Below are 508147 nucleotides of genomic sequence, written 5' to 3'. Positions count from 1 at the left end.
ATAGTTTTAAAATCTTTTTTCCCTTCACTGGTTTCCATTATAATTACTTCCAGTTTATACTTTATTTATTTATTTATTTATTTATGAGACTTATATACCGCTTTAAGTGCAAGCACTCTCTAAGCGGTGTACACCAGTAAGCAATGTATATATATATATATTTACATTGCCCCCAACAATCTGGGTCCTCATTTTACCTACCCCGGAAGGATGGAAGGCTGAGTCAACCTTGAGCCGGTGAGATTTGAACCGCTGACCTGCTGAACACAGTCAGCTAAAGTGGCCTGCAGTACTGCACTCTAACTGCTGCGCCACCTCAGCTCTTTACTCTACTTGAGTAATCTTTCATCGTGATAGTTTTTTTGTAACTTCTCTAGTTTTTTCCAGTATTTGTTAACATACTTGTAGAGATACTTTTCTTGTTTGACATTCGAAATCTTCATTCAGGCATTGTGCAGTCTTTTTATTGTCTAATGCAGGGGTAGGCAACCTTGGCTCTTTTATGACTCGTGGACTTCAACTCCCAGAATTCCTGAGCCAGCTGTGCTGACTCAGGAATTCTGGGAGTTGAAGTCCACGAGTCATAAAAGAGCCAAGGTTGCCTACCCCTGGTTCTAACCCATTCCCTAACTGGTAATAATTGTTTTAAAAGCCATAAGAAATTTTCTTCTCTGTCCTAGTCTTATCCTTATGTTTTTCTCATACAAATTATGTACATTAAATATGTTCCTTAGATTGAACTGTATATCTTTGAGGTCAAATCTTGCTGGCATACTTATCTATGTTATTTAGCTTTATAACCTTAAAATGTTTGATAAAAATAATTCGTATTCTGTTCATCAATCTGCACTTTGAAGAGACCTGGATGACCAAATAATATTGTTGATATTGTGCCTATTGTGTTTCTCATTCTGCAATGTATTTACTTCCAATGATATCCAGTTATGCAGCTGTTGCATTTGTGATATACATATATTTATTACATTTGTATGTTTCCAAAAGATTAATGGGGACTTACTACAACATAATGTACAGTTAAAATATCCATGGTAAAAGAACAAGATGCAGTTTATTTATATAAATCAATTCAAAGTCACAACATTATATCCAATCCCAAGTAAAGTAGTTACAATATTGTTTGATGGTACATAGTTACTTGCCAAAGGCCCTCAGGAAAATCATAGTCTACATTAATGTGTAGAAGCTTAGCTTCTAGAGTAGTGCCTCAGCCCCTTTAAGATGAGTGGACTTCAACTCCCTAGGAATTCTGGGAGTTGAAGTCCATGCATCTTTCCTTGACTTAATCTCCTCTCCCTCCCATTTTTCCCCTCCTCACCACCCCAAACATGAGCAACACAAACAGTTTCTCCAGGGATATTCCTTGGACCAGTTGACTTTTGATTTATCCAAACAAATCCTGAAATTCTAGATTTCCCTTCTAGCAATCCATGGAAGATATTTCTCAAGGTCTGAATAGTAATATTAGTAATAGTAATTAGTAATAAGTTACAGCATAAACATCCCAGTAAATACTCTACTTTCAAATAAGAAACCAGTCTCTCACGTGTTTTCAGTGCAAAATGGAAAAAAAGACCTATCTCATTTGTGAAGGAAGGGTATTCTGCATCCATTTATTGCAGTGTTTCCCAAACTTGACAATTTTAAGGCATGTGGACTTCAACTCCCAGAATTCCACAGCCAGCAATGCTGGCTGTGGAATTCTGGGAGTTGAAGTCCTCATGCCTTAAAATTGTCAAGTTTGGGAAACACTGATTTATTGCATCAGTAACTATCCCTAGACTTTTTATCAGTATCAGAAGTTATTCTCACATCCTCAACTTTTGCATTCAGATCCCCCATTAGCAACACTAGGTTCTTTCAAGATGTTGCATTCAATATCTCCTTCTATTTGCCATAGGATTCATCAGTATGTTCTGTTATTACATCAGGGATAAATGCAACCACTAGTATAACATTTAGGTTTATTGGATATCTGCTATATTATTTGTTGAGTTACAGCTGAGTATATTTATCAATAGCATTGCAATCCCATTATTTCACATGGTCATGTCCTGAATAGGATATCATGTAATCATCTGATGTAAACTGGTTGATTCCAGTACCTGCAAGTTCACATCTTCATAAAATATCCAGTTTAGTGGGCTTTCTTTTCATGTATATTAATAAGAACCCTATATCATTTTGTGACTTCATTCCTGACTACTTATCATCCAATGTTCCATTTATTTCACTTTCATTTATTAACAGAATAATAAGGTTGGAAGGGGCCTTGAAGGTCTTCTAGTCCAACCCCTGCTCAAGTAGGAAACCCTATATACCATTTCAGTAAAATGTCTGTGGAGATTCTCAGTCATCCAGGTCATGGTTGTTCCAAAGGTGCTTTTTCAGGAGGCAACTGGACTTTCATATTTTTATTTGAAGACGTTTCGCTTCTCATCCAAGAAACTTCTTCAGCTCTGACTAGATGGTGGGGATGCTCTAGGTGATATGTTCTTATTTTCCCCATATTCTCAAAAGCCCACTGAACAGTATTTGTTAGGTTCTTATCAATTTCAATAATTAATGCTATTAATTCAGCAATTAATAACTTCAGTAATTAATGCATTAGTGAGAGTTCTATATAAATGCAACAATCAAGCACAGAGCAGAGGATTAGGCTGTTATCTGGTAGTAACAATTACATGAATGGATGCATTCTTAACAGAAGCAGAACAGGAATCTAATTAGTACTAGTTATAAATCCATATACTACGGAAAAAAATGTCAAGAAAAACACAAATAATTTATTTTGTCCTTTATAGTGCAAATAACTGCTTGTCTAATGTTCAGGTCACATACATTTGTAAACCCAAAATAAAACAAATACAATTTCTAGTTTCTTGTCAAGTAGAGTGGAACATTGTGTCAGCATTCTCTTTGGTTTGAATACTTGTGTCTTTCAAGGCAATGAACTCTCTGAAGATTGAAATTCAGAATGAAATCTAGTAATAGGTTCAGGATACAAATCTACATGTTAGAATCTATATGAGATGGACCTCTCAAAATCCATTCAATTTTCAGAGCAGGAGAAAACAGCTTGAAAGATTTTTGAAGTGATATCTGTTGAACAGTCACAAATGGTTGCTAATAAAATTATGTTGTTAAATGTATTGCTAAGTGTTTTCTCATAACATTTCTTCCCAGAAGTCAGGATATATTCAAGCTATATCTAAAGCAGGGGTGTCAAACTGCCGGCCCATGGGCCGGACACATCACCAGGAAACCACGCCCACCCCATTGCTGGCAATGGAGAAAAAGCTCTGATATGTTACACGACATCACGTGATGTCGCAAGTTTGACATGTCTGACCTAGAGCCTTGTTTTGTTCACACAATACGATGTTTCCTGAAAATAAGACCAGGTCTTTTTTTTTTTGCCTCCAAAAGAGGCACCAGGTCTTATTTTCAGGGGGTGTCTTTTCCATTCACCTTGCAGTGGTGGCACCGACAGCCCTGCTCAGCTGGCCCACTTCTTCTGTGGCCGGAGGATTGAATCCATAGCTCAGTTCTTGGTTGCAGAGGCCTTCCGGAAAGGCCTCTGACTGCGAAATGCAGGCCGGAGCTCCTTTCTCAGTTGCAGAATGAAGCTGCTCCTTTGGCCACAGAAGGCGGCGAGGCAAGTGTTGATCCATGGGAGGCCTGGCTGCAATGGTAAGCTCTACTCCGCCAGCTTGATTTTTATGTGTGCGCCTCGCCCCCAAACTAGGGGGTAGGGTTTATATTAGGTCTTACTTTCGGGAAAACATGGTATAAAGGTAAAGGTTTATCCGACTCCAAAGGCTGATGCTCACTCCATTTCTTAGCCGAGGGAGCCAGCATTGTCCAAAGACACTTCTATGGTCATGTGGCCAGCACGATATATACCACGAGCACAGAATGCTGTTACCTTCCCACCAAAGTGGGAGCTATTTTTATCTACTCGCATTTGCATGCTTTTGAACTGCTAGATGGGCAGGAGCTAAGGGATTTAATGGGAGCTCACCCCATTGTGCAGCACTTGGGTCTCAAATCCTGGCTGTTGGCTTTCCAGTTGACAAACTCACCATCTTTAACTGCCATACCTATTATAAAAGCAGTGGTCAGTTTAAAATATTTAAGTTACCCAGGAAGAAATTATTACAGTGATAAATATAACTGACAGAGGGCATCAACCACAGAAGATAGCTTTACTACAGGACAAAAATGTTCCTAAAGGTCTGATTGTGTCAATTGTGTATTCTCTTCAGCTTTTGGGCAGGAGGTTATTAAAGATGTAGGTAGTGCATAAATGTACCAGACTATACATACATGGCTCACACACTGCAGTTTCAATGACAGAAATGTATGATTGGGATAGTCATTGGTTCATGCTGTTGGCATAAAGATGGAAGCTAAGGGCTGTTGATTGGGAGGAAAAGAAAATCCATAATTAAAAAAAAATCTAAGATAAGGTAGTGAGGCTGAAGACAGAGGGCAGGGTAAATATTGGGGAGATTGTCAAGTTCATGAGATCCAGAAAAAAAAACTATAGTATGTTGGATATTTCTGTATTTCTTTACTTGTGGATGTCTGTATTTTTGTAGCCCAAATATGGTAGCTATAGCTAAAAGCATAACATAGTCCTGTGAATTCAGTTACACTTTGGTGTGATTACAAGTAAAGAAAGTTGAAGAAAAAGATAATGTCCGACAAAACTACAGTAAGACCCAGTTTGGTTAATGGCTTCAATAGCTGAAATGACAATGGCACAGAAGAACAGAGATACTTAACACGAGTCCTGCCTATGAATAACATTTACCGCGCAGTCTTAAACTATTACACGCCCTAAACTTGGCGTTATCTCTCAATTTCCGAGCAATCGCATTTAGAGGTGAGGCTTTTATTGGTTATCTACAAAGCCGCATAACTAATAATATTCAACTGCTATATTAACGTAGAAGCTGAAGTCTTAAGAATTTGAAACACAGGAAATGTAACAGTTCACTTTTCCAAAAACAGATGTACAACGTTGGCTCGTTTGCAACGCTCGCAACAAAGTTAAAAGGATTGTTTTACACGCATCCACATCTGACACGTGAAACAAGATCTAGGATACGCATACTCCCGGTGCAATAAAACAGCAAAGGACAGGACTAAGTTAACGGGGAAGGAAGGACCAAACTCTGTGACGAAACCAGCCAGACCTGGGTTAAAAACGTTGCCAGAAGCCGTCCCTCACGTGGTTAAGCGCCTCGTTCCTTTCACGGCGAGCAAGGGGGAAATCCCGCTGGTAACGGGCGTCCCCTTTAGGCAAACGAGGGACTTTCTCCGGTTTTACGGCCCCTAGAGGGCTATTCGGTTCGTCCGCTCCGGGTCACCTGATTCTGAAAAAGCCCCGAACCTGCGAGGTTGCCCGAAGAACGAGCCGAAAGAGTCAGCAAGAGGAAAGGTGTGTGTATGTGTGTGTGCGCGCCAGGCGGAGAGGGTTGCGTATCGTACGCCTGCAGGCATTCGCCTATTCCTGCACTAGGGCCACCCCAGGGAAGGCTTGTCGCCGCACACCAGAGATTAGCCTGCCAGGCGAGCAAACGGAGATTAAAGCTAGAAATAGCGGCAGGCTCCTGGGCGTGGAAAGCTGCGCTCCGGCGCCTCCGCAGCCTTTAGCGCATCTTCCTCTCGGCCACCCCTTCCTTGCTTGCACCTGAGGGAGCGGCGAGTGCGCTCTAGGCGCGCCTTTCCCGCGCGCTGGAGCCAAGCGGCCGGTGCGAACGGGGAGGAGGAGGGGCTCTCGGCGCAACTGCCAGCCGGGCGGGGGCAAGAAAGGTTGCGGCGGGAGGAGCAGCGGCGGAGGGGCTTTCTCGCGATCCGGAGCTAAGCAGGGGAGAGGCACGGCGCGCGTCAAGGAGGACCGGAGCGTGTTGACAGGTTCGCCGCGTTGGGTTCTTCGGCGTTCCCGGGAAGGAGGACGGTGGGTGGGTGGAAGGCCTGGCCGGCATTTAGCAATCTTCAGCATTGGAGGGGGGGGGGTAAGGGGTGCCGCTGTGCCCGGAATAACAGAAACGGCTGCTTCTGGTATCAACATTCCCTGCGCATTGGGAGTGGGGGTGGGAGTGGGCATTGCATTGCAGAGCAGGCAAAACTAGGAATTTGTGTAAGGAAAGGAAGGAGTGGGGTTGGGGTGTGATATCGGGGTGGGATTGGCTGGGCTTTGGGAAACGAGCGGCCTGTGGTTGTCTTGTCTTCAAGGAGGAGCTGCCTGTGGACTAGGAAAAGGCTCCCGAGAGGGCATAATATGGCGCAATGATATAATCTCGCATCAGACAGCCAAGTGGAAACGCAGGGCGACGGGGAGAGGAAAAAAAAAAAACCGGGTGCTGCAGTGGAAATCAGCTGCAAGAGGAAGCGGGCTTGATAGTGGCCGAATGGGAGACGAGCTATTAAATTCATTCTCGGAGCCCTCTTGAGGCTCTGTTGGGAAGGCCTGGGCTTTGGAGACGTGGGGGAGCCTTTTCTCGTGCCCTCCCTCCAACATAAATAACGAAGAGGGAGGTGGTAGTTTGCAGTAACCGCCATCATATTGATCAAGGGATGCAGAAAAGGAATCTCTCCCCCCCCAATACACACACACCTTACCGTCTTAATCTCCTGAGTCATATTTCCTCTTTATTCCCCCATCTCTAAAAAATCCATGGCTACACATTTCAGTGCAAACAGTTACACAACAGAAAAGATGGGGGTTGGGGAAGGAGTGAACTGAGAAGCAAGGCTTTAGAGGAATCTGCTTTTAATGGACAAATCATGTTCTTTTCTTTTTCTCCTCCCCTCAATTGTTTTTCCCCTTCTTTATAGAAGTGGCAGCAGTCCTAGAATTAGCTGAAGATGTCAGGTCAGACGCTGACAGATCGCATCGCAGCTGCTCAGTACAGCGTTACAGGATCAGCTGTAGCCAGAGCTGTCTGCAAAGCAACCACACATGAAGTGATGGGCCCCAAGAAAAAACACCTGGATTGTAAGCATCTTTTTATATGCATAGTCATGTGTGATTTTTTTTAAGCATACAATTCAATACTCCTCAGGCACTCTAATCTGCTGTCTTGATGAAGCCTTATGTGAGGCATTCTGGAAAAATGAATTTGTTGTTGCATAAGTTCTGAAGTTATGTTGCTTTGACCATTTTCTTCATTTTGAATAGCAAGAAATCTATCTGGAAAACAGTGAAATATTCTTGCTTGCTTTGGGTAACTGAATTCAGTCCAGAATTAGTGTTTGGCTTAACTAGCAATATAAAAAAATTTACAAGTGGAATTTTGAACATAGTGGAGTTGAATAGTTCTTCATCGTTGTAATCTGCCTGGAATGATTTATTGTGTATTTGGAGTGTTAAACTAGAAAAGGCAGAATTCAAATGGATATCTTCATTATCCAGAATCCAAAATTCAGTTCTTCAACAGTTATCAAAGCAAACTGTTGCATGTATTTATTATATGTTGATCATGGTTATATCAACAGTAAAGGTAGTCCTTGTTTAGTGACTGTATGCTGTTGCAGTGATGAAAAATAACTTTATGACCAATCCTTGCATCTATGATCTTTGCAGGTTTGTAAAGCAAAGAAAGCTGAAGTAAGATTGTAAGCACAGTTGTAATTTCACTTAGCAACCACTTCACTTAATGACCAGGTTGTTGGTCCGACTTCTGATTGTTAAATGAGGACTGCCGGATGTACAGTATGTACTGTATTTTGTAGTGAGATTTAATTCCTTCTAGTGTTTTAGCTTGGTTTTCTAAGATATATTGAAGTGAGTTCACACTTCATATTAAGTCTGGAGCATCAAACAATAGTTTTCCAGGTACTATTGACTTACAACTGTTATCCTCTGTGCCCATGACTCATGGGTTTTATATTCATCTGGTGGGTCACGGATTCTTCTAAGTTAAACATTGACGGGCAGTCAGTGGTATACATGATTTTCTGTTTGCAAGTTGTGGAGCTAAACCAGTATTAGTAGGAGTGAGAAGATACAGCCACATCCATAGTTTTTGTAACATTTTTGTCAGTTCATGATCGATCTTTCATAAGTTCAAGGTGAAGAAATCAACAAACAATACATGGCAACCACAGATTTGTTACGATAATATAGAAACTATTCTTTTCCTACAAATCTCTGCAAAACAGCAGGATATTCCTCATTCAGAAAGTGACAACAAGCAATATCTACTGCCCCGTATTCTGGGGCTCCTTTTAATTGAGAATTCACTTTTTCTGGTCACACCAAACAAGTGTTGAGAAATCAAGTCATGGTGAAGTAAAATAATTTTTCAGATCCCATTGTTCCTTTGAAAAAGAAACAAAATGGCCACCCATTACACACCACTGTTAAAGAAGGACTAGATTTTTGCATTGAATATGAGTGTTCCAGTTTGCCAATTATATGAAAATGTGATGGCATTTCTTTTGGGTTAATGTGACATGTGAACCCATTCTAAAAGATAAAAATGCATAGTTTGTTGAGTTAGTCAAGCCTGAAATCTCCTTACTTTTCCTTGAAACCCTTCTGACCTTATAGGAAAGATGGTGTTTGAATGTTGGGACAGAGATACACTGTGTAGTGTGTGTGGATTATCTCAAACTGATTTAACTTTAATTAAACCTTGAATGGATTGGAAATTGAATTGTTATTATAATTATTTCTTTTATATTTTATATTTTTTTATTTCACATGACACATTATAGTTACACAACTATAAGTTATGTTGGGATTTTGCGGGTCATACTCAAGGCAGGAGGTTCTAAAGCAGTGGTTCTTAACCTGTGGGTCGGGACCCCATTTGGGGTCAAACGACCATTTCACGGGGGTTGCCAAACAAGGCTGTCCGCCATTTTTTCCCTCTTTTCTTTGGCCATGTCCCTGGCACCTGGTGATGTATAAGTGGTTGGGGGTCACCACAACATGGGGAACTGTATTATGGGGTCACGGCATTAGAAAGGTTGAGAACCACTGTTCTAAAGCAACACGTTGTGCTGTTTTTTCTTACCTTGTGCAGCTTTTTTTTAAGGTCACAGAACTATAAGGTAGTGAACTCTGAGCAACCTATGAAGTTGTTTTTTCTTACTATGTTTCCATAGCAAGGTAATTAATATGTTGTAACTTAATACATTAAGTTAATAATCTATATAATCCCAAGCCTTCATGCATAGAGGCTCTGATTCTTCCACTTGTTTAATTTAATAATCAAAATAGTGATTTCATAGAAGGATTGGGTTAATTCAGTAATGTTTGTTGTCAGTCCATTGCTGGTTTCTACTTTGTGTATTTTAATAAAAAAATACTAAATTAGATACTAACATTTTAGTAATGTACTAATGTTATTGCCAAGCATGTGATTTTTGTGGAAGTGAGCAAAATACTGCAATAGGTAAAGGTAGTTTTTTTTACTTAGGACCACAATTGAGCTCAAAATTTCTGTTGTTAAGTGAGACATTTGTTAAATGGGTTTTGCCTCATTTTATGACCTTTCTTACCACAGTTGTTAAGTGAATCACTGCAGTTATGTTAGTAACATAGTTGTTAAGTAATCTGGCTTCCCCATTGACTTTGCTGCCCAGAAGGTTGAAAAATGTGATCACATGACTCCAGGACACTGTAGCCTTCATAAATACGAGTCAGTTGCCAAGTGTCTGAATTTTGATCACATGACCTTGAAGATGCTACAATGGTTGTAAGTGTGAAAAATGGTTATAAGTCATTCTTCCCGCTGTCATCGTAATTTCGATTGATCACTAAATGAACTATTGTAAGCCGAGGACTACCTGTATGTGAGACCAAACTTGTGAGTAAAAAGCAAAAGGCAACATTGTGGTTTTAAATTATCAGGAAATGTTCAGCTTTTAAGTAAACCTTTGTGTGATATAGCAGTAATAAAAGGAGAGGGAATAAAATAGTTTGCCATATCTCTTTCCTTGGATTCAGGATCTGTTCTATAAGGAAATAGCATTGTTCTACCCAAAATGAGACTTCAGGGTTAGGAAATGAGCTGGTTGATAAGTTAGTAACCTGGTTGTTAAGTGAATCACACTTCCTCATTGACTTTGCTTGTCAGAAGGTTGCAAAAGGTGATCACATGACCTTGGGACACAGCAACAATCATAAATATGAACCAGTTGCCAAGCATCTTAATTTTGATCACATGATCATGGGGATGCTTCAAAGTTCGTAAGTGTAAAATGGTCATAAGTCACATTTTTCAGTGCCATTGTAACTTTGAACGGTCACTAAATGAATTGTTGTAAGCCTAGGCCAGGGGTAAGCAACCTCGGCTCTTTAATGACTCATGGACTTCAACTCCCAGAATTCCTGAGTCAGCATAGCTGACTCAGGAATTCTGGGAGTTGAAGTCCATGAGTCATAAAAGAGCCGAGGTTGCCTACCCCTGGCCTAGGACTATCTGTAGTAACAAACTTCTGGTATTGGGAAAGCATACGTGCAAAATAAATGAACATGTGGTAAAAACTTCTGGGATTTTTGTAGAAATTTTCCAAAGTGCACTAGTTCCCTTTTGTGAAGTTAAGACATTGGGGCTAGTGTTTTATTTGTTGCCATGGAATAAATAACAGCGTTAACCTAGCTAAAAGAGAAAATTTGGCTCTAATGTGAAAAGAAAGAAGCCAAAACATCTGCCATTATTGCATTTATAGATGAGTTAATAATGTACATACAATGGCTATATGATTACAAAACAACTGGTTGTTTAGATTTATTTACAAGTGATCTCAATTTGGTTGCCCTCTGCTTTTGACTGATTACTAGTAGAATGATTGCTAGCACTCAAAATACTAACATTTGTAACTAAATTGGTCACTAACCAGTAGGTTCAAACTACATTACAGTAATTATTAAACATTTTGAGATAATTATGCTTCTTTGTATTCTGACAAAGAGTAGAGCCATTTTGATCATCTGAGATATGAACAGATAACGTATTGGAAGATGTAATGAAAAGCAGGTTTGATTTAGCACTGAATGAAATTTCAGAAATAAATTCTGATGAAGTGTTTCTAATAGAATATATTCAGCGTAACAACCCATTCCTCAGTGTGGATACAAGTAACTACCTGGGACAATACGCACATGCAGTGGGATTTTCCTATACTATAGTATTTGAGCAAATACCATAAATCAGTGATGGCGAACCTTTTAGAGACTGAGTGCCCAAACTGCAATCCAAAACCCATTTATTTATCACCGGGTGCTAGGTGGGTGTGACCCACTGGGGGTGTGTGGCCAAAGTGGGCGTGGTTACCTCAATATTGCTCGTGGGGAGGGACACCTGTGGGGCCAGGCAGGGTTGGGGGAGATCCAGGGGAGCTCTGGCAGGTGGGGCGGTGAGCAGGAGGCTCATCCCGTGGGGTGAGGTGAGGCTAGGCGAGGCAGGGTGGGACTGCCATTGTCGCAGGGCAAGGCAAGGCAGGGGCCGGGGCGGCTGCTGTCTGACACCATCAGCCCCCACACACAGAGGCCAGCAAGTGCATGGAGGCCGACAGTGTCTTTCAACAGCCACAGCCTGCCGCCCCCTCAACTGGCACACTGTGGGGCTCCATTGCCCACCGCCAGCAGTTCAGAGAAGCTGCCTCTGAGCTGGATAGCTGGCCGATAGCTGAGGAGATGATGCAGTGGGTTGTGCCAGGGAAAAGGAGAGCATGCAAAGGCAGGAGGTATGGGACAGGGGGGAGGAAAACCAGCCGTGCTGGGATGCATCTGGCCACATGGGACCTTGGTGAGTTAGTGGACAGCTGGTTGAAGAGGGACGGTTGCCATCTCCGGGGCATGGTGCGTGTGCCCACAGAGAGGGCTCTGAGTGCTGCCTCTGGCACGCGTGCCATAGGTTTGTCACCACTGCCATAAATACTATCCAATTACTAGCTACAAGTAGTCTTTGAAGGGCCTACAAAGATAAAGCTCATTTCATGTAATTGAAATTAAATACGGTTGATGTGGTTACTCTCCAGTTTTACATTGAATAACATTGAATCCCTTATGCCTTATTAAAAAAATATTAATCTGATGATACATTTTAGACATCATTCCAAGGATATCAGGTCTGTTTGTGGCCCTGAATGCTCAGATTTTGAACCTCTGCATCTGCTTCATTGAAAGTAATCAACTCTAATCATTTTAAATACGCTGTTAAGGTCCCATGAGATTTTCCAATTGGTATGACTAGTATTTCAATATGACATTTACTCAGATAATTGAGCAGGCATCATTTTTCCTTGACAGATTTAGATACATTTTTGGCAATAAAGTCAACAGGAATGTAGCTACTGAACCTGAGTGAACATGAGTTAGAGCAGTTTTTCAGGCTGCAGATTCTTTTAGTTAAAAAAAAAATCCTCAGATTTCTAATCAGGCACCAAAGCAAGGAGTTGTCATGAACACAAATGCTCCTTCATACTATCCCAGGAATGGAGGTCCTGAATATTAGCTTACAAGCCCTGCCCTTTTTGCCATACCATAAAAAAATTGGAGCCCGCATTTGGTAATTATTTTTTTTTTTGGTCCTTAATTTCTCATAGAACCCCTATTGAAACTCTAGGGTTCAATTGATGATACATAAAAGAAAAACCCTGAATTATAGCTCTTTGTGAAGTCTGTTCTATTATAATGAGAGTGATTCAATTCCAGAGCATTTTGCAGCGTCATCTGGTGAAGCTATTTTATATACTGAAATATTTATTATGATTTGTTCCTGAAAGGGACTTGGCTATATTCTCAATGGTTAACTGTAATAATTTGCAGAATCCTTCATGTTAAAAATTGCTCCTATTTAACAAAACGTTGACACCATTTTTGATGTAATTCCATTAGAATGGAGATATTCATTGTCTACTCTGCTTGACTTTGGTTGACGTTTAAAGTTTTAGAAAATATCCTTGGATAAGTTTACCTTAGCTCTTGCATGCATGATACCATTCTTTAGCTTGCTATAATTTAGTAAGAATGAAATGGCTGATAGGAACCAAGAGAGTTTAGTTCTTCTTTTGAAATGAGATTGTATTGTCATTCTGAAAAGTGGCAGCATTGGAACATCCTTGAAGAAATCTTTGGATCCAGAAGTGGAGGACAACCTCAGAGCAATTATTATCATCCTTTTCCTAAGGAAGCATTGTTAGATGACTGGTTAGTGATAAATTCTAAATACTCTTGGGGGAAAATGTTTTAGTCAGACTTGATGTTGGTGCTGAAAGAAAAGAGATATACAACTGTTAGGTTTCACTTGGGCCTCTCATAAATCTTCAGTAACCTTGAGTATGGTATATGTCTGGATCAACTGTCTGGAATGAGAATAGAGAGTTTTATTTATAGTAATGCAATTCCTACTTGAACATCCATTACCAAAAAGTTTACTGCTTATATTCCCTGGCAATTTATATTGAGTCCTGGTAAGCCCTTTGCTTCATTTTCTCCAGTAGTTGTATGTAAACTTTATTTGGAAATACAAGTGAAAATGTTATATGAGGATGGCCACCCAATTTCATTTCTCCTTCTCATCTAACCCAGGTGAGGTGGTGGATATCGATATCTGAGCAGAATAATGGACTGGATGCGAATTGATAAATTGAAGGTCAGTCCAGAGAAAGAATTACAAGTGGTGGGTAGTTCATTCTCTAGTTGAGTGATATTTAGCCTATTCTGGAGGGAATTTCATTCTAATTTACGCATATGCTCCTGTATCCATTACTACAATGAGAAGAGTAGACAGCTTCTGTTGCTTTGAGCTCTGAATGATATGTATGAAATGGTTTTCAAACATTGGTTTGTCCAAAATAACTGTTACATGATTCTAGTGCGCTGTTTGGTTCCAAGCCCTTTTCTGCACCCAACTCAAAATATTAATGTATATTTTTAAAATCTGAGATAGTTTGGGGTCAGAATCTAATGGAAGATCTCCTCTGTATATCTGACCAGATCCTTAGGCTATCTGCAAAGATTCCTCTGCAAGTATCTTCATTAAATTATACTGCATATTCAGGTACAAGAGGAAGCACCTCTTCGTTGTGGTACACCATCTTTGGAAGTGCTTCTCCAATTTTTTGTTTGTGCCCACACTTTCTTTTGCTCAAAGGAAAGACGCTTGGGCATTTTGCATTTTTAAGTGGGTTGGAAAGATTGTTTTATATTTTTTACATGTTGTTGCTTTTATAGTTTTTAATTCTTTTAGTCTAATACGTATCTCTCAAAACTTTGGTTTAACTGATCTGACTAATAATTACAGCCAAATAAATATTTGATGATTTTGTCATTTGGTTCAGTGAGGCTAGCTTCCTAATAAGTATTTTTAGGATAGTAGTCAAGTTTCCATTATTTTGATTTTATTAGACAGTGATGGCTTGGTTATACAGTATATCCTGTTGCTGATAAAAATGCGAATTGGTAAATTTGTATTTTACAGCACAGCAGCAAATGATCTGACAAGATTGCATTTGCAAAGCATGCTCATTTAAGTATTCTCTAACAGCAGGCAAGGGAACAGGGGCCATGTTGATAAATTAAAATCAGCTGTTCTGTGGCCAATAAGTCATTGGAGTGCAGGAGGTGGCAGCAAGGCTTGGAAGTGCTCAGCAGCATGTCTTTTGGGGCAAAGGTTGTAAAAATACTACTTTCTTTTTTTAAAAAAATGATAGGCAATACAAGGCTTTTTGCTTTGTAGGCTTGCCTAAGAGGTTTACTCTGACATGCCTCAAAACGTTGATGATAAAAAAAAACTGCAAACCAACTCTTACCCGTATAAAATTTGCTTCCAACTTAATTTCTAGGCTCAGCTTGTCTTAGAGTGCAGACAGACTAAAAATATGATTTTGCTCATAGTTTATGTCTTAATCATGAAGAAGTTTGTAACTCCATGCTACTTTTCAAAGTGCTGGCCAGTCATAGCTTCCTGTGTCTCATTTGTGAAAAATACAAATCCATATCTTCACTGGCTGTTCGCAGGGACTCTTGTCTGGAGACAGAAAAGTAGAATTTTTTTTTTTTTTTTTGGTTAACTCTCATTAGATGCATCTCTGGATAGAAATGATACCCAGAATCAAAATTAAGATAAGCTAAGGAGAAAACAGAGGTGTTCTGATGCATGGTCTATATTTAAATGGCACACTAAGGTTAATCAGAGAATAGATTAGTATTGTCATCTGAATAAGATTGTTGAGTTCTAAGTGGAACTCTACAGAGAACTGTACATTTCTTCACTAGACTAGCCGTGCCAAATTCCTATAACTGTTCTTCATATGTTTTAGCCTCCAGTCCCTTAATCATCCTTGTTGCTCTCCTCTGCACTTTCTCCAGAGTCTCAATATCTTTTTTATAGTGTGGAGACCAACATTGATTGCAGTATTCTAGGTGTGGTCTTACTAAGGCTTTTTAGAGTGGTATTAGTACCTCACGTAATCTTGATTGAATCCCTCTGTTAATGCAATTTAGGATTGCATTGGCTTTTTTGGCTGCCGCCACACACTGTTGGCTCATATTTAATTGTTTGTCCACTAAGACGCCAAGATTCCTCTCACAATTGCTGCTATTAAGCCTGGTTTCACCCAGTTTATATGTGTACTTTTGTTTTTTTCTTGCCTAAGTGTAAGACTTTACTTTTCTTTATGTTGAATTTCATTTTGTTAGATAGGGTCCAGTGTTCAAGTCTGTCAAGATCCCTCTGAACCTTGACCCTATCATCTAGGGTGTTGACTATTCCTGCCAGCTTAGTGTCTCTGCACATTTGATAAGTTCCCCTTCTATTCCCTCATCTAGGTCGTTTATGAAGATGTTGAAGAGTACTGGGACTAGGACAGAACCTTATGGTATCCCATTGCTTACTTCCATCCATGTAGATCAGACATGTCAAACACAAGGCCCAGGGGCCGGATGCAGCCCGCGAAGTGGTTTCATGTGGCCCGCAAAGCCATCCTGGAAACAGTGAGGGAACGGCCCCTTCTGCCTTGGCCCTGGCCCAGGCCAGCTGGGAGCCAATGTACAATTTTGTGGTGGCCATTTTGGCACTTGCCCCAGTGGACCATGCGTTGGCACTTGCCCCGGTCCCACCCTCTTCTGCCAGAAACCCTCAGATCTTTCCCACTCCTGCCTAGGCTCCCATAGGCACTCTTGATGCGAATGATGTAGGCCACACCCACTCCATCCACGCCCACCCAGTAGGCTGCACCCACTCTGGCCAGCCCCCCCCCCAGGGCAACCGCAATGCTGATGCGGCCCTCAGTGAAATTGAGTTTGACACTCCTGATGTAGATGGAGTACCATTAAGGACTACTCTTTGAGTACAGTTTGTCAGCCAGTTAAAAATCCATCTGATGGTGGCGCTGTCTATCCCACTTTTTTTAAGCTTTCCAAGAAGTACGTTGTGGTCTACTTTGTAAAATGCCTTGCTGAAGTCCAAGTATACCACATCCATAGCATTCTGCTGGTCCACCAATTTAGTCACCTGATCAAAGAATGAAATAAGATTGATTTGGCATGATCTGTTGTTAACAATCCCGTGCTGGCTTCTAGTTATAACTTTGTTTGTTTCTAGATGTTCCCAGATCTGTTTTTTGATTATCTTTTCCAGTATCTTGCCAGGTTTTGATGTTAGGCTGATTAATCTGTAGTTTCCTGGGTCTGTTTTTCCCCCCCTTTTTTGAAGATAAGAACCACATCAGCTCTTTTCCAATCCTCTGGTAGATCCCCGGTGCTTCAGGATTTTTGAAAGATATGATGATGATGATGATGATGATGATGATGATGATGATGATGATGATGATAAAGAAGTTGGAAGAGACTTTGGTACAGTGGTTCTGAGATGACATCTGCCAGCTCCTTCAGAACTCTGGGGTGTAGTCTGTCAGGTCCTGGTGGTTTATGTTCATCAAGATCAGACAGGTATTTTCTTATCATTTTTTTTTGTTTTATTTTAGCTTTTATTTTTAGTCTGTATTTTTCAGTTATGTTTTTGGTGGGTTCAGTTATAATTTCTTTTTGTGTGAAGACCGATGCAAAGAATGAGTTAAGTAGCTCTGCTTTCCTTCTGCAGCTTGTTACTTTCTTGCCGTGTTCTCTCTTTCAGTGATATTGTGCTGGATAGGGCTTTTATGATCATATTTTTCAGAGTTTCCCAAGCTTCTTCAGTTGTTTTCCTCTTTAGGATTTTCATCCAAGGAATCTTTCCCAAGTTCTCTCTGAGTCTGTTAAAATCAGCTCTTTTAAAATCTAAGACACGGATATAATTATGTTCTACTGCTTGTGTTTGCATTATATTGAATTCCAGTATAACATGGTCATTCTCGCCCAAGGTTTCTGCAGTTTCAACTCCCTCTATCACTTCTTCTCTGTTCATGAGAATTAAGTCCAGTATGGCCATCCTTCTAGTTCCCTCCTCTCCCTTTTGGTCAACAAAGTTGTCAGCTAGGTTGGTCAGGAATCTATTTGGTTTCTCACTTGGTGCAGAATTAGTCTTTCAGTTGATATCAGGGTAATTGAAGTCTCCCATTACTATTGCAGTGTGTTTCCTACATATGTTTGCTAATTGGTCAGCAAAAAGTACATCTATTTTTTCTGCTTGGTTGGGTGGCCTGTAATATATTCCTACGACAATGCATTCTTTTTTTCTATTATATTGACTCATATGCATTCTAGGAGGTTTTCATCTTTGGTCTCGTGCATTTCTGTAGCAACATAGTGGTCTTTTACATATAGTGCAATTCCACATCCTCTTTTATGGGGTCTGGTTGTTTTGAGCAGTTTATATCTTTCTATTAGTGTGTTTCACACATAGGTCTCATTCCACCAAGTTTCAGTAATTCCAATTATATCATATAGTAACTACTTTCACGTATTAATAATGCTAGTTCACCCTCTACAGCAGTGATGGTGAACCTTTTAGAGACCGAGTGCCCAAAAACTGGCCCCGCCCCCACTCCACCCCCTGCCCGGCCCCCGCTCCGCCCCACCCCACCCGCCCACAGGACCACTGACTGCCTCCAGGGCCCGCTGCAGATCGCTCAGGCAGCCCAGTAGCGCCATGGCGGCTACACCCTCTGCCCGCGCCCCGGAATATTGCTATTGAATGAAATTGAAAGTAAAGACTGCAATTGAAAATATAGATTAATATTTAGCAGACGTCTTAACTACTCTGGTCAAAGGAATTGCCTGTAAAGGGAATTCTTCAAAGAGGAACTAGCTAATATTTTCAAGATCAAGCAGTACACCTTGAAAATTGCTAAAATCCCTTGAATGCAAAGTGTTGTAGATGTTATGTAGCATAGTAGATGTACGGTGGTTGTTTCCTTGTTTTTGTGTTGATGGTGTTCAAGTGGGGCTCAGGATTTTGGGGGATTGCATCCAAGGTGCCTATTACTACTTGTATTTTCTGTGCTTTCTTTTGCTACAGTCATTCTACTTCTGTTTGCAGGTCTTTGTATTTTGTGGTTTTTCTCCAGTTCTTTCTCTTCTGTTTTGCTATTTATAGGTTCACTATCCAGACTTTTGTCTGTCTTATCAACAATTGTTAAGTCTGGGGTGTTATGTGGCAGGTACCTGTCTGTTGGAATTCCAAAGCTCCAGAGCACTTTATTATTATCATATTTTTATCCTGCCTTTATATCTAACTCAATACAGTGAACATATCTAATACTTTGCAAAATAAAAGAACTCTAAATTCGGTTCTTGGGAACCCTCCAGACATAGCTGAATTATATTTCCCAAGAGATATATTTATCATGGTGGAGAATCTAGGAGTTGTAGTTCCCCAGCCCTGTTTTCCAGCCAATTTGATCTCAGTGAATAATAATACTTAAATGTGGGCTAATATTTTAAGATTAGTAGGACAAGACTATTATGAATAGTATGCAGGGAAAAAAAACCACAGGATAATACAGAGTTCTATAAAACAAGACAGTAAAAATAATGGTAGTATAAGGGTTTAAAACAGAGCTCAGTGGAAAAATAGTCTGATCTTGAGGCAATACCTGTAACTATTTTGCAAATACCAGGATGTACAAATGCCTTTAACTGTTTTTTAAAACAGGACACAGTTGGACTAACCCATGTTCCCTACTCAGTAAAATAGAATTTGGGATATCAGAAGGATATTCTGAGTCACATCTAACAGTTGAGGCCACAGGTTATGGTCTCCCCTGATTTTAGCTCATTAGTTGGTTAATACTAATGAGGGAGTATTTTATATTTTTGGATCTTAAGCTGCTTAGGCTTTTATTAAAGCTTGGTAGCTTACAGGTAGCCAGCCATCAGTATAGGACCCAGAATCATGCATCCTTTTTAGCCCTCCTCTAAGTAACAAACTAGTTTTATACCAGCTGCAGTTTCTGGGCTGTCTTTAAGTCACTGCCCATAAGTTTTTTTTCTCAGTAGTGCAGAGTTTATTATATCATCAATTATTGAAGCTAAGCTATCCCTATCCAGATAGAGCTGGAAATGGTGTACCAGCCATAGGCGCTTCTTCTTATTGAAGCTTGCTGTGCCTCTGCTGACAGTTTGTAATCAAGGAGAACCCCCAAGCTAGTTATTTGTCTGTTCATTTGCTAAAGATGTTTTTTTTTCATGAACAATGGAAGTATTGCAAACATTCCTGTGAAGAGCTAGATGCAGCTGTAGCTCCCTGATTAGTGAAGTACACCAGATAAAACCACATGTATGATACTGCAGGAGTTTTTAGTAGTGCATGATTCATTTAAAATGCTACGGGTGGAGGCAGACTTGATAGGCTGACAGAAGTATTATAGAATCTTACAAATAATATTATAAAAGTGATTGGGTCTTAAAAAGCACTATACATCACAATGCATCTTAGTCTTAGTGTGTGTCGAGTGTCACCTTTTTCCTTGCTTAGTATTGGAGATCATTTCTATTTGTCACCCATGATGAGGTAAATGAACATGGCTGTTTCTGTTATATTATACCATGCATCTATGTTCACTTTTAATGTGCGACTGCAGAATTGAACCGAGAAAAATGGGGAAGATCATATTTAAGATTATTTTGTGATTCGTAGTTAGGATGGAATAATAGTAGTTATTGATGCAAATTTTTAAATGATTTAAATAGAACAGCATTTCTGTTAATAGAAGAAATAGTACAAAAACCTTTGGTGCAATTTAGATTTGAATAAAGTGCCTGCATACCATGAATGATGTGTCTTGTGTTCTATGTCAGTGTTTCTCAGACTTTTTGCAATTGCAAATCAATAAATGTTCAGAAAATATGGGGACCACCTAGATTAGGGGTGTCAAAGTGCCGGCCCATGGACCGGATGCGTCATCTGGAAGCCACGCCTACCCCATTGCCGGCAATGGCAAAACCGTCCCAGTACATTGTGCGACATCACGAGTTTGACATGTCTGACCTAGATAAACAAACACTATGGTATGTTTTCTTCTTTAAGAGTATATAAGTTCCAATTTAACAGGATAACAGAGTTGGGAGAGACATTGGAGGTCTTCTAGTCCAACCCCCTGCTCAGGCAGGAAATCTATGCCATTTCAGATAAATGGTTGTCCAGTCTCTTCTAAAAAAATTCCAGTGTTGGAGCATCCACAACTTCTGGAGGCAACTCATTCCACTGCTTAATTCAGTGGTTCTCAACCTTTCTAATACCGCGACCCCATAATACAGTTCCCCATGTTGTGGTGACCCCCAACCACTTATACATCACCGGGTGCCAGGGATGTGGCCAAAGAAAAGGGGGAAAAATGGCGGACAGCCTTGTTTGGCGACCCCCGTGAAATGGTCGTTCGACCCCAAATGGGGTCCCGACCCACAGGTTGAGAACCACTGGCTTAATTGTTCTGTCAGGAAATTTCTCCTTAGTTGTAGGATGCTTCTCTCCTTGATTACTTTCCATCCATTGCTTCTTGTCCTGCCTTCAGGTACTTTGGAGAATAGGTTTACTCCCTTTTCTTTGTGGCAGCCCCTGAGATATTGGAACACTTCTATCATGTCACTCCTACTCCTTCTTTTCATTAAACTAGACATACCCAATTTCAGCAACCGTTCTTTATATGTTTTAGCCTCCAGTCCCCTAATCATCTTTGTTTGTTGCTCTTCTCTGCAGTCTTTCTAGGGTCTCAACATCTTCTTTACATTGTGGCAACCAAAACTGGATACAGTACTCCAGGTTTGGTCTTGCCAAGGTATTATAAAGTGGTATTAACACTTCATGCAACTTTGATTAATCTTGATATCTATTAATGCAGCCTAAGACTGTGTTGGCTTTTTTGGCAGCTGCAGCACACTGCTGGCTCATATTTAAGTGATTGTCCACTAGGATCCCAAAATCCCTCTCACAATTACTACTATTGAGCCAGGTACCACCTACTATACCTGTGCATTTGGCTTTTCTTGCCTAAGTGTAGAACCTTATTTTTTTCGTCATTGAATTTCATTTTGTTAGATAGGACCGATGTTCAAGTTTGTCAAGATCCTTCTGTATCTTAAGCCTAAGCCTGCTTGGCTATTCCTCCCAGCTTGTTGTCATCTGCAAATTTGATGAGTTCTCCATCTATCCCCTCAGCTAAATCATTGAAGATATTGAAGAGTACTGGGCTTAAGACAGAGCCTTGGGGTACCTCACTGCATACTTCCCTCCTTGTAGATGCAGTTCCATTGAGGATTACATGTTGACTGCAATTGGAGATTAAGATGCTCTAATACTGCAATGATTATTGTTGCCACTATGTATGTGTGATGACTCCTCCGAACACTTCCCCAGATACCTCTCCAGATGTCAGCTTGGAGGAAGATCAACCAGTTCCAGGCATGTCTGGAGGGGAGTTGGTCAATGGTTCCAAGCAGCTGGTTGAGAGGGATTTGGCTGAAGCACAGCTGTACCAGGACAGCCCTGAGGCTTCAGGTGGGGAAAGCATGCAGCTGCAGCTAGTCAGTGATGAGGAAGAGGAACTGCCTTCTGCACCTGATCCAAGAACATGTAGGGCAGAGAAAAGGCAGGAGCAGAGAAGGTCAGCCAGATTACTCACGAGGAGAAAGCCTTGCCCTTCTTGATGGGTTGCACCAGAAGCTGGCTATTTAGCAGACAGATGGAAGCAATGCTGGGAACAACTTGTTCATTTCCTAGCTGTGTGTTTTCTGATCATTGTGATTCTTGCTTTGGATTGACACCGTGCCTTGACTTGGATCGTGCCTTGTGAACCCTCTTGTATTGTGGATTTAATTTTGCCTGGTGGGTTTATTTTGATTGAGAAACTTTTAAGTGTCTTGTGGACTCATTGGCCATTACTCTGTGGACTAGCATTGGTCTGCTTGTGGCTGGACTTAACTGGGATAGTTCTGGGATTTTGGTGAAGGGAGGTACGGGGGAATATTAATAAACTCACTGAACAATAATTATGTGTGTTTGTAAATGGGACAGCACAGTATGCTTTCCCATTCTTTCCATTTAAAGGCCTTTTAAAACAACATATTTATTTACCACTCTAATTGTTTTCTGTGTCTTATTGTATAATAATGTTTAGCATAAACGTGCTAGTCAAGAATATTCTTCAGTATACATTTCAGTATAATATGGTTCTGGGGAAGATTGGTTCTCCAGTTCAGTGATGTTGATTTTTAGATACTCATCATTGTGCTTCCTATTCATATTTTTCTTTTGGGTTGCTTGTGTCAGATCACAGTTCAGCAAAGCACAGCATAGATCACGGGTGTCAAACTCAATTGCATCATGTGATGTATTGTGATGTATCACTATGTTTTTTGCCTTTGTGAAGCCAGGGTGGGCATGGCTTGTGCGTGATGTATTTGGCTTGCGGGCCTCCAGTTTGACACCCCTGGCATAGATGGATTTGATAGCTGGTAACTGCATTTAAAACTTGTGGTCAGTTTTCTGAACTTTAATATTCGTGTTATTGCTTATAACATTTCTATGCTTCAGTAAACTAGTTTTCAACCATCAATTCATTTTCATGAGTTTGCTGATTGTGGGGTAGCTTTATTACATATCTGGTGGCAGAACACAGTTTGATAATTGTTCTGCAATGTGATTTTATACTTAAGTGCCATACTATGGAAAAATGCAAGCATTACATGGAGTTCTGCAATTGTACTAGTTGTGTATGTATAGCCTGTGATTGATATGAGATTTAAACCTTGGTCAAAACTGCTGAGAACAACTGTAAACCTGCACTGAAATAGGACCAAGACATTAAGATGATTTAAGGATATTATCAAACAAACTTTTTACTGTAATAGGAAAAATCCCAAACTGATTGAGATTTCAGAAGAATTCTGCTGTTCATTGTAGTATGTGCTTTAAATATCAGAGAGAAACAACTTGTGCCAGTAGTTGAAGACTCCAGGGGATGCCCTGCTCAAAAAAGCCACAGTAGAGGATCAAGTAATCCAGAGTCAGTTTTCTTGCTTCAGATCCACCAGATCCACCATTGAAACTAGGCCACGAAGATGGCTAAATGTTTAGTGAAAGCCCAGAAATATAGACTTGATGCCTTGACTCCTACTTATGAGAAGGAATGTTCAGATTATGATCTTAATGGAAATGGTAAGGAACAAAGCAAACCTAGAAGCTTTCTTACTAATCAGGAACTTACTAATCAGGAATATATTATCAATAAAATATTATTATCCAAATATAATTTTGGATAATATTTTCCAAAAACCTTTTCAAGTGTAGCTTTCACAATTTTTAAAGTCACCACAATTTGTCACTTTTGTGCCCTCACAAAAAGTGGTGGTGGGGAAGGTTAACTGTAATTTATAGCAAAAGTGGGAAATAATCTAACTCAGGGGTGTCAAACTCAATTTCATTGAGGGCCGCATCAGCATTGTGGTTTCCCTTTGGGGGCCAGATGGGTGTGGCCAGAGTGAGTGTGGCCTACTGGGTGGGCATGGATGGAGTGGGGTGGGTGTGGTTTCGGCAGGCAGCAAGGCGTTCTCTTCACAGCGCCAAGAGGTTGAGCCGGGCGGTGCGAAGCTTGCCAGCTTTGCACTTTGCTGCCTGCTGAAACTGGGCAGGCTGGGGGGTAGGCAGCATTGCACTTCTCATCAGATTCGCACCACCCAGCTCAGCTCTTGGCCTGCGAGGAGAGTGCCCCGCTGCCTGCCAAAACCTCTCCCCTGGAGCCCATTAAGCTGGATATGTGAAGTAGGCGAGGGTCATTTGCTGGCCACTTCCGGGTGATGGTGCATTTCTTCATTCCTCACAAACGGTAACACCTCCCCAGCATGCACCCAGGAGGCGAGGATGACATGGCAGGGCCTGGTTCCTCGCTGTTTCCAGACGGCCTTGTGGAGCTAAGACTGAATGCATTTCAGCATAGATGGCCACCACAAAATTGTACATTGGCTCCCGGCTGGCCTGGGCCACGGTCAAGGCAGAGGGGGCCGTTCCCTCACTGTTTCCAGGATGGCTTCACAGGCCACATGAAACCACTTCGCGGGCCACATCCAGTCCCCAGGCCTTGTGATTTGACATGTCTGATCTAACTGGTCAGAACAGGGAGTTGTGTTCTTGAAGCTTGCACGAAGCAATGCAGCAGTGTGCCAATTTAGAAAGCAAATAGGTAAAACTTAGCTTGTCTGAAGCAGCTCTCCTTCTTGGTGTTAATTAAAATGTGGATGAATGACAGGATACCTGGCATCCAGGACCCAACCCTTTCCCAGCATGGATACCTCGTGGTGAAGAATACTCCACAAATTCGGTCCCACAACAGGAAGTCCCAGTTTCTTCCCTATGTAACTCTACAAGTTGGATACTTGTAATCACTTTTTCTAAGTGACCCATTAAAGTTATTTTTAATATTGAATGAAGTTTAAAGGTGAAGGGTCCATGGTGCTCTTTTACCTTGGTTGTCTTTTTGCAGACATTTCTTTACCCAAACTAGCATCAACAGTGTTAGTTTAAAGTTATTTAAAAAAATATAATAACATCAACAGTATTAGTTTAAAGTTATTTTAAAAAATATAATATTTGATAAATACTTGTCAAAATTAGGACAATTTCCCAATTTAATGCAAATTATTGTTGTCATATCTCAGTTGACTCTTTCTGCAGCTTTTTTAATATGCTCTTTTTTGTGACAATATTTATAGCACAGCCATTGTAAACACTTACATAGCATTCTATGATCAAAAATTATCAATAAGGGTTTGCAGTTAGATAGATCCAAACTGAAAAGTTTTTAAAAACCTGACATGCTAGTATCAATAAAATCATGATACTGGTTGTATTTGCATTACACATTGGTATTTACATGAATCACAATTTACTCATTTCAGTTTCCACATGGTACAGTCCATTGCAGTATAAAATAACTACAGTATCTGGTTCACAATACAAAAAAATGATTAGTTTGTTTCAGTGAATCATGCTATCCCATCATTATATTGATATTTGTTTATTAGGCGTGTATAGGAATGACTCTAGAATAATAATGTGCTATATTTTTATTTGAGAAAGACCATTACCTTATTTATGTTATTTTTCTGTGTGTTGGCATGGAAGATTAACCAATCTATCCGTAGATTGCATATTTTATCATTATCATTACAGTAAATGTAACATCTGCACTATGGAATTACCGTAATTCATTTTTTTTTCCTACTGCATGTTTTCAGGAGACTGAAAGCCAAGAATTCTGATTTCTTGATTTTTCTCACACTAACTTAAAAGGACTTTTAGAGTCTGGAAATTTCTGTTTGCTCTGCCAGAAAAGATGCCAAACTGAAGAAGAAAGGAAATTAGGACATTATCTGTTCAAATAGGCAGTCAATAATCACCATTGTTTTCTTTATTATCAATTAGTAAACTATATTTTGATCTTATGACATTTGCTATAGGATTAACGGCCATAAGAATAACCCATATTTGTAAATTTTATAGACATCAACTCTAAAGTTGTGAAATATTTTTTTGTCCTCTGTCATTATGAAGTTACTATAGAATGCAAAACAATAAAAATATAAAACATAATAATAATAACAACAACAACAATAATAATAAAGTTAAAGTTGGAAGATACCTTGGAAGTCATCTAGTCCAACCCCCTGCTCAGGCAGGAAATCCTGTAGCATTTCAGACAAATAGCTGTCTAGTCTCTTCTTAAAAACTTCCAGTGTTGGAGCATTCACCGCTTCTGGAGGCAGGTTGTTCCACTGGTTAATTGTTCTGTCAGGAAATTTCTCCTTAGTTCTAGGTTGCTTCTCTCCTTGTTTAGTTTCCATCCATTGCTTCTTCTCCTGCCTTCAGGTGCTTTGGAGAATAGCTTGACTCCTCTTCTTTGTGGCAGCCCCTGAGATATTGGAACACTGCTATCATGTCCCCCCTCGTCCTTCTCTTCATTAAACTAGACATACTTTATAAGACAATTATGAAATATAAATTAAACTTGTACTTGTGAGTTACATTTATAGTCAGTCCTCATTTAATGGCTGTAGCAGTAAAGATGATGATGAAAAAGGTAACCAATTCTTGCATCTATGATCTTCTATAAAGCAAAGGAAAGCTGAAATATACCTTTAAGCAGACTTGTGAGTTCACTTAGAAAGCCTTTTGTTTAACAGCCAAATTGCCAGTTCCAGTTATGGTTGCTGAATGAGGATTTTTTGTAACTACCGGCATATGTTGTTATAAAATTATAAAGTATAATTAGAGTATAAGTGAATATATGTCATTCATGAAACACTGGAGTCCTTGATACTCTCTGAGCTTGGTTGTTTGCTTGCAGATATTTCAACTAGATAATATCAAAGCGGAGTTGCTTCTTGTTTATGTAGAGTAGGTTGCCCTGCCAGTGTTGGTAGGGCATAGTTTTCTCATATTCATTAGGATATTGCTTTTTGTTTGATTGTTTGCCTGGTATTAATCCCTGTTTATCTGGGTGTGGTTACTGGAGAGCATGTGATCTAGTCTTTCTGTTTCCTTCTTACCATTTTTATTGTCATCAATCAGTATTAAAGGTGCTAGGCCAGTGATAGCGAACCTTTTAGAGACCAAGTGCCCAAACTGCAACCCAAAACCCACTTATGCATTGTTGGGTGCTGGGTGAGTGTGGCTCATTGGGTGGGTGTGGCCCATTGGGTGGGTGTGGCCCATTGGGTGGACGTGGATGCGGTGGTAATGGCAGACTGGGTGGAACTAAAAAGTTCAATCAATTCCAACTTTGCAAGATCTTTCCCCCCCCCCCGCAAGAAGTTGAAATTGATTGATTGATTGAACCTTTTGTTTTGCACACGGTAGTGGAGACCTAAAGTGAAAAGGTTTTATAAAACCCAGCTAAAGGCCTAGGACTGGGACAATGGCACTCATGCCCACAGAGAGGGCTCTGAGTGCTGCCTCTGGTTCGCCATCACTCTGCTAGGCCAAGGGTAGGCAACCTTGGCTCTTTTATGACTTGTGGACTTCAACTCCCAGAATTCCTGAGTCATAAAAGAGCCAAGGTTGCCTACCCCTGTGCTAGGCCAGTTGAAAAAAGGAGCACATAGGGTTTAACCAAAGGTTGACTCTGGATAACTGTACTCTATATTCCACCTGGTATTTGAGACAGAATGGGAAACTGCTCTTAAAAATTCAAAATTGCATGAGCTCCAGTGGAGTGAATTTGCAGAAAGGACCCAATTTGCAGAAAGGACGTAAATCTCTGAAGCCTGACTATTAGATTCTGGCATGTATTGATGATTGTTGCAGCATCTTGGGGTCATGTGATCACCATTTGTGACCTTCCCAGATGGCTTCCGACAAGCAAAGTCAGCGGGGGAAGTCAATGACTGCAGTGACTCACTTAACAGCTGCAGTGATTTGCTTAACAATTGTGGCAAAAATGTTGTAAAATTAACAACTGCTTACCTTAGCAGCAGGAATTCTGGTACCGACATTGAGAACTACCTTTATGAAGTAAGACCATATTTTTCAAGTAGTTTTTTTCCCGCTTTGGGCCAACTGATGTAGAATTCTGTCAAATGGCAGCATAACTCACCCTACTGAGAATAATGCAGGTGATAATTACAATTCTCTTACAGTCATACTTATGATCATAATGAGAGTGCCGCCTTAGATGACAAATGTTGGGAAATGAAAGCAACTCTCCCTGTTTGTCATTCCTTCTGATTCAACATATCCAGGAATTCATTGATCACGTGCTATGTGGTGACTTTACTACTGCTGCATTACACTTAGAGAGTTGTGAATGTGCCCTGATGAAGGATTTTACAGTGTATCATATAAACTTCTCTATGTCACAATTATTTGTGTATTTTATTATTTAGCAATAACAATTAGTATTTAGCAATAATTTTATTGCTGTCTGCTCTCTTACAGTATTATTGAAACAATTTTAACTCCCTGCCTCATGAATCTCTTGGTATAGGGTAGTAGTAGCGAACCTATGGCACGGGTGCCAGAGGCGGCACTCGGAGCTTGCTCTGTGGGCACACGTGCCGTTGCCCCAGCCTTGACCCCCTCCTCTCCAGCAGCCCCCTAAAGGACAGTCATCCCCAAGCGTGGCCCACACGGAGCAGTGCAGCCAAGGACATGGCAACCAGGCAGCGTAACAAGACTCTGTCCTCACACCCTATCATGCAGTTGATGCTGCAGGGCGCGGGCAGAGGATGTGGCTGCCATAGTGCTGCTGGGCTGCCTGGGCAATCTGTGGTGGGCACTGGAGGCAGTGAGTGGTCCTGTGGGCAGGTGGGACGGAGGATGGGGGGCAGAGCAGGGTGGGGCAGGGGGGTGGAGCGGGGGCGGGGCCAGTTTTTGGGCACTCGGTCTCCAAAAGGTTCGCCATCACTAGTATAGGGAGATGTGCCATTTTATATATACATATGCATCTCTTTCTCATTTGACTTTCAACATGGAATTTATAAATATGTGTTTGAAGAATTAAAAATTATTGCTGTGTATTAGTATAGTGCAGGGGTGTCAAACTCAATTTCATTGAGGGCCACATCAGCATTGCGGGTGCCCTTGGGGGGCCGGGTGGGTGTGGCCTATTGGGTGGGTGTGGATGGAGTGGGTGTGGCCTATTGGGTGGGCGTGGACAGCTCTACATCCTTTGCGTCAAGGGTGCCTGTGGGTGCCTGGGCAGGAGTGGGACAGATCTGAGGGTCTCTGGCAGAAGGGGGTGGGACCAGGACAAGTGCCAAGGCATGGTCCACTGGAGGAGCCTCACCGTTCCTCTCAGGCCATGTGGGGGGGGCTGGATAGTGGTGTGGACTGCCCAGAGCCCTGGGCAGCAGAGGTCAAACGCCCAGCCTGGCCCTCGAGCACCCACAGCACCAAGCCAGCCTCACTTCCCCAAGGGGGCATTCAGCTGCACTTACCTCCTCCTCAAGGCTGCTACTGCTGTGCTTGCTCTCCTTACCCAGGTTGCTCATGATGGGTATGAGGGCAAAGTCAGATGGAGGCCCATTCCCTCTCCATAGGAGGAGACTCGGCTTTGTATCCAAAGCTTCCTTAGCAATAGGATAGGCCAGAAGGAGGGGGCAAGGAGATGGTAAAAGGGCAGCAGGGCAGGACTAAGGCAGGACTTCCCTCAGACCCTCCCTCTCCTTCTTTCCTTTCTTCCTTCCTAAGTACAGAGTGGTAGGAAAATATTTGAGATGGGGAGGGAGAAAACAGGCAAGAAACGCAGCTGGGGAGGTGTCACCCTTCGTGAGGAATGAAGAAATGCACCATCGCTTGGAAGTGGCCAGCACATGGCCCTTACCTACTTCACATATCTGGCTTGGTGGGCTCTGAGGGAGGGGATGCCATAAGCAGCGCGAGAGTCAACGTTACCTGTGCAGTCCCGCCCAGCCCACAGCCTGCCCGGTTTCGGCAGGCAGAGGGGCACTTTCCACACAGCGCCGAGAGGCTGAGCCAGGAGGCATGAATGTGAAAAGAAGCGCGACACCACCCAGCCACCAGCCTGCCTGGTCTCGGCAGGCAGGGGGGCGCTCTCCTTACAGCGCCAAGAGGTTGAGCCAGGGGGTGCAAAGTTCATCAGCTTTGCACCTTGCTGCCTGCTGAAACTGGGCAGACTGGGGACTAGGCAGCATTGCACTTCTCATAAGTTTCGCACCACCCGGCTCAGCTTTGGCGCTGTGAGCAGAGCGCCCCACTGCCTGCTGAAACTGGGCAGGCTGGGGGCTGGGCATCGCCGTGCTTCTTTTTGGATTTGCGCTGCCTGGCTCAGCCTCTCGGTGCTGTGAGAATGCTCTGCTGGCTGCTGAAACCCCTCCCCCGGAGTCCATCAAGCTGGATATGTGAAGTAGGCGAGAGCCATTTGCTGGCCACTTCCAGGTGATGGTCCATTTCTTCATTCCTCACAAAGGGTGACACCTCCTCAGCATGCACCCAGGGTACAGGGCCAGTGCGGCAGGGGCTGGTTCCTTGCTGTTTCCAGACAGTCTTGTGGAGCTAAGATTGAATGCGTTTCAGCATAGATGGCCACCACAAAATTGTACATTGGCTCCTGGCCGGGGCCAAGGCAGCAGGGGCCATTCCCTCACTGTTTCCAGGATGGCTTCGTGGGCCACATGAAACCACTTTGCAGGCCACATCCGGCCCCCAGGCCTTGTGTTTGACATGTCTGGTATAGTGCATTCTTTGAAAATGGTTTCGAAGTATTTTTGACTTCACATCAGCACAATACCTCTTTAACATTTATTAAAATAATTCCTTTTTTTCCAGGTATCCATACTAGCCTGAATATGGTTATGATTGTTGGAAAGATGGTTTACATTAAAAGTTAATGTAACTCTTAAAGCAACCACATCTTTTTTCAGGCTCACACAAAAGCCTGAAAACAATCAGGCTGTTTTAATTACTGTAACAACAGAAGAGTGTTATTCTCAAATTAACTCCAAAGAACTTCTCTAGAATAATTTTCCAAGAATATACAGCGCTACTGTGGCAGGTCTACGACAACTTGCCACGGCCAACTCGCCACAGGACAAGTAATATTGAAGAAATAGTGAAATAGAATCGCTAAAGAAATTATGCCAAAGAAAGGACAAAATGAAATGTGAATTTTATAAATTAAAATATTTATAAAATTATTTTAAATTATTAAATTGAATTTTTGCATTGTCCTATGGCAAGTTAGCCATTGGTGAGTTATTCCGTGGCAAGTTGGCAGTGAATTGGCCATGGCAAGTCGACCATGTTGAGTTGGCCATGGTGAGTTGGCTGCAGTGGGTTTTCCCATTTCCTACTGTGAGTATATGGAATTTTACTGCACCAGTCTCATGAGAAGAAACTGATTCCAGTTTAGAAAATGCCAGCAAAAGTGTACCTGAGCTACTTTGAATATAATAATAGGAAGTGACTTTAAAATATTGCTCATGAATTCTGAATGTTAAATCCGTATTGATCTTTATATCTTCCATATCAATGTGGATGTCCATGAGCTTTATAAGTAGTAGATTCTATAGCAAGTAAGATTAAAATATACGGTATAAATAATAGCAGTTCTTACTGAAATATAACAGGAAGAAATATGATCATCATAAGAATCGATATGAGCATAGTGATAAAAATAAATTTGCAATAATATAAATTGCTTCACATTAATCTGCTCTATTATAGCATGTCATGATTAGGTCACTGGGCTTTCTAGTCAGGCTTACAAGAAAAATTTTTTTCATTAAATCAATAAAATATACTATGACTAAGTAGACATATTTAAATTGAGATAATATCTGCTTTTTTCTGTGTGATTGTTTTGTGTTTGTAATGTAACATTTTTGTATCTATTACATATTGCCTTGTAGGATAGTTGATTTGGGTAACAATAATTTAATTATCCAGTTTTAAACTTGATTGATACTATAATATCCAGTCAAGTAAAAAACATAGTCAGTCTGTCTGTCTGTCTGTCTGTCTGTCTGTCTCTCTCTCTCTCTCTCTCTCTCTCTCTCTCTCTCTCTCTGTGTGTGTGTGTGTGTGTGTGTGTGTAGATGCAGTTATAAATATAAGTAGAGATCTAATCCTCAATTTAGTTCTAAACATTTTGCTTAATTAAATTTTAGATGCTGAAAAGGTAAATGCCTACACTGATTCTAAACCAACTCTGCATGTATTGACTCAAAGTAGAAATGGCTGAAAATTCTCAATTAATGAATTTCCTTCTGCCACAGCTTTTATGGCATAAACTGTTAGAGGAGAAGTTGATATGAAGAGAATAATGTAAAAAAAAAAAGTAGTTCCTTGTACAGGTACTCAAAAGTGCAGGTTACTCATTTAATCTTTTGAAGGCAAATCTATAAAGTCAGTAGCAAAGGGAAAATATGTTTCATTAATTGGTTCTAACAAAATGAAATTCAACGGTGAAAAAAGTAAGGTTCTACATTTAGACAAGAAAAACCAAATGCACAGATATAGTATAGGTCAGTGGCGAACCTTGTAGAGACCGAGTGCCAAACTGCAACCCAAACCCCACTTATTTATTGTTGGGTGCTGGGTGGCCATCGACCACTGGGTGGGCATGGCTACCAGGTGGACGTGGACGGGTGGGCATGGCCACCTCGATGTTGCTTGTGGGGAGGAACGCCTCTGGGAGCTGGGCATGGTTGGGGGAGATCCAGGGGGTCTCTGGCAGGTGGGATGGTGGACAGGAGGCTCGTCCAGGGTGAGACGAGGCGAGGCAGGGGGCAGGGAGGGGTGCCATTTCCGTTGAGCATTTCTTGCAGACATTTCATGACCCAAACTAGGTAACATCAGCAGTGCCAGAAGAGAATGGGGTTTGTGAAGTGGAGGAGAAGAAAAGAAGAGGAGGAGGAGGGTGGTTGTGGGTTTCGTGGTCCTCTCTGAGTTTTGTGGCTTTGTGGTAGACGTCTCATGACCCAAACTAGGTAACATCATTAGTTCACTTATTACCCCATTTTGAGTCCTGAAAAGTCTGCAAGAAAACCACCATCCTCAGAGACAAAACCCCCCCCCCCCAGGACTCTTCATTTTAACTCTGAGCCAGAAATATTCTCCTTGATTGGCATGCCGGACAAATCTCAAGGCAGAAGAACCTGCCTGGCAGGACCTCATTCCTCTTTCCCATGGGGCACATCCCAATGCCCCCATCCTTCCTCCATCATTTCCTGGACCAATGAAGTTTCTCTCAACCACCAGCACTCCTGGTTCTTCCGAACTGCTCCACCACCTCCAGCTTTGCCTACCTCTCGGGGCTTCACCTGGACGCGGCACCACCACTCCCATTCATGGATCGGGATGCTCCTCCAAAGGCTGACTGCATCCTCCCTCTTAGCGGCTCCCCCGACTTTTCATCGTCTCAGCTCCACACAACCCCTCACAAGCCGAAAATAACCTTCCAGGAGCAAATTCTCCTTTTTTCTCGCTCACCCTGGCTACCCCTCACAAATACCTCGCCCTTCGCCCGCTCCCCTCAGACCCATAACCGGCGCCCCACTCCAGCAGCCCCACTCCAACCGCTGGTGGGACTGGTCCGTCAGTGGTGGTAGGGGGATGTTGAGGGCTGGTGGCATCAGTTTCCTTTTGGCCGGCACAGCAGCAGCAGTGGTGGGGGCTGGAGCTCATGTTCCATAGTGTCTAGTGAGGGACCTGCCTCAGAAGTAGCAGAAGCAGTGGCATCGTCATCACCAGGCTTGTCTGCCCTAAGTGAGGCTGAGGCTGCAAGCAAGGTCTATACCTCTCAGCCTGGCCCTGAGGTAAAATCATGAATAGGCAGGAGGAGGAGAGGAAGGGGGCATGGCCAAAGTGTGAGCATGCCCTTGGACGTGCGAGGGAGAAACTGGGAAAAAACATCTTCTCTCACCAACTCCCCATCCCGCCATTGGCTGGGGCTCTCACCACCATCCACCCACCCTCTCCTCGCGATTGGACAGCTTGCCTGGGAGGTTGAGGTGGCCTGGATAAAAAGATAGGTCGGGGTGTAATTTGAGAACTGACAGAGAACTTCGCAGCTCTGCCTACAGAGCCACCAAAGCAGCAGGTGCAGCGCCGGAGGCTTGGGGAGGGAGGGTGCTGAAGTGGGCGATCAGGCCATTGGCAAGAGCAACGCATCTGAGTGGAAAGTGATCTTGGAACAAGTGGGGCAGGTAAGGAAAGAAATCCTTGCTCCCCCCCCAAAATTGTCTGTCTTTCCTCCTCCCAGAAATTGTCTGTCTTTCCTTACCTGACTCCCAGTCCTGTGCCGTTTTGCCTTTACAATCTGCCGCCACTGCCAAATGCAAGGAAACAAAGGAAGTTTTTTTTTGGGGGGGAAAGGTCAATCAATTACAACTTTGCGATCTTTCACGAGAAGTTGGAATTGATTGATTGACCTTTTTCTTGGCTCATTAGTAGTAACTGTGAGAAGTAACTCTCAGATCCTAGTGGACAATCACTTAAATATGAGCCAGCAGTGTGCTGCAGCTGCCAAAAAAGCCAACACAGTGCTAGGCTGCATTAACAGAGGGATAGAATCAAGATCATGTGAAGTATTAATACCACTCTACAATGCCTTGGTAAGGCCACACTTGGAATACTGCATCCAGTTTTGGTGGCCACAATGTAAAAAAGATGTTGAGACTCTAAAAAGAGTGCAGAGAAAAGCACAAAGATAATTAGGGGACTGGAGGCTAAAACATGTAAAGAACGATTGCTGGAATTGGATATGTCTAGTTTAATGAAAAGAAGGACTAGGGATGACATGATAGCAGTCTTCCAGTATCTCAGGGGTTGCCACAAAGAAGAGGGAGTCAAGCTATTCTTCTAAGCACCTGAAGGCAGGACAAAAAGCAAGGGATGGAAGCTAATCAAGGAGAGAAGCAACCTACAGTAGAACTAAGAATTTTCCTGACAGTTAGAACAATTAATCAGTGGAATGAGTTGCCTCCAGAAGCTGCAAATGCTCCAATGCTATAAATTTTAAAGAAGAGATTGGACAACCATTTATCTGAAATAGTATAGGGTTTCCTGCCTGAGCAGGAGATTGGACTACTAGAAGACCTCCAAGGTCTCTTCCAACTCTGTTATTCTGTTCTGTCCTGGTTATAGTATTCTTCTGATATGGGAATGGCGGGACTTCAATAATAATAGTAATAATAAAGTTGGAAGGGACCTTGGAGGTCATCTAGTCCAACCCCCTGCTCAGGCAGGAAACCCTATACAATTTCAGACAAATGGCTGTCCAGTCTCTTCTTAAAAACTTCCAGTGTTGGAGCATTCACCACTTCTGGAGGCAGGTTGTTCCACTGGTTAATTGTTCTAACTGTCAGGAAGTTTCTCCTTAGTTCTAGATTGCTTCTCTCTTTGGTCAGTTTCCATCCGTTGCTTCTTGTCCTGTCTTCATGTGCTTTGGAGAATAGCTTGACACCCTCTTCTTTGTGGCAGTCCCTGAGATATTGGAAGACTGCTATCATGTCCCCCCTTGTCCTTCTCTTCGTTAAACTAGACAAACCCAATTCTAGCAACCGTTCCTTATATGTTTTAGCCTCCAGTCCCCTAATCATCTTTGTTGCTCTTCTCTGTACTCTTTCTAGAGTCTCAACATCTTTTTTACATCGTGGTGACCAAAACTGGATGCAGTATTCCAAGTGTGGCCTTACCAAGGCATTGAAGAGTGGTATTAATACTTCACGTGATCTTGATTCTATCCCTCTGTTAATGCAGCCCAGCACTGTGTTGGCTTTTTTGGCAGCTGCAGCACACTGCTAGCTCATATTTAGGTGATTGTCCACTGGGACTCCGAGGTCCCTCTCACAGTTACTACTATTGAGCAGGGTACCCCCTATACTATACCTGTACATTTGGTTTTTCTTGCCTAAATGTAGAACCTTACTTTTTTCACCATTTCACTTTGAAGAGATTAAAACAACAAAACATTTATATATAGACACAAACATGGCTATTTTAACTGAGTCAAACCCAGAATGGACTTGGGCCACATATTTATTATCTGCTTCTTCTCCTGTTGTTATTCTTGTAGTGCAAGAACAAATTCTCACAAAATAAACGTTGGCAATAGCAGTAATGTTAGACCATCCAGTAGGAACTGTTTTCCATTTTATTTTCTATTGGCTTTTCTAAGTATTAAATACAGAATTACTTTATTTTTAACCTTAAACTTTTTTTAGTGAAATTACTGCTCTATTGTGTAATGATTTTGGTCAGTAATTTTTAACTATACTCTCTTTAAAACCAGTACATCATCTTCTCTCTATATTTACTGTTACTATTCTCTCTTTCCCCAAATATTGTAGACCTAATCCAGGCCACAAATGAGACAAATGTGAACATTCCACAAATGGCTGATACCCTCTTTGAGAGAGCGACAAACAGTAGTTGGGTTGTTGTCTTCAAAGCCTTAGTTACAACACATCATCTAATGGTTCATGGCAATGAGGTAAGTATTTTACTCCTGGAAGCTAAAGCAAGGGATTGTTAAGAAAACCTGTGTTTGTCTCATAGACTTTAAAAAAGAAAAAGTGACAGCAAGTAGTGAGCTTATCTGATACACTGTTAAGGGAATATACGGTAAAATATTTAGATTATGTGGTGTTTTCTGAATGAAAGTTTCAGAGAATAAATGATCCACTCTGTTTACTGAAGGAGATAAATCCTACTTTAGCATTTCATGCATCTAAAAGATATGCTTTGGAGATCGGGGATCATTTGAAATAGATTTTAGAGGATGTGGAAATTCAGGAATTAGTTAAGATGAATATCTTTGCATTAGGCATTTGGTCATGCAATATTAGAATCCAAGTTTAGTGTTATTATGCAAAAATAACATCTCTATACTTCTCTGATATACAAAAAAGTGTTTTGACCTACATATGTTTTCATAATTTGTTAAAAGAGGTAACCCTTTTAATTTTCTTACACTGTATGTGTGTAGTTATGAACTGAGATCTCATGTTGTAATTTTTTTTACTTTGAATGTATGCCAAAATATTTGCTTCAAATCCTGTCTTTAAAGTTGTTTTTTACAGAATCTCCCTTATCAGTTTCAATAAATATCTGCTGATATCCCATACATGATCAGTTTTTGCTTAGTAAAGAAAACAAGTCCTTTATCTAAAACTGGAAGAGAATGAGAACTAGTTTTATGTGAAATAATATTACTCTACATTGATCAATTTTTTTGCTGTTTTAGAAACCTAGCATATAAATAGAATAGGGTCTCTACTTTTTTACTCAGATTATGGAGTGCTATTATATTGTTTATTCTGAATAATTTCTTGCACTGTAAGAATAAAACGTGATCTTAAGTTTTCCTGAATTGGCTTATGTTCAAGTGAAAGCAATACTTTCCTTAATATAATCTATATACCACTAAAACTCTGAGAATATAAAATATTGGAAGAGGACTGGGCTAAAATGGAACCTTGAGGTACCCCACTGCTTGCTTCCCTCCATATAGATGTAGTTCCATTAAGGACCACATGCTGAGTGTGGTTTGTCAACTAGTTATGAATCCATTTGGTGGTGATGCTGTCTGTCTCTATCCCACATTTTTTTTTAGCTTACCAAGAAATAGGTTGTGATCTACTGTGTCAAATGTTGTCATGAACTTCTCATGAACTTTAACTGAGAGAAATAGTGCATCATAGGATAACAATTTTTGAATTAAGGTACCTTTAATGGGCCAATTTATAGAATCTGTCCAAAATTTGGGCTCAGTGACTTCCAGGGTAATGAAATTTGGAAAGTTGTGGATGTTTCAGTGCTACTGGCTGCTGCTGCATCTTTCAACCTGATCTTCATTTTCAGTGTTGCGTGGCAGTTTCTTAACTAGTCTCACAATCCCTCCTTCCCTCCCAGCCTGCTTCCCTGACTGCCTGCTGGAAAGGGAAAGGAAGAAGATTTCTGATGCTCCCTGCCAAATTTCCACAAGGAAAATCAATGGGAAAGCTGGCAGGAAGTCAGAAATTGCTCTTGCTTTCACTACTTTTTTTTGCCCGCTGTTGACTATTCTGTTTTTCTATTTAGGTAAGGAAATATCTCTGAAACGATGACCCAACGAGACATGGGTTGTTTAGTATATGTTAGCAGTAGTCTTGCTATGTCAGTTTTGTTCAGAGAGCCAATATGTTAACTGCATTTTACATACAGAGATACTGACTGCATGCAAAATGCAGTTGTTTGCTGTTAATTTTTAGATTAAAACTTTTCATCTGTTCAAATAATTCACTTCTAACATTGGTATTTCTAAACAAAACATGAATTTTTCAGCCTTTTTTTAAAAATATGGAATGATTCAATGCGTATTCAGATTTTTGAACAGCCATCTGTGTCTAATACTTGTATATAGGCTGATGTACTGTACATAACTAGAAATATGTACAAATTAGGTATTAATTATATAATGAAATCTTCTGTGTGTTTTTTTTTACCAGAAATGAAATATGTTTAGGGATCTGTCATGAAAAAGGAAGAGAGATGATATAATTTGTTTTATTCTGTTTTTCTCCCTCTTAGAGATTTATTCAATATTTGGCATCTAGAAACACACTATTCAATCTCAGCAATTTTTTGGATAAAAGCGGATCACATGGTAAGAAAAACCATTCACTTTGTCAAGTTTAGTGTGGTAGTTTATTTACAGAAAATAATGAGCAGAAACAACATTTTTTCATAGTTGTTTAGGCCTACATATTTAGTCAAAGCAAATATTTATCACAAACTTATACAGTAAAGGTTAAATTTATCTTTGCTCTTAATCTGCATTTCTGTGTATTTTTCCTAACACACCAAAATGATCTTTCTAAGCACTTTGAAATACTGCTTTAAGTCACAGTTAAAGTGAAACTATGCCACTTTATTATTATTTCTTTTAAAATAGCATTTTTCTTAAAAAAGCCCCCAACTAACAGAAAACTAGTCCTTAGTCTGACGGTAATAAAAACTTATATTCTGGAAAAAAGGCTTTAATTTAATAAAGATTGTGTCAAAATGCAATTAAATTTATTTGTATTTGTTTGTTTTATGTATTTGTTCCAGATATGGTTCTCTGATATCGAAAAAGGATAAAAATAAAAGATAAAGTTGGATGCTTAATAATGAATGGCCATTTTTGTTTAATAAGGAGCAAAGAACTTATACCAGGCTCAATATTCTGCAAAGGATTGTTATACTGATTCTTTGCTATGATGTCAGACCTAGTCAGTTTAGTGTAAGTTTTCAATTCCTGGTAAACATGTTTTGTTAAAAAAAAAAATCTGTAGGCAGCCTTACATCTGTTAATTCCTCTGAAATATGGTTTGGCAGGCTGTCACTTGAGGTTTGTTGATGTGAGTATCTTAGGAGGAATGTAGGTGCCTTGTTCTCTTAATACAGAAAAGTTTAAATATATCACACTCAGGTTAATTGAAGAAAAGACAGTGCAAAGAAAAAATGAAAAGGGAGAAAACCTTCTAAAGTGAAAAGTTGTTTTTGATTCCTGAAACTTTAGTAGTGTACTCTTTCCCCAAGGCTATCAACAAAATAACTCCATATAGGATTCTATGAATTAAATCCTGGTAATGCAACGATTGCAGAATCAATTGCTTACTGCAAGGGTGTCAAACTGCTGGCTTGCGGGCCAGATACCACCCCATTGCCGGCAATGGAAAAAAAGTCATGATACGTCGCAACACGTCACGTGGCTTGCGAGTTTGACATCCCTGGCTTACTGTATGTAAGCCTCTCTGCAGCACAACTTCATGAGCACATTGCAGAGCTAAGTAAAATTTTATGGGAATATTGATAGGGGAATTGTCCTCTCATTCTTTCATCATAGCCCTATTAATCATATTACTCGTCTTTATTTTATCAGCATCCAATACATAATGATCCAACAGCTGTTTTCTAGTTTAACTGTTCTTTAGATGAGAATGTGTACTAGTGATTACTGTAACAAATGTTGCCTGTTATTCAAAACTAGTTGTATATTGAAATTTACAAGATACTCTGCTCTCCCTTTGGGGCTTATTAATGTGACTCGTATTTAATGAAGAGATTTTGGGAAATGTTCATTGATTGAGAAATTCTTGATTTGGTGTCAATACACAGGCAATTATTTACATGTGGGCCTTCTTTTACTTAGACTTTTAGAGTGGTTGGAATAATGACTGAAATATCCAATAGGTTTGCATCATTAACATCATCAATTTTTTCACTCACTGTTATAAATTAATAAATCAAAATTGTCCATATTATATTTTTTGTTTCTAGGATACGATATGTCTACTTTTATCAGGCGTTACAGTAGATACTTGAATGAAAAAGCATTTTCATACAGGCAAATGGCATTTGATTTTGCAAGAGTAAAAAAGGGGTAAGCTTTCCTTATCCAGTAACAATATTGTTATTGCAATGTAATTAATTGAATGTTGCTATAATTATTTCTGGTCCTGTCCTGTCCTGTCCTATCCTATCCTATCCTATCCTATCCTATCCTATCCTATCCTATCCTATCCTATCCTAACCTAACCTAACCTAACCTAACCTAAATTAAATTGAATGTTGCTGTAAATACTTCTGTCGTTGTTCTATACCAGACAGGTCAAACACAAGGCCCGGGGGCCAGATGTGGCCTGCGAAGTAGCCATAAAGCCATCCTGGAAACAGTGAGGGAACGGCCCCCACTGCCTTGGCCCTGGCCTAGGCCAGCCGGGAGCCAATGTACAATTTTGTGGTGGCCATCTATGCTGAAACACATTCTGTCTTAGCTCCACCATCTGGAAACAGCGAGGAACCAGCCCCTGCCAAGTCGGCCCTGCCCCCTGGGTGCATGCTGGGGAGGTGTCGCCCTTTGTGAGGAATGAAGAAATGCACCATCGCCTGGAAGTAGCCAGCAAATGGCCAGCATATCCGGCTTGATGGGCTCTGGGGGAGGGGTTTCGGCAGGCAGCAGGGCGCTCTCCTCAGAGCGCTGAGAGGCTGAGCTGGGTGGTGCAAATCCAAAAAGAAGCACGACGACGCCCAGCTCCCAGCCTGCCTGGTTTCGGCAGGTAGCAGGGTGCTCTCACAGTGCCAAGAGCTGAGCCAGGTGGCGCGAAACTGATGAGAAGTGCAATGCTGCCTAGCCCCCAAGCCTGCCCAGTTTCAGCAGGCAGCAAGGTGCAAAGCTGGTGAACTTTGCACTGCCCGGCTCAACCTCTTGGCGCTGTGAGGAGAGCGCCCCGCTGCCTGCTGAAACCGGGCAGGCTGGGAGTTAGGTGGCATCACACTTCTTTTCGGATTTGCGCTGCCTGGTTCAGCCTCTCAGTGCTGTGAGGAGAGCGTCCCCCTGTCTGCCAAGACCAGGCAGGCTGGGGGCTCGGCGGCATTGCGCTTCTTTTCAGATTTGTGCCACCTGGCTCAGCCTCTCAGCGCTGTGAGGAGAGTGCCTCTCTGCCTGCCGAAACTGGGCAGGCTGGGGGCTGGGCAGCATTCCGCAGGTAACGTTGACTCTCACGCTGCTCATGGCATCCCCTCCCCCAGAGCCCACCAAGCCAGATATGTGAAGTAGGTGAGGGCCATGTGCTGGCCACTTCCAGGTGATGGTGCATTTCTTCATTCCTCATGAAGGATGACACTTCCCCAACTGCGTTTCTTGCCTGTTTTTCTCCCTCCCTCATCTCAAATATTTTCCCACCACCAAGAAGGAAAGAAGGAAAGAAGGAGAGGGAGGGTCTGAGGGAAGTCCTGCCTTAGTCCTGCCTTGCTGCCCTTTCACCATCCCTTTGCCCCCTCCTCTGACTTTGCCCTCGTACTGATCATGAGCAACCTGGGTAAGGAGAGCAAGCACAGCAGCAGCAGTCTTGAGGAGGTAAATGCAGCTGGGTGGCCCCTTGGGGAAGTGGGGCTTGATGCTGTGGGTGCTTGAGGGTCAGGCTGGGCATTTGACCTCTGCTGCCCAGAGCTCCGGGCAGCCTGCACCACCATCCAGCTCCCCCCGCGTGGCCTGAGAGGAACGGTGAGACTCCTCCAGTGGACCATGCCTTGGCACTCGCCCTGGTCCCACCCCCTTCTGCCAGAGACCCTCAGATCTGTCCCACTCCTGCCCAGGCCCCCACAGCCACCCTTGATGCAAACGATGTAGAGCTGACCACGCCCACCCAATAGGCCACACCCACTCCATCCACACCCACCCAGTAGGCCGCACCCACCTGGCCCCCTGAGGGCAACCACAGTGCTGATGTGGCCCTCAATGAAATTGAGTTTGACACCCCTGTTCTATACTATGTTATATTATTATTCAATACAACAAATTGAATATTGCTGTAACTATTTCTAACAATATTATTTTCATATGAATCATTAAAAAGGAATCAAACTGAAAACATGTAAAAAAAAGGGTTCTGGCATAAAAGTATTGCCATTTGTTAGGTATAATATGGGTTATTTGTGTGTTTATCCAATAAAATGTCTAAAGAGCCCAACATTTTGCTAGGATTCCTGCCTTCTCTCACACCATGTTCTATTTAAAAATGGAATTCCTTCCCTTTCCCTCGGTTTTCTTCTGATGGTTTCAGTAGTAACATCTTTGATTTGTTCCTCCTATAGTGCTTGGATCTTGTTCCTCTCAACTTTTAGTCTTTCGAACTAAGTTGCTGCTTGTGCTTTATGGCCATCAGAGCACCCATCTGCAAGTAGTAGAACTGTGGCAATAAACTGACAGACATTCATTGTGTCTTTTTTGCCTTGTGATGGAATGGTGCATGCATTATCAGATGTTTATCAAATAGAATTGCTTTCTCACTTAAGGGCATGTCTTTGGGGGAAAATTGTCAGTGAAACAGTCTCTGTAGCTAAATTGGCTCTGAGGATAAATTGGCTCTATCAACCTAGTTTAAGAGATGACCTTTGTCAGGCCAGATTTGTACCCAACTCTTATAGAGAACATAGTTGTACCATAGTTCTGATGCAATCAGAAAGTGTCTGAGTGTGTATGGAATAGATCACTGAAGGATTCATTCCGTTATGATTTGTGGCCATATCTCATAGAGGACATTTTTTAAACTAATGTAAGATTCTGTAACCATATTTGCACATTTCCCAGTGCTAATGGTCTGTTAAAAATGGCTAAAGCTTTTGATTGAAGCCATTGTTTATGCCACCATCATCAAAATCTCAGGAGCTTTTATTGGGTGTAATACTACTTCTTTTTCTACCATCTATTCAAATTCAATTATCATTGCAGCTTCCCAGTTATTATTTAGTGTGCTGTAGCAAAAACGTAAATCTTTACTTGTCAGATGAATTCTCTCCCTTTCTACTTCCAAGCTTATGTGGCTATGTATCAGTACTTTCATAGGGGAAAAAACACTATTTTCCATCTGACTCCCAGGCAAAACACAGAGACTCATTAAAGTGTTTCATGTTGGAGAAATTTCTGTTGCCAAGCAGCAGATTATACCTCTAGACACTCCAGAGATTACATATCCAATTTTTTAAAGTATTACTTTAACATATAAAAAATAAAGAAATCATGATGCAAAGAAGAAACAAAACTAAAATACATAGGAACACACTCAGTTTTTAAATAGCAAATTAAACCCTAGTCATATAGAATAATGTTATTCAGCCTTTTCCATAAATGATACAAAGTTAATTCATAGATAGAAAATAAGTCAATATCAGTCCATGATTTTAAATCTATTTTAATGTTTTTCCCATTAAAATAAAACAATACATTGGCTACCTTCGGTGCACAATAAATGCAGAATTCTTATGAATCAAATTTTAATTTTTCACTATATAGTTCAAATAACATTTACATATTATTATTGTTATTACTGTTTCCAACATCAAATAAGTCAAATGATGCGATCATGAAACAAATCCAAAATATACATTGTGTCATATATTACTTCTAATCTATTGAAGTTGACAGCCACCCTGGTAAACACCCACCCTGGTAAACATCCCACCCTGGTAAACATGATACTCATTCTTTTTGTTTCAATTTTCTTGCAAATTACCAATATTAATGATTTATGTTAATTTTCTATAAAACTGAACTATAGATTTAGGATCATTTGAAACTAAATTATGCTAAATTAAAGTATCTAAAATTTTATAATTTAGACAGCTCGTAAAATGCTATTGTATTTGATCTAAATCAGGAGGTTAAAATTGTTTTAGATAAGTAAGCTATTTTAAACAATCCAAATTTTTGTTCCAACAAAACTAATGTTTTGGTAGTAAGATCTTGCCCATGAAGATTTTAAAAGATTTACTTTTCAAACTAGGATCGTTTGATTCAGTTTGTCATGGGAATAAGGAACAAATTTAAGCTTCATTCCCAGCTTCATCCAGCTTCTAGTTTTTAATGCTGGAAAAATACATGACTTTTAGCTAAAACCAGAGCCAACTGCAAAGACATTAAGGGAGGTCAAATATGAATTTTCTAGTTGGGTCTAACAACTGAGCTAAAATTGGGAAAGCCAAAAGTCCCATTTTCATAAGCTAATAATACGAGGGCAATTCGGAAATAAATCTCCGTTTGGTTATCAATGACAGACACTCATAGATACAGAACTTTTATTATACACATTAGAAAACTATTACGTTACTTTTCGACATAATCATCATTCAAATTGAGGCACTTGTCATAACGTTTTACAAGGTTTGAAATTCCATAGTAGTAGTCACTCAGTGCCAAATCTGGACTATAGGGGAGGTGATCAAAAGCATCCCAATGGAACTGCTTCAAAAGTTCTTGGGTGCACCTAGCGCTGTGCAGGCAAGCATTATTGTGAACCAACATCCACACTGGATGGGGTGCCATTGAAAATATCGCTAATATGAAGATGCCAAAGAAGTACTGCTAGTGAGGTTCATGGAGCGTGGTTCGACTATCAATTCAGAAGTCTACTTGAACCATTACAAAAACTCAGACGAGCCATCCATAACAAGTGTCGGGGCATGCTGACTTCCGGTGTGGTGTTCATGATAACGCTCACCCGCATACCAATAGACGCACCCAAGAACTTTTTTTTTAATTGAAAATTTTTTAAAATTTTACAAAAAAAAGTTCCCTTCCCCCAACCTTCCCAACCCACCCCAACCCTCCCCCAACCTTCCCAGAGCTGAATACAGGCTTAATTAAAATTTAAAAAAGAAAATTTTAAACACAAATAAACCATATACAAATTTGGTTACAATAATTAAACAAATCATAAAATACTTTAACACCAATACTTAAAAAACAGAAAAAGAAAAAGAAAAGAAACAACAAGAAAAAAAGATCTTAAACTTTAAATATAAATTATTCAAAAGCTAAATAATATTTTTTATATCATACTTGTATTGTATAAAATTTATCCATCTTTTCCATACCAAAAGGTACTTCTCTTGCGATTGATCTTTCAAAAAAGCCGAAATCTTTGCCATTTCTGCTAAACAGGAAACTTTAAGAAACCATTCTTGCAAAGTAGGCAAAGATTCCTTCTTCCAACATTGCCCTACTAACAACCTAGCCGCTGTAATTAGATTTAACATTAATATAGTTTCTTTACTGTCACAGTCGGAAACAATACCCAACAAAAACTATTGTGGAGTAAATTTTATCCTTCTTTTAAAAATTCTTTGAATATTCCACCATATCTTAATCCAAAAAGCTTTTATACTTTTACGTAACCACCAAATATGATAATAAGTAGCATCCAAGCAACCACATCTCCAACATTTAGGCTGCAAGTTTGAATACATACGAGACATTTTTTGTGGATCAAGGTGCCATCTGTAAAACATTTTATAAAAGTTTTCCCGTAAGTTTTGGGCTTGTGTAAATTTGACATTCCTCACCCAAATAATCTCCCAAGTATCTAATGGAACCGATTCATTAAAGTTTTGTGCCCATTTAACCATACAATCTTTAACTAGTTCTGCTTCTGAATCCAGTTCCACTAACACCCCATAAATTCTTTTGATATGGGTTCGTCTTTGATCTTTTATTTGTTTTAACAAATTCTCATCCTCTCTAAGCAAACCCACCTTACAATCTATCTTCTACCTTTCCAATAATTGTCTATACTGAAACCATGAAAAAATAATATTTTCTTGTATTAAATCTTCCATGGATTTTAATTGCCAATTTTTACCATCCCATCTAAGTAATTGTATATAAGAAATGCTATCCATCTTAACTCCTCTCCTTATCCCTTCTATCGCATGCCATGGAATAGCCCATAATGGAATTCTTGAATCACTTCTATAATATTTCTTCCAAACCCAAAGTAAGGAAGTTCTTAAAATATGAGACTTAAAAACCCTATTTAATTAAAAATTAAATAGGCATGCCATCCAAAAAGTAAATCCCATCCCTCCAGGAGGAGTACATCTACATTTGTTAAATTAACCCAATCACTAATTAACGTTAACACCACAGCGTCATAGTACAATTTCAGATTCGGTACCTTGAGTCTACCTCTCTCACGAATATCTTGTATAATTTTAAGTTTTACTCTTGGTTTTTTCCCTGCCCAAATAAATTTATTGATACCTTTCTGCCATTCATTTAAGTTAACCTCATTCTTTAAAATAGGTATCATTTGAAATAAAAAGAGAAACTTTGGCAAAACATTCATTTTAATCGCTGCAATTCTCCCCAATAGGGACAATTGCAGCTTCTTCCAATTTCCCAAATCCTTTTGTATTTTAACCCACACCCAAGAACTTTTGAAGGAGTTCCGTTGGGATGTTTTTGATCACCCCTCCCCATAGCCCAGATTTGGCACCGAGTGACTTCTACTAAGGAATTTCAAAACTTGAAAGATATTAGTACAGCATAGGTGGCACCATGCTCAATAGTAGTAACTGTGAGAGGGACCTTGGAGTCCTAGTAGACAATCACCTAAATATGAGCCAGCAGTGTGCTGCAGCTACCAAAAAGGCCAACACAGTGCTAGGCTGCATTAACAGAGGGACAGAGTCAAGATCATGTGAAGTATTAATACCACTCTTCAATGCCTTGGTAAGGCCACACTTGGAATACTGCATCCAGTTTTGGTCACCACGATGTAAAAAAGATGTTGAGACTCTAGAAAGAGTACAGAGAAGAGCAACAAAGATGATTAGGGGACTGGAGGCTAAAACATATAAGGAACGGTTGCTAGAATTGGATATGTCTAGTTTAACGAAGAGAAGGACAAGGGGGGACATGATAGCAGTATTCCAATATCTCAGGGGCTGCCATAAAGAAGAAGGAATTAAGCTATTTTCCAAAGCACCTGAAGGCAGGACAAGAAGCAACGGGTGGAAACTAATCAAGGAGAGAAGCAACCTAGAACTAAGGAGAAACTTCCTGACAGTGAGAACAATTAATCAGTGGAACAGCCTGCCTCCAGAAGCAGTAAATGCTCCAACACTGGAAGTTTTTAAGAAGAGACTGGACAGCCATTTGTCCGAAATGGTGTAGGGTTTCCTGCCTGAGCAGGGGGTTGGACTAGATGACCTCCAAGGTCCCTTCCAACTTTACTACTATTACTATTACTATTATGACAAGTGCCTCAATTTGAATGGCGATTATGTCGAAAAGTAATGTAATGTTGTAGTTTTCTAATGTGTATAATAAAAGTTCTGTATATATGAGCGTCTGTCACTGATAACCAAACGGAGGTTTATTTCTGAATTGCCCTCGTAATTTAGATAGTGAAAACCGTGTGGTTTGTCCATTGCACAAACATTTTCTTAGTATCTTATCTGTTTTAAAATAAATTAACATGGGAATCCTTTTAAAGGTACACAGTGTCCTGAAGTAATATTTATTATAATATTTATTCTTCCCTGTAGACTGATAGGGATATTTAACCACTAACTAATGTCAGTAGTGATGTTTTCAGTTTTTGGCAGATGCCAAGAGCTTGGCCACAGATTTTGAAGACTTATTAATCAGGTTAATACTCCTCTTGTAGAATTTGAGTTGCCATTAATATATTTGACTAATCTTTCCCTTTTTTCTTATGTTTTTACAAATCTTAACATGTTATATTGTTTCAGTATAATGAATAAGCTACAATATTTCTTTTTCTTTGTTTCCAATAGTCTATTAATATTAATGATGATTTCAGATGACAGTATTACAAGCATAAGATTATTTGATTATTTCATCCAGAATTGAATGTAACATTTTTTTAAAAAAATGCTGCAGATTGCCTCAAAGTATTTGTTATACAATAAGATGTATTAGTTAGATGTATTTGCTTTTGTTTCCTCAGGGCTGATGGTGTAATGAGGATGATGGCCCCAGAAAAACTACTGAAGAGCATGCCAATCTTACAAGGACAAATAGATGCACTTCTTGAATTTGATGTGTGTGCTTATACTTTCCTTAAACTTTTATGGTTACAGAAAACTGTACTTACTTTTAATATTAAAAAACTGTACTTGCTTTTAATATTAAAAAAACCCACGAAACATTTAACTTGTAAAAGGAAAGTGATTGTATTTTGTCAAGCTGCAGAAAAAAATAAATTGCTGAAGATGGATGATTGAATTACCTTTTTACGCTTCATTGAAGGTCACAACTGAGCTTCATAATTTCACCATTAATGTTACACAAACTTCAAAATGATGTGCATTAATATTCAATTTCTTACTGGGTTATCTAGATTTCATTATTTCTAGCAGTCAAACCTGAGCTGTTCATTCTTGTAGTTTACCATTGCTGAATTTACTGCAACAAAGGCATAATGTCTGTTTAGACTTCTGTTTAGACTCCATAATCTGAACAATGAATATATGTGCTAATATTTTACATTGTGCTGAAAGAAAAGGTAGTCTGAATGTTGTGTGTTTATAATAAATCATGGGCTTTTCTTATATAGGTTCATCCAAATGAACTGACAAATGGGGTCATAAATGCTGGATTTATGCTTCTGTTCAAAGATCTCATCAAGCTTTTTGCTTGTTACAATGATGGAGTCATTAATTTATTAGGTATGTAAACTCATAAAAGCATATTCTTAATCATGCTTATTATTAAAAAGAAAAATGATCTCTGAAGTTAATCTTGTTAAAGAAGAAGCATTGTTGATATTCCAAGTCAGTATCAATTTTGATTCTCCTGTGTTCACATCAATCTTCCTGTTAAGACCAGATCAATTGTGGCAGATAATTTTCCAAACTCTCAGTCAGGTAGGATGGAGTGTTATGTAAGTGAGTAACTAACTGTGTTTATATTATCACCCATTTTGTAATGTTTCCTTATAATCTCATAATCACTGATTTTTAGATTACCAACCTCAATGTCACAAAATATGCTTTTGAAGAATAAAAAATGATTAACTTATTTATTTATTTTTTGTATTCATGGATTTCTTCTCAAACCTAATATTCTTTGATGTGCTTATCTTCATGGTTCTTTAATCTACATTTTCTTTTAAGGCTGGAAAACTACTTTTGACATATTTCCATGTCCTCTTACTCACAGAAGCATTTCTTGATAATCTTTTTTTCATGCAATGCCATTACGTGTTTTCTTTACTTCAGCCCCAGCCCTCAGGTTTAGCTCCTTATAAGTCAACTTCTTTAGTCAGGCCATCTCCTGACACAATCCTTGTTATGATCTAGTTAGCACACTTCACAGATGATGCAGTTACTGACATGATCAGGCGTTAGAACATGTTCAGCTCCTATTGGAATTAGGCTTTGCAGGTATGTCTCTTTCCTTTAGTTGTTGGTAACCTCTTGGATATTTTTCCTTGGACATTTTTCCTTGGCCTGCAAGAGGCATCTTACTTTCACAATAGGTTCTGCCCATTTTCTAAAGAGTTTGTGTGGGTCTTAAATGGACTTCTTATAAATCAGTCTTAGCATTCCTTTGAAGGAACACTAGACATGAGTTTAAAAAAACTGAACTGTCTTGCATGATCTATTACTATTGGGTGCATTATAGATTTTCTGTTGCTTCTGCCAACAAGGAGTTCCATGTAGCCATGTTTCTTACAAGGATACAACCGGACTTAACCTCCAACTCTGCCATTCCTTTGCAGCACTAATTGAAAATGTGCTTAGTATCAGTCATTCTGTCCTTCTTCCTATGATTCTTCTCTGGACCTATGATTTAGATTCAGGTTATTTTTGGTCATATTCTTTCAAAAGAAGACTAGATCGTTTTTCAGAAATACTGTAATTGACTCACTGACTAATCACAAGTGTGGAATAACTCTATGCTCAGGCACTTTAGACACACAACTTGCATTAAGAAATAAGAACCAGCACAAGTTGCTAGCATCATTATTGTTGAAGAATAAATCTCAGCAATCCAGGTAGCAAATTCAAGGCCAGTATCTTTTTTTTGCTATTTTAATGACTGAAGGCTTGCTTTTTATTACAAACATCTGGCTGTGTCCAAAGACTGTATTTAGTGATGCTTAGATAAGCACTTCAGCATATGCTTTTGGCAATGTATTAATGAAGCAAACTTCCTACTTGGCACAGATCATGTTTTCATGTTTTTGTTCTTTCACCCAAATAAATAGACCCTATCAGAAAAAAATAAGTTTACCAAGCAAATGGTTGCAAGCACACTCAGCTAGCTAAGGTTTTTTTTTAATTCATTGTTGATTTTGTCTTAGAAATACATTGTCCTGGGATTTCAATTTAAAGGTAGAAAAAGAAGGTTAGGGAATAGTATAAAATTAAACTTGAAATTGGGATTGTTCGTAGAAGTTTGCTGAGTGGAATAGGGCAAAAAATAAATCTGGCCATAATTGCTTTCTGCCATCTTTTTAATAATATCACTTATGAAGATTTTTCTTCATAGTGAAATGTCAAGTCCTCAGATGTTCTGCTTATGAAGAATACTAGAGATTGAGACTGTCAAATATATGTCTTCCAGAGAAGTTTTTTGAAATGAAGAAAGGACAGTGCAAAGATGCCCTTGAAATTTATAAGCGGTTTCTTACTAGGATGACAAGAGTATCAGAATTTCTTAAAGTTGCAGAGGTAAGTGAAACTTTCATATAAAGAACTGTAAAGACTGCAAATATTCTGCAATGTATTGAATTTTGTGAAAAATACCAAAAGATAAAAGAGATAATGATTATATTTAACATCAGTTAACACATTTACAATGATAGTATGTTGATTTGTGATTTAATTAGTAGTGAACATTCATTAAACGGAAGGAAATGACAGTCAACTAATGGAAGTAATCACCAGGTGGTTGGTTTTCAACATCCAATGTTTGCCTGATTATTCAGCTGAATGCTTCATGGTATGTGAAAAGAAGTCCCAGAGACCTATGCCTCAAACTGTTAAAAAAAAAAAAGAGAGAGAGAGAGAGAGAGATACTTGGAGAATGTGTGAAAAAATTACAGTATCAAAGAAAGGCTTAAAAATTACCAGTCCAGAGATTAAATCAAGCATAAGAAAGAAACACAGAAGATCCCCATCTTGATTTTGTTCATTTTGTTGCATTTGTTAAAGCTGCCAAACTCCAAGAAAATTCTGGGTGACAATAAGTCTAATAGATGTATTTAAAAAAACAGTTAAAAATCTCAGGATTGTTTACTATAAGGTGTGACAAAGAGAAACTTAAAAATACATTTATTTATTTGTTTAATTGATTGATTAATTAATATCACTTAAATAAAATTTGATTACTACACTCTACAATAGGGGTGTCAAACTCGCAACGTCACATGACGTGTCGTGACGTATCGCAACTCTTTTGCCATTGCCAGCAATGGGGTGGCATGGTTTTGCTATGATGCATCCGGCCCATGGGCCATCAGTTTGACACCCCTGCTCTACAACAACAAAGTTGCAAGTTTGTGAAATCCTCAAAGTATCTGTTTTTTGGCCTGGCTTATTTCAAAAGGTTGTGTTCAATCTTGAAAGCCTGTACATGTTTCTCTCTGTCAGAAGGTAATTAACGATGTTACACTTAACAATATAGTTCACCTGTTGTTGCTTGATGATTTATATTGCTTTTTGGTTTGTGATCACAAGTGTGAAACAATTTTATTTTCATTTATTTTTTTCTTGATCCACAGCAAGTTGGAATTGACAAAGGCGATATTCCTGATCTCACACAAGTAAGTTGCACTCAGCTTGACAGTATTTAAAGGTAACAGGAAAAAAAAATCTGTTCATTTAGCTTGCAACCTGAAAGCATTAATCATTTTAAATATTTTAAAGATATGCTTCCTGAAAATGGCAGCCATTTTGACTAATGTTATTTCAATCATGTCTGTGTTTCTAGATTAGGATTTCCAATTTTAGGGCACTTATTTAGGGAATTTCCATCTTTAGGGTATTTAGAGATATTGTACTTAATGAAGAAAGCCTCCATTTCTTCTCCTTTCTAGAGATTAAATTTGTTCCCAAACTCTGAGAGTGCAATGTCCAGGGCTTTTTTTCTCATAGAACGCCCAGAACGGAGTTCCGGCTCCTTTTTTGGATGGAACCTTGTAGGGTAGGCAAGGCAAGTTGTATGACGTGTGTGAGTTCCGGCACCTTTTTTTTTTTTTTTTTTTTTTAGAAAAAAAGCCCTGGCAATGTCTATGGCAGTGTTTCTCAACCTTGACAATTTTAAGGCATGTGGATTTCAATTCCCAGAATTCCACAGCCAACTGGCTGTGGAATTCTGGGAGTTGAAATCCACATGCCTTAAAATTGTCAAGGTTGAGAAACACTGGTCTATGGAGATTCTCAGTCATCCAGTCATCCAGGTCACGGTGGTCCCAAAGATGCTTTCTTTCAAAAGGCAACTGGGCTTTCTTGTTTTGCTTGAAGATGTTTTGTTTCTTATCCAAGAAGCTTCTTCGGTTATGAAACCAGAACTGAAGAAACTTTCAGAACCGAGGAAGCTTCTTGGATGAGAAGTGAAATGTTTTCAAGCAAAACAAGAAAGTCCAGTTGCCTTTGGAAAGAAAGCACCTTTGAGAGTGCAAGCAGTATACTTGAGAGAGGAAGTTCTTTAGGATTTGTACCCATGCTTTGACTTGGCCCATAACAAAGCTTAATTTTTTTCTTTCCAAGGAAGAGTTATGTTTAGGGCTACCATAATAAAACCAATTACTTATAAATTATTAGATGTAAAATAGTTCAATACAAAGAAATGAAAATATATTTCTATTTTGTACATGAATGCAGTCATTTTTATTGCATTGGTAATATAGAGGGATAACAACTGCCTTTAAAGATTGGGAAATTGTTATCTATTGCAAATATATTTGAACAACATTTTAAAAACTTAACAAAGTATGTTGGTAAACAAAAATAGTTTCTGCAGAAGTTTAACCTAAGAACGACGTACAGTACTTGCAAACGTGATAGCATCCTATCTGTATAACAATTTAATATTTTGCATATAAATGAAACATTTATTTCTAATTACACATTACAGGTAGATAGAATTAAAATTACACTGACTAATGTTGCACAACTATAAAAATAATCATTGGCTTTTTCACAGTAATGTGCTAGAAATCGTTTGAAGTACAATAAATAAACTCAGCTACCATTCTCTCTTTTTTTTGCTTACTGTTTTTCTTTTGACAGCATACATGATTACTGTAGCTTCAAGTGGACATGAAGTGTTTTGTCTTGCTTTGCTTATATTTTTTTCTTCTAGTGCTTTTACTTGATAATGCCCGAATATAGTTAGAAAGTGATTGTCAGAAATGTAATCTTATTTAAATTGAAACCAAGAGATTTTGCAAACTCCTTAATCTTGAATAAGAATATCTGTATCTTCCAGTGTTTATATATTTTATATATCTTCCAATATTTTAGTGCATTAGGAAATTGTTCAGGGGTTTAATTCAAAGCAGTGGTCTCTGTTGGTATTATATTCAGTAATGGAGAGTTTGCAGGCTTCCCCATCCATCATCATCCATCAAGGACAGATTTGATGGTGGCATGAAATGGATAGAATCCCATGACTTAATACTTGCCTATAGGCAGGCAGCTAAAGCAGTGGTTTAAAATAACTTTGGTTTTAATGTAATTACTTTTGTCTTATGCTTTCCTTTTGGATATCTTGATATCTATGCTGCTAAGTAGTGAATGAGCAGTTTTGAAAGCCCTTGTACATGATATAGAATATAAACCATCTGTGTTTGTAGTTTCTTAAAAACTTTTCTCTGGGGTATAACCACACATCGTGAAACGTTCAGAGTTAAAAATGGTTTCTGTATAAATGAATGAAACAAGAATAGAACTTGATTTTTGAATACATACATAATCTTATTGCACAATTGATGATATACTGTTATAAAAATAAATAAATAAAGTAGCATAATAGCAATTATTTTCCCTAAAAGTCTGTTCCACCTAGTTAACTGCCAGTCTTTCAATTTGAACAAAATAAGTTAGTGGCCTTGATTAATGTTCTCTTTTGTTTTTAATGTAATGTATTAAATTTCAATAACATGAAAGTAAATAATAAAGGAAGCTGACAAGGTGGGAAAAGACAAAAAGCAAAATAAAAGTGCAGAAAGCTCCCTTTTCTGTTTGCAAGTAATGTTTTGACTTATTGAATATAGAAAGGCATAGACTAAGTAATCATTTAATTGCAAAAGTATTTTCCAAAATGGCTGGCTAGATGGCAGTACTTAGCTGACTTGGCCAATCTCAAAAATTAAGCAAGGCAGATCTAATGGTGCTTGGAGGGGAGAGCACCAGGGAATCCCACAGTAACAGATTAGATTGGAAAATTAAAAAACAAATAAACAGAGGCAGTGGCAAACCAGTTCTATATTGTTGCCAAGAGAAAACATGGATGTATCCTTGACATTCTCAAGCATCAATATCAACTTGAGGAAGATTTGGCTTCATCAATTCATATAAATTCCATACACCAAACTTCCTATGGGTTCATGAATAGAGATTTCTTATTATGCTTTAAAGTAGTATAAAGGCTGCTTTTGTTTTTATATTATTTATATTCATTTATATATTTATTTTATTTTATTTTATTGTTAAATGGATAAATTCTAACTATTTATACGAATTAATCAACAGATGTGTATGCTCATAAAATTGGTACCTTATCAACACATTATGAATCAATAAATAGGAAAAGTTTATTTTAATTGAACCCTTAGTTACCTGTTTTGGTGAGATTAGAAGCATATTTTCTAATTATGATATATTTCATGATTTTGTATTCAGTATCCTATTAGTACTTTCTTGCATTTTCAGAAATGGTAGTAGACTATGATATTTGATTGTCTTTCAGTCTTATGATGAAGAACAGGATTCTTCAGTGATCCATTACAACAATATATTAAAGAAAGATCATATGTAATACATATCATTATAGAGCAGTGGTTCTCAACCTTTTTAATGCCGCGACCCCCAATCGGTCATAAGTCGAGGACTACTCAACCGGTTGTAAGTCGAGGACTAACCCAGTTGTAAATCGAGGACTTTCCCTGCCCAGGAGCGCTGTGCATGTGTGGTGCCGCCCCCTGCACCGGCCAAGGCGTAGCTGGCAAGGGGCAGTGACAGCGCAGGGCGGCCACCAGCTGGGCTACCAGCTGGCCCAGCCCAAGGGAGGTAAGGCACCCGCCGGGCCCCACGCACACCAGCAACCCTCCCTATGCCCGCCGGCCTCCCACCTCCCACCCCTGTCCCTCTTTTACTTACATTTTTAGTAGTTGCTCAGCAGGGAGGGGTGGAAACTTCCAGACAGCTTGCCTTCGCTGAAGACAACTTGCAGCACCATTTGCAGAATGGGACTTTTGGCAGGCTCAGCAGGGCAGAGACAGCCTGGACAATTCCTATTGGCTTTTGAAAGCCAATAGAATTAGACTCTATTCAAGAGAATCTATTCTATTGGTTTTCAAAAGACAATAGAATAAAAGGGAGTAGCACAGCTAAGGAAAAGGGGAAAAAATGGCGGACTGCGTTGTTTGGCAACCCCCATGAAATGGCCGTCCCGACCCACAGGTTGAGAACCACTGTTATAGAGGAGGATATGAAATATACTTCTTTAACATTGGGGAAAAAAGGGAAGTGTTGACCACTATGCCTTCTGCCAATTCTGAATTTGAAAGCCATTTACAAAAGCACATGGAAACCATCTCAGATAGTGGACAAAAAGTTGACAAAAAATGGAATATTTGTGTATTTAATCAGACAAATCTATTTTAATGATGCCTTTCTAAATAACGGTTCTAGAAAGGCCCTGGTACAATCCTTAAAAACTAGTATTAGAGATCGTGTGATTTGAACCAGTGACCTACAACTTGTAAGTCCAGTTCATTCCATATGCCTCGGGAAAATGATAAAAAAAGTTTTCACAGGGGAAATAGATTATTAAGTATAATTAGTTTGAACCTATTGCTATCTCTAAGGCAGCTTACACTTACATTAAGAAACCTTTCTTTTTCTTTTTTTTTATTAAAGAGTTTTATAAATTTTACAGAAAATAAAAAACAATACAAAAACAAAAAACAACATATACAAATAAAAACAAACATTACCCAACAAAACCCCCCTTCCCCCACCCCTACCCAACCCCCCCTTCCCCCCCCAGGGCCTCCCAGAGCAGAATATAGGCTTAATTAAAAAAAGTTAAAAAAATTTATATTTATAAAAAAAAGAATATAAAATAGAATATATATATATATATATAAAGTTAAAAATTATGAAAAAACTATATAGTATTTTTTATATCAAATTTAAATTGTATGAATTTTATCCATTTATCCCAAACAGCAAGAAATTTCTCTTGCGTTTGACCCTTTAAGAAAGCCGAAATCTTTGCCATTTCCGCCAAATGAGACACTTTAAGAAACCATTCCTGCAATGTAGGCAAAGATTCCTTCTTCCAATATTGTCCTACTAACAGCCTCGCAGCTGTAATCAAATTTAACATCAATATAACCTCCTTTGTATCACAATCAATAACTATACCTAACAAAAATAATTGTGGAGTAAATTTTACCCTCCTTTTAAAAATTCTCTGGATATTCCACCATATCTTAATCCAGAATGCTTTTATCTCTCTGCACGACCACCAAATATGATAATAAGTAGCGTCCATACAACCACATCTCCAACATTTAGGTTGTAAGTCAGGGTACATAAAAGACATTTTTTGTGGATCAAGGTGCCATCTATAAAACATTTTATAAAAATTCTCCCTTAAGTTCTGTGCTTGTGTAAATTTGACATTTCTCACCCAAATAGTTTCCCAGGTGTCCATTAAGAAACCTTTCTTGAAGCAGGACAACACATCTCTACATATTTTTTAAAAAGAACTCTTATTTATACTCTGGGATTTCTGTTGTGAATTTAGATGATATTTTGGTCTTCTTCCAAGGTATGCTTTGTGTGTTGAAGTTTAGATAAGGTTAGAACAAGTTTGCATTAATCTGTGGTATATGTCTAGCTCTGTTGCAACTTGAAGGTAATTTGTTATAAATTGAACAAATAAACAGGTTCAGAAGCTACGTGTGCTAATTTAGTCGTAACTGCAATCTTTCTATATTGTTATGCCCAATTAAGTTTTTAATGGTTTAAATTTAATTTGCGTATTTAAAAATTCATAGATATTGCTAACCTAAGTGATGAAAAGGCCTATATAAATGATGGACTTATTACGATGAACCATAATATGTATCTACCTTACACCTGAAAAAAAATTCTGATCACTGTTTATATAAGTATTATTTCATCTGGGAATTTCAAAGATACTCTTTGTTCTTATTGCATTTGGAGCCTTTTCTCATTTTAATAACAGCAAGAGTATGACTAGATTAAAACAGTACTATAAATGTTAAGGGAGAGATTACTTAAATTGAATTAAATCATAATTTTAAGATTAATGTTTGGATTTTTTTTAAAAAAATGTTTTTACATTGGCTGAGTCGAAAACTTTTACTTTATGATTCTTAAAAAAATAAAAACATGCCCTGAGCAAGTCTGAAAAAATAATTTTGAAGAAGGTCATGAATTGCTTCTCAGAAATATTTGGACCGGTAACGTAAACTTTGAAGGACGAATTAGGTTTTATGAGAAACAGAATTCTAACCACTAACCTTCAGTATTCAGAATCTCTAATATGTAATGCATTCTGTCTCTTATGCCCCTCCTTTATATTATTAGACATGAGAAAGTGAAGTGTGGTAGGCATTGGTTAACATTACAGGGAGGAAAGGTCTAGTATGGGGGCCTCAAGTTTTCTGTTCATTTTAGTGTATAGTTCCCTGTTTTGTTATAGATCTAATTCTATAGAGAATAAATTGCCAGATTTTTCATTAGGTTGACTATGTATTTAAGTAGGCATGTATATATTTTGTGTATAGATTAATAATGTCTAATATATACCAATTCTGGCTTCAGTTTATATTCCAACTAATAACCACTTCCTCCAAAAAATGTACTTCGGCATAATATACAATTCATAGTAGCATGGAAATGGTCTTTTGCACAGTTGTTTTATGCATTAAGTGGGATAGGTGGCAAATAAATTTAACAAATAAATAAATAGCATATGCATGCAAATAATTGATTCAAAGAAAAAACTCTGGAAATGCCTTTCTGTATCAATTGCTTTTTCTAACGCTCCTTGATTTTAAATGTGTTTTTTCATTATATTTTTAGGCTCCCAGTAGTCTTATGGAGACTCTTGAACAGCATCTAAATAATTTGGAAGGAAAGAAACCTGGGAACAAGTATGAAGGGATTTTATAGATTTATATAAAGAGATTGCAGGGAGAGAATCTGTTTATCAGTTTGAGCATTGCTTGGTGAAGTTTTTGGCTCCTTACTAGAAAAAGCATTGAGCGTTCATTATACTACGGAACACACAAAACAGCATCTCAACTGATGATTGTAATAAGCTGCATGTATCTCTCTCTTCCTGAATTTCTCATTGCCTAGTGATAGCTTTATTGCTATCATTTGATAGCCACTTATTGAAGGAATATTAACAACATAGAGCTGCACTAGTATATACATACTACTTTGTACGAATACATTATCTCCAGTCTTCCTTTCAGAATGGATGGTACATCTATGTGTTGTGAGACTATTGCTTACCTGTTGGTATGAAGGATACAATTGGGTTTTCCTGGGTAGCAAAAATGACATAACAGTCATGTTTCCAGCTGATGAAAGAAACTGTAATGGGGAAACACAGAGTAGATGTGTGTTAATCCATATGGTATATTTGACTATGTAGGATTGCAGTCGTAAATATTTACAGATATTGTAAATGAGTAAAACAGACAGAAATTTGTAGCTTGTATCAGTGAGTTCCTTCAATCACACAGTGTATTTGGAACTTGGCTCTGTCACTTTGTACGGTAAAGAAACTAGATGCATTTATGACATTATATAAAATTAATTAATAAGGGACATTGCTTCCTTTTCATTGCTGCATTTTTTTTAATATTCCAAAATTAATTATATGATGTTAATACAAAGTGTGATATCGAAGATGTGGCCTTGTGTTGCATAGAAACTGCTGTAAAGTAGAATGTGGCTGAAAGTTATAGGTAGCCTAATGCAATCCATTTAAGTTTAACCAAAGTTGTCATCCTAATGAATGTAACAGAATTCAACAGACAGATTTCCTCCTGAGTATACATGCTATAAATTCTACTTTTTAAGTTAATGTGTAAAGTTTCTAAGCAAACTTTTTTTTAATAGTCTGCATTTTATCATTCAATGTTAGTAATGATTGGAAGAAATTAAAATAGGCTGACATTAATTGATCTTGTTTTTCTGTATCCCTCTCTTTTATTTGCATAATGGATGTTTTCCCATTTAGTGATGGGTAAGTAAACTTACTAATGTGTATGCCTGTGTGTATTTTATATCAGTCTCTTTAATGAAAGCTTATATTTTATGAATATTAGTTTCTTACCAGTAATATGCATGCTGTTTTGGAACGCTGGAAAATGAAATACCTGTGAAGCACAATGGTAATTTTCATGTTTACAGTATTTATGAAAATATAATTTCTGTTCTAAAAAGATAATTAACTGTAAACTCACACTGTTAGCTAAATTGTTACGTGGCTTACGGCTCACTGATTTTATTTAGCTCCTTGCAGTAAGCCATAAAAAGATTAATCTCCTACAATGCTTTGTGGATATGTTAAGAGCCCACTTCAATCTTTTTAACAAAACTTCAAAATCAAAGGGAAGTTAAATAACAATTTTTTAAGATTTGGGCAACAAATATTGATTGAATTTTGTTTGGAGATGATAGACTCTATGAGTTGGATTTAGGGCAGGGTTTAAATATAAATATATATATATTGCCTCAGTATTTCAATTAAGGCAATATTTTTTTAAGAAAAAATCAGGGATGATATTAAAGTTCAGAATACATAACACTTGTGGCACGGCACTATGTGGCACATCGCGCTCGTGCCACCATCACAAGGCAGGTGGGGAGCTGCCCCACGTGCCCTGCACCCACTTACCTCAGGATCGCCACAATCAGGCCTCCCATGCTCTGACACCTGTTGTGCCACGGCCCTACTTCTGTGTGCCACTTGTGCAGGATGGCACGTCACACCGGCACTGCCACAAGGCAGGTATGGGGGACGTCACACCGGCACCACCACAAGGTAGGTATGGGGGACATGCCCCATTCGTCCTGCACCCATTTACCTCAGGACCGCTGCAGCCAGGTCTCCCATGCCCCAACACTTGTCGCACCACCTCCCCACTTCTGTACCCTGATTTTCTTGCGACTCCATTTCTTGTAGGACCATTGGCTCCAATCTCTCGTGTCCAGCAATAGACGTCTCCTTAAATGAGCGCTACTTGTCCATGTAGCCTGCTTGTAGTGCATTGGCTAACAGCTATCAGTGATTTTATCCCATGAATTCTTCATCCAAGTCACGACCTCTGGTAGGCTAGGCTTCATAAAGTTTCCATGCTGATTTCTCTCCATTCTGTGTTCAGTGTAGTCATTGATTTCCGTGTGCAAATGGTCCATGAATGCCTTGTCTATTGCGATATCAAGAGTCTGGTGACAGGCAGTCATTCTTGCAGGAATCATTATTTGATTTATTCTTCTCCTCTCTTCATATCTTTAACGTGATGAGTGCTGGCTGAACCCCAGACTAGCAAACCTCTTTGGCCACTTTGCAAAACAAGTGGCAGCATTAAATCAACCCACTTCCTGTACCAGGCTTTTTCGTTTTCAAGAACATAAATGCCTGAAACCCGTTCAATCTTATCTTTCTTGCCCTTAGTGATGATTAGAGGTGGGGTTTTATTTCCATCGAGACGAATTGCCAAAATACAGATAACGCGTGCCCTTTTGTAACTAGTGGAGGGAATGTAGATTGACGAGGCAACCCTCTGATCAATTGTTGTTTGAGATGCTTGGCCCATAAATACTGCAGTTTCATCTATGGCAATCATATTGGAGAGTTGGTATTTAGAAAAGCCGATGCCATCAACAAAGGACTTGAATGAAAGTTCACGTTTAATCAACTCAGTATCTTCCAGCTTAAATGATGTTGTCAATCTTCTTAGAGACAGTTCATATCACTGAAGGAAGCCATCCAGCCAGTATTGTAATGCTTTGATTCTTCTGGGGATATTTCTAACTGTGGTGCCATTACAAGGGCAAATGCTTAAATATCAGCCCTGTGCACAATCAAAGCCTTTGCTCTCCTGTCAGCAGTCCATTCACAGAGGTTGTCTTCCAGTTCAGGAAATAATGGTTGCCGACTTGATACACATTTTCACTTCTTGGCATTTCCCTCGTCTACCTGTTATTGTACTCTGCTCGACATTTTTGGATCATATGGAGATCCGATATCTCCTTGGAGAAAGCTGTAAGATTCTTGTCCCAAGAGTCCTCCACGATTCCTTTTTTTAAAAAAAAAATTATTTTTTTATAATGACATATTTTTAATGCTTAGCAAACAATGTGTTGTCTGGGTCCACATATTTAACTTGATAATGCATCTTAAATTCTTACTCTCTACGCCGTTTTTCTAACCATTGGTAAAATACATCCCATGTTTGAAAGTATTCTGTATCATCTTTCCCTTTCAACATTTTCAATGTAAGCCTATCCATTTCCACACAGTCCAAAATTTTCTTAATTATTTCTTCTTCAGCTGGTATTTTTTCATTTTTCCAATGCCGTGCAAATGCAATTCTCGCTGCTGTTAATACATGTCACATTAAATATACACATTCTTTATCATAATTTTCTGAGGTTATACCTAAAAGAAATAATTCTGACTTAAAATCTACATGTTTTCTTAACATTTTCTCTAACCACATATGTATTTTTGACCATAATTTTTTTGCTTTGGGGCATGTCCACCAAAGGTGATAGTACGTACCTGGCTTTTGCCTACATTTCCAACAATTGCTAGACATGTTTTTAAATGTTTTTCCTAACTTTGCAGGTGGTAAATGCCATCTATAAACATTCTATATAAAATTTCTTTATATGCAGCTTTCATTGTTATTTATAGTTTCTTTCTCACAGATTTTGCCATTTTTCTAGCTGTACATTGTGCCCAAAGTTTTTTGCCCATATTACCATTGTTTCTTTAACTTGTTCATGTTCCATCTTTGAATTTAACAAAAACCTATACAGTTTCTTAATCAATTTTTCATTTGATAACAATAATATTTGCTCAAACATTGTCTGATCTTTATGAAAGCCATATATTTTGGCATCTTTCTCATATCTCATTTGTATTTGCAGGTGTGGCCACTATGATAGCTCAGTGCCCTGTTCTTCCAACTCTTGTTTAGTTTTTAGTTTTCCTTCTGTATTCAAGATGTCTCTACAAGTCACAAGTTTCTCATAATTAATTAGATTTGGGTGAACAAACACTTCCATTGTCAAAATCCATCCTGGTATTTTCATATAAATTTTCACTTTTATTTCTTCCCATACTAAAAGCAGTGCGTGTCTTACGTAGTGATTTTAAAAGTATTTATGAATGTTATTCTTCCCATAATATAAAAAGGCGTGCTATCCAAGTTGTAAGTCATGTCCTTCTAAATATAGTAATCTTTTATGTCTAAGAGTTATCCATTCTTTTAGCCATGTTAATGCAGGTGCTTGATAATATAGAACCCAGTCAGGCAATCCAAATCCTCCATTTTCTTTCGCTTCTTGTAGCATTTTCAGTCTAATTCTGGCTTTTCTCCTTTGCCAAATAAAGTTCAAAATCGATGCGTTTAACTCATCAAATAATTTTTTCTCTATTTTTATAGGTATTGTTTGAAATAAAAAAAAGTAGTTTTGGTAAGATGTTCATTTTCACCGTTGCTATTCTTCTTAACATTGATAGTTGTAGATTTTTCCATTTTTCCAAGTCTAGTTTTATTTGTTTTAATAGCTGTACATAGTTGTCTTCTTTTATTGTTGCACACCTTGCTGTTAAATATATCCCCAGGTATTTAACTTTCTTAACTACCTGGAGGTCTGTTTTTTCTAACAGTTGGGTTTTTTTTGCTTATCTGTAAGGTTTTTGACTATAACTTTAGTCTTTTCTCTGATTATTTTCAGTCCTTGTTACTTCTCCAAATTCTTATGTCTTTGTCAATAATTTAGGGCTTGTCTCCAGCAGGTTTTCTAGTATAAATACCAAATCATCCACAAATGCTTGTAGTTTGTATTTTTCGTCTTTTATCTCCATTCCTTTAATTTCTGGGTCCTGTCTGACATTTCTATTCAACACTTCCAAAGTTAAAATAAATAATAATGGAGATAGTGGGCACCCTTGTCTTGTGCTTTTTTAATATTAACGTTCTCTGTGAAGTCTCCATTTACAATTATTTTAGCTGTTTGTCTATAATAAATTGTTTTAATTATGTTTATGAAGTTTTCTCCAAAGTCCATACAGTTTAATTGTTGTATCATAAATTGCCAGTTTGCATTATCAAATGCAAATTTCTTGAAATGTAAGAAAAATAATGCTATTTGCTTCCCTGGATGCATTTCATAGTATTCCAGTGTATCTAGAATCATTCTTAAATTGTTCTTAATGTCTATCTTTCAAATTTCCAACCAGGACTTATTTCTCAAAAGTTCGAAGTATTTTAAGTCTCCCAAATTTTTCAGCATTATGTCTTTATGTTGTTTCCAAATTAATTTTATAATCTGTCTGTTTTCCCTCCAAAAGATGTTAAACTGCCACTTTTCTTCTAGGGGAAGGGGCAAACCCCCTCTTCCTCTTACATCTGGGAGCTTTCTTGCTTTTGGGATTTCTTTTTTCCAGAGAAATTTTTTAAAATAGTAGGGCAAGGAAAATACTTTCACCAGTTCCAAACACGTTGCTCATGGTTTGCTCGTTAGTGCTTTTTTCCCGGTTGTCGGTAGCTTCAGACTGGCTACTGGACTGCAGCCAGTTTTTCCCCTGCCGGTCCAGAGAGCTTCCTTGGATCAAATGGATCAACCACTGTCTCTCTGTGATCGACGAGGGTCCCTTCCTTCTTCGCCTCTCCAGAGCGACTTTAGGCCCTTTTCAGGCCCCCAGCAGGACGAAATCGAACATGGGAGGCAGAACCCTGCTTCCCTGCATCCATATTGCTACGACACAAAACCAGAAGTCCTCCATGATTCCTTTCTTGAATTCAAAGGAATAGATCTTTCTGTTTTCACTCATCTTGTCTGGGGGTCAGAATATTATTCCATTTAAATCAACTATTGAATCAGGGGTATCAAACTTGATTTCACTGAGGGTTAGGGTTGGGCATTATGGGTTAAGGTTGGGGTTAGGCATTGTGGTTGCCCTGGGTGGGGTGGAGGTTAGGCATTGTTAGTTAGGGTTGGGGTTAGACAATGTGGTTGCCCTGGGGGGTAGGCATTGTGGGTTAGGGTTGGGGTTAGGCATTGTGGTTGCCCTGGGGGGAATGGGGGTTAGGGTTAGGCGTGGGGTGCTTTGGCTGCAGAGGTCCTGAGGTAAGCGGGTGCATGGCGTGTAGGGCAGCTCCTCCTCACCTGCCTCGCCACGTAGTGGCTTGCTGCAAGTGGCCGCAGAAGTGGGGTGGCAGCATGATGGGTCGGGGTGTGGGAGGCTTGGCTGCAGTGGTCCTGAGGTAACTGTTTGCAGGGTGCATGGAATAGCTCCCCATCTGCCTCATGGAAATAGCACTATTGCAGTGTGCCATGTGGTATCTTTCCGCAAGCGGCTTTGAGCAGCCGCAGAAGAAGTTAGGCGGCAGCCACACAGGCTCTGGCTGGATGGGATTGTTGGTGCTGCCATGAGGTATGACAGGTGACAGCACATGGGAAGCCTGGCTGTGGGGGTCCTGAGGTAAGCATATGAGGGGCATGTGGGACAGCTCCCCCCGCCTCTCCTCACCTTGTGTCAAAGAACCAGGCGATGTGATGGAATGGATGGGCGGCCAAATGCGCCGGCTCTTAAGTAGGGCTTATTTTGGGGGATAGGTTTTATATTGGGCACATATGTAAAAATCAAGCTAGGGTTTATTTTCGGCCTAGGTCTTACCTTTTTCTAATTTGAAGTACAATCATTATCAACAGTTTCTATTTGTCTTGTTCCTTTATCTTTTTATCATTTTTATGGGCACTTTAGCTTATATCGTGATTTGCCATATTTCCAAACAGACCAGTTAATTTCACATTTTAACCATATTGTGTTTGATTTAGAATGAAATAATTAGAGAATATTTTAAATCTTTTCTTCCATTTTAAAAAAGAGCAATGGAAAGGGTTTAGGAAGAAATGAGTTGTCCCTATTTTTAATATGTTTTCCCATCTGTTTTTAAAATAGAAATTTTGTTTTACAATTGCAAAGGCAATCACTATTGTTTAAAATATTTATACAGTTTGCCAGATTTTTCTGTGAGTTTATAACTAGCAAATAAAGTCTGTTCCTGAATCGTATTTTCTTACGTTAATTCTTCTAGGTCTGGTGCTCCTTCACCCTTGGGCAAGGTAATTTAAAGATTTATATAACTAGTCAAGTCTTCAGTTAAATATGTAAACTGGAAAAGTCTTGTGCTTCCTAAGAATGTATAAAATTGATATTTGATTTCTTACTGTTTATATCCCATACATCTATATTAGTTTTCATTTCTATATGAAGAATATTACACAGGATGACCTCTTTCCAGGGTGACCTCTTTCCAGAGAATTAAACTACAGAATCAAACATAAGCATGTATCCATAGAAATTAATTTTCCTTTAGCCCCACTGAAATAGATGGGATTTTAGTGGCACCAAAAGGAGACTAGCTTCCCTGGATTCAAACATTAAGTAATATAGGTAGACTTTGACTAGCTTTGGGTCACATGAGTTCCAGGTTACAATAGCACTGAATGAGTGGTTGTCAAGGTTCTGGTCATCCCTGCCCACCCACAGTCATGAATTTGCAAAATGTTATTTACGTCGGGTTACTTAGTGCCTGAAGTCATTATTTGCAACCTTCTATGCCAACTTTTCCAGAAAGTCAGTGAGGAAGCCAGTAGGGAAGATCACATGTTACTGGGGTAGATCTCCCCCCACCAGCGCATCCTCTAGCCCCTCTGCACTTGCTCTGCATTATCCACTTGTGTATCTCAATTCCCCGACCAAAAGCAGCATCTTTTACACACCTTTTCACACCTTCTCTGACACTCTCAAAAGTAAGATATAAGGATTACATGATGAGTGAATTTACAATCAGCAATTATGTTTTAAGGGGGAAAATGTATAATGATAGATTTAATCACATTAGCTGTCGTGTCTTTCACCAGCATCACCTTAGAATTTAGGCTGCTATTTTTTAGGGCACAGGAAATTGAAAATAAGTGTGGCTGGTGAAATGAGTATTAGTAACTGCACCAGAAGTGCACATGATTCACCTAAGGAATCTGCCTTGGATGTGCACATATCATTGTGTAATGAACACAGTCGCCACAACATGCTAAGCCATATTGGGATTTCGCTTAATGTGAAGCCAGAGTAGGACTCGGACTGTAGTGGACACAGAGTTGTGTTCTGTAGTGAGCATAGAACACACAGTTGTCAAGCAAAAAAAAAACCCAACCCAAAAAGGAAAGAATTAGCTTTTCTTTGTCCTGTGTGTGACAATTTTGAACTGAATCCAAAGAAAATAATTGGCCAGAATAGGTGGGTGAAGAACCAGCAGACTACTACTTTGAGCAATGGATATGTTTGTCTATGGCATTTGTAATTGTTCTTCCTCACAGCTATTTTGTAATAACATACCCTTTTTTAAAGTAACGTCCTTGCTTATAACCTATTCTGACATCCTGTTGAAGATTATATTTTTAAAAGCTTTTTAAAAATTCAGTCTACATGAGGTTTCATACATGACTTAACTTTGAAAATAATTGAACGGAAAATTTTCCTGCTGTGAAGCAAAAATGTGAAACATAGTGGTTTCTTGGACATTTCCTAGTTACTACAGATTTCAAATTTGACAGCTTTGATGTTGCTGGCCGAGACAGCTTTGGCAATACAGTTTTTAAATAAGGTTGGAAATACTTCTCAGGATTAAATCTAAGACTGCTTCTCACTAATACATTTTATGATGATTTCATAGCAGAGTCTTTCTAGAAAAACGCATGCTGTCTTTTATCAACACTGTAGTTTTCCTAATATAGATGCAGAAGTATATTTAGTATTGAAATCCATAAAGTGCTCTCAGTAACAGACAAAACAAAAGCTGAATAATTTTAAAGACTTAAAATCCAGTTGGAAAAAAAATCAAGAATAAGCAGTGAGGTTTGGATGAAAAGATTTTATTTCTTTCCTAATGGTAAAGCAAAGGTTAGTGTTGTATAGCTTTGATATGATGATTGAAAGCTACTACCATATTCTGAACAAATGGACTTCTGAAATTAAATGAAAGATCTGTGCCTTTCTCACCACACTTAATATTTCACATAGTGCACAAAAGCCTGTCTTACAAAGTTTTATTCAACATTCCAGAATCAAAGATCCTATTGCTGTCCAAACAAACTGTCATAGTAAACAGTCTACATTTCAGAGTTGTCACCTCCTTCATAATTAACTGCATGTAAATTTCTGTCCAAAACCTTTTGTATTAACATCATTTTTATAAAATATACAGGATTGTCCAACTCTTAATGTATACACAGTATACAGTTTTTTCTGGGAAAAGATCTCAGAGGTGACTTGAATTTGTCTAGTGTGATAAAGCCAACTTTTAAAATGGACTTAGCTTCAAAGACTTTAAATAAGGCATTTATTGTACAGAGGATTTATATTCCATACAAAATCACCCTCCATCAGGAATGTACTCTTCTTATTTTAAAGTATAAATGTGTGTGAACTCTTACAGCAAAGGAGCATTCTTGATGGAAAGATATACTGCTAGTATCTTTTCCTACATGGATCTTGACAAAATGCCTATTTTTGTGCTGGCCAGAAAAAAAATGAGATCTTACTTAGTCATTGATCCCCAGATAATGCTGAGTTGTGAGCAAAAATTCAAGGGAAGAGTTCAGAGCAGCCTTTTGAAATGCTTTTCATACTGTAACTCCTGTTTTGGCTCTTGATTCTCCAATATTAGCCCATGTGTTCTTTTCCTTAAGGTTTTTATAAAGCTAATTTGAAGTTCATTACATAATGATTAAATAGTGTTCATTTAAGTCAAACTTCATGGTACTCTGCTGTGATGTTACTGAAGAATTTTTTAGAGGGCCTGTTCAGGCTTGGAAACTTCTTATAAAAATAGAGATATTTTAGGTTTTTATTCACCATTAAAATCTGCATATATTTACAGGCTTTCCTTCCAATAATTAACAGAAATCATTAATATTTTAGAAAAAACTTCTTTTGTGGTGATAGCATGATTAATGTTTCTTTAGCTTCCCACTTGCAGGAAATTAAATAGATTTAATTTATGTTACTTTTTTATTTTTTGTAAGCTGCCCAGAGTCACTGAGAGTTTAAATTTATTTAATAAATTTTATTAAATAAATAAAATAAGTATATAAATATGTGTCCTAACCAGCTCTTCTTTTCCAGTCTTCTCCAGCCACAACGGTTACATCTCCCAATTCTACCCCAGCAAGAAGTATTGATACATCTCCACCACTCGATCTTTTTGCAACATCTTCAACAACAGCTCCAGTAAGGTTAGTTTGGTTACAAATATAATACTTACTTTTAAAATATTTGGTACAGGTAGTCCTCGACTTAAAACAGTTCATTTAGTGACCATTCAAAGTTACTATAGTACTGAAAAAAGTGACTTATGACCGTTTTTCACAGACGTTTGAAGCCTAACTTCTCTGGAGAACTCTAGGCTGGGGAAAGTTGATACAAGATTACAACAATTTGTACAGTTCTAATTATATTCTTGAATATGCCATTATTTTTGTTTAATTCTTGCAAATGAATTCACAGGACTTCAAAATTACTTCTATGACTTTCATCCAAATACTTTTTGGTATTTTTTTCCCTTTGCAATAGTGCTTCCAAGCTCTCCAGTGATCTTCTAGATCTTCAACCAGACTTCACATCTGGCCCTGCACAAGCAGCTTCAGCAGCTCCCCCTGGTGGAACAACTTCATGGGGAGGTAAAACCTTTTATGATTTTAATTCCTCAAAACTTAGTTTCAGAATAAAGCTGGAATGCTGACCATGCTTTCTTAATCCACCTTTTTATGTCTAAGACTATTTGTGCTGATTATAGCAATTTTGTAAAATTGGACTTTCCCAGTCATTCAGGCCTCTAGATGTTTCAGAGTACATCTTTTCTAGTTGTCAGCCATCTAACACAGGGCTTTTCAACCAGTGGTACGGGTACCACCTGTGGTACATTGGCACCTGGCAGGTGGTACGCAGCCATCCTAGAAAAGTGGTATTGGGGGAGGGGAATGAGCTGAACTGGTGGCAGCACCGCACAAGCCTGAGCGAGAGATAGCTGGAGCTGCAGGGATGTCAGGGCTCAGTGGAAGCGCCAGGATCAGCACCAGGCCCAAGCTGGAGCTTGGCACTGATCCTGGTGCTTCTGCTGAGCCCTGAAGAAGCACCAATCAACTGGAAAGCAGCACTGATCCTTGTGCTTCTGCTGAGCCCAGAAGAAGCGCCAATCAGCTGGAATGTTGCAGCAGGGTCTTGTGATTTACATTCAGATGCTTGGCAACTGATTCATATTTATGATGGTCACAGTGTCCCAGGGTCATGTCAAGTGACCAAAACCTGCTGCAACCACCCAGCAGATGGGAATAAAAATCAAACACCCCCCCCACCCCCGCTGCCAATCCTCATCAGAAATGCTCACAACAATGAAAACCTCTGACAGGAGGAAGAGTGCCACCGGGTGGACAGGCAGGAGTCTTGCTCAGCTGTGGCTTGGGGGGCACTTTTTTCAGTGCCATTGTAACTTCAAACAGTCACTAAGCGAACTGTTGTAAGTCAAGGACTACCTGTACTTTATCACTTTTTTCCTTTTTTTGGGGGGGTCATCAAGTTTTTGACACCTTGTTAGGCGACTGGTGGTACTAGGATGTCGCCATATCCTAAAAGTGGTACAATGGGTGAAAAGGTTGAAAAGCCCTCTGGAAATCTCCAGGTTGAGGGGAAAAATACCATTATATTGAATTTTAAAGTTTTATCTTTAAATGATGAATACAGTGTCTATTTGTACTGATATTATTCCATTGTATGTTTCAAACAAACATATCCTGAAAGTTTTGTGTCATGAATCAGCCTGTGTTTGAATCTAAAGAAATTCTAAAATGTGTTTCTCCTTTTACATTTTATTGGCCTATAATCAAAGCACTATATTCCTAACTCTTCAATTTAATTATCTCCTTCTGCAGAAGGAATTTGACATTTAAAATTTTAATGCTTTAAATTGCCATTCAAAATGGAGGCAATTGGAACTACAGTGGATACTGTTGGAATTCAGAACATTTTTTTAACATCTTGAAAATATTGAGCCTATTATAAAACCAACAGGACACAGAGATTTTGGTCATTTAAAAATAGCATTTTAGGTTATAATGTTTTTCTTTGTAAGTGGCATTAAAACTGTTTCTAACAATGTGCAGAGGTGCAACCTTGTCTGTTGTAGCAAAACTGTTGTGAAAACTAACAGAGGTACTATGGGTTAAATTTTTTAATGGTATCCTTTACCATACCTGAGAATGGCAGGAGAGTTTATGTGGTGCACACCTGCCTTTATTCTCTAAAAGAAAAAAAGGCCAAGAGACTTGGACAACTCAACTAGGATTACTTCTTGGCCTTTGGGCTATAAGGTCACATGTAATGTATACGTGTAAACAATTAGGATGCTCTCTCTCCAGCTTTGCCACTTGAATTGGTTCCCTCAATCTTCATAGTGGTAAAGCTAGTTCTATCCAAGAGGTCTTCTTCATGTCATTGCATTCGTTTGATGTGTGGCTTTGGCAGTGCTAGAAAAAGGGGAAGAAAATAAATGTATTGTCAGCTGCATGCTTTCTTCTATGCATCAAATGTAAAGAGAAAATCCCATCTATGTCCTATCGTAGAGAACAACGCCGATAGATCTTTCCTTTCTGAGACTTAATGAAATATTGTTTGCACTATCTTTTTCCTTCCCCAGTTTGCCCTATCAAAGCAAGAATTGTTTAGTACATCCGCATATATCTGAATTGTCTCAAGAGTCTTTCCAGGAAGGATGAGGGGGGAAATTTATTTTTAATCCTATACCTACATCAACAAGTTCAAATATGGCTTTGCAGCAAAATGCATTAGAGAACTGTATCTGTAGTACATAAGAGCACGAGTGGAGAAGATGTGCATGCACTTACAACAGTTCAATCAGTGACCATTCGAAAGTTACAACAGCACTGAAAAAAGTGACTTATGATCATTTTTTACACTTATATCCATTGCAACCTCCCCATAGTCACATGATCAAAATTCAGACGCTTGGCAACTGACTCATATTTATCAGGGTTGCAGTGTCCCAGGGTCACGTGATCACCTTTTGTGACCTTCTGACAAGCAAAGTCAATGGGGAAGCCAGTTCTGCTTAACGACTGTGTTACAGTACTTAATAACTGCGGTGATTCACTGAACAACTGTGGCAAGAAAGATTGTAAAAGGGAGCAGAATTCACTTAACAAATGTTTTGCTTAGCAATATAAATTTTGGGCTCAATTGTAGTCGTAACTCAAGGACTACCTGTACGACTGGGTATGGAAGCAGCAGCAGTAGCAACATTGGCTACAGGTGAAAGCGTGTGGGCGATGAAAGCGGAGGGCAAGGTATGAAGAGGAAAGCAAATGAATCCTATAGCTATTTCAAAGAATCTCATATACTACAGACATCACTTGGGTGGTTCTTCAGTGACTGGAAGAAAGCCCTATGCTTTCTAAGTGAGTCAATGACAGGCTCAGAGTACAAGCCAGCTGAATTGGCATAAGAAAGACACAATGTGTTCCTCATCATTAGCCATATCTGGGCAGGCTGCTCTCAGTCTTCTGGAGGGCCAGACAAGGGGAATAACCCTCATTATCTTTCCCGTTGTAGGATCAGGAAAATTTCAAAGTGAAAGAGTCAGGTCCCAGGTGCCAATGATAGGGGTGAGCTGTGTCACCTGCCTAGACAGAACTCTTCTCCTCAAGACTCTGGTTGTGAGTGAGAAGTGTGTATTGTTGGGAAACATGGTCAGGTCTGACCAGAGCTTGACATTGGCTACCAAGAACTGGACTCTGTCTTCTTCTTTCCCCTGCTTGCTCAATTAGCATAGTATGGAGTGTTTTGGGCCACCTGACAAGCCACCAAACAGTATCTTTCTCTGGAAATTGCCATACACACTACCCAAGACAAGGTCGGCATGTTTGGGCATCTCATCACAAATCCTATGTCAGAATTAAGGCTCTGGCTGGCCTTGCTACTGTTGGTTGGCTTCTTCCTAGTCCTAATTGTCCTCAGTTGGACAACTTCTGGAACAAGGAGAGAATTTTCCAAAGGGAAATTGTCACAACCATTATTGGAAGCACAGGGCAGAAGTGGGCAACAAGGGGTTCTGTAAATCTAGAAGGGTTCTGTAAAACCTAAAGCAGCTGCCTCCTTTACTTCACTATATTGACTTGGTTGCATTTTGAGTCTCCCTTCCAAATTACCAAACAAGCTTACCATTTTTTCACTCTTGATCTGGAAGGGATAAGAACCATAGAACAATTATTCAGGTAATTTTTGCTCACCTCTGCAGCTTCAAAGGTGGGAAAAGTCCTTTTCTATTCATCAGTGCATGGAAGATTTTATTACACTGCAGAAACCAGTGTAATAAAAACAATTTTAAGACTTTGGTATTATTTGCTCATTACAACCAAATTATAAACCCACTATTAGAATTCAAACAGAGATGCTTAATTATAGACTTTTTAAATGGCCTTGCTTCTGTGATTTCTAAAATCAATGTTTAAAAGCACGTATCTGTGCTTATTTTGTTACGAGTTGGATTGTGAAGTGTTGTGCCATTTCTTCAAGCCTTTTCAGGTTCATTTTCTGGTGTTAAAAAAACTAATAACTATTTGCCAAATATATCAAGTTAATTCTTCCTTTCAGCAATAGTTTGCAGTTGGATAAGGCTGTGTCAGAGATGGGTTGAGATAAACCTTAGTCACTTAAGTCTTTGTTTCTAGGTGCTTTGGAAAAGGAAAAGAGACAGCATCATGTAAAACTGCATGCCAGTACCAGTGACATATCTGGACTTAGAGCAGCATCTCGTTGATTTGAAATAGCCCCATTTTGGCAGAGAGTGACTTCTGAGTAGCATGCATGTTGACTTTCTTAACCTTCTTATTTTTTTACAATGCTGTCTTTTAATGGACATTTTACAGACCTCCTGGGAGAGGGTGAGTAGTGCTTGATTTCTAAGCAGTTCTTCCAGCTGAAATGTTTAAATACTCAATTAGACTAGGCCTGTCTCTGTTTAATTTATTTTACTGTGCAATCTAGTGTTACTTTGGCCTTTTCTGCTTACTGTTCCTGTTTGATCTTCCTGTATGGACGCATGTAGACAGTTTGGCTGGATTTTCCAGTGTTACCTCTGAACCACAGATTTCAGATCCATTTGCACCAGAACCCACCTTAGCTCCTCCTGCTGCAACTGCTGAGTCAGCAACTACTTCTGCAACTACCACTGCTGCTGCTGCTGCTGCTGAGGTGGATCTCTTCGGAGGTTAGTTAGTTTATTTATTTGCTACCGCTTTCTCAACTGAAACATGGGGAGGATGGAGGAAACACCAATCGATTTGGGTAACTTTCTTCACTTTACCTACAGAATTAATAAAAAAAAATCTTGAAAAGAATTCTTGCATGTTATCCTGTGCAAAAATGATTCTGAGAAGTAATCTTTATAGGAATATGATGGAGTTACCTTACTCATCATAAATGTGTTATGTTAAGTAGTGTGAATCTTTTTCCTTGCAAATAACAATGGGAGAAAAAAAATGTTTTGAGACCTATAGAAGAATTTAATTTCACACACACACACACACACACACACACGCACACACTTATGGGCAGTCCCTTGATCTGAAGCTATATTCAATCTGACTTGGAGATGCCAATTAGTATCCCAAATGTATCGGCTATACCCTCTAAAGCAAATTTTTGCGTAATTAAGCAAAAATACCTGCTTACTAGAGATGCTAGTTATAAATATTGTACAGGTTTCTTTTTCTGAATGGGAGAAATAGATCTATTGGTATTCCTGCAGTTATCACCATTAGCTATGTTAATGCCAGACTGGGGAGAGGAGATTGGCCCTTCTCTTGCCCTAAGTTGTAGCCTACAGAATAATATAATTTTATGAGGTAAAAGTTTTTCAGAAGGAAAAGTACATACTGTAAAACGGGTTCCCAACCAGGGATGTTCATACCCCCTGGCGGTGGGAGACGATATTCTAGGGGGTGCGAAAACTTGGCTTTTCAAAATTATAGTGTATATGCATAATCCATTGCCGTTATTTTGAACTTTTGTAAGGGGTGCAAGAATATATCAGAAGCGTTCTAGGGGTGCGGGGTATAGAAAAGATTGGGAACCACTGCTGTAAAACAAACATACAATTGATTTAGTGATTCTTCAGGTAAGCAAAATGCTTCCAAAATAACAGCTGTGAAATTTTATCCCATTTTCAGTATCTGCTTTCAGCATTTCAGTGTGACTTTAGGGTAAAGCTTCCTGTTTACCTTAGCTAAGTAGAGTTCTTGAAATTGAAATGTTCTCAATTGTTGGACAACTGCCATACAGTTTTCTGTAATGTGTTAAGCAAAATAAAATTGCTTAAAGGCTTCATTTATTAGAATACAAGTTTAGCACAATGAGAATTTGGCAGACTCCATTTCCTGTTGCTTTTTTTCTTATTACTTTGCTCTTTAATAGATCTTAAAGGCAGCTTTAACTTGTTCTGTTGCAAATCAGATGCATGTCTATATGAGCTTTTTAGAATAGGCAGCAGGATTTTTATTTTCAAGGACGAATATTTTTAACATTAAATTGTCTGTGTCTTAATAAGCATGCGAGTCTTCCTGTTTCTAGAGAAATTGATCTTTCTAACGGGAAATTGCATGGCAGCAAAACCAACAGTGTCCTGTTTTAATTCTGAATTGCCTTTTCAAACTCCCCACCATTGTGGCTACTTCAATATTTCCTCATTTTTTCTAATCATTTTGCCCAGTCTTACTTAATGCTGCTGGAGTTGTCAGAGTTTGTAGTACTGTACACAACTAACAGAGAATAAGGAAATGGGTACTACTTTTTTCATAGCTGTAACATTATTTGGAGGCAGGAGATTTTTCTAGATTTGAATTTAGAAAATTAGATCTAGCCTTTTTCTGTTTCTCACAACCCAATGGACAATTCTAGGTGTCTCTAATTGCAGAAAGTGCAAACACATTATTTTTCAGCCATGTAGCACATGTGAACTGCATTCTATATTTTTCTCTGCTAGATGATAAAGGGGGGCTTGTTTTGATTAACTCTAAAGGATAGTTTAGCATTGCATAAACAAGCTAGTGAATTTGTATCTCTGAGGATGCCAGAGAAAAAGATTAAATCAATATCCTTCTTTAAAGTGACTGGAACTGGTCATTGATCATGTTCTCATGTTGTACAGTAGTAAAGCTAAACTTATTCTTAAAATTGCCTTGAAGTTTTAACTGTGAGATACCTGAGGGAACAGCAACCAAGTGCTGCTATTTTTCCTTCTGTGGTTTAAGCTACTTGAACTGCATTGCTATGCCCACTGTGAGAATTCTCCTCCCATGACAAGAAATACTCTTGGAGGAGATGAAAAGAAAACACTAGTGGCAAGAAGGTAGTCCTACCAAAAGAATCAGTGGTATTAACAACACTGGAAAAGTAGTTTCAGCATAATACTGTACTTTCTAACATCTCTGACCCAAATTAGCCATTAACAAGCCATAAATTCCTGTTTGCTAAGTGGTGAACCAATCATACTTTGCCTTAGTATCTTAACGGAATTAGTTTGAACTATGATTCATTGACACAAGCAAGAATTAGAAAACGTCCTGATTTTGGCTATTTTCAGTTATACTATATGAAGCAATCCAGAAGTAGAAGGTTCCCATTTCCTCCTTCCTAGAGTGTTCCTGAAAAGGAGATTGGGTCTTGATCCAGAGTCTTAATCCCACTTGCTCGTGAATTGCTAAAAAGGAGATCAAAGTTATAGCTTTGATGTGTGCAAGAAAAAATAGACAATTGGTTGACTTCCTACAATGATTGGAGTGTAGTCTTAGGGAGACAAGTTCTTTTTGCACACACCCTAAGCTTGACCAGTCCCTTGCAAGGTTGTGAATTGCTTTGTGTATCGCTTCTGCAAATAAATAAGGCCAATAATGTCACCTGAATTATTAGAATGCAACGGATATAATTACTGTAATCCAAGTTAAGAGGAATTGTAATTGAAGTACAAATAACATTTTTTTAGTCTACTATACTTCCCCCAAGGTTGGTTAAGACCACTGGGCTTGTTGGCTGGGAAGCCGGCAGCCTGGGTTCAAGACCCAAGTGCCACGTGACGGGGTGAGCTCCCGTCCTCATCCTAGCTCTTCCCAACCTAGCAGTTCGAAAGCATGCAAATGCAAGTAGATAAACAGATACCACTTCCGTGGGAAGGTAACAGCACTCCATGATGTCATGCTGGCCACATGACCACAGAAATGTCTTCAGAAAGAGCCTTGAAACAGAGATGAGCACCACCCTCTAAAGTCGGCAACCACTAGTGGAGTACAATCCGCAAGGAGTCCTTTACTTTTTACCTTACTTCCCCAATCTTAGAGAATACAATTTAACAGAACAGGAAAAGTTACTCTGTTAAGTGTACTGGTTATTGAATGATTTTTATGTTATTTATTAGGATTTTTCCCCCTTGGAGGTTATATATGCATACCAATGAAGGAGAATATTTGTAGCTCCGGGTTGAAATGAGGGGTCCTTGGTGCTCTCAGAGCTTGCTTGTTTTCTTGCAGACGTTTCATTACCCTAACTAGGTAACATCATCAGTGTTGTTACATATGCATGCTGTTCAAGACCCTTATACAAGGAGCATTTTTTGCCATTCGCTTTTCTGCTTACCTTGTGTGTACTTGCAGACTCTCGCAGTCATCGTGACCTAATATAATTACTTGGGTTGAATTTAGTTTGAAAACTGTTGGTAGTTGCACAAAACAAATGCAACCGTCACCCTATGAACCCGCATTTTGTATAAGGGATTTTTTTTTATGCTATTTAACTTGGTTCTTTTACTATATTTTCTTCTTTTTTTTATTCTTCTTAATTTCTGTTTCTAAACCTGCACTCAAGATGCCTTTGCAGCTTCTCCTGGTGAAGCCTCTGCAGCAACTGAAGGGGCAGCAGCACCAGCTACCCCAACCCCTGTAGCAGCAGCTCTTGATGCATGTTCAGGAAATGGTGGGTTCCATCTCATTAGCTCATCTGTCGTGGTTGTTGTATGTGTGTCATACTAATTAAAATAAACTTCATGGCAGTATGTTTGTCACTTAAGTATGTTTTTTTAAAAAAAAAAAAACAACACATTTTCCCCAGGTATTTGGACAAAAGTTCTAATCGAACAAAAATTATGTCAGGAAAGCACTCCTACAAGATTTCACCAAAGCTTTTTTTTTTTTTCATTGAAAAATGTTAACAATGCTGAATCTTGCATGTAGCTGGCAGAAGGTTTCTACAATGATGGACAGAACTTTTCAAAGTGCCTTAGTTCAAGGGAGAGGGAAAATGCACGTGGGCACTTGGGCGCCTATTAGTACCGATGTCAGAGAATCAGTAGTGGTTAATCAAGCTGTGCCTTAGGTTTCTGTTTTGCATGTATGTATAAATTGTGATATGTGTGTGTGTGTGTGTGATTTAATCCACACAGGGTGTGGCTTTTCCTATCCTTCCCGGCTAATCCTTTATATATATGTATATTCTGCCATTTCCTTTTACAAGACCCCTTTGCCCCATCAGAAGGCAATGCAGCTCCTGAGCTGGACCTCTTTGCTATGAAGCCAACTGAGACCAGCGTTCCTGTAGTTACCCCTACAACTAGTGCAGCTACTTCCGCAACCAGTCCTACTCCAGCTGCTGCTGTGGCCCTTCCAGCCCCTGCTACAACTGCTGCTGCTACTAATGCTACTGTCACTACTGCTACTACATCTGCTACTACTACCATCACTACCACCACCTCTGCTCCTCCTCCTGCTCTAGATATCTTTGGTGGTAACTTATTTCATTCTTTCTTTCCACTGAATTTTTTTGGGGGGTGAATTAGATTTTCAGCATATAGAAACAGTCTCTTTTTTTGCATATTTAGTCTGTATGGCAATTATTCTTAGAAAGAAACAAGTTTCACGACATGGAAATATAAATTAGTAAGACACAGTATATTCTTCATCTAGATTTGTTTGAATCCACACCTGCTGATGCTCCTCCACCACCTAAGTCAGATGCAGCTCCTAGCATAGACCTGTTTGGGACAGGTAAATATATATAAAAAGTTCTGTCCTGTAATAATCCAAGTTTGTGTTTTAAAATTTCTATTTTATTTGATTGCTGAGCATTTTTCTGTCAATCATATACATATCTATCTCTAATCTTCATGTAATTTTTCTTTGGCTTCTGCAAGATACTTTTTCTTCTCCAGCTACTGGAGCTTCACCTGGGCCCGAGAATTCTCTCACTGGTGATCTATTATCAGGTAGGTGCTTTCTCTTTATATCTAAGTTATTTGTATGGCTTGTCACCTTTTTTTCCAAAATACCTGTGAAATATGATCAGTTTTAAACTGCTGAAAAGTTAGTAATGTCAAAACTGAGCTGATCTGCTGAATATTCCCTGTGTCACTTTAGATGATCTTTGAGCAGGGATCCCCAACCCCTGATCCGTGGACCGGCATCGGTCCACAGCCCACCAGGAACTGGGCCCTCAAGCGAGTGAAGCCCCCATCTGCACACACGCAGAATCCAAACAGTGCGCAAAACCACTCCCCCCCCCCAGTCCACGGAAAAACTGCCCTGCATGGACTGATCCCTGGCACCCAAAAGATTGGGGGCTGCTGCCTTTGAGCACATTTAGACCATTATATTTGAAAAGAGGCAATTCCCTCCCCCAAATCTTAGATTGTATAAGCCTTGCACAAGTTCCCATGCAAGCCATTGACCTAGAATATGAGATTGTCAATCCTACATAAAATCTTGATAATAAAAAATGAAAACATAATTATTTTTATTTAGGAAGGTAATGTGTGCCAGCTTCTGCTAATTTAGAGTGCTAATCTTGTTTACAGACTTCTATAGGCAGTTTACACTCAACATTCTGTACAAATCATTGCTGAAAGATGGACAGAGTCAAAAGTTACCTGGAGAGCTTATTTATAATCATAACCCAGGAAGAAAGCTTTATGAGCTACATACCCATGTTTCCCAAAAAATAAGACTGGGTCTTTTTTTTTTATCTCCAAAAGAAGCACCAGATCTTATTTTCGGGGGATGTCTTATTCACCTCTGGAGCCGACAGCCCCACCCAGCCGGTCCACTTTTTCTGCAGCCGAAGGAGCAGCTTCATTTTACAGCTGCATTCTGGCCTGCATTTTGCCGGAAGACCTTTCAGGAAGGCCTGTGCAGCCGAGTACTGAGCTATGGATTCAATCCATAGTTCGGTCCTTGGCTGCAGAGATCTTGCAGAACCAAGCTATGGATTCAATCCATAGCTCAGTTCTTGACTGCAGTGGCCTTCCGGAAAGGCCTGTGACTGAGAAATGTAGACCTGACTGCAGAAGACACCGCAGAAGAAGTGGGTGGGCGAGGAGAGGCCTTGCTGCAAGGGTGGAGGGTGTGTGGGGCGGCTCTACACCCCCACACTAGCTTGATTTTTAGGTGTGTGCCTCACTTCAAAACTAGAGCTTATTTTGGGAGTAGGGTTTATTTTCAGGGTAGGGTTTATATTAGGCCGACCCCCAAAATCAAACTAGGGCTTATTTTCGGGGTAGGCCTTACTTTTGCAGAAACACGGTAGTCTAATAGCACCTTTCCTTTTGACAGATTTATCTGGCAGTTTAGATTTGGTTCTAAGTGACAGTTACCTGCTATATATTAATAAGCATTTTTAGGCTTTTTCTAGGGTCATAATACTGTCCTCCACAGCATATCTGTTAAAAGAAGGATCATGAAGCTTCCATGATGAGGAAGTTTTCATGCTACCCAGAATCTAGGAAATCTATAGTTTAAATTCTAGAAAGTTAACTATATCTGGCTATAAAATTGTATCATATTTTGAATTAATCAGAATTCCTATAGAATGGATGAAATGACAGCTCTTGAGCAGATGCAATAATATAAAACTAAGGCATAAATACATAATATAATACATACACACACATTACTGTGTGTAGTCACTGCATGTGTACAAATTAAATACAAAATGGCCCAGAACAGTTTTTCTTTTCAATCTAATTTTTAAAGATGCTGCTTTAATAGTGGATACTCTGTGAAAAATCTAAAGGGAATTTAGTTTTTCCAAGTCTTTCCAATATATACATTGTGTTGTCATGGATTCAGGATAAATGGCCTCATCATTCCTAATTTGCTTTTACTAAATATTATCATGCTTACTCCAGTGGATGCATTTGCAGCACCATCGTCCCTGCCCACTGCTTCCCCGGCTAAAGTGGACTCTTCAGGTGTGATTGACCTGTTTGGTGGTGGGTATTGTTGTTCCTCACCATTCAAGTACTTCCCATTTCATTTCCATTTCATTTTTCTTTGCCAGCAATTCAACGTTTTACGACAGTTACTTTTATTATGCTATGTTGTGCTTCATTTGCTTTTTAACTGTTATGAAATGCAGTTTGGGTGTTTTTTACTGTTGTCTGTCCTTATTTCCATGCATGAAACTCCTTATTCAAGTAACTATTTCATTCTTCCTCCTACAGTATGCAGTTTTCAGTTTTACAATTATGCTTCTCTATAGCATGTATATTTCTCTTGACAGCTACCTGCTATCTACTGTATTTGTAGGTTAGAGATGCTTAACAATTATTTCACTATGGCAGGGGTGGGAAATGAATTTTGCCAAGGGGCCACATGAGAAATGGGGACTCTTGTGTGTATGGGGGAGGGGAATAAATAGGGCTACACGCATGCATGGAGGCACATACATAAATTGAAAAAAAATAGTCACCTTCAAAATAAAATCAATGCAGTTGTATTGTGTGTGTGGCATATACTTATTTACCTTTGATTTCTAATTTCCGATTGACCTCACACAGGCTTGATAGGCACACCCCAAAAAGCCAGATGTGGCCTGGGGGTTGTAAAATGCCCAGGTTGGTGTATGGGCTTTGGGATGTACATTGAAATTATTTTTATACATAGCATCTACTGTCTTTTAATTACAAATCATGAAGGGAGCTGTATAACTGTGGTCAAGCATAAAGCAAACTTATTGATTTTCATCAAAAGGCATGTTCTTCATAATTTGTAATATTATTCAAGAAAACATTAGATATGATAACAACTTTCATTAGCAGCAGTGATGATATAGGCAGAATGTTTACATTATATTACAGTACATTACATTTTTTATGATTGGAAGCAGAATTTCAGTATAAATTAAGGAAGTCCCCAGATTTACAGACTAGCTATTGATATGAAATTTATTATTTGATAGCACACTGATTAAATTTCATAGATTAAAATCAATCCATTTTAAATACAGTGATTTTTTGTCTCCTGCAAATTCTGTTGATATATTGCCCTTTTTTTGGTACAACCTCCATCTCGATCAAATGAAGAGCAATCCGTATTCCATATGCCTCATAGCAGTTAGTCTCTCTACAGGCTCTGATGCCTGTTATGTGTTTACAAAGACAGATGGGAAGGCAGGCAGACACGGCAGCTCAGTAGGTGTTGGAACAATCTATCTGCTTGGTTTTCCTAAAACGAGAATCAGAGAAGGAAAGCGAGGCAGTAAAGAGTTATCCTTGTGGGACTGCATGTTTGTGGGAACAAGCATAGGTTGTCTTGTTCATATGTGCAGAGAGAGGCTTGTGATGATGGATGTGTAGATAAGATGTAAAGAGGAAAAGAAGAAAACAATGGATTAGGTAAGAGAAAATTCAGGAGCTTCATCTTTTGTGTCTGTTTTTAGATATCTCAACAAACGAACAAAAACTTCCATTGACTTTTTTTCCCCCTGCAAATCACTTTATTCAAATGCTTTGTATATCCCTACTGTCTGCATTCATTTTTTGGTAAATGCAAAGCACCAGACTGTTCACAGTACTTTTTGTTTTTGATTTCTTAAGTGGCTGCTTTGTGAATGGCAAGATACCAATACTTTTCCATCCTTTCTTATTTCACTGAGAGTATCTGCTTTCCCATCAGCCTTCAGTGTCCTGATGCCTCTATGTAGGATTTGTTTAGAACTACAGTATATCTTTCCTTCTCACTGCACAACCACACCCTCATGTAACTATGGTTACAACTACTGAGGAAAAAAAAGCAAAAGTGCCAGCATGCTATTCCTTTCATCATCAGAGCTAGCAATGCACTTCAAAATACGATATAGAAGAAAGGTGGCTTGGAATTTTGCAGCTACCCCTTTTTTGCTCAGACATATTTTTTCTGATCGCCAGATAAGTACATACAAAATCTTAAGAAAATGTGAACTTATTCTAGGGAACTGACAATAATTTTATTTATTTTCTGCATGGTTTGTGGGGAAAGGGAGATCCAGGGCCTATATTTTGCAGCAGCACAGGAATACTTAGGTCTGCATGGGGTTATAAAGCTAGTTTCCAAGTAGTTTGAAGAAATGAGGACGAGCTCTTAGAAAGCTAGCACCCCAAAATTGCTTTTTCATGAGGCAACTAGACTTTGTTTTTCTTTGAAGACATTTCGCTTCTCATCCAAGAAGCTTCTTCAGCTGACTGAATGGTGGGGAATGGAAAGATGTGTACTCCTGCAGACAGCTGGTCATTTGCATTCTTTTAGCGAGTCGTTAATGCTATCTGGAGGCTTATCAGTGTCTTCAGGGTCGCCTAAATAGTGCAAATGGGTGTGGAGCTTTCTTGGAACTATTGAAAGGACTGTGTTGTAGACTGAAGATAGATGATGTCGTATCCCTCCCCTTCTGTTGAGAGAGGGCTATTCAATTTTGATATAGATGGCCTCTTTGACCCCTCTTTCAAACCAGTGGTCCTTGTTTCTTGGATGAGAAGCGAAACATCTTCAAAGAAAAACAAGAAAGTCCAATTACCTCGTGAAAAAGCATCTTTGGGATAACTATGACCTGGATGACTGAGAATTTCCATAGACATTTAGAAAACTAGCAGTTTTCTTGGAGTCATCTTCCTGTAGAAAAACTTCTCACTGCCATCACGTCTCATCAGTACAACTGTCATACTTCTAAAATAGTCTGTCTGGGTCTTTCTTTGGTTTCTTCTGGTTTTAGAACAACTGGTAGGAGAAGGAGTGGCAGAACCTCGGGATGGAGTCAAAAGAGGAATCAGCCTGGAGTCTCTACATAGTTACAGACGGACTTAGTAACTGCCACTCCTTCTCCTACACAGCTACAACTATTTCTCAGACTATATTTTACCAATCATTCCTCTCTGGTCTCGAAAATTATATTCGTAGTTGTATTCTCCCTCCAAATGTTATATGTTTATATATTTATAGTATCTTTAAATTCTGCTGTCTTTTATTGCGGCCTCATGGAAAAAATCCATAGATGCATTTGGAAGTGGCCCTTTAGAGCCCCAACCTGCAGTTTCATCGGCTTCTAGTACTTCTGCTTCTGCTGACCTATTAGCTGGTAATGAAACGTAATTGTGTTATTTTTTAAGAAAGGCTATGCATGTTTTTATTTCATCTTTTCTGTACTGTGACAAAAAAAATCGTCAAGGAACCATCACTGAGATTAATTTTTAAAAAATAAATATAAATGTACAAGCTTTCTTCTACACAGATACAAATGTAACTTTAAAAAAAAAGCCGTGGTAATTCCTTGTGAAGTAAGGCAACATTTTGCAAACTGCAGAGAACGGAGGGGGGGGGGGAAAGGAGGAATAAACTGTAATAACGTCTTGCATTTCTTTATGTGAAAATCTTATTAACTCCATCCATCACAATATTACCAGTTTGTCCCTTTTCAACAATCACTATTCCTATAAGTGTGTAATTTGATAATCATTCAATCTCTGTATATCACCAAACTTTAAAGTACTCCTTTCATAGTGATCACTGACTTCTGTGTTCAGTCTATATTCTTTCAGCATCCATTTTTGGCCCTATCTCTTCTTGTTTTACCACATTTACTTCTAAGTAAACAGTTTCTAATTAGTGTTTTCATTTCTCTTGACATTCCCAACCCTTACAAAGTTAGCAGAAGCACACTTTTATGGATAGCCTTTTCACTTTTTTTTTTGCTTACATTCATTTTTATAATACATGCTACCCACTACTTTTTTATTTCTCAAAATGTCTCCATTTTCTCATGGTTAGAAAATATTTACTAAGATACACAATTCATATGTCTACTTTATGTTTTGCCACATGTATCAGTTGTAATTATTCCATTTTGCCTATCAAACAGAAATGCCTTCACATCAGTACATTCATTTTCAGATCCACACTCTTTATTGCAGGGTTCCCAACCCCCGGGCTGTGGCCCATTTCAAACCAGGCTGCACAAGCAGTGGCCTGGTGCATACACGCAGGCAGCTCAACATGTCACTGGCACACACCCACGGAGCTCTACTTGCACAAGTGGCAGGCTGGCGCACACCTGCGCAGCTCAATTTATGTGAGCAGCAGGCAGGTGTGTACTTGTGCAGCTCAACTTGCACTTGCACTCTCCTTCCTGGTGGGACACCAAGCCGTAAAGGTTGGGGATCGCTGCCTTATTGCATTATACAAGTATCTAATATTTGCTATAAATCATTTAGGTTTGCAACATGTACATAAACTACTATACATATTCCTGACAACAATAGACCTATAACAGGCATTCCTTAGATACTTGTATATATGCATACATTTATGTAACAAAGGGAACATCATACATCCAAACCTTTACTCTCTGTTGAACAGTTCACTAACCTTTTCATGCATTCCTATGCATGCTATACTTGTTGTATATTGTTTATTTTGGGAATCAACACTTTCACACAAAACACGTTTTCTTTAAATAAAAGTTTCTCATTGGTATGTTTTTCAGCGACCTGTAAGAAGAGCAAAAATCTGCAGGGCAAACTCTTTATCTGGTGTGAATCCACATTTAACTTCCCAATTGTTGTTCATTGCCCCAACTTACACCTTTTCAGTCAGAATTTTGCTAACCTCCCTGCATATTTTTCTGCATTCATCCTTGGTGCCTTTTACTTTCACTGTGAGAACAATAATAATATTCTTATCAGGAAGAGGAAAGGAACTTCATTTGTCAAAGCCAATTATAATGTTTTTCAAGCCTGTGGTTTAGTCCTTAGTATTAGACTAATAATTTCTTTCTTTTTAATGTTTTAAAAAGGCTTTGGAGGTTCTTTTATTGCTCCGTCTCCGTCACCTTCTCCCATAACACCAGCTCAGGCTAATATATTGCAGCCCAATTTCGAAGCAGCGTTTGGAGCAGCCCCAACTCCTGCCCCTGCTGGCAGTTCCTTTGATCCCTCAGGTGAGTGAAAGGATTCCTCTGTGCAGCCTTCATCTCCAAAATATATTAACTGTAATTCTCCCAGAGGTCCAGAGTATTTGTTATTGTATTTCATGAAAGCATTCAGAAAAAGTCAAATATGTAGAATACTGAGCAGATAGTTCCTTCTGCTCAGTTCTCTTCCATAGGATTTCACCACACGTCAAACCGAAGTGCATATATTCTGTATTTTTGCATGTGCTTTGTATGCATGCTCATTTAAATGAAACTCCTGAAATTGCAGATACCTTATTCCTGTACACTCAGCAAATGGATATGTGGTGCTGCTATTCTCCAGAGTCTTTCCCAAGCATGCATGGCACCAGAATTTAAAAATAAAAGAGGTCCAGGATATTTTGTCCTTTGACACAAGGCTTGACTTTTCATTACTGCTCTGTCGTTTCTGTTTGTGTCTCTTTCATTGTCTACTTCCATGCTGGGGCCTTGCTACAAATTTGCCATTTGGGTGAGTTCTGCAACAGAAAAAAGTAAAGAAACCAAATAGTTTAGTAGTACTTTGCTTTAGTTACTGCTTGCCAGAGCATAGTGCAACTCTGCTTACTAACATTAGCATGCATACTGTAACTGATGTGAATTCGTGTTACTATGTAATGTTGACTGGATTAGATATTTCTGTTTCATTAGGTACAGATAGACGATATTGGTTGGGGTTTTTTTTTGGTATTTTTGGTATTGTAGATCACAGGTGTCAAACTCGCTGCGTCATGTGATGTGTCGCGATGTATCGTGACTTTTTTTGCATTGCCGCATCTAGGGAGGGCACGGCCTCCGCATGATGCAACTGGCTCATGGGTCAGCAGCTTGACACCCCTGTTATAGATAGTCCTCCACCTACGACCATTTGGTCAGCAGCTGTTCCAGCATCCTTGCAGTCACATGACCACAATCTGGGTGCTTAGCAACCCATTTGACTTAAAGCCACAAGTGCCCGTCATGATTATACGATTGTCATTTGAACCTTCAATGCCATTTTCTTCCTGGCTTGGGCATTCTGGGAATTGACCTCCACCCAGTCCCAAGTTTGAAAAACACTACTCTAGAGCAACCCATATCTTATCCTTATTTGTCCATTTATCGTGATGGTAAATTGGAAGACATAAATCAGTGGGTTCTTGTGAAATCCATCTCAAACCCAGATAGCCTGATATGAATTGCATGGTAAATAACACAGACCACTGCAGTGCTTCTATTAGCAGCAGAGCAGTAATGGCTTTACTCAGAAGTCTATAAGGAGAAAGACCCTCATCTTATCCGACGGCAGTCTTAATACAGCCAAGAAAAATATTTCTCCCTGGCAATAGAGACTGTAAACGTTCCCCATTCAGTAACCTCTTCTTCTCCTAATGTCGGGTAAAGGAGATGATGGTTTGTTTCTGCCCATATAGGTATGTTCACAGGATGTCATGGTCTCCCTCCCCTATTTTACAAGAATTTCCTAGCACCTAGCACCTGTGCCCTTTCCAAGACCCAAAGGGCCAGTCTGGAGTAGATCATACTGGAGAAAAATCTGTGTGGTTGCTAACTAAGCGGCACAAACTTGAAAGCACCTAATCAGTGCTCTTTCCACCTGAAAAAGATTTCTCACCCACTGGAAATTTTTTGAATCTCCCAGGGTATGTTTGTCAACAGCAAAAACAATGTTTGCCCCAAATCTTTGTCTTTTACATCACTTTCTCTCTACGGGCTCAATTTTTTCTCTCTCCCTGAATTTGTTCCTAGAATGCATTCAAAAGTAGGTTGTAGTATTTTACTTTCTAGCTTCCTTTGTTCTTGTCAATCGTTGAATAAAAAAATAATCCTTACGTAAGAGACAATTCTTAATTATGATTCCTTCCAAATCTGTAAACCAGGGAATAATAATCAGTTTCAATACTCACATCTCAAACAAACTTCCTGTAAGTCTTAAATAGCTGATTGGCGAATAAATTATGATTCCTTTGGAATCAGATATTTAAAAGTCTGGTTCAAGTGTTGTGGGAAAAATCCAAAAATGGAATATGAAAACTGACTTTTTTTTTTTTGCTGCTCCAGAAAATGGTAGCATTCTTATTAGATTTGTGGACACAATAATATGTGAATCAATTCTTCTATATATCGGTGTTAGAAACATAAAGTGTGCAATATAGCAACATGGACTGTTTTCATAGTTTAAATAATTAGTGTTGTCTAATGCTTTGTCTTACTGTAGTATGTTTGGAATTCATTTATGTCAATATGTTGGTCAAAAAGCATGCATGCCTTCCGTTGGCATTACGTTGACGTTAAACCTGCGTGATGGTTCAAAGATCAGTAGTGTATGTTTTTAAAAGGTTGTGAATACTCCATTTAAGCATCTGTTGATTATGTGAAAGCTTAATTATCTGAAAAAGTGTGTTTCCTAATCTACTGATTTTCTTAAATCTGCAGTGTTTGATGGCTTAGGTGATCTCCTTATGCCCACTACAATGCAAACTGGTCAGCCTTTGTCCAGTGTAGGCACAGCCACCGCTTCTGCTTCAGCTGCAACCAAAGCCATTGGAAGCGATCTTGATTCTTCTCTTGCAAACTTAGTAGGAAGTAAGTTAGAGAGAAACTGTTTGGTTTGACAGTGATTTTGTTTTTATGATTGTTGTTCTTGTACACATTGCACCAGTTGGCTATTCCTGAGTTCAGTTACTACGGTATGTTTTGAAGGGTGTATTTCTTCCCTTCTGTGGGAGGACAGTGTAGTTGTGTTATCACTTAGGTTGTTACAGAAAGTTCCTTTTCTCATCCTGAACTTTGAGACTAAGGTGCATCATGTTTTCATATTGCTCAGTCCACTTAATCGACATTCTTTAACAAAACGTATTTCTAGGAGTAGCTTTTAAACTGGAAAATATAAAAATAATGATTTTATGGAGGAACAATTGACATTTTCTTAAACTTAGCTTATTATGTCCTATGTATTTATATTTAGGAAAGTAATCAAAAAAGTGTAAACAAGTAAAGTAATCAAGAAAGCAATCATGGAAGTTGATGTCTCGATCAGGTAGAGTTATGACATCAGTGACTGAATGGTATAAGAAAGTTTTCAGAGATACAGTGTAATTATATATAAAATCTAACTATAACATTATAGTTTATTGTAACTTTTAGATAACTGACTGAATGCTGCCTCAGCTAAACCTGAGTTGCCTAATGATTTGGTGGACAAATATGTCTTGACATCTATTATCATATGAAACAATCTTTTACATTCCTGGTTTCTTTTGCAGATCTTGGGATTTCTGGTACCACATCGAAGAAGTAAGTAGCTGGTTAATTCAAAGTCCCAGATAGTTCTGTATTTCCTTTCTCTACTTTCTAGCATAGAAAGTGGGTATTTTTATATAGTCCATATATAGCTTTTCGATGGTGGCGTTGGTGGTTAATCATTATTATAGATCTAGATCTAATATTGCAAAAGATAGAATGATTTTGCAAAACTGTTAAAATGTTAAATTTTTTACAATCCAAAAGATCAGATTTTTACAGCATAATGTAATATCAATAATTCTCACCGTTTCTTCACCTTTCCTAAAAACCAAGTATAGATTACAGATATCCTCAGCTTACAACCACAATTAAATCTGGAATTTGGGCCATTAAGCAAAGCAGTCATTAAATGAGATGTCACGTGACTGCCCATGTGTCTGCTTCACTCATTGACCACAGTCCCAGCACTCCTGGTTATGGTTGTCAAACAATCACAGAGGTTGTTAACTGGATGGACCCCCATTTGGCATGTGTGTGGGGAGGAAGAGACTAACACAGAGGTCCCCAAACTTTTGGGCACCAGGGACCAGTTACATGGAGAGAGGTTTTTCCGCAGACTGGAGGGGGCGTGGTTTTGTGTGCTACCTGCATCCTGTGGATGGGGCTTTCCTTGTTTGTGCGGGCCGGTTGATGGCACGCCGCGACCTGGTACTGGTCCATGGACCAGGAATTGGGGACCCCTGGCCTAGGAGATACCACGCAGGAGCTGAAAATCTTCCTGTTGAAATCCAGGCAGGAGAGACACTTATGCTTGGCCTGCACTGGCCTCTCAAGTCGTCTCCCATCCACCTGAGACACCCCCGTGCTCCTTACCTTACCGCACTGTTTCTACGGAATGCTCCCTACTTGGATTTCAGCTCCCTCTCTTTTCTACATTCTGCCTGAAAGAGCAGAAAGGATATCAGCTTCTCTGTGCGCTTGGAAGAAAATTCCTTCCGCAGGGTGCAGAATGGAACTCAGATCTTCAGGATCTGAATTCCAATCCTGTACTCTAGGGAGGTTCTAATCTTTCCTCTGCACACAGACGGGAACTCTTTTTTTTAAGTTTTATTAATTTTTAAGAATTACAATCTTTAGAGCTTAGTAAACAACATGTTGTCTGGTTTCACATATTTAGCTGAGTTCTTCAATATAAATCAGTGTTTCTCAACCTTGACAATTTTAAGGCATGTGGACTTAAAAGCCAGCATTGCTGGCTGTGGAATTCTGGGAGTTGAAGTCCACATGCCTTAAAATTGTCAAGGTTGAGAAACACTGATATAAATCTATTCAGTACTGCACAATCCAGTACTTTTTCCCTGGTCCTCCTTTCTTTCCCATATTTTTTTTCCATTTTCCCCTCATTACACAGTTACAATTCTTAATACTATTGATGTATATAAAGTTAGATATAAACATCTTCATCATATTTTACTAATATACAAATAACAATAATATCAATTCATAAATCAGTCCTGGTTTTTGTGCTCTTGTTAAAAGTTTGATTTCCCATCAATATTTAAAGTATCTCTGTCAGTTACGATTTTCTCAATATTAATTACATTTATATAGCTAAAATTTTATTCATACCAATCCTCCTCTTATTTTCATATTTCCCATATCAAAAGAAGAAGAAAAAATGCTATTGTAATTCAAAATCATATCTTTCATTATAAAAGTCTAATTATACCCAAGGGTCATCCATTCTTTTAATCATATTCAAACATCATATTTAAACATATGATGACCCCTCTAATAGGTCAAATCTTCTGTTTTTTAAAATCTAACTCTTGCTTTCTTTCTTCGCCAAGTAGATTTCCAAGCCAAGGCAATTAAATTGCCCAGGAATTTTCTTTCTATTTTTATGAAAGTTGCTAGGCATGAGGAAGACAATTTAGGTAGGGTATTTTTAGGGGGGAATTCCATCCATTTATGTTCCTTAAGCAACTCCCACCTTCCTTCTCCCTCAAGTTCTCCTCTCTTTGCTGGGGTGCAGAAATGGACCTCAAATCATCAGAATCTGAGCTACATTCCTGCATCCTGCGGATGTCATTTCTGTGTGTCAAAGGGAACACCTTCCAAGGGGTGTAGAAACAAAGCTCAGATCATCAGGATCTGAGTTCCGTTTCTTCACCTCACTGAAGCAGTTCAGCTCTCCTTGGCAGGCAGCTCTTTCACCCAGCCTCCAGAGACAATAAGGCACCTTTTCTCAGGCCTTCTTAACTTCAAATGGTCATTAAATGTCTAATCCTAAATCCAGGAATACCTCTGTTCCGGAATAAATATAAAGAGGTATAGCAGTACTTAATTAATCCAGATGGATAATGCAGTTTCTTCTGTATTGTGGAGTGCAGTTAATGGGTATCACATTCTCTTTTCTGTTCGTCATTCAAACATTTTAAAATTGCATTTTTTTTTCCTGTGCTTGGTGAAGATTCAGTCATGTTGATTTGAAATTTATACCAACTTGTAATAATGTAATTATGTCAGCAAGATTCCAGCCCAGAAGTTTGCTATGGTTGCCGTTCTGCCTGCTGATCAGTTAGCACTCGTATTCTAAATCATTGACTGTCTTAGGGGAGACCTTCAGTGGAGTGCAGGAGAGAAGAAGTTAACAGGAGGAGCCAACTGGCAACCAAAAGTAGCACCTGCAACGTGGTCATCTGGGGTTCCTCCAAGTGGCCCCTTGGTATGTGGAGATACTGCACATTTCATGTTGTTGTTGTTAATTGCGAAGTTGTGTCCGACCCATCGCGACCCCATGGACAACGTTCCTCCAGGTCTTCCTGTCCTCTACCATTTTCTGGAGTCCATTTAAGTTCACACCTACTGCTTCAGTGACTCCATCCAGCCATCTCATTCTCTGTCGTCCCCTTCTTCTATTGCCCTCAATCTTTCCCAGCATTAGGCCCTTCTCCAGTGAGTCCTTCCTTCTCATTAGGTGGCCAAAGTATTTGAGTTTCAACTTCAGGATCTGGCCTTCTAAAGAGCAGTCGGGTTGATCTCTTCTAGGACTGACCGGTTTGAACGCCTTGCAGTCCAAGGGACTCGCAGGAGTCTTCTCCAGCACCATAGTTCAAAGGCCTCAATTCTTTGGCACTCAGCCTTTCTTATGGTCCAACTTTCACAGCCATACATTGCAACTGGGAAAACCATGGCCTGGACTATACGCACTTTTGTTGGCAGGGTGATGTCTCTGCTTTTTAGTATGCTGTCTAGATTTGCCATAGCTTTCCTCCCCAGGAGCAAGCGTCTTTTAATTTCTTGGCTGCAGTCCCCACCTGAGGTGATCTTGGAGCCCAGAAAAATAAAATCTGTCACTACCTCCATTTCTTCCCCATCTATTTGCCAGGAATTGAGAGGGCTGGATGCCATGATTTTGGTTTTCTTAACATTGAGTTTCAAGCCAACTTTTGCACTCTCCTTCTTAACCCGCATCAAGAGGCTCTTTAGTTCCTCTTCACTTTCTGCCATTAGAGTGGTATCATCTGCATATCTTAGGTTGTTGCTATTTCTCCCGGCAATCTTAATTCCAACTTTTGTTTCATCTAGTCCTGCCTTTCTCATGATGTGCTCTGCATATAAGTTAAATAGGCAGGGCGACAGTATACAGCCTTGCCGGACTCCTTTTCCAATTTTGAACCAATCAGTGGTTCCGTGTTCGGTTCTCACTGTTGCTTCTTGACCCGCATCTAGGTTTCTCAAGAGACAAATGAGATGGTCTGGTACTCCCATCTCTTTAAGAACTTGCCACAATTTGTTGTGATCCACACAATCAAAGGCTTTAGCATAGTCAATGAAGCAGAAGTAGATGTTTTTCTGGAACTCTCTAGCTTTCTCCATGATCCAGCATATGTTGGCAATTTGATCTCTAGTTCCTCTGCCTCTTTGAAATCCTGCCTGTACTTCTCGATCCACATACTGCTGGAGTCTAGCTTATAGGATTTTAAGCATAACTTTACTAGCATGTGAAATGAGTGCAATGGTGCGATAGTTTGAACATTCTTTGGCATTGCCTTTCTTTGGAATTGGAATGTAAACTGACCTTTTCCAATCCTGTGGCCACTGTTGAGTTTTCCTAATTTGCTGGCAAATTGAGTGTAGCACTTTTACTGCATCGTCTTTTAAGATTTTGAATAGCTCAGCTGGAATACTGTCACCTTCACTAGCTTTGTTGTTGCTCAGATTTTCTAAGGCCCATTTCACTTCATATTCTAGGATGTCTGATTCAAGGTCAGTGACCATCTCATTGTGGTTATCTGGGACGTTAAGCTCATTCTTGTATAGTTCTTCTGTGTAGTTTTGCCATCTCTTCTTAATCTCTTCTGCCTCTGTTAGGTCCCTGTCATTTTGGTCCTTTATCATGCCCATCATTGCATGAAACGTTCCCTTCATATCTCCAATTTTCTTGAAGAGATCTCTGGTCCTCCCTATTCTGTTGTTTTCTTCTATTTCTTTGCACTGTTCATTTAAGAAGGTATTCTTATCTCTTCTAGCTATTCTCTGGAATTCTGTATTCAATTGGGTGTATCTTTCTCTTTCTCCTTTGCCTTTCGCTTCCCTTCTTTCCTCAGGTATTTGCAAAGCTTCCTCAGACAGCCATTTGCTTTCTTGCATTTCTTTTTCTTTGGGATGGTTTTAGTTGCTACCTCTTGTACAATGTTGCGAACTTCCATCCATAGTTCTTCAGGCACTCTGTCTATCAGATCTAATTCCTTAAATCTATTTGTCACCTCTACTGTATATTCATCAGGAATATGATTTAGTTTATACCTGAGTGGCCTAGTGCTTTTCCCTACTTTTTTCAATTTAAGCCTAAATTTTGCAACGAGAAGCTCATGATCTGAGCCACAGTCAGCTCCTGGTCTTGTTTTTACCGACTGTAGAGAGCTTCTCCATCTTTGGATGCAGAGCACATAGTCAATCTGATTTCTATGTTGACCGTCTGGTGATGTCCATGTGTAGAGCCGTCTCTTGGGTTGTTGGAAAAGAGTGTTATGACCATCGTATTCTCTTGACAAAATTCTATCAGCCTATGCCCTGCTTCATTTTGTACTCCAAGGCCAAACTTGCCTGTTATTCCAGTTATCTTTTGGCTTCCTACCTTAGCATTCCAATCCCCCATGATGATAAGGACATCATTTTTTTGGTGTTAATTCTATAAGGTGCTGTAGGGCTTCATAGAACCGGTCAATTTCATCCTCTTCAGCACCAGTGGTTGGGGCATATATTTGGATTATTGTGATATTGAATGGTTTGCCTTGGATTCGAATTGAGATAATTCTGTCATTTTGGGGATTGTATCCCAGTATTGCTTTTCCTATTCTTTTATTGACTATGAAGGCTACTCCATTTCTTCTGAGGGATTCTTGCCCATAGTAGTATACCTGATGGTCATCTGAGTTAAATTCCTGTCCATTTTAGTTCACTGATTCCTAAGATGTCGATGTTCAGTCTTGTCATCTCTTTTTTGACTACGTCTAGCTTGCCTTGATTCATGGATCTTACATTCCAGGTTCCTATGGAGAAAAAATCTTTACAGCATCGGACTTTCCTTTCACCACAAGATATATCCACAGCTGAGCGTCCTTTCGGCTTTGGCCCAGTCGCTTCATTCTTTCTGGCGCTACTAGTACTAGCCCTCTGCTCTTCCCCAGTAGCATATTGGACACCTTCCGACCTGAGGGGCTCATCTTCCAGCGCCATATCTTTTTGCCTTTTAGTACTGTCCATGGGGTTTTCATGGCACAGATACTGGAGTGGTTTGCCATTTCCTTCTCCAGTGGATCACATTTTGTCAGAACTCTCTGCTATGACCTGTCCGTCTTGGATGGCCCTGCACGACATAGCTTATAGCTTCATTGAGTTACACAAGCCCCTTCGCCACGACAAGGCAGTAATCCATAAAGGGGGCATATTTCATAGATGTAGAGAATTCCATATGAACATGACTGCTACACACTTAATATGTCAAAATACAGCCATGTACAAAAGTTTTAACATCTGAAATTATCAGCATCATTTGTCTAATTCCAAAACTGTAGTTTTGATACATTTTTAAGGAAATGGGAATCCCATCCTATTATTGTTATATGCTGCGTTTTTATCTTACTGTTCTAGCACTGGAACACTTCCTCGTTTCTCAGATGATAACATGTTTTGTGTTTGTTTTTCAGTTTTGCTAAGCATTTATTTTCAGAGTTATGCTCTTCTTACAAGCTAGTAATAATAATAAGGCAAGAGTGAAACTGCAATTGGAAACATTTTAACAGAAGACTGTAAAATATTAAATATTGTACAGTGTAAGTTATAGGGAAGGAAAGCAATACACTAAATGCAAGTTTTTTTTCTACCAGAAAGGTTGGGCGATTGTTTTTTATGTAAGTAGCTTTTTGTTATGAAGTTGTACTAACTGAGAAATCTGGCTACTACCAAACTAATGCAAAATTAAACCTTTCTTTATTTTTACAGTCAACCTAAACTTGAGTTACTAATTTGCAAATAATCCTTGCATCTGTAGATAAAGTTATTTTCTTCTCGATAGGTATTTCCAGGTATTTTTCCTTTCTGTGCAGTGAAACAGAAGGGCAGGAATATTTCTTTTAGATGTTTTATTCTCTTCCTTTATAAGGAAAACATACAGATTTTTCACAAAATCACTTTACGCTCTGCTGAATAACTGCCTTATTCCCACATTTTGCACCAGCTGCATCTTCAGGGGATTGTTAAATGTAGCTCCATATAACAGGCATTGGAATAATCAAAAACAATTTGGTTCCATAAAAAAAAAACCAGCCTCCCGTGTTTGTCGTCTTCAACATTTTTGTGTGCAGAATAAGTCTAGCTTTTTGCAACAGGTAGTTAATTAAATGAAGTATTTGCAGCAGGATACAGTGACTGCAGTTAACTGATATTGGCTTAATGTTGGCAGATTAGAGTTCTTTATTAAGTGCTGAAAATTGTGATATTTGACAATTGGGTATGTGGGGGCTTTTAAACTGTTTTATATGTGTAAAGTTTAGCCAGTTAGTGATTTATCCCTACTACTCCAATCTCTAGACAGGATCTGTGCCTCCAGCAGGTGCCGGCACTCCTACATCAGGTGCTGCTTCTCCACAAACTGGATCAGGATTTGGGATGGTAAGGACCGTCTCAAAGAATGATAAGAGAGAAAAGTGCTACTTTCCACTTCTCCAGTTTGCCCTCTTCTTCCTTTATATTGGCCTTTTAAAAATCTCAGTAATCTTATCTGGGAAAATACAATTTGAACAACTAATGGAAGGCTTGGAAATAAGATACCCCTGTAGTTATTCCTGGAAAATAGCCCTCTTTTTCCCAAATTGCAATATAAGGACCCACATCCTAAAGCTTATCTTCTGAACATTGTGGTCAAAATATATGCTTTTTCTTTTCAGAAAAAATGTGAATTATACACTATCTCTTTCTGGGGAAAAAAAAGCATACAGTATATTGTGTACTGAATAATGTATTCTTCTGAGACAATGTTCACAGTCCAGTTGCTGGAATTTCCAGCTGACAAGTTAATATAGTCTATTCTGAGATCTATGTAAGTAGAAATGGGTTCAAATCTGAAAAGACACTCAAAATTTGTGCACACACCCCTCAAATGGAACATGCCTATTTAATCAAGAGATTTCTTGATAAAATGGCATCTCTTAGACTAGTGGTTCTCAACCTGTGGGTTGGGACTCCATTTGGGGTCGAATGACCATTAAACGGGGGCTGCCAAACAATGCAGTCCGCCATTTTCCCCCCCTTTTCCTTAGTTGTGCTACTCCCTTTTATTCTATTGGCTTTTGAAAGCCAATAGAATAGAGTCTAATTTTATTGGCTTTCAAAAGCCAATAATAATTGTCCAGGCTGTCTCTGCCCTGCTGAGCCCACCAAAAGTCCCATTCTGCAAACGGTGCTGCACCAGTTGAGTAGTCCTCAACTTACGATCGGTTGAGTAGTCCTCGACTTACGACCGGTTGGGGGTCGCGGCATTAAAAAGGTTGAGAACCACTGTCTTAGACATTATTTGTTCTCAAATCTTTTCCAGCAGCCTCCTGGAGCTGGTGTTGGGATGATGCCACAGCAGCCTCTTATGTATGGGCAACCAATGATGAGGCCACCATTTGGAGCAGCTGCAGGACCTGGTGCACAAGTGAGGTCTTGTTTAGGAGAAAACAGAAAAATTATTTTCCCCTTTTTTTGTTATGTCATATAGGCCAATGTTCTAAGTTATTTTCTGTATATTTCTGGAAGGCAGTCTAGTGTGACATGTTGTTTTCAATTCATACTATGAAGATTTTTCAAAGTTACAATATGGATTTTGTGTAATGGTTTAGTTTTTATTTTTAATGCACTTTTTTTAAAAAAAAATCTACTTCTTAAGCTGCTTTAACTCTTAAAAAAGGTGCCACTGGTCCAAAAATGATTCCTGCTCCCAGTGAATGTTCACATTTATTTGTTTATTTATATTTCATACGTCTAAACCTCTTACCTCCCTCAAAGAGATATGATGCATGATTAAGCAATTTTATTTCTGTTTTTATTTATTAATAAAAAACTGAACATCACAATAATTCTCATATTTATTCAGTGGGACAATAGCATAAGCCCATATCTGTGAAGTGCGTATTAATTTTGGTTAGAGCTGGATTTTAATACTTGTAATTGTTTATTTTTGTGCCCTTCTGGAACGATGGAACACGATTCAGGTTTCTCCAAGTCCAACACCTGCCACCCAAAGCCCCAAGAAGCCTCCAACAAAGGACCCATTAGCAGATCTTAACATTAAAGATTTCTTATGAGCTATTTAAGGTATGCTTTTTCTTCTTCCATCCTTCCCTTAAATATATTCAAGGTTATATTCTCCTTTATATCTCACAGGGGATGCTAAGAGTCTTATTTGATTCGAATGGTGTTAGTTCAGTCCTAGCTTGCTGGAAGAACAGCTCTCACGTGACATAGTGGTTGAAGAGTTAAACTAGGACAGAAAACACCCAGGTTCATGTTCACCCTCAGTCATGGAGGGTCACCTGAGTGTCTCTTCTGGCAGAATGATTATTGTGGAGAGAAAAGAAAAGGAGACTTCTTTATAAGCCACCTATAAGTCCTGAGCAAATGACAATGTTTGCACTCGGCAGTAAAAACTACCAACTTTAAAAGCAGGAGTATCTTTCCCTTCCCTGACTCTTACAGAAGAAAAAAAAAAAAACACAGACATTTGTATGTGTAGCACACTTGCTATGGAACATGCCTAGCTCTTCTGACTGCTTCTCCACTTCAAGAGCGGAATTTAAGGACTAGATTAGTATCTTGAATCAAATGTTACAGGTCTGTTGTTCCCTGTTGCTCTCTCTCTTGGTGTATGCATATCGGCAAAAGACAGAGAATTATATGCGTATTAAACTCCTTTCTATATAATAGATGTGGAAGAAAATGTGTTTCCAGTTATTTTGCAGCTTAGGAAAAAAGAAGAGAGCGTTAACATGGTTGAGGGAAGGAAGGTTATATCTTCAAAGTGTCATCTGGCATACAAATCAGATTATGAAACTGAATTTGAATGCCTGTCCCTTCAACTTTATAACACTTCTTCCCCCCTCTTTCCACGATTGTAGTTTTGTGAAAGGATAAGTGAAGATGCGAGTTTGGAATCTGCAAGCAAGAATTTTGTTGCTCAGAATTTTCAAGTGAGCCACCAGTACCAAACCCAGTGCTTACTCAGACTTCTCTCCTACTTCCAAAACGTGTAGCACAGCTGTGAAAGTGATCATAGGAACGTGTACTATTTTAGTTGTTATCCCTTCTCTCTCTCTCTCTCTCTCAGTTTGTGTACTTGGGTTATAATTTATGTGTTTCTCAACTTAAACAATGGATGTATGTTTCTGATGCCTTCTTAGTGCTTTTCTGAACCAATCCATTAGGGACAGATTATGCAGCTGTTGTGTGGTGAACCATTTGGAGCGATGTGTCTGTGTTTCTGGAGGTCTTAATGTAAATAACCTTGGCGACCCTCTAAATTTTCTCTTCAAATCCAGTTTCCTTTGCATATCTGTTATACAAAACAATATTGTGGTTATATCAGGTAGCAAGAAGAACACTGTCAATCCTTTTTTTTAAAGTGTGTGGAATGTAATTTTTTCCCCAAAGCAGATTATTATCAAATTTGTTGTGGGGTACGTTTTAATTTCCTGACATTTTATCTGTTAATATGAATGAAATTCATATTAATAATCTACCAAGTTACTTGACAAAGGTTGTTAAAAAAAATCCCCCACATAAAAATATTTTATCAGATTTCTTTAAAACTATTTGTCCTGTATTTTCATTAAAACCATCATATTTATCTTTGTTATTTAAAATGCACTGAAAACAAGTAAAGGGTAAGTTTCTTGCCATATAATTCAGAAAAAAATCAAATATAACAAAGCAAACAACTTTAGGTTTGCCAGGCTACTTTGGCTGCCCACTGTATCCAGGGGCAAATCATGATTTTGTTTCCCTTTCTTTTTGCTTTTATGTACATCTGTCAGTTTTGTTCTTCTCTGTATATATCTTAGATTAGTGTTTTTCATCCCCATACAGCAGTATGTATTTTCTGTACTGTTTGTGATTAGAGGTCACACTAAACCTGAATTATACCCTTTACTGTAAACAAAAGTATTCTTTCACCGTTTTAGTTTGTTCTCTCATACTGTGTGTGCTGATGGCTTAGCTTAAGATTTTTGACTCCTTAATAAGGTCACTGTTGATCAGTGTTACAAGTGGCTTGGCAGCTCTTTGTTAAAGCATATTAGGTTGGAAAGATGTTCATCTAAGTCTTTCAAATTAATATTTAATCAACATGTGGTACCATTTTTAAAAAGTGGTTGCATATTGTGGGGATAACGTACCCTGTAACGACAGAGAGTTAGAGAGAGAATTTCAAATGGGTTTGCTTTGTATTTTGGTTTGAGGAAAACCCAATGCATGTATACCCTCTGAGATGCAATAAAACACCTTGATCAAAGTAAATTCAAAATAAAGTCGTCTCTATTTTCTTTAATTATCCATAGTTAGTTAGTTTATGGTTATAGTAGAGTACAACTGCAGTAGGGTTGATCTTCAGACTTTAATTATTGTGGTCTAAGGAACAGATTCCTTGATGTTTTGCCAGCAACTGTGGTATCTTATTTAGAGGCAAAGTGATCTGCTAGGCAACTGAACAGGGACTGACTGGGCACCAGGGACTGACAAGGGCCTCACCAACCTGCACCAATCAGAAATATTAAAAACAAGACCTCAGTCAAACCCTGCTCATTTTCTTATGTGCTTTGTTCTCAGGATGCCAGACACAGATGTGAAATGTCAAGAAATCTTGGTTTCTAGACCATGGTCATTAAACACTGACACTCATCACTATCCTGCCAATGCCAGTGATGAAAGTCTAGACCAGTATTCAACAGTGGTAGTTTACAATTTTTTTTACTTTTTTATAAATCAAAAATATACTATTTTGTTTTAAAATTAAGTCATGTCAAATGAATGCCAACATGCCCTCTGTGTGGAATTCATTAGCATTTTAAGATTCATCTACACAAATTCCCTGAAATGTGCAAAGTCATTTCAACAATCCGAAATATAGTGCTCTGTATTGTTATTCAACAGCTATTTTTTTCAGGAATTGGTCCTAAAACACTATAAACAGCGAACTCAATCAATACAAGAAGTATACTGAGAAGATATTTAGTACTGATGTCAGTTGAGACATTGGGTTAACTGGCACTGCAATGCGTGTTTTAAACTGTTGAAACAAGTTTAACAGTGATTTCATCTCAAAAGACATACTGCAGATTTGAAAAAGGTTCTAAACAGGACGACTAAAATTATCAGAAAGGTAGTAACCCTTTTCTCAACAAGAATGAGGTTTTAGAATTGTCATTTCTCAAAATTTCCTGTCTTTGGTCATGTTGACCACATTCTGGAAGTTGTAGTATCAATGTTCCTGGTTGAGTCATATAAAAAAATTAAAGGATTATGAAGAAAATAGAGGAATGTAAAACTATAGTTTGATGAAAACAGCTGCAGTGTTTTTTAATAACACTCAGACTGGATTTTATTTTTCTTACTGTGAGAGACAAGATAACCCAGTAAAGTTGTTAATGGGAATTTATAACACACAGTACGTAGTTAAGTCACAGAGTCTCTTACTATAGTACTGCCACCAAGTTTGACAACAACTAAAAAAAAAATTAAGACAAAGTCATGAAAGGATAATGCCTATGGATATTAGGCATAATGTTTGTGCTACATACAATGTTTTGGGGTGTCTTTGTTGTAGACATGTCAGTATAAGAGTGAGAAGAACAATAAAAATGGCTATTGCACTGAAGTGCTGCTCTGTTTTCCTATCAGTATCTGATTAACTACTTTGGAAAACAGTATGCTGGATTAAAGAGGCCTTTAACTGAATTTGGCTAGACACCTTTATAAAGTTCTGATACTGGGCCAGAGGTTCTGAAACTTTAAGTGGTTTCTCATCTTAACGTCTTACGCTATAACAGAACTTATGTGTGATCCAATCAGAATCCAAAATCTTGGAAAAATTCCAGAACTAGGATCCTTAACTCTGCTGCTAAGCATAGAGTCTGCCCCTGCAAGAGATCTGTCCCCTGCAAGAATTGAGGCATATTTTTTTGAAAAAATAGCTGCCGTAACCTAAATAAATGATGCTCCTCTGAAACACTTGCTGAAAAGAAAAATCTTATGTTCATTGGAGATATTTTGTGGCTTTCAGAAGAGTCCAGTCGATACCTCCTGACCTGTGAAAGGCAACTTCTTAAATATCTGTCATTATATCCAGTCCACCCTGCATAAGCTATGGATCATATGGATTCTGAAAAGTACATCTCAGCCACTGATTTTAGACATTCTTTTAATGATGGGGGAATTAATGATGGAGATGGAATAGCTTGTTTTTTGCTTCTATTCCCCCCTAAAACACCTCGCCCCAAAATCCTAAAAAAACTCAGATTCACATCTTCCAGTCACGTTGCAGCATCCCAAATAGCCTCCCCTATGCTTCTGGAAGGTTAGGGGGATTACATGTGCTATCACCTCCCAAATATCAAATGTTATGTACATCTGATTTAAATTTTTATCACAATGTCCTTGAAATTGGAACTGGCTATGGATTTCAGCTGAGGGACCCATAGCTTATCACATACGATCATAGTGATAACAGTTATATTACTTGCCTTGAATTAAAGATCCATGTTGGAATCTTGTGAAATAGAAGAGCAGGCCTTGAAGAGAAATTGCAGATTATATTATAATGGATGAATGCTCTTGGCTGTGCATTTGCAATTTGTTCCACTGTGTTACGCATCTGGCATACTTGTTCACTTTGTAACTCACATCAAATTCTTGTTATTTTTATTTCTTTTTTGCCTTTTTCAGCAAGTTGCATCAGATTTTTATTATTCTAGAACAGTGGTGGCGAACCTATGGCACGTGTGCCGGAGGCGGCACTCAGAGCCCTCTCTGTGGGCACACAATGCTGATGCGGCCCTGGCACTTTGCGATAAATAAGTGGGTTTGGGGTTGTGGTTTGGGCACTCGGTCTCTAAAAGGTTCGCCATCACTGTTCTAGAACAATGGAAAATGTTGAACTTATTGGGAGAATGGGCCTGATAAAAAGTAGTATCCTAAATTCATATTAAGAAACATCTATTTATATTGAAACGGTACATAAATCTTTGGGATTTATTAAAGCAGAAATGCAGCACAGACCAAACTTGGAATCACATTACAAACAGCGCTGCTATTAACATGATGCTCCAGCTGTGTGCCATGTTAAAAGAACAGATCATTGTCCAAATAGGTTTTATTTGTATGATCAAAAAAAAGTGGTTCATCAAGTATTGCAGATATTCCTGCTGCTTCAGTCAAAGCCACAGTATACTACTTTAGTCCATACAGCAGCAAACTCCCAGAATTGTGATTATGATACACTCAAGATCCAGATTCCTTTAGGAAGGAAATTAGATTTTAATTAACTGGGAGAATTGTATTATTTTAATTTAGATACTTGAAGACTTCAACATTATACATAAAGTTATATTCAAAAGAAAGTTGCTTTAATTGCAGGTTGCTTCATTTGCATGTATTTGTAAATACAATTTACTCTTGATTTTGAGATTTTATAGCCCTCTCCATCTCCACAAACAAAAAAGAAAAGTAGTAATTTTGGAGTCTTAATTTTAATCCTGTTGATCAAGTCTGGACATGTTCAGGTTCATTATTTGAATTAACTGCAAAGGCTTAAGAGGGAAGCTTCTTAGCATACCAATATTTTAATTTTGAGAAAAGTGTTAAGTGTAGATCTTGTTTCATGTATTTCACAAAATTGGTTATTAAGGTATTTTACTTTTAACAGTGCAGCACCGATTTTTAGAAACAGCTTCTTTCCATTTCATTATAACTTCTATTCAAAGAATTTGTATTAAAATTGGAAATAAAATGAATATTTGTTGAGTTTTCACCATAGATGTGATATTCCTGTTTAAAGGTTAAAAAAACCTTAATGCTTAGAAAGTTGAGTCAGTAACTGATTTTATTATAGGTTCAAAATGTTTAAGAAATGTTAAACTGGAACACAAGGCTTTTGTATCCTTGCCTGCCCCCTGGTGGATAACAGTGTGTTAATGATAAATGTAAAGAAATACATGATGTGCCTTTTTATGTCATGCTTTGTTTACCATATCAAAACCACTGGTATAATAGTCGTATAGCTAACTGGTGACAGTCTGGAACTTGCTGTGAAATAAAGCTGCATAAACTCAAGATTCTTTCAGTCAGGATGTCTGTGGTTACAAGTAAGAAACAATTCTGCAGCTACCTGTTCTCCAGCATATGAAAAATCAGATAAAATAGAATGCAGTTATGACAGCACATGGAATATAGTGTTGAGTGAGAAATAATCAAGGTTTATTGGTTAATAAAAAAATAAGCAAAAGCAAAACTGCATAGTCAATAAATGGGTGGAAGCAGTTTTTCTTTTCTGGATATAGTTCTTGCAGCACATTAAATTGTTTCAGCGAACAAGGAGTCTTAAGTGCTTTGTGGGAAGACTTCGTATAGTATTGCAGCTTTTATTTACTGGGGAATTTTTTTTGAATCTTGAGAACATTTTGGTTCATAAGTTAACATTATGGTTTAGTTTTAAGTTGCTCTGTAATTTTTGAGTGGTTTTCATGTTTTGTTTTTAGTTACCTAAACTAAAAGATTAACTTTTGTGATATTTTTAAAAATTGTCAAATAAAACATGAAATTTGCCAACATAGTATTACAAGCTTAAAATTTACTGGCTTTTTTGGGAAAAGGACATGGTGGCTGACATCTGGTACCTGAAATAAAGTTCTCCATAACTTGTGTTCAGAGAAATTTGGATGTTGAAGCCCACAAGTCATAAAAGAGCCAAGGTTCCCCACCCCTGATCTAGACTCTATGCTTCAGACTGGGACCGGAACTCTCTTGGTATCCACAGATGAGCTGCACAACAGCATATCCTCCTTGAACCCAAAAGGACTGTCATATATTGATAAATAATTTCAATAAGAAATGGTCAATATCTTGAGAAAGAAGCATGGTAGCAAGTGTACAATTATGACTCCAACAATATTCTTAAGAAAGCGTATTTAAACGCTCAAAAAAAAGTTGCAATGGGTTGTCAGAAAAGTCTTTCAAAACTCGATATGACATGTTATAGTATGTGTGATGTTTTAGAAATACTTGTGAAGAACTATTTTGCCTCCGTCTACAGTTGCCGATACACTTCAAAATTGTCTCATATTAGTTCTCATGAACATTATGCTGGTAGTTCCTGTATTTGGCTATTCTGAAAGAGGATATGTTGTTGAGTAAAGATAAAATTATTCAGCATACTTTACACTAAATACTTTTAATGAACAAAATTAAACTGTCTGGAGCCCTGGCTTAGAAATAGTGGGTGGATTTAAATAGATTCACCCAGAATTAAATAGGAAAAAGTGTGTATGTATTCATGGAGAAAATCTGTGTGGTGACTAGGAGTCAAAAACAACTTGATGGCACATAATACACAAACACACACACACACACAAACACACACATATACATCATACATTATAAGGCCTCACAGGTACTCTCTGGTTCCAGGCTTCTTCTTCAGCTGTAAAGTTAGTATCCAAATTTAGCCGGACAAATAGACTCCAAAATGAACTGGAGATACCAGTTCTGCAGATGTCACTCTAAACCAGCTTCCAGCTGCAGAAACTCTCCAATGTGGTCATGATACAGACAAAGTACATGGCTGCACCCAGCTGTTAAACACTGTGTAATTTCAGCCCAAAACAGCAATCAGCAACTGATGTGGTTTAGAGGAGCAGACACACGGTCCACTTAGTAAACTGTCATGTGCTTGCAATGTTGTCTCCGCCTTACTTGTTGAAATTAAAGGCTGTCTTTTCCAATTTAGGTTGAGCAATGTGACATCTGAGTCACTTTCGATAGATGAATACAGATTAATTATCTCTGGTTTTCAGCCACAGTTTAGTGACGGGGAGCTTTGAGAGTTTTGTCTCTTTTGTGCAAAAAACAGCTCTCTTATTAGACAGAATTTTATTTTATTGACACAACCTATTTGATGGAATTCTACAGAAGCTAAAACAGAGGAGTATGTGAAATCACAGTCCATACTTTTGTCTGTGGCAACCATTTAAACCTCGGATTTGTTCTCTTGGCCCTATGTTAAAGATAATAAATATAGCATTATATCCACTATACCTACTTGTCATAATCCAGCATTCCCCAAAGATGCAAACATCAACACATAAAATTTCTAGCAACAGGAATGATGATGATGATCATCTTATCTACAGCACCAGGTTGAACATGCTGGTGGTAATAGTGACTAATACTATCGTTCTATCCATTTTGATGTTTAAAAATATCGATAGAAAAACAAGCTATCTTTATTCAATCAGGTACATAGCTGCAGTCTTCCCAACCTACCCAGTCTCAAAGGTTTGATTTATTGTATATCCTCTTTCATATATTACCTGTATAATTAAATGGCAGCTATAAATTACTGTGATTAAATTACCCATGTCAATCCTAAAACAAATAAGCCCTGAGTATTCTTTGGAAGGACAGATATGGAAGCTAAAACTCAAATGCTTTGGCCACTAAATGAGAAGAGAGGGTGCATTGACCTTGATGCTGGGAAAGACTAAAGGCAAAAGGAGAAGGGGACGGCAGAGGATGAGACGGTTAGATAGTGTCATCAACGCAGTGGGCATGAGTTTGAACAGACTCAGGGAGATAGTGGAAGACAGGAGGGCCTGGTGTGCTATGGTCCATGGGGTCATGAAGAGTCAGACATGACTTACCAACTGAGCAACAACAAATGTGTAGTATGCACACATACATTGCTAGATTCTCTGCATGTGGTTTTTGTTTTATTCCTGGACTATGACTGCCCAATCCAAAATGATGCAATTTATGTTCTGAATTGCAACATTTGTTCATACTAAACATTTCCTTCTTTTCACTACTTATTTTCAATAACAGACACAGAACCACAGTTATCTTCTATTGAGCTTGATACAGCTTTCATCTGATGATAGGCAACATATAAATATTTAAGTGCAGCTTGCTTATGCACATTTTCAGATGAACCCTAGAAGAGAACTGCATTAGAATAAATTGACTGCAGTGCTTTGAATGTGTGTGCCGATTTTTCCCAGTAATTTCCTTTAAAATTACACCTCTTAAAATAATTTTTCTCATTGTCTGAAGACTGCAACACTCCCCAACTGCAGTTTTTCAGGCATCTCAAGGCAATTCCTTGATAGGCGGTAATTGGGTCTTGAGAAGGATGCTGCTACATTTGCAAACATAAAACCTCACAACAAAAGTAGGGATTAAAGCAGCCCCAGAATATCTCCTGGCCAGCCTGATAATTAGAGTGAGCCAGTTGCAGGAAAACCAATTTTGGGAGAGAGGCCCAGCCATGGGCTGCTGCAGAGAGATCAGTGTAGATCTCATAGTCTGCCCTAATGCCATTCTGGCCAACTTCTGTATAATTTCAGCTGGCCACACCTGAAATAAATATAACACATACTTTCTCTTCCCCTTTCCCCTCCTCTTCCCCCAATCTCCTTTTTTTTCATTCCTCCGGTGCTTTATCTTCCAGCATTACTGAGGCCTGTGTTATCCTCCTGTCCTGTCTGAGGCCTTCAGGCCACTTTCAAGCTGTCATTGTTCCTGTGTGATCCTAGCTGGCACTCCTCGTCATGACTGTCAGGAAAATAGTGTTTTGTCCTCATTGAGATGGCTAGGAGGAAAGTGAGAAAAAGGGAGGCAAAGGAATGTGTTCCTGTTGCCAAGGTACCTGTGCTTCCTTGCCGGGCTACTATTAGGATATGTCAGCCTTGTTGTCATAGCAATAACAATAAGGATGCTACTTAGCAACCCTGAACTACTGCTGTGTGATATAAAATAGAGAAGGGTTTCCTTAACTGCAGAGACAAAATCCTATATTCTTGGCACAGTATTTTCACATGTTGACATCTTTGGTGCATGCAGGAATAAATGTGGCTACTGAATCAGAGAAGATAATGTTTATGAAAATCTTCTTTTCTCCTGTCCCGTTTGGAGCTCACCCTAATTTGTGATTTCAAAATACAAAATTAGGCTCAGGCCTTCATTTTTATTTTTCTTATTTAGAGCAGCAATGATTACATAACCTTAGCCATTAATCAAAAACAGTTTCTGTATCTTTATAACAGTGAAAAAAAAGGATTCCTGTTTGATGCATATTGTGGCCAGCTAGAAGGATAAAATTAATCCAGTCTTATTTCCAAAGTGAGATTTATTATCATTCTTTGTCTGCGACTGGGCATAGAATAGAGCCACGAGGGATAGTAGTAGTAGTAGTAGTAATAGTAGTAGTAGAAGTAAAGTTGAAAGGGACCTTTGAGGTCTTCTAGTCCAAACCCCTACTCAGGCAGGAAACCCTATACCATTTCAGGCAAGTGGTTGTCCAATCTCCCTGTCATTCTATTTTCCTGCTTAATATTGATTTTTCCACCACACACTTTTAAGGGCATACGTAATAGCAGTTGCAAATCTCATTCATGAAATGAGATTTCAAGTGTGGAATTGTGGATACCAGATTTATCTGGAACATAGAATTATATTTCCTTTGCTTCTGAGAAAGCTTTGAGTACTGTGTGACAAGAACCTTCTATTAATGTCACCATATCATTTTGTCAACATCGTTCTGCAAAAGGAGAGGTTTGTGATATGAGGGTAGTGTTACATAAGTGCTCTCAGGTTTAGTTTAGGGTCACTCATTTACACACTCACAGCCCTGTAAAATTGCCACATTCAAATCACTTTCAACTGAACACTGAGGTACAAATGGTTCTTTAAAATACACGGAAACCCAATGAATTTAAAATAACAGCAAACTTTTACTAATTATTTGTTGTTAGTTGCGAAGTTATGTCCGACCCATTACGACCCCATGGATAACATTCCTCTAGACCTTCCTGTCCTCTACCATCTTCTGGAGTCCATTTAAGCTCACGCCTACTGCTTCAGTGACTCCATCCAGCCACCTCATTCTCTGTCGCCCCCTTCTTCTATTGCCCTCAATCTTTCCCAGCATTAGGCTCTTCTCCAGTGAATCCTTCCTTCTCATTAGGTGGCCAAAGTATTTGAGTTTCAACTTCAAGATCTGGCCTTCTAAAGAGCAGTCAGGGTTGATCTCCTCTAGGACTGACTGGTTAGATTGCCTTGCAGTTCAGTTACTGATTATAAAGTATATCTATTTGCTCTCTCACACGCACAATCTCCTTCATTCAATCAATGGATCATTTCAGCTCCATTTTCTTTGTCAGCAACAATTGTCAGACTAATCTTTCATCTATCTCTCAGGTTCTACTTACACATTCAACTCTTGAAATTGTTTTACTTTTCACTAACCTTTCTAAAATTTCATTGCTATTGTTTGCCCATTTCTGACATATCAAAATAATTCCAAAATCAAGAGAGTTTGGAATTTCGCTGTCACATATATATTTATAAGAATTCAGTTTTCCAAACAAAAACGATTCTTGCTGAGAAACTATTAAGTATAAAAAATAAAAATTAAACAGAGACATATTTGTGTTTTTGCTGTTATTTTATATTGCATTTATCTTTTATTTATAGTTTTGTTAATTTCCGCACAGATCAGATTTATAGCTACTAACCTCAGAATAACTGTCCCAAATGCTTCAGAACACACTTTGCTACAGTCATATGCTATTTCTAGAACCTCTTTATTTTCTCATCCCAGTGATTTCTTTAATTGCTGAAAAATGACTCCAGATTGAAATTAGTGTCCAGGAAATAATCCAGTACTTTTAGCATGCAATTCATCCAACTTTCTAACATTTATGTAAAGCTAGGGAGAAAAGCTTGCCTATTGAATATCTATGTAGTCAGTACTGTACTGAGTTTCATATTTGTAACAAACTAAGATGGAAAATATAGTTCTGTAAAATCTTCCATTATCTAAATGTACACAACTAGCCATTCTTTTGTGAGTTCTTAGGAATGGTACAACAAGCAGAAAGTTAACTGATTGTCCTCCAAGTGCTTTTTAAAAAATAACTCCTGTAATATATGCTTATGTATATGTGTACATAACATGGATTGAAAAAAAGACTCTACATGTGGCCTTTAAATTGTACTGTGTGAATATGTTTAAAATGTCTTTTCTTTAAACAGAAAATGAACGTAATTGAAATTTGAAATATTTAAATATTATTTTAATGCATTTCCTATAATTTTATTTCAGTTTTGATCTGATCAAAAGATACTGGCAATAATGACCATTTTAATTGTAGAGAATTATAACATTTTATAAATAACACTATGACATCCAGCCAAACACTATGACAATGCATCATTAATGAAAAGGCTTTATACTGTATAATGTATAGGAAATGATCATTGTCTGAATATGTCTCTCATTCTTTCAGTGGGTGGGTTTAAAATTGTATCCACAAGGGAGTTTAACTGCAATCACCACATAACAACTATGGTAAAGATAAGGAAAAGCATACTCAAAGCTACTCACAAACTCACTTTTGGAGCTCAAATGATTTAGATGGAGAACTTTTCACCTGGCCTTGCCCTTGTTTTAATTATAGGATTTGATAAAATGGGAAGCTGGATTAGTTTGAAGTGGCAACAATGATCTACACTTTAGTAACCTTGTTGGAATGAGTGCCCTGCCTGAAAAATGTACAGTCTTGTATATGGTATTTTTTATGGGTTTTTTTTAATCCCTCTCATCAGTATGTTACTCTTGATGTAGGAAAGGTTCTGTAATGTCATCTTCTCAACCCGTATTTGTGGAATATTTATGGAACTTGTCATTTCCTTTTGGGGGCAGCAGTTCTTCAATTGAAAATGCAGTCTTTTTTTGTCACTGGTAAACATCCAATTTTAACATTTGTCTAGGATATTCCTGTATCTTGGTGGCTTTCACTGGCAGCAGGAGATACAATTCACTGCTCAGTGAATTTGCAGAAGTGATACATGTTCTCTACAGAACAGATTGTCTAAAACTGAGATTTTAAAACTTTTTCATGCTATGGAACTTTTTTTTAAAAAAAAAATTCTTGGAGTATCTGATCAGGACAATAGTCTGCTCTGAGTGTGTGGTTTCTTTTATTGTACAAGATGGGGAGTAAATCAGGTGGAAAAATAATGCCATAGGCACTCTGGATGGCAGGAGTGAATGTTTGAATGCATTTTAAAAACGTTTTTTCTCTTAGCTCCTCACAGAGATGTGAAAATGAATTAAAATGATAACAGACAAACGGGCTTCCAACAGCCAGAGCAGCTACCTTTCAAATTACTGATCTTTCAAAACTCTGAGTCCAAAGTCAGTGCTAGCATCATCTTTAGGCCAGGAAACTATGAAAAATGAATACACTCAATAGGGGGTAAGGATATCGCAAGATCAGCCGGCTGCACTTCCAATCTGTACTCTTTAGAAGCACTGCATTCCTCACGGATTATTGTGCTGTTTCATAATAATATGGCTATTTCAGTATAAATCAGCCTGTTAAACATTTCTTCCCTGCTCCTTCTCACCTTTATAGTCCAAGGGAAGTTGCCTTCTGAGCCTCTTGCTCCCCCCTCTGTACAACTGTGGGCTATGCTGCCTCTTATCTGATTGTTCCCTAGGCAACATCTCTTCACTCCATCTCCCAAGGTCTTTTCCTCATACTGTGACAGGGTGTAGAAAGCAACTAGGACTTGTATACCTTTCAAAAATTTGAGGGTTGAGCCACCCAACTTTGGGGTGAGGGTGGGGTGGAAGTTGGATTCTATCCAAAGTATACCAGATATATATATGAGCTGACTTCTGCTTAAATCCCATATTAAACAAAGAGATCTTGTATAAACAGTAACCCATTCTTGGATCTCTCAATGGTCTTTCATTTTTCCTTTATTCCCATTCACTTAGGATACCTAGAAGGATTTTTCTTCTTCTGGTTCCCATCTATTCAAAATATTACATAATTTTCCCCCAAATTCATCTCTGATTCTTCAATTCAGCAATTCTTCAATCCGGCAATCAGTATAGCATGCAAATGTCACTTTCTTACTTTCACACTGTATTTCAGTAATTGATACCAATTCATACTTTCCTACATAGAACTCAGGTCTTTGAAAAGGAATGTCCTATGATTGCTTGGGAATACTTTTAAGCCAATGGCAGGATATTATTGTGATATTCACTTGTCTGAGATGGTATAGGTTCTCCTGCTTGAGCTGGACTAAAAGGCCTCCAAGGTCCCTTCCAGCTCTATTCTATTCAAATTATTGTGATATTATTGAATTGGAATATCCATTACCTGTGAATTGTACTTTAATATTTTATTGAATATAACAGCAACTAGAACACATTTTCTAGATAAATAAAGTTTAGGTTTTGTTTTTAAATTAATCTTGCAAACCTTTAGTATGTTTTATATCCTGAAGTCTTTTGAAAAGATCATGATGTACAAATGCCTTCTATATGTTTATTTTCTCATGGATGTTATAATATTATAGGTATTATATTCCATAAAAATAATTTGAAATAAGAATATTTCTGAATAAGGCCTATAGATTAAAATTAATTTGATATGGAATATTTTCAAATGCACAATTCAGAGAAATAATAATAAAAATGTATTTGCATGTCAGTTCTACATTTGATACTTTTTCAAAAGTTATAACAAAAATTTTTTAAGAATATTTTATTCAAACTGAAGTGCTTTTAAGAATTTTGTGATTTTCATATTTATACATATATTTTAAAACTTTGTTTCTTATTACACATTTTTTTACAAAAATGTTGATCAATTCAAGTTAAAATGAAATTATTGTAATATTAATAAAACCAAGATTACACATGGCCAGGAATATTTCACCTTAACCTTACATATTAAATAGAGTTCCAATGATTTTGTTTTCCCCACATGGCTTTCAGATACATGACAATCTTTGAAGCAGAAAGCACCAGAGAGATTATTTTGAAAAGCTACTGAAATGTGTACATTTTAAATAACAAGCCTACTTTAAATCCTTTTCTAGTAAAAGAACCCATAAGAATTCTTGCTACATAAGAAATCAGTAATATATTTACATAAATGTTAACCTACAAATTCTGTAAACATTAGATCATGATTAATTAACAAATAATTATTTGCTTTGATAGTTGTGGTGGAAATCTGAAGAACTGTTTCCACAATGTGGCCTATTATTCAAAGAAAGATTCACTGATAAATCTTAATACAAGTTTTTCCAATCTCAACAGCTTTTAAGGTCTGTGGATTTCAACTCCTAGAAATCTTTAGTCAGCATAACCACTGCTAAGAATTTTAGGAATTGAAGTATTCACATCCCCAAGTTGTTGAGGTTGGGAAACGGTACAACTTCTGCATCTCAGGTTACTTTTATGGTGAAACGTTTATTTACAGTTCAATATATGTGACAATTACATCTGTTTACATTTGAGGCTACAGAGTTATTTTCTTCTCAAGCTACCCTTACCATTAGGAGCATATACTGTATATGGCTTCTTGGGCTGCTGTTATCTCCTATTTCTGATAGAATGATACATTTAGCTTTTTATAATTTTAAAAATTAGAATACATAAATGTCATTATTGCACCTTAATAAAAAAGCAGGGATTTGTTCAATGTAGTGACTGAATAAAACAAATAAATTTTAATACTCCCAGTTTTGTTCATTTTCTAAATATGATTTAAAGGTATTTAAATAATATGGTTCCTTCTCGTTTCTTCAAATTGGGAACATGCTACTTTGATTAAGCTTCATTTTATTGGTTTAGAATTCAAGAAAATGGGTTTCCCAAATTTTAGAAATACCAACATTAATTTGGTAGGACCACCAAAGTGTGAAGATCATTTTTTTCCTGTCTCTTGTCTTACTCTATGTTTCAATAATGAATACATGATGCTTATTTGAGCAGAACCCTGAGATAAGTTAATATGTTGGAAATAAAATAATAAATGTTTTAATAATACCAGTTACCAGAGAAGAATCTTTTCTTTAAAGTGTTAACTGAGTAACAAACTGAAAGAGCCAAGAATATTGGTTCTTTAGTATGAATGATTTAAACTTACCTATATAGGTGTGTGTTCGTGTGTACACACAGAGACATATACATACATACACACACAACCTGGGATTTAAGTGCACTTCATGTTTATGGTTAACTTAATTAACCTAGCAGAAAAATTCTCATAAATGCTGAATCAATACAAAAAATATATAATTTTTGATGTCAAGTTCAAATTCAATGTATGACTTCCATTGCCCAACACATATTAGATAATTATTATTGTTAGCCCTGTGCACAAGTGTCATTGTTCCCTAACCAGAGGCAAATCTGAGCATATTTGAGGGGTGTAATTCGAACTGCAACATTGTAATCCTGTTGTTCTCCATTAACGTCCACCCACTGGTGGCCAGAATAAATGGCAATAATTTTGCGTTTCCATTTCTTCTTGATTGGTTCTTTAAGGCGGAGGTAGATTCCTGAACCAGTAGAGCCAGGCTCAGCATCACAATACTGGTAGAAGAGATCACTGGATTCATCAGATATGCTGCAAAAGCGATAAACCAGTTGGCCAGCTCGGTCTGCATCATATCCAGAAAAGTGGATCATATTTCCAGGAATCATCTTGCTATTCGGGCTGATGCCAAGTTCCATGTATTTCTTCTTGTGGGGACGCCTGAGCTCCAAAACTGCATAGTCATAATCGACTGCAACATCCCTTGTCACGTCTGTTGTCCAGCCTTTGGGGATCTGAGTACTTTTAACTCTGGTCCACTGGAAGGAGGGCTTGCGCTCTGATGTCCTCTCATTCAACACAGATGTCTTTTGTTTTCTTCCAGCTCTGCGGCCAGATCCCCTCTTCTGGAGCTTGGAGTCGGCCACATCATCTTTGACTTCCGGCACCTCCCTCTTATTCCTCTTGGCTCCCCTGCGTCTCTTGCCACTGCCTTTGGATTTCAGTTTCAACAGCCCCACTCTCAGTTTCTTGCCGCCTTTAATGTAATCTTTACCGTCGTGCACACAATGGGCAGCAGTGAGTACATGCTTTGGAGAAATAAGGATGCCACTGCAGCCCGTGGAGATTTTTACCGCTGTGTTAAAAGGAAAGTTGGTCAGAAATCGAGTGTCTGAAATGCTGAATCTGCTGTCTGTGCCATAGACCTGTCTCTTCCTTCTTGTTGGCGTCTCTCTAGTACCGTTTACAACCGCATCGGGCTCCATCCCCAGAACCTCCACTTCTGTCAAGGTCCTCGTCCCATTCTCAAAGACTGTCTCATAGGAAAGCAGCTTCTTCAGATCAGACCAACGTGGCACTGGTAGTGTCCTTTGGCATTCAATCCCACATACGCCGCTCAGTTCTAATTTGGCACTGGCTTCAAATTTAGGAGTGTCGAGAAAGAAAGTCTTTTCCTTCACAATCTGTGGTATTTTTTTTAACTGCCAGCTAAAATCTTGTAGGTTTACTCCATTTGTGAGGCTGAAGGCGAGAGTCAAAATGAGCAAAACGAAGGCCATCATGTGCTTTGTTTCTGTTTTGAAAACAAAAAGTGTGAAATATTATTTTAATTACCATAAATTTACAAGAGCTTCTAGAAACCTTGTAAATTTGTGTCATAATAATATTAAATATGGCCCTATAAAGACAATTAAAAACTCCCACTTTACGACCTGGTAGTCCCTATTTCGGGTAGAGTCAGGGTGACTGGATGGAGCTGAGCTATAAAGATAATAAATATAATAAAAGTAATATATTCAAATAGCTATCAACAACTTTTTTTTTCATTTTTAGCTTTTTGAGATTTTATTCTGCATCTAACTAAACAAATATTTAAGCACAGCATTCATGTGGCTAGCAAAGCCAGAAATATTTATTTATTGATATTTTTTTTAGTCTTATAACCATATGCTGCTCTACACTGGTACTGTGTAGTATTAGAAAAAAATATATTTTTAATACATCCTTGCTTTCCTTCAGAACTTCAAGGTCTCTTGTGTGGGGCTCTCACTCCATCTTCTATACCGAGCTACAATCCTGTGAGGTAGGTTGGCTGAGAAAGAGTGCCTGGCCCAAAATCACTCATCAAGATTTCTTTGCTGTCAATTGAAATCAATCTCTCCTCAATCTTAGTCCAAGACTTTAACCACTCTACAAGACAGCATTCTTATATTCTATATCCATAACTACTGAACTTAACATATTTTAGAAATAATTAAGAGTTTGAGCTAAAACTGTCACAGCTGATGCCTTTGAAAACTTTACTTACACATCTTTTTTTTTCCACTAGCATTTGCATTAGATCTCCTAACTGAACTTGTTATATTTAACAATATTAAAGACAGAACAAACCAGGATCGATCCAGAAGTGAAATACCTTTCTCAAGAATATTTTGATAAATATCCATGTCGACTCAGAAACTGAATTCAGACCTTCAGAATACTTAGTAAACTAAGTATACATAAGGCCCCTTTCACATGACTCCCAAGTACATCTTCTCAGTTCTCAACATTGTTTTTCTGTCCCAAAGGTGCTTTTTCAGGAGGCAACTGGACTTTCTTATTTTTCTTTGAAGACGTTTTGCTTCTTAACTAAGAAGCTTCTTCAGCTCTGACTGGTTGGTGGGGAAGGGAAGGATTTATATTCCCCACCATCCAATCAGAGCTGAAGAAGCTTCTTGGATGAGAAATGAAATGTCTTCAAAGAAAAACAAGAAAGTCCAGTTGCATCCTGAAAAAGCATCTTTGGGACAACTATGACCTGTATGACTGAGAATCTCCATAGACATTGTTTTTCTGTGGTTGCCTGGAGTATCTTCACATTTTTCTATTGAAGTCATCCAATGTACTTCCATGTTGGCCAATGATGGAATGCTAAAACAACTTCCATCCTCTGCTGTGTTTTTTATCCTTGAATTACCTTGAAAAGCAGCCACTGGCAGAGCCATATTTAGAGCAGACAAAAATGGCAGAATGGTAGTTAAGTAAGATGGGACCTTGGTTTTAGGAGAAAAGGGAAAATCCCAAGAGCAAGGACAAGAGGGAAGAACCACTTGCCCTGTATTACATGGGAAATGCAGCTGATTTGTCTCTTCTGCATTGTCCCGAGCTAGTTACCTTCCCAAAATAATTTCGGATTAAACGTTTTATTTGACACATCAATAGAAATTGCACTACTGTATGTAGTTTGAGCAATTCAAAATTAAGCATGGACTTGACTAGTCAGGGATAAATTCTTAAAATTCTGGAAGTTTTATTTTGAGTGCCTGTGGTGGACACCAAGTTGGGATGATCTGCTAGAGTTGTATATTCAGAAGCAGCAACAGATGAAATGTTATTTCCCTCTATTTTGATGAATGCTCAAACCAACAGCACCCATAATTATATTACATTTCTAGCCCTTTCCAACCTGTTGTTTCAATAAGAGAGGATTCTTTTTTAAACCTGGAGGTATTAACAGTGTCTCTTCCCTCAGATGGTTTGTATAAAAAAAACAGCTTGAATGTTGCAGTGCTCTGAAACTAGCCCTAACACAACCACAAGGACCACACCAGCTTCTTGTATTGCATTTTGGTTTGTTAAATATATGCTTCTTACTGCAGCAAATTCAGGAAGGTAACTTGTAATTAACGGCAGGCGCGTCTGATGTAATGGAGGACAGTGCCCCAGTGAGATTGAGGCTATCCTAATCACAGCAAAGAATAAATGTGTGGCCTGACTCCTCCTCTGGCCACCGTATTCTCCTTTACCTCAAAAACGAAAGAAACAACATCTAAAAGCACACCATTTCCCTGTTCTCTGTCTCTCATTCACTCACTTCTCCCAGTAGCGAAATCAAAACCTGAGGTATCTTCTCCTTCATCTTCTGACTCATTTCCACATATACTTTTGCAAATAGCACAGTACCGTGAGACTTCCTTGGCTTACAGCAAGGGAGGTTCTCAAAAGATGACAATGAGGCTGCGACACCCCACCATTCTTCACCTGGGCCACAATTCAAGCCACCATATTGGCAATATTGGCACCTCTGGACACTTGCCTTTTGCTCCTTTAGTAAACTAAGCATTAAGCATCACCAGTGTTGTTTTCAAGATGGCCTGCAGTATAGGTCTCCCATAAATTCCTTGAAAATAATAATAGTGGGGACTGAAGATCATTTGCCAGAAAAAAGGAAAAGGATAGAGAAAAGTGACAGGGGACACCTTAAGGGTTAGGACAAAGGTCTTCAAACTTGGCCCTTTTATGATTTGTGGACTTCAACTCCCAGAATTCCTCAGCCAGCAACGCTGGCTGAGGAATTCTGAGAGTTGAAGTCCACAAGTCATAAAAGGGCCAAGTTTGAAGACCCCTGGTAGGAGGAGTGGTGCAGAGAATCCTCACTAGTTCGTCTTATGGCCTACTTTTGCAGCCATGTTCTAAACCAGACATGTCAAACTTGATCAGGACGGTTTTGCCATTGCCGGCAATGGGGTAGGCACGGCTTCCGGATGACGCATCCAGCCTGCAGTTTGACATCCCTGTTCTAAACTCACAAAATCCCTCTATGACAGTCACAACATAGTTCCAATTTTTAAATATGCCTATCAGCCAAGATGTGCTCTAGTCTAGTCCTTAAAAGGACCTAAAACGTTAGTTTAATTAACTATATTCTGCTGTGAGCGTGTGGTTTCTTTTATTGTACAAGATGGGTAGTAGATCAGATGGAAAAATAAGGCTTGGATTGATCATTGATGGTGGTGTAAGCACAATTTTAGTTAGTTTAGTTAGTTAGTTATGTCCTATTTGAAAGGATCTTTCTAAACTACCTCAGAGACAGATACTTTACTAGTGCTAATTGTACTAAAATCCAATGAATATGTTTATCTGTGTCAAGTTTAACCATCATTTGGGAAAAGTTCAAGTTATTTTTATTTAGACTATATATAAGACTAAATTTTTGAGCAGTTTGCTTAAATTTAAGCTATCGAATTATAATTTTATACACTATATAATAACTAATTGTATCTTTTATATATTGGTTTACATCTATTTTTAATTGTTTTGACCCAATTTGAAGAGTGAGTGGGTGATGAATTACAGTAAAACTAATAATAAAGTTTCTCTTCATTTTAACTTTCATCTTAAACTCAAATATGTTTGTGAAATAACCACTAGAGGGCAGAACATTTATTTCAAGTGCACCTAATGCATTATTAAAAATGTGTTTCAGTACTTCAGACTGTGTTCATTGAATATATTATTACATTCATATGATAGACAGTGTGAATCAACCATGGCTCCTTGGTAGCCCACATGTTTTGAATGTCTTCGTACTTCTTAGTTACTGTCTGACAGCAAGATTAAGAAAGGTCCTTACATCTGAATTTGATGTTTGATTGTGCTGTAGTGATTCGAACACTTGCTTGTATTGTAGTTGTTTTGATAAAAAGTGCTGACCATCCAACCATATAGCACAATTAACGCAAGCTATCAAAAATATAATACTTCTATACATCAAAACATCTCAAAAAACAATTAACATTACAGCTACAAAGCATCACCATAGCACACAAACCAAATAAAGCCTTCCAAAACATCTTAAGTAAACTAAAATACCTAATATATCAGGAAGAAAAAAAAAATAAGAATCGGCTACAACATACAGTGTAACAACTGTACCAGCCACTATGTAGGACAGACAGGCAGAAGATTAGCGGAACACATCCACAAATACCAACTAGAAGTCAAAAGACACAAAGAAAACTCCTTACTTTCACAACACATGCCCAAATTCAACCATAGATTCAATTAGGAAACTGTGAGCATCTAGACCAGGGGTCTTCAAACTTGGCCCTTTTATGACTTGTGGACTTCAACTCCCAGAATTCCTCAGCCAGTGTGGGAGTTGAAGTCTACAAGTCATAAAAGGGCCAAGTTTGAAGACCCCTGATCTAGACCAAGATAAATCCAAAACCAGTTATGGAATGCCTGGAAGCTTGGCATTCAGATAAACCAGCCATTGACAGAAACATAACATAAATCACATTTACATACCATTCCAAAGACCCAATAAAAAATAGCTAAGAAAAAAAAAGACCAGAACATATCCTCTCCAGCAGCCAACGCTCAGATAAGAAGGGATTAATACCAGACCATTAAGCAGGTATGAACTACGATCGTTCGTGACAATTTGAAGTTATGGAGGACACTGAAAAAAATCATGGCATGTAATTGTGATTTGGGTGCTTGGCAATTGTTATGCATTTACAATGGCTGCAGTATCCCATGTTCACAGGATCACCATCTGTGATCTTTTCAGCCGGCGTCTGATAAGCAAAGTCAATTGGGAGGGTAACAAGTCTTAATTATGTGATGATTCAATGGTTTATTTAATAATTACAGCAAAAAAGGTCTAAAATTAGGTGCAGTCATATGATGCTTACTTAACAACCAATTTTCTGGTCCCTGTTGTGGTCATATGTAGAGAGATACCTATAATCAAGTGCTGCCATGGAGAAAACCACACTCCCACCAATACTCATAGGGCAATTATTGCATACAAATAAGAAGCAACCCTATATTCATTAGCACTGAAGATGTTACCTAGATAGGTAATGAAATATCTACAAGCAAGCAATCAAATTCAGAGAGCATCAAGGACTCCACAAATTCCTATATATTTATTTATATATCTCCCTCTCTGCTGTTTTTGTCTCTTCTTTTAAACTGCAAAACTGAGTACCCGCAGCATTTCATTTTGCTTTTTTTACAAAATGCTTCCTAAACTTTAAATATTGGCCTTAAAAAAAACCCCTATCTTACATTTGAAAAAACTATCATCTATCAGTACAGACTGGAAACATTAATACTTTCTCTGCTGTTATTCATTCCTATCTCCATAAGCTAGCCAGGAAAAACAATCACCAAATGGCAGTGGGGTTCTATGGACAGAATTTTCCAAGTAAAAGGGCCTGAGAAAGATGCCAGGAAGGGAAAAGAGAAAAGTCCCTGCATTCAACCCTCAAAATGTATGTAAGATATTTGATCAGGCCAAAGAGGTATGCAATATGCAATAAGTTAAAAGGAACTTCACTGACTGACTTCATCCTTTAGTTCAGGGGTGTCAAACTTGCAACGTCATGTGACGTGACTTTTTTTTCCATTGCCGGCAATGGGGGGGGCACGGTTTTGCCATGACGCATCCGGCTCGCGGGCCGGCAGTTTGACACCCCTGTTTTAGTTCTTTGGCTTATATTATCATCCATGCAACAAACACATTGTAAAGGTTTGCCAGATTTAATGGGAATAATGGGAATCTCCCAGAGCAGTTTATAGTTCTGAAAACATTTTGCATATAGATAGAACCCACTGTCAACAGAATGTGCCTTTACTCTAATCCTTATTACTCTTTTACTCTAAGATTGTAAAGTGCCATTACAATCTATCTTCCTGATATAATTTATAATTTGGAAGATCTCTTGTTTTTCTGATTTGATTGAGATATAGCTTTCCCAAGGAATACTTTCAATGTATCTTCTCAGAATTTCAGATGCTTAAAATGTAGATTTCCTACTCTAACCCAACGCAGTTAGATGTTTAATTATTATCTGAAATGGACTGGATTATCTAGAACAGTGGTTCTCAACCTTTTTAATGCCACGACCCCCAACCAGTCGTAAGTCGAGGACTACTCAACCGGTCGTAAGTCGAGGACTACTCAACTGGTGCAGCACCGTTTGCAGAATGGGACTTTTGGTGGGCTCAGCAGGGCAGAGACAGCCTGGACAATTCCTATTGGCTTTTGAAAGCCAATAGAATTAGACTCTATTCAAGAGAGTCTATTCTATTGGCTTTCAAAAGCCAATAGAATAAAAGGGAGTAGCACAGCTAAAGGGGAAAAAGGAGAAAAAATGGCGGACTGTGTTGTTTGGCGACCCCCGTGAAATGGTCATTCGACCCCAAATGAGGTCCCGACCCAAAGGTTGAGAACCACTGATCTAGAAAAAGCCTCAAGATTGACCCATTCTTGGGGCTCTCGTTTAAGATTTTGTTTCCATAATAACTGCTCAGGTTTTAAAATACAGCTGGCTGTCTTTTTGGCTCAACCATTCTCTTCTGGAGAAATTCCCTCCCATTTTTTTCACAATCCAATCATGTTATGCCATTCTTTTTTTGGTCTTTTAGAGTCAGTGTTTTGAGTCCTGGCAACAGCCTGGATAAGTGCCGGAAGTTTTCTTGGCAAGGTTTTTTCAGAAGTGGTTTGCAACTGCCTCCTTCCAAGCTCTGAGAGAGAGTGATTGGCAGTATATATTATATGATCCATGAAACTACACACTATCACTCTACTTGCAAAAGAAAACATAAAATGTAAGCTATCTATATCTGAGGTTGTATTTGGGTCAGTGCCCAGTAATCTGAGACAAACTCCAGAATCTTAGTCTAGTCATTTTACCATTTTCTTGAACACTTACTTCCAAAATGCAATATGAAGTGGTATGTTTCCAAAATAATGGCTCACAAATCCATTTGTGAATCATTGCAATGTATATGCAGTTTTGCAGTTAAGGCAGAAATTAATGAGTGGAAGATTTTTCAATGCCTAAGTAGCAGTGGCTCCCACGGGAAGCAAAATTCTCTAAAAATAAAAGCTTGAAATTACTGCAAGGAAAGAGAAAATTACTTTTGGCAAAGAAACTGTTTTCTCCCCTCTGTGTTGGTAATGACTTAATTGAGTTCTTAGGGTTAGTGCTGTCAACACTATTTCCTTTTCACTCTGCAATATAGGAAGACCTTTGAAATCTCCAATCACCTTTAATATATTGCTAAATCACTTTTCTTTCTAAATATTGCCAATTTGGTCCATGAGGAGCACAAAACCTTCACACTCAAATAAAGACAGGTATGTGGAAGTTGGGTAGCCCCACGGAATACTTCATACGTAAAAGAGGTTCCGTTTTGACAGCAGTCAGAACCTTCGATGGGTCTGGTGTGAATGCAAGTTTGAGTTAAGATGCCAGGCTAGAAACCAGGAGACGGTGAATTTCAGTCCATCCTTAGGCATGAATGCCAGCTGGGTGACTTTGGATCAGCCCAACCCACCTGACAGGGCTGTTGTGGGGAAAATAGGAGGAGCAAAGAGTATTAGGTATGTTTGAGTTATTTATAAACATCATAAAGGTGGGATAAAAGAAATATTTTTAAAAATGCAAGAAAAGTATGAAATTGGGGTTAGCCATGACTTCATTCTGCTTCATGTTCACTTGTATTCAGAAGTGAAAGAATCCATAGGTCTTTTAAGCCAAAAACTTTCAAATGGAGTCTGAATTAACACTGTGTTAGGAACTAATCAAAATGCTTTGGCTGTTTTTATTAAATGTAATCACTTTTTAGGGTCCCTCCCTTTCTACATTTCTGCTGCCTTCTTTTCATTTATTTAAACAAGGTGTGTGAAGCTGAAAATCAAATAAGTAACCTTAGTAAAAAAGACTTTTGTGATTCCAACAAACACAGCTCGAAGAGGCAATCTGGATAAAATTAGTGTCAGTTTTCCAAAAAGGAAATGCAGGGTTGGTTCTGAATTTAAAAGCTGACTGTTTCAAGAGAGCTAAATCTTTTGCCCTGTCAAATCCATACAGAAGCTCAATAAATACTCAGACCTTTGTGTACCAGCTGTGCAAAACCAAAATATTAATCATGGTAAATGCATCCACCAATGCCTAAATTCTACTTAAAGTACACATAGCTTTCCACTTCCACTCTTCAGCTTCCTTTCCTGGGCTTTAAATCCAAGTCTGTTTATTCTTCCTCTGGCTCCGCTGTTACCCTCCTAGGAATTGCTTCCAAGAACGATGTGCAACCATAAGAAAATAGTGCTAAATTCCGCTCACTGATGTTGCCGAAGCTACCATCATTTCCAACCAATTTGTCTTTACAATCTTTGATTCAGCCTGTAGCAGATTATTTATTTAATTCAATGTATTTATTCCATTTCTATGGCCGCCCAACTCAACCAAGTGCCTCTTAGGGATAGGGGATGCTTCCCGCCTGGTCCTATGCTGTATTTGCTCCGTTCCCTCGCACCAATTCCAAAAGGGGCACGGAATCGCAGCCTTTTTTTTTTTTTCCCAGACGTGCATTTGTGCCTTGTGCATTGCACTTCTGATTCACCTATTCAGTTTCCTATTTTCATTAAATATACTTTTTGCCACCGATCACGATCCAAGTTGGCATTCCGCTTTTCCTATGTCAACAGCCACACAAGCATTTCTTAAAGAAGCCTCTGACCCCGTTTAAATCATGGCTTTCTGGCAGGTTAGCTCAGCACTGAAACGCGTCCTAAAAGGCAAAGAATGGTGCTGCTTCCAGACAAGCCATTCCAACAGTGGGGATTTTTCCTGAGACTGAAGATCAAAGCAACCCTGGAACCCGGGGGGGCAACCAAACCTCGTGCGAATGGGCCACCGCTCGCCAAGCCTCTTCCCTCCTCAGACTCGCGCTCTGCAGCCGCTAACGCGTGGGTGTCCAAAGTGCAGAATCCCAGAATTTCAAGCACGCGCAGAGGGCCAGCCGTCCAAAGGGGCAGCGCCGCCGGGGTCCCGCCGCCTTCAGTTGACTCGTGAGGGAAAAGGGGTGGCGACGGCAGCGGCAGCGCCCTCGGAGCCCTGGCGAAGGCTACTGCTGCGGGCGGAGGGAGATCCGCCTGCTAGGGTCTTTCCCAGCCGCGTGGGCGGGGAAGAGCGGCGCAAAAGGAGAGGGGAGGACAGCCTCGGGAGCTACGGAAGGGAGGAAGAAGTGGCAGGAGGGCTGGCGGGGACGGCGCTCCCGGAGAGGGCAGCGAGGAAGGCGGCCGCTCCATAGAGCAGGGGCCGAGCGGCTGGACGGGGCCACATTCCCCCGTCGGATCCACCAGATCCAAAAGGCATTTTCCCGCTCTTCCGCGCCCGTCTTGGAGAGCAGAAACGAGGAGTGTGCGTTTTCTTGAGGCACAGGGGGCGCTATTTCTTGGGGCATATAGCAAGCGACCAATCGACGCAGGCATTCGCGACGGGCTTCTGTTCTCCCAAATTGGGAAATAATCTGCAAGGGTGTCTTTTATAGAAGCACGCCGTTGCAAAATCGTGCAAGATTAACTGCAGAGTCGATGCCCGACAACACCGCACCGCGTTCCCCGGCAGTTGCTGCTCGGGATTCCCTTAGCAGTCAGAAGACGCGCGCCTCGCTTTCATTCCGATGCGGGGCGCTTCCTAGCAAGCGGACAAATCTGATTCATTTTTTCCCCTCTGACAGGCTATTTAAACATCCCAAGAAGGGAGGGCCGTAGTGAGGGATATTTTTCTGTACATTTTAATTAAAGGCACCTCCAATTTAAAACAAAAGCCACCACAAAGTGAGAGGCAAAGTAGGCTTTTCAAGTAAGCTAGCTAACCAGAGTGTTTTATAGCATAAATGTATCTGGATGCTGGTGTTTTGTTTTCTCTACCCCTCCATATACATACAAGGAATTCTTGGAGGGTTTTTTTCTCCCCATTAAAGCTTCTATAGCTGGGCTGCAAATACCCGATGGTAAACGGCAGCTAAGGCTTGGGGTTTCTGCATCCTTTTGCAGCCCAGGCCTCTTCAAGTACACCCCTAGAGAGAATGGGAAGGTTTCATTCCCGAACTAGGTAACATCATTGGTGTTAGGACTGATGCACTGATGATGCTACCTAGTTAGGGTAATGAAATGTTTGCAAGAAAACAAGCAAGTTCAGAGAACACCAAGGACCCTTCATTTCAACCCTGGGCTACAAATATTCTCTTTCATTGGTAGAATGGGAAGGAAACACCAGCAGAAGAGCCCCACCCCCACCCCCACAAAAAACCAAGAGAGAAAAGACTCCATCAGAAAAGTTCGGGGGGGGGGGGAGAAGCCAGACTTAATTGCTGTAATTCCAGTTGTCCAGCCAACTCAGGTTACCTTTCCAGTTCAGTTATGCTCATGTAGCAATTTATTCTAGAACAAGTTATTTTGTTATTGTTATCCCAATTCTTTCCTACAATCCAGTATGATTTCCTTATCCTTTCGCATCACCTAATGAAGTTGGTTTGATTTTAGTTTAGCGTGTTCTGTGAATTGAGGTTTTGATTTCCACCACAGTTTATGGTTTATTAGAGCAGCATGTGGAGCCAGTCATTGTGGCTTATTCAGTAAGCCTGGTGAAGCAAACAGTGGCTTAGTGCAACACCAGCTAGCTCTTTTATTGAACATTGAGTTTAGTCTCATACCAAATTGATTTTCGTTTCACACCCAAGCAACTTTGGCTTGGGTTCAGATGCACATGCATCTAAAGTAATCATAGCCTCAGCCACGTCTCCAAACAATGCCTGGGTGATGAGGCTTTTGTCAAACATGACTTCACTTATACCACGAGAGTTTACTAGTATACTAAAACAGGAAAACTCTGGGTTTCATTCTTTTCCCTAAAAGGACACCAACTTGAGTTCCTTGGAAGATGGGAAGCAGTTGAGATACAAACAAACGGTGCACAAGGAGCAATTTCAAGAACGGATCTCTAGAAATCCCAGCAGTAGATTCCAGTAGAAAACAATCACAGGTTTTGTTTTTACTCATCAATTATTCTACCCTGCATTCACCTGGCAATATAAGCAAGAGGCTGAAGTTCCGTGTAATTTCCATACATGTAGTACTTGACTTACAACCATTCATTTAGTGGCTGTTCAAAGCTACAACAGCACTGGAAAAGTGATTTATGACTATTTTTCACACTTACAACCATTGAAGTACCCCCATGGTCATGTGATAAAAATTGGACGCTTGCCAACTGTCTCGTATTTGCAGATGGTTGCAGCGTTCCGGGGGTCATGTGATCACCTCTTGTGACCTTTTGACAAACAATATCAATGAGGAAGCCAGGTTCACTTAACAATCAAGTTATTAACTTAACTGCAGTGATTCACTTCACAACCATGGCAAGAAAGGTCGCAAAATAAGGCAAAATTCACTTAACAGCTCTCTTGCCTAGCAACAAATTTGGGGTTCAATTGTCATAAGTCAAGGACCACTTGTATATATGAGAGCCAAGTTGGTATAGTGATTAAAGCACCAGGCTAGAAAGTGGGACACTGTGAGCTGAAGTCCCACCTTAGCCATGAAAGCAAGCTGGGTGACTTGGACCAGTCACTCTCTCTTGGGCCCAACCCACCTAACAGGATTGTTGTTGTGGGAAAAATAGGAGGAGGAAGGTGTTTGTTTCACCGCCTTGAGTTATTTGTAAAAATGATAAAGGCAGGATACAAATAAATACATAAAGCAGAAAACAGGTTAAATGTTTACACATACCATAAATGGCGAACCTTTTAGAGACCAAGTGCCCAAAAACCGCCCCCACCCATTCTGCCTGCCCCACCCCCAGCCCACCCCCCCCCCACTTGCAGGGCCACCCACCGCCTCCATGGCCCACCGCAGATCACCCAGGTGGCCCAGCAGCACCATGGCCATGCCCTCCGCCCACACCCTGCACCCTGGTTGCGACGGCGTAATTTGTCCCTGCTGCCCGGCTGCCCTGACCTTGGCTATGCTGCTCCGCCATGCCCGGGGCGATTCTCCTCCAGGGGCCTGCGGGTGAAGAGGGGGCCGCAGGGGGAGGCGAGGCTAGGGCAACGGCATGCGTGCCCATAGAGAGGGCCCTGAGTGCCGCCTCTGGCATGCATGCCATAGGTTTGCCACCGCTGCCATAAATTGTTTGCAAACTAAACAGCAAGGAAAACACAATAGGTAAATTGCTGTGTTTGGGAAGAATCTGCTATCTTTCCTATCGGCCTTTAATATGCTGATAATATTTTACTGCTTATTTCTGAACATTATGCTTCGATTCTAGCTGTGATGCACTCAATTAATTCCTCCTGATCTGAGTTGGGATTGTTGCCAAAAGCAATTCCATTCGATTCTATCAAAGATATTTTGGTAAATATATTTAATTTATGAACTGGTAAGCTACTGTAGTAGTCTTATCTCATGTGACATTTCTCAAATAATTATATTAAATATGAACAAGGTACACAAAGAGGTTTTTTTGTATATTGACAGATACAAGACTTTAAAAGCCTCACAGTTTGGGGCAGGGTTATTATTTTCAAACTGAATGTAATTCCCAGGATACCATATAGTTTTTGTGGAATTTCATATACAAATCTGAAACACATTTTCAAAAATTCTGTACAACATTAAATTGCTAGGGGTTCTTTTCACTTCCAAAGATATCTCTGAAAAACATGCAGTTGTCAGTTAAAGACAGGGGCTTTGGTTTTCTGATTCTTGTATTACACCATTACGTATACTTTTTGATTGGTACTAAATTTTGGATATATTTACTTAGCTCCTTTGGGAATACAGATTATCCTCTGTATAAATGACCACTCATATAGCAAAGTTTGAATGTACAATGGGGCTAAACCAGGGGAACTTATTATGGGTCATTGTAGCTGTGGCCATCACAGTGTCCCTGTGGTAACATGATTGTGATTCGGGTGCTTGGCAGCTAGCTCACAGTTAGGATGTTGCAGTGTCTTGCAGTCACATAATTTTCATTTTCAACCTTCATTTCCAGCTTCTGATAAAAAGTCAATGGGGAACCCAGCAAGAGGTTGCAAATGGACCCAGTAACTGTGGAATTCATGTAACAATGTCAGCTGGGACTTCAGTGTTATAAATCTCGCAATTGTATCTACTAAATTAAAAAAGGGCCAGTCTCATGGTATAAATGGAAGTGTTATCAGAGAATTGTGAAGAGGGTCTTCGTGTTGCCTTTAGCTGCTTTTTTTAAAAACATGAGACTTGAAGCATACAAAACAAATGCTGATTTACAACTCGTATTGTTCATTTTCTTTGTTTAAGTAGCCATCAATCCCTTTTTAAAGTCAAAATTTAGCTGACCAGTGGTCTCAAAGGGCTACGATTCCTGTCTACTTTTTAAATTTCCATCAGGACTTGACAAGTTAATGCCACATTGGTACATTCTCACTCGTCTTGGCACTTTTCCATCTGAGTGCCTTTGCTTCATGAACTTCACATAAAAACAAACTATTCTGTGGAGCTATCTCTTTCTATAAAAATTGCTTTTTATTATGTCTTCTTTGAAGGTGTCGTTCTCCACATGGTGGAGAACTGTCCCAGAACTTCTATCCTATTATCTGTTTTATAAAATGTGATCTTCATACATGTGAATTCACACAAATATATGGTATAAACTATACATTATCACAGTACCATGGCATTATATAATGAGTAGTAGGTAGTGACAGCAATAGTTTTGAAAAAATAACTTGGGACATTTCTCTCCTTAATTTAATTAATTAATTTTAAGGAAAAACAAGTGTGCAGCATAAACTTACTATCCTTCACTTCCTAAATGTCCATGGGGTGTGGACTAGGTGACAAACTTCATTGGTAGCCCCACATTATAGAATATTTTATTTCCAGAAGTACAGGTGTATTACATACATATACACATACCTATTACATACAGTACTTTTAATAACTGTGATTATAAGCCATAATGTATTTTGTTTGATTTTGGCTTAACATGATGTGTAAATGAGGCATTATTAATTTATAAACTATAGTGTACTTTAATGTCCTACCTAACCCCGTGCAAGCAATTTTTATTTAACCATGATTAAGCAAACAGTGGTTTAGCAGAATTTGTGAAGCAGATTTCCCATTGCGAGATTGAATTGCTAACATATGAGGAACCATTTTTGTCTCCTAATTCATTCTATATTAGCTCTAATTTAATGGGATCAAATGAAAAGCTAGTGTATAGATGGAGTCCCAGATTCAAATTCATCTTCAGTGACAGAAGGTTACTGGTTTAACTCTAGGCTAATCACATATTTTCAGCTGAATCTTACTCAAAAGGCAGATGTTGTAAAACTGAAATTGGCTGATACGTATTTGAGGATGATGGATTATAATCTAATAAATAAAAATAACTTTCTGAGAATCAAATCTTCCATGCCAAGCTTTTATTGTGGAACAACCTGTGCTCATAGGTGAGATTCTCATACAATGATTATTCAATAGTTGTTTTGTCTTTTCCCAAATCATAGATTTATTTTTCATAGATGTGGAAGAATAGGGTAGTTGCCATAGATTTAGATGCAATACTCTCTATTAAAATTTTACATGCCCATTTTGGGTAGAGATAGGTGGTTTAGAAATTCTTACAGCAAGATGAAGCCTACCATAATAGTACAAAGATAGCATCATTTTCTTTTCTTTTTTTTTCAGCACCAAATTTTGTTCTCTGTATGCTTGGAGTGGTGATGTCAGATATGGAAGCCTTCAAGAAGCTTTTTGGGACTAAAAGGAGTCTTCTTTGTGTCAAATTCCAATCTTGATTGGCAAATGAAATTGTCTGTATTGTTGCTTTGATGGCAATATGGAAGTGACCTGATGGACCTTCTAGGATTTTTTGTTGTTTTACTTCTTCTGCAATCCCACCCAAGTACTATCCAGGTTAAACTGTACTCACCTGTTTTGAGATCAGTCAACCTTGGCTAGAAAGCTGCTACCTGCTGTAACTCTCAAGGCAATGTAGGTTAATCAGAGGTTACAATTAGACTACTCCCTTGAAACAGTTTTGCAAACATCACAGGCCTAAAACTTGTGAAAGAACTGTGGGAAATAGTTTTGTGAGGCTTACATGAGCAGTTTTTCTCAAATATCATGAATTGGCAGAAGAAATTACAATTTCCTGGACTTCTTCTAGTATATATTTTTTATTTGCTAGCAATTCTTCTCCTAGAAATTTTGGGCCTGTTGGGAACTGGACCGCGCAACAGGCAAATGAGCGAACGAACAAAGCTTCAATTGTGCATAGGTGGGATGAAGATTGCATGTGCAAAACCATATCCCACCTACCACCAGTCCATGGCAGACAATTTTTCTTCTGAAACTGGTCAGAAAGGTAGCAGACCCCTGCTCTAAAACATCCTGGAAGAGTGTGACACAAAGATAAGATAAGATACAAGATAAGATAAGATAAGATAAGATAAGATAAGATAACCTTTATTGTCATTTTTATACTGTGGGCACAATGGCACACATCAAAAATGAAATTTAGTTGTCCGCTCTCAAAGTGAAACACATACATGACACACACCTAAACATGCTTATACAAGTCTTTATTTTAGAATAATTTCCTTAGAGCTTTATTCTACATATGATTAAATGTGACCTCTAGCACATGACATTTTAATACTGTACTACAATTTTGTTGCTTTGATTTCATGTGAAGCTTTTAAAATCAAATTAGGATAATTTTGCGCAACACACATAATTACAACCCCTATCTCCAGTTGTGAAAGAACTGTATTAGCATTAAGCATCCAATTAATGATGCTTTAAAATGCAGCTTTAATGTGATCTTTCTCCAATTTAAGAGAAATATGTTGATTCATTTTCCTATATTATCTCAATATTTTCTGTAAAGTGTTGTAACTTTTAGACTTTTCCCTTTTCTTTATAGTAGTGGCTCTTAAAGTGTGGTCGGAAGGTCCTTAAGGGGTCCGCAAACTCAAATACATGTTTAAAAATTTCTTGATCTTAATTTCTATCTCACAATGATGTTGTGAGGAAAATAGAAGGCTGGAACATTAGGTATGTTAATCCCGTGAGTTATTTATAAAAAAGGTGGAATCAAAATATAATAGTAATACATTATAAGTAGAATCCACATAAACCAAAGTTCTTTGGGCTCCACAAACATTTTTAAGAATCTAAAGAGGTCCTGAGACCAAAATGTTTGAGAACCACTGCTTTATAGTTCTAAACTAAGACCCACAGATTAAGTGAATTATTGTGCATAAGAAGCAGTTGTTTACATACATTCCTTTCTCTCCCATGTGCATGGAAGGAAGAAAGCTGCAATTCTGTCTTCTAAACAATTTCATACTGTTTTCAGCAAAGTTATAAGAAAGGCCAAATTCATACCATTAAATCTGCACAAATCTGATACCTTAACAGAGCAGTCTTAAATATTAAAAACAAAAACAGTTGCATGGTGAAGTTTTTTTAAAATTTATTGTTGATAAATAATGAGATATAGTAACAGTGCTATTGGCCAGATAGGCATGAAAGCCAGATGGGTGACTTTGGGTCAGTCATTCTCTCTCAATCCAACCTCCCTCACACAGTTGTTGTGGGGAAAATAGGACAAAAAAGGAGTATTAGGGGTATTTGCTGCCTGGAGTTACTTATAAAGTAACGAAGTGGGATGGATAGAGAGAGAGAGAGAGAGACAGACAGACAGACAGACAGACAGACAGATAAAAGATAGATGGATGGATGGATGGATGGATGGATGGATGGATGGACGGACGGACAGACAGAAATGGCTTGAAAATATTGGCACTCATTGCATGAGAAAAAAGTACCTAGTTAAGTTTCTAGAAGCCCACTTCCTCCAAGAGGAAAATATATACAATATGCCACCTACACACTTAAAGCAACAGTGACATGGAGTAGATAAGAACTAAATACAAAAAGCATGTAAAAATCAATCTATATTATTTATTAGCCTTGTTTACATTTATGGTACATCTCTTTTCATGCCTGCCAAATAATTAAATTATTTAATATTATTTTGCCAACCAATTTTCACTTACAGTGTGTAATACTGTGAGTTTTTAATCAATTACTAAGAATCAGTAAATTACTACAAATAAAATAGTAGTAGTAGTAGTAGTAGTAGTAGTAGTAGTAGTAGTAATAATAATAATAATAATAATAATAATAATAATAATAATAATAATAATAATAATTAATAAAGTTGGAAGGGACCTTGGAGGTTTTCTAGTCCAACCCCCTGCTCAGGCAGGAAACCCTATACCGTTTCAGACAACTCTTATCTTTTAGTTTTGTTAATTCCTGATTCCCAAGATACTGCTCTGCATATCTGATACTCTCATTAATTCAAGCAAGCTGCCGGCGAAAAGAAATGCAGGCTACATATGATCTGGACCCATTTTACACTGAGACACTTTTTCCATCTCCCTTCAGAGCGGTGTGATTTTCCTGTTTGGCAAGGTAATAGTGGAACTATTCCACTATTCTTTATCATAATCACCCCCAATATTTATCTCCCAATAGCAGCTGACTTTCAGAGCAGCATGCAAAAAATAAAGAGCATGTTTTTTTTTTTTAAAAAAAAAAAACAACCCTCAAAACTTCAGAATCAGCATCCAGTTCAAGGTAGCAGAAAGACAGGCACCACAGGTTTCAGAGAATGAGAGGGTTCCTCTTCCACCTACCTTCTGTCCACTTTTGAAATATGCCAGTAAATTTAGATACTAAGGTAGAGTTGCAAGTGTGCCTTTGATCCTGATTATGGGAGTTTCCAAAATGATGAAATAAACAAACTCCCTGCAGGTAATTTTGTCTCCTATTAATCTCTCTTAGGCAAAGTTAGTAAACACAGTTAATCTTTCTGAGCAATCTGGATATGTAGGAAGAACAATCCTTTAAAAGATTGTTTAAAGCCCATCAGTCCATTTATACCACAGGATTTACTGGAAGAAAGTGAAAGAGTCATTTACATAGTTATAAAAATAAATAACTCTTATACTAGTTAAAACATAACTAGTTAAATCTATAATGTGACACTGTATGCTATTGTAGTCCAATATTCTCAGGATTCCAGGCTCAACAGCATCTTTTAAATTTATTTTATTTACAGAAACTCCTATAGATAAAAACAGAAATGGACTCAAATTGACTAGGAACAAGACTAAATGATATCCTGTGATTTTTTTTTTTTTTGTGAGGTTAAAGTAAGACAAGTTTGAAAAACGATTCAAGTTCTACTAGGCATCTGAACATAGGCAGAACTGTCTCTGGGGGACAATTAATTTCGGAGTTTTCTTGAGGGTGAAGAGCAAATGGTGTCACAGAATACAAAGCAAAGCACTAAAAATGGAATGCTTTGTAACTGCGGCTACCCTTAAATCAAGTTTGCTGCAAACCTATTGTAGAACAGTGCCGCAAAGAGAGCAGATTGGTCACAACACAACAATATCTCATTTTCAGCTTTTTAAGGAACAAGCCCATCAAGAGATGATGAGGTTCTTTCAGAAGCCACATGTTACTGTAAGGGGAGAAAAATTAATCGGGAGGCAGGGGAATGCAGACAATTGAATAGACACCATCAGAGCCAAACAGTGTGTGCTATTACTTATTTGATTGGCAAAATCTTTTGGAAAATTCAGATCAAACGTCTTCACTGAACCTTCATTGTGTCTGGAAGTCCTAAGTCTTTTTGGCTGCAAAGTCTGTAAATCTGTCACTCAGTTTAAGTGAGATATTTTCCCAATCGTAGGCTCTTTCTGAGAGTTATTGCCTCTTGAGGAGTCTGTGCTGAACTGAAATATTTAGAAAGCCATTTAAGGTTCATAGGTGGTTTTCTTTTTTTTAATAAAACTAAAAAACCATAAACTACTGTATATTTCTGTAGAGAGCTGAAGAAGGAATTAATGTTGGCAGATGGGCAGAGCAAAATTCTAACGGAGACTGGTCATTGTATTATAATAGAGGTTTGTATCTTTGTATCTGAAAAATTTGAAAGTGAGAAGGAAAGTTTTTTATTTTGCTGTGGAGAGCTGTGAATTCTGCAGTTCGTTGTCAGCTGGAAAGATATTTTTGCTGTATATGATAACCTAATTGGGAAGGTAGAAGTTCTGTGCTATATTATATACAAATATGTGCATTTGTATTGGTTTGTCTCACATTAAAGAATTAATCAACACTACTGTTATAAAAACAATCCTTCTGCATTGCTGGCTGTATCATTTAGTCATACCCTGCAATTTGCAGCAGCTTTGCTAGTTGTTATATCTCATGCACAACTGATTGACACAGCATGCAGAGCAGCAGCTAAGTTCTTATCTAATGTGCTGATTTGAATACAGCTCTCATATAGCACCAGCAATAGCTTTACTGAACAATCAGGAAAAAAAAATAGAGGTGCTCATACTTGGAAATGCTGCAAGAATTGTTTCCTAACCAATGGGTTGGAGTACTGGATATTATGAAACAATTGAAGCTCAGTCTGAAGGACAACATGCAGTACTGGAACATTTTCACCATATAGGTAGTCATCTTTCAGCACTTGTTTAGTGACTGTCCAAATTTGAGATGGTGCTTAGCGAGAATGAGTAGTACTTATGACCAGTCCACGAAGTTCCATGTATCACAGCATCCCTCCAGTGACATGATTGCAATTGGCATTTGGTGCATGGATGCTTATTATGATGTTGCATTGTCCTGCAGTCACATGGCCACCATTTGTAACTTCTTTTATTGGCCTCCTACAAGCAAAGGCAATTGGGAAACAAGCAGGAGGTCCCAAATGGTGACCACATGACAGCCTCGCTTAATGATGATGTGGAATTCACTTAATAACAGGAACAAGAGCCAATTTGAAGTAATAGTTAAGGTGGTGGCCTAGAAACCAGGAGACTGTGAATTCTAGACCCGCCTTAGGCATGAAAGCCAGCTGAGTGATTTTGGTCCCGTCATTCTCTCTCAGCCCTACCCACTTCATAAGGTTGTTCTTGTGGTAAAAATAAGAGGACGAAGGAAGAGTTTGTGTGTTCACCACCCTGAGTTACTTATAAGATAATAAACTTGGGATAAAAATAAAAAAATAAAACCAGAAAGTGCTGCAATGCAGCCATGTGATGTCACACTTTACAATTGTATTTGCTGAAAATGCAAAGGATCTGCAAGACCTTGTAACAGAAATAAAAGAGAACAGTGGAAAAAATGGAACTAAAATTAAATATAAACACCAAACTAGACAACAATTGGAATAACTAGCCTTGGAATTGACAATGAAGATTTCAAAGTTGTGGATCTACCATCAACAATAAAGGACAAGACAAGAAATATACCACAGACAAGCATTTGGTAGAGCATGGAAAAGATATTCAAATGCCATGATGTGTCATATCTACCAAGATCAGAATTATGCAAATCTCTCCAAAGCTGGACTTTGAAGAAATAAGATAAATAAATCAACCCAGAGTTCTCACTTAAAACATAAAAATTAGGTTCAAATTATCTTATTTAGAATAGAATAGAGCTGGAAGGGACCTTGGAGGTCTTCAGTCCAGCCCTGTGCTTGAGCAGGAAAACCTATATCATTTCAGACAAGTGATTGTCTAGTCTCGTCTTAAAAATCTCCAATGATGGAGCACCCACAATTTCTGAAGGCAAACTGTTCCACTGGTTAATTGTCCTCACTGTCAGGAAGTTTCTCCTTAACTTCAGTTTGCTTCTCTCTTTGGTCAGTTTCCAACCATTGTTTCTTGTCCTGCCCTCTGGTCTTTGGAGAATAGTTTGACGCCCTCTTCTTTGTGGCAGCCCCTCAAATACTGGAACACTGCTATCATGTCCCCCTATTTCTTCTTTTCTTTAGACTAGCCAAACCCAAGTCCTGCAGCCATTCTTCATGTTTTAGTCTCCAGGCCTTTGATCATCTTAGTTGCTCTTCTCTGATTTTTTTTTTCCAAACTCTCAACATCTTTTTTGTAGTATGGTGACCAAAATTGGTTGCAGTATTCCAGGTGTGGTCTTACTAGGGTTTTATAAAGCAGTACTAATACTTCACATGGTCTTGATTCTATGCCTCTGTTTATACAACCCAGGATTGTATTAGCTTTTTTGGCTGCTGCTGCACATTGCTGGCTCATAGTCAAGTGATTGTCCACTAAGACTCCAAGGTCCCTCTCACAGTTGCTGTTTTTGAGCCAGGTCTGTGCTTAAATTGTCTTTCCCATTTCAAGCAACATCCATAAAAATAGAGGAAAAATTCTTTGGTTATTTAATTCTTTGGCCTGGAAAGCTATTTCGCAAAGGAAGAAAGCTAGAGTTAGACTTAAAAAACAGAAGAACTAACCTACCAGAGGGAGCATTATATGATTAAATAACTGTTTGAATATGGTTAAAAGAATAGATAACCCTTAAATATAGACTTTTACAATAAACTATGATTAATTAATTAGAATAGCACCTTTTTGATATGGGAAATATGAAAACACTAGGATGGCTTGTATAAATGAAATGCTTAGCTACACAAATGTAACTAATTTTGAGAAAATCATAACTGACAAAGATATTCCGAGTATTGATGGGAAATCAGACTTAATAAGAGCTTGAAAAACAGGATATTGATTTAACAAGGAGACATTAATTGAAAATACAATTGAAATATAAACTGTTTAGAAAAGAGGTTACAAACTGATACTATTGTTATTTGTATAACACTAGAAAAATATGATGAGAATACGTATATCTAATTTTGTATGTATTAATAGTAGCAAGAACTGTGTTTGCGTAGGGTTGGGAAAATGAAAACAATATGAGAAGAAAGGAGGATCAGGAAAAAAACATTGGATTGTGTAGTATTGAACAGGCTTATATTGAAGAAGCTAAAATGTAATAGCGAGTAACAAATGGACCCGGACATCACGTTGTTTACTAAGCACTTATGCTTTGTAATAATAAAAAGTGAATAAACATTAAAAAAAAAGAACTCTGGGATGTAATCTGTCAGGTCCCGGTGATTTATATTCATCAAGATCGGATAGGTGTTCTCTTACCATTTTCTTGCTTATTTTAACTTTTGTTTCTAGTTTGTCTTTTGCAGTAGTTTTTGGGGTATGTTGGGCTATAATTTTGTGTGTGTGTGAAGACTGATGCAAAGAATGAGTTAAGTAGATCTGCATTTTCCCTACTGCCTGTTACTTCCTTCCAATCTTCTCTCTTTAGTGGACCTACCGTTTCCTTGACTTTTTTCTTGTTATTAATATGTTGAAAGAAACTTTTTTTATTGTCCTTGATTTCTGTTGCAAGTCTCATTCTGAGCCTTTGCTTTCCTCACTTTATCTTTACATGTTCTGGCTGTCTGCTGATAATCAGCAATGTGCCCTTCTTTCCATTTTTTGTACTTGTTCTTTTTATCTTTCAGTTTGTCAGAGAGAGCTTTGTGCAGCCATGCTGGTTTCCTCTTGAATTTCTTGTTTTTCTTTTTCAGTGGTATTGCATTGGACTGGTCCCCTATGATCATACTCCTCAGAGTTTCCCATGCTTCTTGAGTTGTTTTCCCCTTTAGGATTTTCGTCCATGGAATCTTTCCTAGGTTCTCTCTGAGTTTGTTAAAATAGCTCTTTTGAAGTTTAAGACTCTGGTTGGATTATTTTTTATTGCTAGTGTTTGCATTATAATGAATTTCAGCATGATGTGATCACTTTCACCCAAGGTTCCGGCAACTTCAACTCCCTCTATCCAGTGGTGGGATTCAAATATGTGAACAACCTGTTCTCTGTGTGGATGCTGCTTCTGGAGATCAATTCTGGGCCTGGGCAACAAAAAATTAGCTACCAGTTCTGCCGAAGTGGTGTGAACTGGCTGAATCCCACCACTGCCTCTATCACTTCTTCTCGATTAGTAAGGATTAGGTACAGTATGACTTTACTTCTAGTTCCTTCTTCTACCTTTTGGATGATAAAGTTGTCGGCTAGGTTGGTTAAGAATCTGTTTGATCTCCCACTCTCTGCAGAGTTTGTCTTCCAATTGATATCTGGATAGTTGAAGTCTCCCATTACTACTGTGGTATGCTTCCTACATGTTTGTTAACTGGTTGGCAAAGAGTTCATCTATTTCATCTATATTACAGGCTGGGTGGCCTGTAATATATACCTATAATATATACCTATGGCAATGTCACTTTTTTCCCTTTTATATTGACCCATATACATTCTGGAGGGATTTTATCTTTGATCACATGCACCTCTGTAGATATGTACTGTTCTCTTACATATAATGCAACTCCCCCTCCTCTTTTTGTAGATCTATTTCTTTTGAACAATTTGTATCCATCCATCAGTACATTCCAGTCATGGATTTCGTCCCACCAGGTTTCTGTAATGCCAACTATGTCATACCTGCCGTCATGTACTATTGCTTCTAATTCATCCTGTTTGTTCTCCAAGCTTTGAGCATTTGTATATAAGCATTTAAGACTCTACGCCTGTCCATAGGTATGTTTCCTGCATCTCCTGATTGTTGTTGGAGTTTTTCTTTTTTTCTCATCACTCCCTACCTCATTGTTTGATTTGTTTTCTTGGAATTTATGACTGGTTTTGTGTTCTAGAGATTCTAAAGATTGGTCACCCTTTCCCCTCAATTTTAGTTTAAAACTGTCCTGATGAGTTGGGCTAGTCTTTTTCCAAGTACATTTTTCCCTGTTTTATTGAGGTGCAGCCCATCTCTTGCCAAGAGTCCTTCATGTAGGAAATGCAGTCCATGATCGAGGAAACCAAAGTTTTCTGGGTGACACCAACCCTTTAGCCAGTGGTTTATTTCTAGAATTCTTTTTTCCCTTTGGACACATTCCGCGAGGACTTTCTAGTTTTCTAAAGAAGGCTGTAATGCTGGGAGAGATGGAAGGAAAGAGAAGAAAAGGATGACCAGTAGCAAGGAGGAGGGACCCAGAGTAGCAGTGAATTGGAACTGCTGAAGGACCAAGTTAGGGTCAAATCATCATGGAGAAAATTTGCACGGAGATCTGCAAATCCCTTAAAGTTGGACATATATATTTTAGCAACTTCAGGTCTGAATATGGTCTGAGGTCCAGAGAATTTTTGATTACTGCAGAAGGTAACAACTGCCGTATCATTTTGTTTTCATGAAAAAGTCTAAATAGTACGTGGATTTCTTAAAACCTCCTCAATAAACTTTTACATCCATGCATTCCAGCTAATACACTTACTGTACTTACAGAGAATACCAGAAGTAACTGCAAAGATATGGGATTGTTATTCTTGATATGAGTTACTGACAATGTAGATGAACTCAAAGTTATTGTCAATGAAAGAACAACATTTGTTGTGAGAGTGGGTCAAGGCTTTCAAAGATGAAACTATTACAGAGTCAAATGGAATGGAGATGCTGAAAGAAATTCAGTTGGCAACAAAATGCATGAACAGATGCAGTGAACATCACTAATATGTATCTGATAGGAGAAATCTTGGCACTGCCTGTACTGAAATAGCAGAGTCTGTTGTTGAGTTCTTGAATTAGTGCTTTGAAGTTGATACTGAACTATTGCTAATTATGAAGACTTTTGCCACTTTCCAATCTGCAATAAGCCTGGAAACAGTTCACAAGGTGTTAGGAAATGACACTGATCTGGTAGGACTTTCATCAGAACACGAGGACATGATTTAAGTTGTCAATCTGACAATTTCAGTGACATCTGCAAGATGACCTTGGATAGTGCAAGAAAATGGAACAAATGAAACAGTCATTATAAAAAAAATGTCACAGTAACACTAATATCACCTAAGCCTCATATTGTTAGTGCTAAACATCTCATTAGCATCTGTGCAGTGTTGAAATTTGTACCCCCAAAGAGAATCTCAGTTGTGTTAGAAATTTAATACAGTAGGCCTTTGATTTAATGGATTAATAAGTGGACACCTGTCAGTTAAAATTGACTTATCTATTCAATGGCAAACAGGAAAAAAGGGGAATCTTGAGACACAACAAGAAACAATGTTGTGACTGAAAATGATTTGGCAACCACAAGTACAACAGATTAGATGCAGAAGAGGTAGTGTGGAGGCCGAGAATCAGATCCTGTGGGCTTAATGTTTCTAGTGGCAGTAAAGAGAGGGCAGTCTAGGTACCAGGCAGTTCCAGTTGCTATCACCCCCTGCTTTGTCAAGTCAAATCAAAAGTCTGCTCAACCAAGATTAAGTCGAGAATTTTTGGTACATGTGTATCTATTACAATATACTCCTGTTCACTGAATGGAATTTTAAAACATCCTTACAATCTTGCGAATGAGTAAACAAGACCAAGCACACAGCAAAAGCAAGATTGCAAATGTGATTCAAAGGAAAGTCTTGCAAGAACCAAAGCTTCTCCCACTAGATGGTCCAGATGACCATACTATGATCAAACAAAGGAAATCATTCAGTATAATGTGTAAGGAGGCACAGTACTATGATGTTTTCCTTATTGTTCCAGAGAGAGAGGGGGGGGGGAGGGAGGGAGGGAGGGAGGGAGAGAGAGAGAGAGAGAGAGAGAGAAAGAGAGAGAGAGAGAGAGAGAGAGAGAGAGAGAGAGAGAGAGAACGATTTATAACTACCTTTAATTAATTGGATAATTTGAAAAGAAGCAATCTTATTTTTTTTTCTTATACTTTTCTGCAACTGCTTTTTGTTAAACTTTATGCTTCCAGCTGCACAAAACCCTAGATCCAATTATATATTTTTTCTCAACACTATGTGCCCAGCTATATATTAGAACAAGGTAATTTATTTTCCCAAGGGGCTACATGAGAAACTGCGACTGTTGTGGAGGGCCAAAACACCATAACGGAATTTGATGTCCTCAAACTCTGTTGCCTCAGCTCCTCAGGCTGTTCCAGGCGAGGGGCGAGTGCTGCACAGGTGCAGAAAAGTGCTTTCTCAATTCGCTTTCCCGCAGCCACCAGCTGACTGAAGGAGTGTATGATGACTGCACAGAGCCAGACCCAACTCAGTTTCTTCTCCTGCCCCCTGTAGCATGCTTTGATTTTTAATTTCCAATTGACTCCCACCTCCCTGGCCAGGCAGACAAGCCAAAGGTCTGAAAATAGCCCAGGAGCCATAAAATGCATTAGACTAAATCTAGTTAGGGACAGATAAGCAATGCACACACAATCCTGCCCAATTTTTCTAAATGTATTTATGACAATTGTAAATCATACTGTACCTAGAAAAATGGCCCATCAATCACAGTGAAGTGTACTTCATGCATTATGTTTCTCTGGTACATTTCACTAAAATCATTGAGACAACTTAGGTTAATTTTGCACATCAGGCTATGTAAAAATGTGGTTTTATTTAGTTTCGGCTTAACCTTAGTTTTAAAAATTGTGGTTTAATTCAACATGTTGAACCTGATGTGTCTGCAATTAATTTCAGCCAAACTCAGAAATTCTAACTATGAATGGATCAGAAATCCAACATGTTTTCCCACACTAACCTTTAGTTTTAAAAAAAATTAAAATGAAACAAGTAGGATAAGAATCAATATTCTTTTAGATGACAATGCGATGATATGTATCCAGGAATGAGGCCCCACTGAGCTCACACATAACTGTACTGATAATACATTTGGGAAATCCAGTAATGAATGAAATGTTCAGCTAGTTAAGAAGGAATTTCCTCAAAGACAATATGGGGATAAAATACATACTGTTGGAGATTGATGTGTTCTGTGTTTCATGAGTGTTCCTGAGAATAGGAATTAAGAGTAATGATCGGCTGAAGCAGAAAAGAGATGTATTTATAAGAAATGATAATGGGTTTAGTTAAAATCTACCACCTGTGAAGAAAGGCAGAAGGAGGTGATCTCAAACTAGTAATCTGAAGTGCTGAAGGGTTTATTCCCCTGTAGTCATAGCATGAAGAGTTATTAAAGAAACAGACACAGTTGGAGCATATCAAGAGAAATGATAACAAATTGCAAATTGTGTACATGTGTGGGTATGGGTCAATTTAAAACTTTTAAAAGAAAACATTAAAATTAATAGAAACTAATATAAAATAAGGGAAAAAAGAAAAAGAAAGAAATCAAGAGAAAAATATACAAAGAACTGGCTTCTGATATTCTTCACAGCAGTTATAAGTACAATTATATTTTAACTTCTCTCGCTCCCAACTTACTTCATAATATTCTTTATATAATTTATCTTGTCTAATCATCAGCCATAAGTTGCAAGTTCTTTTTTATTTTTATACAAGTCTACAAAGAGTTTCTAATCACCAATAAATATAGCAAATTTAGCATTCTGAGTTGAACCAAAATATTATTTTAACTAATAACTGTATTCATTCCCAAGAATTCTATTTCCTGTTTGTTTTGTTTATTTGTTTGTTTCAAGTTTTGTAACCTGACTTAAGTCATAGTGTGTGGGCAATGTATCACAGAGTAAAAGTACAGAACATAAAAACAAAAAGACACACAGTTAAACCGATGCCAACCCTTTTGCTAGTTACAATGAAGAGCTATAAATTATTTCAGCATATAAATAGTTTATAGAAATTACAACTCAGAATTTTGTAATATGTGATTTAAATGAAAGCAAATAAAACTCAGAATAAAATAAACTTTATATGTAATATTCTAAATGAGCCAAATACTGTTTTGCTTTTAAGATGTATTGAACATGTTGTAATTAGAAACATGCTGTAAGGGTGCAGTCTAAAATATACTTGTCACATTGATTTCAGTGGAGCTAAACTTCTTTTCTCAACAAATAAAAGCACCTCTGAAGTACAGAGTTGGAAGCACTGATTCTGACTAAGTCCTTTTAATTCCTGGAGCAACTTAAGAGCTGTTTCCTAAAATCCTTTGCAATGTCTTATTCTTGTCCACCAATTGGCCATGCTGTGCTGGAGCTTATAAGAGATGAAATCTCATATACTTGGAGGGTATCATAAAGGGGAAAATTGCTATTTACAACTTCAAAGTGTTATTCCTTTCAGCTACAAACAGACCAGGGCTATAATTTTTGAATTATATGATTCAATTCTGGTCATGTATTGCTGATGTAAGAAACTATTAGTGTTGCATTGTGTAGTCAAGCCTAAATAATATAGAATTAAATTTCATAAGTGGCAAAGTTCTGAAGAAAGATAGGCTTAACTTTTTCATTTTGGCACACCAAAGAAATGCATTATCTCCATTGGGGGGAAAGCATAGTTTGTTTCACATACTCTGGAAAAAAAATAGGAAAAAACAAAAATATTCAAAAGTGAATGCTAAATTTATCCTGAAAAATGGTGCATTGATTTGAGTAGATATATACATAAGTATGAAAGCTGCAAACCATACACATGTTGGCTTCAAACCCTTCACAGCAAATCTTTTATGAAAAGCTTTTAAGCCCTGGAATGTTTATAGGCCAAAACAGTAAAATGGAACTTTCTGTTCTCATAACCCACTTAAACTGCTGCCCAGACAATTAGCTTAAATAATGCTGTATGTATTGCATTTATATTAGCTATGCAAACTTTCCATGAAGGTTCATTGCTGCTTTTGTGGAGATTTCTAAAGTTGTGTTCGCATTAAAAACCTTAAAAAAGCAGAACATCTATAGCCTTAGACTTTTTAGTGAAAAGTGGCACGATGCTTGTATAACTTACTGGGCCTGATAAATACAACAACAATTTTAATGCTAAAGGCATGTTTGGGAGCATAATGGTTAAATTAGTAAGCTTCATAACATTCCATTATAGTGTTTCTGCATTGCCCTATAAATAGGAGATTGGCAATGAGTCATATGTTAGAGGTCAATTCCATTCTCTCTTCCTTTTTGGCTACTCAGATGTTTTCAACTGAAATCCAGTACCATAAAAAAAATTAATTTTAAGATATTTACATTTTTACACTGAGGACTCTACCAATCAAATCTGCAAAAGTGACAGAAATGTGTTGTCAAGATATATTTCATGATGTTTTCCTGAGCACTTTGATGTTAAAATTTAAAAAACCAATAAAATGTGTATACAAAAAAGATATATTTCATGATGATGTTTCTGTTGAATATAGCTATTAATTTATTATATTGTGGTTATCATTTTAGATAACAGACCCGTCTTACAGGCTTGGTGTTGGTAATAATACATAGTAACAATAATGATAAGCTTGTATTCTATATATTTACATTTTTAATATGCAGTGTTTTGATTATATTTACAACTCTGCTATTCTGATCATAAATTCAGAAATATGTTTCATTTAGTTTTATTGGATTTACTTTCAAGATAGTAATTATATGATAACCACCTTTCTAAATTGATCCCTATAAATAGAAATATAAATGTCTTGGTTCACAAACCCAGTGAATACCTGCATCCTAAAATTAAGGTTACTTTATTTAGGACAACAAAAATACAAACGGCAGAAATCAGAGACAGAACACTCTAGCTCTCTATTGCCATCTATCAGAAGTCTGAATTTTTGCAGTCCAATATGGTAGCTCTGAGTAAGATTTCTAAACTTTTATTAAACCAGCAACTTGCCTTTAACACTGGTGTTTTCTATCAATATAAATTGCATAAAAATAGTATATCAACCTTTTTCTAAAAATACAGCTTTCATACACATTAAATAATTTGCCTATTGCTTTTTGTTGATACTATAAAGCAGTGGTTCTCAACCTTTTTAATGCCGCGACCGCCAACCGGTCGTAAGTCGAGGACTACTCAACCGGTTGTAAGTCAAGGACTACTCAACTGGTGCAGCACCGTTTGCAGACTGGGACTTTTGGCGGGCTCACCAGGGCAGAGACAGCCTGGACAATTCCTATTGGCTTTTGAAAGCCAATAGAATTAGACTCTATTCAAGAGAGTCTATTCTATTGGCTTTCAAAAGCCAATAGAATAAAAGGGAGTAGCACAGCTAAGGAAAAGGGGGAAAAAATGGTGAACTGCGTTGTTTGGCGACCCCCGTGAAATGGTCGTTCGACCCTAAATGGGGTCCCGACCCACAGGTTGAGAACCACTGCTATAAAGAGATAGTATTAAACCAGATAACTTTCTTGTTTTAGTTAGCTGGCTTAAAAATAATTAAGTGGGTTGATGCCTGGTCTTAAATTTAAGTGTCAGGACTGAAGATAATGTTGCTATCTGGGAACAAAATAAATAACATGGAAACTAAAACTGTCCTGAAAACCAACTAGTTAAGGCAATCATTATGTGAGGAAAATGTTGTAAATGACAGAACTGAGAGATTGAAAACATTTATTACTCTATATTTATTTGTCAATTATTCATGTTAGAAAAATATTTTTGTCACAAGGCAGCTCATATAAAATTCAGAAGTATTCTAATTTGAAATAAATATAAAAGGGAAAGTTAAACCTAGTAAAGATATTAGAAGTTATACTTCTATGTTTAGAAATACTACGTAATGAGTAATTCTAATCCCTGCTAAATCTAATATTGAATAATAATGTAGTTATTTTCAAAGAATTCAAAGAATATAAAAATTAGTCATCCAGGAAGTTCATCATTTTTGGCATGTTCTAGATCAGGGATGTCAAACTGGCAGCCCACAGGCTGGATGCGCCACACGTAGGTCACGCCCACCCAGGCTCCGCAAAGGCAAAAAACGTAGCAATTGAGTTTGACACCTGTGATCTAGATGGTATGGGAGATTATGTTTGCATTGTGACATATTACAAAGAATATTTTTATTGTTTCTGTCAATCAATTCCTAAGAATTAGAACCATATTATTAAATAAACTGGGCTGTTAAACAATGAAATACATCATACTCCCATCAATCCTCCCAAAAAAGAAACAAGTACTTTTCCATGTTCTTTTATTAAATCTAATAGTTTCTCCTTTAAATGGTCTTTGTATTGTATATTTGTCTCAGTGAAATATTTTCATTGAGAAACTAGTAAGCAAATAGTTGTGATGCACTAGCAGCATTTTTGACCCAGGTTTGCATGGAACTTTAATACCTTTAAATATATGCAACTTGGGCAATTCTAAAGGTTTCTATATCCTGTACCTTGGCTAATCTTTGATTTCTTTTCTTTACCACTTTATTATTTCCAGGACCTTTTAAACAGAACTGGGTGTTAACTGAACAAAATTGATTTTTCTGAATTAGGACCTTAGCCTATCTGTTTAAAAAATGCATGCTTATGAAGCAGAAATTCCTTTGAAACAGAATCCCTCATTAGAAATGGCTACATCCATTCGTGAATTATTCTATTTCCCCTCTCATGTACACAAACCATACAAATAAAGTTGAGAGGCCAAGTCACATTATAGAATCAATGATAGATTCTATCATCTCACAAATATGTTTCAGAGCTCCAAAAGAACTTCTTGGAACTTTTGGTTATTATCCATTCAATTTCTTGGAACTTTTGGTTACTATCCATCTTCAGACGACCAATCAAGACCTTGCTCTTTGGCCAGGATTTTTAAGCTGGAAAAATAACATGTCTAGCAATTCTTTTTACTGAATATTTAATTATTTATTTTTATTGGCTGTCCAACTCTAGTGGATTCTGGGTGGTGTGCAAATTAGGGAAAATATAAAAACAGCTAAAAACATTGAATCACATAGACAGCCCAGTCTAAAATAATCTAATAATCTAACAAACTAGGGGCTATTGAACAAATAACAAACACCAACCCCAGGCCTGGGACAAAAGCTAGATTTTTACGACTTTTGCGAACCCAGGAGAGAGGGCACCCTCCTTATTTCTGAGGGATGCTGTTCCAGAAGATGGGAATCACATCAGAGAAGATACAGTTGTTAGCTCCTGCAAACTACAATATTAAATGGAGGTGATCTGGAGTGCACCCACTCTGCTGAAATGCGCAAGGCAGGCAGAAACGATTGAAGACAAATATTCCTCAAATATCCAGGTCCTACCTATACCATATAGGACTATATAGGTAATAATCAGCACTTTGAATTCAGTTGAAAGCCAATTGGCAACCAATGCAGCTTGTGTAGCAGTGGTGACACACGGGCACATCAAGAGTTACTGCTGGCACCATTGCATTTTTACCCAGTGTAGCTTCCAGATGACCAAAGCACCCTCCCCCCCAGTCAAGGAAAGGGAGTAATTGGTGCACATGGTGAACCTGTGCAAAGGCCCTCCAGGCCACAGCTGCCACCTGCTATTTGAACAGTAGCTGCAAATCCAGGATTTCCAAGTTATGAACCAATCTTGCCTGGGGAAATGCAGCCACATCCAAGATAAAGGCATCCTCAACCCAGGGGGGTCCCAACAGTCACAACCACTCCACTCAGTCTTGTTGGGATTCAACTAAAGTGTGTACTGTCCAACCCAAACCCAGAAGCCTCCAGGCCCTGGGTCAATGCATGGATAGCTCAAGTGGATATGGGCTACTTGAGATGGAGATGTAAAGTTGGGTATCATCAACATACAGATGACACTGCACACCAAACAGGCAGATGATTTCACCTGTGGTTTTATGCAGATGTTGAACAGAAGAGAGGAGAATAAACCCTAATGAAAACTATTTATGGTTTATATTATAGTTTGGATTGTTAGCTAACTTGAGTACCCCATGGTGTGTGGGATTTACATTGATATAAATAAACACATACTAACTAATATGCTAGCTGTATTTATACAGCACACTAAGATAATGATGTGGTTCTTTTGGGGTTTAACTTATTACATGAACCAGCTATTGTGGTTTATATGCTTATGGCTTAACATGCTTTGCAAATTTAGTCCATTGTGGTTTTTCTAACAAATTACCATTAAACAAATGGTTTGGCTGCTGTGCAAATGTTATATTTTTATGAATCCAACGGACCTGGCATAACAAATATTTGTACTTGTTTCATTATAAAAGCCCATCTTCAGTTAGTCATAGTCAACAGGGATCAGCATCATGTGTACATATAACCAAGTGGAAAAATACAAATTAAGTAGCTTATTTGACTTTTATTTATTCAATATCTATAGCCAACCATCTCAGATAAATGACTCTAGACATCGAGTAATAGTACATGAATACAGCTACAATTCTACTTATCATTTTATTCTAAGAATTTCACATATGACCACTGGTTCCCCTAGTAGAATGGAAGATGTCCACATAACAAAAGAAATGGTGCAAAAACAAGCAAAGAAGGTCAAGAACCGGAGTGCCTCTGGTTTAGATGAGCTGCATGGATTCTGGTTGAAATCACTAACAAATTTGCATGCAAGATTAGCAAACCTGATGAATCGGGTTTTGGAAACACTTGAAAGTGAAAAATGGGTAACAATTGGAAGAACTTTTTTGATTCAGAAAGATGCAGAGAAGGGAAACCTGAAAATTACAGGCCAATCCCTTGCCTGTCAACAACATATAAATTCCCTACAGGCATTATTGCAAACAAAATTATGAATATCTAGGAAACAAGGATTTGCTGCCTGTAGAACAAAAAGGGTGCTGCAAAATTCAAGAGGAACCAAAGACCAACTGATGATTAATAAACTGCTTTTGAAGAATTCAAAGAAAAGACGAACAAATTTGTTTATGGCCTGGATTGATTATAAAAAAGCAGTTGATTCTGTTCCACACAACTGGATTGAGAAATGCTTAGACATATTTGCAATTAGCAAAAAAATCCAGAAATTCCTAAAGACTTCCATGAAGCTATGGCAAACTAAGCTGATGGCCTGTGGAGAAGAACTTGGTGAAGTTGAAATCAAATGAGGAATCTTCCAAGGCGACTCATTGTCACCTCTGTTATTTGTACTTTTGATGGCGACACTAACAAGCATTTTGAACAAAATAAACTGTGGCGATGAAAAGACTAAAAAAGGGTCCTCATTTGCTATACATGGATGATTTAAAACTGGAAAAACAAAAGCTGAATCAAGCTCACTGCTGAAAAGCACTGAGGAGTTTAGCAGAGACATTTAAATGCAATTTGGCATTGACAAATGTGCAACAATTGCTGTTAAGGCAGGAAAAATGGTTGAAGATGATGGATTCAAACTTGATAATGAAAAGCTGATAAAAGCAGTATCATCAGAAGAGGGGTACAAGTACTAAGAGTTTTGGAAGCTTCTGACCTGTTGCACAACCAAGTCAAGGATGCTACTTCAACAAAATACATAAAACAAGTCAGGAAAAATTTGAGATCAAAGCTGAGTGAAGGAAATATCATAAAGGCAATTAACATCTGGGCAGTGCCTATAATATGGTACTCGGCTGGAATAATTGATTGGACTCAGTTAGAACTTGATAACATGGATAAAAAGACAAGAAAACTAATGCACCATGCTTTGCAATCAAAAAGTGATGATTGATTGTACTTGCCAAGATCTCAGAGTTGCAGAAGTCTTACAGGTGCAACAAATCGTGGAAGAAGAAAAATACGGCTTAATTGACTGCATAAAAAAAGCAAAAAAAAGCCTCTGCTGAAGGAGGTGAAGAAGGAAAACCTCTTGAAAACAATAAAATTTGAAAGTAGAATATTGAAAGGAAACAATTGAGCATCAGGTTTTTAACTGGAAAAAGAAACCTATGCACAGTCAATACCCGAAAGACATTGAAGGAAAGATAGATACAAAGCTAACATGGAGTTGGTTGCGATCAAGAGTGCTGAAGAAAGAAACTGAAGTTTTTATTTTGGCTGCCCAAGAACAAGCCTTGCAGACCAATTCCATGAAAGCAAAAAATCAACATGGCCCGTCGCCCCAATCCTAGGCCTTCAGCTGGATTTTATAAAACCTTTTCGCTTTAGGCCTCCACCGCCGTGTACAAAAAAAAAGGTTCAATCCATCAGTCAATTTCAACTTCTCACAGGAAAAAAAGATCTTGCAAAGTTGGAACTGATTGATTGAACTTTTTAGTCCCACCCAGTCTGCCATTACCACCGCAGCCACGGCCACCCAATGGGCCACACCCACTCAATGGGCCACACCCACCCGGCACCCGATGGTGCATAAGTGGGTTTTGGGTTGCAGTTTGGGCACTCGGTCTCTAAAAGGTTCACCATCACTGTCTTAGATCCTTGGTTAGGACTTGAACTGTTAAGTTTTTACCAGTCCCAGACTGTGAATTTAATTGAAAATTAACAACAACAACAATATGGCTTGTGAAATTGATGTTATATGGTAGTTTGCACATTCTGATAAACCTCCTTTCTTTTGTACGTAGATGGATTTCTTTCTATTTACTGGCTTCTGTGATGTTTTCCAGATTTGCTGGCATAGCTTGGTTAGAATTTTTATTGATTCTTTTTCTATTACTTACTATATTTTTGTTGATACTTCCATCATTTCCTGTAGCTTCTTGGTAATGACTGCAATACTTATCTAGATTCATCTTCTAATGTTAGAAGTTCCTGTAAATACAGAGTATTCTCTAAGATAACTTGAATTTGCATGAACATAATTTCAATGTACTTCTACTTTGATTTTCTAAGGATCAGATACTATTTGCCAATTAGCATCCTTTAGGCATACTTATACAAGATTGGTATCCCCTTCAAAGTTTGGAGATCTTTTGGAAGGTCTTCCTTGTTTTTCTATATTTATTTTCCTCTTATACAATATACAGATATTGTAATATTGCTTCTTCTGTATTATAATAGCTGCTTGTCTTTCTTGATTTTAGCTTCTATTCTCAGCAACTTCCACTTATTCTAACATCCAATTTCTTTTCATATCCATTCTCTACTTTTTTGATTCCATGGTTCCTCACATTCTTTATTAATAAGTTTCAGAAGTTCAAAATTACGTTCTCCATAAATATAATTATTCAGTATCAAACTGGTTGGTTTTGTTCTTCCTCTATAGCAGGGATAGTCAACCTTGGCTCTTTTATGACTCGTGCTCTATAGCTTGACTTGGAACGTCCATATAACAGTTTGTGATCAGTTCCTATCTGTGTTTTACTGTTACAATCTAATCTCTTCTACCTCCTTGTATTTATGATGTACAATCGTCCATTTGATTTTTCTGTGCTCTATATGATGATTTCCATATATATAGAGAGGTATCATTTTAATTTTATGAATATGTTAGCACTGAATAATATGTAATGTATACTGTATCACGTAAGATAGAGGATTTTATTAGACAGAGATTACAATGAAAAATGCTCGTAGTGCTTGAAAATGTTTCATAGAAAGGAAAACAGAAAGGTTTACGAGAAAGAGGTTCAGAAAAACACAATGGATCTTGAATGGATGTTGTCCACAAAGCCTCATGAGTTCCAGGTATTTTATATTAAGGTGACCAATTTTTTTACAATGAAAAGGAGGACACAAATAAATTGAAGAAAAAAATATTGTAAATAAAAGAAACATTTTATTCATTGCAACAATAATACAGACGACTTGCATGTGCAAAGTTTACCAGCCGGGTGTTTTGGCGCGCTCAGCAGCAATTCCTATTGGCTTTCGAAAGCTAATAGTGGGAATAGTACAGCTCAGGCAAAAGTTGAAAAAAAAAACCCATCAAAAAAAGGTGCCAGAACACCGTTCTGAGCGTTCTATGAGGGGGAAAAAAAAGCCCTGCAGATTAGTCTTCAAATATCAAAAAGGAGGACATGAAGAAGGACACTTTTTGAGGGAGGACAGAACTTACAAAAGGAGAACTGTCCTTCCTAAAGGAGGACGGTTGGTCATCTTATTTATATATGGTTTGTGAAACATAGAAAAGCTAGATTCAGATTTTCAGAAAAGCTTCTTATATGGAAAAATAAGGACATTTTGGATTTAAAATATTCTGGTCATGCCAGTTTTCCTGCTCTCCCAGGAGACTATTGGTAAAATGCCTATTCACATTATGAAATTGCAGTTATTAACTTCACGTTATGAAGTTACAAAATATATTAATCTTACCTTTCTCTAAGAAACTGAAAGAGATGATTGAACATTGTAGTAAATCCTACTCCCACATTCAGTAGGCTCCAGTAATTTTGTCAGAGTAGGTTTCAGGCTATTTACATGAACAAGGCCTAAACAGATATTACTTTTAATTTTAACAACTGTACAATTTTATTCACGTTTGCTTTCTTTTTTCACTCCCAAATTCTTTCCCACTTCAACAGTATTGCACTATAGTTTTAAGACAAAGCACTCCGTTGTGTATTTTGTAATCCTTTTCCAAGTTGCCACCAGCAAAAAGAGAGGAGGAAGCATGCCACACAGCAAGCTGCATTTTCCTATGTAGCTCAGTATAGTTCATACTAAGTAGCATAGCAGCATTTTTAGGCATTTCCCAGTCTTAACCTGAAATATGAGAGGGACCTTGGATGGAGACTTCTTCCCTACAAAACTAGGCACATGTTCAATGCAGTACTATACTAGTCTAACTTCTTTTATGTTGCTGAATTGTTCCACTCCTGCCACTCCCAGTATCCATCGTTTATACAAAAACATGAGGAATATGCTTGCTTTTAAAATCAGCACACCCTTAATGTGACTCTGAGCAGATAACTCACCACCCCTAATTAATCACTACCTTGGTACAAATATTAGGACTTTTTCCCCACTACTTCTTAGATTCACCATCCACGTAATGTTCTTGAGATCTTTCACTATTGCATCATCATACTGTGCAATTAAACTTTCCTCCACAGTGCACACTTGGCTTGGATTGTTTCCAACTAGTGCACAAGGTCCACCCAATTTTCTGCACTGATATTAGTTTGCTTAACCTTTTAAACTCTTTTCACCTTAATCTGTGCTTAAACTCCTATATCTTCTGCAGCTTGACCCTATGTATATTTACTCAGTAAGGATGAATTTCTTGGAAAGTACTCCTAGAATCCAGCATGAAGCAATTCAGCTTGAATTCCTCCTGTCTTTGTGTTTTCCTTCTATAAAACAAATCCAGGGTCCCTTTTCTGTTGAAGACAAATCATTTCTCAAAAAGTTGGGAGAATATAGAAACAAAGGATAAAAACCACAAACAAAAAAGTAAAAGCATACGAGGGGGGTGGGCATTCTTTTGGGTGTGTGTGTGCAATGTATGGTTGTGAAAGTTGGACCATAAGAAAGGCTGAGCATCAAAGAATTGAGGCCTTGAACTATGGTGCTGGAGAAGACTCTTATGAGTCCCCTGGACTGCAAGGCGATCGAACCGGTCAATCCTAAAGGAGATCAATCCCGACTGCTCTTTAGAAGGCCAGATCCTGAAGTTGAAACTCAAATACTCTGGCCACCTAATGAGAAGGAAGGACTCACTGGAGAAGAGCCTAATGCTGGGAAAGATTGAGGGCAATAGGAGAATGGGACGACAGAAAATGAGGTGGCTGGATGGAGTCACTGAAGCAGTAGGCATGAGCTTAAATGGACTCCAGAAGATGATAGAGGACAGGAAGACCTGGAGGAACGTTGTCCATGGGGTCGCAATGGGTCGGATACGACTTCGCAACTAACAACAACATGCATTTTTTTAAAATTTAACTTCTGAGACCAATTGGGAGGTAGTCAATGGTATATGTATATGCAGGCAAGATAAAAGAATGAAGGATGAATGTTCCTCAGCATATAATCAGAAATTATGAAAAATCAATAAACAGCCACAAGAGTAAACAACTATTAGCAATCACTTAAAGTTAAGTGTAAAGAGAAAAATAGAAGAAAGATTTACTTCTTTTGAAGCAAGCCCCTGGATTCATTCTGTTCAATATGTAAGTGGAAATTATAAAGTAGGCCATACGTGGAAGCAGGGCAAGTTGTAGGCCAGGGTTTTTTTTCCCAGATCAACCAGCTGACCTTGTCCTATGAGTGCACATTGAAAACAAGGAGAACAAGCTGAACCAGCAGAGCTGTTTGCCTGGAAAAGGTATCAGAATCTCAGGATTGCATAATTACCTTTAGCTTAAATCTTCCAAACTCCTGGAAAATATGAAATGACATTATTAGAAACTTCAGCTGTATCAACATAAAGTAAAGAGATATTAAATTTAATTAGAAGACAGAAGAGATGCTTATACAAGTAGTCCTTGACTTACAACAGTTCATTTAGTGACCAAAGTTACACCACCACTGGAAAAAGTGACTTATGACCATTTTTTACACTTATGACCATTGCAGCATCCCTACGGTCATGTGATCAAAATTCGGACGCTTGGCAACTGACTCATATTTATGACGGTTGCAATGTCCCGGGGTCATGTGATCCTCTTTTGTGACCATCTGACAAGCAAAGTCAATGGGGAAGCCAGATTCACTTAACAACCATGTTGCTAGCTTAACAACTGCAGTGATTCACTTAACAACTGTTGCAAGAAAGGTCATAAAATGGGGCAAAACTCACTTAACAAATGTCTCACTTAACAGAAATTTTAGGTTCAATTGTGGTTATAAGTGATGGACTACCAGTATATGGACTATAAAGGTCTTCAACAAATATGTACTTGAGAAATAGCAATAAAATGAACTGCTGTCTTAGGTCATGCTTGACTTAACGTGATTTATTGACTTAAACTTTTTTCAACTGTTTTTTTCTCCAAAAAAAGTTTTATAAAAATCTGTCAAATAACTGAAAATATATATTTTAGGATTACTACCACATTTATAGAATTTATTTTATTCTGTTGTCATGTTGGTAACATAGTCTACATCAGCGGTTCTCAACCTATGGGTCACGACCCCATTTGGGGTCGATCGACCATTTCACGGAGGTCGCCAAGCAAGGCTGTCCGCCATTTTTTCCCCTTTTCCGGCAGGTGCCTTATCTCCCTTGGGCTGGGCCAGCTGGTGGCCCAGCCAGTGGTCGGCCTGCTCCGTCTCTGCCACTTGCCAGCTACGCCTCGGCCAGCACAGGGGGCGGCACCACGCATGCATGGCGCTCCCGGGCAGGGAAAGTCCTCAACTTACAACCGGTTGGGTAGTCCTCGACTTACGACCAGTTTAGTCCTTGACTTACAACCGGTTGGGGGTCACAGCATTAAAAAGGTTGAGAACCACTGGTCTACATGATGCTTTCCAAAAACAATAACTGTCTTCTGGTTATGTTAATTGTTTTTTTAAGATGTCTGATTATATGTTTGTATTTTGTTTTGATTGTAAGCCACCTAGCCTGATGTATCTCAAATGAGTGGCTATATCAATCAGTCTATCAAATAAGGAAACCATTTACCATCATTTTCTTACAGGATTTTTTTTTCCAGTTTTCCAGTCCGGCCTGCATCCATGTGATTTCTTGTTGGTCTCCCATCCAAGAATCAGGACCATGATTTATATGGCTGCCCATCTCACAACAGTAACTTTGAGTGGCATACAAAGTTAAAACAATAATACTGTTGAATTGGGGATCAGCCACCTATGTAGGTATGTAGGCTGTATCTGCAGTGCACAGCTACTGAGTTTACATAGGGATAAAATTGGTTCATGGCAGGACAATTACAGCAGATAAGCAAAAATACTTTGTTTTTTCTGCACATTCCATGATATTGACCAAATGGGACTTCAGAATAACAATTGCTGAAAGCAGATATGGAAGATAGTCACCTTTTGTTATTATAAGGAACATGATATATTCCATTAGTGTCAAATTATGTCTTTTAATGTTGCAACTCACATAAAGTGACACAAACAACATTAAAGTTCAACTATTAAATGATGTAATTGACATCAATTATATAATTTTGGATTTAATGGATATTTTGATTTAACAAATATAACTTTATTCAAATGATCCACTTTTGTTATTCCAGATTTTTGTTACTCAGCTTTATCGTGAAAACGGACTGATTGAAACAAGTAAATGAATCTGTATACCTTGGTAGAACGCTAACTGAAAAATAAAAAAGGGTGGAAAAATGTGGTAGAAATGTAGTGGATAGCACTAGAATTTAGACTTATATACTGCACTTTACAGCAGTCTCTGGGTGGTTTACAATGTAAGCATTATTTGCATATTCCTCCCCCCGACAATCTATATAAAGCTGAATACGTTCTCGTTATTCTATAATTAACTTATGGATCAATGGTCACTACTGGCAAGAGGGTGCTGCCAAGGTAATTGAACTGGTCCATTGTGTTTCTGCCATTTGATTGCGATGTTGAGCACTCTGTGTGGTGCACGATGAACAGACTGGTGCATTACTTCAGTCTTTTGCATATTGGTGGTGAATCCAAAGTTGTCACAAGCCATAGAGAATGTATTGATACTGACTTGCATCTCTGGCTCTGAGCCAGCATTTAGGGCTCAGTCATCAGCAAAAAGGAAATTTCCCAGAGCCATTTTCTTCACTTTGCCAATAGCTCCCAATCCTCTCTGAACTTAAGGTTGATACTGTTCTGAAAGACATCATTCAGCATGACAATAAACATCATGCTGAACTGTGTGGAAGCAAGCAAGCAACCAAGTTTAACACCCTTGGTAACTGGGAACGCCTTAGAGGATTCTCTATGTCCAGCAGTTAGGCCATCATGCCAACATGGAATATCATTTGAATTTGGCGGGACAGCTGAACTTTGACATAATCCTCCATTGGCCTTTTTGGTTGACAGTATTAAAGACTTTCATGAAGACAACACTGGTTGCATAAAGTCCATGATTTAGCTCCTGATGCTATTACTGGCAGGTCAATCATGGTGTTGTTGATGTTGACTTGGGAAACCCTATCACCTTGTTATTAATAGATGACAGTTAGTCGAGGATGGCTATAAGGTGTTCAGCCCAGTTCTGCAGGACCTGAGTCTTCTCTGTAATGAAAGTTGTACTATCTATTCTGGTATTCCCAACAGACTGAGGTCTCCAGGGAGTGCTAAAGACTTAATCAAACCATTTCAAGTCTTTACTATTAGCATATTTTGTCTGCCTTGGTGCTTAGCCAGGCATCTTGAATTTTATGCAGTTTATTCTGGACTATCCCACAAGCAATGGAAAAGGCGTTTTTCTTGGCAGATGATAAGTTGTTCTGATGGACGTGATAAAAGTGATGCTTTTCAACAAGTAGAGCCTGTATCTCATCATTCTCATTAAACCAGTCATGATGTTGGAAAGTCCTAGTATCTTCAGTGCACATGAATGGACAACATCCCTGAAGCATTCTCAGTCGTCCTCAGCACTGCCAGCAAGATATAGGTCAGCTAGCTTAGTTTTTAAGTCTAAGCCCTGCTGTAGTTTTTTTTTTTTTTTACCCTTTACATTAATTCTTTTCACGGCTTTGCATTCTTGTAGTCCCTTGTTGGGTCTGATGAGTAAGCAGGACTGCTATAATAAAACTAAGAGGAAGTGTATTGGGTATGTTCTATCAGTTTTTGTTTTGTGACCTACTGTATATCCAGGCTACTTTTCAAGACAAATTAAGTGACATCTTTAGGAAAGGTTTTCTTTTGACTTTTCTGTTCTGTGACTTGGGAAGATTGGAACATATATACTGAAGTTCCTCCCAGACTTTTCGTCCAATCCCCTTGAAGTAAATGTTGGACTTAACATTTTCCTATAGTTGATTCCTTTTTGGTTAGCCCCTGCCAACAGTAAAGCCAGCTTTCAGTCTCCAAGATTTTTTTTTTCAACATCCTTGGTATTTTATTAAAAATAAACTACTCAAGCAGAAAAAAATCTAGGTTTTTCACTTTTTATCTTTTTTAAAAAAGATATATGCGGTTTGCAAAATACTTTGTTTATTATTATTTATAAGTAACTCAAGGCGGCAAAAATACGTAAAATTCTTTCTTCCTGTTATTCTCCTCACAATCCTGTGAGGTAAACTGGGCTGAGAGAGAGGGACTGGCCCAAAATCATTCAGCAGGCTTTCATGCCTAAGGTAGAACTAGAACTCAGTCTCCTGGTTTCTAGCTAGCATCTTAACCACTACACCAATGCAGTTATTTTTAACACAGTTAACCAACTCTCAGGAGATCTTTCACTTATAAGAATTTATTTCCATGTTACTATTAAATTGGTCTTGTCAACAATAGCTCTTCTGGGAAAGATAACCTTTCCTGCTGATTCATTAAATGAAATTACATAATTCTGATTCGTAATGAAGTTTATCTAAGGAAATAGCTGGATCTATTTAGACTCAATTGACTATAGAAGGGGTTGCTCAGAACAGCAATAACCTGCCCTTTGTGCTAGATTGGGTCCGTGTGGTCTGAAAACCTTGTCATAAAAAAGAAAACATTTTGCCTTTTTTTTGGACTTGAAGGTTAAAGTCTGTACAATGTGCTGATCTAGGCTTGCTTGCATATTGGTAAGACTATGCAACATGCTGAGATCAGCTAGCTCAATTTGAGGAACAAGGCATCCTTTTACTATTGAGATTAAGAGTAACAGTTCAGGGTACAAGATAAAATGAACTACTGTACCTCATTGCACAACAGTGCTACTTTTTTTGGTTCCTTTTACGCCAGAGGTGTATCCCCATGTTATATGCCAATTGTTGCTGGATTAACAGTTTGAGCCTGGCACTCATTATCTCATATGGCTAGAAAGCTGACTCAACCAAATAGTCATTCAGCGCATTGAACTTAGCCAGAAACATCCTCTATTTTTCAGCAAATGTTGCATTGGAGCACGGTTGTACACTGAATTTAATGTAGCAACATAAACAAATACATCAAGACTGTGATCTATTTAGTGATAAGCAACTAAACACTGGACTGTAAAAGCACTCTTACCTCATCCGTTTAACTTACTTTTTACTAAAGGAAAAAAGATGTTTGGTTCTAGAACTGCTTTTAAATAAAAAGGCAAGAGATTTTCTTTGTAACAAGAGTTTGCTTTTGCTGGAAATGGGGAATAGATGAAATGATAGAATTAAATAAGCTAAACAATCTTTAAATTGCACTAGAAATGCTACAAGCTCTTTTTACAAATAAATTATATGTGTGCTGAAGAATCCATACTTTCATAATGCCCTTGATGTCTCTGCAAGCTTAACACACTCAGCAGCACGTAGTTAAGTTGTAAGCTGACACCATCGTAGGTATAGTATAAAATGATGTGACAGAAAATGTTTTCCAGAAAGTACAAGAGGTATTTCCTGACATCTACAAGTCAAATATCCATGCAGTTCTCAGGGCTGATCCTTGAAGTCTAAAGTGAAGTTGGCCCAAACAACAAGTTTTTTTCTGCACAGAAATATTGTACCTTACAAAATATTAGTATTTCAAGGAGTTTGCCTAATGAAGAGATGTTAACCACATATTAAATATACAGTACTCAAACTGAATCGGGTTGCCAAGTATTATAGACTTTAAATAGGCCATACAATATCTTTTAACATGTTCAGAGAGATTATGCCATTACAGCATTAATTTGCAGACAGTGGTGCCGTGCATTAAGTGCAATGAAAGAAAATATGTTCAAATAGTAAAGCAATTAAATGCATACAATTCTTTTATTCATGAATTAATATGTGAATACAAATAGCCTTCTCACACAGTTCTTGTTTCAAAATCGCCACTGTTTTGTACATAGAACTTAAATTTGCCTTATTTTACTATTTATAGCAGATGTAACCATGGTCGGATGAGGATAAGGTCACAAAATAGATAAGACTAGCTCAACTGTGGGTGAGAGTAGGTTTCTTTTTTTATGCAAAATTTTATTTATAATACAATTAAAAAAACATTGGATATAACGTGACATTCCAGTATATACATTCTTATCAAATTATTCCACATTTTACAATCGGTTTTCATCTCTGAATATACATCTAAATTTTATATACAATACTTATTCTAAAATTACATATATTTCTATCTTAACACTAGCCTATAATCCAACCATCCTCCTCGAATCCCTCCAGCGGTAAAATTTATCCCAGGTTTCGAAATAAACTGATCTACATTTGTCTTTCAATACAATTGTGAGCCTGTCCATTTCCACACATTGTAATATTTTATATAGTGTCTCTTTTTCTGTGGGAATTTATTTGCTCTTCCATTTTTGCTCAAACGCAAGCCTAGCTGCAGTCAAGACATGTAACAGCAAATAGATTGTTCCCTTATTGTATTTCTCCGTGGTTATTCCCAACAGGAAAAATTCAGGTTTTAACTCTAAGTCCAATATTAATATACCTTTCAGCCATCTTTGTATCCTATTCCAATACTCACAAGCCTTTGGGCATTCCCACCACATATAATATGATCCTATTGCTGTTTTACATTTCCAGCATAAAGGTGAGATATTTGGACCCATTTTGGCTAGCCTTACAGGTGAGAGTAGGTTTCTGAGAGTATCTGCTTTTAAAAAAAAACAAACACAAACCTATTTTAAGGCCTATATTTTTAATTTGCTTCCTATCTCAACATAACAAGAAATCATACTCTTGCTTTCAGCAGCCATGACCAGAAAGGCTTGCAAGGGCCTGTTCTTTCCCTCTATCCTAAAATTACGGTAACAGTTAACTAATTTAACTACCTTTTTACACACCACCATGCACTCAACCTCACTTGAATATTCGCTCAAAGCGCTTATTTCACGAGGCAGCCTTCAAACTACCTTCACACCCTGACCGAGGCTAGATTTCCCGCGTACTAGGTACTGCAGGTGTGACCCTAAGGTGCGGCAAGGAAAACGATGCCACGCAGATCGATAGGGGTCTGCACCCCTCACGGCTAAGCCCTTTCGCCCGGGAAACACCTGGCGCGAAGTGCCTCCGCCGCTGCTTCCAACAACTCCTCCGGAATGACTCAGCGACTCCCATGCCCTACTGACCTCGGAGGAGGAGGAGGCAGTTGTGGAAGCTCTGCTCCTTCTCCCTCGTCCTCCTCCTCCCAAGAGGCGGCCGCCTCAGCAGCCCCGGCCATAAACGCCAACCACCGGCAATAGGCATCATCCACCGACCAGTGCGATTCCCCTGTTCCGCAACTGGCCGACCTAGCAGCATGGAAGAAGCCGCACCTGCTGAGAGGAAACCTAGTTGGACCACCAAGAGGGGCTGCGATGTTTTACGCGACCCTGCCTTCAACAAGGTTCGCGCGCGGGTCGGGCTGGGTGGCTGGCAGCAACTCCGCGGAGGAGAGGGGCGCGGGGGCGAGAGCGGCTGTCGTGAGACAGAGAAAGCAACGGGGGGGGGGGAGCCTATAGCTCCGTCTCGGTTCCAGCCCCTCTTTTCCCGGGACGGGCTTCCAAACAAGGAGAGTTTTCTGTGGGCGCCGAGACTCTTCGGCGGCATAACATTTTGGCGTAAGCCGGTTTGTATTTTTCCTGCGCTGGCTCCGCCTCACGTTCGCCCGGTCAGCTAGAGTGAAACAACTACCGCAGCCCTGCGCAGGAACGAACCCCCCCCCCCAGCCGGTTTTCTCTAGTAATTTGAACCCAGGCTCCGTCGATTGGTTGGGTTCTTCTGGCATCTAACTCAGTTGGAGTTAACTGCAGACTGGACGGGTTGTGTGTAGTGTGTGAAGAACAAGACAACACTTCATACAAGGGGAAGGTGGCTGGAATAGAAAGGGGGTTCGGCTGCTTTTGGAACTTAAACGCTTTGCTTTAAAAGCAATGCTGGAAAGAGCAGGTGAAGCGGTTCCAAGGGACAGCCGGATTGACACGCTGTTTAAAGGGACACTGACAGCTCTTAGTTGTAGTAAACAAAATACAGTGTACCTTCTTAAGTCAACCTTGTACCATCCATTCACATTGCTTTCTTAGTGGAATTAGTTGTCTATGGTGTGAGCCTTTTCAGTGTGTGTTTATTGTACACAAATAATCAAACCCTAGTTAGCTTTTTGTTCTGATCAACAATATCTGGCTTTTTCAGCAAGATTAATCAGTATATCATAAGAATATTGTGCTCTTTAATTTTTCCTGTCAGGCTGCACTATTTCATTTTTTAAAAAGTCTACTATTACACTACCTCAGCTGGCTATAACAATCCATTCTCCCTAGCCCTTCAGCTTCATCTGATTAGAGATAAACTACCAGACTTTGTGGAAAAGGCCACAAAGGGGGGTGGGGGGTGGATGGAATGGAATGCAATTAAAAAGGTACTTTATATGGGATGAAGGTGAAATTTGTAGAAAGAAGGCTAACAGGCTAAAGGTATTTTCCAATTGAACTTGGAAACTACATGGATGTTACTATATTTTTAAAATTATGTTTTTGAGAGAACTGAGGAATATTATTCTTTCATAATACCATACCATGTAGTAAAATGGTAAAAATATTTGGTCTATAAAAGACATGGTAAAGATCCTTGGTTAGGGCTTCTTTCATGTAGAAAACAAAAATAGGATTTCCTCAGGAGAAATGATTTCCCTTTGCATTTAATGGGAATTATTTCAGGAAGAAGTAATCATAGGACTGCAGCCATGTTGATGAACTTAGCAGATGAGGAAAAATTCAAGTTGTCTAGTATTATGCTAGAATAATGGAGATGAAACCTTCGTTATTGTGCAATTTCTTTCAGCTTTTTTGCTCAAATAGCAGTAATTTGGGTATAAATAATTTTCACCACTGCTCTTCCCTTAGGTTAAACTAAGTGGTGAGTCTTGCACGTTTCTATCTTTTAATGGCACTTATGTTTTTTTTAAATTATATTGTATAATGGTTTTTACTGTACGTCACTCAGAGTTGGGCAGCCTTATACATTTCTAAAATAAAGAAATATAACAATGGAAACAAATAAAGTTCCCATTATGTTGGCCTTGACTATTAATGACTACCTGAACATGTTTGTTTGAGAAAAATATGGACATAATTTGCCATTATATTTTAAAACACTTTCTAATTAATTTACATAGAGCCCTTGGATTTTATGTACAGTAGACTTGTTTGTAAGTCATATCCAGATCTGACTGTTTAGCTTTTCTCAGATTAGACAAGGTCAGGTAGATGCTGCCACCTGCTGTGATAATAAGGAGTGTCTGTATGTAGTGCTAAGATGTTACAGGTATTGTAAATTAAATAATAAAAGCATTCTATACTGTATATTTTAAGATAGCATGTACTTAAAGCCCTTGATTAAATTTAGAAATAAATGTCATTTTGTAAAAATTCTGCAAAGGCCTGGTCTTTAACAACTAACAATCTTAGGTCTAGGCACAATATTAACGTGACCAACCGTCCTCCTTTAGGGAGGACAGTCCTCCTTTTGTAAGTTCTATCCTCCCTCGAAAAGTGTCCTCCTACATGTCCTCTTTTTTGATATTAAAGACTAATCTGCAGGGCTTTTTTTTCTCATAGAATGCTCAGAATGGCGTTCCGGCACCTTTTTTTGATGTTTTTTTTGCAACTTTTGCATGAGCTGTGCTACTCCTGCTATTGGCTTTCGAAAGCCAATAGGAATTGCTGCTGAGCGCGCCAAAACACCCAGCCAGCAAACCTTGCACATGCAAGTTGTCTGTATTATTGTTGCAATGAATAGAATGTTTCTTTTATTTACGATATTTTTTTCTTCAATTTATTTGTGTCCTCCTTTTCATTGTAAAAAAGTTGGTCATCTTAACAATATATGACAATATGTGGCAAAGTGGAATCTAATCGTCTGAACATTTTTATAACATTCATATTTTTCAGTCAAAACTAAAATTTAAATATGAACCTAAGTGTTTTTGCAGAGGAAGGAAGATAAACTATCAGTAGTTTAGTTAAATAGAACATTTTCAAGGCTAACTCTATTTCCTTGTAGAAATAACAGGAAAGTTTGGTGATACTATTTTAATTAAATCTGTGAAAATGATATTTAATCTTTTGTTTTCCTTAGAGATCATTTGTATGTGCGCTAATTATTTTCTGTCAGTCTTGAAAATTATAATTAACACTCATTCTTATTTGGAAATAAGCATCCTAGTTCCAAAGGTAGAAAATTGGACTATGTCTACTTTCTTTTATAACATATGCAAGATAATTTAGCAAAATGAAACACATTTAACTTTTCAAGGATCCTGAAGAATAATTTTACTTATATGCAAATTATTTTCCTGAGCATCATTAGGGGCCATACTGCAAAATTGCAAAAAAAAAAGTCCTGTTATAGATATTTATATTGTTTACTTTTAGTTTCTTCTTTGTTTATAGGATGTCTTGGAAGTTATATCCATTGATTTTTTGCATCTCTCATGCATGTATTGTGAATCACCCAGAGTCATTTGGAATTGGATAGTGCCTAAATCAAATACATTAAATTAAATTAGCCCTTCCTCACACCCTTTTGCACCCTCCTCATGCCTTGCTGCACCTTTTGTGCACTTTCCCTGACCCTCCTACACACCCTTATTTCCTTCCCCACCCAGCAGCAGCCACTTACCTGACTGTATACCTAGGTTTTGCAGTTTTCTGGCAACTTTCCCACTGACTTCAGTTGTGGGAAACTGACAGGAAGCTGTCTAGCCTAAATGTTGTGGGATGCAGTTATCGGCAACCAGGACTCATTGCTAACTGATGCAGTCTTTTATTAGTGATGGAAATTCCAGTCCTAATTGCTCTTATATATTGAAGATTACCTATATATGTAAAATTTGTACCTGACTTACCCTGTATTTAAATGCTTCTTTGATTAAAAATTTTTTCTTCATGGAAATCTTAGCAACAAACAGGAACCCAGCATTTCTGAAGCATCCTTGAACTTCTGCTCTGATCTGTCAGTAGCATTTTCCTTTGGGGTGTGTACCTTCCCTGGTGTGTCAGCCAGAAGTGACAGATACTGCAATTACCTCTTGACGTTTTGGTTCTTTCATGCTACTCAGGTTGATTCAGCACAACAGAATTCAAATTGCACATTATATTGTCAACCTATGTGAATCATATGATTGCATATTGCATAATTATATGAATGTATATTTCTAACAGACATGATTAACATGTAAGATGAAATAATGCTGAAAGTAGTGTCATACTAAACCTTGCGTGAAAGCTGAAAGAGTGCCATGAGAACACCTAATGACTGTAACACCAGAAAAGTTGTTTTTTATACCTCAACAATACCTATTGTTTTCTCCTCCTCCTTTATAAATCTTTGGTCTGCCTCAAAATTAACTGGACAGCTTTGCCTTAGTCATTCTTGTAACTAGCAATTAGATGATCAGCTATCTGCAAACTGCTTTTACCAATGTTTACAGAATACTAGTGATTAGCAGTGATTTCTGAGAAGGACAGAGAGAGAGAGGAAGTTTGTAAAGTGGGACATTGTGTATACTTCAACTGTTGCCCATGTACTCTCTTATTCTACAATCTATAGTTTTTTGGAATAAAAACATTATATATTGTGAGGATAATATTGGAGAGGCAGAGCAATGAATTCTTTGGAAAAAAGATGCCATATCAATTCCGTGAAACATCCGTAGTTGGAACATTGTTTTTTGCTTGTCTCATCCCTTTCACTTCTGACTATAACAAAATTCTATTTCCTATTGTTTGTGAAGTGAGGAGATACTTCTACATTTTAAATTACTTCATGTACAGATGAAGTGATGGAAACATGCAGTTAAATTATACAATTTGAGAGGCCTGTAGGCACCTATAGCTGAATGTAGTGAATTGTTAATCATTTTTAGATAGAAATGAGGCTTATCATTCCATAATATTGATGTTTAGAGTTCCAGTAATAAAAAAAAATAGGGCCAGAAGGATTTGTGGTGAATCCAGAAGTTATTTTTGCAGGCTTCTGTAATGTATCTTTGATGCCAATCAAATACATTGGTGAGTAGGGAACCCAAAGAAATGGGTTCCACACAGCTAGTAATCTGTATAAGTAAGCATGAAAAAAGAAGGGCAAGGATCAAGCAATCTCTACTATATTGGCTACTCTCAAATATATAAATGGTTTTGACCACCTATATACTACTAGAACTCTTGTGTTTGTTTGATTCATTACGTACAATTGGGCAAAATTGGAAGGCAATGGCAACAATTATCAAACCAAGGTAACTCAGTGGTTTAACGTATAGAATGCTAGGATCCATGACTCCTGTGGGAATGAAAGTTGGGGAAGTTGTTGCTGCTTCAGCACCACCACTGCCCAACTGTGGTCACATGTTCATCATGATGGATAAGCTTGCATGGAGAAAGTCAATGGACAATTCAGGCAGGGAAGTTGCAAGTGTACTCAATTTGCACATTTGCAACTTTCCCACCTTGCATCGGCCACTTCTTGTCTGCTGGCTTTGGACATGCAACTTCCTATCTAGGATGCTTGTAGGGAGAAAGTCAATGGGAAACCTGGCAGACTAGCAAGTTTCTCCCATTTGTGGATTCTCTTCCAGTTCCTCTGCACTCACGCTGCACTTACCTGCCTTCTGGGAAGGGAAGGGAAAAGAAGGGAAAGGAAGGGAGAAAAGAGGACACAGAGAGAAAGGAATATACTTGCCATAAACATTTGTGCATCATTCTAAATTAAGTGATTTGTTTTGGTTTTGCTTTAGTACATTAAACTTTGCTATTATGCTTTATAAACCATGACGTGGATGCATCCATCCAATTATGATTGATTCAAGAAATCATGACTAAATAAAAGATGGCTTAGAGTGATACGTGGTCACTGAATATGATAATTCAAACATATTGTTTGATTCTTAACATTTTACAAGGATACAGCTATGTGGCTCTGTATACATCTGAAATGCATCAGTGTAATTAGGATGTATTCCTTATATCTTTCCATGATGCTTAGAAATGTTGATACATTTATTAGAAAGTTTGATTTCTAAATCAAATAATTATAACAAAAGACAGATCTAGAGATGAATTGTGTAGATGTGGATATGTTTAACTACTTTGATTTCAACACAAAAGAATTGCACATGGAGATTATTAATGTGAGCATAAAGATTTGACTTTTAAAAGCTGTCTGGACTTGGTCCATGAACAACTCTTGAGGCATGTCTATAGATAAATCTTTCTTTGGCCCCATGTGTTGGACTAGACATACCAGCTGAATTCTGAAAACCAAAAGAGAATAACAAAAATTTAATTTATTTTATTATCTTTAGTAAAGTTTCTGGGCTGGTATTACATCTTTTAAAAATGTTCAGATTATTGGCCTTCTATACATTTTAAATGCTATTACTGTAATGTTTTTTTCCAAAGAATCTTTTGCATATTTCAGTTATGAATTCAAACTGTACACAATTGCTCTTCATATTGTATTCTGAAATTAAATTCAAATTAATTAAAAATTCATTAAAGTAAAAATAATGCTTTCACGAATGAGACTCAGTTTTTGGTTAAGTACTTAGTGATTAAGATAAGTCTTTAACCTGATCAGATGCCACATGTACAATGAATGCATTTCAAATCCAGCATATATAAATATCATTATCTACCTTCACGTTGGGTGAACTATGATTCATAATTAAGAAAAAAATTAAGTATAACACTATGTTAGGATATTTTTTTTTTACAAATTCTTGTCAGGTTCTTTATATACTTCTGTATTCATATAGAATTCAGGTCATCAAAATAAATTATACCATTTGTCAATTTATATGGCACTTTTGTTCATAGAATATCATAACTTAAGCTATTTAATTGTATAAATAAGTATTGTATTGTATTGATTCTGTGAGTTGCAGAAAATGTGGTGGAGCAGATGGGTTTGGGGTTTCTTTTCCACAGACTTTGCAGATGCTAGAAACAGCATCTTCACAGAGTACTATTTTTACAAGAGCTAAATACAAAAATTAAACCTGCACTGGAGACCTGGAGGAGAGGAGGTTTTGGGTTTACTATCACAGCAATGATTTGAAAGTCTAATAAATATTTTCCCATTACCCTCTTTGCACCCATAATATTATGGTCCCATAAAACATAGGTTAAATCCTTGTTATTTCAATAGCAACCTTGGCTGACTTTCTACAGTCTAGTTGTTCTGGAATATTTTTTGATTTCATGTGGAGCTTATAAAAATTTAACAGGAAGCTAGGAATGTATCTATCATTTTTAGTTTTTGCTAAGAATAAAGAAGAAAATAAATTATTATAGACATAATAAATGAGTAGCTAATAAGCCATTCAAGATTAATGGAAATTTACATAAAACTTTCATTAGAAGAGTGCTAGTTTGGCTTTTTAAGACTAGAATAGAGCCGGAATGGACCTTGAGATCTTCTAGTCCAACCCCCTGCTCAAGCAGTATAGTCCTATACATCTCAAACAAGTGACTGTCTCTAGCCTCTTCTTAAAAATCTCCAGTGATGGAATGCCCACGATTTCTGGAGGCTAGCTGTTTCACTGGTTAATTGTCCTCACTATCAGGAAGTTTCTCCTTAATTCCAGGTTGCTTCTGTCTTTGGTCAGATTCCAACCATTGTTTCTTGTCCTGCCCTCTGGTGCTTTGGAGAATAACATAACCCCCTCTTGTTGGTGGCAGCCCCTCAAATACTGGAATACAGTTTCCCCCATTTCTTCTTTTCTTTAGACTAGCTAGCCAAACCCAAGTCCTGCAGCTGTTCTTCATATGTTTTAGTCTCCAGGCCTTTGATCATCTTAGTTGCTCTTCTCCAATTTTTTTCCAAACTCTCAACATATTTTTTGTGATACGGTGACCAAAATTGGCTGCAATATTCCAGATGTGGTCTTACTAGGGTTTTATAAAGTGGTACTAATACCTTGCGTGATCTTGATTCTATGCCTCTGTTTATACAACCCAGGATTGTATTAGCTTTTTTGGCTACTGCTGCACACTGCTGGCTCATAGTCAAGTGAGCCAGCAGTTCTTCTGCTTCTTGTAAATAATGACTTTTTAAATAAATGAGCAAATGATCTTAGGAAACACGGCTTGAATGTAATGCCAGACAAGCCATAGATGGGACTCTAATGAAAAGCCAACTGAATAATATACCATGAATTTATTTGTGTAGAATCTTTCCCCCTACTTTTTTAAGATCAACTACAAGTAGTCCTTGACTTACAATTTAGTGACTGTTCAAAGTTACAACTGTATTGAAAAAAGTGACTTAGGACCATTTGTCACACTTATGACCATTGCAGCATCTCCATGTGATCAAAATTCAGACCCTTGGCAACTGACTCATATTTATGACAATTGCAGAGTCTGGGTCATGTGATCACCTTTTGTGACCTTCTGATCAGCAAAGTCAGTGGGGAAGCTAGACTCAGTTAACAACCGTGTTACTAATTTAACAACTTCAGTGATTCACTTAACAACTGTGGCAAGAAAGATCGTAAAATGAGGCAAAACTCACTTAACAACTGTCTTGCTTAGCAACAGAAATTTTGAGCTCAGTTGTGGTTGTAAGTTAAGGATTGCCTGTATTCTTTACAGATTTTCTGCCTTCCATTGTACTGACAGTAACCATGAACAAGACATAACTTGAAAATATAGAAGGGTATCATATTAAATTTTAAAATATTTTTCATCTTTTTTTGTCATTTGTTTATGTGACCGAATGTAATTCAGGCCATTGAAAGTTTTGCTGCTTAATTCAATAGATTGATTTTAAATATTGCATGAAAAAAAATCCTAAAATTAAAAAAAAATTAACTGTTTGAAAACTACATCTCTCTCTGTAACTAGTAGCAATAATCACAAAGTAAAGCTCATGTTGTAAACTCTGCTTATGAAAGAATAGTTCTTTCTGTGATGCTATTTTCCTCACATTTCCGTCCATATATCCTGCACATATTTATTTAACTTAACAGAAAAGAAAGAAAGATGTAGATTATATTTATTAGAAACAGAAAAAGATCATATTTGAAAGAAAAAGATGAAATAAGCCAAGATGTAAAAAGTAATGATGTGAGAACAAATAATGTATGGTCCAGTCAATAATAGTTAGATTTTGGTACTGTTGCAGAGCTGGCCAAAATAAATGAGTACTTGACATACAAATTCAAATGATATGTGGAAATTATGTTTACCTCTGAGCTCAGTTTTCTGATTTGGCTGCAAGTGCACAAACTTTTACTGTGTGGTTTGAATTAAATACGCTTTCTTTAAAATGAATCAAATAATTCTGCAGTCACGGAAACTTTGTAAATAGTTTTAATATCTGCAATTTTCATATTCTCTTGATTTCCCCTATTTCTTCCTGCTTATATTTGAGGTACTGGAGAAAGCATCAATTTAACAGATACTGCAGGAACATTAGTTTAACTTTCTTGATATGGTCACATTAGAATGGACACTTATCCATTCTCTTGCCACAGTAATATTAAACCAAAAGCCTAAACATTTGAAGGACTCCAGATAGTTGGTGGGGTATAATGGATAAGGTAGTGGACTAAGCAGGGAAAACCAGGTTTATATCAATGTTGACCATTATAGGTCATTGAGCAGCTTGGTTCACTTGCTCTCCAGCCCAATCTACCTCACAGAGTTGCTACTGGAATAGAAAGAGCAAGCTTTGAACTCTGTTACAGAAAAGGGGAAATAAATAAGCAATCTCAGTCATTTTATTTATTTTTATTGTGTCTTTGGGTGTGCGTGTATGCAGAAATATGCAATGTCACCTAATAGTGCTTGGCACCTGAAAAGATTGTCACCCTGCAATAACATAGGGGCAATTGTCATCCAGGAAGGCCTTGATGACTTTCAAAGGATTTGCTCCCCAGAAAACTGAATGTGGAACTGGACTCCAGTTTTTCTGAACTTTCAGTTTTTTACTCTTGTAGTAGCTTCCTTGCTGCACAGTGATATCCTTATTTTAGCCACTAGATTTCATTGAAGGTGAGTGAATAGGTCTGTTCTGGTTCTGCCTAGATAAAAACAAAGTGGCAGGAATAGCCAACACTCCATAAGACAGGCTTAAGATACAGAAGGATCTTGACAGAACACTGGGTGCTATCTAACAAAATGAAATTCAATGGTGAAAAAAAGTAAGGTTTTATATTTAGGCAAGAATAACCAAATGCACAGGTATAGTATAGGTGGTTCCTTGCTCAATAGTAGTAACTGTGAAAGGGATCTCGGTGTCCTAGGGATCAATCACTTAAATATGAGCTAGCAGTGTGCTGCAGCTGCCAAAGCCAACAGTGCTAGGCTGCATTAACAGAGGGATAGAATCAAGATCACGTGAAGTGTTAATACCATTTTATAGTGCCTTGGTAAGGCCACACTTGGAATACTGCATCCAGATTTGGTCACCACGATGTAAAAGATGTTGAACCTCTAGAAAGAGTATAGAGAAGAACAACAGAAATGATCAGAGGACTGGAGGCTAAAACATATAAGGAACGATTGCTGGAATTGGGTATGTCTAATTTAATGAAGAGGGATGACATGATAGCAGTGTTCCAATATCTCAGGGATTGCCACAAAGAAGAGGGAGTCAAGCTATTCTCCAACCTAGAACTAAGGAGAAATTTCCTGACAGTTAGAACAATTAATCAGTGGAACAACCTGCCTCTAGAACAGTGGTTCTCAACCTTTTTAATGCCGCGACCCCCAACCGGTCGTAAGTCGAGGACTACTCAACCGGTCATTAAGTCGAGGACTACTCAACTGGTGCAGCACTGTTTGCAGAATGGGACTTTTGGCGGGCTCAGCAGGGCAGAGAAAGCCTGGACAATTCCTATTGGCTTTTGAAAGCCAATAGAATTAGACTCTATTCAAGAGAGTCTATTCTATTGGCTTTCAAAAGCCAATAGAATAAAAGGGAGTAGCACAGCTAAGGAAAAGGGGGAAAAATGGCGGACTGCGTTGTTTGGCGACCCCCGTGGAATGGTCGTTCGACCCCAAATGGGGTCCCGACCCAGAGGCTGAGAACCACTGCTCTAGAAGCTGTGAATGCTCCAACACTGGAAGGTTTTAAGAAGAGACTGGACAGCCATTTGTCTGAAATGGTATAGGGTTCCGCCTGAGCAGGGGGTTGGACTAGATGACCTCCAAGGTCCCTTCCTTTCCAACTTTGTTATTATGGATCATCGCACAGTCAGCCAGATGTTCAGACTGGATTTGGCATTTTGTCTACCTGTCGAGTCCTTACCCAGGACCTGGGATACGCAGATGTGGATGTTTAATGATATTACAAATATCATTGCAGGATGGAAGCAGTTCCTAGTAAGGCCGCCGTTTGCAATTGACTAATAGCGAATTTCTCAATGCCAATGGTGTTCAAGTGGTGCTCCAGTTGTTTTGGGATTGCACCCAAGGCACCTATTACTATTGGTACTACCCTTGCTTGCTTTTGCCACAGTCCTTCTATTTCTATTTGTAGGTCTTTGTATTTTGTTATCTTCTCCAGTTCTTTCTCGTCTATTCTGCTGCTGCTGCTGTTGTTGTTGTTGTTGTTGTTATTATTATTATTATTATTATTATTCATTACACAGTCAGCCAGATGGTCAGACTGGATTTAGCATTTTTGTCTACCTATCGACCTGGGATAGGCAGATGTGGATATTTGATGGTATTACAGATATCGTCGCAGGATGGAAGCAGTTCCTAGTAAGGCCGCCTTTTGCAATTGACTAATGCAAATTTGTTAGTGCCAATGGTGTTCAAGTGGTGCTTCAGTTGTTTTGGGATTGCACCCAAGGCGCCTATTACTATTGGTACTACCCTTGCTTACCTTTGCCACAGTCTTTCTATTTCTATTTGTAGATCTTTGTATTTTTTAATCTTCTCCAGTTCTTTTTCGTCTATTCTACTGTCTCCAGGTACTGCCACATCCACTATCCAGACTTTTTTCTTTTTTTTATCGACAATTGTTAAGTCCGGGGTGTTATGTTGCAGGTGCTTGTCTGTTTGAATTCTGAAGTCCCAGAGCAATTTAACTTTATCATTTCCTATGACTTTCTCTATTTTATGATCCCACCAGTTCTTGCTTACAGGCAAATGATCTTTCTTGCAGATCTTCCAATGCACCATTGTTGCTACTTTGTCATGCCGCTGCTTGTAGTCAGTCTGTGCAATCTTCTTGCAACAGCTTACCATGTGGCCCACTGTTTCTTCAGCTTCTTTGCATAGGCGACACTTACTGTCTGTTGCTGTCTTCTCAATTTTGACTTTATATGCATTTGTCCTTAAGGCTTGGTCTTGTGCAGCCAGAATTAGTCCCTCGGTCTCTTTCTTCTTTTTTCCTGCTCTTAGCCACTTCCAGGTCTTGTTATTATCTGCTTTCCCAGTTATTTTTTTAATGTATTGGCCATGTAGTGTTTTGTCTTCCCATGCCTCTATTCTCTTCTTCATTTGGTCTTTCTTGTAGGCCAGTTTGGTCTCTCTAGTAGTCAGTAAGCCTTCCTGATATACTAATTTCAGTGCATCTTCGTCATTGTTCTTCAGATATTCTTCCAAAGCCATTTTTTTCTTCTTCAACCATCTGATATACTTGCAGCATTCCACGTCCACCTATTTGCTTTGGTAGATAGAGTCTGTCAATGTCACTGCATGGATGAAGGGCATGATTCGTTGTCATTATTTTTCTGGTCTTCCATTGTTTTTAGTTCTGCTTGAGTCCAGTCCACTATTCTAGCTGTGTATCTAATGACTGGAATTGCCCAGGTGTTGAATGCCTTCACAGTATTTCCTCCATTGAGTTTGGACTTTAAGATCTTCTTCACTCTTTTGATGTATTCACCTCTAATCTTTTTCTTGACTTCAGTGTGCTTGATGTTGTCAGCTTGAAGGATACCCAATTATTTGTAGTAATCTTCCTCATCCAGACTCTTAATATTATTTTTGTGGGGCATCTTGATTCCTTCAGTTTTCACTATTTTTCCTTGTTTGATAGTAAGTGTGGCACATTTGTCCAAGCCAAACTCCATTGCAATATCTTGGCTATATATATGGACAGTGTTACCAGGTGGTCCACTGTTTCTTCAGCTTCTTTGCATAGGCGGCACTTACTGTCTGTTGCTGTGTTCTCAATGTTGACTTTATATGCATTTGTTGTTGTTGTTATTATTATTATTATTAAAGAAATTTTTAAATAATGTACAGTATATTTCTTGTCCAATAACTTCTAGGCAATATTCTAAAGTTAACACAACTTCCATTTAGTATCATCCATATAATATAGCTATTATAATAGTTCTGATTCATACAGCATAATTGTTATATGTCTGTTCAAAATAGACTGTTGTTTTGTGTTAATTTCTATTTATCACTTTAACAGTTTTTCTGTGATGTATAGCAGAATTGTCTGCTTGATAAACAAAAGAGTAATACAACTTTTAGGCTAGGGTATTTTTGTGTACATTTATATAGTAAAGAATGTTGAATTTACATGTAAAATGTATATGTGGGAAAGGGATTTAGTATATATTTTAGAAGCATAACATGATCATGTAGTAAAAAGATATATATAGAGAGAGGTACAGTTGAACAATATTGAATTCTCTAACAAATTGGCTTCCACAATGTTTTAAAATAGTTTTTCACTAAAATGATTATTTGTTTGTTTGTTTGCTTGTTTTTCTATACAGGGCCTGGCTTTTACTTTGGAAGAGAGACAACAGCTTAATATTCATGGATTACTACCTCCCTGTTTTTTCAGTCAAGACAAACAAGTTTTAATTGAAATGAAAAAATTTGAAAGACAAGCAACTGACCTGGATAGGTGAAGTCTTCAAGGGGCATGCTTATCTACCCATATACGGGGGGGGGGATTTTTATAAACACCTCAGTTAAATTAGTTATATATTTTTCATGCTTTCCCTCTCTTTCATTCACAGCTCCAGAAATCAAGGTCTATGGATCTTAATTTCTGGTTCTCTTCCAGGATCATATCTACAAATATACTGCACCATGCCTGCTTTCCTGCTTTTACCTGTCCTGCCTGTTGTAACATCTTTGTTTCACCCTTCATTTCCTCCCTACCTGCCTATTCCAAATTTCAGGCTTTTTTCCCTTTTCATTTAAATGGATATTGTTGCATCCTTTTTTATTAAAATATAATAGGTCTGTTCTTTGTCTGAAGCAACAGGATGGATGTGTTTCATTTGCCATCTGCCACTTCTACGGCTTGATAAACTCTGTAACTTTGTGTGGACCCTACAGGCAATAAGACCAAATAAAAGCAGACTATTAGAAGATATAATTCCTTTTTGAAATACTTTTGGCTGTCCATTTTGAAAATTAAATTTCAAAGAATCGGGGAATTTTTGTGGGCAAGCAAGGCAATGCATCTTTAAGCGTTGTGTTACCTACTTCCTGAACAGATGAATCAATCTATAACTAATCCCAGTCAGTTTTGCATGTTTGCGTGGAGGTTGCATGATGGTGTGAGGAAGCGTTTGAGAGGTTCTGTATAAGTCAAGGAAAGTGTGCGAGTGTCCAGTGTGGCATGAGTGTAGAAGGGATGAGGGTTAGGCTGGAGAGACTTGCCCCAGTGACATGTGACCTTCCCTACTGGCTTCTCCACTGATTTTTCTGGGGAAGCCAGCAGGGAAGGTTGTAAATAGTGATCCTGTGATCCTGGAGTACTTGACAACTAGTTGTAAGTGCAAACAGATTGCCAAGCACTCTGATCACAATCACGTCACACGGGGTGTGTGTGTGTGTGTGTGTGTGTGGGCTTGGACGGCCAGAAATCTGAGGATTAGTCATAATCACCATTCAGTGCCATCATAACTTAGAATGGTCACTGATTGAATGATCGTAGGTTGAGGGCTAATTGTATGTATGCATATTATAATAATACTAAGTATTTGTAAAAGGCTTTGATTTTTCTAGCCTGTCTTAGAAAATAGCTAAAGATATCTATCCATCAGTTTAGTACATAAGATCCATGTTAATTCCAAAAGCAAAGAATGGTTCATATAAAATTGAATCTAAACATATAGATCAGCCAAAAATAGCAAACAAATAATTCCCAAGCTATATGTCAATTTCACATGCATATTGTTGATCCAGGAGTCAAGTATGACAATCAAGAGAAAGGATTATTAGTGATGAGGGAATCTGACCAAACTTTTTGTGACATTTGAAACTTTGCCTAGTAATTTTCTACCCCACAGAGAAATATTAGCATTAGCTGAAATATTATTTGTAATTGTAATGCAAGTTAAATAACATATAACATACAGAAAAACATGAATACAATAACATTTAATAAGAAATAAACTAGAGATGCAAAAGTTTATATGTTTAAAATGATTTAATGTAAAAGACCTCACACAGATTGGACCTCCCAAGTGTTGATATGATTATAATAAATAGCAAACTTTCCTAAAATGAGAGTTTCAAACTTCCTTCAATCAAGTTTGAAAGCTCTTAAATGGAGCCTTTGAAAGATCAGCAGATATCTCCTGATCAAGTTCATGAATGTTTTTTTTTCTTTTTACCTTTTTACCTCCAAAAGCAGGACTGTTGGGGAAAACAAGGGCAAGCATGAAAGAGCTGGAATTTCTCACTTTCTGTTGTCTTTGATTTCATTCCAAGCTCTGGAAACAACAATAGTTAATAATAGTTATTATTAGTGTAAGTAATAATCACACATTTGTTCTTTTTTCTCTCAAATATATTTCCTCTCATCCATAGAGATGTTGTGGGTTTTGAAAGAGATTAAGGAAGGACAGCCAACTTTATTACTATTAATAAAAGCTAGTTAGCTGACTCAACTGTGCTAAATTAGATTGGCATGTCCAGAATGTCACTTCCGGCTTCTATTTTGATTATCTCTGTTGGTTGCAAGCATTGCTCTGAGGTCACCCTCTGCTTTTATAAACATCCACTCCCACATCAGGAAAATGGTTACATGAACCTTGTGAAATACAGTACTTTTTAAAGCGAGGAGTTGGAATCCTACCTTTCTTTCACAATTTTTACTCATATTTTTCACTCTGCTTTTTTTTTTAAAGTGGGGATTGTTAGTTAAAAAAAAAATCAGTTGTCAAGGGCAAAGGATATGCATGGGTAGCTTGGCCATTACATATGTGGACTTCTTAAAGGCAGGTTCTGCCATTGGCTTTCTAGAAGCAGAATGTAGCGTCCAGGGGTTCTATAGGGTTTACAGCTATTCTTCACAGTCAATTCTCTTTTGGTAGTTCTGCAAAACCAATGACAAAAGGAATGATGGGGATACTGTGACTAATGTGAAGAGCCTATGTCCATTTAGGTTAAATGCCAAGCCACACCAGTTGGTTTGGAAAGGATGCTATATACCCAATACCTATCCCCAAAGTATTTTGTAGGCTTGATAAATTGTGTGTTTTTGAAAAATCAGAAATTTCATTATCTTCCTAATTGTGCTTTGTTTACTACAAAATTGAGGGCAGTTAATACATGGAATAATATTTCATATTCCATACATCGCTTTCAGAAATTTCATTATCTTCCTAATTGTGCTTTGTTTACTACAAAATTGAGGGCAGTTAATACATGGAATAATGTTTCATATTCCATACATCGCTTTCTAATAGAAAGATTTTTTAGCAGACTTTTCCTCGTACCTTGCCCAAAGCATCATTTTTACAGAATTTGCCATCAAAGATTATTCCAAAGAAATGAACAGAAGAATAAAGTAAAATTAGACCTTTAAGCAGAAGCAGCTGGTTACAGAGAATGAAGAAATTAAAAAAAAGATCATGGGCAATTGTTCAGAAAAAGTCTGTTTCAGATTTCTGGCTGCCATGAATGCTTGAACAGCTTGGCATACTTTAGATTAGGTGATATGTAATATGTTTTCCACCTGTTACTTTCCTTTGGAAATGAAATGAAATGTAGATCTTAAAAAAAAAAAATCAACCAGCAAATTGTGTAGCATTTAAAACCAGTGACTATAAATTCAAGTACTCTATAGAATGATAACCTTCCTGAAAATTAAGAAAATTAACTGAACTGAATTAGGGGAAAAATAATTAGATACCTGACACAAAACTCTAAAAAAATCAGATTATTGACTTTCATCATTTTTCCATGTAGCAAATAAATTACTCGCTGCTATTACAGGTTGTCCTTGACTTACAACCACAACTGAGCCCAATATTTCTGTTGTTAAATGAGACATTTGTTAAGTGAATTTTGCCCCATTTTATGACCTTCCTTGCCACAGTTGTTAAGTGAATCACCATAGTTGATAAGTTAGTAACACGGTTGTTAAGTGAATCTGGCTTTCCCATTGATTTTGCTGATCAGAAGGTCGCCAAAGGTGTTCACATGACCTTGGGACACAGCAACATTCATAAACAATTGCCAAGCATCTGAATTTTGATCACATGATCATGGGGATACTACAAAGGTCGTAAGTGTGAAAAAAGGTCATAAGTCACTTTTTTCAGTGCCGTTGTAATTTTGAACGGTCACTAAATGGACTGTTGTAAGTCGAGGACTACCTGTTTATAGATTTATAAACATTAGGATTAACCTATAACTGTTGTGAGCTGTGTTTAGCTTATGATCTTCTTTAGGAGTGGAATTAAAGGCAAAGGAAGAAGCAGGTTTCTTTAATTTACTTAATGTGTGATGGGGCAATTACCTGGAGGCCACATATGTGTAGCTGCTTGTGGAAGAGTGATCCTTTGGGGGCTAAATAAATACAAATCCTTTATTGTCAAAGTATAACATGTGTACAATGAGATTGGCTGAGCCTCCCTTTGTGCACCCCCCCACCACAACTCACAATGACAACAAACACACAAATCTTATTGCACCATGTGAACTTATTGCACAACGCACCGGCCCCGCAAGTCTATTATACATGGAGTTATTTTCCATTCAGGAGTCTTGACAGCCCATGGATAGAAACTGTTCTTCAGCCTGTTGGTATGGCTGGCTATGCTTCTATATCTCCTACCCAATTGGTAGGAGAGTAAAGAACTGCTGACAGGGTTTGAGTCGTCCCAGAGGATTTTCCTCACTATTTTAATAGATTGCAATATTCACATGTAGATAGATATATCTAGCTTTATGTTGATGTGGTTTGTGAAAAAATGATTTAAAAGTATTGTTTATGATTATTGAATGCATAATAGCCCTTTTGTCGTATTTTAGTCAGATAATAAAAGTAAAAGCAAGATTATGTGAGGAGTGCAGCCCTTTTAGTTATTTTTTTTAGTTTGAGTGGTCCACCTTTTCAATCAAATCGGGAATAACCTCTCTAGCCCATTCAAAAATGAATCCTTGACTTTCTCACAGTAAACAAAAAAAAAGATGCTTTTTTAGATTCTAGAAGTGTGTGACAGTTTGATGCATTATAATGTTATGTTTCATTTTCTAAACAATATTCATATTCTAACCCACTCTGTCCCTAAAAATGTAGAATGAATAACAAATATATATGCTAAATAATTTCACATTTGCTACAGATTCACCAGATTCACTGGTGATATAGTAAAAGATTTTTGACCAGAAAGAAGCTTTTTCCATTGGTAAAAATAGGTCTAATGGGAAAACAGTCTCTGTTTTATACCTTTTTTTTTACACTTAATTTACTTCAGAGCTACATATGGAAGTCTGTCTAATTTATAATTCATTTTTCACAGGTATATTTTACTAATGGGTCTTCAGGATCGAAATGAAAAACTCTTTTATAAAGTGCTGACTTCTGACATTGAAAGATTTATGCCTATTGTTTATACTCCCACTGTGGGTCTGGCATGCCAACAATATGGTATAGCATTTCAGAGACCAAGGTATGTAAGGTTATACTTCACTTTTAAGTAATTATACATTTTTCTTGCTTCATAGGTTTTTCCTTCTCAACATAATTGAATGTCATCCAAACCTGGAATAGTTAAGATAATTGAAACTATGTTAAGTACACTTTACAAAAATAAATCATTACTTTATTTTTTTAAAACAGTGACAATTAGAAAATGTTTGGTTTAGGTGGCTTTTCAGAAAAAAACTAATATTGCTTAATAATAACAATAAGGAAAACTGAAACAAGGAATCCTACTTTGATTTAAAAATTTGAAAATATATTAATATTGTTAATACGCTAAGATCATATAACAGTGGATTTAATTACAAAGAAAAAAATGTCTGGAGGATATTTTATAATGTATTTTTTCTGTAAAATATTAAAGCAGAACTTTAAAAAGGCAGTTAGATTCTGTTACTACCATTGGCAAGCTCAGATAGTCTCTGCAGTTTACATTTATTTTTCTTCCAGTTGCATTGATAGCCCATTCTTTTCCAGAGCTTTCTCACAGTGTATTTGATTAACATTAGTGTTTATAGCAATTCTCTTGATTCTCTTTTTAAATGTGATAAATTTAATTACTGGACCCTTCCTAATATTGAAATACTACAGCAGTCCTCGACTTACCACCCAGAATTACTGTTGCTAAGTGAGATATTTGTTAAGATATTTGCCCCTTTTACGATTTTCCTTGCCACAGTTGTTAAATGAATCACTCCAGTTGCTAAGTTAGTAACACATGGTTGTTAAGTGAATCTGGCTTCCCCATTGACTTTGCTTGTCAGAATGTTGCAAAAGATGATCACATGACTCTGGGACATTGCAACCGTCATAAATATGAGTCAGTTGCCAAGCGTCTGAATCAATCATGTGATCATGGGGATGCTGCAATAGTTGTAAGCAGGGCTTTTTTTTGTCACAGAACGCCCAGAACGGAGTTCCGGCACCTTTTTTGGATGGAACCTTGTAGGGTAGGCAAGGCAGGTTATATAACATGTGTGAGTTCTGGCATCTTTTTTTTTTTTACAAAAAAAGCACTGGTTCTAAGTGTGAAAAATGATCACAAATCACTTTTTTTCACTGTCATCCTAATGTTGGTCACTAAATGAACTGGGAGGTACACAGGCGGGAGAGATTTATCCCAGTGACTTGTGATCTTCTTTTGACTTTCTGGGGAAAATGGTCGCTGAATCAATGGTTGAGCGGTTGAAAGTTGAGGACTCCCTATAATCATTTGTAACATCAATGAATGAGTTAGGTCGTGAGAATGACTGATGGTCGAATTCCGAAAGATCTCCTGTATGGAGAACTAGTGCAGGTAAAGCGCCCCAGAGGGAGACCTGAGCTGCAATATAAGGATATCTGCAAGAGGGACCTAAAGGCCTTGGGAATGGACATTAACAGCTGAGGGCCTCTGATTGTTCAGCCTGGAGGCTAAAGACGCAGCATGGCCTTCTCCAATTTGAAGAGACACTTGTGTGGCAGGCTGAGGCAAAGAGGCAGTCCCGGAACCAGCGAAATCTGGGGGCTGGACAGGGGACAGATTGTATCTGCCCTCAGTGTGGAAGGGACTGTCATTCTAGTTTTTAGCCACACCAGATGCTGCCTTAGGACCTCTTTCCAGAGCACGATACCATAGTCTTTCGAGACTGAAGGATGCCAATGATGATGAATGAGTTAGACAAGAAAGAATTCTGAGTGCCCTTATTGTAGCTTTTTACCAATTATTGTATTTATATTATTACTAAGAAATAAGGGAGGCAACCTTACAGACAGACAAATATTCATTATATCCTCCTGGCAAGCTATATTATGGAGGGCGTATTTTATTTCACTGCCCTAGGACTTACTTTCACAGTCTTACTGGGAAAGGGACTTCTGAGTGTTCTGTTTTAAAGATGCTGATTATTTGGAGACGATCCGGTGGCTGTAAAAGACTATATACTTCCTGCAATTTTCAGACCGCTTCTCTAACATATATGGATATTTGGTTTTGAGGATGCACCTAAATGAAGTGGAGCCGCATTATTTGACAGCCACAAACGCACCGCTGCCAAGCTTTTTAAAAAGAAGGACCCTTTTTATAGTTCTTAGAGGCCCTTTCACTATGATTTGCTAAACGTTTCCTACTCTTTGGAGATAGGAAATGAAATACGTGAAAGCTTTGTAGACCTATGATATGTAGACTAATAATAATAATAATAATAGTAATAGTAATAATAATAATAAATCCCCTCCAACATGAAACTCCTCCCAAGTCCAAATACATGTTCTTCCCACACTTGTGATGTAATTTCATCCACTTTTTCCAAAGCACCTGAAGGCAGGACAAGAAGCAACAGGTGGAAACTAATCAAGGAGAGAAGCAACCTAGAACTAAGGAGAAACTTCCTGACAGTGGGAACATTTCATCAGTGGAACAGCCTGCCTCCAGAAGCAGTAAATGTTCCAACACTGGAAGTTTTTAAGAAGAGACTGGACAGCCATTTGTCCGAAATGGTGTAGGGTTTCCTGCCTGAGCAGGGGTTTGGACTAGATGACCTCCAAGGTCCCTTCCAACTTTACTACTATTAAAAAAGAAAACTTTGTAATCTTTACTTAGGTCCTTTCCAATATTACATGCAGCCTATGGGATAAATTGTGAATGGGAATAAGACACAAAGATACTTGCCTTTTCCAGAATGTACTTTACAATCAATGGATATTTACTGAATATATCCTAATAGCACACTGAATCACTGTGTTACCAATAATGGATGAAGTTACAACTGGGTTGCTAAGCTAAAAATATAGTTATAGCATATTCTGAGTATTTAGCTTTATTAAATATATATATACAATATGTTTTTCAGATTTCACCTTTCTATATCATATCCAAAAGTTTGAAAAATTACAGTCTCAGTAAGCTATTCAGACCACCCATCCATACACAATTGAAAGACATTGAAGCCTCTCTCTGAGCACTTTTGAATTATCCCAGAGTTGGAAAAACTGATGTCAGCACAATAGCTCATATTCATGTTTATGTAATTTTAAGACACATTTTGGAATCATTGGAAGAAAAAATGCACTTTTAAATTATAAATAAGTGTTTCTGTTTTTTTTTTTTTTTAAAAAAATGCAGTGTTAAAAATGACAGAATAACAACTGAATGAGAATAAAAACTCTTATCTTTTCTAAACATTGGAACATTTATGATATTATCATCTCTATAGATTCATACAGCTTTATAAAACTTAGAACAGGTAACATATCACATCATCTGCTTCATACACACTGGTACCCCCTGCAGTTGTCCTGAGGCTGATCTATGGATTGGCTGTGTGAGAAGCAGGCCCAAGGCCTGCAGGAACTGAGTAGGCCTGCAGGCCCCCTGAAGAGTGGGAAGCAAAGGACAAGCTGCCTCAGGGTGTGAGGAAGGCCTTGAGAAGCCTGGACCAGGCCTCCTAAGGCCTCCATCAATACTGAAGCATTTAACAATATCTGGGGTCACTTAATGACTGTATTTGGGGACAGTAGGGTTGGGGGTTATTATGCAAGTTTATCATGTGAGCGCATTGCTTAATGACCGTCATGACTTGTGACTGCAATTGGCAGGCTCCATTGTGGTCCTAATGATTTTTAATGAATTGTTATTCATTCAATATTTTTTTTCCTCCTGCTTCTGCACTTTTTGGAGTTTTGTGGCTAGTGTGTAGGTGTGCGCATATATACAAAGACTCACAAAACCCCCACTCAGGATAGATTTTAGCTGACGTTGGCAATTGTTAAGTTAAGAGGGAAAGGTGGACATTTCAAAAACCTTTTGTATGTTTAGATATAGGATTTTTTCTGTCTAATCTTTTTTTTGGACTATCATCTTTAAACTAGTCTGCCATTTTAGTAAACACAATATGGCAGTCATGCATAGTTTTGTTTTTCTTTTACATTCTGTTATGTCTTTAAAGAAGAAATTAAAAGTTCAGAAGCAGCTTCTTTTTCTACATGTTTTCTGTTTTTATACAGGCGTGCCTTTGACTAAAGAAGTTAGGGTAGGCATCACACCAGAACATATCCATAATATTTAGATTGATTTGTATATCTATCTAAATATACAAATGTTTAGTTTTGCTGAAATGTTTAGTTTTGCGTGCAGCTGTGTATCATATATTAATATACCTGTACAGTTTTTTTTATATGCTCTCTGATTTCTGCAAACATCACTGCATTCCTAGTAGGGGCTGCTATTGCTAATCCATTCTGCTCCTTCCATCGTTCTTCAGGCTTGGTTCCAGAAGGCAAATCATGCATAGTGTACTGGCTTCCAATTCATGTCCTCTATTTTAGCAAATGTGTATAAAATTGCTGTGAGCAGAGATGTCTTTTTATGGAGTTTTGGGCTGTCTGTCTTGGTTTCTCATATACGTTGGAAATTCATTTCTTATTTCCTTTCTAAAATATTGTGGCTTGCTGCACTGATATGTGGTATGATTATAGATCCGTGCATGCACTACAATTAACTCTTTTTTTTTTTTTACTTAGAAAGCATTGTTCTGTGGAAACAACCATTCTGGGTTCTGTGTGATACTGCAACAGGTCACTAGCCTTGTTATAGCGCAGATTCTTACAAAGACAAAGTGTGGGCGTGCATGTTTTCCACATAACACAGGTTGCATTGCCTCTTTCTTTTTGTGATATACTGAGTACACCTTCCACACTATTTTGGTAGTCAGGAATACAGGTAGTCCTTGGCATGCAACAATTCATTTAGTGATTGTTCAAAGATGCAACGGCAACAAAAAAGTGACTTATGACATTTTTCGCATTTATGACTGTTGCATAAGGTTCACTTAACAACTGTGTTACTAACTTAACAACTGCAGTGTTAAGAAAAGTCGTAAAATGGGACAAAACTCAACAAATTTCTCAATTAGCAACATACATTTTTGACTCAATTGTGGTTGTAAGTCGAGGACTACATGTACTCTGATTTTTCTTAAAAAAGCATGCAACAATTGTCTTGTCAAAAGTACTTTAGCCTTTCTTGAAGTCTGGTGGATTCTTTTTTTCATCAGTGACTATATCTTTCACGGAAACCTGGATTTCTTTTACATGCAAGTATCTGTTTTCCTTCTTCCAAGAGTTCTACGATTTATACAAAGAAGAGGAAAAGTTAGTTGCACCAGCATCTTTTGTGCCTGAAAGTTGATAGTAATCTATCTCTGCTTTCATTTTTAAATAGTTAAAAAAGAAAGAAGTTAATTTTAACAAATAAAAGCCAGTGTTTTTAGTTAAACTAATATAATTTGTTTGAAATTTTATATTCTTCCTTGTGGTTTATTTTTTTAAATGTCTTTTAAAAGTATTACGTTCCAAAAGACACTTCTATGCCAGTGAGTTTCTGCAGGTGGTCTACCTTATAAGAAATGAGGTGAAACTGGATCTATTTTGCAGTTAAAGGGTAAGGGTGATAGTCAGTTCAGTTATACTCATTATTTCATTTGGCTTATTTTAGCTATTCTCTTGACATTCTTGTACAGAGCACTGACATTTATGGATACAGGCAGCCATGACTTATGTGATACAATGAAAATTGGCAGCAGCCATATATCCATGGGTTTCTGGGTTGTAAGTTATGTTTGCTCATCCAGGCACACATTTAATAACTATTTAGTATCAAAATAAATCTCAAATGTCTACACGTTCATTTTTTTGAGAAGTTGCTATATTTTTATGCAAAAATATCCCTACTTTTATTCCTAAAACTATGTAACTAGAGAATCATATAGAAAATCTCGTAAAGTATATAATTTCCTCTGAAGTCTTTTGGGAAATATTTTTATGAATTAAAAGCAAGATTAATTTGATTTCTTCTAAATGAACATTATCTCTGAATTAATCAAGAACGGTTTATGCACAGTAGCATATAATCTAGGGACAATCTAGTAGTATATTATTGCTTGCCTACTTGCTTATTTATTTATATGTTTTATAGCCAGTCTAATTACTCTGACTCCAGGTGGCTTATTTAAAAAAGTAAATATTATTTAAAAATAATATTTTTACAAAATCACAATTATTATGTGAACAAGTATAATTAAAAAAAAAAGATAACAGGCATCAAACTCATATGAAATGGTCGTACCTTTGCTCCTTTCCTGTATTATACTAGTCTGGAGACTGTCTGGGCCTTAGGATGAAGAGTATTCCAGAGTGATGGGATTGCCTAAGAAAACAATGTTTTCAGTTTCCATCCTTCTAACATTTCAAGGGAAGGACTCTTGAAGCATTTCTTTCCAGACTTGTATAAGGCTTTTAGAGTTCAAGAATTGTGTTTAATAACCAATGCAATATCCCCAATATACAGCTGGCATAATACTGCTAAAATATCTCTCTCTCGCCAGCATTTGGGCTGTCCTATTCTGCACCAGCTGAGGTTTCCAGGTATTCAGCCAAGACAGACTCAAATAGAGCATGTTGCAGCAATTCAACCTTAAAGAAATGAATGAGTGCTGCAGAAGCTGGGCAGAGACATCCCTGACCACAGCCTCCACTCCTAGATCAAGTAAAAGCTGTGAATCCAGAAGAATCCCACCCCCACCCCCTGCAAACCGCCCCCCCACTCCCCCACCCCCTGCAACTTTCAGGGGGAATGCAATATAGCACTTATAATCAAATCAGATGGCTTTTGGACAAGCCACAATTTCATAGCACTAAGATTCAGTTTCAAGTTGTTTCATCCCACCCAGTCTTGTACTGCCTCTAGACCAGGGGCAGGCAACCCAAAACACTCAAAGAGCCACTTGGACCCGTTTCCCACCAAAAACAAAACACCGGGAGCCGCAAAATCCTTTTGATATCTAAAATTAAGATAACACTGCATATATCCTTTTTTACCTTTATTATAGGTGTGTGTGTGTGTGTTTGTGTGTGTATGTATATATATACACACACACACACACACACGCACACACACATTAAAAATAAAAATATGACTTTTGGGAATATCCATACTATTAAAACAATGATCACCAAGAGAATGCTTTAAGAGAATAAAATTACATACACACAGAGGTAAAAAAAGGATATTTGCAGTGTTATCTTCATTTTAGATGTCAAAAGGGTCTCTCTGTGTGTGTGTCTCTCTCTCTCTCCCTCCCTCTCTATCTGCCCTTGGTTTGCCACTCCTCTTCCCCCACTCTCTTTCTTTCTCTCTCTCTCCCTCCCTCTCTCTTTCCCCCCCCTATCTGCTGCTCACCTGGCAAGCTTCAAGCTGTTGTCCAACAACTCAGGGGTAGGCAACCTCGTCTCTTTTATGACTCATGGACTTCAACTCCCAGAATTCCTGAGTCAGCCTAGCTGGGCTAGCTAGCTCTCTCCTGCCCTTCCTGCTTCCTGCTTCCTGCAGAGACGCAGCAAAGGGAGGAGCTCCGCCCAGTAAGTTTTTCAGATCCGCGGAGAACACCGTGAGTGCATTCTCTTTTACACATACACACACAAACACACACACAGAGAGAGAGAGAGTGAGTGAGAGTGAGAGTGTGAGAGAGAGAAAAGCAGGGAAGTGCAATTGCCTCTCTCTGTCTCTGTCTCTCTCTGCAAAGGCAGAGGAGGCTGGGAGCCACAGGGGAAGGCTCAAAGAGCCGCATGCGGCTCCGGAGCCGCAGGTTGCCGGCCTGTGCTCTAGACAGTAAGAACATCCACTGTATTTTCTGTCTGACTTGGGGAAGGCAATATATAACAGGATACTTACCAGCAACAAATGACCTGACCTAATGGTTCCAGAGAGAAGTTAAATAACTTTCAGGGAAGAGTCAGGTCTTGCAACATCCTATACAAAGGTTTGAACACTCATTCTCCATTAGCAGCAGCTGGAACTATCTTCTTAGGTAGCAGCAGAACAGAAGCAGACATTCCCGGCCATTGTCAATCCTTTAGGTGACCTAGAAGGATGCTATAATCAACTACTGTGAATGCCACTAGGAGATCCAATAGGATCAGGAAGACTGCCCTCTCTTTATCCACCAAATATTCAATATAGTTTCACTATCAGGCTAGATTTGAAATCTGTCTGAAAGAGATCTAATTAATCTGTTTGGTTAAAGTGTTGAACTAGAAGCAGGCAGACCCTAGTTCGAGTTTACTCTCACCAGCAGAAGCCTACTAGATGATTTTGTGCCCGTCATTCTTTCTCAGCCCCCACACTCAGACTTTTCAAATTGATTTAATCTATAGCGGCACATATAATGGCATTTCTATACTTGCACTTGCATTCATCAGTCAGTTTCTACTTAGAAATATCTGGGACAGATTTTTTTTTTTAAATCAGGCTATTTTAAATGCAGATGATACTTTTATTCTATGGGGCTTTGCCCATTACTGAATTAATGTTTTCCATCCATTCGTGAGTTGGCAAAAGACTATACTGTTTCCATTATCTGTTCCTCTTGTTGCTGCTTCCAGTCATTGTCAGTCACCCAGCCTCCCTCCAAAATCACGGGTAATAAAGTGTATTAGATTTTATCCACTTTGCAGGTGTTGAAGGTCACAGTCATAATAAAGAGGAAAATGGGGGGGGGAGCAGAACAATTTGCATGAGCACTGTAGGATATAGGGAACAAAGATTTAACTCTTCCATTGTGAGTTGCAATCCTGATGAAAATCCCTCTGTCCAAATGCTGTAATTAAACTTAATAAAAGAAAACAAAGCTTGTATTGTTATCATTGTGCTAAGCTCATTTTTTTTAAAAAGCAAGCCATGTTATTTGGGAACTGTGTTATTAATTTAACATGAAGATAAGTCTTCGATATATTTCTGGGCTCAGAAAAAGTAGAGGAAATGGTATACTTCTGAGATCCTGCTATTTCCCAAGATAATTGTATGGGCTAGGTTAATTATGGAGAAGGAATTCTTTGGAAGCTGAGTGCATTTCTTACAACTTTGCATACTGGACAAAAAGCATATGCATTGGGGTTATTTTGAAGATGCCAAGAGCTACTTCACTTCATAGCAGCATATTTTCTAATCTGAGGTATCTGGATATGTTGGGTATGTATGTGGCATTATTGGGCTTACTGTAGTTAATATAAATCTGGTGGATCATATTTCTCTTATGTGAAATATTTCAGGCAGTATTCAGCAAGCATGCTACTACCATAGTATATGATTTATATATTTCAATGGAACTTTTTCAATTGAAGTAAAAGTTTTAACAGTTGACAAAGGAAAACTATATATGCAAAGATATATAACATATTTGAAAAAGAATGGTGACATAAATGAGTTTTCCCTAATGAAGTAGGATAGGGTTTTTAAAATTAACGCTGAGCCAGATGAAGTCCAGATGTTTAGCCTTTCAAATGTTGTTTTAGGTAGGATTTCATTCTTTTTTAAAAATTTTCATACCTAGTTTTTAGTAGGTCTTTCTTAGTTAGACCCTCACTAGTTATTTTAATTGAATCATAATTAAAATATAATAGGTGAAATAATTTTTAATTTAAAAATATAATAGGTTTTCAGTTAAAAATCCTTCTTAACTAAAGGAAAATGAAAATATTAGACATGAGATATATTATTTCTTCTTCCCTCTTTCTTAAACATGGTTAATAGTTTGACAAGAGTGAAATCATGAAATCTCATATTTACATGACTGTTCTTGTTAGTTTATACAATATCCTTGTTTTCATATTTTGCTTACTGAACATATCACAATGAACTGGATAGTACTAGTATAACCAAAATGCAAATGGAAGTATAGTTCATCAAAATAAGTGAATCCAGCATATAAATATTTGTTCCAGGTTAATGCCTGGTAAAGGCAATGGAGGCCTTATGTGAGCTACCATCATCTGGACCTACAAAAACAATCAATCAAAATAAACATGGAAGGGACCATGGAGGTCTTCTAGTCCAACCCTCTGCTCAAGTGGGAGACCCTATACCATTTCAGACAGATGGTTGTCCAGTCTCTTCTTAAAACCTCCAATGATGAATCATCCACAACTTCTGACGGCAAGCTGTTCCACTAATCAATTGTCCTCATTGTTAGGAAGTTTCTCCTTAATTCCAGGTTGCTTCTCTCCTTAATTAGTTTCCATCCACTATTTATTGTCCTGCCGTCTGGTGCTTTGGAAAATAAGTTGACCCCCTCCTCTTTGTGGCCCCTCTCAAATACTGGAATACTGCTATCATGTCTCCCTTAGTCCTTCTTCTCTCTAGACTAGCCAAACCCAAATCCTGCAACCATTCTCCATATGTTTTGGTCTCCCGGCCTCATCTTGGTTACTCTTCTTTGCATATTTGTATAAAGCATATTTGCATAGTTGCATAAAACATATTTGTATATTTTAATTTGTTTTTTCCTCACTATTTGGTGGTCTACTTAACTTGGCACTTCCTAGTTTGTATATATAGATGGTTACTCCTAAAAGAGCAGCATATGGAAAGTTTCCTTGAGCCTTAACGTGAAGATAGACAACTTCTGTTGGTCAATGGCTAGGATGGTTTCTGTTTCAAAGAGTCTTTTGAGGGGGAAGGCATAAGAATCTGCAGGCATCACATTGGCGGTGACTCAGTGATGTCCCCCAAGACAGATGAATGGTATGTGAGTGGAGGTGTTCTGGCTTTTATTTCTCCCAAAGTAGATGGGTTGATTTTCCTTTAAGCCTTTTTTTTGGGGGGGGGGGGGGTGTTTATTTGTTTCTTTTAAGTCTTTGTCTTAAAAAAACAACACCTACCATGAAAATACAAGCAGCACAAAACTAAGGACAGAGAAATGAGGCTTGCAGTGTTTCTCAACCTTGACAATTTTAAGGCATGTGGACTTCAACTCCCAGAATTCCACAGCCAGCAATGCTGGCTGTGGAATTCTGGGAGTTGAAGTCCACATGCCTTAAAATTGTCAAGGTTGAGAAACACTGGGCTAGAGAGTTCTTGTTGCTTATCCTAGGCTTAAAAGGAAAATGAAGCATTTTATGAGCGTTGTTACAATTGTTTCTCTGTGTTCTACCATACTCTGCCTTTCATCAGAGTGAGCTAGTCTAGCCATTATCCTTTTGTCATATATTACTGTTTTTTGTCAGTAACCCATTCTTTGTTTAGCCATTACTGTCTCTCTAAAGTATGTATGCATTCACAGTTTATTTCAGACAGGCTTTCAAATACAGGCATCTTGGGTGCAAGATGTAGAACATACTGCAGTCATCACGTTAGCATTCTTGGACAATGTTGCATTTCAAAGTGAATTCTGATTCTAATTGGGTAGTACCAAGAGCCTGCTGTTTTCTAAGTTTTAATAGGAATACATAGCTGGAACTTGGTAATATAATGACTTCTCATTTTAGAATAAAGTTTTGATTTCATATTTATCGATAACGTTTCTTGGAAATAGATCCACAGCTAGTAACATTTTATACTTTTTCTTTTTTTGTAGAGAGTGTCTGGCTTCAGTAGAGTTTGCTTCAGTCATAACAAATATTTTTTTTGTTTGTTTGATAGAGTAAAGTTTGACGATTTGTAGTTCACTGAACAGTTATACATATGCTTAACTTTTGGCACCAAAAATATTGTAGCTGGAATTACTGGAGACTATTCATGGCAATTCAAGTTAAATGTGTTTGTATCTTTCATAGTCTGAGATTTACAGCCTCTTAATATTCTGATTTAATTTTAATGTGTTTTATTATTTGTATGAGTTAAAATATATATGATATATTATTATTACATCATATAATCATTTCCTTCTATAGTGTAAAGCTGCTTTTTAGTTTGTATGTATTTTTTAAAAAATCATTAAGTTTTTTTTATCAGATCTTCAAAGCAGCTAAGAAATGACAAACCCTTACTACTAAACAACCAATGGTGTTGTTGGAAAAGGCCAGATTGTTTTTCTCTATGCCTCTTCATCCAGTGATAAGTTTGCTGGCATCATTGCTTATTGTTGCATTGCTATTCACTTTGATGAAATGCTGTTCTTCCTGAATTTAGCTCCTGTTCTGCCCCCTCCTTATTTATCTGAATAAACTTTGACTCTCCTTATTTAGCCTTCCAGTAACATCCTTAGCTTTGAGTCTTAAATTCAGATGTTTGGAAATTTTCAAACCTTCCACGCCAGGGGTTTCCCAGGTTTAATTGCTTGGAAGATTTCCAATAAACCTCTATAGTCACACAAAGGGCAACATACTTTGGGCCAGTCTCCAAATCTTGTCAGCACTCGTTCCTGCAGCTTTTCTAAATAGCCTTAGCCCTTCTCTTCAGAGTTCCTGGAAGACAAATGTCTTCCCTAGGGCTTTTTTTCTCATAGAACGCCCAGAACGGAGTTCCGGCACCTTTTTTGGGATGGAACCTTGTAAGATAGGCAAGGTGGGCTGTATGACGTGTGTGAGTTCTGGCACTTTTTTTTTTTTTTTTTAGAAAAAAGCACTGGTCTCCCCCATTAGCTTGCTTACGTGACCCATTATGATCCAATGACTCTTTTCATCTCATGCTTCTTGTGTTTCCATAATCTCCAGCTGAGCCCAGCTAGCATGTTTATCTGACAACAGGAATTCATATTTTAATTATTTTCTCCTGTATATAAACTGAGTGTGTCAAATACTGAAGGATATTGCAAAATAAAATGAAACAATTAACATTTGAAACAGACTGAGACTAACTCAAGACTTACTCATTTTTGAATAATAATAATAATAATAATAATAATAATAATAATAATAGTAATATGGCAGAGCCTGGAGACAGCATGGCAGTGCCTGGAGACAGCAGAATAGACAAGAAAGAATTAGAGAAGATAACAAAATACAAAGACCTATAAATAGAAATAGAAGGACTGTGGCAAAAGCAAGCAAGGGTAGTACCAATGGTAATAGGCTCCTTGGGTGCAATCCCAAAACAACTGGAGCACCACTTGAACACCATTGGCATTGACAAATTCGCTATTAGTCAATTGCAAAAGGCGGCCTTACTAGGAACTGCTTCCATCCTGCGACGATATCTGTAATACCATCAAACATCCACATCTGCCTATCCCAGGTCCTGGGTAAGGACTCGATAGGTAGACAAAATGCCAAATCCAGTCTGAACATCTGGCTGACTGTGCGATGATCCATAATAATAAAGTTGGAAGGGACCTTGGAGGTCATCGAGTCCAACCCCCTGCTCAGGCAGGAAACCCTACACCATTTCAGACAAATGGCTGTCCAGTCTCTTCTTAAAAACTTCCAGTGTTGGAGCATTCACCGCTTCTGAAGGCAGGGTATTCCACTGGTTAATTGTTCTCACTGTCAGGAAGTTTCTCCTTAGTTCTAGGTTACTAATGAGATGCAGACTTGTAGGTATTCAGACTTGTAGGTATTCAGGCCCTGAACCATATAGGCTTTAAATGTGACAACCAACATCGTGAATTGCATCTAGCAGCAGATCAGGATAGTAATGATACAGGCGGGCAGTACAGGCAGTCTTCAACTTTCCACAGTTCATTTGGTGACTGTCTGAAATTACAATGGCAAAATGGGGCAAAATTCATTTAACAGCTGTCTCATTTAGTAACAAAGATTTTGTGCTCAATTGTGGTCATAAATCAAGAACTATCTGTATCGGAATCTACCAGGACTGCTGCATGCTGGACCATCTGAAGCTTCTTGATAATCTTCTACAAGCCTCACATATAGCAGATTGCAGAAGTCCCACCATGAGCTGACACAATCATGAATAACCATGCACAGATCTCCTAATCCAGGAATATAGCTGTATTTGGCCCATCACATGTAACTGTGCAAAGGCTCTCCTCAACATAACCTCTGTTCACATTCAAGTAGGAACTGTGAAAGAGCCCCTTTCCCCCCTGTAAGCCAGACTTGTTCAGAGCAGGATAAGTTCATCCAGAACTATAAATAAACTAAAGTCAGACTCAGCTGGCTTTTGACTCCACAACTGTTTCATTTGCTTAGAGTTCAGTCCCACCGAGAACCTAAAAGTCTTCAGGCATCATCAGTGGTGGGATTCAAATATGGGAACAACCGGTTCTCTGTGTGGATGTCACTTCTGGAAGTCCATTCTGGGCCTGGGCAACAAAAAATTAGCTACCGATTCTGCAGAAGTGGTGCGAACTGGCTGAATCCCACCACTGGGCACCATGTCAGAAATTCCAGTACATCCTCTACCTGGTTAGGGACAGAGACATATAACTGGGTATCATTTTCACATTGATGGCGCATCATTCTGAATCAATAAATGACCTCATCCAATCTACTGTAGATGTTAAACAATGTAGGGAACAGGCTTTTCTGATTCAGATTACTTCTTAACAGCAGATGTGGAGATTTGATGAACATACAGCACAATTTTCCAGAAATCTTGTGGAATTATTTCTCAATAGTCGTTAAAATTAATTTGGAGCTCAGAATAACAACCTTTTATTTCTTCTGTATATGTATATGTTCACTTTTTTCTGTCATGTTCTCATTGTACCCTAAATAATAATAATTTCTTCTTAGTAGAACAATCTTAACATAGAAGCAAGAAATAATTTGGTACTACTAGTGTTATTTGAATATATTTGAAATTGAATCCTCCGTCTTCTGAATGTAAAAATTGAATACTGTTTTTCAATCAGAAACTACCACCTTGTAGCTATTTTTAAGGAATTATTTTAAAACTATACATTTTTTTAATGTTCGGATCCAAATTAATATTTTTTTCCATGAAACATCCATGGAATATCCTGACTGAAGTATTTTAATCCCTCTGTGAATTGTACAATATAACTAAATTTGGAGTTTCTTCCCAGGATAAATGAGCCATGTTATTTTAACCCTTTTCTCATAAAATAGAGTATCTATTACTGTAAGAATTTATTTTACATTCAGCTCTCCTTGAACAGAGTACCCCAGGACAGGGCGACCTAGATTGTGTTTATTTGGTAACATCTTTTAAAAATGACAAGCTTAATAATTTAATATTAGTAATTTAGTTAAATATCCAAAAGTCACGACAAGCTTGATCTTTAATCCTTAAGAAAATATAAGGAATTTTCAAAAAACCATATTGTAAATACCTCATGTTATAACAATTTAGAGATGGCATATCTTTAGTCCTATGACATTTCGGCTGTTATAGATAACTGCTTAATGGGATACCATGGAAATGTATACATTAACTATCTTAAATATGTCATCAGTGCCCAAAGATAGCCAAATTTGGTTTGGAGATTCTATTTCTGACTTGCATGATTCTAAAAGTACCTTCCTCTCTAGTTGATCATATTATAGGGCTAGCAGATTCAAACTGATGTAAAGACTAGTAATTATAACTAAAGCTATTCAAATTTTTGGAACTAGCTGCTTTGGAATATGTGACTGTACTCCGGCAACACCTCTTTTTGAACCATTAAATCAATCATATCATTTTCCACACTCACAAAATGTTCCTAACTGACTCTGGACACCTACGTATAACATTTATTGAATCTTCCATGCCAGTTTTTCTAATCTTAGTTTATAATGTTGGAAAAGAATTTTTCTAGAATTCATGTTCATTAAATCAGGATGGAGTCTAACTGATTTGAACCTGGTCAACTGAGGTTCTGCTTTAGCTCCATAGTATCATCCTGTCCAGTTTGATCTGGCAGAGTTAGCACATTTGGGGTTTCTTTAGTTAAATGATGCTATCTATTGGTTCCCTGGAAGCATATCTTCTCTGTAGTAGTAGTGGCCCCTGATATAATCCTGAGATTGTATCAGAGATCCTGATAGCCCCCATCCTGCTGCTGTTTTGAAGAGCCTTTAATGAAGGAGAATAAAACCTCCTTTGGACTGTGTGGGTGTGTTTATTTGTTTCATACCAGTCCAGTTTCTGTCATATTGCTATATTTTATTTGTTATATATATTTCCCCTCCTCCTCTGCCTCCTCTTTCTCCTTTCTTGTGAGCCATCACAGTAAATACAATAAATACATTTCAATAGTGTTGCATGTAGTTCACCGTTCAGCTCACAAATACGTTGCCAGCACCGGTATGTAAGTAGGCAGTTGTTGAGAATGGTGTTAAATGGTGCTTTTTATTTATTTATTTTTTAGACTTTTAAATGATATAGGAGCTAATGGGTGATCAGATTTTAGGGAAAATTTTAAAGTCCCTTCATTTGACAATTGTAATCATCTCCTACTTACTCATCCTAAGTAAGTTAATACCCTGCTGAAGCCTCCATGATTGGATTTAGGAAAGAGTTGGTTTCCACATAGACTAGTCTCTAGATTAGAGAATTTAGCTTGCATATAACAGCATGATCATCCTTTGGGTAAACTGAGCTTTTGTTATGCTGGTGGGAATCATTTCAAAATATGTCTGAACTGACTGATACTGTGCTTGTTGTTGGTACTACTACAACTAAAGCTAGTAGTTTAGTCTATTCCTTCTTTAGCTTATTAAATACATTGCATGAAAGCTTTAATTGATTAAAGCCATGAGTGGCCAAAGGGTCATTTGGTGAGTTCCATGGCATACAGAAGCTTGTCCTTGAAATATAGAAAGACTAAATGAAAAAGAACAAGAATTAAGGATGAAATGAAAGAAATTTTAAAAAAATGCTCTGGGTCTGTGAAACAAAAGAAGGAAGGCTATAATCAATCCGAATGAAGCTGATCTTATTTGTTACTATGACTTCTGCATCAGTCTAAGTGGTTGATAATAACAATCTTAAGTGGCTGATCTTAAGTGGCTGATAAATCGCTAATCTTAAGAAGCTGATCTTTAATTTTATAGAGTGGAGTTGATTGATATCTGTGGGTATAACACAAAGCATGAATTGGTGCCATCTATTTTTCAAAATATATTTTTGAAAGGCTGTAAGTAAAAGGCTATAAGTAAAAAGAAATGCAATATTTACAGGAGTGTAGAAGATAAATTACAGATAGTAAATATGGATGGTTAAATAGAGGTAAGGACTGGTTTGTTCCGAAGTATACTGTAAAATATTTAATATGCTTTCTCTAAACAAAACCTAAGTGTCACTGAATTATAAGCTAAATGTGATTGATTAATATAGCACAAATCACTAACAAAACTATAAACAATAAGCAATATATTAAATTAATACTGAAAGTTGTACATCAAATTAATTGTAGATAGGTAGGAAGAAAGGAATCATATTATAAAAATAATTTAAAGTTTGAATTACTTCCTTACAGAGGACTCTTTATTACTTCCCATGATCGAGGACATATTGAAACATTGTTTAAAGCATGGCCTGAAACTACCATAAAGGTAGGTGTCTCTTAGATGCATGTATGTGCATGCTTAGAATCATGTCTATAGATTATTGGAGTAAAAAATAGTGTTGGTTTTTGTTTTGATATTGGAATGTCCCCTGAAAATTCCATTAATCTAGTACCCCCCTGGGCATGTCTCAGAGAAAGCAAGCTGGCAATTTTTCTAATATGTTAGGGGTTTTTAAAATGTAGAGAATATTCAAACATGGAACCCTTTGATCATAATTTTAAATATTAAAACTAATAAAAGCACCTTTATTCAGTTTGGATATAGTAAAATACCTTGAGGTTTATTTAAAATAGTTTTAGCTTGCTTTTTTTCTTCAAAAGCACTACAAAGAATAACTTGAAAAGTTGAAGTTAAAATTGTTATGCAAAAAATGCTTTTGGAGATTTTTAAAAAAATCCAACATACTGTATATGAAGGAATAAAAATATTCATGTGAGTTATTCTATTTGTATAGAACACACATTTTGATGTCATACTTTATAGTAGCACATATTAGAAGATGTGGGATATTAGAGAGTTCAGTTAAATATCTTACATAAAACTTACCTTTACAACTCTTAAAATCCTGCCAGTATGGCCTACTTAGCTTTTTCTATAAATACGTTTGCTAAGCCACTAATGTGACCAGCATTGTTTATTAATTTTATATTTCTAAATGCATTTTTTTCCTTTTGATTTTTATGAAAATAGCAGGCTAATATCATTAAATCCACATTTTGTGTGAGAACAGCATTGTCATTAAAGATTTCCCTTTGATTCAGTGAGCTTTGAATGGGAGCACTGAAATTATTTGGATACTTGGTATGCACCATCTCTACAGAGGAATGTATAATCTTCTCTAGATCTTGGCTGCCCTTTCAGGTATATGTGCTATCTATAAAGGCATGCAGGGTTGGTAGAGCAGGTGGTTTGCCAATTGCTGCTGCACCATTGCCAGATCATTCCCTATTATGTCAGACAATAACTGATGGATCTTACCCCTCTCACCAGCTTTCAGATATTTATTTTTGGAGCCAGAACAGAAATATGTAATCATTGTGGAATGTAGCACTGAATACCTGTTTCTTAAGCAACAAAGGTTGTATTCTCAAAGGATTAGCACAGGAAAAATAGAAACAGATTATTTTTGTTTATATACATGAATGTTGAAACCGTGGTGAAAAATACCTGGCGCAGAAGGTTCGGGTTCCTGAGCTTCTTTCTCTGAGAACTTTGGAAGTGCTATCTGCTTTAAAAAAAATTGGGGGGTTGATAGCAACTGATTTGGCAGGATGATTCATGAACATGACTTGTGTGATTTGAGCAATTTTCTTATGTACATTATTCTACACATATTTTTAAAGTAGCAGTAGGGAAAACCTAGATTGAATGGTATTCCTAGGGTCTTTTTATCTGCACATCATTTGACTATGTATGTCTTCAGCATGTCCTCCATCATATTGCTTTCTTGCTTGTTTGATTATATTCTGCTTTATTATCCAGGTGGCTGATATTCAGTAAAATTTGAAATGCAAACAATTTAAAAAAATAAATCCAATGTTAATTGTAATTAACTTTAAAAACCTGGCAAAAGGCATGTGCCTTGACAGATCTTCTAAAATGATGTTTGCATTTTGAGGCAATTCCACAGCCCAGGAATAATGCAGGAGAAGACCTTCTTCCATCTGTGATATAGATGAGTTGTAAATTGCAGGGTCTCGTCAGAAGGGCCACTTCTGCAGATTAATATACCCATGCTATTGGTATGGGCCTTCCCTTAGACATTGAGGATCTAAGCCACTTAGGATTTCAGAGGTCTATATCAGGGGTAGGCAACCTTGGCTCTTTCATGACTCGTGGACTTCAACTTCCAGAATTCCTGAGCCAGCCATGCTGAGGGGAAAGGAAGAGGTTTCCAAGCTGAGCCATGCTGGCTCAGGAATTCTGGGAGTTGAAATCCATGCATCATAAAAGAGCCAAGGTTGCCTACCCCTGGTATAAGGTTTCCTACTTCAGCAGGGGGTTGGACTGGATGACCTTCAAGGTCCCTTCCAACATCATCATCATTATCATTATTATTATTGTTATTATGTTGTTATTGTTATTATATTTTAAACCAGTTGCAATTACCAGTTATTTCTCAATGTATTTTATTGTGCTTAGCTGATCAGCCAAATATAAATAAACACAACAATATTAAAGGATCGGTGCAACCTCAACAATGATAAACATGGTCCTAAAAATAATGTGATTACTAGAACAGCTCCAAAAATTTTAACAATGTTAATTGAATATTTTCTTCTTCTCCAAGACCAAGTCAGATATTGACTACAGTACGTTGCTATGATGAAGGTGTAGATCAGAATAAGATGTAGTGTAATTCTTTTTACTAAATTCTTTTAGCCAACTCAATTCTCCCTCTCGATCTGTAATTCTTGATACCACGATAAATTCCAAATTCTGTAGATAGAGCAAAAACAACATAGATATCTTTAATGCATATTGTTAACGTCTTTGTAGAGTCTTGTTAACAAACCTGTATTTTTTCGCTAGTACTATAGTCTCATGTACATTGCTTTGCATTGTTCTCAGTCCTAATTTCCAGGATATCCTGCTGGTTGGGAGGCTATACCAAAGAGAGCCTTTGCCCCAGTTGTTTTTCTTTTTTTACCCACTGCTTCAACTGAGCAGTAATCCTTCTGGGGTTTTCTCACCCTCCATCCATCCTTATTTCAACTCTACCTGGATTGCTTTCTCAAGGTAGAAAGAACCAAACAATTACTAAACAAAAGGACCAAGAAGGCTTTACTAGGTAAAAGAAAGGGTCTTCAAAATTCAACCTTTTGGACATTTCTGAAATCAGGAGTGCCTGTGCAGGATTCCTTTTTTTGTAAATATGAAAAATAATGGGGGATGATCTATGGATAGATGCCAGTTTGAGGAGATGAAATTGTTAATATAAAATTGTTAAGGGGGACTTATATAAGAGAGGAAGGGAGAATGAAGGGGCTGGCTGTACCCATTGCTGCATGCTGCTGGGACAAATGTGACAGTTGGGCTGATAAAGACTCCCTACACCTAAATGGTTGATTAATAGCTTCCTGTCAGAAATTAAATCCTTAAGCTGGAAAATAAGAACTGGAAATAGCACAGCATCATTACTCAGAGCTGGAAATGTACATCACAAAACATGAATCATTACTCAGAGGAGTTAAAGCAATGTGTTAAACAGTTACATTTTTTAGGGCAAGTGTTCATGGGCTGTTCGTGCTCAATCACATATATTGTTTTAGTAACAGGACTACCGTACTAAGTTTTTTCCTCTTTGAATCACAGCAAGATGTTGCAGTTTTTAAACAACAAATTCATTAGAGCATCTATTAAAAAGAAATAATTAGCCAGAACTCTCCAATGAATTGGGAAATAGAAACTGCAGATGGCAGTTGTTGTCTTAAAACACACATTGCACCAGAGAGTTACATTTTTATTTGCTTTATCTAAACATTTAAGGAATAAAATTATATCCACTGGTATCTTTTCTTTCATCAAAAATATATTTTATATATTGACACATTTAAAAAGAACATGATTTTTGCCCATTTCTTTCACTGTCTTGTATTCTCTGAAAAATCTGCTCTGGGAAGTATGGGCAAGTCTCTGGAATAGCAGCAGGAAAAGAGAAATTAGTTTTAAAAAATGCCTTGTTTTCTGGTATTATTAGTAGGATTAGACCCACTATCCATTCTGGAAATAAAAGGCATCATTAAACAGAATGTAGTATGTGCACTTCATTTGCCATGTGTTGTTTCTCATGTAGTGATTGAATCAGCCCATATAATTGATGGACCAAAGATTTATTTACTTAAATAATGGCCTTAAAGAAAATGCAGTATTTCATTCGTTTATTCATTCTTTCGCTCATTCATTCATTCATTCATGGTAGTTGTTCAGAAAATAATAATATCATGAAAGAACTTAAAACTGATCTTAATAAAGAATTCTGTATACCTTTGCAGTTTTATAATGCTTACCATACTTTTCCACAGGCTATTGTGGTGACTGATGGAGAACGTATTCTTGGCCTTGGAGATCTAGGTTGTTATGGAATGGGCATCCCAGTGGGTAAACTAGCACTTTACACAGCGTGTGGAGGAGTAAAGCCCCAGGAGTGTCTGCCCGTTATGCTTGATGTGGGAACTGACAATGAGGTAACTGTTTTTTCATGCTGAGGTCAGTATTTGACATATTTCAAGAGAGAAATAGTCAAAACTGTGCAGTAATATTTGCCTATTCAGAAAAAAAGGTACAGTGTGTTTAACATTTTCCCAGAAAAAAATCTTTTCTAGCAATAATATAGAGGTGTAATTTGTTAATTCCTAGTATTTATCCCAGTTTCCTTCCAGCCTGTACTAAGGCTTTTGCTACAACAAGTACCATACTATCCTGAGTAGTGCAGGTGGGATGAAACTGAACTGAAAAGAAGATACATCAGTGCAACTCTCAGCAAGGTAGTGATCCTAGATGAAGTATTAGGACATAACGATAGCTGACCTATGCGTTAATGCAATGTTTGTTACTTTAATAAATAGGAACTGGATTCTATTTATTCTGGCATGGAATAAGAGACCATGTTCACATTTTATGCACATGCTGGATATCAGCATTGCAGTCCTTTCTCTAGTTCTCTTAATGTAGAATTGAGCCCTATAAGGAAAGAATATTTGGTAGTCACTACTTGTATTATATTATAATATAATATAATTATATGCATCCCAAAAAGACATACTGTCTTAGATTCTAAAATTGACTTTCCTTTTTACACTAAGATGGGCAGGCTGCAATCTCATGAAATATTTAGTAGACAGCAAGCCATCCTGTTTACAATAAAAACAGAAGTATTAACACTGAGGTTCTATTTGATCACAAGTATTCTGCATTGTTTTAGGGTTATTTGAAATGAGCTTCAATATTAACTGCATAAGGAGAATGTGGTAGAAAAGGAACATGAGGAAATATTGGCAAAAACTACAATGAAGAAATTAAAAACATCAGATGATTTACTAAATAGATTTAATCATTTACTGTCACTGTTCTAGAGAACTTGAAGGTATATAGTTACTGCACAGTCTATTCCCCAGATTTAAAAACAGATAAGCTTGGAATCAGTTTGAAAAGCAGAGCCTATTAGTATATACAGCCTATTACCCCTGCTGTCGATTGAACTTTAAATCCTTAGAAACTAAATCTGTTAGGTGAAATTGGAAATTACTTGATGGAAACTTTTTGTTGTTGTTAAATGCTGTTCTTAATGGAAAAAATGGAATATTGGTTTAAACATCAACCAGAACTTCCAGCACCTGACAGATCTGTTTAGTTTAGTTCTTAGTCAAAGGGCTATTTGCTCTGAGGCTGTGTCTGTACAGCATTTTCACACAGTTCAGAACAACCTGTTGTTCATTAGCAGACAACAAAAAAATTCTTGCAGAAGGATCTCCCTGCCCTGATGTTTGGAAATACTTTGAAATGCTTGCTTTCAGTGGTAGAATATGTAAGAAGCATAATTTATTTTCCTCCAAGTTCCATCTCATTTTTATTTATAAATTATGAGCTAAGTTGGGAAAATGGCAATCTACCTCCCCTCGTGTTTTCCTTTTTTCCTCCAAGATTTCAAATATTGAAGGCCAGCTCTAGTTCCTGAAATGCGAGTTTGGTCTAAAGGGCTAAGATTTCCGTTTAAATGCCGCTTTTAAAAACTTGGATCCCAGAGATAATTCTGAAACTATTCTTCTTACATTCCAAGGAGACTGGAAGAAAAAAAAAAAAGGAAAATTAGGGAACAAAACCATAAGGACCAGGTAGATAAACCACTTGTGGAAAAATAAACCACTTGTGGAAAAGGAATACGCCTCTCAGATTAAATTGGAGAGGGTTTCTTGGTAAAGGACAAATATTGCAAATACATACTGTACAGTTTGGCATCTAATCGTTTTCCTTGAGAAATAAAATTGAATCTCAGAAGAAATCAAATGGGAGGATTTGGTTATAACAAACTATTTTATTCCTAAGGGATAATAATAGAGTACTACCAAGTTAAAAATGCCTTGCTTTAGATAATTGTGTTATAGTATTCTTTCCAAACTGATACTCCTGTTCCCTCTATATTGGGATAAAAATACCTGGAAGTTGGCATACCGAGTAGTAATTCTGAGAATACTGTAATAATCCTAATACATTCAGCAATAGATTGAAAGAAGCTGCCTATCAATCTATTTGGTTTTCTCTTCTTTCTTTTTTTGAAAACAAGTAAGGAATACTGTATATATTTTCACATTCAAATAATTCAATCATATGCCCATTTATTTACACAACAAATTTAATTCAAAAAGTATGTGTTCAAAAATATATATAATGTTGAATTATGTTAGCCTCTGTCTTGGAACTCTTGAAAATGTAGCTAACATGTATTAGAATTGTGTTACAGTATGGCCAAAACATTTAATCTCTGTATTTTAGCTGGAGTGAAATAGTGTTATTGGATTACCAACGAATAATCAGTTGGAATGCCAAATAGGAGGTTTACTAAAAGTTTCAGTTTGATGAGGCAGCTATCTGGACTGAACCTATGCATTTCAACTAGAATGGAGTTGAGAAATTATGGACAAGCCCCATTGTAATAGACCATGTTTCTTGGTTCTGGGTGATTATGGCAGTTTTGATTTGGGAGCCTAGATCTACCAAGGAGACGGCATATTCACATCAAAAAGGCTTACAGGTAGTCCTTGAGTTACAACCATTCATTTAGTGACTGTTCAAAGTTACAGTGGCATTGAAAAAGTGACTTATGAACTTTTTCACACTTAACAACTGTTGCAGCATCCCCACAGTCACGTGATCAAAGTCTGGACACTTGGCAACTGGCTCATATTTATGATGGTTGCAGTGTCCCAGGGTTTTGTGATCCCATTTTGTGACCTTCTGACAAGCAAAGTCAATGGGTAAGCAAGCCAGATTCGGTTTACGGCTATGTTACTAAACGTAGTTAACTGTCTCACACAGCAACAGAATTTTTGGGCTATATTGTGGTTGTAAGTCAAGGATTACCTGTATTAGCCTCCTATTCTGCCCTGATGCCTTCTTATGACAACACTTGGCATCCTTATGAGTATTTGAGTTCTGCTGATATAGCATTCTTGTTCATATCCTTGCTACTTTTCTTTTCAAATCCCTCTCTCCAGAATCAACCTTCTTGATTCATATAGTTAATTTAGGAACCACTCTTTCTTTCTTTCTTTCTTTCTTTCTTTCTTTCTTTCTTTCTTTCTTTCTTTCTTTCAATACATCATTTTACCCAAAAATCAAATTATATAAAATTATGACAAGTATAAGGGTTACAAATTAACTAAGTGGAATAGCACATGGATACATCATTCAACATGCCACTTGGAATGTGTTTTATTATATATTTGTGTGGTAGGTAATTCAAGAGTTTATAGGGAAGTTAAGTGTTTAAACACTTTCCTTCTATGTTTGCTTTTTTTTAAGGCATCATTCATTTTCTTCTTGGCTGATGATATCTATTATTTTATTTATACTACATTGTGTTGATCAGCTACATTCAATGCTCACCCACTATTCTGCTTATTAAAATGCCTTAAGTCTGGCAGATGTGATATGTATGTAAAGAACAGTTTTCTAACTCACTTTGTGTTTGAGGCCTCCATCTTGATTTTCGTGATTTTATATCTCTGCATATGATTGAAACACAACATTCTTGAAATGAAGTATTAGTTCAGATTTGTGTAGGCATGTCTGCCATTTTGCAAGATCAGCAAATCTTTAGGTAGGCCTCTTTCTCTACTTAAATATAATGCTTTAGGGAACTGTTGAAACATTTTCAGTCATTTTATATCAAGGAGCCTTTAAAATAATAAATGGCAGAGAGAGCTGCTGTATAAGAAATTTCTCTGGAACTTTTCCATGTACAGATGCCATGGTTTTAAAGGATGAGGAGCAAGAATCTGTCACAGAGGTTTCCAAAAGAAAAACCAGATATTTACAGCTGGTTCTTTTAATCTGGTCAATTTGCCTGTCTAGTTGTCATTTAAAATGTCTTCATTTTCTTTTTATTATCTCATTCTTTCACCCTGTTACCATTCTGAGAATTCATAGCAAATTAAAATTATGATATCATAAAAAATACATTGGGTAAAAAGATGATATTTTTTAAAATATCATCTTTATTCCTAACCTCCCAACATTTGTTAAAAAATAGTTACGTTTTTGTAAATTGTTCACTTTTAGTTAAAGATCTGTTAAAATAGAGAAAATAGAATACTAGCATATAGTACACTTCAAATTAAACCATATTGCGCTTCGACAAAGTGATGAGAGTCTACTTCAAATGGATTAATGTAGCTTAAGGAAATAATAATAGTATTGATTTTATTATTATTATTATTTTTATTGAAAATTTTTAAGTTTTACAAAAAAAAATTCCCTTCCCCAAACCCTCCCAACCCTCCCCTACCCTCCCCCGACCTTCCCAGAGCTGAATACAGGCTTAATTAAAAAATTTTTAAAAAAATCTTAAAACACATATAAACCATAAGCAAATCTAAATACATTGATTAAACAAATTGTAAAATAGTTAACAACAATATATAAAAAATACAAGAAGAAAGAAAAAGAAACAGAAAAAGAAAAAATCAAATAAAAAAAGAAAATTAAAAAAATGTCTATGAAATATCTTAAATTTTAAATATAAATTATTCAAAAACTAAGTAATATTTTTTATGTCCAACTTATATTGTATGAAATCTATCCATTTTTTTCCATACCAGGAGGTACTTCTCTTGCGGTTGATCTTTCAAGAAAGCCGAAATCTTTGCCATTTCCGCCAAATAAGAAACTTTAAGAAACCACTCTTGCAAAGTAGGCAAAGATTCCTTCTTCCAACATTTCCCTACTAACAACCTGGCCGCTGTAATTAAATTTAACATCAATATAGTCTCTTTACTATCACAATCAGAAACAATACCTAACAAAAACAATTGTGGGGTAAATTTTATCTTTCTTCTAAAAATTCTTTGAATATTCCACCATATCTTAATACAAAAAGCTTTTATATTTTTACATGACCACCAGATATGATAATAAGTAGCATCCAAACATCCACATCTCCAACATTTAGGCTGTAAGTCAGGATACATACGAGACATTTTTTGTGGATCAAGGTGCCATCTATAAAACATTTTATAAAAATTTTAGTATGGATATTATTTTTAATACACACAGTTTGTAGAATACTATACCCATGTCTTTAGCTACTGGCACATCTAGTATATCTAGTCAAGTTTTTGGAGTAGGAGCTTTACTCAATTTTGATGACTTGTTGAAGATTATAAGTAGATTAGGCAGGAAAAAAAAGTTGGCAAGAACATAATTAGTGGTATATATATATTAATATTTCATGCATTAAATAAATGAAAAAGTATTCTGTTATTGGCAGCTGAAATTTACAAGGTTCCAAGAATTTCAACAGAATGGCATAGAATGGGATGCCGTGATACATACTTTTGCTACTATTTTAACCAGATCAATTTTTCCTTTAACATTTGTGTTAAATTCTTCAGAAACATAAATGTCTTGGAATAGGAATGGTTCAGTCATAGCTCCTACCAAGATTCTGGATTGCCTAAGTACAGAATATTCTTGTGAATTGCCTGACTGTGGAGTGATTGGGCATTTGCTTGTGTCTGCATTTCCATCTGGAGTTCCATAGGAACAATTTCAAATTTAATCAGTGAAGGACAAACATCAAACAGGCTTCCCCATGTTGAGGCTTTCCTGCTCTTGGCATCCTTCAAGACTTTTGCTTTTGCTGTTTCTTCCAGAAGAAAATGGATTCTTTGGCCAAATTGTCTGGATGTTGCATTAAAATATTAAAATACATATTTCACATGCAAGCCATTTGTTGTAATATGGCAGCCTAAAGCAGTCCATTCTATCCCCTTACTTTTCTCCTTGCGCAGCACAGATCTGTTCTGTAGTAGCATATATTTATTTATACACATGCCAGAAGAATGACAAATTTGGTAAAAGATTCCAGACTTTCAGTTGCATTGGCTAAGTTATGCTGATGCTGTTTGTTATTACACTGAAAATGTTTGGCTGACATATTTCATTTGATAACTTGGCAGCTGACAGTTTTCAGTAAACTAAACATTTTTTGGTTTGAAAATTAAACATTTTTTTCTCCTGGTAGTTAATAATCTTTTAACATAAAATTGCCATATTTCTTGAAAAATGCTAAAATATTTACAACAACAGGGCACTAAATGGCTATCTTTCTTCTTCTTCTCCTTTTTAGCTTTGGGATACCAGAGCGTTCAAAGCTTAGTGGTAAATTTAGATTAAATAACCTGAATACATCTCAGTTCCATGTTAAGTTCACTCTAACAACCAGCCTTTTATGAGCAGAAATGCAGTGCTGAAAACAGTCTTTGACCAGGTTCTGTTTGGGTGGTTTTGTTTTTAAAAAGGTATCAAGGTTTGTTTTAGGAATCCATAGTTTTTAACTGCTGTAAATTTAATATCTAATATAAAATAACACGCACCGTTTCTGAAGCATGTAATGGGAAAAAAAGGAGAAACTGGATTACTGCATTACTGCATGATAAAGTCTAAAAGTAACAGGGTTTATTGCCAAAAAATCATGGCAAAAATCATGTTTTTAAATATCACAGTCCTATCTTTTATTAAAGCAAAACTTCCATGTGATAATGATTATGGCTGTTTAACTGCTTCCTTCATTTTTGTGTGCCTTTTGAAGAGGACTTCTTGTAGAACATTTTAAAGAGCTGTAGAAAAGAAGAATGCTATATAATTTATTTTTGGTACACACAGTTCTCAGGTTTTGACTCTAATGGATGCTTAGACTTAAGAGTTTTAAGTCACAACAGTTGTAAAATTAATAATCTCTTAAAATAAAATTGGTGTTTTTTCCTGAAAAGCAATCAACAGATTTACAACCTTTTTTGTGGCAGTTATTAAGTGAATGCAGTAGTCATGAAGTAAACACTGCAATCCACTGGGTTCGCTTAAGGACAAAGTGAACCCGTGGTTTGCTATGTGCCCGGTTTTGCCGAAAACTGGAAGAAAATGCTGAGTTTTAGCAAAACCGGTGTAAGATGCAATCACATGACCATGGGACACGACAAACAGCCATAATTGTGGTTCCCATTGCTGAGCACCCGAAGTGCATTCATGTGACTGTGGTGATGGTGATGGGGGCTTGTGGTGATGGTGATGGGGGCTTGTGTACTTCAACAGAAGTACTTATGTTGGTTTGGCAGGCCTTTTCAATAAATACTTGAAGGTGCTGTTATAAATGAAAGCCAAATGTTAGCTAATAAGTATTTTGACCAACCTACAATCATACCTCTCTATTTATTGCAAGGCTATTTAGAACTTGGGCGTTGAAATTAATGAAACTTGTGTTTGTTCTCAACTAAATGTCTAAACTTTTAGCATCCAAAATCACAGTTATCTGCCCTTTTTTAGACTTAATTAAATTAGTATATTTCCTAAATGCTGTGATTGTGAAAGTTTATGAAGATTGGCTTTAAAAATTTTTTTTCTGTTTTTCTTTCATTGGTGTCATTATTTTCCACCTACATATTAGCAAAAACAGCTAGAGAGGTTGTATGCATGCAAAAGGAACTAATATTCTGAGCTTGTTTTTAAGCAATAATAGAGAAAATGTTTGCAGTGAATCTATTTTTTATAGAGGAGAAAATAAACACAGATGAAAATTCATTTTTCCATGTACGCCATAACCTACAGAACTTCTTGATATCTATATCCTATTGTCTTTCTCCCATTTAACCAGGTTTTTTTTTCAGAGCATCTTCTTCATAGTTCTTATGTATAAATATACTTTATCAAGAGAGCTGCTAAGTCTGGGTATTCATAGGATAACAAATGGATGTTTAAATCTTTCCTTCTCTTTGAATAGTTCTGAAAAATCTCAGTCCAGAAATGTCATTCTTATTTTTCCCACTTGATGTGGACTTGAGATGTCAGTTTCTATTTGATACAGTTGCTTGACCTATATTTCTGCCACCCTATATCAAATCTTTTTTGTAGTGGAAGGAACCTCACATGTTAAAATAAATTTCATACCAAAAGGATGGTTGGCAAAGTCCTATTCAAGTATATACTACTAAGCATATACCAGTGACCAGCTAAGTTTATTTTTTGTCTTCTTGAATATTTATACATTTTAAATAATAGCTCCTCTTCAGGAAAAAGATGAAGTGTTGCACTCTTGAATTTAGAATAAACACCATTCTAAAACACGAGTATGCAAAAATTTAGAAATTGCCTCTGGCTGCAGATTCAATAGGGGAATAGCTAATGGGAAGAATACACTGTGTAACAGTGTTTGATTGATAGAAATTTTGTGGCAGAATTTCCTAATTAACACTGTTTGCTGCAGTTTCTACAAACTACAGGGCGCTGGGAACTGAAAGGATATAATATGATCAGGTAGTTGCACATGACTTATGATTTGTGGACTTCAGCTCCCAGAATTCCTCAGCCAGCCATGCCACTTTATGACTTGTGGACTTCAACTCCCAGAATTCCTCAGCCAGCCATGCTGGCTGAGGAATTCTGGGAGTTGAAGTCCACAAGTCATAAAGTGGCCAAGGTTGGGGAGCTCTGGGGTAGGGGGAGGAGACAGTGGGGTAGATTTAGAATTTCTATCTCTGAAGATTCTACATTGCCCTGGTGGTACAGTGGTTAGATGCAGTACTGCAGGCTACTTCTGCTGACTGCCGGCTGTCAGCAGTTTGGCAAGTCGAGTCTCACCGGCTCATGGTTGACTCAGCCTTCCATCCTTCCAAGGTCGGTAAAATGAGATTGTTGGGGGCAATATGCTGATTCTGTAAACTGCTTAGAGAGGTCTGTAAACCACTGTGAAACGGTATATAAGTCTAAATGCTATTGCTATTGAAATTCTACTTAAACGGTGGAAAAATGCATATAAGGAGTATGAGATAAATAAGGAAATATAAGATTTTTTCTGGTACTTCTAGCACCAGTTCAGATATCAGAATTCTATGGGGGATTTATTGAAAGCATGAAATATCACTAGATATTTTAAACTCTGAAATAACAGAGCACTTTTTTTAATTCCGAGAAGAAGAATTTGAGAATATTTGGCTATATTTATTACGATTTTGATTTACTGAACAGCTAACTACATGTTTCTGTTCTAAGCTCATCATGCATTTTTAGTTTTTCATCTTCAGATAAAGACTGAATCTGAAATAGTAGCAGCTGGTGACCTTTAGCTGTTTGTATAATAATAATAATAATAATAATAATAATAATAATAATAATAATAATAATAATAATAATAATAATAATAACAACAACATCAACAACAATTATCAAATAATAGCTATCAAACATCAAAAACATCTGCCAGACTATCCCATCTCCTTTACAAGAATGATCTGAAGCTGTATGGAAAAACATCATCTGAAATAGAATCGCTGCTCAACACTGTCCATATATGTAGCCAAGATATTGTAATGGAGTTTGGCTTGGACAAATGTGCCACACTTACTATCAAACAAGGAAAAATAGTGAAAACTGAAGGAATCAAGATGCCCACGAAAATAACATTAAGAGTCTGGATGAGGAAGATTACTACAAATACTTGGGTATCCTTCAAGCTGACAACATCAAGCACACTGAAGTCAAGAAAAAGGTTAGAGGTGAATACATCAAGAGAGTGAAGAAGATCTTAAAGTCCAAACTCAATGAAGGAAATACCATAAAGGCAATCACCACCTGTGCAATCCCAGTCATTACGTACACAGCTGGAATAGTGGACTGGACTCAAGCAGAACTAAAAGCAATGGATAGGCAGACCAGAAAAATAATGACAATGAATCATGCCCTTCATCCACGCAGTGACAATGATAGACTTTATCTACCAAGGCAAATAGGTGGGCGTGGAATGCTACAAGTACATCAGATGGTTGAAGAAGAAAAAATGGCTTTGGAAGAATATCTGAAGAACAATGAGGAAGATGCACTGAAATTAGTATATCAGGAAGGCTTACTAACTACTGGAGAGACCAAACTGGCCTACAAGAAAGACCAAATGAAGAACAGAATAGAGGCATGGGAAGACAAAGCACTACATGGCCAGTACGTTAAAAAAATAGCTGGGAAAGCAGATAATAACAAGACCTGGCAATGGCTAAGAGCAGGAAAATTGAAGAAAGAGACCGAGGGACTAATTCTGGCTGCACAAGACAAGCCTTAAGGACAAATGCATATAAAGTCAAAATTGAGAAGACAGCAACAGACATAAGTGCCGCCTATGCAAAGAAGCTGAAGAAACAGTGGACCACCTGGTAAGCTGTTGCAAGAAGATTGCACAGACTGACTATAAGCAGCGGCATGACAAAGTAGCAACAATGGTGCATTGGAAGATCTGCAAAAAATATCATTTGCCTGTAAGCAAAAACTGGTGGGATCATAAAATAGAGAAAGTCATCGAAAATGATAAAATTAAACTGCTCTGGGACTTCAGAATTCAAACAGACAAGCACCTGCAACATAACACCGCAGACTTAACAATTGTCGATAAGAAAGACAAAAAAGTCTGGATAGTGGACGTGGCAGTGCCTGGAGATAGCAGAATAGAAGAGAAAGAACTGGAGAAGATAACAAAATACAAAGACCTACAAATAGAAATAGAAGGACTGTGGCAAAAGCAAGCAAGGGTAGTACCAATAGTCATAGGCTCCTTGGGTGCAATCCCAAAACAACTGGAGCACCACTTGAACACCATTGGCATTGACAAATTCGCTATAGTCAATTGCAAAAGGCAGCCTTATTAGGAACTGCTTCCATCCTGCGACGATATCTGTAATACCATCAAACATCCACATCTGCCTATCCCAGGTCCTGGGGAAGGACTCGATAGGTAGACAAATGCCAAATCCAGTTTGAACACCTGGCTGACTGTGCTATGATTAATAATAATAATAATAATAATAATAATAATAATAATAATAATAATAATAATAATAATAAAGTTGGAAGAGATCTTGGAGGTCATCTCGTCCAACCCCCTGCTCAGGTAGGAAACCCTATACCATTTCAGACAAATGGCTGTCCAGTCTCTTCTTAAAAACTTCCAGTGTTGGAGCATTCACTGCTTCTGGAGGCAGGTTGTTCCACTGATTAATTGTTCTAACTGTCAGGAAATTTCTCCTTAGTTCTAGATTGCTTCTCTCTTTGGTCAGTTTCCATCCGTTGCTTCTTGTCCTGTCTTCATGTGCTTTGGAGAACAGCTTGACTCCCTCTTCTCTGTGGCAATCTGAAATACTGGAACACTGGTATCATGTCACCTCTAGTCCTTCTCTTCATTAAACTAGACATATCCAATTCCAGCAACCTTTTTATATATGTTTTAGCCTCCAGTCCCCTAATCATCTTTGTTGCTCTTCTCTGCACTCTTTCTAGAGTCTCAACATCTTTAAATGTATTAGAGATAAGATATGGAAGATTTGCCAAGATTTGAGCTAGATATTTTGCATTATTGGTATTTACTATTATTATTACTAGTTTTACTTCCACTATGAGGTTTTGCAAAGAACTGGGAGTGTATTATTTGGGCTTATATAGGGTTTATTTAAGATTTTACTTAAGGGAGAGAAGTCTGTTATCTAAATAATAATAATCTTTGACATATTATTTTACAGAAGGTTTTGAAAAGGCTGATCACCGATCATTGACACTTGTGAAAAAAATTGATTCTCAAAAGAAATCATGATCGTAAAGCTCAAAATAAAGTTTGGCTTTATACGTGAATATTTTCAAGCATTGGAAAAGTGATATAACTGATGAGTGAAAATTTAGCACACTTAAAACTGCTCGAGTCATAAAAAGACCTTTGAGGAATGGAATTATTTAGTAGATCTGCACCTCACAAACAGAAATAAAAGCGGCTAATTAAAGGTGGCATATTCCATCAGCTGGGATTCCTGGAGGAAAATAGTAGTATTTGTGTCTGAGAAACAGTATACAGTTGCGTGTCTGTGACTGGAGGATCTCAGGCATTGAAAATGCTAACTCTGACCCCACAGGATCAGAAGATTCTGCCTCTTCCTGTACCACTAGCCTCAAGTATGTGCTCGACAGAAGCATGAACAGGCCTTAATTCTGAAGTTGCTCTTTCAATAAAATTGACTTGAAAGAGTCTCATTGAAACCAACAAAGAAACTGTAAATACATTTCAATGTTGCTGTAGCTCTAATGCAGGGCTTTTCAACCAGTGGTACGGGTATCACCTGTGGTACGTTGGCACCTGGCAGGTGGTACACGACCATCCTAGAAAAATGGTAGCAGGGGAGGGGAATGAGCTGAACTGGTGGCAGTACCACACAAGCCTGAGCGAGAGATGGCTGGAGCTGCAGGACTGTCAGGGCTCAGAGGAAGCGCCAGGATCAGTGCCAGGCTCCAGCTGATCGGCGCTTCTTCAGGGCTGTCAGGGCTCAGTGGAAGCGCTAGGATCAGCGCCAGGCTCCAGCTGGAGTTTGGCGCTGATCCTGGCGCTTCTGCTGAGCCCAGAAGAAGCGCCGATCAGCTGGAATGTTGCAGCATCTCCAGGGTCTTGTGATTAACATTCAGATGCTTGGCAACTGATTCATATTGATGATGGTCACAGTGTCTCAGGGTCATGTGAAGTGACCAAAACCTGCTGCAACCACCCAGCAGACGGGTGGAATAAAAACCAAACACTCCCTACCCCACCTCCCCAACAGAAATGCTCACAACAATGAAAACCTCGGACAGGAGGAAGAGCGCGGCTAGGCGGGCCGGCAGGTGTCTTGCTCGGCTGTGGCTTGGGGGGCACTTTTTTCAGTGCCATTGTAACTTTGAACAGTCACTAAGCGAACTGTTGTAAGTCGAGGACTATCTATACTTTATCACTTTTTTCCTTTTTTTTGGTCAGGTTTTTGACACCTTGCTAGGCGACTGGTGGTACTTGGATATTGCCATATCCTAAAAGTGGTACAATGGGTGAAAAGGTTGAAAAGCCCTGCTCTAATGCTCCAGGGTACAGTGTGAGGTTGGTGGAAGCCTCCTGAGTATCAAACCAATCTTCTCAAGTTCAGGTTGCTTGAATCTAGGCTAAAGCAGGTGAAAAACTCTTGTTACTTTTAGAAAAAGGCACATTTACCTTTTTTTCTTTGGTAATAAAAGTTATGTGTCCTTTGAGGTGAGCGAGACTCCTGATGACTTCATGGACATGGATGTATAACTTTCTTTACAGGCATACAAAGGTGATTTGCTTCTGTTCTTTCCTGGGGTGTTTTTGACTTCCTGTTTAACCTGAAGTCCTGGGATTTTCTAGTAGCCTTTCATAAAAGCACTAACCAGGCTTGACAAGGTCAGCTAAGTGCTGCCACCTCCTGAAGCTTTTCTGCAACAACTACCTTACACCCCTGAACTATAATTATACACATGGTAGTTTCTGGAACCCTTTTTGTTAAGTAAGATGAATTTCAATAGTCTGAAAAGTAAATTGCATTTTAAGTGACCTTAACATAAATGTTCTCTATAGAACAAGGGAGGCGTTATTAAACCAGCAACTCACATTTAAATTTTTAGCATTAAACATTTCTTTGTAAACCATTTCTAGACTGACTTAATATTTTCAGCTGCAGATTTCTGTATTATATAGTCATTAACTCATTTCTGTTGTTCTTTGCTCCATATATTTTTCTCACTATTTCTGTATGCAGGAGATCCTTTTATATTTGAACTGCTTCTTGAAATACACGGCCAATATTATCAACTAAGAATGATCCGAATTTTGATTAATCTATTCTGGAACTAACTGATCAAGAGAAAATGTCCTTTATTTTAAAAAAGTGGTTTTCTGTTTCTGTTTTTGGCAGATGAAAGCGGAGGTTGAGGCTTATCAGTCCGAAGCTTGAGTGGGCTTGTTAAAATGGCAAGAAGCCATGCCTCACACCACATAAATATGAGAAGGGTTTGAGATCCTTTAAACTTTGTTTTGAGCTTATTGTTGCATATTGTTTGGGGCTTCTCCAGTTTACAAATAGTCTATGAAGAACTGTACACATTATCTACAGTCTCTGGTGTGATCTAACTCTGATTCAGAAAAATTTTGGTAGCGTGCGAAATAGCATACCAAATAGTATATCAATTGCAACAAAAGAGAAGAAATCATTTTAATGCTTGTAAATGAAAATTTCTGAATAAAGGGTCCTGGTCTCATATCAGTAACTATCTATTTCTACTCCAATACAGATATAGTTTATTTATTTATTTATGAGACTTATATACCGCTTTAAGTGCAAGCACTCTCTAAGCGGTGTACACCAGTAAGCAATGTATATATATATATTTACATTGCCCCCAATAATCTGGGTCCTCATTTTACCTACCTTGGAAGGATGGAAGGCTGAGTCAACCTTGAGCCGGTGAGATTTGAACCGCTGACCTGCTGAACACAGTCAGCTAAAGTGGCCTGCAGTACTGCACTCTAACTGCTGCGCCACCTCGGCTCTCTCTCTAGTTATATAAATGTTGAAAGTATTAGATATTCTTAATTATTCATATGTTAAACATTTTATCATTTAATAGGTTTATATCCACTTTTTCTGTATAGCTCAAATACATAGTGGTCCCTCCTCATATTTCTTCATAACAACAGCCCCAACATGACAGTTTTAAGCAGTGTTTTTTTTGTAAAAAAAAAAAAAAAAAAAGTGTCGGAACTCACACACGTTATATAACCTGCCTTGCCTACCCTACAAGGTTCCATCCAAAAAAGGTGCCGGAACTCCGTTCTGGGCGTTCTATGACAAAAAAAGCCCTGCTTTTAAGTATGAAGTTTTTCCGTAGTAATTATTAAATCATGTTTTACACTGATGAAATTGAGCTTTGAGATTGTGGTTTGGACTGAAAAACATTCTTGGTGTAGAGTATCCATCGTTTGCCCTGTTTTTCAGATCTATCAAATAGCTTCCGTAAACCATAGATTCAGGATGCCAGTCCATGTTTGTTATAAGTCTTCCGTATGCCATTTGTCAAACTGGCTGTCTAAAGTTGCCATTGCATTTTATTTTATCAATATTATATGGGAGGAACTAATTTGAGGACCGAAGCTAACAAAGGGCCCCAGACCAGAGTAGTCAATTACAATAACAATGCACTGATATTGACCACTTCTCCAAATGAGAGAGATTCTTGGTCCACTGCTATATTAGGACATGCATCATAGTTTGCAGTGCGTGTCTCTTGTCATTATTAATGGTTTTTCTGATATCTGCAATGTAAGTATCTTATAAGAGCTCTTCATTGAATGTCTGATTGCAAGCCTTCTAGTTCAAGTATTGGTCTGAGGAAGCACTACACTAAGGTCCTTTAGATGTTGCTGAACATCCACTAAACTAATGATATCCATCTCTGGTCGATATATGAGGTTTTTGTGAATATTTTACCTTTACAAGTTCATAATTCACTCAGTTTAGCAGGATACTTTTAAAGAAAAATACAGTTAATCTCTAAATGAAGTATCCTGAAATATTTGTTTAACGAAGGTAATGAAAAATGACAGCATGTGGCTCATGTATAGTGTTGTAGAACAAACTTGTCATTTGCTGAAGCAATCATATGAACCAACCATGTTTCCCTATAGTTGATGATAGTTTCTGATCCAGATTATTACTGTTTCTCATGTGGACCAGGAGTATTTTCTAATTTTTACTGAAGCTTCACTATTATCATCATTCCTTCCATAAAAAAACTGATACTGAGGTTCAGAATATTTTGGGAAATAGTGTGTTATATGGTAAAACCAGCTGTTAGTTGGACAGAAGTTAGTTAGTTAAGTGACTTCAAATTTGATTCCTGACTGCAAAAACCAATGTTTATTGCTTAGCTCAGAGGTCCCCGACCCTTTGGGTACCAGGGACCGGTTACGGGGACAGAGGATTTTCCACGGACTGGAGGGGACATGTGTGCTGCCTGCATCCTGCAGATGGGGCTTTGCTTGTTTGTGTGGACCGGTTGCTGGCATGCCGCGGCTCAGTACTGTTCCATGGACCAGGGGTTGGGGATCCCTGGTTAGCTGGTCTCCGGTAATAATTTGTAGTTCTCTGAAGGGCAGCCTTATAATTTTTTTGATCTTGTTCATCCATTTCATCTGTTGTTATTCTCTCTTTCTACTTCCTTGATTCTTTCTAAACATAACTGCCTTGTTCTGCCCATCATTCACTTGCATCACATTTCTAAAGTATGTTAAGTTTAGGCATGTCTGTCTCTATAATGGCTTCAGTATGAAGGGCATGTTAGACTGGTTTCTAGTCAAACCTGAAATTCAATTTTTGTTTAGGGTTGCATTTTAGGCTGTGTTTTACTGTTTTATCCCATTAGTTTTTCCAAGGAGTCTAAGGACAGCACTTAGGCACAATTTCGAATAAGAACTGGAAAATAAAAATGATTCTGTGCTGTCATTTAGTAAGGTAAGGATTACGTGTGTGTATCCCACAAAGAGGTTTCCTCAAATTGGAAGATGGCATTTGGTTTTGTTGTAATTGGTAGCTTAGACTTAAATAATAGTAGAATGGCCGAAATCATATCTTCCTCCTGAAATATACTTTGTGGAACTCTCTGAAGTATAAAAATTATCTGTGGTTTGATGTGGTCAGGGATTCATTTATTCAGTTCTGTTTGTTTTTGTTTTGGATATTGCATGTATTTGGATTTGCAAATTATAAGGTATAATTTGATACATGAGATTAAAAGCTAACATTTAGTCTCAAAAAGGCTATAATATCTACTCTAGAAAAGCATTATGTTTTCCTTCTCACAAGAAATGTTTGGTTATGTAATCTGATTTTAGAAATGTATGAATTGATTTTTTTTCAGGTATGAATAACTTAAAAGAAGTTATGTAGGATGCTATCTGCAATTTTAAATTACTTTAAAATCCTAGCAACTCAATATGTGGAGCTTGATTATTGGAAACTATGCAGAGATAAATATTGCTTTCTTGGCAACCATGCAGAAGTGATTTGCCACTGTTTTCTTTTGTAACTTTTTTCCATTTCTCCTTCTACTTATTTCTTGATAGTCTGTCATATTTACCATATACTACCCAGGTCTGACCCTGCTTATCTTTTTGTTTTTACAAATGTATTCACTTAATTTTATGTGTATCTCTAATCTAATGATAGTCAAACCAATCACCATTCATGTTTATTTTTCAAATCTATCGACATATTAATGCACACATTAGTTTTATGTTTGTTTAACTCGTATAACATATAAAAGGAATTATAGCTTAATGAATATACTAAAATAGACAATTAAAATCTTAAACTTTACTTAAATAAAATAAACAGTTAGTAGCTAAGGCACACCAGGCTAGAAACCAGGAGACTGTGAGTTCTAATTCTACCTCAGTCATGAAAGCCGGGAGAGGGGGAGGACTTTGGGCCATCCCTTCTCTCTCAGTCCAACATACTTTATATCAGTGGTTCTCAACCTTCCTAACGCCATGACCCTTTAATACAGTTCCTCATGTTGTGGTGACCCCTAACTCTAAGGGCTCTCCAAGCGTGCACCGACGCCACCCACTCACCTGCCGCACCCGGGGCTCAGCGCACCTTGCCTGTCCTCGCCTCACTTCTGCAGGTCACCGGCCTGCCCGGCTCCAGCTGGCCGGGGAGGGGGGGCAGGAAGGCGGCTCCGCCCAGCCTGGTTGGAGAAGCACCCAGGCAGGGAGAGGGAGAGAGAGAGAGAGAGAGAGCCAAGAGGGCGACAGCGCCGGCAGAGCTTAGTTCAGCCTCCTCCATGGAAAGGGCCGCAAAGCAGCGCAGCCTCCCTTAGGAGATGCTCGATGGAAACGAATCCGGTGCTGCAATGGCCCCCAGCTCAAAGGCATGCAGAAACGGATAGAGGAGCGGTGTCTCGGTTCCTAAGACCATCGGAAATATGTGTTTTTCGATGGTCTTAGGCGACCCCTGTGAAAGGGTCGCGACCCACAGGTTGAGAACCGCTGCTTTATATGGTTGTTGTTGGGAAATAGGAGGAAGAGGATGTATTAGGTATGTTTGCTGACTTGAATTATTTATAAAAATAATGAGGGATAAAAAAAATATTTAAAAATGCTTATGTTGGAGATTTCCAGTCGTTCTTCTAGCTTATAATTCCCTGACCAATTTTCCCAATTATAAATTGTATGTATACACATATAATATATTTGGATTCAAGTGCCCCAAATGATAACTATTGTATTGATTTTTTCCCCCTTTCTTTTGAACAGGAGTTGATAAATGATCCTTTGTACATCGGTCTGAAACACAAACGAATCCGAGGCCAGGCTTATGATGATCTTCTAGATGAATTTATGGAAGCTGCAGTTTCCCGGTAATTGGTTATATTTCAGCAGTTTGTACCACTGGATGTTGTAAGAATTTATTGAATGCTGGAAAGATAACATAACTTAGAAGCTAAGATGCATGTTTTTGCAGACTTACAAATACAGATTGTACTTGTGGCTCATTGGTTTATAATGTTGAGTGGTGGATGGATTTACTTTTTTACAACAGTAAGAAGAAGTTGGGGAACCTCTCCCAGTATTAGGAAATATCTCTTTTTATCGGTTTTAAAAGTTATTTTAAATTTAAGAAAACCAGAATGGGTGAATCAGAGTTTATTCTTATTTTTTTATTTTTTTATTAGATTTGTTTACTGCCCATCTTGCTTTGAGGTGACTCTGGGCGGCTTACAACAATAAAATGCAACTGGCTTGCATTTACAGCTAGTTGCAGCAGTAATTGTAACATTTAAAATTAATATTTTTGTCCATTGTTTGATCAAGTGAAGTGCAGTCCTGGCTTGTTTTTTTTAGTGGCTTGCGGAAATATATATTCCACATAGTTCCAAGTTAAATAAAAATTTCAGAACAATAGTTTTGCTTACCATTTCATTAGAATATTGTTGAAACTTATTGGTAGCATATTTATTTGGCACAGTCTTTTTCTTTGGCAAAGAAATATATTAGGAAGAAACCAGATAATTGTGACATTAATTAGAAATTATTAAAGAATATTGGGCCACACCGAAACTTTAATAGGAAAATTTAAATCTAATATTTTTAATTTAATCAATTCTTGGCCTGTTATTAATTCTTAATTGCCAACGGGCCCATCTATAGTTGTTTATTTATAGAAATTCTTTTGCAACACTATTCCAGTGTTTATAATCATTGCTGGAAAGAATCTATATTGTTGTCTGCTTGCAAATTTGCCAACCCATCCAGAATTGGGTGAAACGAGGCTAGGAGTTCAGGTATAAATTTTTATACCTGATAAAAATAAGCAGTAAGTATACAATTAAGTAGAAACTTCCGTACCTTTTATCTGTCTGCTATGCTTGGGGTTTGTTTTGGAAAGTTATAATATATGTTTTTCACCTCCAAATAGGTTTTTTTTCTCATTAAAATATTAAAAGTGTGTGATGTAGTCACTTCATGACAAGTCTTATTTACAAAGAGAATTTAAAGTTTAGAAACTAATCAATAAAATGATGTTTGTTCCATAGTAAGGGCAAAAGAAGTGGTAAGATTTCTAAGAATAGAGTATTTTTTACTATAGCAGTTTGGGCTTGCTTAAGAATTGAGCATAGATGAGGCGTATAAAATTGGTTTTCCATTATAACAATTATAATAGGTCACATCTTTTTTTCTCGGAAAAATACATTTTGTTTCTATGAGTTATTTTAAGCTTTTATGTATCCTTTAGTAGCAGAGAAAAGCCTTTATTATATGAAGATGACAAGGAACATACATGGCAATTTGTAGAATGGCTAGCAGAGCAAGGAAATGTACAGGACATATTTCCTTATACTGTATGTCTAAGATCTCCAAGCTATTCAATTTATGGTGAATATCCAAACAAATCAGATTAATCTTCTTAAAAAATAAGACTTAAATTTTCTGTGTCCAATGTGCTCTACAAATAGTTTGTGGGGTTTTTTTTCCATTTTGGTGTGGTAATGAGTTAATAAAACCACAAGGTCTGAGATATGTTGGCCCTTTTTTAAAAAAAATATTTATTATGTAAATCAGGGATAAGCAGACTTACTTCATGCGTTGAACTATTATTGGCCAACTATCAGCCAATAATCAGCCTTCCCACAACATGGAAAGCCCTATCAGGTATCATAGCCGCCAAGCTACAGGCCTATATGGATCAGCGCATGAGCACAGCTCAGAAGGACATTGGGTTCAACATGAGAGGCTCAAAACACCAGTTGCTCATAGGTAAAGCACTGCCCAAGACTCAAGGTCTAGATAGTACAGCAGCACAATTCAGGCAGCACAGTCTGAATTGACTACAGGAAGGCATGCAGCTCAATGACACACACATGGATCTGTGAAGGCCTGGCACTATCCAAAGTCAACAGGATACAAAGACTTTCCTCAAGGAGATGCTACTGTTCTGCATAGGCCTGAACACCCTATCGACAGTGAGGACATGTCATTTGGACTGGAGAAGTATGGCTGGACGGTAGTCAAGGGAGGGAAGGTGGTTAAGACGGATGGACTGGAACTACCTGTGGGCCACAGGCAAGTACTGGCCAATCCATCAGACTTCATGGTAGTAGACAAGGATCAGAAGGCAGCATTGGTGATAGATGTAGCAGTACCAGGTGACAGCAACAGCAGGAAGATGTAGGAGAAGCTGGAGAAGAACCGGGGCTTGAAGGAGAATGTGGAAAGCAAAGGCCAAAGTGGCCCCAGTGGTTGTAGGAGCCCTCCGGGTTGTGACTCCTAAGCTGGGAGAGTAGCTCCAGCTGCTCCCAGGAACAACACCAGAGCTCTCTGTCCAGGAGATTGCAGTGCTAGGAACAGGTAAGATGACTGCACAGAACCCTCAAAGTCCCAAGCTTTTGGTAGAGGACTGAAGATTGAGGAAGACGCATGCCATCCGTTGGGGTGAGAAGGGATTTTATTATTATTTTTTTAATAAGATAGGGTTAGCTCAATCACCCGGCAGTTCTTGGAGGGATGCCCAATCTTTTTTTTCCTAAGACCATTTGATTGATTTAGTCTCTAGCACTAGTCAGCATCTGTACTGTTTCTAACACTTAAAAAAAATCTCTGCACTTATAATCAGAACGATTTATACATACCTGTAAAGAAGATTAAATCTGAAACACTGGAAAATGCATTGTAAAATAATTATACCTGCTACGTTTTACAAATGTAATACTCATTTGACACCCACAGTTAGTAGCCCAGTTTACTATTTGACTCAAGAGACCAGTTTTGAACTGGTCAATCAACAGGATTGGGCTTGCTGCCCTCCCTCTGTGCTTCTTATTTTTCCAGTCAAGTAGGCATTCAGCCAGAAGATGCAAAGAGCAGTTATATATGCAGCTAATCAATCATTAATCAATCAATCATTTTTTTTAATTATGTTCTGCCTTTCCTATAAAGCAGTGTTTCTCAAGCTTGACAATTTTAAGGCATATGGACTTCAATTCCCAGAATTCCACAGCCAGCGTTGCTGGCTGTGGAATTCTGGGAGTTGAAGTCCACATGCCTTAAAATTGTCAAGGTTGAGAAACACTGCTATAAAGGCTCAAAGCAACATACATCCTTCTACTTCTATTTTTCCCCATAACAACAACCCTAGGAGAGGTAGGCTGGGCTGAGAGAGAGAGAGAGAGAGAGAGAGAGAAGGGGGGAGGGAGGGAGAGGGAGAGAGCGCAATTGGCTCAAGTCACCCAGCTTGGGATCATTATGTATTAAGACTCCTAAATCAAAAGGAAAGTTGCATTTGAGCTAACCCCAATTCCTCTTTAAATATTTTAACATAGGAAAGTTGAAGGAAAGTAAAAAAAAGAGATTGGCAAGGTGTATGGCTGTAAGCTGTATGACCATTCTGTGTGGCCCATCCTATATTCAATTTCAAGCCTTCATATATTCAGGCAGATGCATGAATGAATAGAGTAACAAGAGCTGGAAGGGACCTTGGAGGTCTTCTAGTCCAACCCCCTGCTCAAGCAGGAAACATACCGTTTCAGACAAGTGATTGTCCAATCTCTTCTTAAAAACCTCCAGTAATGGAGCATCTGCAACTACTGTGCTTTTTAATTAGATTCACTTGATTCCTGCAAGTAGCTTTTTCATTGGAAAGATTCCCTGCAATGCTAAGCTCACTTATTCAGAGCCATCTTTTAATGACTCAGCACTTATTTCTGAGTAAACATGTAGGAGGTCTTTACCAGTCTTAGAATCTCAAAAGGCATAATCAAAATGAAATTGTGTGGACTTCAATATTCCTATTTAAAATTTCCATTGAGCTTGGAAGTGATTCAGCAAACTCTAATTAAGATGGAATCCTAATTCTCACAATAACGCTTTATAATGCAAAGTTAAATAGACCTATTTAACTTATAGGCAGAGAACACCATGAGAAAGGCAGGGCTAGATGAATCAAAAGTTGGAATTAAGATTGCCGGGAGAAATATCAACAACCTAAGATATGCAGATGATACCACTCTAACGGCAGAAAGTGAAGATGAACTAAGAGCCTCTTGATTGAGGTTGAAGAAGGAGAGTGCAAAAGTTGGCTTGAAACTCAACATTAAGGAAACCAAGATCATGGCATCCGGCCCTCTTAATTCCTGGCAAATAGATGGGGAAGAAATGGAGGTAGTGACAGATTTTATTTTCCTGGGCTCCAAGATCACCACAGATGGGGACTGCAGCCAAAAAATTAAAAGACGCTTGCTCCTGGGGAGGATAGCTACGGCAAATCTAGACAGCATTCTAAAAAGCAGAGACATCACCCTACCAACAAAAGTGTGTATAGTCAAGGCCATGGTTTTCCCAGTTGCAATGTACTGTATGGCTGTGAAAGTTGGACCATAAGAAAGGCTGAACGCCAAAGAATTGAGGCCTATGAACTATGGTGCTGAGAAGACTCCTGCGAGTCCCCTGGACTGCAAGGCGATCAAACTGGTCAGTCCTAGAAGAAATCAACCCTGACTGCTCTTTAGAAGGCCAGATCTTGAAGTTGAGACTCAAATACACTGTAGGGTTGCAGCAGTCATTTCCTAAACACTGTATTCATAACTTTAACATTATTAATGTTTTCCCAGTGCCAATTTTGTGGAAACTGCAATTGCCACCATGTGCAAATGCACACATCTGACCATCAAGCTAGACAGATTTTAATTAAAAGATAAACCCAAGTAATTAAGAATATGGAAGTTCTTGTCAAAATATACTCATCTGGAAAAATCAAATCCAAGATGAATTGTTTCTTTGATTTATTGTTTTTGTATTAGTCATACTTCTTTTTTGTCAATGTCAAATCAACTTTCGCAAAAGAAAAGATCGTTTATTCAGTTTTTAATTCTTTCATCAAGCATATATAATGTTTTGTGCTTAATTTTTATTCTTATTAAAATCTTGGTAGGAAATGTTTTAAGATTCTCAACGAAGCATGACTTCTTCCCACTCCAGAATATATCTGAAAGAAAAAGGCCAAAACAGAAGGTTCTTGTTCTTTTTCCTTTCAGTTGTTGCTTCTCTGCTCAGGTTTCAGCTTGAATCCCTTCAAAGGCATTCCAGTCTACAGTCTGAGAATAATCTAGGGACTAATTCAAAATTATGCCATATACACAGAGTAGTACGCAAAAGTTCTGAAACTAAGCAGAATATTAGAGATATCAAATACCCTACCTGTTATTAAAATTTCCCTCAATCAGCCTCTACTCCCATTGACACATTTATAGACTTTCATTGCTCTTCCAGTTGCATTAACAATGCATCTCTTTCCATAGCTTGTTTTAGCTTTGAAATAATTAATTTATGCTGGAAAATGCTGGGCTTTAAATCTTATTCTTTTGGAGCCTTTAATTTTTTTAAATGGTATGCTTGGGATCTTAGATCTTGCCTTGCAACTCTAGTTAATATTTTCAGGCCAGGAAAATACCATCTACTTACCTCTCCTTTAGCAGTCAGTTGTATATGAAAGAAAAGAGGCTTCACTCCTGTCTTCCTTCTAATTGAAGCTGAGTAAGGTTCTTCTGGACACAGATAAAAGAAGAAAATGTGTGGTGTTGAGAAAAGAATTAGAGTTGATTTAAATGGAGTGGGAGAAATTTCCATTTGGACTTCCCAGGGCAGATAAAGGTTTTGGGGAATCACCCTTAGTTGACTGTAAAATAGGTATCAATATAAAGTTTTGATAACAAATAATAAATAAACAAATCAACTTACTAATATTCTGCTGACATGGTTATTTTTTCAATATGTAATATGCAGTGACTTATGGCAGCTTTAACCACATAATGTTTCAGAGTTCCCAATTAATTTTGCAGGGCAATATCAGGGTCTACCTAGAAAAGGTTTTGCATCTTCTGGTCTGAAGCCAAATTGACTACTCAGCACAGGATATTTTTTCTTCTTCTTAAAGAGTTTGCCAGGAGACCGGAGAAGCTGTAAATTATGAATGGAAAGTATTTTTAAAGGACAGTATTTGCAGACTAAATTAACCAAGTGCATCTGTTTTTTTTATACTTTCCAAATCAGATTTTAAAATATGATCCATCTGCTTGCATTTTGCAATTAGCTGACTTACTAATAAAAACTCTTAAACTGACCTCTTTACTTAATTGTATTCTTGGGATAATAGGCATTAAATTGAAGTTACTAGTGTGTTGTACTTTGTAGGTTTTTAATGTTAAATCAGTGCAAATGCCTCAGTGGCTTAACTTAAAGAGGTCCAGGTTGACTATGCCATATTTTTATCCATGTACAAAGCAGATTAATTTTGTTAAGTCTGTAATCTGTAGGCAGTTCTAATGGCTTGTTTAATCTTTCTGTTTTCACTTAATGGTTCTGTTTAGTTTATGTGGACATTAAGAATATTTTTATTGACAAACTAAACAATTAGACCTGGGTGTGCAGCAGGATCTGTATGGTTATCTAGCTCAGGTGAGTCAAATTCATTGGATTGATTTCTAGATTCTTAGATAAATGATTTCATGTACCAGGTCATCATATAAGCCTCAAAGAGATCATTAATATATCCAGTAATATATCCAATAATAAGCAAAGAGTAACAATTATTATTAACAAGACTTATGGGTCACATATCAATAATGTAAAAGGACCGATACTCAGAACAGCACTTTAGGCCAGACAGAACCTTGGATAACTATGGACTAGGTGCCTTCCAGTCTCATATTTATCAGTCATTGATGACCTTTATAGATGCCATATGCTAAATAAATAATTTTTAAAAGTGCACATGTACATCAGGAGGAAATCCAACTTGGTGGCAGCAAACTATCATGACATTGCTGAAGAGATTAATTAGAAAGCTGGACTGATGTCAATATGTCAATGCAGTGCATTTATTCTTCAGCTTTTCATTTAATTCAGTTGACATCCTGAACTAATGACTGGGCTTGATAAGGGGCTGAATGAAGGCTATTAAACCAAAGCTTCATCCAATCAAAGTAATAAATGTTTCATCTGCCTGAGTAAGCGGTGCTTTGCTCACCTTGTTCTGAAGGAGACCATTCCTCACTGCATTTGCTTGAGGGGATTGGGGACCTTGCACATTCTGTAGAGATGTGACTCATAATGTCTGTTACAAATTCAGACAAATAGATCAACTGCAACCTGTCTGAAAAGAGACAGCCTTGTAACATTTATTAATAGGTTGATATTCTCCTGCTTGAGTTTCTGCATGCCTTATTTATGAGGCTGCCTTTGAAAGCAGTCTGGGAACCTCTGTTCAAATCAGAGTGGCTAGACTGTAACTGTCTTTAATTTTAAAACTTTCAAATTATCTTAGGGTTATCTCTCTTATGTCTGCAGTGACCCCCAACATGGGGATAGACAAATCTTTGGGTTATAGACTTGAAACTTGAAGAGCATGCTGTTGTCTCATACATTAACACCCTGGGAAGCTTGCTTTCTCACAAACATGATTAAGCGAGGCTAACTTATGGGCTGCTCCCTATCAAACCACCTCTGGATACCTTCTACCATTCACATTTCTTCACTTTCCTGTTCCTTCATAAGCATCTTTTTCCAAATGAGTGGCAACGGCCCATATCTTTTTCTAAGAATTATTGATGGGATTTATGTGGGATCAGAGGCACTTCACTTTTAAGTTAAAAAAAAATGATATGAATCTGGAGGGAGTTTAGAGAGGTGAACATAGAATGGTTATTCCTGATATAAAGGGCACTGCTTAAAGGTGTATTTTAGAAGCCATTTCTAAAGTGAATAATTGCCAGTGAGAGAGTCATTTTAGTTTTTCACCTCTTTTGTAGAATAGCTTTCCATAAGAAGCCAACTTAATATCAATCCTATAGAATTTTTGGGATAAAAATCCTTTTTATTCTATCTGATAATTTAAGGTCTATTTTAGTGTGTTTAGATTTTTTTTATTCTTCTGCTGTTTTTTTATTTCAACTGTTGTGTTGCATTCTTACCCTAGGTGATAGTTTTGTCATATTTTTATGGCATGCTTATTTTAATCATTTTGTGGTTTTCATTTGCTTGTACACCACCGGAAAGAATTCTGTTATCTAACAATCTCAAACTGTAATCAATCAATCATGTTTTGGGAGACTCATGAAAAACATTCATGAAAATTTTATAAAAGCAGCCTTTCCTTACATCTACAATTCTGATTTCATGTTTTATGGCACACTTTGAATGAACCATATGGGAAACATCAAAACATGCTTACTGAAAGTGCTTGCATTAAAAATTTTATGTTTTTAATGTTCATAGTATAGGAACATTAGATTATTCTTAGATGTTGTATTTGTATTCCTTACCTTTCTGAAAGATAATGGGATATGTTTGGAGATGGTTTCATATTTATTTAGCCTCAGTGCCATAGAATATTTGTGGTTTTAATAAAGTCAGCCAGGTACTTTGTGTTTTATATTGTATTTTAACAGTTTTCTGTAGTTGGCAGAAAACACTACTACTACTACTACTACTACTACTACTACTACTACTATTACTACTACTACTACTACTACTAGAGTTGGAAGGGACCTTGGAGGTCTTCTAGTCCAGCCCCCTGCTCAGGCGTTGTCCAGTCTCTTCTTAAAGTTGGTAGAAATGCAAGTGTTTGCATTTTCTGTTGAAAGTAATGAATGAATTGTCCTTTTCATAATTGATTTAGGTGAAAAATGAATGTAAAGGGGATCCACAATTACTATCTTTTTAAGGTGACAAATTCTGAATTGGCAATTTGTGAAGAATCTTAGAAGCTATTTAGTGATCTATCTGGTAGACTTGTTTTTGTAGACTAAAGAATTGTGTAAAATAACAATATTTATTTTCTATCTTTTTGTAGTTTGTTATAAATCTTGCATAATAAAAATAATGATTCATAATTAGGCATTAAATCTTAAACAGTGTATTTTTTGTAGGTTCCTTTAGAGGAGGATAAAAGTAATATTTATTAGCCACAGCAGAATAATGCCATTCTTTAACATGTCAGTTTAATATAGCCACTGGCTGGGAAAAATATGTTGACTAGATGCTGATTCTAACTTGCTACTTAGTTTCAGACATGATGAAGTGAAAAATGTGCAAAACAAGAAAGTCACAGTGCCAACGATCATTCATTTTTATAAATGACGTGGCCCAGAATCATGCTGACTTGAAATAATCTTACTGGCTGCACATAAATAACTCAGAAGAATGTTATCTTTATAGTTAGTGATTAATGAATTTCATGTAAGAAAAAGAAGGCTGGGTTGCTTCCCACTAAACATCTGTTTATAATTTAAATATTGTAAAGATACTGATAAACACACACACACAACTCTGCTGTTGTTCTGAGACAGTTTGAGCCACTTCTTACGGAAAGCAATGTTTCTGTTTTTATCTTGATGGTGTCATGACTCTGTGGAGAAGTGCTTTTTCTCCTACAGATACCAATGAAGATAATACAAAGAACATCTCGAACATGTTCTACAGGTAATCCTCAACTTACAATCATTTGTTTAGTGACTGTTCAAAGGTACGACGGCACTGAAAAAAGTGCCTTATGACCATTTTTCACACTTAACTACTGTTGCAGCATCCCCGTGATCATATGATCAAAATTTAGATGCTTGGCATCTAAATTTGCAGTATCCCGAGGTCATGTGATTACCTTTTATGACCTTTTGAAAAGCAAAGACAATAGAGAAGACAGATTCACTTAACCATATTATTAACTTAACAACTGAGTGATTTGCATAACAACTTTGGCAAGAAAGGGCATAAAAGGAAACAAAACTCACTTAACAACTGTCTTGCTTAGCAATGGAAATTTTGGCTCAGTTGTATTTGTAAGTTGAGGACAACCTGTAGTTTGTTTTAATGTAATCTTTTAATGTCACTACATTGAACTCATTTAAAAGGCATCGTTTCTGTCAAATATATGAACTATGCATCAATGGACAATTTTCTTTTGATTTCTTGGTTCCCATTTCCTAATACCAAGTATTATTTCTGTACCCGTTGCATAAAACATATTATGGTATTATTACTGGGCATCTTTAACATAAATTTGCTGAAGGCATCCAGAAGTTCCAAAATTTATTTTTCCCCATTACCTTCATTTTTTGCATTTGGGATGTGTCAGGAATCGCATTAAATTAGCCTAACAATTTTAAAGTCATGTGCTTGTAGCATTGTATCTCCCCAAAAGAAGTCATTATATCTCTAAACTTGACTGACATTTCCTTTTGTCATAAATGTTTATAATAAGCCTGCTAACTCAAAATGTTAAAATGTTAGAAGGTAGATAATTTAAAATACTAAAAGGGCATTTGAAAGATTAATGCATTTTTAAAATATGAGTATCTATTATGTAAACCTAAGGATTTCATGCCAGGAAATAAAAAAAACCCAGTATTCTCATTTGTTTGGTATTGATGAAGCTGCAAGACAGTCCTACAAAAAGCATCTCTCCCTGTCCCACCACTTTATCCTTTATCAATAAAAGAGAATCTTGGTAGTTCATAGTTGAACTATGAGATCCTTGGTGGTCTCTGAGTTTGATTGTTTTCTTGCAGACATTTCATTACCCAGCTAGGTAACATCATCAGGACTTGGTTCCACCAAGAACACTCCCACCAATACTGACAGGGCAAGCCACTGACTAGTATATAAACAGAGAGTAAACACCACTCCCTTCTAGCATTGATGATGTTGCCTATCAGACAGCTGCTATTTAATTATACTAAACGGTACATATTTTCAGGCTTCTTTTACCTCTGTTGGGGAGACAAGTTTTATTGGCTTTATTCAAAGAAGAAAGTCAGAATTCAGAATTCTTCTTCAAAGAAGAAGTCAGAATTCAGAATTTTATATATTCATATTTTTCTAAGGGCATATAACATGAACTTTGCATGAGTTGGTGATTGACTATCCAATGAAGTAGTCTCAGGAACACTTTACCATAAGCTCAAATTATTGTTTTTTTTTTTTAAATCTATTGTGTTTTAATTAATAACAAAAAAGGGAAAACAACCAAAACAAAACACAAAGATAATACTGATAGAAATACATATGTAGTAAAAATAAAGAGAGAAAAAAAAGACATAAAAAGTGCCCAAAGTACAGCTTGACTTGAAAAATTGAAGTTCGACTTTATTAGTGTGACTAAATGTGCTGTGTTGAAATTATAGGTTCTTAATCTGCTGGTGAACAACATTGTATTACTGTATGTTTAATGATCATAGCTAAATTCGTTTGAGGCCAGAAAATAAAGCTATGCTTAAATACTTTCTAAGTCCCAAGAATTTCAGCAATATAAAATTGGCAATAGTCTTAGTTTTTGCACTGAAAAATAATACAGTATGAGATACTGAGCTGAATGTCAGAGAAATTGTTCTGTTTGAACAACATCAAATGAGTTTTACATTCACTAATCAGAATGTATTTCCAAAAGTTTGTTAATTCACTTACTAGGGGCAACATTTTTAGAATAGATAGATACAGTTTCTGCCCAGCTTTCCAGACTGTAGTAAGTGAATATATTTATGAAAAAGTTAACACATTTCAAAAATTAAAATAAGGTTTGAAGTCTTAAAGATAAATCTTTTAAGACACCATATATATACTGTTATCCATTTCAGTTCTTTTGAAATAGAGATAACAGATAAGATAAGATAACCTTTATTGTCACTTTTTCTGTGAACACACTGGCACACTCTCAAAAGAATATATAAATTTTTGGATTGCTAACAAAGAGTTAAAGGATGCGGGCGGATGAGACGCGGCTAGAGAGAATACGACCAACCGGAGCGGGTAGACCGGTGACACGCTCAATGAGCAGTTGTTTTTATAGTTATCTACTGTTAATATATATAGCTTGAAATAGCTATACCAGCTTCCCTTTAACTCTTTGCTAGCAATCCAAATTTAACATAAAAAAAATGATTGTCGCAGAAGCGACTGCTGCCTGTGGATAGCCCTAGATTTGGGCTATATGTGTGTGTGTATATCCATATCCATATCCATATATCACACACACACACACACACACATATAAATATTAAATTTATATTATATTAATATAATATATTATTATATTAATTTATATTATGGAGAAAAAGAGTCTTGAGAGTTAATAAGGTTAATATACTATGTGGTACAAAGATATTACAGAACCTAGTTGTTCTGCTTTGGATATCACAAAGCTCCTCCCAGAAGATAAGAGAGAAAACTGATCATAGAGAGAATGTGTAAGCGTCCCCAACAATACTGCAGACCCTGGTCAAGCATCGCTTATATGCTATGTCCTAAATCAGTGGTTCTCAACCTTTTTAACACCGTGACCCCCAACCGGTCGTAAGTCGAGGACTACTCAACCGGTCGTAAGTCGAGGACTACTCAACTGGTGCAGCACCGTTTGCAGAATGGGACTTTTGGCGAGCTCAGCAGGGCAGAGACAGCCTGGACAATTCCTATTGGCTTTTGAAAGCCAATAGAATTAGACTCTATTCAAGAGAGCCTATTCTATTGGCTTTCAAAAGCCAATAGAATAAAAAGGAGCAGCACAGCTAAGGAAAAGGGGGGAAAAAATGGCGGACTGCGTTTTTGGCGACCCGTGAAATGGTCGTTCGACCCCAAATGGGATCCCGACCCACAGGTTGAGAACCACTGTCCTAAATGGAAGGAAGTGAACATCCAATAATCTTTTCTGCCATACTCACCACTCTCTGCACAGCCTTCCTGTCCAAACCAGTAACACTTCCAATACAATATGACAGGATGCTTTCATATTACTCTGATTTAACAGACAGTTCTTGCCTATTGTCTCTCAAGAGTTCTGATTTGCAAAGATGTCCTTATGGGCCATAGAGGACCTAGTGCAATTCAATTAAAAACGTTAATCATACAGCTGATTTTCAATTTTCAGCCAAACTTTATCAGATCCATAGATCTGGCTGCACTTTTGCAATAAACTGTATGGCATATTTATTAGGGCAGTACGGTACTTCAGGACTGATTCTAAAAAGGGAGCCCATTTTGGCTTTATGACCTTCTACCTTAGGTGATTGGAGAGGCAATGAAATGGGGCCCTGGTGACTTTACTACAGGGGGAAAAAAACACAAAAAGCCCAGCAGAAACGGGGAATTATGATTATTTCTGCCAGGTTTTGAATACATTCTGTGTGTCAGGCAAATGTTATAACAGCTGTGCTAGTGATGCATTTGCAGCAAAAATTAGATTGCAACCGGATAGCTATCATTGACAGAGGTGAAAAGGAATTCTTACTTAACCAACCCTTACACCAATCAAAGTGTAAGGGTTTGTCTAGAAATAAAGTAAAGCTGAACAATAGCAACTTGAACCAGCACAAGTCAGCTTCCTCTATTTTCATCTCTAGGGAAGAAAACACGCATAAAGTTTGTATTCATAGTGGACTGGAGAATACAAAGGAATATTTTCCAAATCTCTAAACGATCATAGTTCTCTCATCAGAAAAATCATTAAGAAACCAAGTAAGAAGGATATATTTGAACTAATAACTAATATGCCTGATTTAGAAACACAGTATAACATTTTAGGAGCTTTAATTACTTTACCATTTATTTCAGATGGTTATATCCAGTGGTGGGATTCAAATATGTGAACAACAGGTTCTCTGTGTGGATGCCGCTTCCGGAAGTCCGTTCTGGGCCTGGGCAACAAAAAATTAGCTACCGGTTCTGCCGAAGTGGTGCAAACCGGCTGAATTCCACCACTGGTTATATCTTTACTGTATGAAATAATCAGAATTGATTCTGACAATCTTACATCAGAGTTTCTGCCATGCCATTGCTGACCGTACAGATCTGAAATGAAAAAAAAGCTATGCATAATTTCTGTGTGTTAAACACTAATTTAACTTTTTTAAAAAAATTAAATGCAATTGCAGCTTATTTATCTTTGAAATAACTGTTGGAATGTTTAAAACGGCATGTTTTCAAAATGATTGTAGTAATACCATAAAAACACAGAAGTGTTATTTTGAGAATTCAGGTCAGCAAATGTGTCTATCGTATTTAATTTCCACTGATGCTGCAGAGGGAATGTAGGAAAATGACCCTTCTGCAGTGTTCAAAGACAGGTTCAGGCAATATGTATTCTCAGAAATAAATGCTATTGTTTTTATTAATGTACTTATAGACCATAAATTAATACCTGCCTCCACAAGCAGTGAATGCTCCAACACTGGAAGTTTTAAAGAAGAGACTGGGCAGTCATTTGTCTGAAATGGTATAAGATTTCCTGCCTGAGCAGGGGGTTGGACTAGATAAACCTCCAAGGTCCCTTCCGACATCATCATCATCATCATCATCATTATTATTATTATTATTATACTATTATTAATAATAATAATAATCGCACAGTCAGCCAGATGTTCAGACTGGATTTGGTATTTTTGTCTACCTATTGAGTCCTTACCAAGGACCTGGGATAGGCAGATGTGGATGTTTGATGGTATTACAGATATCATCCCAGGATGGAAGCAGTTGTTCTTCTTGTTGTTGTTGTTATTAAATGCTTCCTTTGTTCAAAAGATGATAAAGTTTCTGGCCTGGAATTCCCAAATATATTTTCTGAAAATCATGTTAACTCTAAAGAATATATGTTGCTTATTTCAATCTTGTCCTTAAGTTAAAATTGCTCTCTCTGCTTTCAGTATCATAGTCAAAATGGGATAAAAAGAATGGAATAATAATTAATATAGTATAAAAAGGATTGATAAGATTATGGTAGATTAACGAAATGATGGTTCAAAATTAGGCCAGTAATTGGGCCTCATAGTGTAGGTGGCAAAACAAACATCATTAAATACAATTTGCAGTATGCAACTGTAGCTAAATCCAGACTGTCACTATATATTGAGTTTCCTGAAGACTGGGACTGTTGAAATGAACATCGACATCTTTTTCTCACACATATGGATCGCAACACTTGGCCATTATGTGCTGGCTGCTGTTGTGCAGTAGATATTAAGTTTCCTAAGCAAAAAATATAAAACATTCCCTTTCAGAGCTTTTTAATCCTATGCAACAGATGCATTATTATTCAAATAATTTAAAGTCCCTAATCTTAATTTTAAACTGCCTACCCTCATAACTGTGTGGGATGTAATTTTGTCTTGATGCAAAGAAGTGTGAACAGTTTGGCTAACGTTTCCCAATGGAGCTTTTTTCCACCTACTGCTTTCTGCTGTGTAGGTGCTCTGGAAAAGTCTTGTTGAGAATAAAAGTTTCCTGTCCAAACGTGTTTCCTGTTAAAGGATCATACACAGTGTTGCACATGTGAAATCTTGCCTGAATCACTGAATGAAATTTCAGAACATTGCTGCCAATCCGAGCTTGATAGATCAGAAGTCTGTTGGTATTTTTTTCCTAATAAAAGATAGAGATGGTCAATACAATGAAAGTCTACTCTAGAATCTAAAGAACAAAAGAAGTAGATCAGTGATGGCGAACCTTTTAGAGACCAAGTGCCCAAATTGCAACCCAAAACCCACTTATGCATCGTTGGGTGCCGGGTGGGTGTGGCCCATTGGCTGGGTGTGACCCATTGGCTGACCGTGGCTGCAGTGGTAACGGCAGACTGGGTGGGACTAAAAAGTTCAATCAATCAATTCCAATTCTGCAAGATTTTTTTTTTCCCACGAGAAGTTGAAATTGACTGATTGATTGAACCTTTTTTTTTTTTTTTTTGCACAAAGCGGTGGAGGCCTAAAGCGAAAAGATTTTATAAAACCCAGCTAAAGGCCTAGGACTGGGGTGACGGCACGCGTGTCCACAGAGAGGGCTCTGAGTGCCGCCTCTGACACATGTGCCATAGGTTCGCCACCACTGAAGTAGATGAATGACACCCCTGTCATTTAATATCATGGAGATATTAAATGGAGTTATATTACTGAGATATTGGGAATTTAGAAAGTAGGAATGGCCACCATAATGACATCCCATTCAAACTTGGTTGACTTTTTTTTTTTAATGAAAGCATAAGTTGGATACGTGGGATTCTCACTGGAGCAGAAGGAAGGAAGCAACCACAAGACCAGATGGGAAAGTGGGCCGCAGTCATGAGTAAGAAGCAGTGAAGATCAGGGAATCCAGATGTTTTCTGAGTCATCTGGCTAGTCTGTAACAAAATTTCCTAGACTGTCCCCAGGTTTCAAATGCTCAATTTGAGTAAATTTCAGACAGAGTCAAAGGGAAAGATAGAACAATGATGGCAAAACAGGAACCTGAACTCTACTTAAGAGGATCAAATGACCCGAAGGGCTTGTTGCTGAAGTGAAAGCTTTTGAGCATCAGATGGAATGACTGTTTAGTAACAGTCAGTAAAAACATAAAGAGAGGAATAATCTTTTCAATTCCACAAGCTACAAGGTTTAGTGAAATGTAATAATCACAGTATCTTCATTAAATTGTTGAAATGAACGGGCCTAAAGTTACTTCTGCGTGTTAGGGAATAAGTACATTAAGTTCCCTTCAAGCTATATTTTGTTTGTTTGTTTTTGATGCTTCACATAGAATCACAGATGAATTTCTCCATGAGAGCTTAAAGAAAAATATTGATCTGATAAACTTTGTGTTTCTTCAAACAAGCATTCAGGTTTGATCACATTGGTCACCATTTATGGCATTGGTCCCTAAATATTTGCCCATGGGATTTCTGAATACAATATCAGCAAATAAGTCATAATTTGATGCATGTATGCTTACATGCAAGGGTGAACAATTTAATCTAAGTGGAATTACTTACGTAAGGATAAATTTCAAAATGGAATTAGATTTCTTGCAGAATTTTTTAATTCAGTTTTTATCTAATAATTCTGAATTCAGTGTTTATCTAGCTCTTTAGTTAAAAAAATAATTCACAATTATTTCACAGCATTCTATTAAAAGGCATTTTAATTGAGTTATGGAAGGTTTTCCATCCTTAACAATCTCAAATAACAGTACAATGAAAGAGCATATTTCATATTCTGAAATGCTTTTACTATTTTGGTTTGATACTCTCAGGTTTGGGCTATAAAAGTTCAACAGCAAAGTTTTCTGTTAACATCATTGTTTGGTAGTTACATTTCATTAAATAAATCTGAAAAATAAATTAGGATATTTTGCTTTATACTGTTAAAATGATCTCATAAATGCTATATGAAATTTTATGAAAATTTGATTAAGTTGTAGTACACCTTATGATGATTTTATTGAAAATTCTAACTTTTAGCCATTTACTGAAACAAACCTTGTGACAAAGTTCCAACTGATGATCCTAATAAAGTGAGCACAGCTGAGACAGTCCAATTTCTAATGCAAAACTTTATTGAATACAGCATATCGGCACTGATCAAAGGAAAAAAACAGCTCTGGTGAAAAAGGCGCCAGGACAGTAAATTAAAAGAGTGGAAACTCCCCTTTCCCCTGACAATACAAGTCACATTCCCCAATTATATTTCAGACATTTGTTGTGAGAACTATCCAGTGGTGGGATTCAAATATGTGAACAACTGGTTCTCTGTGTAGATGCCGCTTCCATAAGTCTGTTCTGGGCCTGGGCAAGAAAAAATTAGTTGCTGGTTCTGCTGAAGTGGTGCGAACCGGCTGAATCCCACCACTGGAACTGCCCCAGAACTATCTTGGTTCTCAGCCGATGGTTCCTCCGATGACCTTGGTTCCCAAGCTGGCTGGTTCACAGGTGCTCCAAGTACTCTAAACATCCCCTCCCCTCCCCACTACTATTGGCAAGTCAAAGACAACTATGGCTGAAGCAAAATAGGTTTTCTTTTGGATCTTGACACCTTGAATGTACTCTTTTGTATATTTTCTGCTATTTTATTTAGTAAGTTAATGTAGAAGCCCTATTCTCTAGGTTAATCTGTACAAGTGTTAAGTTACTAGTTTGCCCAAAAATATATTTCATAAAGTTGATAGAAATAATCCTACTGTAGTAATAATAATCAACAGAACTTTTCTTAGCTGTCTTAATTTCTCTATCTGGAAATGGTACATATATATGAGAGAGGAAGACTTTTGATCATGTTGATGTTTTTTGACTTCCCTTTGCAGACATCTTTGCTTGCTTAGAATGCTGACAATGATTTTTATAAGCTTTATATAGAAGTTTTTACGATCACTTTCAAACAGATACATTTTGTATGAAATATATAAAACAAAATCTGTCCCAATCCATTACTCTGAAATAATTTTCTTGGTCTATGGAAATTCAAAGCGTGAATTGTTTTTACTCCTCTTTTGAAGAAATAGCAAAGAAATTCCTGTCAGCACAAGGAGTCTGTCACTGACTGCTATTTTTACATACAGAAGTAAATGCCCATAAAATTATCCATGTATGGATAGCTTCTAGTTAGTAAAAGGCCATATAAATCACTGCTTCAGTTTTGCATTAAAATGGATAAATTTAAAGTAATATTTAAACATCTAAATCTGTTTAATGCCTAGCCCTAGTCTTTTGTTCACAATTTACAATAAGCATGATGACATGTAATTGAAAAAATACTGGAGGAGCGATCATATGTTATTAATCAACGTAGTTTAATTTTACTGTTTTCATTTTAAGTGTATAATGTTTTTTTCCCTTAGGTATGGCAGAAACTGCCTCATTCAGTTTGAGGATTTTGCCAACCAAAATGCATTCCGCCTTCTGAATAAATATCGCAACTTGTACTGCACTTTCAATGATGACATTCAAGGTAATGACTTTTTTTGCCACATTTGTTAAGGGAATCACTGTAGTTGTTAAATGAGTAACACGATTGTTAAGTGAATCTGTTTTCCCCATTGACTTTGCTTGTCAGAAGGTTATTATTATTAATAATAATAATAATAATAATAATAATAATAATAATAGTGTCTTTGGAGGTCATCTAGTCCAACCCCCTGCTCAGGCAGGAAACCCTATACCATTTCAGACAAATGGCTGTCCAGTCTCTTCTTAAAAACTTCCAGTGTTGGAGCATTCACCACTTCTGGAGGCAGGTTGTTCCACTGGTTAATTGATTAAAAGGTTGCAAAAGGGAATCACATGACTCTGGGACATTGCAATTGTCATAAATGTGGTCAGTTACCAAGCATCCAAATGTAAATCACGTCACAGTGGGAATGCTACAGTGGTCATGACAAGTGTGAAAAATGGTCATAAGTCACTTTTCTCAGTGCAGTTGTAACTTCGAATGGTCACTAAGAGAACTGTTGTAAGTCAAGGACTTCCTGTACATCCTGTGCTTGAAGATCCAGATGATGATAGTGATAAAGTATACAAGTCCTTTGTGGATTTCCTGTGCTGATCTGAAGAGACACAATGGATGATCTTTGCTGTCCCACTGTCACATTTTAGCTCTTCTGAGAGGGGTCTAGAGATGCTTCCCTGTCTTATTTGTCATGAGGCATCTGTGGACTTCCAGCAAACCTCTTTTAGTGGTTGAATATGTGCATGCAAGAATTATTGGCTGTCAATTCTGATCATTTTTGTGGAGACCAAAGATGATTTGATAAAATACTATATTATTAGACACATTTATATTCAAAGGTTAAACTAGTGCAACCAATGGTATTTCCTGTGACATTCCATGAAAGCAAAAAGTGGACTTTGAAGAAGCAGGATAGGAAGAGTATCTTTTGAACATGGGTATTGGAGAAGACTTCTGAAAATACCATGGACAGCCAAGAATAAAAACAAATTGTTTATTGAACTAATCAATCCAGAGTTCTCACGAGACACAAATAACTAGGCTCAAATTATCCTACCTCAGACCTATTATATGAAGATCTAATATCTCTCTGGAAAAGGCTCTAATGCTGGAAAAGGGGGGAGAAAAGAAAAAAAAATGACGACCAGGAGCAAGATGAATGGATTCAGACCTGAAGACCAGGTTAGAGATAAATTGTCATGGAATAAATATGTTGCTAAGAATCAACACCGATTTGATGGCATATAATCAGTCAATCGTTTTATCGTCATTACTTAACATTTCCTAAATATATACACGGAAGGAATTTGTACTCCTAAATCTCATTTGAGATCCCAAACCCTTCCAACTCCACAATGCTGAAATTCTGCAGTAAAATGGCAATCTTTAGTGCATGGTGTTTGGACACTTTATGACAGCCTTTTCTTCTGTTGGTGAAATTCTCTAATATTAAATAGCCTTGGCTTGTCATCAGCAGTGTCATTCTTCAAATCTCCACTATGTAACAGAATATTTTCTTTTATGGAGAAATAATATCACATTTACCATTCCTGTGTATAATGAATTGTGTTCCTTGGGGGGGGGATAATGTATTATCACTGAAGTATTATAATAATACATCTTTCATTTGATACAATTGAATAAGGGTGAGGAGAGAAGATGAACACTTACTTGAAAAAGACTAATATCTTCACATTTTAATTTATAATTCAGACATGCGTCCTCCAGTTGTTTTTATAATAAGATATTGTATCATAGGAGAATTACTATTTTCTGGGCTTAATTAGTTTCTAATTATTTTTTCTAGGTAGTTTTCCGCTAGCTATATTCATTAGCATTTTTATATGCCCTAGTCTTTTCTTCCTGTTTCAGTAATTATGTAATAAATGTAAGGCAAGTGCTATTCTTGGTGTGCCTTCTTGAACGTTCTTCTGATTGTAGGGGTGGTGGGGTGAACTTGATCTGAAATGAGTCTTTAAGAGAAAGCATAACATGCTTTAGATTTCCTTTGCTAAACAGGGGATTGGACCCCATGGCTTAAATTACCTTTTCAGACCTTGGCTTCCGTAGGATCCTTTTTCACGTAGATGTGCAATGTAACTTTACTGCAGATTTTGTGAGGGCGGGGGGGGAGGAAACCTGTAATGAGTCCTTGTGTGTGTGTGTTTCAGCTTAACAATGGAAGAGAAAAAAAACCCACCCATGTCAAATTCTGTTTTTAAAATTTACCTAAAACAGTGGTTCTCAACCTGTGGGTCGGGACCCCATTTGGGGTCGAACGACCATTTCACTGGGGTCACCAAACAACGCAGTCTGCCATTTTTTCCCCCTTTTCCTTAGCTGTGCTACTCCCTTTTATTCTATTGGCTTTTGAAAGCCAATAGAATAGACTCTCTGGAATAGAGTCTAATTCTATGGGCTTTCAAAAGCCAATAGGAATTGTCCAGGCTGTCTCTGCCCTGCTGAGCCCGCCAAAAGTCCCATTCTGCAAACGGTGCTGCACCAGTTGAGCAGTCCTCGACTTAAGACCGGTTGAATAGTCCTCGACTTACGACCGGTTGGGGGTCGCGGCATTAAAAAGGTTGAGAACCACTGACCTAAAAGATGCATGATTGGTTATCAATGGATATGTGCTGTTGTTTCAATTTAATAAAATTATTTATTATTTTATTCAATTTCAGGAACAGCATCTGTGGCTGTTGCAGGTCTCCTTGCTGCACTCCAGATTACTCAAAATAAACTGTCTGATCATACAATACTCTTTCAAGGAGCTGGAGAGGTTTGTTTATCTCTTCTTTTTTTCATTTTTCTGCCACTTTTCTGACAAAAATGATGTTTCTTTGCCATCTTTCTAGGTATTTATTTATTTGGTTGGCTGTTTGCTTATTTATTGATCTCCTTCTGCTGCTTAGCGACAGCAATAAATGGGCCCCCATGAGCTTGGATTAGAATTGTGTAGCTGTTGGGATTCAAATTGACAAGATGCTGATCAGAGCATTGCAATGCAAACCCCACCCTGTCTGATGTCACTGGGCATGAAAAATGGGTGGGGCTTAACATTGTAAGATTCTGACTTGCTAGTTTTGTCTCCTATACCCTACTGCTGATTGGGCAGATATATTTTTAGCAAATCCATTCATTCAGATTGAATTCAGTAGACTTTTGTAGTCTGACTAGTCAGAATCGAGATAGAAAACTTATTTGAGTTCTATGCAAACAAGATGTAATATATAAATATGTTAAAATACAACAAGGCATGGAGTTGAAATGGTTGAAATGCATTTGTAACTATACCAATGTAGGCCATTTGTTATTGATACCACAATTAGATCCTCAGTGCATTATATCTTTTTTTAATAAAAAAACCTTTTCAGTTTATGCCCCATATCCTGAGGAATTTATACTAACAAACTGAAATTTCAGTGTGTGCACAGGGAAAAAATCCCAGTATAGCCATGGAACCTAGCATATATTTATACTTTTATGTTTGAGTGGCTTGGAGTTTTTATGTGAGGTAACTGAAGGATTCCTTTGTTACTTTGGAAATCAAAATTGGCTATGTATGAGAGCCAGTTTAGTCTGGTGTTAAGGCACTGGGTTAGAAAGCAGGAGATCATGAGTTCAAATCCCACCTTAGTCATGAAAACCAACTGGGTGACTTTGGGTCAATCACGCTCACTGGACCCAACCCACCTCACAAGGTTGTTGTTTTGGGGAAAATAGGAGGAGGAAGATGTGTTGGATAAGTTTGCCACCTAGAATTTGTAAAAATAATAAATATGGGATACAAATAAATAAATAAACCTCAATATAAGGTACACTATTTTGTTGCAAATAAACTCTGTATAAGGGATGAGAACAACAGACCATGTAGCATAGTGATTAGGCTTTCAAACTAGGATCTGGGAGAACCAGGTTCAGTTCAAACATGGAGATTATCAGATGCTTTTTACCTCAAGTTCCTCCTCTGGGATATTGTTGAGAAGCAAATGAAAAGTGACCTCTAGTCTAGTGCTGTAAGCTCATAAAAATGCAGAATATAGATACAAAAAGTAATTGGTAATGGGACTTGCTTTTTTTGAACCTCATTGTTTATATGCAGATGTAGAAGTTTAGTCTGATTAATGAATAAACAGGGAGCTTTTTCTTCATAATTTGTAGACTTGGGTCATGAGATGTTTTATGTATATTTTGAAATGGTCAGAGTCAAAATGAATCAAATGTACAAAAATAACAGTAACACTTTGTGCCAGAAGATTCTTATTGAGGTTATACAAAAAAAAATCCTGTAATGTCAGCATTTGTAGATGTTCCAAGACCATATAAAAATAGGTACAGATGTGAACTCAGAAATAATGCATTGTTTAGTCTTGTTATTTAAATAATTCCTTTCAATTCTGAAGTAAAAACCCGAAGTCTGATTATCCTAAAGTCATTTTTTTTTCCTAAGGTGAGCAAATAAGCAAAGTCATTCTGCTGTGAACTGCAAAGAATCAAAGTGGCCAACTTAAATTTCCAGTCAAAGCACATTTCAAAGCGCATGATAGCCAATTCTAATGTATAACTAAGTAATTTCATTAAAAAAAAAATGTAAGCTTGTGTTGTCCAAATGGAAAGGTGGTGGATTTGAAAGCCAAAGAGATGAAGAATACAAGTGCCCTAACCTTAACAATTAGACGGCTTGCTGATTTAGTACTGGCTTTGTTAAGCAATTCATCTTTTGTTGATCTCTGTAATCTAAAGTGGGAAGGGGAGAAGGCTAAGTTGGAGGCTATTATGGAGATTGTGTGTAAGAGTTGCCAGATAGATGGTTATTCCTTGTTTTGGTAATGCACTGTGAAAATTTTTAAAAATCAAAGTGTCTGTAAATATTGTTGTGTCTAATGCAGACATGTCAAACACAAGGCTCGGGGGCCAGATGCGGCCCGCGAAGTAGTTTCATGTGACCCACAAAGGCATCCTGGAAACAGTGAGGGAATGGCCCCCACTGCCTTGGCCCTGGCCCAGGCCGGCCGGGAGCCAATGTACAATTTTGTGGTGGCCATCTATCTGAAACGCATTCAGTCTTAGCTCCACAAGGCCATCTAGAAACAGTGAGGAACCAGCCCCTGCTGTGTCGGCCCCGCCCCCTGGGTGCATGCTGGGGAGGTGTCACCCTTTGTGAGGAATGAAGAAATGGCCCATGCCTTGGCACTTGCCCCGGTCCCACCCCCTTCTGCCAGAGACCCTCAGATCTGTCCCACTCCTGCCCAGGCCCCCGCAGGCACCCTTGACACGAACGATGTAAAGCTGGCCATGCCCACCCAGTAGGCCACATCCACCCTGGCCGTACCCACCTGACCCCCCGAGGGCAACTGCAATGCTGATGCGGCCCTCAATGAAATTGAGTTTGACACCCCTGGTCTAATGGCATGTGGTTTGCACAGAAATGAAAATATAACAACTCAGAATAGTGCATAAGCCCTAAAAAGGGGGAGTGATGTATATTTTCATATAAAAATAAATATGTTTGCATAAGTATCTATATACTAATTCTTCCTTTTCTCACCAGGCAGCAATGGGCATAGCCAATCTTCTCATTATGGGCATGGAAAAGGAAGGGACACCTAAAAAGGAAGCCAGAAAAAAGATCTGGATGGTTGATTCAAAAGGATTAATTGTAAAGGTAATAGCATTTCCCTTTCTATTGCAAATATACATTATGATACACTTAAGTTACAATTGGATACTATCCCTAATAATGGGATAATAATAATTAGCCATTGGGATAATAAGATTACCATTGAGAATGTGATAAGTTTCTTTGAAAAACTAAGCATTTAAATTCCTATTTCAACTTCAGTTTTAAATATCCATGCATGTGTATAGATACATGCGTACATGCATACACATCTTGAATATGTTTATGATGAATCTAAAATTATTTAATAAAATAAGCAAAGAAATGCTGATGTAAAAGATAATTTTCTGCTGATATTTTCCTTTATCCATGCCAGAGTTCTACATAAACGTCAGCTGTGTTGCCTCAAATAACTTTTATTGCATAGCAATAAGAGCAGAGACCATGTCCTGCATGCTGTGGTTTATTATGATATCAGTGGTGGTTAGACATTCAGAGTTGCTCAGAGACCTGACAAGGCATCCTTACCGCATTTCTTATGCATTTCTTCCATATGCGAGAGCTAAGACAAAACACATGTACAATAATAAAGGGAGTTTAAAGTAATAATTTATTCAAATTAGCATTTCCATCCTCAAAAGGAAATGTTACCTGATTTATTGGTCTTTTTCCTTACAGTAGGCTGTACTGGAAACAAAACATAAACTTAGCATTCCTCTTGGATTGCCTTGCTTCTCTTAAAAAGTTCATACGATGAATAATGATTTACGTCACTCTTACCTGCACGAAAGTGTGTTATCACTCAGTTGGTGTTGCATAGCTGTTGGGTTGAGAAAAATGAAACTTTGAATGGGATAGATTTTAATTGGGCCTTATCAAATTAGAAGATATTTTATTATATGTTTGATTTCTATCAAGAGGATTTTCTTGATAACTGAGATGTGCAAAAGGATTTATTGTAATCACCATTATTCAGGCAAGATTACCGCAAGGAAAGGGTTACTGCAAAATCATTGTATTCAATACTGCATCCATCTATTAGCATCTATAGTTCTAACTCTGTTATTTTTTTTTACCATTTCGTAGAGAGTTTGTGATTTAAATTGGGCAATGAAGACTATTAACTGGGAACAGAAGAGGAGCATTTAAGTGGAAGTGGCTAAGAAGGGCCATATTCTGTAGCTTGACATGAGTGACTAAACTAATTTGCAGGGACTCTGTAAGCAGCATACAAATCCCAGGGGTGCTTAGAATTTAGAACAAAGAAACAGGAAAGCAAATAAGGAGAGGGAGTTGAAAGTTTAGAGGTGTCTACGTTTATGGATAGTTTGAGTAAGAAGATAAGGTGGAATAACATTGTCAAGTGACAGAGAAAAGGCACATCTGCTCTAATTCCCTTACCTCAACCTTCTTCCTAAGGAAAGTAGTATCAATCATACGGGAAAAGATCAAATGATGAAAGAAGGAAGTCCCAGTTAAAGGGAGGACAAATTACAACATCTAAAACGTAATGGAATTTGTAGATGTCATTTCAGAGTTTGTGCAGTCATTTTTCAAAGGTGGGTCCTCCTCAAGTTCAAAGCAGGCAGTAAACTAGAGGCAATTAATGGCAAGTCTTTTGTTGTCAGTATCTTGAAAAGCTGTAGAATTCTATAAATCAGTAGTTCCCAACATTTCTGGCATCAGAGATTGGTTTTGTGGAAGACAATTTTTCCAAGGACTGAGGGGTAGTGGTGGTTTCACATACAACCTAGATTCCGTGCATGCACAGCCCGGTTCCTAATAGGCCATGGATCGGTACTGGTCCATAGCCTGGAGATTGGGGATGCCTGCTGTAAGTAGTGTGTGACCATTTAGGAAAATTTACTGGGTTAAGAATAGATTTTTGTTTGTTTGTTTGTTGGTGCCTTCAAATCAGTCTTGACTCCTGGCAGCTGTCTAATAAAGGAAGAGAGAATGTGGCTGAACAATAGTTAAATTCTGCCCTCCAAATAAATCAAGTATGAATCAGGAAAAGTGACATATTGGAGGTTTTGGTGTTAGCCATATGTCAGAACTATGTAATCCCTTGTGGTCCTTCTGCCACTGATAATACATTGCCTTCTGTTCTATAAATAACAAGACTTGTGGTTGCTGACCAGGAAGAAATGGAGAAAGAGAACAAATGCAATGATGTAATTTACATGGCAGAAACCTGGCAAGTTGGTCTCTCTCTCTCTCTCTCTCTCTCTCTCTCTCTCTCTCTCTCTCTCTCTCTCCCTCTCCCTCTCCCTCTCCCTCTCCCTCCCTCCCTCCCTCCCTCCCCCCCCCTCTCTCTCTAGGTATGGTATGGTTATTTATAGTATAATATGTGCTGAGGCTGCTTTAAAACCCTGCTGTTGCATGGTTAAGCTTAATATATCCATGTATGTAATACATACCTGATACATCTATACCAAATGGAAAAAAAAATAATATCTTAAATACATTTTTTTTCAGGGAATTTCAAATGAATTGCAAGCCATCAGGATTATGTTTCCTTCAACTATATATATATTTACATATTTCCTAGACTTTTATATATTGGATCTGATAAAAATTCTACCTCTCTGCTTCATTTGAGTCATGGTGGCCCCTTAAAGATTTTTTTATGATTTTGGGTTGCATCAAGAATTCAGATTTATAGCTACACGGGACAAAATTGCTAGAGGCAGGGAAACTCTTTTTTTTTTTTTTCCCTCCTCCAGAATTATTTGGGATTAGGTATGCTTTCTGTGTGGAGGAAAACTCTCCTCCTGTCAGTTGGGTCCTCCCACACATAACTGCAGACCCGGTTGAAGCTGATTCTGATTCAGACAGTTTCCAGGCCTGAGGCGATGCATGCTGTCCTTGTGAGTCAAACAATCCTCTGCTGTCAGCTAAGGGAACTTGGAGAGTGTCCAGTCTCTAAGGCAAAATAAAAGATAGCCTGGCTATAAAGAGATCAGGAGGAAATGCTTCTCTCAAAAGGTTTTGCAAGCAGGGAGGTGGTATTTAATATTTTTCTCAGATGGAAAAGTCTAAAATGGACAAACAGCTATTACTTGTGTGGCCAAAGCTTGGGGAACAGTAGGCGACATGTCTTCCGGGAGGGGACACGTGTACTCCTTAGAGCTCCCTCATCCAGATATTCTGGCCCAGCATGTTCTCCTCTGTTGGAGGTCTTTCTATCATGTCTCTACATTTTTGTACCTTCACCGCGCACACACACACACACACACACACACACAAACAGTGATTCTGGCAACCTGTTTATATTTTGTGACTTCGTCACCAGGCCCGTGAAACTAGTTGAATCCTGTGAAGATAGACTTTCCATATGTATTTTGGTTAGGATGGTTTCTAAAATGCAAGCCGGGACAGTGTAAATAACATTTCATCAAAGTTTGAAAAGTTTTCAGTGCCACTGAGTACAGAGTATAACAGAAATTTAGAGGTCTATAGTCCCCTCAAAATTTCTGACTATGCTTCGAAATATGATGTAAATGCTTGCTAAAATTCTTTGATTATCATAATTATTTAATGGATGCCATATGTTTTGCAGTTTACAAGTATGATTCAGTTTATTGATGAGAAAATCAAAGGAACACTAGTATGTTTTTAAACATACTTTTCGTTAGAACACAGAATAAATTTAAAACTGTATTTTTTAACTGGTAATCTTATTTTTTAATTTAGGGTCGTGTTTCACTAACACCTGAGAAAGACGTGTTTGCTCACCAGCATGAGGAGATGAAAAATTTAGAAGACATTGTTAACAAAATAAGGCCAAGTGTTCTTATAGGTAATAAACTATATATCAGTTCATCAAAATTTGCCCTTTCATTTGATATTTATGACTATGTGCATACGCACACACATGCATATGTATGCATACTGAATATGCATACATTTTAGGGAAATTGGTAAAAATATCATGATCTTTATGCATAAGAACAAATACAGTATTCTCACAGTTTTGGAAAGTAGGGGAGGTTATAGAGATTTCTGAATTACACTGCAAGTGATATGTGAATGATGTATGACCTCAAATGTATTTGCATGTAATAAATAGCTTCTTGGGAGAATGCCATGGTGGCATGTGCAAATACACTAAAACATACAATTTTTTGTAGACCCATTTCCATAGTGAAAGATCACATATAGTATTTTGTATCCCATGCTATGTAATGCTCAGTGTTGAATATGAAAAGGATATATTTCTTTGGATGTTATATTAAGTTAACAGTGCTCCATAAACAAGAAAAATTTGATCAAATGTCACATGATTAAAAAATCTTTTTTTGAAAAGTTAGGAATAATTAAGTTATCTGATATTTCCCCAAGATTTTCATTAACTCCAATCTCAGCCACAACCATATATGGTATATTACTAGATACCACTCAGGAAAAAGACTTGTTATTGTTGGAGCAAGAACAAACACTACTTTAACAAATCTAGCCATAAAGCATCAGTCACATTGTTTTCTAATTTATTTTGCTATGACTAGGAGTGATTGACATTGTACCATTTGCTTTTTAAAAACAAAATTCACATTAACTAATAAAAAAAGTAAGAGAATAACTTTTGTTAAGGTCAGTTTAAAATTATGGGGAGCTTTGAACTTCAGTTTCTGTAAGAGTTCTAAGCTGTCAGAGCAAGGAAAAAAGAATAAAACAAGATTATATATTCAAGCTGGTGATACTTTAGCTAAGGCTACAAAGCTCTTTGGGTCTGTAGCATTTGTTTATTAATTTTATTGCACCCTAATTTAATTTTTGTCAAAGGCAATGTCCTGATGTGAACTTTTTAAAAATGCTGGGTTTTTTTTTTATTTTGTTTAAGCATTCATACAGATGTTTAGTTAAGATTTTATGCAAAGAAACCAAGATTCTGATGAAATATGTTTGGCCTCCTATATATCTGTTAATCTATCTCAATCTCTCTTCCTTTTATCTTTTCTTTTTCATTATCTTAGGATAGATATATGCAAATATTTCATAAATTGATTTAAGAAACCTTAAAACATATTGTTTTGAAAAATTTCAGAACACATTATTTTATAACAATGAACCAGATATCATATTCAACAATACATTAACAACACATTTAATAATTGGACTCATGAGGCAACCTCAACAGATAAGAGTACAAGAATTATTCTTGGAAAATAAGAGTTTGGATAAATGTTTAGTTCAACGTTGTCATTTGCTTCTTCTCTGAATTCATGTTTCTTATGTAAACCTATAGAAAAAATATATTTATAGATCAGATTTATAAAAAGATCTCTATGTGCATTGGGAAAAGTTTCTTCTAGTTAATTCCCAAAGATAAAAATGTAGGGCAAAGAAAGGTATCAAAGTATCAGAATGGTTATAGAAGGGCAATCTTTTCAGATATTTGCATTTTGATTTCAATTCTCTCTTGTGGAAATGGATTATTTTGATTAAAAGAGAAAGGAAAAAGTGCTGAAGATGTCTTTAAAAAAGCAGCAATCAAGATTAAATAGTGATGTAATCTGGATTGTTCATGAAATTTTCATAATGAAACAAGTGCATAGTTCATTAAAATTTTGTCTGAAAATGGGCAAAATTGTAACCATTTCAGATTCTGAAGCTGGTTCCCAACATGATCCATTAGAAATTTTCCTTGCATCAGTTCACTTGAAATGAAAAGGGTATAGCACAAAGTAATTTAAGAGCCAATATTCCAATGAAAATACTTCCAATGTGTCAGGAATATTTCAGCATACTTTATTCATGAGAGAAGAAATGTGCCTTTTGTTTGAAAAAAAATCCATCTTCCTTGTAAGAACTTCTATACTTCTCAAAGGGAGAATGTTATTACTATATTCAGTGAAACATCTTAGTGAAAATAAAGAAATACATTGGGCTTCATTTATGGGACCTGCCTTTCATTACAGGGCTATGACATTTGTTCAAGAATAAGCTGGCATACTATTTTAGATTTTATACTCTCGCAAAGACATTTCTAGTTACAGAAAACATAGTGGTGCTAAAAAAAAATGCCTATATCAAAATTGCCTCATTCACTTTAGCAGCTAACAATTCTGAGAGTTTAAGTCCACGTATCCTAAAGGGACTAACATTGAGAAACACTGCACTATAGCAACACCTGACCTATATTATTTATTTTCTGATCAACTTTGATACCAGTGGTGAACATATTGTAGTGATGGTGAAGATGATAATGATGTTAAATATAGTGAATATAACTAATTTAAGATGGCACTTCTACCTGTCTTGTCATTTTATCTTTTCAAAAAGTGGAGCAGAATTATAATTAAATGAAATTGTTTTTCAATACATCTGCAGAATATTCTTTTAAAGTAATGGATAAATATTATACATTCCATAACATTGTGTTATATCTTTGTCTGGCTTAGGAGTTGCTGCAATTGCTGGTGCATTCACAAAAAATATTATCAAGAATATGGCTTCCTTCAACAAACGGCCAATAATTTTTGCACTCAGTAACCCAACTAGCAAAGCAGAATGCTCTGCTGAGGATTGCTATTATCTAACTGAGGTATTGGGGTGGGACGGGGAAGAATTATGTTTAAATTGATTATAGCTTTTTGTTGGCACATTATTAGTGTATATATTCATACAATTGTTTCTCTGTGTATTTATTTTGGCAGTTTTTAGACTTATTTGTGTGTGTTTTAGCAACATTTCTCCATAATTTTAGGTTAAAAGAGAAACCAATTTCACTCGGAACTGAGCTAGCCTTTTAATAAAATTATATGGCCAACATTTCAATTAATAGAGTTTTTCATGTATATTCAGGAACTAATAGAATATATTTCTTCCCTAATATCTGTCACTGGAGAGAGAAAAAAATGCAGTCGTTTTAATGATTCAAAGAGGTGCTTAAGCACATTGCAAAGCTCCTCAAAATTGCTGTACTACAACAATTGTCTTTAACTGCAAAGTTTCTAGTTCAGGGGGGATAGTGGGTTAGGCTGGTGGAATATGCCATGTTAGAGGATTAAGAGCAGGAGCTGCAGGAGGGATGGAAGGCTTGGGGGAAGACTAAGGGTGGGCGGAGTTCTGGAATATTCTCAATGACTGAGAGGAGAGATGGAGTGATGTACTGAGAAGATGGAGGTTAGGTAGGCAGAGCTACTCTATGTAGCTATCAAAGTAGTTACCATGCTACTTTGGGACATTGGTTGAGGGGAAGGATGATACTGGAAAGATGGAAATAGGGGCTGGTAGGATATGCTAATCTGGGAGCTGTGGAGAGGGAGCAGCAACACCAGCCTTGCCCTATTTGCCTCACCTGTCTTCATTTCATTCCAAATCTGGAATAGCCAAAACATTCTGGGCTTCAGTTCTAGAGATCTATGGCAGGATCTGGAACATATTCTGGGGTTTATTTTCCCTACCTCTTCATTCACTCACCCTTTCACAAACATCCCTAAATTTGAAATTGTTCTAGCCATTTAGAACACGAAGTTAGAACAGAATTAGATATAAAAATGAATGCAGGTCATATACTTTCTATGTTGGGTCATTATTTTCTCCAGAATTCATGGTTATTATTTCTATAAATGTATACAAAATATAGCATGTCTTTTTTGTTTACTGAAAAGTAAGCATAAAGATGCAACATAGGAATGGAGGAGTAATGCAAATATTTTTTAAAGCAGATGGAATATGGTTCCATTTGGTGATCAGAAGACCTAAAGATACATCTAAATGATTAATCTTCCATTAAAACTTGTAAAACAAGCTGTTGTAAATCTGCACGACACCAAGATGAATTCTATGTTTTAAATAGCTAAATGATGTTGATGTTTTTATTGTATCTGTGTTTGCAGTTCTTTAGTTAAACAAATCTCCTTTTTTTTAAAAAAATAAGATGATAATTTTATGCTCATTCACACAGAAATAATTGATTTTAGTGGGATTCCTCAATAAACCTATATGCAACATATTATAAAATTTAAGTTAAGATTCTGGGTTGTTCTGGGATGAGTAGTATCACACTGCTCATATGAAATGAAATGTCACCTGTTCTTCTCAGGTAACCATGTAGCAAATTACTCAAATAGATTTTCTGGACTTGTGTTCATTTTAGTATCATTTGTAACAGTAGTTATGAACAAGAACAGCTTTAGAAAGGTAGAAGGGCATCATCTCAAACTGAGATGACAAGATTCTCAAAGATAGAAGATAGAATTTCACCAGAAGCTTGTCATGTAGACTTTCTATGATAAGAGACATTCAACATGCACACATGCACAGACAGAATGATCACAACACTCAGCCACAGTTCTCCCAGGTTTTTTTTTAAGTGAAAGAATTAAAAATTGTGAAATATATGAAATTCATTCTTTTTATCTACAGTTAGACCAGTGGTTCTCAACCTGTGGGTCGGGACCCCATTTGGGGTCGAACGACCATTTCACGGGGGTCGCCAAACCACGCTGTCCGCCATTTTTTCCCTTTTCCCTAGCTGTCCTACTCCCTCTTATTGGTGGCCACACCCACTTGGGGGTCACCACAACATGGGGAACTGTATTATGGGGTCACGGCATTAGAAAGGTTGAAAACCATTGAGTTAGACAGATGTGGACATTACAGTAAAATTATAGAAAGATTTCAAACTAGTCTGAAACTTGCCAAGGGCATCCGGGAGGAACCACATAGATGTTATAGATATATAACATCAAATAATAGGTCTTTTGCTCTTCCTGTAATTTCTATTATAATCACTTTATATAGTAATGGCCAAAATTGTGGAAAACGTTTTCCTAAAGGTTTCCACAATTTTGGCCACTACTGTAAAAGCATTGTTAGCTACATGAACATTTTAATAGAAAGTGTTATTTCCCATGAAATAACACTTTGCAATATTATTTTTGTTTTTACTCAGGGACGAGGCATTTTTGCAAGTGGAAGCCCTTTTGATCCAGTCACTCTTCCAGATGGACGCAAGTTTTATCCTGGACAGGGGAATAATGCCTACGTATTTCCTGGAATTGCCCTAGGTGTTGTTTCATGTGGAGTGAGAAATATAAGTGATGAAATTTTTCTCCTTACTGCAGAGGTATTAATTATTCTTTGTATATATATAAATGGGAATCCAGATTGTTTCCACTTACTAACTTCTTTGTTTAGTGACCTTTCTAAGTTAAGACAGTTGCAATTAAGGCTGCTGCAAAGTCCCATGATCACATTCAGATGCTTCAAAATTGGCATGCATTTACAACTGTTGCAGTGTCCTGTGGTCATGTGATCGCCATTTGTGAAATTCACAACTGGTTTCCAACAAGTAGAACTAATGGAGAAAGCAAAAGTGAAATTGCAAGTTGTAGTCACATGATGTTATTCATTTACAAACATATGATATAAAATGCAGTCCAACTGCAACAGATTTCCTAGTAGAAAACATCATTTCTGGCAAACATATATTGTAAACATTTTTTCTGGTTTCTTCCTTGCCCCCGGGGTTCTTTCTCTCTCTAATTTATTGATTAATACCACTATAAAACCATAGAGATTGCATCTTTAAAATAAATTTGAAAAGTGGTTCTTACTTTTGCTTGTTCCGATTTATAACCAAGAAATGTGAATACATTTATTTCTTGATTTGATTGGCAGTGGAGAAATCTATGGGGAAATTTGTACAGGGACTATGGAAAATCTGAACAAAAATCTAGGGTTCCTATATTGTATAAAAGTAAAGGTTTCCCCCTGTCAGTCATGTTCAACCTTAGGGGGCGGTTCTTATCTCCGTTTCTTAGCCGAGGAAGCCAGCATTGTCCAAAGACACTTATGTGGTCATGTAGCCAGCATGACTAAACTCCAAGGCACACAGAATGCTGTTACCTTCCCACCATAGTGGTACCTATTCACAGTGCTTTTTTTCTTAAAAAAAAAAAAAAAGGTGCCGGAACACACACACATCATACAACCTGCCTTGCCTATCCTACAAGATTCCATCCAAAAAAGGTGCCGGAACTCCGTTCTGGGCGTTCTATGAGAAAAAAAGACCTGCCTATTCATCTACTCACATTTGCATGCTTTCGAATTGCTAGGAGGAGTTGGGACAAGTAACAGGAACTCACCCCATCACGCAACGTTCGGGTCTCAAACACAGGCTGTCAGCTCAGCTGACAAACTTGGTGTTTTTATCCCCCTGAGCCATCACGCACCCTGTATAGGATTATAGGTCTTATAAATTGTTAAAGCTCTCCAGTTAAAGTTGATAAAAGAAACAGTCTAGTTATTGTAAGCAACGAGTCTTGTTTTCAAGTGTTCTTATTTTCATGCCAAATAAAGTAGAGTTTGGAAGTGAAACACCTAAGCCCAGAAAGCTATAATGCCTAATTATAGGCAGTTTCACTGTGATGACAAGCACCATTCTTCTGGGCCTTATAATGTTTGACCACTTTAAGCTAATGAAATATTATTGTAACTCTGCCTAAATTCCAAGACTCCTAGTTTTTTAAAAAAAAACTTGGATCTACTGAACAAAACTTAACTCAGCTACCTCCAACATAAAGTCTGTGCTGCTTTTTCTTAACAACTTCAGCACCCCCTTGTGGATCCCAAAATATAAAAATATTAATTTTGATAACATTTATTCAACACTTTCCTGCTTTTAGATTTAAAAAAAGAGCAATAATTTTATTTTTGTATACTGTAAGAGAAAATAAATTTTAATGGGATAGTACTATGTTCTCTGAGAGAAAGCTTTATTTTGGAGAGAGTATTCTTGTGAACAGAAAATATCTCAGAAATAGCAGGCAAGAAATGAACACAAGAACAAAGAATTTTGTAAGATATTGGATAGGCCCAGGATAGAAATATTAAATATGTACTTATCCTCTTTCTCTACCCATTTAGTTTTTCAGGTTGAATCCCTTGTGTGATTGTATGTAGTATATTACTTTTGGGATGATAACGTGATGGGATTGGATCTCCTCCTCTCTATAGTCTTATTCAGGATAAAGCTTTCCAATGGGCATTGTTATCATGAGCCTAACATTTCTATCTTTTGTCTATGGAGATTCTCAGTCATCCAGGTCATGGTTGTCCCAAAGGTGCTTTTTCAAAAGGCAACTGGACTTTGCTTGTTTTGCTTGAAGATGTTTTGCTTCTCATCCAAGAAGCTTCTTCAGTTCTGAAGAACCTTTCTGGTTTTTTTTTTGTTTTGTTTTGTTTTGTGGTTGCCATAAATAATTTCTCCTGTACTTTCAATCAATATCCAAAATGTTTTGCTCTCTCTTTTGTCTCAATAGTTCAACTACAGTTAGAGGTATTGCAATTAAAGGCAATCTACTGACTGTTGTTCATCTGTGCTAATTAACAATGAGTGGGATTGCTGCAGTATGAGAGTTTTAAAATATCTAACCTGTTCTTAAAGATGTCTTTCTACAAGTGAGTCTGTACTCTGATTTGTATAGTTTTCAAAGATTAAAATAAAGTATTAAAATATAGTAAGGGCGGCCTAATTATAGAGAGGTACTTTGTACATTTAGGTTAAAGGTATATAAATAACTTTGTCTGGACTTGGAAGCTGGTAGAATTGGGCCATTTATTACTGGGATGGGAGACAAGACTAAACCAGGACTCTCCAAATTTCTTAAAGGCCACATGTCTTAAAGTGGCCAATTTTGGAGAACCCTGGATTAAACTGATACAACAACATCCTAGAACAGTGGTTCTCAACCTTTTTAATGTCGCGACCCCCAACCGGTCGTAAGTTGAGGACTACCCAGCCAGTCGTAAGTCAAGGACTACTCAACTGGGTGCAGCACCATTTGCAGAATGGGACTTTTGGCGGGCTCAGCAGGACAGAGACAGCCTGGACAATTCCTATTGGCTTTTGAAAGCCAATAGAATTAGACTCTATTCAAGAGAGTCTATTCTACTGGCTTTCAAAAGCCAATAGAATAAAAGGGAATAGCACAGCTAAGGAAAAGGGAAAAAAATGGCGGACTACGTTGTTTGGCAACCCCTGTGAAATGGTCGTTCGACCCCAAATGGGGTCCTGACCCACAGGTTGAGAATCACTGTCCTAGAAGAAAGCAACAGCAAATTACTTCTGTATAATGCCAAGAATATTGCAGAGACATGACCTTAAAGCCACCAGGAGTCAAGCTTAAACTGGAGAGTTTGTTTTTAAAGTCAAGAATGTCTCTCTTTTTTAGCTTTTTCTATATGCCTGAAATTATTTTTTAGGTCCGATGATTTTATGCGGCTGATAAAAAAGAGGGATTTTTGAGGTGCAAAAAGAGCTTAAGTTCCTTGAATTCTGCTTCCTTTGCCCTACATTTCATTTTAGATTCCTTTAATACCTGTACGAAAGGAAAGACGAATAAAATCCTTTAAGATAGTCTTCAGATAATTGGTCTTCCGAGTCATTTCCATGATGTTTGCTAGTACATTCTGGGTGTTGTTACCAAAGAAATGCAGAAGCAGTTGTAAAATAATAATAGAAAATAGAAAAATAAAATAATAAAATAAAGGATCAGGGCATTGAATTAGAAAAAAATAGGCAAACCGGCAGGTATCAGAGGCAAAGCTGGTGTCATTTAAAATTCCCATATATGTTCATTTCTGGTTTTTTTTATTGAAAGCAAGTTTTTCGTCTTTAAATAAAGGTAATAGCAAAACATGCATCTAATAGATATGTACTTTTTCTTCCTAGGTTATATGCCAACAGGTATCAAAGAAGCATTTAGATGAGGGCCGTTTGTATCCACCTTTAGTTGCAATTCAAGATGTCTCTCTTAAAATTGCTGCAAAAGTAAGTCCATGCTTTACTGGCTAATCATACTATGTGTCAGCCCTTCAAGGTAGGGTTATGAATTCTAATGCTACTTTATTATAAGGTTATGGTAAGGGAATCTTGCAACTCTGCTTTTATGTTCAAGAATACTAGGAGGGTTAAGCCTGAGATGCTTTTGTTGTGGAAAAAGCCCAATGAAAGAAACACAAGACAGCAACACAAAACAATAATTCTTACTTTAAGATTCAGAGGTTTATTTTGCTAATAATTTGGAACATACTTTTCTCAAACTACATTTCTGCTTTAGGCTCTGATTCCTCTTATCTGAACTTGTCTTGGTTGTGACTGTTCTTGTTCCTCCAGATTATTCCCATAGCCCATGACTCTGTAGTTCAAAAGGAAGTTGTTAGGTTTTTCATCCATTTTAGTGACAAAATGTATACAATAAATAAATTGTATACATTTCAAATGATTGTAGCAGAAAAAGTTTCAATGTAGCAAACCAACCCTGCATTGTGCCATTGTTCGACACAGTTCCCGTTGAAACTATTTTGATGTGGATCCATTCTCCTCTCCAGCTTTTTAAGATTGGCCTAAATATGGCTTCTTTTTCCAAAGTGGATGCTAGCCTAGCCCTGCCTTGCCCTGCTTCTTCTCCTTTCTCTTTCTTTGAGGATCTCTGGTATGGTATATATTCTTCACCACCCTTTTTTATCTTAGAAACAACTTCCATGAATGATTGGATGACCATCCAATCTATCAAGTCCCAAGTGAACTGACTTTCCCTAGTCACATTTTCTAATAAAGGCATGCAAGTTTTATTTGGCAAGGCCAAATAACAGTGAAATGCTCAGTGAAATGCAGTTGGAACATAAACAAATGGAGATTCAGCCACAAATCTTTGGCTTCTGGTATAGTTTGACTATCTTTTTCACTCCCTGGGCCTTATTCATTCTTCATTTTCTGCAAGCCTGCCAATTCTTTTATTCTTGCTTTATTGTTATCAGTAAGGAATAGCTTCTCTTGGGCACATCTGGTAATAATTTCAAAGCTAGTTGTCATATTTAATCCTCTTCAACTTGATAATGCAGATTTTCAATATTTAAAGCAAATTTAAAGAATTTATTTGAAATCCTGCAATCCTTGTATGGCAAAACCTTTGTTTACTATATTTTTAAGCCAGTAAGAAAAATGGTACCATAGAGTGTATTATATAATACAAAATATTATTTTATTATTAATATTAATATTAAAATAGAATACAGTCAATAGAGTTACAGTGATAATCCCCTCAAAATTTCAAAAACATTTTAAGTTGTTTTTAGTTACTATGAAAAGAACAACAAAATTTAATTATTTGAGTTGCAGAGTAAAGTTTGCAACGTTGACAGGAGTCAATGTTTTTTTCTAAAGGAGTTTTATTTATCAGATCTCTTTAAATTCATTTAAATGAAATACATTGAATTTGTAAGACTTTCCAGAATAATTTTGCAAAATGCATTCTGTCCTGTCATTTCTAAGATAGTATTTTACAAAGCTCAGGTTGACTGGAGAAATCCATTAGAGTTTCCTGTTATGCTTAGCAGTAACTAAAAAATAAAAAAAAAAAAGTGAGAGATCCGATTTATGGAATCCAAAGTTCTTTCTTCAAGTAGGACAAAAAAGAGTGTTATCTGGAATACAATTATCTAGAGAAGTGGTCCTTTCATACACAATTGCAAGGTGAAGTAAAAAGTTATTTTTAGCACCTTAAAAAATACTTTAACTTCACCTCCCTCTTTTTTAAGGAAAAATCTAGATCTTATATAGTAATGTAATAACTAAATATATTTATTTCAAAGTAAGTTCCAATAAAAATTAGTGTGACTTACTTTCAGCAAATATACCTATAGCAGAGCTGTAAGGATGAATTCATACATTATAGGTTGGATCCAGATGCAAATTATATTTAAATAAGTCCTGCTTAATTTAATGAACATAAACTTTTATTACTACCTCACACCCTAACATTTAAATTCACCTCACCTACATCAGGATGTAAGCTTGTTATATTTCAGTGTACACATCCAAGGCTTTGACTCTGCATGTAAACATAATACAGGTAGCCTCATTTAGTGACTGCCTCATTTAGCATCACAGTTACAGTGTGATGAAAAATAACTTTATGGCTATCCTCGCATTTATGAACTTTGCAAAGCAAAGGAAAGCTGGTCATAACCACAGTCACAGTTTCAATTGCTTAATGATCGGGTTGCTGATCATTACTAAAGAATGACTGGTGGTTACTAAAAAATGACTACCTGTACTATATACAAATTGTATTGAATATATGTGCAGTTTCCACTGAAGAAGATCCGGAAAATTAAATATACACTCTATTTGGAATATTAAGTGTAAGGTTGCATTCATCTCCATCAGTGGTCCCAACTTTCTGGCTTGGCAGTCCGGCGGAGGGGAGAGGATAGTTGCCTGTGAGTGGTGGATAGGCATGCAGAAGTGCGCGCAGCTCCATTCGTGCAAGCCACTTGTGTGAAGGGAACTTTATGGGCAAGCACAAGGGACTGCCGCTCATGTGGCCCAGTTCCACAGTGGGCCACGGCCCGGAGGTTGGGGACCCCTGATCTACATGCACCGAATGTGGTGAAGTTTACACTGTAAGATCACTTAAGCGGCAGTCCTGTAAATATTATTTGGGAGTTAGAATGGGAAACAATATCTGAGAAAGGCAGGATGGCAGGATTAAATATGCCAATCATGACATATTTCTGTCCTAAAGAGCTGAATGTGCTTGGTGAATTGGCCCTTTATTGCAATGAATCCAAAATGTCTCTCTAACTTGAATATTTTAGAATGAAGTGCTCTTATCTGAATGCTTTTTTCCCCCTAAAGCAGTGGTTCTCAACCTTTTTAATGCTGCGACCCCCCCAACCGGTCGTAAGTCAAGGGCTACTCAACCAGTCGTAAGTCGAGGACTACTCAACTGGTGCAGCACCGTTTGCAGAATGGGGCTTTTGGCGGGCTCAGCAGGGCAGAGACAGCCTGGACAATTCCTATTGGCTTTTGAAAGCCAATAGAATTAGACTCTATTCAAGAGAGTCTATTCTATTGGCTTTCAAAAGCCAATAGAATAAAAGGGAGTAGCACAGCTAAGGAAAAGGGGAAAAGAAAATGGCAGACTGCGTTGTTTGGCGACCCCCGTGAAATGGTCGTTCGACCCCAAATTGGATCCCGACCCACAGGTTGAGAACCACTGCCCTAAAGCAACTGGATTATGTTTTTTCTTGAGGAAGAAATGCTTTTTCCTTAAAAATGTTTTGCTTCTCATCCAAGAAGCTTTATCAGTTCTGGCAGGATAATGGTGGCGGGGAATGGAAGGATGGGGGGGGGGCATGGAAGGATTGTATTTCTTTGTAGTCATCTGGTCATTAGCACTCTCTTTGAGAGCTATTGAGGCCATTTTATCTGTACCCTCAGGGTCACCTGAATCAGAGCGCAAATGGGTGGGGAATCTTCTTGGAACTGCTGAAAGCTTTCGCTCCCAGTTGGAAAACCTTCAGCGTAATGAAGATGATGTGGATTAACAGTTTAGGACTGCTACAGTTTGTAACAATTCCTTTCAAAGGGAACGATGCCCAGGAATGTTTATCTTTTCTTGGACACAACACAGATTTATTGCGATGGGAATCCGATACCTGGTTTTTAAATTTTGAAGTTTCCCCATTTAGCATTCTGCTGCTGCTCAGGCCTCTAGGAATTCTAACCATGAGGGATTTGTCTTGCTTTCGTAGATTGCAGAGCTAGCCTACAAAAACAAGACGGCAACTTTCTACCCTGAACCAGAAGACAAGGAAGCATTCATCAGGTCTCAGATGTACAACACTGACTATGAAAGCTTTCTGGCAGACTCTTACGTTTGGCCCGAAAAAGCAATGAAAATACAGACAAGAAAAGTTTAACCAGAGACCACAACGCTGTAACAACGGAGCACTCCAGAAAAGGGTTGATTTCTGTCTTTTGTTAACTCAGAACTCCGTTTTTAACAGCAGCGTGTTTTAAACCTGTGGGGTTGGGATTAGAAATGTTAATGTTCTTTTCACTTTAAGGTACAATTATAAATCTATAAACAAATGAAAATAATTTGGATATAATAATTTCCTCCTTCTTTGGTCCTGCTAGGCAGCACTTACTGCAGGAGGAAAATTCAGTAAAATTCATAAGTGTTGACATCTGTACAAAATGGTGGTTCTGTTAACTAGTTTTGCCATTAAATTCAGATGAAGCAATACTGTGATAAACCATGTATCAGTATGATTACTTAAAGCATGGTTGGGGATGTTTAATTTATCAGGGCTACTGTAATTTCTCCCTTCGTTCGCCAACTTGCCTGTTAGCGTACCTTTGTGGGAGATTTTCAGATATGTTTAACGGTGCCCTCTCAAGACTATTCTATGTCTACTTGATCTATGGTTGTCGCTTGTACATCAATGAGCAGTGTCATTTGGTGAACCTTTTCTGTCATTGATAACTTTTGCACCGAGATCCCCCCTCCCCTTCCTCTCAGTGGAATTCAAAAGTACAAAATTCTTGACCATGAAATAATCCTACTGGCCATTTTACAGTTTGGTGTTGAATGGTGATGATTCCATTTTAAGGCTTTATATAGAAAAGGCAGTAATTCACTCCCATCCTAGTGCATTTGAAGGAAATTCCTAGAAGTTCCTTCCTACTCTGTTCAGTGTGAGGGAGTTAGATTCACGTTTGTGGTGCCAATCTCCCTTTTTAAAAATCTACCAGGTTACTCCTGACTCAGAAGGCATGTTTTAACGTTTCTGCGAGTCACAGCTGAAGCAGAATTACATGGAAAATGGTAAAAAAAGCTAAGGGGGAGATGGGGAATACCAGAGATTTTGGAATTTCAGGATAATCTGTGATAGTCTCAGGCCCATAGCTCTCCAGAAATTTTGTTCCGTTGTAGTGACCCAATACTACTTGCAAACCCCAGCAGGTGCACCTGCAGTACAAGGTGGTTTCTTTTTAAAATGCTGAACTGCCTCGGTCTTTCATAATGCGCAACATAGGAATGAGGTGTTAATATACTTGTTAGGGTTGTGCTACTTCTTTAAAAGATGTCTGGAAGTTGAGTCATGGCAACTGAACTTTTTTGTTTTGAAATGTTTTGCTGCTTTTCCAAGTAGCTTCTTCAGTCTACTGCAAAGGTCCCCAACCTTTTGGCCACCAGAGACCAGTTCCATGGAGAGAGGTTTTTCTGCAGACCGGAGGGTGTGTGGTTTTGTGTGCTGCCTGCATCCCACAGATGGGGCTTTGCTTGTTTGTGTGGACTGGTTGCTGGCATGCCGTGGCCTGGTACCGGTCCATGGACCAGGGATTGGGAACCTCTGGTCTACTGTACTTGTACTTGGATAAGCAGTGAAATGTTTCAAACCAAAAAAAAAGAAAAGTCCAGATGCCGTGACTCAACTTCCAGACAACTCTACCTGGATGCCTGAGAATCTTCATCGACATACTTTAAAAGATGTACTTAGCAACAGAAGGAGGCTCTCTTAGAATAAGTTGGGTTCTCTGCTTATAAAGATAAACAGAGAACCATCTGGAAGCAGTTTATAGGTGGCGATACAAGCCCAAATAATTGATATGATGTCTGCTTTATGGATTTGAAGACAAGTACATATTACATGTTGCAAAGCATTTTTTTCAAAAGGGTTGCTCAGCCCTACTGCTTATTACTTGTCCTCCAGAGATGTAGGCATTTTGAAATATATAAAGGCTGTATTTTATTTTATCATATTATACAGTATAATCACAGCAGTCCTCCTTGATTTCATACCAATATAACTGAGAACCGTCCTCCTAGCACATTTGTTCTTGTGCTAAGTGTCAGGAATTTTTCCTTCAACGCCAAACAAGATCTGAAATATGTGCTCACTTTGATGAACCTTAAGAAATTCTAGGAATTGACCAAGGTCCATATGATAGTCATTTCTTAATCCATAATCACCATGAGCTTGAAACTGTAAATCTTCAAAGGTCTGAAAGAGACGAAAACTTTCCCCATTTCCTTCTGTTTCTCCAGTCTCAAGATGCTTGCAGGAAATGTGCTTCCAATTAGGATATCTAATAATACGCCAAAACTCTTCACAGTTTTCTTTTGTGCCCTCCACACAAATCACCCCAGGCTTGCCAGTTAGACAGAAGCCAGTCAGATTTAATTTCTTTGCATATTCAAAAATCTTTTTCCTCAATTCTTGTCGGTATATGTGATGGCTGTAAATCCACATGCGTTTAAAGTGTGCTTTGGCTATTTCTTTCCTTGTTGTTCTTTCACAAACTTCACTATTTTGTACTTCGAATGTACTGCTATCCTGTAGCCACCGAACAGCTGCACATATACAAAGTTCTCCAGGCTCCAAAGAAGCAATGTAAGATGTAAGATCTTTATTGAGCTGCAACTGTTGTTGCCTGTCTAGTGCATCTGATCTCGCAAAAAGTTGTGGTGTCACGTAGGGGTAACTGTGAGGCAATTCCACCTGCAAATCTACAATGGCCTAAAAAAAAAAAAAGAGGGGGAGGCAAATAACATAATGAGTTATTTTGTACTTGAACAATTTTTCTGTGAAAAACTGTATGCTAAAGGAAATACAGGAATCCAACTACAATATACTTATGCAAGTTTTTTTTATTTCAGCAAAACCTAAAGCATAAAAACATAAAAAAATAATTATTCCCTTCCCAGAAATATTCTGTATATTCTATATGTCATAAAGGATATTTTTTACTAATCTGCATACAGTACATCTGCATACACAAGAACAAAAGTATACCAAACAATTCTATATACAGCCATCACTCAGTCTCTTTATGTATGCCCTCATACTACAGAGCTCTAAGTATGGTTATTTACAAATTAAGATAACTGCGTAACACAGAGAGCTGATATAACGTACAAGTTCCTGAATCCCTGACACAAGTAATCCTTGGCAACCGGGACTGGAATTCCCATCACTAAGCAATACTGTCCATAAAGAGCGACTGCATCACTTAGCATAGCAATCTCCGCAGTCCCAGTTGCTGTAGTTAACTGAATCTCGTGGTTATTAGTGGAGCAACAACAAAAATAGATATGTTCAAGTAAAGACTGGATAATCAGGATGCTTTAACTGAGATTTCTGCATTGAATAGGCTCCCTTCATTTATCTAGAGAAGCTGTTCTAGATCATAGATCACAGCTCAAGATTTAAAGTAGAAGAAAACGCTTCAGAAATGGAACAAAATTCTTCAATAAACATGTAGAAGGCGACTATCTTGGGGTCCCAGATATACAAATTAAAAAAAAGATATCCAAAAGAAGTCTGTAAAAATATGCCCAGTGAAGCTGCATTGTTAACTGAAAAAGCTTTTAGGCCATCTACAGCAGTGGTTCTCAACCTTTTTATACCGGCGACCCCAGTCATAAGGATGCGCCGCGCATGTGCGGCGGCGGCCCCATGTGCAGTGCGCGGCCCACCCCCATGCACGGCGCGCATGCGCGGCGCGGCACGCATGCGCGGTGCCGCCAGCTGAGGAAAAAAAATGGCAGATCGCGTTGTTTGGCGACCCCCGTGAAATGGTTGTTCGACCCCAAATGGGGTCACGACCCACAGGTTGAGAACCGCTGATCTACAGGGACATCTTCAACACCACTGCAGACAGGATATTGTATTATAATCATTTATTTAATCTCTAAATGCAGTACTATAATTTAATCTATAGCTGACAAAAAAAACCCCGACTAAGGCAAAATCCAACCAAATAGGCATTATGCCTATTGGGCTAAAATTAGTAATTTTATTGAGACTGACTCTCAGATGTTTAGTAAACTGAAGTACAATTGAAACTGTTCAATAATAATAACCAGTGAAAGCAAATGGTCTCACCTTGGTTTCATTTATAGGAACAGCAACTGAATACTCAATTTTAGGCGGGAGATTTTCAGTTGTATTGTTCAGGTACCTCTGAATATTCTGGAAAATATTTTCATCTTGAAGAGTTACTTCTCTTTTATTAGGAAACATAGACAAAAGCATTTCCAATTCCGCCACTTGAAGCTCAAGACTATCTTTTATATTGCTGGACATCCTGACAGATGCAGCTTCAGTCACCTACAAAAAGGAGATATCAAATCAATAAAGTTTTTGCTAGCATCGTCTCAAAAAAAAAAAAAAAGTCTTGAGACAGTTTGGAGAGCCTGATTTTTGTTTTCAACTGAAACATTTCTTTATTAGGGTGGGGGTTTGTTTTCCGAGCTTGTGGGTTGGTTTCTGAATGTTTCGTTAGCAGGCTAGGTAAGGAAACATTTGGAAACCAACCCACAAGGTCGGAGAACAAACCCCCACCCTAATCCTACACCCGAGCTACAGATATTTGCTGCTATCACAAACGTTTCTTTATCTGTAATCTTAGATTTAGGCATTAGTTGTAAGGAGTTAAAAGAGACGGTACAGAGTAAAATCAAGTCCCAGCAGAGACATAATGTACCACAATAAGGAGAAACACAAGAAATAAGACAAGACATAGGAAAAGCCCTTCAAAATTGTGGAAGCGAAGATGCCCTCCTGGCTGCTCAAGAGATCCAAAGAAAGAATGGCTGCTTGGAAGGTATACTAACCAAAGGGCAAAAGAAATGGATGCAAGCCCTCAGATTGATACAGGTAGTCATAGTAACAGCCACTGAGTCCAGTGTTCATTTGAAGTTATGACGGTACTGAACAAGCGGTGGGCTACGATCATTCCTCAAAAGTTCCAGCTGTCCCAGTACCCTTGCTGTCATGGGATCAAACTCTGATACTTGGCACCTGGCTCATGTGACCGTTGCAGTGTCCAAAATCACATGTTCACAAATTATGATTTTTCTCAGCTAGCTTCCCACAAGCAAAATTAATGGGGAAGCCGGCATGGAAGGTTGTAAACAGGTCAGCGAAGTCTCTCCTACTTATGCACCCTCTCCCTGCCAACAATTACCCCCCCCCAGCCTCACTGCGCTTATGCCTCTTACCAATCTTGCTTTGCTCTCCCATCCAGCAGCAGCCACTCCGAGCCTTGCCATGCTCTGCTGCACCGCCTCGGCCATCCGCACACTCCCTTGCTCTGTTTTCCACCAGGCAACGGCAACTTATCTGTCGTCTCAGGTTTACTGGCACTTGCAACTTCTTGCCACCTCCCCCCCACCCCCAGCAGGAAGGCGGGAGGAGGTGTTTGCTTACCTGTTCTTAGAGATATCCAAGAGAGGATCCTGTGCAGGAGAACTAAAGAAGAATAATTTTGCCCGGTCAATGGTCCAGCTTTTGAAATGTCCTACTATTGTTCTGTAGGAAAAAAAGCAAATTCCATGAGTACTTTCACAATTCTGGAAATGTCTTTTGAATTGCAGCAGCAAAATGCAACACAGGGCCAATGTATACTTTGGTAGTATTTTCTTATACTGTTCCAGGGTACACGTGTGTTAATGGTTCCATGCTTGCAGACTGCTAAGCCTGAGTCCAGTGGGGCTGAGCGGCTAATACATTTTAATTAACATTTATTTTTAGTATTTGGTTGAACAAATGTTTTCACTTTCCATGACTTTCTTAGCCGTGATGGCGCAAAACGGAAGGAAGCAGAGGGGCTCCCCTGGTCCTCCTAGGGGACGGGCCAATTGAAGTCCTCTTTGGCGGGATCTCAGGGAGGACCCCAACGCTTTCTCGCTCTTGCATTTAGCTTTGCTTGCCCTCTGTTCAGTTCCGTGCATAATGCAACACCAAATCCGACTGATATTTAGGAAAACTCCAAACATAGTAATAAAGCAGCTCCCATTTCTAGAGTTACTAGATCTGAGTTGCAGAACAATGTCCTGTGAACCACCATAAGGCAGAAAAGAATAAAAAGCTCCTACATCTCTTTGCCACCATCTCAGGGTCATCTATTACCGTCAGCTACACACGCCTCCAGTTCATATAATCAGTTCATTTCTTTCAGGAAGTTGTTGCTGACATTCTAGTTGGAGCAATCTAACCTAACACAGGTAGTCCTCGACTTATGACCATAACTGAGCCCAAAATTTCTGTTGTTGACAGTTAAGTGAGTTTTGCCCCATTTTGCTAGTAACTCGGCTGTTAAGTGTATCTGGCTTCCCCATTGACTTTGCTTATCAGCAAGTCGCAAAAGGTGATCATGTTACCTTGGGACGGAGCAACGGTCATGAGTATGAACCAGTTGCCAAGCATCTGAATTATGATCACATGATCACGGGGATGCTGCAAAGATCATAACTATGAAAAACAGTCACAAGTCACTTTTTTTCCAGTGCCGATGTAACTTTGAACGGTCACTAAAAGAACCGTTGTAAGTCGAGGGCTACCTATGAAAGGGGAGAGAGACCTGGTCTTCACCATCGGGGAGGGTCAGGCCAAAGATGTGGTCGTCAAGAAGCGCTTTTAAATTCTACGCAGAGCCTCTGGCTCGGCACTATAACCCACCTTCCGCCTAAGATTTCTGTCAGAGCTGGTCGTACAAATCCCGGAGCCGACCTACGCGCTTGATTGCAGAGGAGCACGTACCCGACCGGCCAGCTCACATGGCTGCAGATGAAGGACGTGGGCCAGGAAGCGCCACGCAATCCAGCCCCGGCCGCCGGAGGAGGGACTCTGCCCTGGAACGGCGCTTGGGCTTTGCAACACGCTTCGTTCGGGCCCCCGCACGCTCGGCCCTCTGATTGGTGCATGCGGGAAAGGCGAGAAGGAAACGTGTTCTGGGCCGATCCCGGAAGGGCGCCTCAGAGGTGGGCGCCGTCTCTTTGCCAGGCTCCAGAGCGCTGCAGGTAACACGGTCGCTTGGGTGGCTTCGGTCGTAGATCGTTCCAAAAAATGGGGGAGGCTTCCTGCCCACAGAGGCTCATGCGTGTTAGAACTCTGCCAACAAATCATTTAAAGCATAGTTTTGATTGTGGGAGGTGGTTGTGATTGAAATTGCGATGGGCTCCTGTAATTGAATCTCTAGTTTGCAGTTTCCTGGATATCCAGAAAAAGACTGATATGGAAAAGGAAAGTAACTAATCCCCCAAGATCGGTTTCGGTCTTCTCCCCTTTGGTGCCCAAGCAGTGAGGCGACCTGGGATTGTCAGGGGTAAGGAACAAAGTCCTTGTGAAGTTCCAGGGATTCTCAACCTTGGCAACTTTAAGACTTGTGGACTTCAACTCCCAATAATTCCTCAGCCCAGCAAGCTGGCTGAGGAATTCTGGGAGTTGAAGTCCACAAGTCTTAAAGTTGCCAAGGTTCAGAACCCCTGACAGACCGGGATAATGAAGTTGCAACACTTTGTACTGCCATCTGCGCTTTTTAAAGTCTTGTCTTATAATTATCTTGGCAAATAATACTGGTAAAAAAAACCACAACCTACTTTTTTTATAAAGCATAAGGAATAGATTCTATTGTGAATGAAATTCAGTTCTCTTTCCTAATAATTTACAGCACAATTTTGATTTGCAGGATCTCCACCTCTAACTTTGTGGCAATAAGTTAGTGTTATTTCTTGTGCGCTCTACAGAAATGGATTTCGAAGCAGTCACAAAATACTCAAAACTGCATGCTAAACCTCTGGGACTTTTCCTCCAATATGGAACAGCTGGGTTCCGTTCCAAGGCAGGAAACCTCGACCACGTCATGTTTCGTATGGGACTGCTGGCTGTCCTGAGGTCCAAGAAGACCAAATCCGCTATTGGTGTGATGGTTACAGCCTCTCATAACCCTGAAGTAAGAAACTGGACATTTCAGAGGAGGAGAACAGCTTTTGTGTAGGAGCTCTTGTTCTAAGGTTATTTGGGCCTTGAAAACAATGTCTACTAACTGTTAACTTTCTGTACAGTTAAGATGCCTAGTTTAAACTGGAAAATATTTTTTTAATTAGCATAATTTTAGAATATAGGTAACCCTTGACTTACTGTCAGCCATTGAACAGCCATTTGAAGTTACAGTGACCTCAGAAAATGGGATTGTGGCCCATCAAGCACCATTATAAAATGCCATGTTCCCCCTGGTCACATGGCTGCATTTTAGGTATTGAACACAATTCAACTCTGAGCTACAAATATTCTATATTGGTGCATTTTGGATGCTTGACAGTTGACTCAAATTTACAACTGAGTGTATCATCCTGTGGTCACTTTTTTTGCAGATTTCTGGCAAAAGCACCCATTTGGGAGAATGGATTAAATGACTGTGGTTCCTTTAACAAATGTGTGATTTTGATTTATGACTATTTCTTAAGGACCACTGTAAAAACAGTCAAAAAATTGGGTCCAGTCATTTTGGGGGCCTGGGCTTATAATCACAATGATTTATGACTGGAATTCTGGTCCCAATTGTGGTTGTAAGTTGAGAATTACTTGTAGTGTTACGTGTAAGCTACGTGTTAAATCTGATTGATTCATTGTTTGGGTATAACTTGCACTTCCTGGAACTTTCTCATAATGCACTCTGTCTTCTCTGTTCAATTATTTACCACACAAATATTATGCATGTTTACTTTGAAATAAGTCATTGAGTTCAGTGGTGCTTTTTGCAAAATAAGCATGAACAGGAGCTTTGACTTTTCCCTCTGACTTTTCAGTAAGATTAAATCATTTTACCTTTTTTGACATTCTTTTTGAAAAAGCACTTACAAGTTTTGGTACGCTTGATTTAATGTTTTATTTTTATTTATTTATTATAAAGGTGTCGCACTTCAAAACAGTTTTCCTTGGGCAATTTACAACACTATATCTTTTAGAGATGGGCACGAACCATTTTAAATTCCAAATAGTCCATTCTGTTTTAAGTTTGAAGCAAGTGTTTGGAGTTCCAAAGACTTTGAATTTGAAACTTTACACACTTTTAATATATTTCTTTGCTTCAGAGAAACCAAATCTTTTTTCTAAACATGCCATTAGCTTTGATAGTGCTAATTTTCTGCCTTCCCCCAGGAAGACAATGGCGTGAAGCTGATTGATCCTTCAGGGGAAATGTTGGCCCCTACATGGGAAGAACATGCCACATTGTTGGCTAATGCAGAAGAGCCCCAGTTACACTGTGTCCTGACTGAGATCGGCCAGAAAGAGGCAGTGGACCTTCAGAACAAGGCCTTCATTGTGATTGGTAGAGACACTCGGTAAGCCAGAAAGCCGATACATATCTTTCAGGTCAAAGGGCAATATATTGTTCATCAGGCTGTTCATTGGGATCAAATGAATTCACATGAAAGATTCACCTGGACGTTTCTGAGACTTGCAGAAAATGTTGGATGACTATGGTTACTATGGTGCCAACAAGCAGACTAAATACATCCATCTCCTTCAACTTTACTTCCACAGCACAGTGAGAAGAGTGTGGTGTAGACCTGTAATAGCCTGCATTCATCCATGGCTTCCTGATGCCTTTTTTATGTGTCTATTTTGTGTTGGTTTTGCTTATAACAGTGGTTCTCAACCTGTGGGTCAGGACCCCATTTGGGGTCGAACGACCATTTCATGGGGGTCGCCAAACAAGGCTGTCCATCATTTTTCCCCCCTTTTCTTTGGCCACGCCCCTGGCACCCAGTGATGTATAAGTGGTTGGGGGTCACCACAACATGGGGAACTGTATTATGGGGTCGCGGCATTAGAAAGGTTGAGAACCACTGGCTTATAAGAAGCAGCTGGGAATGTGTATAGTTTAATTCCTATAATAGAATAGAATAATAATAGAATAGAATAGAATAGAATAGAATAGAATAGAATACTATAGAATAGAATAGAATAGAATAGAATAGAATAGAATAGAATAGAATAGAATAGAATAGAATAGAATAGTTGGAAGGGAGTTTGGAGGTCTTCTAGTCCAACCCTTTGCAGGGAACCCTATACCATTTCAGACAAATGGCTGTCCAGTCTCTTCTTTAAAACTTCCAGTGTAGGAATATTCACAACTTCTGGAGGCAGGTTAATTGTTCTAACTGTCAGGAAGTTTCTCCTTAGTTCTAGGTTGCTTCTCTCCTTGATTAGTTTCCACCCGTTGCTTCTTGTCCTGCCTTCAGGCGCCTTGGAAAATAGCTTGACTCCCTCTTCTTTGGGGCAGCCCCTGAGATACTGGAACACTGCCATCATGTCCCCCCTCGTCCTTCTCTTCATTAAACTAGAGAAGTTTAATGAAGGGACTGCTGGGACTGTTAAAGTGATATCCTATTTTATGACCACATCATTTAGCAATGGAAATTCTAGTCCCAATTTCTGTTATAACCTTGGGACTATCTGTAGTAAGTGGAGTGGTACATGAAACAAGTGGTTCTTAATGCACCCGCTTGTTGCTCTGTGCTTCCCTGTGGTGGCCTGCATGATTCCTTGCAGAGGGACAGGCCAGTTCCTCCCTTCCCCATCGTCATTGCGTTTTCCAAGGGCATCTTTTATCCAGCTCAGAATTGGCTTTAACCCTCTCTCAGCAATGGCACCTGAGAGTATAGGTCTGTTGGCAGACACCTACTTGGGTGAAGGCAGTCACTCTTTGCCAGCCCACATAAGCCATCTAAAGTGCTGTGAAGAAGAAAGATGGGAAGCAGATGTATAAAATATATACATAGATGCCATATGAATCATTGGGAACACCGTGAGAAATGCCAAGGCCTTTTCGGTGGATCCTAATTAAAAACCTGCCTAGAACTCTTTGAGTTGCTCAGCTGCCAACATTCTTTCCCTTTGCAGAAAGAAATCTTACTTGGTAAGTATTTGTGTTTTAGCTTGTACTTTGGTGTAGCATTTTTAACAAAGCATTTGTTTGTTTCTGTGTGCTGCTTGCAGGCCAAGCAGCAAGGAGCTATCCCAATCAGTAATGGATGGTGTCTCTGTCCTCGGAGGTCAATATCAGGGTACGTTTGCTCTTTGATTGCCATTCGGTTACTTATCCTGATGTTGAGATTTCTCCTGTTTGGTCTGTGTAGGTGTAAGGAAACTGTTTGGGAAGTCTGGAACTCGGGGGCAGAATTATGCTTTGTATGCAGGAGGTCTCTGACTCAGTCTTTGAAATCTCCAGAGCTGGAAAAGACTTAATTGAAACCCAGGAGAACTATTCACACTTGTAATAGATAATACAGATCTCACCTAGCCAGCAGCCTGACTCAGTACGAGGCAGGAATGGAACTTGTAGCCCTGCTAATGTGTTAACTACAACTCCCAGCATTCCTTAGAATTGATTTTTTGGACGGGGCTACTGGGAATGGTAGTTCCACAAAATCTGGATGATTACACTTCCCTTTTCTGGTAAAGGGCTTTAGTTTTGCACAGGTAAATGAGGAGCCCTGGCGGCGCAGTGGTGAGAGTGCAGTATTGCAGGCTGACTCTGCCCACACAGCAGGAGTCCGATCCTGACCAGCTCAAGGTTGACACAGCCTTCCATCCTTCCGAGGTCGGTAAAAAGAGGACCCAGATTGTTGGGGGCCATAGGCTGACAGTGTAAACTGACCAGAGAGGGCTGTAAAACACTGTGGGACAGTATATAAGTCTAAGTGCTGTTGCTATAGGTAAATGAATGCTTGACTCCTCTCTCTTTCTCTCTTACTAGACTATGGCTTAGTAACAACTCCACAGTTACACTATATGGTCCGTTGTCACAACACTCATGGCACCTATGGAACACCAACAGTGGAAGGCTATTATCAAAAGCTCTCCAAGGCTTTTCTGGAGCTTACAATGCAGGTAAAAAGAACCATCTTCCCTACAGAGGAGACCTGGCTTGGATTCTTAAGGGCATTTATTAAAAATTCGTGAAAAATGTTCTCCCTAGAAGAGAGTCCTTTTAAGAATAGCTATAAAGCCAGCTAGGGTATCAACACTCTCAAAGCATAAGCTAATGGATCAGAATGGACTTTTTGTCTTACTGAAGAACCTTCTTGGGAAAGTTTGCTGTTCTTGACTCTATTTGCCTTTAAATATGTGTAAAGTATTTTTGCTGAAGCAGATGTATAATCTTACAAGCCACAGTGGACTCTCCTGCACCTTTTATTTATAGTGCCCAATGCTGTAGTACTGAAATTCATTTATGACATTTTTAGCCTGGACTTGTTATTTTTGTAAAATATGTTCTTAGCCTCTGATGAGCTATGTAATGAAACTAATGTAATTAAAACAAGTTGTAGTGGTAGGACAGACCCCATAGGGCAGGGGCAGGCAACCTCGGCTCTTTTATGACTCGTGGACTTCAACTCCTAGAATTCCTGAGCCAGCCCGAGGTTGCCTACCCCTGCTCTAGGGTGTTGGAAGTCTCGTCTCCCTGAAACCTGCTGGAGTCTACCCACCCTTCTTTCCTGAGCTACCCTTTGGGTTTTTTTTTCTACAGGCTGCTCCCCAGAGGGATGGCTGTGGGGGACTGAAGATTGACTGTGCAAATGGCATAGGAGCCCTAAAACTCAAGGAAATGGAACCCCATCTTTCAGAGACCCTGGCAATCCACTTGGCCAATGATGGAAGGGAAGGGAAACTCAACCACATGTGTGGGGCTGATTTTGTCAAAGTTCACCAAAAGCCTCCTGTAGGTAGGACACTAGAAGACTAGGCCTTTTTAAAAATATTTAATAAATTTATCCCCAAACCTAAAGTCACCTCAAAGAGAAACAGGTGGAAAACAAATCTAATAACAAACAAATAAATAAATAAGCAGTGGGGTACCACAAGGCTCTGTCTTAGACCCAGTACTCTTCAATATCTTCATTAATAGATGAGGGAATAGAAGGGGAACTCATCAAATTTGCAGATTACACTAAATTGACAGGAATAGCCAATACCCCAGAAGACAAGCTCAGGATCAAAAAAGATCTTGACAAACTTAAACAATGGACTCTATCCAACAGAATGAGTTTTAATGTGGAGAAAAGCAAAGTTTTACATTTATGCAGGAAAAGTCAAAGGTACAAGTACAGATTAGGCGAGACCTGGCTCAAAAACAGTAACTGTGAGAGGGACCTCTGAGTCCTAGTGGATGATCACATGACAATGAGTCAGCAGTATGCAGCAACAGCCAAAAAAGCTAACACAATCCTGGGTTGTATAAACAGAGGCATAGAATCAAGATCACACGAAGTATCAGTACTGCTTTATAAAACCCTAGTATCCCCATCCCATGGTCACATGATCGCGATTTGGGTGCTTGGCAACCTGTTGGCATATATGATTGGTGGTCAAATGCCTGGTGATCATGTGATTACCATTTGCAGTCTTCTGTGTTGGCTTCCCCAGAAAGGCAGTGGGGAAGCTGTTTGGAAAAGTTGCAAATTGCTGCTGAAGAGGTCTCCTTGTTTCTAGAGCTGACTGAAAAAGCTGCCTGCCAAGGGGAGCTAAATTCCTTTGGCAGGATGCTGAAGTGGAGCTAAAATCCTGACAATACCAGCTCCATTCATGCATCCTGCTGAAGAAGTTCCTTTCTGTGCATGCAAAGGAGCTGAACTCCTTCAGTAGATCAGTTGCACCCCTTTATTAACATTCTGACCCTTTGGTAGATTTGTGGTAGAAGGGGAAACTTAAAAGTTACTTTTTACCGCAGAGAATATCTATGCCTAACTATCTATACAACTCAAAGGTGATCAATAAACATTTCTCTAAACGTTGCTAGGTTGTAACCCGACCTGCTTGCATTGGCCATATTGGCTAGGGCATATGGATGCGGAACGTCATCTAAAGGACCATATGTTGCCCATTCTTGGTTTAATTCGGCAGTTTATTTTGGAAGTATATAAAACCCATGACGTTTACTCTCTAAATCAGAGGTCCCAACCTTTTGGGCACCAGGGACCGGTTCCATGGAGAGAGGTTTTTCCGCGGACTGGAGGGAGCGTGGTTTTGTGTGCTGCCTGCATCCCGTGAATGGGGCTTTGCTTGTTTGTGTGGACCGGTTGCTGGCATGCCGTGGCCTGTTACTGGTCCACAGACCAGGGGTTGGGGACCCCTGCTTAAATTCTTGCCAACAAAAACTTCTGCATTGTTATTTTGCTTGTTAGGACTACAAATGAATCCTGGTGAGAGATGCTGCTCGTTGGATGGTGATGCTGACCGAATTGTTTACTACTATGTAGACTCTGCTGGCCATTTCCATCTTCTGGATGGAGATAAAATAGCAACTCTAATCAGCACTTTTCTTAAAGAACTTCTGATAAAGGTAATTGATTTCCTTTGGTTAAAACATTATTCTACATTACCATGATGAACAAATAGATCTTTCCTGGTGTACAGTAAACACAAATACTTGTATATTTGAGATATCTTCTATGTGGAAAGAATATGCAAATGAAATGCCATTATGAAAAATTATTATTTCTTTTTCCTAAACAGATTCCCACAATAATAATAATAGCTGTATAGTCATCTTTCTTTTAAAGAGATAAGATAATTCCTTTGGAGAAAAGTACAGTGAATTATTGATAATTTATTTTAAGAAAAATACAGTAAATTATTGTTCCCCAAAGTATAATGCTACTGTTTGGATGGGAGCTGTGTTGTATTTTGCAAAATACAACAATTGGCTGCTTCTTGGATTTCAGTGAAAATTAAGCACAGCAGAATTATTGATAGGGTCAGATAGGGCATTTCCTCAATGGATTAAAAACAGATTTATAAATTGCAGTAAACCAAAATTACATATAAACCTAGACTGGTTTATTCACAGAAACTTGCAGTAAAACCTTAGTTTTACAGACCCTCATTCAGAGGAAATTGGATGGACTTCACTCCCAAATAATAGTCAAACTTTTTCTGAAGTGGTACACACCATTGACATAACTGATACCACTAATATTGATGGTATTAAGTTATACAATTACAGGTGGTTAGCTTTAATGACACATTTCCTCTCCAGATGGCCTTGTTAAATCAAAGTTATACTATACAATCTAAAAATAATGTTAACTGTAAAAATAAATCTAATATATGCTCTGAAACCTAGCTTGTACTATTAATAAACATTTTTTTTTTTTTTGCATAATCTTGATCTTAAAAGTAGGTTCGGTTAATAGTTAACATGTTCTTCCACCCAAAAAGGGAGGGCAGTGCTGTTGATCTTTAAGGTCAGTAGAGAAAATACTGCCATCTCTTTGTAAATTTAAGTTCTTAAACTTCAAAGGTAAAAAATCCATGTAGTTCTTGTGAAGTTGAGTCTTGTTTGTGGAATGTTCCTTTCTCTGCTTCTTCAGGCTGGGCAAACCTTATCTTTTGCAGTAATACAAACAGCTTATGCCAATGGAAGCTCTACTGGTTATCTGGAACAAACCATGAAGGTATGAAGTCGACTTCTTCCAGTCTTAAACAAGCCAGCAAAATTACCATGGCTAAAATATCAACATTTTTAACATGGGGTAGAGAGGGTGGGAGGTTACTAATTCCAACAAATGTGGGGGTTTTTTTGTGTGTAATGCCTACCTACAGAGAAACTAGAAGTGCTTACCCCAACAAGCTAGCTTCCAGATGTGCTGGACTTGCAGCTTTTCTCTTAGTAGCCTGGGGTTGACAGTGATGCTTTGCAATACATCTGGAAGACAGCAGGTTGGAGAAAGCTAGACTGCTTTTTTTTAAAAAAAGAATTAAAACATTGAAATCATGTTATTCCCCCCTCCATGTCAGGGGTAGGGAACCTTGGCTCTTTTATGACTGGTGGACTTCAACTCCCAGAATTCCTGAGTCAGCATGGCTGGTTCAGGAATTCTGGGTGTTGAAGTCCACAAGTCATAAAAGAGCCAAGGTTGCCTACCCCTGTCTTATATATTCCAAATACTCTGGATTTCATGAATATCACTTAAAAAAAAATCAACCCTGTCTGTAATGTATGATCCTTACGTGTGCTGCTTTCTGAAAATTTGGAGTTTTGTGGCAAAGCATGAAAAGTTTTAGGAAAAAAATTCCAAAACTCGCTTCCATTTTTTTATTCACACACTTTTGAGTACCTGAGAATTGGGAGCAAAGGCATGACTTGTTCCTTGATGGGAAGGCAGCACAACGTGAATGCCGTTTCTTGGAGGCAATTACTTACCAGAAAATCAGTTGCATTTTGTTTTATTTGATTACTTAACTGGGATAGCAGAAGCCCCCTCTCTTTCTGTTGGGTATTTTTCTAAAGTTCTCTGGCTGCATTTATACAACACACTTAAACTGGTTATAGCATTGTTAACTAGCCAAATGGCTTGGATTCATGCAGAGGGCTATACGCCTGCAAACCTAATCAAGGTTAGCATTAGCCATGCTTTCCTTACTGTGCAAGTATTTCTGATAGATCTTGATCTACCCCAGTTCAATTGTGCAGGCCGGGCATGCTGCCTATCCTGTCAGCCAAAAAGTATCAGCTGGCGGGGACTAGAACAGTGGTTCCCAAACCTGACAATTTTAAGGCATGAGGACTTCAACTCCCAGAATTCCACAGCCAGCGTTGCTGGCTGTGGAATTCTGGGAGTTGAAGTCCTCATGCCTTAAATTGTCAAGTTTGGGAAACAGTAGACTAGAAGACGGGCCTTTTCTGCAGTAGCCCCTGCTCTGTGGAAAATCCTCCCCACGGAGATTAGAATGATCCTAATCCTGCAGGATCCAATCTGGGTCAGTCACTGGGACCAGAGGTTTAGTCTTCTGAGCTTTGGGACTCGTGCTGGAGCCCGTCCTCAGGGGACTTCTCCCTTACCAGAGAGCGAGAGAGAGAGCTCCTGTTAAGGAACTTCTTTTTAACACACTCTGCTAGAGAGAAGTCCCCTAAGGATGGGCTCCGTCAGGAGTTTGAAAGCTCGGAAAACTAAATCTCTCTGGTCCCGGTGACCAACCCAGATTGGATCCTGCAACATTATTCCGGGACATGTATATTTGCCTTCATTCGGTCCTTACCCTGTTAGCCTTTCCTAAAGCTTTAAAAACTTGGCTGTGTTCCTGACACTGGGACCCTGAATGTATTAAAGGCCCCACTTCTTGGTTTTACGGTTAACTGGTGAACTATCTCAGCTGCAGTGTATATTTCTTTCGGAAGTTTTTATCGTTCTTATAAATGCTTTTTGTTGTTTTAATAGTTTTGGAAATTGTAAGCTACCTAGAGTCATTGGTTGAGATGGACGACTATAGAAATTGAAATAAATAGAAATTGAATGAATGAATGATGCCGTGTGTGAATCCCCCCAGGCTTCTTTTGTTGGTGATCGGTGCCACTGGTGTAATGCACTTCTTGTCATTGGTCAGGCATTCCTCTTCTGAGCCTTCTCCCCTCAAAGGGAACGCTGACTTTGCATGTTCCAACATTTCAAAGATTACGTTGCTTGTAGTGCAGAATTATACACTCAGCATATTTGATCTCTCTTTCTTAGGTGCCTGTTCACTGTGCCAAAACAGGAGTGAAACATTTGCATCACAAGGCCCAGGAATTTGATATTGGCATTTATTTTGAAGCAAACGGTCACGGCACAGTAAGTATGTATTGGTTGACACAAAGAAGTTTAGAGCTTGTCAACAAGAGTTTAAATTTAAACTGATAAAAGCATCTCTTTCTGAGTGTAAGGGGTGGGGTAAGAGAATGTTGATTGTGCTTCTCTCCCGTTTTTTCTTCTGTTGATATTCCTCTGTGTTTTTCTTTCAAGGTATTGTTTAGTAAAGCCGCAGAGGATAAGATAAGATACCAGGCAAAAGAAGAACGAGATGTCCAAAAAAGGGAGGCTGCAAAGATGCTTGAAAACACAATTGATCTGATAAATCAGGTAGGAGTGTTGGTGTATTACTAAAGAAACTTGTCTGTAGTTGTCTTGAAATAAAACTTGGCTCCTATTTGCACACCTTATCTATTCATTGAGTTTCATGGGTAAAAAATACAGAAGTGATTTCCCATTGTCCTCTTCCCAGATGCGGGTTTGTTTTCCTTGTCTTCTCAGATATGCACCCAGGAAAGATCCTGCTTAGCTTATTAAATCAGCAAAGCTAAAGAAGTTTATCTAAAGAAGTTCGAAGCTTTCCAAATATTTGTCTTGAAAAGGGCACAATGGAGGTATTTTGAAGAAAATTAACAATCTAGGCTCTATCTGAGTCACTGAGTATATACTGTTCTTCTTTTTGTTCTAAATCAGTTAAAATTCTCAAAAGTATATACCATTTCAAATCAGTAAATAAGGAGTCACCATTTAAAGGTGTAATTTAAAACGAGTACAAAACCTGATTTTGTTCCAGTATGACTGTCCTTAGTTGGGATGCCTTATATAAGTGTAGCCTTAGTTTTTAAAATTCTTAGTGATCCCATGCAGTTGAAGATTATTGGGAGAATCTGCAAGGCTTTTATGATACTGCAAAACTGAGAGAGAATAGTAGGGTGTATCTTTTAAATAGTGTAAGATCCCATAGGTAGTAGGCTTCTTTTTTCCCCTAAGCAGTAAGAGTTGGAAATTATCTGTAATAGCTCCGTAGCTATTTTTCTGTACTGGTGTGGTTTGAATCACTTAGCTGACATAATCTCTATTCTGCTCTACTGACTGAAAGAGCAACTATGTTTTCAGGTGTTGGTTCCCGATTCAGCAGAAGCAGAAGTGGGAGAAGCAAATATGGGAACATGATTATACTTTGGTGATCGTGAAAAGCCAGCATCTAAAAGGCTTTTGTGTGGATTTTAGTCTCAGAAGCATTTAGCTTTTTAGCATTTAGCATTTAGGTTCATTCAAACAAAAGCTTTTTGTGAACAATAAGCAAAGCAGAGTTTAGTAATCAGTTAAAAAACAAAACAAATTGGGAAAGAATAAAAAATTGCTTTCTGTAGTATCATTTTGATGTAGAGGCAAAAGCTCCTTACATTGCTTATTCTTACCATAATCTGAGTCAATTTTACTACCATAATCTGAGTCAATTTTACTACCAGTTTAACTCATCTGCAAAGCAAGATCCTGCAATTAGTGCTTGGAGAACAATGAAATCAGAAGGTAGGACCCAGGGTTAGAATCCGTAATGTTTTATGAAGTATCTGTATGAGAGATTTTGAGTTATCCAGGTGTGGAAGAGATTTGTTTTTCTTTCCTTTTCTTTCCTTTCCTTTTCTTATGCTCTAGACGGTTGGTGATGCTCTCTCCGACATGCTTGTGATTGAAGCCATCTTGGTGCTGAAGAACCTCACAATTGCACAGTGGGATGCTCTGTACACGGATCTTCCAAATCGACAGCTCAAAGTGAAGGTTAGCTGGGAACCAGAATTAAGTGGGTTGTAACCATCTGTGCAAAAAAACCCCTTTTTTTTCCTGGATAGAAGTGATCCAGAGATGTAAAAACCAGAGGGGGAAAAAATGAGTAACGTCAGCTGCAGTTGCAGGGAGGAAAGGAAATAAAAGCCGTGGTACATTTCCTATAAGAGATGAGAAGTTGAACCAATAAGTCCTCTGAATATCTTAGTCATCTCAGCAATCTAGTAGACAGTGTGATGGCCAAAAGAAATAGACAGAGTCTACTGTGGTTTTATCACGTCGAAGCACTTGAATAATGAGTACCTTTAAATGATAAAAATCTTGCAGGGCTAAACCAATCTTAATAAATTTCTTTTACATTTTTAGAGCTAGCATCATAGAATCTCTCATTAAAACAGGGGTGTCAAACTCGCCACGTCACATGACGTGTCATGACTTTTTCCCCATTGTCAGCGCTGTGGTGGGCATAGTTTCGGCATGATGCATCCGGCCCGTGGGCCGGCAGTTTGACACCCCTGTATTAAAAGCTCATAGCAACCCTCAGATTTGGATCTTAAATTCTCTTCCTGGTTTTTCCTCATTGGAGACTTGATACAACCAGTTGCAATTTTAGCAGGTTAGACTATGTTACTTGTTTTTCTCTTGACGTGCAGGTTGCCGATAGGCGAGTCATCAGCACGACAGATGCTGAAAGACGAGCAATTGCACCTCCGGGGCTGCAAGAAAAAATCGACCATCTGACTGAGAAGTTTAAATTGGCTCGGGCATTTGTTCGTCCATCTGGAACAGAGGACATAGTCAGAGTCTATGCCGAAGCTGACTCCCAGGTCAGAATGGATGGGTTTCATTTAGAGCAGGGATGTCCAACCTTGGCAACTTTTAAGACTTGTGGACTTCAACTCCCAGAATTCTCTAGCCAGCATGGGTGGCTGGGGAATTCTGGGAGTTGGAAGTCCACAAGTTTTAAAATGGCCAAGGTTGATCACTCGATTTAGAGTCTCTGTGTAGTAAGTTGGCAAGAATTTCGAGAGCATACAGGGGAGTCCTTTTCTGTCAGTAACATTTTCAAACTAAGTGAATTGCTATAATCTGTAAGTATGCAAGCAACAGTACATAGTCCTCTTGAGGTTTTACCAGCCTCCTTCCTATTTTTTTCTTGAGTTTATTGGGGAGAAGAGAAATGAAGATGGTTCTGTTGCTTGCTCAGAGTCATCTTTATTTTCCTTTCCTTGGTTTTCTGAAGTATTTTCGTGCTGCTATGTTTTTAGCAGCTTTTTTGATGGAAAAAAGTAGGGATTGGGAGTCCGCAGAGAAATTTGAATTCATCTGTTTTTCTAAGTCGAACAATTGCAGAAAACTGAAATGAAGCATAATATGGACATTTCTAAAAAAAAGGAACCTGTCCTTAATTACACTCTCCATTTACTTTTCTGAAGGATATCGTCCTATTTAAGTACATTTTGTAAAAAAACACAAACATGGAATAAATGTAAGCAGCAGATGGGACATAGGTTATTTAACGCTTCTCTTCAGAGCTTCATATTTGATTTAAAAGAGCTTTTTAAAAAATCTGCTCTTCATAGTGGGATGTCTCCCAGGATGATGAGTTATTTAGATTTTCTTCACTGCAGCACAAATTTAAAATTGGCTCCAACTCCGTAATAGTGATGAACACTAAAATGAGAGACTGTGGCATGTGTGGTTTCTGAATGAGTGAGCAAAACAAGATTCTTTCAGAAAAATCTGAATTACATTTAAATGTTCCCCCTAGCTAAGTTTATTTTATATTTACTTTAGTTTCATATTTTTCTCTTTAGGAGAACGCAGATAAACTTGCCCATGAAGTCAGCTTGGCTGTCTACCATTTAGCTGGTGGATTTGGAGACCCACCCAAGGCTGTTTGATGAAATGTCATGCTTGGATCTGAATCATGAAATTTTGTCATATAAAACCTTTACTAGCTGAAACATACTCAACATTTATTATTGTAAAAAAATAATCACTAGGAGTTTTCTACTTCCTGTCTTTGAAATTTCAGCTTTTCAGAAAATTGCAGTCATGACAATCTTACAGTTGGATTCAGGTTCCTATAATCCCTAGGCAAAATGAGGACTGACTGGCTGGGAATGACAGGACTTTCAGTTTAAGCCAGTTGGAAAAGTGCCTGCTGGAGTAAATGTGTACCATGTTAAGAGTAGACTTCAATTATCACCATGTACAACCAGAAAGTTACAGCCAAAAAGCTTATTTGCTGTAAGTTATAAAGGAGTGTAGCATCCCAAACTCTCCCAGAGAAACAATATTCCATACAAGCACTCAACTGTTTTGGGTGACTCCTTGAAGATGTTCGCCATGTCTCACTTATTTACTTGTGAACCCGGAACCCAGCATTGTGGAGATAATTTAGTAAAAAGAACATCATCTTGATGATTAGTGCCTTCATCCAAGTACTGATATATACAAACTACTCATTCATTCCATGTTTGGAAGGTCGGTCCGGTGCAGCAGTCCAGGTGCATAGAAAGACATACAACTAGAAAAATGTGCAACTTTATTGTAAGATTTCTTAAAGACAGACCTCAAGATGACAAAAACAAAATGTACCATAAATATTAGGCACCATAATCAATATGTGCCAGTGATATTTCAACTTGATTCAGGCCACATCCAGAACTTATTTACAAGTATTTAAATTAAATACATCCTGAAGTATACATTACGTACAAAGTATGAAAAAGGAAATTACGTGGAAGGATGGAGTAGTTTCGTTCGAATGTTACATAAGATAAAATATTCTGCCCTTTACATTTCATGTCTTGATGACCCCTTCCAAAAAGTCCTTCTCAACCATTTCTTCAATTTTTTGTCTCACTTTGCTAGAGAATGTCTTTGGGTTCTCCATTTTGATGTCTTTGTTGGGAAAAGAGTTTGGGTAAAGCATGGGGCTCCCTGAATGGCCAATGCTCCTGCTGGTGACTTTGCTGTTGAAGACTTGGCTCAGGACATGGAAGAAGGGGAGGAGCTGTTCAATGCTGCGGACAGCGCAAAGGGTCAGGAGCAAGTGACCGGGTTCCCAGTTCAGAATTCTCCCTGAGCTGTCTTCCTCTGGGTTTTTCTGCAAGCAGCAAGACAAGCATCAGGACCAAGCTTGATACTTTTTTTTCCAAGTTCAACATCTGCACATTTCCTCCAGCCACCAAACCCACAAGTACCGACATTACCGACTCAAAGATAATGAAACATCTTTAACTAAACCTTCTCATCAAAGTCAGCGGTGTTTACTTGTCTATTTGTTAGAAAGCAAATCATTCCAACTGAGAGCACTGAATCGTTCAGTTAAACTGGTTCCTCTCATTTTAATGTACCAAACGATGGGGGGAGAAAAATGAAGTTCTGCAGTGCAACAGTCAATACGGCAAGGCTTAAAAAGCACACACGGCCCTGAATGATCCTGACCCTTTATAGGTCTCCCTGCAATAACTCAGGCTGCCGGTAAAGAGGAAGAACGGTCTTGTTGGTGCACATGGATGTAAATTCCGGTTTTCTAAGGTTTCCCTAGAATCTGAACGGCAGTTATAATTTACCCACTGTTTAGTACCTGAGCCAATTTTTTTTAAAAAAAAATGGAATACCTTTGCCCTTTTTCGTAACAGCTTTGCTAATCGCACAACGTATGGTTTGAATTCCCTCTGGTGGGTGCCTTGTCTTCGCACCTCCAACCCAGAATCGTCCGATGCTTCTGGAATAAAGGCCCACCGGTACCTGTTAAGAGAATAATTCCCTTCTGAACTACTTTGCATATTCATCAAGAAAGATTTGGAAAGAATCCCTCCTTCTGCATTCCTAGAAGTATTCATATCCAGGGCTATATCTAGGCTTATATTGATGCCCAGGACATTAACATGCAGAGAAAACACACAATGCTCTAACTAATACAGTAAAAACTTTGATCAGATCTGAAGATCTGCTATTTTTCAAGGCGATGTTTTGTACCTCTTGTGAAATGGCAATAAAGCCGATGGTGACAGGGAAGGTTTTGTTTCAAAAGTATCTCTAGCTGTGCTTTTTGGGGCTTTATACAATCATGGAATTGGAAGGGAACAATTAGGCCACTACGTGTAATCCCCTTCTCTGTGAAGAAATCCAAATTAAAGGATCCCCAATGATAGCTGTCAAGCCTCTGTTTGAACACAGTAAATGAAGGGATGTGCACCAGTTATCCCAATAACTGGTTGCAGTTATTTACTATTGGGAATTTTACTATTGGATTTTTTTTTTCTAACATTCATTTGAAATTTGCCTTCTAACTATTGGGAATTATTTTTTTAACATTACTTCACAGAAAAAGAGGACATCTTTAGAAGGCAGAAGATAGCTTTTATGACTGCACCAAAAAAACCAACCAACCAACAAATCAACAGCATCCCTTTTAGTACAGTTTTCTCCCATCAAATATATTTCTAGCATTTCTTAATTTTACTTACATCTGAAACTGAGGAAGATTATCAGAGGGTAGAGCAAGGGCCAAATCCAGAAATTTACAAGCTGACAAATAAAGGTTCAACCATCTTTGACTATTGTATGATGTAGAAAACCCATTGCCTCCTGTGTATGTTGTTTCTAGCCCAGCAACAGATGGACCTGAAGTTCTGTAACCAAATGAAATTAATATATAAAAGCGGCAGGTGTGCTTTACAAATGTATACTGACCTTCCATCATAACACTATTTTCCTTCAAAAAAACTGTCTTATGTTATATTTGAACTTTCCTTTAGGTAAATGAGCCTTAATACTAGTGATAAATGAATTTTGGTATATCACTTACAGTTGAACATATGGGAAAGGAGTTCACAAAATAAAGAAATGTTACCATTGGGCAAGGCAGATGAACTTACGAATTAATACAACGAGAAGGGAGCAAATGAATAAAGAAATGCCGGCTCAATTAAATAGTTTAAGACAAGCATCTCGGCTAACCACCTGTTTAAAAATCATAAAACACAAACCAAAGGGGTAATTGTCTACTAATTTGTTCAAAACTATATGAGTGGTGGAAGCAGCAGCAAGTTGCAGACAAAGTTTTGGATGCTAAAGAAAATCCTCCACCAAATGGGAGCCAAGCAAAATGAATCAAAATACAAAATGGCTCAGTGATAGGAAATGGGAGGAATTACTCCCAAATTCTTATGAAAATGCAAAATAGACCCATAAATTGTATTTGGAATAGGTGTTTGTGTTGGTTTCATGACTATTTCTATTTCTGGGGAAGAAAGGCAAGAGGGCAAACAAGTACAAACCCTGACAAAACTGCTAATGTTCAGACATTCAGTATGGCTATGGATCAACCATGCGAGCAATCTGCAGAATTGTGTTTTAAACCAGATGGAAAAAAGAGACCCCATCACATAGCTGGCTTTATCCTTGCTTTTTACAATCTTATCAAAAATTACAAACAATTCTAATAAAAGTGCATTTCAATTTATTAGCTTTTCTTCATCATTTTGTAATACGGGGTCCTTGGCTAAAAATAAGCTGATGTTTGTGACAAGAGGCCTCGGGTTTGGTTGAATAAATGTGTAAATGGGATGAACGACTTCTTTTATTGTAGTTTATTATTCGTACAGATTAGGTCAGGGGTAGGCTCAGGAATTCTAGGAGTTGAAGTCCATGAGTCATAAAAGAGCCAAGGTTGCCTACCCCTGGATTAGGTTATCCAGTCTGGATGGAAAAGTTTTTTCCATTCGTTTAGCATAAAGTAAACTTTTTGTAAAACGTATCAGAATATCATTCGATAGCATTTAACTTACTTTGCAAACAAGAATGAGCCAATCACAGTGACTTTACCTTGAGATATCTTCATCGGCTGTGAGCTCCTGTTCCATAAGTAAAAATACTTGGACCTGAAGGTAAAAAGCACAAAGCACACATATTGTTTGTAAACAGAAAAAAATTAATTTATATCCTGTCTTTCTCTCTTTAGGGTACTAAAGGGAGATATCAGTGTTAAATATAATGTCAACCACTAAACACAGCTAAAAATACATAAAATTACTATTAGTACATCTTAAAAGCCCGGGTAAAGAAGATCCCACTCTTTATTTTTTCCCCCTAGAGGCAAAAGGAACCTGGCTTAAGTGTAAGAACAGCTAGAAGTTAGGCAGATTAGCACTTTTGTTATAAAAATTGCCATCAAATCACCTGCGTCATGCATACAGCTCCAACTGATTCGAGTCTATGACATAACACTATGCAAAGGAACAATGCAATCAAGTTGGGGAAGTGATAACGACTGTCCCAATTTTTGCACACTAATTATTGCTCTCTTTCCTGACGATCAAAGTAACTGGTCCATGTAGTTAACGTCTTTGTGCACAGCAGCAGGATGTGGGGAGCAGCTTAAACATCAAATTATACGGTATTATGTTGTTGTTAGTTGCGAAGTCATGTCCGACCCATCATGACCCCATGGACAACATTCCTCCGAGTCCAGGTCTTCCTGTCCTCTACCATCTTCTGGAGTCCATTTAAGTTCACACCTACTGCTTCAGTGACTCCATCCAGCCATCTCATTCTCTGTCATCTCCTTCTTCTATTGCCCTCAATCTTTCCCAGCATTAGGCCCTTCTCCAGTGAGTCCTTCCTTCTCATTAGGTGGCCAAAGTACTTGAGTTTCAACTTCAGGATCTGGCCTTCTAAAGAGCAGTCGGGGTTGATCTCTTCTAGGACTGACCGGTTTGATTGCCTTGCAGTCCCGGGGAACAGTATTATAAATGTATCTATTTATTATTCAGCCAAAATTCACCAAATCATCTTAATTTGTCATTGGGAAGGGAAATTGGCAAAACAGAACGCCTCCAATATAAAGACTGTATTCATTTGTTTTCCTTTTAAAAGGCTTCATCTCTGCAAGAAAGGGTGCTCTTGGTGCAAGGCCTCTTTCCACTTGAATTTCAATTCCTCCCTGAACATTGAAGACACACATGGCTTTCAAACCTTAACACTTATGCAGGTGTAGCAATCCTGATGTCTAAGGGCCACAGGTGGCTTCCAAATCCCATCAAACTCCTACCTACAACTGTTGAAAATTGGTTGCGGGCTTTCTCTGCTTAGTATACAGGTAGTCCTCAACTTACAACCATTTGTTAGCGCCTGTTCAAACAGTGAGAAAAGTTGACTTACAACCAGTCCTTGCCCTTACATCACAGCATCCCCACGGTCACAGGATCAGCACATGGGCACTTGAAAATAGACATATATTTATGATGACTGCAGTATCCCAGGGTCATGTGATCGGCCTCTGCGCCCTTCGCAGCCATCTTCAGACACACAAAGTCAACGGGGAAGCCGGATTCACTTAATGACCATGGAATTCACTTAACTATTACAGTGACTTCCTTATAGCGATGGAAATTCTGGTCTGAATTGTGATCGTAAGTTGAGGATTATCTGTACATCATTGCCCCATTCAATGCAACCCTACACATCCCCAGTTGTGAAAGGTGGGCCTTTAAAAAGCAAAATACTGCGCTACCTTGAAGATCAAAGTCAAGTTGTGCAAGAGGGATGAACAGGACAATGTTTAACTTTCTGACTGCTCAAGCTCACAGTTGTGTTGTTTAATAATATAACAGCACCAAGAACGATGCCTGGTTAAGCTTCCCTTTTTCATAAAAGAAGAAAAATATATTTCACAACTTGTAGCTCCAGGCTTATCCTGACAGCAAGTATAGGCATAGCGGTTAGACGCTGTTCAAGCCCTTTCTCACTGGGGGATGTCAGATCACTCTCAGCACACTCATCTCACAGGGCTCTTGAGGGCCCAAAATGAGCAGAAAGTGGAACCCAGCAAAGCTGCCTCAGAGGAAAGCGGAACACAGATGTAAGGTAGTATAAGGCAGAATTATGACATTGATTGGATCCATGTAGAAACGACTAAAATTCTATCATGACAAATGAAGTGCACTGATTAAAGGATCCTAGGAGAGGCAGGAGGGAAAGAAGAAGAAGAAGGCCAGGTTCAGGGCAAAATAAGGCTGGTTAGTCTCATTGTGAAGACTATGCACTTCTTCCATTCCTTGGCAGCCCATCGGGGAGCAACAGCCAATGGCATTCGTGACTTGCTGCTTTCCAGAGCCACCTGGGAAAGGGCTTGTGAACTCTGTGGGATTTGGGTCCGATCTAGTCTTATTTTCAGGCAGCCAACAGCAACTGCAATGTCTTGTGGTAACTGGCATTATCAGCGTCAATTTGCTGTATTCAAATAACCACAGCTATTGGTGAGTGCTATCAGCTATGTGACAATGTATCCTTCACATGCAACAACAAATAATTAAATATAAGGTTGGGCAAAGATGGTCGATGATAGAAGGCACTCTCTCTGTGTCGAGCAGGGGTAGGCAACCTTGGCTCTTTTATGACTCGTGGACTTCAACTCCCAGAATTCCTGAGCCAGCATGGCTCAGCTTGGAAACCTCTCCCTTTCCCCTCAGCATGGCTGGCTGAGGAATTCTGGGAGTTGAAGTCCACGAGTCATAAAAGAGCCAAAGTTGCCTACCCCTGGTGTAGAGGGATAACATGTTAATCTCAGCTTTTGAGTGAAGTTCAGAGATGAAATTATGGGCTGTGGTCTTTGACAATCTCCTGGATAGCTTAGAGCCAACATTGAGACATTCTCAGTTCTTCTAAAAAGTGGTCTTCTTTGCCCAGCTGTGGATGATGCAAAGCGGAACTCACCAGCTCTGTGATCATAGTAGGCCAAAGTGAGGTAAGATGCTGTGGAGACATTCTTAGAAGCAAAACTCTGAAAAACAGGAATACTTGGGAGTGAAGGGTAGGCACTTGGGGCAGGCGGAGGCTTTCAACCAGTCTTTCTAAAACAGAAAGAGATGACAAGGATCTGTCAGAAAACAACCACGGCTAACATCTAAAGCTGCAACCTGCTTCAAATAGCTGGAATTAGTGAAGAATATGTATTTAACAATAAAAATCAATTTCATGCAGTAACATACAGAGTGGAAGATGTATAAGAGATGGATCAGACTTCAGCCAAGCTTAAAATACTCACTGATCTAAACTATGAGGCACGAAGATAACAAAAGTTAAAACTGTGATTCGGGACACTTTGCCTATTTTGGTCCAAAATATGCCTACTCCATAACACAAATCTGCCTTTTTCAAATTTAGGCGAGAGATTTGCTTTATGAAAGCAGCAATGGGTTTCCCCTTCCTGATCTGTGGTTCCCTGTTCTCAAAAGTCTTCAGACTTAATGAACCAGATTTGTGAACTGCTGCAGAATGGAAAGGAAATCCATTCGGCTTTCATCACTGGTTGAATGAAACCTTTTAGAATTTTATTTATCCCATATTGCCTAAGCCAGGGGTAGGCAACCTTGGCTCTTTTATGACTCGTGGACTTCAAGTCCCAGAATTTTTGAACCAGCGTGGCTCAGCTTGGAAACCTCTCCCTTTCCCATCAGCATGGCTGGCTTAGGAATTCTGGGAGTTGAAGTCCACGAGTCATAAAAGAGCCAAGGTTGCCTACCCCTCACCTAAGCAAATAGCAGCACATGGCTGATCTTGTCTGGGATAAGAAGTTACGTAGACTTGCGCCTGGTTGGTATTTGGATGGAAGATTAACAGTGTCAGTGCCGTGAGATAGATATGAAACTAAAACACACACACACACACACACACACACACACACAGATACATATATATCCTGGAAGATGACAAGGGCAAACGACTTGTGTAATGTAGCCCATAAAACTCCATGGTTTTATTCATGGAGTTAGAAGCTTGACTGGAATTACCTTGTATATCTGGAAGGTATTTCTGGTACTGATCCACTTCACTGCTAAAAATGGCAAAGGCCAGCCTCTTCAGGAGCATTGCACGCTGCTCTAGCTCAACATCCCGATTAGCAAATAGGTTGAGGGAACTGCTCTGAGCTACCGCCACACGTGCTAAAAAAAGAAAATACGCAATTTTGGCAGTGCTTTGGAAGGGAGATAAACTTCTTGATGATCATTTTAGGAACATCATCATCATCATCATCAAGTTGGAAGGAACCTTGGAGGTCATCTAGTCCAATCCCCTGCTCAGGCAGGAAACCCTATATCATTTCAGACAAATGGCTGTCCAGTCTCTTCTTAAAAACTTCCAGTGTTGGGGCATTCACTGTTTCTGGAGGCAGGTTGTTCCTCTGATTAATTGTTCTAACTTTCAGGAAGTTTCTCCTTAGTTATAGGTTGCTTCTCTCTTTGGTTAGTTTCCACCCATTGCTTCTTGTCCTGCCTTCAGGCACCTTGGAGAATAGCTTGACTCCCTCTTCTTTGTGGCAGCCCCTGAGATATTGGAATACTGCTATCATGTCCCCCCTCGTCCTTCTCTTCATTAAACTAGACATATCCAATTCCAGCAGCCATTCCTTATATGCTTTAGTCTCCAGTCCCCTAATCATTGTTGTTGCTCATGATCAAGATTATTTTAAGTATGTGGTGAATGTTACTAATCAGAACACTAACTCATTGCCTACCCGTGTTTTCCCCAAAATAAGACCGAGTCTTATTATTATTTTTTTGCCTCCAAGAGGCACCAGGTTATATTTTCTGGGGATGTCTTACTCATCTCTGGCACCAACAACCCCACCCAGCAGGTCCACTTCTTCTAGGGCTGAAGGAGCAGCTTCATTCTGCAGCTGCATTCTGGCCTGCATTTTACAGTCAGGCCTTTCCGGAAGGCCTATGCAGCCAAGTACCGAGCTCTGGATTCAATCCATAGCTTGGTCCTCGTCTGCAGAGGTCTTGCAGAACTGAGCTATGGATTGAATCTAAGTTCTTGGCTGCAGTGGCCTTCTGGAAAGGCCTGTGACTGAGAAATGGAGGCCTGGCTGCAGAAGACGCCGCAGAAGAAGTGGGCCGACGAGGAGAGGCCTGGCTGCAAGGTAAGTGGGTGCGGGGCGTGTGGGGCAGATCCACACCCCTACCCCCATCCTAGCTTGATTGTTAAGTATGTACCTCGCCCCAAAACTAGGGCTTATTTTTGAGATAGGGCTTATATTAGGGGTAGGCCTTACTTTCGGGGAAACACAGTAGATACTACTCGTGGTCTTATATATCAAACAGAGTATCAAATACCAGCAATCAAATAGTAGTAATTAACTGGATGGAAATTATCATAACTACAATGAATGCTCAATCAAGGGTTTGTTAACTTTTCAAGGGAAGGAAAATTTGCAGCAACTATCGCCACAATACTTGCTTGCTGGTTTAGTTTTGAACTAGACTGTTGCACAAGCCTCGAAGGAGCTAAACTTCACGGCTCAAACACTAACCATGGATCTTACACAGAGCCAAAAAGTTAGACTCACTCATCAAATCTCTAAAAGTAGTTTTGTCGTGTGTCATCAAATTGTCCATAATCGCTCTCCAACTAGAATAAGAAGAAAAAAGTGATAATGTATATATATTTTTATAAAAGCATAGTATTTTATATTTGGTTAAACAAAAAGGAAGAATGACTGTTACAACGTTCTCTCAGAATTTGGCACTGTGTATCAGAAAAATATATTGGACTGTACAACTGTTAAGGTTAAGCACTAGCCTGCTTCAGCAATCATGAATAGGCAGGATGGTACACAATTGTACAGATATTTCTCAATTTACAACCATTCATTCAGCGACCATTTGAAGTGACAATGGTGCTGAAAAAAGTGACTTACAACTGAACTTTGCACTTACAACTATTACAGATCCCCACGGTCATGTGATCAACATTTGGGTGTTGGCAACTGGCATGTATTTACGATGGTTGCAGTGTTACAGAGTCACGCGATTGCCACATGACCTTCCCTGAAGCTTCTGACAAGCAAAGTCATTGGGGGAAGCTGGATTCACTTTATAGCTACATGATTCATTTAAGAACTGCAAGGATTCACTTACTAATTGTGGCAAAAAAGGTAGTAAAATCAAGCATGACTCCCTTAACCATCATCTTGCTTAGAAGTGAAAATTCTGATCCTAATTGGGGTTGTAAATTGAAGACTACTTAAGGAAGCCTAAGTCATGACGGTCATAAAACAGGTTACCCACGTGACTAACTTGATTTTACCACCTTTTTTTGCAGCAGTAGTTAAGTGAATAGAGCAGTCATTAAGCAAACCAATTGTTCACTATGGGCTGGGTTTGCTGGAAGTAAATGTTGGTTTACAACAAAAAAATTTTTTTTTTAAGTGTGATCGTATGACTGTGGGGCATTGCAAAGGGCTTTAAATGTGGACCGGTTGCCGAGCACCTGGGATGTGATCACGTGACCGCAGAGGGAATGTCAGCTGGCCATCGGAACTTTGCAAACCAGCTCATAAGTCTCTCTGATGAGGTTCGTCAACTTCAAATGGTCACTGACCGGTCGTATGTTGAGCACTGCCTGTACCCACATAATTTGGCTCCAGTTTGAGAAGGGCTGGGGAGATAAAGGTGAATCCCCTGCAAGTGTGAATCGGCAACAATCACACACTATCCAAAATAGTAATCCCTGCTACAGAAGAAGTGTGTGGAATGAAGCAGAAATGGGAAAGGATGTGAGAGCTAGAAAGAACTTAACTGTAGAAATTGAAAGAACAGCACTGATGCAGAGCACAATGTATTGAAGGTTCCAGGATCACTCCGGAATTTCCAAGGCTGGGGAAATACTTCATCTAAGGTCCTAACTACGGTAGCCGCTTCCATAAAAACCATCTTAAATAGATGAGCAGCTCATGATTATACTTCCACCAAAACAGGGTTTATAAGTGGATGAGAAAGATGTGCAGGTCATCAGGTTTCTGCTTATTTGTTTCATAGAAATATTTAATTTTGTTAAATATTCGAGCAACAATCCAAGCCTTACTGATTCACAGAAGAAGCATCCATCTGAAAGAAGTTGGCATCCATAAAGAGATCAAAAGCTTCTTTTTTCCATGCTCTCCTGGTATACTGATATCCACTCAGACTGCTCAAGAGCTGGACGCAGGCTCGGTAACTGGGTGCATTATGGGCACTGGAAGGAGAAATCGCCCCCCCCCAATCTCAAGTTACTATAAATACAAAATGTTTCTGTGAAAAATGATCTGAAAACACCAGCTTTACATGAATCCAGAATTATTTTTGCTGATAAAATGCACAGCAGCACCGTCCACTTTGGCTCGTTACTAACAGCTCCTCCCTCCCTTGCTTCCCTGCTCCTCTGCTTGTCTTGAGGCCTCATGTGACCTGATTTGTTTTATTTCTAGATTAGAGGAGCAGGACAAAATGTGGGATAAGGGGGGACAATGGGGCTTTCTGTTGTACTTTGCAAAGATACCTGTGGTTGCGAAGGTAAGGCACAACGTAGTGCATTATATTTACAAGAAGAGGAATAACTCTTTCCTTCTCATCACTATAGAAAACCATGTCCAGGAGATGAGCCAAAACCTAAAAGAGGACAGGAAAAATGTCACAACTTTCCTTATCAACCAACTAATTACTGTTTAAAATATTTTAATTATTTCAGTAAGAACACAGCAAAGGAGGATTTCCAAGATTCTATACACACACGCACACACGCACGCACACACGCACTTCAGAATGTGAATTAATTTATAAAGTCATAAATACAAGACAGATGATGTAAAAGACTACTTCATTTTCATGTCAACGAATATGCAACCATATACCTGCAGGAATGGCACTGACCTAAATCAGTCCCTAGTAGGCACTTTTTTCCCCCTTGCATTGCTTTGTAAAGATGAGAATGTACTTACAAAGCTCTGAAATAGAATGTATTGTAAATGCATCTTAGAAAAGGTATCAGGTATATTAAACAACTTGAAAACGTGGAAGATGTAAACAAACTCTGTTTCCTAAATCTATGCTTTGGATTCTACTTCATTAATGACTGTTTGTTGTGCCATCTCAACGACCAAACCATCCTTAACCATAACTTGTCTGGGCTTAAAATCTAAGCCGGATTGGATTGGGTCAGTTCTTGTCACAGGATAACAGAGTTGGACTTTGGAGGTCTTCTATCTAGTCCAGTGGTTCTCAACCTTTCTAATGCCGCGACCCCATAATACAGTTCCCCATGTTGTGGTGACCCCCAACCACTTATACATCACCGGGTGCCAGGGGCGTGGCCAAAAAAAGGGGGGAAAATGGCGGACAGCCTTGTTTGGCGACCCCCGTGAAATGGTTGTTCGACCCCAAATGGGGTCCCGACCCACAGGTTGAGAACCACTGATCTAGTCCAATCCCTTTTCTTGGGTGGAGACTGAAATGCCAGAACTGTAGGCTAGACTGGGAAATTACAAAAAAATACTGGAAGGCAGAAGTAAGTCACTTCCAACCATTGTTGAGGAAATTACATGGGCATACTCAAGAAGCCACCAAAAAGTGAGTTTAAGTCAAAGAAGATTTTATTTTTTTATGATTAGTTTCAATTAAATCAACTTCAGTCATGGTTTCTATAGCTAACTTCTTTAAAAGAGAAACACTTAACTATTAATCACAGTTATAGAACTGACATATTCTAAAATATGTGGAATGAAAAGCACATAAATATCCTAATGACTGTAGGACTAAGCACAATTATCCTTTGGCATAATTTTACACAAAACAAAAAAAATGCAGAATTATCTTCATTAATGGCATAAACGCCTTCACATTTCTTCCCTTCCCCTTTTTCTGTTCATAATAATGAAAACGTGAAACATCTGTTTTTGCTCCAAGCTACATCCAAGATCCAAAATGAGACAAAACAGCATAAAAAAGAGAGGTGAAATGAAGGACAGAAAATATTTTCATGTCAATGAATCATAGAATAATTTTGCCTTGAGTCAACATAAAAACCTCTTAAGGTTCATTGGGCACTAAATAACTGCAATAAAATTCAAAAAATATGTAACTTTTTATCTGTTGTTGCATTATGTATAAAGTCAAAAACTACAAAAACACTTACTTCTGACAATAGCGTTAAGGCATGGACACTATAAACTGATGGAGTTATGCTTGAGGTTTCCAAAGCTGGAGATAACATATCTAAATTAAACACATGAAAAAGAAAGAAATGCTGTTTGCAAAGATGCAACCGCGCCATTCTCACTTTGAACATTGGAAAGGCTTGTACTAGAATTAACCATAGCGATAAGGTTATTTTAATGAACAATGCTCCTGCTCCAAATTATATTTAGCTAAAGCTTTTATAATTCCAGTCAGATATTCAGATGAACAAAGAAAACTAAAAATCACCTTCAACATCAGACTCCAGGATGTTTCCATCAACTGTTATTTTGGGAGAAGGCTTAACCTCCAAATTTCGCCTCAGCCAGGTAGTCTGTTCCAGGGATGAGCCTGCAATTGCCCCAATGGCATCCACTATTTTGTGTGTTACATCCTGGTGAGGCGGCAAATAAACAGAAGTAAAAGAAAAGTTCTTATGGATAACATATATATCTTTGATATCTTTCTTTCTCCTTCAAAAGTAATGAACAGCGTTAGTGAGACAATACTGTTCTGTGTGGAATGCCATTATGTGCTGGCTGGTGATATCCCGAGCCTCTATTTCTAATTACAAAATATAATGTAATTATGAATATTAACTGCTTCGGAGATTTAAAGTGTCTGGAACTCTCTAAAGAAAACCAAATCAATACGTTGTGAAAACCTACTTTGTGGCAGAGTAAACTAGAAATATACATAAACCTGAGACTTTGACAATGTCATTGACACTTAGTGATCCTTTCTGGGGGAAAAAAAAATCAACTGGCGTATGAAATTGAATCAACTGCAAAAAATCAAGATCAGCATAGCATGCATGTTATGACAGAAGATAGCTATTTTGAAATCCAACAGTGATTCAGGATTTTAAAAGTGTCAGTAAAATAAAACAGGGTGAGAAAAACAAAACAAGCATTTTCTTGGTAATCAGCATGCATTCTTTACATTCTTTTTCATATCATACTTGAATTCAATAATCATTGTTTTTATAGATTTCTTACCTGCAGATCTCTCTGGTCTTTCTTATTATCCAGATTTGGATTTTTCATAATAAACTCATTTAACACACTTTAAAAGAACAAGAAAGAAAAGGAAAACATAAATTTCTTGCTTCAGTTTTAGACAGAGGGATTTCAAGAGAAGAGAGGTTTCAGAAGACTATGAATAGAGGGGAAGGCTTGTGGAAAAACAGCAAGGGTTAAGCCAAAAATCATATTTACAGCCTTTCAGATGCCACACTTGGATATCCTAAGAAGCTATATCCTAAGAAAAGTTGCTGTGATTTATTTTAACAATAAGTGTGGGAGTATACATTTTTATAACTTAATCCAGTGCTTCTCAACCTTTTCTTCACTACGGACCCCCTTTAAATATCTTTTGTGGTCACGGATCATCAAGACTTAAGATTTAAATAACAACATTTCTTAAGCCTTCATAGACCCCTTGTGATGACACTGGAGGCCCAAAGGGGTCCACGGACTTCTTTGTCTGAAGGCTCCTGAAAAATTAAAATTGAGAATTGGGAAAGCTTTAAAAAAGAGAAAAGAATGGGCATTACAATAGGAAAATTCAGCAAACACCATAACTTGGTCTCCTCTATATACAGGGATGAAGTACTTATGGCTCCCTGCAGCCCTAAACTACTGTACAAATATTCTAAAACATTTTATGACATAAAATAATCATAAAGCATTTTTTGACATAATACAAAATGTAATAAAAAATTTGCTGTTGTTTGATTGAGCATGGGCTACTTTCAAGGCAGATACATCTCTGAATATGAAGGGTCCTTGGTGCTCTCTGAGCTTGCTTGTTTTCTTGCAGATGTTTCATTACCCAAACTAGGTAACATCATCATGTTACCTAGTTTGGGTGATAAAATGTCTGCAAGAAAATAAGCAAGCTCAGAGAGCACCAAGGACCCCTCATTTCAACCGTGAGCTACAAATATTCTCCTTTATTTATCTCTGAATATCTTCTTGAATTTTCAAAACTTTTCAAGTACATTAGAAGCTCTGCCATTGTTGAAGGCATTGGGGAATTCAATAACGAAATATCTCTGAAAACAATGACCCAATGAAGCATGGATTGCTTAGTATAGAGCAGTGAGGGCAAACCTTTTAGAGACCGAATGCCCAAACCACAACCCACTTATTTATCGCAAAGTGCCAGGGCCGCATCAGCATTGTGGTGCCCTCAGGGGGGGCATGGCTGCAGTTGTCACAGCAGACTGGGTGGGTGTGGCTGAGGTGGGCATGGCCACCTCGATGTTGCTCATGGGGGGACGCCTGTGGGGACCGGGCAGGGTTGGGGGAGATCCGGGGGATCTCTGGCGGGTGAGACAGTGGGCAGCATAGATGTGGGGGAGGCACGCAATCCTAGCTGGGACTGGGGGACCATGGCAGCGATGGGGATCTGGCTTTCCCTGCTTGGGGTGGCTTTTGGCATGCTGGGTGTGGGCGTGCTCTACCACGTCCACTTGAACTTGCTAGCTGGCCACTTCGCCTCTTTTGTGCTGGGTGGGGCTGCTGTTCCGGGTGGCCTAATGGACCTGCGCAAGCTGCTGGCAGAGGCGGCGCGTGTGCCCAAAGACAGGGCTCTGAGTGCAACCTCTGGCACGCGTGCCATAGGTTCCCCACCACTGGTATAGAGTAAAAACTGGCAAGTTTCGCTCTGAAAACAGATTACCCTTTGAATGATAAAAATACCCTGAGAATAATTGGCCCTAGAAGTGCTATGACAAATGCTTTCAGCTCATATTTAAACTCATGGTTTGAACTGAGGCTAAGGGAATAGCAAGATGCAGCCATGCCATTCTCACTGAACACTTGGAAAGTTCTTATTAGGGTTAACCGTAGTGATAAGGTTACCTGTGACATCTGCAAGATTTCAAATGTCTTGAAAGCTTATAATCTTCCTTACAACTAGAAGGCTAAAAACTGTCCTCAATATTAAGTAGTGGTCTAATTTTCAATACAAAAGTCCAACATTTCTTCTAGATTTTTCAAGAGCTACCTTATCCTGGCATTTTTCAAAAGGGGAAAAAAAACCCGACTGCGTCTATGGTCACGGAATGACTCACCCAAGTATTAGAAACTGCCCTGGAGCTGGAAGGCCGAGTGGTATGGAATCCTTTAGAAGGAGCAGCAAAGAGGCCCAGCTGTCTACTAAATTGGAGACTGGGATTCTACAGGAAATAAAAAGTCACGTAATCATATATCCACATGATTTTCATTACGATGTTTAGAAGGGCTGTCTAGGATTGAGTAAATGAAATGACGTTGCCTTACCTGTTTTAAAGTATTTTTACAGTTAATGATCTAAGTGTAAAGTCAGCATATAGAACTAAGGAGGAAAACATGAAGTTCCTTAGTCAGATGGAAGTTTTGATTTTTAAACAAGTGTCTGATTTTCTAAAATCTGGAATTCTGCAGTTCAATTCCTTCGGTAACGCTTTAATCCAATGTCTCAGAATTCTCTGACTTTTAACAGAACTGTTGTGCAAATGTGACCTTCTAAAACTACTTGATACTATCAAAAGGGATGTTAGAATAGAAAACCTACCTCTGGATGTATGCAAAGAAAAACTGCAACATGCAGACTTCCAATGAAAGATGCTTCTAGAAAGATTTTTTGTTAAAAAAAAGAAAGTTAAGAAATACACATTACTGTTCAGGTCTACAAGTAGCTGTCAATTCTGTAATTAAAAGATAACTAATTTTACTGTGACTTTTTTTTAAATCAGCACAACTTTGTCACATTTGAATGGAAGAAAATACGTGATCAATTATGAATATTTAAAAGATATTTTTCCCATAGTTTCCTCTTTTTTTGGAGCTGGAACATTAATTTTGTCTACAGAAAACTGCGTTTAGAAATCAATGTATTCTTTCAAAAATAATTTTCTCAGGAGAAAGGCAAATGGAGAATTATACCAATTAAGAGAGCAGGAGTTTTATGAACATGGCTCGTCTTAAGAGCCATGTTCATCACAAAATAATATGTTATTGTTTTTCAAAATAATACCCATTTTCATTGCACAACACAAAAACAACTGGTTCTTTATGCTTCATTAATGCAGTTTTAATGCAAGGAACAACAGCTACAACAGCAATTAAACTGATTAATTAATTATAACAATTAAATTAATATAAAGTTTAATTAAAGTCATTTTCATGCATGTATGTGTATAGATAATCCTCATTTAACAGTAATTGGGACTGGAATTTCCATTGCTAAGCGACACAGTTGTAAAGAGTGATGTCACAGGACCAGGCTGCTTAATAATGGCTGTTCTGACTTGCAAATCACAGGTCATTAAGCAAGGACCTCATATTATTGCAACATCTAGCTTTCTGCTGGCTTCCCCACAGACTTTGCTTGTGGGAAGCTGGCAGGAAAGATATCAAAATTGCAACCATATGGCCACAGGATGCTGTGGTGTCAGAAATCTGCCAAAATTACAGATTGTAATTTTGTGACCGCAGGGGTATTGTGACAGCTGGAACTTCAAGAACTGGTTGTAATTATCATTCGTCAGTGCTGTCATAAATTCCAACAATAACAGAATGAGAGGTTATTAATCAAGGACAATTTGTGTAAGTGCATGGCAACTGAGGGGTAAGGGGTGAAAGTTGGAGGTGAGTAATTACTACTTGTGTATATATTCATTCAGAATCAGTTAAAACAGAACGAAAAACAGTGCTTGATTTAACTCGAAGGAAAGCTCTTACCACAAATTTCTAACACAGTACGGCCATTCTTGCAACAAGAGAAAAGCCTATCCAGTTCCTTTATTTAAATAATTATTTAAATTATTTGGAAAGTAGTTCTTATCTAGAGACTACCTCACGACAGTGACTGTGTGCAATTACAACAGTGATGAAAAAGTTACTTTGCCACCACTGCCCACATTTATGAGCCCGCAGCATCTCTCAGTCAGATGCTCACCAATATAGTATGTTATTCTGTGCCTGATCTGTTACTTTCTACTCCCCAACTTGCACAGCAGAGAAATTGCCTAAACAAGCTATCTCTTCCTGAGCTGCTTTTCTCCACATTATAGTGCAATCCTAGAAAGTGCTAACAAGATAATAAGATCAGTTGTGACCTTAATTAGTTGATTAGAATTCTTCCAGCTGCTGCCTGAAATTAACAAGACTCTAATCAGTTTCACATTAAAGGCTTTAGTTTTCCTCCAAAGCAGCTGGTAGCTGGTAGCCAGAAGCCCATTAGGCAAACAGCCGGTGCTGGTGCATTCCTTTTGATGTGCATTCCTCACTGCGTGCCTGCTACTCTCTTGCAATCCTTTCCTCTCCAATGAATATAACTAGAAACAGCAAGTCTTTTCTTGCTAATTATCCTAGAGCAGACATGTCAAACTCATGACCTCACATATTTGGACTATTTTGCCATTGCCAGCAATGGAGTGGGCGTGGCTTCCGGATGACGCATCCGGCCCATGGGCCAGCAGTTTGACACCCCTATCCTAGAGCATTCCAAAGGGTGGGGGAAAAGGGCTCTAAGTTTTGTCCTTTTATCCAGCTTCCTATGAGTAGAGTTATGCAAACCTTCCCTGGTGTTTGCACTCAACCAGATACTTGGGGTTGCATCCTCCTGATGCTATAAAGCAAAGTTGAAATAAAAGCCTAAGCACAGTTGCAATCACACGATTCTTCACTTAATCACCATTTTGCTTAACAACTGAGTCACAAGTCCCAATTGTGGTTGCTAAATGAGGACTACCTGTACTTAAAATATTGTTATTGGTGTCATACTTTGTCCTTGGCAATAGCTGGTGGTTGCTTTAAGACTTCTTTCACTGTCTGCATTACAGTTTCAGTTCTCATAACACTGATGGAACGAACCAGCTCCACTAGCAACAGCTGCTCTTCACTGGCACTAGGAATCACCTGATAAGTAAAATCACATCACTGGCATTGAATCTCAGAGAGTCAAGTCATCACCATTTCAAAGTCACTTATAAGAATTAGGCTGCAACCACATATACCACCTTACATTGGAATAAACACTACTGACCTGTAGCATTGCATCAATGGCAGAATTAGCATTTTCAGACCACTTGGATTAAAAACAAAGAACTATACGTTCATTTTTTAAAAGTTAGATATTTGTTCATATAGCCAAATTGGCTGTATTATTTCTACACACCTACATGTAACACTTTCCTCTTGGGATAAGCAACACATGAACATGATGGGATTAATATAAGTGATGAAATTTTAGGCATGAGATAAGGAAAAGAAAGTACAGAGTTAAATCTGTCTAATACCAACATTCTTTACTATATGTATGTAAATATATCATTCTATCCTTTCTTCCATCTATGTAGTATTGTATATGTTGCTTTTTGTTCTTTAAATTTTTTGCTTCTTTCCCCCTCCCCCAGATCTCATCAACTCCATCAAACTAGGATTTTTTTCAGCCTTCCCCTTCTTCTGTACTGTCATTCTGCCTTATATTTGTTTTGCCATTTAGTCCTTATTAGTTCACATTTACTTTGGCCAAAGCACCACACACTTCCTATATAGTAAGTCCTTCTCTTTTAAATTCAGCCTTCGTTTACTCAGTGCTTATTCATTCATATTCTTTGACTTGTTTAATTATGCACATTCAATTACAGCTAAAAGCTCAGTTATGAAAATTATGTAAATGATATGTACCAATTTTGTAATTACACAAATGACATAAATTACAACAATTGAACATATTTAGGACACATCTATCCCTTATTGGGGCGGTGGTGAAGTCTGAACAAAAATCTGATATTTGCTGTATAGAGCAGGGCTTTTCAATCTTTTCACCCATTGTACCACTTTTAAGATATGGCAATATCTGAGTATCAACCAGTCGCCTAGCAAGGTGTCAAAAGCTTGACCAAAAAAAAAAAAAAAAAAGGAAAAAAGTGATAAAGTACAGATAGTCCTTGACTTACAACAGTTCAACTGTCTGAAGTTACAATGGCACTGAAAAAAGTGCCCCCCAAGCCACAGCCAAGCAAGACACCTGCCTGCCCACCTGGTTGCGCTCTTCCTCCTGTCCTAGGTTTTCATTATTGTGAGCATTTCTGTTGAGGATTGGCAGCGGGGGTGGGGTGGGGGGTGTTTGGTTTTTATTCCCTCCATCTGCTGGGTGGTTGCAGCAGGTTTTGGTCACTTCACATGACCCTGGGACACTGTGACCATCATAAATATGAATCAGCTGCCAAGCATCTGAATGTAAATCTCAAGACCTTGGAGATGAATGTAAATCTCAAGACCCTGGAGATGATTCCAGCTGATCGGCGCTTCTTCTGGGCTCAGCAGAAGTGCCAGGATCAGTGCTGCTTTCCAGCTGATTGGTGCTTCTTCAGGGCTCAGCTGGAGCCTGGCGCTGATCCTGGTGCTTCTGCTGAGCCCTGACAGTCCCGAAGAAGCACCAATCAGCTGGAAAGTGGCACTGATCCTGGCGCTTCCACTCAGCCCTGACAGCCCTGAAGCTCCAGCTTCATTTGCCAGAAGCCAGCACTTCACTTTCCAAACACAGTAGGGATTTTGTGAAACACCTTCCCAAGCACAATTAACAAACAAATAAATCTACAGCTTCTTGCTTTCTTTCCCTTTGTGCTGGGGAACAACCAGGGCATTCTTCCAATCCTCAGATGCATTTTTCATGCACATCTTGCACATTCACTCCACAAGTAAACCACACCCATATTGTACAATCCATTTAATAACACCATCTATTTCTCCAGTTTAGTATTTTTCAACATTTTTGCAGCATTGTTTTCTTTGTTTTTTTCAACAATACCACTTATAGCATTCATTCTTTCCTCCATACTTCAACATATCACTGTTATTCCAATATAAATCTTCTAAAATATTCCTTCCAACATCTGTCATTCTAATTTTCAACTTGAATTGTTTGACACTTTTATTTTTAAATTTGGTTCACTCCTCTAGAAGTTCCCTGCTCAACTCTTTTCACTCAAAACGAATGTTTTATTCTATCAAAATAACTCTGTATTTTAATTCCTCTTTTTTTTTAAATTCCTGGCTCACTCTTTGTGTGCATTTCTGCAACTATTTTTTTTTTCCTTTAAACACACTTTACACAACACTTTCCTTTCATACTCATTTTTTGGATCAGTCATTCTCTTACGTGCATTTTTCTCACTTGAAGTCTTTTCTATTTCCTTGTTCTACCAGGCAGCCAATTTTATCTTTCTCTTTAGCAGGGGTGTCAAACTGCCAGCTCGCAGGCTGGTTGCATCATACGGAGGCTGTGCCCACCCCAGCTCCATCAATGCAAAAAAAAAAAAAAAAGTCGCGATACGTCACATTACATGTCACGTGACGTGGCGAATTTGACACCCCAGTTCTTTAGCATAACTTCACTTATTTCTGTGGCATTCTGTAACAGAATTTCTTTTATTCTGTATGTCTTGTGGCAGTTTGCATCTTTGTCTGGTTTATAAGGCTTCTTCAGACTGGCTGTCACTGACTACCCCAAAGTATCCTGACATTTCTCAAGTCATAAAAGGTGGAAACAATTTTCTTTTTTTTTTAAATGATGCAAAACCATTGGAAGCAAATACCTGTTGAAGCCAAGAAGGTGTATCATCCTGGCTGCCTGGGTCGAGTGGTATAGACCAGGGGTCGCCAAACTTGTCAACTTTAAGACTTGTGGACTTCAACTCTAACAGCCATGCTGGCTAAGGAATTCTGGGAGTTGAAGTCCATAAGTCTTAAAACTGCCAAATATGGAGAGCCCTGATATAGACCTAGTGAAGAGAAGGAACTTTACTGCTATGCATTTGATTGTATTCAATAGCTGCAATCCTAACACCAATTCAGTGAACCCCATCAGATTCATAGTTTCATACCCAGAGATCACAAACAATGTTTATTTTAGTATGGCACAGTATCTCAATCTGTGGATTACTAAGATAAATAAGCTGATTAAATAAAACTTAGGAACCTCCTAAGTTGAACTCATTTTAAACAAGTACATCAGTTAACATACCTTAGTCCTTGAAGCTTGTTTATTGTGTTTCCTTTCATTCCACACAAATGCAATAGCTGCCATGAAGTGAACACCGTGGTTCATTGAAATTGGACCAAGCAATTCAAGAATTTGCTGCCTTAAATTCTGTAATACATAAAATACACTAAATTTCAAACAAAACAAAACAAGAACCTAGCAGCGTATCCAGAGCAATATACAATTATACAATGAAAGAAAATACTGAAAAATGTAACTTGGACTATTTCTTTTTGGGAACATGGGAGAGGAAAATATTTTAGGGCAAGCTATTTCAGTGCACTATTTTTAGAAAGTCTTGATTTTTTTATTGCTGTGCAGATCTGATGAATTTTCTGGTACAATCCAAGTGCCTCCTGAAAATATACTTAAGAAAATGTAATCATGATGTGTCATGAAGTCTTAATGATCAATCCTGTTCTACAGTTAGAAATAAATCAGGATCGGAAAGAAGATAGTTGGCAATATGTTTGCATTACAATTTGATATGACACCTAAAGAAATAATAGCTACTGCTATTTGCTCCCATAAAATAGAAAAGACACTATGACAAAGTAGAAGTGTACAAGAGGGTGAAAACCATGGTTTGACAGAGGTTTCATGCACAAATCATTTTTGTATTGGTAAAGTATGGTTAACACAAAGTTACAGTTTGGTGAAATGTTTGAGGGATCCTTAGTGCTCTTTGAGCTTGGCTGTTTCCTTGCACACATTTCGTTACCAAAAACTATGTAACATCATGAGTGCTAGTCCTGAGGACGTTAGCTAGTTTAGGTAATGAAATGTCTGCAAGAAAATAACCAGGTTCAGAGATCACCAAGGACTCCTCATTTCAACCTCAAGCTACAAATATTATCCTTTATGGTGAAATGTTCAGTGGCATTTTTGCATATATACTTGTAGCACTTGAAACGTAAGTACTTTCTATGGAACCAAGGAAAGTTTTGGCTATAGTAGCTATTTGAACAAATATATTCAAGCCTACTATGGGTCTACTATGTAGGTTATCGTAAGAAGAAATATCCGTGTTACAACTATTTTAGAAATGAAAAAACAACAACCTAGTATTGGATCATCTGGTAGTACAAAGTCTTCTCTTATACATACACAAAGTATATTATATAGTATAGTATAGAGACATTAGACTGTTTTCTGAAAGAATGATTAAATATTGTAATTCTGTCAAGATCCTGGCAATGATTATTCAAGAATTAGAAATAAAATACGTGTGTGCCTTCAAGGCAGATTTTTGACTCCTGGTGAGCACTTGGAGAAGTCCCTGGAGTTTTCCTGACAAGATTTTTCAGAAGTTGTTTGCCCTTGGCTTTCTTCCTAGAGCTGAGAGTGACTTGTCTGGAGTCGTTCAGGCAGCTTTGTACTGAGTCCTAGCCCCAGAACTTCCTGTCTCCAGTCTGACATTTTAACCAGTATACCAAACTGGCTCTGTTATTCAAGTATTACAAACACTAGTAAAAAAAAATAAATCATTTGTACACATAACTGTGGTGTTCTAACCTTTGTTGATCCAAGATTAATCGTGGTTACAGATGCAGCTGCAGCAGCAATGGTTTTCTCTGAAGAGTCTGCCTGGTACAGGATGCTCCACAAAAGTGTGACAGAGGACATGATAATGTGAAGGATAGACAAGATCCCACTGCGTGCTTCAAACATGTGCTTCTGATCTACATTAACCAGGAGCTAGTAACAAGAAAGATGAAAACATAATCAATTATCGTTAGGGACATTAATTTACAGGACTCCTGTTCCCTTTTCGCACTTTCTTCCCACCTGTTTTTTCTCCCCATTCTGTTTCAGGCAGCATTATACTATCATTGAATTATATGCTAACCAGTACTATTTTCAGACCAGTTTGTAACAAACTTTGAAATTAGTTTCAAGATCTGATAGGATACAGATGCAATCCTAACAATAATTTTTATCAAATTTAAATTGCACAATGAAATACTTCCTCCAAATCAAAACAGATTTTATCAAGAGAAAATATGTCTTATCTGTTTATAATTTACTGAAATTCTGGGTTCAGTTTCAATTAAAGTTAGAAATTGGGTTCAGCAATTCCAAAACCGAGTGCCTCAAATTCCGGAATTCATAAAAGAGTGCTTTAATATCAAACTGTATTCATAACATCACACTATTTTTACCCAAAATGTAAATGAAAATTGCTCTTGTAGTATTAGGTGTGAGATGAAGATCTTGCAAGGCAGTAATACATTGCACATGCATAATCAATTGCATATACAGTACATAGAGTTCAGGATATGTCAAATAATGTTCTCTGTTTCAAGAGTTATTCCTTAGGGTCAATGGACCGGTTGCACAATGCACAGCTTGAAACGAGTTATTAGCTAGGGCAGAGGACAAATAAGAACACACTGATAGCTAGGGGGGAAAAACTAATTGAAAAATCTAAAAAGGTTTACCTGATGATACTGTGTGGATGGGTCAAGTAAGCAATAATGAATAATTGTTGTGATACCTTCCAAAAGAGTAAGCATCATATCTGGCGGAGTAACCGATGCCATCCAAAGAGGCCTAAAAACAACAACGAATCTGTTGCAAATTTTGTAATACACTTACAAATTTCCCTTTAAAAAAAAAAAAAAAGATGCCAAGAGAAACAAGACAAAGCGAGATACATGCCTACTGTCAGACAAGCCCGTTTCATATCTGTATTGCTGAATCAGATTATCCAGATTCCTGCAAAGCTGTAGGGTCACCGAAACCACCACTCTCTGGAGCACCTTTCCCATGTAAGGTAGAGAAGCAGTGATTAACCCTACCCATTGGGGATGCATTTTACAGGCACAATGCTGGTGTAATGCTCTTATCACAGCACAAAGAAACATGCCTTGGGAGGTTATTGGCTGGGAGTGTAAATACTGAAGGGAAGCCATTGGCTGTTGAGGATTGATGTGCTCCAAGTCGGTTACCACAAAATCAAAACCTGTCTCGTTCTCCTCAGGCACAGTCATCACTCTGTGCTCCAGAACAATGAGCCGCTGGAGGACTTTTAAAAGCTGTGACTGGAGAGTGCTACCATTATCCAACTCGTCCTCGGAAAAGTTGATAAGATTGTCTTCGGAGAATCCTTCTTCAACAGCCCCTATATTTTTCCCCGCAATCTTCTCACTGTGCCACTTCTGGACGCTGAAGATAGAGGACAACAAACAATGCAGAATCACCTTCTGGACCTTGCATTTGGACAGCATGTCCGAAATGAAACTGGGGAACCCCTTTGTAGAGCTCTCCACCACTTTTGCCAGCTCGGCAAAAAGGAGGGACAAGATTTCGATGCTTATCATTTGCATGTTACGGTTCCCAATCAGGTCCTGCGAAGAGACCTTCACGTGGGTTGGGTAGTGGCTCCTCATGTAATACAAGCACAAAGAGATGAGGATCTCAATATACATGGAACTTCGAAAGCTGTGGTTTGAGTCTATTGGGATATGGCTATAAAAGTCTTTGCCCATGACCGATATGCGATGCCTGGCCAGAAGATTCTGAAGTAAGGAAAGCTGAGGGGTATAGGCATTATTGACACTGGTGGTAGAAATGGCATTTACGAAAGCAGAAGGATTGGTTTTCAAGATCGCTTTAATGGCAGAGAAAGAATACAGGGTCCTTGAGGAGTCATATACTTGGAGGTACAATAAAACGTGTTGATATAAAGGATGTATATTAAAATGGGGAGATTTCCGCGCCCCCGGTGACCCCGCATCACTCTCAATTTCTGAGATTTCGCCCTCTCCACAGCTGTACCAATTTTCTAAGTCGAGGCCGTCGCTGAAGAAAACACTGCTTTGCTTCAGCTTCTCCGCTTGCGCTTTCTTCTTTTCCTCATCTTTCCTTTTCGCGATTTTGACTTTGGGCTTTGCTCCTGGATGTTTGCCGGATTCTTTCACAATGGTTTCCTTTTCTGAGATGTTTTCAGGCAATTTCCCTTTGAAAGTGAACTGGATGCTGCTATGACTCCGCTGCCTTGACTTTTCTTCCGTGGGAGTGAAAGTTTGGTCGCTGAGAGACTGCTGGCTTATTGAGATGCACGGTGATGAGCTGTTTCTGGAGATTTCATTAGAAACGCTTTCAAGTCCGGTTTCAGACGAGCCAGATAATAGCTGAGCACTGTCATTGCTAAGCAAACTACTCTGACTGTCCAGAAGGTTTGGCTCTTCGCCTTTGGATCCCTCTTCCGTGGGATCTAAAGTATTTAATTTAGCTGAAGTATCTTCAGGATATATATCTTTGTCTGACTGTGCATCTCCTGCAGGCTCATTCACTACCTTGCAGATCAGGTCAAGGACCACTTGCTGTATTATTTCCTCTAATGAATCTCCTTTCCAATGTTGAGAACTCTCTGGTGCAGTCAGGCTTTCAGGTTCTACTTCATAGCTGAGGTTATCCCCAGCAGATGACTGGGAGCAGCCAGAGTCAGAACTTTGCATTATTTCTATCTGATTGTCGGGAAGGTCAAAATCAGACGCAGCCATAGGAATAGTTTCACTGCTGGTACTCAGGAGAGAGATCCTGTCACTTAAAGGGTTGACTGTGAGACTAAAATTCTCCATTTCATCTAAACCCAGCTGCTTTTCGGCGTTCTCTTTAGTTGACATCTCCGATTCTTGACCCGATGGTATTGTGGCAAACACTTAACAAAAAGGAAACAAGTTGTTATGAGTATTTTTCTTATTTGGATGGTCATTCAGAAGTTATTAGCATACATCATATAATACCCCTTTTCCGCAAGACATCCTTAAGCTGTCTTGCTTAAACTAACTGACGTAAACTAAAAAGTTAACATGCAATATGAGCCCAACAGGAATCTTTTAAACCAGTGGTTCTCAACCTTTCTAATGCCGTGACCCCATAATACAGTTCCCCATGTTGTGGTGACCCCCAATCACTTATACATCACCAGGTGTCAGGGGCGTGGCCAAAGAAAAGGGAAAAAAATGGCGGACAGCCTTGTTTGGCGACCACCGTGAAATGGTCTTTCGACCCAAAATGGGGTCCCGACCCACAGGTTGAGAACCACTGTTTTAAACTTATACTTCAGTAGGTATTTTGAGTCCAGAGTAAAACTCTGTTGACAAATTCAAGTATTACAATAGGGGCAATATTAGTGTTCGCTTCTGAAATGAAAGAGAAATCCTTGATTGCTATGGATATAGGAAAGATCTGCAGAACTTTGGATCTAACGTTCCTCTAAAAATTAGATAATATCCAACATAACAAGAGAAAATCCACAGAAAACTCTGCTAGTGTGAAGGGTGAAGGAAAGAACATGAAAGGATATTGCATTATAATCGGTATTATTTATATATTATCATACTTGCATCTAGATACTTTTGGCAGGTCACCATGTAGTAATTTTTAACTCAGGATAACCAGAATGTTAAAGTTATATAATTATATAAATGTCAATATATAAAACAATAGAACAAAAGCAATACACTAATGTAAAAGTAAAAAAAAACTATGATACAAAATGTTATTATACATAGTAGAAAATATAAATTGTTTATTTATGCTACATTATATCAATATACCGTATATTCCAGCGTATAAGGCGACCCGGCGTATAAGACGACCCCCGTCTTCAGCGCCGAGTCGCATGCCTAGAAAATCATCTTATTCGCCGGAAACTACCATTATTTCCAGCGCATAAGACAACTCGGCGTATAAGACGACCCCCGACTTCGGCGCCAATTGTAATGCTTGCGAAAGTTGTCTTATACGCCAGAAAGTACCGTAATACCAAAACTGAAGATATAAATATAATACCAACTTGAGGATATCATGAGAAATCAGTGGTTAATGAGGTGGTACTTACAACCACTACTATTAAATTTCTGCATAAAATGTTTTTCATTTTCATCTTCCAGATAACAGGGAGATTTATTCCAGTACCATTCAGCCTGTACCCTTTGAACAGAAATACGCTGGGTTTTTGGATGGAGAAGCAGCAAAAGCAAAGGTTCCAGGACTCTTGCAATGTCATGCCGTTGGAGGACTTGATTTAACCAGGCCTGTCCAACTGACCAGGTGGAGCCATCTAAGCTGTTAAGACTATCCAACATGATAAATAAAGATCTGAAGAGGGGAAAGAAAATTCTTATTAAAATAACAGGCCAAAAGAAAAAAAAAATACAAGCTTTGAAACTGTTGTTATGATCAATTTCTCCATCTAGGAAAGCCAGATATTCTCTTGACCTGAGGACACTGAGTGCTCCTGGAGTCTACTCTTTTTGGCCAAAGTCAGTCCTTAATCTAGTGCAAAGTTTCCCCCTTTAAACAGGGAAATGGGGACAGACCTACTGGATACTTCATGGATGAGATCACTTAATGCAGTGGCCCCCAACCTTTTGGATACCAGGGACCAGTTCCGTGGAGAAAGGTTTTTCTGTGGACCAGAGGGGGCATGTTTTTTTTGTGCTGCCTGCATTCTGTGGATGGGACTTTGCTTCTTTGCACAGCCCGCTTATTGGGCTGCTGCGGACCGGGGGCTGGGGACCCTGACTTAATGAATATATTAGTCAAGCCAGTGGTGTTCAGTGGAAGAAGAGGCAATTTCCAGATATATTCTGTGGCTATCAGTTGGCTGTTTAGGAGAATAACTAAAATATACTATTTTAAAAAATAAAGGAATTTCATTTGAGAGAAATTCAATATATGCAATTTTACACAAAATTTAAAACACAAATTAAATTATATTCCACTATTCACTGGGCACATTTCTATGTGCCAGATGTATGTCACATGCCAAATGCAACATTTGAGGTTTTTATATTTCAAATAAACTTGAAATATGAATAAAAAGTATAAGGAGATCTCTTTTGGTGTCAATAGTTGACAGTGCTTTAATCTTAGCTTTGGGGGCAAGGTTAATAGTCTTAAAATAAATGTAGTTCCAATATACTGTACATACCTATAAAACATTCTAAATTTTTTTTTTTTGTAAATTTATGAGGTGATCTTTGATCTGAACAAAAGATGCAACCATATATATATTAAAGAAAGGGAATTTTTTTTTCCAAATTTTGGATTTTTAAATTTCTATTGGCTAGTATCAGTTTCAGAAACACTTAATTTACTATAAATATTTTAAAATTCAGGTACACAAAAAAATGCTCCTAATAAAAGTCTGTTGAATATGATATGATTTGATATGCAACAATTAATATCTCAAATAATAAAGAAATGTTACTGTTTTGCCTGGACAAAGAGGTATTAACATCAGTACTAAAATTTTCAATACATCTTAGATTATGTCTTATTCAGAAAAGAATCAGATCTATTGAATTCCAATTGGTGTAAAGGATCATGCTGTTGGAGAGGTAATGAGGTTAATACTTCATTTAAATCAACAGCAAATGCTCACAATTGGCTGCCCTCGTTAACATTTTATTCATAATTATTCTCCACGTAATACAGTTACAAATAGTTCTAAACACAATAGTTCTAAAACTTAAATAGCTACTTTATGAGTGAACATTGAGATAGTTTTGATCATGTACTATTAGACCAGATGAAGTCACTTTATCTGTCACTGCTGCTTTGTCATGAAATATTTTATTTCTATCTCTCTATCAGATCATATTTAGGAGCAATTTTAAAGAGGTATTGTGACAGATTTTTTCCTACTTCAAGCATCTTCCCATTTATGTATATGTAAATAATAAATATTAATTCTGATAAGCTGAAACTGAATTTGGTCATCAACTTTATCTTTTCTTGTTTTCCCAAGGATATTTATTCACTACAATGTCAATTTATCAGAGTAATTTTTTTTTTTTAAAGTTTCAAAACTATTGTGTTCTGGAAATTTCTATAAGCATAATCTCATTATTACAAAAATATATTATTTTATTAAATAACAGTTAATAATTTTCTATTTCATCTATCCGTGTAACTAACTAACCTGTCAAATGAACGACCATATGATGAGGACTTGTTAATATGGAGGTCTCTAGTGAGATGCCAAAGTACTGCAAACTTTGCATGAGCTTCCATTCTGATTTTCTACAAAACGAAGGAACAAATAAATTTACTCTTAATATAATCCATCAAATTGGGTCAGGAGACAATTATCTAAATCAGTAACAATCAATATAGCTGTTTCTTTCCTCATTATCAGTCTGAAGGAACAACAATTTTAACCAGAGCATTGCTGATGGTTTACAATTGTATTTCTATGAAACGAAAAAAGAATTTTTACTTTCTGTAGTCAGCAGAATTTTAAAAATTATAATTTCATGAAATGGCAAGGAACAAAACTCAGTATCACAAGTAGCAATTTATCTTTGAAGCAAAGATAGAAAATAGAAATTTCAGAAGGACATCCCCTCCAAAAGGTTGAGGAGCTATTTTGACATTTTTAAGATTTACACAGTATCCAACTAGTCCATCTCTGCTGAAAGGATTTCTGACATCAGGTGATCTGATTCTTCCTCTCATATACCTCAAAAATCTGCTGTAAAGGGAACTGGAAAACTTTCCAGAGCAAACTCTAAAGTGCATGGGGGCCTACAGGAAGGGGTGGATGGAGGTTCATATAAGGAATGCCCACCTAAAATTCTAAGACAGAAAACAATGAGAGTCTCACATAGCAATTAATGTGCCAGATCTGGGCAGGTACAATCTAAGTCCAACTCCCATATAATAACAGAACTTACTAAATGACAGAATTTACTAGAGGTTGAATAAGTCAGGACCAATAACCGTGTTTCAGTAGAACATACTTCACAGAGTGATTGTTGCAGAAATTTAGTATAGACATGGGTACCATCTCAAGCCTTCAGAAAAGTAGGACATAATTTTACCAATAATAAAATGAGTAAACAAGATTACTATATAAACTTATAAGTGAAGAAAACTGTCCAAAGGATGACCAAGGCATTTCTAAATGTTAGAACTCTAACACTAACCCTAATAAAAAAACAGCTATCACAATTTCATTTCACTAGTACAATGTGATCCTAAATATATTACTCAGAAAGAAATTGGAAGTGAAAATATTCAGAATTGTTTCTCAACACATTTGTGAGATTGACACTATAAACTGTTCAGCTCAGACTGCAAGTATTTTACCACATGAGAAGGGTGAGCTTGTCATACATAAAAAATTAGACTGTTATTTTAACTATTTCATACTGAACATACCATGATATAAACAATGAATAAAGCTATTCAGATTGCATCTGGAGTAGGGAAGAGAAAAAAGAGAGGAATGACATGACCAATCCATTTAAGAAGTAAACTGAAGGTTGCACCAGAACAAAATTAGAAGAGCAATCCAGGTTGCAAGTGTTGAAGGAAAAGTCTTCATCACGGTTCAGAACAAGCTGGGAATAAACAACATGGCGACTGCTTTAGAAAGAAGGTTGCAGTTTATTGAAGAGGAGAGCCAGATAGAAAGATGGCTCTGGAAGAAAAAGAGTGAGCACATGTAGGGAGTGGATTTTTATACCCTCTGGAGCCTTTTGTTTGCAGTTGTTCCTGTGGCATGAACTTTGACCTGAGTCTGAGTGTGCCTTTCTGGTATTCTGATGGTGGTGGATTAATCCTATTATGTCCCAAGGATCATATCCTGCTTCCCTAGGGCTGTGGCTGATGACTCTTAGATTTTTGGTGTTGATTCTAGGGATCTTTCTTCCTAATCCCAGTTTCCTGATTCCAGTCTTCTGACAAGATTATCATCTGCATTTCTACAGAGCTAGTTTCTGCTTGGGACAGAGAGACTTGGGGGCAAGGTTGGTTTCTGCTTTTAAAATTCTTTAGGGAAATATATTCTGCCTTTTAAATATTTCCAAAAATATTTCTTTCTCTGGGGGGGGGGGGGGATGACTTCCCACACAAGGATCACCAGAAGAAAGTAAATATGGGAAAGGAGGTTAGAAGAGGACACTATTCAGAAAAAAAGAGAGAAAGATTTACCTTGTCTCTGTGGGTCAGCTGTTGACTGATAACATCCTCACAAATACTAGAAGATGGAACTAGATTATGCAACTGGAAAAAAAGCTCCACACTCTTCTGATGGTATTGGGGGGTCCCATCACCCAGTTGGTCCCATAAAGTTAATGCCACATGCTTTGGAAAGTAAAACAGAATAATCACATATATAACAGCATTTGATTTTTTTAAAAAAAAGTTTCATTAACATAACCACTGAGTCATATCCTTTGGAGATTCTATTTCAGCTATTGATAAAAGTGCTAAACATTTCTGCTTGAATACAATGTATTCTTGTATTCTTATACAAGAGGAAGGCACTTTTGTGTGCGCTGCTTTAAAACTAGAAACAGTTTTGTATTAGAGAATTATATTTTACAATGAATCTCAGCAACATTATTCTGATAAATCTACTCAGCAAAATAATATCACGTTTTAGTCTGGAGGAAAAAAAAGAATAAATTAGTACACTGCCAAAGAGAGGGGCAGCTTTAAAATAACAATAATAACAGCTACAACAACAATATGCCTGATATCAATATTGTGGAAAAGAAAAAAAAGTCTGGTTCATTGATATTGCAATACCAGGTGATGCATGAATTGAAGAGAAACAGCTAGAAAAAATAATGAAATATCATGATTTGCAAATTGAAGTTGAGCGATTGTGGAGGAAGAATTTAATGGTTGTGCCAATAGTAATAGGAGCCCTTGGAGCAATACCCAAAGGGCTGCCTAGATACATGGAAATTTTAAACTTATTAGACCTAAATATTCCGCCTTTGCAAAAAAAAGAACACCCCACCTTATTCAGAACTGCCCATATTCCCAGACGTTCTCTTAATACCTCTTAGGTCCTTGGTTAGGACCTGAACTGTTAAGTTTTTAACAGTCCCAGACTGTGAATCGAACTGACGATTAACATAATAATAATAATAACAACAACAACAACAAATTAATTATGACTAACAATCTTTAAAAATAACCCTGAAAGCTATAAACAGAACAAATTCCTAAAGAACTAAACTAAGCATGAAAGAAATGCTGAGTTTCCTAAAGTGAAAACAATTTCAGTCATAGAACAGCCAACCAGAGTGATTCCCCTCCTGATCCTTTCTCCTATAGCTCCCCATGAATCCTCAGAAATTGTTTTGGGGGTTCATCAAATTGGTTCTGATGGAAAGTGGGAAGACAAGACAAGGAAGAAAACCCAAGGGAAATTTTGTTTACCTAATGGTACAAATACTATTGTCGATGCTGATAACACAATCACTCCAAATCAGTTCTTAACTATTAAAATGTTATGAATGATCTCCCGTACCTTGAAAAAATCTGTCTTTTCAGCCATATATCTGAGGGTGCCTTGATTAAGAGGAGGTCTGATAACAACAGCTACTCTTCCCTGGTTTGGACTCAGAGGTTGTGCTGTTTCTACACTATTCCGGTTTTCTCCAGTGACAACAGCAACTGACTGAGTCAATCCAACCAAGTCCATTATTAAAGAAATAGTAATGCTTTGGACACCAAAATCATTTGCTTGCCTGCAAGCGTTCATAAGGGTCTGGAGCCACAAAAGGGGCTGCTCTTGCTCACAATCTGGAAAGAAAGAAAGATATTTGTGCTATATAAAAATATAAAAGCATTATCTATTTTACACTGTACCATATTTGACATACATCTGGATAATATTTTTTACATCTTGCTTATTTACTCAACTATCCCGATTATTTTGTGACTTCGTTTATAGAATTTTGGGGTGCCCAATAAAATGGATGATGAAAAAAAGAGCCTAATCTTTCAGTTTGGTAATTTTTAATGAAAGGCAAGATGGAAAGGCCATTCAGCTTAGAGAATTCAAATCAGAGAATAGTTTGTTTACACTTAATTATGCCTTTTTGATACACCACCTTTGCTATCACCTTAGCAAGTAAACTTCGGTTTTGAAACTTACCACTCTTGATTTACAGATGCTACTAAAAACAGATGTGGAACTGGAAGAGTTGTGTCTGAATTTTCAGACCTATATTAATTTATAAAGATAATAACTAAAAACTAGGGATAAAATGCCTTTCAAAATATTTCATTCCAGATTCATGATGGACATGTAACATTATGGTGCATTGAGCTTTTGCAGATATAACAACTATATATATATATATATATTTGTTTTCTGAGGTTTTCGCGGGTATTTGTATGTAGGTCTTTGGTTGTTCGGGTTTTCTCCCGCATAAAATTGGAAGTGTCTTGGCGACGTTTCGACGAAGTCCCATTCGTCATCTTCAGGCTGGTGTTTTCAGCTTCGTGCTTTGAGCAGCAATGTGTGGTCTTAGCTATTTCTTCCTTTTAACTGCCAGTGGGGGTATGAACTCTCCCACCCAATCAGTTCATACCCCCACTGGCAGTTAAAAGGAAGAAACAGCTAAGACCACACATTGCTGCTCAAAGCACGAAGCTGAAAACACCAGTCCGAAGATGACGAATGGGACTTCGTCACGTTGCCAAGACACTTCCAATTTTACGCGGGAGAAAACCCGAACAACCAAAGACCTATATCTATCTATCTATCTATCTATCTATCTATCTATCTATCTATCTATCTATCTATCTATCTATCTATCAACTATATGTGGAAAAAGGAAAACCCAACATATACAAAAAGTAACACAAACTTAAATGGCCAAAAGCACTGATGTTAATGCTTGAATGTGAGTTCAAGTGCCACATAAAGAAAAAACCAGACTGATTTAGTAGAGGCAAAGCAATAACATTTCCTGAATTTAGGCACAGAATACTGAATATGTAGTATTAAAAAAAGCATCAGATGTCAGATATAAGAATGGAGTGTGGAGAAGAAAGTGAAATTCATTTTTAAGAATCTAGAACAGCTTTCCACAATTCAGAGGCATCAAGATGTGTAGATTCAACCCCAAGAATTCCCCAGTCAACATGACCCTTGCTGAAAATTATAACAGAAGTCCTCACATCTGGAAATCCCTGAGGGTGACTTAGAAAATGATCAAAGAAGAAAAACTCCTAGAGTTCTTGAAGATTAATAAAACTATACTATTATTAGTCTCCTCCTCTCCATTGAAAAGATTTAATTTCAAGTGTATAACCAAAAGCGTTTCATTATGTTAACAAACTCTTACTCATTGGTCACCCATCAATAGTTGATGTATGCCACCCAGATTCTACTACTGCAGAGCAACTTATAAATCTAAATACTTTTCTTTAAAATGTAGCTTGGACTCTGCAGCCAATCAATCTATTGCAGGGCATACTTTATGGCTACTATGTTGTGGCAGCAATGTTTGTTATATAGCACCTCTACTTCTTTCATTTCTAGAGAAACCTGAGTGTCTGGGGCTTGAATAACTGGTTGACTAGGTTTCTGGGTTCTCCCTAAATTGGGGAAAAAAGTTTGACTAATAATTAGATTAAACTATGCTTGAGTGGATTAGTAGGTCCAAACAACATACTTCTCTGATTGTGTTATACAAATGTGACCAATGTCAGTCTGTCATAAACAGGCACTAAAATGTAAAGATGTGCATTTAACTCAATGTCATGTGTAATCTTATGTATACTAATATGCTAAATACTCATTAGTCTGGAGCAGACTTCAAATTGATTCTCAAAATTATGTCTCAGCATATCTGTAACTTTTATGTTCTAATTTCCCGTACAAAGCAAACATTGTTTGTTTGTTTTACTTTATTTACATAAAGCAGGGAACAAAAAGCAATGCAGAAATAATCTTCCTCTTCCCTCCAATTCCCAAGGTTTAGTCATATATATATAAACTTAGATATCATATACATAATTACTCACCAACGTCTACTTTCTCTGCATGGACTTCAGAGGGATGGTTTCCTTCTGCAATGTAAACTGGAAAACTTGAACATTCAAGAAAGAGCTGACATGCAGCAATGAATGCAGAGTGATACTCTTTTGGTGTTGTCTTCTTAGCTGTTTTTTTCCCCCTGGATGCATCTCCTTGCGACTCCCTTGTGCATTGTGCAGTCTCTCCTTTCCCTCTTACAAGGTCCTCCTGAATCCCTGTTGCCAAAGGCCGAGATGATGAATTGCTTGGAATGATGTAGAGGTTGATAAATCTGGTTAAAAACTGTTGGACATATTCCAAACAGCACTGCATTGCAGTCTTTTGAATTGTCATTGTCTTCCCACTTCGAGACCCTGTCCCTTGGGTCAACTTGGAAGAAGGCTGTACGACGGTTTCCTCTGAACCCACCGTTGAGGCAGACTCTGTCTCAGAGGAGGCACTGCCCATAAGGGGGATGGTAGGTACTCCAGGACCCCCACTCAACATCCTGTCAATCTCTTCAGTTGTATCTGCTTGGTATTGTACAAACTCAGTAAATCCACTTTCAGATGATCGACTGCTTGGAGGATTTTCTCCATCCTCAAATACATCATTAGGATTTTCCACAGCAACTAGTGGCATCTACTCAAGACAGAAGAAGATTAAGATTTAAATAACATAAAATAACCCTTCTTTTTTGGGGGGGATTACAAGTAAAAGGCAACTTCAAGAGTACATTTCTTTTAGTTATTGTATTCTTCCACAATTTATTTTAGAATTTTAATGATCCTCGTTCTCAATTTACAAATCCCACATAAAATTTAGACTGAGGTAATCCTGTTCAACACAATGTGGTCTCTGCATATTAGAATAATGCAAACAGGATGATAAAATCCGCCTTATAAATTAAACCATAACTACCCGTAAATGCCGGCGTATAAGGCGACTTCCGCGAGCGCTGAAATCGGCGCCAAAGACGGGGGTCGTCTTATACACCGAGTCATCTTATACGCTGGAAATACTGGTAGTTTCCGGCGTATAAGACGACGTTCTAGGAATGTGGCCCGGCGATAAAGACGGGGGTCATCTTATACGCTGGGTCGCCTTGTACACCGGCATATACGGTAAGTAAAATCTCATTAAATTCTAATGTATGAGAAACTTTGAATCTGAACTATTTGAACCAAGTTGAATATGACTATTAATAATTTGATGCACCTTGATAGCAAATTACATACAAAATATTTGAATCTACAGAAGTGCTTAATAAATCCGAAGCCTTCCTGTTCCGTTTAGTACCAATGAATTACTGTGATTATCTTTCCATATGATTTTACCTGGTTTGCCTTCAGTTTTGCAGGCCACTTTGTCAACAAAGCCTGCCAAAACAGGCTTCTGCAAAAGGCTTCATATTAACTAGTAAAAGGAAGGCTTTTGTCTAGTATAGCAGAGCAGTACACAGAGGACAAGCAGTGGTGCAACCCAAGAACCAAATGGCTGGCTCAGGAATTCTGGGAGTTGAAGTCCACGAGTCATAAAAGAGCCAAGGTTGTCTACCCCTGGCCTAGAAGTCAGATGAAGCGCTCTTGGCTGTGATATAATTTTGTCTTATTTTCCTGTTAGTAGTTTTTTCTATTTTCAACCTTGTTTTTCAACGTCCGAACTGACAAAATTAAAATACGCCAGGTCTGCACTTAGGGTTCCATTTATAACAAAAATGAAGAACATTTAAAAATATATTCCATCGGTAATCATGATTGCTACCTGACTAAATTATATATTTATGTTTAATATGTTCAAATGCAAAAAAATTATGAGAAAGTCAAATTATGCATACTTGTTACGTTATTGTGTTATTTTTTGATTTTTATTGGCAATAGTATAAAGATAAATTTTGTATACATTTCAATCTCCCCCCCCAAAAAAATATTTTTATCTCCCCCCCCCTCCTACTTTTTCCCTGTAACTTCGAAATGATAGACATCGACAACTGAACAAATTATCAAGACTAAGGTGTCATTATTATCTTTAGTTTCAGGGAAAGGTGGCATTGCTCTATTCACTGTAAGGGCAGGAAATGACTTCTCAACTTTCTTCTGTTACTAGAGACAATGAAAACAAGCTTCCAAGCTATGTTGCTGGTGAACATAGAGTACCCAGAAAGGCTTTCAGCACAGAAAATGTACTGTACAAACAAGATAAGATCTTAGAGACAGTGATAACCTACCTCACTGATGGCAAACTTTTTAGAGACCGAGTGCCCCAAAATTGGCCCCGCCCCCACTCTGCCCCCATCCCCCACCTCGCCTGCCCACAGGGCCACTCACTGACTCCAGGGCCCACCGCAGATCTCCCAGGCAGCCCAGGAGCGCTATGGCGGTCATGCCCTCTGCCCGTGCCCTGTAGCATCAACTGTGCATGATGGGGTGTGAGGGCAGAGTCTTGTCTACGTGGCCTGGCTGCCATGTTCTTGGCTGCGCTGCTCCGTGGGGGCCAGGCTCAGTGGCGACTCTCCTTCAGGGGACTGCTGAAGAGGAGCGGGTCACGGGGGGAGGCAAGGCTGGGGCAACGGCACGTGTGCCCATAGAGAGAGCTCCAAGTGCCGCCTCTGGCACCCGTGCCATAGGTTCGCTGCCACTGACCTACCTGTTCTTCAAGGTCACCAACTTTCAAGCAACAGAATACTAGTTAAGTTGAGAGCATATCTTTTTAAAAAGCTAATAATCTGTAATCTTTAAACAAAGCAATAACATCTGCAGAGTTACCTTTTTCTCTTCCCATTCTTTGAGAGCATTGTGTCTGTTTGGTAACTGTAGGACACCATCAGTACCAGGAGATAACAGGGGGGGTTGAACTTTGCTAAGAATCTTTGAGCAGAGTTTCAAGGAATCGGTCAGCTCACACAAGTGCAGTGTCTGAAGATGGCTTGTCAGTGCAGAGATCATTCTAAGTAAAAGCTGAGGCAGATGTTCTGTCTGTATTTCAATATACGTCTCCTAAAAACAAAGTAAAAAGCACATTATTAAATCATCCCTCTTTTATTAATCTAGTGAACTGCAACTTCAATGTAAATGTGCCATCAAATTCCAGAAATTGGATTTTTTTTAAAAAAAAAGATGTGACATATTAAGTGATATTAATTACTTAATCCAGAAGACTGAGATACCGTTTCCAGAGTTCTCTTTAATACTGGAAAACCCTACTAAATGTGATAGGTTGTAACACAGGGGCCTGGGGACGGTAGGGGCCAAAGCAAATAGACCGGCATGAGCCCCTTCTAAAATAGGGATTTTAAGAGCAATAGAAACTGCCACTGTGTTGCTTTTATTGATTTCCCCCCTCAGTTCTAGTCAACACAGTTGAGTTCATTCAAAAAATTCCTGAAAAGATGGAGGGTTTAGGAGCTGGGTGGGAACTGAGAAGATGTCAGAAGAACAGAAGGAAAGGGAGGGTTTTTTCAGAAAACTTACAGTCTTATATCCTATGCACATTCTTCACATCTATTTACAGACAAATATACACAAACATATCCTAGCGCACAGGAGAAATCAGCAGAACCTTTAGAAAATTTCAGAAGTGATGACTTTTGAGTAACTCTCATGCACTTTTCAGACTTTCTTTAAAGCAATGAAAACATTATCTGGCTAATTCCTTCTTCTCCAATCAATATATGGTTCATTGATAATATGAAAAAATATTCATATATTATAAATATTTTATTTATTCTGTTAATAATAATCCCTTGAAAACAAGTTAATAATGGAAACTGATAGTTCAAAAATGATGGTCTAGAGCAGGGGTAGGCAACCTTGGCTCTTTTATGACTCGTGGACTTCAACTGGCTGGCTCAGGAATTCTGGGACTTCAACCATGCTGGCTCAGGAATTCTGGGAGTTGAAGTCCACGAGTCATAAAAGAGCCAAGGTTGCCTACTCTAGATCAATTTCAGTTTTCTCACAACAAATTTTACAAAATATATATTGTCAGATGTGCACACACAAGATTGTTTTTAATTAAAAAAAAAACAGTAAGAATGCCATACCTGACAAAGCACTCTCATACTTCTAGTAGGCTTTGAAATGAAAAAGCAAAGAATTTGAAGATACAAGAAAGATAATAGGAAAAAAGCATTTTCAAGAGCCTCCATTAACATATATTGTTATCTAGCAGGTAGTTGTGATACATGCAAAAGAACTACTGTTATTTAGCAGATTTAACAAAAAAAAAATAATCTACAATCAAAGCAGAATAGTAATGAGAAATTTAGAAAAAGAGAAATTATTGTGAAAAGAAATAAAACAGATCCCACGTATAAAGACTAGTCTCCATCTTATAACCTTTAATTGTTAGTACATTGGGAGCCTATAATATTGTTTGTTATCTGATTTAAAGTCAAACCCTTCTCCAGGCCATCTATTTTATAAAACAAAAGAGAACTATTAGGAAGACTGTAATCAGAATGAACAAAGGGAATCTTACCAAAGAGACTATATCCAACAAAAAATCAACCAGAAGGCAAAAGTTGGTGAGAGGGAATTCAGCAGGTTCACTAGCACCTCCAGGCACAGCCTGTAATCGAGCATGCAGAGTCCGCCTAAGAATTCAAGCATAGTTTATGCATTGGTAGCATAGCATCTGCAGGACTAGAAACTGTAAGTAGATTTTGCAACCATTTCTTAAACTATGATTTTATAATGTTATAAACACGGTCTATAACTCTTTATGTTATAAATATAGTTATGTTTGTTTTAAAAGACTTATCAATGTTTTAGGTATTTGCATTTTAGTTTTTAACTTTTTTAAAAAACTGAATTGTTGTTTTAGCCGTTGTCAGCTGCTCAGAGTCACTTAGGTGAGATAGATAGCACTACAAATCAAACCAACCAATAAACAACGATAAAGCAGCAATGGAAATAACAGAACTGTATTTCAGTTGTAAAAAAAAACCCTCTTCAAATACATTTTTTAAAATCAGAATTTGAAAGAAGCAATTAAAAATCTGTGTTTCTGTTTAATCACTATTATTTATTTCCCATGAATTAGGCTGCCCCTGAATCCCCTGCCCTTTACAAACTCATACACTATTTTGCAGAGTTCCCTAACTCTCCAGAATAACTTCTCAAAGGGCAAAAGTTTTAGTAGGGAGTTAAAAATCACATCCTGTCATTTTTTTCCCTCCAGGAAAAAGACCCCTATACAGAATCATGCTTCATAACCTTCAGCACTGACTGCTAGTGTACATCTGAATGCATCATTATATAGACTAAGCACACCGAACACTTTCACATATCCTAAAACGAGTGCCTTTCACTAGAGTGAAGTATATTGTGAAGACCATCAAGACAGAAATTATGTGATAGCATGGCCAGTGCACACTCTCTCAAAAGAATAAAGTAACACCTTCCACATCAGCCCTCCCCTTCTAAAAGACAGATCCCTTTTGAATATTTGGAATTATGCAACTTTTCTTTCCTTCAAATCAGAAATTAACTAATTCTTTTATTTTCTCAAAGAATATGGAACCCTACTTATAAAATATACCTTTTCAACGGTAATATTTAAAAACACTTATATGAAATGTATCTTACCTACAGCATTCTTCAAACCAACGGGCAATGTAGTCCCACATATAATAAGGCTCAAAAGAATTAAACAGAAGATTGGCGGTTTTAATCAGCTCAGCTGTTTTCTTATTTTCCCTCAGTTTGCTGAAAGAAAAGCCCAAAAGCTCAGTGAAATATGTACATGGTCAACTATCTACTGTATATTCCTAATTCAAACTTATTTCTTTGTTTCTTAACAGCCATGCTTCATTTTATTACCATCCTTTCCTTCTGAGTTTTCTGACTCTCTCTCACTTTTACTATCTTTTCCACATAGGACATTTCATAATACTTCTTCTATATTAAAAAGTGTTCAAAATGTGGGGCAAAACAAAAATGTCTGCTGCTTGCCACAAAACTTCCTGGAACTCATGTATAAGAAAGTGGCTGAAGAAGTTTAAAAAATTAGTCTTTTCCTGATAACAACTTTTCAGTTTTAACTTCATGAAAGTGACAAGAAGTAAAGGAAATAGCAGCCTTGCTAGTAGAGCGTTAAGGCCCCAAAGAGTACAATAAGGTGGCAGAAAACCAGAGACAAATAGGATCCTTACTAATGACTTATGGCACTTTCTAATATTAGCCAACCATTACTGAGCAAGTGTAACCTGGTTAATCTGGTTTGTATTCGGAAGCTAACTGGGATCTGGGTAATATCTGGATTGGGGACCACCTGGAAATATCGGAGCTGCAGACTCCACTAAGAAATCAAAACACATCTCAAAAGAAGGCAATGGCAAACCTCCTTGTGGGACCAAGAGGGAAAAACGTCAAAAAAATTGTCCAAAATCCACAATGATCACCTATTTTGTGAAAATAATGTCCCCCCCCCATTATCTGCATACTTTTTTTTGGGGGGGGGGCTCAATTGGCGTGGAAGCCTGCTATTCATAGAAAACTAATTAACAGCAGCCTTATGTTTCTGGGAGAAACTTAATGATTAGGACTATGGCAGCAATTTCTTTCTTCCCCCCCACTCCTAATCACCTGCTTAGTTGAGTATGATCGTTACTGAAGGAAGACTCCATCTGAATATCCAGTTCCGCTTTGCACTGAGTGTATAATGTCCTAAATACTTCAATTAGTACATCTTCTAATATTACAGGTCCTAAAAATAAGGGCAAGAATTGCAATTATATTGATAAATTATCCTGCACTATATGTATTTTATTGATATTAACAGATTTTCGGAAATCCTGAAGAGATTTGATCAACGAATTTTCGTTACTATTGAACTGCTGAGAACAGAGTCTTTGCAATATAAAGCTGATTCTTACAAGGCAAACAAATAATTGTGCATTAAACTGTATAAATGTTTGCTGGCTTATGTTTCATTGATTTCAATTACTAAGTGTAATTATCTGAAAGGATCCACTGATACAGTTGAAAAGTGTTTACATGCACTTTATTCCAGGCATTTATGTCACGAATATTATGAAATTGATTGACTGGGCAAAATAATTTTTACACTATTAGCTGAAATAAAAATGTTCTGAAATCTGTTGAAAATGACTTCAGGCGGAAGACATTTTGGTACTGGAAGTACAATGCATTAACCTGATAGCAATAGCAATTATACTTATATACCGCTTCACAATACTTTACAGCCTTCTCTAAGCGGTTTACAGAGTCAGCATACTGCCCCCAACAATCCGGATCCTCATTTTACTGACTTGGAAGGATGGAAGGCTGAGTCAACCTTGAGCCAGTGAGATTCGAACTGCCGATTTGCTGGCAGCCGGCAGTCTACAGAAGTAGCCTGTAGTACTGCATTCTAACCACTGCACCACCAAGGCTCTTATCTTACCTATCTTACTTATCAATGATAGGCTCTTACCTATCATTGTGTTTATTTTATGAATTCTTAGCACATACATATTGCCATCTGTAATTTAATCTACAATCTTGGTTATCTCTAGTGCCATTTTTCTTGTATTACTTATATGATGTAAATTTTTACTGAGATTTGACCTGAAATTTGTCTGCTGATGTATCTCGCTGCATTTACATCCCTACAGTGCTAGACAGCTGTTAGATCCCCTAATAATTTCCCATTATTGTTACATAAGCACAATTTTAACTTTTCCCAGGACTCCTCTGGAGTGACACCACCCTTCCTACTTTACTCCCTATGACAATAACTCTGCACCACCAATCTACATGGTAATAGGCTGGCAACAGCATTTGAAGACGGGACAAGAGGAGCAGTAATTTGGATAACAAGAGAAGGTAAGGAGGAAAGGTTGGCTATAAAATCAGGATTACTATTTTATTTATAGTGTACGAACACATGTACTCAGAAAGTCCAAGCTAGTTTTTTTTATATTCAGGTTCCAGTCTAACGCAACATTTGCCATATTCTCATACACATTGCCAATCAAATTTTAGTTACCTAGCTCAGGTTTGTCCAGTAAACTGATAAGAATCCGAAAAGGCTTTAGATCTTGCATCAATGTGCTCTCTTTGCTACACACATTGACTTGTAGAATTCCCACCATAGCCTGTAAGATAAGATACTTTAGAATCAAAACATTTTATGCATTTGCAAGAATTTAGGCTAAGTACAAGGTCACATACAACTCTGGTTAATGGACTGTACTAAGTTATGGTTTGCTTAACCATGGAAGGAATCCATGGAAGGAATCTAACATAAGAAAGGATTGTGGAAGACTTATTCCCTTTTTCCTTTATGCTTCCACTACTGCCATTCACTCTTCACAGGGTTGTCAGTGAAGACCACCTGAAAACTACCACTGGTGCAAATGGAGTTGCCTACATGCTTACTGGACAATCGGGGCATTGCCACACAATCTTTCTGTTATGAGATCTGTTTGTTTCCAAGGGCAATATGAAGTGCTGATTAATATTTGTAAAGTCTTAAATGTCTCAGGGCCTGGGTAATTTAAAAGCTGCCTATTCCAAGCGAATTCTGCCCACCCAATCTGATTGAATAAAGTGCCTGATAAAAGGTAGAGGAAACAGAGAAGGTGGACATTCTGACAGCTCCCTTCCCTTGAAACAACCTACTCCCCAGGAAAGTTTGGCCCTCATTCATGGTTTCCTACGGAATAATTAAGATCTGGATTTTCCAGAAGTCCTATGATATTTAAACAGCTACACAAAGATCTGCACCTTTACTGTTGTTACTGTTACTATTGTAATACTATTACAAAACGATTGTACTGCTATTTGTATTGCAGTCTGATTATTTTATGCAGTGTTTAGAACTTCTGCAGTAAGGCAGTTTATAAATCTAACAAATATTTTTCGAGAAGAGCAAAAATCCATTATGGTCTTCTTCAGTAGGAGACCTTGCTGCACGTTCATCCTTTCTGTTTATAGAACCAGCTCTTTGGTGTGGGTGTGGGTGGGTGTGCTTTGAATACACTCATGGTATTCTTGGAAACTGAACTGTATCATGTGTCCCAACAACCCTAAGACAAATTAAAACTATTCTGTGAGAGAAGAACACTTTATATAACACATTACATAACTGACGATTCATGATCAGTTTAATGTGATTTGCCAAGATTTATTTCTGATGCTACAGCAAAAAAGCTCACTCACGATCAACTTCAGCAACCAGAAAATTATACAACACAGATATATCTTTGTCTCTCCAACACACACAAATATATTACCTGAACTAGCATTTCCTTGGAGAATGTATTGAAGTAGTATGTTGCATGCTCTTCAGGATTACTATTCCGTGTACTTCTAGGTCCTGTAATAGCCCCATTGTTATCAAAACCTTCAAGCAAAGAAAATAAAAGCCCAATCAGCGCTATGCTTAGGCAAACCAAGAACAAAGAACAGGGAGCACAAGATTGGAGTTATGAGAACTCACCATTTTGCCGTCCAAATATTGTTGGCAAGAGGAAAGACCATTTTAAGTTAAATTTAATAAAAGGAAACTAATTTAATAAGAACAAAATATCAGGCTGCTTTTCTACCATATCTATAAGGATACCCAAAGGTCACAGATAATTTTATGTAGACTTCACACTTTTATTTCACAAGGATTCAAGTCACTGAAATAGTAGCAATTTTGCAAAATGCACATGCATCCATACATTTATATACGTATATCCAAATCCTAAAGGTGTTTTGTGAATTACCTTGCCCTAATTCTTACAAAAATCCCGCACTATGTAAAGGTACCATAGAGCAGGGCTTTTCAGTACATGTATCACTTGTGGTACATTAACGAGTGGCAGGTGGTTCACAGCCCTGCCTAGCCAAGTGTAGTGGGGGAGGGAAAGAGCCAGGGCAGGCAAGGACTTATTGTGAGAGAGTCCTCTGGAGCTGCAGAGTGGCTGGGGCGAGGCAAAGGCCCCAGGCTCACTTCTGGCTCACCCTCTTCCATGGGAAAGGAGGGGGAGGGGGGCGGAGACAGGAGAGGCTATAAAAGGAGGCAGTTTGGGCAAAGAGAGGAAAAAAAGTAGCAGCCTTGGGAGGAGGTGGCGTCAGCTCTAGCTGCACCAAAGGGAAAGAAGGAGGAGGAGGAGGAGGGTGGGAGGAGAGGAGAGGAGATCAAGCAGGCCAGCTATGAGCCGATCTACAATTTCTGTGGCAGCCACCTGTGCTGGCAGCAGCAAACAGACAAGAAATGCAGTGGGGGAGGGGTCGCCCTCCAAGAGGAATGAAAAAAGGCAGCAATGGCTGGAGGTGAGATGGGAGGGAGGGAGATGGAGAGTGGAAGGATTCTTATGTGCTTTTGTGACTTTGAAGTTCTGGGATTTGTGCAATGTAGGCTTTGTGTTCTTAAGGAGTGTTTGGCAATTTCTATTTGGCTGATGGCTGATGTCTCCTGTTAGCTTCTATTGCTCTTCTATTGTTAGCTGTAAGTTTTGTTGCAAGGGATTTTGAAGTATTTTTCTCCTGAATGGATTTTGCCTGTAGCATTCCTTTACTTATGAATGGAGCCATTTGGGGAGATTGCCTTAGCCGGCAGCCAATACTTACTACATTTTTTTTTCTTCCTTAAGTGCCAGCTGCGCTCCTTAACTTTCCTTTCTAGCCAGTAGCTAATTCTTAAAGGGGAATGTGCCTTTTTAAGCTAGTTTGCTCAGCAGCTTGTCTTTTCTGTCTCTGGAGGCTTTTCCTTGTTTGATGAATATATGGAAGAGGGAAAATATGGGGGGTTTCAAATTCTTCCTTCAGAAGGAGGTGGGCATGAGAAAGAGGGAGGCAGGGAAGGAGGGAGGGAGGGAAGTCCTGCCTTAGCACTTGACCACCAGTAGCCCTGCCATTGACTTTGCTTGTCAAAAGGTTGCAAAAGAGGATCACATGATCCTGGGACACTGACCATCATAAATATGAATCAGTTGCTAAGCATCCAAATATAAATCACATGACCCTGGGCATGCTGCAATGGTCATAAGTGTGAAAAATGGTCATAAGTCATTTTAGTGCAATTGCAACTTTGAACAAGTTTTTTTTTTGGTCATCAAGTTTTTGACACCTTGCTAGGTGGTACTCGAATAGTGCCATATCCTAAAAGTGGTACAATCGGTGAAAAGGTTGAAAAGCTCTGCCATAGAGAATCGTGATGTAATAAGACTGCAGATGACATGTTGCTGCCTTAAGCAAAGCAGATTGTACTCTCTCTGTGCTATGTACAGAAACTGGTTGGACTGATACCTGCATTTCACTTTAATACCTGAAATGAAACATATCTGAGGAATAATTTTCTACTTTAGGGGTGGAGGGCAGCCTGGATGGCATAGGGAGTTCCATTCTCTAAGAAAGAAACATAAACAGTTGGCTAATAAGGAAGAGGTATCCTAATTAAACAAATGGCCTACTAGTTTAATTAGGAAGGAGCAGCAATGAAGCAATTAATTCATGCAGTCTTAAAACACTCCTAACAGGTAGTATAATATACCCCATGTATAATGGGCAACTGTTTTAGACCAACAAATTAAGGAATTACACTGCTAAATATTGTTTGAATATAAAAGCATATTGTTTTATTGTATTGCTTTGTATCATATTCTGATTATTTTACATAATGCCAAGGTCCTCTGGTGTAGGGCAATTTAAAAATGCTATCAATAAATCATATAAGACCATAAAACATCTCCCCTTTTCTCTCTCTCTCATGTATGTGTGAGATAGAGATAGATAGATAGATAGAGAGAGAGAGAGAGAGAGAGAGAGAGAGAGAGAGAGAGAGAGAGAGAGAGAGAGAGAGATACACTCATGACATTCTTGGAAACTGAACTGTGGGGTATTTATTTAAAATATTTGTATGGCAATTTATTCTGTAGTGCAACTCTGGGTGGCTCACAACCACAATAAAATTACAAAGCTATAAAACTATAGGTAGTCCTTGACTTGTGACTATAATTGAGCCCAAAATTTCTGTTGCTAAGCAAGACAGTTGTTAAGTGAGTTTTCCCCCATTTTACAGCCTTTCTTGCCACAGTTGTTAAGTGAACCACCGCAGTCGTTAAGTTAGTAACACAGTTGTTAAGTGAATCTGGCTTCTCCGTTGACTTTGCTTGCCAGAAGGTTGCAAAATGTGATCACCCGACCCAGCCTAGGACAATGCAATTGTCATAAATACGATTCAGTTGCCAAGCATCTGAATTTTGATCACATGACCCTGGGGATGCTGCAACAGTAATAGTAAGGGTGAGGAACGGTCATAAGTCACTTTTTTCAGTGCTATTGTAACTCTGAACGGTCACTAAACGAACTGCTGTATATTGTCGCACAAGCACATAAAGTTTCCAAGTTTTTGCCAGTGAGTGGAAATCTTGTTGACAAAATCAATCTAGCTACCACGTACATAATTCAATACAAGCTTGTTATTTCAAAACTGGAAGTCTTTTGTGCATAAAATGGATGATTATGAAAAAAAAAACACCATTTAATTTACATAGTTACAGAACAAGGCCTCATATTATAATCTTTAAAACTATGATTTAGACTTATCATCAGACATGAGCTCAGAAATACTGAGTTGTTTCAGACCAAGAGTACTATTTAGCTTTGGTTCAGTCTTGTGATTAAATTAGAGGTTTCATTTCGAATGACCTGAAATCTCTCAACCAGGAAGAGATGATCCTGTATATAACCCAGCACCCAGCCATGTAGGATTTTAGAGATGAGTCCCAGCACCTTGAATTGCATCCAGAAGCAAATTGGTAGCCAATGCAGCTATAGGAGCAGTGGTGTCACATGCACCAAATAATCTGAGCCATTAAATGCAGCCATTCAGCTGCATTCTGTACCAATGGAAGCTTCTCAATGTTCTTCAAGGGCAACCTTGATTGTGCTAATCCAGGGTAGGCAACCTTGGCTCTTTTATGACTGGTGGACTTCAGCTCCCAGAATTCCTGAGCCAGCCAGCCAGCCAGTCCACCAGTCATAAAAGAGCCAAGGTTGCCTACCCCTGTGCTAATCAAAACAGAAGGTCACAAGGGCATAACATGAGTGTGAATGCAGCCTCCTGTTCTAGGCACTGGAATAATTACCATATCAAACAAGCTTCTCACTATTAATAAGATCCCTTTTGCACAAACTGAATTTAAGAAGATAATTAAGTATGTTAATGATGATTTTTTAATGAAAACTTTAAATGCATTCTCTAAACTATTTTTGATTTTGAAAATAATGAAAGAAAACAGAAAATCTGCAGAATACATAGCTCCAATTACAAACAGTTACAGCGGCAATCTTCCAACAATAAGATGATTAGAACTTACGTGGCTTATTACATTTTCTGTTAGCACTGCTGAATGTGTTTGTGTGTGAGTGTACATATGCCTGCTCTTGAGTCTATTTTTGACTGATGGAGACTTTCCAATCAAGTCTATCTGGTTTTTTTGGCAAAAGGTTTGGAAGTGGCTTGTCATCTCTTTTTTCTTAGGCCTAAGACAGAGTGACTGGCTTTGTGCCTGAGGCAGGACTATAGCTCATAATCTTTTATTTAACCACTATACCAAACTAGCTCTCATTGATTCAATTTTGCATTAGTGTTCATATGTTAAATAACATTCTTTGATTTCTCATTAAAATCATATACTATTGTTTAGAGAGTTTTGCACATTGAAAAGCAGATTACACATTTCAGATAAATATGATATATGCATATAAATAAATATACAAAATTTGCACCTACCTAGAAGCCAGGCATAAAGCCTCCTATTGAGTGACATGTCTCTGCGCAGCACTACATGAAGAGATGCTGAAAGAATTCGGATCATGTCTGGGCGTGTGGCCTAAAATTGGGAATGTCACATTTAAACAAGTGTCACATTCAAAACCTTTATTATACAATGGAAAAATGATTATCTACTTCACTTTCAAGCACCAGTAGAAATTTATATGGGCTGCGACTGAAATATGAATGCATCTTTATTTAGTAACAAAATATAGATGAATATATCATAGACCTCAAGTACAAGGCTTAAAAATAATTAGCATGAGAAAAGACGTATTTTTTTCTTCCTACTCCACAAACTTAAAGTAAATTTGAATGGTCAAGTTTATATAAACTAAGCACAGAGATTGATTCAAAATACTGAAAGCAGTTTTCACCAGTAAATTTCAGGATATGAAATTAAACAACATGCTGTAAAATGTAAAGTGGTCGAATATGCTCAGTTATATAAGCAATTACTGAAGCAGCCACAACAACCTAGAAAAAGATTCATCTGCTTTACTGATAAGAGACATTTCCCATGTCTTCCTGTACATTACGAAGCATCAATTTTGAAGAATTTGTAGTGTTGTTTTTAATACTAGAAATGTGACTTAAGAAGGCATTTTTCCATGAAAAAACATGGCTCTGGAATGCCATTCCCAAAGCACGGGAATTTTTTGAGAGCTGTGTTCTTTAAGATATGATGGGTTGCTCTCAGAACAAGAATGCATCTATAGAATTTTAAAAGGAAACTTTGAATACAGTAAATAGAAGTCTAGCAACTTCCTGTTTCACACTAGACCAGTGGTTCTCAACCTGTGGGTCGGGACCCCATTTGGGGTCGTACGACCATTTCACGAGGGTCGCCAAACACAGTCCGCCATTTTTTTTCCCCTTTTCCTTAGCTGTGCTACTCCCTTGAAAGCCAATAGAATAGACTCTCTTGCACAGAGTCTAATTCTATTGGCTTTCAAAAGCCAATAGGCATTGTCGAGGCTGTCTCTGCCCTGCTGAGCCCGCCAAAAGTCCCATTCTGCAAACAGTGCTGCACCAGTTGAGTAGTCCTCGACTTACGACCGGTTGAATAGTCCTCGACTTACGACCGGTTGGGGGGTCGCGGCATTAAAAAGGTTGAGAACCACTGCACTAGACTATTATACAGATTTGGACAATTTGAAGAAAGGAAGATGGAATTTTTTATTTGTGGGTAATATATCAGTACTTCAGTCAATAAAGATTCAGAAGTACTTTACCTGACTCATGTGGAATGGAAAACAGAATAATATGAGATCAAGTGTGCTCCTCTGTACTAAGACACTGGAATCCTGCACTGAAGTGCTTACTGCTTCTACCTGAAATAAAATTGTCATTAGAAAGGAACACAAATTAATAATGCTGTTTAATTACCTTTCTAAAAACTGCACTTGTATAAAAACATTACATACTTGCAATCCCTATTCAGTTAATTTTTCTTCCAATTTTCTCTTTATGCATGGAATGATACACATAATTGTGCATTCCTTTGTTCTGTAGTCTGGATTTTGGCTTTTAAATATATAAACTTATGCACGGATGCCAAATAGCTGTTTAGGAAAAGGATAGCTGCATTACATAAATCAGGAAACAAGCTATTTGTAAGAGAGAAATCAATAAATTGAACTGGCTTGGTGCCAAATGTCTGATTCAGAAAGAACAGAGACTTCATCAGCAAGGAAAATATATGAGCTATTAGAAGTATAAGCTTCTCAAACCAAAAATACTATAAATAATAAAGTATGCACAATTCAAAAATAATTAAGAAGTGGTCCTGTCCTTCTATAAATCTGAGTTAATATATAATGAATCTCACCCAATAAATAAACAATTATTAATTTTTTACTCTTCAGTTTCGTAATAACGAGTCAAATATAACTAAGGAAAAAAGTAATCAAAAATTTGTATAATATAAGTCCTTAATAGGCCTTTTGCACTTTGGGGATAGTATTGGGAATTGCCCAGTAATCTGGAGGACACATATGAAGAGGAAATGATCACTTAGTGGAGGATTTGACAGGAAGAAGTACAGAAGAAGGTGTTATTTGTGACAAGTCCCCTTCTATGAAACTGTTTTTTAATCAAGAGTGGCCTTTCACTTATATATAGGCATTGTTTCTTTATACGTTGATTATATAAAAAATTAGGAAGGCAAAGAATTAAGGGCTATCATTATGGTTTCATAAACACTTACCATTAATTCGATGTCACTTCCTATTATATAGAGCTGATCCTCCATAGAAAGCTTCCTGTTTAGATGGGAGAGGACATAAGTAATGCCAGGCAGCCGAATTGCAGGACTAGTAAGAAGACTACCCCACAGTGCACTGTAGAAAGCTGATTGGTCCACTGCTGCAGCAACTTTCTCTAGTAAAGTGTTAGTTCTGGAACACAAGCAACAATAAAGGATAAAACAAAAGTGCAGGAAAGTTCAAAGAAAACAAGCAATGATGCTTCTAGAGAAGGCTTTTATCAGGTGGAATTTATTGGGAAGGTAAGGCTAATATTAACTTCTTCCCTTGAAATTCTCCTGAATCTTTTTAGCAACGGATGCATAACAGATGTATTTCATTTGAGAGGATTAAGAACTATCTTCTTAATGGAAACAAACTTGTGACCAATTTAAATGGTACAATAATCCAGAATTCTAAACAAAAGATATAGAGAATCTATGTTGGATTACGATTCTGACTGGATGCTAAAGTAACTACACATAGATGGCTTTTCTTGCTTGGTTGGTCCTGCGTGAATTATAATGAATTGTGACTGAACCTGTGTCTCATATAAAAGTTAGGCACAACAGATTTTCCCCAGTTCAATCACAATAGTATCTGAGTGCAAGAAAGAAGAAAAAATAGTTCAATATTGAAGCTGGAACTTCCAATAGTTTTTCAGACTTATGCACCAAAATCTTTGGGGTTTTTTTTTCCCTTCAGAAAGTTAACTCTCGTATCATAACCAATTAAAACAAAGAAGATCAGTTTTGGTAACAATAACATTCCATTATTCTTCAGCCTTACCCAGGGCTTTTTTTGTCATAGAACACCCAGAACGGAGTTCCAGCATCTTTTTTGGATGGAACCTTGTAGGGTAGGCAAGGCGGGTTGTATGACATGTGTGAGTTCCGGCACCTTTTTTTTTTTTTTTTTTTTAGAAAAAAAGCACTGGCCTTACCTTTCATAATACTCAGACCCCTCCTCCAAACCAGGAAGGATCCCAGTTAACAACCCTTGCAGGCCTGGCTTCAATGTTTTGCCCAAAGGAAGGTAATACATTTCATACAAACTGAGCAATGCTGGCTTAACCGACATTGCAGCGTTAGCAAGAAGAGGAAATAGGCCAGAACTGTAAAAATATATAAGCAAAACAAAACAAAACAAAACAAAAAACACAGAGGTCAGTGTCACAGGCATGAAACACAAAACTGCTTTGTATACCATTTCACTGACATACCGTAATGTGTATTGTGGCTGTGCAGTCCACACACAAAATGGAGCCTCTAGTTGCATACAATGCAACTTTAGAGCCATTTGAGTAATTCAAATGATAATAACTGCAGTGAAAAAGACTACAAACAACATCCCCATCTTTTTTTCTCCTGTTAGACAATTGCTACATAGTAATCATAAACACGAATAAGCTCACTTAATAAAATTGTAGAATCATTTAATTATAAAATCATTTGTTAGGCTGCTTTCTTTTAGAGCCATATTAGTTATGCTTGCAGAATACACAGTTATTGAAATAATTCATATTTTGCCTTTTGCACAAATCATTATTAAATCATAAGCTAATGAAACGGGATGCACAACACACAATATAAAGCCCCCAAAGTTTAACATTAACCAAATTTCATCTGTTGGCTGAGAGCAACAATTTAAACTGATCTGGTTAAGAGTACTATATAAATATGGTCACCAACACACAAAATAATGAATATACTACATTGTGAAAAGTCATTTAAATGGACTAATTGGAAGGCGAGGATGTCTGCTAAATATCTGTTAAGTCAAAGTGTACAATATGATAATTCCATGCAAATAACTTTGTGTAATCATATAATTGATATGAATCACCGTGAAAAACTGCTCCATTGAATGAGAAATTGGCTACACCAAGGTCTGGTAAATTGAAGGAGGGAGGAAGAGAGAGAGGGAGAGGGAGGAAAGGAGGGGGGAAGAGAGAGGGGGAGAGAGAACTTTCTCCAACCTGGAAGTTTCTAATTGATATTTATATAACTGTCAGATCAGTACCGTAATCAAATACATTGAGAATATCCTTTTGCAGTATGGAGTATGAACTGCTATTGTAGCGAATGTGACTAAAATAAGAATGAAGTGTAGTTTTGCTTACCTGTACAAGAAGAGATCTTTGGCCAGGCGCTTGGGTCCAATTATCTTGAAAACAATCTCATATGTCTCCAGGGCCTTCCGATGCACCCCGCCAGGCAAGGCAGGATGAAGACATTGTGCAAGGCGCTTCCCTATGGTCAGCTTCTTAGGTACAACTTGGTACTTCGCATTATTTTGAAGAACCTGACAAGAAACATTGTTAGATCTCTTGGAAGGTATTGCAAAAGCTTTAGTCGGAAAATTACTTATCACAAGCCTGAAAGAAAATTATCTGAATATATGGTATCATGATGCAGATTCTTGAACGCAGATGCTCAAAGTTCTTAATTATTAACTTTCTTCCATATTTAAATATATTTATTTACATATTTACATATTAATAATGTGCAGAAAACAAGTCTATTATTTGTTGCTGTGTATTGTTAAAAAAAGATCTGCATCTGTACAGAGGTAGGATTTTTATTTTACATTAATGTCATGCTAGCAGAAGTGCATTCATTAACTTCCTGGCCCCCCTCAGGCCCCCTGCCCAGTGCATTAAAGGATCTGTAAGACCTCCTCCTGAATACAACGTATTATGTTATGGCAAGTGATCAGGCATACATTCTGCTATTACTTTCCCTTCAATACGTACTATATAAAAACAACAGTCAGTTTTTGTCGGGTATAACAATTATAAAATAACATATATAAACTACACAGTAGTTTACTACACATAGTAATAAAATGAATTTCAATTTTTTTATTCCACTCTATATTTTTCCCCCTCAATCGGAGGGCATCTCCATCATACCTTATTTAGCTTTCCAAGAGATGAAATCAAATCGGCCCACTCACTAGAGTACTCAAAGCTTTTCAGTGCCTTGTCGACAGCTGCTACATAGTTCCTGTACTTGGAATCACCCAGCAGCTCCAGCTCCTCTGCATTCATCCTCCTGCAGGATCCCACCAGAGATCAATTTGCAATGCATGTAAAATTATTAGCTGGAAAAGACAAATTCATATTTCACCGACTCAAATCTTTTAACTTGTCAGAGTAATAATAACAAGTAGATACTGCACCCAGTCTGGAACGCCCTAGCATGAAACCTGGAAAAATATTAGCTCCGATGAAGCAAGGGTGGAGCTAAGGAAGGGATTGTATACAGTGGGCAGAAATACTTCCTCTTGAGTATAAATTCTGCTCTGAAAGATGCCCCAACCTTTAATAGTTCGGGGAATCAGGAAACTTCTTGAGAATGAATGGATATGGTGTTGTAAGCTGTCCAGAGGCACACAACAGTGGGATGGGTGTCATATAAATTTAATTAATAAATATATATATATTTAAAAATCTGTACGACTCTCTCTTTTGGCCCTTCTCTCAATTCAAAATAATATCAGATTAATATATCTAGAAATTAGATCTGATTATAGATCATAGAAAGCTTCGGGAGAAACGCTTCAAATTAGAAAAGAATTGATATTCCAGTAAGAAAAAGAAATTAATCTTTTTATTGCTAATCACAATTTTTTTAATTCTAACAAAATCATCAGGACTTTTAAATTATATCGGTGCTTGTTAACATTATTATAGCTATTAGCCTTCCAATTTCTAAATGATTTGTTTGGATTTTGTTATATTTTCACATTATTTCACACATTTTATTGCAACACTGTTTTCAAATGTTTATTTATTCCATATGCCACTGCAAGACATTTTTCTGATATTGGTAAGTGCATAATAACCGGCATCAATAAAGGGTTTCTAAACTTGTTGCTCCTTGTAGGAACACTTTCTTGCTTTTGCAAGAAAACGATGCCAAGTGAAGTGTTCCAAGAAAAACTGCATGAAGAGATAAGCCATCAGCTTATTCATTTAATATTTTTACTATGGCTCCAATAAAAGAGAAAAGACACATCTCAAAACTCCAGTGACAGAATTGCTAAGGAGCTATATCTGCAACCAAAGTATCATTTTCAAATAGGTGCTGCAAAAACTAATTTTACACCTTAGTAATGACCCAGATTTAGCATTAAGAATGTGTGAAACAAAGCATTGTGCAGCTATAAAAACTAAAAATGTACATTCTTGTCTGTAGACCGAAACTGGAAGAATCCAAAGCCTTAATTCATCAAAGCAGAACAAAATAAATGCAAAAAATAAAATAAACTATGTAAAACAACAAACCAACTTTGAATTGCACATTATTGGTAACCTTTTAGCAGTCAGATACAGTATATGTAAATCATGATTTAAGACCCACAAAGTTGAAGAGATTATTCCACAAAAGAAATGCAGATTTTTTTTTCATTCAATCAATTTGGAAGTGACATATCCATTATCAATACAAGTTTAGGGTAGGAGAGCAAATACATTGAATAGTTGAGCTATAGTAAACACAGATCTAGCAGTCCTTTGAAAGGCGTTAAAACCATGTCCAAAAATAATTTGGCTGACTGGCTGTACACATTGTAAGAGTTATTTCCCACCAATAAATAGTTATCCAAGATGGAAATTATGAGAGAGGTGGAGGAAGGGCACATGATGTAATAGAAGGGAATGATCAGTAATAAGCAAACTTTGTTCTTGGTTACTATTTAGTTTCAAGGGAGTGAGTGGCTGTGCAGCAATGAGTAGTGAAGGACTGTACCACCATTAAAATGGGTAAAACTGTCCCCTTCTAAATGGGTAAATGTCTCCTTCTAAAGAAATAAAAGCAATATAAAGCATTTAAATTGCTGAACTGTTGAAAAAAATAAAGTGAACTGCTAATATCAAAATGAACCATTTCCTTATCCTGATTCTTGCATGTTTATTTCTCAGAGATAAAGCTGATACATCTAATTACTACATCTAATCTATAGAACAAAAAAACCCCACTTGAAATCAATACATACATTAATAATTTGGATTATCATTGAATATTAAAAAAACTATTCAAACAATAGGTAATTCTAGAATTAACTACCATTCTATATGGCAATGGTTCCTGATTTAGAGATTCTTAAACTCATATAACAGCCAAGGGACTGATTGTTACATAGATATTTCATGCTCAAAGATAATATAATTTCGAATACCAAATATAACCTTTCTTATTTTAGGTGCAGGTGATAGTTCTTGTAACCTAATGCAATTCACAAACATAGTAACAAGCTTATTTTCCAACTTCTAAATATTACCTTTAAGAAGTGGAATAACTGTCATCAACAAAAGCATGTATTACAGAAGTTGTTCTTCCAACTCTCAGTGATTATATAACAGAAACCATTATAAGATAGATGTATGGTGATATATATGTAACCATATGACTCTCTGGTATGATTCCTATTATAGATAAAGTGATTGAACACTTTTATATAAAGAAGGTAAGTTATACATTATAATGAATTCCCAGGTTTTTGTCTGTCATTTGAAATGCTATACTGAATAATTCCAATTATTTTCTGTAAAGAAAATTCCAGTGGCAATCCAACTGTGTAATATAGTAAGAAAGTTAGATTTTTCTAGTTGTTATGGTCAAATAACAAAATAAAAACTTCATTCAGTGTGTGATAAATATTCAATTTGGTAAAAGAATAAAAATAAGTGATGCTTCACAAAATGAATGGGAACACTTTAATTATTAAGAATACAGTACTGGTGTGATATTGATATAGCTGAAAAATTCAATATAGCATGTTATCACAATAAACTGAAAAAGACAGTATTTGAACTCTTCTGCGTTCAGGTTAGCCTAGGAAACTAGACAGGAGCTCAAAATAAAGCTGCAAATATAACTCAATTTAGTTTCAATCTTATTTACGTCCATCTACTTCAGTATGCTGGCTGTTTCTGCTTTCTGAAGCATCTTTTACATCCCTATCTTTGTGGCATAATATTGCCTTTTAATTTAATAACATGGGGTGTTTCTGTTTGTACATCTGTTTCTGTCACTCTAAATCAGACTCGGATTCCAATATTGGCTGGTTCTTGATGGAATAGGCAATCACACTTACTGTAGCCATAACTCCATTCTCTAGTCAAAATGCTGTAAATTGCTTAGATATAAATCCTCAATTCCTGGCTGCTTCACAGTCATAATTCTATTTATATTGTGTTGCCATGTTTTGCGTTATCCACCTTTTCTAAAGCCATAAAAGGCTTTCTGTCCTATGAAAGACCAAGGCAGGTAAATTGAAGCCCTCAATCTCTTTTTTAGAAGTCACTGGAGCCTCCTCTCATCATAATTGCTGAAAGCAATTTTGCTGAATATGATTTCCCAATATTTTGAGAGGAAACATATGTCTTGGCAGCCAGGATTACTGATACAGTACATGTCATGTACACTATAACTATATGGGATTTAGTACAGTAATATAGAAACACCAAACTACTTAATAGTATTAATACCACTTTACAATGCCTTGGTAAGGCCACACTTGGAATACTGCATCCAGTTTTGGTCACCACGATGTAAAAAAGATGCTGAGACTCTAGAAAGAGTACAGAGAAGAACAACAAAGATGATTAGGGGACTGGAGGCTAAAGCATATGAGGAATGGTTGCTGGAATTGGGTATGTCTAGTTTAACGAAGAGAAGGACGAGGGGGGAAAAGGTAACAGTGTTCCAATATCTCAAGGGTTGCCACAAAGAAGAGGGAGTCAAGCTATTTTCCAAAGCGCCTGAAGGCAGGACAAGAAGCAATGGGTGGAAACTAACCAAAGAGAGAAGCAACCTAGAACTAAGGAGAAACTTCCTGACAGTTAGAACAATTAACCAATGGAACAAGGGGTGAATGCTCCAACACTGGGAGTTTTTAAGAAGAGACTGGACAGCCATCTGTCCGAAATGGTGTAGGGTTTCCTGCCTGAGCAGGGAGTTGGACTTGATGATCTCCAAGGTCCCTTCCAACATTATTATTATTATCGATCATCGCACAGTCAGCCAGATGTTCAGACTGGATTTGGCATTTTGTCTACCTATCGAGTCCTTACCCAGGACCTGGGATAGGCAGATGTGGATGTTTGATGGTATTACAGATATCGTCGCAGGATGGAAGCAGTTCCTAATAAGGCTGCCTTTTGCAATTGACTATAGCGAATTTGTCAATGCCAATGGTGTTCAAGTGGTGCTCCAGTTGTTTTGGGATTGCACCCAAGGAGCCTATTACTATTGGTATACCCTTGCTTGCTTTTGCCATAGTCTTTCTATTTCTATTTGTAGGTTATTATTATTATTATTATTATTATTATTATTATTATTATTATTATTATTTCAGTTATAGGCAGAAATGTATCAGTCAATTGAAAATTATAATTTTAGACTTTAGTTTGCTAACTTTGGTTGCATGTAGTAATTTTGGTTACTACACTTTCCACAACAGTTACAACAAATGGTGGTTCATTTCTTAACCAAAAAAAGAGCATGAAAATAAAACATGAACATCAATTCAAACAAGGGTTCTCATGGTTCTCTATTGTGAATATTGAAAAGCAGTAGAGCCAGTTTGGTAGTGGTTAAGGGACCAGACCGTGAGTTCCATTCCTGCCTTAGGCACGAAGCCAGCAGAGTGACTTTGGGCCAGTCATTCTTTCTCAGCCCTAAGAAGGAAGCAACTGCAAACCATCTCTACAATCTTGCCAAGAAAACGTCGGATTTGCCAAGGCAGTCACCAGGGATCAACACTAATGAATCGAACAAAAAGGAAGGAAGGAAGGAAATCTAGTATTAACAAAGCTAAACATGTGTATTTACTCTAATTACTGTTAAATATTACATATAAAATTGACTATTCTGAATCTCCATTGCTAGGAAGTTACTTTGTACTGCTCAGAATTTTATGCCAATAGAAATATATTTTCTACATTACAGAAACAATTAAAACTTTTTCTAATTAAATCTGTCCCAAAAAACAAAAGCCAGAGTTACCCTATTTTGCACTTTTAGAATAAGGAAGGTTTTATCTATTGCTATGTGAGACTTGGCACATTTTGTTTTGTTTGAAAAACACTGCTATTTCATTCACTCAGCCTTAAGAGCTTTACCATTACATATTCCATCATAACCCCAAACTGGGAACAGACTTATGAAATATAATTATCAGTAATAACTAAAAATATTTTATGTTAAAAATAAATCCAGCAATGTTTATCAAAGGTGTAATGACTTAAAAAAAATACTAGCATCAGAAAAGCAGGCTGTTAGAGGAGGCCTACTGTTGTCTTTACAAAATGTCAAAACATCAGTGCAATAGCAATACTAATGTACATACTCCCTTCATCACTCCTTTGGCAGCAGATATACATAATAGATGTTTTAATTTAAAACATTTATATAGTTACCCGGAGTTGAAAGATGGGTGGCTATATAAATGTTTTGAATGAATAAATGAATGAATCTCAGTTGATCGCCTCAGATGTGTTTTCTTTTGTATCCAGACAATACAGCCTAACTCTGACATTCTGAAGTTCATTTGGAATTCTCCTTATTGGACCTCACATGCTCTGCCTAAACTAAGACAAAAGCATTATAGAACTACTGTATTACCACATCCTAAAAGCTTCACTTGTTTTTCTAGACCAGGGAAGAAAGTGCCGTGTGCCTAGCCCTTTTATCAATAATCAGGGCAAAACATGCCCTAACAATGGCTGATAACACAATCTCTTCCATGAAATTTGCTCGATTTACCACCAGTGAAACATTAACCAAACATCTATATTCCTTCATCTTAGAAACCAGTTCCTTTGTTTTACTTTTTTAAAACTTTCCTAACTCAACCTGTTGGTTTGTTCAAATCTCTTGTATTATAACTTGTAATAAAATTAAAAAGGAACATTTAAGAACAAATCACATTCCTTTATATTTTTCCCCTCCAGGGGTTGGGAATGATTTGTTTTTTGTTTAGTGACACAAACCATTGTACAATGGGTTCATTAAGTGCCAAGCCCAGCGTCCTACACTTTATTGAATAATACATCCTATCTCTGTTATTATAATTGCATCTGAGGTTTTACATTTATATACCAGAATTCCTTAATTTCTATTAGTTCACTTAATGAACAAGATATAAATATTATCCAGCGGGTACTCTAATATAATGTTCAGTTCCCAACATTTACAGTTATCAGAAAGGAATGATTGTCCCTGTGAGTTTTCAGTTACACAGAAGAAGCCTACCTAAATGTAAAATCAAAAAAATTGCCTGCATTTGAAATGCAAAGGTTTTTAAAATATTTTTTAGAAATACAAAGGTTTTAAAAATATTTCTTATATAAATTTCCAGAATTTTATCCCTATAGTAGATTTCATTATCACTCTTTAGTACCTGTTGACAAGGTTTTATTTGCTTATATCAGCAACAACTTAATATGCTATTGATCTAACAAAAATTGTATTTTTGGTATAGTTATTTCTATTTTATGCACATAAGATTAAATAGTGCAAATCCCTAACTTGAGAGGAAACATCATCAAAAATAATGAGACCCATGCAAAGAACTCAATTATAAGACACAATAATTCAAAGATTTTTAGATCCATGATCTTTTGATTCTCTATAACACTTGTAGATATTTACCCATAACCGGCCCTACCATGCTGATCAAGCTCACAGCCTTAACTGATGTTATTTTGTAATTTCAATAAATTAATAAATGGAAAAACAGATATGCTTTACAGTTATGCTCTATCTTCTAGCTTATTTTTAATACCCAAGGATGTTTTTAAGCCCCAGTGAATTCTCTCTTTATTCTTCATGTCTTTCCTTGTGGGACAGGAAGAAGTGAGAGGACTTCTGCTTGTACAATTCATTGTTTCACTTCTATGTCAAATCTACCCTTGAGGATTCCCCAATCCTCTGCTAAAGACTTGAATATGAGTGGAAGAAGGAGAAAACTTTCAATTGGTAGATGCCATTTCATAAACAAATGACTTTATTGCAGTGGTTCTCAACCTTTTTAATGTGGCGACCCCCGACCGGTCATAAGTCAAGGATTAAACTGGTCGTAAGTTGAGGAGTAAACCGGTCATAAGTCGAGGACTACCCAACTGGTCGTAAGTCGAGGACTTTCCCTGCCCGGGAGCGCCGCGCATGCGTGGTGCCACCCCCTGCGCCGGCCGAGGCGTAGCTGGCAAGCGGCAGAGATGGAGCAGGTCAACTACCGGCTGGGCCACCAGCTGGCCCAGCCCAAGGGAGGTAAGGCACCCGCCAGAAAAGCGGAAAAAAATGGTGGACAGCCTTGCTTGGTGACCCCCGTGAAACGGTCGATCGACCCCAAATGGGGTCGCGACTCATAGGTTGAGAACGACTGCTTTATTGGCTAGACTGATTGAAAGAAGATATACGAGTACAATTCAAACACATTAGTATGCTCAGTGGACATGAAACATACTTGGAAGAACATTAGAAAACTGAGGGGGGAGAGTATTGGGAAATAAATGGGAAAATATCTGAGTATCTGAGTCTTGAACAGTAAGCCAAACACTAAACATCTGATATACAATTTGTAATTGGATCGTACCATAATCTCAATGATTTAACGATAAATAATAAACACACATTAGCAGTTCTACTCCTGAAATCAAATACAGAATAACTTTAGCCCGCACTGTAATGGTTAACATGAATAAGATCTAGAAAAGCAGGGATATTGATTTAAATACAAAGAACAGTAATAGTTTTCCCTAAGCTGATACATGGGTGTGAGAGTTGGACATTAAGAATGGCTGATCGAAGAATTGACACCTTTGAACTGTGGTGTTGGTGTAAATTACTACATATACCATGAACAGCTAGAGTAACTAACAGAGAGGTATTAAATCACCCCTCACTGGAAGCCAAAAATCATAAGATTACTATGTCTGATTTACTTTGGCCATGTTATGCATGAGTTCATTGGAGAAGGCAGTGCTGCTAGGAATGGTTAGTGGAACAAGAAGAAGGGGCAAACAAAGAATATGTTGGCTTGATAACATCAAATCTGATGCAAAGTTGAACATAAAACGATCGAAAGAAGCTGTGCTTGATAGGGTAACATGAAGAGCACTTGCCTATAAAATCCCTAAGAGTCAGACATAACTAAACAGTTAAAAATATCGAACGACAATAAATACATAACAGGAGCACTTGAATTTTATTTTCTGAATTTCTTAAGTGTAGCAACCCTAAGATTACAATATATCCTGAATTTTATTAGCATATTTTAACACTGAAATCCAGACTAACTTAGAAGTTAGCACCTATGAACTCTGTGAGAAGTACTTCTCAAAAAAGATGAGAGTTACCAAAGCTTTTGGGAAACAGCAAACAGAGGTGGTAGCCAGTTTTTCTGAAAACTGCATCTATCTGTCCCGTTTTTTTCACAGCTGTCTTTTTTTTTTTTAACTTCAAACCTTGGGCTTTGTTCAATGTTCCTGGTCATTCTCTTGGCCAGCTAAGAGTAGACACTCATCCAGATACAATTTACTTTTCTATATCATATACAGACTAGATACAATCTCTCTTCTCTCAGCATGTATTCCTTTTTTACACTTAAGTCCATTCTCTGATTAATATTAGCCACATCAATATTTTAGCCTGTATCATCAAACAATAGCTGAAGCTTCCTTAGAAACTCCAGAGGGAGAATCCTGGATAAGCATTCATTCATCAAAAAGTACTCTTTGACTCAGAAAAACCTAGATGTGTAAAAAATGAAAAGATGAAGGCCGTAATACAAAGAATATTTCCTAAGAACAAATTTATTTACTTTTTACATTACATAGACAGTGCTCTGAAAGTTACTTTTTTTCCAGCTAAAGTAATATTTTAGGTTCCCACTTTATCTCTGGGCAATAGTAACTTGCAGAGCTAATGAGGCCTTTTCAATCTCTTCCCAGTCACTGCAGTCAATAAATAAATATAATAAAACTACTGTAACATTAACTAATCCCTAAGGACATAGAATGAAGAGGGTAAAAGTAAAATTGATTTGTTAACTTTCATCTGCGCAAATGGGCTTTCAAGAAAAGATGCTACTCTGCATTACAGAATGTATAATTGGCAAGCCATAGTACATTTAGGCATAGGAAGCTAAATATAAAGAAGAGGCAATGGAGATGATGATGAGAAAAGGTATTCGTACAATCCTATGCACATTTTCATTTCATGAAAATAACCCCCAAGCAGGGTTTTAGGGCTCCTATCTGATTGGCAGATTAAAAGAAATAAAACACATTCGCAACCATACAAATCAGACAACCACCAATTTCTGTCTCTTTGTTCCCTAGAATAAGAACAGAATAAATATACCTTAAAGTGGGTTAGCTACTCCTTTACACTTTTAAAATGAAAATGAAAGGACGGCTCTCCCCCGTTTTAAATAAAGTAAAAAACCCACGGGTCATACTTAGGCAAATAATCCCCACAAGTGCGCAAGAATTCCCATTTTAATAGTAAAACCGGCGGTTAAGGACGACCTTCCCTAAGCCAAAGAGTGGCAGACGATAATTGTAAGGATAATTTCCTCCCTTTCAAATACACCTCGTTCACCCGACAACAAGCATATGCGAGTCTCCGTCGGCTACGCCTCCTCCCCGCGTTTACGACAAAACCCATCGCTCTGCACCTGCTCCGCGGAAGGGGAAAGAAGCCCTCGGAGAAGTCCCTGGGCTCCAAACAAGGACGCCGCTGCCCGCCGTTCCCTTTTCTCCCTCTGTCTCTCTCAGTCCTTTCTCCCCTCGCAGATTAACCCCATCACTTGAGGAAGGGAAAAGGCCCGCAGGGCCAGAAGGGAGAGGGAAAAGGGTTACCTTGGCGCCCAGAGCCGGAAGAGCCGCGCCGCAAACCACCGCCCCACGCGGAGCACTGACAGTTCCCAGAAGGCCAAGCGCCTTGCTTCCTCCCTTCCTCTGGCCTCGCCTGACGTTATGACGCCACCTGCCGCCACTCGGAATTAGCGCAGTTTCTTCGACTGCACCGGGCGGCGATTCCAGGTAGTTAGTCCCTTAAAGGGAAAGTCTACTTCGAGAAGTGAGGGGGGGGGGGCTTCGAGTCGTCTTGGTGGCAGCGGGGCAGAAGCGGACTTGCACCTTTTCTGAGATTCTCTCTCTCTCTCCCTCCCACCGCTCCCGACTTCCCAGCGTATCCTAAAGCTGAGCTGGTTTCTCGCCTGGCTTATGGTTTTCATGAAACCAGGGGGAAATGCTTGGGCTAGCCCAGTTCTTGATCTGCCTCGCGCGCGTGGAGGAGTAGTTTGTCCCCACTGCACGACTGTGTGTGCTCACGTTACGGGCCAATTTATGATTGTGTCGCATGATCTGCAGAGTACTGGATTCTCCAGCTAAGTCGACATGCCTCTTCGTTGGAAGCTGACAGAGAAATCATGAAACCGGTTATTTATTGCGGTTCATTTCTTTTCTCCTTAATTTCTCGCAACCGAAAAGCCCTGCCGCCCTTTTCTGAATATGGATGGGGTGTATATCAGTAGCACTAAACAGGCACATTAAAAAAATAAGCATCGTTCGAATGGAAACCAACCTGTAAAGTGTCTAGCTAGCCAAACCGTGGGAAACTACAGTTTACAATAGGCTGTGCACGTTTATTGCAATGCAATTGGATGCAAGGCACTAATTAATTCAGCACAAGATTGCAAGCTACTATAATTGTAGCGAGACTGACTTCTGAGTAAAGGTAGATAGAGTCGGAATACAAGATCTTCTGGAGAAAAAAAAAAATCCATCTCCCCGCTTATTCTACCATGGAGTGATGCGACAGAAAGCAAACAAAGACATCCACCAGTCTTTGCAAGCGGACTAAACTACAGCGCGATTCCGGCAGGAGATAAAAATGTTAACGTGCAACCCTCTTTCGTCATCTAAGTAGTCGCGATCTCCTTTAAGATGATATCACATTGTGACCAAGGACTTCTTTGCAACGATATTAAAAAGACAAGAGCTTAGGAGCTTTTTGGACCGAGCCCGCGATTTCTCTCACAGGGGGCGCTGTGTGAGACAGAGGCCCTCCTCTCTGCTAAAACGTTTCCGGGATTCAATTTTCTTGGTTTTCTCCGGCCCACGTGGGAGCCTGCTTTGCACACTTTTGAACCTCGCAGCGGGTTGCTTCCTCTCGGCTTGGTTCTCTTTTGGAGTTGGTGGATGGATGCTATTCTGTTCTTGGAGATTAGGGAGAAGATGAAGAGCGGATTGCTGATTATTCGGTACTTTACTTGTTTGCTTTATGTTTGATCCCCCCCCCCGTCCCACCCTGTTTCATTTCCCACTTTGAGACAGGCATTGCCGGGTTATGTTACGTGCCGGGTTATGTTACGCTTGTTCTCTTACAAGCCGGTCCCTAGCTTCCCACTTTCCATTCAGGACAATGGTGATTACTTTTTGCAAAAACTTCTACAAATATCACTTTCCTTATCGTCATACCTTAGTAAATGTCTGTGTTACCAGACAATAAAGGCATTCTAGACGAGTACATGCAGTATATATTGGAAGTCGAATCATGCCATGAAAGAAAATGTTTTCCAAACATCTTCACGATGCAGGCAACTTATTTCTTTAAAGTTTAATTTACGAAATAATAGTCTTGGATTCAAGCTTATTTGAAAAAAAATGTATATCTTTTCACTCGAAAGATTTTCCTAAACTGCAGATGCAGGTCCTTTAAATAGTTTTGAGAAGCCCAGAACTGAGTTGACTGTTCATTCAAGCATCCTATCATTACTTCCTTTAAGGTGTGCCTTCTGTTAGTTTACCATCCCCCCCCCCTCTTTTAAAATGTCTTTGTGTAGATAAGCACAAACAGCTTATGCAACTAGCATACATCCACTGTGCTTCTTTCAGATTAAATAAAGTTCTCACAACAAACTGCAGAAAGTATTGCCCTCTATTAAAACATATTTATCACTTAGGCTTGTGTGGTGCTCTTTTATGTTTATTATTTTTATCCCACCTTTATTATTTTTATAATAAACTCAAGGCAGCAAACATACATAATGTTCTTTGCCCTCCTGTTTTCCCCACAACAATAGCCCTGTGAAGTGATTGGGTTGAGAGAGAGAGAGAGTAACTGGCCCAAGGTCATTCAGCTAATTTTTATGCTAAGGCAGGATTAGAACTCTCAGCCTTCTGGTTTCTAGCCTGGCACTTTAACCACTAGACCAGGGGTGTCAAACTTGCAACGTCACGTGACGTGTGGTGACGTATCATGACTTTTTTTCCCATTGACAGCAATGGGGTGGGCGCGGTTTTGCCATGACACATCCGGCCCACAGGCCGGCAGTTTGACACCCCTACACTAGACTGAACTGGCTGTCTTATGCTTACCTAGCAGTACTGTAACTGAATTGAACTTCTTGAACTATTTGAATGGAAGTCATTGCATGTTAGCAAAATCAAGAATGGATTTTGTACCTTGTGACCTGCATTACCTCAAGACTACTCAGTGTGAAAGATACATGCCACTGAAAGGAAATGTTTTATGATGCCTGGATAAATGAAAGCTGTCATAGAATAGTGACCCCCAAGCGACGGATCCTCTCAGCTGGATTCTTGAGGGAGTAGATGTAAAAAAAGGGGGGGTTGATGCTCCCAGGGGTTCTTCAAACATCAGTTAGAAGAGAGGAATTGAGAGGTTGTGGAAGGATGTGTCAGTGAAATGTGTCTTTATCCTTATGTCTTTTCTAGCTTTCAAAAGCACTGATTTAAGTAATCATAGCATATGCCCTTCTGCTGTGGGAGAGCATGGCTGAGAATACCTTAGAATGAAAGAAAAACAAATCATTCAAAACTAGAGGAAGTAAAACCAGACTGTTCATTGGAAACATGGCAGGTAGTCTGCATTTAGCAACTGCCTCATTTAGCCACTATTTGCAGTAATCTCTGAAAATTGAGTTCTTATCCTTAGCAAATTTAATGATAAGAAATACTTTCAAAGCTGAGGCTGATTATCTTCCAAAAGACTCTCTAATCTGATCAGTTAAGGTCTGTATCCAAACCTGAAATTTGTTATTTTGTTCAGTATAGAGAAACTTAGTTGGTTCTTTAAAACTGAATCATAAATATTTTTCTCTTGTTTCTAAGTTGTTGCACCACTTACTGATCTTAACCATATGCCTCCCAGATTTTGCAATATGTTACCAAAATAGAAGAAATCCATTTCAGGAAAAATATTTTACTGGGAAGCAACTGTTAGGAGAGATCTTATATAATTCCCTAGAGGAACGTAGTCCTCTAGGAAGTTATATAATACTAAATCACTGTGGGTTCCCAATAGAGTCAGCCCTATGTTTTATACAGTATAAGGCACTGGTGTCAAACTCGCCATGTCACATGACATGTGACATATTGTGACTTTTTTTGCAGCCTAGAGGTGTCCTGCAATCCAGTCAAGATAGTGGTGGATCTTAATTTAAATTAGTATTTAGAATAGAATAGAGCTGGAAGGGACCTTGGAGATCTTCTAATCCAGCCCTCTGTTCAAGCAGGAGAACCTACACCGTCTCAGACAGGTGAATGTCTAGTCACTTCTTAAAAATCTCCAGTGATGGAGCACCCACAACCAGCTGTTCCACTGATTGATTGTCCTCACTGTCAGGAAGTTTCTCCTTAATTCCAGGTTGCTTCTCTCTTTGATTAATTTCCAATCATTGTTTCTCGTCCTTCCATCTGGTGCTTTGGTGAACAACCTGGCCCCCTCTGCCTTGTGGCAGCCCCTCAGATACTGGAACACTGCTATCAAGTCTCCCCTATTTCTTCTTTTCTTTAGATTAGCCAAACCCAAGTCTCATAGCCGTTCTTCTTATGTTTTAGTCTCCAGGCCTTTGATCATCTTAGTTGCTCTTCTCTGAATTTTTTCCAAACTCTCAACTTTTTTGTGATATGGTGACCAAAATTGGCTGCAGTATTCCAGGTGTGGTCTTACTAAGGTTTTATAAAGCGGTAATAATACTTTGCGTGATCTTGATTCTGTGCCTCTGTTTATACAACCCAGGATTGTATTAGCTTTTTTGGTTGCTGCTGCACACTGCTGGCTCACAGTCAAGTGATTGTCCACTAGGACTCCATGTTGGAGTATGTTGGATTAAAAGTTGCTAATAGCACACTGCTTAACTGGGTTGATCCATTCACTGGCTGCTCTATGCTGATGGCTATTACAACGTCCTCAGAGACTCTGGGACCCTTTTCTTGTTATTTGCTGTCCCTCCTGTTCCTTCCATTTCCACAATACCTACCTTCCCATAGAAGGTATTAAAAATAACCTGGGAGGTTGGCCAGCACTAGAGTACCAACATTTGGTCCATTATTTCCATGAACCTATGTGCCAAGCCATCGTGTGTATACAATTGTCTATACATTGAATGGAAAAAATGCACAGCTTGGGTGATAATGTGATTTTGGAATGGAAGGTTTTGGGGGCACACTTGCAAGGGAAATTTACCATGAATGTTTTTACCCTTGCATCTCAAGCATTGTATGCAAGCGCATCCCACTTCATATGTTTTTGCTGTGTAAATATGTGATATATGTTTTTCTTAATAGTTTGGGGGTCAATTTTGCTTTTTGAAATGCATGTGTATATTAATGTAAGGATTTATCTGTGTGTAATGTGTTTCTCCAAACATCACCTGCTGTGAACTGAAAATTTGGTTTTGATCTTGAATTTTTTATTTGAGGCTGATATATATGTCTGTCTGTCTGTCTGTCTATCTATCTATCTATCTATCTATCTATCTATCTATCTATCTATCTATCTATCTATCTATCTAAACACACATGAAACTTACTACAATTATTTTCCTAATTATGTTTTCTAAGAAGGCAACATTTTTACCTCACAGAATGCCCTCTGGGGGAAACTAGTGTATCTTGTGATCAGCTATGCTTTCCACAAAAGCTAGTTATGAATTGGCATTCCTACTCATACCTTTCATTTTTTTGTGTGAGAATATCTGTGATAAATTTGGGAATTACAACTTTGCCCATATGTCCCAAAAAGTTAATGTCCTGCTTCTACCATCCTAGTCCTGCTGTAGGTCTTCAGTGACAGAGACCGGTGCAGTTTTTCCAGTCTCCAGAGGAATACATTAACAAAGAAATACAACAATCATGAAGTCCATGCCAGGAGGACAGTAAATGATTTCTGGAGAGATGACTAGGTTGATTTGAAGTTAAGGCTGAAACATCTTGTGATGCTTTTTAATCTTAACAGGTGTATATCACATAAGCTTTGATGAATCAAAATCAACTTCAGCAAATGTATGAAATACCATCCTGAGAGAACAGTATTTTAAATAATTCAGTATCTTGCCTCTCTTTTCGCAATTTCCCCTTTTCGAGGAAATTATGAAAAGAGAGGCAAGATACTGAATTATATAAAATGACCACTGCTGACACCATGTCATTCCTGTCACGGACACCTAATTACCATAAGTAATGTTTCCAGAAGACCAGGTCAGTTAGATGAGAGAGTGTTCTCTCCTTTATTGAATTCTACACTGATTATTTTATTTTGTGCTGAAATTAGTTTCTGTAACTTCTTTTTACAAGGACTGCAGCCTTGAAATTTCACACAGCATGACACGGGGAATTAAAACGTTCCTCTGTTAGATTTAGGATGTTGCTATTTCCAAAGCAACAGCATCTGAACGATCTTTCAGCAGAACGGCAAAATCAGTGCTACGCTACAGCTCTGGGGCACATTTTTTTTCCCTTCAAAAGCCAACTGGACTGTTTTTTTCCTTGAGGAAGAAAAAGAAAATGTTTTGCTTCTCATCCAAGAAGCTTCATCATTTCTAATAGTTCTAACAATTCTAACATAATCCTACAGACAGAAGTCCCCAACTTTTTGGGCACCAGGAACTGGTTACGTGGAGAGAGGTTTTTCCACAGACAGGAGGGGGTGTGGGTTTGTGTGCTGCCTGCATCCCATGAATGGGGCTTTGCTTGTTTGTGCATCCCAGTTGCTGGCATGCTGCGGCCTGGTACTGGTCCATGGACCGGGTGTTGAGGATCCCTGCTATAGACTATAGAGAGTACCACTGGTTTCAAAGAAGGGTAAAAGAATCCATCTATATTAGAATTAGCAGAGGGGGAGGAATATGATACCATCTATCTCCTGTCTACAATGCAGCTCTTTCAGCAATTTCAAGAAGATTCCACAAACAATTGCACTCTGATTCAGGTGACCTTGAGGACATAGGTAAACCCTCAAGTGGCCTCAAAAGGTCTCAGAGAAAGTACTAACGACCAGATGACTGCAAAGAAGTACAATCCTTCCACACCCCACCCCTACCGTCCTGTCAGAACCCATCCTTCCATCCCCTCACCATCCAGTCTCAGTTGTCAGTACCTATCCTTCCATTTCCCCCACCCCCACCATCACAATTGATGACGTTTCTTGGATGAGAAACAAAACGTTTGGTCGTTTTCAAGGAAAAAACTGTCCAGTTGCTTTTTGAAGACAAAAAAGCACCTTTGAAACAACTGTGACCTGGATGACTGAGAATCTCCACACACAATCATGGGCAGGTCCTCATCTTGGCAGTTCCCCATCCTAGTGCAACCTGGGATGACATCTTTCACAATCTTTTGTATATCTCTCAGGCCTAATCAAGGATACAGGAGACTTCTTTATCAGCTTGCTTTCCATTCCTGCAAAATGCTGGATTTAATTATTCTGTATGTTTATTTGTTTGCACTGTATCCATTTTATGAAGTGAGGTACAGAAATGCCTTAACTAATTTCAAATATCTCCTTTTGAGACTTTCCCAGCCATGTGGATTTTTATTGCAACTATTTGCTAATGGGATATCATTGTTCTTGCTTAAATCCCTGTAGTGAATTAAATCCAGAAAGTTGGCCTATGGATATTACTCTGATGCCTTCTTTAATAGAGCTAAAAAGTGATAAAGCTTGCAGAGCTTTCGGGCTTCCACCAGAGGTCAGGATTGTGCCTTCTTCCTGTCGAGGACTGCAATATCTGCCTGGGGAAGGCTTACATATGAGGCTGCAAGTTCAAGCAGATTTCAGTACAAGTAAGAGTGAATTTTCTTTTTTTCATTTATTTCTTTTCTGCTGATGATCTCTACTTGAAAGTTCACTTGTAAAATAAAATTATCAAAATTAGATGAGTTAAAAGTATTCAAGGAAAGCCGCGTTTACCTGTAAAACATTGGACTAGGGGAAAAAAAATCCTAATGTTTAGTAGTGACATTATAGTTAAGATGATCACAGTTCAGCTTTGTTTATTTCCAAAGTTTCATTGATCTGTACCTCATGAAAATAAATATGAATCGTCATGCTTCATAGGAAAACATATCAACATATTTTAATATGCAAAATATTAAGACTATTGAAACAGCTTTCCTGGCTGAGATGTTGAGATTTAAGAAATTGTTCTGTTCGCTTGTATCAGAAAGTGATATTTTTTATTCTGCTGCTAATGCTACATGTTCTGCACTTTATTTTTCTCTTTAGGAATCTTAGCTCCACTTACGCTTACTGAGAGCTAAACTTTTTGATTCTGTGCAGGTTATTTATCAGTAGATGTATATAATCAGCCCATAATTCACAGGAAATATTGCCTGTAAAGAGGAGACTTTCCGGTGTTATGTTATTCATAGATTGGATGTAGCGTTGCTTGACTGGATTTGTGCTTATTTTAGGAGATCTTTGAGATAGCAGATTATTTCTTTCCAGAGTTTAAAGCACCTTTTGGGAGCAACAAATTATTTAATCATATATTCACAGAATATATATTTTTAAAGTTAATATTAATGAAGCCTTTAATTTTTAAATTAATAATGTTCATAAATTTTTATAATGATTTTACTCTTCAAAAACATCCAATTCCAACTTTATTTAAGGCATATTCACAAAGACCAGCCACATATAATGAAGATACTGTAAACTGAAGTAGGAGTTGAAGTCATGGAAGTGAAGCCATGAGGAACAACCGGTTCCCAGGTTGGGCAGAATCATAATGTCAACATTAAGGCTCCCAATCTCCAGGTTGGGAAGAAAATGGCCTAATCTCCATTGATTTCAAAAGGCCTTATTGAAACCTACATGTGCTTGTTTTTTATGTACTGCAGGAGACAGATGCCTTCTTTTTTGGTCTCCACTAGAACAATTAATGTACTTATGTCATGTCCATGAACTTCTGTAATAAAAAAATTCTGAGAGTTGTGAAAGTCAAGATTCATTGCCACATTGGGCATGAAACCTATATTTGCCCCTTTGATCCTGGAGACTTAGAAAGATCCCTGACTAGCAGTCAGCAAGTCACTGAAGGTTTATCCTTTGAAGCAACCTTTCCCAACACGTGGACTTCATCTGCAGAATTCTCCAGTTAGCACAGTTAATTTTAAGATGAGAAGGCCAGCAATCCAGTCATCACGAAGGCTGGGAAAATTGCTCCAGAAAGTCTTTGGTTCGAATCTTATTTCAGCTATGATCTTGCTATGTGATCTTCAAGCTGTTGGGTTAAAATTCATTGTGTGGAATATGGTGTGATAATACAAGACTCTCTTTCAGGAACGTTTCCTCATTACTGAGATGATATGGCGAATAAAATATGTTATAAAAAATATTGTTGTTGTGAATCCAGTGCTACACTAAATTCTTGGTGTGAATATGAATATGTAGTTTTACTGTTGTTAGTTAAGTTCTTCAATATCTTTCAGAATTGACACCAGCTGTTGGAAATGGCCTAAAATCCAAAAAGAGTTGTACTTTTTTCTGCCAATGTTGCGGGGAGAGTGTAATTAATAATAGGTAAGTACTGTACTCTGTGAGATTTTCCTATCGATGAATGTATTTGCAAATCCCACACTAGAAGAAATGTACCGTAGCAGCTGGTGAACTTTGAACTCAGATAATCTGGAAGTGAAGTCTGGGTGAGAAAGGTAAGGAATTTGGTGTCCTTTCAAAAGGTTCAAAATCTCTGTTGCCTGTGTACAATAGTTCTTGTACACTATGAATGGTGTTTTTGTTTCCTCTGTTCTTTTTACTTTTATTAACACCATCAATATTTTTAGATGCCTTGCAACGCTCTGTCTTGAGACCTTTTCAACTGAAAAACAGGAGATGAAGATTTCCAGCAACATGAAAAACAGTTCATTTTTAAGCTGGATTTTGTTTAAAACCAGCGGCTGAGAAAAATGGTAGCCATCTTAAAATGTGAATGTTGTTCATAATTAATTGAAAAAATATTTTATTGGCGTGTACCAAACATGGTAAGATATTCAGTTAGCAGGCTTGTGTGGTTCACTGTATGTTTCTGTAGGAGATTTGGCTTTTCGTCCCAAAGAGAGACTACTTTTTCCTCTCCTTTTAGTCTTTTTTTCCACAGGGCAAGCCAAGATTTCCTCCCCCCCCCAACTGAATCTGCAGAGTCTTTGCTACATTATACTAATGAATCAGAGACTGCCTGTTTTTCTACTGTATAGGTTACAAAACCATGACTGTTGAGAACTGGAGAGGTTGTGTCACCTGACTATTGAGCCATGTTTATTCTTTTCACAGATTGTTTTTCTGCATGAGATATAGGCATAATACTTTTCATGGTACTGCCCTTGCCATTCACAAGATTGGAAGTGGGTGGCATGCCCTTTAAATTAATTTTCCTCAGCTCAGTCTTTTGGCCTTGACCCTTCCTTAATTCCAAATATCATTGCACATTTACTTTATAGGAACACTGAAAAATAAATGGCAAGGGCTGTCTATTTAAACTACCTTTTTTTACATTACATATGGTGTATCAGGTTTTGAGCCGGTGGGTGGAAAAAAACCCTAGCGTTGTTTGCTATCAAAATGTATTGCTTTAACACAACCCTAAATGATATGCTATTCTTTATTTTTCTATTGTAGAAACCGATTTGTTTGCTTGGGCAAAATAAAAATATGTAGAACTGTATATCGATTAAGCCAGTGGTTCTCAACCTTTTTAATGCCGCGACCCCCAACCGGTCGTAAGTCGAGGACTACTCAACCGGTCGTAAGTCGAGGACTACTCAACTGGTGCAGCACCGTTTGCAGAATGGGACTTTTGGCGGGCTCAGCAGGGCAGAGACAGCCTGGACAATTCCTATTGGCTTTTGAAAGCCAATAGAATTAGACTCTATTCAAGAGAGTCTATTCTATTGGCTTTCAAAAGCCAATAGAATAAAAGGGAGTAGCACAGCTAAGGAAAAGGGGGAAAAAATGGCGGACTGTGTTGTTTGGCGACCCCCGTGAAATGGTCGTTCGACCCCAAATGGGGTCCCGACCCACAGGTAGAGAACCACTGGATTAAGCAAAAGTCACTGGAATTAGTTGAGCTTTCTAATTGTGAATGAGAGATGTATGTTATCTTGGTTGGGTTTATATATGGCATGACAGAGAAGATGCCAGTTGGCTATAAAGGGAGCAGTTTGCCCCAGATGTTCTTGTCTGGACTTCTGCCAAACAACTACCAATGAAATGCATTCTTGTCAACTAAGTGTGAAATATGAGATGGTACTGCAAGTAATTCTGTGTCCACGTTACACTGTTTGGCCCTCTGAAAGTAAATCTTAAAGCATCATAAGGCTCACAGATAGTGATTCAAATTACAGCTGTTTAATTATGTTGATTGCAAGAACCGGGAAAGCTGCTAATGCAAAATTCCAGCAAGCATTAAGTGTAAGAGATAGAAGACATATTTATAGTAGAAACAATAAACCCCTTTCACTCACCTACTGTATGTGGAGCAAAGGCAGAGAAATTAGTTGCTATCTGTGCATTTTCACTGTGATAATCTAGTTTCAGGCTGTTTGTCTCGTTTCCCCCCTCTCCCCCGCTTTAACAGAAGTAGGCATGTTGTCCATATTTCTTCTGTAAGACTAAATCATCCGTGTGGCTCCCTTTAATAATTCTCTTTAGGGTCCAATTGAAGCTTTTATATGGATGTAGACATCCTTTCATTGCTTTGCTTCTGAACTGATCAGCTCTGCTTTTAAGAGTTCATCCATGAGGCAAAGACATATGGGAAGAGGGAAACAACTTTTATCATCTGTCATAACATTGTTGGAAGTGATACAAGAGGATGTCTGTGGAGATTCTCAGTCATCCAAGTCATGGTTTAACAAAAGGTGCTTTTTCAAAAGGCAACTGGACTTTCTTTGCTTTTCCTTGAAGACATTTTTGCTTCTCATTCAAGAAGCTTCTTCAGTTCTGACTGAATGGTGGAGAATGGAAGGATTTATATTCCTTGCAGTCATCTGGTTGTTAGCACTCTTTCTGAGAGTCATTGAGGCCACTTGGAGGTTTATCTGCCCTCAGGGTCACCTGACTAGTGCAGATGGGTATGAAACCTTCTTGGAACTGCTGAAAGGACTGTATTGCAAACAGGAGATAGCTGGTGTCGTACCCCTCACCCTCTTTTGAGAGAGGGCTGTTCAATCTTAATATTGATGAGAAGCGAAACGTCTTCAAAGAAAAACAAAGAAAGTCTAGTTGCCTTTTGAAAAAGCACCTTTGGGATACAAGAGGATGGGCATGGCCCTACTCTGCCTATTTTTGAGTCAGATTGATTTAAGTCTGTATAATATATTAGCTGACAATTAAAAACTGGCAGTGGTGGAGTATGTAATATGATGGTGTATGTAATATTGCTTAATGTCTGAATAATAGAAGAAAATGGATTGATTCACCGGGATTATTAGTGAAGACCAGTTTCCCCCTTGCCTCAACTAGCCACAGTCACATCTGTATTCATTCAATACAGTGAATGAATGCATATATACCTATCTGCATGAATATTTTAGTTGCCATCTTCAAAAGAAAAAAAAAAGCAAGGCTACCTTGTACTTGCTACTTTAAGAATCTGTTTTAAATTTCTGCAAATCGGGAGACTTTGAACTATGTGTGCTCCCCTGATCCAGCCCATCTCAGGGTAGATTGTTTTTTGTGAAGTATATTCAGTCGGAAGCTGCTTTCTGTTCTGTCACTGAACCATACCAATTCAATTCTGTTAATAGCCCTAAACCAGGGGTAGGCAACCTTGGCTCTTTTATGACTTGTGGACTTCAATTCCCAGAATTCCTGAGCCAGCATGGCTCAGCTTGGAAACCTCTCCCTTTCCCCTCAGCATGGCTGGCTCAGGAATTCTGGGAGTTGAAGTCCAAAAAGAGCCAAGGTTGCCTACCCCTGGCCTAGACCAATTTTTCCCATGTGCTCCAGGTACCATTATGCTAAGATACAGAAACATAGGTTCTCCCCTGTAAAGTTATAATTTGTCCCTTAATCTCCATTTTTATATAGGGTTCTCAGCATCAGAAACAGTACAAAATCTGGTCCTTTTTTCAGCATCAGAAACAGTAGAAAATCTGGTCCCTTTATTCATACAATTATCCTGCAGTTTGTACAGCCTTGATTCTTGTTGTCTCTGTTATGATAATCAACTCATTCTCTTCTTGCTTAGGACATTTCTCCGGGTTCTTTCACTTCCTTTCGAGAACTGGAGTGATTTGGTTGATGAATGGTGTTGCCATCCTAATCCTTTCAACAGTAGCCTGCTTCATCCCCAAAACGATGACTGTTTTCTTGGGCACAATTACTTCCTGATTAATTCAGGAACTGAGTTACCAGGAACAGAATCCAGAAGGCTTCATTCAGAGGATGAGCGGACTACAAGTAGTGAGTCTCTCTCGGTAAATATATACAGAAAATAAGACAAAAGACTGCATTCCTTTGAGTTACACAGTTCAATGACTGCTATTTCCATTAAGTCAGGTACTAGAAACAGTGTGAGTTCACCACATTCTGGCCATTATGGGACTTGTAGTCCAACAGCATTTGAAGGGTCACAAAGTCCCAATTCCTGGATCTGAACTCTTGTATAACAGTTTTTGGTGTGTATGCAAAAGATTTTGGAGAGATCACGATAGATTTATTAGTATAGTTGTTTGGGTTCACTGATAGTACTTAAGCTAGGAAAGCCTCATTTGCCTGAAAAACATAACAGGCTAAGCCATAAACTATGTTTTGCAAACCATAGTACTTGAGTTTGCTTATTGTGGTAAGGCAAACCCTAACAAATCATTTTGTAATGTGGTGCAATATGCAGACCCAGCCAGTGTAAGGTTAAATGACATGTGCTTATGTTACTACATGATGTTCTTGTGTGTGTGTGTGTGTGTGTGTGTGTGTGTGTGTGTATAACTGTAAACTGTCATGAAAAGTATGTATGGCTTCTATAAAGAGCTTTGTGAACTGCAAGCAAATTAACCAGAACATTATAAAAGCAAAGATATCCTTCTGAGATCTATGAATTATTTTACACTCCTCTGGTTCTGGAAAAATCCAACAATGATCTCTTCTGGGGAGCATTTAGTGGAATTTATTGGCCACTCTTGGCATCTTTTGTGACAAGGGTGGAAATTACACATCCCTCCAACACTAAAATATTTTGAAAGCAGGATCAGCAGTCTGTTAGTATGTGGGGCCCAGGTGTGTCTCATTAAAGGCTTTGGAAACCTGGTTATTCAATCCAAATTTCTCATAGCCATTTGTACAATCCATCACTGCATATAAAACGGCTCTCCGCATTTGGAGTCTGAGTGATCTGAATTCAGTTCTTCCACTTTACCTTGCTGGCTTAAGTAGCTTTTTTTCCTCTGGAGCTTTTAATGCTTTTGAAGTTAGTCACTTTTTTACAGCACAGCTTTCTGTCCTCCTGGAAATCTTCCCCTGAAAATGAGCTACACCTTTGTGGACTTAGAAGACCTTAAGTACTTTGGGTTAGACAAATAAATTGTTCCTTGAAGCATGGGCAAATAATACTGAACTTTTAAAGACTGGAGTATGATTTCTGGTCACAATTTGCTTGGGCAAATCAGGAGCTACTGTTTAAAATTATGTAAATGTTGTTTGTCCATCGATTTGAATGAAGACCTTGACATCTTGTGGGTTATGGTCCATCAGCGATGTGTCCGTAGGTGGCTAATCAGACCGATGTTAGCACGGAATGTTCTGCTGAACAAAGAAATGTAGACACTGTTACTTCAGCATTTACAGCTCTGGCTTTGGGGAGTGCTCGCTTCTCTTGTGCCAAGATTGTCCTTCTGTGTTTATATGTCTGGCAACCCTGGTACACCAAGGTGCGCCATGTCGGTCGATCATGCGGCAGAAGTTCCCAAGAGATGGTGTTAATATCCAGGGACTTGAGAGAGGCTTTCAACGTGTCTTTGTATCACTTCTTTTGTCCCCCGTGCGATCACTTTCCCTGAGACAGCTCACCATAGAGGAGCTGTTTAGGGATGCGATCATCTGGCATCCTTACAACATGGCCTGCCCAGCGCATCTGGGCTTTCATCAACAGAGTGTAAATTGATGATAAGCCTGCTGTGGAGAGGACATCTGTGTCTGGTATCTTATCCTGCCACTGGATCCTCAGAATTCTACGAAGGCAAGTCATGTGGAAGTAGTTCAGTTGCCTAACGTGCCTCCTGTACACTGTCCAGGTCTCACTAGCATACATCAGGGTAGTTAGCACTGCTGCCTGGTAAACTTTAAGCTTGGTAGCAAGACTTATTCCACGGCGGTCCCACACATTAGTCCCCAATCTGCCAAATGCAGAACTTGCCTTGACAATTCTACAGTTGACCTCGATGTCAATTGTCACTGCACGGGAGAGGGTACTACCAAGAGTTAAATAGGATGCAGAAGAATGTATTACTCTAGGTTCATTATTCCTCTGAATAACAGTCTTATTGATGGGACAATGCTGTGATGTTCCTATTGCTACCCAAGTCTGTTGGAACAGGTGAGAAAGTCAGTGGCTCATGTATAATTGCATCGCTAGATTTATAGGGAGCCTTATTCATTTTTAACAAGCTCTTACTGATTTAAATGTCAGTTAGAACAAAGGAAGTGCATGTTATTTATTTACTATTAATGTAAAAGAAAAAAGTGCCACCCAAACTACACAGTCATTGCATCTGTTTGTCAGCGCTTATTCAAAGAATATTAGATGTTTTATTATATAATTAATTTAATATGAATGAAAAATATACGTGTCCCAGGATAATGTTGCAGGACCCAATCTGGATCGGTGACTGGGACCAGAGTTTTAGTCTTCCGAGCTTTGGGACTCGTGCTGGGGCCCATCTTAGGAAACTTCCCTCTAGCATATACTCTGCTAGAGAGAAGTTCCCTGACGATGAGCCCCAGCATGAGTCCAGAAGCTCGGAAGATTAAATCTCTGGTCCCAGTGACCAACCCAGATTGGATCCTAAATATATATAATTTGAATTTTCTTTTAGGTCAGTGCTTTATTGGTACTATATTTTTAATTTGGCTGGTTGTAAACAATAACTGAGAGTTCCCAGTTATCTGGAAATCCCTCCCCCCAGAACAATAAAAATCAATAACATTCCATAAAACCATGAACAGAATCCAAACCCTTGTATCTATAACTGAAAGAGCTAAAAGCCTGTAATATCCTTCCCTTGCTTCTTCCCTATCCACAAACAAATTATTATTTGAGGGCTGTTGTTTTTCATAAAGCTTGGAGAATGCTGAAGTGTGTTTTCATCACTTGACAATTGTAACATCAGGCAAACCCTCCACATCACTTGAAACAGGACTCCTTAATGGAGCATTTCACCCACTTTGTTAAGTCTCAGCAGGTGATAAGTCATTGAATAATGAACCCTGAAGCAGTGCTTTGGCTTGTGTGTCAACCTATGTGCCACTGAACACCATCCTATTTCCTGTGCTTCAGACAACTTTTCTCCAAATCATCACACAACATAATTTTAGATGCTCCAAGGTCGCAAACTGTTCTAACCGCTTATCTCTAGAGGAAAATGTTTTCTTCCAGACAATATCAAGGACATTTTCAGATAGAAGTGGGGGGAAAAAATAGTGTGCAGCTAGCCAACAGCTGAAAGTTGTCACACAAGATACATTGATTTAATTTGTGTGGCAAAAACATACTGTTATTTCTGTTCAGGTCAGCAAAACCATGAAGTTCTTGGTACTGTGATTTTTTTTTTTAATCATTACATGAAGTTCTAATCAGAAGAAAATATATTGGACAACAGAGTGGTAACATCAGAATTGTGTGCGAAATGCAACATAACCTCTGAATGTTTATTTTGTAAGAAAAAATTTTAGACTGTATGCTACTTATATTCACCGTGAATTAATTAATGGACAATAAGAATTAAACAAAAGCAACTAAGGCAAAAACAATTAGCCACGGTGGCTTTGTTAAAAACAAAAAGAAAAAACGTCCATGTTCAGGAGCTTCTGCATATTGTGCAGTGAGATGAAAAGAACAGGAGAAGCCCCAGAAGGGGAGATTTCATGGTCCATAGAGCTAAGAAGGAGGTATGACAGTAGAGCAGTGGTTCTCAATCTTTTTAATGCCGCAACCCCCAACTGGTCGTAAGTCAAGGACTACTCAACCGGTCGTAAGTTGAGGACTACTCAACTGGTGCAGCACCGTTTGCAGAATGGGACTTTTGGCGGGCTCAGCAGGGCTATTCCCTTTTATTCTATTGGCTTTTGAAAGCCAATAGAATTAGACTCTATTCAAGAGAGTCTATTCTATTGGCTTTCGAAAGCCAATAGAATAAAAGGGAATAGCACAGCTAAGGAAAAGGGGAAAAAATGGCGGACTGCGTTGTTTGGCGACCCCCGTGAAATGGTCGTTCGACCCCAAATGGGGTCCCGACCCACAGGTTGAGAACCACTGCAGTAGAGGGAAGGAACTTGGTGCCTTAAACAATACAGCCAATGGCAAAGAACTGTGGAAATTCTGGAGGCACTGATTGAGTTGACTTGGTTCTTCCGAGTTTGAGAAACCTTTGTCAGCTCTGCTTGGAGATAATCACAGATTACATTTCTAGTTCGCGGATCAGGAGTCCATCCAGTCACTGATATTCTAGTGGCCCCACAGTTGGACTGTTGTAGAGTTGTACATGAGGCTTCCTAATATTCTTCCAGAGATCTATATAGCTCCCATCCTTATGATGCTCTAGCAGTCTTTAAAAACCTGCTGTTTTCCTGGGCCTTGGGGAAAGATATTTGTTAAGTTTGTTGGTGATGTTTCTTATTAGAGGGAGTGTGGCTGTCTGGTGTTTGTAATTTTCTTTTTATTATTTTTCCTTAATTTTATTTTTAGTGTCATTTATATTTAGCGTGACTAAGAGTCATTTTGGAACTGGGCAGCCTCTAAATCTAATAAAGAAATATATTAAATAAATAAATCAACAAATACTCGTTTTAAAACCATATTCTTGGATACGGTTGAAAACAAGGCAGACGTAGTTCCAATCCAGATGGTTTCTTTTATAATATTAAATTGCCTAGCATAGTTTTCAGCAAAAATATAATCCAGATTCGTCCTCTTGCACACTGTATATAAATTCCCCTTGTTATTTGCAGGAATTCTCTTCCAGCTGAGCAACCTGAGATAATGAAATCACAGATAATGAGATTGTGAAAAAAAACATATCCACATTATAATTTCTATAGTATTCCAAAAAATGTGGCAAAAACTAAATATGCAAAGCTGTATGTATTATAGACACTAAATTCTAGCACATATTTTAAACTCTGGATACATCAATAAACCAGAAAATGAGGCCATAGATAAAGAGTGCCAGATATATGGACTAGAACAGTGGTTCTCAACCTTTTTAATGCCGTGACCCCCAACCGGTCATAAATCGAGGACTACTCAACTGTTCGTAAGTCGAGGACTACTCAACTGGTGCAGCGCTGTTTGCAGAATGGGACTTTTGGTGGGCTCAGCAGGGCAGAGACAGCCTGGACAATTCCTATTGGCTTTTGAAAGCCAATAGAATTAGACTCTATTCAAGAGAGTTTATTCTATTGGCTTTCAAAAGCCAATAGAATAAAAGGGAGTAGCACAGCTAAGGAAAAGGGGAAAAAAATGGTGGACTGCGTTGTTTGGCGACCCCTGTGAAATGGTCGTTCAACCCCAAATGGGGTCCCGCCCACAGGTTGAGAACCACTGGACTAGAATAATTCCTCTTTCATGCCATAAAATTAGGGTTCATTTTAACACAGAATTTAGTATTAGGTTTTCTGCTGGGAATTTATGTTCAATTTAAGTTGCACAGATTCAAAATTATGTAGATTTTTGGCTTTGGACTGCTTGTAAAATTTGGCAAAAGGCGTATGTTCAAGTCCATGTTTGGTCCTTCTGAGGAATCCTAACTGCATAACCTTTTATTAGTCTAGGCAATGAAAACGGTTGTCTTTTAAGTGCGTTGGACTATAGTCAAGCTGGTGGAGATTATGGAAATTCTGATTTAACAGATCTGAAGGGCACCAATGTAGATTTACCTCTCTGTTTAGTCCTGATGTTCACTGGGTAACTTTGGACTAAACTGTCTGTTTCTTTCTTTAGCACATACAGTAGTGCATCTTTCAGTCGCTCTTCATCTTGAGAGCTCATATCCTTACCAAAACAAAGGATAGGATTTAAAAAAAAAGTGGGGTTTACAGGTTTTGTAGTGGGACCTTAAGTGATAATGAGTCTTCAGAAAGCTAGCGATCTGGAATTGTTTAACTTTGCTCTGCTGCTTTTTCGTGGTATAAAAATAACATATCAAGGTAATAATTTAAAGGCTAACCAGCGGATGTAATGTAATATGGATGATGCAATGATAGGATGATGCAATCATAGGAATGACTCAGCAAGTGTGTGTATCCCTTTAAGAGCCTGAGTATAAAAGGGAAGTTTTTTGCTGCTGTGCTGTCCGTTTGACTGCTGTAACTGCTGTGTGTTGGAGTTTGCTGAATGACCAAAGGGTTTGCCTGGCCATTTGGATATGTCATGGGTCTTCTACAAAGGAAGTTACTTGTCCTGCCATGGCACTTTCCTCCTCCTTTTCTCACCCAGGATGTTGCAAAATGGAAATAACAGGTAGTCCTCCACTTACAGCAGTTCATTTAATGACCATTCAAAGTTACAACGGCACTGAAAAAACTGACTCGTGACTGTTTTTCACACTTGACAATATTTGCAGCATCCCCACAGTCACATGATCAAAATTCAGACGCTTGGCAACTGGTTCATATTTATGACAGTTGCAGTGTCCCGGGCTCATGTGATCAGCTTTTGTGACCTTCTGACAAGTGAGGTCAATGGGGAAGTGACCCATCTCAATTCACTCAACAGCAATGTTATTAACTTAACAACTACAATGATTCACTTAGCACCTGCGGCAAGAAAGGTCGTAAAATGGGGCAAAACTCTCTTAACAAATATCTCACTTAGCAACAGAAATTTTGGGCTTGATTGTGGTTGTAAGCTGAGGATTGCCTGTAATTACTTCAATCGACGTGACTTACAGGTCTGCTCATGAATTACTAGAGCAGCTTACATTCTTACATATGGCTTTGACGATTATACCTCTTCTCAAACAGCTTTTGGTAATTTGATGCTGAAACTGCTAGTACTTTTCTACCGTGCACGAATCTGGAATTCATGGTGAAGTCTTCAGTCTTCTGGGTGATTGAATACGCATACCCATGCCTCAATTTTAATAAAATGCTCTCTGTGAATAAATCATCAGCTTCGCAGTTTAATAACTGTATGCTGGTGGGCTCTTTATTATAGACAGTAATGGGGATCACCTTCAGTCATTTTTAAGGGCTGATTGGTCATTGTTACGGAATTATAATAGTCTTCCTTAATATGTTCATGCTGGGAGTTTGAAAGAGACATGGGCTCATTTGTCTGGAATATAATAGGAGAAAATTGTCCAACAGATTGAATTATTTGTAGAAATTTTAAACAGATTTTCTCATGTATCTACCAAACAAGAAGACATTTAAATCTTTTCCTTTGCTTTGCAGAATTCACAGGCAAATAGTATAATAATTTGCAAGCGCTGCAAGACGTTGTTGGGAGAAGCTATGCCCTCAGGTACTGAATTCTTAGATAAAATCTTTGAAAGCTGTTTTAGTCAGCTACTGTTAGGGAGGTTTTGAAACGACCTGCTAAAATAGCTGGTTTTAGGTGGGTTTGAAAGGGCTGAGGTTCTTTCTTTTATTCTAAATATATTTTCATTAAGTAGCCATAAAATCTGTATGGATTTAGGAGTTAAAAAAAAAAATAGGGAGAATACTATAAATGTACCTGCAAAGTCAGGGATACCCTTACTTCCTAGGAAGTAAAGTGACCCATCTCAAAGAATTATGTGAAGAGTTGCTATTTCCGGTGACTGTCTCACTACCACATGCTTCTTTCTATGATAAAATATTGCTGCTGTTTTCCTATCACTCCTGAGCAGAGTAACACCATTTCCCCTACTTTCCCCAAGAAATCTATCCTCTTTTTGAGGAGGGGATACCTTATTTGTTTTGTTTTTGTTTTTCCTTATTTTAACAAAAATATCTAGCTAGGGCATAGGTTGGCAACCTGCGGCTCCGGAGCCGTGTGCGGCTCTTTGAGCCTTCCCTTGTGGCTCCCAGCCTCCTCTGCCATTTGCAGACAGGGACAGAGACAGAGAGAGGCAACTGCGCTTCCCTGCTTCTCTTTCTGTGTGTGTGTGTGTGTGTGTGTGTGTGTGTGTGCGTGTGTGTAGAAGAGAGTGCACTCACAGTGTTCTCCAAGGAGCTGAAAAGCTTTTTGGGCGTGGCTCCTCCCTTTGCTGCGTCTCTGCAGGAAGCAGGAAGCAGGAAGGGCAGGAGAGAGCTAGCTAGCCCAGCTATGCTGACTCAGGAATTCTGGGAGTTGAAGTCCATGAGTCATAAAAGAGCCGAGGTTGCCTACCCCTGAGCTTGTTGGAGAACAGCTTGAAGCCAACTTGCCAGGTGAGCAGCAGATAGGAGAGAAGGAGAGAGGGGGGGGAGAGAAAGAGAGAGGGAGGGAGGGAGAGAGAGAGAGAGACCCTTTTGACATTTAAAATGAAGATAACACTGCATATATCCTTTTTACCTGTGTGTGTATGTGTGTGTGTGTGTGTGTGTGTATACACACAAACACATATACATATACATACACACACACACACACACACACACACCTATAATAAAGGTAAAAAAGGATATATGCAGTGTTATCTTCATTTTAGAGATCAAAAGGGTTTTGCGGCTCCCGGTGTTTTGTTTTCGGTGGGAAACGAGTCCAAGTGGCTCTTTGAGTGTTTTGGGTTGCCTACCCCTGAGCTAGGGTATAGCAGCTGGGTAACTTTGACTGATCTTGAAAAACTTAACTGGAGATTAGCCCTCGGATCGGAGGCTACTAAGAAGCCCCAGGACATACATTCATACATATATACACACATACCTGCATACATTTATATCTCGCTTTTAATATTTGTACAAATGTCTCGAGATGGCAGATAAACCCAATACGCCTTCCTCCTCATGTTTTCTCCACAGCAACAACCCTGTGTGGTGGGTTGAGCTGAGAGTGACTGGCTCAAAGTCACTCAGCTGGCTTTCATGGACTCATGGATTCCGGCTTTTTAACCTGCTGCCTTAACAACTAGACCAAACTGGTTCTCTCTGTTAACTAGACTGGGAAAGAAAAATACATCTCAGAAGAAGGAAACAGCAAACTCCTTCTGTATATTTGCCAAGCAAAGGATATGGATGTCTATGATGACACCAGCTATTGAACTTGAATCAAAGGAGAATTCATTTTTTGGGGGAATGAGCAAAAGGATATTTTTGTGTTCTAATATATAGCTTTTACCCCAACCTTAGTGACTTTCAAAAGTATGGCCTTCAACTCCCAGAGATCCCTGCAAAGGCCATCTGTCTTTGGAACTGGGGTGGGGTGGGAGCTGAAATACACATGTCTCCGGGTGGTCCGGATTGAGAAAAGCTGCCCTACCACATCGCTTGGTTGGACTGTTAAAGCCTAATTTTAAAATCTTTTGGGAACAGTTTCAATTTTGTACACATTAATAATGCATTTGAATAATACAAGCATCCCAGAAATGTGAGAGTAGCAGAATGTACATATTTATAAAATTGCCACATATTTTTCCAATTCATCCCCTTCTTGGACCTTTAATACATGACTGACATGCAGAAGTTTAATAGAATAAGTTTTTCTTTAATTGCATAGCTCCATGTCAGAAGAGGAACAGGATCAGGTCTAGGCAAAAAGAAGACCCTCCAGCTCCAAACTCTAATTCTTAAGAAGAGCCAGACTCAAAGAGTCATGTTGCCTAGCATCCAACAGTAGTCAACCTGGTGCCTTTGGAAAATGGAAAAGGAGCATGGGATTTGTAATCTGTTCCCACTGACGGTCATATAAGATGTGTTTAATGGTGTGCTGTGCTCTGAATTAATATACTTATCATTTTGACTAATTGCCTTTTTGAAAATGAAAAACCTCTTGATCCTAGAATCTTTCTCGGCATATTTCAACGTATTAAGCATTACAGTGACAAAGATTAAAAAATGATACAAACTAAGAAAACTAAAAGAATAAAAATAAAAATGGAGAAGATGGACAAAAAGAAAATAAGAATATAGTAAAAAGAAATATATAAAACAGTGACTTCTCCTTTCATCACAGCAAGTGTAAATAATTTTAGTAACTTACCACTTTGTCTTAAAATACAATATATGACCTCTTCTTCTTTTGCCTCATCTTTTATTTATAAATAAAACCTAAAAAGCTTATCACTCAGCAAAAGTCCATTAAGAGCTACCAGAGATAACAATTTTAATTTTTTAACACTTTCCCAGTTGATTTCATTTTGTAAGGGAATTGGTGTGTTTGTGGTGGGTCTGCTGGAGAAAGAAGGAATGATACGAGGAAGGGGAAGCAGAAAACAAATACTATTTTGTTGTTTGGTATGGGCACCTAAGGAATTAATTTGGGTAGGATACAAATTATTGCAATGTTGGCAGCAGAGGCAGGTTTAATATTTATTTGAGTCCCTTTCTCTTGAGCCCTAGTTCTTTGTGGCTCCTTTCTTATCTACTTAGTTCTGTCAGTGGTTCTCAACCTTTTTAATGCCGCGACCTCCAACCGGTCGTAAGTCGAGGACTACTCAACCGGTCGTAAGTCGAGGACTACTCAACCGGTCGTAAGTCGAGGACTACTTAACTGGTGCAGCACCGTTTGCAGAATGGGACTTTTGGCGGGCTCAGCAGGGCAGAGTCAGCCTGGACAATTCCTATTGGCTTTTGAAAGCCAATAGAATTAGACTCTATTCAAGAGAGTCTATTCTATTGGCTTTCAAAAGCCAATAGAATAAAAGGGAGTAGCACAGCTAAGGAAAAGGGGAAAAAAAATGGTGGACTGCGTTGTTTGGCGACCCCCGTGAAATGGCCCTTGGACCCCAAATGGGGTCCTGACCCACAGGTTGAGAACCACTGTTCTATGTGATCCATGTCCTTGAACTTGTTCATTGTTTCTTTATTATGTTTTCATGACTTACTGACTTAAGTTGTATTTTCATTGTACATTAATTCATATGATACAAAGATTTCATTTTTCCCTCATAGGTGTCATAAAATACTATTTCACAGAATTGCTTGTTCAGCCGTCTGAAGAAAGCTTTTACATAATACCAAGGTAATAACATGCATTTCTATATTAACTTGGCATGGCTTGTCAAATACTGTATGTAAAGCAACTTTTTGATAGGCATGGCTGTCTTTGGGGAAGTTAATTTAAAACCCTATATTAAGTAATGATAATTGTGTAATCATTAAATACGTTTTTCCCACTCTCTTTCTTTCAGGTGTGTAATTAGGGTGTGATGTTAGGGGATATAAACATTGAAATCAAAGATCTTGGAGATTGTTAGATGATTCTATTATCAATTTCTTAGATTTCAAATGGCCAATTTTAAAGGCACAATCTCTCTTCTGGATTGCAGAGTTGTCCAAAAGTATAAGTATACCTTTCTTAAATCCAATAATGGCTTTTAACTTGTAAGAGATACTAATAATTGTGCCATGCCGTTTTCATTTATTTTATTCTTTATAGAAATATGTTATGTCATATATCAAGGGCATACATTCCTGCTTTGTGGAATAAAAAAATAGTGGATGCCATTTATTTGTGACAACTTGTTTCATGGCAAATTGGGATTCTTTGGGAAAAAGTAAAAGGTGCCAATACTTTTGGCCACATCTGTAGCTCCAAAAAACTGAATCTTGTCCTTTTGTTCAAGAGGTAAACAGAAAAGATTGGCTCTTGTTCTTTGCTTGCTTTTCCCATAGCAATCTTTTTAGATGGCAGGCACCATGGTGTGATTCTGCACAACATTGTAAGTTTACCCCCCCCCCAATAAATAAGTGAACTTGGAACATTACTTTAAAATAAAGCATTAATTAAAAATAAAGCACTCAGATCTTATGAGATTTCATATGAGAACATAGAAATTTTGCATCGTTTAACATTCTTATAAAATTTTGGCAATTAAAAAAAACTTTTGTGTAACTTTAAAAAGAGTAGAAGGGCCTTTAGCCTTGTTTTATAGCTTTTGAGATATGGTGCTCCATTGCTCATTCTTCTTCCCAAACAAGGTTTGGACAACTTCGGTAGCTGATAACAAATTAAGTAGAGGAATGTTCACTCTTGCTGTATCTGCAAAGCCAAATCCACTCTTTTATTAAAACCAGAAGTATATTTTATTCTTCTGGACCGTCCACCCAGATTTTTATACTGGTTATTCTATCCTTGAAACTGTTCTTAATATCTTGATAATGCCCTTGTAAAATCATTGTTTCTAGTATGCTTACAACAGAATTAATAAGTCCCCAACTCAAATCATTCACTTGCTGCTGTAGCAAGGGTTAGGGTTAATCAGTGGCACATTATGCAAACCTAATGTTGCTTTAATTAATTTCTGCCATGAATCATATAATTGCCAATTAAAAGCTGGTATCTGGCCATCACTTTCTAGCCTATGCAGCTTTCGGATTCATTAAAGTTTCTTGCCTTTTTAATTGTAGGGTGACATTTAACTAAAGCACATCACTCTGAAGGGAAAAATCACAGAATGTATCCTGTTGCCATTATTACATAAGGAGGATTTTTAACATATGGTTTATGCCTGCACCACACTGGACGTCAAAAATGTAGAGATAAACAAGAATAAGTGTATACTAATAAGCATAAAAGTAAAAAGCTGAGGTTTGATCTTATCGTATTCCACTGCACCAAAGGGAGTCGGAAGTCAACGCCTTTTCTTTCTTTCCCCCCTCTTTTCTAGACTTTTCCCTTTTCCCTCCCCCATTTTTCCTATTATCTTCTTTTGTATTTTATATTATAAACTAATAAAAAAAGAATAAGTGTGCATTGGGAGTCATTGCAATTGTTCAGGAGGACGGTGGCTTGTGTGGTTAGGATGCTGGGCTGGAAGTTAGCAAGCCTACGTTTGAGACCCGAGTGCTGCCATGGGGTGGAGTGAGCTCCCCTCCTTCACTCCAGCTCCTGCTATGAAAGGAGCACCCAACTGGGTGTCCCCTGGGTAACATTTATTCCTGTCCACCTAGAAGTGCCTCAGTGCTTTTGACATAACTGCAATGTGATTGCAGCTGTATAGAGTACTTGTAAGTATCTGAAATGGACCCTTGCTCTGTTGGTGTTGGACACTTGGCTTGCTTCATACTGTGGGCCCAGTATATACTTATAGCAGGCAATCTGAAAAAGATTGGTGCATGCTCTCATTAATCTAAGATACTTTGTCTTGGACCCATTCTGAGTCGAAATAGATGTGGCAATTTATTATGATGTAGGGAAAAAGTGTTTTTGTAACTATGGAAGGATAGAAGTTGCTGGAATTGGGTATGTCTAGTTTAAAGAAGAGAAGGACGAGGGGTGACATGATAGCAGTGTTCCAATATCTCAGGGGTTGCCACAAAGAAGAGGGAGTCAAGCTATTCTCCAAAGCGCCTGAAGGCAGGACAAGAAGCAACGGATGGAAACTAACCAAAGAGAAAAGCAACCTAGAACTAAGGAGAAATTTCCTGACAGTTAAAACAATTAATCAGTGGAACAACCTGCCTCCAGAAGTGGTGAATGCTCCAACACTGGAAGTTTTTAAGAAGAGACTGGACAGCCATTTGTCTGAAATGGTATAGGGTTTCCCGCCTGAGCAGGGGGTTGGATTAGATGACCTCCAAGGTTCCTTTCAACATTATTATTATTATTATTAGTAGTAGTAGTAGTAGTAGTAGTATGAGGCAGGAGAACAGGTGGATAGCTATTCTTAAAGAATTCAAAACTGCTTTGGACAATAACGTTAATTATACTTTAAATGTAAAAAAATCCATTTGCAGAGCCAATTTTATCACCAAAGATTCATTTGTATTGACCACAGCTGAGTTTTATGCTTGCCTCTTCTTCCTTTGACCCGTCTTTTCTAATAGGAAAAGAAAAATCCTTGTTTTTCTCTTCCTATGTTTCATACTTGCTGCTGCCCAGTGGAATCCAAAGAAAGATAGAGATGCTACTAGAACATGCTAAAATGTGACTTGGTCAAATGTGGCTTTTGCAGCCTGATGCTGTTCCCTTAGGTTGGGATCCCAGGTCCTACCAATGTTGTTTTGATAGATCTGAAGGGCAGTAAGGATGAGACAAGAATGCCCTAGAACAGGGGTAGGCAACCTTGGGTATTTTATGACTGGTGGACTTCATCTCCCAGAATTCCTGAGCCAGCCATGCTAGCTCAGGAATTCTGGGAGTTGAAGTCCAGTCATAAAAGAGCCAAGGTTGCCTACCCCTGTGGTAGAAGATGAATGGGCAGACTGCTAGCTGAATGTGGCCCTCAGACTCCCATTTACAGCCTCAATTCTCCCAAATTGATGAAGGCGACATTTTCTTTCCCATTTTCAGTTGGTGTAAAATTTCAGCAGCACATCTAGGAGATTATGAACTAAAAATACAGGATGTGGGACCTAAAAAGGTTGGTTTAAAAAGGTTGATTACTTGGGCCTAGAATGTTTCTTTGACGTTCTCGCTTGTTTTTCAAATACCGTAAATGCCGGCGTATAAGATGACTTCCACGAGCGCTGAAATCGGCGCCAAAGATGGGGGTCGTCTTATACGCCGAGTCGTCTTATACGCCGGAAATACTGGTAGTTTCCGGCGTATAAGACGACGTTCTAGGAATGCGGCCCGGCTATAAAGACGGGGGTCGTCTTATACGCTGGGTCGCCTTGTACGTCGGCATTTACGGTAATGGTATTTGTTGGTATTTTATAAATAATTGTCTTTTCTGCTCCAAAACAGGTCTTCCTTTATACAGACTGTTATAGCCCGGTGCTTCATGGAACTCACATCTTCTAGAAGCACATTTAGGTTCAGCATCCAAGGGATGGATCATACAATCTATATCTTGGTAAGTCACGAGTCTTAGTCTCAAAGATGCTTTTTCAAGAAGCAACTGGATTTCTTGTTTTTCTTTCTTTGAAGGCATTTCGATTCTTCGATTTGAAGAAGCCAAGAAGCTCCTTCAGGTCTGACTGGATGGTAGGGAATCGAAGAATTTATATTCCTTGCAGACAGCTGGTCATTTGCATTCTTTTAGAGCAGGGAGTGTCAAACTGCCGGCCCGCGGGCCGTTTGCATGATACGGAGGCCGCGCCCATGCTAGCTCCAGCAATGCAAAAAAAATCGCAATATGTTGCAACGTGTCACGTGACACAGAGTTTGACACCTGTGTTTTAGAGAGCCATTGAGACCCATCTGGAGGTTTATCTGTCCTCAAGTCACCTGAGTGGTGCAAGTGGGTGTGGAGCCTTCTTGGAACTGCTGAAAGGAATGTGTTGTAGGCTGGAGATAGATGGTGTTGTATCCCTCTCACTCTATTGCAGGCATGTCAAACTTGCGATGTCACATGATGTCGCGCAACATATCGGGCCGGTTTTGCCATTGCCGGCAATGGGGTGGGTGCGGCTTCCACGTGACGTGTCCGGCCCGTGGGCTGGCAGTTTGACACCCCTGCTCTATTGAGAGAGGGCTGTTCAATTGCCTCTTGAAAAAGCACCTTTGAGACAACCATGACTTGGATGACTGAGAATCTCCATAGTCACAAGTCTTAGTGTTATCTATTATAAACTGCCTCATCTCGTTACAGATCTACCCAGCTGTTAAGATCTGCAGAAGGAATTCTTTTGAAGAAGTTTACAATAACAGCTAGGCAAGCTGCATTGTTCTCAGATTGTGGAATGTATGGTCATCCTATGCTTCTTAAATTATTTTAATGCAATTTTATTGATAATATAAATCCGCACCTTTAGCTTTTATATTCTTTTTTGTTTCAGAATCTTGATAGTTGCCTTGAGTATTAGCCAAAGTAGAAAAATAGGTTATAACCTAATCACTCATTCAAATCAAATAAAGCAATGCTTTTTTTTCCTAAAAAGAGTTCCATTGGTTAACTTCAGAGTTCTCCAACCACATAACTTGATCTTATCTCCTGCTAAGCAGATTTCTTTTTATCTTTCCAATACCAATAGTAAATTGCTGGTTGGATATGGAAGCCACCCATCGTGGCAGGGGGCGTGGAATAGCATTGCCAACTTAAAACAGGGCCTCATTAGTGGTGAAATCATCAATTCTGTTTTAATTTTGAGAGCACATTTTCTACAGTTCTGAAATGGCAGCAAGAAACTTTTAAAGAAGGCTTGAAATATCCTTGTCTCTGTTTTACCTTTAACAAAACAACCAAATGATTTTTTTTTCTATAAAGAGAAAGCTAGTATCTGGCATTTTCCAGAGAGCACATGAAGTTTAAACACTAGGCTACAGGTAGCCTGGAATTTTCATCCTAAGTCATGATAGCTATAAGTCCCACCAATTTGGACCTGATTTACCGTACTTTCCGGCGTATAAGACGACTTTTGCAAGCGTTAAAATCGGCGCTGAAATCAGGGGTCATCTTATATGCCGAGTTATCTTATACGCCGGAAATAACGGTAGTTTCCGGCGTATAAGATGACTTTCTAGGCATGCGACTCAGCGCCGAAGTCGGTGGTTGTCTTATATGCCGGGTCGCCTTATACGCCGGAATATACGGTAATCACTTTTTGCAGTGGTCATTAAGCGAACCCATGTATTCCTAAGGGGTGTTCTTTGCTGGAATGTCCAAAAAGTCTGGAAACCAGGAAAAAAACAAACCCCATCATAAATCAGTCACGTGACCATGGAATGTTGCAACCGGCTGTAAAGGTGAGCCAGTTACCAAGTCTCCAAAATGTGTCATGTGATCAAGGGATGGTATGAGAGCATGAGAACTCTGAAACTGGATCAGTAGTAGTAGTAGTTGTGTCCTCTATGGCCTTTTATGTGAGAAAAGTAAGTCCTAATAATAGTTCCACTTTCCCTTATCCCAATTTGTGCTTGCTAATAAAACATCTGACCGTACTAAGATTCTATACGTGGAATAAGTCCATTGACATGTGACTTGTAAGGCTGTCCCTTATCCATAGATCTGGGTGTTGAATTGTGACACACTGATGGTCGAAACATCAGGAAACCCAGCTTCCAATAACGTTTTTGCATTATTTGAACCTGAGCTGTCACCACCTTCGAAGCCCGCTGAGATTCATAAGGCTGTTAAAGTTCTTTACCATCCTTGTACTGAGAACAGAAATAAGGAGTAAGTACTGATTCTGCATCTTTATTTTTTCTGAAAAAACGTTGTAAATAGATGTTCTTTCCCAAATGTTTGTGTAGTATAATTTCCAAAATCCAGTGTCTTTTCAAGTGAAAAATGAAATCTGTTTCACAAATCTCTTTCAGGAAAGTTCTAAGTTACGGTGCAGCATATATGTGTACACATGAATTAAAATGTGTATAATTAGAACAATCCCTATCCAGTAATACCAATAATCAATATCACTGTACACATCACAGATAATAGCGTAAATAATTAAATATCAGCCAACCCTAGCAAGACAACAGTAATTCACCAAAAGCCTTTCGAGAACAATTCAATGTGTAAAACGTTCTGAAAAACCGTTGCATTGGGACACGCTTATCACTAAAAAGGATGTGATTCCTTATGGTTGGAGACATTACAGAAAACTACTATGTCTCCAATTCAGCCAATCTAATTTTATAAACATTTATAAAAATGAAATGTTCCTTTCTGTGTTAGGTGTAAATACTGTGTGTAAAAACTATAGTTTATTAACAGGCTAATCTCACTATCTTTAATAAGTGGCTTTTTAAAATAAACATGTATGACCTTGAATGAATGCAAGTGTTGGTGCTGCTGGCTTTTGATTTTCTTTGTTAATTGTCTGCTTAATTTAATAGATTTGAATGCTTTAATAAGAGATTATTTTTGTTCCTTATATGTTTAATGTAATGTAGTAAGGAACCAATTGACATGCTAATCTGTTTTGTACCTCTGGAAACAGCAAAGCTACAATGGAGAACATTTTAAAACAGCTGATAAGCTGGCTGGATTCTTGTCAATAGCTTTTAAAAATGTAACTGCCTTTAATTTTTTAAAAATGCATCCTCTATAATCCATATTTGTGCAAAACCTTTTTTTCCCTACCCTTTGTTATTTTAAGAGATAGAACATGCAACCGAGCATCTACAATATATGCCTTCTTCATATCTCAAACATACCGGAATTTTGTTGATGGACCTGAAATCTGCACATCTGAGTTCATATGAAAAACTGACACTCGCTGAAAACAGGGAATTTATAATGATGAGAACAAGAATAGTGTCTCTTGAAGCTATAAGATGTGGTTAATCCTCAAAGTTCTACCTAGCATGGTCACTCAGCTATTATAAGAATTGTGACTCTAAAAATATGAAACATACCTTTTTTCCTCTTCTTGGGCTAGTGTGATGAGCTGCAGAATAGCCAGAAAGATGTAATTGAAGAAGTTGGGTATGTTTTTCTGGGAAAAGTAGAGATTATATGGAGACAGGGTTGCTTTCAAATAGTTCAGTCTGTTATGTAAAAATATTTAATAATTTGTAAGAATTAATTGTACAAGACCTTGACTTCAAAGTTAGTGAGCTCTTTTTTCTTTCAGATTATTAAACAGAGACTGAGCATCCATCAGTTGGAGAAGTTGTAGCTGTAGGATTGGGGCAAAATATTTTTTTTCATAAGTGCAAGAAATCTGCAATTTCATGTATTTTGAATTTTGGATATTTTGGGTATTCCTTCCTATTCATGATGGGCTGATGAAAACTATTTCTAAGGTTTATGGACTAGTTTTATAAGAAAATTAGTAATTACAGATTTGTGGGTAAGTAAATCCAAACTTTTTCCAGAGTTCCTAATTACAATGTCTCAACTGTCATGGCTCAAGATCTAAAGAGTTGTACTGTACTCTCAGTACATTTGATATATACCACATTAGGAAGTAAGTATACACTTGATTTGAATGATTATATAAAGGGTAGGCAACCTAGTGACTATAGCTGCCAATGAGCTCACTTTCTGTCCTGACTTTATTTTTAGATACAGATAGTCCTCAACTTACGACCACAATTAAGCCCAAAATTCATGTTGTTGTGAGAAATTTGTTAAATGAGTTTTGCCCCATTTTACGACTTTTCTTGCCACATGTGTTAAGTGAATCACTGCAGTTGTTAAATTAGTAACATGTTCTTAAGTGAATCTGGTTTCCCCATTGACATTGCTTGTTAGGAGATTGCAAAAGGGGATCACATGACTCCAGAACACTGCAACCGTCATAAATGTGAGTCAGTTGTCAAGCATCCGAATGTAAATCATGTGACCCTGGGGATGCTGCAAAAGTCAGAAGTGTGACAAATGGCCTAAGTCACTTTTTTCGGTGTCGTGTAACTTCAAACGGTCACTAAATGAACTGTTGTAAGTCGAGGACTACCTGTACTTTAAAATAAATATATAGGAAACTGCCTTCCACGTTATTTTTACTTCCAAGAACGCTTGTGTATCTTGAAGCCTTTTTAGGAAATCAGAATGGTGGCTGACTCCAGCCCAATCTTGGTTTGAAAATCCCCCCTCCCCAAATAAACAGTGGTTTAGAGCTACATAGAAGAGGGAGTGCAGGCAGCCATCCTCCATTTTGTCTTCTAGTAAGTGAGTTGTGAGTGGCCACAAACTTCATGGCATCCATTTTGTGAGAATGCTCATCACAAATTCTGTATAGTTCCAAATATGCCTAAAACCCAAAACAGCTTACTGTAAATTTCATCCAGGATCTTTATAGATTCCTTACTAAATTTTGCACAGAGAAGAAACTGGGACCTAGTCTGGGAAATGATGCACTACGCAATTTTTCCATATCCCGTCACAACTCACTTACCAGAAACTCATGTTTCCATCACTGTATACCACAAAATGGAATGACAAATGCTCTTTAGCATTCATTTTTATTGACTGAGCTTATTAAGCAGGGAACGTGGGCTTTTTGTTTTCTTGGTGTTTGTAAATCTCCTAGCGATTACTAAGCACTTCTCTAATTTGAAAAGACATTATGAAAGAGGATATCACATAACAAGTTCTTAATACATTCAAAAGCATTTGCTGATCTCCTAATACATTGTGTATTCAAAAGGCAGAGTTACTCTTATTGAGCCGATATTTTCCATCTGCTTGCAGTATAGAATGCAGCACAATTTTGTCCTAATCCCATTTATGTTGTCAGGAGTAGGCTTGCATTACTGATTGGAAATGCGAGACTGTATTTCTCTCTGGGTATCAATGAGATGAATATAGCTGCAGGAAAATAATTAATTAATGGGCAGTGCTTATAATTCATCCTGTCCTAAAGGACTCTAGTCTAGGCAGCATAAAATAGCAAAACCACAAAATATTAGAAAAAACAATAAAATCCACTAATCTTTAATTGGATTAAATGAAAAAACTGTGTAACTTATGCCAACAAGGACAGGCTAAAGATAGAAATAAATACATCTAGAAGATGGACAGTCAAAGTACACAAGATCCATTAAAATTAATAACCTGTTGTTTTATTGATCACAAACCAGCTCCAGTGGACTGATTTATCCATTTCCAGTTTCTGGCAAATAAACATCCATTAGGTATAATGGCTTCACTTAATGACCGTAATGTTTGTTTAACGACTAGCACAAAAAAGTCATAAAATTGGGCCTCCTCATAAGGTGACTTGTTTAATGACTGAACTGAGATATGACCATATTTCTGGGCTCAGTTGTCATAAGTCAAAGACTATATGTATTGGAGTTTTGCTCCCATTAACCTTAGCTGAAATGGTCAGTGGTCATAGTGCTTCTGATTAGAAAGGCAGGATATAAATCAAATAAATAGATGATTAATCGTCATCATCCTATTTGGAGAACAGCGACTTTTCTAGTGCCTTAAATGTGGGGCTTAGTTTACCATACCTGGAGAAAGGATTTCATGGTTTGAATGTTACTACTGGAAAGCTCTCTAGTTCTCTGCCGAAAAATGGCTAGAAAATTACCTTTCATGGATCCCAAAATAGATGAGCAGATAAGAGAAAACAGATGCTCTAATTCAGCGGTCCCCAACCTTGCGGGCTTGGTGGCCTGGCCCGGGGGGGGGGGAGAGGGGAACTGGGCCGCACAAGTGGTGGACTGACGCACACGTGTGCCAGCTTGCATGAGCCGCCGGCCAATACACGCGCATGAGTGCCTGCCAGCCCATGGCTCGGCAAGTTGAGCTATGTGCACACGGTCTGGCCATGCACTCACATGGCCCAATTCCAAATATGCCACAGCCCAGTAGTGGCCCATGGCCTGGGGTTGGGGACCCCTGCTCTAATTCTAAATAATTTGGGACTTTATTTCCCATCTAAAGCTTCTAATCAATCTAGAACTAAGGAGAAATTTCTTGACAGTTAGAACAATTACAGGTAATCCCGAGTTATGAGCGTTCACTTAACACTCGTTCAAAGTTATGTGATGAGCGCCCCCTAGTGCTTAGAAGCAAGTCCCGAAGTTACGAATATTGCAGCTCCATGGCAATCGTTCGCCCTTACAAGCGACCGCAGACATTCACCCTGATTATTCCCTCCCTCCCCATCCCCGCCCTGGGTTTCCCTTCAATACCCAACCTGCGAAGATTGAGATCCTTTGCTTTCTTGGCTGCTCCAGGCCTTTGGTGAGTTTGCAGAGAATGAAGGCCTAAAGTAATGCAAGATCACACGAGATCAGTGGGGTGAGATCTCACACTACTGATCTTGTGTGATCTCATGGTACTTGAAGCCTGAGAACAGAACTGAAGTTCAGGGACTCTTCCATATGCCTCCAGAGGCTGGATCCAGGCTCCGGGGCCTTTTCCAGGCCCAGTTGGGCCACAGGGGGGCTGCGGAAGTGTTCTCTGACCTCAAGTCCTGGCGGCAGCAACCTGGAAAAGGCCTCCAGAGCCCGGATCAGGCCGCGAGGGTGTCGCGGAAGCATTCCCTGGTCTCAAATCCGAGTGGCAGCAGGAACCACGGTAGAGAGTAGACAGATCTTTTCCAGGTGAGTCCGGCGCAGCAGGAAGGGAGGGGGAAACATGCGGTATCTTAGTGGGTGGGGGAGGCTTTGTGGGCCTGTTCCAGCACTAGGCCCTCCACGGCCTTCCCCACCCTGAGATACCTCATGTTCGCTTAACGAGTCACGTGTGTTTTAATGAGCAAGGGAGTGATCTCATACCTCGAACAAGATTCACTCTACGAGTTTTTGAGTTACAAGTGGAATGGACAGGCTCCATTACACTCGTAACTCGAGGACTACCTGTAATCAGTGGAAGACTTGCCTCTAGAAGTTGTGGGTACTCCAACACTGGAGGTTTTTAAGAAGAGATTGGACAACTATTTGTGTGAAATGGTATAGGACAGTGGTGGCGAATTTATGGCACGGGTGCCAGAGGCAGCACTCAGAGCCCTCTCTGTGGGCACGTGCGCTGTTGCCCCAGTTTTAGGCCTTCATCTGGGTTTTATAAAACCTTTTTGCTTTAGGCCTCTACCGCCATATGCAAAAAAAAAAAAAGGTTCAATCAGTCAATGTCAACTTCTTGCAGGAAAAAAAAAGATCTTGCAAAATTGGAATTGATTGATTGAACTTTTTAGTCCCATCCAGTCTGCCGTTACAGCACCCACCCAGTGGACCACGCCCAGCCAATGAGCCACACCCACATGGCACCCAACGATGCATAAGTGGGTTTTGGGTTGCAGTTTGGGCACTCAGTCTCTAAAAGGTTCGCCATCTCTGGTATAAGTAGTGCAGAATGTTAAAGGTGACCATAGTACAAGAGCTATAGGTACCATAAGCAGTTTAACCATAACATCTTACAGAATTTTGCAGAAGTTTTTGATGCTGAGACCGTCTCCTTTAGAGTTAATAGTTTCTCCACAATATAGTTTGTATGATGGGGAGAATAGTAATGTTCCCCCTCTCCATCTGCAGTTTCTAATAGTTCAGTCCCTAAATAAAATTGCTGACCTTTTGGCTTTCTGTAATCTTATCACCGGGCTAAAAAAGAGAACTACACAGATTTGCGCCTCCCAGAATTTAAAACCACGATACTGATTTGATTGTGGTTTTTATTAGGTAAGCAGGTAAGATTCCTGATCGTCGGGCTGCCTTTATAATTTTGTTTACTTGAAAACTAGATTATTATGTCTGAAAAAAATCATCTGTTATTAGCTACTGTTTGCAGTGATGTATCATAATTGGCTGCTTTATATCCATTTCAAATAGTGAAGCACATGAATTTTGACAATCTCTTCCCCAAGGCGACATTAGTCAGTGTGAGCTCAAACTGCTGGGTCAACATTTCCCTCTCCAAAGTCATACAAGAGTGTAAAAATTTTATGAGGTGACTTTAACAAGACCCACTGGGATTTGGGATTATTTGTTTTAAGTTCTTATTAAAGACAAAAACTTTTGTCTGTGTTTAGGTGGGTAAAATAAAGCTAGTTCAAGGCATCACTATTGTTGTAGGGGGCGGAAAATTGATAAGAGAGTATTTGAAATCAAAGAGAACATTTCCTTTTTTGGGACTGCTTAAGTGTATTTTGCCAAGGTAAGTGTTTAATTGTGACAGCATAGCTTAAAATGCTAACACTATTTCTAGATTAATAAAACCAACTTTTTTTGCTTGAAAACAATTTAATAAATAAAAAAGGAATGCCCTTTGAGATTTTTTTCCCTGCATGTTCATATGATACTATATTTGGAAAAGACTACTGCCTCTCAAGAAAATCAGATTAGTATCCTGATGAAAAGAGCACCTTATTGGATGGCTGACAAAAGACAAACTAAAAAAAAAAAATATTTTCCAACCCAAAAAGGAGTAAACCTGATACATTCTATTTAAAAGTAGAAGACACCCTTGTTTTGAAATACAGCTCTTGTCCTAATAATTTCATTGCTCAGCTTGGACCATGGTTTGTTGGCCTGGCTAATCCTAAACCAGTTTGGGATTTGTCTCACTCTCCAATGGACATAATAACTGCAGCAGGCAATACAGTATCTTTCAACAACTACAGAGGTTTATTGAATAGGTTGCAATTTAATAAAAGGGCCACCAATTTCAGCATAAGTGCCCGCTAATATTCACAATTGATTATACTGCTTTCTTAATGGGATAAACAGTGATGTCCAAATTGGGGCTACTGGGAATGAATCCTATTATTCTGCTGTTCTAGGAAGGTTTCATGCTCATCAGATTAGGGTAGAGTTGGACAAGGTAGGAGTGTGAAATCAGAATAACAAATGGAACAGACTTACTTGATCTCACTCACCAATTTTAATCTAATTACAATCTCTGAATCCTGCTCCTGTTCCCATGGTGCTTAGGTGAACATCAATACCACTAGAAGGACAAGTGACAAGACTATTCCTGCCCTTAGACCATGACACTGCAGAACCAGAATAGATGAGTCACCACTGATATCTGAGCAGAATTTCAGTAAATCTTATGGTAGGAAGCATGCTCTCTCCCAGTTAATACATTATGTCCAATATCTGCTTAGATTCTAACACACAACATTTATATAGGTCTTTGGCCCGTTCACTTTTAAGTGAACTGTTGATCACTCTTCCCCACTCACTCTTATTCATCCATCACTCCAACCAGCAAAGAGTTACTTTTGATTACCCAACAATCGTTCAGTTGCAGGTTACACCAATAGAATTCAAACTTACCACTTGCCTAATTATCCCTACTCAAAAAATAATTAAGATTGCAAAGACTGTAAGGTGATCAAGCCATTTACCCTTGGCTGCAGATGAAAAAGAATAAATGGCCAATCATACATATTTTCCGCCTGTCAAAATAAAAGACAGTGAGAAAATATTAGGAGCTAAATTACATCATTGGAGAGAAAGGGCTAAATTAATTAGCCCCTCTTTCTCTCTCTTCTTATAGCATTAAGCAGAACATTAGATTAGATTCTGACCAGTAATTTTCACTTAATTTAAATTTGAGCATTGTCACAATTTTTCTCCCTGTTTGGAAGGGAGAGGTTGAGACCTGTAATGTTTTCTAATCCCAGGAATGTTATCTCCAGACACTGGCCTTCCAGTACTTTCATCCATTAGAATGAGCAGTTTATTGACTGCTGGATCTCATTACTCATGTCCTTCCAGCCATTCTGTTTTTCTTTGATATACTAGTGCTGGTCTGGAATGGAATTATCTCACCACAGTCTTCATTCTGGTGTGACCTTTTCATGTAGTAATATTTATAAATCACATCATACTGCAAAGTAAGCCTTTCCATTAAGCTGTTTGTTAGCCATCAATTGTATATATTCACTCGGGCTACTTTTTGTTCATCCATGAGTGATCTTAGGTTTAATTAGGTTCTGTGTCCTTCCTTATTTTGTCTCAGGATAGGCCAGGTCTCTGTTCTATTCCACTGTTCCACTCAGCCATCTGAGTTTTCTTTCTATTTCACAGGCTGAATTTAGATGATGTGTCTGTATCAATCAGTGTTCAGTGTAGTTTCATTGTGTCCTCATTTCCTTCTGCTGCTGCTGCTCCTATTTTCCTAAAGGTAGTGCCCCATTAGAATGTTTGAAGCTAATTCAAAACTTTCCCTTACTATTCACTCAGTTCAATTTTCTCCAAATAGGGACTAATCTTATACATCCCTCAGAACTTTTTCTTTGACTTTGAATATTAACAAAACTTTTTTATTTCGTCTACCCTCAAATCAGGTACCTAAATTTAGCTTTCAACTCAATTTAAAGGACTATCAGATTCATTTCCTCTCTCTCTGCCTAAGAAGAAGACCAAGTGTTGTAGCAGTTCCGAATTTTATACCTTTATAAAATTATATATTTATTACAGAATAAGAGTTGGAAGGGACCTTAGAGGTCTTCTAGTCCGGGGGTAGGCAAGCTTGGCCCTTTTATGACTCGTGGACTTCAATTCCCAGAATTCCTGAGCCAGCTGGCTCAGGAATTCTGGGAGTTGAAGTCCACCAGTCATAAAAGAACCAAGGTTGCCTACCCCTGTTCTAGTACAATCACCTGCTCAAGAACCAGATCCTATACCATTCTGCACAAATGGAAGTCCAATCTCTTCTTTAAAACTTCCAGTGATGGAGCACCGATAACTTCTGGAGGCAAGCTGTTCCACTGGTGAATTGTTATCACTGACTAGAAATTTCTCCTTAATTCTAGGTTCTCTGTTTGAGAAGCTTCATATAAATTATATCTTTATGATTTATATCAGCTTTATATCTTCTTCAGAAATGCAAGGGTAGCACTGTTATCATTTTGACCCAGTGATTTAATCAGAATAATTCTGGAAGGGATCATGGAGGTTTTCTAGTCCAACCCGCAGCTCAAGCAGGATTCCTATACCATTTCAGTCAAGTGACTGTCCAGTCTCTTCTTAAAAACCTCCAGTCATGAAGCACCCACAACTTCTGATGGCAAGCTGATCCACTGGTTAATTGTCCTCACTGTTGGGAAGTTTCTCCTTAATTTATCAATTAATTAATGATTAATTATTATTCTCCTTTATTTTATTTATTTAGTTTACAAACTTTCCCTCTCCCCTCCCATCTTAATCAAGTAACCCTGGATGAGTAACAAAACATAAAAACAGAAACCTACATATGAAAACAGCAACAAAAAAGAAAGCCAACAAAGATGACCAATAAAAATAATCAACTCATCAAAACAGTTGAACAGTGCAGGACAAAACACACACAAAGGGTTCCTCTAGCATTCCGACTTTGAAGCCAGAGGGAAGAACTAGATTTTTCTTGCCAACTGGGTTGGGGTCATCTGAACCCCAGAGGAGGGGGAGTGGGGACTGTTTCATAAGGAAAGCTTTCATAAAATCTAATTTGATTTATACTTCCAACTTCCCAGCAGGATAAATGGGGAACTTCCATCTTGTCCGGCATTTTCTCCATCTTCCTCCATTTACCTGGGGATTCTTGTTTGTTTAAATCCACCAGCCTGGATTTCTTTTCTGGAAAGTTTGAAAGTATGCTCACTCTTTTGTAGTAGTAATTAACATTCATAATATTGCACTATTGTTAGCAACCCCTCTGGGCTAGACACTTCTCCAAGGGAGATGAATTTCATAAAGTCAGCGTTAGCTTATTTTTAACAGAGGCAGAAGTGTTGATACGTTTTCAGTTTTAATCTCTTGACATCCCACCATAATGGGGCTTTATTCATCAGTGCATGCTTCAGAAGGTTGTATAATGAGCTGCTGTTGAAAGAAGTGAGATTTGTCATCATGCGTCACTCTGCAGGGACTGTATGTGCAGGATAGGTTGCCCAAGTATGGTGAATACAAACGTATTTTTAATCAAATAGTTCAGCATATAAATTCATGTAAACCTCAAGGATACTTGGAAGCTGCTTTTTATTGCATACTCCATCAGAGCAAGCATCATTTTTACACTGTCAGCTGGCAAGAATTAAGATACAGTGGTTAAAATAACAAGAACAACAGCATATTTTATCAAAGCTGTTGGTCAAGCAAAAAGTATAATGATGAAGATTTGGGTTGGCACCAGAGAAATCCAAATTCAAATTAGTTAGGTAACTGGACCACTCTCCTCTCCTCTCTTCTCCTCAATATTTTTTGTTGAAACCCAAACCATAGATTTCTGTTCCTAGCTGTTTCTTCTTAGCTATGGCATTTCATCCTATACACAATTATGGCATAATAATTATATGCTTGAAATACAAAAGAATGCTATTAGATGAAAACCAACAGGTTATAAAGATGTGCCATTCTTTTAACCAACCTATCATTGTTCCACATAGTGACAAACGCTTCCTAACACGCCTTTAATTTGCTTCCCTTTTATGTTCTAGATTTATCACTTGTTATTGCTCTGTTCTCCATCCAGTATTTTGGGGCCTTTATTAACATATGAATTTTAACAAAATTGAAAGGCAAAAAGGACAAGTATAAACAGTGGAAAGGGGCAAATAACTAAGGCAGAATATAAGCAAATAGCCTGAGCTGCAAATATGAAGTGAGGAAACCTAAGGCTCAAAATGAACTAAGGCTTGCGACAAAAATCAAAAATAACAAAACAAAAGCTTCTTTCAAAATGTAAAAAACAAGAAAAAAGTTAAGGAAATGATTGGTCCATTAGTGGGAGAAAGTGGCAAGAAGGTGACAAGCAGAACTACTTAATTTGTTTTTTGGAACTGTCTTTACACAAAGGGAAAAACAGTCCAACCTATCAAAAACAGTACTGTAAAAAACAGATTAGAAACACAAGCAAATGGTAAGTGAGCACCTGTCCACCTTAGATGAGTTCAAATCACCAGGACCAGATGGATTACACCCCAAGTTTCTGAAGGAACTTGCAGATGTGATCTCAGAACCACTGAACTATATCTTCCAAAGATCCTGGAGCACTGGGGAACTACTAGAGGACTGGAAAAGAGCTGATATAGTTCCCATCTTTAAAAGGGGGGGGGAATGGATCCAGGAAACTACAGATCTATCAGCTTGACCTAAATACCTCGGAAGATTCTAGAAAAGATAATCAAACAACGAATCAGTGAACACCTAGAGGCAAACAAAGCCATAACCAAAAGCCAACATGGGTTTGTCAAAAGCAGATCATGCCAGACAAATCTTACTGCATTCTTTGACAAGGTGACAAAATTAGTGGACCAGAGGAATGTTGTGGATATAATTTACTTGGACTTCAGTAAAGCATTTGTTAAAGTAGGCCACAACCTACGACTTGATAAGATAGAAAAATAGCATCACCACCAGATGGATTTGTAGCTGGCTGACTGGCCATACTCAGTGTGGTGGTCCTCAATGGAACTGCATCTACATGGAGGGAAGTGTGTAGTGGTGTGCCCCAAGGCTCTGTTCTGGGCCCAGTGCTCTTCCACATCTTCATCAATGATTTGGATGAGGGGATAGATGGGGAACTCATCAAATTTGCAGGAATAGCCAACACTCCAGAAGAGAAACTTAAAATACAGAAGGATCTTGACAGACTTGAATATTGGGCACTGTCTAACAAAATAAAATTCAATGGTGAAAAAAGTAAGGTTCTACATTTAGGCAAGAAAAATCAAATGCACAGGTACAGTATAGGTGGTACCTTGCTCAATAGTAGTAACTGTGAGAGGGATCTTGGAATCCTAGTGGACAATCGCTTAAATATGAGAAGAGACAAAAGGACCAATTCTGCACAAGACCAAGCCTTAAAAAGAAATGTATGCAAAACCAGAATTGAGAAGACAGTAACAGACAGCAAATGTTCCCTCTGCACAAAGAAGGCACAATGAACTACCTAATTAGTTGCTGCAAGAAAAACACACAGACTAAGTACAAGCAATGGCATGACAAAGTAGCAACAATGGTGCACTGGAATATCTGCAAGAAAGTACCACTTGCCTGCAAGCAAGAACTGGCGCAACCATAACATAGATAAAGTAATATAAAATTAAGAAACCAAAATGCTCTTGGAGTTTAGAATTCAAAGAGACAAACGTCTGCTACACAATATCCCAGACTTAACAATTGTTGATAAGAAAGCCAAAGAAAGTCTGGATGATGGACATTCAATATCTGAAGACAGCAAAACAGTGGAGAAAATTACAAAGAATAAAGACTTACAAATAGAAGTAGAACAACTGTTCCAAAACAACAACAAAAACAAAGATAAGTATCACTAGTAGTAGGTGCCTTGAGTGCAATCTCTGGAGCACCACTTGAACACCATCAGCATTAACAAAATCACTTAAGTGTATTGCAAAAGGCATCCTCACTGGGAAAAGTTTACATCCTGCAATGGTATTTTAATCCCATCAAACAACAGCGTCTGCCTATCATTAGGTCCTCGGGAAGGACTTGATAGGTAGATTAAAAAAAATGTCAAATCCAGTCTAAACATCTGATTGATTATATGACCATACATAATAATTTATATACCGCATGACTCCCACCAACATTTGGGAATGCATAATGGGCCTTCCTAAAAAATTACTTGTCATGTACTATGTTCTGTTTGAGCCCTGGGTTTCTGTTTTGTTTTGCTTTTTGTTTTGTTTTTGGGTACATTTGTCTGGATAGATAGGATCATTCTGAAGCAAGTGGAATAGATACCCATTTTTTTTTTATTTTCTAAGAAAATTGTGAGTTCAAGGAGCATCCTTGTAAATAAAGATATCCCATGCATGTGCTTGGCTTTGCAGAATGCTAGGTTCTATATTTTTGTATAAAAGAACAGATGGAGCAAGGATCATGGCAGAAACCAGGATTGCACTGGGAATGCCAGGAGTAACATCTTCTGATATGTCTTAAGAGTCTTCAGTGTATTTAACTGGCTGCTACTGTAAATGGAATACAGAAATATCTCATTAGGCATTCATGATCACATACCAACTGCTTAGGTAATTGAATAAGATTATAACACTATCCATTGCTCCATTTCTGTGTAGCTGAACCTGCTTATAAGCAAAGTTTATTTGTTTTTCACTTATTGAAAGTTTAAAATCCCTGCATATTACATTCACAGGTAACAGAATTCTTATTTCATTCCAGTCTTGTTGATGCATGGCGAGAAGATATTGGAGTCTCTTCTCTTACATTTCCGTCAAAAACCTGTTTGGAACTTCTATTGATACTGTCTCAGAGTAATGCTTCGTTGCCTCCTTCTCTTCGCTGGATGAATTCTTTCCAGGTAAAGAAATTATACTCTTTCATGTAATATTTTAACATTGCAAGAATAAGCTTTGGGATCTCGATCTTTATCCAAATGAATAGTTAATAATATATTTCATTGACATTTCTTTGCTCTCTTCATTTAGTACCCAATTATGGTTTGAATAAATCATTTTTATCCATTTTTATGCACAAAATGGAAGCTAATATGTGAAAGTGAAGATAGTATTGTATTCGCATGTTTAAGTTACTGAAAAGTTACATTTTTTGTTATATTTTTTTCCCTCCTTTGTACAAGAGGTGTGGGGGGCTTCTAGATCAGCGGCTCCCAACCTTTTCTATACCCTGCTGCACCCCTAGAAAGCTTCTGATATATTCTCGCACCCCTTACAAAAATTCAAAATAACGGTAGTGAATTATGCATATACACTATCATTTTGAAAACCCAAGTTTTCGCACCCCCTGGAATATTGTCTCGCACCCCCAGTTGGGAACCCCTGTTCTAGATAATCAATCTTCTCTGCCCTTTGAGTGATCCTTGCCACCATCAGTCATACAGCATTGTCCTGGAATGTGCTTTTGGAAGATAAATTTCCAAAGTTCTAGAATTCCTTTCTGTTCTATCTACTTCATAAATGGATGAAATCCCAAAATCCAGTGAATTCATCATGCTTGTGGGCATATTTTTTAACCAGAGAGACTTAGCTGCCACATTTTAGCCATTTAGCCACTAGCCGTAACTAGTATTTCTACTTATCAACTTAACCCAATTTAATAATATGATGCAGCGATCCTTGCACCTGGGGGGGGGAAGCTCCCAAGTGCAGTTTTGTTGACATGCTACTTGTATGTTACTGTAATGGCTCAGCGGTTAAATACACTGAACTTATCATCTGGAAAGCTGACAGCCCGGATTCATGACCCAAGCGCTCCCTGACAGGGTGAGCTCCCGTTACTTGTCCCAGCTCCTGCCCATCTAGCAGTTCGAAAGCATGCCAATATGAGTAGATAAATAGGTACCACTTCGGTGGGAAGGTAACAGCATTCCCTATGCCTTTGTGTATAGTCATGCTGGCAACATGACCATAGAAATATTTTTGGACAACAGTGGCTCCCTCCGCTAGGAAATGGAGATCAGCATTGCTCCCTAGAGTCAGATGGGACTGGAAAGGAGAAACTTTACCTTTACTTTTACTACTTGTTATTGTATCCCTAGGGGTCCCAAAGTCAGGGAGCCAAGCATGTCTCTGACAGAGTATGATGAACCTCAGCTTATTTCCCTTCAGGGGGAATGCCCAACTCCATTTCCTCTATTTTAAGGAAGCCATAAACCTCTCCCGGATGGAGGATGTAGCCATTCAATCACCTGATAGGGTTTCTAAACATTTGAGAAAAAGGGTCACCTGGAGCATCAAGACGATGCTGAGCAAAGGAATCCTATGGCTCCTCAAGGTTTCTTAAAACTTTACTTGAGCAAAAACAGGAGCTGGGACAATAAATCCTAAAATGAGTGTTAATTCAAGCTGTACTTTTTTTACTTGAGCTTTATCCTCTGCCAGAGCTCAGGTCTGCCTCATTTGTTGTGAATACCTATCCTTAGCTGGCCTCTGTAAACACTTCATGCGTTCTAGAGGACTGTCTCTTCCTCACATATTTATTTAATTAATTTAATTTATTTACTTATAATTTATAGGCTGCCCATCTGATCTCAAGATAACTCTGGGCAGATTTTGCCGGGATGTCAAACTTCACAGGGCCTGCTAGAATAACTTAGTTTTCTTTACAACCCAGTTCTGGCAGCAGATGGTAAAGGAAAGGTTTTGAGGCTTTACAGTACATTTGTCACTTTATTTAAAAAGCAGTTTACCTCCTGCATTCTTTGGGGAAATTCTTTTGCAAACGAACCCCGCAAAAATGTACAAATATCGCTGTGTTACTTATGGTAATAAGTTGCTGATTGTGCTAAAACCCCAGGTTCACATAATAAAAGATATATTCTGGGTATTTTTTCGGAGGTCAGTGTGATTTCTGTTTGAAGCAGAAATAAGAATTCTCTACTCTGTTTAGCCCTTTGGGTATCATTGTTTAAGGGGGGGGGGACAGACACCTCAAAATGCTTGCATAATAAAATGCTGAAATGGCCATGGCTGGCTTGAGGGAGGAGCTTTTCCAATAAATGCAAGATTCAGATAGGAATGCTATTTGGAAAAGAATATACCGTAGTCTTGGGGAAAAGTCACTCCTAGAGTCATTCTGTTAAATTGGATAGTAATGACAACATCAGATTGCATTTTGGGGTTTAATTTTATTTTGGAAATATATAAGCTGCATGAATTAATACACAAGAAGCAATTTCATCACTGTGTCTCATATAAGAGGTTGAAAACCACAAAAAGGAAATACAGGAAATTTTTTTTCTAAACTATTGGAGAATCCTATTCCAGAAATACAATTTTAGAGCCAGGTGGACATTTTGTTTTAATAAAGAGAAATTGGATAATAAAGAAAAAAAATATGGTTCAGGAGTGAAATGAATCACTGGATTTGATAGATCCATATAACCTCAACATAAATATTACTGCTATTCCTCTTAGAATCAATTCAATCTGTTTAGACCAGTGGTTCTCAACGTTTGTGTGACGGCGACCCCCGTCACACAAACGTTCTGCGCATGCGCGGCGGCGCCCCCTGAGGGGAGAAAATGGCGGATCGCCTTCTTTGGCAACCCCCGAAAAATGGTCGATTGACCCCAAATGGGGTCGCGACCCATAGGTTGAGAACCACTGGTTTAGACTGTGGCCTGATAAGAAATGATCACAGAATCCACTATAGATTATAAGACATTTTCTCTACTGTAAAGCACTAGGACAAAAGTCTGCTGTTAGGCAACGTACATATGTGTGTATGTGCACACACACACACACACACACACACACACACACACACACTGCATGCTATCCTTAGCTGCGCTGACTTTATATTTCTTGCCTGAAATGGCTAATGTACATCTCCATTTTCTGCTATGAACAACTTAAAGAGAAACCAAAATTATAGCCTTTGGGACATTATATTTTTTTCTCCCCCACACCCAGTTTTATATACCCATAAAAGAAAACATCAATGGTCTATTTCATTCCAGCAATCCCTGTTTCACTCTGAAACCTTCAGAGTTAATGTCTGACAGATACTAAAGTGAAATGCTGGCTTTTTTCCCCGACAGGAGTGTTAGGAGAAATGTGTTAAGTTGTCTGATGTATCTAAAAAAGATTTGTGCTTGAGTTCTTGTTTGCTTGGGTTTTCTTTTTTTTATATATTCAAAAGTTTTATTAGTTTATAATATACAATTCAATCGAAATACAAAGTAAATAGCGGAAAAGATGGGAAAGGGAAAAGGAGCAGAGAAGTGAGATGAGGGAGAAAAAAGGGGAAAAAAGGCATTGACTTCTGAATTCCTTTGGTACAACAACAATAATAATAATAGTAATAGTAATAATAGTAGTAATAGTAAAGTTGGAAGGGACCTTGGAGGTCATCAAGTCTAACCCCCTGCTCAGGCAGGAAACCCTATACATTTCGGACAAATGGCTGTTCAGTCTCTTCTTAAAAACTTCCAGGGTTGGAGCATTCACCGCTTCTGGAGGCAGGTTGTTCCACTGGTGAATTGTTCTCACTGTCAGGAAATTTCTCCTTAGTTCTAGGTTGCTTCTCTCCTTGATTAGTTTCCACCCGTTGCTTCTTGTCCTGCCTTCAGGCGCTTTGGAAAATAGCTTGACTCCCTCTTCTTTGGGGCAGCCCCTGAGATATTGGAACACTGCTATCATGTCCCCCCTCGTCCTTCTCTTCTTTAAACTAGACATACCCAATTCTAGCAGCCATTCCTTATATGCGTTAGCCTCCAATCCCCTAATCATCAGTAGAGTATCAACTTCAAACCTCAACTTTTTACTTTTACAAAATAATATATACTAGCCATTTCAATAACATCAAATCTATCTAATTGGGTTTTCTGTAGTCCTGATGTCAAAGAAGGCAAGGGAACTCTAGCAAAACATCAGCAGAATTTGTTTGTGTTTAATGTGCTTGCTTATATTGTCATAAACATTAAAGCTTAATTATATAAAACCATTTTTTTATTCTGAGAAGCTTACCAGTTTAATAAATATGCCTGGAGATTTTCTATACTATTACAAATTTTATTTACTGTAAACAGAAATCCCATAATTAAATGTTATTTGATAAAATAATTACAGACACACAATTAGAAAAAGGAAATTAAGCAACTGGGAAGATACTTCGTGATGATGTTTGAGAATGTAGATTCAAAAGTAGGGCTTTAAAAATGTTCTTAATAAACTGGTTCAGTTTGGACACCTGCTTTTTCATTCCCCTTCATTTGTCGCATGTTGTAATGGGAAGTGAGAAAGCTCTTGAGACACAGGGCAAAAAAATGCTGCCTAGGGATGGATCAGATAAGAGATGGCATAACCCACAATTGCATAAAGGATGGAGAATCAGGCGCAGAAAGGACCCTCTTTAGCTTCTCCGGTTGTAAAAGAGAAGGTGGAAGATTTGTACTTTCAGATATTCAAGATTCTGTTAATCTAGCTTTACAGTAAATTAGAATTAGCTCAGCTGGTCATATTTCCTGTCTGATCTACCTGGGCAAGCTGATACTTGTTGACTTTACTTCCAAGACCCTACCTGGTATCATATCACTATTCCCTTTATAATCAACTGGGAAACTCACGAAATGCTTATTTAACAAACCAGGAGAGGGGGAATTTTGAATGCAAGTTCAAATCTTAACCTCAAGCCAAGAAACAGGAAGGAAAAGAGTGTATCCCGGTCACACATTTTCATCAGCAAGCATTTTTCTTTTGGAAAGCTACTGAATGGCAGTCTTTTTTTATATTTTTCTTCTTCCCAGGGAGGCCAAACTGGATATGAGCACAAGTCCCATAACAGAGAGGAACTGGAATATAATCTCGTGAGTTCAGGCCCTTATTCTGACGAAGAGATTCCGCAGCCAAATCTCAGGATGTTTTTTTTCAACATGTATCAGCTTGTCAGTTTCTACAGAAATCGTCCGAAATTTGGCAGAAGGCAGTAAAGCTAGTCCTTCCTGTCATGTGGTGCCAGCAGAACTCACAACTTTGATTCTCTGTTGAATGCAGGTCCAGGAGCAGCAAGCTTTCCCTATACGTAGCTTTCTTCTCTGTTGTCTATTGCTGCAAATGACTTGAAATCATGGCTTCTGAGCAAAATGTTAACATACAGAACTTTTTCAGTTAGTGAAATGGTCTGGTTTATAAAGTAACTCTAGCTGTAACTTCTATAAAAATCTCATCGTTTCTTCTTTTAAAATAAATACAGTTGTACTTACAATCTCCTCAGTTGAGCCCAAAATTTGCATTGCTAAGCGAGACATTTGTTAAGTGAATTTCGCTCCATTTTACGACCTTTCTTGCCAAGTGAATCACTGCAGTTGTTAAGTTAGTAACACGGTTATTAAGTGAATCTGGTTTTCCCAGTGATTTTAGCTTATCGGAAGGTCACAAAAGGTGGTGACATAAACCCAACACGCTGCAACTGTCATAAATATGAGTCAGTTGCCAAGTATCTGAATTTTGATATGTGACCAAGGGGATGCTGCAACAGTTGTTAAGTGTGAAAAATGATCATAGATCACTTTTTTTCAATGCTGTTGTTACTTGGAATGGTCACTAAATGAACCGTTGTAAGTCAAAGACTACTTGTATCCTCATTTTAAAAAAAAATTACGTGAATGTTGCAACTGCCAGAAAAAAGAACAGGATAGGATTTTCAAGGCCAGTGCCGTTTTATGCTCCTTTATCAAGCATAAAAAACAAAAAAAACCTACATCATACCAGTAAATATGTCTAAGGTTTTACTGAAGTCTGGTTTTTATAGATGAGCAAATGTGCTTAAAGCTTTTAGAGATTTTAAAGGATGTGAGCCTCTCCCTCACCCATTTCCATTTTTTGTTCAGAGACAAAACTGCTTTTCTGAAACACCATCCCATACAGGATGAGTTCAAGAGATGATCCTGTTTCTGAAAAGCCAAGTGACACATAGTTGACGGGTGGAGTTTTTTTTGTTTTTTGTTTTCCTGAAAGAAAATGTGCAATATTACTGAGCTTGGTAACACGCTGCAAGCTATGGTTGTAAAACCAAAAAGCAATTTGGATGTGATGAAGGGTACTGGGCCGGAAAAGAGATGTTATTAGATTTGTCTTGTATTTGTTGAAGTACAAGAGATGCCTGGGTGTATTACGTCCTTTCTTTGGGTGCCTCAGAACATTGTCTCTGACAGCCACATGGAACTTGTCTGTTCTCCATGAAATCAAAGAAATTACATATTGCTGTGCAATATTTATTTAAACATTAGTATAATAGAATTATGAAGCAAATTTAACGGATAGCTATGAAATTTTAAATCAACTTTCAGAACAAAAATAATATAGTGCTGAAAACTGATAGACCTCGTTAACAATCGGTACCTGCAACTTGGTTGTTAAGTAAGGCTATTAAGTACAACCACAATTGTGCTGATCTTACTTTAGTTTTACTTTTCTTCGCAGACCTGCAGAGATTGTAAATGTGAGGATTGATAGGAAAGTTTTTCATCATCCATTGTAACTGTGAATGATCGCTAAATGAGGATTAAAGGTGGTCCTCATTTCCTGACCACTGGTTCAGTAACTGCTTAAAGTTATGAGGGTGCTGAAAAAATAACATTACAGGCCCTTTACCACAATTTACAATATTTGCAGCATCCCTTGGTCATGTGATCACCATTTCAGTCAACACATGTCCTGTGTCTGACTTTGAGGTTTTTTTTCTTTTTCTCCCTTGCAGAACAGAGAGATTGGAGGGCAGAGTTGCAAGAAAGTAAGCTGTTGCCTTTCTACTCATTGAAAGGAATGTGATTGTGCCAACAACCTGAGACTAGGAGCAATGGACATGCTATGCAAACAGCTTACTAGTACTCTCTTGAAATCTCTTTCTCTCCAATCTCTCTGCTCTGAGAGATGGGTAGGGAGAAAAAGCAAGCACTTTCTGTAGGCAATCTCTCCTTTGCCTGACTTTTTTTCCCAGTGCCAACATGATCACATTATTTTCATTGTGTAGAACAGTGGTTCTCAACCTGTGGGTCGGGACCCCATTTGGGATTGAATGACCATTTCACGGGGGTCGCCAAACAACACAGTCCGACATTTTTTTCCCCTTAGCTGTGCTACTCCCTTTTATTCTATTGGCTTTTGAAAGCCAATAGAATAGACTCTCTTGAATAGAGTCTAATTCTATTGGCTTTCAAAAGCCAATAGGAATTGTCCAGGCTATCTCTGCCCTGCTGAGCCTGCCAAAAGTCCTATTCTGCAAACGGTGCTGCAAGTTGTCTGCAGCAAAGGTGAGCTGTCTGGAAGTTTCCACCCCTCCCTGCTGAGCAACTACTAAAAATGTAAGTAAAAGAGGGCCAGGGGTGGGAGGTGGGAGGCCGGCGGGCACAGGGAGGGTTGCTGGCGTGCGTGGGGCCCAGCGGGTGCCTTACCTCCCTTGGGCTGGGCCAGCTGGTGGCCCAGCCGGTGGTCAGCCTGCTCCGTCTCTGCCGCTTGCCACCTATGCCTCGGCCGGCGCAGGGGGCGGCACCACACATGTGCGGCGCTCCCAGGCAGGGAAAGTCTTCGACATACGACTGGTTGGGTAGTCCTTGACTTATGACCGGTTGGGTAGTCCTCGACTTACGACCGGTTGGGGTTGTGGCATTAAAAAGGTTGAGAACCACTGGTGTAGAAGAACAAACAGCTTACTCTCTTGAAATCCATTCCTCTCAAATTGCTCCGCTCTGGAGATGGGGGAGATTCTCCCCAATCTTTTGCAAACAACCTTTTGCTAAAGCCCTCCATTGCTTATGGTTTCTAGATTAACTCTCCTGAGAGTAGTCTTACTCTCAACATTGTCTCTGTTGCAATGATGTGTGCAAATATTTCTCTTATTTAATCTGTATAAAAATTCTGAAACACCTTTTGGGGGAAGAGTTTTCCAATGTTTTTGCTTCACTTAACGATAGCTGGACAGATTCCGATGTAATTATCCCATGATAATAATTTGTAAAATTAAATCTGACCTGAAGCTAAAGCCTCAAAGTCAGGCTAAGGTTAGTTAGGGTTAGAGTTATATTTGACCCAACATCTGCATACCTTTCCCCAAAAAAACATGTGTTTGGTTTTCCTCTGCACCTAACATTTTGATACTGCAAGATAAAGCCAACAGGACTATATCAATTCAGGTGTGGGAGCGAGATGCAGTCTTGTTCTGTGTTTTTCCTTAATGAGGATTTTGTTTTGCTTTGTTTTTTGGTGCCTTCAAGTCAGTGTTGACTCCTAGGGACTTCCTGAACTACTCACTCAGTTTTCTTAGCAATATTTTGGAAGTGGTTTGCTTCTCTCTTCATCGAGGACTGAGAGTGACTGACCCAAGGTCACCAGTTGGCTTTGTGCCTAAGGTGAGACTAGAACTCACAGTCTCCCAATTTCTAGCCTGGTGCTTTAACCACTCATATGAAAAAGACTTTGATGCATCATTATCAAAAGATGGAGGCTGGAATCGCAGTGTTTTGTCTTAACTTATGACCTGAATATTCTTTTAGATTCTTCTCACTGTGAATATCCTACAAACTGATATATATTATGCAGCGGTTAGAAAAAGCTATATACTGTAACTTTCTTTGGTGTTAGTTTATCAAGGAGGCTCTTTTTAATACGATGCATATTTTATCACTGCCCTTGCAAAACAAAGCTACAGCATTTGGATTAACTTTCTGAAAATTTTAAACAGATTTTTTTTTCTTTTAACTTCCCTCGACCTGTCACTGTCATTTTGATATTTCCTCTAAATAGAAGAGAAAATGTGAGGAATGCTATGTGAATGAAGTTTGAAAACTTAGATAAGGCTTTCTGGTGAACTGACTGTAATGAATCCTCTGTTTCTAGTTGCATTTCTTTCTGCCACAGTTAATAAAAAGTACTTTCAGCTGTGTTTTTCCCCTCAGAGTACTAAGTAGTAAAGCCTGCAGTTAAGCTCAAATTTGGGTTCCTTCAGGGTATCTTGAGGATATATTCCATTAGAAGACATTCTCATTAAAACAAAAACCTATAGTTAAGATTGCCTCTAAAATTATCCATTTTGTAAGCATTTCCCCATTCTTGGCATTAGATAATTCACATTGTACCCATCAAGATTTAACTCTTTTTAAATTCTAAAATAAGTATTGACTTGGGCCTGATTCATAGACAGATATTTCTCAAGGGATGTTATCAGGCTTTAATATTTATTTATTTGTTTGTTTGTTTAATTTACGTCCTCCCCCCCCCATCTTACTAATTAGTATCTAGGCAGAAAAGTTGGATCCTTGCCGGTTATCCTTTTGTCAACAAGCAATTATATATTTGTTCAGGTAGACTTTGAGTACACGACCTGGGTTCGCTGATGGGTACCATAGCTTTCTATAAATGTGATATTAAGCAAATATCTGATTATGTTTTTAATTTGTATTTCTCTTTAAAATTTAAAACTGATTCAAATGTCCGTCTTTGAAAGTAAGACAGGATTTAATTTTTAATTGTTTTGAAGAATTAAAATTATATCAAACAAACATTGGCGTTTTTGTAAAAGAGATAATAAAATGGAGGGGGGGGATTTGCAAAGAACCATAAATACATTTGAAATCTTAAGAGTAGATACATAATTTTCAAAATAGATATTCATTATTTATGCCCTGAAATATATTTCTAAATTTGGATAACTTATTAGGGATTCTTTTGTTGAGAAGCTTAAAAAGTAACTTCATTAAATAATGGCAGCTGTTAAGTACTGATATTTGCAGTATTTAATAGCAGTATAAATTGTCAACTGGAAACCTATATTTTTAAATCTACATGTGGGAATCCTGTTTCATGGAACTGTTTCATGTTTACAGTGCTGTTAATTATTATGTATGGGAGTAAATCTTCAAAATTATTTATGCCAAGTCTGCACCACCAACTCCAAAAAGAATATGCCCATAAACTTTTTATTTCTTCCATTCCTTAGTTTTAGGATCCCAGTAGAAGTAGATCACAGCATAGATGTTACTATTGATAAACTGTTAATGAAAACATTAAAGGAGAGCACACCTATTTTAAGGGAAGAGTAAGTAGCTTCAGATGGCATTTTTAGAAAGAAAGAAAAATGAAAATTGGTAACTTTACTAAATTATTAAAGGTAATTCTTTTTTGTTATTCCTTTTTGAATGTGAATATATATGATGCTCATTTGACATCTTCGGTCTCCTACACGAAAGAATGCTTATACAGGTAGTATTTGTTTAACATTCACTTATTCAGCAAATGCTTGAAATTATGACACTGACAAGTTATGTTAGATAGTTATGAGAGATATTTATAACTAAATACTTGGAACCAGACAACTTCCTCCCGTCACTTTAGCAATAGTGATTGCCTGGCAAATACAACATTGCAGCATTCCATCGTCATGTCTTTGTCATTTGTCAGTTTTATTGCAAATGAAGCTCTCACCAAGACAATAAGGAAGTCAACAAATGGCAAAAATGTGACCATGGACGTTGCGACTAAGTGGGATTCACGTTTGCCGTCGTAAGTTATTGCAGTCACATGATGTTGCATCTTATGACCATGTCGCTTTAGTGACAGAGTTCCTGGTCCCAATTACCATTGGCAGGTGAGAACTACCTGTAGGTCAGTTCTGATTGTGCAGTATTTGCTGTGGTTCTATAGTGTATGCATAATGGATTTAAAGAAAATGTGTTAGTTATACTAGTAATAGTAGTAAAGTTGGAAGGGACCTTGGAGGTCATCTAGTCCAACCCCCTGCTCAGGCAGGAAACCCTACACCATTTCGGACAAATGGCTGTCCAGTCTCTTCTTAAAAACTTCCAGTGTTGGGGCATTTACCGCTTCTGGATGCAGGTTAATTGTTCTAACTGTCGGGAAGTTTCTCCTTAGTTCTAGGTTGCTTCTCTCCTTGATTAGTTTCCACCCGTTGCTTTTTGTCCTGCCTTCAGGTGCTTTGGAAAATAGCTTGACTCCCTCTTCTTTATGGCAGCCCCTGAGATATTGGAATACTGCTATCATGTCCCCCCTTGTCCTTCTCTTCGTTAAACAAATTTTGTTAGAAGCTCTCTTGTACATTTCATTAATGCTTTATGCTTCTAGCAATGAACTAATTTAAATTTACTCCTGCTGCTAAAGGTCTAGGCATTGTCCCTCCTGCTTCCATAAGTTTTATTAAAAATGTACATCAGTTAGAACAAGTGCAGCAGAAATTTGGCATTTAAAATTACTTGTAAAATACACTGCGTCTATTGCTCCTAGGTGTCAGTAGATAATAGTTGTAAATGGTAAGCTCCTGAACACATTTCAGTCAAAGATAAGTTACCAGTTATTTCCTACCTATAATTTTGCTAAGTAAATTGCATACCCAGCTTCTCCTCAGATGGTTTCTATCATTTTAAATTTAAACAACTCCCTGCTCATATTCCCTTTCTGAAATTTTCTACCCATCAAAATGATGAAGGGAGAAAATTAGGGAGTTTCAAAGGTGCAGAAAGTCATTAAACTTTCAGATACAGTGAAATTAATGGATTTGCATCTCTTATAGAGCCACAAGACAAGACGTTCTAAAATTAATTGGCCCGTCCCTCCTTTTTTTTTTTATACTATTCAGTAAAGCTGTCAGTAATAATCCTGCAGTGGTATATTTTGAAATCTGCTACATCCTATTTTAGAAAGTAGTGTCGTTCCTAGGGATGTGATACACATTTGAAAGCAGGTTTTTTTTCACGTTTATAAAAATAAATTCTACTGTCATCATAAAAACAATTTTGTCATCTATTACTGTCAGCTTTTCAAGGTAGACCAGATCAGAAACCAAAAATATGACTGTTAAAATTACTTTTATTATAAGTCACAGTAATAGAATCTTAGCGGATTTTAATATCTCCCTCCCTTTATTTTCGTGAGAAGTCAGGAAGGCAGGGTCTCATCCAAGAAACTTTCTCAAATTACATTTCTGCCCCCAACTCAGATTTTTTTTTATCTGACTGTTGCCTTGGTTGTGGCTCTTCCTCCTGTTCCTCAGGGTTACTCCTTCTGCCTATTACGTAGAGATAAGGGAAACTTAGAAAAAAAAAGTTCCAAAGTTCCTTGATTTAGATATTTCTAATCCTCTGGACTGCAAGACGATCAAACCGGTCAGTCCTAGAGCAGATCAACCCTGACTGCTCTTTAGAAGGCCAGATCCTGAAGTTGAAACCCAAGTACTTTGGCCACCTAATGAGAAGGAAGGACTCACTGGAGAAGAGCCTAATGCTGGGAAAGACTGAGGGCAATAGAAGAAGGGGACGACAGAGAATGAGGTGGCTGGATGGAGTCACTGAAGCAGTAGGCATGAGCTTAAATGGACTCCAGAAGATGGTAGAGGACAGGAAGGCCTGGAGGAAAGTTGTCCATGGGGTCGCGATGGGTCGGACATGACTTCGCAACTAACAACAATGGCATGAATATCAATTAATCTCTGCTTGCAAGTTCATCACCTGTTTGCATCTATATTTGTCTCTTGATATGCATAGAGTTATTAAATTTAGGTAATCTCTAAAAGGATTCTTTTTCAAGGCCGCACAGAAAAGTGCTTTCAGTGTTTAGACATAATATTTATATACTAGAAGTTCTCAAAGTGAGTAGGGACCCCCTGAAGAATCACACAAAAATTTAGGCATCACAGAGTTTTACAAAAAATGTTTATCCTTGTACAGGAAAACTGGGAGCACTGTCAAACCTTGCTTCAGGCTTTGTTTTGCCTGTACATGTCCGCTACTGGTTCACAAAGTTGAAAAATTATTAGGATATATAAATTACATTTTAATTTTTAATTTTAATCTATTACCTTCTAACCCACAGCTAGCTCCAATAAAGTTGTTATTGTATTCATAAGGGGAGGGTCATACCCATTAATAATATTAAGGGTTTTCGAAGTTTAAGAAACCCCAGTTATAAAAAATAAACATGAAGATTTATGTTTTCTGAGGTGAAAACTAGATCCCTCCTGTGGAATTATTACTTTAGTCCTGACATGCCCTGATCAAAATACTATTCAGATGAAAATGGGAAGTCCAGCATTTCCCTACCCTTCCCATTTTTTTTTCTAATAAGCCATTTTGTTAATATATCCCACTAATGAATATACCATAATGATGTTATATAATTTGGCTCATGTATAAATGATGATTAGCAGCAAAGGAAGAAATTTGCACTAGAATTGTTCAGCAGCACAAAAAGCATGAAAATCATTCAAGCCAATATCAAATCAACTATATCTCATTAGTTGATTCCTATCCACACAGGAACAATTAATGTAAGACGAAACAGTGATAATACAGAAGGCAGACATTGAGACAGTCATTTATTTTCCAGCTTATGTCCCACATAATATGTATTAGGCCAGTGGTTCTCAACCTTTTTATATGGCGACCCCCGGTCACACGGACGCGCCCCCATGCGCGGCGCGTATGCGGGGCGGCGCCCCTGAGGAGGAAAAATGGCGGATCGCGTTGTTTGGCGACCCCCGTAAAATGGTCGTTCGACCCCAAATGGGGTCGCGACCCATAGGTTGAGAACCGCTGTATTAGGCAGTCATAGTATACCCTGCTATTGAAACTGTGTCTCATACTAAAAGACGTAGTGTTCTAAATCTTTCTGATTGCCTAAATTTGTACCAAATACAGATACCCACCTTATTTCAAACGTATTGATGGTATGCAAACACGATAAAATAATCCAAGTCTAACAGCATAAGACTGTTTAAATTAGCCCTCAATTGTTGCTATAAAGTTGGGGAGACAGAGCGCTTAATTCGTGCATAGCAGAACTGATGACCCATTTCAGCAAAAATGCTGGACTTCCATCATACATGCAGCCATCATGACATCAGTGGACAAAACTGCAGGCAGACCACATCCCCTCCTTTAAACTAGACACAGAATTCCATTCCTTCAGGCAGAGGAAGAGGGAAAGAAATTTCTCCCTACCTCTCTTTGCAAGAAAAAGTCATCTTTTTGATCTGAGACAACATAAAATAAGCATGAAAGTAGCAGACTCAATACAACCAAGGTGAGTTGCATATAATGAACATCCCTTTCTTAAACCCTACACTGACATAAAGAATTAAGGAAGTGTTTGGGCATAACTCAGACACTTACTTTTGCTGAGGACTTACAAATGTAATGCCAGCATCAGATTCTAATTGTGTCCTCCATTCCATACATAGCTAAATCCTGTTTAAAAACATAATATTGCTACCAAGAACAAGTTCTACGGGCTTCAATGAATTCCACATTTTAGTTTCTTTTAGAATGTCTATGGAGATTCTCAGTCATCCAGTTCATGGTTTTTCAAGAGGCAACTGAATTTTCTTTGTTTTTCCTTGAAGACATTTCACCTCTCCTCCAAGAAGCTTCTTCAGTTCTGACTGAATGGTGGGGAATGGAAGGATTTATATTCCTCAGCAGTCATCTGGTTGTTAGCCCTCTTTCTGAGAGTCATTGAGGCCACTTGGAGGTTTGTCTGTGCCAGAGGACATTTTTTTTTAGAAAGTCTATTGATTAGGCATAAAATAACAGAAGTTTAATGGTTTCTTAAAAGAGAAAAGATTTGATATTAGCAGTATCTGTGATTTTATGCTTTCCTGTTCAGGGCTTAACAAATAATTGTTGAAATAGGATATTTAAGAAATATGAAACAAAATTAATATTTCTGTGTTAAGAGCTCCACCCTACATTTTGATGCCTTCTAAGGCTTGAAAGGTGTAGTTAGGTGCCCATTCTTTCTTTTAAACCATCTGAGCCTGAAATTTTATTTTCTACTTTGCTATTAGACAAGGTAGGCCAAATTAGAAAGAGATGTAGAAGTTTGGAAAGGTACTTTATTGATAACATTCTATGAAACCTGAATCTTGAAAGCAGGATCAGTTTGTTTCTTTCTAAAGCTTTCTCTTATTTCTTGAGCTTAAAGCATGTTTTTGTTTTTATAACCATTTCTGGATAGTTATCTCAATGGCTCTTTAACTCATTTTTTTCATTTTATACCAGTTTAAATTTCCTTTTCTGCTAATGGAGTTCATAAGTAATCTCTACATATTTACCTATCTCCTGCTCCCATTTCACGGTGTTTTCTAGTAATCTTATTTGTTTAAAGCAATTATGTGCCACTTTACCCTGAAGTAAAGTCAAGTAAGAATAGATATAAAACAATGTTAAACTACCTTTACAATAGAAAGTAGAGTCATAATCATTGGCATCCTTTGGAAGTCCCAATTATGCTATTATGAATGTTCATCAGTCATGTCATAATACTAATGATATACAGAATTCAAGATACATCATTTACATAATGAAACATGATATACATGATGACACTCTCCTCCCCGTGGATACCCATGATGATATTTTATCGTATTTCCCAGAAAATAAGACCCAACCAGAAAATAAGTCCTAGCATGATTTTTCAGGGTGCTCGTAATGTAAGCCCTACCCAAATTAAGATCATCAGCCAGATATCCATTGCAACACACGATGGACATACTGAATTATAAAATAATATTATATAATTAAATATAAATAAATAATATTATTGAAATTAATACTTAAAATAAATGATAATATAAATTATAATTAAATATTAGTACATACCGTACCAAAGTGGGCATCTTTGGATGAGAGGTAAATATACTGTATGTAAACAAATGAACTCGAGATACCATCAGCGCACGCACAGGAGGTGGCGAGCATGCGGGGGCCGACGGTGTCTGGCAGCAGTTGCAGCCCACTGACCCCTTGGCTGCTGCACTCTGGGGCTTTGAAGCCCGTGCAGTGCAGGTGAGCCAGCCTGTTCTATCCCACCATTTGCTTGCCTGCAGCTGCAACAGGACAGGTGGCCACGCAGCACATCCGATGGGCCAATGCCACCGCCACGAGGTGAGGCGAGACAGGTGACGGGGGATGGAGCTGCCCCACGCTCCCCACACCGGAGCACCTCAGTGCCCCATAGCCAGACCACACCACCTGCCTTGCCTCACCTCGTGGCGGCATCATCCCACCGGACATGCCACGCACCCATCTGCCCCATTGCGTCTGTGGGCAAGCAGACGGGACAGAATGGACCAGCCCAGAGGTAGCAGTGCTCCTACTCAGCTGCACTGCGTGGGCTTCGCAGCCCCAGCGCCAGCCAAGGGGCCGGTGGGCTACGGCTGCTGCCAGACATTGTTGGCTTCCGCGCACTCGCTGCCTCCTGTACATGAAAAAATAAGATGTCACCTGAAAATAAGCCCTAATGGGTCTTTTGGAGCAAAAACAAATATAAGACGTGGTCTTATTTTCGGGGAAACATGAGTAAAAGTCAAGAAGTAATGGATATAAGCTATAAAGTGATTTTAAATTCTGATATTGTTTATTGTTCTTATTGTTTATAAGAACTCCAAAATGTGAAGATTACTAGAATTCTGCAGCCGAACTTCTGAAGGACCAAATAAACAGAGGAGCCTAAACAAAGGGTGTCAGAAAAATTAAAGGTAGCAGAACCTATTGCCAGAGTTAGGAAAGAACAGTAGTTAATTTTCTCATAGCTCGGAGGCGCACTCTTCTGTTTGTTTACTACCATTTAGATAATTTAACATCGGATTTTCAGTAGCTGTGACTTGTAGATCTTTGCAGTAATTGACATATGCAATATGACTTGGAAACTAGAGTAAGGAAGTCCTTTGGGGACCTTTTGAAGTGTTTAGTTCAAGTCATGTTAATGTTAATCAAGATTAGAAAATGTTAATTAGCATGGAACCCCTAGTGTTAATATTAGTAAGATAGGCAGCTTAATTCAAAGTTGTGTAGCCTGCGATCTTCAAAGGAGTATCATTCTTGAATTTGTTGAGAAGGTGTTTAGACTGCTCTTTTCTGCTCATTTACAAGAATTTACAAAATATATTAAATGCACTGGTACTTATGTTTAATTAAAAATAGATCTGTATGAGCTTAGTAGGAAAATCTCATGTAAAGAGATGCATACATTGCATCCTTAGAATCTTTACTATATAACGAATACTGCAACTTCTGACATGTTAAAGCAGTGGTTCTCAACCTGTGGGTCGGGACCCCAGTTGGGGTCGAACGACCATTTCACGGGGGTCGCCAAACAAGGCTGTCCGCCATTTTTTCCCCCTTTTCTTTGGCCACGCCCCTGGCACCCGGTGATGTATAAGTGGTTGGGGGTCACCACAACATGAGGAACTGTATTATGGGGTTGCGGCATTAGAAAGGTTGAGAACCACTGTGTTAAAGCAAGAATTTGAAGGGTCTTCCACTGGTACCCACCCTGTTATTTTTGAACTTTTGTAGTAAATGGTGGGGGAAGCAAAATTAACCCCCACTAAGAATTGGTGGATGAATTGGTTTCTGGGCTGATATAGCAAGTGATAATTAGGTTTTTCTCTTGTTATTATTGCAGCATAAAAAATCAATAGAATTTTGTAGTGATTTCCTTTTCCGTCTCCTGAAGGATCAGAAGTTGAAATTAGAGTGACATACAAGCATTCAGTAGAGAAACTCTCAAGTTCGTATTGGAATGTTGCCTATTTTAGAGGAACTTTGGTAAAACAAATGGAATGCTTTATCTGTATTTTTTTTTATATATGTGCATTTATGTTTCAGCTTTCCTATTCTGGGATGAGCCCACAGAAAGTTATCTTAACTTTATGAAGATAATGTTGGAAAAATGTTATTATTTTTCAGACTGGGAGGAATGTTTCCTTTGATTTATTGTGTACAATGAAAACATGTTTCAGGTGACACCGTTTTCCCTCAAAAAGTAGTTCCTCTCACCATAGAGGTCACCCTTTCCTTTGAAGATTATGATTTGTTCCATTCGCTTGACAAATCAGTTGTCAAACTGAGGGAGAGGACAATGTTCCCGAATTGATATAACTGCAGATTATCTCATGTGGAGGATTGTTGGTCACTGAATAAACATCATTGTTCCTGCCTGATATTAAAACGTCTATGCTAGTAACATTTTAAAAAGTAGCTAAAATTCACAGGCACTTTGGAAACTTATTTTTTCTCTAGGGAGAAAAAAAAAACCTTTGACTAATGTCAGTTCTTCATGTGTCACATTGAATTGCTACCTTTTTTGCAGCCAAGAGGACAGTGTTGAAAAATAAATCCATTTCTTTTATCATATAAAGAATAACAGAATTGGAGGGGACCTTGGAGGTCTTCTAGTCCAACCCCCTGCTCAAGCAGGAGACCCTATACCATTTTAGACAAATGGTTGTCCAGTCCCTTCTTAAAAGCCTCCAGTGTTGGAGCACCCACAACTTCTGAAGGCAAGTTGTTCCACTGGTTGACTACTCTTGCTGTCGGGAAATTTCTCCTTAGTTCTAGGTTGCTTCTCTCTTAGTTCATTTTCCATTCATTGCTTCTTGTCCTGCCTTCTGGTGATTTGGAAAATAGATTGATCCCCTCTTCTTTGTAGCAACCCCTCAAATAATGAAACACTGCTATCATGTCATCCCTAGTTCTTCTTTTCACTAGACTAGATATACCCAATTTGTGTCAAGCATTCTTTATATGTTTTAGCCTTCAGCCCCCTGATCATCTTTGTCGCTCTTCTCTGCACTCTTTCCAGAGTCTCAATATCTTTTTAATATTGTGGTGAACAAAATTGGATGCAGTATTCCAAGTGTGATCTTACCAAGGCATTATAAAGTGGTAGTATCACTTCTCATGAACTTGATTCTATCCCTCTGTTAATATAGCCTAGGACTATGTTGGCTTTTTTCAAACCAAACTTTGGTTTCTCCTTTGACTTTGAGCTTTTTTAACCTTCTCATTCATTTCTTGTATCTAACATCTCTGTTGCCAATTCCACAAAATTTGGAAGGCCTTGTTTTCTTGAAGTAGTGGCTATCAAGAATGAGTGCCAACTCTACAAAGAACCTGGCTGCAGCCATTTCCTTTGTTCTAAGTTGACACAGGATTGGGAGGGGGATGGAGGATGATGGAGGATTTCTACTAGTCTAAACATTTTACTGTCCCATGGGAGCCAAGGTCATTTCTGTCAGTTAGATAGGGGCTGGAGCATTTAGTTAGAAAGCCTGCCAAGCTCTTCTATTGGAAAACATAGCTAATTGCATAGGTCTGGGGTGGGAAGTTCAACTTTGCAATGTTGTTGCTTTCTGAAGGGAATTTCAGACTTGGTTTCATTTTTGACCGTGCCAATACCATGTAACCAATAAACATGTTCTTTGAGGAAATCTCAGGCCTCGGAATTCTGATTTATTTGGTCTTGTCTATTGGAACCTTGACAATGAGCTTTTATTTCCCAGCTTTTCTAAACAAACTACAGCATCTGCCAAAGAAGCTGTGGTGGTGCACTAGTTAGAATGCAGTATTGCAGACTAACTCACTGCTCATGGCCAGGAGTTCAATTCTGATGGCTCTTGATTCAGCCTTCCATCCTTCCGAAGTCGATAAAATAAAATTGGCCCAGATTGTTGGGGACAATATACTGACTCTGTCAATTGCTTAGAGAGGGCTTTAAAGCACTATGAAGTGGTATGTAAGGCTAAATGCATTTGCTATTGCTATTAATGGTGAAAGTTGCCATTACAGTTGAAAGTAGGTTTCTTCCTAAGCATTTTCAAAATGCTCCCTAATAATGATTGCTAATCTGACGATTCCATATATTGCTAGCTGAGAAAAGTAATCTTCCCTTGATAAAGCAATATAAAAGGGATCTTGCCTGATAACTAATATTCTGAGCTTGGAAATAAAAATGTAGGTTAGGTATGGTATTGTAATCCAAGTAAATATCAGTAGGGGATCTCCTTTTGTGAGCAGTAATACAGTAATCAAATATGTAGCTAATTCAGACAAATAGTTGATCTATGTAGTGGCATGAATCAGCAAGCAAAAACAATGCAAGGACATTTAGAATTCTGAAAAAAATCATGTAACAGAAGGATTCCATGTTCAGTGGTGTAGCAAAAGCATTGCATACTTAAAGGTCTTGGCCTTTTCTTGGCTTAAAAATAGCTTCAAATGCCTTCACTGTGTTTGAATTTTGGGGAACCTGCTTGTATTTCACAGAAAAAAAACCAGGGATATCATTTGCATGTCTATTCATAAGTAAGCTCATTAAAAGAAAGAAAGAACACCTGTTCTCTATGCAGAAAACCATTGCTCAGTCTTAGGCATCTTCAAATAGGGCTCAGAAAGATCAGTGCCACTTTTGCGCTAGCTGCGTATAACTGAAGACATAGCATGCTGAGTTAGATTGACCAATGGGTCAGACCAGAATAAAGCACTTCCCATGTTATCAGCTTCTGCAGTTACCTGTAATTTTTGCCTTTCATTTTCACTAAAAGATGTTGAGACTCTAGAAAGAGTACAGAGAAGAGCAACAAAGATGATTAGGGGACTGGAGGCTAAAACATAAGGAACGGTTGCTGGAATTGGATATATCTAGTTTAATGAAGAGAAGTACGAGGGGGGACATGATAGCAGTGTTCCAATATCTCAGGGGCTGCCACAAAGAAGAGGGAGTCAAGCTATTCTCCAAGGCGCCTGAAGGCAGGACAAGAAGTAACGAGTGGAAACTAATCAAGGAGAGAAGCAACCTAGAATTAAGGAGAAACTTCCTGACAGTTAGAACAATTAACCAGTGGAACAACCTGCCTCCAGAAGCGGTGAATGCTCCAACACTGGAAGTTTTTAAGAAGAAGCTGGACAGTCACTTGTCCGAAATGGTATAAGGTTACCTGCCTGAGCAGGGGGTTGGACTTGATGACCTCCAAGGTCACTTCCAACTTTATGATGATGATGATGATGATGATGATGATGATGATGATGATGAGTAAAGGATGCCTTCAGTTAGCTGCCTTCTTTGCTATTCTCCTTGATATGTGGGACATCTTAATACGAACCGAGACAACATGAAATTTTTCTAACACGGCAAATAGAACAATATTGGTATCAGAGCCACAAGGAAGCACTATGTCTTTAATTATCTCCGAAAGCAAAACATCACTGTTCCAAAAATCACAAACAGGGAGGGGGGAGATCAGGTTCCACGTTACAAGGCTCTTCCTGCTACCTTCATGCAGTGCTAGATCTATTTTTCTTGGGGTTTTTTTTTTGTTGTTGTTGTTCAGTTTTCACTAATCTCTTAATGATGCATAAAATTAATTCACCTTTGCTTTGACATTTATTGATACAGATTTCTACTGCCTGCCCTATTTGAAAAAAATTCAGCTAGTACTGAAGCAGCACATAACAGATGAAATCTAAGAAGCATCCTATCAAAAACTGCCCTCGTGCATAATATTAAAACCCAGCTTGCAAAGCAAGCCAAATAAGAATGTTTTTGCACTGCCATCAGAACCAGTACACTACACTGACATGCAATCATTAGCACTCCCCTTTTACTGATTTTATTTCTGTATTCATCCTATAATTTTATCTTAGTGATTAAAATTTCTTCGAATTTTTGGCCGGGAATGATTTATTTCATACATTGGGATAACTCATCATAGGAATTGTATTAATTTACTAAATGGATAAACATGGAATGAAATGCCCAGATTCTATCAGTGAGATTCTTCAGGGCACATTAAGTTTTGGAAGGAATTTGACAGAGCATTTTTTTTTATTCTTTGTTTCATAAAGTGAAAATGTCTGTACCTGCTTGATGTTGGTAGTAGATGTCACATTATATGCAGTGCAATTTATGATTTCAATCTACACTCAGAAGTCAGAAGAGATAAAAGTGAAAATGCCATTTCTTCAGAACACTTTCCTCTTTCTAAGCTATTGGAACACTTGTCTGCACTCTTTATCTGACTATAACTTATTGAGAATGATTTTGTTCATTTGTGGATGGGTGTCTGTATAAGTGTGTATGTGTTAAAGCTTAACTGTGTAGATGCTAATTTGAGGGCTACATTTTGTTTTCCTGCAGGTTGCATTTCTGAAAATGTAGCAGGAATATAAGGCCTCAAGTGAAGATTATCTTTCTCAAAGTGGTACCAACGATCCTGAATCAAAAACTGGACATTTCAGCCTTTTGTTGACTTTGGAGTCTTCTGATGTTCAGAAAACTTGACAGAGGCAAGTTGTTCAAGCATAGTTCAGAAGTGAATTAATTTGAAATGTCTGAGATCATTGTAATTAACATCCTACTAATCCCCCAAGGAGAAGTCCATTATCTTCTGAAACAACATCAGCTTTACAAAGAAGGCTTGATAGCAGCTCCTTTGCCTTTTTTGAGGAATTAAAAACTAGCTGCCAGGACTAGGCATTGGCTATTTCAGTGTCCAAATGGAAAAGTAAACTGCAACCCTTTGTGGTAAGCTAATTTTTAGGTATAATTATTTCAAGAGGTCCTGCAAATCAAATGGGTTAAAATGGGAGTTCTCAGAGTGTGGGTTGGGGTTCTCTCAGTACCACCACCTCCCTCCATTGGAGAGCCTCAAGCAACCTGGCGTGTCACAATTTTGTAAAAAAAAAAAATGTAATGGGACTTGTGTGGAAAACAAGAGAGCATTGTCAAAATCCACTTTGGGCTTTGCTGCTCATTTGTTTGAGTGAGCCCACAGGGAACAGTTGCTCTACTATCATCTTTAAAGATTCCTGTGATATATGAAGTAAAATTGAATTATTAAAAGTGACAGATGTATTCTTTGTGCATCCTTAACACTGATGAAATCAATGTTTTGATTCGACAGGAACACTCAACACACAAACTCATTTATCATTTTAGGGGGTGACAGAGTTGAAGAGCCATTGGAGTAAAGGTGGCTTTCCGTACGCATACATTCCACACCGACTGATTTCTCAGTGGACCCTGAGCGATACAGTTGTAAAGAGCTGTGTATGAATGATAGGAAATACATGGACCTTAGATATGATGTGGTGGATCTACTCCGACGGGCCCAATTAGAAAGAATGAAGTTAGTCTAAGAATGAGGGAGATGAAAAAGATTTTGCAGAGAATAAATTTCATCCTTACAAGTAGACGTGTAATAAGAGGGAGAGGGATGTCTCTGAACTATGCAACCTGTGTGACGGGTTTCTGAACATCATGTTAATGTGCTTTTAAGAGTGTACAAAGTGCACTATGCGGCAGCACCTAGTTGCTATTGTTGTTGATGTTGTTACTTGTATGAAAGACTACCGTAAAAATTTCAGAACTTTGGCTAAATTGAACACTAAAAACAAACAAACAAAACAAACTAGAAAAAGGCAGTACCAAACCATTTCCTACACTGATACCATGAAAACTACAGGAATTGGGTCAAGAAAAATCTGGGAGTTGTATTTAAAAAACAAAGGTGCCTTTTTTCCTCTTTTTTGGACAACGGGCAATATGAATCCCTGTACTGTATATAAAAGGATTGTATGATATACTGTGCTTTTAAATCACTTAACATATATTGCAGAGCCTATATTTTATGTGCTTTTTAAGGCATGCAGATCTCAGGAGCACCATCCTATTGTGTATTGTGGGGCTTGAATTTTTAGGCTTAGTTGCACAGAGGTCCCTATGCATTTTCAAATGAAACAATGAAATGCCTTATTGAATTTTCATGAAAGTGGTGTAGAATTGATCCATGTAAACATGCAATGATTTTCAGAAATATAAACATGTACCACAGTTCTTAATAATTTTACTTAATTAGCTTTCTTTTTAACTCTATATAAAGCATTAAAGACAGCAATGATATATAATTAAATTAAGAAAAATGGAATGGAATGGAATAGAATAGAATAGAATAGAATAGAATAGAATAGAATAGAATAGAATAGAATAGAATAGAATAGAATAGCTTTATTTGGCCAAGTGTGATTAGAAACACAAAGTATTTCTAATTCTAACATGCACAGTTGTACGTATTAGATTATGCGCATTTCTAATATACATAGTTGTGTTCTGGCCCTTGAATTTTTTTTTTTAAGTTTTCCTTTACTTCAGCCAGCACAACAGCAACCATAACAACATTTCTCATTGCATTGAGTTGTGTTTTTCGGGTTACCAAGCTTGGCCTTTAATAGACCTTGATTTATGTGATCCTAATAAGAGGAGAGCAGGCAAAGCCCTTTATTGGAGTGTTGAAAAGAAAGTAGATATAGGACAATTTACAGTGTGCTTAGCTGCAAAGTGGTACTTTGCAAATAGCTGAGGAAATATACCCCAGGCACTTTATTAAGAGAGCTTTAAAAAAATAAATAGCATTTTAAAGGAGAAACTTGAGCTGTTATTCTAGTCCATTCTTACTTTCTGTTAAAATCTTGGTTTCAGGCTGTGGCTTAGTTTGACTATTACCCAATCTGCTCTCAATTTATGAAGAAAAATTTCCTTTCCCATTTACAAATGGATTTGTAGCAATCCAGGCATCTTGGCAATTCTCCATTTATTCGCCAAACAAATACTAGGAAACCTGAGTAATTCATTATCAGCCACAGAGCAAGAGGAAAAGTGTCAAATTGACTGCTTCTCATGAAGGGAACAAATCAACTGATTTTCAGAAGAAATGTTTTAAGATCATCCATGAATCACTGCAAAGTAATGTATTTTTTGTAAAGCTAACATCGGCAATTGAGTTTTCAATAGAAGATAATATTTATAGCTCAGAATTGAACCATGCGTCCTCAGTGCTCGCTGAACTTGGTTGTTTACTTCCATATATTTCATTACCCAACTAGGTAACACCATCAGTATGAGTGAGTGTGAGGTTTGCATCCTGTTTATATATAATAACTTGGAGTTTTCCTTGCTGAATGCACTTTTTCTTGATATGCATACATGTTTTTGTATGTTTATCAAATGCACACAGAGAGGCAGAGTACTGTAAAGCAGTAATCCCCAGCTTCTCTGGCTCCAGGAACTTGTTTCAGAAGAAAAAATTGTCTTCCACGGACTGGGGGGGGGAGATGGTTTTGTGCACATAACCTAGATCCCGCGCATGTGCAGATGAAGTTTCATTTACTCACCCATCAGATACTGATCCGTGGCTTGGGGGTGGGGGACCCTTGCTGTAAAAGTACCATCATTTATGAGTGCTTTTGTTAATTCTCTATACTGTTATTTAATTTTGTGGAAGAAAAATCCAGAAGTATGGTGATAAATATTGTAAAGCTGTCCTATGAATTTTATGAGCATAGCTATTTTCAGCCTGGCCAATTCTTGGCCCCAAATATATTCCAGTTAGTAAAATGATTTAATCCAGACTTTGGCACATTGTCCTGTCTTCCACTGGGAAATGGTACAGAAACACTCTGTGATGAGATGCCTTCAATTCACAATACAACAACTAGAAATCTGAAAAGTTTACCATCTGGATGGGAGAGAGGGCAAATCAGCGATTCTTCCCTTTTTCCTCTTCCCTGTCAGCTAACAGCCAGTGGATCATGGGGTTTTGTTTTTGTTTTTTAAAAAAAAAAAGATCTCCAGATAAGCACTTGAGTCAGTTGAAGCATCCATAGACACATTTTCTTATTTATGTTACTGTAGCTACTACCATAATTACTTAATTCTGATTAAAGTCACTTAAGGTCAGTTTTTTGATAATTTGTCAGCCCTTATCATTTGTCAGACTTAATATGACACAGAAACGAGTTTGAAAAAGATTTATCCTGTGAACAGAATATGCTGAAATTCTCTGAAGCTTCTCTGGTAACCCTTCAGGGGAACAGCAGCATGTTGGAGAGAGAGAGAGAGCTTTTTGTAAAAGTGATACCCATTCCCTGCCCAGCGACTGTGTTATCCTGTTTGTGCATTGAGGGCATTTTCCATTGTCCCTGTCTTTTAAAAAAAGGGGGAAGGGATTTAAATGTCTACGTGCATGCATGTGATACACACACACACACACACACACACAAACACACATATATATATATAGTAGTGGCCAAAATTGTAGAAACCTTTTGGGAAAAGTGTACAGTAGAAATGCCACCTTTGGTCAAGTTTCCACCAATTTTTCTTCTAATTTCTTTATAACTGTAGCCTCATTCACTTAATAATACTATTTTACATCACTTTCTGGGCAACCAGTCAACTCTTTGCACCATTACTTTAATTTTATTATGTTTTACAAGCTCACTAAATGAAAGAACACAAAAAAACCCAACCAACTTGATAGCTATCACATAACACACTGACAAACGTTCTCCTCTCAGCTTCAATATATGACATCAATAACTGAATCCTACTGTGATCTGTTTTGGCTCATTGCCCAAACAAGATGACACCTGATTGGCTCTCTAAACACTCATACTCATTGGCTACAATCAGATGAAGGAAAGCTACCTGATATCAATCTAAGCAAGTTGTGCTTCCTCTTTCTGGTTATTTGGCTATAACCTTTCATAGAATACAGTACAGATAATTGAACAAACCTTGTTGCATTACATTCTTGATTAAATTATCTTTTTATCGATATATAATTTTATGGTACTACTTCAAACAAAGTGGTGTTATTAGCCATTAAACTTCAAAAATACACTTTTCCCAAAAGGTTTCCACAATTTTGGCCACTACTGTATATATAGAGTCTTTGTATGACAATAGCAACAGCAAAACCAAATATTAAAATTTACAATTATTGAAAAATGTGTTCCTTACTGAAGATCTATTAAATGGAAAAAGGCTATTAGGAGAGTTCCAGATACACCTTCCAGTTAAGGATGTTTGTTTCTACCTTACCTTACGTTACCTTACCTCACTATACCTCATCTCACTTTATCTTACCTTAATTTTTGACATTTATTTTGACATGAGGAATGAGTCAGAGGCGGTGATCCCTCAGATGCTATTTATTCTGAAATGGGTGACCATGTATTTAATGTAGGAGTAGGAAATATTCTCACTTTTTAATTCTATTTAATGTGTATCAAGAGAACCAAACTATAGAAACTGCTGTAGAAAGTCAGAAAAATAGATTGTTGTGTCTTAAAGAATTAACGGCTGGAATATATTTAGAATCCGACAGAACATTTTAACTGTACTTACCTTCTTATTTAATGCAAACCATTTACTACCCTGACAATTACTTAACTGCAATGTAGCTATAACATTGGTAATGTCCTATATACCTAGCTATAATTTCTGGCTTCTTTGCAGTGATGATTGCCCAAATAGTTCATTCTTAACTTATAACTTTTAATTGTATAGAAAGAAGTTAAAAAATCCCTATGATTATAAGATTCAAGATATGCTATCTGATGACAATAATAGAAGTAAATAGTCCAGAGGGAGAAGTCTATGCTGATGATTGTCTTTACCTGGTTTGATGGGTGTCACTGATTTTCATCCCTTGTCAACAGAAAATGCTTCATATTTATAGATAGGAGGTTTAATTACTGCTTTGGTTTCTCTGCTTGCCTGAAACCTAGGAAATGAGGAATATTTAACTAGTGTGCTAGCATCACTTCTAGGACTTGACTCAAGCTGTACTGATGATGCAGAAGCAACTGGCAAAGTGGAGAAGAATGAAGGCTATGCCAACTCTTGGTATCCTAGTGTAATTCTCAGGGATCTCAGGAGATACTCATAGCACTATATTGATCTTCTTAATCAAATATGACTGGAATGGCAAATGGCCATTCAAATTTCCCATGATGCTGCTGCTTTCATGTATAGAAGCACCGAGATACTTCTGGGTTGAAAGGATTAGCTGGGGACTTTGTTGGGGACTCTTCATGTCCCTGTTAATGTGCGCATCAAAGTGGAACCCATTTATCTACTCATGGTTGCTTGCTTTCCAGCTGCTAGGTGGGCAGGAGCTGGAGCGAATAATGAGAGCTCACCTCATCACATAGTAGGACTGGGTCTCGAACGCGAGCCTGCTCGTTGTCAGCTGAGCATGCTAACCACCTAAGCCACCGTGCTCCTCCTATTTCCTATGATGTCTCCGCAGCCATGTGAAAAAATACTTATTTCTGCCACCTAGGAAAAACTTTTTTTGTTGTTATCAAACATGCCCAGATGGTAACATCAGCATAAAATATCTGATGTCCCCCTCAAACATGAATATTATTCTATTCAACACAAATTATGTGGAGATTGGGTACAAAGGGACACTGTATACCAGCTGTCTTCAAACTTGGCCCTTTCATGACTTGTAAACTTCAACTCCCAGAATTCCTCAGCCAGGCACGCTGGCTGAGGAATTCTGAGAGTTGAAGCCCACAAGTCATAAAAGGGCCAAGTTAGAAGGCCCCTGCTCTATACTGTGAGGACAAATTGCAGCGTCAAAGCCTGCTGATAGAAACATCACTTTCATCAGGCTTGCAAAAAGCTCATAGCTAAACTTTTGAGATAGACCCAGAAGTATCACTTACAGGCTTTTCTTTGTGCATGAATGCATGTGTGTTGGTTTCATTGCATTAATAGGCTTTAGGCCAGGGGCCGGATGCACCATAGTAAAACCACGCTCACCCCATTGCCGGCAATGGCAAAAAAGCTGCGATATGTCGCGTCACGTGACTTTACGAGTTTGACACCCCTGCTCTAAGCTATCTATATCTATTCCAAAGAAAGTGACATTTCTGCAAGAGAACAATTGCAGAATACACATGCACAAGCAACAGCGTTAGGAACACATGGAATTACATTGAAACATGCCTATTATTTGTTTGTTCCTTATGTTACACATGCACCCATTTTGACATCAAACTAAAGGACTTTTATTAAGAAAACTCGAGAGCTTTGGGGTTATTCTTTTGATATATTTCACTGTTTTTTGGTAAGTGGTTTTAATTATGTTTCTTTCCGCTATTTAATTATTCTATGTTTTGCATTATGTCTGTTCTCATTGCTGCCCTGTGGCCCCAGGGCCAAAGGTTGGGAGATAAAGTCCAAGTGTAGTCTAACTCCAAGAGGTGGAATCCATTAAATTTTTAAATGCTTGTGTTTCATTGTCAACAGCCTCTAATCCCTGTTCAGCCACAGTTCATTCATATTATTTTAGACGTTACTTGGTTTAGATCAGAGAGATTGGTTTTACTCTTATCTGCAGGTACTGTGTAGTAAAATCCTTGCTTTTAAACCATCCCATGCATTTAATTCTGCTAAAATATTTTGAATGGATGTGAAGTATATTGGCCGTAATCTGATGATAACCAAGAGTTACTTCACAGATGAGAGCTAAACAAAAGGCTCCTGGCAGATACCCTACTTTCTAAAAGTCAAAATCTTTTTTTAGGCTTGTCCAGATGGGCTGCTGACCATCCCAGATTACTGCAGTAACTCAATATTTAATTAGTTACCCTTTTCAACATTTTTATTGCTTGTATAAAATTCACCAGAAAGGGGAAACGTTTGACCTAACAAGATCTGACACACACAGAAATTCTGCAGTGTTGATATTATCCAGTAAAGAAACAAACATATACTACTCAGCGTTCATTAACAGCTTGAGTTTTTTTCTTACTGTAGTAATCAAGAAATGCAAGCACAGAGCGAAGGATCGGGGTGCTTTATTATAAAAATGAGAGCCATCTGTCTTGACTAGTTACTCATTTTTCTTTTTTGTGATTTATTTAAGGAAAAGGATTCTGCAGAATTAGCATATTTGATTATCCTAGTTATTAGAAACTCTGTGTCCAAATGAACAAGTTGAATCTGCTTGGCAAGAAACTGGCAGATAGGAGGGCTGCAATGAAAAATGATCCCTCTCAAGAAAAAAATGATTTGGCATCATTAAATTTAGGCAAGGTTGTTAATGCTGCATAGTTGGCCAGACAAATTTCCACATTCAAGTATGCCCATTATACTCGAGGTGCTGTTACCTGCCAAAAACATCCTGGAGTTGCATCTGGGAACACTTATTCCTTGTCAAATTATATCCAATCCAAGTGTGCTGTAGTACAAATTTCAGTGCTTTTTTTAGTCCAACGTCTCCTTGTATCAGAAATCTCTCCTTGAACTATAAATAACTTTACATTTTTTTTCTTCAGAAATCAGTGTTGCTTGATTTTTAAATTGCTCTAACACACCTATGAATATACGTTTTGTAGGTTTATATTGTGCCTGTTCTGCAATTCAGCTATTATACAATAACAATAGCACTTAGACTTACATACTATGTGCGTTACAGTACTCTCTAAGCAATGTACAGAGTCAGCCTGTTGCCCCCAACAATCTGGATCCTCATTTTACCAACCTCACAAGGATGGAAGGCTGAGTCAACCTTGAGCCGGTCAGGATTGTACTCCAGGCTGTGGGCAGTGAGTTAGCCTGCAATACTGCATTCTAACCACGGCTCCTTATCAAACTTAAAAGAACGGCAAGATCAAAAATTAGATACTTTCAAGCACTATTATAACTTAACTGTATTGCAGTGGTGGGATTCAGCCGATTCGCACCACTTCGGCAGATTTTCAGCTAATTTTTTGTTGCCTAGGCCTAGAATGGACTTCTAGAAGCAGCATCCATACAGAGAACTGGTTGTTCACATATTTGAATCCCACCACTGCTGTATTGATATAATAACAATCTTGAAAATCTGATAGATTTTTCCAATCGATACCATAGATTATATCATATAGTAGGGGTCTCAGAACTTGGCAACTTTAAGATTTGTGGACTTCAACTTCCAGAATTCCCCAGCCAGTATGGGTAGCTGGGGAATTCTGGAAGTTGAAGTCCACAAGTCTTAAAGTTGCCAAGTTTACAGAATCAAGAGAGAGTTATTTTGTGTCTCTTTCTCACATTCTCTTTTTTCTCAAATCTGAGATGCCATTTACTGTTTCTTGTATCTGTTAGTGGCTTTTGTTTACCTTCTCCAACTCTATCTCTGTTTTCCTCTAAAAATAGACAGTGAAATTATTCATATGACCAGAAGGGCAGGCATGCTGTTCTCCATTTACCACGACTGTAGCTGTTTTAAAAATCTTACTTTCAGTCTTAATCAATGGTCCTTCATGAAACTATTAATAATTTGGATGAAAAAGCAGAAAGAATACTTATCTTAAGTGCACCTGGCAAAAAATGTGTGAAGTGACTAACACCTTTCAAAATAAACAAAATTCAAATCATCTTGATAGATTGGAGATACAGATTTGATTATGGGCCATCAAGTAGGGTTTGAAAATAACACAGTGTGAACTTCATTGATGAAAAGTACTCAAACACATAAGTATACAATGGGGATATAATTGGCTTGGTAACAAGAAATAAGAAATTGATCTTTGTCATTGATCACAACCAGTAAGTCAGTAATTTAACCATAGTTATTAAGAACACAAACATTTAGGCTGCTTCCAAATCACAAAAAGTAATACAGTATACTCTGCATTGATCCGATATCACCTCAGTATTTTATCCAATTCTTGACATAATAAAATTGGAATAGATAGGACGAATAGACAACAGTACACTAAGATAGAGAGAAACTGTATGCTTAGCCTTCACAATATTTGTCTAAGGGGAAATATGATCTCGCAATCCAAATAAAGTTTTTCCTGAAACACCTGGATACTTCTAAAGTTGTTTCTCATCAAACCTGAGGCACTGGAACTGAAAACAAGCCAGAAAAAAACAAAATATCTGGAAGAGTTCTTTAAATTGCAGCTGGTGGGTTTTGGTGTAGTTATGGAAATTAGTGACATCCCAAAGTCTTACCTTCGATCACAGATGCAGCAGGTCTGCATGTGAATTTCAGCTGAGGCTACAGTACTTGAGTGGTATCATGTCCTATTAGCTACATCTCTTCAAATTTCAGGTGCTGAAACTAAAAGGAAGTATAGCCCAATTCCTGCAAGTCAGTGACCCCATTCTTAACATTTTGTTTATTAAAAGTTAATTTAACTTTTAATCTGATTTAAATTTTAATTAGAGACTTATCCAGACAAATACCAACAGGATCTGTTCTGACTGCTAACCAGTAAGATCCCTTAGATTGCTAGGAAAGAAACTGGACCTTTCATTTGGGAACTTCATGCCGCATGAAATATATCTCTGCCTAATGGCTTTCAAGCAAAATTTCAACACCCGTTTTTTTGCTCTTGTTTTTTTTTTAACTTGCTCAAGAATAATGATCTTGCTGCAGTTTTATACTATGCCTGAATATTTTAATATTGGTAGTTTATTTCTGAAAATATTCTTGAAGTGGATTTTTGCATAGAAAGATGGTAAATATTTGCATTACATAAACTGGTACTGACAGTGTCTTAGACTTTTTGATAATAAACTTTATTCGACTTTGCAATTATAATTTCTCAGATTTTAAAGGCTTGAGGAGCTAGCACATATCACTTTCCCACTGTCTGTAGAAGGAGATGAAATTTTATCAGATAGACATAGGTAGTAATTATGAACAATAGGCTAGTGTTTCCTTGCACGTTGCACGTAAGTTTTTAAAAGCAAGAAAGCCAAATCTAAGGGGGATCTTCTTTGCATTGAATTATTTTGTTCTTTGAAAAATTCGGAAACTATTTTGACTACCCACCAACCCTAACATTGTATATTGACCTTTGAAAAATCAATAACATATCTCTTAAAGATCACAGGGAACTAGTTATTTAAAATGGGTGAAGAATGGGCACGTCTTAAGTCTCTTTTTAAAATGTATTTAAACATTTATTACTAAGAAAATTAAAAATCTTAATAGAACAGGTTTGTTATAATTTTTAATAATGGTGACAACATAAATGGTTGGTTTAACTATCACTTAGTTTAGCAGTTTCCCTCTTGGACCACTGTGCTCCTTCTGAAATTTGCATTTTAGAAGAGATTAGAGGAGCATACTAAGCACTGTGAATTATTCAAGCATCTGCACATAGGGGTGCCTTTTTAAAATTAAGAAATGCAGCTTGCAATAATCTTACATAAGTACCAGTGGGCCTCCTTTAGCTGCAAAGTCATTATCTTATGCAGAGGGAATCCTGAATGTAGACCCTAAAATCACTGAAGACGAGGCTGGATTCTCTCTGTAATTATTTCACAACTTACTCTGACAGTTTTTCTTTTGGAAAAAATGTTCATGGAGAAGAATTTGAAAGAATAATGTAAAATCACATAAATGAAAACAGTCGAGAATAGCTCCCTAATTTCTCAGAGAATGTAGAACCACCAAAAGAGTTAATTCAGGCCAGAGCTGTTTTCCTCCCTGGACTTAGCTGTCTTGCTTCTAAAAACCTATGTGCAATGTGCAAAGGAACACTGGCCTATTCTTCATAACATATATGGAAATCAGCAGAGAAAAGGAGAGGACAGATTACAGAAAAGACAACGCTGCTTTCTCTCACTGCTCTTAAAATGGCCAGACAGAATACCTCCAATTGGCAACGCATGGTAGAGGAGATTGTGTTATTCTTTGTACATAAAGTTCAAACGTGATGAACAGTATGAACTTTCTTGATTAGTTCAGAGGCTCAGGATCTGTGGTTTGCCAAACAAGGACATTGTTATTGTGATGCCCCGTTTGTATAAAATCTGCTTCCAAAAGATTTCTGATTTCATCTTGTTACTGCCTGATTATGGGATAACCGCTTGGCATTTGAGAGAATTACTGAGGCATCCATGGTTCATTTGTAATGACTGGGTGGCTGTTTTTTTTTTTTTTTTTTTTTTTTACTGTTACAGTCATTAGTTTCATCATCTCCTTTTAAACTGTAGTTATGTTAATCTGCAACCTGTCTGTAATTTTTAATTTAATGTTTTGGTATTAAGTATGGTTTTATTAGCACAATTGTTGTAATCGAAGCTGCTATTAAAATTTAAATCCAACAATACCTAGATACTTAAAATTAAAAAAAAAACCACTGCTAAAGCAGTTTTTTTTTTTGCAATGATTAACCCGCAATTCCCAAATATAGTTATTATTTATATTTTGGTATTCCTTTAACAAGTTTAAATCTGCTAGAAAATTTTGGACAATTCATAAAATGGGACTGTGAATTGTAGCTGTGGAGCATTTTGAGATACACAAACACACACACATAATTCATAGATGCATACACACATACACACTGATCAGCACATGTAAGAATTCCAAATTATCTTTCTTACTGCCATTTTCTAATGTGTGTTGTGTGTTGCTTCAAGGAAACATTTAATGTTCCAAACAATCTACTTCTTTGGCAAATGATACATTCTAGTACAGTTGCTTAAAACAGAATTTTCAAGTTGGTACACCTCTCTAAGCATGAAGAAGGTAAAAATTGTGGTTGAATCAGGTCCTTTATTGTTTATATATATTTTAATAAAGGCTCCCGAAGCCCCAAAACTCTCATTTAACTACTGTATCTTTTTCCTAATTAATATTATGACAGTTTCAAGAATGATAGCTGGAAGTTTCCTGCATTTGACATATATACTGAATCTGCATAGAAAGGTAACTTATCAGTTGTAAGTCAGTAAATTTTAGTGACCAGTGCTTCAGAGTTGTTATATAATTTGTTCTGACCTTCAAGTGCTAGTCTTTATGGGCTTCCCTCTAGTGCGGTGGTTCTCAACCTGTGGGTCGGGACCCCATTTGGGGTCGAATGACCATTTCATGGGGGTCGCCAAACCACGCTGTCCACCATTTTTTTCCCTTTTCCCTAGCTGTCCTACTCCCTCTTATTGGTGGCCACACCCACTTGGGGGTCACCACAACATGGGGAACTGTATTATGGGGTCACGGCATTAGAAAGGTTGAGAACCACTGCTCTAGTGGTTTAATATTATAAGTGTTGTTTTGAATGCTGAGAATTCAATATATCTTATTGTTTTCATGGATTTCCATAACCAGGAAACCCATGACTCAGCTCTTACTTCTATTGTGCCTAATACTTTTCTCTCAATTACAATTTCTTATATAAGTTGCAATTTATGCTGTTTATGACAAAACTCCAAAACAGATATTTTGTTGCATTTCTCACTTGATGGATTCCAGTAATATTTGTAATTTGATAAAAAGTAAGTTACCTATGGGCATAAATCTGCTATCAGAAAAAAAATCATGTTCTCAGACCAGTAGAGAGTTCAGCTCCTCTGATATATTGATTCTTCTTTCTCATCTCAAGAGTGACAGAGGAATGAAATTCATTAGGTGAAGCAGACAAGCTGAAATTCTCTAAAAGATTTCATGCCATGCTCATGGATTAAACACACACTACATTTCATTGTTTACTAGTCATTCAGTGCAAAAATGTGCCACACCAAAAGGCAAAAAAAAAAAAAAAAAAAAAAGCTTTAGTGAATTCCAAGACAGGTCTATATTTTGTCTTTCTTCATTTTTCCCCTGTGGAGCTAAAACCCTTTGGAGCTGTTGTGCATGCACTTTCCATTGGTGGGAACTCCTGCTCCAATGGGCTTCCCAGATCCTACAATTTCTTCCCTTACTCTGGTAACTCTGACACTGGATAGCCTCTGACCATTGTCCTCCCAGATTGTTTCAACAGATGGCTTTGCTGTTCTTCTCCAGAATAAGTGGCCGATAATTTTCTTCTTCATGCCTCTTTGGAATGCTTACCCAGATGCTGGGACAATTAGCAAGAATGGAATTAATGTTTGCATTTACATTCATTGGAGAGGAAGGGATTACAAGAGAGTAACCAGGCACAAATAGGAAATACAATGAAAGCACTGTTCTGGTGTAAGCACCAGAACACTGCAAATGTATTGCACAAAGAGCCTGGTGCATTATTTACTCTTTTGTAATCCCTTGCTCTTCAATGTCTTTGCTGTAGAATAGGGGAAGAATAGGTCAGGCACAGGAAAAATTGCTTGCAGAAATTGCTTGTGATTGTTTTTCCTTCTACTATTGCAGACCAGAAATTGGAGAGGAAGGGATTACAAGAGAGTAAGCAGGAACAAAATGAAGAATACACTAGGCTGTTTTTGTAGTGGGCATGTGTCTGCCAGCACCAGCATATTGCCTTCGAAGTATAATCCCAATTGCGTGCTTGCTTACTCTGGTAATTCTTCTACTCTATCTCTCTGCTATACAAGGGAGGGAAAAAAACCAGGTCAGGCCCAGAACAATATTGATCACATGACTGAGGGATGGTGCCAAGGTTGTAAAGGCAGCAATTGGTCTTAAAGTTATTTTTCCCACATGTAATAACTTTGAATGGTCATTGAACAAGGCAGTCAGTAGGCAAGGACTACCTGTACTACCAGCTTTCATACAAACCTTCTGGAAACAAATAGAAAACCCTGGTTTTCAGTGATAGTGTTACAAGCAGATTTTTAAAGAAGATCTAAAATGAAAATATCAAAATAATTTTAAAACAGTAATATTATCTAATCTTATTTCATTGTTATACAGTCTTGGAAATTCTGATACAAACATCTCAGCCCATTTAAAATTATTAAATTTATATCATTCATCTATCCTTTCTTTCCTCATTGGTAGCTGATTCTTTGATGGATTGTTCTCTTATCAGCAGAAACAGCTACTGTCTCTCCACCTATGTGAGACCTTCCTTCAAGATATCCCAAATGCTTATATGCTTTCTGGAACATTTTAAGTTTAGACATGGTGCAAGTGAGTCACAGATATCTTAAATCAGAATTGTAAAGTAACACATTTTGATCTACATAATATTTTTTGTAGATCAGCCTGTGTGTTTTTGTGTGAGTGGCTATGTTGTCTTGTATTTAGCACTTAGTTCAATGGTATGCATATAAATTTAATAAATAAATTTGTCCCCTCCAAAAAAAATATGGAAACGGTACAGATGATAAGATTGGTTGGCAAACTCAAGGATTGGTGGCACAGAACATTTTAAATATCAAAGCTAGTAGCCAAACATTACGTCGCATCACATTCTTACTCAAGATTAGTAGTATGGCAGCCTGAAATTCATAGTTTTAATGAATATTCCGCAGAATATCTTCCTTTATCCATAGCTGAAAGTATTCTGTCATGTCAGAGCTGTTCCTACAAGAACCAGGACATTATTCCGAAGCTGAACTCATTATCCATAGATGTGAGATCCTTTTATTGACCTGTCCTGTTTCTATAGCTAATAGAACTGTCACTTCTGCTGTCATTCTCATATCATTTGTTCCAGAAACCTATTAGAAACTTTGAAGGAAGCACTATAAATGGCCATATCGAGGACACAGAACTTCCCAAAAATAACACGGATTTCTATCCGAACTATGCATTGTGAAGTAGTTTCTGTAATTAAAAGTTTTTAAACAAGATCTAAAATGAAAATATCAAAATAATTTTAAAACATTAACATTATCTAATCTTATTTCATTGTTATACAATCTTGGAAATTCTGATACAAACATCTCAGCCCATTTAAAATTATTAAATTTATAAGGCCAATAATGTCTATCGTGACTTTCAGCAGTATTATAAAACATTAACACAATTTAAAACAAAACAACTCTCTCTCTCTCCCTCCCTCCCTCCCCCCTCACACCCATCCATCCATCTACCTACCTACCTACCTACCTACCTACCTACCTACCTACCTACCTACCTAGGTTGTGCAGTGATTAGAATGCAGTGCTGCAGGCTACTTTTGCTGACTGCCAGCGCTGCCAGCAAATCGGCTGTTCACTTCTTATTGGCTTAAGGTTGACTCAGCCTTCCATCTTTCTGAGGTCGGTAAAATAAGGACCTAGATTATTGGGAACAATATGCTGACTCTGTAAACCGCTTAGAGAGGGCTGTAAAGCACTGTAAAGCGGTATATAAGTCTAAATGCTAATTCTATCTATCTATCTATCTATCTATCTATCTATCTATCTATCTATCTATCTATCTATCTATCTATCTATCTAATCTTTCTATTCCTCCATCCACCCATGGAGATCTGGAGCCATTTGTTTAATAGTAATTAAACATATTACAAAGTAATTAATTTTATAATTTAATTTATAGAACTTATCTGATGTTGTCTGGGCTCAAGTGCTAAGCAGGTCTGGGTCTGTTCAATATTTGGGCAGGCAATTACCAGAGAATCTAGCTAAGGGCTAGACCAGACATGTCAAACACAAAGCCCGGGGGCTGGATGTGGCCCGCAAAGTGGTTTCATGTGGCCCGCGAAGCCATCCTGGAAACAGTGAGGGAACGGCCCCTGCTGCCTTGGCCCTGGCCCAGGCCGGCCGGGAGCCAATGTACAATTTTGTGGTGGCCATCTATGCTGAAATGCATTCAGTCTTAACTCCACAAGGCCATCTGGAAACAGCGAGGAACCAGGCCCTGCCATGTCAGCCCCACCCACTGGGTGCATGCTGGGGAGGTGTCACCCTTTATGAGGAATGAAGAAATGCACTATTGCCTGGAAGTGGCCAGCAAATGGCCCTCACCTGCTTCACATATCCGACTTGATGGGCTCTGCCCTTGTCCTACCCCTTTCTGCCAGAGACCCTCAGATCTGTCCCACTCCTGCCCAGGCCCCCACAGGCACCCTTGATGGGAATGATGTAGAGCTAGTCATGCCCACCCAATAGGCCACACCCACTCCATCTACACCCACCCAGTAGGCTGCACCCACCCGGCCCCCCGAGGGCAACCGCAATGCTGATGCAGCCCTCAATGAAATTGAATTTGACACCCCTGGGCTAGACTGAAAAAAATAGACTTTTTTAAAAAAGTAAAATTATTTATATAAGAGAAGAGCAGGCAGAGTTGGGGGAGTGGCATCCTCAACAACCCATACATTGTTACAAATAATCCAAGTCCCCCCCCCCTTGAATTCCATTTACCTTTATCTGACGCCTATTTAGTACTGAACTTTAATTGACTAAATTCTTGTGTATAGGCTTGAGTAAATTGTCTGTGATGTAACTTAATATATGGTCCTGATTCTTTGCACCTGACAATTCATTTTTTTTTAATTTACCAAACTTCAAGGCTGCTCGACTTCTTAATAAGTCTGGACAGCTTACAAATAAAAAGACTATGCATACAAAAAAGAACACAACTATAAATAGAACAGTCTTGCTCTGTTGGCTGCTGCTGTACAGCTACTGCTTTGTGCATGTGACAAAAATATATCAGGAAGGTTTAGTAAATCAAATAATCATTTGTTTTACATGGATAATCAGAATAGCCAATTCAAAAAAATATTTACATGACTGCTAATCAAACAGTGTAGCTATGCTTTGTTGAATGTTCATTTCTGCAAGTGTTCCCCAGTGAGCCTTGGCTGGAAATATGCCATTCATGAATTTATAAATATATAGCTGTTTATTTCTCTCCCTACCAAGAACAATGCCTTATTTTTTTTCTTGCAACTTTATATTTTTCAATCAGCTCCAAAGCCATCCAGTGATCTATCACCTCATAGCTATCAGGTGTATTTGGGATCCTTCGGTGAGCAGCTAAGAGTTTTTAAAATGCGGATATGCACATATACTTCTGAGAATTTCAATTTCTATTGTCGAAACATTACTTAAGAGATTCAGAAAACTGAGTGGTCAGTTCTAGGTCATGTGATCAGAATTTGGGCACTTGGCAACCGACATTTATTTACGATGGTGGCTGCATTCCAGGGTCACATGATCACCATTGACAACCTTTCCAATTGGCTTCTGATAAGCAAAGTTAATGGGGGAAGCCGGATTTACTTAACAATCACTGAGCACTGCAGTGATTTGCTTAACAACCATGGGGGGAAAAAACAGGTCATAAAACTGGATGAAGCTCACTTAGTGGCCCCCTTATTTAGAAGTTCTGGTCCCCATAGTGGTCGTTAAGTCAAGGACTACCAGTAATAAACATCGTTGAGTTAAGAATTATTTTATGGCAACAATTAACAATTGTGAAAATAACTGTTGTGATGGTGTGACGTGGAAGATGGTGATGAAGATGGAGAGGATGATGAAGATGGAGGAAAGGAGCTTGGTAGTTATTTTGCTGTCAAGAAAACCACAGGGATAGGTCCATATATTTTTGATGGACTGCATGACTTAAAGAAGCAAAAGAACAATTTAGTTATACTGTACAAGTAAAATTGTCATCAGTCTGCTCTATCCAGATTTAAAATAATAGAGGCAGGTTATTCATAGATTTTTTTAAGCAAATCACTGTTAAAGGGACGTCATAAAGCTTTCCATAACTTTGTAATAAAAGCTTGGCTTGCCCCCATTTTGAATATCTCTTCCAGGCAGCTACTCAACATTGTTTATAATTCAATTGCAAAATGATTAACACCGTACGTATCCGACAAACGGTAACCTCTATGCAATGAAATGTTTTTGATGAAAATGCTAGAGAAACGTCCCTTAAAGGACATCTTGAAATAGTGTGTACCCACTTCCGTCCTGCAAGCGCTTAACTGAGATTGCTGCGCTGACAAGAGTGACACTTGCTTAATACAGTAGTTACTGGGTGTGAAATATCCTTGGTTAGTCTTCGTGTGATGATGTTTCTATCAGCTTTATCATCTTTTAGACACGTCGTGGTCTGAGTTTCTATTTTCCAGCACAAACTCATCCTAACGGAGATTCTGAAACCTTGAAAGCTCAAACTTCTTAAAGTGACTTTAATCTGCCAAAAAGTCCTTTGCACTTGAAATGCCATTCAATCATAAAAGGATATGGAGTAGAGGCATTACTGCCGAATCTTCCTCCCCACCCCCTGAAAAGGTCAAGAGAGATGGGTATATTTCATACCTTACTGCTTTCCCTCATGACAAAAGCACTAGATAGTTTATCACTGTGCTTACAAGTAGTCCTCTCTAAATGACCGAGACCACCAACTCCATCACTAATCTACATGGTTGGTAAATGAAACATCACATGACCACGCTGGACTTACAACCACTTCCCATGCATTTGATAAATGAGTTATTGTGGGTCTTTAAGCAACACATCATGTAGCGGATTTGCAATTTACTGCTGGCTTCTCCATTGACTTTGCTAGTTTGGAACCTGGCTGTCAAGTGCCCAAATGGAGATCATGTGACCGCAGGGCTGCTGCAGTGATTGTAAATGTAAAGAGCAATCGTAATATTACTTTTTCAGTGGTGGTGTAACCTCGAATGATCAATAAACAAGTTAGTTGTTATGCAAGGTTGTTGCTTGGCTGTTCAGGTATTCACCAGAGGGACTGTTTCAGGCTTCTCTTCTAAGGATGTCATATTTAAGCTAATTGGGATGGCAGCTACTGTTCTTCATTTCTTTCTTGCCCTCTAGGGGCTATCTGGAGTTTTGCACCTCAGCTCTAGCAGCCCTGTTCTTTTTTTTTTCTCTTTAATGTTGTTTTTCTTTTTTAAGAACAAAATTTAAATAAGATTTGGAATGGACAGATTGTCATAATAGAAAGCTATCCTCTGATGGCTCTTTAGATAGAAGTAAGGTTTATTTAAACATTGCCTTAAACAAAATAAATGCCTAGCTAAAATGCTTTGAAGAGGACAGTCCTTCAAATATTGTGCCTTGGAGTTTTCAAACTGAAAAGCATTGCTATTGTGTGAGAGTGTTAAAGAAAGGAGATAAAAAAGCATCAGGTTACACCAACAGTTTTATCCTACTTAGGTTCCTAAATGACTCAGATTTGTTAGTTTATTGATTGCAAATGATGCAAATTCAAATATTACCCCCCCCCAATTTTTATTTTACATTATTTTGGAAAGCCTGGTAATAACACAATAAGAATGTGGTGAGTTGCTTTCATGCCTGAGAGCAAATTCTACTGTACAGCAGGTTCCACTCCAAAAGCAACACAAAGCAATGAGTCTAAATTCCAAGCAATGGATAAAACACAAGGAATGATCTCTTTTCCATTTTGATGTTAAAATAGTTCGGAAGCTTTTGGCTGGCCCTTATTAGCCACCTGCCACTAGGGAAGACAGCTCCTCACTAGGGATACCAGACACCTGGCAAAAGGAGGACATCTAGTCTCATGCCACTGACACCTCAAAAGGCTGGGACCAGATGCTAATTGTATTGTGCTGTAGTTAGTGAGGGATTTGGGAGCTACACAGAAATGGTTTCTGGGACAGCAAGTGAATCTAAACACTCAGTCATATAATATTATCAATATTGTCTATGAAGTTTGATATGCTTTTTAGTCCATTAATATAGAAAAAGGTTGCCCAGGTGCAAAAAAAAATCCCAACCAGTGGTGGGATTCAGCAGAACTGGTAGCTAATTTTTTGTTGCCCAGGCCCAGAATGGACTTCTGGAAGCGGCATCCACACAGAGAACTGGTTGTTCACATATTTGAATCCCACCACTGCCCCCATCCCTAACGAAATGGTCCTAAGTTAAGGTGACCAACTTTTTTACAACAAAAAGGAGGACACGAATAAATTGAAGAAAAAAATATCGTAAATAAAAGAAACATTGTATTTATTGCAACAATAATACAGAATACACTATAATATGATAAATGCATAATAAAAACATTTGTAACAATAACATTTGATATTGTAATTATGTTTACATGCCTATTAATTATTTAAATGAGTACTTTTCCATTGAATGAATATTTTTTGTCAATGTATCATTTTCTAACAATATATTGGAAATATTTAAACAAGAAATATCCTTCATATTGAATTTTATGGTAAGTGCTGCAGCTAGAGTATCAACATTCAATCTCGCCCCCCCAGCACCACTGCCCACCCTGCGCATCCCCGTAGAGCCAGCCCCACGGCTTGCAAAGCACCAGCCATGCCGGCTCCAGCCCTGCAGCCACCCCCCAGCCGCCCCCTGCAGCCACCCCCCAGCCGCCCCCAGCACCACCGCCTACCCTGTGCATCCCATGTAGAACCGAACAGGGAAGATCAAGAGAAACATACTGCTACAGTCTCCTCCAGCTATCTGCAGAACTAAGTAGGAGATGGTGTAGTTGGGTAGCAGTGAGGGGTGCAAAGTTGCATGTGCAAACTTGCATGTGCAAAGTTTGCCGCCTGGGTGTTTTGGCACGCTCAGCAGCAATTCCTATTGGCCTTTGAAAGCCAATAGGGGGAGTAGCACAGTTCAGGCAAAAGTTGGAAAAAACCATCAAAAAAAGGTCCCGGAACGCCTTCTGAGCGTTCTATGAGGGAAAAAAAGCCCTGCAGATAAGTCTTCAAATATAGAAAAAGAGGACATTTAGGAGGACATTTTCGAGGGAGGACAGAACTCACAAAAGGAGGACTGTCCTCCCAAAAGGAGGACGGTATATGGAAAAGGAGGACATTTAGGAGGACACTTTTTGAGGGAGGACAGAACTCAAAAAAGGAGGACTGTCCTCCCAAAAGGAGGACGGTTGGTCACCTTACCTAAGTTTTTTACTGCAACAAAATGTCTCCTGGGCTGACCTAATAATGTTTCTAGTCTTATCTCTGTCAATAGATAAAACACAAGCAATGCACTTCTGGGGGATGATGATGAGGTTATCCATTCAGTCGGGTTCGACTCTTGATGATTCTATGGGCAAATTCTCTCCACATCTTCTGATCTTGCACTACTTCTTTGAGTTTTTTAATGCTCTGGCTGCTGTCAGCTTTGATGGTATCCAGCAGTCGTGTTTTTTGGTGGTCTGGATTCCTTTTACCACTCACTTTTCCAAACACATTTGCTTTCTGCAGTGAGTCCCCCCCCCATGACATGGCCAAAATAAGTGAGACGCAATTTTGTGATTTTTTTCCCCCCTTCCAGTGACATATCTGGTGTTACTCACTCCAGTGCTTGCTTGTTGGTCACCGTTGCTGTCCAAGCAATATGCAGGAGCGTATTCTTCAGCACCACAGCTCAAACGAGTCGTTTTTCTTCCTGTCTTGCTTTTTTAAGGTCCAACTTTCACAACAATAGGTAGCTACAGGGAACATAATAGACTAGAGCATTTCTGTAGAAGTTAGTTATTACTTTAATATGTAGGAGAAGGTCTTGGGCCTAGTCTTTTGATACCAAGCAGCTGTGCCCTTTCTCTGACTTTTTTATTGCTCGTGGCTCAGGTGCATGTGGTGGAGAAACAAGAAGCATTAATGTAAAATTACTTATTTCATTATGGTGCTTTACAGAAATTTAAAACTGTGTATCAATATTTGGTTGAGATTGGAGGCCTTTGTGGGTTGATAATCATGTTATCGGGATGGATCTGGGCCAGACAACTGAATGGCTGCCTATTAGAGCCAATTACCTTTTTCATTTCAAATTTCCTCACATTCGTTTTGTATGAAAGACTGTTGAAAGCCGTCTTGGTTATGTCTAATTAATTTTAATTTCATCACTTTCGGAAGCCACAGATGTTAAATGCTCACAGAGGCATTCACATTTTCTGTGGTTCCCACCAAAGGTTTGGGGTGATTTTAAGATCCATTTTGTAAGATCAAGGATTACATAAGGTCTGTTCCATAAGATTTGTTGTAGGACAATGTTACGCATGTACACATGATTACATTCATTCATTCAAGACATGTTTACATACATTACAGATATTCAATTTTTCCAATGATGACTTGCCTTCAAAGTTATGGGAAGAGAGGTTATGATGCAATTGGAAAAAAGAATGGAGAGCTGAATTTGTCTTGCACTCAAAGCCAAAAGGGCTACTCAAGTTTCCTCTGAGCATGAATGGATCCTTTTTTCATTAGAAAGTAACAATTGGTGGCCTAAAATGCAAATAATTCTTGTTTAGTGACTGACTTACATAACAACTGTTCACTAGTTAAAAAGTAATTTTACAACCAATCCTCACATTTATGACTTTTGCAGATCTGTAAAGCACAGGAAAGTTGAAGTAAGGTCATAAGCACAGTTGTAGTTTTATTTAGCAATTGCTTCACTTAATGACAGAGTTGCTGATTATAATGGTGGTCACTAAATGAGGATTACTTGTAACTGAAAAATATCCAGATGTATATTTTGAGTGTGTGATTGTGTGTGTGTGTGTGTGTGTGTGTGTGTGTAGTATGAGACCCAGGACTTTCTCCCACATATTAAAGTAATAACTAACTCTTACCCAAAAGTGCTCTAATTGTGTTCATAGTTTACACTTTTCTTCCTGAAAGGAAGGTAGCATAATTGCCCATACATGATTAATGAAACCATATTAGAGAAACATATATTTAAAAACAGAGTACTTACAGAGATACCTTTAGATTTCAATCAAATAGGAATTTATTATACAGAAAAACTTACATTATGCAGGGAAACATAGTATGATTTCATTAATCATGTATGGGCAATATGTTATCTTCCCTTCAGGGAGAAGAGCATGGGCACGCGCACCATGCCCCAGAGATGGCAACCGTCCCTCTTCAACCAGCTGCCCGCTAACTCGCCAAGGTCCCACATGCCCAGATGCATCCCAGCATGGCTAGTTTCCCTCCCCCCCCCATCCCATCCTTCCTGGCCTCGCGTGCTCTCCTTTTTTTGGGCACGACCCACTGTATCGCCTTCTCAGCTGTCAGCCAGCTGTCCAGCTCAGAGATGGCTTCTCTGAACTGCTGGCAGTGGGCTGCGGAGCCCCAGAGGGGCTGTGGCTGCTGACGGACACTGTCGGCCCCCATACGCTCACTGGCCTCTGTGTGCAGGGGCCGATGGTGTTAGGCAGCAGCCACCCTGGCCCTTACCTCACCTTGCCCTGCGACAATGGCACCCCCATCCTACCTCACCTTGCCTCGCCTCACCACGCAGGACGAGCCTCCTGCCCACCGCCCCACCTGCCAGAGACCCCCTGGATCTCCCCCAACCCTGCCTGGCCCCCACAGGTGTCCCTCCTCATGAGCAACATCGAGGTGATCATGTCCACCTTGGCCACACCCAGTCTGCCATGACCACAGCCATGCCCACCTGGCACCCAGAGATAAATAAGTGGGTTTTGGGTTGCGATTTGGGCACTTGGTTTCTAAAAGGTTCGCCATCACTGGTGTAAACTGTGAATGAAATCCTCTTGGATTTTATTATCTGTGAAATTTGGCAACAGTTCAGAAATGGGTGAATGCAGCTTATACTACCCACTAAGAACATTGGACTATATTTAGCCTTCCAAAGTTTCTAGGGATGTTTTGCCTTTATAGGTTTCAAAATCAACTTTAAAAGTTTGTTTTAGCTGAAGTTAATTGGCAGCTGTACCTAAAACACCCAGAGATGTAAATATTTTCCATCATACCAGGTTAATGACAAATTATGAAGTAATTGATATGTGGTTGCCAAGGGCTGTGTTGAAGTAGGTAATTATGAAATAACATTGCAGTAGCCTAGTTATCCATGTCAATAAATAATTGGTGTCATCAACAATAATAATAATAATAATAATAAAAAGTAAGCTGCAAAACTAACCCTGTGCTATTCCTCTTCTTTTACTTACTTCGCACAGTGTAATTTTCAATGTTTTGAAGTGTTCCTTGGAATGTCACCAATCTGAAAATCAAGCATGCAGATATAATGAATGAGTATATAAATGCTTTTTTTTCCTCTTCACTTTACGTATGATTAGAAAAATAATTTGTCTAATTCTCTTTGATTAATTCCCATTGTTTATTGTCAAAGCCTGATGGCAAACCAAGGAACCAAAGCTACATTGGTTTGAGGAAGGCCTCTTTAATGTCCTAGCCAAGCATTACAGTAGGCCTCGACAGATGGCAGTAATGGAGACTAATAGTCATATATTGGGACGGTCGTAAATCAGATTGGTCATGTGACAACCCAATTTTACAACCTTTTTAAACAAATCCATAGAGGAGAAAAGCTGGAGACTCATTTTCATCCTTACAGCAACAAAATCTTTAGACCTATTAAGATCATTTCCCAAGGTGTCAGCAGGATGTGACACCAAGATGGCAGCCATGGCAACACATTAAAAATGGGCTTTGATCATGTTGTCATAATGTACACTGTCATCCCTGCCATTTTGATTTGACACTCCCGATTATTTCAATTCCTTTAAGAAATAGAAATTCAACAAGTGATAATGACATTGTAACTTACGATCAGCCTCAGAATGTTTGTGTGTGTGTATGTGTACAAGGAGAAATAGGGACAGGAAGATGCAGAACAATGTTCTGGAGGAAAGGAATGGGAGGAGGCTCATTAGAAATAATAATTGTGAGTTATTATGGTTGTCTTGTCCTCTTTGCATTAAGCACTATTATAAAAGTGAATTGGATTATCCATGGATTTCCTTACCAGTAATTTTATTATTTTCTGGAAAAGAAAATGTAAAGCTGTATTTATCAATATTGCTTATTGCACAATTGATGATGTAGATAACTGAAATTAGTTTTGAATTTGCTAACTTCTTGTACAATAAGATGGTTTTTATTAAGTGATGAGAAATAAGAAAGCATATAAGAATATTAATAAAAAGGAATTAATCATTTGTCCTTATCCATTTGTAGCATCATGTTTTAGTGATACAGTGAGCTTACCTGTCCCCAGAGACATTAATTTACAGTAATCAAAAAGGAATGGAAAAATTCAGATCTCTATGGCCACACTTTAAAAGAATTATCACAGTTCATTTAATATAATTATATTGAAGAGAAAAACGTATATAGAAGCTATCCTAATACTCCTAACATCTGTTTCATTAAAACATTAAAATATGGATCAGTAATTAATTTCTGATTATTAAAATGTTTCCTAATATTCATCGTGCACCAGCTTTTTCCTTTTAACTCCATATCATGCTAATTGAATTCAGGTTTAATCTGAATATACATATGTGCGCACACAGTAAATCTGAGTCATTGGACAGTCCAATTAAATATCAGACAGTGATAAATTTAATTCTTATTCCTATGCTATCACCCCAATGAAAATTATCCTATCAATGGTATTTTCCTTGCTGATTGGTACAAAGGAGAGTGCAAGTAGCAGCTTTACTGTAGGATTGTCATTGCAGGAAAGAAATAAAGAAAAGGCTCATGGGTATGGTTCTTAATCCATACCATTTGATGGCTTCTTCCTAAAAAAAAACCAACTAGAAGTGCTCAAAATATAGTTTGGTTTCTACTAAATATTCATAAAATATGAATATAATTCCAGAGTGATGATGAGGATGTGCAATTAAATCATCTTTGACGCTTGATGACCATGAAGATCCGTTCCTAACCTGGTTCTTCATCTCTTCCAATGGTGCAGTCATCACCACTGTAACTGAATCCATTCACTTTGCTTGCAGGACATCCCGTTTCATTCTTTCTTCCCACCTTTCCCACATTAGAGCCTTCTCCAGAGAGCTAGGTCTTTGTATAAAATGTCTGAAGGTGGATAATTTGAGTCTGGTCATTTGTGCCTTAAGTGAGAACTTTGGGTTGGTTAGTTTGATGATCTATATGATAGTTTTCTTGGCTGTCCACAGTATTCTCATACATGAAAGTTCAAACATATCAATGACTCTTCCTATCTTCCTTCTTCAGAGTCCAACTTTCTCTTCCATAGAGCAACACAGGGAATACCATGGTTTGCATAATTTTGATTCTTGTAAATATAGATACCTCACAGTATTTCAATAACTTTTCCAAAGCCTTTATGGCTACTTTATTAGTCCATGGCGTATTTCTTGACTGCTTGTTCTTTAATTGTTGGTGGTTGATCCTAAAAGGCAGAAGCTATCCATCATTTCCATATCTTCATTGTTAGCTGTAAGGCTGGTTGTTCTACTTGTTGCCATTAGTTTGGTTTTCTTTATATTAGACCCATTTGTTCATTGTGCTCCTTGACTTTCATTACCCTAGACTTGCAGATCCTTTGCATTTTCAGTTACTAGGGTAATGGTATCGACATTATTGATAGTTCTTCCTCCAGTTTTAAAGTCACACTCATCTCTCATCTTCTTCCAGTCCAGCCTTTCTCAATATCCTGTATATTCAGCATAGGTGGAGCAGATTATTTCCCCAATGCTTGACGTCCAGTTTAAGGTTTATCTGAATCTCCAGGACAGTTCAAAAGGTGGAAATGCAATACTGCCATTATAAATAAATGAATTTCCATAAAACAATTAGTGTGAAAATAATTGAGAAATCACATGTTCCTGTGCTTCTCTGCCTTCAAATCAGAGTGATCTTGCCCATTATGACAGGCGATTGAGTGATAGTCCTCAACCCGGAACCTTTTGTTTAGCGAATTTAGAACAAGGCTGTCCTTATACTTATGACTGATCCTTGCACTTACAACCACCTCACATGGATACATAATCACAAATCAGGCACTTGGCAACTGACCTGCATTTATGACTGGTTGCAGTGTCCTATGTCACATGATCGCAATTTGTGACTTTTTTGTCAATTTCTGAAGAATGGGTTCACACTTACAACCAAGATGTCAACACTGACAATGAATGTTCTTGCTCTGACAACTGAGGGAAATTGCAGTCATTTTTACTCTGCTTTCAGCGTGCTTTTTCTGCTATTTAGGAATCAGATGTAGAAGGGGGGATGGAGCGAATGCTTGAGCTCAGCTAGCCATAATAATAATGCAGCTCCATGGGAACTCAAGGACACAAACCGATAACGTTTTGGCAGGCTGAGGAACTGGAGAGGGAGCCCGGCGTTTCAGGCTAATTGGAGAATGTCATTTATGACTGCTTCACGGGGATGGGAATTGCAACTTGTTACTTTGTATCTGGGGGAAGGGAATTTAGTTTTGGGTTCAACTATGTAGTGCCGATATTGTGTATCCTAATAAAATGTTCTTTAAGGAAGAATTCTTTCCTTGAAGTTCTTTTGATGGGTTTCATTTATCGGAACCATGACACAAGGTGTTTGCTTAACCATGAGGATTTATTTAACTACCATCATAAAAATGGCCATGAAATTGGATCTGATTCAACTTATGACTTCAATGACTTACAACAGACATTCTGCTCCCAATTGTGGTTGTAAATCAAAGATTATTTGTTGTTCAGTGGCATTTGCTGGTTGATCTGAGTTAGCAACCAGCTAATATTTTGAAAAAACAAATGAATTTGTCACATTTTCTCTAATACTCTGAACAATCAGTTGCTTTGTGTTTCAGAAGAACCATAACTATTCTTCTTGAACAAGGCTTGCCTTTGTACAAAATCTAATCTGAAATTTGGTATAGATTATTGGTACCAGAGAGGCTACAATTGCTGCAATTTGCATCCCATTCCATCCCTGGACATTTCTGGAGCAATACATCAAATCCCTGAAGTCAATCCGATGCTTTCTACAAACCTTTACTATTTTAAAAGCCCCCACATACCATTTTAGTCATAATAAGATTCCACAGACAATTCAGAATACCCAAGAATTTGTGCTGATGATTTTTAAAGGTTAACATAATGTTCTAGTTTGTGCTAAATCCAATGTTTTTAGGGTCTGCAGGTCATTCCATAGGAACAGTGTTCTGGAGACAGCTTGGCCTGTTTGGATGAAATGCTTAATTTTAGCTTCACTTTATAGATCGACTGTTTTCCCTTGGGCTAGACAAACCTATCCCAAGAAGACAACATGGATTTAGAGGCAAGTTTAAAGAACTAAATTTTTTCATAGCAAACTGAACATTCAATTAAATGTTTGTTGGGATATTCAGATTGACAGCTACCATAAATAAGGTGAGATTTGTCCACCACTCATACAGAAACATGGGTAATCAATCAATCAATCAAACAAACAAACACAAAACTCTTTCTCCTTCTCAGGAACATATATTATTTACACATTTGTAAGTACAGAACATCACACACACAAAGCAGTTCCCTTGCAAATCCTGCCATTTCAGGGAAATTTACCTAAGAATTTAATTCTAACTCATGAATCCCAAATGAATGGCCTATTTCATTGTTATGCAGACATTGTGAACATAATGTAATGCTTCAAAGAGTATCCAGTAGTTTGGATGGCTATCAAATCATTACAAAAAATAGCTTGCTTACCTATGGGTGTCCGTTGGGAAGGGCTTTAAAAATTCAATATGGCAGCAACACCCCTGCCCTGTTTAAAATGGATATCATGGCACATGTAAAAAGGGCTGGGACTTTGACCACATAGTTGTGGCCACTATCTGGACTTCTAGACACCCTTCTAAAAGGTAGACACCTGTATGCCTTGATCTTATCCTCTCTTTTGTATACTGTCATTTATTGTAAACCCCATTTCCAACAAAGGCCAGTCTTTCTGTTTCTGAATAGTGGGGTGTTTTTTCTCCCTACATTATTTTTTTATTCTTACTGGGTCCAAATAACCTCACTCTTTGCATTCTTCCCAATGCCTTCAAAATGTATTGCAAGCTGCAGCTTTTAAGGACATTTCTGCCTTATTTTCCTTTATTCGTAAGCTGCCCCTTAACCTGCTGTTTCTTCTTTTCCCTTGGCACTAGCTAAGATGTTTGTTACTATTGTTTGGAAAATTATGTCCCTTTGTGAGGTATTTTTTTTTAATGAGGTGTCTAGTGAGAGCTTTTCAACTCTCTTGCACATGAAGATCCTGATCTAGAGTAAACAAAAAAAAAAAAAAGAAGAAGAAGAAGAAGGGAAGCTACTCTGTAGCTTATCCCTCAGTCTTATTTTTCACTGAGTGGATCTTTTACATACTTGGAATCAAGTCCTATTAAAGATAGATTAATGTGTCAGAATGTGTTATATAAGTGTCTTGACTTGATATATTTCAGAAAAATATCTACAGTACACTCTTATTTTATCAAGATTTAAAAGCAGTGATAAATGGAAAAATGCCTTTAAAGCTGAAGAGGAATGAACACAATTTTCTTAAAAATATATGTTTTGCAAATGAAAATACACCTTAAATATACTGTAAGAAGGAAACATGAGTGTTTTTATTCACACTTTTGTATAGCCAGCATATGTTTGTGTTGGTACACAACTGATAAGGATTACATAAGCATGCTCACACTTAAATAAATTATAGGCAGATTGCATATGCCATCTCTCTCCCAAGAATTCTCATTTCCACCTAATAACTGGCCTGATATTGGAAGCTAAAAGACAACTTGAAGGTTGTATTCTAGTTCCCTTCCTCCCAGAAAGAAGAACATGACAAGGGAAGAGGGAAAATGGAGAAATATAATTTTGCTAACTTGAGTTCTTGGTGGAAGGCAAGAATAATTTTAATTTTAAATTGGAATAATCTTTAGTTCTTTTTCAGTTGGGTTAATCTTGAAGTCCAAACATGCATGTGAGCATTCCCTTCTTAATTTGGATAATGATGGAAGGCTGTGGTTTGATGAAGCAATAAACCTATAATCTGTCAGCTAAAGTTGGATGTATTATATTCTGCCTTTGATCCAGACCTCATTGTAGATGAAAACATGATTCTATTTGAGTATATCTCCTATTCATTTTTTGCAGGTGGGACAAATAAACACAAGTATTCTGGGCAATTGAGAGTACTTTGAATGAACATGTATGATAAGCTTAAACAATGATTTATGATTCTGTAGGCCACTAAACTTTGCCAATTCTCAATAGTATCTGATTCACCAAGTACTTTTGGAATTTGGCTTTTACCAGCAAAATGCAATAGCAGATATATTATGAGCTGTGCAGGTTTTTTTCCAAATAGTAAACAATGTCCAAATTATTGATTTGTTATCTTGGATGACTCACAGTGTATTGTAAGTAAGGAAATTAAAAAAAAATCAAGCCTGCAGTGATTAAAATAAACACAAGTTATTGATAGTTTCTATATAATCCTGTATAAAGCAAAGGATTCCTTATAAATTCTTTTCAACTGCTTGAAAGAATTGGAATCTTGAAATCACAGAGACAAGAGACAAATTTGATTGCAATTCAGCATAAAACTGGAAGCATAATTTTAAACCAAATCCATAATTTGGCAAAGACTAAAAGGAGAACATAGATAAGAGTAGTTATTGATTTGAATATCAATAATCTTTGTTAAATCCATCTTTGAAAGAGCAGGGGTAAAACACTTTGGCTCAGGAACAACTCCACAAAATAAACGGGAAGTAGCAGGTGGGCCATTGATGGCAAATCTTTTGGGCTCAGCATGTTAAAAATTAGGAAGATGCCCAACTTGACTCTGCTGATGTGTCACATACATATAGAACAAAGCAGAAATAATTTCAATTTCTTTTTCCCAATCTAGGCCACCTTGAACAATGGCACTCAACATTGTGTTAATGAATGCTGGTGTGTCACCCCAAATGTTTTGGCATGTCACCTTTCAAATGTGTGTCACTGTTCTATCCCAGCCTATTGCTGTCCTTGTTAAAGGCACAAGGACCAAACCCTGTTGATACAATAGGCTGGAGACTTTAAAACACAACAAACCTGTCAAATAGTCCAAAACACAAACAGCTAAACTCAAGTCCAAAGGAAGGAAATAATCCATAGGAAACATGATGCAAACAGAAGACTAGTCACAAGCAAGATGAACAGACCAGGATTTCAAGAAGCACTTTGCAAACGTTTGCCTTCAGCAACCAGCACCGCCCACACCTCCTCTTTTTATACAGCAGTCCCAAGGTGTTGCCTCTCATTGCCTTCTCCTTTTACTCTGGAGTTGCCGTATTGACTGCTGCTGATTTACTCTCGCTAATTGACGATGTGTGCAAGCATCAATTAGCAAGTCCATCAGGTGTGAGTCCTCCGAGTCTGACTCATTCTCCTCACACAGCTGAGCTTCATCAGGAACACGACTGGAGGGCCCAGGCTCTGCATCAAACCATGAGTCCTGTAATTCATCAGAGCCTCCCTCTGCCCCTGGTGGCTCTTCAGATGCCTCCTCCACCTCCTCCTCAGATTCCTTAGACTCAGCTGATGGGAGCAAATGCTAGCACGGAATCACAACAGTCATAGGTTTGCCATCACTGAGGTAGAATATGAAATATTTCTGATTATTCTATAGGATAATATAGTGTATCCTATATACTGTATAGGCATATTTGTATCTAAATCAGGCAGCCAAATAACATGCATCTCAGTCATGAGTTTTGTCGACTTTTTTCATCTCCATGTTAATGTTTCTGTTGATGTTGATCTCTTTCTTCAGCTGCTATTTTGTGCTCTGCATGAGTGGAGCAGCGAGTAAAATGACTCTGATAATAAAGTAGATTCTTTTCCTCTTTCCTGCCAGTGATTTTTAGACTATCGGTCCACTCTTTCCTTCCTTCTTTCCTCCTCCTGTCTTCCCACTATTACAAATACCAAAGCAATTTACAGTTAACGTAAGAAATAAAAACAATAGAATTAAGTCAGTATCAATCCGTATAAAAAAGGACACCGTCAATTTAAAATTGAAGAAAAGGAGACTCAAAATCAAACATACACACCCATGCCTAATTTTGAGTCTCCTTTTTTTCAATTTTATATGAGGAAAGTGTTGGTGAAGACTTATTTATTGGATCTTAACAGCTGCAATTAAATGGTCAATATGGTACAGAGGTTAAGGATTGGGTGAGTAGCAGGGAGATACAGATTCTGATTCATCCTCAGTCATGAAAGCTTATTGAATGTGTTGGAACCAACTATTCTCTCTCAATCCAACCTAATTAACAGGGTTATTGCTGTGGGGAAAATAGAAAGAGGGAACAAGTGGCAAAATCCTCAGGATCTGAAGAGATGGGCAGACTACTGCCTCCTTTAAGTCCAACAGCACCTCTTCATCCATCATGCAATGGTGCATTCTCTATCCTCTGAACCCAACTTTTTAGCAACCCTCTCCTTTCATAGTCTGAATAAGCTTAGTTGTGGTAAGGCCAATATTCTGTTTTAGGATACCCAACTGCCTCATCCTCCTCTGATATAAGGCTGCTTTTGGTAGAATTTGAATCAAGAGCTAGAGTCTAGCAGAGGTAGTCCTGCTGTTTGGACCAGGCTAGGCAGCTGTGTGCAATAAAAGATGCTGGAGGACAACAGTGTGGACCTGGGGAACGGATCTATGTAGACCATGCAGTATTCTTTATACACCTGCTGTCTTCAGATATAATGGAAAGTGACCAGTGGAGAGGCATGATTCCACTCTTGGTCTGGTTGGCTTTTTATATTAAATAGGAAAGAATGCCACCTGGTCCTTTACCTCTGGCAGGAAAATATCTGCCAGTGAATTATCTTGGGCAGCTTCTGGAACTTCATGCTCAGTAGGTTATCTAGAAGCTGAATTTCAGATGCCCCATTTAAAGACAGGGTCTGACTGAGGCAGTGATTCAATAATGGGAAAGCCATGATTGGACAGTGAGGTTGTTCTGACTTCTTGAGAGCTGCCATCGGTTCTCTCCTGTAGTGAGCATTAAAGCCATTGAATCTCTCTCTCCCACCAAAAGAAATGGGGTGTCAATCAATCAAATCTTTAGTGTGGTCATAGCCCAGCATAGAATGGGGTATAAAAAATATTTTTTTTCTTGGAGAGAGATACACTCATGTCAGTTGCAGCAAAACTGAAGTTGTTCTATGCTGTAATAAAAATACCCTGTACTAATTCAAAGCAGTGTGATGGAAAATCACATGTGGTTTGTTCAAAAATTAAATCACAACAGGAGACCTGGATTTCTATTACTTTTTTTTCTATTAGAATTACAGATTGGTTGCACCAAATGCTTTAGGTCTCCATCTTAAATGTACAATTTTTATATTTGTAGGCCTTGAAAAATTGGTCAGGGAAGACCAACCACATGGACTGTGTTGGAAGCACACACACACACATACCCTAATTTGTCCATGACAAGTTGCAGCTGTCCCACTTTCTCAAAATTTCCCAAAGGCTAGCCTTTAGCTGCTTCTAGAATAACCCTTTAAAAGCTTGACAGGCAGGTTATTCACACTATCTCCTATTATCGGAGATAAAAGCAATGTATTTAATGCTTCTTTAACATGTGTTCTCCAAGTTTTATTTGAATGTTATTTAACTTCTTTTTTTTTTACAGACAAGCAGAAGACTTTCCAATCTGCATTCACTAGGTTTTCAATCTGTTCTCATAATTCATTTTTTCTAGCAGTGTAACAGTCTGCAGTTTTTTTCCACAGCTGTATTAGTCTCCTTTCTTTAAATCATCAGTTTTTAGAGCTTGTTAAATACTGTTTGGCTTTAACAATCTGAAGTTAGCAGTTTTGTCTGCAGTGTCAGATCCACTGATATTTTTATTCCACATTTTTTTTAAAAAAAAAGCTCCTAAGCTTATGGAAACTTGTCTGAGAATCTACATTTTAGCTACAGCACTGTTAACAGCTGGGTGACGAAACATGGAAGCATTTCATAAATTATGAGAAATTAAAATGTTTGGGTGAAAGTCAGAAGTGGCTGCTAAATCAGACTGATAATTATCTAATCAATCGGTCGGTTTCTAATAGCAATTAATTACATAGTTCTGGGAAGTCCATAAGCAGCATATGAAAGCAAAAGACTTATCTTGTTACCTTCAGCACCTAGCTAGCATATTCTATCTCTGAATATTAGGTCTGTATGTAATTATCCTGTTTTACAGGTGGCCTTATCCTTTGCATTGTCCCCTTCTAAAACTGTATTAAGCTAATGACCATTCTCACACCTTGCAACAGTGAGATCCATAAGTTATAGTAATACTAACAATGTCAGGTCAATTCCTGTGCATCTGTGCTCTATTACAAAACAATGCTATGTTCTGTAGGCAGAACAATGTGTTTAATGCTCTATTACTAAACAAAGGATACATCTAAGGTCTTTGGGGATTTGGTAACACCAAACCATCATTGGTTCTCATTGTGAATATGACATTAATGTGAACATTTAAGACTGGCAAAATCTGGAATGCTTTCCTTCATGATTAAAAAGAGCATACCAATAAGGGAACCTATTGAAAGGTCTGAGATTAAAATAAGCCCAACGACTGCAGTTAATTTAATAGTTGCCAATGAGTGAGGTTCAGTTCCTGGGACAAATCTTTATTTTGGGCAATAGTTTTTACATTGAGCCCCCCCGCCCCAAAGTTTATTAAATACCCAATTTTCTTATTTTATAATACATTCATCCTTTTCCCCAGTGATCATACTGACAACATTTTAAAAGGCTATATAGCAGGGTTCTCAACCTTGGCAACTTTAAGACTTGTGGACTTCAACTGGGAGTTGAAGTCCACAAGTCTTAAAGTTGCCAAGGTTGAGAACCCCTGCTATATAGGTTTTATCTCCATAGAGTAGCTTTCAGCAACTTGGAGATTTCCAAGTGTGCTGGATTGTGTGGCTGTGATCATGAGAGCAGCAATTTGGAAAGGATAAAGGGCAATAAGCTGGGAAAGTTGCCCTGTAACTTCAAAGGATGACTATTTAATCTGTTCCTGTCAAACAGATTTATTCTTTGGCCATTAAATTACCAAAATAGGCATAATTTAAACCTAGCATATTTCTTCCTTCATTTTTGAGTCAATTAGTTGCTCCTTTTCAGCTATAACTGGCACCGTACAAAGTCTTCAATAGGCAGATGAGGTCAAAAGCCTTAGTTTAATCAATAAAGCAAAATTAGACATTTATTTTGTAACCCTCTTGCCTTTTCTGTGTGATCTTAGATCCCTCTGCCTCTTCTGAATCCAGTTTGTACAATCTGACAGTTCTTGGTCCATTATCTTGGTGAAGTCTGGATTTCAAAACCAGACTTTATCCTATTAAAAGAACCTTCAAAGAAAAAATTAGGTGAAGCAAGAAAAGGAACCTGAATATCAAATTGTTACCCTGAGTTAGAGTAAGTATATATGTGCTAAAGGCCTAGAAGAAATAATCCCATCATTGTGTGTCTAAATCCATGCACTCATTGTAGATCTGTGTTTCACGAGTGCTCAGAAATTTCAAAAAACTTCAGAAGATGAAGAAAAAACTAATAGGCTGCTTCATGAATGGACATGCAGGATGGGTGACACTAACTCCCCTCTTTAATATTTCTTGATTGAATTGATATATACCATAAATTGGTTTGTTTGGGTATATAATGTCTACTAATAATGATAATTATTTAACATGCTTAAAAAGATACCTTTTCAAGGGTTTTAATGATTGAAGGGCATGACTTACAGACTGGCTGGCATGCCTTTTTATGGGGGAAACATAAGAAAACACACACATAGTTTTATCAACATCAGATAAGGGATGCGCTGATTTGGACGTGGGAAAAAGTTAAAAAAAGACATTATAGGAAAATCCCAAATTGGATTTCACCGATGGAGGCGATGATCCACCTTAACACCTTGGATAAAAAAAGATGATTAGATACAAAGAACTATTAGACAACCAAGGAAACCTTAAATTAAGAGAAGAATTAGAAGAACAAGGAATAATCATAGATTGGCGGCCATACTTACAGATTAAATCTAAACATAATAAGGCTATGGAAGAGCACGGAATAAGCCAGACCCCACATCAATTGGATAAAATTTTAACAGGTAAGGAAGGAAAATTTTTAACAAAAACCTATAAATATTTATTAGAGGTAGATCTGGAGGAAGAAATAGTGAAAGGGCTAATGATAGCATGGGCACGAAATGTGGGACAAAATATAAAACTGGAAGAATGGGAAAGATTATGGAACATAAATTGTAAACTGACACTGTCAACTGCATGTAGGGAAAATCAATACAAAATGTTCCATAGATGGCATTTAACACCGGCAAGATTGGCCAAAATGTACAAAAATATGAATCCGGAATGTTGGAAATGTAAAAATAAGGAAGGAATGTTCTATGACATGTGGTGGCTGTGCCCTAAAGCAAAGAGCTATTGGGAACGGATAAGGAATTGGATACAGGAAATAACTAAGGTGCAAACTGAATTTGTTGAGTCCGTCGCGAAATGGTAAGACACGAGAAACAGTTGTAGTTCTCAGGAAACCTTTATTCTTCAGTTCAGCTTACATTGGAATATGGCGGCAACGCCCAAAACTCTCGGCCTCCTTTTATAGGCCTTTCCCAGGTCAATCTGCTACTTTTGGCGCGCCAGCACCCGCGCATGCGCACACGTACTGGTGACAGCTTGTCTGGTCCCGGGCAGCTTGCACCTGCCCGGGACCACCTGCAATGCCCCGAGCCTGCTTGCAAGGCTCAGGACATAACACCCCTTTCCCCCGGGCTAAAACTACGACCAATGCCATAATAATACACAACCCACTCTTAGTACAATGCTCTGCTCCTCCGATGTTCGGAGTTCCCCCCGTTTCCATTGCCTTAGTGTTTTCTACCCTTCTATTGGCTCTGTTTAGCCAATAGTGTTATGTAATCCTCTAAGTACTTAGGAGATTTCCTTGCTCTCTGTGACCTCCTAAGTTCTGGGTGTCTGACAGGTACCCCCTGACTGAGGGGTGATGTGTGCCTGTTCCCCTTGTTATGCCTTGGTGACTCCCAAGGACTGTGCTCCAATGCCTGGCCTGCTTGCTTGCCCACCGGGCGCGTCAGGCCAGGGCTTCTTCCAGTGTATGACCTGGTTGTCCCCCTAGCTGTAGGCTCTCTGGCCCTTCTAAGTGACTGTCACTGTTGGGCGTTTCTGTAGAACCTCCTAGGTCCGTCCAAGACCTGTCAGGAGGCTGTCTATCCCCTGAATCCCGTTCTGTGTCCGGGCTTGTGTGGGTTTCAGTATTGTCCCAAAACTCAGTTGTCCCCTGAGTGTAGTCAGAGGTGTTGTAGTCGGGATTTGGTTCCTCGACCACCTCCCTGTGTGTTTGCCCCCTTCTAGGGACAGGGTTTAAGTCAGGCCAACTAGGAGGAGTGTGTGCCAGCTCTCTTGCAGGGAATGGATTGTTGGGATGCTCCCGGGTATTCTCTCTGACTGGAGTACTGAGTGATACGGGTGAAAAGTGATCATGCCCCCGGGGTGACTCCCTGGCTGGAGTAGGCGTGAATGCCTGATAACTGGTTAAGCTCCTAGAATTCCTGTTTGGAGCACTCGCGGAATTTTGGGATGGGCCGTTTGTGGCTCCCTCATTGGTAAAAGGCAGCATTCCATGCCCCTCCCTTTGCCCAAAGGGCTCCCCCTCCCCCCCTGGAAAAGACCCAGGAGTCTCAGCGGGAAGGTCCCGTCTAGGGCAAAGTTGGTCAATGTGCCAACGCAGGACATGACCGTTGTCCAGGGATACCTCGTAGGATAGAGGACCTGTGACCCTGGATATAGATGCGGGGACCCATGTATGACCAGGCCCGTAATTACGAGTCCAAACCGGGGCACCCACAAGTAGTTGCCTAGGTGCCCTGGGGTGTGAGACAGAAGGAGGCAGTCTGTCCGGATGCAACCGGTCAAGCTTGGTAGTCAGTTTGCGCCCCCAACGAAGTTCAGCTGGGCTTCTCCCTGTAGAAGTGGACGGTGTGGTGCGATAAGAAAGGAGGAAGTCAGCCAACCTGTGATGCCAGTCCCCGTAGGTGAGCCTCTTCAAAGCGTCCTTGGTGATGCGAACCATGCGTTCAGCCATACCGTTGGTGGACGGGTGGAAAGGTGCAGAAGTGGCATGACGAATCATGTTAGCCTGCAAGAAAGCTTGGAATTCGGAGGAAGTGAATTGAGGGCCGTTGTCAGACACAATGACGTCTGGGAGCCCGTGTGCAGCAAAAATCCCCCTCAGTACCTGAATAGTCTTTGCAGTGGTGGTGGAAGAGACAGGTACAACCTCAAGCCATTTTGAATGGCTGTCAACGAGGACCAAGAAGAATTGACCCTGAAAGGGCCCAGCATAGTCAATGTGCACCCTAGACCATGGAGACTGTGTTTCCTCCCATCTATGCACAGGAGCTTGGGGCATTTCAGGGCATGAACAAAGGTGGCAAGCATGCACCTTAGCTTCTATGTCTTTGTCTACCCCTGACCACCACAAGTGGCTGCGTGCAAGAGCCTTCATACAAACAATGCCAGGATGACCCTCGTGGAGGGAATCTAAGACCCTAGTCCTCATTGAAGTGGGAATGACAACCCTGCTTCCCCAAAGCAGACAACCCTGAGAGGTGGACAACTCGTTCCTTTTGGACCAGAAACTCTGAAACTCAGGACTAGGACAGTGCTCAGGCCATCCAGACAAAACCCAAGAAAGGACACGTGAAAGTGTATGATCTGTGCCTGATTCAGCGGCTACATCCCTGGCATTCAGGGGGGACTCGGGCAAGGCTTGAATGGAGAGAATATTGATGGCTGGCGTGGGGTCAGCCTCTATTACCAGCAGGGGTAATCTACTGAGGCCATCAGCATGGCCCATTTCCTTCCCAGGCTTGTGAAGTAGGGAAAAATCATATGCAGACAAAAAGATAGACCACCTGAGCATCTTGGGGGAGATGATTTGGGGAGTTTGTTTACGTGTGGTAAACAGTCCCAACAAAGGCTTATGGTCAGTGAAGACCATGAATTGCCTACCATATAAAAAATCATGGAATTTTTTAATTCCCGCAACATCAGCTAAAGCCTCCCTGTCTATTTGAGTATAGTTGCGCTCAGCTGCAGACAATGTCCTGGAGTAATATGCAACAGGAACCTGAGTTCCATCAGCCCTGAGGTGGCTCAGTACAGCACCCACCCCATAAGGGGAAGCATCACAAGCGATGCACACAGGAAGGGACTCATTGAAGTGTGCAAGTACACTGTTAGAAGTGAGTAAGGCCTTGACCTCATTGAAACTAGCCTCATGTGTTTGTGACCACTGCCACACTGCCTGTTTATCTAATAGCCTGTGAAGAGGCTCAGCTACACTAGCCTTATGTGGAAGAAAGGAATTGTAGAAATTCAGAAGGCCCAGAAAAGCCTGCAGTTCGGCCTTAGACTTTGGCCTAGGGGCTTGCATAATGGCTTTTAGTTTGGATTCAGCAGGATGAATCCCAGCAGCATCAATTTTGAACCCCAGAAACTCAGTAGAAGGTACCCCAATTTTACATTTGTCCATCTTGAGTTTGAGTCCTGTTTTCCTGAACCTTAACAGGACAGCCCTTAGCCTTTCAGCTAGAATGTGTGTGGAGTCTCCTGCAATTAAGACATCATCAAAATAGGGGCAAACCCCTGGTATACCCCGTAGTGTGTTTTCCATTACGCTTTGGAAAATCCCAGGAGCGACATTTACTCCAAATTGAAGTCTCTTTACCTTGAAAGCCCCTCTGTGGGTCACAATAGTCTGAGCTATAGCAGCGTCATCATCAACAGGCAGCTGTTGATATGCTTGAGCTAGGTCAAGCTTTGCAAAAACGCGCCCCCCCCCTTGAGGGAGGCCAGGATATGACTGACCACAGGAACAGGATAGGCATGTTGCTGCAATGCCTTATTTAGAGTGCATTTGTAATCAGCACAGATGCGAATGTCCCCATTTGCCTTAAGAGGCGTGACAATGGGGGTCTCCCATGGACTGGAGTCAACAGGTTCTAGAATTCCTTGTTGGATCAGTTTGTCCAACTCAGTGTCAATTTTACTCTTTAAAGCAAAAGGGACCCTTCTTGCTTTAATTCTAATGGGAGTGACCGTGGGGTCTAACTTTAATGACACAGGGGGTCCTTTGTATGTGCCCAGCTGGGGGCTGAAAACGTCTGCAAATTCTTTGCAGACTTCCTGTAGGTCGAGTGTTTGTAGGCTGTTGAGCCCTGTGACGTGTATCCCCAAGGCCTCAAACCACTCGAGTCCTATGAGACTCGTTCGTTCACCCTCTACTACTAGTAGGTCTAGTGGACCCTCAAAATCCTTATACTGTACGTTAAGGGTGGCCTCCCCCTTAACACACACTCTGGAGTTTTGAAAATCCGTTAGCACAATGTCAGAAGGCCTCAACTTGGCCTGGGTTCCGCTGCCGGAACAAATCTTCCTAAATGTGTGCATAGAAATGATCGAAAGTGCAGACCCCGTGTCCAGTTCCATAGTTAATGGAACCCCTTGTAGCTTCACCTTAAGTGACAGCTTTTTCTTAATGGGCTTGTGTGTGCCTGTCCTGTAGATGCTTCTTCGCGAAGCACAAAACCCCACCCTATTCTGGCTGGGGACCCTGGTACCTTTCAGGCGCAATTCTTCCTGAGGTTGTACCTTCTGACGGCCCAGGCACACAGCTGCAATGTGTCCTTGTTTTCCGCACGCCCGGCAGATAGCGGAGCGGAACTTGCAGTCGGCTCTCTTGTGGCGACCTCCACAACCGATGCACTTGGGGAGAGCTGAAGAGCTTCCTCTTGGTTTTCCTTCCTTTGTGGGGTGGAGACGGTCCACTTCCTCGTCCGGATCCTCCTCGGAGTTTCTTTGGACTTCTTCCTGGTGCACGGATGCAGCATCTGGACTGTTTCTGATCGGCCGCATGTTCTTGATGGCGCCGCCCGCTGCTTCTTCTGCGGTGACCTCTCTCAAGGCATCTTGGAAGGACAAGTCCTCCTTGGCGAAAAGTCTCTGTTGCAACTCTCGATGCCTTAGCCTGCACACAAATCGGTCCCTCAGTCGTTCTTCGAGGTCCTTGAACTCGCAATGTTTGGCGGCTTTCCTCAGTGCGGCGATGTACTCCTTGGCCGATTCTCCGGGTTGTTGATCCCTCTGCTCGAAGGTGTGGCACCACGCGATGACGGACATCTTAGGTTGGAAGTGCTCCTTCAGTAACTTCTTTAGATCTGCGTAGCTGACAGACTCTAAAGGAACAGGTGCTGCGAGGTTCTCAGCGATTTCGAATGCGTCTTGACCACAAACGCACAGCAGGGTGGCAGCCTTCAAGCTCTCTTCCCTCACCTGGTTCACTTTGAGGTAGTTTTCCACCCTGGCTGCGTAGGAATCCGACCTCTCTGGATGTGAGACGTCGAATTCCGAAAGCCTTCCAATCTTCGCCATTTCGTATCAGGAAGGGTCTATCAGCCAGCCTACCCCCGAATGCATGCTGGATTGGCGGGTAGCTGCCGAGTCAACGCCGTTCCTGCCGCTCCGGACTCACTCGGGTAAGCTTACACCTTCTCTTTTCCGATGTAAGGCATCCCACCTTCGTCGCCAGTGTTGAGTCCGTCGCGAAATGGTAAGACACGAGAAACAGTTGTAGTTCTCAGGAAACCTTTATTCTTCAGTTCAGCTTACATTGGAATATGGCAGCAACGCCCAAAACTCTCGGCCTCCTTTTATAGGCCTTTCCCAGGTCAATCTGCTACTTTTGGCGCGCCAGCACCCGCGCATGCGCACACGTACTGGCGACAGCCTGTCTGGTCCCGGGCAGCTTGCACCTGCCCGGGACCGCCTGCAATGCCCCGAGCCTGCTTGCAAGGCTCAGGACATAACAGAATTCAAACCGGAACTATTTCTTTTGGGCATAATAAATTTAAAGATGGAAAAACAACTCCAATACATCATTATACATATATTGACAGCAGCCCGCATAGTATATGCCCAGTGTTGGAAGGGTGAAAACATACCTACAAACGATATGATTATATACAAAATTCTTGAATGCGTAGAAATGAATAAACTTAGTTTAATTAAACTAGAATTAAAAGACGAGGCAACAGAATTTTATGAAATATGGAACAAATGTTATGATTGGCTGGAACAAAGAAAAAAAAAGACGATTACGGATGTAAATAAATTGTAAATAATATATAGGAGATGTATAACAGTTTTGTTAGGGGAAAAATGTATTTTTTCAGTTTTATTTTTGTTGTATAGTGAAAAAAGGAAAAATAAAAATTAAAAAAAGATACCTTTTCTTGTAAGATCATCATCAAACAAGAGACTCCATTTAGTATTGTAACATGCATCTTTTCTTTATACTGTATCAACTTTCTTAACATACCCCATAAACTGTGGGATTGTTTCCCCTCTGCCCCCCCCCCCAGAGATTTGCCATAACCTAGGACTGTGTGTTTTATTTTAGCTATGTTTCTACTATCGGGGCTAAGATGATTTGGAGTAAATCCCCTCCTTTAATTTCTTTATCATTTGCCTTAATACGATTGGCAGATTCATTATTCATGAACTGGTTGTTCTTCCTTTTAATCTTCCAAAGAAAATGGAGATTCAGCCAGAAAATTCCCCCATTCACATTTTGGGAGGTGCAGTTAAAACAGCAAACGTCAGTGGTACTTTCAATGAAAAGTTTCTACAGCACATTAAAACTTCTAGCAGGAAAACATTAGGTTGATAATAGAAATGAGCAACAAACATTCATTCATTAGGAAACATGCTGGATTCCTTCCTAACAAACTTTCCATGTTATCTGGAAACATTCAGGGCTTTTTCAGTATTACCGGTGATTCATTCTTCTATGAATGAAGTTCAGAAGTGTTTGAAATTCACCTCTCTTCCTTTTTCTAAACCAAGGGTAGGCAACCTTGGCTCTTTTATGACTCGTGGACTTCAACTCCCAGAACTCCTGAGCCAGCATGGCTCAGCTTGGAAACCTCTCCTTTTCCCTTCAGCATGGCTGGATCAGGAATTCTGGGAGTTGAAGTCCACGAGTCATAAAAGAGCCAAGGTTGCTTACCCCTGTTCTAAACAAAAATCCTAGTAGAAGATTTGGCCTATTTACTACATCTTGCTTGGTAGTGTACATTTCTAGTTTTGTTTGTTATTGAAAATTGGTTAATAAATAAAACCTCTATACTCTGATATTACTGCATAGCTTCATTTTCCCAGTTTAAGTATCATAACCACAGTAGTAAAGATCCGATACTGCATAAGAGGGTGTGCTTCTTTGCAACTACTTTAGTAATCAACTTTGCCTCAATTAGTTATAAAATATAACAAAAAATGATAAAAAATATTGGTAGACAATATAGATATTCAACCAGCACACTGGAGCATGTGCAGGGACAGGGGTCAGGGGAATTGGGAGACTCGTTTTGTCAGAACTTACGCTCTGTGATCACTTGGTGCCAATCTGCCATGATCTCCGGGGAGACTGGATGGGAGGGGAAAGGATTCAGGGGTAACAAAGAGTTCACTGTATCTGCCTGAGAAGTATACTTCAAGGTCATATGGCTGAGAACGGACCACAGCTGCACTCCAATCCACATGTGAAGCAACAGTTCCAAAAACATTCTCTTTGAATTTGATTGGACAATGGGGCCCTGCAGGGGGATGGATTTTGGTGTGTGCTTTTCAGTTCTGGCGTTGCTTTAAATGAATTTCACTTGACCTTCAGTAAAACTATGCCTTTCTCAACAAAGGGAGTTAAGGATCGTTCTTGCTTAAGGGTTCAAGTCAAGGCAGGTCTGACAGGTTTCCTATAAATGATTAGTGCAATATTTCCTTATCTGTCTGTCTCTCTGTGACTGTCTGTCTGTCTGTCTGCCTGCCTTTCTGTCTGTTTCTCTCCCTACCTACCTACCTATCTATCATCTATCTATCTATCTATCTATCTGTCTGTCTGTCTATCTATCTATCTATCTATCTCTATCATCTTTCTGCTTGCATACACATAATTTATATGCCACTCCATTTCCAGATATTATAAATGGCTGACAGAATTAATATCAGAAGAGTTTTTTTAAAAAAATTCAGTCATCAGTCTAATCATTATTTACTTTAGCTCACCATCTGGAGTAGCATGATCTTATTTACCCCCAGGTGTCTTTCTGAGGAGTCTTGCTTTTATGGTTATCCAAAAAATTGGTGAGAAACCCAGTAAAACTCAGATGGGCACATTTCTGAGAGATCTCCACTCTCTACTTCCATCTCTGGTCTCAGGAGTAGATGCCAGTTTCGTCCTCTGATCCAAGATTAAATTATGGATGAGAATAGGTTTATTACAACCAGACCTGGAAAGCAGTAGCATCAAATAGAATTCATGGTACAATGTTCTCTCTCTAGGATAAGAGAAAGGAGCTGGGATCATTTTTGTAGAACCGATCTAGAACAGGGCTTTTCAACCTTTTCACCCATTGTACCACTTTTAGGATATGGCAACATTTGAGTACCACCAGTCGCCTAGCAAGGTGTCAAAAACTTGAGGACCCCAAAAAAAAGGAAAAAAGTGATAAAGTACAGGTAGTCCTCAACTTACAACAGTTTGCTTAGTGACTGTTCGAAGTTACAATGGCACTGAAAAAAGTGCCCCCCAAGCCACAGCCGAGCAAGACGCCTGTCTGCCCGCCCGGCTGCGCTCTTCCTCCTGTCCGAGGTTTCCATTGTTGTGAGCATTTCTGTTGAGGATTGGCAGCGGGGGTGGGGTGGGGGGGTGTTTGGTTTTTATTCCCCCCCTCTGCTGGGTGGTTGCAACAGGTTTTGGTCACTTCCCATGATCCTGGGACACTGTGATCATCATAAATATGAATCAGTTGCCAAGCATCTGAATGTAAATCACAAGACCCTGGAGATGCTGCAACATTCCAGCTGATCGGCGCTTCTTCTGGGATCAGCAGAAGCATCAGTATCAGCGCCGAGCTCCAGCTGATTGGTGCTTCTTCAGGGCTCAGCAGAAGCACCAGGATCAGCGCCAAGCTCCAGCTGGAGCCTGGTGCTGATCCTGACGCTTCTGCTGAGCCCTGACAGCCCTGCAGCTCCAGCCATCTGTCGCTCAGGCTTGTGCAGTGCTGCCACTGGTTCAGCTCATTCCCCACCTCTGCTACCACTTTTCTAGGATGGTTGTGTACCACCTGCCAGGTGCCAATGTACCACAGGTGGTACCCGTACCACTGGTTGAAAAGCCCTGATCTAGAAAATGGGCTGGGGGGGGGAAGGAGATGAAGGGAATGACAGAGCAACAGGACTGTTGGGCTAGTCATCTGAAGAATAGTTAAAACAGCCTTTTTGCAGTCTTGCTTTGAATCAAACTAGCCTCAAGAAAAAGAAGATTCAAATCAGTGCAGGGCTAAGGATAGGAAAGGAAGAGTTAATACAACCCCTGCATTAAACCATATCTCCATCGGGAGATATGTACAGGTACTTTGATGGAGGAGATGAAGTGCTGATGAATACAAGCCAATTTGTCTTTCAATATCATGATTCTAATCTAGCACAAGATCTTCCCACTCCATAGAAGCTACATTTTCTTTAAAATAACAGGAGACCCAGTTTTTTGGGATTTCATAACAGTTGTCTGGTTGACATTGGGCTTCTATAATTAGAAAAGAGACATGGCGAAAATCTTCTCAGTAGCTATAGAGAAAAGCCAAGAACAAGGTGATATTATCAAGTCAGAGTTTCTGAGCAATCTATCTAGGAGATGAATGCATAACCTGACCATTCTCCAATATCTAGGGGTAAAAAGGGAGCGAATGAGGCAATGGTAACGGGCAGGTAACAGCTTATCCACTGACACTCCAAAGAGTGTTTGGCCTATTGTTTTCTTTTTCTGATTTTCAAGAAGAGACATTAATGGGGAAAGCAGTTTCAAGCAATGCAAGTAAGGGCAGCAGGAGTTCACTCTAATGCATTTTATAACGCCATAGAACCTACTATTCCATCTATAAATAATTCCCAGAGTTCTTTAAATCCAGCCACATTTCCCCCACTTTATCCTCAGCGATTGTAGATCAAGAGGACGATAATGTCTATATACTTGCAAGTCTGGAGCTCGCAGATAGCACCTTCAGCTTATCATTGCTCAGCCCATGCTAGCCAATAATTGAATGCAGAATTCGAACCCATCAGCACTGGTTCAGCTTGAAACTTGCCAACTACGGAGTTCTCTGCCTGGCGGTTTAACAAGGAACCATTTCTCCAGGCAAAAAAAGTTTCTCATTTCCTTCACACCATGTAAGCATTCATTCATATGTATCTGTATGCATGCATTAGGTAGTCTGCAAAAGCACAGTTGTGTTGGTTACAAGGGAAGCTTAAATTGTTAAGCTTGTCAAACACAGAGGAACCCCAGGGCAACAAAATAAGCCAGCCCCGGGAAGCCCCCAAATTCTTCCATTCACTATGACGTCAGATCTGCAAGCTCTGTTCAGAATGCTGAAAAATGTCAACTCTGATTATGATATTGCAGATGACCAAAATGTTAATTTAATTCCCAGGCTGAACTGAGTGAATGAAAGATGAGTTGGAATGGTTAGGCATGATCTACAAGGGAGAAGACAGGCACCTGTAAATGCAGGAGAAACCTGATGAATGTACTCTTCATCTCTTCCTAAAGCACTGAAAATAAGTAATTTTTTTAAAAGCTTGTTTTCCAAGGCTGGTCAGGAGCCACTGCTTGAATTATGTTACTATGAGTTTCTGCTGGTGTTGTGCAACAGGCTTTGGGCAGAGATACCCCCAGAAGGTGTCAGTAGCTTCAAAATGGCAGGTATTACCATGATTATCAAAGCCCTGCTTGTTTTTACATGTATGTAATCTGTGCAACATATGTTAAAAGAGTGTAGGGTTCCCATTGATGGGTTCCCATTGATAATGCCTGCCACTTGTCTCTAGAAGCATGCAACTTGTCATTTACACACATGTATCAACTATGAAAAATTATAGGTATTTGAATGGCAGGGTAACACCTTCACAGTGGAATCACACTGTTTTTGATATTTGGGGAAATATAAAATAATGGAAAACTGAGCAACGATTAAATATTGGATATAAAAATAGCCCAACATCCATCTATATTGGGGAATGCAGGAAAATGTCCATTAGATTTATAGAGGAGAAAATGGCTGGATTAGCAAGTCCATCCCACCACAGATACCAAAGTGTTGATTCTAATAATCACAACCTAATGAACCAAAGTGATAGAAAAGGTAAACGGCTAGAGAATTAACAAGGAAAGCTTCACTATTCTTTAAAATGAGGGATTCGGTGTCAGAAAAGGATAGGATGGGGAAATCAAAGAAACACAACATGTGAAATTTAATTAACTCTAAACAATCAATCGAAATAATAAAGGTATTCATCTTCCTGGGCTCTAAAATCAATCAAAGTGGTGACTGCAGCCTTGAGATCAGAAGATCATATTACACTTGGAAGAACTGCAATATCTAATATGAATATCATCTAGAAGAGTAAAGACATCATCCACACAACCCAATGCAGATTAGTTAATGCAATAATTTTTCCAACTGCTACTTATGGCTACGAAACTTGGACTGTGAAAAAGACAGATGGGAGACGGGTGGACCCCTTTGAACGGTAGTGCTGGAGGCGACTATTACGCATCCCATGGACTGCAAAAATAATAAACAGGTCCTAGACAGAACCTCACCCAAAATATCACTTGAAGTCAAGATTGCCAAACAGAGATTGTCATATTTTGCCATGCCATGAGATCTGACTCACTCGAAAAGCCAATCATGCTGGGAGTGATCAGTGGAAAAAGGAGGAGGGGCCATCCTAGTACCTGCTGGCTGGACACTGTAAAGCAGTGGTTCTCAACCTTTTTAATGCCGCGACCCCCAACCGGTCGTAAGTCGAGGACTACTCAACCGGTCGTAAGTCGAGGACTACTCAACTGGTGCAGCACCGTTTGCAGAATGGGACTTTTGGCGGGCTCAGCAGGGCAGAGACAGCCTGGACAATTCCTATTGGCTTTTGAAAGCCAATAGAATTAGACTCTATTCAAGAGAGTCTATTCTATTGGCTTTCAAAAGCCAATAGAATAAAAGGGAGTAGCACAGCTAAGGAAAAGGGGAAAAAAATGGCGGACTGCATTGTTTGGTAACCCCCATGAAATGGTCGTTTGACCCCAGATGGAGTCCTGACCCACAGGTTGAGAACCACTGCTGTAAAGGATGACCGTAATGGATCTGAAGGAGAGGGTGTGAGACAGAGGAGCATGGACAGTACTGATTGAAAGAATGGCCGAGGGTCAGACATGACTAAATGGCTGACAATGATGATAAAACAATCAATATAGGTTACTTCTGAATTCATAGAAAGATGACTAGCATTATTTCAAATCAGTTAACCTCTACAGACTAAAACCAAATTGTATGTGATGCACACTCCTGAAGCTACGTTGATATATTGGGGAAAGCTCTACCAATTAGATGACATTCTCCTAACAATCATTCAATGGCAACAATGAAGAAACTAAATAGAAACTATTGATTATCAAAGACTCTGGAACCCAAGTTGGTTAAAAATAGATGTGTCAATACAGGCAGTCCTTGTTTAGTGACTGACTTATTTAGTGATTTGTCACAGTTATGATGGCAATGAGAAAGTAACTTTATAACCAATCTTTGCATCTATGATCTTCTCAGGTTAGTAAAGGAAAATTTCTGCAATTTCTGCAAGGAGATCAAAAGCACAGTTATAGTTTCACTTAGCAATCACTGCTTCATGACTGAATTGCCAGCTCCAATGGTGAGCTCCTTGTATCCAATAGTTAAGTTAGTCCAAGATTTTTGCAATGTTTTGCTGATTGTGAGCAAATATAAGATACAGCAGTTATGGATATTACTGCACTGAACATGCAATTGGATTGTGGATTTAGTGGCTGTTTTTAAAGAGAGAAAAATCCATTTCTTGCAATAACAAAACAACAGGCTAATTGCTGTTAGAATAAAAATGTATATGCTACAAATTAAGGGACTGTACATGAGGAACAAAATCAATCACAGAATATATATCTATATATATTTAGTCAAGAGATTGGATGATGGTAATGACAATATTGGTTTATACTCGAGAAATAAAACCTCCAGGTAGCAGTTGGAAAATGGATATGGCTGGCTAAATCATTCAGAGCTATGGTCTAGACTAGAGGTCTCTAAACCTGGCAACTTTAAGACTTGTGGACATCAAGTCCCAGAATTCCACAGCCAGCATGGCTGTCTGAGGAATTCTGGGAGTTGAAGTCCACAAGTCTTAAAGTTGCCAAGTTTGGAGCTTCCTGGTCTAGATTGTTAAAATAAAAAGAACATTGCAATGCTGTGGATTAAAACCTTTTCTTCAGAAAAATAGTACCCTAGGACAGGGGTCTCCAACCCCCGGTCCGTGGACCAGTACCGGTCCACGGTATGCCAGCAACCGGTCCGCATAAACAAGCAAAGCCCCATCCGTGGGATGCAGGCAGCACAGAAAAACCACTCACTTTCCGGTCCGTGGAAAAACCTCTCCCCATGGAACTAGTCCCTGGTGCCCAAAAGGTTGGAGACCTCTGCCCTGGGGCACTCCTCCTGGTTTAAATTCCAGAGGCAGAGGGGACAGAAAAGAGAGCAATGTGGCTGATGTGCGTAGAGCAGTATTTCTCAACCTTGGCAACTTTTAAGATGTGTGGACTGCACCTCCCAGAATTCCCCCCTCCCTGGATTGGGGAGCAATATGTTTCTAATTACCTGTGGGAAATGGATAGGTCTCTATTTCCTGTTATAAGCACTCCAGAAACATCTGGTTGGCCACTATGAGAAAGTAAATATGAAGTATTAGTACCTCTTTATAAAGCCTTAATAAGATCACACTAAGAATATTGCATCCAATTTTTGGTCACCATATTATAAAAAAGATGTAGAGACTCTGGAAAGAGTGCAGAAAGAGCAACAAAGATGATTAGGGGACTGGAGACTAAAACATATGAAGAACAGTTGCAGGAATTGGGTATGGCTAGTCTAGAGAAAAGAAGGCTTAGGGATGGCATGATAACAGGGTTCCAATATTTGAGGGGCTGCCACAAAGGAGAGGGGCTCAAACTGTTTTCCAAAGCACCAGAAGGCAAAACAATAAACAATGGGTGGAAACTAATCAAAGAGAGAAGCAACTTAGAACGAAGGAGAAATTTCTTAATAGAACAATTAACCAGTGGAACGGCTTGCCTTCAAGAGTTGTGGGTGCTCCATCTCTGGAGGCTTTTAAGAAAAGACTGGTCAGCCTCTTTTCTGAAATGATAAAGGGTCTCCTGCTTGAGCAGGGGGTTGGATTAGGAGACCTCCAAGATCTCTTCCAACTCTGTTATTTTATTAAATGTTGGGACAAGATGGGCTTTGCCTTGATCCAGCAAGGTCAAGGCTGCTCCTATGTTCTTTATGGATGATCTCTCCTTAAAATGCCATCTTCACGGGAAAAGCTAGATCAGTGGTTCTCAACCTGTGGGTCGGGACCCCATTTGGGGTCGAATGACCATTTCACGGGGGTCGCCAAACAATGCAGTCTGCCATTCCCCCCCCCCTTTTCCTTAGCTGTGCTACTCCCTTTTATTCTATTGGCTTTTGAAAGCCAATAGAATAGACTCTCTTAAATAGAGTCTAATTCTATTGGCTTTCAAAAGCCAATAGGAATTGTCCAGGCTGTTTCTGCCCTGCTGAGCCTGCCAAAAGTCCCATTCTGCAAAAGGTGCTGCACCAATTGAGTAATCCTCAACTTATGACCGGTTGAATAGTCCTCGACTTACGACCAGTTGGGGGTCGCGACATTAAAAAGGTTGAGAACCACTGATCTAGATGCATTTTAAATGGCAACTGTGTTGTCAATGAGTCACATTGAGTGTCTTAGGCTATGTTTTAGTCATAAACTAGCAGCCACTTATTCTTAAAGCTACAGATTAATGCTAATGCAAGCTAGAATGGTAGGACAGGAAGCTCAGTTCCAGCTCTGCGGATTCTTATATTACATACCTAATCTATAATTATGTCAGCCACCGAGTCTGCTTCACTATATCTATCCTTAACTCATTTATCATCTACATAATAGCCTTTCCACTCCTGCTAATGGTGCCTGCTGCCATGCAGCAGTGCGAAATACATTTGATATTCTTCTTATATAGTAGGGCTAAAATTCCTGCTGTCATGAGGGTTGGGCTTTTCAGCAAATAATTCCCTCCATATAAGCATCCTTTCTGAGGTTAAGGACAATATGATTGAAGATGGGGCTTGACTACAGTGGTGCCCACTTTGGGAAATTCACTCCATTGAAGTGGAAAAATTTTCATTACTAGGAAGGATAGCAACTATTAAGATGAATATCCTACCTAAATTGTTATTTTTATTTCAGACGGTTCCTGTTAAACTAAGCCAGAAATTTTTTGATGACTTAAATGCAACGATAATGAGATTTATACGGCAAGGGAAAAAAGCAAGAATCAAAATTAAACTGCTACAAGAATCAAAAGTCAGAGGGGGCTTTGGGCTCCCAGACTGGAGACTTTATTACCAAGCCACTATTTTGTTGTGGCTTAAAGAATGGATCACGCTGAGAAATAAACGACTTCTTTACTTAGAGGGACATGATTTGCAACTGGGTTGGCATGCTTTCTTTTGGTACAAGGAAATTCACTCCATTGACATGTTTATTTGGTGTCATTAAAATCTATTTTCTTTTAGCTGCTAGCTAGGCAATAAACGTTTGGCATTCTGACACTAAAAAAAAAAGTCTTTACAAATATTTTAAAACCTACTACTTTACCTGCTGGCTCTGTCATTTTTATGTATTTGATCAGCTATTACTGTCAACGTTTTCTATTTCACTTGGTAATAAATCACTTTGAGGTACCCCTGTCAAATACAGGTGATATATTACATATGTAAAGCATCAAAAAAGGAGATGCCCAATGATCTCTGTTCCATGTAGAACCACAGTTTGTAGGGTCAAGTCATAACTAGCCTTCATTCCCAAATCCCATAGTGACTTTGGTATCTCCTGGAAATAATAATTTTTTAAATAATAGAAGCAGGAATGTCACCTAAAGATAATATAACTTTGCTGGAAGAGACAAAATAGTATCTACTATATTTGGGATATTACTGGCCCTGTAATGTCGTCAATCCTAAAACACACTGCATTAGCAGGCAGAATTTAGTATTTCCGGAAGAAATATTATGCTCCAGGGAACGTCTGATTTATAAGACAATCTCAAAAACACATAATCGCAAAGATATGAATCTAGTTGTTTTACATAAAGTCTGTTCCAACAGAATGAAACTGTTTTATGAGTAGATTAATAACATGAATTTATTCATTTGGTTCTAAAAGGTACACTCAATTCTATTGATGTGGAATTTAAACAAAGTGAAATCTGTTGGAGATACTGAACCCATAAAATATGGGACCATATGTAACTTTAGTCTTCTTTCATTTTTCTGCAAAGCACTCTTTAAAATATAAATTAATTCTATAGCTTGGAAAAAGGCAAGCTGAAAAAAGCACATATTTATAGGGGTTGCAGTTGTTTACATTTACCTTCTGTTTTTCCTGGAAGAGGAAGTACCATCTCCATCAAGTGCTTTGAGTTCAGGGGAAAGTGAACAGGACATTTATCTTCAACACTTTAAGGCAGAGGTCTCCAACCTTTCCGGTTTCAAGATTTAAAATTGCACATGCGCGCACACAGGACCACACACACTGGTGCAGCACTAGCAGCCCTGTTCACACATGTGGTATGCACTGGCATCGTGTGCATATGTGAATAGCCCCTATGGAGGCTAGTGGCCTTTTTGCGCATGTGCAAATGGGCCACGCAAACAAGCCAGGCTAGTGGAACATGCGCAAAAAGGCTGTGGACACCCGTCCCGCCCCGCACTATCATCCCTATTCATGCCTGCACACATGCACAAATGGGGCCGCGGGTGCTAGCACAAGTGGGGGGAGTGCATGCCCACACGTGCGCGCACAGGCCAGCCATTTCCATGGCCTGCCGGCCAAGAGCCCGCGGCCTGTTGGTGGGCTGTGGACCATAGGTTGGGGACCCCTGCTTTAAGGGAGCTGAATCTGTTCTTGGGATCACTTATGAAAAGGGATGACTACTTGTGCTTTTGTGTGCTTCAAAATCTTTGTGGAAATTGAAACCACAACTTTTGATAGATTGCTTGTTTATATTTGTAATTATGTATCAACAAGTCAGTATTGATTCTTGGTGATCACATAGATTTTCTCCATGATGATCTGTCTCTGAACTGGTCTTTCAGTTCTTCCAATGGTGCACTCATTGCCATTGTAACTGAGTCCATCTACCTTGCTGCTGGTCATCGCCTTCTCTTTCCTCCCACCTTTCCCAGCATTGAGAGAGCAAGGTCTTTGTATAACATGTCTAAAGTAGGGTAAACTGAGTCTAGCCGTTTGTGTCTCAAATAAGAACTCTGAGTTTCTTTGTTCAATGATCCATTTGTTTGTTTGCTTAGCTGTCCGTGGCATTCTCAGGAATCTTCTCCAACATGAAAGTAACTATGACATCTTCAGTTAATTTTTTTGTGATGCCTTCTACATGATCTGCTATTAAGGAACTCAATCAATAATGACCTTTAGAAGAGGTATATATTAATTCCACTTGCCAAACTGTTCTACTATATGGCATATATGGGTAATATGTGAAATACAAAATATGTGAAATATAAAATAGAAGATTTAGACAAAAGTGAAATGTGCTGTCTCCCTTGTTGCCCAACTACAGCATCAAGTGGAGAAAGCAAGTTTTTTTTTTTTCTGGTAATCATTATCTGGTGAGTCTGAAGGCTGTTTAGACCAGTGGTTCTCAACCTGTGGGTCGGGACCCCATTTGGGGTCAAACGACCATTTCACGGGGATCGCCAAACAAGGTTGTCTGCCATTTTTTCCCTCTTTTCTTTGGCCACGTCCCTGGCACCCGGTGATGTATAAGTAGTTGGGGGTCACCACAACATGGGGAACTGTATTATGAGGTCACGGCATTAGAAAGGTTGAGAACCACTGGTTTAGACAGTGCTTGCATGGGTATTTCAGATAGAACTGGTAGATGTGATGCTTGAATGTCCTCTGCCAATTCTCAGGGTTGCTCTATGTCAGGCTAATCCTTCCAATCAGATGTTCAAGTTTCCCCCTCCTGGGTCAAGAATCTGAAATATACTCTCATATTCCTCTTCCCTGTCTATGAGAACTGCTGGAGGATGGGAAGGTGCTGCACGTAAAGAACAGAGAGGCTGATCTTGCAGAAGATGAAAAAGATGAAACACCAGTAATAGAATAGAGTAGAATACTTGAGTTGGAAGGGACCTTGAAGGTCTTCTAGTCCAACCCCCTGCTCAGGCAGGAAATCCTATACCATTTCAGACAAATGGTTGTCCAATCTCTTCTTATAAACTTTCAGTGTTGGAGCATTCACAACTTCTGGAGGCAGGTTGTTCCACTGATTAATTGTTCTAACTGTCAGGAAATTTCTCCTTAGTTCTAGGTTGCTTCTCTCCTTGATTAGTTTCCATCCATTGCTTCTTGTCCTGCCTTCAGGTGCTTTGGAGAATAGCTTGACTCCCTCTTCTTTATGGCAACCCCTGAGATATCGGGACACTGCTATCATGTCACCTTAGTCCTTTTTTCCATTAAATTAGACATACCCAATTCCAACAACCGTTTTTTACGTTCTAGCCTCCAGACCCCTGATCATCTTTGTTGCTTTTCTCTGCACTCTTTCTAGAGTCTCAACATTTTTTTTACATCATAGGGACCAAAATTGGATGCAGTATTCCAAGTGTGGCCTTACCAAGGCATTAAAAAGTGGTATTAATACTTCACGTGATCTTGATTCTATCCCTCTGTTAATGCTGCCTAGAACTGTGTTGGCTTTTTTGGCAGCTGCAGCACACTGCTGGCTCATATTTAAGTGATTGTCCACTAGGACTCCAAGATCCCTCTCACAGTTATTACTATTGAACAAGGTACCACCTATACTGTACCCGTGCATTTGGTTTTTCTTGCCTAAATGTAGAACCTTACTTTTTTCACCACTGAATTTCATTTTGTTAGATAGCATCCAATGTTCCTTCTGTATCTTAAACCTATCTTCTGGAGTGTTGGCTATTCCTGCCAGTTTGGTGTCGTCTGCAAATTTGATGAGTTCCCCATCTATCTCCTCATCCAATTGATTGATGAAGATATTGAAGAGTACTGAGCCTAAAACAGAGCCTTGGTGTACTCGCTGCATACTTTCCTCCATGTAGATACAGTTCCATTGGGGACTACATGTTGAATGTAGTTGGTCAGCCAGTTACAAATCCATCTGATGGTGATGCTGTCTAATCCACATTTTTCTATCTTATCTAGTAGTAGGCTGTGGTCTACTTCAGTGTTTCCCAAACTTGACAATTTTAAGGCATGTGAACTTCAACTCCCAGAATTCCACAGCCAGCGTTGCTGGCTGTGGAATTCTGGGAGTTGAAGTCCTCATGCCTTAAAATTGTCAAGTTTGGGAAACACTGGTCTACTTTATCAAATGCCTTACTGAAGTCCAAGTAAATTATATCCACAGCATTCCTCTGGTCCACTAATTTTGTCACCTAGTCAAAGAATGCAATAAGATTTGTCTGGCATGATTTGTTTTTGACAAACCTATGTTGGCTTTTGGTTATTTATTTTATTTTATGAGACTTATATACCGCTTTAAGTGCAAGCACTCTCTAAGCCAGGGGTTCTCAACCTTGGCAACTTTAAGACTTGTGGACTTCAACTCCCAGAATTCCTCAGCCAGCTTTGCTGGCTGAGGAATTCTGGGAGTTGAAGTCCACAAGTCTTAAAGTTGTCAAGGTTGAGAACCCCTGCTCTAAGCGGTGTACACCAGTAAGCAATGTATATATATATTTACATTGCCCCCAACAATCTGGGTCCTCATTTTACCTACCTCGGAAGGATGGAAGGCTGAGTCAACCTTGAGCCGGTGAGATTTGAACCGCTGACCTGCTGAACACAGTCAGCTAAAGTGGCCTGCAGTACTGCACTCTAACTGCTGCGCCACCTCAGCTCTTATGGCTTTGTTTACCTCTAGGTGTTCACTGATTCGTTGCTTGATTATCTTTTTCAGAATCTTCCCAGATATTAAGGTCAGGGTGATAAGTCTGTAGTTTCCTGGATCTATTTTTTCCCTTTTTTGAAGATGGGAACTATATCAGCTTTTTGAAATACTTTCATTGAGGTGGGCAATTGCAAATGAAAGACCATTGGATTGATCTATCTGTGAAAAATGTTGGCTCTACAAGTTTCTTAGATGGATAGAAAGAAAGTTAAAAACTTAATGGAAAGTCATTCCCACAGCAGTCTTGGTACCTTCTTGCTCATACACATCTGCTGTATGTCTGTACTCAATCTAATTGTTTAATCTAATTGTTCTTTGTAGTGCAATTGTGCTATCCCTCTCTCTTGGAGAAAATCAGAGACCCAAGGAACTATGAGGCAGCAATTTTAAGAAAGAAAAAGTGGGATGATAGCCATAAACTACTTGAAAGGGAATTATGGTAACTGAGGAGCACAGAGAGTTGTAATATACAAATTCTGCAAGTGACAAAAAAATCAGGTCAATTGTCTTGTTGATAGGAAACCTAACAACACAAAAAAATGTATTAACATATCATTAGCTTCCTCTGCTCGTTTTATTACATGGTGATGAGACAATGGCAAATGAACATGAATATTCAGCAAGTAGAAGAAAGTTTTCCACAACCTAGATGTAAATTGAGGGCCACAATCTGAGACCATATGACTAAGATCCTATATGAAAAATGTAGTCTGCAAAGAATTGTGGAATGTTCAGAACAAATGCATGGAATAAAATGAGCCATCTTGGTATATAAGTCCGAAATGGTCATATAATCTTGCATTTCTGGAAGATTAGTAATATAGTTCAGTGTTCCACGGTTCTGCAGGAGAAGGGAGAAAATGGAGCAAACTAGTTGAATTAGCAATGATGGCGTTGGCCCAGCAATAGACAAGGTAGAATGATAGTCATTGATATTTGTTCTCACCCTTAACTACCAGCGAAAGATGCAACATTTTGAATATTTCCACAGTATGCATATGACAAAATTGCACTATATCTCCCCTTAAAGGGAGAGGACAATATAAATAGCCATTGCAAAGCAGTTGTCCTGTAGGGCTTCCTATAGGTCAGTGGTTCTCAACCTGTGGGTCGGGACCCCATTTGGGGTCGAACGACCATTTCACGGGGGCCGCCAAACAATGCAGTCCGCCATTTCCCCCCCCCCTTTTCCTTAGCTGTGCTACTCCCTTGAAAGCCAATAGAATAGACTCTCTTGCATAGAGTCTAATTCTATTCGCTTTCAAAATCCAATAGGCATTGTCCAGGCTGTCTCTGCCCTGCTGAGCCCGCCAAAAGTCCCATTCTGCAAGCGGTGCTGCACCAGTTGAGTAGTCCTCGACTTACGACAGGTTGAATAGTCCTCGACTTACGACCCGGTTGGGGGTCACGGCATTAAAAAGGTTGAGAACCACTGCTATAGGTCACTCATATGAAACCTATGGGTCTTGTTGTTGCTGTGTAAACAAATCCTTTTCAACAGATTTCTTGCCTACTTCCCCTTGCCTAGATTCTCTGGAGTGTCCCTTCTGGAGTAATGCTAACTCTATCTTTGCCAGGGCTTCAATCCTTCGGGGTGAACAAATAATCCATCTCATCCCTTGCAACATCGAAAACTCAATCAGAAGATTAATGAATCAGCCAAGTGTGTCTTGTTCATTTGGCAGTGCTCAGTTCTTAACCAGAGGTTGATATTCAGGAGACAAGTACAGCTGAAAAATGGGAATGTATATTCTGAATCCAAACTGATAGCAGTATCAAGCTCAATCAAAGAATGCAAGCTGTTTAGAGAAACTCTAACTTCTCAATATAGTCTCCAGGTTTAGGATTTCCAGATGATTTCTCTTCCAAATATTAACTAAGATTAGTTGTGCTTTCTTTTAGACATTAGCCAAGGTTTCCTAGCTGCTGCCAAGTAGCTTCAGGAATATTTTTAAGGAATGGCCAATTCTGAGGGCCTGAACTATATAATTCTTTATCATGTCATTCAGTTCTAATAAATCTGTTTACCTTCAGGCAGTCCGCATTATAAACACTACTCTATCAATTTTGCAAGAACTAGGGAACCAAAGAATATCTCAGGATTGATGTTGCCATGGATGCAGACCAGGAGGAAATGAAATATGGATCCTTAGTCCTCCAAAGAAGATTAGAAAATTGCTGAATAAAAATATTACCTTGGATAAAGCAAATGTCCATAATATGGAGGTTTGCAGGGAAAATAGTGCTCCCAGTATTCAAGTTTCTATCAATTTATTTCCTTGTTATGGGGATAAAAATCTGGGCTTAGAGAAGACAATGCAAGCCTTATTGTACTTAGAGATTATATGGATGGAATGTGCTGGCAGAGCTGCCATATTCTGATGTGGCTTCTGCCACGATTTCCCCAGATTGTGAAACCAAGGATGGGGTTTTTGTATCTATATACTTATTGCATGCATTAATATAAAGTAGTAATAAGAACACTGCCCTCAATTTTGATGCAGATTAGAATGTGTTCCAGCATTATGCTGCTAAAACAGATAATAATGAAGTTGCTTGGGGTTTTTTTCTTTCAAAAATATAGTTGATATTATCCAGGCTTGGCCAGGTTACATTTTCATTAAAATTTTAATGGGGTTATTTGATTTTGCTTTTTAATTGATAACCTCCCTGAAGTAACTCGAGGCAATCTCTGAGCAGTTCTTTACCTAATGTTCTCTTGTGATCACTGAACAGTTTATTCAGAGGGGTTCTCCCTCCTGATTAGAAATCACACAGCACCAATTTTATACACAGCTACATAAAGTTAATTTTGCAGAATGGTTTCAAACCTTGAATGCAAGCATGAGGCTAACATGGGCGTACTGGTGGATTTATGGAGGTGCTATCTGGAATATTTTCACTTATTTAGCATCTCTCTATCATAGCAATCCAATTTTCTATGGGAAAAGTCCCTCATCATAATGCTTTTTTAGAGTTCTATCCTCTCTCTGTCACTACCTGTCCCACTTATATTCTATATCTTAAGATAAAAGTGGTTTCCTCCATCTTCATTGTGTCTTTTTCTCTTCCTACTTGGCTATTTAGTGGGTTACAAGGAGGAAACTGAGCAAAACATCTTCATACTATACAAACCTGGTTTACCTGGAACTCTTCCAGGAGATAGGTCATAAATCTAGACTTTCTTGTCCAACATGTTATTTGGTTCTTCATCAAAAGATATCAGAACAACATTCTTTGGGTATTTGGGGCCCAAGCTATTTAAGGACAAGACTATATGGCATAGGTTGTCTGCTTCATGGTCCAACAGAAGCCTTATTCACTGCTTGCAATGAGAGGCTGGCTAGGGCCCTGGATTGGATTGTGCCCATACGACTTCTCCCTCCCCATGGATTCCATTGCTCCAGTGGTGGGATTCAGCCGGTTTGCACCACTTCGGCAGAACCGGTAGCTAATTTTTTGTTGCCCAGGCCCAGAATGGACTTCCGGAAGCAGCATTCACACAGAGAATTGGTTGTTCACATATTTGAATCCCACCACTGCATTGCTCCTATTGTTTATGGAGGAGCTGAGGGAAATAAAATGAGAAAAGAGACATCTAGTGCACCATTGGAGGTCAATAAAGGATGAACTCAACCGAATATAAGTAAGAGCTGCTAATTATAGTTTATAGAAAGAAGATAATATGGTGTAATTTTAGAGAGGGGTTAAATATATATTTGTACCTATAACTGCTGCGAAGAATATTGAAAGCCACTTTATATCTTTTTTCTTTTTCTTCATTTTTTTCTTTTCTTGCACTTTTTGCTTTTCTTTCATTTCTATCTTTTTCTTTTTTTTCCTTTATATTTTATTTTATATTATTTTGTATTAGTTTTTATCTTCCCTGAAGTTTGAATAAAAATTATATATGGGCAAGAACCTTGTGGCAATGAGGGCACTGAAGGAACAACATTTCTTGGCCCTTATTGTGTCCACAGATTGCCATCTGATGGCCTTGTTTTAGGTGACCTGAGCCCTTTTAGAGATTCTTCTATGGAAGAAATTTCAGAGTACCTACTGGACTCACTCAAATTCATTCCCAGTTAGGGACAAATTTTAGTACAAGTTGATGGAGATTCCTGGGAGAGAGTCTTGCCCTATTATCTGGGGATGTGTTGAACCTATTGAACTTGAGTAGGTGGACAGAGTCCTTATCATTGTGAGGTCGGCCACCTGCTTCTTAGATCCATGTGGCTGGTTTTGATGATGGTTAACTCATATTTGGGAGAATCAGTGGCTCCATCTCTTAAGAGGTGTAGGGTCTCCCCCTTCTCAAGAGGTTATTGCTGGAATCTACCATACTCAACAGTTTTCATTCAGTGTCCAATTTCCCTTTGGATCCCTTTCAGTCAGGATTCAGATCTCAACATGGGATGGAAAAAGCATTGGTTGCCCTTTTGTATGATCTCTGACAGGAGAAGGATGGGTATTCATTCTGGCTCTATTTGACCTTCTGATGACTTTCAATACCATCAACTATGGTTTCCTTGCAGATCAACTCCAAGGATTGGAAATGAGCAGCACATTATTGTGCTGTTCTCTTCCTTCATCAGGAGCCAATACCAGTTGATATTGATCAAGAATAAGAGATCTCACTCTCGATTCTTATTAAAATCTCATTATCAATCGAATGATAATGGAATCCTCTAATTTTTTTTAAGTGTAGGATATGTACACTGGCCTATAGATATGTATCAGCTACTCTATGATACATATCTATAGGCCAGGTGGTCCAACCCATGGCCCAGGGGCCGCCTGAAGTCCTGGACAACTAGTAATGTGACCCCACAAGATCTAAATTTTGAACTTTTACAATATAGTACATTAACTATATTATATACTTTATATGCAGCCCAAGTTAATTCTTCTTCACTCAGTGCGGCCCAGGAAAGCCAAAAGTTTGGACACCCATGCTATAGGCCATCTTCTGCTGGAGAACTGTCTTTGTTTCAAAGACATTTCATATCCTCCAAGTTTTAATTACTGGAGCTCAAAAGGAAATTAAAAAGAAAAGAAATTCACAACTAAAATGGAATAAATCACATTTTTGGAGGTAGGTGTTTTTTTAAAGCCATAATGACATTCTCATAAATATCTATGCAAATTATTAATTTCTAATCCACTGGCTTTTATTTTTATAGTGTCTTTCCTTTTTTATTTTTATTTTAAAAAGCACAGCATAATCATATGCATGGAGGCATTTTTTTCTAACAGAAGAAGAAATGACAGAATAGTTATTATTCCTGGATAATTTAAATAAATGTCTATCTAGTGAATTGAATAACGACAAAATGTCTTTTATTACTATATCATTTTTTTGGTTTATTGATTGGCCAGGTTTGCATAATGTCTGGTAGACACACTTGTTCCAAGAAAGACTTTTCTTGCATTAGACCTGCAGTCTGGAAATTGCCATGTGTGATCAAAGGAACCACAAACAAGCCACTCTATGAAAGAGCTGCCATTTGTCAGTAACATGACTGCTGCAGGAAGAGGGTATTTAGAGATTTCACTCTCTACTTGTTACTATAAAAACCACCCCTGTGGATGCTGTTGAGAAGGGAAATGAAATTTTGGCACATGTAATCTTTTAGGACAACTAGCATTTTGGAAAAAAAAGAATAATTTAAGCATCATGAAGAAATGACTAAAACTCTCTGCCCCTCAGGTCTTTTTCTGCAAACAAAATGCAAAAACATACAATTCACAGAAGCTAAATTTCAGTTTTGTAAGAAATACGATTAGGAAATAAAACATGGATCTCTTAAATGTTGTTTAGTGGGGTACTTAGAATATAGAGTAGGCAAGAATTGCCAGGGAGTCTGGAGTCCAACTGGTTATGTATTTCTACTTCCAATCTAAGCCATTCTTTACAGAATTCAAACAGAAGTAAGGAAAATATTTCTCCGCATGTGCCAAGCAAACCCAGTGTTGTGTGCAATTCCCCAGTCTGCAGATACCATTCTATCTCTTTAAACATTTCTGAAAAACATTCTTGCCTCTGAAAGTTTAGGATTTCAGGATCCGAGTGATGCCCCTGCCTAATCCTTTGGTATTATTAAAATCATAATGGTGGCTGGGGCCATTTAAAAGATTAAATTCAAATAATCAGGACAGGCAATGTATGCTCAGCTCCCAGGGGTAGGCAACCTTGGCTCTTTTATGACTCATGGACTTCATAAAAGAGCCAGGAATTCTGACTCAGGACTGACTCAGGAATTCTGGGAGTTGAAGTCCACAAGTCATAAAAGAGCCAAGGTTGCCTACCCCTAGCCCATTTTGCCCCTTGGAAGATACAGAGATATAATGCTGTGGATTGGGAACAAAATACAGCATTATGTATATAGCACACATTTGAATGCTGTTTGTCTGAACTTTGGGTAACTAAAAAAAAAAAAAAGTCAGAAATCACACACATCCACAAAGATCCCCCCCCCACCAAAAGAGAGGGACATCAAAGGAAGAGGATATTCTTATAAGGACGACCAGTTATTTTTTAAAAAAAATCATATTTAAAGATTAGATTTTAAATTTTTAAGTGTTTGCAAAATATACATGGCTCTTGGAAAGTTATTATTTTTTCTTTAATAAGTTCATAAGTTAAAGCTATCTTTTTTTCTTTTAAAGATTGATGCTTCAAGGTCAGTTGCAAAATCCTTTCTCTCATAAACTTCAGGCTGTATGTAGGACTTCACACAAAGCATTTGGTATGCCTCTGAAAAGTGTCAAAAAGTGATTAATTACAAGGATTAAATCAAATTTGAATCAGTAGATTGTTAATGGCATTTTCCAGCTAGGTCTTTTCAATCTCCTGCTCTGGCAGATGGAAATTTATCTCTTAGTGCTGTTCATTTTCTAGAACACCAGCTACATATTTTGGTCTAATTTTTTTTGCTTCTTTTTTGTTTCTTTTTTAGTTGATAAATAGAAAATGTCTTATGTTTTTCATGAACCATCATACCCAAACCATTTCTCACATAAAAATTCTAGAATATATTAAGATATCTCATTTATCTTAAAGGAACTAAGGAGCTCTAAATTGAAAACTTGTCTTTAAGTTTTTTTAATAATTCAAATTAAGATTTCTAGAAGGATTTGTCATTCAGTACTATTAAAAAATGTTGGGATCTACAATTTGAGAATAAATTCTCTATTTCTCCCTGTAATGATTTTAGAGGTCTCCATGCACATGCAGGTTTGAATTTCTAAGTGGTGGTATTTAAACCAAGAGCAGATAGGATTTTTTTAAAAAATACACTATTTGCTTTGTCGTTGAAATTCCTTCTATTTATTGTTTGAGCATGCTATATAACCCAATTGTTTGAGCATGCTATAACCCAATTGCCTGAAACACTTTCTTCTAAAATTATTTACAGACCTTTATAGTTATTTCTGATAGCTATACAGAAATAGTTATCAGAAATATAAGGACAGAGAACCATCCTTTTAAAAAAGCAACTTACTTTACTCAACTCTTACTTTGCCTAAGTTTTCTCTATGAGGCGCATAAATATTCAGCCCTAATTGCAAAGAACAATTTGAAAGGGCAGAACTGAATGTAGAGGGTTGATAGAAATAGAATCAGAAAATATTTATTTATTTTGAATGAGTTTATTCTCCAGCGAGAGGCACTGAGGGAATTTATATACACTTAAAACTGTATGCAGGGAGAATGTATTGGTTACCAAATGATCGGAGGGGAACAAATGTCCCAATATTTAAAAAAGAGGGAAAGGAAAATCCAAGGAAATTGTCTTGTATTTACAGATGAGAGTATTTTGGAGTAGGTCATAAAACCATAACCGCTTTGAAAAAAATCAACAAACAATGGCTTTGTCAAGAATAACTTTTATTAAAGTAAGTTCATTTCCATTTTTTAATGAGGCAAATATTGGGGATGCTGTAGACATAAAGAGATTTCAGCAACGCATTTGACAAAGAACATCATAAAATTCTAATTACCAAGCTAGTTAAGTGTGAGCTGCATGTCATTAGAATAAGAGGCTACATAGCTGGCTCATAAATCATACGACGAAAGTGATCATCAATAGTTCCTCAACTGGAGGAAGGAATCCACTGGCTGATGCAAAAGTCAGACCTAATTCTTCTACTTTTCAACATTTTATTCCTAATTTGGATGCGGATAGAATGCTGATCGGATTTGCAAATGATACAAAATTGTGTGGAATTGTTATCTTGTGAATAACCATCCTGCATTCAGAATAGTGCAGCTTCCTGCCAAGCTAAAAACTAGCCAGTATCTGACTTTCAACCAACATGCAGAGGGACAGATGCTGTTTCTATCATGTATGCAAAAGGTAGAATAAGATAGGTTCTAAATAGAAAAAAACAACTTGGTTCACTAAAAAAAAACCACTTCCATGGACATTGGATAAGATGTTTCTGTGCTTGAGCTAGGAATATTACAGGTAATCCTTGACTTATGATGACAATTGGGAGCGGAATTTCAGTCATATATTATTGTGAGTGCAAGTGGAATTGGATCTAATTTTATTACAATTTTTATGATGATTAAGTGAATCACCACAGATATTAAGGGAACCATGAAGTCATTTCAGTGTTTCTCAACCTTGACAATTTTAAGGCATGTGGACTTCAATTCCCAGAATTCCACAGCCAGCATTGCTGTTGAAGTCCACATGCCTTAAAATTGTCAAGGTTGAGAAACACTGCATTAAGTGAATCCAGCTTCCCCAGTGAGTTTTTTTCCCTCTATTTTCTTTTGCCAGAAATCAGCAAAAAAGATTGCAAACTGTGACCATGAGATCGGAAAACACTGCAACCAGTAAATAATGTGAGCCATTTTCCAAACACCCAAATTGTGATCATGTGACCACAGGGCTGGTGCAACAGCCATATGTGTGAGTATAGGTTGTCAAGTCACTTTTTCCAAGGCTGTTGTAACTTTGAACGGTTGTTAAACAAACAGTCGGTTGAAGCTGAAGACAACCTGTATTCCTATTTCTCGAAGCTAAGGCATTCTTTATAATTTTAGGCTGAATTCTCTTTTCTCTTCGGAGTTGATATATAACTTGAAGGACATCTGGTCAGGTAGACAAAGTCAACTCCATGGGAAGATTACGACGATACTTTGTTGATATTGGCCATAACGACAGAATTTTACAAGGCTTTTTGTTCTTTACCTCTCCCCTTTCTTATAACCCAATGAAGCGAATCAGGGAGGAACCTCTTCCTGAGGTGCTTCCAAATGCTATCTTGCTGCACAGGACTTAAATAATGTTTCAGCCCTCCTTGCTTATGTAACTGTTCTGGTATATTTCTGTCAACGTAATCTCTACTATTATGGTTGGTCACACAGTGTAGTGGAATGGAGTCTGGAGTCACAGGCGCAATAGCTCTTTCCCAGAGGACGAAAAGATAGTGGAGGCTGAAATGTCTGCTGGGAAGGAAGAGGGCAAGGATGGAGCCTCCCTAGTAATTCACAGACTGTATCTACAGTTCTAATAGTTAAGGCACCAGACTAGAAAGCTGGGGACTGTGGATTCAAGTCCTGCCTTAGCCATGAAACCCAACTGGATGATTGGGCCAGTCACTCTCTCTCATCCCAACCCACCTCACAGGATTATAGTTGTGAGGAAAATAAGAGGAGGAAGGTGTGTTGGGTATCTTCGTCCCCTTGAGTTATTTGTAAAAATAATAAAGGCGGGACACAAATAAATAGATATGCAGATAATTGCTTTTGTCTGGCAAGATCAATGCCAGGCTCAAATAACCAAGAATGACATATGGAGTTACTTCTGAGTAGTTTCTTTATTGAAGTTCACCTACAAACAGTATCTGGTTGAGGGAGAAATGCTTTGGTTTTTGCATTTGTAGAAAATAATTCTTACCTGAGGTTTTTTTGTTGTTCTCATCTTTTATGGTTACAAATAAATATTTCAGAAGTCATCTTGCAGTACTTCAGCTATTTCTGAAACTTTAATAGATCTAATTGTCTTGCAACAACCTGAAGGAAGCTGAAGTTTTAGTTACTAGTTCAGTCTGTCTGTGCGTCTGTCTCTCTCTCTGTGTGTATATTTGAGAAAGGGAGGAAGGGAGAGAGGGAGACCAAGACAGAACTAGTGACTTGTATAAACCCAGCTCAGAAACTGAATGAATTCAAGAACCAGATTAAATCTATTATGTAAATATAGCTATCCTCTAGATCAGCAGGGACCTTTGGGCACCAGAGACCAATTCCATGAAGAAAGGTTTTTCCGTGGACCATAAGGGGTGTGGTTTTGCATGCTGCCTGCATCCTGCAGGTGGGTCTTTGCTTGTTTACGTGGTCCAGTTGCTGACATGCTGCAAACCGGTGCCGGTCCATGGGCCGGGCATTGGGGACCCCTGCTTTAGATCATATAGCTATAGATCAGGGGTGTCAAACTCCCAACGTCACATGATGTGTCACGATGTATCGTGATTTTTTTGCCATTGCCGGCAATGGGGTGGGCACGGTTTCACTATGATACATCTGGCCTGCGGGCCGGCAGTTTGACAACCCTGGTGTAGATCTTTGGAACAGGCATAATTCCAGAAGACTGAACTGAATATTTCTCACTGTAGAGAGAATAAGAGTCAGCTGGCACAGATGGGCTTCAGTTTGGCAGAGACCTGGAAATAAGGTTACAATTACACCAGCAGCTTTCTGTGGTTCTTCTAATAAAGAAAGCAATTATCTAAACCCATTTTGCTTCTAATTACCGCTAACTACAAGCTTACTTCTGCACTTTAGGCGCACTTTAATTACTCTCCTCAGTGTTGACTTGCTATATTATGATCTCTTTTACAGACACTGTAGGAAATAGACATTTAATTAACTAGATGGCATTCACTAAATCTTAACTATTACTCTCTGAACTGGGTAAGAAAGCCCCAGTTATTTTTTAAAAAAATGGAGTGGGCAAAGGTAGATTTTTGTTTATGTGCTAAGGGGGACCACCTGGGGGTTAGACTGAGAAACTGAAGGGGGGAAAAAATCCTGAAAGAAGCAGTGACAAACCACTCCCAAATCAACTGCATTGATGTCTCCAGTTAGTTGCCAGGAGTCAAACTACATTTGAGGCTGCTTCATCTATAAAGTTCTTAAAAGGCATAGAAATTCATGCCTGGGAACAAATTGCAGACATAAATGCTCATGAGTGTATCATTAAAGAATCTTTCTACTGCTGGTATCAGGCCAATCTCTTGGAATTATAGCTCTCATCACTCTTGACTTGAGGGTCATCATGTTGGTGGCAGGAGAGAGAAGTAAATTCTGAAATAAATCAGAGTACAAAGAATTCTATTTTTCCGTCTGCATCTCCTGTAGGGGGAAGAAAAGATGGGAAAAGAAAAGTCACAGAACTGGTAAAAGAAAAAGTCAAAGCAAAATAAAAAAAAATTGGATTTTTGACTCACAACCATTCATTTAGGGATCGTTCGAAGTTACAATGGCACTGAAAAAAAGCGACTTAGTTCTTTTGCAGTAATATATCAATAATGGCTTCTACCATTTAATTAAACCAATTAAATGGCAGTTTCAGATGCAGCCTGTACCTGCCTCACCAAGGAATTTTCCTTAGGGCCCAAAACAAAGCATTTTCTGTCTGTAATTTTCCTATATTCTGCACTGCTTTTTTTTCATTCTCCCATTTTTAAATAAGGTACGAAGCTGGTTACTGGAATAGTAACAGAGATTCTCTTAGTTGGTGGAGCTAGGAGGCCGGCCTGCAAATGCTCACTCTTTGGGTGTCAGTTTTTATCTATACGAGCAATATGGATAGAACAATGGCCTCTGTACAAAAATAGTAACGATTGCTCCTTCTGTTAAGGATGTTCCCCCCTTTATACTGTGTTGTTGCAGTCACTGCCAGAGGTAGCCACCTGCGGGTGCCCTACATTCATTTTGCTCTCAGGAAAGCATCTGCATAAGGACATGCCCCCTGAAGGGTGCTAGAGATCTGCATAGTTCATTCTTGATCATAGGCCCCTGTCGGGTAATTGCTGGAAAAGAGAATTTGTCTAAGAAGGAATTTATTCTGCATGCAGTCTTGAATTAAAAGAGAGAACTTTATATTTGGAAACAGCATTTGTCTTGCTGGCACCAGGCTTTTAATATTGATGTACTGATACCAAAACGGTGCAACGTTCGGATCATTTTTTATAAAAGGGGGAAAGAAAACCAGCCTCAAAATTGCTGAAGTTGAGTCACTATGTTGTTTTCTTTCCCAGTAAAAATGAATTACTTCTAATTTATACATTTTTATATTCTTTAAAAATATTTTTGACATACCTGTCTCAACAACCAAGGTTTTAAAAATCTTAGATTAGCAGTTTATGAATATATCCTTTGTATCCAGTTATTTTACTTTTTAATTAGTAGATGTGGAAATATTTCATTTTTCTATGGTAATTGCAACTTATTATTTTTTTTAATAATTTGCATTTCACTGCACATTTGCATTTTCATAGATAAAGAAAACAAAACAATTTAGATAACTGTATGCCAATGATATTCTCTCCTGAAAAGGTTGGATTATCTTTGGAAAAATCTTTTAAATCTTCACTTTTTCAACAAAGTTTTATTTAAAATTATATTTAATTCTCTGTTGACCTTCAAAGGACCCCAAGATAGTTCACATAACTCACATGACTTCACTTGTACATCCATTTCGATGAGTATTTCTCCACTTCTGAACCCAGTTAGGCAGGAGGCGATCATCTGGTTCACCTTGGCTGATCTCAGAAAATTAACTTAATTTGGATATGGCTAGTACTTGGATGGAAGATACTAGCAAATTCCAGGATTGAAACATAGAATGGGAAGTTGGGGGGGAAAAAATCTCAGGAGAAAGCAATGGGAAACCATTTTTAAATTCTTGCCTAGCACATTGCATTGAAATGTAAGCATCGTCCCTCAGAGAAATTGACTGTAAAGTAAGGATAACCGGTCTCTTTGGGATGTGGCCCATAGTGATGGCAGTAGTGTCAAGGTTCTGGCTAGAGATCCCACACCAGAGACATTTGGATCTCTAATGCAAAACTTTATTGGGCACTGCATACCGGCACTAAAGAGTTGAAAGCCAGCTCTGGCAATACGATGGGAAAAAGATAATTAAAAGAGTAAAATTTTCCCTCCCCTCTCTGACAGTTCAGGTCATGCTGTTCAATAATCCTAAGGCAGTTGTTATGGGAAGAATAATTCTTTGGTGACCTTGGTTCCCAATGGATAGCACCCAAACCTTCCCCTCCCCCCTTGTTACTGTAGGCAAGCTAGAAGCAGCATGGCAATCCTAATGTAAGCAATCTTCATAGCTTGACAAGTAGTAGGTGAAATCACCCAAGCAGCCTATCCTACACTCAAACATGCACAAACACCACTTCAAGGTATAGCAAGCCTTCTTTATAATTTGAGAATAACAATTAGAAATAAGAGAGACACTCTAGTGTAGTGGTTAAGGTGCCGGCCTAGAAACTGGGAAACAATGAGTTCTAGTCCCACTTTAGGTATGAAATCTGACTAGGTGACTTTGAGCTCAGTCCCTCTATCTGAGCCAAACTCACCTGATAGGGTGGTTGCTGTGGGGAAAATAGGAAAAGAAAGTGTGTTATGGAGGTTCACTGCCTTAAGTTATTTATAAAAGTACAAAGGAAGGATAAAAATCTAATTAATAAAAAAACAGAATAACAGAGTTGGAAGGGACCTTGGAGATAATCTAGTTCAACCCCTCGTTCAAGTAGAAAATCCTATACCAGGGGTGGAGAATGATGGCCCTTTTATGACTTGTGGACACCAATTCCCAGAATTCCTGAAGCAAGTCATCGTTCCCCATCTCTGACCTATACCATTTCAGACAAATTGGTTATCCGATTCCCCCAAATGTCTGATCATTACTCCCGGGTGAGGCTGCCATTTTAAGTTTCTCCTTTCTGGGAAAGAGTGACAATATTACAATCTCACCTTCCTGACTCCCAGTGGTCAGAATCGTTATTTCTTTGCTGCAAGAAATGCTAAGGAGAGGGGAAAGTTAAAGAGGGGTTATGGATAGGAGGGGGTCAAGGGGAGATTAAATCTTCCCAATGTGTTTCACAAATATAATCAGTAAGATTTCTTCCTTTTTTCAGGGAGGCTGAAATGAGTTGGACCTAGGGCATTCCTGATCTAGATGCAGATGCACATGAATTCAGCTCAATTTACAAAGAGAAATCTCCAAAATGCATTAGGTGCAATAGATTCAATTTGGCAATTCACATTTGAGGATCCACCTCTCTTCTGATTTCTTTTGCAGGGAACTGGATGACTAAGAGGCGAACTAAGGTTTTCCTTTTTTTCCAGATGATTCTACCTAGCTGAATCTCACCATCCAGAATTTGATGAAGGGAAGCCTTTTCAAACCCACTGAAAATCTGCCGCACATCTGCCACATTCAGTCACCTGTGGTAGACATGTTAATGCTTTCAGATGGTTCTTTATTGAGATTTCTGTGTTCTATGTTCTGCTTTGATCTTTTTTTAAATTGTTGCAGTTTTATTTTATATGCAACTGTTGATGAAGACTGTTCTTTGATTAGGGATGAGGCTATCACTAGGGCTCAGGGGTAGGCAACCTTGGCTCTTTTATGACTCATGGACTTCAACTCCCAGAATTCCTGAGCCAGCATGGCTCAGCTTGCAAACCTCTCCCTTTCCCCTCAACATGGCTGCCTCAGGAATTCTGGGAGTTGACGTCCACGAGTCATAAAAGAGCCAAGGTTGCCTACCCCTGCACTAGGCCTTCAGGACAACATCTGAAAACTGCCAGCAAAAAGCTTATGATTCAGAACTAAGGCTTAGTTTTTTTCTATTTTTTTTTTTTTTAGAAACAAAAAAAAATTCAGTGGAAGAGATTACAAAATATCTCTGAAGGGCTAAAATTTGTCTTTGATATTTCTTCTTTAATTTCTCTTTTACTGCTTCTGGTGTCGAGGGAGATACAAAATTTTGGCTCTTGCTCTTCTGGCAGCCTCAACCATTGTTAATTGACATTGTTGTATTGTGTTTTTGATGTTGTCTCTCCATCTTCTTCTTGGTCTGCCTCGTGTTCTTTGACCTTCTTCTCTATTTATATATGCCTTGTATGGTATGGAATTCCACGGCATCGTCTCCAGGTGAGCAAACCACTTTATTTGCTGTTTTGGATGTAATTTAAGATTGATTTTATGTCAGTTCTTTCTCATATGGTCTCCTTTCTGATTTTATCTCTTCTGGTCAGCTTTCCTCAAGCATCTCATTTCCGTGGTGATTAACTTTCATTTATGTTTTGTTGTAAGTGTCCATGTTTGGCACTGGTAACATAGGGTGGGGATATCATTTATAACATTTGTTATTAATCTACTGATGAATCCATTAAAGCTTTCATTCTTATCTTTTGCCAGTGACTTATCTACAGTATAAATGTTTACATTTCTCTCTTAAATCCAACTCTGTTAGATTAACTAGTAAATTGCCAACCTATCCTGCTCTGGTTATAAATCCAGCATTTTTTGTGAAAAATGTCATAAATCCCATCTTGATATAAATCGTAGTATAGAAAATTCAATTATTTCAGAGCCTTTAATTTTAGTAGCAAAAAAAAAATGATTTGTACTGTACATCCAGCCCTGTTTTCAGGACTTGAATTGCTTGTCCTACAAATGTCTTACAGATTTCAAGCTACACTAAGTTAGTAAATAAATAAATAAGCTAGCAAAGAAGCAAAGCAATATACGGCTTTCTAGGCCACATCATTTGCTGTCCAGGAAGTAATGCGTTTCTGTTATGTATCGTTGTGTAGTTTTATTTTGCCTGGAAAACACATTTTGATGTTAAGTCAAAAGGAGAAAGCACAGCCTGTTACAATGGCAGGTTGATTTCCACACTCCTTCTCCAGTGACTTCACTGGGACAATCCAGAGCCACCTTCTTCCTGAGGCTCCACCTGATCACATCATGTGACTTTCCATTAGATAAAGCAAGGGATGGGTGATACAGAGAGCCATGGCTGTCTAGGGAACTAACGTCATCTGCTTCTCATCTTTTCCACCAGAACAGTTGAGTAGTGGGCAAACAAGAAGATACAGTAAAATTAGCATACAATTCAAAAGGATACTTTTGAATTGATTGACTGAGACAATCCAAAGTGAACATAGATGGAGGGTGCAGCAGTAAAATCCTACTATAACTCAGTAAGTTTTTTTAAAAAATCAATCTAAACAGATATATCAAGCAGATGTTTCTGGCACATTTTCATTGGGAAATCACTGATGTTATATTAAATGTTTTGTTTATGATCAAAGAAGCTTTAATAACTGTATCTGCATCCTAACTTGTATTGAAGTCTAGTAGATATTGTGGCATCACTGGGATATCAACGACATTGTGCCAAATGCACAGAGAGCTTGGAGTAGAGAGAAAAGAGAGAGAGTTCTCCAACCTTCTTTTAACTATGTTCAGGCAAAGGTCTATATGGAAGCTGTGCTTGTGTCTGCTTGAATTCTAGAGTCTCTCTTTGCATCACCATTCGGACACAGAACGAAGCAGGTACCTAAAAAGCATTAACTTATCAAGTGAATGAGGTACAACTTTCTTTGAGGTCTCCTCTCTGAATGTTGGGATGTATGAAAATTTGCTGCTGCTTGTCCTCTTGAAAAATCCCCTCTGTTCAGAAACAGATGTCTGAGGGAGAAAAAAGAAGACAAAAAAGCACAACAAAAACAAAAACAAAACAAAACAAAAACCAAGTAATGTTCTACAAAAACAACAACACCCAAATAAATTTCTAATACATCTATGATGCTTTTCAAGAATGTTGTTTATCAACCCTGGCAGTTTTTAAGAAGAGACTGGACAACCATTTGTCTAAAATGGTATAGGGTTTCCTGCCTGAGCAGGGGGTTGGACTAGATGACCTCCAAGGTTCCTTCCAACTGTATTATTATTAGTTTGTTTCTTAAATTTGTATGCCACCTATATTACGGACACATGACTCTGGGGACCTTACAATCTGATAAAACAATACCATAAAAGATTAAAACTGTAAGACAATAAATATATCATTAAAACAAACAGAGAAATAGTTTAAATGGGTGGAATTATATAATACTTGAAATATTGGGCCATGAAAGAATTACATTTTTCTCCACCCGCAAGTGAATGTCTTCTACTCTATTTTTTTTAATTTTTACTATTTAATGGGAAAATCTCTTGACATGCAGTTAAAAAAAAAAGAGATGAGCTGATGTCCCTTGCCAATAACTTTGCTTTATTAAATATTGAAATTCATTCATGAGGAGGCATAGAAAGTCTATTGCTTAGAAACTGATGAAGTGAAGGTGTTGGATACATGAATGCACCTTTGCTACATAACATGCCTAATAAACGGTTTCAAAAAAGAAAAAAGGACAGGGATGCTTATCACTGAGTATAAACAGGAAATAGGAAGAAAAAAAAACATACAAAAGAGTGAAGAAAAAGTGAACAAGCAGGATGGCAAAGAAAGAGAGGAGACTGAAGGGAAAGAAGAAAAACCAGGAAGACCTAGAGAGGAAAATATAGCACCAGGAATATGTATTGGGGATCTCTTCAATGTCTCTTTTAAAAAATACTTATTGTTTTGCCAGATATAGGCAGTGCTTTTTTTCTAAAAAAAAAAAAAAAAAAGTGCAGGAACTCACACACATCATACAACCCGCCTTGCCTACCCTACAAGGTTCCATCCCAAAAAGGTGCCGGAACTCCGTTCTGAGCGTTCTATGAGAAAAAAAAAAGCCCTGGATATAGGTAAACCTATTTAGCAGTTTTTACTATGTTAGGTTTTCACTATTTAATTCTTAACCTTACAGCTATAGACTGATAGAATAGATGGGACTAATCTGCTCATCTTCCTATCTGATTCCAAAATATGTTTGGATCTTGTGCACTTTGCTCTATTTCATCCTGCTGAGATAGCCCAAAAATGACGTAGGCCTAGGTCTGCATTAGTAAGTCAAAGTCATTATTTTCCTTGGTACAATTTCATATATTGCTAATTTTTAGATAGCAGGAGAAAGGTTTATGGCTCTCTTCCCCTCTTCTTACATGTGAAATACAATCAGATATTGGTTTGTTTATACATTGCATAAAGTCCTTATTTCCTGGCCAAATACAACGCCCGAACTGCAGCGTTGTTTTCTCTTCTGTAAAACTATCAGTACTGGTCTTACTTCAAAAATGGTTTTTTTTTGAATATTTGACATTAAAATGACTTGATTTAAAAACTTAATTCCATTCATATATGTGGAACCTTTTCTCTTTTTAGTTAACCCCCAAATAATTATGGGGGGAGGCATATATTTCATATTTATTGTTCAAGTGATTTCATTTTGTACTAATTTCAGTGGTCTCTTTTCTATTTTGTTCACTTCTTGTGAAAAGTTTCCAGCAATTTTAACTGGCTGTTAAAACTGACATTCTTGCATTGATTTTCATATTTTTTTTAATATTTGCTGGAGATTTCTGCGAATTATCTTATTCTGTGTTCGTGTTGTTAACTAGCACAGTCTCTGGGAATGTGGGACAAACAGGTAAATTAAGTAAGTAAATAATAAAAACTCACAGTTTCTTCTATTGAAGTCTTTCCAATTAATATAATTGCAATTGACAAACTAAAACTCCGTTTAATCTTGAAAATAACTCAAGACAATTAATTATTCTTCTTGCCCTACTTTTTTTTGTCTTCTTGTCAGGAAGATATTATGTTCCATAATATTTCAGGAACACCCTTCCTCCTCCCCATTCATAATGGCATTTATAAATTATCAAGCCTTCAGCTATGCACTTGAGCTTGTCTATTATACAACTAATTCACAATTTCCCAACCAGAACATGAAGTAACATGAAGTCCGGTTCCACTAATTTTCAAAAGGGTGGTGATGATGGTAGAACTCAGAAGGAACTACATTTTACTAAGTGAATAGTGGTAGAGCAAGACTATATACAGAGTTAATTAGGGGATTTAAAAATAACCCATAAACCTGCATCATCCCATTCAAAAGCCAGATAGAATATGTACCATAATAAATAGCAATAGCACTTAGACTTATATACTATTACATAGTGCTTTACAGCACCCGCTAAGCAGTTTACAGAGACAGCCTATTGCCCCTAACAATCTGGGTCCTCATTTTCTGACCTCAGAAGGATGGAAGGCTGAGTCAACCTCAAGTCGGTCAGGATTGAACTCCAGGCTGTGGGGACAGTTTGCCTATGGTACTGTATTTTAGCCACTGTGCCACTAGAGCTCCTCCTGGAATAAGGATGTTGCCTACTTTTGGAAGGGAGATGGGCAGTTTCATAAATGAATGAATGAATGAATAAATAAAAAACATTTTCCGGAAGCAGTATCTAGTTTATGGATTTTCTCTGTGTAGCACCGTAGAAAACACATAACTTGCAGTGTTTTCTAATAGTCTCAGATAGCTCTCTTGAACATTATGCCAAAGGACTAAACAGCACTGGCATTGTTCTTAGGCAAAGTGAGATAAATACTCCATGCAGTCAGAGCAGAGAAATGGCATTTGCCTGTGCATCAGAATTCCACAGTTTCCATGTTTTGATCACTTGTGCCAGTCCAATTTTTGCAATAAACCATTTTTGCAAGGTGGCAGGACAGATTTTTTTTTGGGGGGGGGGGGAAGTAAGCTAAAGAGAGGTGGTGTTGGGGTAGAGAGATAGCCTCATTTCTTACCTACCTTCACATTTTAAATTGCCCTAAAACAAGATAAGAGCCAATTTAGTGTAATGGTTAAAACATCAGGCTAAAAATTGGGAGACTGAGTTCTAGCCCTGTCTTAGGCCTGAAGCAGCTGGCTGAATTTGTGCCAGACCCTGTCTTCAGCCCTAGGAAAAAGGTATTGGCAAACCACTTCTGAAAAACCTTGCCAAGAAAACTCCAAAGAATTATCCAGGCAGTCACCAGGGTTGAAAACTCTCCCAAACCCCCAAGATAAGCTTTGTGTGTGTGTGAATGCACAATCACAACAATCTTTTAGACTGTCTAAGAAACTTCTAACTTTTGAGATGATTCGTTTATATTGTACCTATTACTGTCATTCTTCTAATTCATTCAGACTTCTGTTGTTGTTATGGGCATGACTTTTTGTTCTAATCTAAATGGCCTTTTCAAAAGAAAAAAAACACAACAGTACCAACATTATAAAGGTTAAAATCTGCATCCCTGCGAATGCCGCCTGGTTCCCTGGGAGTTGATGCTATTGAAAGAGAGAGAGTGATTGTATATAAGGTGCTGAACAATTCGGTAGGATTTGTCCAGGCTTTTGAGTCTTGCTGAGATGACAGTTGTGATATCTAACAAGATATGCCCAGGACATTTTTAAGACAACATTCAGGGGCAAGGGGATCTCAAATGTTATAACCTACATTAATGTGGCTCAAAAAGCCAATGTTCAGGTCTACTTTATTTATTTAAAGCATTTATATAGTCGCCCATCTTAAAACAAACTCTAGGCCAGTGATGGTGAACCTTTTAGAGACCGAGTGCCCCAAAACCGCTCCACCACCCACCCCCGTCCACCCATAGGGCCTCCCACTGCCTCCACAGCCCACTGCAGCAGATCACCCAGGTGGCCCTGCAGTGCAATGATGGCCACGCCCTCCATCTACACCCTGCAGCATCATCTGCACATGATGGGGCACGAGGGCGGAGTCTTGACCCTGCTGCCTGGCTGCCATGTCCTGGGCTGCGTTGCTCTGCACGGTCTGCGCCCATGGGTGACTCTCCTCCGGGGGGCTTGTTGATGAGGGGACCGTGGGGGGAGGCGGGGCTAGGGCGAGGGTGTGTGTGCCCACAGAGAGGGCTTCGAGTGCCACCTCTGGCACGTGTGCCATAGGTTCGCCACCACTGCTCTAGGTGGTTCTCAATCAAAAATTAAAACAACATAAAAATCATATTAAAATGATAAAAATCAAAGATATTTAAAATGAAAACCTGGTGCTAAGTCAAGCGACTGTCACTTCATCTCATCCCAAGCACTGGGGGAAGCAGGCGAGCCAGGTCTTTAGTGCTTTATGGAAGGCTAGGAGAGTAGAGGCCTGCCAAATTTCAGAGTGTTCTATAGGGCAGAGGCTATCACAGAAAAACTTCCTAGGAGCATGCTCACTTTATCTCATCTGGTAGAATGGTAGATACCCTTAGGGCAGAAGTAGGCAACCTTGGCTCTTTTATGACTCGTGGACTTCAACTCCCAGAATTCCTGAGCCAGCTATGCTGGCTCAAGAATTCTGGGAGTTGAAGTCCACGAGTCATAAAAGAGCCAAGGTTGCCTATCCCTGCCTTAGAGAAATTGATCCCACAGATAGGTTCTTGAGAAACCCTTTGTGTTCATGAGAGACAGAGACAGAGGAATGAGATTTTCATAATTGTGGAAATAATTTGCTTGTGGAAACGGTATGTAAATTAACTGGTATGATGTTTTGGTTGCTGTTTGCTTTAGCAACTTTAGAGTGTGAAAATCTCCACTTCACCTACTCCACTGGATTGTTGTAGGGATAAAATGCAGTACATGGGTTCCTCAGAAGAATGATAGAATATGCATTTGGGGAAAAGGTTAACAAAAAAAGGCTATGCGGAATGAGTCATAAATATTAAATATTCCTGATATTGGGTGCATTTTCTTTTAAAATATCAAGACATGTATAGCCAAATTTTACCAACAGAATTAAAAAAAAAGCAACAAACCCTGAATTTTAAATGATTCACTTTTTTAAAAAAAATGTGATCGTATTATTGTCATGTCCTTGAGAAACTCGACATTTTTGTTTTACAAAATTACCCTTTATTTTACAAAGTTTAAAAGATTTCATTTTTCAATGATATATTGCAAGACATACTGTATTGCTGGAAAATGTGCTTCATTGTTCATTTTTAAAAAATAGCTCATTGTATCCACTTTGAGTCAAATTGTCAACTTTAATGTTGCTGGTGGCAATGACGGGGAATGGAACTATGGTGAAATTCCATATACTGTAGGGGGAAAAAAAACAAATACAGTGATGCAGTTATGTAATTTAGCATTTGAATTTAATAGGCTTAAACTCCCTTCCCTCATGAAATGAACTTAGTACATTTTCACTTCAAAGTCTGATAAGCACATTTCAAGAAGCTGTCCTGCTTATTCTAATGAATTGTATCATATGAGAAGTGGCTGCAAGTCCATGGTAAAGCAACATGATTTGCATGGAAGACAGGCTATGATTTGGCTAGAATTAGGAAGACCGTTGTTTGAAATCTGGGAGGGTTATTGACAATCCAAGTCTATAGAACTGGTGTGGATGGATCAATTGTAATTTCTTATATTTTCCCTACATTGCAGGAAGGTTATCTTTATGTGGACTGCCTGGTCTGAGAATAAAGTCAGAATAAAAAGTCTCTTGGAAATTCATATAGATGACATATCGTCATTAAAATAAACTGTTTTTTTACATTTAGTTTTTTATAAACTGATACATTTGTGAATGGAAATTCAGAAAAAGGGTTAGGTTACCTGAATAGATCTATGAGCTCTGTTATATATTAGTTTTTCTTTGCTTTCATCATTTTCAGGTTAGTGGAAGTTTTATTGTCCAGAAATTAGAAATTAAGCAAATTGGAATTTGAGTAAGAACTCAGTACATTACCTGGCTTTTTGATTGATTGATTGATTGGTGATTTGTTATGGGGGGGAGTTACCTATTTAGAATGGGTGGCCATATATACATTTTCTAAATACATAAATAATTCTCAACCTGTTATAGCAACAGGAACACAGCTGGTTATCTTGCACGGCTTACAGCGCATAAAATTAAGCAGCACAGACTGATTTTGATGGACTGATTTTTGGAAGAGATAGCTTGCAGAATAACTTTATTAATTGTTCATTATATTTCTATCTATATGTCTACTTCTACACACCTCTACATTTACATCTATCTACCAGGACTATATTTATGGTTTAATGATATGAATGTAAATTGGTGGTGTTTGTAGTATTTCTGCCACTACATAATAAAATACAGTTAGTCGTCAACTTATGACTACAACAGAGCTCAAGATTTCTGTTGTATAGTGAGACATTTGTTAAGTGAGTTTTGCCCCATTTTACAATTTTAAGAGTAATTTCCTTTTCTTACAGATACTTTAATATTGTTATTCCTAGCAGTGGTCCAGTGGTTTACAAGAAGACACATTTTTAACCATAATCTTTCCTTCTTATACACTAAACTGCAAGCAAAAGCCTTCACATTACGATAGCAAAATAAACTTCTAGAATATATTGCCTTCAGGCCACTGGCCACCAACAAATTCCTGGGGGAGAACATTTGCCTTAAGAAAAAATAAATCACATTTTTGCATTGAAAGAGCAGTGACAAGGATATATAATTTGAAATGATATGTTTGCAACTTGCTTGGGAAATGGTTTACTCTCTCATGTCATTCAGCTCTCAAAACACTGTAAAGTTAAGGCAATGAAGTGATTGAGAAACGAGTTGCTGAAACAAATTATTAGCATGAATGTTTGCTTTCTCTGACTAGCCAGCTTGCTGGGTCAAAAGTAGCTGGTTGGGGAATTCAAGGAGAAGAAGGTGATGCTATGAATCAGGGTGAACAGGACAGAAGAGGACATCTGGGTCAGTAAGAATTTCAAATCCTTGCACAAAAATTCTCTGAAGACCAAAAGAAGTTCCATAAGTCAGATATAACAATCTGTGTTTGTTTGTACATAAAGAGGGAGAGAATATTTGTGCTGAGGCACAGCCTGGGATTGTGCCTGAGGCAAACCACCAACAAGAAGATATCAAGGCATCTCCAGAACAAACCCAAAAAAGTTCCTGAGCAGTCATCTTTTTTTTTCTTCCACATTTTTCTTCCACATTGAGATTCTTCAATATTGGCCTGGTTGTTTTGACAGCATCCAGCTACCCTCCTCTTCTATCATTGGATTATCATGTGCTGGGAGTCCATGATCAGTGATGACTTGGCCTCTGTGGTGGCAGCCATTATTTGAGACTTGCAACCACTGCAAATTAGAAAGGGAGACTGTCACTTTCCGCCCCATTCCTCCTATCTCTCTTTTTGTCTTTTCTTTCTGAACTGGAGCAAAAAGAAGGCAAAGAAAGAAAGAAATCCATTGCATGGCTACCAGGCTAATGGCATTATGCACAGATTTGGAGTTTTATCACCTTCCCATTTGTTTTTCCACTTTTTTCTATTCCTACATGTAATTGTGGCTGGAAGTGGTTAAGAGAACTGAAATAGTCATATAGACTAAGTGCCGTTATTGGTTTCATTGCCTTCATGGTAATCTTAGAAGAAATAAGTCTCATAGTCAGCAGATTCCACAGTATAAGTGGCTAGATGGAGTTAGTTTAACTTTATGTATGACTAAGATCTGCTTTAAGCTAAATTTGACTTTATTCAGACTACTGTAGAATCTTCCTAACAATGTTAGAAGAGCAAAGGGTGATAGAAAGAAAGCAAGAAAGCCCCACAGCAATGAAAATTACGTGTTTAACCAGCCTCTTTGGTGTTTGAGTGGATAGCTATCATTTGGGGTTTTTTTGTTTTTTTGCTTTAACCTTGTTTATGTTGCTCACAGTTACATTGATAGAAGAGGGGATATTTCTCAGACTGTTTGAAATTAAATATTCAGCTTGGCTGAGCCCAGACATTAAATTCTCTGAAGCAAAGACAGCATTTTCAATTGTGTGAGGAGGGTCAACCAGATGAAAACCATTGGGCCTTGCATTGTACCAAAAGTAAATAACAGCACACAATCCCAATAATGTAAAGAGCTTGTAAAGTTAATGGAGCAAGAAAACAGCCAATTTAGCCTGAGAGAGGGGGGGGGGAGACATGCGCCTTGGTTTTCTTGGCAGAATGGAATGAATAAAAGAATATAATTGAATTAACAAGTTCAGGGACTGATGTCACATTTGAGATAAATATACTGATTTTTTAAAAAATCAATGTGTTTTATGATGTGTGACCCTCTCCAGAATGGAACATACACACAAATAAGCTAAGCTGTTGCCTAGGACACCATGTCATGCAGGGCACAATATTTCAAGAAAAAAAATTAAATTAAAAAAAAGTGGGTGGGTGGGAAGGGAATGCTAATTTGTGGCAATCAATCTAGGGCAGTGGTGGCGAACCTATGGCACGGGTGCCAGAAGCGGCACTCAGAGCCCTCTCTGTGGGCACGCGCGCCATCGCCCCAGTCCTAGGCCTTCAGCTGTGTTTTATAAAACCTTTTCGCTTTAGACCTCTGCAAAAAAGTACAAAAAAATTTCAACTTCTTGTGGAAAAAAAAAATCTTACAAAGTTGGAATTGATTGATTGAACTTTTTAGTCTGCCATTACCACCATAGCCATTCAACAGATTTTCTGACATGGAAAGCAAACCCTCTGGAATCTGATGACTCGGGTTCAGCAAGGAATATAATACCGAGTTATATTTGCTGTTTTCAGAGTTGTGGTGTTAATGATATCTAGCTCACGATTGAGAAGCTGAGAATGCAGATGTGAGACAATGGATAGGTACAGAATAACAAAGTTGGAAGGGACCTTGGAGGTCTTCTAGTCCAACCCCTTGTTCAACCAGGAAACCCTTTACCATTTCAGACAAGTGGCTGTCCAATGTCTTCTTAAAAACCTCAAGTATTGGATGTCTATGAAGATTCTCAGTTATCCAAGTCATAGTTGTATCAAAAATTTGATATTTCACTCATGTTTTGGTGCATCCACAACTTCCGGAGGCAAGTTGTTCCACTGATCAATTGTTCCAACTGTCAGGAAATTTCTCCTTAGTTCTATATTGGTTCTCTTCTTGATTAGTTTCCATCCATTGCTTCTTGTCCTGCCTTCAGGTGAATAGCTTGACTCCCCCTTCTTTGTGGCAACCCTTGAGATATTGGAACACTGCTGTCATATCACCCCTAGTCCTTCTCTTCATTAAACTAGACATACCCGATTCCTACAACCATTCTTCATATATTTTAGCCTCCAGTTCCCCTAATCATCTTTGTTGCTCTTCTCTGTACACTTTCTGGAGTTTCAACATCTTTTTTATACTGTGGCAACCAAAAATGGACGCGATATTCCAAGTGTGCTCTTACCAAGGCATTACAAAGTGGTACTAACACTTCATGTGATCTCGGCTCTATCCCTCTGTTAATACAGCTTAGGATTGCACTGACAGATATTGCTGCCTTGAAATAATGGGTCTCCTGAAGGACCACGCCTTACTTATGAGTAACCCCTTTTTTGCCAGTTTCTGGGTGTAGTCTGAAGGCATGGCATAAACAGAAACATTTACAGCACATCACAATGAAGACATGTATGTCTTACTATGACAGAATAAGATCCACCTTCCTTATTCTTGTATGCAACATTGCAAAGCACATACATAGTGCCACATTTTATCATTTGCCACCACTTCCCCTTGTGGACACTCATGGACATTACACTTTATAACAGACAGGGCTGGACCAACATTACCATTACTTTGCTGCTCTGCTTTGTATCTTTTTAACAAGCAAGTTCTGGATATTTTACATGAAAATCCTGGACCTCCTGCATTGTGTATCCTTTTTCCTGGTTTCTAATTCTTATTAATTGCAGCCCTCTTCCTTGTCCATTATGGTTTCCTCCGTTAATTGTTGGTTTCAGACTGATTTACTACTATTACTCATGTAAATTACTAATGTAAAAACAATCTGGAGTGTATTTTGGTACTAACCCTCTGTTAGCCTACTTGAAAGGATTTTTTTGTCAGAGTTTTATGAACCAAAGCAAGGAAGAGGCTATGTTACTCTGATACACTCAACAATCACAATCGAGACTGGCAATTCTGCTTTAAGCAAAACATTGCATGACATCCACAGTCATTAAGTGAGACATCGTGTAACTGTGATTTGTGATTTTACTGCCAGCTTCTCCATTGACTGCTGTGAATCTTGCAAATGGTGATCGTGTGATTGGGGGACTGTTGTGAGAGTCATACGTTTTAAGGACCAGTTGTAAGGTTACTTTTTCCATGCCATCATAAAATTGAATAGTCACTAAACAGGGCAGTTGGGACTACTCATATTAGAAATCAGCTTTCTAAAGATCCTGTTAGTATTTCTGCATATATTTCTAGCTGCATATATTTCTAGCGTCGTTAGACAGCTCTGCCATAACTGGAAGTTCCATATTGCTAATGACAGGTTCAACTCCAATGTCAAAAGCCCAAAACATACCTTATAACCAAAGGCATAAACTGCATTTCCACTTGAATGTGGAATTTTCTATCAGAACATTTGCATCCCACTTAGCTGTCTAGCCAAAATAATATTTCTTTTGATGCTTGAAGTTTCAAAGAGAAAGACATTTACAAGAGTTAAGAACTCTTTCCGTGCTGCCACTTGCATTTGGCATGTAAATGCTTCGTTTGAAATTGCAGGCGTCTGAAATTCCTGTGAAAAAGATGTCTTCCTCCCACTTGAAAAGGGTGAGTAATTTCCATTTGTGGAGCAAAAGATTTTCCAGGGTGAATAGTGCCCTCCTCCCATAGGAAAACAAGTTACAAAATGCCATGTAAACCAGTTGGTTGGCAGAGATTGTACTAAGTGGGAAATGAACATGTGTGATAGTGAAGTCTCCTGCAATCATGACTTGGCCTTCAATATTTAGAAAGCAACAAAGAGCTTCTTTTAATTAATTTCCAAATGTTGCCAAAAATCTAGGACAAGCTGCATTTAATTAACTATGATTGGCTATTCTTTTACATTATTTAAGGATTTTAAATTTATTCCATTTCTCTTTTCATTTGGAATGATATTTTAATCTGGAAAATCTACCTACTCTATTGATTACAGACAATGTAAGTGAGAAGTAAGTTGAAATATGTGGAAGAAATCCATTAGCGTCACATCTCTCATATACCTAATAAGCATAAAACAGAGAGACAAATCTCTGCACGCATGTCCTTTCCCAACCCACAGTAATATAAGATTACAGGTTCTGTAAGGATGCAGGCAGCACTATTATTATAACATGCAGAAAACCTATTTTGAGACCCCTTAATTATTTTGTCAACAATTCCTGAACTGCCAGGATCCTAGTGATTCATTATCTGGGCTATCAGGAATGGAATTCCACTTTCTCTTTCCAGAGCCATTATTCCTGCCTTTGTACTATACAGAAAGGTGAAAACATCCACATCACATCAAAGTTCTGACATAATTAAAATGATCCTCTTTAAAAAAAAAACATACCAAGAGCAAACAGCTAGAAAGGGAGGGAAAATCTGTCAATATTGCTTTAGCAAAATTTTCGTTTTTGACTAAATTCTTTCTGTTGTGTTTATGAAGGAACACGAGTTTGTAGTTTCTTTTTCTTTCAAATAGTATTGAATGAAATTTTCACCTATCTGTATTGATCAAATATACCTGTTCTATAACTATTATAGATTAGAATAGAATAGAGCTGGAAGGGATCTTGGAGGTCTTCTAGTCCAGCCCCCTGCTTGAGCAGGAGAACCTATACCATCTCAGACAAGTGACTGTCCAGTCTCTTAAAAATCTCCAGTGATGGAGCGCCCACGATTTTTGAAGGCAAACTGTTCCACTGGTTAATTGTCTTCAGTGTTAGGAAGTTTCTCCTTAATTCCAGGTTGCTTCTCTCTTTGGTCAGTTTCCAACCATTGTTTCTTATCTTGCCCTTTGGTGCTTTGAAGAATAGTTTGACACCCTCTTCTTTGTGGCAGCCCCTCAAATACTGGAATACTGCTATCATGTCACCCCTGTTTCTTCTTTTCTGTAGACTAATCAAACCCAAGTCCTGCAGCCGTTCTTCATATGTTTTAGTCTCCAGGCCTTTGATCATTTTAGTTGTTCTTCTCTGAACTTTTTCCAAGCTCAACATTCTCTACTTCAAAAATGGTGAATTAGACAGTATTGCCAATTCAGTCTTTTCAGGGACATTTCAGTTCCATATGTTTAGATTATTGAATTTTCAAGTGTCCCAACTGTGTAGGGGAGAGGGAGGGAGAAACCTCAATCTCCAGCCATTCTATTTATTAAGAGATTTGTAAATTTAGGTAAATTCCTAAGAGGCAATGAATAAAACTAAACTCCTATCCATTCCTAGGAGATGAATAATACTTTATGAAGCTCCAGTATATAGATGCCAAATCAATTTACTTTAGTTTAATTTAGATTATTACAATCATAGGCCAGTTCAAAATAAATTCAAAATGAACACATACACTTTTCATTAACTACTACTGGTACTGGTGACAAACAGTAGGATGCAAAACTGTGAAACCTATAAATGGCTGACTAATTAGAAAAACTCAAAATGATTAATCAGCTTGTTTAGGAAAAAGGACATCTAAAAGCTGCTTATTAGTATGTTACGGAGAAATGCCAGACAACAAAACAGTACTTAGCAACTTTCATTGAGACAGAGTCAGATTGGTCAGACAGTAATAGGTGAAGATAAAATGAAGTGACAAGGAAAGCACAAATGTTTTCGTATTGTCCTTAAGCACTTAGGTACAGAATGCATCCATTGTCTGTCCTCCTGAAGCATGATAAATTCAAGGGGCAGCACTTCCAGAGGTGACTTCTTTTGTACCTGTGAGGATCTTTTTTTAAAATACATTTGAAAATCAATGATTTTTATCATGGTTGAATAATAACCAATAATATACAGTTTCTGTATTATTGGAGAATTTATATAAGGTGCCTTAAAGATTTTCTTTGTTAGAGAGAAAGAGCTCACAGTGTTCGGTTTTCATACCAGTGAGCGGGAATCCTAATTTCTGTGGCCATGGGAAGGAGGAGGAGGAGGAGGAGGGGGTAGAAGGGGGAGGGGGAGGAGCTCTAGGAGCATAAAACCCAGGATTTAGCTAATGGACATATAAATAGTCATCAGATGACCTGACTTGTGGTTACCTCAACAACTGACGTAAGGGGAGCAGAGGCTACGTGGAAGCATCGGTGTCTGTTAAAATGATGACACATGAGAATCATCTCATTGAGGAAATGCCTCAGTTGTTACAACACTTATACAAGTCACAGTGTTTGCATGATGTCCTCATGCAAGTGTCCTTTTTCCTTTCCCTTGCCTTCTAATGGACACCCTCTTTGCTCTATCCCAACTTGTACTAGTTTAGGAAATCAAATTTTTTGCTCAATAGTAGTAACTGTGAGAAGGACCTCGGAGTTCTAGTGGACAATCACCTAAATATGAGCCAGCAGTGTGCTGCAGCTGCCAAAAAGGCCAACACAGTGCTGGGCTGCATTAACAGAGGGATAGAATCAAGATCACGTGAAGTGTTAATACCACTTTACAATGCCTTGGTAAGGCCACACTTGGAATACTGCATCCAGTTTTGGTCACCACAATGTAAAAAAGATGTTGAGACTCTAGAAAAAGTACAGAGAAGAGCAACAAAGATGATTAGGGGACTGGAGGCTAAAACATATAAGGAAAGGCTGCTGGAATTGGGTATGTCTAGTTTAATGAAAGGACGAGGGGGGACATGATAGCAGTATTCCAATATCTCAGGGGCTGCCCCAAACAAGAGGGAGTCAAGCTATTTTCCAAGGCACCTGAAGGCAGGACAAGAAGCAACGGATGGAAACTAATCAAGGAGAGAAGCAACTTAGAACTAAGGACAAACTTCCTAACAGTTAGAACAATTAACCAGTGGAACAACCTGCCTCCAGAAGCAGTGAATGCTCCAACACTGGAGGTTTTTAAGAAGAGACTGGACAGCCATTTGTCCGAAATGGCATAGGGTTTCCTGCCTGAGCAAGGGGTTGGACTAGATAACCTCCAAGGTCCCTTCCAACTTTACTATTATTATTATTATTTTGGATCATCGCACAGTCAGCCAGATGTTCAGACTGGATTTGGCATTTTGTCTACCTATCGAGTCCTTACTCAGGACCTGGAATAGGCAGATGTGGATGTTTGATGGTATTACAGATATCATCGCAGGATGGAAGCAGTTCCTAGTAAGGCCGCCTTTTGCAATTGACTAATGGTGAATTTGTCAATGCCAATGGTGTTCAAGTGGTGCTCCAGTTGTTTTGGGATTGCACCCAAGGCGCCTATGACTATTGGTACTACCCTTGCTTGCTTTTGCCACAGTCTTTCTATTTCTATTTGTAGGTCTTTGTATTTTGTTATCTTCTTCAGTTCTTTCTCGTCTATTCTGCTGCCTCCAGGCACTGCCACGTCCACTATCCAGACTTTTTTGTCTTTCTTATCGACAATTGTTAAGTCTGGGGTGTTATGTTGCAGGTGCTTGTCTGTTTGAATTCTGAAGTCCCAGAGCAGTTTAATTTTATCATTTTCTATGACTTTCTCTATTTTATGATCCCACAGTTTTTGCTTACAGGCAAATGATATTTTTTGCAGATCTTCCAATGCACCATTGTTGCTACTTTGTCATGCGCTGCTTGTAGTCAGTCTGTGCGATCTTCTTGCAACAGCTTACCAGGTGGTCCACTATTTCTTCAGCTTCTTTGCATAGGCGGCACTTACTGTCTGTTGCTGTCTTCTCAGTTTTGACTTTATATGCATTTGTCCTTAAGGCTTGGTCTTGTGCAGCCAGAATTAGTCCCTCGGTCTCTTTCTTCAATTTTCCTGCTCTTAGCCATTGCCAGGTCTTGTTATTATCTGCTTTCACAGCTATTTTTTTCATGTATTGGCCATGTAGTGCTTTGTCTTCCCATGCCTCTATTCTGTTCTTCATTTGGTCTTTCTTGTAGGCCAGTTTGGTCTCTCCAGTAGTCAGTAAGCTTTCCTGATATACTAATTTCAGTGCATCTTCATCATTGTTCTTCAGATATTCTTCCAAAGCCATTTTTTCTTCTTCAACCATCTGATGTACTTGTAGCATTCCATGCCCACCTATTTGCCTTGGTAGATAAAGTCGGTCAATGTCACTGCGTGGATAAAGGGCGTGATTCATTGTCATTATTTTTCTGGTCTTCCTATCCATTGCTTTTAGTTCTGCTTGAGTCCAGTTCACTATTATTGTTGTTGTTGTTGTTGTTTTTGTTATTATTATTATTATTATTACTATTATTATTATTATTATTACTATTATAGGAAAACCCACTTATGTATCATTGGGTGCAGGGTAGCCATGGCCCATTAGGTGGCTGTGGCTGTGGTGGTAACCGCAGACTGGGTAGGATTAAAAAGTTCAATCGATCAATTCCAACTTTGCAAGATCTTTTTTTTTCCCCACCAGAAGTTGAAATTGATTGATTGATTGCACTTTTTTTTTTGCACACGGCAGTGGAGGCCTAGAATGAAAAGGTTTTATTAAACCCAGCTGAAGGCCTAGCACTGGGGTGACGACACGCGTGCCCACAGAGAGGGCTCTGTGTGCCACCTGTGGCACGTGTGCCATAGGTTTGCCACCACAGATCTAGGAACCCAAGTTCAGTGTCCTTATTTGCAGGGATTTTCTACAGGCATTCAGCTGACTTCAGTGTGACAACTGCAAAAGAGGCACTGTATGAGGATGCAGACTTTAATCCTTTTGTGTACAGGCTTGAGATTTGAAGAAAGCTTTAATAGCTGCAAACCTGGTAAATGCGCAGAAATGTATTTCTGGAGAATACTTTTGAAATGCGGCTTCCAGTTCAAGACCTCTTAAGTCTTCCTTCCTTGCTCTTTAAGTTAATGTATGGGTTGAGATCTTTCTTTAAGCTAATGTATGGGTTGAGATCTTAGACCTAATCACAGATTTTTTAAAAAGGAAGCAACCATTTATTTAAAAAGGATGACCAATCTTTGACATATAATGAGTCTAACTACTTAGCCATTAAGAGTGTAAAATCTAGCTCAGTAATGCTCAAAATCTTGCTGGCCAATGATTCTATAGTTTACACAAATGAAAGTTCTGCATATTAGGGAAATTCTGTCTAGTTATGTAAAGTTTGGAAAAGTCATAACTGTAGGAGCAAATGTTGGCCTTTCTTCAGATCAATACCACTGGCAACTGGACACAGCAGTTGGAGAATGAGAGAGGGAGAAACTCTGGTAGTTGAAAGCTTGAGAGATAGCCAGAAACTTGAAAATATCTCTTTGCTTAATCTTTCAACAAAAGTGGTTTCTGTGAATTGTCATTGGAATCAGCTTAGGATGGTGGGCATTTGTCCATACATTTTCCAACTTGAGAGCCCCTGACTACAGATGACAGGAAACGGAAGGATTCTGAAACGTAACATGCTGTACAACTAGAGGTCAAAAACTCAAACAGCAATGGCTACTTGACTGGATTTGTCTTGGTTTTGGTTGCCACTAGCTTTTCAACTGTTTTTACATGGATCTCCTTACGTATGATACTCTTCTTGCTTATTGTCTTGCACTTTACTTTCTGAAATAACCTATTACCAAGCTTACTTTTAATCGTTCTCTTTCCAACTGAAATATTATTTTATACTGAAATCAAGTAAAAAAAAAATACAGGTTTCCCCCTGTCTAAGAACGAAAAAGGAAAGAGACTGGACAGCCAAATGGTATAGGGCACGGGTGTCAAACTCGCCATGTCACGTGATGTGTCGCAACGTATCGTGACTCTTTTTGCATTGCTGGCAATGCGGTGGGCACAGCTTCAGTATGATGAAACTGGCCTGCGGGCTGGCAGTTTAACACCCCTGGTATAGGGCAGGAGTAGGCAACCTTGGCTCTTTTATGACTCGTGGACTTCAACTCCCAGAATTCCTGAGCCAGCATGGCTGGCTCAGGAATTCTGGGAGTTGAAGTCCACGAGTCATAAAAGAGCCAAGGTTGTCTACCCCTTGTATAGGGTCTCCTGTTTGAGCAGGGGGTTGGACTAGAAGACCTCCAAGGTCCCTTCCAACTCTGTTATTCTCCCAATTCTGGGAGTTGAAGTCCACGAGTCATAAAAGAGCCAAGGTTGCCTACTCCTGCCCTATACCAGGGGTGTTAAACTGCCAGCCCGCAGGCCAGTTTCATCATACTGAAGCTGTGCCCACCGCATTGCCAGCAATGCAAAAAGAGTCACGATACGTTGCGACACATCACGTGACATGGCGAGTTTGACACCCGTGCCCTATACCATTTGGCTGTCCAGTCTCTTTCCTTTTTCGTTTTTAGACAGGGGGAAACCTGTATTTTTTTTTTACTTGATTTCAGTATAAAATAATATTTCAGTTGGAAAGAGAACGATTAAAAGTAAGCTTGGTAATAGGTTATTTCAGAAAGTAAAGTGCAAGACAATAAGCAAGATATAAAAAAGAGTTCATGAAGCAACCCAGAGACTAATAGCATATCATGGATTCTGGGACACCAGAGCATTTAAATTAGGTTAAAAAGAACCATACTATCTAAAGGAAGACTCTATATAGGTTGACCTTGACTTATTCATTTAGTGTCCATTCAAAGTTACAAAAAGTGACTTATGACTGTTGGAAGCATCCCCATGATCACGTGATCAAAATTCGGACCCTTCGCAACTGGCATGTAGCTATGAAAGTTATGCTGTACTGGGCTCATGTGATCACCATTTATAATGCCAGCTTCCAACAAATAAAGTCAATAAGGGAAGCCAGATTCGCTTAACAATTGCAGTGATTCCCTTAACAAATGTGGCAAAAAGGTCCTAAAATGAGGCACAACTCACCTAACAATTGTCTTGCTTAGTAATGGACATTTTGGGCTCAGTTGTGGTTGTAAGCCAAGGACTATCTGTAGTAATTTTCTACAATCCCTTCAGATGTTTTGGAATTAGCATCTGATTACAATTTGCAGAAGGTGTTTATACCTTTTGGTGTTATGTGGCAGCTTTTTCCCTCTGAAAGAGCATCTGTGTGGTGTGCAAGATAAAAAGGCACAGGAAATCTGAAACTGGGAAAAAAGGCCAGTCTGCACAAAATGTTTGTTCAACAGATGGCATCGAAGCTTGCAAGATTCATCTTAAGTTGACAGGATGGCTTCCTCTGCTTAATTTATAAATGGTCTGCAGATGGGTGCATAGAATATACATTTAATATAGATTATGATTTATCTCCTCAAGGATGCTAATTGAATGATGAGAAGGTGAAGGAATCAAGACTAACAGTGAGGACAATTAACCAGTGGAACAGCTTGCCTTCAGAAATCATGAGCGCTCCATCACTGGAGATTTTTAAGAAGAGACTGGACAGTCTGAGGTGGTATAGGTTTTCCTGCTTGAGCAGGAGGCTGGACTAGAAGACCTCCAAGGTCCCTTCTAATCCTATCCTATCCTATCCTATCCTATCCTATCCTATCCTATCCTATCCTATCCTATCCTATTCTTTCCAAAGTTGCATATATTTAAAAATATCACTTTGGCTCTATCTAGCAAAAAAATGGGTCAGGCCACTTAACCACGTGAGGAAGCAGTATGGTTCAATGGGTGTAAAAGGGTTGTGTGCTGACTCACACTTATTTGTTTGCATTCAAACAATTCTTTCCACGAAACAATTGAAAAACCCTAGAAAAAAAAAAGATGGCTGCCCATTTCTGACCCCTCACTCTTCTCTCTAATGTCTCCTAAGTGAGATCAACCTGAGGGAAATATGATTATAGTCTGTAGACCAAGTAGATTACGATGTAGCTAAGTAACCGGGCACTGCGATAAAACTATTTCTATTCAGATCAAACAAACCAAAGCTCCATGTACCCAGTTTGGTCTAGTGATTAAGGCACTGGGCTAGAAAGTGGGAGATTGTGAGTTCAAGTCCCGCCTTAGCCATGAAAGACAGCTGGGTGATCTTAGGCCAGTCTCTGTCAGTCCTTAGACCGGTTTGTTGTTTGGGGGAAAATTGGAGGAAGAATATATATTGAGTATGTGAGCCGCCTTGAGTTATGTCTAAAAATACATACATACATACATACATACATACTCACAGAATATAATGATATTGTCCTTATTTTATTTTAGATTTTTTAAATCCCTTCTTTATTATTTTTATAAATAATTCAACATAGCTAATACTCCTTCCTATTTTCCCCACAACAACAACCCTGCGAGGTGAGTTCGACTAAGAGAGTGTGACTGGCCCAAAGTTAACCAGCCACTTTTCATTCCTATGGTGGGACTACAACTCCCAGTCTCCTAATTTCTTGCCTGGTACCTATTAGCCCAGTATTTTCCAAACTTGGAAACTTTAAGGTGTGTGGACTTTAACTCCCAGAATGTCCCAGTAGACTTTCCCTCCCAGAATACTCCAACTTTACAGTTCACAAGTTTGAAAAATATTGTATTAGACCAGGGGTCTTCAAACTTGGCCCTTTTATGACTTGTGGACTTCAACTCCCAGAATTCCTCAGGCAGGCACACTGGCTGAGGAATTCTGGGAGTTGAAGTTCACATAAAAGGGCCAAGTTTGAAGACCCCTGTATTAGACTATTTGGATGGTAGAGAAGACTAATCCACTGAGAAGTGAGGTAATGTTATGGTTGAATTGGGACAAAGAGATGTAAGGCCCCACTTGACCCATAGAATTTGCTGGATTACTTTGGATAAGACATTATCTCTCACCCCAGCCTGCACCACAGAGTTGTCATAAAGAAAACCCACCCTCCATATAACCCTGTTTTGCTTCTAGAGGAAAGACATAATATAAATGTAGTGCAATAAATAATGTCTTCTTTTGCACCCTTCCATGAAATAGGGTAGCATCCCTCATATCGATACAGAGATGTGGCAGATTTACAATTTGGGTTCAGAGCAAGCTTGCTTTTCACTTGTCTCCATCTAACAGCTCCTTCAGATAAGAAGGGAGAGAGTCAAAGAATGACTCCTTTGAGTACATTTTTTAAAAACAACTATTTCATACCTTATTAGCAAACCCATCTGGGTGTACCACTGAGTTTTGTCTCTAATTTTATTTATCTCAGCTGTCAGAAACCTGGCTTAATAAGCATCATCCCCAATATTGTTCCTTTCTTTTTGTCCTTCCGGATGGAACACAATGTTTAGGGCAGAGTTCAGAGCACCTTGGAGAATGAACGGGGAGAAGGAGGCACAGGAAACTGTTAAGGGAACAGAATGAAGGGTGGAAAAAGAGCATTAAAAGCACCATCTAAATTATTCCCTCTCTCTATAAAAACAGGCAGATTCAAACAAGCTTCCCTGAATGCTGAGCTTAAATACATTTTAAAATTGGAATCTAATTGCAGGCTTAGTTTAGCTCAGTGGTGGCGAACCTATGGCATGGGTGCCAGAGGCGGCATTCGGAGCCCTCTCTGTGGGCACATGTGCCGTTGCCCCAGCCTTACCTCCATTCGCGACCCCCTCCACACCAGCAACCTCCCTGGAGGAGAGTCGCCCCCGAGTGTGGTCCACGTTGAGCAGCGCAGCCAAGGACATGGCAGCCAGGCAGCGTAGACAAGACTCTGCCCTCATACCCCAACGCGCACAGTTGATGCTGTGGGGCGCGGGCAAAGGGCGTGGCTGCCATGGTGCTGCTGGGCTACCTGGGTGATCTGCGGCAGACCCTGGAGGCAATAAGTGGCCCTGCAGGCAGGCAGGGTGGGGCAGAGTGGGGGCAGAGCAGGGTGGAGTGAGGTGGGGCAGGGTTGGGTCAGGGGCAGGGCCAGTTTTTGGGCACTCGGTCTCTAAAAGGTTCGCCATCACTCTTTTAGCTGATGCACATTCCCAATCTGCCATGCAAACAATTTCTAATATTTTTCATTGAGAAACCAGGCCCATTCAGTTTAACAGCAATCAGTTCTTCTTTCCTCTGTCTGTCATCGCCTTATATTCTCCATGAAAAGAAATTGTATTCTTCCAACAGTTCGTTTAGTGACTGTTCAAAGTTACAACAGCACTGAAAAATGTGATTTATGCCCATTTTTCACTGTTACAACTTTTGTAGCATCTCCATGATCATGTGATCAAAATTCAGAGGCTTGGCAACTGCTTCATATTTATGACCAAGGTCACGTGATCCCCTTTTGCAACCTTCTGGCAAGCAAAGTCAATGGGGAAGCCAGATTCACTTAACAACCAGGTTACTAACATCAACTGCAGTGATTCACTTAACAATTGTGGCAAGAAAGGTCGTAAAATGGAGCAAAACTCACTTAACAAATGTCTCACTTAACAACAGAAACTTTGGGCTGAGTTGTGGTTGTAAGTCAAGGACTACCTGTAGTAACTAACACACGGGACATCTCTACCTCTACTTTCTAAGATCCCAAGAAAAGAAGTGACGGCTTCTGAAGCGTGGTTAACAGAATAGTGATATCTTTCCCACATGTGAGCATTTAGTAGAAAATCTATTTGAAATTGTCTAAGGGGAACCAATTTTCCTCCAGTCCTATTTATAAAACTGTGCATCAGAGTAAGACCTTCTGGAAATTACTGCAAGAACATGGGCATTTCTGTTCTGCTCCAGAGACCTCAAGAGATCCTTCTCTGATAACATTAAGCACATTCTAAACTAATTACAGGCACACGATCCATAAAATTTATGTCAGAGAAATTTCATGGACACCATACCACCAAAATACAAAATGCAATAAAACTACTTGCTCCTGTGAAATAAGCATTGGGCTTTTCCCCCCCAGAGCATATCTGGAAGTCTGAGAACACAAGCTAGGGACACTTTTGCAATATTGTTACAAGGATGGGTATTTATTTCAATTTTTTAAAATCTGCTTTTACTATTTTTATACATAATTCAATGTGGCGAAAATGCCTAATGCTCCTTCCTTCTCCTATTTCCCCCACAACAACCCTGTGAGGTAGGCTGGACTGAGAGAGAGTGACTGGCCCAAATCACCCAGCCAGCTTTCAAGCCTAAAGAAGGACTAGAATTCACAGGCTCCTGTTTTCTTCCCTGGTGCCTTAACCATTGCACCAAAGTGGCCAATGACCAATCCTAAAACACCGATAGAGCAAAATGCAAACTGGTGCAGTGTCCCCCATCACTCCTTCTCTGTTCACTGAGTTATTTTGGGGGAGGGGGGACAGATAGGTTTACTTCCAAACTGAGCATTGGGTTGAAGCCTGGACCATAATTTGCCAAGACTGCCTTCAGTGTATATGTTGTGGATGGAGCAATTTGAAGAATAAAGACACTTAACTTATAACCCGCAAGCTGTCTATTTATTTATTTAAAAAAGAAATTCATTGCAACTCAGATACAAATTGTCTATATCTGGTCTTAATTTATATCTTCACTCTACTTTCCTTCCTCCCTTTTCTGCTCCCAAAATCTCCAGTTATTTCATAACAGTAATCTTTAGCTATATAATAACAACAACAACAACAACAACAACAAAAACAACAAGAAATCAAAGCCTTACCAGAAGTAATTCAGAATGTAGAGGCAAACCAGGGGGAGTTGGCAGTGAAAGAATCCAGTAGAGATATACAACTGTTCTCATTTGGAAACCAGGCACCTCTTCCTCAGGAAGAACAAAACCCTCTAACT

The 508147-nt window shown here is 38.4% G+C and overlaps 7 protein-coding genes across 39 annotated transcripts; 4 read left to right on the top strand and 3 right to left on the bottom strand.

Moving 5' to 3' along the window:
• The first annotated feature begins 5257 nt into the window (after positions 1-5257).
• Positions 5258-114974, top strand: SNAP91 (synaptosome associated protein 91). Of its 29 annotated transcripts, none has more exons than XM_039334463.1 (31): positions 5258-5467; positions 6868-7027; positions 36233-36375; positions 38454-38529; positions 40188-40290; positions 48161-48254; positions 48770-48881; positions 50785-50891; positions 51944-51985; positions 58509-58579; positions 59680-59685; positions 65780-65807; positions 68872-68981; positions 69319-69425; positions 73686-73700; positions 73865-74026; positions 77674-77781; positions 78319-78588; positions 78768-78848; positions 78995-79066; positions 80984-81067; positions 84100-84183; positions 85897-86040; positions 88486-88635; positions 89316-89346; positions 91912-92023; positions 95691-95714; positions 96394-96474; positions 97397-97501; positions 98058-98160; positions 98961-100363. In XM_039334463.1, exons 2-30 carry the CDS (start codon positions 6898-6900, stop codon positions 98148-98150), a joined length of 2745 nt encoding a protein of 914 aa, XP_039190397.1. In that variant the 5' UTR covers positions 5258-5467; positions 6868-6897; the 3' UTR covers positions 98151-98160; positions 98961-100363. The 29 variants fall into 29 exon arrangements, 26 of the variants coding, with proteins under 26 accessions (XP_039190397.1, XP_039190402.1, XP_039190409.1 ...); XM_039334468.1 differs by lacking the exon at positions 5258-5467 and adding an exon at positions 5524-5943 and having other exon boundaries at positions 88501-88635; XM_039334464.1 differs by lacking the exons at positions 5258-5467; positions 98961-100363 and adding exons at positions 5525-5943; positions 114841-114974.
• On the bottom strand, positions 112294-125092 carry PRSS35 (serine protease 35). Its single transcript, XM_039334490.1, has 2 exons — positions 124419-125092; positions 112294-115530 (listed from the first exon to the last, which is right to left on the bottom strand). Exon 2 carries the CDS (start codon positions 115517-115519, stop codon positions 114287-114289), a length of 1233 nt encoding a protein of 410 aa, XP_039190424.1. The 5' UTR covers positions 115520-115530; positions 124419-125092; the 3' UTR covers positions 112294-114286.
• Positions 125093-161074: 35982 nt separating this feature from the next.
• ME1 (malic enzyme 1) lies at positions 161075-261264 on the top strand. The gene is made up of 14 exons (XM_039334458.1): positions 161075-161487; positions 174832-174965; positions 179830-179979; positions 197153-197228; positions 201269-201430; positions 219616-219719; positions 238474-238583; positions 241262-241359; positions 244132-244245; positions 247897-248002; positions 250605-250747; positions 253103-253276; positions 256886-256984; positions 260755-261264. The coding sequence occupies exons 1-14, from the start codon at positions 161401-161403 to the stop codon at positions 260920-260922; spliced, it is 1725 nt and encodes a 574-aa protein (XP_039190392.1). The 5' UTR covers positions 161075-161400; the 3' UTR covers positions 260923-261264.
• A 1469-nt stretch (positions 261265-262733) lies between these two features.
• On the bottom strand, positions 262734-267619 carry RWDD2A (RWD domain containing 2A). The gene is made up of 4 exons (XM_039334461.1): positions 267475-267619; positions 266224-266325; positions 264898-265122; positions 262734-263529 (listed from the first exon to the last, which is right to left on the bottom strand). Exons 3-4 carry the CDS (start codon positions 265096-265098, stop codon positions 262855-262857), a joined length of 876 nt encoding a protein of 291 aa, XP_039190395.1. The 5' UTR covers positions 265099-265122; positions 266224-266325; positions 267475-267619; the 3' UTR covers positions 262734-262854.
• A 57-nt stretch (positions 267620-267676) lies between these two features.
• Positions 267677-282913, top strand: PGM3 (phosphoglucomutase 3). Of its 2 annotated transcripts, none has more exons than XM_039334459.1 (13): positions 267677-267815; positions 268484-268747; positions 269956-270140; positions 271801-271868; positions 272561-272694; positions 273335-273530; positions 274989-275146; positions 276177-276260; positions 278316-278414; positions 278586-278702; positions 280032-280154; positions 280814-280987; positions 281978-282913. In XM_039334459.1, exons 2-13 carry the CDS (start codon positions 268544-268546, stop codon positions 282062-282064), a joined length of 1629 nt encoding a protein of 542 aa, XP_039190393.1. In that variant the 5' UTR covers positions 267677-267815; positions 268484-268543; the 3' UTR covers positions 282065-282913. The 2 variants fall into 2 exon arrangements, with proteins under 2 accessions (XP_039190393.1, XP_039190394.1); XM_039334460.1 differs by having other exon boundaries at positions 267683-267815; positions 268542-268747.
• DOP1A (DOP1 leucine zipper like protein A) lies at positions 282695-346961 on the bottom strand. 2 transcript variants are annotated; one of them, XM_039334454.1, is made up of 37 exons: positions 346893-346961; positions 336933-337123; positions 336141-336322; positions 334962-335132; positions 333982-334171; positions 333008-333106; positions 331731-331830; positions 327241-327350; positions 325992-326100; positions 324587-324707; positions 323588-323707; positions 322479-322593; positions 320765-320995; positions 318008-318641; positions 315498-315772; positions 314165-314317; positions 312150-312250; positions 310062-310321; positions 306872-308876; positions 306652-306763; positions 305726-305908; positions 304193-304318; positions 300946-301080; positions 298733-298788; positions 298251-298355; positions 296170-296236; positions 295421-295565; positions 295131-295210; positions 293499-293608; positions 293046-293195; positions 291529-291590; positions 289970-290122; positions 288894-289030; positions 286005-286060; positions 284645-284809; positions 283793-283922; positions 282695-283275 (listed from the first exon to the last, which is right to left on the bottom strand). In XM_039334454.1, the coding sequence occupies exons 2-37, from the start codon at positions 337068-337070 to the stop codon at positions 282970-282972; spliced, it is 7392 nt and encodes a 2463-aa protein (XP_039190388.1). In that variant the 5' UTR covers positions 337071-337123; positions 346893-346961; the 3' UTR covers positions 282695-282969. The 2 variants fall into 2 exon arrangements, with proteins under 2 accessions (XP_039190388.1, XP_039190389.1); XM_039334455.1 differs by lacking the exon at positions 346893-346961 and adding an exon at positions 346709-346868.
• Positions 346962-347151: 190 nt separating this feature from the next.
• Positions 347152-412808, top strand: UBE3D (ubiquitin protein ligase E3D). Of its 3 annotated transcripts, none has more exons than XM_039334452.1 (10): positions 347152-348298; positions 353929-354125; positions 355776-355866; positions 359534-359762; positions 366952-367021; positions 370570-370639; positions 374309-374417; positions 376510-376679; positions 390035-390173; positions 412258-412808. In XM_039334452.1, exons 1-10 carry the CDS (start codon positions 348237-348239, stop codon positions 412276-412278), a joined length of 1158 nt encoding a protein of 385 aa, XP_039190386.1. In that variant the 5' UTR covers positions 347152-348236; the 3' UTR covers positions 412279-412808. The 3 variants fall into 3 exon arrangements, with proteins under 3 accessions (XP_039190386.1, XP_039190387.1, XP_039190385.1); XM_039334453.1 differs by lacking the exon at positions 412258-412808 and adding an exon at positions 395082-395419 and having other exon boundaries at positions 353985-354125; XM_039334451.1 differs by lacking the exon at positions 412258-412808 and adding an exon at positions 395082-395419.
• Positions 412809-508147: the final 95339 nt, after the last annotated feature.

The sequence above is a fragment of the Crotalus tigris genome, unplaced genomic scaffold (genome assembly GCF_016545835.1).
Source record: "Crotalus tigris isolate CLP2741 ecotype Arizona unplaced genomic scaffold, ASM1654583v1 scf7180000017631.5181431, whole genome shotgun sequence".
NCBI lineage: Eukaryota > Metazoa > Chordata > Lepidosauria > Squamata > Viperidae > Crotalus > Crotalus tigris.
Note: the sequence above shows the minus strand (reverse complement) of the source record. Positions and strands in the feature narration are given on the sequence as shown.

What these genes read in the sequence shown, in the direction of transcription:
- SNAP91 (XM_039334464.1), top strand. Translation starts at nt 6,898, where the DNA reads ATGTCAGGTCAGACGCTGACAGATCGCATCGCAGCTGCTCAGTACAGC. An exon ending in TCAACAACAGCTCCAGTAAG is followed by an intron (nt 68,982 to 69,318) that starts GTTAGTTTGGTT and finishes CCTTTGCAATAG; the next exon opens with TGCTTCCAAGCTCTCCAGTG. An exon ending in CTGCAGGACCTGGTGCACAA is followed by an intron (nt 97,502 to 98,057) that starts GTGAGGTCTTGT and finishes AACACGATTCAG; the next exon opens with GTTTCTCCAAGTCCAACACC.
- RWDD2A (XM_039334461.1), bottom strand. Translation starts at nt 265,098, where the DNA reads ATGTCCAGCAATATAAAAGATAGTCTTGAGCTTCAAGTGGCGGAATTG. An exon ending in TTCCTATAAATGAAACCAAG is followed by an intron (nt 263,530 to 264,897) that starts GTGAGACCATTT and finishes TTTTTTTTTTAG; the next exon opens with GCCATTGTAGATTTGCAGGT.
- PGM3 (XM_039334459.1), top strand. Translation starts at nt 268,544, where the DNA reads ATGGATTTCGAAGCAGTCACAAAATACTCAAAACTGCATGCTAAACCT. An exon ending in CAGCCTCTCATAACCCTGAA is followed by an intron (nt 268,748 to 269,955) that starts GTAAGAAACTGG and finishes GCCTTCCCCCAG; the next exon opens with GAAGACAATGGCGTGAAGCT. An exon ending in ATCGACAGCTCAAAGTGAAG is followed by an intron (nt 280,155 to 280,813) that starts GTTAGCTGGGAA and finishes CTTGACGTGCAG; the next exon opens with GTTGCCGATAGGCGAGTCAT.
- DOP1A (XM_039334454.1), bottom strand. Translation starts at nt 337,070, where the DNA reads ATGAATGCAGAGGAGCTGGAGCTGCTGGGTGATTCCAAGTACAGGAAC. An exon ending in CTCTTGGAAAGCTAAATAAG is followed by an intron (nt 336,323 to 336,932) that starts GTATGATGGAGA and finishes GTTTCTTGTCAG; the next exon opens with GTTCTTCAAAATAATGCGAA. An exon ending in ACGGGCTTGTCTGACAGTAG is followed by an intron (nt 306,764 to 306,871) that starts GCATGTATCTCG and finishes TGTTGTTTTTAG; the next exon opens with GCCTCTTTGGATGGCATCGG.
- PRSS35 (XM_039334490.1), bottom strand. Translation starts at nt 115,519, where the DNA reads ATGATGGCCTTCGTTTTGCTCATTTTGACTCTCGCCTTCAGCCTCACA.
- ME1 (XM_039334458.1), top strand. Translation starts at nt 161,401, where the DNA reads ATGGAAGAAGCCGCACCTGCTGAGAGGAAACCTAGTTGGACCACCAAG. An exon ending in ATGTGGGAACTGACAATGAG is followed by an intron (nt 201,431 to 219,615) that starts GTAACTGTTTTT and finishes TCTTTTGAACAG; the next exon opens with GAGTTGATAAATGATCCTTT. An exon ending in ATTGCTATTATCTAACTGAG is followed by an intron (nt 250,748 to 253,102) that starts GTATTGGGGTGG and finishes GTTTTTACTCAG; the next exon opens with GGACGAGGCATTTTTGCAAG.
- UBE3D (XM_039334451.1), top strand. Translation starts at nt 348,237, where the DNA reads ATGGATGCTATTCTGTTCTTGGAGATTAGGGAGAAGATGAAGAGCGGA. An exon ending in GGGAGAAGCTATGCCCTCAG is followed by an intron (nt 367,022 to 370,569) that starts GTACTGAATTCT and finishes TTTCCCTCATAG; the next exon opens with GTGTCATAAAATACTATTTC. An exon ending in GCTGGATGAATTCTTTCCAG is followed by an intron (nt 390,174 to 395,081) that starts GTAAAGAAATTA and finishes TCTTCTTCCCAG; the next exon opens with GGAGGCCAAACTGGATATGA.